This window comes from Cuculus canorus, chromosome 3, assembly GCF_017976375.1.
Source record: "Cuculus canorus isolate bCucCan1 chromosome 3, bCucCan1.pri, whole genome shotgun sequence".
Classification (NCBI taxonomy): domain Eukaryota; kingdom Metazoa; phylum Chordata; class Aves; order Cuculiformes; family Cuculidae; genus Cuculus; species Cuculus canorus.
Window position 1 is genome coordinate 57,540,417 of NC_071403.1, and position 576,716 is coordinate 58,117,132.

Here is a 576,716-nt window from a genome sequence, read left to right on the forward strand (position 1 = left end):
CTCCTCCTAAGACTTGTTCTCCAGCCCCCTCACCAGCTTCGTTGCTCTTCTCTGGACATGCTTGAGAGCCTCAACAGCCTTCTTGGAGCGAGGAGCCCAGAACTGAACACAGTAGTTGAGATGCGGCCTCACTAGTGTCAAGCACAAAGGCAGAATGACCTCTCTGGTCCTGCTGGTTATCTATCCTTTCTAGCAATAGATGCTTTGAGCTAAGGGAAAAGCTTCTCTATGCGGGACCAGTTGTGCGAGGACCAGGCACTCTGTAGGATAAGATAAGGCAGCAGGGAAGGCACATCACTGCGCCAGCAGAAAAGGACTGCTTTTTTCAAAGTTTGGGCTGCACCCCCCTAAGGTGGAAAGTTTACCAACAAGGAAGACTTCGAGCATTCATCTTCGGACCCCAGGAGGGGTCCTCATGACCATTCAAAGGATCGACGGCACATGCGAATGAGGCGTGGAGATACGTTAATGATGCCTCGAAAATTAAAATGAATATGTAAAACATTTTCGGGAGATGAAATAAACATGCACAGATCTGTAACATGAGAGCTGAGCGGTTTCCTCGCTTGCTGTGCATGTTTGGAGGAGTGACCTTCACTCACCCGGCGCTGCAAATCAAACAATACCTGCTTAATAACGACCATCCAGTTGTTATCGAGTTATTATCTCGGATGAGCACCTAGCCCTGCATGAGGAGTGCTAGAACGTAACGGGGTTTGGAAGCTCCGTCCTTCGAATCCCCAGGAACAGCCCAGCGCGGCTGCAACACAAAACCCAAGTCGTTTATTTCAATAAATAAAAACGAATTTTTCTCTACAAACATACAAAATACGTTACGGACATCTTACAAAGCGATTAGAAAACTTTAAAGACCAGCCGGGGGCGGAGGAGGGGAAGCGGGGCGCCGCTGCGGCTCCTCTCCCTCCCGGCGCCGCTCCTCGGTCCCTTCGCCGTGGCGGCGCTCGGGGATGGGCTGCGGCTCCCCCGGTGCGATGCCAGGGGACACGGCCGAGCCGGCGCGGCTCAGCGGGCGCCCGGTGGCGGTTTCCTCGGTGCCAGAGGACGCGGCGGAGCGGGCAGCCACCCCGCGGGGCTCAGCTGGGGACCAGCCGCGGCGACGCCCCCCCGGGCGCTCCGTGCGGTCTCGCCCCGCCGCGCAGCCACTCCTCCTCCTCGTCGCAGCGGTGCCTCTCGTTGAGCAGCGACACCCTGAGCGGTGCGGGGCGATGCCGCTCCCGGCTCAGCGACAGCCGCGCCGGTGCCTCCGCGGCTGCCGGCACCTGGGCAGCCCCGCGGCTTCACGGAGGAGCCGCAGAGAGGACCCGCCCTCCCCGCCGCCGCAGTCCCAGGGCCAGAAACAGGATGCTGCCGGGGTGGAGCCGCCGGCGGTTTTCCCCCTTCGATCAGCCCGCCCCCTTTCCACCCTCCGCCCGCCCTGGGAACAGCCTCTGCCGGTGCGGGGTGGGCGTGCGGGCGGGGACGGGGGCCACGGGATCATAGAATGGGTTGATGGGTTGGAAGCGGCCTTAAAGCCCACCCAGTTCCACCCCTCCGGCCACGGGCACGGACACCTTCCACTGGATCAGGCTGCCCAAGGCACCATCCAGTCTGGCTTCGAACACCTCCAGGGATGGGGCAGCCACAGCTTCCCTGGGCAACCTGTGCCAGTGCCTCACCGCAGTCATTGTGAAGAATTTCCTCCTAATGTCTCGTCTAAATCTTTCCCCTTACACTTTAAAGCCATTCCCTCTCACCCTATCACTACATGTCCTTGTAAAAAGTCCCTCTCCAGTTTTCCTGTAGCCCCTTCAGGCACTGGAAAATCGCTATAAGATCTCCTTGGAGCCTTCTCCAGGCAGAACCACTCCAACTCTCAGCCCACCAGTTCTTCCCAGGCTGGTTGCACCACCACTGTTCCCTGCAGGCCTCCCACCCAGCCCACGGCAGAACCAAAGGAAAGGAAGGGTGGGATTGTGCCCCCGAAGGCAGGCGGGCTCCCAGTTCCTCCCGAAGTCCTCAAGTGTCCAAAACACTCTCTTCAAAACATTTACGATAGTTTGAGCTCTGTGAACTACTTGAATTGCCGTGAATAAGAATGGGCAAACACGGCAAGAGCGCCATCAGCCAACCTGAGACCTAGAGCAGACCTGCACCTACACAACCTTCTGAAATACACAAGCCACTTAAAGGCAAGAGCAGTTCGGCTTGGTAATCACAGAATGACCCGTGATGGAAGGCACCAACAAGGATCACTGAGTCCAACTCCTACTTCTGCATCGAACAACCCCAAAATTAACACCACACATCTGAGTGCTTTGCCCAAACGCTTCCTCAATATCGTCAGGCGTGGCACCATGACTGCTTCCCTGGGAAGCTGTTCCTCTGGGTGAAGAAACTTTTCCTAACATCCAAGCTAAACCTCCCCGGCACATCTTCCTGCCATTCCCTCAGGTCCTAATAAAGAGCCTAGCCCAGAGATCCTTCTTCCTAGCCTGAAATCCTTCTGTGACTGAGGCACAGCACATTGTAAAACACTTAGCAGGTATTTTTTTTGGGTTTTTTTTTGAGAAAGGGAGCAGTCATTTCTAACTTTTAAAGTACCCTAAACAATAACAGAGGCTAGTGGTAGTAATAAAATGAGCATGTATTTCCTATGAATACAAGATTAATACCACCCAAAAACTTTGTCTAAGAAGTCATGGCATTTCTACAGATTTTATTTCAAAGTACTATTTTAATTAGAGCACCAGCATTTTATGAAAAGATGGGTAGGATGTATGCAATCCACAGGGATACAGATCTCCACATCTATGGTTTCACACCATCATAAAAAGGCATCATACAACGAGGATGCATCAACTGTGAACTTCTGCAATACTGATATACAGCAAACAAAGACAGGATGTGAAGGAGCAGAAGTACCAACAAAAGAACACCATGTGCTCTCCATATGCAGATGAAGAAAGTGAGTAAGTGTTCAGAAGAGAAAAACAAATAAGACAGTACATGGCATCACAGACCTAAGTGCATATAAAAGTACACCAGTACACAGAATTTTTGGATTTAGTTCTTGAACTCATTCTGTTCTGGTAACTGATAATTTTGTTATTTACCATAGATTGATTACAGTGAAAGTGATCATGTTCCAAAACTGTCGGTTGATGGGCAAAACCATCTCTGGAGCAAAAAACTACCTGGTCCTGAAGCACTGACTGGTGGAATGGGTTCTTTCCAGTGCCAGTTATCGTCAGTAGTACCTAACGGGGAAGAGGCAGTGACAGTCATTTCCAGGATGATATCCATCACTACCTACACACACAGTAGTTTACCTTCAACGCAAACTGAAAACTAAAAAGGAACTGCAAATTCACACAAGGGTCCACCAGCACCATCAGGCTGTGATGGGCAGAGCTGGAGAGGCTGTCACTACACCACGCAGAACTAACGAGCTCAAGAGCCTGCTGCAGGGTCAGAACTGCCTGGTCCTATCTCACCATTAGGAAGGATGCCTCACTGGCAATTTATTGTTACTAAGTGGCTTGGTTGGCAGTTTAGCTGCAAAACCATGCAATCACCCTTTTATACAGCTTCCCCAAAACATGTTGTGCAACATAAACTGAGATTTAACAGGAATGTACCACAATTCATCTCTTTAGCTGAACTTTAATACTAGAAAACTTGGGGGGCGGGGGGTGTCCAGTTCCTGACACTGCAGCTCACATCTTCTCAAATTCATTCTTTCTTCTGTTTGTGGATTAGCAGAAAAAAATAATCCACAACAACTGGGGTTTAGAACACAGATAATAAAGCACATCTGTCCTGTGCTAAAAAAGAACCTCCTGTAATATAATAACAGCCAAACATTAAGGATTTAACTTTGCTCCTACTCACAAATAGCTCTTAGTTGCAAAAAACTAGAAATGAGAACATCTCCTTGAAGCTAGTCAAAGTATTAGAGTATTTCTCTTCTATCAATTATCAGTTTAAGTCAGAATGAACAGTTGTCTAAACAGCAACACAAAAAAAGCTTTTAAGTCGCTTCTGCAAACCTTATCAGCAAATCTGCATATATGCATATCCCACTTTTCATTATATTTTTATATTTATGCAAATAAATAAATAAATAGCAGATTCACAAATAAATAAAAATTAGTTTAGGCACCTTGAAAATGAATTTATTTCACAGATCTCATTTATACATTAGCCATAAATTCTTTTAGTAGAAAGTATTTAAGTATGAAAGCAAATAAAAAAATCATTTAAAACATAGCTTTTTAATAAAATCCAACAAGCTTTAAACAGACTTTTCACATATTTTCATTAAGCTTTTCCCATAAGGCACATGTATAGACATCTCAAAGAACATATAACTTACCAAATCTTTACAATGTTTATAAAACTCTGTCTTTGGAAAAGCATACAATGAATAATATACAAACACAAGTGGCACACTGCAAATTTTAGGCAGAACTGTAAATGAAATCTTTATGCGTACTTCCCAGCTCTTAGTGGCTTGCCTCCATTGGGGAATAAACTGTTACTGAATGCAAGGCAGTTTTATGACTACTCTGCACAATGTATTTACATGTACTTTTTTTTGTTAAAGAAGCCTATGAGTTCCAAGGAAAACAAACTGTTCACCCAAGTTATTCTTAAAATTGTTTCTAGTAAAAATAATTTTAAAACCCCAAATGCAAAAAGCAAGGAAAATATTAAATTGTTACTGCATATTTCATGAGTGGAAAAGTACAGTTTTCCAAGCAAAATTCACAGAAAAATAAAAGTTGGCTTTTAAAGCATACAGTGGTTCTTGGTTTTCATTTACCCTAGACAGGACGAGAAGCATTTAATCACAGCATCCCTTTAAAAAGGAAGAAAAAAAAAAGTCAGTTAAGATAATTATGTTCTTCATCTTTATCAACCATTATGTATTTTAGACTAAAAATATAACAAACTAAAGAGAAAAATCAATAGTTCATCAAATGCAGGACCCTAACAGCCATTGATATGTTGAATACATCTACAGCACCAGCTAAAGCAAAGGCTCAAGCCAACTCCAAAGCTCAGGTCTGCCCATATTGTCCAAGTCTTCCACAGTGTTTACACTCAAGTACACGTTACAATGCAGACACGGTGTTAACAATTGCTCTGCAGCACACTTGGTGGCTTAGCAGACACAGGTCAAAGCCTCATTTTGCAAATGTTGGCAAGCAAGGGCAGGGCTGAGGAGATGCCAGGTCCAGACAACTGGCAAAGCACAGGTGCTTTGAGTCCAAGCCACATTTAAGTTAGACCCTCAGATTGTAGGGAAAAAAAAAAAAGGCCCAGCTGAAAGGTTTAAAGGGCACATACTAACACCACAGAATGAAGAACTTATACCATTTAACATGGTTTATATCAGAGTTTCTGTAAGAAAGGCAGCCTGTGCAAGAAATTTATGACAGAATCCCACATAAGCAAATAACTCAATAATCCCTAAAGAAATCGCGGTATTACTAAAAGCAGCCTGTGTAAAATTCAGTTCTTCGGCTCATAAAATCTAAGACAAATAAAACCGAAGAAATTAAGTGATGCATAGAACCTAATGTTTTTCTGACTAGAACGAGTACTGTTGTTAGGGAAGAAAAGACCAGCGACCAACTGAAAGACCATACTGCATTTTATGTGAAGCATTATATAAAAGTAGATTCTTCAGTTTGTGTACCTGCATGCTTTCACTATGTGTCTGGCTAGCTTTCATTCCATTTTTTGTACACACAAGAGTGAAAGGAGAAAAAGAAGTTTGTCATAATGAAAATTAACATCAAGCATTGCCTTTGCCCCTCCTAAAAATGGAGGAATTCAGAAATAGACTTAGCAGCGGAAATTATGCTTGCTTGATTGCTTTTAACTAACACCTCAGATCTGTAAGATATCTTTAGTGTAAGTACTGGATCAGAATTGCGTCAACACATTTTAAAACTCCTGGAGAATTTAAACAAAAACAAGTTTATTCTCTATGATGAAAACTAGAATGACAGAATTACTAAGCACTTCACTTGTAACTAAAAATTGTATGAACCATTTAGTTCAGCTATGTCAATTTCTAAAAATTAAAAGGACAGAGTTTGTCTTTTTCATATACTGACTTTAAAGACTTCTTCCACCTTCCTAGCATAAAGATAACTGATTAAGATGGAATTACACACTCACCTTGCATAAGGAATATATGACAGACTATACCTGAAAAGAAACACATGAAAAAAGTGTATTTGACAGTGTTCACATCTCTCCTAGAACCCTACTATTTCACCTCAGTTCAGCATTAATAAAAGCAACCTAACTTTAAACAGGATTAAATATTCAATTTAACGCTTACCCAAGAAAAAAAGCACACCGACAAGAACAAAATGTACTGCCAAGGATTTCCTGGTTTAGTTCTCCAGTGTGTGTGTGGTTTGTTGTTTTTTTTTTTTTTTTTTTTTAATATAGTTGATAACTTCTGTTGCACATGAACTTAAAAAAGCAGATTTACTATCATCAGATTCAAAAGGAAAGGAGATTTCTGGGAAAATTGTATTCTTCAAGATGATAGAGACAACTTTTCCCAGTTTAAAAGACAAATATACATCTAATCATGTTTTTCATATACTCCTAAATAAAGATATATGCTACAGTATGAATAACATGCCCATAACTGTGACACTCACACAGCTGATTTTATTACCCTCTGAAACTTGCTCCTTGCAAGCCACCAAGCTATGTTTTGTTCTCATGCCAAGCCTCATCAAGCTCTAGGATACTTAAGCATGAAGCTGTCGGCTGCAAACATGTAGAACATAGCTTGAGCCTGCAGCAGCCCTCCCTCTATCTAGTATCAAGCATTTATTTGCATGATGAGCATGATGCTCAACAGTCCCTATCCTGAACAAATGGTTACTTGTCCTCAGACCCAAGTTCAGTACAGATGCTGTGTACTCAGGGCAAGTTCAAACAAGAAATGTGGTCACCTTGGATCACCTAAGTAATTCGCCTGGGACAAGCAGACTAAGTATGTTCAGTTATATCTCCATGGACAAAACGGTAACTTCCAAAACTTCTGTCAGGATTGCAAACATTCACCGAGCTGCGCTCACACATTCCAAAGCCTAGCCGTTGAGCGCACCTAGATGGTCATCATAGTACCTGCTGCAATAAATTTACCCTCTCGCATCCACCCACTTTCCCCAGTGCCGCTCAATGTTCTTGGGACAGGACACATCCTATGAAAATACTATTTCGTTCCTTCCACTTCAAAAACTAAAATTTAGTTAGAACTCAAAACCAGAAAGAGATCATCAAAGCAAGGCATATGAATATACAGTTACTTTCACAACAGAGAAAAGGCATAAGATTCTTTTTGCATATATATTCCTTTCCTAATGCCACAAGTAAGTTCACATATTGCAGAATATACTTAAAATTACCATTTTTGCAAGATGATTGCATATAGATTTTGCTGAAGTTACACAACCTAGCTTAGAAAAAGATTGAGGCTAGCATTTTGGCACACTTACATTATGCAAAGTGTATATATAGGTTTACAATCATGCAGGTGTAGGGGCAGGAAGCATATATTAAAATTAATTTTAAGAATCTTACCAGGTCATTGCCAAGAACTGCAATATGCAGAATAACAGTGCCAAACCTTTTTTGTTCCACTAAGTAAAAGCAAATATTGCAAGTTAGTTCATTTTGCACCAGTCTATGCTGTAAACAATCACAACAGCCTGTTCAGTCAAAACTTTAGTTAACTGACTATGCCTAAATTTCCTTGTCTTAATTTGCTACTCCTTTCCACTCTAACAACATTCCATTCATTTTGTCTGTCACTCCATTGCCACCATGCTATGAAAATCTCTAGATCTGAAAACTGAATAGCAGCAATGCTAACACTTCCACTTTCAATCATGATACTGTACTTCTGCAAATATGGAAGTTCACTTCAGCCACATATTTACTGGTATGGACCATAATTACAGCCTTTTATTTTCTCCACTCAAGATGCTTGAAATTACTTGTTCTGCTCTCTCCCTTTGTCTTAATCAGTAAAATATTTTGTACCCGTGGTTCCTGAAGACCATTATGTATTCTCTGATATTCTCTGACATATGTACACATTACTAAGAGGGAAGTATATTTTTGTCTTGCTTTTTTTAATTCTTAGTTTGCAGACCAAACCTGAAGCTCTAGATTTTGTATTCTCATCTACATCACATGCAGGTGGAAGGGTGCATTTGCTTTGAGCAGACTCATCACCACCTAAACTCAACTGCAGTTGAAAACACAAATACCACACACAAGCTCATCTTTCCTCTACAACTAAGCCATATGTTAAAGCTGTAATACAGTTAATAAACTAACCAAGCTAGATTGCTCTTTAGTGGAACAATGTATTCTCACTTACCCAGAATACAGAACACAGAGTCAATACTAGGCAAAGCTGAGGAGAGATGAAAGGAGAGATAAAGAACAGATGAATACTCAAATGCACAACAAACCAAATACAGTAACTGTTTTCAGGTTTTTAATGTGTAATCAGCATTTTCAGAAGTGACTCACGATACAAGCAAGAACTAAAGGTCATCACACAGTTTCTATATGCTGAACTCCATGTAAAGTGATGTTTTCCAAAGAACAGTATGGTGTGCTCCATGGCCAAAAGGGCTAGGACAAGTTGTAGAAGAAAGAGGAGGCAGGAACTGACTTCAGAAACCAGGAGGAACATAACCAGGTCTGTGTAGCCTTAACTGATAGGTCTGTTAAGAGGTGGGCTTAGATGATAAAGCTTGCTTGAAAGCAACCAAGTAGTTTGGGAACTGCTATTCTATTATTTCAGTACATAGTATCATTTTGGATCTAGTATTCATGACATTAACATCTGACAAGAAAGGTATGTGCATCACCAATGGAACAATCCATTATTAAAAACTTCCATTCACAATTACAGTATTTGGCAAACACAGGCTCTGCTGCTTGTTTTTTCATTTTCTGACAGTAATGAAGAGCCCACTAGGCAGCAGCTTTACACAGTAAAAAAATCTCACATGAAGATTTATTCAAACTACTCACAAACCTCTGATGGAACATTACAACATATAGTTTACTATGCCAAATTAATCACACCATTTGCAGAAGTTCAACCATCACTTTGAACTTTTCCACTAAATCTCACCAGGCTCCCTCCATTTGTTAATGCACATAGCAGAAAACAGAACCCGGAATTCATTTTTACTGAAAAAAAACTGTTAGCATTTCACGGAAAAAACAAAAATAACATACTCTTGAAATTTTGAAGATTTCCAAACATATTTACGATTCCTGAGTCTCCTACAATTCTCGCTTTGTGTTAGGGTAGGCAAGAAAACAGTCAAATATATCAAAAGTTTCCTGAACTCCAGAAGTTTTCCAGTTGTTCTCTGTATTAACTGAAATCTTCCATCCTAACAATCTTAGCTTTCGCTCAATGTTCCTGTGCCCTAATAGATGAGATCTTTTATTCTGTCTTTTCCTAACCTTGTTGGTAGTTCTCTGCAAAGTTAGGTAGCTAGGTCTGTGATGTTTTTTTCTACTCTTATCCTTCCATTTCCTCAACATGTCTTGCTTCCACACCTTCAAAGCAAGTCATTTTCTTTGTCACAAGCACAGTGGATGGCAGAGCAAATAATTGCTGTGCTGGTTGTTTTAGAGTCTGGATTGATCAGAAAAAGCCCACATCTGCAAAGTGTTGGAGAATTCACGCTCAAACAACACAAGCTCTAGAGAACTGGAAGTATACTTTGACATTTTTACTGCAGACCTATGAAACATAACTTCTCTAGAATTTGTAACATGGTATGATTTAGAAGACATGGCAAAAAGTCACCTCTTGAACAAACCTCAGAGTTCAAGCCAGGATCAAGTCGCTTCTCCAAAAGAGATGGGCAAACATGAGCTTCTCAAACAAGATTATAACTTTTTTTTCATGTGTATATGAGAGAAAGAATATACAATCCATATGATAGGCATCCAGAAAGAATCTACTAAGGGCTTCTTATCCACATTGACAGTAATCAACTAGAAAAAAAAGCTATATAATAGAACAGGACAGCCAACTACATTTGAAAAAAAAAGTTGAAACAAATCAGAAGAGACAACAAGACAGCAAACAGTACAAAGCAGAAGCAGCAAGGGCAGAAACTTGCCTTTATTATCAAATTTTGGGATAGGAATTCTGAGATTGGGGGTGGGGCCATTTTTTCCATCCTGGAAAAAGAAATTATACTCATGGAGGTAAAAGAGCTAAGGAGCTCACAATGGAGAACTGTGAAACTGAACAAGTGGCTCCCCAGACTTCGGAGAGAGAAATTAATTTTCTCTGTTGCTTTGAAAGTGCTGAACCACTAAACTACATAAACAGAGCCACAGCCAACAAACAACTGTGAAGCTAGACTTCATGATCACAGTAGCTGGAAAGTTTCTTTAGCCTTGTTCTTGAAGAAGTTGTTGTAGAAAATAGATCAATCAACATAATATTAGCATTTACTAAAAAATATTTCTAAAGATAATTTTACTCCAAACGACTAATTTAAAAAAAAAAATCTTAAGCAAAAAAACCACAGGCTCGTAGAAAGTAGTTAGATAATCCTTACAACACAGTGAGTACATCAGCTTGATCATCCTTACTCAGTACAAAGAAGAGGTAGACTGAGAAATAACTTCCCTTTAGCATAGCCTCAAATTTAGCTCTGAGGCTAAATGAAAGTGTTTTAGCAGAAGGAAGTAACAATAGTATACTTACCAACATCACAACTGTAGCTAATAATCTTTTTGGCTCAAACATTGCTTTGAGTTGCTTCAGGGGCCCCATCAGGAAACATGTACTAATAGGAGGGGAAAAAAACAAAACAAGTGGTAAATCACTTTAAAATAAATCTTTGTAAAAGACAATAGATAATCAAGCCGTTTTCCAACACTTAGATGAGAACAAAGGCTTTAAAAAAAGGATTCACGGTGTTTACCCACAGAGACCCACTCAAATGAAAGGTGAAATACTCCATGAATTTAGACCTGGAAACAGCTTATATACAGAGTCACCCTTGGTCATGAAATTCTTTCTGAAACATTACCACTCATAGCAGAGGGTTGTTAAGTTGAAGTCTACTGAAGTCCATGTTAAGGTTCTTATAAGAAATGACTTACCAAAAGAATGCAAAGAATACAAAGATCAAACTTCCATTAAAAAAAATCTGTTTAACAATAAACTTCTTACCCAGGTAGTGTGCAACATTACAGGGTAGCTCTAACTCTCTGCCCAAAATTAACAAGCAAAAAAAGGAGGAAAAAGTTCAACAGGTTGTATGAAATCCTCCTGCTCTCTTCTACTCTGTAGCTAACTTGAAAGGAGAATGAAAAGCATTGGAAATGCTACGCTATACCTGTGTTCAAATATTGTGAGAGGAGTCACTTGAATTTCATTCAAGCCCTTCTGCTTCACAGAAATTACAAACATTCAGTGCTTGTAACCTTGTGGTGGTCTGAATACTTTACTACAGAGCAAGAAACCTAGCTTAGCTCCTTTTCTAATTAATATTTATTTACATGAAATGAAACAACTAGTAGGAGGGAAGAGTTTAGTGGAGTTCCCTCCTGAAACCAGTCATAAACCTGGTGAAGAACACATCTAAGACAGAAGAAACAGGTGAATTAACATCCCAAGCAGTAAACTGAATCCCCTGCCAGCAACTCTGTGTATATATCTGCCTTCTCTTCACAGTTTTTTTTTCTCTTAAGTTGCATAGACAGACCTTTAAAGTCCAAATTAAACAGCCAAAAATGTTTTCCAAATTCAATAGATAATTCAATGGAAAAATGTGTTTTAAATTCACTGCAATCCAAACTTACTTTTTCCTCACTATTTTTATTCTGGGCTGCAAAGCCATAAAATTAGGGAGCAGAAAGGCTGGAAAAAGATTCTGGAAGTATTCAACTTACACAGCATATTTCTTATACACAATACATTTTGTAGGACAAATTTATCATCCCAGAGGATAATCAAATAAGCATTATTGTTTTCCTGTTTGTGGATAGGAAATTATAGTAAAACCAGGCTAGACCAGAATATTTAAAGTGTGAACGGCATACAGTTTAAATTGACTAGGAAAAAAACCTGAAAAATCTCTTTACCAATTTCGGACTTTACTGTTATTTCCTGTTGTTCGTAGAACACAGCTGCCTGTTTATATCTAAAAGGACTACTGACAGGGAAGGGGCCTTCTTTTTATTTCTAATTTTAGTTGGAGTCAAGACTAACGGTTTTCAGCATTCTCCTCAAAGAAATACCAGTCTGTAAAAGCTTTCCTATTAGTTCGCTGACAATTAGACTTGATTAGTATCAAGTTTCTAAAATATTAATATAATTTGAAGCAGTGAAAACCACACAAAATATACTAGATAAACAAACAAACAAAACCCCAACAAACAATAAAGAAAAAGGTAACGGAAAGAAAGGGAAATACTCCATTTTGCCTTCCTTCAATATTAACTTTTCGTTGTTTTAGTAGGAGATGGAATATACACATGAAACACTCAATTCCAGTATAAACATCTCTGTCCCCTAAAAAATTTGTTGAGGAAGAACAGTACACCAGCACATTTTGCACATTAGTGGTGCATTGCCCGAGTTTTAACAGATTAACAATGCCTTGACTCAAGCCTTAAGTGACTTAACTAAAACCATAGAGCCCAAGAAAGTCAAGAGTAGACTCCATGAGTAATAAGTCTCACGGCCATGCTTCAACTATGCTAAGATAGTAAGGAAAAGAAATAGAAACTGAAAATACTTCATTGACATTAAGTTGTTTCTTACAACTCCTTCAAACAGTGAAAGAAGAGTTTTATATCCTAGGAAGTCCCTTCTGCAAATCTTTTAAGGCTAACTGCTACAGGGAACACTGCAAAGAAACAAGCAGAGTTTAAAATACACTGTGAACAATTTTTAGATTCTGCTGGCTTGAAATTTTGAATTTGAATTTGAAATTCAATGAGGATTTCACGACTCTTTCCTTTTTCAAAAGGTTTTCCGAGAAACAGGATGATCTCTCTGTTAAAAACAAAAGCTCCTTCCAGTAACAAAGCATCCACACAGTGGGCAGAGTTTGCCCCTGAAACTGAGGTACCTCATGCTTCAGATAGCAGTTGTGATGCGTCACAAAATAATCACATAAAATATTACAATGGGGCAATAACAAGTGAATACCTACTGTTCGCTGATTGCAAATCGCAAAATTGTTAAGGCAAACAAAATGTTACTAGCATTTCAATATGAAAACAACATTGTTCATACATTACATAGTCAGCACTTGAGAGTAAAAGCAATTGGAAATATAGATAAAAAATAGTACTTTTCTAATAACGATAATTAAGAAATTGTACCTGGCTAATGCAGCAATATTTCCCAGGGTGTAAAACACTGCAAAAAGCTTGATCCCCTTCGGAAGCCATAGCAATGCTGTTCCCTATAAAAGATAGGTTATTTGTATGTTTTTTTTTAATTGGTTAATTGAATTTATTTACATTATATAGTCCATAAATATGTTTCCAGATGAAGAATGTCATTCTAACACATACTGTCAGAGTATACTGTTCTCAGATTTGTAGTAGTCAATATTCAGCATACTTCTATTGCCACCTACTGGCAATAATGTATTCATTTACTAAGTTTCACAACTTTTACAACTAGGCATTGCTTATTTATACTGTTTATAACATTTATTCATACTGTTTATATTCTATTTATGGCACTTCCAGTTTTGTTACTGTTCCCCACTATACATCATACACCTCTGCACACAAAGGAAAATGTCATAAAGATATCCAACTTTCTCCTCCAAACAACCATCAGGACTCACAGTCTAGATGCGCACTGAGGCTGATGGAAATACCTTAGAACTTTTACTTCCAGACATCTCTAGCTTCCACTAAACAGAAAAACCCCTCAAATCCTTCTGCTGATCACAGTCCCTATCATGTTCAGGGAAAAAAAGATTCTAATCTAAAAGGACTTTTTTTTTTTTTCTCCAGTTTGTTTGGGTTTTAATTTTTTTAAGCTGTGATGTGGACACTACATCCTGCTGAGCAAAAAAAACCACTACTATATTCTATACAATTCCAATTTCAGTGGGAGTCTGTGGTGTCGGTTTGCAGAAAGCACAGGACAAGCAGCCATGGAACACCGCAGGAGAAGAGTGTAATTATACTCTACAAGAAAAGCCTACAGACACTTTGCAAAGACTAGAATACCCAATTTTGGCCAGCCAAGCACATAATAAATATACCAAAAGGTTCTTAATCTGAGAAAGAAGGTGGAGATGCCAGCTCTCAGATTCACGTGGCAAAGCTTAGGTAGGGAGCTGCCTCCAAACAATACAAGATACAAGATCCACAAACACATCAGATTTTTTTTTTTAACTCTTATCTATCAAACTCAAGGAAACATTAGGAAATTAGGATCCTAAAGCCTTTTATCTGTTGTTTTATAGTTTCACACCACATGATATAGAATAGGCACAAGGATTAAACACTAAAAAAAAAAATCAGCAAAAAAAGCGATGTTAACCTATCAAGAAATAGGTATGCAGTAACATTTGTGATTATATTGGCTAAATATTACTTGCAAAAAAAAATATGCAACCCTAGAAAAAGGGATATTCCAATCCAATCTTGAGCTCCCTCCCTAGAACTTACGCCTTCTATAACATAAGCATCTGGCCAGAATTTGTGTCCCTGTACTTGGCATAGATACCAATATCCAATTCCTTTATTGAACTGACTACCACTTAAATAAGACCTCTCATAGGTAAGACCAACAATTGTTCTGATTTACCTCTGGGTCTCAGGGAATCTAACAAACAGCAAGTTTTGGTAAAGAATCATATGCTTCCACCCGCAGGAGAATCCCGCAAGCTGTTCTCTCTAAATTAGTCCCTCAAACAACCAACAGGTTGCCTCCCAACAGCTTCTTGTTTCTATCGTTACATTAAGTCTCCTTGGTTTAAAACTCTTCATGGTAAATGAAAGAGCAGCAGTCCATTTAAAAGGCGAAACTAACGCACACAGGACAAGCTTCTGCATCATACTACCAGAAGGCACTGTAAATCAAGCCAATCTGCCTGATGTGTCCACAAAAACTGCAAATGCAATCCCCATAGATTATCCATAGGCTGCGGACTCCCTTACATTGAAAGGCATGCTCTGTGAAGAACCTACATCCTACCTCACAATGAAAAAAAAAAAAAAGAAAAAAGAAAGAAAACCCACAAAAACCTAGCAATCTGGATACCTCCCCAATATTATTTTGTTATTTCACTTGCTTCTGAGACTTTCCATGCAGGTGAAAAACTGTTTTGTAATGCAAGTTTCCCATATCAGATTTTGATAGACACAATCAATTAATGGTTCTCAACTCTTAACTGCAGGCTTGAGCCTCCTGCCAACATCTCAAGTTAAAGAATGAACAAATTATTTGTTAGCCACAAGATCAATAGGAGTGCAGCAGGTTTTTCAAGTGTCAGTGTGCTACCACAGTCATCACCTACTGATTTGCGAGTGCAACATGTTACACCTGTAGTTTCTTTAGCCTTTAAAAACCTTTCAAGCTTCCCTCTCCTTTTCCTTTTTTATTGGGGAGATTAAAAATGAGTACACATTGAATTTCCTAGCACACCACTGACAAATCTAAATAAAAAATATAGCATATTTTATCAGTGTTCAAACCTTTTAGTAAGAAATTTTATTACACTACAATAAAAATGCTCTTTGCTGTGAATGGCAGAAAGACAGTGAAAATCATAATTTACATAACAGTCCCTACATACTAATTATACATTGATTGTCAAGTTAAATTCATGGATATAAAATTTAGGATACAAGATAAAGCAAAGAGAGTCACTTTACTTACAAGAATAGAACACACAATGCCAGCAACAAAGCATATCCCAAACCATTTGACTCGAGTACCAAAGCTGAGTGTTGAGGCATCAAGGACCTTAACAGGAATGGGGGGGAGAGAAGAAACAATATTAAAACCACAGTTAGGAACAATCAAAAGACAAAACCTGTGAAGGTATATCCCAAAACTCAAGCAACACTGCTCCACTTTCAAACAGACTTTCTCTTCACAATGGGAATTCAATATTCTCACAACTGTACCAACACAGATGAATGTACCTGCTAGCTATTTGCAGGTGAGCGTATCTATTTGTGCAGCACTGTACATTCCTATAGGCATTACTACCTTCTCCTGTTAGTAGACAGAAGTAACTGCAATCATGATGATTCCACTTCAATTACTGTTCCTTACAGGGTGAAGGTGTAGGCAGATTAACACAGTTTATCTCGCCAGACAGCTAACTTGCTGAAAAGGGTAATTTTAGCTCCTGCTTCTTCAGTGTTAATACAGAACCTGTAAGACTCTTTAATGAGCTGAGCTAGCTAATGTAACTCACAAAGCAGGAAAAGAACTAGTGTTCTTTCTATTCTGATGACTATGTCCTGTCCTTTTCAATCAAGTATTATTAATCAAATACCCACGTTAAGGCTTCCCCAACAAGACTGATATTTCTCCTACTCTTTTGAGAAGTTTCTCTTTCAGGTAGTGATTAAATGAATGAATGAAATGTGGTTACTGCTTAGAATGATTTCACAACTGTACAAATGAAGAATCCACACTTAGTATAGTAAGAAAGGGCCACATAGAAGTACACATTTATGTGTTGTGATCAATCAGCATCTGAACGTATGTCCAAATGCAATAGCTTGGAATACTTTCTACTTATAAAAAAAATGCTAACCTTATTTAATCAAACTGAATACTTCTAATATCTACTTAAGGAGGCAGTCCAGAACACTAAAAATAATCTTTTCAATTGCGTACTGTTTGAGCAGATACAGAGCTGGGATACAATATTGTTCTGAATTTTCTTTCCCTTTTTCCGCATTCAGCAGATAAGACAGAAATTCCCAAATGTCAAAGATGTATCTTACCTTGTGAGGTCCAACTCTTTGTCCTTAAGTATGCATTAAAGAAACGGACAAAAAACAGTAACTGGAAGTTGGTTTAGTATTTCAAATCATATTTGACAATCATACTCCTGAATGCCTATACATGTCTGACGTACAGACAAGACCTAAGTGAGGATATCAATTTGAATCACGCTTTTAGTTACACCTATTCACACAACTAATCACATGTACACACACACACAAAAGTAAAAATCCTTTCCATGCCTGCTCAGAAATGAAGTGAGGATGGGCCACTACTATCAACACACACATTTCAGATTGCTGAGAAAACAGGGAAAGCATGAAGGTAAATAGTTTCTTCAGGTATACCAGGCACCTTGCTGACACTTACTGCTATTCTACTTCTAGTCTTAATATTTGATGGTATACCTGAAATACCTACCAGGAAATCTCATTTTTCATATGAATTTGAAAATAGCTTTATCTTCATGTAAATACCTAACAGTTATTGGGTGGAAAAAAATACTAACACCATAAATAACTGGACAACACAAAGGCTCAGAACAAAAAATGCCACAAGATTTTAAATATGACTCGAAAACTAGAGTAATGCATTTTATGGAATTAATTCTTAAAAATGTAAGATTGACAATACATGCACATGAACTTCAGGAAGATAAGCTGTGACATGAAGGCTGCCAAAGCACTACAACGTAGCATTCTGCGAAATAATGAAAATAAATAAATGAATTGGCATTAAACCGAAGGCTAATCCTCCAACCACTCCTGATGCCATGACCATTTATGTTATCAAGCTGAACCTAGTCAATGCAATGTTTCAATTCTTGAAACTGGAGATCTAGTAACGCACTTCCTTAATCCCCGATACCTAATACTTTTCAACTTTCACAAAAGGAATTGAACTGGTTACTTTTCAGAGATGTCTGTTTCAGCCCTGTAGTGAAGCATCTTGCTGCAGAAGTTGAGTAAGGGGTACATAGTTCAACTACTTAAAACACGCTTGAACTTGTCCTAAAATGCCAAGCTACAATCTGTAAAAGCTGAGGACCTGACACAGTGTATTCTGGTGTACATTCTGCAGAAGCAGTAATTTCTAGAAGACAGGCTGCGAGACACCCTGAAGTAACAGCTTAGTTTCTTAGACTTACACGCAGAGACTGAACTGCAGGCCTAAGAAAAAGTTAGTAAGTCTAAGCTGCCTGTGCTACAAAAGTAGGAAACAACATAAGGGTGATAAGCAATTCTTTTGTTGTCTGACATAAGATGTACAGCTAATCCTAGATATCAGATCAAAAGATCTGGCATTATGTTCTACAGTATCTGCATCAGCAGAAGCTCTTACTTAAGAGACTGAAAAAAATGCCATGCAAATTCCACATCTGTGAAAAGATTCAAATGAAGAACTGTGCAGTAGTGGCAGCAAGGGAGCTCCTGTAAAACATACCTTTCTTGCTATACTGCTTATCAGCTTGCTTCTAAGTAATAAGAAACAGAAATCAACAAATAGAAACCTTAGTTTTCTATAGTTAAGCTTTAACTCCAAACTCCTGGGTAGGAAGCAAAGATTTTTATTCACCATACATTCAAAGAAAATATTACATCAAAGAAATAACCAAGACACCCAGAAATCAAGAGGAAACCTCAACTGAAACTGAAATCTAGAAGACAGACCTCTTGGAACATATGGAAGTGGAAACTGGAATCTGGAAGGCAGACTTCTTGAAACACATGCAACAGTCTCACAATAGTCTAACAGTCTAAGTTGCAAGCGACAAATAGTTGCTTTACTGAACAGCTTGCTATGGACACTCAAATCGTATGAATGATAATCTGCAAGGCTGTCTTTGCTCAAAAATATTTCTTGTGTTTTTGAACATCTTACACCCCTCTCACATTAATTATCTTATAAAAGTTTTCAATAGGGGCAAACAAAAATTAGAAGCACTTTCTCTTACAGGTTTTAAGAAAGATTCTAGAAGTTAACGATTACATCTCTTCTTAATAGTAAATTCAAGAACATGTAAGTAACAGAAAATTCAATTTCAAAGAAACATTGAGCACACTTGCAGAACTGAGTTCCTAAGCATTTAAAAAAATCTTCATAAAGATATATCTTTATCTTTCCCTTACAGGCTTTTTTATATGTATTTCTATCAAGACTTAAAAGAAATTCAATACCTAGAGTCTACTCCTCCTTGCTAAAATCTGCTTTAAGCAGTTGTCAACTGACAATGGTCATGAAACTACAGCCAGAAACCAAGCCAATGTGTCAAATGGACAGATTCTACATTAGTTTTGGTGATGATAAAATTAAGCAGCATAATACTGCTCTGATATCATTACACTGGTAAATCTGCAGTTTATTACTGATTTTTTTGTAATAAATTCCTTTAATTCCTTTTTTTAATATTTAGATTAAATGACCTAATTGCAGCAAGAGTTTAGAAAGTATAGAAAAAGGCTTTATTGAATCATCGTACAATTGTGTCGCTATATACTTTTTTCTATTTAACAGGAATTACTGCTGACTTCATGCTAACAGCTCTGAAAAAAACCCAAGGAGGAACAGAATATGGAGACATCTATGAACGTAAACCATATGATGGCTATTACAAAACTATCAGCTATTCTAAAGAGAGGGCCATTGTTTTGAACCCAACACATGACTTGCTTCCAGAAATATAAAACAGTTGAAGATTTTACACACAAAATATAGAACCTTACATTTTCTATTCCCCACAACCTCACCTCTTAAAAAGTGTCCTTTTTCTGTATGGATGCATACACTTTTTGCTCTATTATACACACTTTAAAAAAAGTCAACACCATCCATCTGTAAAGCCAGAGCTTTAGTGAATGTCACATGAATTTCCTCACTAAGAAGAGGCTTGATTTCCAGTGTTCTAGAAATACATTGGTACTTTGAGAGAAACCTACAACAGAGAAGTCACCTAACCTAAACATCTGAGGTGGTGAGTATTTATTTACTTTAAAGAAGACCTTTCTGGTTCATCTTATCAGCATGAATCCCCTTTGCAATATGTTTTCTTCTTACATGCACTGGATAAGCTTTAAATATGGGCAGATTTTTCATATTTAAAGCCTTCTCCAGCTACAGCATTATTACATGTAACAGCAAATCATACATACCTGAGTTACTGACATCTAACAAAGAGCATATTTTTAGCTTGGTCCTCTCCTCAGGATATACACCTCAAATATAAAATTATTAAATACTTTGGCATTTACCTATTGACTGCTGCCTTAAAACAATCATCACAACATCCAGTAAAAGAGAACTGTATGTCACTATCATGTATCTCATGTAACAGGGACCTGGGGATGGCAGATTAATTAATTGTGTTGGAAATGAACTGAGATTAACAGAAATTTAAGTATTTCTTTGATAATCTGTAAAATCAGAAGGTGAAACATTCCTCCCTAATTGCTGGCAGACAGCTCTGGTGTGAAAGGTCACAGATGCTACACCACTCCCAGACTGGACACAGTTTAGCTGCTTTACTGTTGCAAAGAGACCAAGCTCACAAACCTTGTAGGCTAGCAGGAACTCAGTGCAAAGACAAGTGAAGCATATGAGCATGCTGCTGGAACTAGTATTATGCCACAGACACTAACTATACTGAGACTGTGCTGGTTCAGCAAGGTTTATTAGCTGTAGCTCAGATCCAGGCTGCTCTACATTCCAGCATCCTCCACTAAGCTCCAGCACCTTGCAGCACACAGTATCAAGACATTCCATGTGACCTGCAGTCACACCAATTGAAAAGGAGCTGATAGTACAAATGGTTCTTTAGAAGCAGGCTAAGTTCTGCCTCAGCCTAGCAGTGAAGCCTCGGTAATGCTTGGTATTGAAGCCCAGTAAAAAAAAAACAAACCAAAACACAAATAAACCCAAAACTGCCAATAAGGAAGATAGTGGGAAATAATAGAAAAATTAAATTGTGTTTGAGAACTATAGGGCAGAAGAAGGACCGTCAGCACAATATGCATAAAACTCTCTGTCTAGAGAAAGTACGTCAGAGCTCTTGCAAATGGAGAAATGGACAAGCAATTTAAAAATAAAAACTACTGTTTAACCGATTACGTACTAAGGCCATGCAGGAGAAATACACACACAAGATAAGGAGACCCTCTTATCTCGAGGCAGGACACGGAAAATAAAACTAAAGGACCCCAAACCACCAACACAACAAAGAGCTTCGCCGCACACAGAAAATTTGCCAAAACTCTTACTCCCAGGGAGGCTCCCTGGTGCCCACAAACCTCGCCCTTCGGCGTCCGTCCGCACACCCCGTCCCTGTGCAGGCCCCTGGGAGGGGGACGCGCGGGGAATGGGCGCGGGCTAGGGAGGCCTCAGCGACCCCGCACCGCGGATGGGGGAGGTGGGGGGGAGGTGCGGGGGGAAGGGGTGCGGGGGGAAGGTGTGAGGGGAGAAGGTGCGGGGGGGGGAAGCCGCCACTAGGGCGCCGGTGCGGGCAGCGGGAAGCACGCCAGACCCCCCCCCCGGCAGTACCTGCGCCGTAATCCCCTGCTCCTCCTCATCCTGCCCGTTCAGCACCCGCCGCAGCTTCTCCATGCTCTCTCTGAGGCAGGGCCGCGGGCCCAACCGGAAGTGACGCGCCTCTGCCGGCCCCGCCCACCCGTGGGGCGGGGGCGGGCGCGAGGCGGGGAGGTTTGTTGCGCGGTTTACCCTGGCGGGGGGGGGTCTGAGCGGAGACTTGATAGCGGGCTCCAGGACCTAAAGGGCCTACAGGAATGCTGGGGAGGGACTGTTCACAAGGGCTTGTAGTGGTAGGACTGGGGGAACGGGTATAAACTGGAGAGGGGCAGATTTAGACTAGACATAAGGAGGAATTTCTTCACTATGAGAGTGGCGCAGTCTGCCCAGGGAAGCTGTGGATTCCCCATCCCTGGAGATGTTCAAGGCCAGGCTGGATGGGGCCTTGGGTAGCCTGATCTAGTGGGATGTCCCTGCCCATGGCAGGGGGGTTGGAACTGGATGATCCTTAATGTCCCTTCCAACCCAAACTATTCTATGATACAGAATGGTGACACCTGGACTGCACGTGGCCCTTTGAGGGCCATAAAGTTGGTGAAGTGTTTAGAGGGGAAGCCACATGAGGAACAGCTGAAGTCACTTGGTCTGTGCAGCCTGGAGGAGATGGAGGGGGGACCTCATAGCAGTTTACTGCTCTCTTACAAGCGAAGGAGGAGGAGCAGGCGCTGATCTCTTCTCTCTGGTGACCAATGGAAGGACGAAAGGGAATGGCAGGAAGATGTGCCAGGGGAGGTTTAGATTGGATATTAGGAAGAGGTTCTTCACCCAGAGGGTGGTGGAGCACTGGAACAGCTCCCCAGGGAAGCAGTCACAGCACCAAACCTGAAAATATTCAGGAAGCATTTGGACAACGCACTCAGACACACAGTGTGAACATTGGGATTGTCCTCTGCAGGGACAGGAGTTTGACTTAATGAACCTTGTGGGTTTCTTCTGGCTCTGTGATCCTGCTGGAATTGCATTCAGGGCGCGATGGTGCCGCAGAGGGAAGGGCTCTGGCTGCTGCATCCTCGAGCACAGGGGTCAGCTTGGGCAGCCTGGCCTGCGCCGGATTTAGCCCTGCCTGTACCATCAGCCCCAGCCCACTGAGTTAGAGGAGAGAAAGGACTGTGCTCAAGCTCCTTGCAGAGGCTGTGGTAGGCTATGTGCAAGATGTGCAGTTAACCAAGCACTAGGACCCTGGTCCCTCACATGGGCAGGCTCTGGGTATGTGCTCTGTGGCTTCACTAGCTGCTACATAGCATGGTTCCCCAGGGAACACCTTTTTTTAACTTTGTGGCGGTAGCAGTGATGTGTGTCACCTCTCTATAGCTCTGAGACCAGTGCAACAAGCCTCATATATACCTCGGCTTCCCCAGCCTGCCCTCCTGTACACTTACGGAAATGGAGTACCTTTTTGTTCCAAGTTGGACAATGAAGTGCTAGTACTGGGAATCACAGAGGTAAGCAGCAGTGGGGAGCAGGCCAGAGAGGTGTCACTGATTGTACCTTCACAAAAGTCTTCTGCAAGGTCCAGGCATGGGGATCCAGCATGCTGCCAGGGAGTGTATCTTCTCTGGACTTGCCCTCACAGCAATCCCAGCACTCAGAGATGTTCAAGTAGACGTTAAATCCCACCAGATGATCTGTTCACAACCTTCATAAGAGGGACACATCTCCTACGCTATCTCCAACAAGCAGATTTTGGGCTTTCAAAATCACAGCTGCTTTCTTTAATACTTTATTTATTTATTTATTTATTTTAATTTCACTAGATGCAGCCAAAAAATTAAGCCAAATGTCAGATTAGTTTTCTGGATTGCTACAGTCATAGAGCAGCACTCTCAGGAGGCGCTTCTCTCATATAAGGCAGTTATTTTAGTGAGGGAGAGATTGTCTTCTGCTTTCTGGTGACTGTACAGGAAGCATGGGTGACTAGATCACACCAGGCGCCTAAGTTTCAGTCTGGTGAATTAGGGTGATGAACCTTATAATTACTTCTTTTAATATCAATATCGGCAGGACCAGCCTTTACATATAATTTCAAAAATCGATGTATAGTGAGCACTATACATCAAAAATCGATGTATAGTGAGCAGGATAGGACAGCTACTTTAAGCAATGGAAAGATAGAAGATGAGGTCCAAAAAGCCCAGAAGTAGCCCTCGGAATTGATGGCATTGAAGTGTTGCCAATGATTTGGGACAGCAAGATGGTGACTGGGGGGTAGAACTCCTCCCACAGTAGAGAAGGATCAGGTTCACGAACACCTAAGGAACCTGAACATATATAAGGCCATGGGACCTGATGAGATGCATCGCAGAGTCCTGAGGGAATTGGCAGATGTGGTTGCCAAGCCACTCTCCATGATATTTGAAAAGTCATGGCAGTCAGGAGAAGTCCCTGGTGACTGGAAGAAGGGTAACGTTGTGCCTATTTTTAAAAAGGGTAGAAAAGATGACCCTGAGAACTACTGACCTATCAGCCTCACCCCTGTGCCTGGGACGATCATGGAACAGATCCTCCTAGCAGCTATGCTAAAGCACATGAAGGATGGGGAGGTGATTAATGGAGCCAGCATGGCTTCACCAGGGGTAAGTCCTGTCTGACCAACTTGGTGGCTGTCTATTATGGGGTAACTGCAGCAGTGGACACGGGTAAACCGTCAGATGTGATCTATCTAGACTTCTGTAAAGCCTTTGACAGGGTCCCCCACAACATCCTTCTCTCTAAATTGAGGAGAGAGGGATTTGATGGGTGGACGGTACGGTGGATAAGAAACTGGTTGGATGGCTGTATTCAAAGAGTAGTGGTCAGTGGCTCAAAGTCCAGATGAAGATCCGTGACAAGTGGTGTCCCCCAGGGGTCTGTACTGGGACTGGTGCTGTTCAATATCTTTATCAATGACATTGACAGCGAGATTGAGTGCACCCTCAGCAAGTTAGCGGATGACACCAAGCTGAGTGGTGTAGTTGCCACACCGGAAGGATGGGATGTCATCCAGAGGGACCTGGACAGGCTGGAGAAGTGGACTTCTGAGAACCTCATGAGATTCAACAAGGCCAACTATAAGGTCCTGCACCTGGGTCGGGGCAATCCCCGTTTTCAGTACGTGATGGGGGATGATGTGCTTGAGAGCAGCCCTGCAGAGAAGGACTTGGGGGTGCTGGTTGATGAGAAGCTCGACATGAGCCGGCAATGTGTGCTCACAGCCCAGAAGGCCAAAACGTATCCTGGGCTGCATCAAAAGAAGCATGGCCAGCAGGTCAAGGGAAGTGATTCTGCCCCTCCATTCCTCTGTTGTGAGACCTCATCTGGAATACTGTGTCCAGTTCTGGAATCCTCAACGTAAGAAGGATATGGAGCTGTTGGAATGGGTCCAGAGGAGGGCTACAAAGATGATCGGAGGGCTGGAGCACCTTCCCTGCAAGGACAGGCTGAGAGAGTTGGGCTTGTTCAGCCTGGAGAAGAGAAGGCTCAGAGGAGATCTTATCATGACCTTCCAGTACCTGAAGGGGGCCTACAGAAAAGGTGGAGAGGGACTATTCATAAAGGCTTGTGGTGATAGGACCAGGGGGAATGGGTACAAACTGGAGAGGGGCAGATTTAGACTAGACATTAAGAAGAATTTCTTCACCATGAGAGTGGTGAGGCACTGGAACAGGTTGCCTAACGAAGTTGTGGCTGCCCCATCCCTGGATGTGTTCAAGGCCAGGTTGGATTGGGCCTTGGGCATCCTGATTTAGTGGGATGTCCCTGCCCATAGCAGGGGGGTTGGAACTAGATGATCTTTAAGGTCCCTTCCAACCCTAACTATTCTATGATTCTATGATTTGTTACAAACACAACTTAATTCCAAAGCATATCTGAGAGCAAAAAATAAGACCAGGAACAATTAAAGCTGTCTTTGATTTTTCCGCTCACAATTTACATATAGATAGATACAGCTAGATACAGACAATTTAAATCTGGATCTACCCTTCTGATGTGCATGACTTCCTGCAGTAGTGTTTGGCTCTGCCTTGGATTAGTGGTGGCTTTCTGGTTGTACATGGAATATATGCATGTAAGCACTTGGCAGAGAGAAAGCTGAACCTGTGGTTTTGTTTCTCTGTGAACAAGTGCTTGCTATGTCACCTGGAGATGAAAAATGAAGCCTTGGCTGCCTGAACCCTGAGCAGTGTGGAGCCCCAGCTTGAATCCGGCTCCCGTCCCTTCCTTCCAGCTGGCTGCTGCCTGGGCTGCACCACCTGGCTGGCACTCATAGCTGCTTCACTCCTGAATGAAGCAAAGGACTTTGTTTGCTTCCCTACTATGTTCTTGAGCAGAAGATTAGCATAGTCACCCCAAATTTACTTTTCCTTGTTGCTTTGCTCAATAGAAATTCTTAATGCTCTGCACTATCATGAAATATCACGACACAGTCATTACCTTGCCATAAAAACAGGCAACTCAGAAGGCCTATGTTGTTCAGTATTTCTGTGCTGATGAATTTTGGCCAACAAGGCAGTAGGATCAAAAAAAAAATAATGGTCTGCTTTTCTATAAAGTTCAAATTCCTTTTCTGAACACAAGTCCAAATAGCTGGTACAAAGTATCATTTTGCCTTTAGCTGACTAACATAGCACATTTGGAGCTAATTTCTGGTTCCAGGATGAGGGCATTATGGATTTGCAAGCCCCAGTTCATTTCTGTATTCCTAAGATATGGTATGGTCTTCTTACAATTTTTATTGATTCATGATCTCACTGGTATCCACATCTAAATTTGAAGTTAGCTGCTTAGTCATGTTGTCTTCCTGAAAAATGCATGAATTCAGGCAACTTGCTGAATTGATGCAATCAGTGGTATAGCTTTAATGTACATAAAGCAGTGTCTATACCCTGCAGTATTGTAGCTCTGTAAGGTGTAAATCCTTATTATGTAAAAGTAATAGTTCTGTGATTGCTCAGGTCCCACTTTAGGGCTCTTGTGTCCCATATCCCTCCTCACCTTTGCATTCTTCACCTTTGGACATAGGATATTTGAATGAGTATTGCTGAAAGGTGTGAAAGCCAGGGGTTACAAAGAATGCTAAATCAAACTGATTAAAAGATATCTTACAGAGACCCACTGAGAGCATGGCAGGAAACAGAAAACATAGAGCTGCTTCAGGGAGTTGCCCATTCTACATGATAAGACCCCACCTCAATCCTGCAAACATCCCCACCTCATCCTGGTGCAAACATAGCACATCAAACAAAACAGCAGCTTCTGAAGCCCACTGAAAGGAAGGGAGCTTACAGTGGGGACAAATGCCCATCATATATTTTGGAAAGATCCTGTACTCCTGAAAATGCAGTTATAAACCTCCTCTAACAAGCCTGTATTGCTGACAGTGACAAGTAGCAGTGACTCAAAAACAAGGAGCAAGGAAGAAAAAGCTGGAAAATGCATCCCTTTTTTTGGTGCCTCAGCTGAAGCAACGCATCTCTTCTAATTTGTCTGATACTTCCTGCATATCACCCAGTGTCACAGGCCCATCCAGCAGCATGCACACTTGGTGGCTTCATACAGCTTCATGGTAATTGTTTCTGCTCTGACTCAAACCTTCCCAGATTCAGTCATCGCTTCTGTAGTGACAGAAAGTGATCTCACTCATAGGTCTGTGATGTAGGGAGCTGAGGCATACAAAAGCCAACTACAGAAATAAGCTGTTTCACAGAGTGCTTGGCAGGCACCTAGCGGCTAGGTGTGTTTGTGATTCACAACACTGTGAGCTACTACAAAGCTTTGGAGGGAAAGATGATAGCTGTTCTTGTCTCATCGTGGCTAATGCAACACATGTAAGGAAGGAACAGACAGCCTTGTGAGCTCGTCTCTCTTTGTGGCACCAAACGCTCAGATCGGGTATTACAGAGGCTTGGTTATCTGATACACTATCTTGCCAAATCTTTCGACCTTTGAACCCATTCATTCCTGTTCCTAACAATAATCTGGCTGAGAATTTAACTATAATTGTATAGTATAAGATACACCAAGTATTAGAGAGTTTAGTTGCTGGCTTTGTGCTTTGCTTCCAGGTGACCTATATGATCAAGTGCACACAAAAAACCCCTTGTAACTGTTGCTTCACATGGCCTCCCCATGAACAAACACAGTCATTGTCTTAGGATTTTAAGTGATCCCTGGGGCAAGGAGACATAGTGTATCTGAAAGTGTAAGAGAGGACTGTTTTGACGCAATTTCCTTATTCCCTTGGCACTGCTACAAGTTAAAATCTGGAGGTCTTTCTGTGATAAGCCATGATGATGAGCGAAAGCAGACAAGGGGGGGTTGGGAGTGTTCGTTAGAGCGTGGCGTTGTTCGCCTTGAAGACCTTGGAAGTTGATAACAAAGGAGCCAGCTAGCAGAAGTTTACTGATAAGTGGGCATTGGAATGCAGAAAGCTGGCTGCATTTGGTACAGGAGTTCAAAAACAGCCAGAGGAGACTGAGTCTGCGCGAAGTTCAAAAAGAAAACTATTCATCCCGAGGAAGACTTCCTACTTCATCCCTAAGGCCCCGGCCCACGACCACCAGGAGGCACTACACAGGTGCAAGACTGGAGCGAGCTCTCCAGAACTAATTATAATACGAAGCAGGGAAAGGGCATGAATGTAGGTGCTTATACCTATGCATGTCTTTACACTATAAGTAGCTGCTTGTTAAGCTATACAGTGTGCAAGCTAGGAGGAGAACCCCCTTGCACCCCAGCGCTGGAAATAAACATACTTGCTTTATAACTCATTTTGGGTTATAGAGTTTGATTCCGCAAAACAATGATCTTAGATACATGCAGACTGCAGAGTGACAGATTAGAGGAGATTAATATCTTGTCCTGCCAAGACAGCTTTAAGGTTTCACAACACCACATGCCCTCTTCAAAGAATGAGAAGCTACTAGTATGATTTGGATCACTCAATACCGCTCTGAAAAGGCATCCCTTCAGTTAATACATACCCTAGGAAAACAAGCATATTGTATGACTATTTCAACTAACCTATAAATAAATACTAATTAAACAAAGCATGGTTCTCCTCTGGGTAAGTTAGTTAAAAGCTTTCAAAATTATTATATACTTACAAAATTCTAAGTAGCTTGCTTTGTACCTTTACACTTCTCCACACTATGGACCAAATACAGCCATCTCATGAGTACTTGCAAGTGCTCTGTAATTGGTGCTGTTTTCTCTTGTACCAAGGGCTGAGTTTGGGCCAGTTATCCACGTAGAGTAGTTTCACTGAATGAAAAAGGCATGACCCAGATTTCAGACAAAAGGAATAAGCTTAAAATTCTCAGTCTTGTTGCCATAGTTACTTGAAACCTACTACTGTTAAAAGAGATGGGAGAAAGAGAAAAGGAGAAAAATTAGGAAAAGAAGATAGCAATATCATGGTCAGGGTTAGGCCATGTGATAGAGGTGATGATCTTGAAAGAGCAGGACCTCAGCAATGGCACTCAGAACAGGTTATCCAGGAAGCCAGTACTTCTGCCTTCTGGTTGTTCTTGGGCTGATTCTACAGACATTGGTTATATGTAAGTAGTTACCACAGTGACTAAATGCAATGCACTGACAGTTATTAGATCAGCAAAAGCAGGAAGGGATCAGGTAGGGAGAGACTGACTTCTCCACAATTTATTTAATAAAGAAATTCCCTTAGTTTAGAACACCAGACTGCTTGCTTTTCTACTTCACAAAGATAATGAAACTTACAGCAACATCTTATTCAATCAGAATACACTTTTTAGTCTCTGTATAAGATGACAACAGATATACTTCAGCTCTATGGAAGCAGAACTGCAGACATACTACATTATGCAGTTAGCGCTGTTCTTCTCTAATTGCAGTCAGGATCAAAGTATCTTGTGAGACACAGGCTGAAAACCTAAGAGAGCTGGTAATGGCACTTGTAAATCTTTCATTTATTACTATTTTATACTGTCATTAGTCTGTCACATTAGCATGAAGAAACAGGGCTTATTCATATAGGGCTCTGTGCTAAGCCCATCAATGAATATACCATACCAGTATTTTTTTAAATTATTATTCCCTATCTCATCATCTTATTCCTGCTTTTTTTTTCACTTCCTTCTGTTTCTTCTAAGTAGCATGTAAAGCAGTAACATATGTCTGCTTCTGTGCCAGTATAATACAGGTTCCTTTATACTGGAAACATAGCAGTTGAAGTAAACACATGTAAATGCTTTACATACTATTTGGACCATAACGTGGTTTGTATTTGCATACAACTATTCTTGGTCCAAAGGAGCTAACTCTCTTCTTGCCTTCTCTCAGTCTGTAACTCGAGACTTTTGTCCCTTTCCCCCATCCCCCCTGAGTCCTCTACACTGCTATCCTTGCTCAGATGGCACCATTGTGCTTTGTATGGAGAAGAAAAAATAACTTAAAATGCTATGGAGAACTATGTTTTACCAGCTGTATTTGCCGTAACCTGGCAAAAGGCAGTTTTCTGCTGATTTTAGAGTAGGGAGAACTTACTTCTCACACAGAATTCATAGAAGCACAATGAGAAACACCAAGAATATACTATACAATGCAGCACTGGCTGAAATAATTATGTAGACAGTTGTGGGAGGCTAGACAAAATTCACTCTAGGTAGCTGTTATTACCCTCATTAAAGAAGCTTTGCAAATAATTACTTTTGTTTTGACCCCACCATTATGGTTATTGCTTTTTTTGCCATTTATTACTGTTACCAAATAACCTCCACATTTAAATCTTAAATCAGCAAGCTTCCAGATCAAGGAGACTTGATCTCTCAACAACAAGAGAAATTGTAAGCTATTTTAATGCCACAGTACGCTATAGTCCAAGTCTCCCCTTGAAGAACTGAGTCAAGGGATCTCAACTCAAACTGGGGTAAGATGGGGAATGACAGAAGAACTGAAAGCTGGTACTCTCTCTCACTTGAATTCCCAAGGGTGTCACATTCCTTACCAGCAATCTAGCAGCACTTGCTCAGAAAGGTGAGAAATTCTTTCCTGTCTGAAAACATGAAAGAAGGCAGCAGCTGACTCTGCAGCAGCAGCCACTGCAGCAAGACAAGAAAGGCTCTCCTGTTTTCAGTCTTACTGTGGTGGAACAAGAGCAGTACACACAGGACAGCAGTTTCCAGTGGCAAGACATATCCTACAGTTGAAAAGTTATTAGGATTAAAGCAAGCTGTGAAATTAAAACCAAACAGCTGCATGTAGGGACAAGTCCTGTAATCTTATAAATCGAACACAATAAGATGCCAAGATAATCAGTTGTGCTTATCTCCTTGTATCTCATTATGCATTTATGCAACAGTCTAATGCTGCTTCTGCTCCAGGAGATGGGGAGGGACATGACTACTTTTGTGATAAGACAGCAGTACTGAACAGGCAGCTTTATGCACTAACTTTTCAAAAACAACAAGTTGCAGTCAGCAGAAGTTTTACCCATCCAGCTGGGCATGCCCTATAAGCCTCTTTCTTGTATACCTGTTACAAAGAATTTATACATGGTGCAATTAAGAACACAGTATCAAGCTAGAATTAAAGCAAACCTTTTGATTAACCACCTTCTAGTTGCTAGAAGACAATATGTAATTTTTACTCAGCTGTACAGAGCCTTGAATTCAACTCTGCCTATCATGGCAGGAATACTCAGTCAAGCACCCACCCCACCTTTTTCTTGCGGGGGTGGGGTGTAGGTATTAGGATCCAAAGGACACTTGCCTATACTCAGCACATACAAAGAATAATACCATTTACTTTTCCAGCCCATTTTTGCTTCATACTTTAAGTAATAAAAGTGACACTGCATATTAAAATTTCACTTCAGTATCTGGTATCACAATATGATAAACAAAAAAAACTTTTCAAAATGTTGAAGGGATTTATTGCCATTTGGAACATGTTTATTGTTCAAAAACACTGCACTGAAATAAAATCCATCACATACATTCTTTGTCATCTATATCTTTACAGCAATGTAACTTTCAGGCAGGTCATGCAGGAAAACCACTCTCCCAATGAAGCCAAAAACCACTGAAAGGCACCCTGTGTCCTTCAGATCTTAGACTCCGAACAAGTCAAGCTTTTGCCTGTGTAATGATTACATACAGCTAGAACAACTCAAAACAGTAGGAAAAAAAATAATATCCATTTAAAACTTCTTAAAGAACAGCAGACTTCATTACTTTTCCTTCATTCAGTGCTATGCTTTTACCTCTCTGAGTATTCTTTAAATAATGTGCGACTTAAAAATGTATGTTAAAGTCTCTTTATTGAGACAAGGCATGCAGCAAGGGAAGAGGGAAAGATGGTCACTTCCAGGCTGCCTATCTACACATTTGTTCTTGCAGATTAGCAAGCCCCTGCTCAAGTTAAAAAAAAGAGATAGAATAGGAATGAATGCACCCAAGTTAAATGGCTTTTAAGAATATGTTAATACCTAGAACAACAATACCACCTACAGTTCTGTTTACTGACCTCTGTTCATTCTGATTTGAAAACAAGTTTTGTCGAACCATCATGGGCCACTTTTGTAGACTGTTAGATAACAAAGTTGTTTTTCAAACATTGCTTGTTATTTAGATGACTAACTCTTTATTAAAAGGGTAGTTAATTAAGGACCTGTAAGGCAAAAAGACTTTAAATGCAATGCTTTACATTGCTACATAGTACTTTTTAAAAGGCAAAAATTAGTAGACAGATTCTTGTCTTGGTGGGATCATATTCAAAATAGGTGTTTCTATTTTGTCTCCATTGTAACTGTCACAGCAACGGTAGATGGCAAGTCTTCCTTGGCTGTAATTTGGGATGAACACATTCCCTGGCTTATTTCAAGTTAGATATTTAGTTCTTTTTCTCCATCCTGCCAAGAGAAGAACAGCTTTTGTAAGAGTGAATATAGAGCTACAATTGCTATACAAAATTTATACTGAGAGTAAAAATTTAGGAATGAAGGACACCTGGCAGTTATTCATGCAAAAGCAGGTCTACTTGCAGTTTTACTCAGTCTAATTTTTTAATTTATAATTCAGGAGACTCTCATTGCTCCACATGGATTTCTTGGAGGAGGGAAAGGAGAAAACCCCATAATCCTTACTCATCAGGATTGCTTGCACTACTTGCTACATAATGAAAGTAAGGAGACTGCTTGTGGTTTCTTCCCCAGTCACACTCAGTTGGATCTACACCATATATAGAACAGTCAATTTAGAGAGGTTTTGCTTGGATTTCTCTTTCAGAAATAAGCCCTTTACAGATGAACACATGTGGGCTAAACAACATAATACACGAGACAAACCCCGAAATAGCCAGCAGCTGCCAAAAGCCCTGTCTACTTCCATGACCGTAAAGGTTTTCAGCCTCTTCTGTGTGCACTCTTCAGAGGCTTCAAAAAAGGTGAAAGGCAACAGGCCCATTGTTCAGCCTACTGACAACAAGCTTGTTAATAGGGTTACAAAAGGTAATGAAGTTAAACAAGTTCATAAACTCTGCAAGGTTTGCAACACAGCTAAAAGCCACTAACAGAGTATTCCAAGAATCATGAGTTTATAACTTCCCCTTCTAAAGCGTGACTTGCCTGTATTTGATCAGTCGTCCTCCTTGAATAAGTTGTGCAACTTCATTAGTGAAGTGGCATGCAAAAAGAAGCCAGTTCCTTGGCTGCACTTTGTAGGCAAATCTCATGAAAGTTAAGGAGTAACAACACAGTGCTGCAAAACATGACAGATATTGTTAGCAAATTATTTTTAATACCTGCATTTTGCTGAGGTTTGATTTTCATACTAGTGGAATGTAATGACAAGTAAAATTCTTTTCACTGCTTTTGAGCTTTCCAGTAATCCTACAAATTGGACTACTTTGTGGATCTAATGCAGGAAAACATTGAACAGAGTTAATTTTTGCTACACAAGAAAATCCATAGAGCTGTGGCTTTCCATCAAAAAAAAAAAAAAATTGAAGCCTTTCTAGTTTATTCCCTCATCTCTCTCAGAGAACGAGAGTCAAGCCCAATGAGACATGGCCCATACAGTGCAATTATTCTGACAATTTCTAGGACAGAGTATTTTTAAAAGTACTAATTACTTAAATATAGTCCTTACTGCAAACATTCTGAAAAGGACTTTAAGAGAAGGATGTTTCCAACACCAGGAAATGATGATCATTCAGAAGCATGAAGCTTTTGTTACCTGCTTTCCAAGAAGACAAGAAACAATTTTAACTAGTTTTGCAAAGTTCATTTTTAGCTCTCTGACAGGCTTAAAGAAAAAAAAATATAAGGAAATGAATTGTTCAAGAGAACAGCCTTTTTTTTTTTTTTTTTATACATACAGAACCTAGAAGATGGGCGAAAAGTATTTGTTCATACCCAATCATATATATACTTAAAAAATTAAAAAGGTGTCTTAACTTTGCTGAGTTGCGTAGCTATTACCAAAGTACTACTTGCAAAACAATTTCACAGTACTAAAGATTATTCAAGCTCGTCTTCCAGTTCTGGGAAGCCAATTAAGAGACTGAATTACTCTAAGCAGAACCTGGTAAGCATAAGGCTATAACGCTTCCTTAACCCAAAAGTATTTTGCTTCAGGGAGAATTATTCAGAATTAAGTTATTAGCTGAATTAAAGAAGAGCCACAATTCCAAAATTAAGCTAATAAATCAAAGCTGTCAGATTTATGATCCTAGAGAAGTATTTAAACAATAAAATACAGAGACAGACATCTAGGCAAAAGCTATATATGTTCCAAAAATGGGTGGAAAAATATTGGTTATGCATTTGAAAAGAAATTCTCACACTATTCCATTAAGGGTCTCACAGGCAACTGCTTTGCAAGGAGTTAACCTTCTTCAGATACTTTTTGCACCATGCAGACCTAGCATTATAATTTCTTTATTTTGTCAGGGCTGATATTTAAGTCTCACACTAACCACAAGGCATCGTTGTTCTTGATACAGAGAACAAAGTTGCATCAAGTGATGCATTCTGAACCAGTGCATGCAGTAGTATAAGATACGCAAACAATTATACTTAAGGAATTATTCTGGTGATCAAAAGTGCTAATACTAAAGACCCACCTCCCACCTCCAAAATTACTGGAAAGCCTTGTGAAGAGCTCTGCAACTTTTCAGTACCACAATTTTTAAGTGGCCTCTGCAGTCATATAACAAGACATTCGATATCTGTATCTGCTTTCATCACAAGTTTACAAGCACCTATCAATGCTTTAAGGACACAAACTGAGTTCTGTACTCAGTTCACTGAAAAGAAGTTTGTTTCAGGTCTTACCAAATGTCATTCGGCCACTAATGATTTCTGGAGATTTCTTCATGTCATTAATAGCAGCAATAGGAAGTCCCCAGTTTGCAACTGGCCCCCAAAAGTGCTGTAAGGGGGAACAGGAAAATAAAATTACACAGAAACACAGACCTCCTGCAGTATTCTTACAGTTTTCCTCGGCCACACAAAGCTTCAGAGGATAGGGTTAAGGTAAAATTCCAATTTAAGATAGGGACTATTTTTGATGTAAGGGATTAAAAATAAACACTTCATCAGAACATAAACAAGTAATGCCCTATAGACTATGGACCAATTGAAGCTCAGGCTGCACAAGCTGAAAAATCATCAGTTCACACTCCAGCAGTGCTGCTGCAGTAACTTTCCTCTGCTGACCAGGGAGGTAGCTTTGGAACGTTGCCACTTGAGATGATTATCCAGTTCCAAGTGCCTCCAGGCAGGCAGCCCTCCGAAGTTTCCACACACAAGAATTAAACTACACCTACACAGATTGTCTTTGGTCTATATAGAAGAGCAAGCCTTCCATAATGTTATGATTCACAGTTTAACTGGCATAAAATACCCACTCCCAGTTTCAGGAGTAAATAAAGGCTAAAGGAAAAAAAAGTCTGTAGTGAGAGTTATATGGTACTATTTATTGTCTTAAGTTAAGCTAGTTAAACATAAACCAAGTAGTCCAGTTATGTACCAGTATTGTTGCTATGCAGAAGAATGGCTCCAGATTGATCCGATCTCCTCAGCAAAGAGTACTGGGGTAGGGGGTGGGTGGGAATGAAGCCCCTTTAATTTTATAGTGATTACTTTAGGAGACATTCTGAAGGAGCTAAAGTTCTGTCACCTTAGCCTCAGACTTGCAAATAAATATTATCTGTGGAGGTTCACAGTGTGCTTTTCAAATGCAGGCAAGGTCATAACAGTGCTGAGGCAAAAAGACTGCAAGTTACTTAAGTTGAACACAAAGTAAAACCAGAAGTCCCCTCCCTTTTCTTACCGTGCTGTTTGAGCAGCCATCATTGTTTTCCATTCAAAAAGCACATGGAAGGAAAAGAAAAAAGACAAAAGTTAGTTTTTTTCATAATTGACAAAGAAGTGTACCACAAACAGAAGATAGGTAGAAGTCACGTGATTGCTGTGGCATTAACCTTGATTAATGTAATTATTAAAAATCCCATTTTCCTCAAGAGCTGTCATTGTGACAAGCATTTGTAACTCAAACACATTTTTTCCTAGCAAGATAAAATCCTATTATGGTCTGTGGAAGACATTCATCCCCAGTAGACTTCAAAGCGTTCAAGATCCCACTCCAACTAGTTTAAAAGGATGCCAAAAGAAGTCAAGGTTTGCTCACAGAATCACTAGGTTGGAAAAGACGTCCAGGATCATTGAGTCCAACCACTCCTATCAACCACTAAACCATGACAAAGCTGAACAGCTACAGTTCCTCTGTGGAGGCTTTGAAGAAGTCACTCGGAATTCTTTGTATACCCACATAAGTAGGTCATACCAAAACACTGCCAGAGATTTATGCCAACTGTGCCTGGACCAAACATGAGCTATAACACATTTTCAGAACTCTGACATGCAACTACACTCCAGTCATGTATGGGGTTCATTTAAGTGATCACATAGGTACCAGTTTATTCGTATAATGACTTGGTGATCTATGCCTGAAAGCTAGACTACAACGTATATTTAAGATAGCTTGCTACTGTACCTTTTAAAATGCTTCAGAACTTCTAAACATTCTAACAAGGATACTTATAGGACTCAGTACTAACTAATTCTGACTTAGTAGTCTATTGCTGACTTATTAGAAAGCCTACTGCTGACTGATTGCTGCTCACCTACCACTGCCTCAAGATGCAAAATACAGTCACTTCCCTCACACCAATTTCCATCTTATTAGAGCACTGTTTTACAAATAGCTATGGCAAGGGAACAGTCAGGTCTGCTTAGGAAGCATTTCAGTGAGTCTTTCTGACAAGCTGCGGGACAGTTCAAGATGCATTTTAGGGTGTCATTGACTACTCTAACTGCTTGGTTTTTATTTTCTTATTAACTGAACTACAGCAATAATTAATTGAAGTTCACAAGACAAATATACACTTCATTTTTTTTTTAATAAAACCTTGACTAAAGTTCAAATGTATCTCTTGCCACAATGTTTTTGTGCCAACAGAAGTCAGACTTCATTTTTAAAGTGGAAGTTGTTTTCAGGCAAGTGAAACCCTAAAATAGAATCAACTGCTGCTGTTCTAACAGAGTACGCAGCTCTGGCTAAAGTCTTGCAAGATTGTCCTATATCCATGTGAGACTGGAACAGTGTTATAGTCTAGAAGAGGGCACACCAAGGTCAAAGACTCTTCTAGAAGGAGGTGTGAAGCCCCAAAGCTCTGTGGCCAATACAGCTGCAACAAATGCACCGCATCTAATAGCAAGGATATCGCAGCAAGTGCATATGTCTATTCCTGAAGTCATATTGTTCCAAATTAGTAGTTTCCAAGAGCTACATGCAATGCCTTGAAAAAGGGAACAGTTTGTATTAAAGTTTCCAGAAATGTAGACAACAGCTGTTTAATTTACTCATTAATTTCTGTGTAAGTATCTAGATATCACAAGAGGAACCACCAGTTGATCAGTACCTTACCTTTCCACTACAACACACTCCAAAAAGTCTATATTGGGGAAGATCTATTTTTTCAAAATTTTTGCATTTGTTTTCCTCATGCTGGCAATCAGGGTATTAATAGGCCAGAGACTATTCTGAAAAACAGATGAACTGTTACTTCTTGTTTTTCCCTACACTGCCATCCCCTAAGGCGAAAGTGTATTACTGTTCTGCAAGAGGTAGACTGGTTAGTTCTCAGAGTATGCAAAACAATGACAGGCGCCTTCAATTTTTGAGCACAGACTGTTAAAGGACATTTTGTTAAGTTCTTATGTCCTTGTGTTTAAAGATTTACTAACGAGGAGAACTGAAGATCAACTAATTTTAGTTACACTACTGATGATACGTCTTTTAAGGCTTTACGAGGAATGCACTATCTATTTCAAAGCCATCTACATTAACAGAACTAGTACATCTGCATTATTGCAAAGTTGTCAGGAAGAGACATTTCAGAAGTGCCCCAAAAGATGGCAGTCTCCCTGCTTATTTTTCTATTACCAGAAGATTTTAGGACTCCTTGGAATTCATTATGTGACTGAAGTAATTTAGGCTTCTACCACAACAAGATACCAGACTTTGTCTAGAGTGGCCTATAGGTTTTGTCTCTCAAGAGAGGAGGAAAGCTGTTCTATTGCATGTTTTTCAGAAGACACCGTTTTAAATCTTTAGGACTGGAGGGAAAAAGACTCAGTTGCCTACTGTTAGTGGCTTAGATACTACAGCACTAGTGATAGCTGACATTTTTAGGATCTATGGAGAAAAATGCAACTTCAAATTCATAATGTACAGAGCTACCAAGCTCTCATATGCTGATCAGCTAGTTTTAAGTTAGCCTTACTGCTGCACTTTCCTGAAGCAGGAAAAATCTACCTACAGCTTACATTCTTACTATGCCATCTTTAAAATATTAAGACATGGTTAGGGCAAATCTACACTAACATATTTACAGTTACTCAGATCCCTATTAATCACCACTTGAGAGAAGCCAGATGTGAAACTGGCAGAACATTTAATTATTAATGATAGTTTTAAAATTATCTTATATTTTTTCTTTGTGAAAGATCCAAAAGCTAACCCATGATGTAATGCAATTCTAATGCCAGATATATCCACCTGAATAAAGCAGCATGCTCTCATTATGCTTGCTTTTGTGTTTTCAAGTAATGAAATTGGAATTGAAGCTACTTATTCCAACAGATGTCTGCAAGTTTTGATTGCCCCAAGCCATAATAATGGAACATTCAATTCCACCACTTCGGGTAACTTCAGTTATTCTATTCAGGGGTAAGTATTTTAAAATACAACACTGATATCACAAACAATATCTCAATTCATCATTTCCTCAAAAACAAGTTTCACGTTTATAAAACCTTGCTTCATTTCAGTGATTAGATGCAGCTTTCCAGAACAGATAACAGTGTAAGAGCTCCGAGGAAACTCTTGCTCTGTGAGCAAGGTAAGAGGAGAATATTCTTCAGGTTAGAGTTCTGCTACATGGGGAAACAAGAGACTTCAAGAAGGAATGTAAAGAGATACACGTCTAAAGTACACATACTCCGTTTCTCTTGTGGAGAAGACAGCCTACGGTCTTTTGTTGACTGTTAATCTAAATTTTAAACTCAACATAAAGCAAACAACTCAGACTCTAGTCTCCTAGTAAGCAAGAAATAACGCTGAAAGGCCACGCTAGAGAAAGCAACTGACTTCAGCCCTTCAGGACACACCTACTAACACATATTATAGAATCATAGAATCAATAGGTTAGAAAAGACCACTGGATCATCGAGTTCAACCATTCCTTAAATCCCTAAAACCTTGCCGCTCAGCACCTCATCCACCCTCCCTTAAACACCTCCAAGGAAGGTGACTCAACCACCTCCCTGGGCAGCCTGTTCCAGTGCCCAATAACCCTTGCCGTGAAAAATTTTTTCCTAATGTCCAGCCTGAACCTCCCCTGGAGGTCATCATTGCACATAACAAGGCAAAACCCATCCTACAAAGGCAGGATCCTGTGGCATGCTCTTTTTAAATAGTTTATTTTTCAAGACCAGATTTAGGATAAAATACAGCTGAAAAGGCTTATTTCAACTACCATTTCAGTCTTTGGTAAGGAAAGAAATACCTCCAGCAAGTAACTGTGGTGGTGTTAGAAAGCAACTGTTATCACTTCCAGATTTCTGGTTTTTTTTCCTTGTCTAATTAAGAAGCAGATTGCTGTTTTACTGGTTATTTACATGCTTCACATGAATTCTAGTACCATTAAGTGAATGTTAACATTTAAATGAATATATCAGGTATATTACACGATATCTTCAAGACTTTCAAAAGGAATCCACATAGAGCCTGCTCTGACCTTTCTTCATTTTGCTTCAAGGATGTTTTCTTCCTTGTTGTATTTTACTCACTTTTTGCCCTACAGTTTCTGTGAAACTTGATTTTGCAAACAAACCCTTCTGCTTGCTAAGCCTTTATTTTACAGTCCCTCTTCTGTGCAAGCTTACACCATCTCCTGCTACTTTAACCAAGACTAAGTTTCCCAGATATGTCCTCCTACGTGCTTGCTCAACATCAAATGTCAGATGCAATACATGTAGGTAAAACAACAAGCAACAGCTATAGCAAAAAGTTGCTCAACCACCTTTATTAGAAGAGCCCATTTTTATTTGTGTAGCTCTGTCAAAGTGCTTGTCAGCCAAGAAACTTCACCCTGCCTACTTGAGACAGTTCCCATGCAGTTCAACTAGATGCAAGCAAGCGTGCCGCAACTGTGTCGTTAAAGCATTTTTGTTTGAGGTGCTGTAGTCAGTGCACGCCAAATGAGGCTTGGCAAGAGTACTGAGCTGCCTGGGAGATAACTTAAGCCACACTCCCATGAAAGCAGTGCTCTAACAAGCTTCTGACAAAAGCACCTATTTACACAAAATCAGAGATAGACGTAAGTGGCAGTAGGATTACACCTGTCACCAAGCCCGCCTTCACCCACGACGGAGCAAAGCCTCTTCCGCCCTGGCTGCCGGCAGCGGTCACTGTCCTTGTCCCCGGCTCCTGTGCCCACTGCCAACCCTGCCAGGTCGGGAGAGGAGGTACAGCGCTCCCGTGGCAGCCGCCGCCGGGAGAAGCTCCGCCAGGGGAAAGCGCCGCCACCGCGCCTCCCTACACCCTGCACACCCCTCCCGCACGCCTCCACACCCTGCACGCACCCACATCTCGCACATCCCTCCCGCCCAACTCCCCACCCCCTCACTCCGCACAGCCCCCCACCCTGCGCACTCCCACCCCCCTTCCGCACAGCCCCACTCCCTGAACATCTCTCCCGCACACACCTCCGCTCCGCACACCAAGCCCCTCCCGCTCCCCCCGCACATCCCTCCCGCATACCTCACAATTCCCCACATTACACACCTCCATCCTCCTCCCGCACAGCCCCACACCTCGCGCACCCCTCCAAGCCGCACATCCCTCCTGCACATCCCCAAATCCCTCCCGCACCCCCCGACCCTGCACATCTCCACACCCCTTCCGCACTCCCTCAAGCCCCTCCCGCACCCCCTCATCCCGCACAGCCCCACACTCCTTCCGCACCCCCAACCCCGCACACCTCCCACTCCTCCACCCGCCACCGCGGTTTCAAGGTCAGCCCCGGTGTCCGCGGGGGGGACGGGGGACAGAGCAGCAGCCCCACCAGCCGAGGTGGTGACAGGGGCACCGCAGCGGGCACGGCGCCCTCGCCGCCTCCAGCGACCCTGGCAGAGGTCAAACGCAGCCGCCCGGCCGCCGCCGCGCCGAGACTGAGGGGGGCGGCCGGTCGGGGCAGGGATGCCGGTCCCCGCCGGTCCCCGCTCACCTCATGAGGTAGTCCCTGAAGTCCTTGCTGCGCACATAGTCCAGGGCCTTGCGGCCCAGCGCCCCCGCCATGGCGGCCGCGAGCGCCCAGCCCGCACGCCACCCGCACCGGTGACAGCCCCCCCTCTCCCGCGCGCCGCCGCCCGCTTTACGGCAGCCACCGCCCCCGCCCTACCCGCGGCGCTCTCGGCGCCCATTGGCCGCAGCGGCCCCGCCCCCCTCCGTCCTCGAGCCGAGTACGGGAAGGGGGGCGCGGGCACGGGGGGCGTGTCGTAAAGCAAGGCGGTGGGGAGGAGGAGGAGGGGGTTGTCGCAAAACTCAAGGAGGAGGGTCGCCCTGGGCCGAGCCGCCGGCATTCCTCTGCAGCCCTCGGCGGGGAGACGCGCGGCGCCGCCATTGGCTGCGGGGCGGTGGCTGGTGGCTGCCCATTGGCCGCCGAGGAGCACGTCCCACCGCCTGAGGGCAGCGGCACCGCCCCCTTGTGCGGCGGCGGGGGAGAGGGACGGAGTGCGGGAGGGGTGTGCGGGAGGGGTGTGAGGGACGTGTTTGGGATATCCAGGACTGGATAAGGAAATTAAAGCAGAATTTGGGAGAGATAAAGGAGCAGGAACATGGGCAAGTCCCAACCTGGACAACCAGCCCTGCAGGATCAGCCTCCAAAGATCCTCTCCATGCCCCCCTTCCCCCGTTTAATCTTCGTTCCCAGTCTTGGGGGGACCCAGGCATCCTGGCTCTCTGCCCACCCCCAGAGTGGGGCAGTAGGGACTTCCTGCCCCGATTCGGAGCTTCTGCTCCACGTCTGTGGTCCCTGCTTGGCTCCTCTCCTCCTAATCCAAGGGGAACCCTCCCCTGGAGATGGGGGACCTTTACCCAGAGATGGGGCAACCTCACTTGGAGATGAGAGGCCCTCACCTGGAGATAGGGGGGGGCCCTACTGGAGATGGAGGACCCTCGCCCAGAGATAGTGGACCCGTATGTGGAGAAGGGACACCCTCACCTGGAGATGGGGGACCCTTATTTGGAGGTGGGGGATCCTCACTCAGAGATGGGGCAGGGTGTGCAGGATGTGGGGTGTGGGTGTGCGGGAGGGGTTTGGGGTGTGCTGCACCGGTGCGGGCAAGGCGAGAGCTGGGGAAGCGGCTGCGGTGCTGTTTGCCTTTACCGGGAGCCTTCGGGAGGGAGTGGGCGAGGTTCTGCTCCCTCCCGACAAGCGGCCCCGTCACCGCGGTGGCTGAGGGCGCATAAAGCAAGGCAGAGCTAAGGGAGCCCGTAATTGCTGCAGTGAGTTTTTAAAAAAGATAATCCCGAGGGGGTTTTAATATCCCAGTCTATGGGATTTGAATTTCTGGAGCTGGGAGTACAGGGTTATGACACAGCACCGAACGGTTCAGCCTCTCTCTCTCTGCCTGAAATGGTCGAAGATGCCTTGTCTTATCAGCACTTTCTGTTTCATACCTGAGCAGAGGTTACTTACTTAGAAGGGAAGATAAACTCTAACCCTGCTAATACCGTGTCTGTAAAATTTGGGCCACAGAAATACCTATATGTGAGTTACTACTTTTATCTTTGCTCAGTGCACTAGAGATAGTGAAAATGGATGTTTATCTCCCCTGCTTTCCAAAGACTTGCAGCCTCAGTTTTTACAGCCAAGAACTAGGCTGAGAGTGCAACCTGGGGCATAGTTATGCTCTCCAAGAAGTCCCAGAGGCCATGGCTGCTTTGTTTCCTTCTGATTCCCTCCTCATCCTCACAGGGTCTCAAGGGAGAAAAAAAAAAAAAGACTAAGAGCTTTGCACACTTCTCCCCCTAATTTCTTGCTCAGAGAGCAGCAGGGTTGAGGAAAAGCATCACGTAGACACATCCCCTCCTCCTTTTTCTGTATCCATGGCACGTGATATGACACCCCACAACAACCTCTGGCTTTGCTGTGTGGGAGAAAGTTTTAATCCCCTTGGTATATTGTGTTATGAAAACCCAAAATGTAGCTCAGCATATTTCTATAGACTATTTAGACTCCTTGTTTAAAAGCAACAATATGAATTTGAATGAGGTCTCAAAGAGTAATTTATTCTAGTTGATTCAACTTGCATTGGCAGAAGGAAGGTCTATTGAAATCAGTCCTCTATGCTAAAACAATACTATCATGTAGCTGAATTTCACGTATCCTATATGGCCAAGCTCAGCCATTAATATTACAGCTACAGTTTTACCTAAAAATGTAGCCTTATTTTCCTTTACTGAAAATGTATCATTTTTTTTTTTTCTTGTGGAGGAAAATAAAAGTCTTTTGTCTACACTGGAAGGTGTTGTGCTTTAGTCTTTCCTCCTGGAGTTAAACAAGTTCTTCCAACTTTTTTTTCAGAGGCTGTGCCTTTTAAATCTTTTAACATTTTGCTTACTCCATTCTTGTTTACAGCTTTCTTAAGGCGTAGCCCCAACAAAGGTCATCATCTCTCAGTCGAAGCCTCACCAGTAATGCAGTACTCTTCTCTATTTTTGAGTGTCCCACTATGTTTTTGAAGTAGTTAATGGAAAAATCATTAACTGGAAATGTACCCAGAAGAAACCAGTCCCACATGACAGGCTCTACCAGTTACGCAACAAAAGCAGCTAGCAAGGGCTTAAAGTTTGCCTTTGCCATGGTTCTGTATGTATTTATAGTGGTTTTATTTGCATACCATTTTTTATGTTTCTTATAAAGATATCAAAAGTCATATGAAAGACCCCATTAGTTCATGACCTTCTCTTTTATCCCCTTGGCCTTTTCAATGGAGAAATTAGATTGGATTTGACATGAGTTGCTCTCGACAAGTCCATGTTAGGCTTGCTTTTAAGTATGTTGTTCCCTGGGTGAGCATTAACTGGGAGTTTAATAAATTATTCTAGCATTTTTTTTTGATATCAGAATTGGGCCATTTGACTTATCATTTGCTGGGTTGTTGTTACCCATTCTCTTCAGACACATGCCCTTGTCCAGTGCTGGACTGCTCTGTCCTTGAGCTGGAGCATAATCATTAATGATCCCAAATTGCTTCTGCTAGGGCCTGATGGACCTCAGAACAAGTTTCATTAGGTCACGCCACACATTTTTTCTAAAATATATTTCACTTGTTCTTTTCCTGGTCTGCCTGTGCTTCTATCCATTTTCCCCACTAAAATTTAGAGCTATTTTGTGTGATTATTACCATATTCTGCCATTTCTTGTTACGTGCTCTTCCTGCATTATTTAATTACGGCAATTTCCTTTCTCTTATTTTAATTTCTAATGCTTTTATCAAAATTCTTTAGCTGTCTTTTGTGTCCCATGATAGTTGAAAGTGATTTTATCTTAACATTTCTGATTCTGTTATCTGCAGGCTATTTCTTTGTCAATGATCTGGATGAGGGGGTTGGGTGTTCCCTCAGAAGGTTTTCATGTGACACCACACTGGCTGGGAGTGTCAATCTGCTTGAGGGCAGGAAGGCTCTGCAGGGGGATCTGGACAGGCTGGACTGATGGGCTGAGGCCGATTGTATGAAGTTTGACAAGGCCAAGTGCTGGGTCCTGCACTTTGGTCATAACCCCATGCAATACTACAAGCTTGGTGATGAATGTCTGGAAAGCTGCGTGACAGAAAAGGACCTGGGGGTGCTGGTCAACAGCTGGCTCAATATGACCCAGCAGTGTGCCCAGCTGGCCAAGGTCAACAGCGTTGTGGTTTGTTTCAGAAGTAGTGTGGCCAGCAGGACTAGAGTAGTGATCATGCACCTGTACTTGGCACAGGTGAGACTGCACCTCAAATACTGTGTTCAGTTTTGGGTCCCTCAGTTCAAGAAGGACATTAGGCTACTGCAGTGTGTCCAGAGAAGGGCAACATAGCTGGTGAAGCATCTGGAGAATGAGTTAGGAGGAGTGGCTGAGGAAGGTGGGGCTGTTCAGTCTGGAGAAAATGAGACTGAAGGAAGACGTTATTGCTCTCTGCAACTTCCTGAAAGGAGGTTGTAGTGAGGTGGATGCTGGTGTCTTCTTGAAAGTAACAAGTGATAGGATGAGAGGAAATGGCCTCAAGTTGCATCTGTAGATGAAAGATGCACCCTGCACGACTAGCACTTCATGTGTGGAGCCTTGGGGCAGTTGGAGGACGTGGCTTGTATGTGATGAGGCTGCACTGAGTCCGCAGTTAGTCACACAGGATAAAACAGACAGCCAAAATTGCAGCTGAAATTATTTAAGGCAACTTCATCCTGAACTTAATGTAGTGGTGATTGTTATATCCACCCCATTTTTTTACTGTCATGAAGACTGAATTGATGTAAGAGTTTTAAGATGCTTTTCTGCTCTGAAGCTCACCTTATTCAATAATGCTTCAAAACAGATCGATTCTATTTTTAAATATAAAACTATATTGCTAGGGCTGTTCAAAGTAAATCTATTTTTAGAACATGGGAAAATCCCCATGGGGATTGATGAGTTTATTTGCAGGTTACTTGTACTTTCAATTGGTAATGTGGAAGCAGGTGCTGGGCTACAAGGGTATAGTGATTATGATTTAAAAACGGACCTTTATAACAGTATATTTTTTTAACTTATAAAATTCTCTTTTCTTAAGTAAGGAAATGATGATAATACACGGTAATTTTTAAAAAAATCATGCCGCTGCATCCATGTGTGAAGAAGCATGGCACTACTGTTTCTACTATTGCACCACTGCATGGCTTGTATCCTTGAAGCAATTATTGATAATTAGCTTTTATTTGGGAAGGAAGAGGTGAGGGCTGCTTGTTCAGTCAGGTGAACTCTGTACTTTATGTTGCCAAATTGGCTCAGCTGGGTTAAGAGAACATCTTCTTGTAATGCCACCTTGCAAAATTTTCCTGCTTTTCTCAGTTAGAGAAATCTTCTTTTATAGTTACATGACACACAATCACTTCACTGTAATTATCACGTCCAGAGGAGCAGAGCATGAGGACTGGTAATGCTCTGTTGGCAGGCTGCACCTCCTAGCAGTCATTGAACTGGGCTGCGGAGTTTATTTTCTCATTGTGGAAAACTTGCCTTGGTGATGAATCCAAAAGGATAAAAAAAAAGTAGAAATAGTTTTCTGTTCTATTTTTAACAATATTTCCTTTTTTCTGAGGAAGGAGTATCAATGTGGCATGAAATAAGTTTGTGAGGTCTCCTTCCTGTTTTATTGCCTTTCAAAGTGACTGCTGAAACACTTTTATTTCATGAGGAGAACTAGTCATGGGTTTTCTCCCAAGCTTTCTGTGTCCTTAAAGTGTTTTATCAAAAAAAAAAAAAAAGTCCACAGGTTATAAGGAGGAGCCTAAAATCAGGGTTCTGACTAATGGCAGGAAGTGAAGGGGTCAAAGTTGCAAGACATACTGTTAATTAATGACAGTTGTTTAACCTATGTAATCCTTTCTCAGGATTCATGTGTCTTTATCGAGCTGAATAAATATAAACTTAGTAGAACGAGATAAAAATATAGGCTCCCAGTATGTTCCACTGCTAATAAATTCACTCACTATATTTAAATCTGCTCTTTCCTGGTACCTTGGCTCTCTCCCCGGCCTAAGTAACTCAAGTGAGGCTGGAGGATGGCCAGGAGTGGTGGATCATTACTGTTAGAAAAGCACAGTTCCTGCTTCTCTGTGCTTCCAGCCCTTCCCTGTTAAACAACAAGTACCCCAACTACTGCCACTGGAAAACCTTGAATATAAATATTGGTAGGCTCGACTTCGGAAAAAAAACAGATTAGGCATGATTATACCACATCTCACTTTGGTCTAATTCAGTGTCACTGGTAGTGTTAAATCTGCTTAAGTTAGGATCAATGTTTTGCTTCATGAACTGAGATTTCTCACACTCACTGGTGAACTGTGAGAGCAAAACAGTATCTAAGATGCCACTGCCTTATTAGAGGAAGCCAAAGGTTGTCTTTGATCAAATTGGTGATGCACAGCCAGATAGGGAACCTGAAATCACCTTTGGCCTATTTCTTTAACAGGCTAAAAAAAAGGGGGAGGGCAACTTCAGTAGACTACCATGGATAAACAAACTGTAGGCATACAAGATGAGTAACTTGAAGGTAAACATGCTAAAGTCCTTTCCAAAGCTACTGGGATCAAAGTGAAATAAACAATTCTGGTGGACTCCTACAATGCCATTTAGGACTCAACAAGGAGTCATTTAGGTTTAAAAAAAATAGACACCCAAATGTGTATTTGCAAAAGTGAGATGGGTGATTGTAAACACCCTCCAAACTACTTAGCGTGGATCCTTTTCTTATCAGAAAGATTTAAAATCCTGTGTCCCAGAGATGTCTGCGGCCATCTTTTGTATGAATTGATCTTTCCAATAAACATTAGTATTTGGTAGTGATGCTACAGCTTCATTTCACAAGCACTGTAAAGAGATAACTCATTTTTTACACTGAGCACCTGGTATATTAAATATGAGAGCCTACATCCCAAAGCTGTGCAATACCTAGCTACCAATCCCTGGCACCTGGAGTGGACTGTAGCATCTGCTCTGCATGCCCAACTTCACCCCGTGAGCAGGGAGGGGAAGGTTGGCTCTGCTAGAGCAGAAGCCGTGCCTTTCACACCAAGCAGGAATCTCAACAAAACCTAACCAAGAGGAAATCTGGAGCAAAGGAATGCCATTATGACACCATCCCATGACTTTGGTGCTTCTTAGTGCTCAGGATGCCCTTCCTGGGGGCTATGCAGCAGTAGGTTATTAAAACTTCCTGAGCAAATCCTTATTTCCTGTGGAAAGCTCAGAAGAAGGCAGCATAACCATCATCTTGCATCATGTGAAAACCCTGTGGTTCCAGTATTTGCCAAGAGTCCTGCAGATCAGTACCCGGAACACCAGCTCCTTCTTCAGGCTGGTGTTGGTCAAACCCGTACATCCCACCTCCACATACATCCCAGGAGTGTGACACAAGCTTCCAGCTGTGTAGGCTGTTGTTTAAGGCCCTTTGAGCTGAAAAAAAATAAACTGTCACCTCACAGGAAGCTGCGGTGGCCATGCAGCACTTCCATGCTGACTGGCTGCTCTGCACAAATCTTGGTGGTGTCACACTGTGGGGAGACTGCTCCAACAATGTTTGTCACAGAAGTGGAACAGCTCTTGCTAGATGTCATCTTTAGTATTTAGGACTGGTTAGGATTTTTTAGGATTTACCCAAAATAGTTCTTATAGAAATTGCTGGCATTTACAGTCTTGAAGCTTTGTGTGTAAGTTAGGTGGAGTGTTGTTTTATCCTGGAGAAGCTCCATCATTCACTGCTGCTATGCATTAATATGCACATATGCATTCATTATTGATTATTTACTTCCCTTCTTCCCTGTGTTTTACTTTTAATACTTTGATTCTTTGATTAGGATCTCTCTATCTACCTTGGGAGATACCTTATGGATGTGCAAAATCTGTATGAAGTCAGTAATTCCGGTCACTCAGCTCCAGGTCTTGGAAATTTAGAATTCAAGGTTTCATGGTCTAATTTTCACTCTTTTTAAACACCTTAATTCTAATTGGAGAGCACATTCAAGACTAAAGCCTTCTTCATATCTTTGTATTGGAAGGATTCACTTATGTTTAATAACTATACTATATGTTCAAGGCCCTCCTGTAGTTCACCAGATTAGTGCACTACTAATGCTGTTTTACCTTATTTTTTTTTAAGGCAGAATTTCGTGCTTCTTTGGGGGAACACTATTTACCCAGTCTTGCTACAGGTTTTAGCCATATTGCACCAATGGTGTGAAAGAGGATGTTCTAAGTTAATATTATAGATAGTCAAAACCAGGTTTTAGCCATATTGCACCAATGGTGTGAAAGAGGATGTTCTAAGTTAACATTATAGATAGTCATAAACATCACAAAATTTCAGAGGGAAATTTTATATTGTCTAACATAGCAAAGATTCTCCACGTGTACCACAGTAAATATAGATTTAAACAGAGAGAGTTGATTTTTCTAGTTGCTTGTGGCCTAACAAGCTTTGCATTACGTTAATCTTTGGATTTCGTTCACCAGTCCCATGGAAAACTGATCTATTCACTTGGTGTTGACTACTTGTGGTAGGGTGATATTAATGCATGTTGTATTTCAGGGCAAACGAGACCATCATAGCATTTAAATTGATTTCCAAATTACTGCAGGCTATTGAAGTATCCACTTGCTTTCATGCTAACCTTTTGTCTGCTAAGGCATATCTGCTGAAAGCCACTGAGAGAAATGTCAAACCTCTTTTCTCTTTTTATGCCTTTGTTCCGATGAATAGTCAGTGTCACTTTTAAAACTATGGCTACTTTATTTTCATTCTGCAGCAGTATGGATTTTGCACCCAGATATTTGCCTGTTTTTATGCTCTGGTCTGCCTTTCTGTGCATCCAGAACATGGAATTTTTCTACCTGTGAGGATTCTTGTAGGCAAAAATCAAATTGTGTCTCAGCCGTCTCCAGGCTCAGCTGAAGAGATCAGGGTCTTTAGTCACCTCCATGGCAGGCATTTTGTGGTTTTACCTGCACCTAAATTCTGAATCTTCTAAATATATTCAGTGGTATTAGTCAGTGCATTTTAAAAACGGCACTTGAGGGCCTGAATGGTGGGTTTTGCATGACATTTTCTTACCTTTAACATATGCCTAATCTCTTCTTCTAGTTTCCTTTAGAAGCCAGGGATGACTCTTCCAGTTTCATTGGTGAGGTTTTTCCTTCTAGTTCTTATAGATCAGTATTTAAGAGCATGAAGTACTTATTGATGATATTGACTGAAAGTTTTGAGGAATTGAGGCACTGGTGTTTAAGCATAGGATGTAGCCAATGGCAAAGGCTCTTCCTGCTTGAAATAAGGCATAATCTGGAAGAAAGTTCCTGTGACTGAGGGAGTCATCTAGCCTGTTTCAGGCTGAGGTTTTAGCTGTTTGACTGCATTGTGGTGGAGTTGTTCTTAACTTGAATTGCTATAAACATTATAAAAACATACCGAGTTTAAAGGTCATGTTAGTGTAAGACCAATGATTTCTGCATGTGTTGGTGGATGTATGACTCACCATGGTTCAAATGCCAGTGCTGTATTTTTCCTCACAGACTATCTGATGGTAGAAAAATGAGGGGCCACTTGGAGACTTCCTGGAACGGGGATTGTGCAAGCTGTGTGTATGTGCATGTTGGATATCTGACATGAACTTCACAGAAGGTTACTGTCATTCCTGGGCTGGGGAGAGTAATACCAAATTTGCACCTGAATTGCAGAATAAGTAATCCTTACCTTTGCTCAGCTGAATGTGCATTATGTTGGCTGGGCCAAAAGCATGCATACATCTCAGCTGCATTTTCCACTTTATTCCTGCCCATTTACACATCCGTCAAGGAACTTGTTAATTCCTGGACAGAGTTTTTACCGGTGCGTATCAGTCCACAGACACAAACGAAGACCACAGCCATGCAGGTGATGCGCAGCCCCACTCAGACTGTAAAAGGTGGCAACAGACTGGTGGTTGAAGTGAGACCAGAGGTCCAAATAGCAGAACATGAGCACTGATAGAAGTGTTTAAAAGCTGATGAGTACTCTTGTCACTTCTCTGAAGTGAAATGCAGGTTATTTCCATTCTCTGTGATTAAGGCTCCATTGTAGCAGCTAATGTTCCTAAAGGCTAAATAGTTTTAGTACCAACAGGTGAAATAAATTTAGGCCTCTAAGAAAAGTCTCATATGCTTAAATTCAATAATATTCTTTCCTCAGTACGCTGGTTCTGACTCCGTGGGGATACGGTTATGGACATTAGGGAATGATCTTAGCACTGTGTCTGACTCAGCTGAGGTCACTGCAGATAGAACTAGTTAGTGGAAATTCACATCTGAAATTTATCCACTTGTCTTAAGTCAAATGCTAAGGTAAAGCACACCTTCATGCTTCCCACTGACTGTCCCATTGTAGAAGCAGCTAGCCTGAATGGTTAAGTAATGCAAATAACTGATTATCACAGAGTTTACAATAGAGAGAAGAGCCCAGACAATAATGTGGCAACTGGAAAGTCTGAGTAAGTGCACTGGAAATCACTGACTTTGTTTGCATGTCTTACCAAGGAGACCATCATTAAAACTGAAGCCTGCTTTTCACAGTAGGGAAAGCGTAAGGCTTTGCAACTGTGACTGTATCTACCAGTGACTGGAAAACCTGAAGGTCAGGAAGAATCCATTAGGCAGAAGTGTGCCAAACCAAAACAACATACAGCCTCACCACAGACTGTGACTCACCAGCCTTTTTAATAAATTAATTTCCTCAACCAAGAATGGAATTGAGCTCAGGCCAGATTTGGTTGTTCAGAAAACAGTGAGAGCACCACGAATAGTTCTTCAGTCCATCGGATGAAAGGACAGAGATCCCCTTCTTCCATCTTGCATTCCAGACAGTGGGAGTATGACATCTGTAGCAGCTGGTGCATCTCAAAGTTACCTGTGGTTAACCCAGATAGCTGGTCATAGTCTAAAATATGTCTTTAGCTCCTCTTCATAACTTTTAATGCAAAATCTCTGCTTCTTGTCATCTTCAGACATTAGCCATTATTGTTACAGACTATTATTTGCCTTGCTCTCATGCCTGAGGTGCTCAGCCACCTCTTATGCTGCCCTTGAACAAGATGCTATTCAGACTTATAACAAGACTTCCTGAGCCTCGGGGCAATTCTCTTGATACACAAGTGGGACACATAAAGGGGTTGAAGCATCCAAAGTTGAAGTGGAATGGGGTGAAGCAGGAGGAATACAAAAGAAGGAAATGAACATGGACTAAAGGATTACAAGGGGGAGGAGCTTTGGTTGCTACTTTTTTTTTTTTTAACCATTGTGTTCTTCTTCTCACATCAGAAGGATGCAACATTATCCAGAGAGACCTGGACAAGACAGAGAAGTGGTCCCGTGTGAACCTCATGAGGCTCAACAAGGCCAAGTGCAAGGTCCTAAACCTGGGTCAGGGCAATCCCCGATGTCAGTACAGGCTGGGGGATGATGTGATTGAGAGCAGCCCTGCAGAGAAGGACTTGGCGGTGCTTATTGATGAGAAGTTTGACATGAGCTGGCAATGTGCGCTCACAGCCCAGAAGGCAAACTGTATCCTGGGTGGAATCAGAAGAAGCCTAGCTAGGAGGTCGAGGGAGGTGATTCTGCCCCTCTATGCTGGTGAGACCCCACCTGGAGCGCTGTGTCCAGCTCTGGAACCCTCAGCATGAGAAAGACATGGATCTGTGGAAGTGGGTCCAGAGGAGGGCCACAAAAATGATCAGAGGAATTGAGCGTCTCTCCTGTGAAGAAAGGCTTGAGATAGTTGGGGTTGTTGAGGAGAAGAGAAGGCTCCAGGAACACCTTATTGTGGCATTTTAATACTTAAAGGGGGCTTACAAGAAAGATGGTGACAGTTTTTAGCAGGGCCTATTGCAAGAGAACAAGGGGTAATGGTTATAAATTAAAAGAGGGTAGATTTAGACTAGGTATATACTGAAGCAGTTTTTTTACAATGAGGGTGATGAAACACTGGAACCGGTTGCCCAGAGAGGTGGTGAAAGCCCCATCATGGAAGCATTCAAGGTTAAATGAGCCTCTGAGCAACCTGACGTAGTTGAAGATGGTCCTTGCTTACTGCAGGGTCTCGGACTAGATGGATTTTAAGGCTCCCTTCCAACCCAAATCATTCTATGATTCTGTGAAAAAAAGCATGGTTACTTATCAGTAAGTGCAGAAATTTAAGATAGTTGCTGATGCAGATTTCCTGAAAAGATTGTACCTTATATCAGGCACTCGAGTGTGTTCTGTGAGGTTGCCTTCTTAGACATTTAATTGATTTGTTTTCTTGGGCTGGAGGGAAAGACTCACATCTTGCCTGCCCAAGGCCTGGTGTGCTACAGGGTCTCTTAACTAGGTCCTCTACAAAATAATGTATGTCTGACAGTGACTGAACTTGGCTTGTTACTGATCATGGTTATGTTAAAGGAGGAATTAGAAGAGCAAATGGAAGAGAAAGCCTGGGGTCCTCCCTTCAGTTTTCCCATTTGAATGTTCTTGTATATTACTAAGATTCACCAGAAAAGCCTCTTTTTCTAACCACTGGGTCGGTAAAGACATTGGAGTCATTGGCCTGCCTTTCAGAGGAGGCTATAAAAAACATGAGATAGACCTGTGGGACAGAAGCTTAGTAAGGGAAAAGAGGAATGATTCATGGTGGACACTGTGTTGTGGAGGAGGAGGGTGGGAAGGGACATATATATGTCCTAATGATGAAGGACCATGAGGACTAAAGGAGCAGGAAGGGTCTTATCTTTTAGGGAAAGAGAAAAGAAAGGAAGGACAGAAGTGGGAGGAGGCCAGGAGCAGCTGTCAGGAGAACAGAGGCATAAGATTACCCATGGTCAAAACAGTTCCTATGAGGAACTTATTTGAAGTATGTTTGCTTTGTTATGCTTGCTTGGACCTGAATCACATGCAGTTTCTCCATATCTGATACCACATATTGTTCCTGCGGGGAGCCTGAGCCAACCTCACCACCTCTGCGATGCTGCTGGGTCCTATAGAAATCCTCAGATGTGAACGCCAGTGTAATGGTGCATAGGCAATGCAGATGTGGCAATGCCAGGGAAGCAAAATCCTTCAAAACAAGAGAGGATGATTTTTTTGGTTACTACTAAGTTCAGCAAGCAGAAAAGTCTATGCAGGCTGCTTGCCAGTGACCAGGAGAACTATTCTTCGGAAGATCTCTAAGAGGCGAGGGCAATCCATGCCAGGCAGCTTGCATGAAAGCACTCATTTGGCAGTCAAATCCTAATTTAGTCAGGTGGGTGAACTGTATGACTAATGAGGGCTTGAAGGCTTACTTGTTGCTTCCCAAAGCAGAGGTTTGAGCCTGCACAGAGGTAACAGCTCCAGGTATAATTTGAAAAGATAACTGTGTGCTTTTATTGTGACCAGCACATGGCATTCAAATATAGCCAGTGCTCAGGGACTAGAAAGGAATTATACAAAAATGAGCAGGATCCTTTTTTTTTTGCTTGTTTGTTTGTTTCTTTTTTATTTCTTTATAAAGAAAGGAAAGGATGGGCATGCCAAGCCAAAATGGCAGAGTACAGACAAAGGTGAGCACTGAGGCTTCTCATCAGGGGCCATCCACAGTAAATTTTTGCCCTGGTAGAGTAGAGCTCCCCATCCCTCCTGCCGAGAGGGACCCAGCGTGCAGCCAGCCCTTCAGCGTAATCACAGCTCTGTGAAGTCAGTTTACACAGTTTCACAATACCATCAGCCCACGTCACTGCAGGGCAGCAGCAGCTGAGGCCAGCGACAGTAGCAGCAGCAACACTGGATACAGTGCACAGAAAGAAAGGGAGCAAAGAGCTTATTTGCAAACAGTTGTATGTAACAATATAAAGTCCAAAGATCATCATTCTGCTATAAAAATATTACACTTCATAAAACCATGTACTATAAAAAAAATCTATTCAGAAACGCTGGTAAACAATAAATATCTGTACACCGTCTGTCCTTTTTCATACAGGAAACGTAAAAAGCGTGAGCCTCAAAATCATCATTTGTAAACATGAATATGGAGCCTGTAAACAAAGTGCTAGATCATGGTTTATGTTTTGTCAAATTCATTGAATACTACCCAAGTAAATCCCTTGCATATGTCATCACTTAATGGCCAGACTCCACCACTGTGCCAGAAAAGAGGACCGTGCTCTGAGCTGTCACCCTTGTTTTACTGGAGATGCATATGGAATAAAGTAATAATACAGCAAGAGTGAGGGAGGAAAGATTTGGCTCAGAGTAGCAAATCAGAAACAATTTTTTAGTAACTGCTTTTCATTTTCTGCACTTCAAAAGCTAATTTCTAGCCTCTCTTTTCAAAATCCCCCTTTATCAAAGAGGATATGCATTTTCCTCATTTGCCTTCCGGGCTATGGCGTCTCTGGAAACTATAACCATAATTGCATCCATTTGGGAGACATAATGGAGCACAAATTGACTTTGTAGCTCCATATACCAAAGCAAGAAGTAGTGGTTGTACAGTTTAACACTGAACATCATGGCTTACACAACACAGACTGATACAAAGGGACAAATTCTTAATTTTAGAGTCTAAAACCATTTCCATGTATAAGCCTGTACTGACATGCATGAATCAGATGCCTGCCTAGCTGGCTGACATGCTTTTGTTGTCACCCACTTGCATATGGAAATGTAAGGTTTAGGCTCACAAAAATTATGAAGAAATTTTAGCTAAAATTTGGCTCTAAGAACGATTCTGACTTTATTTGCTCTGCAAGATTCTTCTGCACAGGCTCCTACCCACCCTTCACCTATATACTGAGAATTGAAGTTCTGAACACAGTGAGAACCTTACAACTTCACTTTATCTTCTGAATTTAAACACTAATTTTTTTTTTTTGTTGCCAATTTTCAGCATACAGGAGGATGCACAATTGTTGCTTGTGCCTGGGCAGACATGGAGTGGGGGGAGTGTAGGACTTTTCACACAGTAACTGAGATAACAGAAGCAGCTTAGCTGCAATATCACAGAGGAATATACGGTTTTAGGAGCAAGGTCAGCTCAGAGGTAAGAATCCTTACTTCTACTGGATTATGATGTACACTTCAAAAGAGGAAGAGAAGATGGGCTTGCACATTTTTCTTTGTTATGAAATTCATTAAAACATATTCTTTTAGGCCTTTTTATTTTAATATAAGAGATATTTGAGGTAGTTGGCCCAGTTGTTCTGCTTGACTATCTTTTAGGATTCAGACATGTGCCCCGGAAGCCCATTTGGCTCTTGTTTAAAGGTGCCATCTGCAAGTGTTCAACAAGAGAACTTTGCTTCTAAATATTTGCTTTGGCATTTTTTGCTATGCGTATCTTAAGATACAGCTTCAAAACACCTGAATGAAAATAATTTTCTGGTGAACGCTGTCTCCTTTTCTGCTATAGTAATCTGCTTTACCTTCCATGTTTATCTGCCTTACTCCTACTAGGGATCTAGAAAAAACAGATCAGAGATTTCCTCTATAAAGATGGGTTATTTCAAAACAAACATCAGGGTTTTTTCCTGCCCTCTTTATGAAGTCAGTGGTGGCATAAATACATGCAGCCAACATTGTTTCCTCATGGCATGTCATCTGCAATCTATGCCTCCTGGTTATGGGGAGTTTATATGAAGTTGTGGCGAATTTTCAGAAGCCTGGACTTGTCCTCCTACTCTGTGCACACAGCTTGGCTTTGGAAACCTGCTACTGTGCTAACAGCCCATCCTTTATCACCCTGACTCTGAGCTACACCTGGACTCATCTCAGCATAACTCAGAAACAGAGGGACAGAGGTGACACTAAAGTTGTGGCCACACCGATGAGTTGATAGTGCTGCAGGCAAAAAAAGACACTGTTGCTCTCCTGCTGTCCCCAGCCACTTATTCTGACGCACAAACATTTGCTTTGCCCTGTGGTGACCTGGATAAGGGAGGTGCGAAAGGACAAATGAGCAGCTGAGGTCAAGAGAAAGTTACTGCCTGCCTTTTTTTAGCATCAGCACATGCATATGCTGGCATAAACTCTGTGGACCAGTGGCATAAGAAATCCTTGTGGCACTCGTTCTAGGGGCTGATCCAAGCCCTGGCATAATTCGTATCAGAGGGATACAGCAATTGCCATACTTGACCAAGATCCAGATGTACTCGGATATACCAGAGCTGGGTACAAGTTATTAGAGAGAGCGTTGCACTACACAAGCAAAATCAGCCTGTCCCTTAAAGATTTGCATACTGATTTCTAATAGAATCTGGCTTAGAAATCTAAGCCAAAAGATTTATTGTCTCTTTCAAAAAACTCAGTCCTCAGAGAAGAGTCCCAGCATCACATGCAGAGTCAGGTGAAGCACAGGGACACACAATCTGTACTTTTAAGAGCCTGACATGCAATGGTGCGTCACAATGTCATGTCACATAAGATGTCCTTTCTTCAGCTCTCGCTGCTTAGGCTGTTCCAGGATCTGGAACTGCTGCTCAAGATAATCTGAAATCTGTTGTCAGAAGGTTATTTTTTACAGATGTAGAGATTAATTACAAAGTGTCTGTGAGGGTCACTTGTGGTTTGCTGAAAAAGTCAGGCTTTATTAATTCTCTCTATTGTTAAAATTTACTTAAAAAAATCAAATGGATGTTAAAGAAGTGAAAATTAATGGGGGCCAGGGGTCAGCTCTTCCTCTGAGCAGTATCTTACACATCTTTGCTATATACACCAGCTGTGGTACTGTATAGGAATCGGGCAACTCTTCCTGTTGCATCAGAACCATTTGTCTCCTTCAAAGTCATGAAGCTGCAGAGATGGGCCCCAGCTTTGCAAAATGTGGGGAGATGCCTCCTCCCTGCTAGGCAGACTCAAGTGGCTCTCCAGACGAACTGGTTATGTCTGAGACAGATACACGTTAATATGCTTTGAGCAATCATTGCTTTGCACACCTTGGTGGTTCAGAAATGTAACTATACTACCTGTAATAGCCTAAGGCACTAGGTCACTTTGTGGACTAATAACCTGCAAGATGGTACGATCTAATTAAAAATGATTTTTAGACTTTCAGGAGTTAAATGTAATGTGTAGTAAAAATATGTGGATAGAGACAGAGAGAGACTAAACATTTTTCAGTTAAGTTTTCTCCTAGAAAGCATAAATGCTTATTGCTGAACTATACTGTGGTATATATATACTGAACCATACTTTGTCTCTGAAAAGGAGATGCTGATATAGAAGCAGTCATAGCAGTAATTAGGCCATGGCTATACATCTTCACCTGTATCCAGGTGGGATGCGGGACATGGTGGGTGCTATCAGTCCAAAACAGTGACTGCCAATGGTGCATTGCTCCCCCTCTGCCAGGACTGACTGTCCCTTGAATTTCCTGACAGAGACTCTTGTATTTCTAACCAAGTGAGCTGGATCAGCAAGACTGACAGTGGAAAGAGTTTAATTGGAGCCATCTTGACTGAAACAGGTCAGATAACCCTCAGAAAAGCACTTCCCACGGCTAGTCTGGGGAGGGGGGTCTGGTCTGCCTTGGGGGGTGCATGGGGATGCACAGCTGCAACAGAGGGGAGGCTGGACAGGACAGCTTCTGCCATGGATGGGCACAGCTGCCAATGCACACCCAGAGTAACCACTACTGTTCTGAATTACAGACTTTCAAGAACTCCACAGACAACTCTTCTGAGTATCACTTCAAGCACTGACTACACTTGTATTCTCACTTAGACAAGCTGGGACGGCATGTTTTTTTGTGTATGTATTTACATATACACACACTTGTGCATACATCTGGATGCACTGCCAACAAAATCTTAGTAAGCAAACCCCATTATATATAATTAATAGGCTTATAGAGTAATTAATAAGCATTGACATGTATCATTCTGTACATGGCACAAACCTTGTATGGTTAGTAGGGTGATAGCTGATGGGTTAGAAGGAGCTAAATCAGGAAGATATTTAAACCATTAAACTTTGGGAAGAGTAGGATCCTGTAAGCTTGGCCTACAATAATATTCACATGAAAAATGCTCACAGAATTAAGACTGAGTACATCAAGAGGGAATTAGATTGTTTCCAATGGCTGTGAAGAGAAAGCAAACAGAAGCAATGAAAGATGACCAGGAAATTCCCAGAGGAGAGAACAATAGTACATAACATTTACAACAGTCTTTCTGCCCATATACAATACAATTACACTGGGACTCCCAAAAATCCAGCTCTCCCTCCAAGTTGCCCTTAGCATCCCTGTGCCCACCTTGCCTTGTTACAGGATAGAAGTTAGTTCCAGGGAAACATGGCCTGGCCAGAACATTTCTGCATCAGCCAGGATATCCCCTGTCTGTAGACTCACCTCACAGTGTGCTGCTAGCAGAAATATATGAGTCTTAACATCTAACCAGAGAAAAAGTGTCAAGGCAGCAAAAAGCTGATACTGAGCACAGTTTAGCCAGAGAAGAGAATAGAATGAGGGATGCTGTGTATACAACCATAGAAACACACGTGCATGTGTTTGCATGCACCAGTCCAAGCCAATTCAGCCACTGCGTGAAGTTTCACAGCATTGTTTATTCTAGAAAAGAGAAAGGCTTCAAGGAGAGCTGCTTTGCAACATTCCTCTGTGCACAGCACATAAACCTGAACATTAAATATCAGTTTAAATTATTAAGAATAAATTTAAATTTAAAAATAGAATAATGCAAACAAACAAAGTTCAGTCAACATGGGAACAGAGACAGTTTTGGGAAGCATAGTGCTATAGCAAATGCAACTCCTGTTCCTTTGGACGTTTTGAGGCAATTTAACTGGTAATTCCAGTTCAGTGCTGAGATGCACATACTACCCAGCAAGGAAAAATTACCATCTCTAGCATATGAAGCTCCATGTTCACATTTTTCTTTTTTCCCCCCATCACAACAGAAAAAAAAAAGCCAACATAGCACATTAGCTTTTCCCACAAAGCTTCTGAGGTCACAAAATTTACCTGGAAAACAAAAATGAACAAAAGCAGTACAAAGAATCCTAGTCAGCTTGTGACCACCGTAAGCCAAGGAAAAGAATCAAAAAACACTTCACATCCAGCACCCATAAACCTTCCTCACTTTCTTTGAAATCAGGGAATGAGACAAAAGGTCCATTTTGCTGAGACCATTTCAACAGTGTTTTCTTTCCATGAACCTGGAAAATCTAGGTATTAGGGCACAGAACTTTTGTTTTATATGTATATAAATACACATGTACATATTTATATAAATATAAAAGCAGAGCATCCTCCTGATTTTCCTCATAATTTATCATTATTAAAGCTTGTAACAGGTGAACTCCTCAGAAGTGGGCACTCTCTGCACACACGCAGCACAAAGAGTTCAGCTCTGCTAGAGCAGAATAGCCAGGCAGGGATATGAAATGTTGGATGACTGAGGCAGATTTGAGTAAGCAGCCAGGGAAGGGCAGGGATCAATGACTGGAAATGGCCTCGCTTGCTCCAGATTGTCACTGTGGCCTGCCAGAGCCAGTGTCCATGAGAAGACTTGGTGACAGCGTGGGAGGATGGCTGCACCGACCCACCCAGCCTTTCACCAACCCAGTTACCCACCCTCCTTCTGTACCAGCCACTGAAGTCCCTTGCTTTTAAAGGGAGTCGTGATTTGCCTCCTAAGCACGTGCACAGTAGTTCTCTTCGGCAGTACTCCCCACTACATTGCCATAAGTCTTTTTGCCTTCTGTCCTCAAAGTCACCCATGCCGTTCCCTGCCTCTGCTCAGTTTCCTAGCTCCCCCATCCTCCCAAACCTCATGCTTGCTGGTGGAGACTAAACATCTTTCCCCACCCTGATTCACAGGCTTGTACTCACACTATATTATGTGAATGCTTTCCCACAGTCTCATAAGACGAAATAATCTCCTCAGAGGACTAAGTTTCTCAGAGATTTTCTGCTCTTGTAGACCTCCAAATAATTCAGAGCTGGTAGCATGTGCTCCTTGAGCAGTGTTGACTTCATTCCATAGAGGGCAGGTGCAAAATGCAAAAGATTTTTTGCTATCAGAAGGTATTTTTACCACTGACAGCTCTCTCTCCTTCATGTTATATAGCACTTGTTTCAAGTAAGGTATTACTCATGTGCCTCTGCAGCCTTCACTCTTCCTGGGATGAATGGAGATCAGTAGATGTCTACGCATGATCCGCCAAACCACTTTCTCATGATGCATCCTGAAACAGCTGAAAACATTCAAACCCGACTGTGTCCTTCATAGAAAAAAGTGCTTTTCTTGAGAAACAAAATGAAAACAGTGTTCCTACGGAACATCTTAAGGACTCAAAAATAGTATTTCCTAGGGTGAGAAGGATGGAACACCTACTTTATTTGGCTTTATCTCAGTAAGGAAACAGAGCTACTGGCAAAATTGGCACATCTTTGTGAAGTTGTTAAACTTGGGACCCTGGCTGGAATGTAAAAGAAATGATGGAGCAAAGGAAAACTTTGCCTTATGCTGGGCCTCTGCTAGTTCTGGCGATTTCATGTGCAGGTTGTCCAAAAAAGTTCTTCTAGCCAAGTAAAGGTGAATATCGCAAATAATAAAATGTGGGTTTTCAAAGAGGCCTTTTCAGGGTTCTGCTACAACCTGGTAGAGGTAAGTCTTTTCATGCCTCGTCGCTGAGCCAGACTGGAGGACAATACAGGTTCCAGCCTCGGTGCCTGAGGTGCTCGGTTTAAAGCAAAGTAAGTGGCTGCCATTGCACCCTGGAAAACAGAGAAAGAGAAAACAATTTTTTTTTTCTTCTCAGAAAGAGAAAATGCTGGGCTGAAATTCAGTTCTTTGAAGCTTTTCCCCTCTTTTTCCCTCTCAGTCCCCTGAAAAAATTAATGTGCATGGATGATTTCCATGAAATGATAACATGTTTAGGCTGGCAGACAGCTGGTGTGTCACTGATTCAAAACGGTGGGGAGCATTATGTACACAGAGTCCCACCAGGTCATTACAGTGCAGTTGAAAGTTAAAAATGTTGATCAGGTGACAGATCAAAAATCTTTACTGTTAACACAGTGCCATATTAAATGTGGCCTCTGTGGCAAATAATCTTCCCAATTCCTCTATCACTTTCCAGAATATTTACAAAAATGGTGGCTCATTCTGCAAGGAAGGAAGAGGAGGGGGGCAGGGCGTACCTTCACCAGGTGAACATCTTGTCTACTAAGTTGGTTTTGAGACAGATACTCCCTGTTCACTATCCACGGATGTCTTAGGACTTGGACTGCTGTGAGGCGCTGGTGAGGGTCTACATGAAGCATCTTTGACACAATGTCCTGGGTTTAAGAGGGAAAAAACAGTGAAAGGGAAAAAGTAATTAACAGCAGTGCAGATTTTACTAAGATCTTCCCAGTGGCAGTGTCATCTCTGGCATGTCCTATGGTGAGAAGGATGCACTCTAGATATGCTTTGTAATTTTTAAATATAAAGTCTGATCTTAAGAATTTTTGGCTGTAATGTTCCACTCTCAGTTGATAATCCAGTCAAAAGATAATGTGGAGGGTATTTGTCTTATTGAGTGAGTGTTAATTACTGGTGACCTTGCAGGGGTGATGAACTCCACCTAGAGAAGATGCCATCTCCTCACTGACTCCAAAGCATGCTTCCAAGAGAAGCCTAGAATAGAAATCTAATGCTCAGGTGGCTAAAATTCAATGACATTGATTCTACCACATCTGAACATTTTAATTTCAAAACTAGACATATGATAAAAAATCCACTGCGAGGTGGATTGGCACACAGGTGTTGGCAGCAGGATGATTATGTTACTAGGATTGCTTGCAGTTTTGTAGTGAAATGTATCAATATCCTTCCATTGTGTACTACCAGTTGCTAAAACTGAAATCTCTTGCAGGAATTTCTAAATCCTGTCAAAGTTTCTGCATAATGTCAGGAAACCGGAAGCTTGCCAGCTTTCCTGCCCATCTAGCTGATTTATAGACCAGTGTACAACATCATGCCCCAAAGTCTTGGCACCAGGTGAATTTTATCTCCTAGGGTTTCCATACTTTGTGATAGATGGGAAACATAAACTGTGAACTGTGCTGGAGCTAAGAATGCTAGTTTGTAAACTGCCTGGTCTAAATTTGAGGAGCAAAATGATAATTCACATATAGGCCATGAATTTGTGGCATTGACTACCCTGCATTTCTTTTAAAAGTTCAGTTGCACAAAAGAGTTCTGCACTATTTTGATGTTAAGAGGATTCACAATTGATGGCGCTATATTATGCCTTAGTTTAATTAAATAAACTACCAAAATTCCTAACACACTACTTCATGCAGAGTGGTAGAAACATAAAGCAAGATTTTGTTTCATAATGTAGTAGGAAATGACTCCTCTGACTATCTCTTTTTTTAAGTTTGTTACAATTTCAGACTGCAAACCCTTTTCAGAGAACAAGAAAAAAATCCAAGACAGTGTTTACTGACCTTTGCATTATCAGATACTGAATCCCAGTTTCCTCCTGTAAGTGCATATTTGCCACTGCCAATCCTTGCCAGAATTTCTTCCGGGGTGTCATCTGGTCCATTTGCAAAAGGAGTGAATCTATTTCAAAAAAGAGAAAAAAATACAGTGTAATTTGCAACTATATGATTTCTAGGGTCAAATGCTAACTGCCACCGATTACAACAGGAATTTGGTTCCAGAATGAGCCACCAACATTGCTGCTTTATTTTCATCCAAACTATACAGTCATGTCATTCCTAACATTAAATTATTCTGCAAAAGAAAAGATTTAATTCCTTATTTTTTAAAATTTTTCTCATTTTTTAGGAAATAAATATTCTTTTTAAAACATAAACAGGTTTTTACCTCTTTAATTGTTTTAACTCTGCTTTATTGCCAATAGAAGTACCTTGATAATGGCACAAAAGGATAAAAACAATAAAGGAAAAAAGTTAGGATCTGAAACAGAAAAAAGGAAAAGAAAAAAGGAAAAGAAAAAAGAACCCTTTATAACCTATTTTGCAATGCTTTGTCAACCATAATGTGCAAGTCTGTTGGGCAAAACAAATGCAACCTGCAATACGTTACTTCCTGACCTAACCAGCCAGAAATTGCTAGTCACATGCACTCAGCTTTAAAAAAATAGTGTTATATGCACTGGGCAGACTTTCTGTCTTCATAAAGTGACAAGTGGTAAGATTTTTGTGGCTAACTAAAATTTACTGGGCCAATTTTTACTCTGGAATTCTGAACAGCTGTGTAGGTTTAGAAAAAGCGACTATTTGGGATTTTTATACTTTTCCTTCTATCTGTCTTGTCTCTTCTGAAAGCTTGCCAGAGTGGTTTTTAGATTGCTAAACAGTTGGTTTGGCCACAGCTTCCTATCCCACCTGGTTTCAAACAGCACACTCAATTCCTCACATGCAATTTCCAGTTTTCAAAAACATGCCAGATTTCAGCCCAAAGGATACATAATATTATTTCAATCAGTAACTATCAAGAGGGATGCACTAAGAGTTAAGGAAGGGCTAAAACTCCAAAGTCGGTCACTACCTGCATTAACAGGATCCAAAGCTTGTGCTCTAGACCTGGGTATCTGAACCCTCTCTGCCTGTAATGATGATGGGAGGAGAGTAAAATCCTGGCTGCAAATAATAATCAAGTACTACCCTCTGGTGAGAAAGAACAAGACCATCCCTAAAAGCAGTAGTGGCACCTAAAAAAAGCAGCATTTCCCAGCTGTTTTTATTACTCTTATTTTCTTTTATGAGTCCAGAAAAAGTGAGATACAAGTGAATAGCACCTGTTGGCAAATTTAACATCCACTAATTTGTGCAATTTGTATTTCAGATTCAAACATATTTGGGTTTTTTTCACATTTAAAAAAGAAGCGTTTTGAATATAATTGGCTAAACAAATGTGATGGTGGGTAATGTGCTGATTTTATTTTACTGATCCTGGTTCTGTATTTCTGCAAATCTATAGCATTAGCCAAGCAGAAACAGGTTTTTGGAGATCCCAGCAGATCTCCCCAGATGTCCCCAGAGATCCCAGGCACAAATAGCAGAAAAGTAAGGTCCGACTCTTTGTCTTCTGTATAAATCTATGTATGAACCCAGGCTTCTTCCCACAGCTTAATGATCATGTAGTAGATTAAAAAGCTGTGAGAGGTCACTGAAAAGTTTCAAACTGCACTTAGGGACAATAAATGTACACATATTGTACTCTGAGAAAAGAAATTCAGGGGTCTAATAACTCTAGACTGGGTTTGCCCACTGTTTCCTATTCACCCTAGCACATCTTATTCCTATAATTTACTACTTATTCCGATCTGTCTCTTCCTCTGCATTTTCTTGTGTAAATATTTAACTTTAGCCAATTTAGGGGTATTTTTGCCAAGTATCCCTAAAAGTTTCTGCTGATCTGTTCATTTATTTTTTGTCTTTTCTGCAGCATATTTTTTCAATTAGCTACTGAAAACTATGTTTGAGTGGATTTTTTTTAGCCTTTAAAAATGCCCAGATACCTTGGTAACAACAACATTACATGAAAAATGAAGGTGAAGATAATAAATGCATTAATAGAAATGAATGAATGAATACCTCTTACAGATAAGGCAAACACGATATGGCTCTTCATACTCCTATGCTCCCTTCCTAGTGTAAAACTTTGACACTGCTTAAATGGTGAGTGAGCTTTTTAGGAGTCTACGTCTCAGTGCACATTTACGGGCACAGCCTGTTAAAAACCTAAACAACCTATGAAGTGTCAAAGACATTTATGTTTTCTGGAAAAATTTATACTAATTCTAGGTCTTGGCATCTACTTTCTTGCCTTACATAATGAAGCACATTTCTTAAAGGAGGCCAGACAGTTTGCTGTCTCTATACGTGACCCCTTTCTGGCTTGATCAGTGCTAAGTGCTGAGCCCACTGGAGAATCCTGCTCTAGAAAAATCTCTTCACTCACCCTGCCAACATGGTATACAGTAGGATCCCCAAGCTCCAGATGTCACAGGCTGCATCATAACCTTGGCGCTTAAGGACCTATATGAAGGAAAGAGAAAGACAAAAATGAGTTAATCTGCATTCCTGGATTTTTAGCTTCTGATCTTCAAAAAGCACTAATTAGTGTTTGCATCTGCTGACATTCCCAGGGCTTAACCCCATATCTGGCTTGAACAGGTGGCCGCCTCAGGATAAAAATATTAATTAGTAGTGTTGAGCAAGGTGAAACCCAGGCTGGAGTGAGCTGGTTAGTGTTCAAGCCCAGCACATGTCACCTCTGCAGAGAAAGAGATGAATGAAGTTTGTTGGAGGCTCTGGTACCCTCTCTGACCACACAGCAAATCAGAGCAACATTTCAGTGTTCTAAAATGTTTCTTAAGAAAAGCTCATTGCTACTTTGAAACATATCCTCTTTAACTCTTAAAGGTTACCAAGAACACTGTAGATACAACAAGGGTAGGACTGAGTGACAGTGATAAGCAGGTATAAGTTCTGTTTGGATTTGGTACAAGAAATGGACACATACTAATGCATATCCAATGTCAGACTAGTAAAGATGCATAACAACTGCAGAGAACGCTAAAAGGCTTATTCTTATCTTATACCTCTGTAAAGAAAAGTGGGTACATTTAGGCTGCACTTAACAGACATCAGGCTAAAACTTGATCTCTTTTTCTTACAAGGAAAACAAGACTCAGCAGAGGTCTGATCAATAGGTTCAGTATTGGTAGAGGAGGGTGAGTTACAGCTGTAAGGGTAAAATCTAGATTTCATTTATGCTAGTGCATACTAGAAGAAACACCTCTTTGAGTCAGTGCAGGTCCAAGTGAAAGTGAAATAACCAACTGAGGCACCATTGCTGAGATAAGGGAAAGAACTTTGTTTCTATTTGGCTCAGAAAAGCTCAGGGATCACTTCCAGATCTTCCACTTGCTCTAGAAGCAAATTACCGTGTTTTTTATTCAGTTCTGACACACAAGGAGAGTTTTGTTCCCATCTGATGGATCAGCAGGTACACTAATTTTTTGCAAAGCACATGAGGAAGGAATGTACAAATTCAGCAAGTCTTTCTCTGATCTGCAGCAGGAGTGATTTCAGTTACTTGAAGCCTGGTACAGGAAAGACCAAGCACTGCTAGAGGAAATGTTGCCTCAACAGATTTTACAAATGATGAGTGGCAAAGCAACCATCTGCCAGGTATGCTACTGTGCAAACATTTGCTACCTGGAGAAAAAAATGGAGAAAAAGCTGCATTTTCTCCTGTTGACCAAGCTGATAAAATCATGTTTCTGCCTCTTTCTCCTGCACATCATATGTATGCTCTCTGGCTGTTTTATTTGTTATTTATTGTGTATTTATGTACTTATTTTTATTTCTGTAGAACCTGCATTCATTCTCTCTCTTTTAATGTTAATTTTTATGGGAGAAACTGCTTTGCTTTTTTACAAACTCATTTGCTTCTTGCTTCATGAGTGGCTCAAATATTTATCCAACCCTCTTTTATTTCTAGAGACTTTAGCTTATTGGATTAAAAATTTTTTGAATACAGAATTTTCTCAGTTGTGATGCAAGCAGCGGTGTGTATAGGTATGAAAACCCATACATTTTCATTGCAATTACACAGACCCAAAATGATGGGCAGGTGTCGCTGTGTGCTATCATTCAGTTTGCAGGAATGCTGCTAGGTAATGGGGACATTCACTCTGTCCCAGAGTCTAGGGAAAGCCTTCCTGGCAATTAGTTTTTATCAAGAGCAATGTCACTCCATGGATAACAACAGAATCTAGCAAGAGTATTAGTTAGTGTCACTGCTATTTGGAAAATGTCTCCAGGAGGTCTGTGCAACTGTGGTTAAAGCAAGAACCCTGAGCTGGCAGGAGCAAGTGTGGAAAATGTTGGCCAAAAGATTAGTGTTCGATTTTGGGGGGCAGATATTATCAAAGAGTAACAGGTGTGTGTCTTAGAAATAAATCAGTCAGGTGAAAGATGCAGAGGTGTCCTGCTTTTATAGGTGCTGGGGAATTTATCATCCGTGAAGTGGTTTAGGTCACCTTGAGAATTTGGTGGGATCTGAGATACAGGCATGAGTTGGTTCTTAGTGCCACACGTGGCAGGGTGTTGTGGCGATATGGAATAAACTTCCCCTGACTTCATCCAGTTCTGATAATGGTTCAAAGTATTTCTCCAATCCCTTTTTATTTTTACAGACTTTCACTTATGGGATTAACGATGTTATGAATAAAGGGTTTTCTCAGTTGTGACACAGGCAGGGATGTGTATGGGTATGAAAGCTAATAATCTCATAATTCCAAATGCCAAAACAGTAGTTCTTCACAGATTTTGGAGGAACATTGCAGGATGAAATATTTTTACTTTATCCAAAAAGGGCCCTACTGCATCCGTAAGGAAACAGCCAGCTGTTCCCTCCTGATCCAGCCTCGCTCTTGGCTCCCTGCACACAACATGAGTCGCACTAGGTGGCAGCATGCCTCTTTCTCTCCCAGCACCTTCGTCTTTGCTCACCTTCTCGTTTAAGCCTCAAATTAAATGTTTCCAAAATAAATGGAGATCCAAGTGGGCAAACATGTCCTCCTTCCTCTGCCACTCTCCTCTCGTGCCATCAGCTCCGTTGACTTTCTGCTGCCTTGTTTATTTTCATGGGGGTATGACAGGTGTCCCAGTGGGGCTCAGACAGGGAATGTGAAAGTAAAGGCTAGGCTGGAGGGCAGCATTATATCACAGGTATAATGTAAAAGCACTTAAGGCTTTATGTAAGCTCTCTGCTGCTTCTGGTAATGTTTCAATTAATCTCCAATGTTTCCTGCATTAGCAGGATCCATCTTACTCATCACAAACGTCTGGGAGCATGATTTCTGCTTTCAATTTAAATCAAAAGAGTCTGATCTGAAGCTACATTGGGCTGGCAGTGTTTGTGATTACAGACAGTATACAAAATAGCCCAATATGAAAAATAGCTGTCCCTATTTTAAGTGCATTGTATCCTGGAGAAAATATGAGGGCTTTAAATCTTGCAAATAGGTTTATTTTTTGGTTTAGAAATTGATCTGCTGTGGTGCCACAGAACTTTTTTAATGTATGTTGATAAATTTAAAACCAGCTCATTCTAGCTTCTAAAATGAAACCCAAACCAAACAGCAATAAAATAATAAACCAATCTGTCTTGGCATTGGAAGATTTTTTTGCTGAGAAAGTTCTGCTTTGAATTTGTACTGCCCCGGCAATGGTCTCAATTTAACACATTCACCTTCTGATGCTGGAAAGTTGTGATTCCTGTAACTTTTGGCATCACAAAAAGACCCTGAATGGAAAGGTCATCCCATTTTTCTCTTCTTCAGTTACATACCACACGGATGAACATTGGATAGAGGAGAGTTAAGGGAAAGAAAAGATTGCTGAATGATGTCAACTGAGACGCAGTGGTATTTGACAGCAGAGGACAGAAGTAGTATTGAAGGGCAATAGTTTTGTATTTTCTTATAAGGAACATAACAAGCAGAAGAAAACACACATTTGAAGTTGTGTATTACAAATACTAAAATTACTGATAAGCATCCCTCCAAGGAATGGACAATTACCCAGGAAATTAACCTCTTGCTCCTTCATCAGAAGGAAGTAGCTATGAACATCTCAAGGGTCAGAAACAGCAAACAGCAGAAACCAAATATCTGTTAACCCAAACCTACTCCTGTGAGGCTGCCTGAAAGGGACAGCACTTGCAAGTGATGCAGAGCCACCTCTCACAGTGTTTGGGGCAAGCTGTTTGGTCTTCCTCCATTTCCTTGTCTTTAAAAGTGGGAAAGCAGCCCTTTCCTTCATCCTCTAGAATGGGGGATTGGTACTAGGAAAGCCCAAGAGGAGGGATGTTTCTTTAGCTCAATAAAGTCAACAATAAAGATCCCACTGACTTCGGAGTGGTAAGAATTTCAGGTATGGGTCTTCTTTTGAGTCTTATTCCTGACCTCAACATTTCCTTATTAAGCCTTATCCCGTTTTGATGCAGTGCACTAGAGGGGATGCAGTCTGAGCAGATAAAGCTAGAGAAAAAAAAACGTATTTTAGTAATGAGCCAAAGCATTGTGTACATGAATTCAAAACAGCCACTGGCTTCTGTCAGGAGTAAATAACTGCCCTGGCAAGACCAAGAATATGAAAGTTACGGTGATAAAGGCTGTGCAAGTGCTGGTAGCCTGGCCTTTACCTTGCTTCTCTTACATAGGCAGTAAGGAAAAGGGAGAGAGGGGGCAAGGACTGCTTTCTAGGACGTGCTAATGACTGATGGCTTTGAAATGCAATCCTACCTCAGGGGCAACAAAGTTGGCTGTGTAGCAAGGAGTCATGAGCAGCCCATTCTCCGCTCTCAGTTGCTTGGCAAATCCAAAGTCACAGATCCTGATGGAGTCTGGGTTTCCCGACTCATCCATGTAGAGGATATTACTTGGCTTGAGATCTCGGTGCACCACCTTAACAGAAAAAGCATTGAGTAAGGAGTGGAGAGAGGTCAGGGAGCAGCCAGGCTTGGCTGCCATTTCTGGTCTGCTGGTTGAGGTAGCTCAAGAGCTCATCCTGAAAATACTTAAGTTTTGGAGAAAAGTTGCTTAAAAGCTTTGGGCAAATGAAGGAATTAAAAGGTTAAAATCTATTAAAATCAGAAAGATCATGCTCAACAGCCTCTGCTGGTGTATTAAGATGGAGGCTGCTGCTCTAAGGGGGGACAGCTTTCCTGTGGGCAGAGGGCCTACAGAATGCTGTACAAACACCTTGGTGTCAGAGTCTCCTGGAACCTGGTGACATTAAATATTCAGCTGAAAGGTGAAGAAGAAATTTTGTCATAGGAGGAAAGTATGTGAGGGTCTTGCTGTGACTGTGCATGTAAGTGGCTCACACCTGAAGGAAGTGATTTCTTTTTTTGTCATTTCAAAATGTATTAGCAAAAATCCTTTTTGTAGACACACAGCCTCAGGTGACTTTGTGTTTTACCAGCCATGCTGCATTTCAGTGGTGGGAAAACAGCATTTATTTGTTATAGGAAGACTGAAAACCTACCAGGAAAACATAAAACCCCAAGCATGAAAATGCACCTGTTTTAACCAGACTAGACATCCAAATTGCTTGTCCCTGAAAAGCAGAAAAGGAGATGTTTTCAAACTGCCGTATATAGAGAGCTTAGATTTTAAAAGCCAGCTCTTTTACAGCATGTCAGAAGCCTTTCCTGTCAGCTGCTCAAACTGTCACTTCATTTAGAAAGCTGAGCATTTGATTTTTTACCTATCTGCTGATTCAGCTACCCTATTTGAAAATTCATTAAAGTATCAGGTACTGCAATAATGACTGTGATAAAAAGTAAAGGAGTAATATCTTAACAAGGTACGTGAACTTGAAAATCAGTGTAGTTTGGGAATGAAAATACCACTTCAACCTACTGCAGTTCAGTTGGGAAATGGCTAAAAAGACTACGGCACTCTTTCACAAATTAAATTTAATTATAAATAAGGAGAAGGAAACTTTTTTGAGAAAAAAATATGTATTTATGCATCAGAGAAGCAAAGTCACGGCTATTTGCTTTTTCTAGAAGTGAGGTTTTTAGAAGGTTGATGTGGATAGACAAAAAAGCAATGCTTACACCCTGAGAGTGCAGGTAGTCAACAGTCCTGGTGATGGTGCACAGCACAGCACTGGCCTCCCGCTCCGAGAAACACTTCTGCCGAAGAATGCGGTCCAGGAGCTCGCCTCCTCGCATCAGCTCCATCACTAGGTACACATATTTCCCATCATCATAGACCTGGAAGAGTAATAGGATAAATGTATATTTTGGACCTATTGCCTTGGTAAAGGTTGTTCTTTAAGCACAGCGTTGGCTTGCTTCTGTGAGATTCTGCAAGAAGAAAATATCAGCTATGTGCTTATTACACTTAACAACAAAACCCACAACTTTAAAATTACTTACTCATCCCTTTTTTCTCGTGTCTGTAGTAACTTGCTGATTTGTCCACACAGAAATGTAGCTTTCTTGATCTGCTATCATGTCAGCAGAGCAGACCAAGCTGCTAAAAGCAGCACCACTTCACACTGCCTGAAATGTCTGCTGGCTCTCACCCAAGCCTCCTTCTCAGTAGTGTTCTCTTTTTACTTCTACAGGGTAACATTTGCCATTTCAAATATCAATATTTCCTTTTGACTCACGATCAGCTAAATGAACTGTATTATACTGTTGGCCAAGAACTACTTCCAGTGATATTATATAGTTTGTATTTGCAATTCTGGTAAATAGATTTTTGACATCAGCCACAAGATGTACTTACCTCCAAAGTCAATTGCAAGGGGTAATAGACATTTTTTTCTTTACATGGAAAAACAGCAATTTTCATGTCATAATCCCTTATCTGGATTGCAATAATAGATGGTGTTATAGTCATCAATGCCAAATGTTCTTGGAAAGGAATATAACCCTTTTTTGCACAGATTTTAAGATACTCCTTAAGACCTAGGTGAGACTTTCCTAAGGGTGTGTGATTAGATTTTTTTAATATATTAATACCTCCCTAAAGACTGAATCATAACATATTGTCCACTCACACCAGCAGAATTTTGTTCTGTAAATTCTGAATCTGACACGGTGTGGACAATCCTAGGTGAGGCTGCAGGCAGTGTAAGTAAAATATCTCTGACTAAAGGTCATTACTGCATGTAAGGACAGCAGAGGTATTCTTCACTTGAAATGCTTAAGCAAGTTACCTTCATGTCTCCTCAGACTGCTTGACTAGAAGGTAAATACTCCCTGGCATTAAAACACTATCAGAGGAAAGCCTAGCGAGCTCTCCTATTCCCAACTGAGCAGACACCACTGGCTGCATGGGAATGGCTGCTGCTCATGAAGCACCGTCCTCTGCCCAGCAGCACCCCTCAGAACTTGCTCTGAAACACCCAGCTATGGAGATCTCACTTCTGAAAAGTGCTACAAAACCAAACACATTTTGCTGTTCCCCAGCACTGTGTCTCTTTAGTTTTATTTACAGTTGTTTAGACAGTAACTGGAGAAATTATAACCTGACCAGTCTTTCCAACTGCTATCCAGTTAAGTCACATTTTTTGAACAGGTTTGGTTTTAGCTCTGGCTTTCGAATGAAGAATTTGCCAAACATGGACTAATAGGTGAGTCGGACCATAAGGTGAAAATCATTTAATGCTGAAGTGCTTGAAGACTACTCACATCTTTAAGTGTAATGATGTTTGGATGCTGTCCGTATCTCAAGAGGATCTCAATTTCTTCAGAAGGGTCTCTCTTGCTCTTATCAATTATCTGGAGTAAAGGAAGCACAGCATAGTAAGATACTGGCTAGCAGCTCTAAGCACAAAACAACCAATTTCTACGGTTTAAACAAATTAATGTTTTAAATTCTTCTATTAACCACTACTCTAGGAGGGGACAGCTCAAATCCTGTGCAAATGAGAGCTGTGCTGACTATATACCAAAGCCAGATGGAGCAATAATTATTTCAAATTCTGAAAGTGTAGACCTTCTTCTTGATGTCTATACTTTTGTTTGCCCATAAATAATGGCAGTTACAAGATGCATCATTTAGAAATCAAACCCGGAGAGTTTTAAAACAGTAATAGTTTTAAAAGACCTCTGACATAAAAAAAGCGATACATTCATAATATTGGTAGATGCTTGTATATCTGCTGATAATAGAAATTACTTATCATGCAGGCTTGTCAGAAATAAAAATATATAGACATTTACTGCTGAATACGTTTAGGTCTGAATTGAAGCTATTTTTAATCATTTGGCATTTTGTGCCATGCTGTTGCAATGAACAAGAGTGTAACCAGAAATTGCATTTGGCCATGTAACCAAACTCTGCCCATTCCTACCTAGAAAGAAATCTGGTCTATATATAATTTTTCTGTATGCAGCATCTTTTGCCTTATCAGAGAGTATAGTGAGACATGAAAACTTTTTAGCTTTATAGCAGCAGGCTTCAGAAAAACATGACACCTGCTACTCACAGAGCATCAGCACATGGAAAACCTGCTGTTAGGATGGCACCAACTTCTCATAAGTTCCACTATTACCTGTATTTGGGATTTCAATAAAAAAGCTTTGATCATTTGCCCATTTGAGAGCACTGATTAATGTTTCTACTTCACAGATTTAAATTATAAATATGAAACAAAAAATTGCCATAAAATAGTCCAAGGGAGCTTTCTGTATTTTGAAATCCCAAATGCAGCTGCACAGGGAATGGCAAAAGACTTATTTTATTAGAAATGCATCAGGAGTACGGTATTTTGGAACAATTTCTTATTGCTAGAACACAGCAGCGGTACTTTTTAATAACTAGTTTACTGAAGAATGGGTGGTATTTTCAGAAAATCATAATTCCATTATTGGTTTTGATTTCGAGGCTTCTAACCTTAAGTGTGGTTAGTTCTAAGAAACATGCACAGAACACAGATTTATTAATAAAACAATGGCGTTTGCAAAATCTCTTTTGTTAATGATGGTAAATGCCTGACTGCTTTTGCACGCATTTTTATGGCTTAGTTATGGTGATACACACTTAAGTATGTGTCTAGAATTTTATACATCAATTATAATAGTGCATACTTGACTATATATAAGAGGTTTTGTAGTCATCATGACTGGCATGCATTTGCAGTGATAATTATGGTCAGTAGTTGTCCAAGGTTAAGTTATGCATTTGAAGCCCTATCAGTGATTTGATTCTGAATTAGTAGCAGTGTGATGAACGAAAGAGCAACAGGCAGTTGATGCATGTAGATTTATGTTGTCCACATTTGAATAAATGGATGAAAAAATTCAAAAAGAGGTGAATGGAAAAAAATTGACTAGCAATTTCTTCTTAGAATAATGTTGTTCTCCCAGTTTAGTTGAGACATTCTCAAAACGAAACCCTTGACTGAATGATTCCTCATAAATGCAACTGCAGTGGCTGAATGTGTCCCACTCATCCAATAACTGACATATAAAAGGATCCTCAAGGTGACTTCCTCGGCTAAGCTAATATAGCTCTTGTCAAGTTAACAGAGCTAAAAACATATGCACCTCTTAGGATCTGCCTGCTTTGTACAAACCAGCAGAATTCACTGTACGAAGTATAACCACCACTGTGTGAAGTATACTAACACTATGGTACCATAGCAAGCAATATATTCCAAATTACTTTTCTGTTGTATATTCCTGTGAAAGGAAATATCCAGAGCCGTGGAAAATTTTAAGCAACTATTAATAATGTGGGACTACAAATATATATATATATATATATGTCCTAAAAAAAAATCCAAATAAAAAATAGTCTTAGCTATCGCCACAAGACTCAAAATAATATAACCTAGTGCAGTCTGCTACTTATGCAGCATATGATATGTAATACATCTAATTCACAATATGCTGTATAAATATAAATTACAAGACATCCCCACTAAGCATGTATACTTTTTGCTTCAATGTGTGCACAAGCTGCAATACAGTGATTAAATGTACAAGCCATGCCAAACCACACAGCATATCATTGTCAGAGATGTGAAGGGATCTGGGCAGTCCAGTTGGACAGACCAGAACAATTTTTTTCCTCCACAGCGAGAGACTGTCACCCTGACAGTGCCTGTGACTTACACTTGGCCCACGACTGATTAAGCAGCAAAGGAGGTGGCTGCTGCAACTTTAGCAGAAACCTCTCTTCAGTTTAGACCGGCTGCAGTACGCACAGGTTTCTTTATTCACATACTGCAACGGCCGCAGCACCTCCTTAAATGTGCCCCATAGCTCCACTGCGATACCTGGTTTTCCTGGTCTTCCTTTTCAGAAAGCATTTCAACGTGTTGTTAAGCCTATGCTAGACTTTCCAAAAAGGGAAGCTGCCACGTCAGGGTGGTCTGGCCATTGACTGCTGCCTCATTTTGCACCAGAGATATCTCTTCAGAACTAATATTATTATTAATTAGTTCATTTTTTTTTCGCTTTCTAATAGGTTTTAAGCTCTACTGTTGGATGCTGGCGAGATAAACATGCCTGCTTGAATTTTAGATAGGCAATGACACTCTTAAGCCCTCATTAAAAGCTGAGCAAAACTGTGCCACTTCGAAATATTTTTTGTGGTAAAAAGAGCATTTGCTGTCCTGGTCACTCTGTTTCCTCTGAGACACTGTGTTTTTCATGAAGACAGACTCTTCTCTATTTCTCTCTGTGACAGCCCGTGAACCTCCTGCAGCTCAATCTGTGCAAGGAATGATGTCTTTTTTTTAGGAAACTCGTTCTGTTCTGAATTTGACTAACATGTACACATAAACACCCTCTGTTATTGAATCAAGAGAAGATTTCCTCTGCTACTAGTTCTGAGGTTTTGAGTAATATATAATGATGATACGTTTCTAGTGCTCTCTCTAGATGTGTGGTGAAGTACATCAACTCAGAAAAAACATCGTAACACACAACTGAAAATGAAACAACAGGTCTATTGTACTTTGGCAGAGAAGAGCTATGAAGTGCAGAGGTCTTCTCTTTCCTTCAGGAAAATAAGAAACTAAGCCATGCAACAAAGAGACTTTTCTCTGTGTATTGGACACCTGAGGACTGCTGAGAAACTCATCTGTATTAAACAGTGGATGAAACAATTCCAGAGTAAAATAGGCTCAGCACATGCAATAGTGTCCTTTGTTCTAATAGGGGACTTGGTTGTTCTTCGACTATCACATCCTTTGTGTATTTCACTGACTAGCTGGAAGAAAAGGTGCATTTTCTTCAGCAGAATTTAGAGTAAGAACCTCATGATATTTTAAAATGACTTGAGCTCCATCAAAGGACAATACTAAACTCTTTCTCTAGCAAGGAAGAAAGGATCAGGAGAGAATATTTTCAAAATCCTAAATAATGTGTCTGGACGGCTTTTAGAAGTGCTTCTACAAGTCTTTTGTGTGGAAAAAAAATCACCTGATTCTCCTTTATTAATGGGCTTTTGATGTCTTCAGCTTTACCAGAGTGGACTGATAAATACAAAAGAGAGTATCAATACATTTCTGTGTGGGTAAAGTCTTGCTGAAATTGGTACAGTAATGACATAGACAGTATATATTTCTATTTGCTTGTTGCAGTTTTGTGGAGATATTTGCATGCCTCCAACTATGTAGATAAATGCTTTCTTCTGGATCTAGTTATGCCATTAGCAGATGTTATACTCCTCAGCTGTTTGATACCACCCACCAGCTGGGACTTATAGCCTTCACAGCCCTGCCAAAGAAATGGGATGTGTGAATACTCCCTAATCTGCTTTGGGCAGAATTAGCCTTGTTAATATAAATTGCCTTTTCAAACAGCTGAAATTAACCTGGTTGACCTTGTGTGAGGAGGATGGTTGTGTTTCTCACATTGAGTTCTCCATCACTACAGTTGTGAGATTGGAAAAAGGCAAGAGGTAGGAGGTGACAATTTAACTGCCTTTAGTGTCTGGAAAATGAACAGCCTAAAAGAAGAGTGAGAGAAAAGCAACAGAGCGAGGAAGAAGACAGAAAAGAAATATTAGATGCACGTGATGGGAAGAATAGTGATGTGGCTCTGGCCAGGCTAAGCTGGAGTTAGCCATCAGGAAATTGTTGTCTGTTGTTGGGTCTTCCTGTACTGAGGAGAAAGGACTTTGCGTATCTTTACTGAACAAAGAAGACTGCATTAAAACATTTGCTTAGCTCTGAGTTGATTTTTTTCTTTAAGTGAAACGGGATGCAAAAGCTCTGTCTAATCACATCAATTGAAATGGGCAACGGTAGCCATCTCCCTTCTTGGAAAAACTAAATGCACCTAATACTGGCATGATGGTGTGTGCCACTCCCATGGACTTCTGCAAAAATTCTCCATTTTGTTTTAGTGGATTTATTCCACAACAAGAACCACAAACATTGGGAAGCATTAAAGGTACAGTTTCTAGCACAGATATTGATAAAAAGTAGGTTGTGGGCTCTGACTGAGGAGCTTTAGTGGGTCATACTGCAGGGGCATAAGGCACAGCTCTTTTTGCCCTGAATCCCAAATGGGATCAGTATCTGCCTCATCTTCAACTGCCCTAAGTGACCTTTGCTGGTAGCTGAAACTGAGATACAGGAGTGCGAACTGCAGCAGCTGAGCCACTGATACAGTCCTAATTTGGTGCTCTGGCTACAGCAACTGAAAGTCCAGCAGAAGGTCAGGGCAGATACATGGGCACTGCAATACCTGAGACAGCCACAGCTGAGGCTGCTGGCATGTTTAGGCAGGACTACGTAAAGCTCCTTCTGTCCAGCACTGAGGCACTTATGATGGCTTTGTGGAAAAAGCACTGAGAAGGAAGAGAGCTTTATACATTTTGAAATGCTGCTTTATTTTCTATTACTTACTTTGACATTTCTTCTAAAGCCTGCTTGGAGTGTAAGCATGAGTTAGACACATTTAAGAGGAGATTTGTGTAGTACAGTGTGATGCCATACTCCCTGTAGAAATCCTTTCCTTTTCTGGGAGAGAAAGGATGAGCAAAGGGAGAATTAGTTTCATATCTCTTTGCACATTACATCTAGACTTTGTCTATGACATATTTAAAAATTCAGGGCACCACTTATGGAACTGACTATAGGCAGGATTTGCATTTTCTCTGAAGAAAGGAGGTGCAACAGCATGCAGGGATTTTTAACCTGACAGTTTCATCCACAGTATTAATTCCAATTAAAGTGTTAGAGAGATAGAGTTCTGCAATTCTGTGCTGCTGGAAAAACGTACAGGTTTCCATTTCAGTAATATTTCCTTCCAAAAATAAGCTCTATTCATGCCAAGCATCTGTTTTAATTTGATTCCCTTTTTGATGTCAAACTACTCGAACTGGATGAAAATCATTGCAGAAAGACTAACATTATTTAAAAGGACATGGTATAATTTTACATTTAAGTTGTCTCCAAGGAGAAGTATTCCAAGCCTAATAGTTTCTGAGGGACTATTTGCTGTGCTATCAGTTTGATTAGCTCCAGAATTTCATTCCCCCCATCCATGCATAAATCTTGCAGAAAAATAGTGAAATTAATACTAAGAGAAACAGGCCTAATTAGCAATACTTTTCTGAAATAAGCACTGGCCATCAGATCAAGCTGTGTGGGTGAGACATTAAACTTTCTGCACACAGAGCATGCTCACTCACTGCCATTGTTTGCCGACTTAGCACTCCTAAGCTGTCAACTGGAATTGCAGTACTTATTAATTAGCATTTATATAGTAGCACACATTTTCTAAGCAATGCAGAAACACTAACAAATTTGTTCCAGTAGCACCTGTGAAACAGAAAAGCTTATTTTAGAGAGAAGTCTGCAATCTTGGAGGCAGAATAACTCAGTGGGAAAGGCTCTGCACTGTTTTAGTCTGCTTTGCTCAGCCCTAGCACACGTCCTTGGATCAGACTGATGAGTTTTCAATCCGTAAAATGACTGCAGTGCTACTCCCACCTTCTTTTATGAAAAGCTTCAGGGATGGAAACTAGTATATCATATTCAGATCTCATAAAAGGGGAAAATTATTACATCAATATGGAAGACAAATTCAAGAAACATGGTTTAAATGGCCCCAAAAGAGAAAAAGAGCCACAAAGGGCCAAATTCTGTCCAAAATACTTAGGTATTTGGCAAGCAAGCTGGAGAAAAGGAACACAATATTATTAAGCTGTAGGAAAATTGCTATCTGATCCTAGATCTCAGAAAAGATTTAATTAGCAGTGGGAAACACCATTATCTTACATTCTTCAGAAGCTCAGCCATGCCAGGGAGAGGGGCACTGTGAGCTTTGTGACAAAATGGGAAGGAGGCTGCAGGAATCCTTACACCAGAGGGAATGCACAACCACTGCATCTCTAAGATCTGCTCTGAGAGTGAGTCTAAGAGGCGGTCTGCACACATTTCTGTCTTTCTATCTGCCTCCTCTGTTTATTTGGTTAAGAATCAAGCAACACCTTGATCCCATTTATCAAAAAAATCACCAGACAGTAATGGCTCTTGCTGCCACAAAGAAGCTTGCTGCTTGTAGAATTGCTCAAGGTGCTCCTGGCTCTCTGCCCTACCTTCTCCCAAGTCCTTCAGGCAGAGGCTAGGACGCTGTATTGGGCTATCTTTTCTGAGGCTGTAGCTGCAGTGTCCTGCCTATTCAAGCAGTGCCTCTTTGGAGAACTGACTTATTTTGATGGGGAGAGTATATAGCAGAGATCACTCTAATCGAAACACAGAAAAGTGAGATTCACTGAAGGTTTGTAGGTATTTGACTAAATCCAATTCTTAAAACATGAGGACAGCAAGTAGAATATGTTATGCTGTCTCCTGCTGTGGTGAGTGAAATTGTACACAGTGGCCATGGTCCAGCTTGGAAGTCAGGCCCTTTGATAAAGTTATTTGAAACAGGAAAACCAAAAAACCTTTGAAAAATACTCTCAGAGATAAGACATAAGATTCTCAAATACAACTTCCTCCACCACACCTTTTCTACTTCCTTGTACTGTAAAAAAATTTCTCTTTCCATCATACCTAGAGGACGCCTGTCCATGCTGTTTGTAATCACTCCTGTCGTATCCACCATGGATCCTAGTTGTAGTTTAGGGTTCTTCATGCTGGTTTCTTTGCAGAGCACTCTCGAAAACAGCCCTTGCTATGCAAACCCAAAGAAGCATGGAGAATTGTGCCGAAATCTGCTCTGAAGCACGTATCTCCTACATGGCACCTACTTAATCTGGTACCACACTACTAGCTTAAGTGTCCTTCAGGCAGTGAAAATCATCTTTTACTGAAGTGTCTGGATAATTGGATTTCCTGAAACCCAGATTTGTAAACCAAATTTCATTTGACTAATTAAGGTGAGACAGAGTCTTATACCTCTGACCCTGCATTTTGTAAAGCTACATTTCCACTAATATAACAGAACCAACTTCTTTGTGTGTGAGGGGGAGGACGTGTCGGTCATCTCCTTGAAGAGTCTGTTTTACCGACTGTTCTCATGATCAGATTTTTTTCTGAAACTCCCTTTTTTTATCTTCAAGACATTCTGTCTTGTCTTGCTGTCTTTAGCAGCCAAATGGTTGTCATCCATCATTTATATCGTCTTGGAGTTATTAATAGATTTTCATTGCATCCCACTGGACTCTTGTCTGTCTTACATCATATGTATATTTGTAGCTCTTTTGATAGAGTTTTCCTTGTAGTTCTTCCATATTTTATGCTATAGATTTTTTTCTAATTTGTTTATATTTTGTTTTAAACCATAGATACCAAAATAGCACATGGTCCCACAGGGTTTAGTAGTCCTAGCCAGGCACTTCAGGCAAAACTCACTTATCTGCAAACATGTTAGTAAGACAGATATCTATAGGGTTTTTTCCCAGTTTTATTAATAAAACTTTAACTACATTAGCAACATATTTATGCAACACTTGTCTCATGCTGGTGTTCAAATCTTTGTATTTCCATCCTATTAATTAGTTGAGTATATTGAACAGCTTCGTTACATATCATTCAGGGAATAAAAACAAATAGGAATGAAAACAAATAGGAATGAAAAACTTTCAGGGAGACTGCAGTCAGAGATATTTTCTCAAAATACTGGAAAATATTTTTCAGAATCATCAGTATGGTCTTGCAGAGACAAGAGATATGCTCTGCACAGAAAATTTGATAAGACATCTTGGGGAAGAGCAAGGACAGTTAGACGCGTATGGAAGCACAGCTGATGCTCCCATTTCCCATTAGTTGGGTAACAGGTTTTTCAATGAGGTCTTTTTACATCCCTATATTATTCCTGATGCCATTTTTCTCCTGGCATGTGAGATGTGATAAAGCCACACTCTCATCCAGAAAAACCTTACTGTGACAGACACCCAGCAAATCCAAGAAGAGTCTGCATGTCTAGGGATCGAATGAGAACTGAGACAGGATCTCAGCATTTGATCCATACCCATTCAGCCCACCCTCTCCTTTGCAGAGTCCTGTTACTGCTTTGCTCCAGCAGCAGGTAACTTCTGCTAAATTTCAAAGCTAAACTTAGAGGGGATGGGGCTCTGACCTGGAGATCTCTGCACATACCTTGTGGCCTGGTTCCTGTACCGTGTTATGGCGCAGGCAGAGGGAGGAAAGGTCAGATGAGCGGTGGATGAGTACATGCTGGTGCTGCCAAGCTAACAGGCTCAGGACCAAGAAATCTCAGGCTATCCGGAAAACTTTCCATTGACTTGCCTATTAAAATACTGATATGTTTGTCCATGTTCTACCAGACACTAGGTACTCCCAAACAGACAAAATCAGACACGAATGCTCCCCTGAAAATTTCAGTCTGTTTCACTTTGGAGGAAAGTCACTTAAGTGACCTTCTGTGGCTAAGGAGAAACAAATCTAAGCAAATCTCTCTAGCTCTACAGACAAGAGAAAACTGTCAAGAAGAATTGATGACCTTCAGCCTGATTTTTTTTATTCTTCTGGGTTTTTTTTGTTTTTTTTTTAATCTTTTCCTGTTTCAATAAGTAAAGCTATATATGTTCAGGATTCCTATTTTCTTTAAAAAAACTGCAAAATATGCTGCAGCCAGCCGGAGAAGACTACCTTTTTTTCGTTATTCATGCTTTCTACATTCAGAACCGATTGACCATGAACTCCTGGCATAGTCATAATATGGAGAAAATGTTGTAGAGCCAACTGAATACCACTGTGTAACCTCCAACCTTCAGATTAGCATGATATTGTATCTACTTACACCAGCCACCTAAAAACAACCAACCAAGACTGTGAACATCAAAGGAAGAGCAAAGAATCACAGAGTAAAGAATCATAGAATGGATTATGAAACAACTCTAGAATTCGTATAGCTTTTCATGACTACGATGCTTACTGTTACTAGCAAATAAATTGAGGTATATAGCAAGTCTGATTACACAGGGCTGCTAAAACCAGCTCTCACTACTTACTCACTTCTATTTAGTGATACTAGTTTGACATCACTTCTCTGTCGGTAGTGCATTTTTATAGCTAATTAAAATGCACATTCTCCCTAGAATGCACATACCAAAGTACGCTGAGATAGATGTATTTTCACTGCTTTGTAATTACCAGGATTATATATGAACTGTTGGACTTACAAGGACTATGGCATAAACTAGCCCGTATCCCAGAGGCAGACATAGACTGCAAAATTTGGCTTTGCTCACAGCTGTGGAACATTTGGAGTCAAATATGTGGTTAGTACATTACAGAGATAGGAAAAAGTCATGAAATTCACACGTGTTTTGAGATCCAAATTCCACTGTAGTACTGTCATCTACAAAATTGGATTTGTCATTTGCGACTATCTCTACTGTATGTTTTTCTTCTTCAAGGGAGGAAGAAATGTATACGCTGCCCTTTTACCCAGTTGTTTGTCCTGGCTCTAAGAGCATGGAAGGACTAAAAATCCATAAGACTTAATGAGTTAGATATCATTTTGAGCTGGAGAAGAAAACAGTTGGCATCAAGCTGTTGAAGATGGCATCTATGCCACCCACCTCTGCAATGTTTGGGGCAGTTACCCTGTTGGGGTTAGAACAGACCATTGCAGCAGCAGCAGTTTCTACTTGGCTATTATCAACTAGCAATGTCTCCTAGAAATAAGGGGTAAATCTAAATAGAGAAATCTTTAGAAACAGGGGGATGAAATCAGGTCCTTTGCAAACTTACTTAATTTGGCATCAGTAAGAAGCACGTCTGAAAATCCACCTTGAAAGCTTCACTACAACTAGAGAACCAAGCTTAAAACCAGCGCAATAGTTTTCAGTTAAGAAAAACTTTCAGAACACATTAATTGCATCAAATCTCTGGCAGGTTTTGAAAAATCTGATTCACCAAGAACTCTGAACTGTAGCATTTCCTTTGTTTTCCAAACAAGAGCTCTTAATCTGTTTAGGCTTCCATTGCAGACTTTCTTCCATCCACAGAAATTCCTCTCATCTGCTCTTCTTTTACTTAATTGACTTATTTTCTCTAGATACTGATGTGACTGAAACAGTTTGATCTGATTTTCCTTTGCTTCAGACCTCACTGGTACATCTATACCAATGTGAAGCTTGTAACTGTGATCAACAATGCCAGTTCCCTTTGCTATTAAAAATCATTATGCCTGCTGTAGTCAGGATGATCAATATTCTAGCACAAGAATCTGAAACACATTAGAGATCCATCAGAGGAGAAGCACTCTTCACCCCCACCCACCTTTCTTTTTTTCTACCAAAGACTTACAAAGCACTCAGAAGAATGAACAATATACTTACTTATATTTAATAACTTTATACTTTTTTTTTTTCACTTGGTAACGACATGGAAAGGAAGTCTAGGAGTAAAATTTTAGAAGTACCTCAAACTACGTACATGCAGTAGAATGTGATAACCAGCATCTGCCTACACTGACCCAGTTAAGTGGCTACTAGTTTTAGGGTAGACTCAGTCTGCATGAAGTCTGCCTGTCTACAAGGATGGTCTCAGAAGTGGAGGTATCTGATTTCTAGAGAAGTCTGAATTCTTAAATATTGCATTTAGGAGCCTGAGGGCACATCTAAAATAGATTTAGATATTATTATTAGCATTTCATTTTTGCAGATTACATGGAAGAAGAGGGAACAGGTTGCAAGAAAAGTTTCTTCTGCAAGTTCAGAGATTGGATTTACAGAGGCAGTTAGATGCCTGCAGGTGCAGAGAAATGTCTAGGGGGACTTCCAAAAGCACCTCAGTGAGCTGCTCAGTCTTACAAATTCTGAAACGGGTGAAATTCCAGATTTGTCAAGTGCTCCCACAACATCAGCAAATAACTCCTTTGCACTGCTAGATATCTAATTATGTCTATAAGATGACCCCCAATTAGTGGCAGATGGCCAGCAAAAGGAAAAGGGATGAAGTGTTTTGCATTTTAATAAATATATTCTGCTTCTGAGCTAGGTAAGTTTTTGATTTTCTGAGTAGATTTTTCTGTCTGTAGCTCTGACTCCAGTTACTCTGGTTCGGTGTTCTGCTGTGTCAGTATGGTGCTACACAGTAATAGTAAATAAGGCCTAGTGAGTGGCAGTCTCCCTGGAAGGATAATTTACCCAGTGACAGTACGTGCGTCCCTTGGGGAGATGGGATGCTGCTCTCTGATGTGTCAGCATTTCATCTTAAAGAGGGAGCTTTTAATGAGGTGGTGTCAGGCAAATGGGGCTGCTGCCGATCATAAAATCACTGCAGATATTTTTTCCTCTGAATGTTAGGGAGCAGTAAGAAAATTATACTTACTGAAAAAAATAAACACTATAATTGCAGTGATTATAATTTATATAGAGAGTTAAAGGATGCATGTCAAAAGGGACTGATATATAATTATGATAGTAATGGTTGCAATTCCTGTGCTATCTAATTACTTGCAATGGGTAGCATTTTGCAATCTTTATGAAAGCGAGACACTTTGATAACAAAATGATAGAATCTTAATATGAAATAAAAATAAATGTAAAGGAAAGTAAATTAATATATTGGTGGGAATAATCAAAGAGGTAGCACTCAATGTGCTGGAAAGACAGTGAGAAAAGACGTGCATCAGTCAACTCCCATCCCAAATTTGTGCTATGTATTTGACTCTCACTGCATCAGAAACTGAGATGCTGTGCATGTTACCTAAGTTGGTAGTCAAAATCAAGACATATCGTCATGACAAGAATTGGATGAAGAAAGGAATACGAAGAGGAAAGATTAATAAAAGTGGGAAGCAGCATAAACCTAGCAATCAAAGTGTTAAACATGGCTGGAGTTTTGAATGTCTCTATGTGTTGAATTTGCTCTGGGTCCTCTGAGGTACTCCAAACACCCAACTAGACCTTCTTGGATTCGGGCACTCAGACATCTCTGAAGACCAAGGTCTTTCTATTTTGGTTTTACATTGGCTGTATTACACTGATAAAACTGTCAGCAATATTGATATAAATAAAATATTAAAGTTATCACTTTAACACACATTATCTTTATCACAGATGTAATTTAATTACACAGAATCCCATACCTACTGTAACATAATGCTATCTTTTGACAAATGACCTGGAGAGTGGAAAAATCTGATTTTTCCATTAATTAGAAATAAAATCCTAGCACGTTCTTGCGCCAGCCCACGGACCTGCTGGTAGGTCCATGCTCCTAATTATGGTATAGCATAGCAAAATCAACTATTATCTGAAACATGAACAGATTGTCAGCTATTACTGGTCTCTCACCAGGGAGAAATCAAAACTTTCATGGACTTTCACAGGTACTGCATTATCATCCTTCTAGTAACGGAAAATAGCACTGAATAAAAAGTTTAATATTATTCTATTGACTATCGGCAGCTCATCTATCTCATGGACTACAGTTTATATAGTTTTTTTTTAAACTCTCATCATCTCATGATGATTGCAATGACACAATCTCATTTATAAGCTAAGTTTACATATCTTTTCTAAAATTTTTAAATGAGAAAAGAAAGGAAAACTGAATGTTTGGAATTATTCCTTTGAGCTGTAACGTTACAACCACTTGTCAAATACATAGGCCTGTTCTGCCCTCTGTAATAGCTGCTTACTATTTATCCAATAGAATTTAGTAGAAATTGTGACTTAGCTCTCTAAGCATGACCTTCCAAAGCAGTTTTACTGAAGTTCTTGCTTATCAGAAAATGTTCCCTCATACCTGCGTCCTAGCAGCTTCACGGCATCTGTAGCTCCAGTGGCTGTTCTATATACTGCTGCTTGATCAAGTCTGAAGTTCACTGAATTATCTTTGATATCCAACTAAATTCACTGAAATCCACTTAAATCTCTGCTGAAGATCACCTTTTGCTCCTTTGTGTAGCATGGTGGTTTTGAATGTCAAAGAGACAAAAGGAAATCTGAAGTTTTGAAGGTGATCATGGATCACTGACAAATCTAATTCCAACAAAAAATGTCAGCACTAAACTACAGAAAGAAGAATAAAATGCTATTTCAACTTTGCAATCATTTTATATGTTATTTTGTTTATTTATGATAATTCAGTGTAGGATCTGTTAAAAATCCTATATAGTTTGCAAGGCTGAAATGATTAGCAGGATTTCCATGCAGGACTGTAAAGTTTTTTTTTCCATCCAGGAATTTTACTTCATGAGTTTAAGGTGTGAGAAATAATACAAGGCTTATCATGAAACCCGTCATCTTCCAAAATAACAAAAAAAACCCAACATGCAAAATCTGCCAACAAGAAACAAGTCAACAAAATATCCACCAGCTGCACTGCTGCCCAGGCTGGCAGAGCAGTCCCAACACATTTCTAGCATCTACCACAAAGCTTTCATACCTTCACTGCAAACTCTGTTTCTGTAGCTTTATGGACACATCTCTTGCACACAGAATAGGAACCAATTCCTATATCCTCCTTGATCTCGTATCCATCTGTAAAGTGAATGTTGTTCCCATGTAACTGCTACAGGAAAAGACAAAAGAAACAAGGTAATGAGAACATGGGTATGTAAAAGCAAGGACTAGCTTTATCTTAATAAAGGAAGCACTTGATATCATCTCCTTCACAGAGCTCTCTTGTCCTTAGCAGTTTTTTCTAGATCCAGTTAAAAAAATCTGAAGCTCTTTACTTAAACAAGTTTGTCCTCTCCATTTTTAACCTTTTCCAGTCTGTAAGATGGTGTTGTCAATGTAGAAGTAAAGGCAAAAGAAGCAGTGATTTTCTAAACTCTTTATGGAATGCAGACAATCGACTCCTATTCACAGGAAACTGTGGACCTAAATTCCCTGACAAACATACATATCTTGACAATATAAAGTTATTTCTTATTAAAGAGGGGCCAGATAACTTATAATCTACTAATAGCTTCACAGTCTTCAAAAAAGATACTCCACATATGGGGTGTGCCTACAGACCACTGCAGGTCTTTTCCAGGGTACATTTAATTATGATTTCCGTCTGAGATAAAAGTTTCTTTTTTAAGCTAACTTAATTTAAGAAACTATATTACTAATGATAATAGTGGTAGATACTTTAAAATTTCTAGTTTTATTCATTGAAGGGTGTACAATGAACTGTGGCTTCATTAATTCGTATGCCTTTTAGAAAATATTTAGGCAGGTCAATTGGTTAGATACTGAAATCCAAATCTGAAGACTTGCTGCAAATTCCATGCCAGGACTCAGGACATGACTAGCAGCTCTAAAAAAACCCTCTAGGACGGACTCTAGGATCTCCAGGCTAAAAATGTAACCTCAGCAGCACCCCCTGCACTGGGTAGCTGTGAAATACCAGTGACAATGCTGTGGCGGTTTAAATACTGTAATATGTAACTGCCCATCAAGTGTGAAGTGTAACATCAGCATCAGTACCTGCACAATTGGATGGACGGTGATTTTGTGCACATCTTGCTGTGGAGGCTCCTGCACCAAATTAGAGGCAATGAAGCTGAACCCTCTGAAAAGATGATGAGCATTGGCACTTGGAGGAACACCTGGGGAATCTGTAGGAGAGGGAAGAAAGTGTCCTCATGAGCTGTGCAAAAGATCAGAAAGTAATAGCACAGCACCTGCAAGAGACAAAGTCATCCCTGACAGTCAACAGCAGATCCTGCTGAACTAGCAAACACACGTGAATGTAATCCACCTCCATATCAAGGCTTTGATATGTCTTCTCCATCCTTTTCCTCTGGATCTGAACATTATATGGGCATTGTTTGCAAGAATCTCTCTTCTTGGATACAGAGGTTTTTTTTTTTAAAGAGCATGTTCATTCTTAGGCAAACGTTGCCTGTGCTAGGAATCTGCACAGAGAGGGAAGGCACAGAATAGCAAGTCTAGAAGAATAATGGATGGCTGAAGGCCTGACATCCCTTTGGCTTAACAGAGGTTCTCCACAGAGTGGAAAAAAGCTGCAAGCTGATATATCTGTCCTTCACAGCACAACTTCACTATAAGAAATTACAAAGGTAACGTGGTATGTTGTGCGGTCAGTAGAATGTAGAGGAGACAGGACCTGAACCAGTAGTGGTGGTTTGCAGCCCCATAAGGATCTCCATCCAGAAGCTTTAGGAGCTGTGATCCATTCCAGGAAAGATGCTGACTTGTCCTCAGGTGAACAAAATGGCTATGAGTGCTTTAACTAATTTTCATGGAGATTTGTTACCCACTCCTCCCGCTAACATGGCAAATCCAGGGGAGGAATGACTGGAGATAAAAGAGCACTGAATTATTCTACTTTTGGCACGAAATAACTAGAGAGCAGTTCCCGAAACCTACACCACTGCCCAGTGAGAGAAACAGCATGCCAGACAGAGAAGTGTTCTTCACTTAAAATTCTGAAAAGCTTTAAAAAGATCTTTCTCACCAGGTATGTTTTGTCCTTGGTATTTTCATAAGCCAGTAAGAGTCACATTACAAAGCACTCCTCAGTAGCTGAGTAGCTGGCTAGGTATTATAGAACCTATAGTACTCAAATCTGTTCATCTTTTATTTGTTCTTTTTTTTTTTATTATTATTATTTTTGTCTCCTCTCTCCTTCCCCCTTCATATTTCTTGCAGTGCAACACATGAATTACCATGTACCAAGTTACAAAGCTAAACTTCCTTTAGAAAGCTATCTCCTTGTATGGGTGTGTAAATACCCAGTTTCAGTAAACGAAATACATCCCCACTGGACTTTATACCTGACTCACCTATCAACACCATCAGCACCACTAATTAGTGTGAAAGAGCAATGGTGTGGACGACTTCTTACTGTTTGAGGTCCTGAAAATATGAGAATGTATTTCCTTGTGGGGACATTCCCTGTACAAATCTACTGGTCAACTGAACAGAGGATATGAAGCCAGAATACGGTAAAAACAAATCATCTGATCAGAAATAAACAAAACTGTGACTGGAGCTAGTTCTTTATCTTGTTACAAAGCCACCTCAGATTTGACATGAGTCAGAAATAAATACAGCAAGTCAGACCTCACTGCAAAGCACATGGAGAAGCTTGTCTTTTGTTAAAATGACATGAGCTATTTGTTTATCTCAGTGCACTGATGGGCACTTTCCTTGTAAACACATGGATGAATCACACCAGACCTCTTGCATCCCTGAGTTGTTCTTATAAGGGCATATAACAACACTGATTTTCTAAGAGGTATTAATTAAGAGGAAAGAGTGCTTCATTTAAAAATAAATGACAATGATTCAATTCTGAACACTCCTGAACTTCAAAAAAGCCATGATCCATCTCTAAAATATAAGCGCTAGGTCATCTCTATTTAAAAATAACTGTTCCTTCATAATTCACTGCCAATGCCTTTATCAAACTCTGTAGAACTACTGATTATTTGGTGTTTAATATTAAATATTCATCACCAACAACTGATATGCTCATCATATGAATCAAATGTTAAATCACCTGTGTTAAGTGTAAAATTATGTTTAAATAATGTTAATTAACTGATAGTTATGAAACCTAAGTAATTCTCCTAGTCTTGATAAATTGAGAACCATTTCATGTGTCTGAACTAGACCCACTTGCAAACACCAGTCTTGCATTATGGTTATCATTCTCCCTATGGAAGTCAATGCTTTGTCCCACTAGAGCATCTGACTTTACAGGATTTTTAAAAAAATAAATCTGGAATAATTTACTTCAGTATGCTTCACTTGCCTTAGCAAACATTATTATCTTCTTTGCAAAGGAGGAATCTAGATAATCCAGGTGCAATTTTACTAATTTTTCATCAGCAGTAAAACCAGCCTAAGACCTCCCTGCTGGTTATAGCATGCTGCCCCATCACTTGCAACACTAAAATCATTTGAGGACTGAACTCTAACTTGGATCACCAGAACAATCTTGATTTGATCCTTGTTCAAATCACCATTTTTAACCTGGATTGCTTCAGTATCCTGTTCCCTGTGAGGAGCTGTATCAGCACAAATGAGATGTGGGTCCACAGTGGTGGACTAGGGAAACAAGTAGCCAGATAAAACCCCGCTAACTCAGATGAATAGCTGAGAAAAAGTGACTTGAAACTCTACCCATAGTGATAAACTATTGATGTCAGAAGTCACATCTTTGGCACACTCGGAGGTGATGTTAGGAAACCACAGAAAGCTGTTTCAACCTCTAGGGCAAACAAACTTTCTAAGATAGAGTATATTACTGGATTGGCAAGTTACTGGATCCAAAACTTTGACATAATCTTTGATTTCTGGCAGGAGAACTCATTCATAAAGACAGTGCAAAATGACTGTACGTCTGTGCCACCTTCTCGGTAATAACTTTCAGACAGCTTCATTAAAATACAAGTTCATTATCATTGTGAAACAGGAATTATTACAGTGCTTTGTGTCTGGGTACATTCTCAGTGGTACGGTAAATGAAGCCTATGTCATGGCAGAAAAAATGCAAAATATAAAAGGTTCTTATTTGATTCCTTCAACAGTACAAGCCACCATTAAACACCCTTGTGATGCTTTCCCCTTCTGGTTGACCCAATCAGCCAACAGTTAGGGGCTGCTAAATATACTGCTAGTGTGCAAGGACTTTTCTATCACCCTAGAAGCATAAAGGGATTCACACTTCCAGTTACACCTTTCCTTTTGGAAGGTCAGGGTTTGATTCTCAGACCACCACCACAACAGCATGGAGCAGAACCTAGGCAGGCCAACTCTCTACCCCAGCCACCACCCAAACAAAAACTTTGCGAGGCAGTGTCTTGCGTAAGACATCAAATTGAATTAGACAACAGTAGTAACATGTAGAATGTAAAAATATAACTCTGGGCATCAGCAGATGCATGAAGTACAAGGGTTTTTATGCCAGTACAGCAAATGAAGCGTGAACTTCCAAAGCAATCGAAACTCTCAATGCTTCTCTGAGACTTCCCAGGGCAGCACTAACCTGTACTTCTCTCAAGATCAGACTAACTTGCAGTCTCCAATATTTCAGAGAAATGGATATAGAAATTCCTCTGAAATCTGACTTAAAGCTAAAATCAAAGATGTGAAATGTCTGGTATTCGAAGATCATTTGTTTCAGTGCGGTGGGATAGGAATATCAGAACGTCACTAACCTATTCTGTAGACAGGTAAATGTTCCAGTTAGACCCAAATAATCAGAGTATAACACTTTTTATAGCTAGTGAAAATCAGCACATCCTTGCCAAAAAAACTAGGAACCAAGACTGATAAAAGATTTTGAATAGATGCTGTTATTTCATATCCCGTGAAAGGAGGTTTGAACCAGGCTTTGCATAGAGATACAGGGTAGTTTTATGAAAAAGGCTGAAGGTCATGATAAGCCTGAATGCAAACTACAGGAAATCTCAGCTCTGATTTGTGTGCTATAATGCAGGAATTTTTGTAATGAAAGCTCAAATTTTTTACTCTCACTGCAATAGTTCTGGGGCAATTTGAGGGCTGAAGCTTGAGACCTTATAGTTGGTTATTAAAACAATATTATGTGAAATTTACAGGGCTTGCTATCTTCAAAATGTTTTACAAACAACAGTTAATTATTTTTTTACAATTTGAAATGTTTCAATAGGTGCTTCTTTACACAGGAATATCACCGGCAGAAAGGACATGCAGCTTATCCATGTCTAGGAAGAGGTAACGTTATAAGTGGACTACTACTCTGAGGTTACCGATGTTCTTGCTTTCCATTGAAGGAGTGGAAAGATGATGTTTTATGCAACAATCACCTTCATATTTATACTGCACAAAGTGTGATATTCCTGTTAGGAAATAAAAATTACAGGAACATTATTCTCACTGCAAGGATTTTCTAAATATTGTGGACCAAATTTCCTGTTGGCATAACTCCACTGATCTAAGAACTTGATGACTCTCCATTCCTATTAACCATCTATTAACTTCCAGCAGTCCATAGTCCATGGGATTTCATAACTAAATAAAACATCTATAGAAAATACATTTAAGTACTAACTTGCAGAGATGTAAAGTTATTTGAAGCCAAGGTAATTTAAAAATAGTTAAATTCAACTAATGTAAGCAATGATAAGAGTAATAAAATAACAAAACAATTGTTATTTTTCCTGTTCAAAAGTGAAATCTATCCTTCCTGAAGACAAATTAATGAGAAGCTGGCAAAATGCTTATAAGCTTCTTTTTTTTTGGAAACACAAATCAGTCTTTTGCTTCCTGCTGGATATTGCAAAACCCAGTAATCCCATCAATGACCAGACTTTTAGACCCCATTGGAATGGAGAGAGGAAGGAAGACTGAATTTACCTACTGAAAATCTTCATTACTCATGTGTCACCTTACTTACCTGTGGGGGTCCGAGATGTGAACTCTGGATCAAAATGAAAGGTGTCTTCTGGCCGTCCCACAGCAGGCTTGAAAGGTGGCTTGATTTCTTTCCTGTACAGTTTCTACAAGGACAAGAACAGATCACAATCAACAAGCATCTGCAATAGGCTCTCCTGCTTTGCATAGGGTGTCCTCTCTCAGCCAATGCCATCCTTGCAGGACTGACAAAAAAAAGATGATGTATCCATCCATAGCTCTGCCTCCTGCTTGACTGATCGGCTTAAAACCTGTGCGCTGCACTTTTTAGTCAGTGGAATCCAGAATACAAACACAGTTGATTCCGGTAAAAAATTGAGCCTGTAGCTGCACAATATTGCAGCTGAGGCATCTGGAAATTCACTAGTCTTCATGACAAGACCGGAATACGCAATCGTAATACCAGGAAACTGCGCATGGGTGAGTTCAGCAGCACAGCAATGGCAATAAGCACAAAGAACCGCTAGGAAGCAGTGGTTGGTTTAGCATTTAGTATGTGTCAAGAACCAGCAATATGCTTGACACTCTGCCAGACTGAGCTGAGCAACAGGCCTGGCTGCCTCATGCTCACAACCTGAACAAGAGGTACATCTGGTAACACGGAAGGGGCTCATAGCTAAGGACTAGGTGAAACTGCCATCCAAACATGTTAGGAGGAAAGCACTGCAGATGTGTAGGGAATCATATTGAAGGCGTAAAGGTGGCTTAAGCAGAGGAGCAAAACCAAGGAAAACATAAGAGAGGAAAGTATACTATAGGTAAAGCACTGCTAGGTGTGTAAGTTTGTGCTGGAGAGCAAGGGGGCACATAGGGGATCACACAAATAAGAGTCACCATAAATGTAGGCTAATACACCGCCTTTATTACAAGGGACTTTGTGGCTTCTTTACTTATGCTTAGCCATCTTTAAGAAATTGCTTCACTGTGTTTCTTTGACAGCATCCATCCACGCACACACACTCTGGGAGATGAACGCACTGAGGCGCAGCGTGTCTGGATCTGATCCAAAGCCTACACAGGTTAATGGAAAGAAATCTATTGATTTCAGGGACATTTGCATCATTTCAGCTTGAAATGGACATAACCAAACCATCATACTGATGGCAGCATCGGGGCAGAGCTCCAGTTTGACTCCCTGCCTCAAGTTTCAGACCCTAGACTACATTTCCCTTCTAGCAATGCTTTTGTTATTGGGTTTCAAAGGCCTGACTTAGTTGCCACAGAGAGTGCCCAATAATTAACATGTCTGAGCATAAATATAACCTTACATCCCAAATTTTAAGTCATGATAAGAGCTGGAGAGTTCAATTTTATGTCTATTTTTAATAGATATTTTCAGGTTAGCTCTTAAAGCAACTTCATAATGAGCTGAATTTCAAAATATTTAATGGAGATTAGTACATGCTTGTCCAGCTCTTTGTATGCAGGAACATTCTTTCTAACTGTGGATTTTGTGGTGAATTAACTTCTGTAATATAAAGCATGTGGTTCAAACCTAAGATATATACACATCAACATAATTTGAACGTGATTTTGCATAGATAAATAAAGGTTGATGAGGCAGGACATTCTGTGGCATAGTATTAGCATTAGCATAAAGCATATGTTTGTGGCTGAGTTAAGATCCCTTGGAAAAGTGGAATGAAATGACTGCAATAACTAACGACCATTTCCCCATAAAAAGTTCCTGTCTGTGTAGAATTGCTCCATATCTTCTGAGAGAAAAATAGATGAATAATTGCCGTAAGCCACAACGGAAAGCCAGTCTTCCAAATAATTAAAAGCCAATTGCAATTTTAAGCAGGAAGTGTCACTCATCAACTGAAAAGCATCAGCCTAGTAATTAACATATATCTTTTTCTGTCTGCACAGAAATTTAAAAGAGCACCTACTGAAGGTATTTCTGTTGCTAGGATTACACCTTGAGAAAGCTATCACCTTCCATCTTCCCTTTATTTGTCTTAACTCACAACTGCAGTTCTTCTACTGCAAAAAGCAATATGGTCACATGCACATGCTTCCTCCTTGAATTAAATGCACTCCTCATCCTGTGAGGTCCAAAAATTGGAAAATGTTTTAGAGTCGTACATCATTCAGGAACTGCACTCTCTTTTGATTACCGTAACCATATAGTCTCTGGCCTCTTAATTCCTTGTAAGTGCTGTTGGAGGTACATTTGTGTTTTCAGTCCCTAACCCACATCCTCTGCTACTGGGGAGGGATTTAAGATTCACCATGAGTCATACCACCTAAAGACGTGTAGTCACAAGTCTGCTTGCTGGGAGGGGATAGAAACAAAGAAGCTGCTTGTGTGAGTGAAAGGCACCTCCTCTGAGCGCAACCCAAATGACTCCCTTTTCCACTTCCTTTTCCACTTGCGATAAAAAATTATTTCTGGTGTTTCTGACTAGACAAGTAGGAACAGCAAAAGGAAAGGTGTCTAAAACATTTTTTTTCCCCCAAATTCTTGAATATGGTAACTAAACGAAATCTCTGAGGAACAAGAACAAGCAAGGCAGCGTCATTTGTGGGCTTTCTCATCCCACACAGGCTCCAGTTCTATGAGTGAGCCACTATAACCAAAGCCAATTCACTGAAGCAAACAAAACCACAGGGCAGCCCAACACAGTTAAACATAAAGGCTTGCTGCAGGCAGAATGCTTCTTCCTTTAAAAACCTGCGTCATTTAGACTGCAAAACACATGACACCAGCTGATCTAATAAAACAGTAAGAATCAGAGCTGTTTTTTTTCTATACACACAGAAAACAAATCTCTTGAAGGATTTGAGATCCTTCTTGGTTTTCCAAGAATATTTCTAATTTTAGGTGAATTAACCTATTATCTCTTAGCATGGTCCCAAAATTATCTTGGGCTCGTGGATCACCTTAATCTCTTCTAACAGAAACTAACCAGAGTAGCAAATGACATAACAAGTTAAGTTTCAAATCTTGTCTTTGATCATTTCTATCAGGTTGTTAGTAACTTCTGGTAAAGTTTAAATAGCTGTCTACACCCCAAGTCATGGTAATCCTGGCTCTGTATGCAGAAGTCACCAGGAGTTCCACCACCTATTTAAATGGGAACAGGGTCCCAGCTGTCCCAGATTAAATTCCAGTTTTCATATCTAAATTATTGCTTGGGGACATCTTATTAAGTATTTAAAAGAGACTTTGGATAGGTTAGTGCTAATTGGAGCATTTAAATTCCATGTTAGGTGCTTAAGATGTGTGTTGTTTTGCATGGGTATAAGAAGCTGAAGATTTTTGGTTTTCCATTTTGCTTCCACTTCTGTAAAGCAGAAATGTATTCCTAAGCCCTCTAAGTTTTATTCAGAATATAATTTCTCTCTCTTTTCCAGTAAAGAATAAACTCCCACATTCCACTCCCATTTTCTTAAACTGGCCACAGCATTAACTTATCACAGAAAAATGTCACTGACAGGTATCGGGAATCACTGTGCATGGATGTCAGATCCAGAGGCTGTGCAGAGGGAGCACATAATCCACAGAAAGAGGGGGATGAACTCCAAGTTGTGAAAGCACTGATATTGATAGTCACACCTGGATATATATTCGTGGTTCTGTCTTCTTATCAACCCCTCATTTCCCTCTGAGACTTTGATAATCATTACCTTCAGATTAATATGTACCTATGAATTAACTAGAACAGAGTTCTATACCAGTTTGAAGCTTCTATCAACGCCTTCTGATTTTGGATGAAACCTCATTTTTTGAAATTACTTATTTTCTCCTCAGTGTCTATGACCTTTCCTTAACTTATGTTGTCAGATCCCTGATATGAGCTTCATTTGAACACCTCCCCAGCTGGGACTGTATTACACCAGGGAGATTAATAAATAAATGCTGCAACATGTGTCTGTCTCTTGTAATTTATAAACATTTTTTCATCATCTTTAAAAAAAATGCACTCTTAAAAAAACCCAGAGATGTAAACACCCAGTACATGTGCCTGGCAAATATCAAGAAAAAGAAAATGGTTCGATTGAATTAAAAACTATTTAGTCATTTCCTCAACTGAGTTTCTTTCAAGAGGAATTTAATTATTCCTTAGACAACTTCTAGAAATAGAAAGATGCTACCCTCCACAGTGACGCACTTGTAGTGTGAGAATAAACTCTCTTGATACATATACCTGTCATAGAAAATCCAATAAGCAGACAAGAAGATGAACCACATTCTAAAATGCTTGTTCTCTCCTAGATTAATGGCTCAGTGCTATTGCCGTCAAATGATAGAAAAGCCAGCAGAACCTTGGGATCTATATTTGCTGTTGATAAAATCTGCAATTAAATAAGTCACGTGTTCAGTTTAGTTTGATCTCTGATTAATACTGAAGGAAATAAAACTTGAGTCCACTTTCTTCCCACTCCTTCTATCAGCTGCATTTGACAGTTCATTTTCTAGTCTGTCATATGTTCTAGTTCCAATTTAGTCTGTCATCTAAACAAAAACTACTGTTTATAGTCCACTCCTCTGACTTTAGTCTGCAAAAAGGGATTTAATTTTTCATTTTCAATGAAAAGCCAGAAATTCTTTATGCATGACCAGGAAAGAGGAAATCAATAAAAAAATCAGGAACAAGACTGTGCCTTCTCAGACTCAATGACTGAAATTATCAGCAGTCAACTTGGTTTGGGTATGCTTGTCTTACAGAGAAAAGTGGGTGCAAAGGTAGTAAGTGGGTAAAACTCAAAAGGAGCTTGACATCAAATCTCCTTCCCGTGAATATCAGACTTGATCATGAAAGACAGTCCATTCATTTAACAAAGGATCTATTTGTGTCACAGTGCCTACTAAATGCCTTAGAACAGCAAGAATGGTATTTGCAGAATCCTTTATCTATTTTTCACTCTAGGAAGTGGGAATTTAGGGATTTGCTACTGCATGACAATAGCTTTAAAGACAAGACTCATACAGAGATTAGCTTATGTCCCAGCTTAAGTTTGGGCATAAAAAGTCTGTCATATTGTCCCCAGTTCATTTAGTGTTACTTATGTACCAAAAGTTAAACGCAGGTTGGCTAAAGATTTGTACTGAAAAACAGAAACCTGGGACATGAAAATGATGCGAAGTGACCTTTGGGAGAGGATGGGAGGACAACGGTCTTTGTCTGGCCACATTCATGTTTTCCAGGATTGCACCTATTGCAGTGATCATACGCCATCAGTACTGCTGCGCTTGACATGAGTATCTGCAGCAACATAACACTGAACTTTGTCACACTGCATACGTTTTTTCCAGTGTATTAGCTGCCTTCATCTGAACCAGACACTATCTGGTCGTGTCCGTTTCAAGACAGTGACAGATGGGAAACAAGAAGGAAATGACTGGTCCAACAGGTAAACACTTCAGTGACAGACAATAACCAAGCCCCAATACAAACCCCAAAGGAACAGCTCTGATAGTGCTCTGATGTGAAGATCTGATTTATGCATTTCTGTCTGTGATTCTGATGACTTCATTACTGCAATATTTAGACTTGACACACAACATGGAAGAAAGCAACCAACTCTCATTTCTGCTCTGAACCTATTTGAAACTGAGATGAACCAACTTGGCAGTTTGTTCTTGGGTATCACATCACTCTTGCAGGAAAAATCTTGCTTAAAAAAAGACCTGTTTCACACTGTGTTTCTAGAAGACACCAGCCATTCTGACTCTTTGTGATACGGTGGCTCATGGTAGGGGATTGTTTTCCTATAGTCGCTGAAAGTTTCTATGCTGTCAGTTGCAGGAGTCCTGTCTATCATAGCTGTCAAAGTAGTTGAGAAGCTCTTCAATACGGCATGCCTCTTGCTTTCTGAGGTCTTTATATTACCAAGGTATAAAATAAATCAACATACATGTCCTGCCTCTACAATGCTCTCTCTTGGCTGCCAGCAAATTGATGCAAGTGATTCTCTATATGTGATGGAAGAACAAAATGAGGGCATCAGGGACTCTTTCCTGCAACAGTGCAAAGATCAGCATTAAACAACTGTGCCTGAATCATTTCTGTTTTTTGACCCTGCTCTGCTTCTGTCCATGCAGGACACAATTAACAGCTGGCTGGATAATAACTTTAAGGCAAAGTCCTGACTTCAGATCAGGGCTAGGCCAGCTCACACCTCTCTTAAATGCATACAATACTGCTGCTGTAACTAGATAAACCTCTCAAGATCTCCATGAATGACAGTAAAATTAGGATTAAATGAGCAAATATATTACCAAGATGATAGCTGATCTGTGTAATAATGATCTATCTGTCTCCAAGAGAGTGCAATAAGCCCTAATTATGTTAGATTAAAACAGGTCTTTACAGCTACATTTTACAGCAAAGTTACAGGTCTAGATAAGACATCAAAGGCAATCAAATCCACCTTTTCTCTGGCTCCATGTCATGTTCAAACATACTTAGCCGCTTCACAGTAGATATTTCCCTAACGTGTCCATAAAATATTTTTTCAAAAAATGGAGGACTGTACAGTTTCCTTGGGACAGGCATTAAATTGTTCCCTAAAGACTGGGTTTGAAATGATCCCCAGTCATCATAAGATGATGGGGTCTTGAGAAGTCTCTCAGTCCAGAACTGACTTCGATGAAAATTTTTCCAAGGTGCAGAGCCTCATTCCTCTGCAAAAATTTTCATTGCAAAGCTAACAACTGTGAAGATACCAGAGGAATACAGATAACAATAATAATAGAGAGCCAAACTCTTCTGGATTCTGTATTATTTTCTTTTCACTTAATGATTTCATAAATGTAAAGTCTTTATACAGAATCTTATGATTAGTAAGAAGCAGAAGAGGAAAGAGAATCCAGACTCCAGAACATAGGTAATGAGACTAAAAATCAGCTGGGCATAAAGGAAAATCTCAAAATCCACTTTCACTGTTCATCTCTGGACATACTTATAAGTCACGTCAACTCTTCAACATGCAATCCAAATTCGATTTGTGACTTTTTTCCAAAAGAAATGATTCTGTGGGCCTTTCAAAGGCCACCTGGGAACCAGAAAATGTGTTTTCACAGAGGAATTAGCATTCCTGTAAAGCTCTGGGCAGCGGTTTGAGAATGGCTCTGTCACATTCATGCTGTTTTACCAGAATTTGTAGTAAGAACTGCATCAATGTGACCTGCTTCACTAGCATTCATGAGTGAATTTAGATCAAATATTAAAGAGACATAGCAATACCATAACACAGGTCAGATAAAATTAAATTCGATGATGTGGCAAACAGAAGCTCTGATGAAGTATCAGATGCCTAGATCAGGAATGAAAAGTGTTTTCCTCCAGATTTGTCTAAAAATAAGTTGATTTGAACAAATACGACACTTAGAACGTGAGGTTTGACCTGTTGGAAGTTTAAATCAATTAGTTAGCTAATTTCTACTGTCAGCTTTATGAGCTGTGGCTGTAGCAATAAAATAAATCCTTGTTTACCACTCTATGATTCATGTCCAACATGTCTTATTTGAACCATGTCACATTTGATCAAATGTCTGCTGTTCCAGTTTTGAGTGCTGATGTTAAATTAATGACTCACCTCAATAAAACATCAACCACTTGTAGGAGGAATTTCTGTTTTCTATTCTGGCTGGTTGACTTGTATACTCAGTTGTATAAAATCAGTGTTCTGAAAATCCATCTATGTTGTGCTTTTCTGTAGCACCCATCATAATTATGGTGCGAGGGCCAAATCCTGTCCTAAGGTCTCTTAGGTCAAAAGTGATAAGAAGTGGTCATCAAAGCTACCCTGTCAGAAGATTTATGATTTCCCTAGCATAAAGTAGCACAATTTGTTCTACAGCCTGCTCTACTAGCTCTACCAATACCTAGCCAGTCTCAGTAGCGCCACTTTGTTTGGGAAAAGGGTGTGCCTAGAGGTCCAGGAGCTCCTTGGAGCTCCTGAAAACAGGTACACGTAAGAACAGACCTGGGGCTGCTCTGAATAATTCTAAGACAGAAAAGGACTCTTGGAGGTCCCTGATATGAGAAAGAATAAAAATAGAATGTAGTCCAGCTTGCCCAATGCTGTGAGAAGAGACAAATATTTCAATATGGAACACAAAAGCAAAAAGATGGAGAGACCTGGAGCATTGGGTCACTTCCCTCTGGAGTATCTCTTTCAAGTCCAGTCCTTTGGCTCTGGTTTCTTTTGCAATTGAAATATTACAGGAATTCTCTCATTTGAAGCTGCTCATTTTCAATCCAGACCAGCTCCCACGATCAATGCACCAGGTTTATTAGAACTGAGTGTGGATACTATTCTGCAGAACACTGCGAATAGCCTCAGGTTGTACCACGATAAGGCAGAACATCAGAAAAAACACAGACAAGCAGTTAGAAAAAAACTGGCAATGCTGAAAGCAGCTTTCTATTTCTTTCATTTGTGGGTATGTGAACAAATGTCTATATGTAGGCAAGATACATAGGCACCTGCTTAAAAGGCCCCAGCTCCTGAGTCCTCTGTGTTAGAGGTCACTCCATCTTTTTCCTAAGCATGGCAGTTTGTCTTCAAAAATTTAGATAAAAAAAATTAAAAAAATAAAAAAAGCTGTTCCACTTACATTCCAATCTATAGTAATAAAGAAAGGATGACGTTTAATTTCTTCCACTCCATCAAATCCAGCACCTGAAAGAATAAAAATATCAGAAAGTCACACTTAGAAGAGTGCTACATGTCATCACTTCTCCAGCCTTCCTCCCCATCCCCTCTTTTCTTCTGATAAAGCCATCTAAATATTTCTACTCCAGAAACCTGAAACAGTGCAACTGCCATAACAATATAAACTACCATAAATGCAGACAACGGCACTTCATTAATGAAGGGTTTTTCACTTTTCTTTAAGTGAGAGTGGTGCTGAATAGCTGCTCTTTCCAGGTTTCAGATGAGATCTGGGAGATGAGATCTCTGAGATCTGGGAGATGAGATCTCTGAGATGAGATTCAGATGAGATCAGCTGCAGCAGAGTGCACGCACCAGGGAGGCCAGGAGAGGCCCTGAGATGTCCTGATGCTGTGGCAAGGTAAGCCAGGGTTTTAGGTTTCCCCTATTTCAAATGAAGTTTTCAAATTTGTGCGAGTACCAAAATGATCACTCTCAGTAGTATGTTTACTTCACTGTTAAATTTGTGTTATATCACTCTATAGGAAACTTGGCAAAACTCTTCTGAGAGCTGGAAATGAATCTATTTCCTTCTTTACCTTTGCCTTATGTTTTCACCGAAGAGTACCTTTTTTATTCCTTTAGTTTCATCTGTTTGCTTCAGTGCTATCACAAAACCCAACAGGTGCTCAGTAATAATTAAACAACTGTCAGATGTGATTTAGCATGCCCTTTTGGGGAGCGATTTTGACTTTATTAATAACACCTTTCATTTTCCAGTAAAAGAAATAACATTTGGAAGCAAAGGCTTTGCACTGCAATTTTGGAATCATTTTCTGAAAGGTGCTCAGCTCTTCCTTAAAAGGATGCTGAGCAGCTTCATTCCCCAAAGTACTTAGTACTCCTAAGCACCTTGCAAAAGACATTCAGCACCTCAGAGAACTTAGCTTTTTTATGCAGTATTTGTACTTTTTCAAGATCAACATTACAAGTAGTTTTAGAAAGCTATTGTCAACTCAAGCTTTTGTAAATGTGACATCTGCTCTCCTTGTGTAGAAGACATGATGCCAGGATGCACTGTTTAGGAATGACTTCCTACAGCCTGCTTAACATTCACTGACAAATGGATATGAAAAGCAGACCACTTTGTGAACCTAACATCCAGGACTGTCTGTCAGGCCTGCTGGATAGTAATGCAAGAGGAATGTTCTTCTGGTTGCTTCCCTATCCTGGTAATCTTACAGTACAGACAAATCTAAGTGATGCACATGAGGATAAACAATCCTGGCCCGCCACACAAAATAATGTTTTTTTCAATGCACAGTCTGAAGTCTGCACTAGATGCCCTTAGCAGATTAATTCTGATTTCAGTAATGCCAAAAGAAACAGGAAACCAACACAGTTACGCTGAAAAGAATTACATTAAGCTACTCTTTGGAGAAGAAATATCCATCAAAAAAGTCTTGGGTACATTGGTGGTGACTGGAAACTTTGTAATATGCGGCAGTTGTTCATTATTACATAAGGATGAAACCCAAGTCCAAACTGATTCCAAAGGACTGGGATAAATGCTACAGATGTTGTAAGCTACTGGTAACCATCCCTACACTGAGGTTAACTGCTGATGTGTTCAATCTTCTCTGCTCTGTCCTTTCCTCACTGTTTCCCTCTTCCCTCCTTTGCAGGTTTATGTTATTGAGAATGGCCTGCCTTTTTCAGATGATCTATTTGAAAGCCAGATTTTTTTGCTACTGTTCTTTTTTCACCACACAAACTCAAATCACAGAACCAAGGAAAAACCCACCCATAGCAACTTCTCTTAGTGTAGGACTGCAGTGCGCAGTAAGGAATGCAGCATGCAGTTGACACAGGCATTTGTTTGAAAAATTGGCATTTTCAATTTGGGGCCACCTTAGAGCTCTGGCACAGAAGGAGTACACTGTTAGCAGTGACAGGGCATGACTCTGGTCAGCTTAATGTATTAAAGAGATTTAGTATGGTAATAGCCTAATTTTGCAAAGAGTGAAGGATGTCCACTTCCTAGCAGCCAATTTTATACCATGGAGAAGATTCAGTGCTTCCAGGAGTTTTTATTCCCTGATCTTTTCTGCCATAAGACCTGCTGACACAGCCCACGGCTCCCTGTTGGGCTGTGTCCTGTGACTGCAGGCAGCAGTCAGTGGCTTGGTCCTCTCAGCTGGAGGAGGGAGGTGGCCCAAGGGTGTGTTCAGGGACATCTCTGGGAGCTCAGAGGGGCAACCCTGACGCTCCTGCAGAAGTTCATGGGAGAAGTTAGGCACCGGTGCTTACGGTGGAGTCCCTCCGGATTTCTCAGCATGTTTCAGTCATTTGTCTACCATCTGCAAATCTAAAGTAGTACGGAAATGAGATGTACTTTCACGGTGAAAAGAGAAGCACTGGAGAGGTCGTAACTGGAAAGTCCTGTTTCATGGGGATGGAAATTTCTTGGCATAGAGATGGGTATTTAGGTGGCTGCTGAATTGCAGCACATGGTGGCACACCACACCACATCACCACAAACTTTTCACCTTCCTCTAGGTTTCTGGTTGTTTTTTAAACCTCACTTTAACTTCAATTTAGTAATCAAACCTATCTGTTAAGAACAGTCCGCATAATCAAACCTACTGCCTGCAGATATAGCTACATGCTATCCAGTCCCATGATGGTCCAAGAAGATAAGTAATGCTTTAAGATCAAATTGCCAGTTTAAGCACATTATTGAGTGCAAGAATTTATATAAAAGCAGCCTCATGTTAATAAGCAAGAACTTGATTATCTAAGATTGTTTTATGCCTGTAATGAAAGTGTCTGCAAGCAATAACGATAGAATATTTTATTTGTAATCAGTTTTGATTGTTGAATCGTTATGCACGTGAGCCTTGAAATATATTAAGGGCAAAAAGGGAGACCTATGAAATTTGAAAGTCGATTATTTGGATATCCAAAATGAGCAGGAAGGATTTCCAGATTTTTAGATTCAGATAATAAAGTTTCACTGTCTCCACAGATTCAGAATCTTTTTAATGGGCTAGATTTTTTGAAATGTGTTCCTACTTAACACTGTAAAAACCTGAAAACTAAAGCTTTCTATGTGCCAAAGAAGAATGTATCTTCTCTGAGGACATGGGATTAGGGAAGTAATAACTATTTATTTGGCTTTCACTCTGAATCCACTGACACGTGCTTTTACTCTGTACTTTCTTGACGAAGCTTCTCAATTATAAGGACTCTGGAACCTCTATATTGCTCAACATCATAAAGAGTTTTTGAAATGGTCTTTACACCCATTTACCTACCTGAGTAGATCCAGGTCCCTTGCCTCAGTTGCTGCCAATGTAATGAACCTACATCATGAAATCTACTTTCTGAGATGCTTACTTGTTATTTGCATGCCAATGGGAGGAAGACTTTCCATTCCTTAAAAAATTGTCCTAAAACATTAATACGGGCACCGGACTTAAAAAAAAAATAAAAATCAGGTAAACTGGACTACTAAATTCCTTCTCTGCCTTAAGTATCTCCCTTCAACTCTAATATTTTTTTTCCATTAATAATACAAATCTACAAAAAGTTTCAAAGCAAAATTTTAGAATACATCATCAATATTTATGTCTCTTTGTTAAGATATCTAGATCAAATGGCAAAAAAGCAAGATGTTATTCAGTATAAAATGATCTTTCATCTTGTCAACGTTAAAAACTCTTTAGGACTAAATACAAACACTTTCCAGATCTGCAGACTTCTGAAACAATGACAGAAAAGAAGTGTTTGATCCATAATTTGTTTCATTTATTATAGCAGGTGTTATTACATTTCCAAAGATTTTTCAAAACAGGATGTCTAAGGCTACTTTTCTTTCAACTTCAGGCTATTATTCCTCTCCAAGAAAAAGCTAAAAACTACAAAGTTGAAGAAGTACTTTTATCTACTGACTTCTGTTCAGTATTTAGGCCAACCATTTAGGTATTCCTTTTTTCATTACCAACAAGTCTGTTTTCAGCATCCTTCATGCTGATTCTCAATCTGTTAAAACAGAAAGAGCCTTCAGAATTTTTCACTGCTATCCCTGCAATGTTAAGATCTATTGTTCTGTTACTCTCTTAGATTTTATTTCCCTGGGTGTTTGCATTAGAAATAATGTCTTCTTTTTCTCCAGCCTTCCCAGGATTTCAGTAAGCCTCAGGTTTAAAACACCAACCCTTAGCAATTCGCTATTATTAAAAGGGAGACAAGACACGGACTAGAACTGTCACGGCTAAAATTAAGCAACTTTGCTTATTTTAGTGAGTAGCTTTTTATTCAAGGATCAGTATCCAGAAACTCTCACTGGTTTCACTAGATCCCCAATTTGGATGGATAGCAGCTTGTGGGAAAATGAGAAAATCAGAACAAAATGAAAAGACAGAGACAGGAAGGAAAGAGTAGAAAGTAACAGAGGAGTGCAATGGAAAAAGGTTTATATTTACTGCAGCATCTTATTTTTCTGAATGTAGATTAAACCTAGAAATCCCAAGACTCTAATTTTCTCTAATGTCAAGCAAATTTCTCAAGAGCAATTGAGACGTGCTGAGAAAATGTGGTTTTGCATGTTTTTCTCTACAGCGTATCTACCTACAAGAGCTGCCATTAAGGTCAAGAGGTAAAACCTATGGAAGTGCATTCCCCCCGTGGGCTGTGTGGGTGTCACCTCCACAAGGAGAGGGGCCACAGCAGTGTGCCCCATCCCTGCCCATCACTGCAGGAGATCGGGTTGTACCCTGGTCTCTGTGTGGAGCAAGGGCTCTTGACTCCTCTCCCCACGGATTGTGGCAAGAGGCAGCCTGCTCTATACTGGCCTTGTCCGCAGGAGCAAGGCTGTCTTGGAGAACAGCTGAGCCACTGTGTTTGACCTCTGTATGAGGTGTGGCCTCTGATTGAATTGTTGAAGCCAGGCAAAAAACATCCATTCACCTAAAATGTGACTGTCTGATGGTGCTCAGTATAAAGCAGAGTGCTGGAGCAGTCCATGCACTGCCCTGCTGAAGCAAGGGACAGAGCTACCAGACCATGAAAAGGTCAAGCAGAAGCTCAAGGCCACAGAGAAAAGTGTCCATCTTTAACACGTATGTGTGCACACCCATGTGTGCCTACTAGAAGTTGCAAGAACCGTCTCTCAAGGCAGAGGGTGATGGATGTGGGTTGTCAAGCATTTTGTGCTCTGTTGCCTATCTGGCCAAGAATGCTACGACTGCTATGCAAAGGACCAAAAGCATTACACAGCAGACCTTCCGCAGCACCACATCCAGCATTTGAGAAGAGGGTATGGGTACTGCAGAAAGGCAAGAGAAGAAACTTTCTTGAATTTCTTATTCTTTCCACATCTCAGAACAAGCCATTTAGTAATTTAGCTTTTTGCTTGTAACTTTACATCTCCAATCTGAAATAATCTTAGAAGCATAAAAATCTGCAAGAGGGAACACCAAATTGCTTTTTACAAGTCTCAATATTTAACCATTCTATGTCATTCTCTGAAAGACAAGTCACCTATTAGCTGTCAAAACTTCCATGGGTGGCAATGACAGTCAACAACATATTGAAATATAACCCGTCAGTGTTCTTGTGATCCAGTTTACAGAATTAAAGGATTAAATTCCTGCTCCTAAGGTCAATTTCTGCTCCTAAGGTCACAAAAACCCCCGCCACAACAGAGGTATGAAGGAAAGGTTTTATCCCTTTTCTTTAACACTAAATTTTTCCCTCTTTCACCCTAAATGCAGCAGAATACAAGAGCTGTGGAGAAAAAAGAAACCTCTGAAATTTTTTACAGAACTAGATAAGATTTTTAAATGAAAAACATAAATACAGTGCTATTGTCTTTATATCATTCACTTGACAAGTGAAATTGACTCTTCTTATTTTTCCACATAAAAAATAAAGACCAAATGTGCAATTAAAATCATCCAATAGTCATTGTCCTTGACCTTGCCAAATGCAATGAATTTCCTAATAAAACTCCCAAGCAAAGGTACAGATGGCATAAGATACCTGGTCCAATACATCCTTCTAGTTTATGCCAATTTAAACAGGATTATTAACAAAGAGTGAAAACACATTATCAAGAAATAAAATACTACATAAAAGGTAATAAAGAAGAGAGCCTACGGTGAAAATGTTCCCAGCAAGCAGAATAAGACAGCACTGAAACATACTTGAGAACGGGAGAGACAAATTCTACTCCCCTTTTCTCCTCATGTCAAACATACAACTAAATTATACAGAATAAAACCAGTATCTGTTTCTCAGTTGCCTTTATTATCAAATTCAGCATTTATCTTAAACCCTTCATAAATGCTGACAGTCTACTCTCCCTTGTCACCAAAAAAATAAAATACAAGCTAATATAATGGTTTAGATTCCAGTGGTTTGTCTGTGCTCTTTGCAAATTTCTCTAGCCACACTGAAGGCTTAGTGCACGCAGGGAAGGAAGGCAAAATGCTGTGTAATGAAGAGGATTACTATCAGGAAAGATGCACTGAAAGAAATAATCAACACTTGACAAGACAAAGCACATAAAACAAATGCTCCAATCAAATGCACGTGCATACCTAATCTGTTGGAGGGGTTTCTTTTGAAGAGGGCTCGAAGCAGGCTCTGGGCTTCTGTGCTCAAGAACTGCGGCATTCCCAGCTTGGCTCTGAAAGAACACAACACTTGAAAAGAAAATAGATTTTTCAAAATTTTTTTCCATCTCACTGTAGTTTAAAAAGTGGAATTGTAATAGTTAGGATGGGAAAACACATGAAATTGATGACCAAAGGCTAGCTAAGAATAATGCAATACAGAGTAAGGACCCCAATCTCATTCTGTTAAAGTTGAAGCAGATTTTACTACTGGCTTCACTAGAGGTAGAGTAGATCTAATGAATCTCACACCTTTTGCAACCTAAACAGATCCTTCTCCTAAACAATTTTTCCACCTTTTTAGCTTGCTGGAAAAAAATGTAGGACTCAAGAGAAATTTAAACAAACAAATAAAACTTCATGAAAGTGATTATGGTAAACCATGTATTGATAAAGAGAATTAAACTTTTTGCTTGGCGGTTCACTGCTACAGAGAAAAAAAACTGGAATACTGAACAAGTATAAGCTTCAAATACTTATGCCTGCACCTAATGTTAAATTAATGGGAAATCTGCAAAGGAAAAGATTTGAAACTTGGCAACAACAAAACACAAGTTGTCCTGCACAAAACACTGTTCCCACTTTTGTGTGGACAACGACATTCTGCATTATAGAAACTAAGATACTTCTCTCTTGTAAGGCCCTCTCAGTCATTCACCTCGTACTATTTATTCTGAAGGTAATTTTAGAGACACATGCAGATGTCAGCTGTGCATGCATTAACAAATTCATGCCTTACATAGCTTGGAAAAAATGCATTATACACACTATTATTCTCTGCCCTTCATATACTTGGGACCATAGGCTGCCTGGAGGATACAATTAACTAATGGTTTGAGGAATGAAAGTGGTTTCGGTACTCACTTGAGAATGAGTGCCATTGTCTCCTTTCTGTCTTTTCCTTGGAAGGGTAACGATCCCGTCAGCATCTCAAACTGCACAGAAACAACAAAATGGTAAATGAAATGAGTGTTGAGAAGGTCTGCATAGCTGAAACACACCACATTCACCTTCTATTTCCAACACAACTGAAACCTTGAAGAAAAGAAATGATCCAATAAGCTGTACTTCAGAAAAATATGACATAGCAAGTCTGCATTATGCAGAACATAAAGGTGCTATGTGAGTGTTTCATTCAAGAGTCTTGTTACAAACTGTTTACACTATACTTGAGGTCAAGTTTAGGTATGTTTGGAAAGAAGTAGCATATATTCTGTTTCCTCCAGCATCTGTTTTATGGCCAGTGACGGAGACAAAACATGTGGTGGGAGGGACCCGTAGTCTGAATGGGTACATCTGTACCATGGTGCAAAGAAAATGGGTTAAACATGCCACTCCTCATCCTTCTAGATTGAGTTGAACCACCTTTTCCATTGTGTATTTGCACCACTTAGAGATGCCACTGCCATAGTTTGCACGAGAAACACGCACAAATCCCACGTTCTCAAGACATCTGAGTGTGCTTCTTTCTTTCCCACTTCCAACCCCAGCTGTATTCAGTGATGAATTTTACAAGTGTCATATTTAACTAGACCCAAATCTCAAGGCAAAAGTCAGCAATCATCATCAATTATTTGCCTGACTCACACATCAAAACATCAATCAGTTATAGTTCCTTTGAAACAGATTAGTGCTTTCAGTAAATTTGACAAGAATTTCACATTTGTAACACTGCCTCCCCTCCCCCAAACCCAGCCAAAGAAGCTCACCTAATATGAATTTGATACCCAATCTCTCACACTGCTCTTGCCATAGTGTTTCTTAGGGGTATGAGTGTCAGCTGGTTCCTCTGACTATGGCATGATGAAGGTTATGCATCATCAAACACAAAGACACCAAGAACACAATTCATCCCAGGTATAAAGGAGGACAATGTCCACCAAGGGAAAGGAGAACTGTTACTTGCTTAAGTCTGTGACTCAGGCCTTGGATCTCTCCTACTATAAGTAATACCTACTAATTAATATGCATAGCTATAATTAAATGCATGTTAAGGCAGGACAGACTCTGCGACCCTGATGTAGTTTTTGTCCCTTATCACACAAGCAGCTTTACTGCTCTGAGGATGCATTTTGTGCAAAAAATGATCCTTTCATTATCAAAACCTGTGTTGAACTGCCCCACAGCCTGACTCTTCCTTTTTCCTAGATTAAATATAGCAATACCATATGAAAAATATAAGAAAATTGTAACCACAGAACTGTTATGCTACTCTGGTGAGAAAGCACCAGGTAACTAATTGACTATAATTCATTGAAGGAATAATCTGCATTAATAACAAAGCGATAAACATAGTACAAACAAGGAAAAAAACCACTATTTAAAAATGTGCACAGCTGACAAATATAAAAAAGATTAGGAAAATACAAATGTCTTAACTCCTGCTTGGTCTGTGTTCTAAAGAGTTTATGGTCAGGGTAAGTACCTAATGTTTACTTATACTTGTTCATGTTACTTTGTTGTTACAATAATCTAATTTAACAGCACTAACAATGACTGTTACAGCTCATTTATTTTGGCAGAAATGGTCTTGACACTATTGAAGCAAATAATACAGATACAAGGGACTGCTTGATCAGTCATTACATGAGAAGATGATGGCTGTAGATCACACCCACCACAATATCACAGAAAGATCTATAAAAGCACCCCATAAAAAGAGGTTAAGAAAGCTGAAGGCAAAAAATTCAGATGTAGTGTTCAAGAGGGAAGGAAGGAAGTTTAAGTTGCAGGAAGGAAGAGGGGAAGTGACCATCCTGGAGGCTACAAAGCATATTTACTGCACTTACTGTAATGGCTAGCACTTTGTTACTCCATGTCTCCAATTACACAGGTCTAATGTTGAGATTAATCCAGATTCAGAAGAAATGCACTTAGCATGAATTTTTAAAGTGAAAGACAGCCACATATGTTAAATGTACCAGAGCTTTCCACTTCAATGAACTCAGCTAAGCAGTAGCTGGAAGAAAGCGTTGGTTTCTCAATCAAAGTTCTGATTAAATCTGTTGAAGGTTAAAATGAAATAACAAGACTGAAGAAAAAAAATAAATTGAAATAGTTTGTCTCACAATGCACACAGAAGTGAACATTTGTTCTTAATGCCCTTGCACACAAATACAGAGTTGTATGGGTCACAGCAGATTGACAAGACGCTGAGCCTAGGTGTGAAGAAACTCTAGTTTTTTTGGCTATTAAAACAGACCCTATAGTTCTGCTGAGAAACTCAGTTTTCACTCTCCCCCCTTCCCTGTCTTTCTAAACCATCTGTTTGTTCCTTGCCTCCCTACAATTCACTTCCTGGCTATTCTGGAAGGCCATCTTTTGTTAGCAAGTACTTCAGAAGGCTATGCCTCCCTCCAACCTTGATTTCCTTTATTTACCAATATTCAGCAAGAAAGGTAAATATTCCCTGTTCTAGTACAGCTGCCTATGAAAAGTCCCACAGGATTAAAGCTTCATGAGAAGGGGCCCTTGGAGTTACCTAATCCCACCCCTGCATAGGTCTCGATGTACTCTGCAGTGTTTCCTTTCTTTAGCTTTCAGGGCAATCTCCAGTTTCAGTATGCAAAATACCATCATTAGAGATCCCAGAAGATAGAGATGTGGGAAGACCTTGGGAAAGAGGGCCACATTTCCTAGAGGAATAGATTCAAGAAGTGGCTATTGGTAGGTCTTTGAGGAAGACAATGAATGAAAAAAAATCCACAGCCTATGGTATTTGCCAGATGAACCTTCTTACCAGATGGAAGAAGAGCAGATTGTGCAAATTACTTAAGCCTGAGTCTATTGATAAAATAAAACTTGATACCACTCAGTTTTGGAGAGCAAAGAGAGACACTCAGAATGGCTGGGTTGCCCTCTCAACAATCCCAGCAATTTTCCTGGTAGCTGGAAGTTAGTAAGCCACACAGTTTTACCATTTATAAAATACATTAAGTATTTTCCATTATTAGGCAGGTGTTAACCATATTGAATTAGTGTTTGTAAAGAGTTTGAATACCTTCACGTAGCAGCTAGTGTAAACATTCAAAATGCTATTCATGAAGACCATCTCTTGCACTGGGAATTAAACAAGTGTTATCATGGGATTTTATAAAAGATCATATTACTTTGATGTCTTGTATTGATTTTTCCAGTGCCACCGTACAGTTACTACAAAATTGCTGCAGAGCTGAGTACTCTGTCTTGATACCAAAAGGGTATTTTCATTTCTTGTGAAGACTTTACTACTTACACTTTCACCGCATTGCTGAAAACACATTTCTAAACACATTTCTTTTTATTTGGGACTGCCTCCTGAGTCATGACATCCCTTCTTTCTCAAATTATATTCTTCTTTCTGGTCAAATTAGGCTAAAAGGTGTGCAGTGTTTTTTTTTTTTTTTTCCTCTGAAATGAAACAGATAAAGCTTCCACGAAGCCTCTGGCCTTGTAAATCAGCTGGTATGATGAATTACAAAATAACTGCTTTAAGAGGCCTTCCAAGAGACATGCGCATGTTACATCATGCAGAGTAGTTTATCTGGGCTTCAGAGATAGCAGTGTGGGCATCAAGGCTCACACTGCCTAGCTGAAAAGTTAGTAGTGATATACACAAGTTGTTAACAAATTACAGCAATCGCTTGTTCATGCAATCTCTTGATGCAAAGCTTTTGTAGACTACATCCTGTCTAAAATCTCCAATGCAATGAGTAAGATGCAGGAAGGCAGAAAACAAAATCTGTCTGGTCATGATAAATCACACAAACTCACCAGCACAAAATTTTAATCGTGTCTCAGCAGTCATCACATACTAAATAACATGCAGATACTGTCCTCTGGAAGGCTTTGGAAAGGGTAAATTTCAAGATTTGTATAACTATACCTGTTGACACATACTAAGCTACCATAAAACATTTCAAACAAACTGAGCAGTAAATGAAGAGAGCAGATAACAGTTTAAAGTTCTGTGGCCTGTGTCAAAGACGTAGCTAGTATAAGCTGGAGAGGGGCAGATTTAGACTAGACATTAGGAAGAATTTCTTCACCATGAGAGTGGTGAGGCACTGGCACAGGTTGCCCAGGGAAGCTGTAGCTGCCCCATCCCTGGAGGTGTTCAAAGCCAGGTTGGATGGGGCCTTGGGCAGCCTGATCTAGTGGGATGTCCCTGCCCATGGCAGGGAGGTTGGAACTGGATGATCTTCAAGGTCCCTTCCAATCCTAACTATTCTATGTTTCTATGATTCTAATGGTAAATGAAGTTTTACTGTTGTTGATACTAAACCTCCCACTGATTAATAATTAATAAAATAATTCATAACATAATGAATTAATAAGTCAAGACCAGAATTTAGTCTTTTTCAGATAAGTCTGTGTTGGTATCAGTAATCACAGCTTGCCATAATTAAGGTTGTCCTCAAGGATCATTCAGTTTGATTCTAGCTTGTGCCCTGGTCAATGCAGGTTGTCAATGAGCTGCTAACACAACACGACTCTTTATACTGTAGAATTAGTCTCTCTTCACAGAATGAAGATAGTTTGGTTGCTCTTCCGATGGCTAGATTACAGGTCACTTTATCACTACCTGCCTAATGTGCTTCCTTTTCTGATCAAAATTTTAGGTATGAAAATTAAACTATCATATTCACTTCTTTTCAGTCTATGTGTATTCCACCAACTGGCATATTTTCTTTGTATATTTAACATCATACTGCAAATCACTTAGAGAGAAATGGTAATAAATAGTTTGGATACCTATTAATTCTATCCACTTTTTCAGAGTAGCAGAAAAAAAGCTTCCCTAATGGAACATAAAAGTGACAGACCAACAAAAGCATGGGAGAAATGAGCAGAGTGAAAGACAGCATCAGAAAATCCTCCTGCACTTTTAATGTACGGAAAAATCCTTTTACTGCCCCAAACAGTTAAATGTTAAAAATGAAAAAAGACTGAAGTGATTAGAGCAATTTTTCTCTAAGATGTCTGGCAGCACTCAAAGGCTTAAAGCATTAGCTTAAAATATTTTGCTCTCTTTAACAGCTCTCCTTTTACATGGATTCTTTTTTATTTTTTCTAATGCCAATACATTGAATCCCTGTAACTGAAAAGAGAGGGAGAGGAAAAAAGAAAAAAAGAATTCCTAGCAAAACACAGGGGGAAAGGAGACAATTTAATTGACAGGTGAAAGAAAAACAACTTATAGACAAAATACACCATCATTTAACGGGAGACAGATAGTGAGAAAGTACCGCTATTCTCCAAAACTTAATATATAATAAAAAAATCTAAAAGATTGGTATATATTTATTACGTGAGGCATAACCTATTGGTTTTTTTTAATAAACAGTTCAGAATGCTGAGCATCAATGAGCAGATTAGTGGCCAAAGGAGATAAGGATGCTCCGTGCCTTTTAAATTCAGGTAATAAATTTTAATAGTTACTTAGATTAACTGCTGTTGAACAGCTACATCAGTGATAGAGGCCCCCCACCCATCCCAAATTTTAACTAGTTTTCACATTGCTTCCTATCCTTACCTCCTTGGACACCAGAAGTTCTCTACTTAGGGTAAAGAAAATTTAAATATACTCTATGGATTGTAGTATGTAGTGTAATATATGGCTACTTAAATATTTTCCATACCACAAGAAATAGAGCTGTATTAGAAAAGCACACTGCTATCCTAATTTATGCTTCTGCCCTGGTTCTGCAGGGGAGCCATGGTGAGATGCAATATGAGCCATGGCTGCAGTGCTGCAGTGTGTTCCAGCACATGTTGATGGCCATGCACTAAGCACTTGGGTAGACCTGTAGCTTGCACACTTCAGGAGAGAGCAGCATCATCTGAACATATTCCTGAGAGAGTAATAAATGCACGTGTCTGGGCTCAAGGTATAGCACTATGCTTGATAAAACAATACTGGGAGTAACTGCTTCAAAAAACCTATAGTGTTCATAAAGCTTTTAAAAAATGACAGTGTCACAAAATAACTTCTCCTTGATCTTCTCTTTGTCCTCCTCAGCAGCAATGGCATCACAGACTGGAGAAGCGAGATGGGGGGAGGAGGGAGCAGGTTAGCACCCAAACACATAGTTTTAGATGGCTGCTGTGAGGAGGGTCCAATAGCTGTCTGAAAAACTTTCCTGATGCTGCATCTCAGTGCTGAATACTGCATCACTCAGGAGGATGTTATTGGGTCCTTCTCACAAACCATGTAGCTCCACTGTAGTCAGATATCTCTCACAGAGCTCTTCATAGAAAGTGTTTTCCAAGTACTCTCTTAGGCAGTCAGGAGCTTTCTTTTACTTCCCTAACTACATTTCATGATGAGTTTATTCCTACCTGCTCATACCGTAACATTACTTTTTAGTTGAAACAGCTCCTTTCTCTCTGTGCTTTTCCCTTTTCCCTGTGCTTTCTCGTTTTTCCCTGTGATGTATTCATAGACGACATAGGTACTGTGCCATCTTTGGACCACTGCTGGACTAATAAGCATCTTTCAATTAAAGATTTTCCCCTGCAACACTGTATCAAACACTTCATTATAACAGAGACATATGAGATTAACTTCATTTACTTTGTTTAGAAAAAGATGGCAATCTCATCAAGTAAAATGTCAGATTAATCTAGCATGACTGATTTTTGGTAAATTCATGTTGCATTTTAACTAACTTTTCATTGATCTCCATGTAGAAAAAAAGAATTAGCACAGTTTTGAATATTGATTCCATTTAAACTACCTCCAGAATAGCTTGCAGGACTCTTAAAGGTGGGGAAAAATTACAACTTTCGTGTAGTTAATCCAATGCAAAGACATGTACTAAAAAGACAAATTCCTAGTTACTCCTCTGTGCCAACTGACACATTTGTGTCTGCTTCTGGTGATTTCCCTCCTGTAAAGAGCAGTCATTTAAAACCTGCTTGACATAAAACATTTTAAAACCAGCTTCAGCATGCATCTAGGACAGAGCAAACATCCCAAACTAGTCATAATCAAGATACAGCAAAATGCTACAGAAGAAGAAAGGAGAATAGCATGGTGACCATGCGTTTTAGTTTTCTTTTCCCACACAGAGAAAAGAGAGGTCTTTGAGTGACAGTCTCTCATCAGCGAATAAGACTACAGGAAATCCACCAGCAGTCCAAAATCTACCTGAATCTCAGTAGTGGAACAAGGGTCAGCAATGTAGATGTAAAGACAGATGAATGGCAAAAGAACCATTGAGATTCTGTGAAACTTTCAGAGTGCCCTCTAAAATGTGTCTTTAAAATCTTTTTTAGGAAAAAGAAGAGTGAATTTCTGCATTTCTCTAAGGGGATATCCCTAACACCTGAAAATTGCTGCTTAGGGAATTGTTTCCTAACAGGAACTGTTTTAGAAACTAGGCAGATGTTTCTTCTGAAAGGGCTCGTGCTCTTCTCAGCTTGCCCCACCCTGTTTCCGTGCAGCAGAAATATTCATGTCTCATGGTAACCAAACAAGACAGCAAAGGACTGTGTGAGGGAAGAGAGATAATCTGGGACCAAATTCTTTCTTGGATACTGCCAGGAATTGCTGGTTTGCTATTGCCGATGCAATGAAAATGATCAAGCAATCATTATGCATTTACCTTTCTAGCAACCCTTAACTGCTGAAAGTGGTACTTCTTATCTGAGGGATCTGATCACTCCTACTGCCACCCCACAAACACAATTTTTCCATTACCATGAGTACACCAAAAGACCACCAATCAGCACTCTGTGTGTGTCCTCGTCGGTTTACCACCTCTGGGGCCATATATTCTATCGTCCCACAGAATGAATATGCTCTCTTGTCATGGTCAATGGCTTCTTTACTCAATCCAAAATCTAAATAAATGAAAACAAATAAGACTTGTCAGGTCTATAGAAATGATTATTTCACTTCTGCTCACTTCAACCGTTCAAATAAAACATACCAACCAACCGATGAAGTACTCTTCTGTCTGGGTGCAGAAAGGCCACAGGCACACGCATGCTAAAGCCCTGCCTACATCAAGTGCCTGGTTAGCATTATTTAATGCATCCTGAAAGTAGGTGTATTATTTTCTCTGCTCAGAATGACATTCTGACCCAAAGTAGAAGAGGGAAATAAGCAGAAATATACAGTACAGGCTTGGTGAAGACAATGTTGGTAAGGATTCTCGCTCAGAGTAATAACCAAAGCATTAGGAGTAATAATCCCAGATGGACACCGATGAAAAAGATTGCTAGACAGCACCTCCAGCAAAGGGAGGAGCAAAGGGATGTCTTTCCAAGTGTCTTCTGCACAGTTATAATTCAGGTAATTTAATCTGGTGTAGGCAGTTATACTGGAAGCATTCCTTTATCCATGATGGTAGGCAGCCAAGCCTTCGTGCTTCACATCAGTCAGGAGTATCATTTTACCAAGAAAATGCTATGTTCTTTACCTGCTGTGAAGCACAGATGCTTGATGAATTGCCAGAGAAGAGAACTCCAACACTCAAACTCTTCTGGCTTTTGAGTTTTTGTAAGCATACTCTTTCCATGCAAAATCAAGACGCATGGAACATACTGCATAAGGACCCCCTCTCCCCTTAGTTTGCAGACATTAAGTTTTTTGTTCCTCACATACCTGTTATCTTAATGTGGCCCTCTTCATCAAGAAGAATGCTGTAAAGCAAAAAAGCAAACATCCATTCATTAGGCAGGCATAATACAGTTAACAAATAAGAATAAAACATGTTTAAGACAGGTAAGGAGATATGCAAGACTCAAAGATAGGTAAACAAACTCCCAGTGGATTTTACGCCTCCAGAAAGAAAAAAGGGTCCTCAGAGGTTTGTCTAATTTCATGTCTGAAGCATGCACAGCCTGTGGCAGCTGCACAGGCAGCCGTCTCCTTACTTTACAGCAAGCTCAGGACATACATCATACAAACTGATCTCAGACAGAACAGAGTGTTCAAAGCCAACAAAGGCAGGGCATCCGCCTGCAGGAGGAGAAGTAACAGGTTTTCTGCTCTTTTCATAATAATAAAGGCAAGCACACAAATAAATAGAGGTTGGGTTCATTGGACATAAAATTAAGTCCAAAGGTATATATGATCATGCTGAAGTAATAAGTGATTGCAGAGCGTAATGACTAGTCAGAGCCTAACTGCATCTCAGCCCCTGCTAATTTATTCTGTCTGGAAGCATAAAAGAAAAGTCAGCCTGGAAGCCAAGTTCAAGTGTTCTCATGTTTGCCACCTGCCAACATATTTCATTCTCACAAAGGCACTCCAGTATTTCCATGATAAAAATGACTGTAGTTCAAAAAAAGCATTATTAGTTTTTATGGAAACAAGAAGGAACATTTAAAGTAGAAAATAATGACTTTCTGGTGACTTTTCTGCCTATAAATACTGCCACAGCAATGAAGATAGTGTTCCTTCAGTTCTAGTTAGATTGAGTATATTTCTCTTTTCAAAACAGTCTAGCAAGGTGTCAGCTATTTTTATACATCGTTTCTCTTAGAGAGTGATTTTAATGCAATTATTCCAAAAGAACATAAGATGGAAGTAAAACAAACACATTGGTCTATACTTTTGTGAAAAGCTATCTTTGTAGTGAAACATAATTGAAAAGAGATGATCTCCTCTCATTCATTTGTGTGTTAACAGACTGTTATTGTGTAATTCATCAAAGGCCAGCAGCTGAGTCACTAGATGTTCAATTAAAGCATTTTCTTCTTGATAAAAGAATCTTTACCTCTATTCTTTCTTCTCAGATGTCTCAAAGAGGCATATTTTTTAACTACTAGCCGATAATAGGCATGTTTTAATGTATTTTTGTAACTACAATCCCTAAACAAGAGGCTTGTGCTTCAGAAGAGAACAGAAGACAACACTTGCCAGTGTGGAAGTGAGGTGAAAGTATAAACTTTGCAGACCTGGCTCTGGAAAAATGGCAAGGAGGAGTACAGCTCACAGAAATCACTTAAAATCTTGCCCCATGCCCAGGAAGACTCTGTGAATAACAATGCAATTCAAAGGGTGTGGAGTTTCCCCTAGAAACACTGATTTTCTATTGAAAATCCATACTCTGTTTCTATATATACAGTACGTGTCTTTCATTTCTTCGCCTTCATTAGAGGATATACACCCTACCTTCATTAAAGGAATGGAGGCAATACCAACACAGCTATCAGATGAATAATACTGTCTTAGGTTAAGCAAGCCTAAAGCATACAACAGACCTTCTCACAGTGAATATTTGTATGAGCAGAAAAATAAATGGATCCTGGTTTCCTATGGATGTGCACCCTGTATCCCCTAAAACTTGATCTACGGTTCCCTCCTCTGCCTGGTGTTCCCTAATCACCCTTTCACAGTACGATCAGTTGCCTGCAGCATCCCCTGTGCTCTCCTTGGACAGCTGGGTGTTTCCACATTTGCCATCTGCCAGCACGTATAGTGCTATGGCTATGAACTGAAAATTACATTTGATGTAAAATGAAAATAATATATTAACAGTGAGAAAAACTAAACTGTTACACTGAATTAGCTTTGAGTGACGTTAAGAAGAAAGGAACAATATACCTGCTTCTAAGCATCCAGATTACAACGGACAAATGGTTTTCTTTTTGACCATGGAAGCAAACTTATTCTCTGATCATACTTTTGTCTTTTCTTTTTATCTTTATAGCTTTACAGTTCCTTTTTATACGACACCGTCAACAGCAGAAAGTCTATTGTAGCAATCACAATTACCTCAGCTACGGTTTGCAGGATCAGCTAGTCTGAAATAAGCTGCTATTATTTTGCAGAAGGGAAAAAAGAACCAGAAGTTTTTAATAAGATTGAGGCTTCAGAAAAATCTTTCCTCTAAATCAATGTTTTGAAATGATAGAAGACCATAAGAAGTAGACTACTTTTAAAAGTTAAGCTAGGCATTAATCCCAGTGAGTAAGAACCTTTCACTACAAGATTTTTCCATTTTAGTTGTGCAGTTTAAGGTTTGAGTGTGTCTACAGGATACTATCATTGTCAATCTGTTCTTTATTTCAAAACATTAACATAATTCCATCCTCGGGAAGGTCCCATAAGGATTTTCATTGACCTCAGTTCAAAAGTATACCTTGAGAACATAAATGCTGAAAATCTCCGCTTTAGAGGCTGGGAAACTAAGCTGCCAGGGGGACAAGAAGTTACAGGAGAAGGTTATAGTAGAGCTAGGACTGCAACCTTAGGTTTTGAGGTTATTTTGCTGCAACTTTAGCAGAGGAATAAATAGCCTTTATTGTTAGTTGGTGAGATTATTTTATAGTGACTCTTAAATCAAGGCCACAGTAATTACCTCCCAGTTCTTTCTCTCTCTTTATTCCTGATTTTGGGTCATATCTTTTCAGCTTCACTTTGAACTACAATATACCCAAACCATTTTGAGTGCCCTAACTTTCTTGCCTTCCTTCAGCTGCTCTCTCTTGGATTGCTCTCTCTTACTCCAAGCCCCTCCTCCGAGTAGTCTTCCTACCTGCTCTGCCATGCCAGGCTTTATATACCCTTATCACCTCGTTAGCAGCTACCCTGCTGATTGGCCTCTTCTCAAGATCTCACAGCTGCAGTAATTAAGTTCAACTCAGCTGCCCTACAATTATCTCATTTACAACCCAATTTTCTTACATTTACAACATTTACATTATTCACATTTTACACCATTTTCATTTACATTTTACATCACTTTACAACGTTTATATTTCCCTACATTACAACATTTACATTTCCCCACATTACCTTTCTTACAGTCACCAGGGAAGTTGACATGACTTTTCAAATACCGTGGAGAGTGGCTTGGCAACCACATCTACCAATTCCCTCAGGACTCTGGGATGCATCTCATCAGGTCCCATAGACTTGATGTTCAGGTTCTTCAGGTGGACACAAACCTGATCCTCACCTACAGTGGGAGGGGCTTTACCCCCCTGGTCCCCATCTTGTTGTCTGTTGACCCAAGAGGGGTGAAGAGAGTGGTTGTGAGTGAAGACTGAGGCAAAAATGTTGTTAAGTACCTCAGCCTTCTCCTCATCTGTGGATACGAGGCCACCATTTTCATCCATCAAGTGGGGATACACCCTTCTACACGTTCTGCTGAGAGCAGAACCTGCTCATTGTGAGGTCTAGGACAGGCCGAGGGGAAATGGCCTGCAGCTGCAGCAAAGAAATCTCAAATTAGTTGTTAGGACCAACTTTCTAGATGTACAACTGGTGGAGAACTGCCAAGAGGCCTCCTACGGAGACCACGGGTTTCCCACCAGCTATTTTAAGAAGAGGTTAGCAACAGACCTGTAATATCCTTCATATATTTGACCCTGCCCAGGGGTAAGGGGAGGATGAGAACATCCTGGTATGGTCCAAATTTTCTTTTATCATCTTATTTAGAGAGTTAGCCTTCCTCTGATCTAACTTAAAAATGTATCACTTTTTTACCCATCAGAATGAATTTTTTTTCTGCTGTAACTTTTTTTTTTTCCACAGTGAAATCATAGGCTGTCAGACTCTGTCGTCGTAGGCATGGCAGCACACAGGCTCTGCATTTATAAAGCTATTTTTAAAGGATCGTTTTCATTCAAATAGACACCTTGATTTTTCCCCAGGTATGAAATTGGGTCTGAGTGATTCCCCTTCCTGTACAAGAATAGTTATATCAGTGTAAAGTTTTATACTATGTTTTATACTATGACAGTTGTATCCAGATTCAACTGTATCACTGGAATCTATTTAACTCTACATCAAAGACCATAAACCATATACTCAGTAAATAAAAAAATGAGAGCACCTTAACTTTACACGGTGATTTCACTGTATAAGGATCTTTAATTACGCAACTAACTAATTTTCTTCCAGAGAACTCTTGTGTCAGTTGGCAGAACAGATAACACTGGGTTTTAGCAGAGTGGTACAGTGAAGGCTGGTCTCAGGTCAAATGCAAATGCACAGGTAATTGGATTCCATCTTTGCCTTTTCGACATGTTTCTACGCAACAATGGCAAATCAGTGACACCTTCCTTCCCTGCTGAGCTCTAATTTCGCAATTCACTGATCCCTGATTTGAGACACTGCAGTTTGGTCTACACAAATTTTAAGTGCTCTCACTTACAACTGAAGTCAGTGAATGATGTGCTTTGAAATGCAAAGTGACACACAGTGCTGAGAACTCTGAAAAATCAGGTTCTCAGTATCTCAAATACAGTGAATAGTTTTGACACACACTTAATTTTCTCACCAGTTTCTAACTTCTCGTAAAGCAAGAAATTACAGCATGTGCCTATAAATCTAACAGTGCTGTGACTTATATTTGAATATACAGGCTCATATTTGGATATCTTCTAATAGCAGCTTCTTGTATCATGTGTTAACTTGAAAAACAGCTTCATCTAACATCAGAAAGAAAAGTAGTGCATGAATCATACTAACAGTTCCTAGAAACACAGTTTAAAACTGAAAACCTATAATTGGAGTTATTCTGTAATGTGCATGGTTGTAGATGCTGAAGGAATAAAATAGCATTTCAGGACAAAGTTGAAACCAAAGAGCTGCTGGCAGACAATGCAACAGTGCATGGCAGTGTCAGCAATAGACTGCTGCCTATCTGCATTTCATCCTACATGACAAACTGGTACCTTCACCCCTCCAGAAGTTTAATTTGGAGGATGACTTCCTGTATTTGCCAAAGATGCTGGTTTTCAGAACAAGACTGCAATTTTCAGATGCCTATAAAGGGGTCTCTAGCCCAAAGGACTGAGAGCTCCAGTTATGTATAGCTTTATGGATTCACATACTACTACCACTATATTGCTGTGGGAGCCAAAACATAAAATTGAATTTATAGTTTAAATCACATCGTACAGCATTGTACATAAATAGCCTCCTTCCCTTCAAATTCCCACATACAAAATGCACCTTCCATTACTCTCAGTCACTTATTTTGACCATAAGTGTGAAAGCAATAGCACTATATTTCAAAGAAAGAGCTGCATATTTTTAAACTTCATGTGACAGAAGGAAAAGGCTGCTCTGCTGTTATATGTGTGACCAACAGCCAAGTAGACTGCTCTCAGTGGTCATCTTTTTTAAATGATGGTGACCATTACATTAAAACGGATGGTAACTTTGAAATGTTTCAGCCTGTTTTATTGGAGTTGGCACAGAAGGTGCAGGCAAAGCACCAGGCAAGAGAAACAGAATAAAAACAATATCATGCCCCTCTCAGTGACAGTGCTAAGGGTGTCATTTAGTCTACTGCAGCGCTGCAAAATAAAAAAGAGAAAGGAAAATCCTCTGTAGCACGATATTAGGAATACAAAATAGCTGCAAGTACAAGCAAGAAAAAATTTTTGGGAAAATATTTTGGATCACTTTAATAAAAGTGTTTTTAAGATCCCAATTGCCATGTCTCTCATAAGCTAGTATGCACGCTAGTTTTCAGAGATGGTAATTTACTTTAAACAACGGCTACAATAAAATTAAATGATGTCACAATGTATTTTGTATGAGCTGGAAGTGGAGTTGGTTTGAGCATCTCATACCACACCAAGACAAAGGCCATATTAAATGCTGCAAATGGAGAACAGTGTTTCTGAGGTTTAAGGAATGGAGACCTGAATCCCATCATTCATCAAACTGAAGGCCAGGCACACAAAAGCCATGTCATGCTGGAATAGAGGCAAAGTATTTGGCCTTATTCTAAAATGATATGACAGGACGACCCTACTTGTGATGGTGAGGGTCTCGTGTAGAGTCTCAGATGCAAGAAGGAAGGCAGAGCCCCTGGTATGTTTTGACTTACCAGGATGACAAGGAGCAGAAATAATCTAAAACCTCACATATTTATGTTTTCATTTGCTCTTTCTTATTAACTTACTTTTCTGGTTTTAGATCCCTGTAAATAATTCCAAGACCATGGAGGTGGTCTAACGCCAAGGCCAGCTCAGCTAAGTAGAATTTGACATCCTCTTCTGTAAACATCACCTAGAGAGAAGGAAGAGAAAAACATGTCTATTTACTGGACAGTGGTGGGCTGGCTTGTGTTAAACTGACACGGGAAGGAATTGCCTAGCCCAAAAGTATTGGAATGACCATCATGTGAGATTCAATTTTCCATACTTTGTCCAAGTTCATATTAACAATTGTTACCAGATTATCCTCATAAAACAAAACTCCATCTGTCAAATACTTGTTTCTTGCAACATGCCGCTCTCATTCATCTGTTTGATCTGTTTAGATGACACCGTAATAATAATAATATTAATAGGGTTCTAACTTCTTAGCCTTTGGAAATAAATGACAAAATTCAGTATGTTCTGTACAGCCCTCATTGTTTGCATATCTATCTGTCAAAAAAATTATGGCATTTGTTACCAAATTCCTACAGCATAACATTCGGTAACCTCTCTGGGGAAGTGAAATGCTTCCAAATCTGAGCAGAATACATGGAATGAAGAGACTCAGAGATGGATTTAAAACCCCATGCATTGAAGGTTCAGGGAATCGCAGCACAGTTATCCTAAGCAGTGATGTGCTGTTTAACATCTAGAGTCTGATGAGGTCTAAACTGAGGGCAGTTGCTTCCTTTCTCTAGCTGATACGGACACTGCAAACGCTGAAAGATCTGCTTTAAGTGGGAAGAAACTTCTGTAACTGAAAAAACACTAAGCTCAGAAAAACTCAGACTGCAAGAAATCCATTATACTGGATGTTATTAAGTTCTCTTCAATTAAATTTCAATACATACTGCAATAATAATGCAGAAAATGAAGCTGACACATTGGATATACAAGTGTGAATACTGGGTATGACAGAAGTAAAACGAGTCATATGTAAAGGTAAGTATCTACAGTAGAAGTTGCTGAGCTCTTTTTTTAAAATCAAATCTTTGCTCTGGGAAAGGAGTAGCCACTATTTGAGTGCTCTGAGAAACTGCAGAGGAACGAGAGCAAAAAGAGAGGATTCAGAGAACAGATGTCACATAATTTAATTAAGAATATCACTGGAAAGGCTAGAAAGAAAAAAGATACAGAAGCAAAAACTCTGATTAAAAATGTAATTGGTCTGAACATAAAAAAGTGTAAATTCTCAAAATAAATTTAAATTACTTATAAGATTTAAAATAAATAGCGCAGATGAGAGGAAGTCAGTAGAATTGGGGAAAATCTATACAGATACACTCATCTAAGTCAGACGTCTCAGAAAGACAGAGCGAGAGAGAGACAAGCTTTGCATGCACACAGGCTGTAGTAGAAGGGATCTAGCTGAAACTCCATTGAAATCAATACTGTTGGACCAAGTCTGTAATTAACAAATTGCAAGCAATATAAGTTTTGTCACAACTTCTTCCTTTGTGATGCCTTGCCACCAAACAGCTGCAAAGTACAAGTAGACAAGATGAGCTGCAAATACTGAAAAGAGATGTGTGTAAAAGGACTGTCAAGATAAGAAGACTCGTCCTTAATAGAATAAAGCAGAGAAGGCTGTGTTTTGCTTTGGAAAAGTTTTGCAGAAAATGTGAAATTTTAAAGGAGTGCGAAATCTGACCTGCTCTTTCAAGTTTGCTACTGTGCAGAATAGGTAACTGCCCTCTGTTGGCAAGAATCACTTTTTCTCTCTTCTCCCATGAAACTGTAGAGGCCCTGGCTAAGACAGCACACTGTCTAACAAAGCCTGACAGCAGGATATTTTCATATTCTTTATTTTTTTTACTCGTATTAAAAATAACTGCTACCAGGTAATAAGTACTTACACAAGTATCATTATTTGGCAGTGTAATTAACCAGTTACTAACATCTTATCCCATTAGCAAACAAGCCTTGCAGCACGCCACCAAATCAGGAATTAGATGGGAAAAGAGAAAAGCTAGGGAACTTCTGAATAAATGTCCTGTTTTCACAGGTTTTTTACTCCATCAATAACTCCCCAATCCAAGAAGACCAAACAGAGCTTCCCCTCAAGATGACATTTATATGTTCCTATTTTATCTTTAAAGATTGTGTGTTAGGTGGTTGACTGCACCCCTGCCCCCACAGCCTGGGAAGAGACCAAGGGCTGGGCACATGATATTGGTGACAGAGAACACCAGGGCACACAGAAGCTCCTGGTTGGTGGCAGGGCTCTGAAGCTAAATGCAGGAGGATGCACTTCTTCAAGCAACACAGATGGCTGGCTTGAGGAGGCATTTGGAGATTCAGGCAAATGCTAAATGAACCTAGAGAACCTGCCACTACCCAGGGGCATCAGTAAGGCTCCAATTTGGACTATTTCCTGATTGCCTTTTTTCTCCACCAGCAGCACCTCCCCAAGGCAGGAGCTGTGGAGGACAGGGAAGGGATAGGAGCCCATGGAGATGATGGAAGCAGCAGCTGTCCCCAGGCAGGCAGGAAAAGAGCCAGTGAGGGGTACAACAGCCAGCCTCCAAGCCTCTGTGCATGGCCTCCAATCTGATCCCAGCAGGTGCCGCAGGAGACAGCTCTTTCTCTGCTGGCTGGCTGATTCCCTGCTGTCTGCACACTTGCTGCAGGGGTTGGCCCCTGACCTGTGGCCACCTCTTCTTTCTGCTGGCAGTGGTCATGTTTTCCAGTGCTTTTGTGCCCCTGTTTGGGGCAAAATGTATTGGGGATTGATTCCTCTGATTGTTTCTCATCATATCCAAGATATATTTTGTGAGCAGTGAGTCTATGGCTATTGTACCATGTGAATGGCTCAGCAGCAGTGTTTGTTTTTTTTTTCCTACAACTGTGATGCTTACATACTATCTGCTCCATTAGCTATGGCATAATTCAGATACAATAAAGAACACATTTAAAGGTGTAAGATGATACAGCTCTATTTTATATATATATAGCAGAACTATTCCCATAGCCATTTTTCATTCCCACTAACTCCATCTGAGTTCTTGAAAACTAGGAGAGTGTTTCATTTCTAAAGTTAAAATCTACCAGCTTACCTCTTTGGAGAGTCTTGTGAAAAGGTCCCCTCCCCGCAGGAAATCTAGTATTAGATACAACTTTCCCTCTGTTTGAAATGCTGCATAAGAAAAGGATGGAGATGTTGGAAGTTTGAATCAAGATCAAGTCTCCAAATAATTAGTCTTGTTAACTAGCAATTTATCATTCATACCATTAGCTTCCCTGTCATTTCAGTGCTTTGAGAACAGAAAAAAACAGATTTCTATATAGAACTAAGCAACTGAGCTTAGACTAGGAAGAAAAACGGTATTAGCTGAGAGACAAGAATGCATTACTAATACATTCTTTTCCATGCGAAGCACCTATGAATTAACTTTGCACAGGTTACTAGGAGTCACTGAGGGCTAGGCACAGAGAGAAGCTCCCAGGCTTGCATGAGATGGGAGCCTACATTAGCCAAAATGTCCTTAGAATACCTTTTACAGTAATAATGAGGCTCCTCAGGGAGCAGCGAGGTGGAGGAAGGTGGAGGAAAACAACTCCAGCAAGATACCACATTCATATATAAAAATTTGGACTGGTGCTGATTATTAAAAATAGTTGTCATTTAGATTGTCTGGTTTTCTAAACAATACCTGACAGCAGCTGAGGGGGTTAGCAGATGTAAACACACCACCTACCCCACCAGCGCAATCTATCACGTTAGACTTCATGACAAACGTATTTTGATGGAGGAATGGCTAAAACCTACATATACTGAAATTCTCCTTTAGCATAAATGAAGAATTTCACATAGGTAGCCTCTATGATTTTGTTAGCGAGAGAGTCATAAATAGACAGGGTATCTGTGAGAAATGATAACATAACTAGTTACAGTTCCCCAACACAGAACAAACATGAGTTATATTTTATTATAATTACCATAATGAAGCTTGACTATAAAAGGATGATTCACTTCTGCCAAAATATCTCTCTCCATTTTTGATCGTACCCGATCCCGAACTATAAAGGAAGAACAATAAGAATAGAGACATATTAGGAGGAAGCACGGTCAGGGGATATAGAACTGGAATGAGGTTCAGGCAATTTGGATTCAACTTCTCACTCTGTCGATGCTTGCGGTGTGACCTTTGACAAATGCCACTCTCTAGTACCCACTTTTTCTGTCTGTCTTGTCTGTGCAAAAAATAAGCTTTTCAGCAAGGTGCTATGTCTTCCTTTGTAGAGCAAGCCCTAACTAAAAGCACTACAATATTACAAACAACAGGAAGGTGATTATGCTTTACAGAAGAGAATGTTAATGTGAAAATTAAAACTACATAAAATTAATAACTTTAGTTCAATAAGATTAAAGAGAATGTAGCAGTCCCGGAGCTCGTCAGGTTAACCTTGTGCAAATCAACTTCTTGTTTTGTGCTTATGCTAGCAACATTTATGAGATGTCACTGATGAGCACTCTCTGGAAGTAATTTATATAAAATATTTTAAGCTTTCAAGAAATGATCCAAACAATAATAACAAAAAAGGATTATTTAAAATAGTAAAAAATATTTTTACTTGTAGAGATAAATTATTGTGTGACAACAGTGAGAAAAAAACTTTTTGTGGTTGAGAAGAATAGAGAGTAAGAGAAAAAATAATTACAGAGGTGAGCTGGGTTCAAACCAATCAAAACCATTGCTGAAGATTTCATAGCAAACACATTTAGCAGAATATTCAGGCATTGAAGACAATTAAAGTCCCCACATTATCAGCTCTTGATCTTACAGATTAATTTTTCAGTAAATCACAACTTCACTAATTTCATAATGGGAGTACTGAAAACGTTTTTTTTTTCCTCTGTGTTACACAATGCCAATATCCTTTTCAGCTGAATGCATCTACAAGGAATGCTCTAAGAATATTTTAGGTAGTAAAGCTTGAGATCCCAGTGAGATTCTTTTGTCATCGGCATGTACTGTGGATCTGCTGAGCAGCTGAGTATCCTCAGCTGTCAGGTAATCAAAGTACCATGATGAAATAACATATTTTGTTGCTATACTTCAAAAAGTGATGCACAGAACTAGGTCCAAAACAGCTGATCTAAAACCCTTAAATGGGAGTGAAGGGACACTTGGATTTCTTGCTATTTTGATGCTTTATCCATGTAATAGCAATGTAAGCTTTACTAGCACTTGGACAGGTGGGCAATGGTGTATACATGGGATGTTTCCCATTAAGCTTGGTTAGATAAGACTAACAAAGGGTCTCTTTCCATTTGCATTGTACAGGCATGAGAACAGGCTCGCAGGACGGCAGCACTCCCTCCTGTTCCCATCATTTCAGTCTCCTAATGGGTAAAGGCACAGCAGTGCAGCCAGGTGCTTTGCAGAAGCCTCTGCCCTGTGCTCTGTCGACTGCTGCGGTGGCCACCGCTGTGGCAGTTACAGGCTGTGGACCTGTCAGCCTGCTGTGTCACCCTCCCTCCCACGTGTATACAGCAGCAACATCAACATTGAAGAAAACACTATGTCACCACAGAAGACGACCTCTTTCTCTGGAGTTGTGGCCCCGTAACTCCTCTGAACATAATCTCGTCCAAAGCTGCTCTAATCACCACCTTCACAGTGGCTGCTAAAAAAGGTAACTGGAACCTGTAATCAGAATTACAACTTTGACACATGAGTTGGTGACCTGGCCTCCCCGTCTCCCACCATCAAATACTGCCTGATCTGAACCCTCTGAGGGCAGAAGCTATATAGGCTTGATTTTTTTGTAGTACTACCACCAAAGAATCTATTAATCATATCCTCTGGAAGGGAAAATCCGCTTCCTTTCTCACATTTTATTTCTCTTACCTTATTACTTCCCTATGCCTGGACTGTGCCTGATTTTAACCTCTAAACTAACCTCCCTACAGGTGCCTACCTGCTTGCACCAGCTTACATACCACTGTAAGAGTCAGTTATTGTGCCATATGCTGCACATTCATTTTCACAATATTGATTAAATGTGCAAGGCTAAATCCTCTCTCCTTTGTACTTTATTATTAATTCTGTTATAGCAGCAGGGAAGATTTATTTATCTTATTCCAAATATACCTGGAAACAGGAATTCCTTTCTCTTCCTCCCTCTTGTAGTTTTGGGATTGGGTCAATGTGGGTCTGATATACGTCAGGAAAGGTCTTAAGAAGAGATGGCACTTTGATATAACATTTCAAGAATACGAGGCCCTGGCTCCATCTGACTTCTCTGTCATCTTCCAGATACAGTGAGTAGGAGAGTGCCTTTCTCTGCACTTCAGAGTTTTTTTTTCTAGTATTTAGTGGCTCTAGTCTGCTCCACCGAGGGAGTCTCCAGTTCTTACATCCTGACAGTCAGATAATTAGATTAATTTGCTCAAGCATGATCTGAATTAGTTCTGGATGCTTATTCAGCCTGCTAGATCCTGGCTACGGAGGGACTCCTCCAGCAGCAATGGAAGAGATGGACAGAATCCGAAAAGCTGCTGCAGTGTCACGGATGATTGGGCCTGAAAATTAAACATCTTTACTTCTATGCAGGTGATCAGGCAAACATGCGTGTCTTCACTTGGTCTTGTTTGGGAACCACCCAACACGTATCATCATAATTTCTCCACTCATTTCCAAAATGACTGGATCTCTGTCAAGGACCTTTTTATATAGATTCTTTTCTGAGTGACTTCCTTTTCTCTGATGGTCTCATCAAAGAGCTGCAACAAGAGCATGGGAGCTCAGTAGCCTCAGGGAAGACCACTGAGTGGCTCAGTTGTGCACTGCTCAGCACAGGGCTCTGCTTTCCCCACACAGGTACCTGCCTGGTGCTGTGGAACAGCCTCTTCTTCTGCCCACTCCTTGCCAATGACAGGGGATGTACAGTACAGGCACAGAGGAAAGTGCAAATAACTCAGCTTGCCCATCCCCATTTCAATCATTTGCAGGGGCCTCAGTGCAGTATGCAGGCAGCTTGAGTAGGTAATGCTTTCTCCAGAGGCTCACCTATATAGGTAAAATACTCATCGGAAACACTGTTAATTTGTTAAACTCTTGCCTCTTCTAACCGTATTGAATTTCATTTGAAAGGTGAGGTTTGCCACTTATCTTTAAATTACACAACAGACAGAGGCAGAAAACATAAAGTGGGGCAAGGAACACAAAGTCATGAAGAATTTTTGCATGATCTTGGACAAATTAGGTATCCCTGAAATAATTCCTAGTGTCACGAGACAGAAGAGACTACATTGGTGGAGCCTGCAAGAGCAGAGGAAGCATCTGCTAGCCTGAATTGAGTTTCCATTTCCACATATCAACGTAGTATTAAAGAGAAGTGGAGGCAGCTGAGGATACATGCAAATAAATAGAGCTTATCCACGTCTGTTTGTCTAGTTCTAATCATCAAAGAGGAGGATGTTACTGCTTACTTTATTTAACAGTGAATGTTTAAGGAGAGGGTTTTATTTGAGGCAGGAATTTTTTCTTCTTGGTCTGTTTTAATTTTAATAACCATGAAGTACGAAAAGGAAAGGGGAAAAGGGAAAAGTATATTCAGAGCATCTTCCAAAGAAAGAAAATAGGTTCCTTCTTAATAACAGATGAGCTGTATATTTTCTGAATAAGAAAATAACACTGTAATACTGCTTCCCTCTCTGAAGCGCTCATGATATCAGCTTTGGTTAAGATTTAAATATGGAAATATAAATTAAATTTTAGCCAATGAACTTCTTGTTCATATATCTCACTTGAAAACTAGGAGTCAGTGCATCTCTAGCTATGCACACTGTCAAGTTACCATGATCTAGGGACATCCCTTGATGTACATGTAATGACATTGTATCAGTTTAGCAGGATGTTGAGCCAACACAATGAGGACTTTAATTAGTGAAACTATGGTCTGCAGGAGCTGTAAGTGGGGAATTTATAGAAGAGACACTAATTTATTCACTGTAATACTGATTTAAATTTTATAGCTATATCACCATAAGGAGAAAATAACTTGTCATGTCTAGTGACTGGATAGCTCTGTGAAGTTAAACTCCATTCAGTCTCTGGCTTCAGTGGAGCCAGAGTATTGCTTCTGAGATCTCTATGGCCAAAGAATAACTTCCAAACATTTTTATTTAACTGTATCCTGCTCACTGCTGTCCAAAGTAATTCTTAGCTCTACTAGAAGAAAAATATCCCGAAGCTATCTTCTAAATTTGCTTGTAATATTTTGTTGGTCTTTTCTCTGTCTTAAGACTTACCTGGAGTAAAAGCTGATGTTTCTACTTCAAGAGAAGTAATTTTCAATTTAACTTGAAGCGCAGTTCTGAGTTTTCCATATAGATTTTGTGTTACAAGGCATGAAGGTTTTACTTACAGTCTTATACAAACTAACACATGCATCAAATTTAAATTGGTATTGATTCAATTTTCAAATGTCAAATAAAAATGAAATAGCTTTTCCTTTTGCACTCTTTCCTGGGCTGAAACCCTCCAGTGCCCTGCATGTGTCCCACAGCACACTTCCCTTGGTGACAGCTGGATCCTGTCAGAGGATGGGACACTTTAAGTTAGTGCTCTCATGACTGACGCCACTTTCCACTTACAGCTTTCCTCTATAAAATGTTTTTGTAGAGAAAGATCCAGCAAGGAAGCGTGTATTACAGACATCTTAATGGACTACCTTAGGTAAGGGCACTGAGCTGCAAATCAGACATCAAAATCCTCAAAGCAGTGAAACCCGTGGGAGGAACCGTGGTGTTGTGCATCAGTGCGAAGAGACAGGAATGGAGATGCATGTCTATGAGGAAGACCGGTGTGGAGCTAGGGAGCAAGTCTGTGTCCATCATACCTGTTCTAGGGATAAGCAACAGGGAGCTGGGTTTTGCCTTCACCTGCAGATCATGTGGAGATGTATGTGATATATTTAGACTTCCACCATAGGTGTCAAACTTAAGTGTTGCTCTCACCTCTGTCAGTCAACAACACAGGGCCCCACAGTCTCATGGGTGAAAGATTTTCTGTATGTATTAGCTGAGGTCCAGCACAACTCTGCTTTGCTCATGACCTCAGTTCCTTGCATGTTCATGCCCTGTGAATGTCTCTGACTTTGTTGCAAAAGCAAGCAAAGCACTTGGATGCTCCAGTACGCTTCTGGAAGTAATTAAATGACTTCTAGCCTAAACCCTGTTTTAAAAAGGGGATGGGGATAGACTTTGTGAGCTTTGCAAGGCAGCTGAAGCTGAAGACAGTTCTACCACTTTTCAATAGTACTAAGGCAACAACTCATATTTTTCATAAGTTAGTGCTGGATACATAGATCTTTTTACAACTCTAGACATAGCATGAATACCTGCTATCTGCCTTGTGGCACAAGAGCCTGGTCCCTCCCCAGAGTCCTCTGGAAGTGGCTCAGGGCAGGACCTGGTGCTCTGGTTGTTTCATTGAGTGGGCCAGTGTCTCTCCGCTGATTTTGAAGGCAACATTCTTGGTGTGAACCAGGCTTAAATTGGCATTTGAAAGCTTAAGTTTGGGGTTTTTTTCCCCCCGGAACTGAGAATGGGTTGTCAGATAATGAGTTTGGTGCCTCACTGCCTTGTCCTTATGGCCTTTTATCTTTTTTGATAATTTTACCTGAAGTGCTGCCCTCACCCACAACACCAGGGAGTGAAACTCCCTTGCATGTCTCACAGCAGCAACTGCCCCTTATAGAAATCTGCTCCCGCAGGAAAACACACAGGGAAAATACTTGAATAATGTCAAAGATTTCACAATCTGCTCAGAGTTGTTTGGCAAAAGCATTATTGATTATAAATGATTTGCCTGTCCCCACCTTTCAAAATGACATTTCAGTAAGAAACATCCCCGTTCAGCCAGGAGCAGAGCACTATTTAACAAAGCAAGATCAAGGGGAGTTAGAAACTATGTTAACTTGATTAAATCACAATCAAAAAATATTTGTAGCAGAGAAATAAATCAGAGAATAAAAGAATGGATTTAGGTTTCATCCATTACCCTCCTCACTTCCCTAAAACTCAACACTGAACCTTTAGTGGAAAAAAAAGCAAAATATGACTCAGGCTCAGGAACGTGCAACTCAATTTCAAATTCTTCACGTAGACCTGGAACATGCCAGTGATATAGAAAATGGAACATATACATGAAACTATGTGCAACATCCTTTTAAATTCTATTTCTGTTATTTTCATCTGTTTTTAATAATGGCTGTTGTAGACAAAAGCAGAGTGCTAGATTCTAATTTCAAATCCACACTGTCTATGTCTGGAAGACAAAGTACTTGTGTGGTGACTAACTACCTGAGTTATGGAGAAATACAGGCTTTCCAAAAAAGGATCATAATCTTCCTTCAATGGCTCTACTTGGAAATACTATTTGCATTACTGTGTTTCTGCTCCACAAAGTATTATACTCAAATTTTCTCAAGAGCAGCATTTTGTGCTGTACCTCATCAGCAGAGCATTATTAGAACACAGAGGAAAACAGAAAAATGTCTTGTTGACATCTGAAGGTAGAAGTATACCTAAAATGTCACATAAGGACTTTAGTGCAGTTCTTTTGAAATGTCCATAATTTCATGAAGGTTGTTTTTCTGGAAGAAAGATCATCTGTGTCCCCAAACACGGAATCTTTTATAGATGGGGAAAGAGCCATTAAAAACAAAAGTTTACCACTCAGCCCTAGCACTGCTGAAGCAAAGGAAAAAACAGAATGAGAGAGCAGGATGCACTCCTTTGTAGAAGGGAACTTTGAAAAATCAGTACGAATGTAGATTGCTTTTTAGGATTCCAGGGTCTAGAGGAGGTCATTTTATTTCCTCCTCCTCTCCTTTTTTTCCACTTTTACACAAAACACCACACATGGCTTTAAAGAAATCAAATACTTTCCTTTAGGGTTACTTGGGGTGTTTTTTTCACAAAGTTTTTGGGTTTTTTTTTGTTGTTGTTTGTTTTAAAGTAGTTTGAATGCTTCAATGTTGAGACTTTGAATGACAGACATCTCCAAATTAATCATAAATATTTAATACTGAACTTCCATTTATATTATTTATGGCCTAGTCATTATTCTCTCAAATTATTTGGAAAAGTTAATTAAATCTCACAATACCCCTCAGAGGTATCTCTGTTCAATTTTTCAACAAGGAGAATTAAAAGACAAATTGATGAAGTATAATGCAACCAAAAAAAAAAAAAAATTATGGGAGTTGTCTGGAGCAAACATGGGTATCTAGGCCATACTAACTGCTGAAAACAATGCCTCCGAACAGTAATGTCAGCTCTCCCTGTGTTTTCCTGGTGGCCTTGCTTGGCAAGGAGCAGCCTGCAGAGGCTGCAGCAGATCCGAACTCTGTGGCTGCCGCTCAGGTGGGCTCCCTGCTTCCAAGCTGAGCCCCTGACAGCTGCAACCTCCCACCATTTCCACCCTAGGACACCAACATGGATCTCTCTCGCTGGCCAAAATATCCTACAGGCATTGCAGGAGCTTAAGTGAGTTACAGATTTTTGCCTGAAACTAGCCAGTGGGTTCAGCCCCATCATTAGAGAAGTACTGACCGACAGACCAGCCAGATGATCATCTCAACCTCATGTCCTTATGAAGAGGTGAAAATTTAGTTTTTGTGTATTTTTAAACAGAACTGGACAAACTGAATATACAGGGATTTGCACAGCTCCCAGGCGAACCCATTCCCCCCTCAAGGTCTGTGAGCTGCAGATGTGCAATGATATCCAATAAGCCAAATCCTGTGGTGATGTACACCAAAAAAGTAAGAATCTCATCCCTTACAATCCCATAAATCAGTTCTAACTAAAATCATTAAAACCATACTGAATAAATGTCTCATTGAAGAGCAGAAAGTGCTGCCAATTGCTAGCATGGAACTTCCTCCAAAAAGCCAAAACCTACACCTGGAAATACATCTGTCCACGACTTGTCGAAAACTGAAAGCCTTCAACAGTTCTGCACAGCTGCACCTGGGTCAATTTTTTTTTTCTGCAAAGAATACATTTTATTTAAATTTATTTACCTTAGTGAATATGATATCCTGCCAAATGATCCATGAAGTGAAATATTTGTTCCTTGAATTGTGCTGTAACCTACTCCTATTTTTTATTACATTTGATTCAGTTGAACAGATGTATTACTATTATTATTATTGTTACTAGTATTATTACTACTACTACTATGGTGAATAATAGCAACAACTGAATTAAATCTTATTGACAAGCAATAATTGCCTGTGCTCTAGCAACAGGCATAATTTCAAAATGACAAAAAAGAGGGCTGGCTATACAATTCAGCAGTCTCCTAAATGCCATTTATCAGCAGCTCTGGAAGCTGATCTGAAGGATCTCGAAGGATGATCTGAAGGGAGAAACTGCTGGCTGTTTCATATAATTTTGTAATAAAGAAGAGTTGCTTAAAACAGTTACAAAGAGATGGCCTTTTGTCCTCTCACAAAATAGATATTTAAAATTTAGTTCCAACTTACAAGCATCCAGCAGAGAAAAGATATACAGGTACCTATAGTCCTCAATCCTACTCTTAAATAGAGTCCGAAGAGGGTTGAATTTTCTCTATCAAACTTCTCTAGTACCACTGTTTCTCCTGTCTGATTTTGATTCCCGTGCAGTTACTGCCTTGCTGTAGCGCTGGATACCTGCCACAGGAGAGGCAGCACCAAGCCTAATGTTTTCTACCTGTAGTGCATTCCAGCACTAAAAGAGTGTTTGCCTTATGTTTGCTGTTGCGATGTTCTTAAGCCAACAGAGGCAACAAAGAAATTGTTTTTCTCTTGTCCTTCTTGAGTTTGACATGATCCAGATGTTCTGGACTGCTGGGTCTCTCAGGGCAACAAATTTCACCACTTGCCTTTTAAGCTTGAAGCCCAGAATGGTTTAGTCAACTATTGCTGCTCTTTGCTCTTAAAACACCCCTGCTCTGTGAGTTTTACAGGTAGGGCTGAATAAAATTTGTGGATTGCTTTATTCTGTAAGTGTAAAAACTGTCTGTGCTTTGATATTCATCACAAATATGTTCTGCTGTGTATCATCAAAGGCAAACCCACAGCTTTTACGATTGAAAATATTGGGAGAGACCACTGGCTCAACACTGAAAATGCAAAGACATTCCCTCTTACACCAGTCTTTGACAGAAAAAATATTGCTGCCTTTATTTCATTTCTCTGGGCCTAAAAAGTCAGTTCTACTGAAAGAGAGTTTTCTTCCCCTTCAGGGTCTTTGAGCAACTACTAATTCACTTGCAAAGCCTGGCAGAGTTGGAATTGGGTGAGGGTGGTGCTGGAGCTCCCCAGGGAGCTCCTTGGGACATTAACTTAGGGCAAAATGCTCCTATGTGAGTGATTTAAAGCCCACCAAGTCCATTCTATTTTGTTTTATGAGCCTCTACTACTTTGTTTAATGGCATAGTATGGAATCTTCTGCCTGGTCCAGTTGGGATGTTTATGGACAAGACTAACAATCTTTTACATAACACTAAGTAAGAATTCCTGGAAGGAGCAGAAATGTGGTATTATCCCTCTGTGGAGAATATACAGCCTGGGGTGCCACCAGGGCAGTTTTGGTTATAGGCTGAACTAATCCTGGTAAATGTTTGCTGTAGAGCTGCTGGAAACATTTTCAAAGATGGTTTTCCTGTGGCTTTTGTCCTGAATTGGAGCAAAATATCTAAATTCAGCAAATTCTAACAAAATTAAATTGCAAAATATTGTTTTAAGTGCATTAAAGTATTGTTTTATTAAGAGATTTTAACTTAATTTTTGATCCATCCTTTCTTAAATGCTAATTATAATGTACAACTAAAAATATTTTTTTAAAAGATTTACAGTCAAACCAGGGCATTTTTGCTGAAATGCTTACTACCAATGTTTTTTTTTTTTAAATTTACAGTCCTGTTCCTGTGGATAGACAGTCTACCAGAAAAGGTACACTGAATCTTTTCTTTATCAATCATAACACATATTCCAAAGAAGATGGAATAATAAAAAAGAGGATTTATCAGTGCCTCACTGAGTCTACCAGGAATTGAAAGAAAAAAACCCAAACCAGCCTCATGTCTTCCAAGTGTAGGGTAGTTGTAGAAAAGTATGTACTAAAGTTTTTGTGACTAGTCTAACTGGAGAGCAGTTCGCCAGTTTAGTTCTGATACGGATAACACACGACTGGGGCTGGACAGTGAGAGGTGCACTTCTCAGAAGGGAGGGTTTAGATGGATCAGTCACGGAGCACGAAGCAAATGTTAACATCCACCCTGAACTATGCAGCGGCCCTGGCCACAGCTGCACTAGGCTGACTTCTCACTCTAAACACTTCTTCCATTAGGCTGCTTGAATGTGATAAACAGAGGCGATCGAATCTGATCTGGTCTAATAAAATGTTTTGGACAAACATTTTAAGTACAAAATTACAAATATTTTGGTTTATGAAATGAGTAAATAGTGTGTTTAAGGCATCACTGAAGAAACCTTGGATAGTAGTTTATTGTATAAAAACAAAGGCTCTCACTTAATTTAGGAGACATGAAGCCCTGACACAATTCCTGTTTGTAAATCATGCAGGATGAGGTTTATCAGGTTGCTTGTAACCCAGCCCTTTGAGCTGCTTGTGCACAAAATAAATGTGAATTTAGGACTCAAATATTTCAGGAAAATAGTGGTGTTTAATGTCAATGTTCAGGCAAACTAAACCTTCACTTTGCCCAGCCCCTGAGATACTATGTAGACACGCTTAACATAGTTCTGATGATATGTTTGCCTCGTTAAAATAAATGAACATCTGCAAGAAAGCTGTCTGTCACCGAAGATGCCTCCAGTCCCATCCACAAGTAGGGTGTGAAGTCAAAGCAAGGTCATTTCCTAAATTAGAACATAAGGAAAAGCCTGGTCTCATGTTATTACTGACACATTGGCTAATGCTTTGCGAACAGCAAGACTTGGCCACAAAAACAACAAGCGGAAACAGGCTGATCCAGTGTTTTCTCCTCCGAGGACAGAAACACAGTGCTCAAATAATCACCAATTTTTTCTGAGCCTGGACTCCACCACCATATAGGGACCCTCGTGGAAGATATGACTAAGTTCAGAGAGTCTCTGAGTGAAATCATGGCCCTAAAACAGCCAGTAGTGAAACTGCTGTTGACATTAATAGGATCTCATCATCTGCATCTCAAGCCCTGTATACAGTTCTGAAAATATACATAGCTGCTTGAACTTTGAAAGAATACCTAACCGAAGAGGAAATTTTCCTTTTTCCTATGTCACTGGGTAACTGTTAAGAGCTAAACATAAACTGTATTAAGCAACGACTAAAGGGAGACAGGAGGAGCAGATAAATATTTAAAGGACATAAACATGAAGGACAGAGAAGAATTATTTATCAAAATAAAAGGCAGGAGAGGAGGTAATTGAAACAGAAAAGGAGGAAATTTAGGCTGTGTCAGGCAAACCGTAACAAGATGAACACCTATAGAGAAGAATGAAAGGCTGGCATTGGAGCGTCATCACTTGACACGATTTAAAACAAAACTGGACAGGAAAAGTTAAATAATGATTTAGTAAGAAACCAGCCGGTCCTGGATGAGGGGAATGCGATTGTATCTTTCACTATGTGCTGCTTTGCTGCAGTGACTCCATCTCAATCAAGTATACTTTATAAAAAAACAACTTCTAGATTTCACTGTTATGCACACGTGTTTGGGAGACTGACTGAAACAGAACAGTCATTTGCACCAGAATTAATGCCTGTAACATTATGATAGAATATTCCAGAAAAAAATAAATCAGAAACTAAAAATTCATATTGGGAATGGTCTTGAAAACCCTGTGAAGAATATGCATGAGTAGTTTAACTTCCATACAGTGCTTACAATGCTGAGTTCTCAAACAACCTTACTAAAAGCCTTGTATCACTATGGCTGTTACCTCATAGGTGATAGCCGAAGATCAGACGGGTAATGCAGCTCCTCCAGGGCCACACAGCACAGCAGCAACCAGCCCCGTGGCAGCCCTTCTAGTGATTGCTTGGTGAACTATACTCCTCGCACGCACTGTGCAAACTTTCAGGCTTCCTCAGAGCTTTGATTTGGAAGTTACGTGCTTTGTTCTGCTTGTGAAAAAGTGCTCTAAAACTCTTTCATGTGAGAATCTCTCTATAGCAAACTAAAAAAACAATTGTTTTATAACAGCATGGCAGGTTTTTTGCCTATTTCTAACCAAGATGCATGTAAAGAATCCTCTGACACTGGCAAATGTCGTGTAGTGAGTTTGTCTTACGCCTTATGTGTGCCTCCTTTTTTGCGTTGTCAGTCTCACCTACAGCCACCCCTCAAATCCTTTCCACCCCCGTCCAGCAGCAGGGCTGAACAGCCTTGTTCCTGCCAAGGGAAGCCACCAAATGGCCTCTCTACCACTGCTGCAGCCAAGCAACCATCTTCCCTTACAGGCCCCTCTCGGGTCCCAAGACGAAAAGGTCAAGAAGATAGAGGATCCTCTGGAGAAGCTGGCAGACAGCTATCATCTGCTTTCCAACCACAGAAGAGATTGTATCTCCAAGTCTGTTGCCACCTCCAGTGCTTGGCTTGGTGAGTGTCAGCCTTTTACCATCCCAGAAAACTGCCCTTAGGAATCTGGGGTCACTAGCTCAACTGGGAACCACTGCGGGTCTTTTGGAACATGGGGATGTCTGTATTTCATCAGGTAGGAAAGTTAGCAAAATGAAGGCTGTGCATTTAGTGGAAAAGCCTAGGAAGAGCCTCCTATCTTCCTTGGTATCAAGGTCAAAACAAACTGCTTAAGAAACAGCCTTCTGCATAGAAGTCCACTCCTGGAGGCTCACTGGAGATGCCGAACAAAGCCACCGGCTATTTTCCTGAACAAAGCAAGAGTGATGGGGCACAAGCTGAGGGCCCATATTTTTCCCTTTATGGGGTAGGTATTCTAGGAAACAGAGATGGGCGGTAAAGGTGACCCAAATGCAGGAATGCTATGTGAAAATAAAAATATGAAATAGTCTTTCTAAACGTACATTTGAAATATTTCTTTCTTATGATAACATGCAAGGTTCAAGTTAGTACCCGCATCTATTTACATCCTACCTAGATGTAAGATTTTAATATTCTACATTGTATATTCTGTTGTATCCATAATGAAAATAAAATGGAATGGATCATTACTGACAAAACCTATATAGCAGCACAATCCCATAAACCTTAAACTCCCTCTGAGCATGAAATACGGCTCTGAGTTAACTGTGTCAATGATAACAATTGCCCTCTAAACGCCAACTATGTCATAGCACAAACGAAGTCTGAGAGATGACCAGGAACACAATACAGTTATCTGAGCAATTCAGGCTTTGCCCAAATTTACAAAAATAACCTACAACTGCTGAGAAAATGTCAATAAAATTACTGTGCCATGGAAACCTCTCGAGTGTGTCAATTACAGTTGCATGCAGATAGAAAATGCTGCAAACAAAATAGGAGAGGCTGTTGATGCTGATTGCTGGTCTCTGAACATCATCAAAACCTCCAGCTTGGAGCAAATTCCGCAGCCATGAGGACGCCGTAACTGACATGTGTTACCCACATGAAGAGTATAAAAACCACCAAGAATAATTTTGTTTCCGTTGAAACAACTCCCAGATGATAGTCTCCTATGCTGTGCCATCTAACTTTTATGGAGAGCCAGCTGAGTGCTAGAACACCTCCAGCAGCAGTTGTGAACAGAACACCTGGCCAGCTGTTTGGTGAAGGTTTACAAGTTGCAATGCTGTTGAGACTGTTGCCAGTGCAACTGACCCCCTGCCCTCTGCCCTCGCTCTGATTTAAAATGGCATCAAGTGGCAGTCTTCACCTCTATTATCTGTCCTCAAGCTTGAAAGGAAATAACGTTTTTCAGATATATTATGGGAACCAGTAAAAGCAGTGGGATGCAACTCCTAGAGGACGTTATGAATTAGGTTTCTAGACAACTGCAGCTACAGGCAGCTGAAATTGGTTAAATGACAATTATGTTGGATGCTGCAACTGGTGCAACTTATTCAGTGAACAAAACAAACAAATGCTTTTCGTATAGATAATGGATTTGTATAACAGTCAAAGACTTGCAGAGTCCATCAAGGAGGTTAAAAATCCCAGGGATATTTAGCTACTGTATTTCCAGTTTAGGTTTCCACTACAGCAACAAATTTATGCAAAAGTCCATTTGATTCATAGCTCTGATTATTTCAAATAGTTAATGCATTGTACAGAAGAGACATTTCCTAACAATCTCTTGTTCTGAATTCTTTCGCCACTAAATTCCATAATGCAGTAGATTGCACTTAAGTGGGGAGGAATGTTAATAGCATCTGCATTAGTATCTGACTATAACTTTTCATAAGGACATTGAGCACCGTGAAGAGGAGGCTGGCATAATTCGGTTAACAATACAGATAAGGAGATTGAGAAGAGTAACAGCAATAATAGTAACTGATTTATTTGTGGCAGTGATGTGAGCAGAGCCAAAGTCTTGAAACTCTTAAACTGAGGTACCAGTTCCTATACCAGACACAGTCTACCACAAAAGAACAGACTATATGACATAAATTCAAAGGAGATGAAAACTAAAAACATTTGAGCCTGTGTTTGCCAAAAGACCAATTTCTCTCTTCCTGTAATTGATGCACCCTTGTGCTACCAATAGCAAGCTCTTGGAGGTCAGACAGGACTGAAAGGCTCCCAGTGGTTCATTCACGTGCTGTGCAGATGACTCAATGGGTTGCCAGCAATAGCTTCTCTTTTTCAGCACTGGGTTTCTTAAAATTAGAAACATTACAAGCAAACAGAAAGCTTACAGATCTTCCTAAAGACAGCACAAGATAAACAAGATAAAAAAGTTTCAAGCCTGAACACCAAGCCAAAAGAAAACTAGAAAAGCAGATCTTCACATGAATATTCCCATTTTGGCCTCTGGGAAGCCAGGCAGAAGGAAAAGGGCAACAGGCAAGATGAAATAGTGACCACTGTTATGTAATGACTGGTAAAGCCGGACTGGTCTGGGTTATGTCCTGCCCACTGATTTATGCTTAATTTTGGAGCTAAACACATGACAGAAAGGGAATGGAGGTTGACAGCTACAGGCAACCATCAGGAACTGAAACCACCCTCCAGAACCACTGTTGTTCTGAGCAGCAATTCAGAAAAAGAGCCATATTACAAATCCTTCCACCCTAGGGCTGGCTTCTCCTAAGAACTTTCTCTTAATGCTATTCCCCAAAGGAACAAACATTCAATATCTCAACAATATGACCACTTTGACATCTTTGCAGCAGGACATTTTTACCTTTTCAATTAAAAAAAATGAATCTTTAACAATCTGGGTAAAGCAGTGGTACTGCCACGACTTCTGTCATGACATACACGAGCAGATGACATTTTGTTTGTCACCTCTGACTCACCTACTGTATAACTAAATCTTTTTCTTAACTCAGACATCTACAGAAAATGAACCCTGAGGAAGGAAAGGAAGATGAAAGATTCTCAGCATATGGTAGATGGAAGCTAGACATGATAACAATCTTTAAGATGTAGAAGAAAACTGCAGATATGGGACAGATGTTAGGAACCATTCTGTAATGGTAAGGATAGAGACAGTCTGAGAACAAGTTAGGCAAACATCAGTAATGACACAAAAGCATAGTTATGCCACCCTAGGTCACAGGTGGGCTCCCAGGACTTCTTCAGGAGACTTTCAGCTGAAGGATGAGTAGCAGTGCAAGGCATAGGGTGCCCTCCAAAAGTCACACTGGTGGGTTTAGCATGGCACAGACCCACACAGTGAAATGAGCTAGGCTTCCCAGGGCAGAACCAGACACTGCCACTTAGCCTCTGCTGTTGTCCTGGGGATCAGCTAGTCCTCAGTCCCAGTTACCTGGCCTAGGCAGAGCACTGTGCGCAGCCAGAGATGCCTGTCTTACTCTTGACTCTGGACTTATTCATTCAGCTGGAGCTTTGAGTCACACTTCATAGACCTTTCCAATTAAACTGTGCTTTTCTCTCCTCTCTCTGTGCTTTCAGCTATTGCTGGTGAGCGGTGTGAGGGCTGACAAAGGTCATTGCACCTCTCAGTCCCTTGCTGGTAAAAATGAGTTTTCTACAGATAAAATGGAACATACTTGTCAAACAGGATAAACATTTCACTGGTGGCTTCAGGACAAATGTCTGTATAGTCTCTTCATTCCTGAAATTCCACAAAAAGCAGCTAATGGCAATGTGCTGCTTTGCAATAAAAATATCAAATGTTTTATTTTCCATGAAGTGACAACCAATTTGGGAATAACTGCAAATAGCTGTCATTAGATATATAGTGCAATGAATACAAGAAAAATAATAATCCAAGGGAAAGCAAGCAATACCGAAAGCCCTTGATCAAGTCTACTACGGGGACTTTAAAGAATGAGTTTGTGTCTGAAAGATTTCTACTGATGGCACCTACAGAAGCTGCAGTTTCAAGTATCTCCACTGCTGCTTATTCGCTGTGTCAAGCACAGCAGGATCAATTGAAACTTAAAAGAGATAGATGGCAAATTGACTGAAAATTACAAGGCGATTTGCAAAATTACTTTGTATTATCAAAAAAGAAATGAGTATGATGGATTCCTCATTTGTGAAAAAAAACAAACAACCACCATTCCTTGACTGGCTGGAATAGCTGGGAGACACATGAAAATGCAACCTGCAAGAGCTGCTGGTTTTTTATAAGCTTTAAAGAACTCATTCTTTCAGTATTTCATCAACATAAGAGTGTGACTCTACAAATGCTTAGAACTTGCATAATTTGATCACAGGCGAAGAACATATCTTTCCTGCCAAAGAAATTGGTAGACTCGTTAGTGCTTTCTTCCTTTGACTCCATATTTGAATCTCCTTTGTGCTCTCTACGGAGAGAATATACAAATACCAGAATAACACAGCACTTTCAGCTGCTAATAGGGCCCATGGAACTGCTCAAGGATTAGAAACTAAGGGTATAGGCATCTTAATTTAGGGAAAAAGGTGGAAAAATTTAAGACAGCTCTATGCTATACCTAGCGAAAAACACGAACATGAGTGCATTCAATGTCTTCATAGAAATGTCTGAAACTTAAGTCTTAAACCTATGACTGCACTAGCAAGCAGTGTAGTGCAGCCAGCAATCTATAGAAAGTCACAGTAGGTGTTGGGACCTGAAGTCACCGCACACTTGATGTCACACATTGGTCCCATGGCTTGAATTCCCACAAGATGCTGGAGGGCACTGGGTGTGCTCCTGGCTTAGTTTCATGAAGAAGGAACCTAGCAGGGTCCTCTGAAACTGTTATGCCCAGCAAACCAAGGCACAGCAGGTGGGGATGACTAGAAGAATTGTTTCAAAATTCTGGAGTGAGTAAAAACTGACCGATGCTGCTGGATGCTAGGACTCCCAACACAGTTTCTGCTACACCACTGAAGTTTTCATGGAGTAAGCTGGAGTTTGCTTGTGACTCCTGTCCTGTCCTCTTTTTCAGGAAAATAAAACAAAGCTATTTCAGGCAGCAACATATTAAGCTGTTGAAGCTGCATTCCAAATGAGCATTTGACTATATAGTAAGCTAAATTTTGATATTACTGTAACAGCAGAGTTGTACTGGAACAAATGTGTGGATGGGAAAGGACTGGGCGTTATTGTCGCATTCACCTATATCGTACATGACGAGTGCAGATGTGTGTGCTTCTATGCTAATCAGTTTGGATAAATGACAGGGAGAAAGAGAGGGAGATTGATTATAAGTTTTGTCAGTATTTAGTCGAAGTCTTAAAAATTCCATCCTCCTCAGGAAAACAGGAAGAACTTGCTGTGTAGCAACTGGAGCAATACTTTTAAGAAGTGGTTCCTTTACAGAACTAAACAGCCAAAAATTTCATAAAAAGAAAGCTGAAATTTCCTTGGCATTTACAAAAAGCTCCACAAGGAACAACAGGGTTTTTTTTGTGTGAAAACAAACTAGCCTTGGTAGCCCTTGCTACAAAGAATTTCCAGAGTTCATTTCTTGAATGTTTAACAGTGGGAATTTTTGCCTGATAACAGCATCTGCACAATGTGAAGAGGCTGTAAGTTAATTGGGACTTCGTACAATGAGACGTCCCACGTGGCTTGAATAGAAACAGACAATAAAATCTTTAAGTGATGTAAGTTTACTTTATATGTAAAAGTTTTCCCTTCTCATCCAAACCTGAATCCAAACACTGTACAGAATCACTAGAGAGTATTAAGTATCTAACCCAGAAACTGACAATGCTCTTTAGTAAAACTTACGTAAATAAAATTCCAGCAATACTCTTTGTAATTATTGACCTGTCCAGTCTGCTATATATTCAGACTGCTATACTCTATAATATTTGCTGACATGTAATGCATTATTTGCATAACTACAATTCATTTTCCTGTGTATCAAAGAGCTAAGTTTATCTGAGCTGAAGGCTTTTTCTAATTCCTGCCTTATAAAGTTAAACTGTCCTTAGATTTTTGATTTGTTGGATTCTTGTTACCTTCAGACGGGAGGGAACCCACTGGAGTTCATCGTCTTAGATCTAAGTACCACAGCCATCACAAGGAAACTGAGTTGCATGCAGGGGAAAACTGAAGAAGTTGCGGGGAAGCTGCTACTAAAATTTTATCAATAGTTTAGATGGAAATCACAGTCCAGGTGGTGACTTCTAAATTAGTTGTTTAGTTTACAATTAATTGTAACAAATACCATTGATATAACACCCCTGAAACCACCATAAGCTCCCTGTGAGTACATAAAGCTGTTCTTACTTCTTACTGCGTCTATAACCATCACAGGCACTCAGCACAACTCTAAACCAATAAGTCTACTGGCTTAGACTAAGGGGATCATAAACTGCAAAGCACTTCAGGGCTTTTGATGAAAGAGATTTTTTTTTTCTAAGCCCCATATGCAGAAATTGCTAGACTCAATTCTCAGCGTCAAACAGGTTTCAGTGCTGAGATTTACACAGCCCATTACCAACAAGATTGGCAGATGCAGACTAATTCCTCATCACCCACCACATAACTTTGCTAGATCATCACTGTAATATTTGCAAAGTTCATAAGCCTTACATCAGTGAATTATGGCTTCATCCCACTTTCTGTAAGATTACATGTCTCCTGGAGGGATGGGTCTTTGATTTTCAAGCTCCAGAGGAAGCCCTTACATTCCAGCACAGTAACTTCTTGTGGATTTATGGGCATTTCACAGGTGTTTAATAAGGCTTACACTGTAAGCCATCTTAACAGCTCTTAGTCACAGAATCCTGAAGCACATCCAGTAAAGTTGAGGGAGCCCAAGGCACCCTGCGAGCAATAGTGAGTGAATCAAAATAATAAGCCTGCCCTTTCCCTCTGTCCCAGGCTTGCTGGTGAGTACAAGGCACACATTACACAGAATAAACAGTCACTGCTTTCTTTCTCTTTCCTCAGTCTCATGGTACATTCAGGCTGGGCAGTCAAGAGTCGCTGATATGTATCTGTAACTTTTAAAATGTATTGATTGACTTCATTATCTTTCAATTTTTTATCTAAGCATCTGATTTTCAAGAAAAAAAAAGAAGTAGAGTGTAATGAAGACTTAAAAGTAATGTTTCAGGATAATATTTAACAGTATTATCTAATGACATTCTAAAAGACAAAAAACTCATTCTTGGAAGGTATTTAAGTGGCTAAAGGTCTTTGAGCACCTGGATGACCCCCAAAGGGTTTATATTTGCAAAGGTAGGTATTAGAGTACTTTAATTTAATAAACAGTGTTTCAAAGTCAGATAAGTTAGAGTTATACATACATGCAGCCTTGAATCTGATGTATTTTCATCTGGTACCTAACAGACATAATATTTTCAAACATTTTGGACAAGTTTTTCCTAAAAATAATAAGTAGAATGAAATGTTTATCTGGTTTATTCAGGAAGTTCTCTGCTTTAAAAACCACATACCCACAAGCTCCTGCAAAACGAAATGAGGCATGAAGGAAAGAGACTTTTGTGGCATGCTTTAATTTCCAACCAAGAGGAGCGGTGGTGTTCTTGCTTTCAAGGATCCATGCTGCTATGGGTCCTTATTCACATCTACTCTACATTTTATGTAAAACTTCATGAGGTAAAGATTACTTTAACTTTCACAAATATTTGTGTGTACAGCATGTGTCTGCCAACTTTTACGATCTAAACCAGAATGCTTTGGAGTCTAACTCTCCCTTCACAGCAGGAATGGTTCTGTTGTTTAGCAGATCTTTTTCAAGTTTACATCTACAAATGCAATTGATCTACATCGCCTCTTTTGTATCAAACAACTTTTTTGAGCTGTAAATGTTTGAAGAGTGCTGCTGCTGATTGCGGTACACTTCTTATACTACTGTTTGCTTTTGGTGATGTTGGGATCACGCTAACAAGGGACAACTACAGGGAAAAGAGGCAAGAAGGAACAGACTCACTGGAAGAAGCACTGTTTTGTACTTCTGCTTCTTCCTAAACATTACCAGCCAGCTGTGGCCAGAGTCAGGCTCCTGTGATAGGAAACCCTTCAAAAGGTCCCAACAGAGTTGTTCTTCGGAGTAAAGAACAAAGCTAGTTTTAACCCATTTAGCTTTCTCATGTTGTTATTTACCTGGGGTTTAATTCTTCAGACAAATCCAGAAGAGAAACAACGAGTTTTGCTACCCCGTCCTATTTACTTTTCTTTCTCATTTCTCTATTTTATATTTTGCAAATTTGTTTCCCTAAAGAAAATAACTACTAGGATATTCAAAGCCGTGTCAACATGCCAATGGCACTGGCACTGAGATCTTTGACTTTCCTGTTCCATGCTGTACTGTGCAGAGTACAGGCTGGGAAGCAAAATAATTCAGAAATTTGCCTCGTAGCATGCCTTTTGTCAGTAAATACTGACTGCAGTGCTAACAAGTATTTATGCCTTTGCTCCCATTACTTGACATGGTAATAAATACTTCACATTGAAGTCACTTCCAGTCTTTTCAAGTGTAGGTAGGCGGCAACAGTTCAGCATTCTCACTTAAAAGATGAAATTAAGCTGTCAGAAAATTTATCTCTGTGCCAAAAGTTACATGGAAGCTCACTGACAGCAATCCTCATTGTTACTCTTCTCACTTTCCCTGTGCCAGCTGGGATTACCTTCATTTGTGTACTTCCAGTTAAACAGCTGTCAAGTTTAAGTTATTTGTAGAAATCAGTGTGGACAAATTAGTTCCTGCTGAGGTAGTGGTTATCTTGAGATTGCTTGGAAAACCAGAGCTACCAGTCACATGGGTAAGTAGTCTGAATGGGAGAGAAATGCAATCTAGCAAAATCACAAAGCAGCCACAACTTTTGGATCTTGTGACCCGTGCCTGAGAAAGCAATAAATAGCATGCTGTAATGGCCAAGGGAGGAGAGAAGCAGTGGTTCTGTGCTATACGAGTTCTGTGCTATATAACAAACCAAAGAAATGCAAACAGAGAGATGACTGTTCTTGATGGGACAGAAATTTGATAGAACACTTTGGGTAGCTTAAAATCACCACCTGAATTTTGAGATTTCCTAAAATACTGCCACAATAGAGATTTTTTTTTCCCCAGTGTAATCTATCACGACAGGTTTACCTATCAAATATTAAGTAACAATCATGTGTTTGGGGATGAAGAAGAAACTCTCCCCCCATCCAAAGCTCTTTCAGCTCAACACACCTCAGAGTTACACAGAAAAAGAGGGAATACCTGATTTTTACCTTGGGTAAAAACTTCTGTGTTTTCAAAAGAAACAGGAATAAGTCTCTGGTAAACGTTGACATCAGAGGGATCAGAGAGTCCTTCCTCAGACACCATGCCAGGCAGGAGATGGCTTTCCCCAGGGAGGAAGGCTCTGAGAGTTAAGTTCAGCTCAGTTCAGGCATTTCACAGTCCTACTCTTGGTTGAGAAGTCAGAGAATCCCTCTTCTGTGATTGTATGTATTGGATACACAGCCCTGACCTTTTAATGTTATGTATTATGTCCAGCACTACTTAAGTGGTTATTTACATCACACTGTCCTGCCTGAACAAACTTTCTCATCTACATTCCAAACAAAAATATCAGCATGCCAGCACCACTTCAAACTAACGTTTCTTTGAAAAGGCTTTTCTAAAGGAAAGGACCGTGCAAATACCTGGTTTGCTGCTTCCCTATTTTGACTAGTACTCAGAAGAGGTGCTGTGTCTGCCTGCCACCACCTGCTGTAACTCTAGCTTGCAATTACCAGTGGCTTCATTCTTCTTTCGGTTCCCCAAACTGAAGCATGCTAAACCAATTTGAATTTTTAAGCCATCAGAACTATCTAAAAATGATTTCTTTTCACATTAGTATAGCAATTCAGTCACTATACTGCATTGTGCAAACCAACATTTTCCAAGAAAAAGCAAAAGCGCTGCTCTGGGCAAAACGAATGCTGTCCACCTTATCTGCAGAAAGTGTCAGATTTTGAGGGGAGAAAACAGAGTACAGTGCTAGGTTAGGGAAAAAAGAAGACAACTGGATCTTCGTGTTTCTGTGGAGGAAAAAACCAGTAAGCACTTCATCTAAGACAGAACTTACTCTGTTTGCTTTTCAATCTCGTGCTTTACTAGCATTTTCTGCTTTTGTCTGAGTGAGGCTGTAGCAGCCAGTGGCCCCAGAAGAGGATGACCAGATATAAACATCAATCATTTGGCTCCTGCCTACTACAGACCATGCACTGACAGCATGATCTCAACAACTTCAGAATGACTCTTCACACTTGAAAATACACTCCCATGAATTTTCAGGCATACAGAGAGAAGCATCATCTGGAAGGCCTTTCTGACCAGTAGGAGAGATGGTTTACTTCAGCAATATCCTTTTAAATATCCTACTTAAAAATACTTACTTCAGTTTACTTCAGCAACAGAAAGATACTGCCACTGTGATACAAATGAATATGTGCCTGATGGAATATAGAATCTACCATCAAGAATGTGAAGAAAGGATGCAGCTGTAAAACTGCAAAGCCCCACTTTCACACTGTGTAGATAAACTTTTCTTTTTTTGTGTGTATTTTTTAAAGCATTCACTACAGCAAGGCAGAATTTTGGAGGGTGTCAGAGACATATTTTTGCTCTCTTATGCACTGTAAGATGGCAGCAACGCAAAAAATGGCAAGAAAAGCAAACAACAAAGTAGCACTGAAACGGAGATTGCGGCCACTGTCACAATCCTTACCTTTCAGAGTTGCCTTCTTAAGTACTTTCATGGCATAAAGCTGACCTGCATCAGATCCTTTGATCTTCCTCACTAGAAATACCTGTAAAAAGCAGACATCTTCTGTAGGTAAGTACTAAACTTCCAGTTACAGGCTTTGTTACATTTGACACAGGAATAAATAATACAGATCAGGAAATCTAGTGAAAATTATTAGTTGAAAATACATTATGTCTATTTCACCTGCAACTGGTAGAGCTAGCTCTGGAAATCTTCAGTTTTAAGCCTTTACCACCTCACAAAGAAAATATGTTCAACATTATTACTCACATTATTAATCATTATTAATTATTAATTATTAATTAAAGATGGACGAATAGTCAGAATCAGTGTTCACACATTTATTCATATCCCAACCAGCTTTACATGAAAAAAAGTTTTATCCCATTTGGGCTTGGGAATGTGTAGTGTCTTAAAATTATTGCCATCAATTAAATTAAGGAAGAAAGATAATTTAGTCTAGTTTATGCCATAAGTCATGAATGATGACTTGCCTAAGATGTAGTTGAAGCAAAAAGTTCATACAGTTGAAAATCTGTTTAAGCATACTTAAAAAAAGTAGGACTACTTAAATTAACAAGCAGGTTATAATAACGAAGACAGATTTTGCTGCTATAGTCTCCAAAGCCACATCTTGTGATTGTATAAGTTTGTAATTAAAATAAAATAAAATTGTAGCTAAAACTCTATCTTTTTTTTATTTATTTTACTCCATGTATCTATTTTCTGCCTCTCAGTGCATCTGAACACTGGAAGGGTAATGAAAAAAAGAATCAGTAATTGAAATTAGCCTTTTAAAAACTTCCAGTGTTTTTTTTATAAATGAAAATAATGAAAATAAACAAATATTTTAGCCAATTCCTAGGGCTTACTCTGTCTGCTGAGGTCAGAAATACCAGAGAAGAGTGTCTCTGTTTTTTTTTTTATTTCAGCACTTGTGTTACTGGACAGAAGCAGATGCCAAATGCAGAAATAAACACACATAGCGTAAACTTATAAATTAAAAAAAGCTTGGTGAAATTATGTAACTAACAGATGCTAGTCGGATTACAAAAATCAGTGGTAATTATTCTACTAATTACCTATTCAGGAACCATGCAACTTTGTTAACTGTCACCACCTAAAATATAAAAAGCCAAAGAAAGAAAGAAATCTGTTTCTAGCACATTATTTGCAATTTGAAAGACTCTTCCTCTTGAAAAAAAAAAATCTGTAAACAGATTATAGTTTTCTCAAACAACTTTTGAGGAAAGGTTTGTGGGGAAGGACAACAACTTTTAACAACAAGGTACAGAAATTGGGAAAATAAAAAAGAAAAAAAGTTAAATTCTCTCTGAACATCCTAACAAGAGGTCTTATATCTGACAGCATCACAGCACTTCTACCATACAATATGATACATTTTTGGTGAGACTTTCCTTCTCAAGATGTTTCCTGTGCGTATGAGATATGCACAGTTCCTCATCTGAACTGCCCTAACTAGCTGAGCTTGGGCACTTGTTGCTTGTTCACATCTCCTGTTTCCTAGTTTGATGAACATAAAAATACCTCCAGTATTCTCAAATGATGGGAACAAGTGATGAAATCTGGATGTGACCGGAACACGTAAGACTTTCTGAAGTGTTTTTTATTAACATTTATAATAAATTAAACTCAGCTGCTCCAGCATTTACAAGAAGGCAATTCATTTGGAATTTCAGCTAGACAGAGAAATGTTGGGATACTTTTCGATCTATTTTTTGCATTACATTGAAAGGGAAGGAAAAGCCAAAAGCAAGCCTGCCTAAACACTAGATTTTCAGCTGTATTTTTATAAAAATAGTTATGGAATCTTTATCCAAATAAACAAACCCCCAAATCCTTAAGATAATGGTATTAAGCTGTACTACACATAAAACAGCACAGCATGCTGCATCTGCAGAAATATTAGGCAGCAGCTCTAGAAATATCTGTCATACAATCTTGCAAAACTTGTAATACCCGTATTGCTGTAATAAGCAAAATTATCAGTTTATGTTACTAGTCACTAGTCAGCTGTTCCCTGTGGCACAGGATAGAACACTTGTCTGTATTCCCTCCAAAACAGATGAGTCAAGAACAGTGTGTGCTGTTTCAGAGGACATCAATATAATCATCAAACCAAAAAGGAAATAGAACAAATGAAAATGCAATGTATTGCAAAATGATGTCATCCTTCTGATTTTTTTAAAGGTAAATTTTCATTGTTCTTAAAACCACCTAGTGGTCCTGGAGGGTTTACTAGGCTGGGTATATTAGCTATAATACTAGTTTGCCAGAATAGCCAGGCATGTGGCTGAGCATGACTTCCAATTTTCCAGTTTGATATGCATGCAAACACCTCACATTATTATTACCTGAACTAGCAGAACTCTGCTCCTTAGCTAGAGCAATAGGTATGTCAGCAATCTAGTAAGCTAGGCAAGTGCTGTGACTTTCGAGAGTGTTCAAAACACTCCCTCTGACACTAAAGGCATCTTCCGTAATTCTGCATCAAATTATTTGGGCCTCGGGTGAACAACTTGAAACCAATCAGTTTGCAGCCTCAGAAAATTATGGATTTGAACTATTAGCTCAAATACCAAGATGATGAAAATTTAGGTGGTTGGGGTCCGCATAAGGAACACACAGCAGACTCCCCTCCCCTGTGTCTTTGCTGCTCTGAGGAATTTACCCGTCTCATGTAAGACACAGGAATTGATTCATAATCACGCACAACTCCTAAGAGGTATGATGTCCCCACTCACACTGATCTCCAGTGAACTGGGTGGAGTATACCCCAAAATCAGAACTCCTTTTAGGAAGAAATGGTATAGACTAGGCACTTTGCTTACAAAATACTCAAAGCTATAAGGCCAACTTGGACAGTTAATAACAAAATACATGAGTGCAATCAAAGAATCTAATTTTATGAACAGTGATGTTCATTAATGCTCACTTGTGCTCACTAGTCCAGATCCAGAGCCATAAGTAGAATTTTCTGAACTGTTTCATATACCAGGATCCAGCCAAAAGACAAAAACGTTATCAAAAGGAAGATAGAAGGGGTTTGAGTTTACTTATCTGCCTTTACAATATAATTTATATATAGACAAAGTTACCATCATAAATGAACTCAGAAAAAGGACATGACATTTTCAATGTTGCTCTAGGTGATTAGATGGCATTAAAAATTACCTTCCCATATGAACCTTGTCCTAATACTTTCAGCAGCTCAAACTGAGAGGGATCTGCTTTTTCAAAACCTTCCTTCACATGATGACTGATATCTATTTCCTTCACGATACCTTCTTCCTGCAAAAGAAACAACAGAAAACAAAATTCCGCAAATCAGAGCTGCTATCGTAAGGAAACATATTGTTTGTTTAAATCTCATCTTCTATGACGCTACAATCAGGTATGAAATTTTGAAAATAGAAATAAATGCTTGTCCACATATTTCACGTGCTTGTTACTGACCGGGGAGGGTAATGTCAGCACATCGAAGCCTGTTGCTTCTGTTTATTGAACCTCAAGATATGACTATATAAAGATAGAATATGCAAGGCAAAACACAAAAATACACTGCAGAGCTTGGTGTGCCCATCATAGACCTTGCTAGCAGAGTGGTGTGTACTCTGATCGTGTACTCAGGGACTCCAGCACACTTCTCTCAACATGCTTTCTCAGTGTCCCTCAAAGCATAATTTAAATCCATCTTTAAAAACTCGCTTAGTTTCAAGTAGGAATTCTTATGAGTAGGCAATAAAGAAAAGGCATTGCTAAAAGTAGCCCTCACTACTTACCTCAAAGAGTGGATAGTTACTACTAGTAAACTACTAAACAGAAAAGAAATTAATGATTTAGATGTGGAAATGGGGTGGTGGTGGGAGGAAGAATGAATGACATATGCTTTCTTGCTTGCAGGAACCAGCTTTAGATCCTTTGAAATTTCCAGGTACTTTAGTTAGAATATTTCCACTGTCAACAGACATTCCTTAAACCATCCATTGAACTAGGACTTCTATCTTGCAAGCTGTGAATTACAGCATTTGTTTTAGTTGTTTGTTTTATGTTATTATGATATGTTCTTCTAAAAAGAGAGCGACTCAGTCATGTTAGACCTAGAGGGACTACATAGAGTTTACAGCAACCCAGAAAGTCATTGAGCTGAAAAGAAACCTGGAAGAAAGGACCTGCTTTTCAAGGACACAGCAGTGAGGAAAGGTAATATTTACATGTCTTTTTATTTCTGCAGTGTTTTGTACATCTACATTTGGATTCTTTTCTATTCAAACTAATTGTTCTAACTGCTCTACAACTAAAACGTGGATTTTGAGTACAAAACCTTCTTGTTTAATTTCTCACGTCAAAGGGAATTACTCGTTTAGGAATAGGTTTGAATATTTCTGCACCCAGCAGAAGTAACTGGAATCTCATAAACCCTTTTTTTTACACGGAATTTTGCTGCAATTGTCCTTATTCCCCAAGAAAATATCTTGATAAAAACTGGAAATATAACATTCATTTTCCATTCTTAAAAATTAATGAGGACAAAATAGAAATAACAACCCAAAATGAAAATGCATTCAAAAAGACATTTGGCCAAACCACATTAATATACTAAATGAGAATAAATTTTATTCCTTTCTCCTCCAGAAAAATTGCTGTCACTTTCTACCAGCTGTAAGTCATCTGGTGCATAGCTAGCGTGACCCAGATTGTTCCATGTACTGTAGCTTGCCTACCCTGCCTCTTTACACTCATGTGCTTTGGAACAGGGACTATATCCTCTTTTTGGTTTGGAAAGCTTGCTCTACTTTGTGCATGCCACCAGAATCATGGAAAATAATCACCAGTTGACAGCAACTCACTTTTCTGATCCTAATTCCTCTAGTTAAAGTTTGCCTGAAAAGAAATTCTTGAAACCCATGACCAGTTTTCAAAGAGAGATTTAAAGGTTTTCTGTACATAACTGCCAAGACCTCCCCTCCTATTTTTCTGGATTTAACTGCTGCGTAAGCCAGAGTCTCTTTCTGATATTAAAAATGCTCATTTTTTCAGTTTTTTTCTAGGTGAGTGAAACAATAATAAATCGATACAAACCTGCACCAAAACAGTACTAGCTGTTCCCTAAAGAATGCAGGAATTACGTACATGCTGTTATCAAAAGATTTCATATCAGGGGACATACAGCTCTAGGTAAACTGCCTGCAGCTCAAAGATTTGCAAACTGATAAGAATATTATTTCAAGTTTAGGCCATCCCTCCACACTACAGCTTAGGACTGCAGGGCTCACCACCCATCTTGTACATCTGTTTCTCAGTAAGGCTAAAAATTATTCTCCATAGAGTCAGGCTCCTGAACCACCTCTACACCAGATCTTGCACCCTTGCATGCTTGGAATTTTGCTCTCCATTGAGCATAGGCAGAGCCTGGGAGGTTTAGCTTCTGCAGGTCAGTCTCTTTGTACAGACACCTGCCTGTCAGCTATCATATGATAGAAAAAAATGCATGTTTTCTGAAGTCAGAGCAGCTTGAGGTGAGGGCACCTAGTCACCATTTCATGATTTTGCCCATCTCTGTTTTGCACAGAAGCAGAGCACAGCAAGGATCATCCACTGCAACCAGGTGAAGCGGGACATGGATCTGAATTTTGAAATGTATTCATGTGACAATATTCTGCAAAAAAGAAACTAACCTCAACCTTACGTACACCAGATATCTTCTTCGTATTTACTTCTTTGAGTTGACACCTTGATCTCAAAAATTGTGGATGATATCTACTGCATTTAGACATTATCTAAAGCAAAACCCTTTTTAGTTCACTTAGACTGTATTTCAGTCTGAACCATGGAATCATCTCAGCTACATCTGCAAGTTTAAATGACGAGTAAGTTTCAATTTGTCCATTCAGATCAGTCAGAGGCCTACATCCTTATTGTGGTAATATTAAATTTAATATAACCTCTTTAGGCTCATGAAATGTGTTCAGTTGCAAGAATACACTGGAAGTATTAAAATGATGATTACACAGCTTGCTTAATAATAATGCTTAAAAAAATCTGGTGTTCACAGACAATAGCATAATTAATTCATAATTTACAACACAAAGAAACCCACTTTAATTACATGCATCTTTAATTAAAATCTCAGAAAAAGATTATTTAACAAGAATGGCACCAAATACAAAGACTAGCAGTGTTTATCAGAAGGGCACAGATTTTAAAGACGGAAAATCCCTGTTAAATTATGTGACTTCATAGAAATATAAAAACGTTGCTTAGAAGGGGCTTCTGAGGGTCATCTAGTCCAACAACTTCTGCCCAAGACTTCACTGACACTTGACCAGACCAGCTGAATTTTGTCTACTATGGTTCTTAGTGTCTCAAACAATAAGGCTTGAGCCACTTCCTATGGAATATTATTCTCTTTCAGTCTGCCTAGCTCAGAAATGTCCATAGTCATTTTAATCTGCCTGCTACATGGGTCCTTAGGAGGAAGAAAGATATTTCTCTAGGAAGGCAGGATTTCCTGTGGATTTCCTGTGGTCTCCTCACTAGAAAGGGTCAGCAAAGCAAAACTGAAGAAAAGCATGTCAGACAGCTCCTTTTTCACCACTCATCACTACAGTGGCGTTACTTGTGCACTGTCCAAGCGGTAAATAGTGTTTTAGCTGGTATGACTAATTCACTTCCCACTGGAGCAAAAGGTCAAACTGTCAGTACTTGAGACTGAAGATGGACACAGCCCCTCAAAGGAAATATATGCTGATGTGTTTGCACACATGCATCCGTTTGCCTTGCATGTATTTCTATATTCCTTATATTAATTTGCTGCATGAATTCTAGAACAACTTCTATTTGCTTGCTTTACCTTACTAGAAAGAAAGCCCAACTCAACAATTTTACAGTTCCCTTTAAATATTCTTGCTTATTTGTGATTTTCCCTTATGATTTATGTCTTTTGAAGCTACATTGTGTTAAATTAAAGTGGAACGTGGCATACTTTTTCTTAGGTACCAACGATTAGAGTGTATACGTATTGTGTTTGCATGGCAAGGTTTTTGTAGCAAGGGGGCTACAGGGATGGCTTCTGTGAGAAGCGGCTAGAAGCTTCCCCTATGTCCAACAGAGCCAGTGCCCACCAGCACCAAGACAGACCTACTGCTGGCCAGGGCCAAGCCCATCAGCAATAGTGGTAGCACCTCTGGGATAACGTAGTTAAGAAGGGGGAAAAAGCTACTGCACAACAGCAGCTGCAGCCACAGAGAGAAATCAGAATACATGAGAGAAACAACTCTGCAGACACTAAGGTTAGTGAAGGAGAGGGAGGAAGTGCACCAGGTGCTGGAGGAGAGATTCCCCACCAGCCTGTGGTAAAAACCATGTTGAGGCAGACTGTCCCCCTGCAGTCCATGGAGGTTAATGCTGGAACAGATATCTACCTACAGCCTGTGGAGGACCCCACACCAGACCAGGGAGATGCATCTAAAAGAGGCTGTAATCCTATGGAGAGCCCACACTGGAGGAGGCTTCTGGGAGGACCTGTGGACTGATAGGGAGAGAGAACCTATCTCTCTCCCTATCCCATGCTGGAGCAGGTTTGCTGGCAGAACTTGTGACCCCATGGGGGACGCACACTGAAGCAGTCTGTTCCTGAATGACTGCACCCCATGGAAGGGACCTGCACTGGAGCAGTTCACGGTCAACTGCAGTCTGTGTGAAGGACTCACTTTGAAAAAATTCAAGGGACTGTCTCCCATGGGAGGACCCTCATGGTGGAGCACAGGAGAAGTGTGATGAGTCCTCCCTCTGAGGAGAAGGAAGGAGTGGTAGAGACAATATATGATGAACTGATCAAAATCTTCACTCCCTGTCGCCCTGTGCCACTGGCCAGGGGAGAAGTTAGAACAAGTTAGAAGTAAAGTTAAGCCTGGGAACAAGGGAGGAGGTAGGGGGAAGGCATTTTAAAATACAGTTTTCTTTCTCATCACTCTTCTTTGATTTGATTGGTAATAAAATAAATAAATTTCCTTAAGTTTAGCCTGTTTTGCCCATGACAGTAACTGGTGAGTGATCTCTACCTGTTCTTATCTTGACCCATTAGCCTTTCATTATATCTTCTCTCCCCTGTCCATCTGTGGAGGGGGAGTGATAGAACGGCTGCAGTGGGTACCTGGCATTCAGCCAGGGTCAACCCACCACATATTGAAACCCAAACTATCAGAGCACAAGCACTGTGGAAAGATATCCAAACAACTTTTGCTCTGAGTTGCATCTCAGGGACTTCTCCAACACAGATTTTTTTTCACTGGTCCAGCAAAAGCAGCATATTTGCACTAGGAATTTGCATGAAAACAATAAGATTGAGAGAGTCACAATACAGATGAAGCCTGCACACTCAAGAAGCTGTTTTGATGGAGAGGATTTCACTCTGGAAAAAAACATGAGCCAACTTCCAAAATGGTTTTGATCAATGAAGTTGTTGGAGTCAAAAACGAATGTTCCACAGTTTTGTCTTGCAACAGCTGTGCACAGCAGCCCAGGCTTTTGCTCCCTGCTGACTTGTCCCAACATTGCATTAGCAGGAATGCTTGACCTGATGAAACTTAATCTTTTGCAAACTTCAGTAAATATTTATGTTGGCACAAAAAAAAGCATCATCCTGTGACAAAAGTGAGATGGATGCTCTTGGTGGCTTGAAGAAAACATATGGTCAAGTAGCACACACCAGGAAAGAGAGGACAATGAGCTGGAATACATGATGCAACAAGAATGGAGAATGCTTCTCTGTGCTAATACAAGAAAATCTATTCAAGGCCTGATTCCATATTGCACTTAAAGGCTTCCTCCCAAGTTAGCAGAAATTTTGGACCCATGAGTAACACAGTGTTTGAATGGAAAGGCCAATTTGATCTTTCATTTGAAATATAGGAGAAGAGAGCCTCTGTTCTTGCACTGCAACTGTGGATGGCATAGATACGTTTGTTTTGGTGCTTTCAGAGGCAGCTGCTCCCTGTACCACTGATCTCAGCTCACTTCCAAGATTTCCTCATGCAGACCTTGGAGAAAGAGAGGCACTAATGCTCAGCGGCTGCTAGAGAGCAAGCACAGAAAACTCTTCCAACTGCAATAATGCTTCCTGACTCACTGTCACGTGTTTGAGCAGGACTGGTAAGCATAGGGATATAGACCTGGGAAAGGGGTACAAAAAGCCATGTAAAAAGGCAGGTCTTCCTGCTGAGTAGCTCTTTTCAGCTTTACAACCTGTTTCACAGTCTCCTAGCAAACATTACAGAAACAATACCTCCTAGAAAACTGTGACGTTTCATCCTTTTTTGGACTCTTGCTCCCCCGCAACAGGTTTGAGGAAGATCAGAGCTAAGGTCATCCTCAAACCTAGAGAGCACCTTAATATCTCTGAACCGCACACAAAAACTTTTTTTGCTAAGGCTTCCAGACTTAGTCTGATACATCTAGAGAGGGAGCAATTCCAGAATCAGCTACTTTTAGCAATGGACAACTTTATGCAACCATATGAGAAAAAGTTATAGTGCTAATGTAAGATTATTGCTTTGCAAAATCACTAAGACAGGATTATAATAATAAGACTTATTATTATGCCTTGCTTGGTCATCTCCCCAGCTGCACAGGATCAAGACTGTCATGCAGGTATGGCTGTAAAGGGTAAGCTTCATTTTCCAATAAAAATATGTACAGTTTTCATTGAACTGCTCATCTGGAAAAGACCATAGAGATCGAGTCCAACCATACCTGTCCACTACTAAACCAAATCTCTGAGAACTTGATCAACCTGTCTTATAAATACCTTCAGGGATGGGGACTCAATCACCTCCCTGGCCAGTCTGTTCCAGCATCTGATAACGCTTTCAGTGAAGAATCTGTCCTGGTGCAACCTGAAGCCATTTCCTCTCATCCTATTGCCTGCCACTTGGGAGAAGAGACCGTCACCCATCTCGCTACAAAATCCTTTCAGGTATTTGCAGACAGTGATAAGGTCTCCCCTTAGCCTACCTTTCTCCAGGCTGAACAACCTCAGTTCCCTCAGCCACTCCTCGTAAGATTTGTTCTCCAGCCCCTTCACCAGCTTTGTTGCCCTTCTCTGGATGTGCTCCAGCACCTCAATGTCTTTCTTGTAGCAAGGGGCCCAAAACTGAACATGGTATTCAAGGTGTGGGCTCACCAATGCTGAGTAAAGGGAACAATCGCTTGCTGGCCACACTGTTTCTGATGCAGGACAAAATGCCACTGGCCTTCTTGGGCACCTGGGCATACTGCTGGCTCATGCTGAGTTGACTATCAACCAATATCCCAGGTCCTTCTCTGCCAGTCAGTTTTCTTGCCACTCTTCCCCAAGCCCACAGTGCTGCATGGGGTTGTTGTGTCCCAAGAGCAGGACTCAGCACTTGGACTTGTTGAACCTCATACCACTGCTCTCAGCCCATTGATCCAGCCTGTTCAGGTCCCTCTGTAGAGCCTCCTTGCCCTCAAGCAGATCAACACTTCCTCCCAGCTTAGTGTCATCTGTGAACTTATGAAGGGTACATTCAATCTCCTTATCCAGATCACTAATAAAGATGTTGAACAGAACTGGACCCAGCACTGAGCCCTGGGGAACGCCACTTGTGACCGGACTCCAAGTGGATTTAACTCCATTCACCATGACTCTTTGGACCTGGCCATCCAGCCATTTTTTAACCCAGCAGAGGGTCCGCCTGTCCAGGCCAACAGAAGCCAGTTTCTTGAGCAGAATACTGTGAGAAACAGTGTCAAAGGCTTTACTAACATCCAGGTAAACTATATCTACAGCTTCTTCTCATCTGTTAAGTGGGTCACCTTGTAATAGAAGAAGATCAGGTTAATTTGGCAGGACACGCCCTTCATAAACCCACGTGGACTGGGACTGATGACCTGGTTGTCTTGTGTGTGGTGTGTGATAACATGCAAGATGACCTGCTCTATGACCTTCTCTGGCAGTGAGATTAGACTGACAGGCCTGTAGTTCCCAGGATCGTTCCTCCAACCTTTCTTTAGTGTGTGTAAATGGACATAAAATCTGCCAACCTCCAGTCAAGTGAAACTTCCCCAGTCAGCCAGGACTGCTGGTAGATGATGGAAAGGGGTTTGGTGACCACCTCTGCCATCTCCCTTAATACCCTCAGGTAGATCCCATCCAACCCCACAGACTTGTGAACATCTAATTGACTGAGTAGGTCTTTAAGCATTTCCTCTTGGATCCTGGGAGCTTTGTTCTGCTCCCTCTCCCTGCCTTCTGGCTCAGGAGGCTGAGTACCCACACAACATCTTAACTTACTAGTAAAGACTGAGAGGCAAAGAAGGTACCTCAGCCTTATCCTCATCCTTTGTGTCTATTGTCCCCCCTGCATCCAGTAGAGGATTCATTGAGCTCAAGGCAATTAAAACATTCTCTATCATAGAAGGTTACCCCACTGCCTCTCCTTCCTTGCCTGTCACACCTGAGGAGTTTATAGCTACCCATGGCAGTTTTGATGTGCAAGTTCTCTTCAGATCTGTTGGGCTTCAATGCTTTAGGGTCAATGAAGAAATGAATGAAAATACGGCAAAAGGAAATAAATTACGGTAACTCTAAAGAGAATTTATTGTTGTTAGAGAGAAAGGTTATTAGTCTATAGCATATAGTCAAGATACATACTTTATTATGTTACATGTCTTGCCATTTGGCAGGTTACCACCTAATATAAACCTAAACCATAACCATAACCATTTAACTTCTAAGTATCACAGGCAACATAACATTCCAAAATAATACAGTTCATTAGGAAAGCATGTTTAAAACTCTGATATGGGAATAGTTAGGACAGTATATATCTGATAGAGATGAAGCCAACTTTTCACCTCTGTTCCACAGGTTCTAATCTAGTTTAATCCATAGGAGAGTAATTTTTGTCAAGACATAATAGACTATTCAAATGCTGTCTAGTGCAGGAAATGAATTGCTGGCCTGTGTTCAGTTCTTTGAGAAGTGTCCACATTAAAAAAAAATGTATAGGAGCATTTTCATTAGCATCTTCCCAAGTCAATCTCCAGCAGCTGGTGTAAAATTTGAAAAAGAAATCTTCCTTTCTAAATGGTTTGTAATCCAAGTTCTGTCTTCTGTTTTGGTCTGGGAAAATGCAAACTGAGCAGTAATACCATAAATGGGTCTGGATGTTTTGTACTCTACTGTCAATTTAACATTTGCTTTAACAACAATGAACTGGACTTATCGAGCTCTTAGAGAAGCATGTAGAACTCACAGTGGATTCACTGAATGTTGCGTCAGGTCTGTATTTGGCTTTCAAGCATAAGGTCACCTACCTTCTCTAAAGGTCATATAGAGGCAAATAATACATAATAAATTTTAGAGAGGTTGGGATTTCTTTCCCAGACCTTTCACAAATGTGAATAGAAAGTGTTCTTGCTTATGAAATTCTACCAAGCAGGTCAATACTTACTGGAAAACAAAAGCCTTAGAGTAATTTTTGTGGAGTGCAACACTATCGGTTCCTGATGAATTCAGCAAAGCTTTTTCTAAAGAGAACATTATTACATTCTCTTTAGCACTTCTCTCTAGCTCTAACCTTTTATCCTACATTTTTTCTTTCTTCTTCCTAATGCATTATCTCTACAGTTGAAGTTCATCTGATACCAAATGAACTAAGTGTGAAAAGAGCAACCACAGAAAGCAAAGGCAGTGAATACAGTCTGCTGGGTACACTGGTGAAGCCCATGAGTTGGAGGTTTGAGTATTTGGCAGATTTGGGTTCAACCTTTTGTGTTACCAGGCTTCCCCTGTATCTTTGATGAAGGACTGGATTCAGCTAAACAAATGCAAATATTTATAGTGCAGGAGGTAATGTTCTGAACGAATTGTCTAGCTTTACTTTGCAGTCAATAGAGAATCAATAGAGAGAAACAGGGACTTCGTGGTTAAAAGAGATCAGATGAAGTCACTTCCCAAAACTGCACATTTCTCTCTGCTGACTATGCAGAAAGCGTAGGATAACTTGCTGAGATGGGGACTTCTATAGTTGCATGAGATAGCTTTGTGTTTGCTATGAACTTTTGAAAAACACTTAAATAGAGTAGTATTGTGGCTACATTTTTAATGGCATTACAAGAGGGATGTTGGCAAATACATGCCATGGAAACTTAATAGAACATGTACTGAAATTAAATATTTTTCAAAGGAAATTGAAACATCCAGGCACTTAAAATATGCTTTAGGGTGTTGGGAGTAAGGATTTTGCAGCTCTGGTGAATCAGGCATTATGTCTGCTTCCTCCCCAACCTGAAAACCAGAGAGAGTTGCTTTTTGCTGTCTTGTGGGAATACTGTGAGAATTGACATAGAAAAAAAAAAAAAATTAAATTATCTCATACTGCAGAGATAGACAAATAATCTGAAATGTTTCCAGTAATATGTGATACCAGGTGGCCTATAATGAGACTCTCCCTTAGCAGAGATTGAGACATCTTGGTCTTGAAGATTAGTGCTATTTATCTGATCACTAGTGTCTATACTGACTCAGTTCCTTACTAGGACAAATATATACAACACAATGACGGTGAAGATGCGTGAGGAGAACCATCTTTCTATTCAAAGTGCAGATATACATGAAGTAGAGGGAGATGCCAATTGTTGATCTAACTTTCAACTCTTAAATCGTTAGCAAAGGTAAGTAGGTAACTTTAATTTTTATTCTAATTTTGCTACAAACTGCAATAGTTTATTCTGAGTGGTGGGTAGAAAGAGCTTATAAAAAAACCTATTGAAGCAAGGGGTTAAAAAAAAAGGCAGAATGAAAGCAGAACCATCTGGTCACAAAAAAATACAAACAGTTGGCCAGCCTTACTCATACAACAGCACTCTACAAATACTCAAATACATTTGGAAACTTCAACAGAGACAGTCTCAAAATGAGTCACACCATTAAATGACAAAGAAATCAGCTATATTGCTCTAAGCTACAATAAATAAGAGCAGAAATGTTTTCATCAACATCCTACTTGGCATGGCTTACAGGCGTGCCATTGGCCTTTACATCTCAGAAGAGCTGTAAGGTCCACCGCCAATTGTTTCTGCAGGCAAATAGGCAAAAGAAGAATGCTAGCTGCTCATTCACCAAAGAACTAAGTCTGGATTCAGGGTCTAGAATAAATGCGTGTTACTCCTAGCAGGATAAGAAAGCTTGTTTCCTTAGGATGATGCTATGTCACCACTAATCAGGGTTACGAAGACTACAGGCAATAGTAAGAAACAATATTTCACAGCATTTGAAAAAAGTATTCAATTTATACAGAAGGCCCTCCATGACAGCTCATGTCCTCCTCTCACATCAGTGATGTGCACTTTGTACTGTGGTCTGAACCACTCACAAACTCTCTGAGTGGCTTGGGTGGCTCCTGCTGGAGACCCTTCCCGGGACTGTCAGCGCCTCCCACTACTGCAGCGGGCACACCAGAGCCGCCTGGTAGGTGTTGCCAGCCCTCACAGGGAAGCCCTAATGTGATGGTCCTAATGTAATGGCAACCCACTGTTCATACACTTCCATGACAGGGTATAGGCAGGTCCCACATCCCTGCATCCTAGCTTTCCACCTGTAAAATGCAGGTAAGGCCATCTTCCTTTTTCATGGCGTTACTAAAGCATAAGGGCACTGGAAAGACTGAAGTGCTCAGATACTGTGATACAAGGCTCAGATAAGAAGGAAGGCAGACAAAAAGGTCTATCTGTTCAGGATACTATTCAAGAAATATAAATACTAAACAGATCCAGTTCCCTTATTGCTGTACTCAGCTGCTTCACAGACAAGGAAAAAAAAAGTGCCTGATGTTTTACTAGTGCATTTGGGTATGAAATAAAAACTCCAGCTGCACTAGGAAGATAAACTGCTTAAGCAAAACATATTCTCAACCATTTCCTCACCATTTCTCAAGTGGTCCAAACAAAACACTGCTCACCATAGCAGTGCAAATGGCACCACAGCACAGTAAGCAGAAAATATTGTAATAAGCCCTGTTGCACTTGCATAGTGATTTTAGGAACTGAATAATCTTTAATACGCATACTGAATGAAAAACGTCAGATTTCATCTCAAACTGTGAGGTGGAGGCGAAAAAAGGTTAAGAGATAACCACATTACTGAAGTGCTGGATTAGTCAGTTTAGAAAAAATACCAGTTTGCTGTTTAAAAATCACTTGTAGGGTTTGGTAATTATAATTTTCTCTCTGTGAGGAATACTAATCTGCCGGCACATTTTGCACCCTCCCATTAAATAAATTAAGCATCAGCTAAGGGTTCAAACAGCTTGTATTTCACAAACTGGAATATTGTTGCTATTAAGTTAGGAAAAAAAGGTGTTGTAATGAGGTTTGTTTTCTCAGGAGCATTGTACAGGCAGAGTATTAACTGTCAAATGGACTAATGTGAGGTCATTATGAAATCAAGGCAAATACAAATTAGTTTCAATGCTACTGTTCACAACTTGGAGGGTCACTGAAGGAGAGAGGGTGAAGGAGTTGAACCAGGCAAAGAGAAGATGGCAAAAGGGAAACTCTACTGAGAACATGTGACAAGATTTAGCAACACCATAGAGAGAGGAATAAGATATGGAGGGCATAGAGAAAAGGGGGTACCAAAAAGGACACTGAACTTACAAAAGAAGAGCAACTGTGGTTTGTGCCTATGCCAGCAGAGAAGTAAATTGAGAGACTTGGAGAAAATTGTTTTGACTTTACAAATTATCATAACTTTAATATTAGACAACCAGAAGTGCAACTTTTGTCCCTTATCTGCAGCAGCTTAATCCCAATTAAGTACCTAGACATTGACCTGGGCAGAGAGAGACTGCAAGCATGCATACATCTACTGCAGGAATCCAGTGGGGAAGACGGTAAGCAGCCCTGGTATGCTCAGAACTGCTCCCAAAAGAAAGGGTGAAAACACAACCGGGACCAGGCTTTGCTGCACAGATAGCTAATGCCCTGGGCTCTAGCCATACCTAGTAACTCAGCTGGGCTGCCGAAACACAAACGGACGCCGTGGACCCAGGCTCTGCTTATTTATGTACACTGTGGCTTCAATTCTTTAACTTACACAAAAAGTGCACAGATAAAATTGAAAAAAGTTACACAAAGTACATAACAATATCTCACCTTATGCTGGACTCCAGTTTCACAGACAAATGTTTAACAATAGGTACTAGAACGCCATATTTATCTCTTCAGCTGTATACTTTCACTACATCCATGGCTGAGACTCAGGTCATTATTTGCAGCAGTACCTACTTCAGTGCCTAACGATTGTTACCACACACAAGACAATCTGTCTAAACAGATTTTCTAGCAGCCTACTGGAAATCTGGCCCAGGAAAAGGCCCATTGCGTTTTGCAGTTTTGTGAACTACTAAGAAGCCTCTAGTTTAGTTCATGTCCCTCAAATATTCACATAGTGGATCTCCAAGGAAATAGCTGCTGATTATCACACATCCTCTTTTCTGTGAAGGCAAAAATTGTTTACAACTAGTATGTTACTCAATATGAAACAGAAGCATATTTCATGTATGTACATCACAGTGAAAAGATGTGTATTTTAGGAATGAGAATAAACCTAACACAGAAAATCCATCTGGAAGCATAGAAACACCTTTGCAACACTGTTTGGAACTCTCTCATTTCAAAGAGGTCAAACTGTTGCACCAGTCTTGCCCTTTTGTAGAGGTTTCCAGGTATAATGTGTTTTTCTGCAATAAAAGTGCGTATGTGCTAAGTTTGATGGTTCTCATCTGATTATCATCGAATCATAGAATAGTTTGGGTCGGAAGGGACCTTAAAGATCACCCAGTCCCAACCCTCTGCCATGGGCAGGGACATCCCACTAGATGAGGCTGCCCAAAGCCAACCTGGCCTTGAACACCTCCAGGGATGGGGCATCCACACCTTCCCTGGGCAACTTGTTCCAGTGTCTCACCGCTCTCATGGTGAAGAAATTCTTCCTAATTTCCAGTCTAAATCTGCCCCTCTCCAATCAATTATCTTGATTAGCTTACCATTACAGCTTCACAGCTGCAAAAATCAAAAGATTTGTATATAGCATTGTAATTCCAAATTCCTGAATTCCATCAAAGTTTTAAAATCTTTATTATTTGTAAAGCAATTACATATACAAATGTGGAAAAAAAGCCATTAAATTATTATACTCAAATACAGTAATGGATCAACAACAGTTCAGCCAAAGCTGATCCAGTCTACTGAAGTCTGGAAGCATTTCCAGAGTAGAATTCATGCAAACATATGTCTCTGACTGAGACATTTGTCTAAACTTCTGTACAGCTGACAGAGAAATGGGTGCTTTTAGGCTTTGATTTGCATCAGACAAAAGCAGGCCTTTAAAATAGAACTTAGTAAATGTGCCCCTTTCCCTTGTCTGACTGCAAAGGAAGGCTTTGATGATGAGTTCAAATATAGATTATTTCTCCCTTCCCTCATTCCTCAGTGATTCCTTTAGAACAGCAGGGAGCATACGGGCTTCTCAAAAGTTGCATATTGCATTATACTGGATATTTCCAGGCCAGCCTTTGATCGATCCATTTCTTTCCACTATGGATTTTCTATGAAATGATGCTCCCATCATTTCATCATTCTGTCCTGATATATACTTGTGCCAACTATCAAAACTGTGTTCAGGTTTGGGCCCCTCATTACAAGGAAGACATTGAGGTCCTGGAGCATGTCCAGAGAAGAGCAACATCCTTCTGCAGGGACATCCTTACCCTCTCTGACTTCTGCCATCATCTGCCACCAAGAATCAGAGAAATCAAGGCTGGTTTTGAACCTGAAACTGAAAGCAAAACCACAGCCCTGTGTCAGACATCATACCAAACTTTCACATCGGGGCAAGCTTCAACAAATGTGAGAAGACACCGTTGTCTTCAGTCTCTTAATTAAAAATAGTTTTCTCTTTAGCACAATCATTGTGGTACTTGGCCCATTAAATGCCTTTTTATATCAGTTAGAAAACTGCCAAGACAACTTAAAATTGAGCCCAGTCTCAGTGCTCAGCACTACGTGCCTGCACACTGTGACATGTGGCTTCCAGTTGCCCTGCAGCTTTTTTACTCCATCACAGCTATGTAAATGGATGTTAACATCAAGTGCTCTTGGTTCTCATCTTCCACCATTTTATTCACAAAAGCCCCATTGAAAGCAAGGTACATGATGATGAAGGCAGACAGTGGAAAGGAACACTTTTTGTTTAATCTAGTTCAGTGCAGAAGCCTCACGGGTTTAAAAGTATGAAGAATACCATTTTTAGAGAAAATTCACTGCTCTACCCTCTCTTCTAGAAGTATTTTTTTAAACATATATGCACACATGCAGGAGGTCAAACTGAGATTGCCAAGTTCTTGCCAGGCATTTTTCATTGACCTGTGGACATTCCAAAATTTTCTTGTTCTGGCTTAAAACTGTTACAACAAATCCACGCGGCATCTTAACAGGTAGAGGGTATTGTGCTTTTTTTTTTTAAAAAAAAAAAATTAAAGGTGGTCCAAATGACTTTACTAAAAATTATGACTGGCCTAGACCTGTAGACATTTTCCTGACAACATACAGCACATCTTCAGGGTGAAATCATGACAGAAAAAGATTTACTGTGAAACTCAGTGGTTCTGTGTTGGCAGCAGCAAACCCTGAGGCCTGCTCTGTTCAGGCCTGCCAGTCTCAGCAGATTACTGGCACAGTCTCCTTCTGGTCCATTGAGGTGATCCAGTCCCAAAGAATAAATGGACTATGCAGTCTCCCTACTGCACACTGTAAATGGACAACATGGAGAGAGAAGACTGACCGCTATCTACTGTCCTACCAAACAGACAGATTTGCTTATAAATGATTACAGAATCATACCCACAAAAAGACCAGAGCACAGATAAGGATCCTTATTATCTCTAAGCCATCAACAGAAAGGTGCATAGCACAACTTCATGACCTCTTCCACAAGTGTATTCTCAACAAGCTGGAAGAATTAACGGCTTCTGTGCAGTAAACTGTGCAAGATTCTTCCTATGCTCAGAGCAGCCCCAAAGCTGCCTGGAACTCCTAGAAGAGGTTAACCTTCCATTCAGTGAAAAATGAATACAAAGAGACTACAGGAGTTCTTCCTCTTCCACTTTTAACATTCATTTCAAATACAGTTCAGTTAGTAACCTGAACAAAGAGAACGAACAACAAAATACAATGCCACACTTCACTTGTTATACAATTTTTTAATATCATGGTAGTAAAAGAAAAATGCTTTTTGACTCGCTATATAGCAGATGCTCTCACACTGATAGTCAAAATCACAACCTGGATCCACTGGGCTGCAACACTAGTGAAATTCTTAATGGCAGCTGGAAAAAATTCTGAAAAAGAAACCGATGCAACAGTATAATCACCAAGTTGGGGTTTTTTTTTGCCACATAAAAATTGGAAGCCTGCTTGAACTCAGTAATCTTGTGTGAAACACAGGACACCAAGCATTAGCTGCTCTTGTTCCTTTTCAGAAAGGCATTTATTATGCTCCTCAGTGAATCCTAGGCAAATATGTCAGCAGTAGATTACACCCTTTATACTGAGTCTTATTTCTTAACCCTAGACAACTAATCATACCTGCACCACTTGTTACTATAAAGATGTTTTAAAAATAATAGCATAAAGACAACTGAACGGTAAGTGAAGTAATTCGATCAATCAGTAACCACAGGAAGCAAAAATTAATATTATGGGCAAAGAAAAACTAGACAATACAATCAGGAGATGACAAGTGAAAGCCAAAGAGGAAACAGAAAAGTTTTGTTTCAAAGTAGTGTTCACACAAGTCCACTAGTTATTTGTTTTCCCCATTTGTCCTGTCATAAACAATGAGAAACGCCACAATTTTTCCAAGAAACCATAGGAGGTAAAATTTCTGTAATTTAAGTTGATACTGTAAGGCAAAAAAACTTTCACGTAAAACACAGTGAAAAACTAATTACAAATTTGCAACAAAATTTACACTGATTGTATTTCATAAATTATTTCCATTTAAAACTGCTTTTTTTTCATTGCCAACTACACAGCAGACGCCCACCATGCTAAAGCAGAGTTCCAGTTTGTTTTGTTAAATGCTCAGTTTTCCCAAACCCATTATTTTTTTACTTTGTTTTTTTCTGATTGGTTTTCAATGTTTCTCTACCCACAAAAGCTGAGTAAATTAATATCTGCTGTCCTTGAACTTTATGCAGAACTTATAACTGAAACTTTTTGTAGACAGCAATATTTAGTCCTTATAAACCTCCTTATACTTGTGAAGATACACATGGATGTCGTCAGTGACTTTACATTAAGGTATGGTACTGGATTCACCTGAAAAGTAAAATAACATAGGAATTACAGCCCTGAATAAGTGCAACACCCAGTTACGTGAAGTAGTATGTGAAGCCGAGTAACACAAAACACTGTATATAGTTTTCATTTGGAGGTAAAAGTAAAGAGAAGTAAAAATTCACATCAGCTTCTCATTACTGTAACTACTCTTATGCCAACAAGCTGTAACTGTGTGTTTTATGGACACTAAAGGTTGACTAGGCACATTTATAATAAAGATTCCTGGAACTGCAGAGAGTGGAAGAGCAATCTAAGCCATTTTTTCCTCACAGTTAAGGGTACTGAAAATACAGCCAGCTTTTTGCAGTTTGCAAGTTGACCCAGGGTGACATACATCAAATATGGTAAGCATTCTAGGAAACAAAATATTATTTCTAATTATTAACAAGAAAAAAAAATATGTATACATGTATACACTGAGTTTTATCTGGAGCAAAATCATGAGAAAACAATTTGTACTTTTAATAAAAGTTCATCTAAAGGCCTAAGGAGTTCATCACATACTAAACAGTGTCTATCAACCAAGGTAGATATTGAACATATTGAACACCTCTCCCTGAGTAGTCATCAATGAAAGGCACATAATCCCTTACAGTATTTTCTTCACTAACAAACAAGCAGACCAAGTTCCCCCCTGCCCTATTTGTAAAACCCCTGTCTTCCTTCCAATCATTCCATCCCAAAAGTTTGGGTTGAAAGCTGAGTCTGGAGGAGTGCTAAGAGGAGCAGTAGGTCTGGGCTGAGTGAGAGCCAAGATGGGATGCAGCTGCAGGTCTATGGGAGCCATCATAAAAGTCATGAAGGGGTGATGAGCAGAGTAGATACTCCTTGGCCTATCGGCAGCAACCTGACCTCCAAGAGGCATCTCCTCAAATATGTCTTCAGCTGCTCAGTGCTCGGTGAGTTGTAACCAGTCTCTTAAATCCCAACTTAAAGCCAAGCTGCAAGGAAGTGAGGCTGCAACTCACATACTGTACACTACCCAGCAAAGTATTAATGAAAGGAGCCAGGATGCATTGTAATTGTGGTCAGCTCTGGGAAAGACATATGGCAAAACACATGGGGCACGTTCCACCAGCATGGCCTCAAAGTGATGACAAAATGGTTCGGGTTGTGAAGAGTCACACTACACAAAGACGACATAATCTGCTGCACGAGTGTTCAACACTGCAGGGTAATGCCTTGGCTATTATAAATGTTGCAAAAATCCTGCAAAGGTAACAAACAGGTTTGTAATCCACGTGAACATTGCAGACAGGTACCGGGGAGCTCTCAGACTTGGTCTTGCAAACATCTCCCAGCCTACTGTGGGACTTTGGGAAAACCAGTAACACTACTGGTATGAACTATGGCCATTCCCTTCTGATCTGTGCATGGAAACTGCAAGCTCTAAACCAACCTTCTTATAGTGTCTACCTACACTAATTAGCCAATTATGCAACGTGGGAGATGTGCACCAAACCGAAGTTATATTATGGGTAAAGTCAGGAGCAACAAACCCAATCCCAGATGAAAGTTTCAGGTTAGACATCAGGAAAATCCTTCCCTGGCAAGGGCAGAGAAACATCAGAACAGATGTCACTTAACGTGTAACCAGCTTGTATCCCACCTCCCTTAAATTGCCACTTTTTTTTTTTTAATCCTATCTGATATTACACTCTTTTCTTGTGTGTTTTTCAAGTACCCACAGTCTTTACACATGCCTGTAAATAAAATAAATACTATTAACAACTGGTGGCTATTACAAGATTGTACCAGATATTCAGGTTCTATCTTACCAGTATAAGGCCCTGATCTTAAAAAATCCCTCGCTTTATTAGTAGGCATAATTCTGATTTATGCTTTAGCTCTGCAAGCAGCAATGTAAGTAGAGGCTTGAGAAGAAACTGCTCTTGTAGTAGTATCGCAGGATCAGGCTCTAGAAACAGAGGATACAGATGGTGAACACAAGATGCACACTGAATGAAAACAACTCTCGCTTTCCACAATGGCAAAATGACAGTTAGAGTCCACTGATGACAGTACAAAATAAGGAGGAACTGTCATGCATATGTGCCAAATTTACTCATTTAAAAAGTGAGTTGGGCATCATCATCTGTTGCAGCTAATCAACAAAATGAGCTAAGTGGGGCAACAAATTATGTCCCTTTTAATCAACTAGCAATGTCACCTCCTCTGTAAACAGGGAGAGTTTCTGAATTTGTTTTCGGTAAGTTTGAAGCAGTAAAAGAAGATGGAAACATGCTGTTAACAAATTACTAGCTCAGTTCAAAGTCCATCAAAGGACTTTCTACAGACTTTATACCAGGATCTAAATACATAAATAGCATCATTCCATGAAGGAAAGCCAAGGATGAAGAGCAGATCCAGTACTTGTTTTTTTTAAAGTTATTTGAGAGAAGAATAAATTATTAGATCCTCATTCTATATTTACAACAGCATAACTACAGTACATCGATGAAGACATAATGGTTTAAAGAATTAGGCCTGTATTTTACTTGCTGCTTAGCTGCATCAGTCTAGACAACAACTAGATAATGTTGTGCTACTTCAGTTGTTGTTTAAAAGGGAAGGAAACCCCAGAATTCCACCAGCTTATCTCCCCTCAATATGCAAGTCTTCTCTGAAGAAAAGATAAATGACACCAACTCTTTTTGTCTTCAGCAGCTGGCACCTGGACCAGGTACTCCTGATGTGAACATCTGCAGGAGGGAAGTCCTAGTGTTCCTAATACACCATCCTAGCCAGAAGAGCTCTAGCATCGTACTCATTTATATGTTAGCAATTCTTAGTACGAAAGACCTCAGTTCCAGAATACAATACTACACAAAGACCAACCATAAAAAACTAGATAAAAAATAATCCCTGGGAGTAGCCTGGGTATTTAAAGAAACTTTTTCTAAAGTGATACAGGTCTGAACACATGTTCAATTGAACAAAAAAACCACCAGATATGTAGAAAACGGCTGTGAAAATCTAGTTTTTCATCTAGATTTGAAAGCATTTCAAAGACATTGAAGTCTCTGCAAAAATCTTTCAAGAATATGTAGGTTTCTCAAATCCAGTAATTCAAAACTAATTCAACTGAAAGCCAAACAAGCAGCTTCATGGTTCACCTGATTTATGAAGACACAGAACTTTTAGTAATCCAGTTAAATTAATTTGACAAACAAACCCACTTGACTACAGAAAGTGAATATACAACCTTTGCTTACAAATGCATAAGGTCTGAGGAATGGCCCACCATTGCATTAGTACTACAATGTTCCTTCATTTTTGCTTTCCCTTTCTGAGTGGGACATTAAATTCTCTTCAGAGTTTCTGCTGCCATAGAAAAACATTTCAACAATCCAAATATAGGACTTACTCCACTGATCACTAATGCCAAAGGCCCCCAAACCACTTACTCTGAAAGAAGATGAGTTTTGCAATTTGTAGCTGCATCTATAAAGCAATGAAAACTTGATGGTTTCCTTTTGACTGCCATAGAAAGAGCTGCTTTGTTTGTACATCTCTTTCCTCAGGGAATCCATTGCTATAATTTTCCATTGAAGAGTTACTGTATTCTTGCACTGCTAAAGTGATTGCAATGTTGCCCTAATTTGTGTCATCAGAAACCAAGGATTAATCACATGTTTAAAAACAAACAAAAAGTTGTTACATAAATTTACTTGCTTGATTATCTCTTAACTATTGCTATCAAATGTTATGCAGCATTCTTCAAAATGTTAAAACACAGGCTGTAACTTCAGCATTTTTTCAACTATAACAAATTAAAAAGAGTAATCTACATCTCATATTTCTCTATCATTATTATCAACAGCATATGGACTGTGAACATCATCCATTGCAGGATGTCAAAGCAGTAACAGAAACATTAATCTCATCCCAGAAAACCCTGCAAGTTCTAAGTATTAACCTCAGACACCATGAGGTTAAGCTGCTTGCCTATGGTCACACAGTGAATTTGAAAGGACTAGAAATAAAGCTCAAATTTCCTGATCCCCGAGACCTGTCACAAGACAACACTGATGTAAGTGCTAAGTTTTAACTTAATTATCTGCATACAATCCATATTCATAATCTCCAGAGTTTGTAACAGCAGACATTAATATTTGACTTCAGGTTCAATAGTATGAAGTACACTAAAAACTGTTTTAAGTTTAATAGACATGAAATTGCCCATCTCAAAACACTGTGGTGTTTAGAGCACGCTTACAGACCCCTATGGAAATGCTTAGGTATGCAGCTCTTGGCTTTGATTATTCATGTCATCAGAGCTGACAAACCAGTTCTCGGATCATTTTGTACAGGGATGTCTGGGATATTTCCATACAGTTCCTCTTTATGTAAGGCAAAAGTAACCTTGACCCTGCCCTTGCAGGCACAGCTCTCTTTAAATGCCACAGTGAGAGTTCAGTCCCGTTAGATTTTATAGATCTCCAGCCAATGCTGACTAGGTGGGATAAGTACCCAATGTGTGTTGGCAGGGCATTACTTATCCTGTGCTCAGATTGTATTCTGGTTTCCAAAAGATCAAACAGTAGCTCATTAGAGGAAGCCTTATAGGATTCAACTGCTTGTTGCCTAGTCCCATTTCTGCTGATACAAGTGTGTGCCCAACACATCTCTCTTGGAGGAACCCCAAATTCTCTTTTTTTCAGAGGTTCCAATAGTGTCCAAATGCGAAGAGCCAAGATAAGTTGCAGGAACCCGGCCTCTGGATACAGGACACAGAAGCAGCATGGAAAAGCGTGCATGCTTCACACCACCATACAGGTGGACAATCCTTTCTGTGTCCAGAAACCACCACCACTTCAAAATACACCTTTAGATTCACTGTCTCCATTGTGCCTTCATCTCTCTGGCTAATTGTCTGCTCTTTCTCCACGTTCTCACTAAAACTGCTCCTCTGACTTGCTTACTTTATTGGTCTTTCAGATCTTACTGGTTGTAGTCATTTTGTGGGTTAAGCAACATCTGCTCAGATAATTAGAGAAGAGATTAACAAGTCAGAGAACAGTCATTACCTGCAGACATTCTGAAAATAGCTACCTCTACAAATCCAACAGAGTCATCAATTACAGTAACTCTAGAGGAAGACAGTATTTGCGTAGAAAGAGTATTTTAATCTTTTAAGTAGAATCGGCACGGAAATAATTTTTTCTATTTCCAAAAATTACAATTCTAGTATTTCAGGAAATAAACAGTGAAAACAGTGCTTGCAATGTCACTAAATGTAGACTGTGTCATGCTTCTAGTGATTAACTAATTCTAGAATGAGCAACTACTTAGCAGGAGGGAAAGAAAACAAAACATTTAGCCAGCAACTGCTTCAGTTCTCACTGGCAATCATCTCTTCATGAACTTCTGGGATTACTTGCATGTACAATAGCATATATGGGTGTAATATCAGAGCCAGAAACATCCAGGTATCCTGGTTACTTGGATAACACTAAAATAAAGACATGCTTTCTTGAATAACTTCAGCACAACTGCAATGTAAAAATATTTTTAACCTCTAATAGGCTTCATCTTGTTTCATTTTTAATTTGAAGAATTAACTTATTGGAAAGAATATTTTACTAAGAATTTGTTGGAAACCTTATTTAACTATCTTGGATTTTATTACAAAGTTCACTTGATATATGCGTATATAAAAATAAACTAGACATTTGGTTTTAATTAATCATGTTTTCAGAACAGTTTTGGGGCTTTGGTTTTACAACAGATCTTTAAAAGATGCTGTAAAAAACTAATTTTCCCTCATTTTTAAAAATTCTGTTTTGATCTTAGGTTGAAGGTAAGTTTAAAAAAAGTAAGATGCTGCTTTTCATGAACATCACAAGACAAAAACTGAAAAAAATGCGTACAAAAAGCATGATAGACCTTTTGAGTAAAAATTCTTGAGAAGTGTTTATAAAATTAAAGCAACTTTTGAAAAACGTTATAAATTTTATGACTTGATGGCTTAAAAAAACCACCTAGTTAACTAAAAAATGCACGGAAAATCATTTTGGTTAGGTATGTGTGATTTAAATTAGGTTTTGTAGCAGTAAACACAGAAGAGTAACAGGAGGAGGCGTGGGTAAAGCTGAGATGGAAGGCATACACATGTACATAAAATCTTCCAGGCCTGTTGTTACCTCAGATGACATCATTCCGTAACACCTCTTTGTACATGGACGAATAGCACAGAACGAACTAATATCATTCCCAAATTAGAAAAATAAGCCTAACCTAACAACCTGCCCTGCCAGAGACCTGGCTGGTCAGGCTGCTGGAGGCATCTGAGGTCTCACGGTGTCTTCTGGACCGTGCCAGTGACTTGTCCTGGGAGAGTTCACTGTGTAACCCTGCACGCAGCCACCTACCAGCTGAGGAAAGCCCTACAATTAGAGAGACAGAGGTATGTAGTACAGACTTTAAGAGGGGAAATCTTAAAGACCTCAGTAAATTTCAAATTCTTGGAAAATTTTGGGACAGCAGCCTGGGCATGCCAATGTGCCTATTGAAAATAAACGAAATACACTGACCACAACGAGACACTCTCCTTTCAAGAGTCACTGCATTTAAACTTGTATGCAGAGATTTTCCCACAGAACAGTACGAGTGCTACCCTTTCTCCAAAGGACTGAACGGGAGAGCGTGGAGCAGACTTGGAGCCTCCTCGGCCCCAGCTGAATGAGCTGGTAGGGGCCATGGAGCCTGGGGCAGCCTGATCTAGTGGGATGCGTCCCTGCCCATGGCAGAGGGGTTGGAACTAGATGATCTTTAAGGTTCCTTCCAACCCTAACTACTCTATGATTGCCTGGGATAGTGGGACCACTCTCAGCTCCCGTGTCTTCAGTCAAGCAAAACATTCCTTTCTGAGATTTTTGCTCCCTCTTGGGCAAGGACAAGCCCTGCTAGCACAGCAGAGAGGCAGAGAACCCTTAGAAAGCTAAGTAAACTATAAGGGTAAATGATTACAAACTCTGCGACCTGGCAACAACATGAGGAACTTGTCACAAAGTGACTTAAAGAAAAAAGTCATCCAGTGGCTTATATAAACCAATGCCATAAAACACTTGCATAAAGGCAGCTAAGCGCACCATCTCTCCCAGCCTGAGATGCCCCTGGCTGGGCACTCCAAACAAAACAAAATTAAGGTTACACAATGCCTTGCATTAGGCACAAAATAAATAAAATCAGGACCTGCGTTTTAAGGGCAACGTCAGCCGGACAAAGCTTGTGCTGACTGGTTAAATCCCTGACCTCGTTGCCATTGTTGTGGTGAACTGAGATGGGTAGGAGATGAGCAGGGGTTGCCTTGGCCGCAGGAGCCCCAGGAGGCACAGACCATGCCCAGGACAGGGACACAGGTAGAACTCCCACCTCCTGTGCCCTCTCACCAGACCTCAAGCAGCAGGTCCTCCATGGTCCAGCCTGCAGCACAATCTCAACACAATACAAAGAAGTCCAGCACTGTCAGGAAACTAAGACCTGGACTGAGGCCACTTGAAACTAATTAACGACTTCAATGCATTTTCAGTCAGATTAAAATTCAAGCAAATTCAGAAATCTCTGTGTCTCTGACCACTGCTTACCTTCTTCTTCCGATACCTCAGCTGAAGGCAAACTTGCACCATCCCCAACTTTTAGGCAGTACAGAAAGAGAATATGAACACATTCACTAATTACATGTGGGACTTATAAAAGGCTGTTGCAAAGAAGGTTTACATTGGACACTAGGAAGCATTTCTTTACCAAGAGGGTGGTCAAACACTGGAACAGGCTTCCTAGAGAGATGGTTAATGCCCCATGCCTGTCAGTGTTTAAGAGACATTTGGACAATGCCTTTAATAATATGCTTTAACTTTTGGTCAGCCCTGTGGTGGCCAGGCAGTTGGACTAGAAGATCATTGCAGGTTACTTCCAACTAAAATAGTCTGTTACATTCTATGTCACAGACTCAGTGTTTTCCAAACAATCCTGAAAACTGAGGATATGACAAGTAGATGTTCTGCTGCTTATGCTTACCACAAAATGCAGTGAACACACCTATTGTGTTGAATGCAAATTCACAGAATTCACAAATGTTTGAAACCCGCTGAACCACATTACTTCTAAACATACTATGTTTTTGCTTACCCCTTCAAGTAAGCCAGTTGGCAACGTGCAGCCTCCGTTATTGTTAGGGCAATTTGTGCTGGGGAGCTTGTGGTCCAGCCCTAGTTTAGCGGGTGTTATTGCCTTGGTACTACAGAATCTTCCCAATCAACAACCAAACCTCCCTTCCTGTTACAATTTGCTATGAAGAAAAGAGATTTCCATTTCCAAAGAATTGTCATTCGCCCTCTCCCTCGTGTCAGAGTATCTCCAGTTCCAGATAATTTAGCTGTCAATCAGCAGATCTCATCAGTGGGGAATACTGCTGTTTTCATAAGCTCTGACAACTGCTTTCCCAGGGAAAACTCCATCTTCCAAAACTGACATTGAGGCCAGACACAAGCATACATATGGTACGTTCCCTAGTACAAGTCTTCAACACTCAGCCACAGGTAAGGTGTGGTTCAGATCCCTCTAAGAAAAGAGAAAATTTAGGCACCTTCGGTAGGGAAAGGAATCGGGCATAATACTGGTTTCTATTTGGTAGAACTCTTGAAATAATTAAGATTTTTATTTTTCCTATGAGTAATACAATGTGCAGAAAATAATATACAAGCAGATAGCAAGGCGTAACAGACACCTAGGGAGCATTATTTTCTACATTTTGCTACAAATATAGTTATACAAAATTCACAATGCTGTAATACTTTGGTTTTATCAGTTACAGTCTATCACTAGCAAACCAATCCAACCCATCTTTTCTCCCAGCAGAATAAAAGATTTTGGTAACTTTTCAGTAAGGTAACGTTTAAATAACGCACAAATGCCAACTGCATATCAGCTTTCCCTATAGGGAACTGAATTACTGATATTAGGATGAAAAGAAAAAAAAGTCTAATTAAAAAACTTCTACTGAGTTTTAAAAGCTCTACATAGTTACTCCAGATGATTGCTCATAAATTCAATAAAGCCCTAAAGATTACTCATGTCTACCAGTGTTACCATCAAGGGCAAAGTAACTTTCTTTTTTGCCTCACAGAGAAAATGGACTTCTATTATGCTGCTAATCACATCTACACAATGAGTACCCATCAGTGGTAGAAGCTGAAAGCTATGAGCAAGTTTTCTTTTTTTTTCTGGGCATTTTTAAAAGACCATAATCTTTTTTGATTGCTCCCTCAGACTTTAGAACTAGGGCTATGATTTTCCTAACAGCATCTATTAGTTCACTATTAAGTGCTTTTAAGATCTTGTAAAGTATCTTTTTATTTAAAATTACACCTATTCACAAATATGTATTGAATAAGAATTTCTAATTGCAACAAAATTTCCAAAATGGAATCTGACATATAAAATCCACTGTGCTGGGGACCATTCATATAGGTCACTATAATTTCTAACACAAAATTAAATTCACTGTTAAGAATTTCCACCGCACATCACAGAAATATATTAAAGGAATTAAAAGATCTACTGGATTCCTCATAGCTAAGAATAAAAATGTCAACATTTGAAGCTGTAATTTTCAGCATGGATAAAATTAAGAGGAACGGAACTCTGCTTTTTAGGCCTGTACGGTGCCACTTAACCATTTACAATACTTGGCCTCATTTTCCACCCACAAATGTTGGCATAAGACATTCCACAGCAGGAAATTTTCCTTTCCAGAGAAAATTCCTCAAATGTCTTCAACATTTCTTCTTAATATTTGCTGCTGACATTCCTTGCATGCTGTCATAAATGCTGGGTGACTTTCAAAAGCTGCCAAGGCTAAAAGAGCATCACTTGCAAAGCAGAACAAGTCCTCAAGCTCTTCTGCAATTTCTGCACCTGTGGCAGCCCTCAATAGTATCAAACATAGCCTTAACATGTTGACCAGAATTCAAGCAAACCGCTGGTGAGAACAGTGTTAGGACGCAGAGGATGCAAATGAAAACATTTGTTTCCCTATTCTTGACCATCTACCCTTCCTAAGAACACTACTCAATTATGCCAGATGTCCTTTTTACTAAGGTTTTCATTTTCTTCTTCATTCTCCTAAGGTACGGTATGCAAATTTGGTGCACTATTTTCTGTGTTAAGTGCATGATTTTCTGGAAAAGTGTTAAGATCTACTAGGAACTGAGATAGGGGTGAATTACTGACACGGCTAACATTTCACTAGTAAAATATAATAAGTATGTCAAACACTTACTTCATGGAGAGCAAAAAAAGGAAAGGAAAACAAACCCATCCATCATTAGGGTTACAGGTTCCTTTTTAGCTTACTCAATTTTATCTCATCGTTTGCTTGTACTGCCCTGTCTGTCATTTTGTCTGTCTGTCATTTTGTCTGATTTGTTCTGTTTTCCATTTTCCTGCACACGCCTGACAAGATCCACAGGCAGGGTCACCTTCTGTCCCCCGTGGAGCACCGGAGTGGAGGACCATGGCTCCCAGGCAGGGATGCTGTTCATTTTGGCAGTACTTACAATAAGCAATAGCAATGCTGGAAAATTCCACTTGCAGTTGATGTAACTAGTGACCTGTTAGTTTTCTGTGTTTATATTTGTCTTCTGTCCTTAGGCAAAATCCTGCCTAAACTCCACAGTGCTACCCATCAGAGTTTATGTGAGAGGAACAGGAAAGAAGACTGTCCATATGAGGAACCTGCAAGGTTGGAGAACTTGCTTATACACATCAAATGTCTGGGGCAAATGGTGCTTTGCCATGCCCCTGAACATAAGAATTTGATCTCATCATTGTGCTGAATTATTTATCTTGCTTAAGAGTTCACTGAGAACTGATAATCCACCTATCATGACTGATCTAAAACTGGAAAAAGGTCACTCACATTTTAAAAATAGTCTGTTTATCACACCATATATATTGATTATCTTTTGGAAATACTCCAAAAGACATCACTCTGGAAGTCAATCTGAAATGATATGACCTTAATCTACCCAGAACAACTTGAATGAAGCCTTGTTACCAGGCACCCAGCATTTTTTTTCTATCCCAGATTGCCCACAATTAAACAATATATATCTGCCTATATATTAATATCACAGCCTCCTGGCAATTATGAATCATTAAACAGAATTTTAATGTGACTTATTTCACATGAGTGCACTGGAATTTGGAAAAGTTCAGTTCTCAATTTCCAACTACTAAAATACTTTTAAAAATCGTAAGACTGTATTGATAAAGTGGGCTGGTACAAGCACTAAACTAACGCCAGCCATTTACAGAGGATCTGCCAGAAAGGCAAAAGAATGCTGTCAGGCAGTAATAAACAGACTGCAAAAAGTTGAAGCATAAACAAAATTATAACTGAAAACATCGTGAAAAAAAAGATGCAGCTCTGCAGCCCTGCTTTGTCACTCAACCTCAGTGTCTGGCAGCAAACACACTACAGCAAAATTTACCTGACTAAAGCTTGGACATGGAAAACAGAATTGGCTTTGGAACCAAGTTTGAGATCATTCAATACTTCAGAAAGGCTGTCAATCTTTGATTTTCATATAAAGGCAATCGATTGCTAATTTTTTGTAAATGAATTGCTTCTCAGGGTTGATTGCCGCTGCTATTTACTGCTACAACATGAAGGATCCAAGTTCTTCTATTTAATATTTTCACATACTCACAGCTTCCAGAAGCAGACAGAACACATTTAATTTCATTTTCAGCAGTCTACCTCACTGGAATTAACTATGGATACTACTATCAGATATTTCTTGCGCAAATAGAATTACATTATACACCTGCTTCTTTATTGCTGCTCATGAATAAGGATGAAATGTCAGGCAGAAAAAGGTGGATACTCTCTGAAGGGGAAGGGAATAAAACTCCAAAATAACTGGCTTCTGCAATAAATAATTTGTAACAAATTATTATGGGACTTACAGTTTAAGGGACACAAAACTAGTAGCATGAAGTATTGTTACCTTATGGCAACTTAAGATCAAAAAGCTATTCCCTCTTCCCTGCCCAGAGCTTAGACTCCATGGATAACCCATCTCTTTGGATCTTCCTAAAGGGCGTCAGAAGTGTGGGGCATGATGCTGAGAAAGAGGCATGGCTCTGCCTCAGTTCTGCTTTGATTTCCTTCTTGCCCACAGAAGTGACAGTGTCATCTGTTTTATACACTAGATCCAGGTAGCCATGCCGCACTGCTGGGAGAGTAGGAGGACATTGCTGTGATGTGCAAAGCCCTGATGCAGCTGTGTTGGCAGGTGCAGCTCCATCATCACTGCATGCTGCCTTACATCTAGAAAACATTCAATCCTTCTAAAATATCTCATAGGAAATCATGCACATTCTCCTTTGCCCAAACTCTAGTCCAACACAGCAAGCAGCACACTCAGAAGCAGGAAGTTTTGTTTGCAGCTTCCTGAGCTCTAAGCACCATTTTTGGCAAAAATGAGAGCAGCACCAGCGCAGAAGCAACATCCTCCTCTTCCACCACATGTTATGCATCATCTCTTCTATTCCAGGAGAAGAAAAGAAGGGAGTATTCTGTGGAAGAGACCACTACATAGATGGAAATTACCCTAATAAGAAGAGTTTTACACGAGGATTTCCACTTGCCTTCCACATTCACTACATATCATATCGTATCAAGCAAAGACAGTTGCTGGAATAGAGTATCCAGCCCACTATATTTAAAAACACTGGTAAACTGAAAACGGATCATGCCACTTCTCTCCACTCCTTCCTCCTCCTATCTGCCCCCCGCCCCGTGAATATATTTTGGAAGAAAAGAATACACCCACTACTTGAACAGATTTTCAGTTTTTCACACATTACACATGTAAGGAGGAAATAATACTATATCATTTCAGCAAATCTGAAGTTCTCCATACCTACAGGAAACTGCAAGAATTTTAGTAATACAAACGCTTGGACAGGAGGTAAACTTTCCTTGAGAAGCAGAGACCTAAGTGCAGCAATTGCTGAGAACCGCTCTGAATAATTAATGTTTTTTGAGGCAATGACTTATGCCTGAATTCCTAAGGGGAACAGTCTACTTAAACTGGTTTATTAAAACGGCACCCAAGGAAAACCCAGACGTTGTTTAATGAAGCAATCTGACCAATTTACGATGCATTTTGCTTATCTAGCTCTTCATGCTCTATTCAAACCCATTAGCACATAATTAAATCAAGGATGGCTAAAATATCTCACGTGTAACATTACTATAAATTTGCCTAATTAGCAATTACAATCCACTGTTGCTACAGACCTTTGCTGAGCAATACCTCTGCACCACTGTAGGTTTGAGTACAGCTACAGAAAGTAATAACACACAAACCCCACTGTAGTTAGATGCTTAACAGGCACTATGAATAAATAAAAAAAGAGTCACAACTTCAAAGGAACCAGAGCTTTTCTTTACAGTGCAGAGATTAGCAATATAATTAATAAGAATTATAAAAAAGTGAAGGAGAGAAACTGAGCTGAAATCCTCTAATCATGTAGCTTTGGAAAAAGCAAACAAACCCCAAACCAAAGCCAAATGTTGTCTAAAACACCTTGTTGATGCAGTGTGCTTCTGATCTATGATCCCCCCTCTCACTGCCAGCTTCCTGTTAAACAGAACAAAAGGTTTCACATCAATTCCACACTTCAGAACAAGAATTCAGGGAGTTTTTATTTTCCTACAGCGTAAGGAAAAAGCAGTGATAGGCTCAGATAAAAGCACATATTAAGATTATGTCTCATTAAAAAAACTCCTCTTGTGCTTCAAAGGTGCTAACTCTATTAGAGGTAAGGCTGAGCACGGTACATTAAACTTCAAACACAACAGCTGTGTGTACAAGAGACCCGATGCTGCAGAAGCCACATTTCTTGCAGTCACATCAAATGACAAAACACTTTTCCGAAATGCATGGATTTTATATGATAATACAAGACAATATTAGAGAGGGTACTTGTTGTGCCTTGCGTTGAAAATTTTTCTAAACAGCTAACCGTGAAACATCTCCGTGTTCAAAGGACGCACCCCTAACAGTGCAAGTAATTGCTTTTTTTGCAACGAGCACCTGGTATGGCAACAGCTCAGGGCACCCATTTGCCAAAAATCGCTTCTCTAATATCTTGTCTCCCAGTGCAGCCGTGTGTTACAAATACTGGATTTCAGTCTCAGAGGCATAGCAGAGAAGGTTGCAGACCTGTCACTGAGCTTAAGCACACACACAATGCTCAGCACCGTTTCCTGCTTCCCACCTGGCTGCTGAGATTGATGCACCTGACTCTGGAGCAGACAAGTCTCAAGTGTTTCACAGGGACTAGAATTTCTGCCTTCCAAACACAGAAACTAAAGGAAGGAAATGCCTGACCTTTAAGAGAAGCCAAAAAAAACCACCTGCAAAACTTTTGAAGGAAATACGAATCCAATTCTATCAAATTTCACTTCTAAAATGAAAAAGAAATAAAGATATTTAAGTATAAATTCAGATTATTATAGGAATTACTCGAAACTTAAAGATTAAATAAGTACATTAAAAGAAATTGGGTAACTACTATTGAAAATCAGATGCAAGGCTGAATAAAATTATAGTAATGTACTTTGTAACAGTAGTATTGACAAGTTAAGAAATTAAACAAATTTAGTGATGTATAGAATGCTGGAATAAATTACATGCACCTTTTATCAACAAAAAAAAGTTCTTATTCATTTCTTAAATCTAGTGCTATTAAACATTAGTCATACCTTCATAAATATCTTTATACACAGGTATGCAAAGCCATAGAAACAATCACATTTCATGTAAACTTGTCAGTAATCAATCTATTTTTTCTTTGTGAAGGCTATAATTACTGTTTTCATAAGCAAAATTCTTAAGTTTCCATAGAAATATATGATTCACAAGACATACATTAATTTTTGTTTCAAAGTTTTTATTACAAAGTTCTTTACCTAAGGTATTAATCTTCTAACAATGTTCATCTTGATACTGAAAGATGACTGATGAAACTATTTATCAGCTATGAATCTTTATGTGTTCAGTGCCATCCAGGTCAAATGTAGCCAGAGACTGACCCTAATCCTAAATCAGATTTTCTAGCTAGCCTTTTTTCTGCCAGCACAGAAAAGCTACAGATGGCAGAATGGAGGAATGTGACAATACCAAGTAGGAACATTCATTTTTAAAGTCAACAATTTTCTCATACAGATTTATGACTATATTTGCTGTTAGACAGAGGAAATATAAAATAAGACAAAACAAAAAGCTGCTTGGTGTAGAATATTTCTGAAAATAGTGTTTCCATTGAAACCAGCTCTGAGACCAGACAGAGTTGACGACTAGAACAGAAACGACGTTTAGGGAAGTGGTGAAGGCAAGAGGACTTTCCATAAGTTCTGCTCTCCCTTTCCAATGTCAGCTTCTCAGCCCCTCCGCTACATTCAATGTCATTTTTGATGGTACTTTGCTAGGTTTTTTTTCTTTCCTGAGGATCTCAGTATAAGCAAAAATCACTGTCTACAAGGTTGTTCCTATTTTGCAGTAAATGCTATTCCTTCATGTCACTCTGGAAATGTAAAAAGGCCTTGTAGCAGGAAAATACTACATGTAATCTCAGTACGGGTCCCTTCAAGCTGCACCAGCAACAAATACAGGAATCAAGACCGACTGTCTAAGCTACACTGATTTTGATGTGATAACCTCTTATCTATTGGTATGAGGGTTTTGTACTTAACATTTATCTTCACAATTTCATATAGTATTTACAGTGCGTAGGAGTACAGCATGAAAAATACCACCTCTCATGCTAAGATCAATGCAACATTCCACGGATTATGCAACAGTTCTTAAATCCAGGCAGATTTTTTTTCCAGAGCTGTGTTTGCAAGCAGTGATCCATGGATTTTTCAATGTCATTATTTTAACAGAAGTTTCATTCACAGTTGATACTTATTTGATGATTCTTTTTTATATAACTTTAAACTTCTACTTCGCCTACATGTGAAGGTCTGCCACCAAAACTTTCTGTAATGACAGCAAAATAGCCTAGATGGAAATGCCATTGTCATCAGGTGTCGCAAGAAGATGCATCCGTCCTGTACAGGCAGAGTCCAAAAAGCCCCCCAGAGCCAGTTCCCACCAAACTCTGGGATACCTGTCACTGGTCAACACAGCAACAAAGCTAAATCCTTCTGGCAACAGACCAAAAGTCAAAGCCAGTTTGAGTACCACCTTTCTCCCAAATACCCACTCTATAACCCACCTATCTCACAACCAACCTGTTCTGAACCTTTACTGAAGTCCTGCCCCTGTTTGAGGGCATGACTCCAGCCATGTGGGGTCACAAAACTCTGACCAAAGAGCTGCAAATTAGTAAACGTCAGCATGCTGGAGTGTCACTGTCTGGATGTAAAAGCCTCAGTTACAGAAAATATTTTCAGTATCTTTGCGGAGTTTGGTGGAAAGGCTTTTACAGCACCATTTGGCCACCAGAACTTATAACCAGGAAAATGTTCAATCTAACTTCATCCAATGGCCATTGATTTTAATAGCATAGGATGTAGAAAAGACACACAACCAGTACTAACATACTCACAAATATGTTAGTATGTTATACTAACTATATGTTATGTATATAACTATATGTATATACTAACTATATGTTATGTACAGTTGCTACTTGAACTTTCTACAGACTCACAGCAGGAGACAAGAGTTTTCTTCTGAAAGGAGGGCCCAGAATGGTGGTGCTGAGAGAGAGTTCAAAACAGGATGAAGTCTGACATACAGGGCAGTAGCAGTGGTCATCAGAAAGGCTGTAGCAGCAGCAAAGAAGCAGAGGGCATAGGACCCTAGGGACCTAGAGGTGAAGTTAGAGAAGAATGCCAGGAGGAAGCTTGGCATTGGGAAGATGTTCCAAGTAGGTAGGGATCTGGGACTGAGAAAGAAAATCAGGAGTAGAAATACCTGGGAGAGATCTACAGAGGAGGTTGGGAGTGTGTCTGGCTCAAGTGAAAGGGTATTTGGGGTAGACAAAGAACTATGAATACACTTGTGTTTAGGATCAGTGAGGAACTACAGAAGGGGTGGAAGCGTTGGGAGATTCTGAGGCTGCTGTGGAGACCTCTAAACCACCTACAGGGGCTGGGCAGGGGCAGGCACAGAAAGTACTCCAGGAAAAGACATCTGGGAATCTCATCTGAGCTTAAATATAGTCAGTATACTTTCTGCTGCTACTCCAGCTTGGGGGCAAGGATGCACCCAGACTATTTTATTTCTCTGCAGAGCTGTGGTTTTTCTTTGTGGATACTTATGTATCTATGTGGATACTTATGATCCCTGTTCAGTCTGAGTTGTGAATGATTACCTGCTCTGAAAATTAACACCCTTCCTCAAGAGCACTCCTAATCAGGGACTTTTCAAAACATTAGCTCCACATCAGCCTTCCAAAACTGACAAAAGGCCTATGGCCAGAGGATATCAATCAACCTGAGCTAAATTGTTATTAGGAATACTGTATAATAGAATAATATTTAGAGGGAGAAAAGCACATTCCATAGGCATCAGTTAAAGAAACCCAACAGTTAGATAATGTGCTTTTCACTGCATGCAACAAAATTAATTCATCCTGAAACTAGGGCAGCTTGTGTTACACTGAAGCAGTCACAGCTGACCTTCCTCAGTCACTCTGACAAGACTGTATTAGTTGTCCTCATTACATAAAGACAATCAATCAGAAACTGGAGAACAATGGCCTTACGAGGGTTCATAAAGTTGAATGCAAATCCTCTATGCCACTCAGTCAGGGACAAGTCATTCCCAGAGATACAGACACAAGTCTGTGCCAAAGTCAACATTTTTTTTTAATTTTTTTTTTTCTGCATAGAGTCTGTGCCCAAGAAGGGAGCTTGCTGATACCCTCAGGAGGGATGATAGCCAGAAGACTACTCACGATTCCCTGTTTGGTACAACTCCTTTGTCTTCTCTTGTTAGTGTGGCACAGAACAGGAAAGATATTTGTAGGAGATGATGTGAATTATTTTTTCTGAGTATTCTAGCATTACACTGTGCCCAAAAAAAAAATTAGCTAATTTACATACAAATTCCATTTCAGCAAATTCCTCATTACTGATCAGGATTATCAAGGATTCAGAGCGAGGGCCTCTCCACTTTCTGTCCTCCAGAATCTCATCCTGTATGACAGGACAGGCTGTCTCCACATCACTGATCTCTAATTCAGAGTGTAGAGAGTACCACTGTGACACAATTGAAACAAGATAATACCTTCAATTTTCAAGGGAGATACTGAGCAGAGAAACAATTATCAAGGAAAAAATGAGATCCTGAGCGCTTAAGTCATACAGGTCTGCTAGAGGTCACCAGAACTGCAGTTTCTCATATATCTTCAGAAGAAGAAATATGAGGTCTTGTTCAAACCAGTAATGGGCTGTTGTGTATCATGTTTGGAACTCCAGATGCCTGTTAGAAAAGTCAATAGCTGATAATCAGGGATCCTGTTTGATATACATGAAAAGCAGCTGTTCCTAATAAACTTACTTAACCCGACACCATCAAAGTTTACTTTTGGTCATTCCTGGATCAACTACATTTATTCCTCCTTCTGCAACCCTACACATCCCCTTCCCCAAATAAAAACCTCATGATCCAAAACACAAATGACCTTCAACAAACTTCCTCATTACTTAAAATGTCATTTTAGTGTTTTTTTTTGTTTTCTCCCAATCCCACATACAGACTTGAATCAAGATCTGAGTGCTGCTTTTGCTCCTGACTTAATAGGACCAGTCCTCCATATCTGAATACAGTGTCCATCCTGCATCCCCTTTCATGGGTTTTTCTCTTCTAGCTAGACTTTTAAAGTGAAAGTAGTTTTCACAGACAAAAACACTACAAACTAAAATTTTCCAGTGATTAACAAAACATAGAATAGTCCTTAATCATCTGCTGTTCTTTCTGCTGAGCTTATCTTCACTTGAGAGATATTAAAAAAGGTAGACTGCATTTGACAATTTTCCCTGCACTGGCCAAATAGTTTAACTAAGGTACTTCACTAGGTACACCTGGAATCCATCTAAGCAATTAGAATACCACTGCAAAACACTCCCAGACTTCTCACATAGCACACTGCATCTGTTAGCTTCTAGATTCTCCTTCACAATCACAGACAAATATACTTACATGTCAGTGTTTCTCATTTCTCCAAGGTAATCCAGGAGCAAGTACAATCAGTTGCTGAAACATTAGTCTTATTTTCGCTCTCAAACGATGATAAACAAGTTCATGCACAAACCATTTTACATATATAAAAAGGAACCAATATTGTATTTAGATCTGAAAGCCAAACAAGCCCTATGACATTTAAAACTTAGCACTCAACTAAAGTACTATGTTTCACATTAAGAGAAAAAAACCAACCTTGTAACCTTGAATACATTAGAAACCTCTAATGTCTGGTCCTTTTAGCTTTCATGGAAAACAAAAAGTGCTGACCTATTTAATTCTGCCCAAGTCTTCTATTGCAAAGCAATTCCAAAGTATACAAAAAAACCCATCAATTGTATGGGGGGTCACACGGAGCTCCATGATTGAGTAGCTCCAAGAGCTAATACTGACATGGTTTCAGGCCTCTTACCTTGGACTTCAAAATTATGCCTCATACAATGCTGTCAGGCAATTTCTGTTTACGTAGTATAACTGCAAGTATAATATTAACAAAGAGTGAATAAACCACATAGGCTTACAGTATCCACAGACACATTGCTATAGAGTCAAAGAAAAGACAATAACAGTATCCAAACCTAACAGTTCCTCAGCAAGGATACGTATGTACTTCCTGCCCCATGCACTTGGAAGAAAAGGTGAGTAGGGTACTGCCAGAAGCTACTTTGAATTACTAATGAGAGGTACGTATATTCGCCAAATTGACATTTGGCAAGTCAATCCATAAAGTGTCCAATATTTTGATCATAAAAATCTCAAATGCTTCATTTTGTGAAGTAACAACTTCATCTCCTGAGCAAAATCCTTTTCAGAGAGATGTCATATATGTTTGCAGTCTCATAAATACCTTAGCTCATCACTTTTCCTGAGTGTGGCGTGGTGGGGAAAGAGGAAGTGATATGTTGTGCAATTCAGTACTTGTAGCCAAGCAAGGATAAAACACATTTGACAACCAGCTGCATGGAGATACTGCTGCTACTGTCAAATCTATCTTTAAATATGTGTTTAAATAAGGAATTTAGAGTCTCTTTCAAATTCTCACTAAATTCCACAGGACTCTATTATTTGCTAGGAGCACTCAAACTCGCACACAGGGAACAGAAGCAGGTATGTTAAGCTGAATTATAACACACATCTTTAAACTAGTTCTTAAAACATATCTGACCACTGCAATAGCATTGTTCCCAGAAAAGATACAAATCACAGCAGAGCCTCACAGCACAGATGATACAAAACAACATTCTCGTAGTCTTTTTCAATAGGTCCAACAGACAGTATAGACTAGGGCACAGTTCAAGCCATGAACTTCATTACTTCCACAGCCCAACTGTTCTGAAATAACATGTGCCTTCTGTTATGTTGAGAATACTCACTGTATCTCAAAATGCGACCAGGTGGAAATCTATGGCTGGAAAGGTAAAAAGAAAAAAGCAAGGGAAAGGGAAGCTTTTGAAATTATGGCTTCAGAGGTGATGCTGATACTGACCAACTAATATCTAGATTTCTGCCACAGTAAAGATTTTCAGAAGGCTGAAACAAAGTACATACTTTGATCTAGTGGAAATAATACCATTTAAAAAACATAGGAAACTATAGTCCATACTTTAAATATAGTCATGCATTTGAGTTCAAAGCAGAGATTTTTTAACAGATTCTCCTTGTTAAAAGGGGAAAAGAATGGCAATTACAGGATTTAGTGTATTTTAAGAATTTTGGTCTTAAAGACTGTAGCCATTTTAAATCAATGTTGGAAAGATAGCCTTTGACAACAGGAATAGTAACATCAGGTAACTTTAATTAAACTCCACTTGAGCTTTTAAACTTGAAGGCAAAGGCCAAGCCCCCCAACTCTAAGTTTGCACATAAGGTAGCTTTCTCTAAGCTTCATGCAGCAGCTGGCCATCTGCTTAACTCCTCTCATTTAGCTGACACTAATTTCTAATCTGGATTTTCCTTCTTCATGAAGACTTCATTAAAAATAATTCCTGAAAGTACTTCCAACTAAAGTCAGAGAGCGAAAATAAAATATAAAAATTATACACAATGATAGACATGTGGTACATTGCGTGCTTTAAAATCTCCAAGACAGGTATACAGTTAGAGCCTATAGTGACTTTTACCTATCCCTCCCCTGTCCCAGCCTCAGCTGAAGGATGATAGTTTTCCTCCATTCTGATTTGAACAGCTGAGCATTAACTGCATCAGCCAAAGGGATGTGAGAGTGGACGAAGTGTAATCTGGATTGATGTTGCAAAGATAGTACTTTGGTTGCAAGGATAATTCTGCTCTCTCTGATCAAAACAGGCTTCCAGAGAGAAAACTCTTGATTCTCCCTCCACCTTATTGGCTGAGTTCTGGTGTGTGCTCTTCTGCACCTGTGGACTGCAGCAGAGGGTCCACCTGGGTCATCAGCTCTTTCCTTTAAGAGACTGGGATCAGCTCTTTCCTTTAAGAGACTGGGATCAGTATTGAAAGGAGTGGTGATACAGTCTTCCTGAAACCGAGCTGTTGTTTCATCTTAACAGCAAGAATACAAACCAAAAAGCGGCTTCTGCGTATACCTCTCATCCTGAAGTAGAACACTGGAAAGAGATATGAGCCTGGTGAATACATGATATGAACATATGGAGATATATGAACAGACGACTGATCACCTGAATCACTCAAAGCCCTTAGAAAACTGTCATATGTAGGGTAGAATCAAAGCTAACATATTTTTGTTAAAAGTTTGTGCTCCCAAGAGATTTTTAAGAAAATACAGGAACAGATGAGAAAATGAGGTGGGACAGGAGGAGTTAGACAAAATATTTTTTTGAAAACTGATACTCTGAAAAGCTCTTGAAAGATGTAGGGAAGAGGCATGGATCTGCATGTAATTTTTGTTACTTTTTCCATTCTACAAATTCTTTTATGGTTCTTTCTGACTGCACAATACAGTACAGGCTCAGTGTTCCTCATGGCTAAGGTCCCCTCCGGCTACATAATGGCAGGTGTCCTGGCAATGACATCCATAAAGCAGTCTCTGGAGCTGTGACTCTCCTCAGGATGGCTGGACCAGTTTAGCTGCTTTATTACAAGGCTGATTTTATTGGCCTACTTTCTTCTACAATCCTCACCAACAGTCTACAAAAAAAACAGGAAAAAAAAATACACCGCATCATCTATTCTGACAATTACTGAAAATATCTATTTCTGTCTAAGAGGGGTAAAGGGTGAATGGTAAACATAAGTTTAAAGATGATATTCTGAGGGATATTTATATTGCTAGCATGTAATAGGACCAAAAATTAAAAAGAGGTTTTTTATCCTTTTGTTTTTCCCTGTCCCCTGTATGAGTAGAATTCATTCACTGGATATCCCATTCTGGAAATGGTTTTCCTGTTGATACTGGACTGACACCGGGTATAGCTTTCATTCCTGTAATTAAGTTCTCTGTTCTTGTTGGCTGCTTCTTTCTCTCTCCTACTGCTTTTACTGTCTTCCAAAGTTCATTAGAGTACAGCAGAATTTGGGCGTGATCTACATCAGTATTTTGATAAATGCAAATCAGAAACCAGCCCAAGTCTTTTTTCTTTTTTCTGGCCTCACATTCTTCCATTGGATGAACTGATATGAGAAGTAAATATTGATACATTTGGCTGCCACTCTTCTATTGGTTAAATTCTTAAATTTTATTTTTTAAAATACTGAAATAGACATTTTTTCCATGTGTCTTTTACCCATGAGACAGAACTTTTACTGTCCCCTGCAGTCAGCTTCAGAGTTGCTCTCTTCTGCAGACAGATCTGTTTAGGTATATCTTTTCCCGAGCCCCACATTGTCATTATCAACCTGCAGTCCTTTAGGAAAAAGTGTATGTGATGTATTGTCTTTGCTGAATTACCGGGTGAACTATTTTAAGAAAGATGAGTCACAGAAGACACAGTGGGGAAAAAAAAAAATCCCAGATATAAAGTACAATAGCTTATATAAATACAATGGCCACGATTTTCAATAGAGTTAGCTGATTCCTGAGGGTTCTCTGTAAATTCCAGGCAACATACCTACTTACTGTTACTCATACTTTTACTGCTTCAAATCTGCTGGTTTCCATCATCTTTCATATCTTTGAAAAATGCTTTGTAGGAAAATAGACCAAACTTCCTCTGTTGAAAACCTAATAAGTAAAACCAAATATATTTTACAAATATTTGCCTGCCCATCAACCCACAAATGAAATTTAGAAAGTGTTTTACACATACAGATTTGATTCAAGCCACCAGAGTAAGTGATTCCTCATAATCACTTCCAATGTAAAGGCTTAAACTATATTAACTTCCTCAATTTAATGCAGTTTGATGAAAAATTGGTAGGTTTATTTAATAATACACCTATTGACCTCTTTCATCCAGGGAATAGCTAATATTTATGACTGCTTTTACTGGAATGAAGAGCTGATGGAATTAGCTACTTTACGCAATTCTATATACAAAGCAAGGGCAGCCTTAGAAGAGTAAAAACCATGCCTTTGATCCCAGACACAAGACCCTGGCCAGCAAACACTCTCTACCCAAGGCATTCTCCTGAGGCCATGCAAAAAGGGCAATCTGGCTTCTGAGTTGTCTCTTCTGTGGGCTTCCTTTGTTTGCCTTTCCTCACACACAGTTTCATTAAGCTTTATTCATTCCCCTAAGTTTAGGCAAACCACCTCAGACTGCTTTGCTTTGCATGCAACCTGTAGTTATGTTAGTGGTCCTTACTGTTTTATCCAAGAGCTTTATGAAGGACCTTCTTTGCTTGCTTTTACCCAAAATGAATAATAAGTTTTAGATTAGTCTCAACAAGATTTTACTCAAACCTTCACTGAACGCACACTTGAAATCTTGGTGTGGCCCCACTGCCACATAGCATTGGGCACCACTATAATTTGCATTTTGAGATATTACGAAAAGTTAAGACCAGCTGAAAGCTGATACGAACCCTCAGCCAAACCTCCAGCCAGATTGTGCTCATTGACTAAAAATGAATTGAAATTTTTGCATTCCTGAGATTTTAACACGTCTCAACAAAAATGAGCTTTTTTATAAGGAAAGGTGATGTTTGCTTCAGCTAATTAGAGGAGTTAGCCCAAAGCATTCTGAAGGAATAGCTGTAATGTACTTGCCTGGGGAAGGGGCAATAAAGTCAGTCTGTCTTGCATTACAGTTATAAGCATTTTCACACTGGCGATTGGGTCTTTGAGAGACTGAGTCTTAGTATGTCCTTGTTTGAGCTGTTTGGTAAGAAACTCTTAATATCTGCTTGCATTGTGCTTTAGCTCCAAAGTGAGCACAGCAGGAACTTCTCATCTCTGAAATGTTCCAAATTGAACACTGCGAAGCAATTTGCAATAATTGTAAATTCAAGGGAACAGCTTGTATGCATAATATTTTTGTGTGCTTGAAGTATTTGCAAGTATTGAACAAATAGAACAATTGAATTGTTCTATACAGTTTTTACTTGAAATGCATCTGAATTCTGACTTTGAGTTGAACCAAATCATTTTACTGAATCATTTTGGCCTCTGCACTACTTATTTAGAACTATACAATGCTCATTTCTCTGATCTAGCTCCCTGACTACTGTGACAAACCTGAACAGACTTTTTACCCTATAAGCAGATTTTTCAAGAAGCTATAGAGAAAAGGTATTAAAATTTTATAGCATGCGAGGATAATTGATAAAAGGCAACAATTTAAAAGTTACTCCTCCCTTTAAAAATAGAAACTGATGCACTATTTATGTAAACATTTATGCACACGATTAAATTTAAGCACGCCTACTCATCTGCTACATCTGCATAAGTGTCTGCAGGATATGGGCTTAATTCCCAGTTTCCTTTCAGTTCACTCATATTTCCAATCCATACTTTGGAACAAAAATAAATAACTCCAGTCACTCACAGCACACTAGAATTCCAAATCACTCTATGAACAATTATATGACAATTAGGGACTTAAGTACCTCATGTAACATGGAGCTAAACAGAGACTCCAGCTTGGGACCCGAAAAGCATGAACCACATCACTGCAAACACTTCTCAAAGTCATTAATCCTGTCTCTATACAGGATTATGCAGCCCTTTGCTGATGATTTATAGTTCTTCAGACTCCAGCTAGTACAAGGACATGGCAACACACTGTGCTTTCTTCCATATATGCCAGAAAATATTTATCACAGTCTCACAATAAAATGCCTAACTCCAACTCCTCATCCACAGCCTTAAGAAGATAGCAAAAAACTGTAAACTTTGCATACTTGTTGCAAGAAAACAAAGCCTTTGCATTTAGTAAGAGCCATGTTCAGAAGTACCCTCTGTTATTTCACCAATAGCCTTTTTCCTGTTCGACTGAAGCAAAAATGTGTTATCTTTTAAATGTTATTTTCATGTGTATCTAAGTCAATTTTTCAGGCTCACTACAGAAAGCAATTACTTCGAAATCTAAGGTGGAAAAGAATGTGATAGTATATTGTCCCATAAAAGGAAATGGTAGGTAAAATCTTGGAGCAAGATTTTAAAATACAAATTTTATTAATGGAAAGAAAGTATACTGGAGAAACAGTTCTTGTCTGCCTAATTTTGTATACTTGAGAACCAGAAATGTTCAGCACACCAAAAATCTCATGAGGACTGAATGGGTGAGGCACAGCCCAGCAATGCTGACAAAGAATATCCCTAGTTTGCCTAAGTAAACTCCTAAAAATCACTACTAAAACCAACATTTTAAAAAATTAAGTACATTAAGTAAATACAATGAGTCAAATTCTGTCATCAGTTCTGATGGGGTACCTCCCGTTAATCATTCTCATATATGGAACCAGCAGAGATACATTTTTTCCATGACCTTATACTATTTTTCAGTACTATGTAGGAGATAAAGAATTCCAATGACGTAAGAGGAAACTGAAGGCACTTCTCTCTCCAGTTTTATGAATATGATTGTCCAGTAGTTCACAGTTGGCTTTTGTTGTTTTGTCCTACTGCTCTTACCCACATGAAAGATCTGTACTTCCTCCCCCCTCAATAATCTGGCTCCTGATGCTGAAGATAATCTTATTCATCGTCTGGAAGCTCTCATGACCGCTTCATTAAAGAACCACTAACAAAGGATGAAAAACAAGTCCAAATTTGCTCTGTGATTGTGAGCAATTGCTGCCACCTTAGATGTGCTTCTAGCCACACAGTATAAACCTTCAAAGGCCTTATTTCATTTGCAAGCCCAGACAGCAGTCAAAAAGAACAAAAGTGTTATGACAGAGGTCACCATCAGCATATGACATGTCTTCAAAAGAGGACGGTTAATGAGCTGCTATCTGTCCTGGAACCTCCAAAATAAAATTGCAGTACCTTTGAGCTCTCAAGGAGAATATAAAAAAATAAGAAAACTAGAAAACTCCCAGATGTTTATGTGCAGCTGCCTCAAGGTGTGAAGCGTTCTGTTTGTAGTTTTCACGCATCTTACCATAAACAGCTCCTCCATGGGGAGCAGGAACAGTAAAAACATGAGAGAAGGGAAACAGAAAAAAAATGAGCAGTGGAGAAAACAAACTTGAAACAGTCTTAATGCTTGCAAGAGAACTTTTCCTGCTGCAGCTGCAGCCTATTTGTGAGGGTCAAAATAAAATCCACCTTTCCAAATACAGAAATGTTGACATTTAGAGAGAAAAGCAAGACTACTGGAGAAATCAAGGCTACAAAATTGACTGGTGAGACATTAAGCAAAGGGATGCTTGATTCTGCTGTTCATAAACAAAAAGACTCATTTCCAAAGCTGTGGACCCATCAGTTTTCCTTCCCATACTAAATTCCTACAAGAATTGAAGGAAATAGTTGCTGTTGATAAGGTTTGGGTAAACCTCTGGAAATAACTGATATGAGCTAAGGCCACTTGCAGCAGTTGAACATCCTTCTCCTCTGCTGGATACTCCTGTCAATTCAAAATGTCCTAACATTCACCCATTCCAGAAATATGAGAGAGTTCAAGTGGCAGTTCCACCTCATTGCTGTAGTTGGCACAGTTTTTCCAGTGCCCTTTGCATCCCACACAACGTCCTTGGAAGGCAGAGAAAAAGCCTCCAAAACAAAAGATTTGTTTTCTGAACTGCATGTATACTTGGGTATTAGAACAGCTCCTCTGCCAGTAATTCCTTGATTGACTTGACATTTAACAGGTGAGACACAAGCTGCCTCCTCTCCATTTTTCACTTGGCCATGCTGGTGTTTGGGTTAGCACACGAGATTCAGCCTGCTAATCTGGGCACACGCAGGTCAGTTTGCACGTTTGTACTAGGTCTCCCGTGTGCTGGATTTACTGAAGATGCTGCTTTTGTGTATACAATATCTGCACACAGAGCAACTGTATGTCTGGCGTAATCTTTTCTTTTTTTCCAAAAGATAGATAGCAATTCCAGCTGTAAAGGGCATTACAGAAACAGGAGTGAGAGAATATGCAAAGAAAGGGATGAAGAATGGAAAAGAAATAGCAAAAGTAGGAATCTCCTGCACTTTCTATCATATTCTAATAGCTACATTCCCACCCCACTCCTTCAAAGAACAAGAGGCATGGCTGCCTAAAGGTTATTCTTCCTTTGAAAACTAAAGTTCTTTGATTGCTCCAAAGACTACTGCCCTTTTCACATTTCCCAAGTGATGTATTAAAATATGTCATAATGTCATGGCAGTTTTAGATTGTGCTTCTACTCATATATCTATTGGAACCAACATGCTGGGAAGCAGTCAGATGTGACATGTCACTCAGAAAATTCAATTTACAAAAGTTTCTTCTTGCTTGCAATTCTTCAAAAAAGGACAAGAGGAAAAAAAGAAAACAAAAAGAAAAATCAGCCTTACTGTTGCTGAACAGACCATAAATGCCTATTTCCCAAGCAAATCCCAGCATTCAATGATTTATGACGATGCTTACTGAGTAAGAATCTGTTTCTAGTAAGACAAGGAAGAAAGTAGAGGCTTGCAGGTAGTATCTGACCATTTCAGAACTCAAATGTCCCCGAATATATTTGTAAAGTTAGTTAATCTGATTTTTAAGACTTGCAGTCATGCATACATCTTTAAGGCAAGTGGAGAATCATTTTATCTACTAAAGGAACTGGTCAGTAGGAACTACTGTAATTATTTTCAGTGTAATTTTTGCCACTTGATCTAAGAATGTATTACTTTTCCTTAAGGTGGAAGGCATGAAGTAGCCCATGAGTTGCATTCTTTCTTAGTGATCACCTACAGAAACTCCACCGTCGCATGTAAATACAGAGATCACAGCAAAGCACATAAGAACCAGAGGTAAAGTACTCCTGCGTGAAAAACCCGAGCTGTAAAAAACATTGCCAGAAGCAACAAGGTCAAGTAGAATGAGACCTTCTCTAAGGCACACCGTAAGACTCTCTGACAGTTTTTTCATCACAATTTATACCTGCTCCCCAGAAATGCCTCTCTACCTAAGAGTAACAGAAGAGCGGAAGGCTCCAGGCGTACTTCATCATGAAGGCGTAATTCACCAGCCAAGTGCTTAGAGGCACACTTTTGACATGCTGGATGAAACCCCACAAACAACTAGAGAAAACGGAAAGAACACTGGGATCTGACACCAATATGTAAATCCCCTCTGTTAATGTCCCTTTTGCAAGAATTTCAGGAGTTTTAAGGCCAGCCTGTGTGCCTGGTGAAATCTGGGATGCAGTGGTCAAGGAGAGTTCTGGAAGTTTCCTACCATGCTGGCCCTCAGCTGTATACCGTGATATCAATCTTTGCATAGTCATAGCTAGGGATAGGCTTTGAGGCACAGAGAGAGGGACAGGTAGTACACTGTATCTTTTCAGCTTCATGACATAAATGGATTTGTGAGCGGAATTTATGAGGGGAGGCTGCTGCCTTGCATCTGCTTGTGTTCCTACAACAACTTCTCAAATATCTTTCATTCTCCATTGCCCCACCTCACTGGTGGTCATGCTATGGATGATAAGAAGCTTGCATGTCACACAGGCAGCCCTCCTGGCTCATTACTCCATGCCTCCATGTAAGATGGACCTAATAGAAAAGAGAAATAAACAGTGGTGAACGTACAGAGGACCATGCAGCAGGTAGCTGAGAAATGAGACAAAGCAGAGAATACAGCCCGAGGTCAATAAAAAACGTGAAGTATTGGGTGGCTGTGAGAAGTAAGTCCTACAGGATGTGCAGACCGACAATCTTTATCCTGCCGAGAGCCAGCAAATGTTATTTAAGAGGAAGATCATTCACTTCCCTGAAAGAGTCAAAATTTTTGCAAAGAGCCAGTCACAACTAAAACACATAGTACTGTATTATTCATAAGCATTTTAGTAGTCTTTGCCTGTACTTGCCTAGTTACTGTGATTTGTATGACAAATACAATGGCGTAACATCTGCATTCTTTTCCTAGTATGCAATAAGCTGTGCCATTAATAATAAGCATGTAAATAGCACTACAAGGTCACACCTTGCTTTTCATAGTAAAACACATTTCCTATGTCCCACCCACTCACCCAAGAGCATAATCGCAGTTCAGAATATACATCCCAACATAGGTTATATCGAATTCTATAACATGATGGGGAAATACACTGTTTTACCCTTCTTATAAATTGCTCTATGAGTTTCATTTGGCCCGTGCCCATGGTTCCATACCTTCACTGCCGTGCTTGGACTACTCAAATTCTTCCATCGGGGCTAGGGGAAATTGACCCTCAGCTCCCATGTACCCACCAGTGCAAACAATTTCCCTTGTACACTCCTTAAGAATGGCCAGTTACAACATATCCATGGACCTGCAGTGGTGGGAAAAGGACAAAGACCTCCAGCTGGAGACACTGTCATAAAGGTTGTGAGCCTTAGCCATGTTCAGTGCAAGAAGCAAAAATACAAGTGGAATTAGAATAAATTAAACAGAGGCTGGTACAGGAAATGTTTAAGAAGGTGGAATCCTACTCTCTGTCTTGAGGTGAGTATATATATTCACCTCCACATTACTCCATTTTAGAAGATGAACACAGACCAACTCATTTATTTCCAAGATAAACTTATCCACGCCCAAAGACCTGCAGCCTTTTAATCACGCACCAAAACTGGAAACCGCCATAGCTGTTGTGAGCATAACATGAAGTTCCATTAATTTCTGCTTGCTGAAGCTCAGTTATCCTTCAGGTTTGCTAGACAAAACTCTGAGCTGTGTACAGATTGCCATGGAAATTTAAAACAAACTGCTCTGCTCCTCAAGGGGAAAATGTATTTTTACTCTATCTCAACTATTCTATGAAAACAAAACGAAGAAGAAATTATATTCTAACCTCAGGAGAGATTTTTACTAAGCTAAATCTACTGAAACCAGCTCTGCCTCAAACTAGTTCTGCCTCCTGCTGCTACTTAATGAACTGTTCCTGGGCAACACCACCACTCCCCTATCCTCCTAAAAGTTGTAGCAGTAGTTTCATTGTTTAGATATCTATAGGCTGGAGGTTATTTTTACTACATCCTGTCGAGAGCAAAAGGACAGAATTGCCAGGAAGAGGAAGCTTTAGGCTTTTACATTAACTAGTGGTAAAACTAGTGCCTAAGATAGCCTAAAGAGCTGGACGTTCACTTGCTGACACTAGTGTGCTCTGTGTTACTGATTTGTTTTGCCACATTAATGCTTAGTTCACATAACAGTATAGATCTCATGATCTTACAGACTTAGAGTTCAAAGGAAAAGAATCACAGTTTGCTAAAAGTACTGGAAAAGGTTTAAAAAAACCCCAGCCCACGCTGCTTATGGCAGTAAGCTCACACACCAGCAGCCCTGAATCACTTGCCTTGGCAGCCGAATGAACAACTGCACTGTAACATGTAATGCCAACAGAAAATTGGTTGTCTGTGTACACCTTATGCTCATAGAACATAACTCATTCTTCTGACTTGAAGCTGGAAACGTTACTCAGTATGATGATCCAACTTACTATCAGATGCTTATTGACCTGCATCCAGCTGGAAACACACACATCATCAGCACAGGATGGGGAGCATACATTTGTAGGTTGCTATTGCTGGTTTATATAGTTTGCAGTACTACACAGGCAACAGCAAGGAAGAAGTTCCCTTCAAATTGAAACTTGACCTAAGAGTCAAACAAGCCCTAAGCTTTAACTTTCATTGTACTATAAAGTATTGCTTTTATATTCCATGTTATATTGAACCTTGTCTCAGAAAGTATCTTTGGCTTAGGTCCTGAAAATGTACATTATAATTTCAAATTCAAGACCTAAATTTTATGTTGAAGGACTTGATTAAACATATCATCAAAAGAAATGACATTAAAATATGTTTTTAAAGTCACTAGAACTGGTCTGGGAAGGAATAGCATTACTTTTCAGAGATACAGTGGTAATTTTAGTAAATGAAATAATTGTTGAAGAGCAAAGTTAGGGATTTTTTTTTTTTCACGTGTTTTTAACCCTTTGTAGCGACAGAAGCATGCAAACGTTTTTCTCTCTATTCCCATCTACTCAACAGAAGTTAACACAGCATTTGGTGAAAAACTGCTATGGCCCATTTTTTTCTGAAAGCTAATAACATTGACAAATGTGCATTTAAGTTTCTGGGCTCGTTTTTTTCCAATAAAACTAACACAGTAGATTCTGACTGTAAAGAAAAAGAGACCAAAATCTGCTGGCTTAGATTCACTGTCCAAGCTTGAGGGAATGCAAAGTACGTAAACCATGTAAAATGTGCAGTGTGAGTGAGATTCTACGAATTCTTAGTATTTTTGTATTGCAGAATAATAAAAACATGATCTAGAAAAAAAAAATCACGGATAATAACCTAGTAATATTATGCTAGTGATATTTTCTGGATCACAACTGTAGCCCCATGGATATGCAGTGGATGTTGTAAAGGGCAGGTTCCCCTTTTAAAAAAAGTTCCTAAAATCTTAAATGGCAGATTGCCACTGACAGTCTATGGAATGTATTACAAAACAGCAAAATCTAACTCGGAAAAGATGTTATTGAAAATGGGAAATGAAGTTTCCTGGCCTCACTTTTTTATTTGTGAATGTGAAAAGGAAACACTGCCTGGTACACAGATGTAACTTTGACCAGCCACAGTCCTTCTGTTAGGTTTGCTTCCATCTTTTAGGGAGATGTTTAATTATATTCCCAAGTAATACTGCGGGTGCAAGCTGCATGTTCCTTGCTGAACTTTTTTATGCCAGAAAAAGTGGAAGCCTGTCGATTATCTATCACAGACAGGATTTCCAGCCAAAAACTGGAAACACCAGAGGATATTAGCTTTCCTCAGATCAAACTCTACATCTACAGCAGGAGGAGTTACTAGTTGTGATTCACCAGAGTGCACCTCGGGAAAGGAGGGAGAGCAAGATTTGCAGAGTACAAAACCAGCTGGCAAGAACAGCTGCTGAAACACTCAAAACAGTTTTTTCTTCCAGACATCCAGCACTGTGTTTGTTTCTGACCAGAGTTTCTCAGTCTTGTGTTGACTGCTTGTTCACTCCAACCCTCTTCACATCCTTATCTGCCTTTTACTTCACTATCCCTCCTTTCCTCCCTTCTATCATTTTAGATTTAGTTCTGAGTGAGCCTTCCTCCCTTCCAGAGGCACTCCGTCTTCACCAATCTGGGTTTTGCTGAACTTCCTCTCTCTGCTATAATCCATCAATTCCAGCCACCACCATCACATCCACTACTGACAAAGTCCTCAGAGCATTTTCTGTCTTCAAAATAAAAGCATCCAGCACAGCCATGTCCTTCCTTACTTAGCTGGTCTGTACCAACACAAAATAGCCATAGTCATAGTAATGTCTCCTCAACTAAATCGAAAGTTCACCATTCCTATTATATCTCTGGTGGGGCAAAATATCTAAATAATAAAAGTATTTGTAATCTCTTATTCCTCCCTCATATTCCAGTCTCTTCTCGGGCACACCCAGCACTCAGAGCATGGACCAAAGCAGTCAGGCTGTAGTGGCTACTGGTCCCCAGGTGCGGACAGTCTTGAAAGTCTGTGAAATGAGCTGTCTGGAGCACAGACAAAGTAGAAGAAGCAGGTGTGGGTCTGCATGCGTACGTGAATGTGTGTGCGGATGAGGTCAAGAGCCAAAACTGGGAAAAGCAGGCAGGGACCATGGAAAATCTGCAGTGCCATTATGTGTTTATGTTTGGTAAATTGAAGGCTTAAACTCATCACTACCCTAAGGTCTGTTTGAACTACAACCTCACATAAATACATAATATTTAAAATTGCATGAGAATAAGAGCTAATATGTAGAGCTCCAACAATGCAGAGCTCCATTAGCAATACGTGACAAAAAGCTTTATCTGGTGTACAGAAACCAGATTCTTGACCATTTCTTTGACCACCTTCTTGTTAACCCACGGTTACTTGTCTAACACAGATTAGACCTAACAAGCACTGCCATTAAGGACTTTCAACATCAGAACTAATCCCAATTAATACTATGTCAGAAAACAATCAATCTTCTATTTTGAATAAGGTCTTTGACAAAAAAAGCCCCCAAACTCATGGAACAATTTGGAGTTACCAGCAGGACCCCAAGGTCGGCAGCGTATTTCTGTTTCTGGATGGGTACAGCACTCTGCAGCATTCCCGGCACTGGTCCTCCTGCCAGGACACCTTGGATTTATTAGGGTTAAGAGTACGATTTGTGGTCTTTTATTACTGTGCTATAATCAGTTTAATCTTTTCAAACAGTAAAGTATCTGCTCTGACAGTCTGAAATCAGGAAACAAAACCAAAACCTTGCAGGCATGCCCACAGTGTTTACCAGTGAGGAGAATATGGAGTGCAGTCAGTCTGTACTATTTTGAAGGCTATTGAACAATCAGTGTACATTGCTTTTTCTTCCCATGATTTCTACTGTAATATAAATGCAGTTACTCATTCTTCCTCAACATGAAGCTGACTATGCATTTCTTTGATTTTAAAGCTTAAGTAATTACAAACACAAGAGAATGTTTTAGACTTCAGGCTATATTAACAATGATATTTACAAATGTTTCTGCCATCAGAGTACTCAATTTTACCAACACCTGTGTTCTGCATAAACTGTGGCAATGTTAAAATATTCTAAGACTTAAAATTCACAAAATATCAAAATTAATAACTTCCTTATGATCACTTCCTGAAAAACTGAAGCTTGAGGTACTTGAGTGGAACAGTTAGAAAGCATTAAGACACTTAACTCAATCCTGCAAAGACTGGTGCACGCCAGATATAGCTTCATGAAACATGACACACCTTTCCACAATCAGATGAATATCAGAATTATCTCTCAGTGCTTTAAATCAAACTACACCCATACAGGTATCTTTGGTTCATAAAAAATACATTAATTGCAAAATACTTCTCTTCTAAACAATCTGGTAAAGTTCTTTTTTTAAAAAACCCAAAATAACAACTAAATTATTCCTAATTATAGAACAAAAAATGTAAATGATTTTGTATTATTAACTGTGCTGCTTGCCTAATTTGCAGAAAACTATGCCTCTTAAAGCACTTCTATAATGATCTAATTTTTTCTCATGCTTCCTCAAATAAGAAATTTCCCTCAGATGAACATAGGCCTTACATCAAGAATAAAAGATAGGATGAAGAATGTTTCTAAACATTCAATGGGACATAGGACAGCTATTTTCTGTCACTATATTTTTTTCCAAATTTGTTTTCAAACCAGAAATGTGAGTAACTGCAGCCTGAACACAGAATAGAAAGCGAAACAGTTTAAAACTGCTTATGAATATAAAAAATCCTACGCAATCATCACAGTTCCAAAAAGAGGTCATCAGCAAATAACAGTTCAGCATGTGCAGATTTATTAGAAGAATGGTGGGGACAGAAAGACAGCACTTGTAAGGAAGCCATTTGAGCACAGAAAGAAGAAACAGAAATTTTTTAATCTAGCCCTAATTTACACAGATCCCTGGGTGTTATTCCATGAATGACCCGAGGCTTCAGCCACCAAGGTTTGGCAGATTTAGCAATGGCAATCAAAGATGGCTTTATTTCCCACCATTTGCTCAGTCTCCCTCAGAGATTACCACCCCTATGTCAGAAGCAGCGGAACAGATAGCGCGTCTGCCCATTACTGCCCCAGTTCACAGCCCGGTGTGTTAGTGCCAGTCCTGCTCCATTCATTATTTGTGCCAGCACACCAAGCAGTCGTCTGCAAGCTGCCAAAGTACAGCCACCCATTCTTTGTTGGTGCCATTGCTGCGAGACAGGTAGCGCACCACAGGAACACTTCATCTTCCCAGTTTACAGAAGCACTCATAGCAATGCACGCCTGCTAAGAGTTGCAGCAAGTAGTAAATGAGAATACAGCTGGGTCCTGGTGTGTGTGTAAGCATGCAGCAAGGTGCCACAGTCATATCCTACCAGGGCTTCAGCGAGGAATAGGAGAGATGTAAGGCCCCTCGTTCCCCTCTAAGCCAGCCAGCTGACTGTTAGACTGTTCTGGGTCAACAACTTGTGTTAATACTGAAGAGAATAAAATTAAAGCCAGTAAAAGACCAAGTCAGGAAGATGCCTGAAATAGCACCTCACTAATTTGCTCATGGTTTGCCATAACATTAAATAATGTTTGTGTTCTGTTTAATACAAAAATGAACCTCCCCTGCCATCTGCTTTGCCAAAACATACTGCCCAGAAGGAGGTGGCCGCAGAACCCAGGACTGTTTTGCTGGCTAGCTGGTGATCAAGGTGGCAGATACTTGCAAATTAAACAAGGTTTCAAGTCTCGTTCGGCCTCCTGTTCTCTGGTCATGTTAAGCCTTTTCATTATAGGTTGCCCCAGGGAACAGAGAGATGTTCTGTCCACCTCCTTTCTCAAACAGACCAGTTATGCCACCAGTAAACCTCTGTTTTATTTCCCCCCTACCTCTTGTTCATTCTCAAGTATCCTTCTCTCACCCTCCACACTTCCTCTAGACCCTACACCATCTGCCCAAGAGCTCCTCTTTATGCACACTGTTGCATTCTATTCCTTCTCTGTGATCTAAATTTAGTTGTTTTCCTGTTTATACACCCCTCCAGAGAGAACATTGTTGAATGTGACTAGTCAGGAAGAGAAACAATGCGGTTAGAGCAGAAATCCTTTCAGAAGAGTAATTGGGATGAGAAGCTGTACAGGCTTGAGTAGGATATAAAACTTTTTCCTAAGATTAATCAGAAACAGAGATCTGAATATAAAGCCATAAAACCCCTTAGAGCAGCCTGATCAAAGCCAAAGAACACCTAAGCAGAGGAAGAAACAAAGGCAAGGGAACACATGCAAATTTTTTATTTTTTTTTAATAACACTGCATTTTTTTTATTTTTTTTTTTCACTAAGCAAGGTAAAACTGTTCTGCTTTGGAAAACTTACAATATCCATGACTCTGCTCAAATTACCAGGAGGCCCAAATGTGAATCCAGGGTACATATATGAAGAAAGCTATGAGAAAAGTGTACTTAAAGACTAATGGGGACTTTAGTGTTGGTTGGTCCAGAGACACTTACCATGAGCTTAGTGTAGGAGTGGGAAGCATAAAGCTGGTTCTTAAGAAGCTGGCAGCAAGACAATTGAAATTAGGACAGATGAGAATGCATGGTGGGACAGTAGAGAACAGCAATCCACAGGGCACATCTGTCTGATCTGAGAGACACTTGCACCAGCCAATAAACAGAGCATTTCCCACGTTTAAGTTTCTTACAATAATAAGTAAATTGCGAACAGGGAAGGGTGGAAGCAAGGATTGGCTGTGAAATACAATAAACACGCACCAGTAATAGAGAACCTTAAAAATGTGGGTATTCTCCATAAGTAAGAGCTATTTATCATGGTGAAATTGAGCCCTTTAGTAGAGGACACAGAAATCTGTTTGATCAAAAGAAATATCTGGAATTATGCTTTGGAGTTTTAACATCATAATCATACAAACAGTTCTGATTATCATACAGAATCTATAACTCTGATAGTTTTTAACACTGTGCTAGTAAGTGCATGGGCAGCTAAGAAGGAGTGCTGGGCACAAGTAATTTGTTTCTTTGCTTTCACTATGACAAAAAGCTAGAGAACTTTATAAAACATCACAGATATTTGAGAAACTGCAGAAAGGTATGCAAGTAGTGATTTCACATTTAGTTTTGCAAGATGAAAACCTGTGTGTGTCACTAGTAGATGGTGCGGATTGCCTGTGCAATATGAACACATCTCAGTACTTAGGACTTAAATATGAACATGGATCTGCCCTCAATGACTAGCAGACACGAGCCGGCCAAAAGAGGGTCACAGCCCTTGCTATGACACCAGAAGATAAGACAAAGGGGAAGTCTATAGAATAGAAATGAAGGCAACAGAAGAACCACAGGAGTTTCAAGGAAAGGACACTTGCAGCATGACATGCTTAACTGAGCCTGTTTGCTTCAGTTAGTGGCAATAATGGGTGTTTATAAGATAAACAAGGGAGGGAAGTGGCTTAGACTACAGGATGGGCTTCAGCAGTGGAATAGAAAACGCATCTGAAACAACTGGAAGAATATGATTTCATTAGCAGCACTTTACACAGGCAGGAAGAGCCTCTTTAAGACCAAAAGGGAAAAGACTACACCTGTGGGGACAGGAGATGACTTAGAAAAATGGCTCAATCCTGATAACAAAAGGGAAAGAGCAAGATCAGAAACTGTTCAGTCATGCCCTGAAAACCACTTGAAGAGGAGTGAAGATTCTGAAAGGGAGAAACAATTTTTAAAATAACAATAACATTTTGAGGGAGATATTTCCATGAATAATTAAAAAAGAGTGAACTTTGCAGTAATTTTCAGGCCAAAAAAATGTCAGCAGCAAAAAAACTTGAGCTGCTGATATGTTTGCTGTCCAGCAGAACTAAACAATCCTTCACTCTGAGTCAATCAGAGGTTGCCTGTGGTGTTATAAGATCAAACTCTAATCCTCTTAAGTAGCATTTTCCATGGAAAACCTGCCATACTATATGTATTTACACTGTTAAATGAAATATTCATATAAATGCTATATACATACACACACAAAAGACAGCTAATTGCAACATACTCCTTATGCATTGCGTAATCTGAATCCTGTTCAGAAACTGCCCTAAAAAGGGACAAAATACCATGAGGTATTATGTGCTTATGTTCCCTTTATTGTGAATAACAGACAGACTGACAAAAAGACGTGTATAATCTAGTTAGTGTAAAACATTTGTTATATGTGCCCACATAAGTCCTCTTCTCTTCTATGTGCATTCATGCCTCAGTCGTCTTTCAGAAGCAAAGTGTGAGGAGGCTGTACAAACCAGATTACTTTTTATTCCAGGTTGCAGAGCTCAGGTATATAGGCAGGTCTCAGCAAAGAAATTCAGCAGCTCCTCTGTTACCATGCAGAAATTTTGCTATTTACACATCCTGCAGTTATCAGAAAATGTCAAAATTTTGTATGTTGTCCTGCTTGACCATACAGCATGCAAACATGAGACATTAAGCTAGCTAAATAATTTGACAGTATAGGAATACTGCCCTATCCAACAGAATTTTTTAGAATTATTATAATGCATTATTTCAAGAAGAATACAAGTAAAACCCAATATTCTTCCCAGACTTACTTGCTCCAAAGACTCCTGCCTGAAGACTTCTTTGCACACTCCAAAACCTCACTTGCTAGACAGTCTAAATAGCTGCTTTTATCCAGAGAAATTAATTATTCATGTCAGCAAAACTAATATCAGCTAGCAAGGCAAGATGTTTCAAGTGAACACTGATGCTCTATTATAGTTCTGTAACAAGCCTTCTAAAACCTTGTGAGTGACTGTACCCATTTTTCTGCAGAATTCTTACTTTGGCAGCCCACAGTTTCTATTAACATCTATAGGATTGTTAAAATAATTACACTGATAAATCAATCATTTGATGTTAAGTTCTCTGATTTTTTTCTCCATAAATTATAGTACAATGCCTCTTTTTCTCTCTCAGTACACTGTACTATGAGTAGCTCCAAACAAATATTTTTAATATATTTCAACACAAAGACGATCGCTGGATTCTAAAGAAAACAGTCAGCATCATGCTATGTTGCCTCCCTCTTGTATCAAAAGTATCTCAGTAACCTTGATAAAATATTGCTACCAGTTACTTCTGCCTCACTCATCAGAAATAGGAATTGCTGAAACAAAAGAGCCTGCCACCTACAACTTGACTGTTTCTTTCTCCTATGCCTTGAAGACCTTTCAATTTAGAAGGAAAGACCAAGACACTAAGATCACATTAGGCAACAGTTTGAATTACATTGAGAAAAAGGGAGATTCCAGATTTAAGATTTTTAGGGCCCAAATGTGTAGCATATTGTGATTTCAGATGCAGATGCATTGCCATTCCTCATTTTAACTTCCAGCTCAAGCTAATTCAGCCTGCCAGGTTCGCAGGTTTGTCCAGGGGACAGGTCTCTTTTACATGTCCAGTTATGAGGACAGCAGTTTTGGGCTAGCTGGTAATAATTTAAGATGCTCTTAAGTAGAAGCCAACATTTGTTTGGTGTAGTTCTTGTTGGCAACTTGAGATCACCTACCAGGATAAAAAGCACAGAAGCTGAGAAGGTGTACCTACAGTAGGTTGTTAATGCATTCTGTTACATCTTGCATTTTGGCAGGGAGGAAGGAATACTGGTATATCAACATCACCACCAGACAGGTATGCTGCATTAATTATCACAATAAAAGCAATACAAGTTTTCTTCTGATTCAGAGCTGATCACAATTCCAGGGGGAGAGAAAAAAAAAATTGCTTTGCTTTTCCTTTTGCTTTGAATTGCATAGGTTTGCGCTGGTTTGGGGTTTTACAGCACTGTAAATTAAAAAAGGAGGAGTAGTCCTTAACTACCAAAGTAAGATACTTGGAATGAAAGACCTTTCTATCATAAATGCCTAAATTAATGCAGGCTAATTTGAAATTAGTTGTGAAAATCCCACGATGAACAACTACTACACAAGTTTACTCCTATCAGTAAGTTGAAATGAATAATGACTGAGTAGAAACTATGCAAAACCATCAGGCTTTGCAGGACTTCACGTATCTGAAATGACAATAGGCCAAAGTCGGCAGCTAATTTTCACTTTGAGGCCTTTCGTTCAAAGTTGAAAAGAGAACCCATAAGGTGAAAAAACTCAAGCAAAACAGGAACAAAAGTTGTCATGCAAGCAAAATGGTAATGTGAATATCTTAATTTCACTCTTTCTCAAGATACTGTAGATGCTCCAGCAACTGTGCTTTTAAATGAAAGTATAGTGCTGTAAAAATGGTACTATACGAGCTAAAAATCCCAGATGGAGGTATGAAACCCTCAGCAATACATTTGGGAGTCTCTGATGCAACGGGATTCTCCAGGAGTTTTCGCTGCTGCTCTCCCTAAACCAGAAACACTCATGAGACATTTAAACTATGGACAGCCAGAATGCAGATCCATTTGAAGAAAAATAGGTAAGGGCTATGGTATTGGGGAGAGGGGGCAGGGGACACACACATGTTTCGGAGATACGTACTAAGTACTGTATTTGGGATTTGCTTTGGGGCTATCTGACCATTGCCCAGCCTTGCAGCTAAGCGTTTTCTCTGGATCAACATTTCCTCAAAAAGATCTTTGTTTTTACTGATGACTCCTGCGTTACCCCAGTAAACTAAGGGTGGAAAGTACCAAAACAGAGGCAGTACAAGGAAAGTAAAAACATGTGATTCCCATTGTCTGAGTGTAAAGCATTAATTAAAAAAAGCTGAATCAGATGAATGATAGCAGGAGGGAGAACGAAAAAGCAGAGCTGTTACCTTACAAGGGAAACATCTGAGAAGGCAAAATGAGAGTTTCAATAGACACTAGGAGGCAAGAGCCTTGTCTTGAGGGAGCAATTTCCATAAGAGTGGATATCAACATTTCCATGGTCTAGCTGTGAGTCTGTACATGCCAGTGCATAGTACGTTCAAATCCTCAACTTTTGTTTATGAGAGAGGAGAAAAGCCTGAAGAAAAGAGTAAAGAATCATATCCCAGGAGGGCAGAACAACTTAATTTCTTCTCCTCGGTAACTAGAAAACGGGGAGTTGATGTGCCTCCCTGAGGAGATGATACAAAAATCTCAAACAGTGACAGCTCTCTGATTGCCAAAAAGATAAATGAGTGCTTGCAGACCACAGAGGTACTCTATGGAGAGATCTTTATTCTTATTTCTGTCTCAGTCCCATGAATGTCACACCAGCAAAAGGCTTAAAAACCAAGGGCGAAAGGGCAAACTTTCTCTTGGCTGTGGTGTGTACAGTATGCTAAATGTTCTGTAAGACCCCTCTTCCCTGGGGATAGTTGTGCATAATTGCCACGGTTGTGCATGTGGAAAACAACGTGGAGGAAGAGATGAGCACAGAAGAAGAGACAAAGAAAAAAACATAAACATGTCAATGAAAGAATAAGTGGTCAAGAGTGGAAGCAAAGGACTACTCTGTTTTTCATAAATAAGGCTCTCCAAAAAGCTTTGGTTTTGAAATGAGCCAGATTACATTTTCAATACGCTCGTTTGACATGAGTTATGAGAAATATGGAAATATTAATCAAAGACTTTCCTTACAACTCCAGGGAAAAACTTTCATACAAAGATGTCCAAGAACAACTCCTCCCATAACATCAGAAATATCTGCCTGTTGGATAATTTCTTTCAATACAAACATTACTCAAATGAATTTTATGGCTTCTTTTACAAGCCTGTTACAGAAGGAGGAAACACTTTTAAACCAAGCAGGGGAAGAACAGGTTGTTGGCACCATTCACCTAATTAGCTTTTCCTAAGAAAACAATATGATTACAGGTAAGTTACACACTTTGATAGTGGAATGCCAATTTTGGAAAGTAAATTGACATGTAAGCTTTATCCTGATGGTTGGAGAGAATATTTTCAAAGAGAGAATCGGCGTAAAATTAGTATCTTTTGGCAGATAATCAGTATAAGTAGTATATGCTTAGGAAGTGACAGTCCTCAGAACCATTACTGATATTCCTTCTAACGTCTTGTATAGTTTTTCCTGTCTGGGAAAATGAGAAATTTGTTTGTTAGATTACAAAAATCCTCTTGTTGAGAAAGCTTTTAGAAATTAATTTCATACCATCAGGCAAAATATGCCATTAGACCTTTTTTTTCTGCATGGCCTTTCAGAGAAAAGTAATTACGGACTGAATTGCTACACAAGAAGGGATACTATAGCATCAATGGCATTAAGAGCCATCAGAAGGGAAAAACAGGACAACTGGATTCTGCCATATTTGCACTGGTGAAGCAGAGGGAAGTCGCTCAGTTCAGTTTGACCCAAGTTCTGCTTTAGTAGCTTTACACATTCTCTGTGTTACAATTGCTAAAACTTCTCCATGGACAAGGGGGGCTTGAAGTAGGGTTTATTGCCTCACACTGGCAGCCATCATAGACCCAAACAACTCTGCAGTGCTGGAGAGACTGAGAGGGATTAGCTGATGCCTACTTCAGTGGGGGCTTTTCTGTCTTCACACCACACAGAGCTTTTTCTGGGTAGACTCACATAACACACTTCCACCCACTTCTCGGGTAAGCCTAAACACACTGTCCTCCTTTGGAAGAAGTTGAAGACAAGTTGACAGAATGCAGAAGTAAGAGCTAAGATTAACCACCACACTTTCCTCCTTTTGTGCTTATTTCCCTGGTTGCCACACACACAGGAGAAGGTAACTCCCAAGGGTATAAAAATAAGGAAAACAAGGACAAATATATTTTCTTCTCCAGAGAGGTATACATTCTTTTAACTTAAGGCACTATGATGTGTTTGAAATCAGCTGTAAAATGCCAACATTTTAAAATTCCCTTGAATTGCCATCATGCAAAAACCATTGACATTTTGAAAGTGTTTTTGTTTAGCTATCTCGATGGTACTGATCTAATGAAAAGTTAAGGAGTCCATTTTGTTACAAAAAAACAGTGATTTTATTCGCCAGGAAAAAGCTTTAAGTATTTTCAAGTTGATGAGATGTTATTACTAAACTTTTGAAGGATGTACTGTATAACACCTGCACACGTTTAGTAACAAAAAATCTGAGTTCAATGATATGAAATGGCCTTGAACCATGTAATAGAAACAACCTAATATAAAGCCTTGTTTTCAGATTATAGTTCAGCAATAACTGCAATGGACAATCATAGAGGAGCAAAGTAGATGATGTACAGACTAGCAGCAGATCCAGTGGGGTTTAAAATATTTAGACAGTTGACTTTAAAATGAATGCAATTACAATATTTAATTGCTGTTCCAGGCATTTTATAGTCACAGTCAGAGATTGTTTCATACAGGAAAGCTCGGCATAGATATGTGCTGATTCAGAAGTTAAAAGCAAAGATATAGACCAGTGTTACAGGACATGTCCACTAGTTGCCCTCAACATGAAAGTGGAGAAGACAAAAGTTGAGCTGTTGCAGGATTTTCTTTGTTACTCACTAGTGAAAAAATACTCTCCCTCGACTAGCAAACCAAATACGCACCCAAGCCTTTTACTTATTTGTCAAAAGAATTGCTTATATAAGCATGTAATATGGAGGCCTTCTTTTGTATCATTTAAGAGTGCTAGCCACATTACATATGAATTTCATAGCACAGTTAGTTGTCCATCCAAATGCAGGATGAAAGTACTGACTTCTGGGAAAGTTAGGCTTGACAGACGCCAAGAACACATACTGTTTCTCCAGAGCATAAACACCCGAATAAAGCTGCAATCCCACAGCATGTTCTACAATACACAGACCTTTCAAACCAACAGTTTTGAACTTTTTCAAACATTTTTGAGCACTTTTTCAACAGTTACCACCACCATCTAGCTCATTCATTCTTTACGGCATACAACAGCCTGTAGCATACTTGCTAGCTGAAGGAATTACTGGATTCCTTCTCTCCTAGTGACATGGTAAAGCTTTGAGTCTGGAATACATCTTTGTGTTAATTTGTATATGGAGATGCCTAAGGCTCAATCTTCTAAATAATGACAGAGAAGACTCACAAATTCATCATGGAGCTAAGTTTTCTTTGTAGTTTTTAAGGACAGCCTCTAACATTCCTCTGAAACAGATATGTAATTTTCTTACTATTCTCTAAATGATATTTTGTTATCTGTAGTAGAAACAGCAGTCTACATTAAATTTTGTAGTTTTTAAACCAAATTTCCATATAAACTTTAAAAAACATCTAATCACACCAGACTTCTCCTTGTTGAGTTCTACAGAACTTAAAAAAAAAAAAATGCAGCACATAAATCCCAGACCTTGAATGTATGTACATGTGCATAAAAGATATCCCACATGTTCACACGAAATGAGAAAAAAAAATCTTTTGCTGCTTACCATCACTCTCGGCTTACCACTTTTTACCCATAATGTAAAGCAGGAACTGACACCACTCTGCACTCAAATGTCCCTAAAGCAGCCCCATGTTGCAGCTCTGAGATGAGATTGTCCCAATACGCATAACAAGACGATACCACAAACCTGTCTGGAGAGTGGTACATCTGAGAACAAGCAAGACTATTGTTTAACAACACAAAAAGGTGAATTTCATAGATAAAACATGCAAACTCTGTCCCCCATCCTTGTGAAGCCTCCAGTTCATTCACAATGGCTCTTGAAGAAAACCATTTACTACCTTCTGCCAGGCACAGGTCCAAATTTGGTCCTGCAGGAAAAAGGCATGACATCCTTTAATTACACTTTGAGTTTCTATGAGCTCATCTATTTACATTTCATAAGATATCTGGCATTTAGTCAATTACTATCATTACTTATCATCTGAAAGGAATCTAGCAGCATTTATCTCCACTTCTTGCCTTCACACTGCTACACAATGCCTAATAATACCACTGCAATCTGACAAACAGGTTTCCCTCATTGGAAACATCACAATTTTGCCTTCTGCATCATCAATGGTTTGCACTTCCAGTATCCTTGAACTCATGGCACTGAGCTAGAAGAGATCTCTCTACGTTTTCCCACGTCCCACAGTAAAAGCAGCTCTGCAGAAAAACTAATACTGGCAACACATTTCAAACTAGTGAGAAAGTTTCACATCTAAAGGCTGGCTACTCTCTTCAAACTCTTACAAAGCCGTGCTGTGGGTGCCCCCACATCACGCAAGCATCCACTGAGGGAACCTGTATCCCAAACTGTTTGCCTGGAAAGCACTTCCCTGTGTGCAAGCGGTAGCTGTGCTGCAAGGACCCTGAACAGATATATTGCCTACTTCCTTACTCACACTCAGTCAGGACGCTATTTTCAAGGCAGATTGAGTGGTTTAATCATTCTTCTCCATTTCCTGAGACTTTGTTCTCCAGGAAGCAAAACTGTGTCCTATAGAGTGTGTCCTGAGCACAGAACTAACTCCTACTATTCTGCAGTACTTTGAGTCTTTCTTAACAGCAAATAATTTTACAGAATCATTGCAGAACTGGGATCATAAGTCTTGTTAAGTGTACAAGAGGAGATGACAAGCAAATATTTAGATTAAAAGTATTTCTACTTATGTAACTGGTAAGTAAACATAAAGATTTTTTTTTTATCTGATTTTGGTCTTTAGAAATATATCCAGCCACCTGTGAAGATAAAAATGCAAAAAGCGCATACTAAAGGAGAAGTCTACCAGAAAAATAGATGAATCATATGCTACTGATAATAAAAACAGGTGCTGAAGGGCTCAGCCCTCTGAGAATAGACTTTTTGTGCCAAAGGGTCAGACGGGCCAAAACATTATGGGCTAACACCTATAATATAATTACACATTCTACCTGCATAAAGCCAAGTTATTCCAAATTACTGCTAGGCTGGAGGCTCAGCTACTCACATGTTCCAACCAGTTCACCAGGTTCAGTTTCTGTCCTCCTGAATACCCACACGCATATGCTCCAGGCTCAGGGAACCAAGCCATTACCTGTGTGTGGTTTGGGCTAAATTAGAGTCAGTTTGGTGACTAACTCACTTGCTTGAAGTATCTTCATTCTCTGAAAACTAACTACATGTTTTTGAGACAGTATTCTTCTCTAAAAGTGATAATATAGGGCACTGGTATGCAATAAGGCCAATGCTTATACTTAACCAAGGCCATCCTCCAAAGCTGGCGGAAAAGGAGCTGCACCTGTGAGGAGAGGCAAAAAGGGCAGGTGACCCTAAACTGACTAACAGAGTATTCCATCCCATTTACATCATACACAACATAAAATTGAGAGATCACGAGGGTCTTGCTCTCTTCTGTAATGGCTGACATCCAGTGAGGACTTCATCTGTCTGGTTGTTCCTGATCCCAGATCTGTATGTTCCTGAATCTAGTTCCTGAGTACACCTCCCTCTTAGCCTTCCTTGCGTCTGCTCTGCAGCATTTGTGGTGACATACAGTCATCGAGGGGTGGAAGCACGATCTCATATATTTGTATTTATTATTATTTCATTAAAGCTGTAGTTTTAGTTTCCAACCTGCAAGTCTTTTTCCTCTAATTTCCATTTCCTCTTTCCCTGCGGGGTAGGGAGGGGAAAAAGCTCAACCGTACAGTTTTAGCTGCTGAGATCTAGCTGGGTGGGGCTAAACCGTGACAACCTGGCACAGAGACACAGTGGAGAGACAATGGTACCTCCATTATGTTTATTTCATCATTTTTTCACGATCATGACCAAACATGTTCACCATATCATGGTGTCATCACCAGTCACATACGGTATGCATGTACATGTCCCATTACTTGATTAGACAAGGCTCATCTCACAACCAAATGAAGACATGTTCCGTTACATGAGGATAACAGACCCCTGCTCTATGCCCAAACATGCATGTACCCCACGTATGTGACCAGCGTCTGTGTTTAATACCGTGATGTGTGTCAGAATTGATCTGACATCAGAGCCCATGAACGGGGTCTGTCAGCTCTGGACTGGATGACAAACACCATCAGATCAAGGCATCATGCAGATATTTAGATGATGGAAATGGAGCATAAAATGACAATTTGGTTTGGTCTTTGACAGAGTAGGGTCCTTTGAAATAATAGTGATTTTTACAACAGACTATTAGCATCCAGAAGAAAGAAAGAGCTTCTCTCTAATAACTGTAACTAGCCCTGGGTCTTCCTACTGAAAGTCCCTAACTTTCAGAAAGGAGGAAAGCCATTTTTCCCACCCTACAGCAAGGGCCAAGGAAAAGAGACCTGAACAGCTTGCAAATGCCTAAAAATCTTCCTGCAAAGAAAACGAAACAATCTCTTTTTCACAGTTACAATGAGCAGGACTAGGTGACACAGGTTAAAATTGCCATGCGAAAAAAATTGTGTAAAACATGAGAAAAGCTCTCAGACGCTAAGGATAACGTTGCAAAATATACTTCTTGGGAAGGCTATGGGCATTTACCAATGGAGATCTCTAATAAAACACTAGAAAACCATCTTTGTTTGGTAAAATAGCCCTATCTTTCTGTAAATTTTTCTGCTGACAAGTTATCCCTACATTTACCTACAATTTTCCCTTTCTGTAGCTCAACAGTTAATTTGAGGCTTGTAAGAAGGAGCACACAGCAAGCCTGAGGCACAAGAGACTCTTTACTTAGGATAAAGTCAGATGTATTTGGGGAGTTGGGGAGCGATTTCTTTATTATGAATGTGTACACATGTGAGTAAGCTCTCTTACCACCAAATCCAATGTAAATAGGTAGAATTGTGTGAAAGGACTTGAATAATCATCATAATTTTCAGTTTACAAATGGGGAATGCAGGGCAAAGAGGTCTGAACCATCTATAATGACACAGCAAGTTATCAAAAATGAGCCTGAAAATTGGATTTTCTTCCTCCTCAAGTGACCCATCTGATGGAATACATGCTCCTCGTGCTCTCCCTCCCTTGCCCTGCCTCCCTTCCTTCCAGCAAGTCATGCAAGACTACAAGAATTGCTGTATTTCCTTATAAAAGTCTTGCTTGCAGCAGTGGGAAATCAGTCTACAAAGGTGTTCGTAACTTCTGCTGTAACAAGAATACACATCACAAAGATGATCATTACCAAGGGAAAAAAGCCCTAAAGCTGCCTCTGAACTTGCACCTTGCAGAGTTGATCTTGGGCCATTAATTCCCATCTCTGTTCTTTAATTTGCCTCTTTCTGTCTAGCCTTTGACAGATATAAATTCCTCTACCAAATATATCTATAAAAGAGAAAGAAGAGAAGACAGAATAAAGGGCATAGTACTGATAAAGAACAGATTGGAGCAGAAGAGTTCAAAAGTGTTTGCAAGTGAAGCATTGGTCCAGCCCACTGTGCAAAAGAAGCAGTCTAGCTCAGCGTTTACTGGCCACTTTCCTAAGGCTGTTGTAACTTAAGCCTGGAGGAAATCAGAATCAGAGCCTAAGATCAGAACCAAAAATCTCTCATAACAAAAAATTATAAAGCCAGTGCCAGTCTTTCTGCATTATTCTTTACTAGACTGCTTAGTCTTGCTAACATTTCCTACATGCCAGCGCTGGAACCCAAGCAGGACCCACACTTGAATCACCCACAGCCGGTCTTGCCTCTCTCAACTGACTATACCAAGGCACACCGGGCTCCAGATTAATTTTGAGTTAAAAACTCTGCTAGGCTCTAAGCCCCATACATAAACCAAAAAGAATTTAGCTTCACCATTAGCAGTAAGACAAAACAAGAATTAAAAGAATAACAAATTAAAAATACATCAAGAATGCAAAAGTCAGAAACATCTCCCAAAATAATCAAGGGCAATGTTTTAATTGGTTACTTTCTCAAAATAACCAAGAAAGGCTTCTGCATCACCGGAATAAATGCAATCAAATTCTTTGCATGCTTAGGTCTTTCTTAGCTTATTCAAATGGCATATTTAACTTTTGATTTATAAATCAAGGGATATTGCTCATTGCCATAAGATGCATTCCACGGGGGCTCAAAATCTCTAGCAGATCCACACTGTGAGCCCTTTCTCCTGATGATTTCAAATTCACGTTCATCAACACTCTGCAAGAACCATAAACCAAGCCCTTTTCTCGGATGCACACATGCAGTTCTCATTGACTTTGCTGGATTTTCAGCTGACTTCAATAAGAACTCAGTGTGCATGCAGAAGGGCAAAACTTGGCTCTATGCATTCAATAAAATTACATCACTAGATACGTTATAAATGAAGGGCAATGCAGGCCATACTGAAAACCAATAAGAACTGAAAACCCAGAAGTGTGGCCAAATAAGTTCAAATTTCAGCCAGAATACTAAAAAGGGCACACAATTTAGGCAAGATAAAACTAAACCCCTGCAATATCTCATTTACCTGAGTGTACAGAAGCACAGAGCCTACTTTAGCTGGACAAAGTGTGAAACCCAGTTATCTATAGCAGGCAATAATCTTGTTGTCTCAGATATAATAATGATAATGGCACATAAAATTATTAAGTAAAGGTCAAGTTACAAGCTGTGATTTCCCAAGTAATTTTCTGCATCTGTTTCCCTGCTCTGTAAGTTATGAAGCTCACTGCAAGTGAATTTAAAGCGTAGCAGAATACCACAGTAGAAAAATTGATCAGTTATAAATCAGTAGTTAATATTACATTATTTTGAATCTACTCTAACAGAAGTATTTTAAAGATAAAATATGCTTGAATCCAGGAGTATCTATCTTAAACCTTTCAACCCTCTTTCCTGCCTGTCCCAAAGAACATCACAATAAAAATTCCACACCACCAAGGAATAACAGTCCCCTTCCAAATTTCAAATGACATCCAGAAACACATAAGTTCTGCCAGGTACATTAGCTAACACACACTAAGAAAAGTAATGCCATGTGTTTTCTCCAAATTTCTTACCTTTATTTTACTTTTATTCATTCCATGATGTAATAACTTGTGTCTTTTTACTGCCTCTTCAAAAACAGCTACTTATTAGGATGAAGAATATTCTGACTTCTAAAAATCCAACTACCAACAGGCTTCCTTGGACTTTCTGTTTAGCTGACAAGTGCTTATTAGCCTTCAATTACAAACTTATACAGAGAGGTATTCAGAGATGGAAATCACAGAGGGGGGCTTAATGTTCATGTTTGGTTTTTTCCCCTCTAAGCGGGAACATATCTGATGATTTTCACACTTAAACAGCAGAACAGATTCTATGAATCATTTTTTCTTCCTGGTTAGAACAACCCTTGTTCTCAGTTGCATTATAATACTGAGTCACTTTGCATAGTGTTGGTCATTACTGCCAAGTCAAGAGAGAGAGTAGGGAAGTGGACGAAAAGCTCTGAACTTATACAAATCAGGCTGCTTCTTGAAGCAAATTAGTATAAATCTGAAACAAATCATTACAAGACAACTCACATAAGTGAAAGCTATTTCCTACATCTTGAAAAAGTCCAGTAAATCTAATACTAATGATAAAAGGGACTGTAAATACTTTTTTTTTTTTCAAATGAAGCAAGGGTCTGGCCCCTGAGTTGTCCTGGTCATTCATGCCAGGTTACCCAGGTAAATTAAATAATCAGCATGGTGGGATTTGTTTTCACCAAACTATGGTACTGTCAAACGTATACTCATGAGGTCCAGTGGGGCTCTGCTGTCTAAAAGTCACCTGCCTTCCTAACATCGTGCCCTGACACTGGCAGCCTGCAAAGGCATCTGTCGGTCTCAGAATTCCTTCATGTAACTCCAGGTCTACTTACTGTTGGCTCTGGCATAGCACAAGCTTAGTGAAGTTACAAAGAACACCTATTTCAGCTTAGCCTTTGCAAGTCTGGGTTCACAACAGGGAAAGAAAGGGTTCTTGCCTTCTACTCTCAGTCCTGGAGGGACAAGGCTGATGCAAGGAGGGAACTTGAACAACTTTCATTTATTAGTTTGTTTTAAATGTATAGCATGACTATTCAATAAGTGAAATAAAATTAGGTACCTTACAAGATAAGTTTTAAAGAAAGATGATTTTAAAGACATGAAAGAAAAAAAAAAAACAACAAAACACCAGCCAAAACCTCTGCTTTCCTGCATGTCCTGTTTAAGCAATGACAAATAAAGAACTTTATGTTCAAAACAGTTACCTGGTACTTTAAATAGGACACTAAGGGAATAACATTATAAAACGTATTCATACAGCATGAGACTAATCCTTCTCCTGGGAATACGAGTGCAAATCAGAATAACTCCGTGGAGGTCAATTGAAGTACACCAGCACAAAATAAATGAGAAGAGAAGGGGAATGAGGCTCTATCTACCTCTGTTTTAATGCAGAGGTTGCAGATAATCTGCAATGATAAAGTGAACAACATAAATATAACTGACATCTATTCAATTGATCTCACATCCTGCCGACTATTCACAGCTCCAAATATAGGGCTGAAGAACAATGGTTTGAGGAAGGAAGGCAGAAATCCTGATTCTAGCCCATTCACACATTTGTATCTACTAATACCTCTGAACTGAACTGCCTGCATCTCCCCACCGTGCTAAATCATTGTAGGCTTAATTTTACATCGTCTCCCCACTTCTGAAGAACAACTTCTCCTTATAATATCCCCCCACCACACACACCCAGGACATATAGGAGAGAAGATAAATGCAAAAATCCGGGCAAGCATGAGAACCTACAAATAACCAAGAAAAGCCTCATTTAACACACATATATATAAAAGGCACTAGCAAGTTGATTAATTACTTGGCAATCTGGCACTGAGAAAGAATAGTATGTGCACAGGGGAGGAAAACTAAAATATGAGGCTATTGCAAAATATGGTACCATTTGTGCTAATTTAAGTGGATTGGTAATTATTTCCTATAACTTCACGATGTCCTGAACTAGCTTCCTCCTCCCCTGCCAGGCTGATAAAAGGATCCTTAGCAACATGCTGAATATATTATGCAATGTATTGAATATTACTGAGAAAAAGCACTGTACTACACTGAAACAAAGAACACCAGGTGCAAACATTACCACCTCCAGGGAAAGATCACCTTTAACTATTTATCACATTAGTAAGCACAGGCATTCTCTCAAATCCGTTACCAGGACCTAATGGTAATAGCTACATTTAATAAAGTTAAGGTGAATTTTACCTCAAATCTACTTAGGCTTGAGCTCTTTGACCGAGACTTCTTGCGGAGATAGACTGAGAAGAACCGACGCACTGTGAACTTCTTCATGCTCATGTCCATTGCTGTGTCCCAGCTGCGGCGTGGAACACGAAGGAGCTGTGGCGCCACCGGGGAAAGCTAGACCATCCTAATTGTCCCCTATTTATATCCACAGGCCAGAGATCCTCTGAAGTGTCTGCTTCTGTTCATCAAGCTGGGCACAGCTAGACCTGCAGGAGGTATGTCGCTGGAGCCATAGGAGCCCAGAGCCAGCCGCTCACTCTTCAGAGCATAAAGGCGTTATACTCCCTCTCCCTTTCCAGTGTTTACATTTCAGTGCGGAGAGCAGAACTCTCTTCCCACTCCCTCTCCCCCTCGCCTTAGGTCCTACTACATCCAATCAGGCTCTGCTTCAGCTGCATGCATAATGAGCTCCGGCAGATGACAGCTCTTGCGTCCCAGGCGAAGCGGGTTCTAAATAAATGTTAGATGTGTCTATTGCTTTGCACTCCCTCTTCTCTCAGTCAGGCTCTTTCAATTTCCTGGTTTCCGAATCACATGGGGAACAGCCACATGCTGCACTTCTGTTTTTAGCTCGGAATTTCAACACGGCTATAATTACTGAGGGCTCCAGTGGTCAGATCTGAGAAGAAATCAGCTCCTGCACGAGACTCTCTCCTGGGAGAAGACTGAAAGACGCCGTAAACCCACCACTGGGGCAGAAGGGCGTGAACGTCTTTTATTCTGGGGACTATGCAAAATAACACTACCCTCCCACCCAAAATCAAAAAGCTTAAAACCCTGTTCAGAGATTACCCACCTGTTTTACATTCAAATACCTAATGCTGGCACAGCTCTGAAAATAGAAAGCACAATCTAAATGGTAACTATTACCACTCTTATTGTACTACAGCAGGGAGCTATAGCCCTTCTAAGAGGTTAAATATGTACATCTATTAACAGGCTGTAATTTTGAGCTGCTCACTATACTGCAAGCATTCAGACTTACAGCTGCAGCCCCACCTCCCCATCATAATCACATTTTTCAGATTTTCTTCAAAAGCTACCAAATCTCAGTGTGATCCAGAGACCAAAGAGCTTTCTCTGACTACCGCACACAGCTCAGGCTCTTTCTCCTTGGCAGCCTTTCCCTGCTGACTACCAAGGAGCACCCAGACATGCCTTTCTCCCATAACCTCATGTGGAAAGTGAATGACTCTGATGACTTATTAATGACTCAGATAAATAAGCCCAGAGAGCTGACACCACTACAGCGTGAGAAGACTCTCAGAGGTTAAATGACAATACCATTCCAGTCGATCTGCTCTAAAAGAGAGAGACGCACTTTGCTTTAATTGCATGTTTGGACTCTGCCATGATCTTTGTTGACTGGTCATGCCTGTCACTATCTGCTTTACTTGCAGGTTCTCTATCCCTCTCCTCTGTTTAAAGCTAGAAAACTATAATAACAAATAAGAAATAATTTAAAAAAGAAGAAAAAAGAAAAGAAAAAAAGAAAAAAAGAATATCTTAGCAGTTTTGGTTTAATTAGGAAGGAGGTCAGATCAGAGTGACCACCTTCAGTGCTGGGCTCTGTAATTTTCTACAGCCCCTGACCCTTCTGTGCCTGAACCACTGCCATCTACCCTGGCCTAAGATAACTGTAGCACAGCAGCAATCTGCTTTATCCCTTTCTCTTCTCAGTGCCTCCTTCTGATCACTTCACTAATTCCCTTGTTTTGCAACAAAAGCCTATCTCCTGGAGTTGTGTTCAAGGTGCTGCCCCTGTGTAAGCTGTGGCAAACCTAGGAGCCACCCCTTGCCACTATAGTTGTGTTGATTCTTGGCAAAAGGTCCTGGAGTGGAGGGAACTGTCCCAGCAATATCTGAGCTATTTATAGGTACACCAAAACTCCATTCACAAGCAAAACAATAAACAGATAAAAAAGCAATTTGATTGGTATAACTGTCAAACCACTTCTTCCTGTATTCTGCACTCTGTCCAGAAACAAGGTGTCCTGACACGAGTTAGGCTGGGCTTCTTGCTGACAAAGCTTTTGGCAGCCACACACATTCTTACCTTTGTAAGCCACTGGAGCTTTAAATAGCAATCAGACAAGACCAGAGTAACTCCCTGAACCCATCCCATCACAGATACAACAGTCTTACCCGACCACTGACTTCTTTCTTTGTGCAGAGGCGATAATTTCCCTGTTTTGAATACACACACAGGGTACTATTCTGCTCTATGTAATAAGCAATATATGAGAGGTTGTTACTACTCAGACTAGATTTATCCCAGTCTTTCCATGACATTATGTGCATAGCACATTAACGTACAAAGGGACCCAGTCACCATTAACATATCTGCTCTATAATAAAATTCAAGAAGATCAGATACGCTATGACTTACTACCAAACTGTCAGGCACACTTACAACATTCGGAATTTTGTACTTAACCACAAAAGAAAAAAAAATCAGTTACAATGTATTGGCAATTTATTGTGAACATCAGCACAAAAGCTAGCCTTTTGCTACGTTAGACTGCAATGCAAAGGTTTAACTGTAATACAAACAGCATGACCAAGCGAGGAGGTAAGTCACTGCTTACATCCCTGCCAAGACACAGGCATGGAAATAGGCATGATCTCCCTGCTTTCTTACTGCCCTTTCAACCAGTTGATTATGTATTAAAACCAGAAGGACAACCACCAATGTCAGGAAATTGCTCTTCCAACTACTGGGCAGCAGAGCAATAGAGATGTTGCAGAGTGTATCTCCTAGCGGTAGACAGGAAAAGCAACTGAGTTGCAAAAATGCATGTAAGAGAAGAGTACAAATACAGAAATCAAACAGAAGACACAAGCATATAAAACTAAAACATCAGGATGGATATCTGAAGAGCAAATACTACTACAGTTCCCTTCACATGGGCTTCAAGACAACCAGCTTCGCTTCAGAAAAACAAATGAGAAGAAGCTTCGAAAACATTAGCTACCACATTCAGCTAGGCAGACAACATTCACTTTTACAACTACTCCAATAAAAAAGTGCAAGCCAAAAAGCAAATTAAATTAAACTGGAACATTCTTCTTTATGTTTATAAACATACAACTGTCAGATCAATCTAACACATGAAAGATTCATTGTATTTAGAAATTTATGGCTGTAAATTATTTATCAGTTCCCCTCTAAGCAATTTTAACAGCTAGAGAACTCAGTGGAGAAACAAATCCACCAAATATTTGTTTAAATCAAGAACAAACAACAAAAGTGGTGGTGGGGGCATATGATGCATTGGCATCGATGAGTATGCTGAATCTCCATTCTTAAATATACTTCCTAAAACTAGAATCATATTTGCTATTACACAAAATAAATAAATACAAGACCATGGCTGATCCTCCTCTCAGTGAATTTAATAACAGAATAGTTTACTTCCACTGGAAAAGGGCTTAGAACACTCTCCTCCCCCCCCCCCCAAAAAAAAAAAAGCCCATACCCAGAATTCAAGACAAACTCTCTAACAGAAACCACTTGAAATCAGATATTACACAGACTGGGTTCCAATTTTTAAAAGATAAATGGATAATTGCCAATAAATACCCAATGAAAGCCAAAAGTCTCTTTCTCATTTGTACAGATGGACCATCGTAAGAGTAGCAACAGACTGAAGGACCCAGACTTAGGAAATTCACGAGGCAGCAGAGCAGCCTGCACAGAACCCAAGTGAGAAGGATGCCAGTGGTCAATGCTAGATGAATCAGCAGTTTCTAAAGAATCAAAATAACTTGAGCTAATTGCATGCATGAAAGAACACACAAATTCAAGAAACCACAGGCTGGAAGATAAAATCATGGAGAGAAATTTTGTATTGCTCTATTACACAGCACATCAGGCCCTATTTTCAAAATGAACCTTCTAATTTTTTTTGTGTGAATTAATAATTTATGACCAAACTCAGAATGACTCTGCTACTCTGGTAAATTTAGTGATTACTGTAAAAATAAAAGCATATAAGTTGATAGTATCTTCCTTGAAAACGCAATCATTATTACCTACGCTTCCTCAATGAGTTCATCAGAAAAACAGCAAAAAATCTAGAGAGAAGTAAGACAGCATCATAGGCGCAGACATCATAGAATATCAAATAGGATTAGCAGGACATTGCAAGCAGAGAAATGTAAAATGAGACTCCCACAATAGAGGCCCAATATACAATGCTACAGAAAAGGTGAATTACACAGTACCATTTATGCTCTCACTAAAGATAATCAGGAGCAAAAGCTGATGTTTCCAAGAGGCACCAATGAGCAGAATAAGAAACAAGACTTTTTCCCAGTGGATTAGATGATACATGACTCTTTCAGTGATTGCTGTTTCCTAATCTTGAATGCTGGACAAATTTCCATATGGCTTTTGTTTCCTCAGTGAACAAGTGAGGTGATTATTTTTCTTATTGATGTTTCTTTAAAAAAGCATGATGGGCTTTGCCCGAAGCGTGGGCTTTGATCTCGTTACACCAGTGTACCAGCATGAGTTCTCAGCCTTTCTAGCTGCTGTACGTAGTTGAGTACCATGTCCAGTGTAGCATGTCACTTACTTGATTGGAGTTTTCTGCTGCAAAAATAGGTACGTCACCCTGCCAGCATTGTGGAATACAGGCATCGACTTGCCATCTCAGACATTCTTGTCACCAGCAATGATAAGTGATCAGCAATTTTGGCTGGATGGGGTTGCAAGCGAACAGGAAAGAAAGTGCTTATTCTCCCTTCTCTAACCTCCTCCTGCTCCTATAAAGGCATCACTAACTTCCGCAGTTTACAACCTTCTCCATATATGAACTACGAGAAATTTCCAATGGAGGTGTGGGACTCTTCAGCCATTTTGTAAATTAAAATCACTGCTCAGAAGGACGAAGACAGCAAAACCATACATCTTGTCTAACTCTGTCTGATGAACTGGCAGGATGCAGACACCTTGGCCACAGTCTTCTCTGCTCCAAGGAGCAACATAGTAGGCCTACAGTACCTATTTAATCTTGTACATGCAGTCTCAATGCCTTGGGATTCTGGGCAAAGACAGAGGATCTCTCATACTCACATATAATTAATTCTGTAATTGCTAAAAGCATTGTCCAACACAATGGCAATTATATGAAAGGCAACAAATATTTATACAAGTGCAGTAATCACAGGAAAGAATGACTTGCTTTGAGAAGATCAGTTTTGTTCAAAATGGTGATATTCCAATTAGTGGGTTCCATTCAACAGCTGTAGTCTTCTTAAAAATTGATCTAAAACTAGGTTCATAGTACATTTGAAACCAATATTTTGCATCTAGTAGTTTAAATGGAAATTCTTCTATACTTTTCTCTCTAATAGGCTACTTCAGAAGATGAGACTAAAAAATAATACTTTGTGGCGCTGAGAGAGCAAACCATCTCTGTATGTATCATGCTGGTGCAGAAGAGGTTTCCTTCCTGTAGTTGCCTAAAAAAAAAAATCTACTTACTCGATGCACCCTAAACACCCACTAGTCATACGATGATAGAATAGTTACCTCCAGAGATATCAACTGGGGAACACTATAAGGACATATGGTTTGCTCTTATTTGTGCAGGGAGAACCAGGACTGCTGCAGAAATAATATGTCCAGAATAAGATGACAACATTTGATTGAGTTCTCAGCAGATGACAGACGCTTTAACTTTCACGAAAGCATCTTGCGCTAGTGCTTTTGCATCAGATTTTTAAGTGTCGCAACTGCTGTATTGACTGCTCCCATATGTGCTTTGCTACTTATAGGTTCACGTGAATGTGCAACTGCATCACTGGCCACACACATGTTAGTTGGCTTTGGACTACTTCTGGGATGTAGATGAGGTCACCTAGCAATCTGCATTGAAAACAGGCCAGAAAACGTCAGCTTCAATTTTCTGGTTTTCTGTTTATTGATGTCACTAAGAGTTTTATTTTCTTTGCTGACAGTGTATACTGGTACTGCTGGATTTTGGTGATACAGACAGAAGTGTAAGGCAAAGAACCCAAAACCTCAATCTCTTTTATAGTACATAAGCTTCTGCTCCAATGTAGTTGAAGGATTTTGTTGGAGAGACAATTTTACTTTCTTGACTTTGGATAATAAGTAAAAAATCATATTGTTCTCCTATAACGGACTAAAGATTTTCCAGAAAGAAGGATGCTACTTGGTAACTGAAGTATGAACAGTCACATGAATATTTATGAATATCCACATTGAGTGAGCATTACACAATACAAAATTGGATGGAAGAATTTCATTATGCACAGCATATGTTTACTATTTACTCAGACTAGCCATGTACTAAGGAGGAATGCATTCATTAGAAATTTGCTAACAGGCAATTCTACCTCGATAGGCTCGGCAAGATATCATACGCCTAACAGGAGAAACAACGTGTGGAACATTTACTGAAACCTTAGATTTTAGTTCTAGTTGTCATCAACAGACCACATTGACACTAGAACTAAGCAGAAAATCTAGATCACTGTTTGCCTTTGAAATCCTAAAAGACAAACATCCCTTCTATTATCTAAAAACACTACACACCAAGGTACAAAAAAAAAAAACTATGTAGACAAAAAGCATCATATTTAGTTGAGCTGTGTGACTTGAATCAATATTCTTCTTCTACATCTGAGACTATTTTGTATGACCTTGAAGACACTTAAACTCTCAGACTATGTCTAGCTCCAGGGCATGTGCAAAATCCAGCCACATCCTGATCATCAATTAGAATAAGGGCACAGATTGCACTGTTTTTCTCTTATTCTTTCCTAGTGGCACCTTTTGTCCCCGCTGAAGAAAAGCCAGGTATTTTTAGGCACAAAGTGGCCAAAGTGCACTCTGGCGTGGTTGCTGATTTTGACAAGTGGATGTGTAAAGACCAGACCCTAAAGGTTTGCACCCGCGCTATGGTTTAGTCACATCTCTGTTTCAACTCTCCTTTTAAAAAATGGGGTTAGAGAACTCTGCCAATGCATGAGAGCTCTTTCAGAGTAAATATAGTGATCACCATTATGTGATCATAGACAAAATTTCAGTTTAAGTCTGGCACATACTTGCTAGTTTTGTTTACAGAAACAGATTAATGGTGAGTAATGTCAAAAAAAGAATAAACTGATGAGACATGCAAATTTACCTTAGTAGGAATTCCATCTAGCATGGCAAGTGACGTATGGAATAGCTTCAAAATACACTACACACCTAAGACTCACTGAAAATCGGGCTTAAGGTTGTACGAACATCTGCCCCATGTTAGACACCATGAAAGTGGCATTCCTAAATTAAAAAAAAAAAAATCACTAGCCACTCTGGAAATCCTGAGCATTGGCTTCCTTCTTTGTTGGATTTGTTTTCTTTCTTTTCAATTACTGCTTTAAATTCCTGTAATAACAGTACTTGACTCTAGGTTACAGGCAGAACTCTCCCTGCCTATTTTTGAAATAGAAGCTGAAGAAACAAGCAAAGTTATAAAAAAGGTCTGAAGTGTTGTAATACACCCCCACTTTCTGTCTCTAATACAGCTACACAGGAAGTGTGAAACTGCAAAAGTCATAAAAATCCTTTAAAAAAGTTAATTAGGTTCCATCTGATATTTATAAAACCACATAATGATTTCTTAATTCACCTAGAACAATACAACCTAATAGTCCATTTTACTACTAACAAACTGAAACCAGTATTAAAGCCAACTTCCATCTACTTTATATAGTAAAGCTAAATAAATTTGAATGAGGATTTCATAACATAAGAAACTGAGAATGATGTGGGAACAGTATAAGCAGAATTACTATGCTAGCATCTACTCTAGATTCAAAGAGATCAAAAAGCCATAAATGCTGAGTTTTTTGAGCTACTTTGAAAACATCCACATGCCCTGGGCTCCATGTGTAGAACCTGACAGTGACACTTGACTGGATAAGTGTATGCATAGGCAATTCACTTGAGATCAAAGCAAAGTGGCCTCCATCCAATAGCTGTCCAAAGACACAGGAATGAACAATATAGCTCCACTTACCACAAGAACTTAGTGGGTTCAGAGACAGATGTTGCAGTTCAAAGTATTTCAGGTAAAAGCAAGAAAAACAAGTCCTATGAAATGTCTTCTTCTCTCATTTAGGACTGATTGCTATTATAAGGCTAGAGCCAACTACAGTTTGGATATTTTCAATACATTAGATGATCTTTTCCTTATTTGAATTCAGCTATATAACGTGTCATCTTCTTTTAACTGTAGTTCCACTTTTCTCAACTAAGCCAGCAGGTAGCAGGACGTACATACTCTTTCTGCATAACTGATCCTGCTCTCACTGGAGGCGAGTCTTCCTGACTGATGCTTCAACAAATATCTGGAAGAAATTTCAGCATCTTGTACATGTCTTCCTACTCATCCAACAAGTGCACGAAATTAGTTACAAAGATCACATGCAGAATATAACATGTCCAAACGTTTGATTAATCGAATGACAACCTAGTGGACAAAGAAATTCTGGCTCATCATATTAAATCAATTAAAGCCTATAACATCTTTCAGTGCCTTCAATATATCCTTTCACATTCCGAAATAACCCTATAATTCAATGTGAAGTACAGACAGAAAGAAGAAACACTGACTATGCATTACACAAACATACAAAATAACGGTACCATAAAGTAAGCCATACCTTTTAATAGAAATTAAAAAGATAATTCATGCCCTTAGACACGTCGATTAAAATCCTACAAAATTTCTGCTGTCCTCCTTAGCACACTATAAGGCACAACGCACATTTGGGGCCAAGATGTTAAAAAACTCTTTCCAAGTGAAACTGTGTACTGAAATTCGGTGACTGGTATTCAAACAAAACGAAACATGCCTTAACACACAACAAAAGTCTTAAAGTTATTACTTCACCAGAAATCTGCTCTTTGACATTTTTTGAACTAATGAAAATCCCTATTGGAACCACCTATCTCTGAACCATAAATTTATGTTTATGTCACAAAGCAGTCATCTCAAATTCATAAAGTATGCTGAGTATAGTATGTGATTCACGTGCTATACATCCACTGAAATGTGACACCTTTGTCTTACTGTGTTCCTGGATTCTGGTTTAGTATTTGCATATCTACTTTGATGTCTGATATGCACCCCTATTATGCAAAGTGATGTGGAACAGAACATCTACCCCTAGGAGACTGGCAAAGACTGAAATTGTTCTTTTGCTTCAACTCCTAAAGGATAAAATAAATTTATACCTCAGATATGAGGAACAAATAATGCAATTACTGCACAAACTTTTAACAAGGTTCCCCAACCCTCCATTACAAACATAGACTTTTACGTTTTCCAAAGAGCTTTTCAAGGTCAGCTTGCTCTGGTTGGGCTGTCTAGAAAACAGACACAAACAAGGCCATCAAAGCGCATTTCAAAAAGCACCACAGAATCTTGCAGCTGTACATCTTGGAGACTCAAAACTGCTTTGTTTATCACCATGATTTTAATATGTTCTTAACATCTACAGTAACTTCTTTTATTTCTTCCTTCACTCCTTAGTTCTCATCACCTCTGTCGCTTCCTGCTCCTCGGATCTTCTCTTCAAACGTGTGACTCATTAACTTCATCACTCTTGTCTTAAATCAAGACTGTTGAAATAATAATAACCTCCCCCAAAACTTCAGGTTGGAGCAAGGAGGATTGCTTTCCAATACTTGATTTTTAACTACTATTTCATGGCACATCTCTGGAACTCAGAAAGTCAAAAACCATACAAGAAATACAAGGGAGATGGAATCAGAAAAGAACATTCAGGGGACTATACCTGTCACATAGCAACACTTAAGCTGGTAACAGAAAGATGGAGAGAAATTCCTTTAGTAGCATCATTTGGCATCTCCCAGCACACTTTACTTTAAAATCTGTTGGCTTCTGGAGTCATGGCAATACATGAGTAACATCAGATTTCACTGAAGAAAAAAAATACTGGTTGCCCTGGCGCAGTTAACCAGCTGCTGGTTGAACCAACTTCAAATTGCAAGAACAATTTCCATGCAAGACATGCTGGAAAACAGGAACTGAAACAAGTTCTTGATGGGAAAGAGTGGAGCTAATGCCACCTACTTCTCGCAGGGCTAGTAGTGGGTTTGGAGGCTGCATAAAGGTTTTATGAATTTTAGACAAAAAAGTCATGACTACTAGCAGGGATCTCATTAATTCTGGCATAAACCATCACTTGTGGCTTCACTCTGCCATCTCCAGGCCACTGTTTCCTTCTTCCTCCCTGCTAGCACAAGTATTCACACAGCCACAGGATGAACCAAACTGGAGGACTGGTCCAAGTTAAAATTTGGCTGACACCCAACCCAGAATGTTAATTTGAACGAAGTTCTGCTCCCTGAAGTGGTTCGCTATACAAATATCTGTGTCTACTCAGTATTTGCTCTGCTGGAAGGGGCAGGGATGCGTGCTTGCAAGGTGTGCTAAGGATAAGAACTCCAGTAGAGAAAGAACATTTTAAAATCTCCTGAAATGTTTCTTAATTCTATAGAAGTAGCAGAAGCGAATTGGCTAAAAAAAAAGCAAGAATTGGAATCGGGCATTGCCATTACGTGCTCTCCAAAAATTTGAATCTACAAATGGTTTTCAGCTTGTTTAAAAGGCATAAGTTCCCAAAGGATGAGAGAGAATAACCTATAGTTGTGCTGCAGAAACTCTGGAGAATGTGCTGCTTTTCAACTGACTCAAGTGCCGAGTCCACCCACTGGGAAAGCCAAGAATCCGCTGGAACTGAGTGGATTCCCCATTAGTGCAGAATCTCAACCACTGGAAACAGAAAAAAGGCTGCAGAGTGTTAACTGGCTCTATACTAATCGATTTTCTGAATAATATTTTCTGGTATTTGTTTGATCTAATCTTCTGTGGCTGCTAATACTTTCCTTGTTAGACTATTCCATATCCTGTTGCATCTGTATAATGCACAAACACACATCTCTCACAAATCTTTGTATATAAGTACCATTCATGGTAGTATATCCAGAAGCTGAGTACAGGTTAGGTGCTACAGGTCTGAGAAATCACAGTGAACGCAAATAATGTGACCCAACCTCTGAAGTATGGATATGTTTGACGCACACATTGCTCAGTGAATTTGAGAACCTTTATCAAATGCAACGTGACTGTAACCACAAGCAGCTAATCAGCATGCAAATTGCTTGAACTGTTATAAGTTTATTTTAATGCCTTCACAAGGACATCAGTAAAGCTTCCACTACTTGCTTTACCCTGTAGTAGGCTGTATAGAAATTCACCTTCTATTCACTCTAGGGCTTAGCCTAGACGCACCACAGATAACTTAAAATGCTTTGCCCCTATGCCAGCAACTTCCTTTAACTTAAGTATTTCTTTTCCCTGCGTATAAGTAGACTTTGTTTTTTAAAGGATAATCATATCTTCTCCCATCTTGATTTGGCTGTGCTAAATGAGTGTGCTCTTTTAGCTTGTCATCACTCAACCACATCTCCATGCTTACGTCTGTCCTGATTTAGGCTAAGATAGACAATTTTCTTCCTAGTAGCTGGTACAAGTGTTATGGTTTGGATTTAGAAAGAGAATAATGTTGATAACACACTGATGCTTTAGTTGCTTAGCACTGCTTATATTAAGTCAAGCCCATTGCAGATTTTCGTGCTCTGCCAGCAAGGAGGCTGGAGGTATACTAGAAGCTGGGAGGCGGCACAGCCAGGTCAGCTGACCCAAACTGGCCTAAGGGATATTCCATACCATATGATGTCATGCTCAGTATATAAACAGGGAAAGTTGGCTGGGGTCAGCCATTACTCAGGAACAGGCTGGGCATCAGTCAGCAGGTGGCGAGTAATTGCCTTGTACATCACTTGGTTTGATTATATTATATTATATTATATTATATTATATTATATTATATTAGTATGTACTATTTTATTCCTTCCTACTCAACTGTCTTTATCTCAACCCATACGTTTTACTTTTTCATTCCCTCCTCCGTCCCACTGGAGGGGAGTGAACAAACAGCTCTGTGGTGTTTAGCTGCCTGCTGGGTTAAATCACAAGTGTCCCAAAAGCTAAGCCTGTAGCTGAGCAGAAGGCAAAGCCAGACTTCCTTGGTGATGTACTCTAACCAAGATTTCCACACCTATCATGTACTCAATGGAGAGAGACAGAAAGCTGTGGGATCCCCTCTCTGACGTTCACAGGGTAAGAGGGAGTATTCATCTTCTGAAATGCCTTTACATTGGCCACAAAAGGAGCAGAGACGGTTATCTATAATTGGATACCTACCTATAGGCAGCTGAAGTGAGACAGATTCTTTCCCTCAGTACCTGATTTAAAAACTTTTATTCTACTTTAAATTTTTCATTTTAATCTCAAGATCACTCCTTCAGGACCTCTGAAAACAATGACTTTCTGATGCCAAAAATGCTTCTCTCAGCAATGTTTGTTGTCTTCCCTTTCATTTCACAAAATTTATATTCTTTCAGTTGGGAGGGGGATGCTGAAACATGCATGCCATACACAACAAAGGCTCCAAAGTATTTAAAATCATCCAAAATACAAATTTTAAAAATAGCATTGTTTTAAAAGATAGTCTTAAGATTTTTGGATTTTGACAAAATCTTTAACACACTTGGAGCTAGAAATATTGCTATAAAGTGTTGCTAATTATTTGCAATGTCAATGGCGTAAATCTAACTTGTAGGTGGACCTAAGGCTCCTTGTTCAATTAAAGAAGACTGGGAAGTGGTTCTAGGATGTATGAAGACTTTTTGCAACTTTAAAGCAACTTTACTTGCTTTGAATTTCTTCATATGCCAACCTGACTGGGGACAAAGGTATATTTATTTCTCAAGCTAATTCAAGTACACAGCATAAACATGCATCTCTTTTTTCAATGCCCATTCAACAGGCAAAACCGTCAAGCTGTAGGTAGAAAAAAAGAGGTAGGAGGATGAGACAACTTTTTGAAAAAGGACTGACAGAATGAAAGCAAATCCGGCATTCATAAACCTTTTTGTGTATATACCTTTCACATCTCTCTCTCTCAATTCTCTTTGCCAGAGATTTCCGAATAATAGCCTACATTCTCAGACACACGAGAGATAAGAAGTAGTGGAGGACAAAGAAAATTTTGTTATGCTGCCAATTTGGAAAGCATATTAAGATAAATGAGGTTGCTTGATAATGTTAGTTCTTGTTCTGTGGAGCTGTGGAGTCACTCGCCCTATACAGCATTAAACCAATTTTATCTAGCCATGGATCCTCCAGAGAGTGGGTTAGAAAAAGAAGGATTTCAAGGGACAAGAGTGAGGGAGGCAGGCGATAAACAGGGCACTCTTTCAACTATATTGAGAATGTAAGGACTGTACAAATAAGCCATCTTCCTTTTCTTCCTTTATGGCTCCCTCAGGGCAGGAAGTCACTTTATAATCCTGCACTGAAGTCACTAGTTGCATTATCGTACCAGCTGAGTATTCTGACCTTTGTGTCCAACTGAATTCTTCTATTATGTCTTGAATCTTATGGAGAAAATTCAGAATTGTATTTCTTTAAAAAACAGGGGTTTTAATATTTTTCTGCCTCTCCTCAGTGGTCAAAATTAACCTTGCTTGTGCACTTAACATTACATTTCTTTCCTTAATGAATAAGCATTTCTTTTAAGCACAGTATTAACTTGGGATCTATTAATGCTTGTTTTAGTGACAGCTTCAACATCACTGTGAGAAATTTCCCCCTCAGAAACACTAATGCATAATATGAATTTTACCCTAATCGTGATTACAGTTTTGTTTGGACACTTCTTGAGGCTCTTTATTTGAAAAAGAATGAAGATAAGCAATCATGAAATAAATACTACCATCTAATATTTCTTAGATAAATGTACAGTTCTTAAATCACTTTTAAAACTTTGACATTTTCAAGCCTGAGGCTTAGTAGAGCACTCTAATTTGGAGATGGTTATACTTCGTATTCCTGAAAAATATGCACAATTTGCCAGACAAATACATTCTGAAAATTCTATGTGAAGTTTCAGAAAAACTCTGAGAGCATTTCTTAAATGCCTTGCCTGTTCTCTCCTACCACACAGTGCTTTTAGTTATTTCATTATAGCACAATATAATAGAAAGTACATAAATGTGAGTGGAAAGGGACCTCTGCAGGTCCTTAGCCCAGTCTCTTGATCTAAGCAGGGCCATTGTCAGCACTAGATCAGGTCAGCTATTACTTTTTCCATCCATATCTTAAGTGTCCACAGATGAAGACTCTGCAGTCTTACAGGGCAATCTAGCTACCTTCTAGGTGAAGTTTTTCCTGATCTTCAACCTGAGCCTCCCCTGCTGGCACCTGTAGCCGCTAAGCACAAAGAGTTTTCCTTGTGTTATCAATAAGAGTTTGGCACCTTCATCTCCTGACCACCCTTCATGTATATGTAAATTTCTTTCTACATCTTACCTTAGTATCATTTTTACCGAAGTATGCAAACCTAGCTCCCTCAACTTCTTGTAAATATTATGCCCTAGATCCTGGACATCTTAGTAGATCCTTCCAGTTCTTCAACAACTCTCTTGACTAAGGTCTTCCCAAACTGGATAGTATAAGACATATTACATTTATTAGTAAGAAGCAACCATGACCCATGGTTATTTTTAAATTAACTATATATATATTTTCACAACATCTGTCAATAGAAGAAATGCATGTTTTGTGACTAATATAATGAAATATCAAAGTGTTATTATTTATATTTTAGTGAGAATTCCTTTAATACATGCAAACTGCAAAAGATTAAATCATATTTAAATTCAAAATTTCAAAGTGAAGTCATTGCACATTTTTCTCTGCAAGAACTGTCATCAAAACTGAAGTTAAAAAAGTTCAGATTTAAATTACTTTAGCATTTCTCATTTAAAATTACGCACACATTTGTTTTCAGACATTTAACTGGTTGTATCTATTACTTTCATTTGACTATGCACTCTTCACCAGACTGCTTGTTTTTTTTGTAGAAGTGAAGCAGCCCAAATCTTTCTTGTCTTCAAGAGCCTTAGCATCAGAACCAAAACATGCACTACTATGACTACTAGCAGTAGGAGCATTTCTTTCTCTGTGCAACCTTGCTGTGTCAAGAGAGAAGAAAGAAAAGAAACCAAACAATTGCCCCAGAACCAGAAAATATTGTTGCTAACATTTATACATTCATGATGAGCAAGAAATTGCAGAAACATTACCTGCATTATTTAAAGTAGTCTTCAAGGATACACAGTAGTTCTTATACTGATCACATTAAAGTTCCTTACAGCTCAGTAAGGAGTATCTTTCATTAACTCATAATCAATGAGTTTGTTTGGTTTTTTTATTAAAGAGACAAGCTACAAGTCACCTAGCCACTTATACGGTGCCACTGGACATGCTGAAAATTTCTGTGCCATGTATATCCTGAGGAATAATATGGGATTACTTTTGTTTTGGTTGTACCACTTAAAAACAGTTCTGGAATAACTTGCCCTTCCCTCAGTAATTTCTCAACACGATGTGTGCTTGCTGCTAACCTCTTCTGACAGCAAGCTTGCTGTGTTTCCCTGGGTTAGATCTGAATATAGTGTCCTTTAATGAGAGCTTTCCTACAGTTATGCGATTGAACCAATGATAGGGTAAAATAGTTGTTTTCTGTGTTGTGATTTTGAAGACGCTTCTGTTGAAGTTGGATAATGTCAATCTCTTTAAATAAAGCCTATCACATCTCCAGACATTTGTATTACTCTTTTCTGGACTTCTCTTATTTCCTCTGGGATTGTTTTCAGATAATGTAAATCAGGTATTAGGCACTTTGCAGAGTACAGGGGTCTTACTTTATGATTTCTTCATCCTTTTGCAACCCCTTCCCAAACATGCTACCTTTTCAGCTCTTGGTGTGCACAGAATAGACACAGTCAGCGTGTCACTCATATTGCCTCTATTCCAATTCTTAAGCACATACAAGGTCTCCCATCAGCAAAACGACTTCTGTCAGTTAACAGAAGAATTTGAAATTTATGGAATGCGCCAATTTCATTTTTCATGTTTGTAAACATCCCTTTTGTTTGTTTGTTTTGAATTATGGTACCACATTAGTATTCTTCTAATTACTTTCTCTAAAATCTCAGTGAAGTAATGTTGACTTCAGCTAATCACTCATTTCTGACCCTCATTTGCAGCTAAAACAAAACCAGCCTCATCTTCACTTTCCCTCCAGTCTGACTTACCTTCTGTAGCCATGGGGAGATACCAGCAAACAATATGTTTAAGAGACACAATGAGGGAAACAAAGAAAAAGGTACCAGAAAAAACATGTCACCAGAAAGGGAAGAAACACTTGTGAACTGCAGCATGGAGACTTAGCAAAGACAAGTTGGAAAAAACAAGAGAAACATATGTATACACATCTGATGCCGGCGGCTACCAAAAGGGTCACACTGTGTATGCAGCTGCCCTAAGCCTTCAATAACCAAAGGATCATTGCCTAACTCGGTCACCTTATTGGGAAACACATTCCTTACAAACACTTCCATATCCTTTTCACTATATTATCTCTAAATCAGCAGGCACACGATACATTATTTTCACATGTATGCATATCTAATGCTAACTGCTGAATTCATATCTGGCTAGGTTTGAATTCTTCAGATGCTCTGAGACAGTTGGCTGCTAAAGTGAACATGCACTGGCTATGTAGACAAGTTGCATTAGCAGCTCAAATTTACTATTCAGAGCTCCCGGGAGTAGATTTTTTTTTTTTTTCCCATAGCCTGTTATTAGACTCAGTAACTTTTCTTTTAGGGAGATCATGAAGTGGCACTGCATGTCTTCTGGTCACTGGCATCTGGCAAATCTCTGCTCTGAGCTTAAACATAGATGATTTGGCCTTCTTTACTGCTTTTAATTGCCTCTCAAATCTGTCACATTTCCTCAGCTAAAAAATGCACAGTGGCTCTAAAGCTCATACGAGCAGATTGCACAGAAAGTCCATATCACCTCTTGTTTCCAGATATGTCAGGGAATCTGTAGCCTTCTCGTGGAGTTTGGAGGCGAACTCCAGGCTCTTATTTTCCAATAGTAACTTTGCTTTTTTAAGTTCTTTGAGATAATGAAAAGCTAACAGACTTTAGTTTAGAGGGTTGCAAAGAATAGCCTGCCATTGTTCTGACAGCCCTGTAATAGAGCACCTTATTAATTAGAGATGATTCACAAATGACTTGCAATACATTCTGGTTCTGAATAGCAATGATACTTTTGTATTTAGCTAGTATCCACTCAGGGGTAATGAAGTTTTAGCCCTAATTAAAAGGAAAGCTCCTTTATTTAAAGCCTTCAGGTCCAAGCAACACTGAAGTAACAGGAAATTAGCATGCCTTTTATTAATTTTCCATATTTAGAGCTCTGTACTTTATGGTATTGGTCCTATAATGTTTCCCTACTAGAGGACATCTAAAGATATGAATAGCAACTGTCAATGAGAAAGAAGTACTACTGCCACTTTAAATGGAGAAACAGGCAATGAGATGGGAAATTGTTGGCTCAAGCCCTCTCAGTCAGTATACGAGAGTTAAAAACAGAACTGGGTCCACCTTAAACACAGCGTCATCCCCTTACAACTCCGTGCCTCACCACTTAACACCATCTGCTTCACTTGGTGGGCATCCACAGCTTTAATTCAGACTGAATATCAGAAAAAAAAATTCACAAAAAGGATCATCTGGCACTGGCAGAGGCTGCCCAGGGAGGTGGTTGAGTCACTATCCCTGGAGGTATTTAAAAGACAAGCAGATGAGGTGCGAAGGGACATGGTTTAGCAGCAGATAGGAATGGTTAGACTCGATGATTTAAGAGGTGTTTTCCAACCTGGTGATTCTATGATCATTAAACAGTGGTACTGCTTGACATTATAAAACCCCATTGCTACTGATAGAGAGGTTTGCACACTCTGCTACCTTCCCTTTTCCTTTCTTTTTACACTTTCTCTTGCCTTTTGCTGGGGCACATACAGTGGACTGGTCCAAGGCCTTAAACCAGCAGAGAAGGTACCCTATGCATGCAAGTTTTCTGCTAGTTTAGCTCCTGAACTGGACCGCAAATGGTCAGATGACCTTTGGTACCTGAGCAAAGAGAGATAATGGGAGCATGCAGAAGCAGCATGGCAAGTCTGTGGCCTTCCAGGACAGCTGGCCATTTAGTGTATTTAGCTGCAATGCCAAACAGGACCTTACTTGGTATAGTAAATAGAACTTACCTGGCACTGCATCTCCACACTTTCAGTTGTCTTTAGTTTTATATCTTTCACATTTTTTAAGCATATATTTTGCTTGCAGTCAGCTCCTCTCTTTAAACAAAACTGAAAATAACTGCTCTGATCACAGAACTATAGAATGGTATGGGCTGGAAGGGAACTTAAAGGTTATCTAATCCAATCCCCAATGCAATGAGCAGATACATTTTCAACTATATCATGTTGTTCAGAGCCCCACCCAGCCAGACCAATGTTTCCAGGGATGGGTCACCTACCACCACTCTGGACAACCTGTGCCAGTGTTTCACCACCCTCAGCACAAAAAAACTTATTCCTTATATCTAGACCAAATCTACCCTCTTTTCATTTAAAACCATACACCACTGATGCAAAAATTACAGTGCAAAAAATCAATAATTATGGCATCTTAATTCAAGGAACAAAAACATTTTGTAAGATACAGAAACAGGTAATCAAAGATAATGTGGAAAAGCACAGATAAAGAAATCAGACTCTTTAATTATTTCAAATATATGAAAATAGCAATGGATTATTTAATAACTACATACTCCAACAATTAGCATTTCATATAGCTGGCTTCATTGTTTAACTAATAATACGATGTTAAATACAACAATGTGAACTTATTTTTTTCCCTTGCCAGAACAGTTGCTTTTCTGTCTTCTTCATTGATCTGACTTTTATCACATCTCAAATTAAAGAAAATCTCTCTTTAACCTATGATTAGAACCAACTGGCTATAATTCAGGGAAGTCTAGGATAATGAAGAAAGCATGCTTGTTTGAATGTAAGCTATATTCAGCTTTCAAGCACATCTAATGCACACCTGACGCTAAGGACTGCAGGACCTCAGTAGCCCAAAAATCATCACTATATTTTTCATTTATCCAGGAAAGTATTTGTCATACTTTCAACTGAAGCCTTTCCCTTTTCAGGGTAATGTTAAAAGAAGCCTCAGACTCCAAAATCACTATGTCTTTATGCACTGTCCTTTAAAAACGCATTTTTTCCAATAGATGCTTCCACAAAGTTTTTAATATAGAATGAAATTGACAATTCAGCTTTATTACAAGTCTTTCTCCAAAAGCACTCCATTTGTTTGGGATGCAATAAGCCTGCATCTTAGAAAATCTGCAGTAATGAGCACCCTCACATTGTAAGTCTATAAAATTCCTGAATACAGTAGAGATGGAGTTCCAATAATGTTACTTTTTCTCCACAATGTCTTTATTTGGCCAAAAAAGTATGAAGAATAATAACGACCATAGAGATTCATTACACATAAGCACCTCTTTTGTCTGATATGATACTTTGGATTTTCCATGTCTCTACTTCCATCAGTTTTCATGGGTTTGTCAGGGCATTCTGAAGAGATTCTAAAATAAATTCCTGAAAGAATTTATTTTTTTACAGGACTTTTATTTCTCTTGTCTTTTCAGCATATAACTACTTCCTCATATAGCACATACATGCATGACCTCCATCTAATCTGAGAACATGCAGCATCACTCTAGCTTTCGTGCTAGCCTTGTGCCATCCCAGCGTGTAGCTCGTGACACTTCCTACGGAACTTTCTTAACAATCCAGACCCTAAAATTTGAGCAATCAGAATAGTTTAGAGGTTTGGAAAAGGTCAAATGCTCTTTAAGTTATATCTCTCACATCTGGAGAATGAGATGGAATGGTAACTATTTTAAAGATTATTTTCATTATAATTTCATTTGAAATTCCTTTTTGAGGTACCCTATGCTACTTTTATCCATATTCTGTTCCACAATCTTTCCTAGGTCTAGATAGGATGCTGCTCACATACTTTGTAATGAGTCTTCCCACAGTAAACATAAAACAACAGCCAACATAGCACACATCTTCAACAACTCTGTAATTACTTCCTGTACTTCTAAGCATAGATTTTCACAAGCCATCAGCACCCCCTTTCCCTTTGCATAATTGTGCTTTTCTGAAGGGAAAGCTGGATTTCAGTGTGGCCTTCATTCCCTATCATGTGAAAGGCCTTGCTGCTATTGCCTCCATAGAAGTCTCTGTTTTGTTGAAAGGGATCCATAATATTAAAGGCTCCTCCTTTAACAGATATTTCTGCCCAATGATATAGTTATGGCAGGCACCAATTATGTGCAACTACATGTGGTTCAACAACAATAGCTGAACATCCAAAATCGACATGTCCAAATTAAACAAGAAGGGAATCAAAAAGGGTCTAGAATAAAGAAAGATTACTTTTTACTTTCAGCCCAGATGACCGGAAAGCAAATAATTAAAGGAAGATTTACTCATTAAGATGTGTGTTCTTCTGGTCTTTTGTTTTTTGTTTATACACACCTGGTCTGAAAAACTTAATTAGACCAGCACGCAGCTGCCACAGTTGCTGTTTGGGTGATAGTGTTCAGTGTTAGCACAATGTCAACAATTTTTCAAAGATAAATTCCTAAGTGCTGCTGCTTTCATTTTTCACTAACAATAATTGGCACTATAAAGAAATCAGAATGTGACTGAAATCTGTTAAGCTGAATGAATCAAAATCACGCACAAGCAGAATTAGCTCTATATTCTGCTGAGTACATCACCAGTCAGGCACAGTTATGTTAAGTAGATAACTTTGTGAACAGTCCACTTGAAATCAAAATTAGCTAGTGCAGTGGAGGGCTTTTCATTAACATTAATCAATTAGGGTAGCAAGGGAGTAGTAACACTACTTGTTTTGGTTTGGAGCAATCAACACATTTATGTTAATTCAATGTTATTGTCAGTACACGGAAACCCATGCACCTCTTTCCCCTGCTGCATCCAGCAGGGGATGGTCAAATTTGAGGTCAAAAGACCTGCTGCATCCAGAATTTGAGTTAAAGCAACGTAACTTCTTTTTCAGGCTTTCGTTGTTCTCAAATTAAACCAGAAAAAATTAAACCAATGCTCTAATTCTGTGGCAACAGCAATCTCCTCTAAACATTCCCTTCACTGGAATGACAATTCCTATTAAGAGAATTTTTCCTTCTCCCCTATAAACCAGAGAAGCTTGACATTTGTAAATCACTGGACTTAGCCTTAACAAACCACCACAAGGAAAGGTATTAACATATTCCTAGCTCAGAAATCAGGGCATAAACTTGCAGAGATAACAGAGGCATGAGATACAGGGTAAGTTAACGCTCGTGCTCAGAAATGAGAGCCCTCCTGGAAACCCGTGCAGCCAGTAAGTCTGCACAAAGGCTCTAGCTTCCTTAAAGATATAAGTATTTACATGAAAAACACCCAAACCAAACAAAAAAAAAACCACAAAAAAAACAGACCACAGAAAGCAAATACTATAAGGTTTTCTTCCATCATTTACGTCCCACTCATCAACAGGGTAATGTTGTCAATGATGAGACATTGTCAATGGCTGAATAAGCAATTCAGCCATTCTCAAATATTTATCAGTCTCATTTGACTAGACTGCTAATGCCAGTGAGGATTAGCATCCATGCAGTAGGTCAAACTGATTTCTTCTCAATGCCATAGCTTTCAGGAGCTACCCGGCAGCTCAGTTACTTGGACTTTCTGCTAGAAAAGCACACAGAAAAGCAGATTTTCTGTTAGCCATTGCTTAAGTGTTGCAGTTTATTTTCATTATTGATTTTATTCACCTGCTTTGCTTCAGGCATCTTGGGGAGGGAACAGATATACAGCAAAAAGTAGGAAGAGATGCAGAAAGAAAAAGAAATAACTGGACAGTTGCGTAACTTCAGGGTTGTTAAAATTTTGTGCCACTAATTTCTGTTCTAGAATGAAACCACAGTGTTTAATTTGCATTTTAAAAAACAATAAAACAGAAATGTAAAAAGATGGAGGAATACAAGCATGTTTACATAGAACATCAGAATATAATGTTTTATCCTGTCTTTTTTTGAAACAAACCCAGAGAATCAGTTACTAAGTACATTTCTTATCATAATACACTATTATTTGTGCAATAATTTCTGAGTAAGGAAAAAAAAAGTAAATTTTCTTCCTACATCATGACACGGATGACCTCATCATGCTTATGAAAGAGAGCAAAATGTTCCACATAAATCTTTACAGGACTAAGTCCTGTAATGCTGTAATATATTTCTAATTCCTTAAAACAGTATGCAGATGACATAGCAGAACTACACACACACCATCTGAAATGATAGCCGATGCTATTATAGAGGCATTCAGAATCAAAACAGGGTTAGTACTCAGTCTTCTATCATCAGATTTCAGAGATTTATGTGCTTCCTTGCTTGCAAATTTAGGAGATGACACTGAACTGCACTTATGCCACTTGCACCTTAAATTTCATGCAGAAGAGTTTCAGGTAAGCTGGTCTGTAAGAGCCTTCATACAACTGACATGCCACATCCCTCACAGAGTGCTTTTTAGCACTTCCAGAATTTAGCCCCTTCAGTAATCAATGCTGCTTTACAAGCATTAGCCATAGTTATTCTTCAAGAAAGGGTAATAGATGACATCGCCTACAGCTGAGCAAATTCACAGTCCCATCTGAAACCTCTCCTCATTAAAATAGCATAGGGCAGAACATCATAATTAATAGAATCATTATAATTTAACTACAACCTCCCTTGACCTGCACTGTCAGCAGAAAGGGACCTAAAAGTGGATAAAACTATAGTTGGCAACAACTTGTACCTCCTCCTTTGTATCACCAGAAGGAAGGAAAGGGGCCACAATGCAAATAGATGTAGCCACAGCACTTACACAGACAAAGGCATTTCGTTTTTAAACTTGATTCCTGGAAATGAAAACTGACCCATTTATACACTTGTTCAGTTTTCCTGCTATATTATTAATTCCCACAGCTGTGACAGAACATTTGGTCCTGTGTTGGGCCAAAAAAGATCAAACTACTTAGCTGCCATCTGTGCCTTTGAAAATGCCACGCAGTGACTTTATCCCAGATATTTTTGCATGTATGTATATAGGCACATACTGTTTTGAAATGCAACAAGTGGTTAATACAAACAGCAGGGGGTTACAATCTTAAAAGAGAATTTGTCTTTGAAAAACTTCTTCATTTTAATATCTTCCCTAATTATTTAGAAATCTAACGGAGGATCGTCTCTGAGGAGTGCGAGAGGCTGTATAATATGCCTCTCAAAAGTTTCATATCAAATAAAGGGGAATATAAAAAATACAACAGAGCCAAAATTTAAGTTATTGATTAGTTGCAGACTTTTAAAAGACTAAAGAGATGTGTGGGTCCTATGGATCAAAAGGTTCTAATCTAAAGCAGGCACATCATAAAGGCTGCATTTTTGAACACAACAATTTACAGATATGCCCTTCACAGGTGACAAATATTGGTAAAGACTGATAGCATCTCCATAACACTACAATTACTTTATATATTCATCCACCTTATATTTAAAAACTTGTATGTATGTATTCATTGTGAATTTGTTTTTTAATAAACCCCAAATGAATGAGGTATTGTGGCCTGGAAAAAATAAAAGACGTGAAATTCCCCGCACTGAATAGAATTTGTCATTTTTCTAGATTGCATCCAGTATCTATCCAACTTAGAGTGATATAAAATGAATATAACTTATTTTACATATTACCAAGTTCTATTTATAGTCGTACAATATCATTGTTTCATAGTAATAACTCTTAAAACAAGGAAATAATATAATACAGTTGTATTATAATTTGTGTAGAGAATGCATAACCGTCTTCATCTTAAAGGATATATTATTCATAGATGGTCTTAATATGAACTGTTAATTATGCACTTTGTACTCAGTCACAGGCAAAATCAAACCAAAGAGAGACAAAAAATACTTTAACCAGCTATGTGACTATTAGACCGAGATCAGGCTTTCCAGAAACACTGATTTTTGTGCTAAGGCAAAGCACAGGAAGCTTTGGCCTCACTAAAACCTTCGGCACAGGGTCAACAGTAACTAGAAGAGTTTGTTGGAACAATGCTTGCCATTTGATTCTGTGCATGCTGGCCTATATTGTTAAGTTGCAGATCATGAAATGTAAAGACCAGCCCCTAGCGGTGGTATCAAGACATGGAAGCCGTTTCTCTGTTTTTAAACCTTGATCACAGCTGCCCAGACTCCTGACAGACCTCACAGCCTCTGCTTCCAGGTCTGATATTTGGTGACACTAAACTCCAGCAAATTGTGTGGAAGCACAGACAGTCCCAGAGCACGTGAAATGGAGAGGAAAAAAAGGCTTGTACCATACTTGTGTCATTACCACGACATATATGCATCACCTAGATCTCATCAAAGAGCACACTGCATAGCCTAGTCCTCCTTTTAAAGGGCTATGAGGGCAGGGAAGCAGCAAATACACAGAGTGAGAGGAAAGTACTGCCACAGCCACAGACTCCCCACAGAGCAACAGGTCTTATATGAACTCTGTTCCCAGACACCAGCTCCAGGCAGGAGGATCTGCTCCTCCTTACCCTGAAAACGCAACCACATGCTGTAATTTGGTGCTGTATAAAGCCAAACCAAAATATAATCAGAGTTGATTTTCTCCCAAAGATGTACAAAGATTAATCTTCTCTGATGGCAGGAAATAAATTGCTGGTACTCCAGATAAATTTGGTTATTTCGAGACTTGTCATTTAATGACTGAATCAGAGGTGACATGGCTGGGAAAACAGGGAGCTCATTAACATCCATCAGCATGTGGTATTTGATATGCTAACTTCCAATTTGTCATTTGTACCCCAGCTCAATCACGCTCCTTTAGTACTAGTCAGCCAGTGAAAAGTACAGCAGTTTGGATATTTTGACAGAGAAAGAAATGAAGCAGTGAATTAAATTGACAGTGGCAGCAATGCAGAGCCACTGAATGAGGAGGAGAAGGAAGGAGGAGAATGTGCTGCCCCACACAATAACAATGGTTAGAGGTAAAAATAAGTTTTCTCAAGTGCCAGCACTGGTTGGAAGCACTCATGACTTCATAAGGATGACAGAAGTAAACCTCTTCGCAAACCAGGAGGTAGGACCTAAAACTGCCGAAACTGTTTCAGTTTGCTCACTGTTGCCTTTTCACTTCAATGCAACTGAAAGAGAATAATGCCCCCCTAACTTTAAAACATAAACGTTTCTGCTATTCTGTTATTCCAGAACTTGGCTGGGTCAGGCAATATATGTGACAGAATCACAGAATTGTTTAAGTTACAGAAGACCTTTAAGATCATAAAGTCCAAGTATTATGACCTAGTAACTTGTACAACAAATCTTCATGATGACCACAGTCTGGACAATATCTATTATATACTTGGCAGAGCTCTAGGAATATTTCACAGGACAGATATGTTGGACTGCTCAGAACTCCACAACCTCACTCAAGATAAGACTAACTACAGTGTGTAACTGATCCCAAGGAATCGGAGCTTTTAATACTACTTATTTTGGGTCATTTCTTCCCATTGGGATGAAATGGGATTCAGCTTGCTCAGCAAGCCCAGCACAACCTCAGTGTTGACCAGTTAACCTTACATTGTCATTAGACATATTTTCAACCTACACACAGCAGTTCAAGGGCTGAAGTTTACAAAACAAGAGTACGTTGTGTAACATGTAACCAAGACCTATAGTCAAACATAGTACATACTATACTACAAAGCAATAAGCAGCCAGGATCTATAATAAAATCTTTTCAGATGGTCAAAATGGAAAATACATGATGCTAGCAGGCAGCATCTAACATCTTTAAATTTCATTCTGACTCATAATCAAACCAGCTCCTTTCCACAGCAAAAGGAAATTCAAGAACAAGCTACAATATGATAACTTTAGGCCTGTCCACTCCTTAGTGTTTTGAATATGATGAAAATAATAGCTTAAACTAAAATTTGCCTTAAGGACTCCAATATCTTCTTGAAAGAAAACAAACAATGAAGAAAACTCTTAAGTCCTATTAAATACATACTGAAAAAGCACTTGAAAATTATCTGTCTGGAGAGTTTCAAGCGACTTCCATATTGTGCATTACAGCATGAAGTGATTTTTTTCATGTACTTACTTACTCTGACACCAAGACAAACTAAAAAATACAAAAGGTCAGTCTAGAGGGCTCAGGCTGTGAATGACCTTGTGCATTGCAGTCAAAATGAAGATTTGCTGCTTGGGAAGTAGAAAGAATAATTTTCTATCTGGGTCATGTAGTGGTTCACAGCAATTGCCTTATCCATAATGACCCGCAGATGACTGCACAGTGTGCATTAGAACAACCACTAATGGAAGTGCCTGACTCAACTGAGAGTAACGAGAGCTGACTGGTCCAATGCATTGCAACTGCCTGGCAGAGTCCCAGAACAATTTGTGGAGGTTAGAAGTAAACACACAGTGCTGTGGCTTGAAATTTAATACAAAAGAAAAAGCAGTGCCTGCATTATGAATACAGACCTCTCACTCTACAAACTACTTTATTCATGAAACTGTAAATGAAGACAGGCACTAATACAGTAAATACACTACTAGATATGCCTTATTCATTAAAGCAGCAGCATTTAGAGTAGAATTGGGACCTACTTTTAAGAAGGTGGTTCTAGAAAGCAAAAAAGTTATTTTGATAAGAGTACTTTTAAAATTTTTGCTACTGAACAACGATTATTTTTTCAGACTAGAAAAGAATAAAAAATATTTTCTGAAACCTACAATTTTTACAATTTTAAACACTGCAAAATCAATCTTGCATGGCTGGTAATCTAGATGTACACTGGGCTGAAACATAGATACGTTTTTCTCTCATCCCTCTAACCCTGATCCATATACACAAAATCAGTTTATAAATCCATGGTGCAGGTTAAGTAACTCTTCATGGTTTTAGTTGGAAATCTGATTTTCAATTATTTATACTTGAAATTAATATATGAGAACACAAGTCATAATTTTCAAAACTAAACTCCAAAACATTCATTAAGAAAATGCAGGCTTCAAAGATAGTCAAGCTCTCATTCTCCAGCTGAGTAATGTTTACAAATTATGGGGTGGAAATCTTGACAGTTTTCAAAGGAAAACAGTTATCTTTAAAAGAGACAAAGAAAACATGAATTCCCATCCCTAACCAGCAAACTTTTGGTTACTTGGAGTCCCTTTACCCCATCAAAACACACATTTTCCTACTGGAATATTTGCTATTCAGTTATGCATCTTTCCACCAAAAATAATTTGAATAGATAACTCCAGCAAGCCCAGTAATTAAAGTTTCTGCTATTCATATAAGTACAAAAGATGCAAACTAGGTTCTTTTCTGCTCATCTTAATTACTTGCTTCAAGCATAGGGCTTACGTCAGGTGAAACTGTGATGTCACCACAAATCAGGTGACAGCTGATGCAATTAAGTGAATCCAATCAACACAGAAGGAACACAGATCTGGGTCACAGTCCTGGCAGATTAATGAATATGCATCCCCCCAAGGTCATTGGCCAAAAACTGAATATCAGCAGTTTGTTGCAATTTTACTGCTGTCCTGCTTTGTTCTGGAACAGGGAAACAAAAACACACAACTCTGAGTGTAACTGGATGACTTAAGTTGCTGATACATTTGAATATTTATGCTGGTTAAAGGACTTTTTTGAAAATTAAAATTAAAAAAAAATTGGCAAATTTAAATGTTCAAGTCCCATTTGGTAGTTTGAAACTGAAACCTAACGTAACTCAAAAGATTTTCTCAGGACAAGGCACAAAACACAAGCCTTAAAAACACTGCATTCTCCTAAGTAAGCATCCATTATGACATTGTCTTATGCTGCCAGTGAGGTTGGATACCGTGACAGTTCAGTTTATCATTTTACATTTTAGAAATAAAATAAACTGTTTGCACCTATACTTAAGCTTTTGCTGCTATCAACTCTTTGCTTTTTTCACTTTCTCAGGTCAGAAAAGCAAATGGCCTGACTCAGAATGTAATTAATTTTTCAACTTAATTTAGATCATAGAATCATAGAATAGTTAGGGTTGGAAGGGACCTTAAAGATCATCCAGTTCCAACCCCCTGCCATGGGCAGGGACACCTCCCACTAGATCAGGCTGCCCAAGGTCCCATCCAGCCTGGCCTTGAACACCTCCAGGGATGGCGCATCCACAGCTTCCCTGGGCAGCCTGTGCCGCCTGTGCCAGTGCCTCACCACTCTCATGGTGAAGAAATTCTTCCTAATGTCCAGTCTAAATCTGCCCCTCTCTGGTTTATACCCGTTCCCCCCCAGGTCTTATCCCCACAAGCCTTTATGAATAGCCCCTCTCCAGCTTTCCTGTAGGCCCCCTTCAGTTATTGGAAGGTCACTATAAGATCTCCTCTGAGCCTTCTCTTCTCAAGGCTGAACAAGCCCAACTCTCTCAGCCTGTCCTTGCAGGGAAGGCGCTCCAGCCCTCCGATCATCTTTGTAGCCCTCCTCTGGACCCATTCCAACAGTTTCATATACTTCTTACATTGAGGATTCCAGAACTGGACACAGTATTTCAGATGAGGTCTCACAACAGCGGAGTGGAGGGGCAAAATCCCCTCCCTCAACCTGCTGGCCATGCTTCTTTTGATGCAGCCCGGGATACGTTTGGCCTTCTGGGCTGTGAGCACACATTGCCAGCTCATGTCGAGCTTCTCATCGACCAGCACCCCCAAGTCCTTCTCTGCAGGGCTGCTCTCAAGCACATCATCCCCCATCATGTACTGAAAATGGGGATTGCCCTGATCCAGGTGCAGGACCTTACAGTTGGCCTTGTTGAATCTCATGAGGTTCTCAGAGGCCCACTTCTCCAGCCTGTCCAGGTCCCTGTGGATGACATTCCGTCCTTACGGTGTGGCAACTGCACCACTTAGCTTGGTGTCATCCACAAATTTGCAGAGGGTGCACTCAATCTCGCGGTCAATATCACTGATAAAGATATTGAACAGCACCAGTCCCAGTACGGACCCCTGAGGGACACTTCTCATCACGGATGTCCATCTGGACTTCGAGACACTAACCACTCCTCTTTAAATACGACCATCCAACCAGTTTCTTATCCACCTTACCATCCACCCATCAAATTCATACCTCTCCAATTTAGAGAGAAGGATGTTGGGGGGGACCATGTCAAAAGCTTTACTGAAGTCTAAATAGATCACATCTGTCGGTTTACCCATGTCCCCACTGCTGCAGTTACCCCATCATAGAAAGCCACCAAGTTGGTCAGACAGGATTTGCCCCTGGTGAAACCATGCTGGCTCCATTAATCACCTTCCTGCCCTCCATGTGCTTTAGCACAGCTTCTGGGAGGATCTGTTCCATGATCTTCCCAGGCACAGAGGTGAGGCTGACAGGTCAATAATTCTCAGGGTTAAAAAGTCTCAAAACTGCATTGATCTATGCAAGGAGTACTATGTGTCCTGGGGAAAGCTATCCTGAAAACTACTGCGGAGTCAAGGCTTCCATGACTGCTGGGGACACCATGACCACAGAGCGCTGTGATCTGTAGAGATGCAGCAGGAGAAGCTGGATTACATAGGTGCAGGAGGAAAAAAACTAAGCATAACAGTCTGAAGAACTGTCCCCACAAAAGTTAAGTGTTTTCAGGCCACACTTTCAGAACCAGATTGGCAAAAGAGGCACAGAGATGGTGGCCCAGCTAAGCAGATGGTGTTCTCCCAGCACAGCCTGTGCAGAGAGCCTTCCATCTGCTAGCACGTTCAAAACAGACTAAGATAGGAGTTACATGACTTTTATTATAAACAACATTTTTAATACTCTCTGAAAAATATTTATTTGACTCCATGTTAACATTGATTAACTCAGGCTATAAAGCCCCAGAAATACTCAGGAGGGGCTGAAAGGATTAGCAGGAGCAGCAGATTGCTTCTTTTGATTTGCAAAGTCACAGCTATCACAGAAGCTGCAGCAGGATTTTCAGCTGCTAACAAAATCATTCTGTTGCTGCTGTTTTCATTAAAAGAAATGCTAGCTACCTAGACACACATATACCTGTTTACCAGATGTCTAGTTAATACACATTTTAAATACTTTTATTTTTTCTTTTAAACAATGGAGTTTTCCACTGTTAGAATCATATCACACATAGCTCATTCTTTATATGGTATCTCCTGATCAGTGCTTTCACAGAAGCGTTAGGGGAAACACAGCTGAGCAACCACTAAGCAACATCTAAGAAGAGCACGTGTTACCCTGTCCCAAGTCCTTGAAAAAACATCTCTAACTAAAGAACAAGGGGTTATTGCTGTGGGTTAAATTCTCAGGGACATGCTATGAACTTTCTCATCTCTGACTGTCCTTTGATTGCTGTGACCCACAAATACTGCCACATCATTCAAGGCAACAGAGCTGTCTTCTCTCCAGCCCCTCTGTTGCCAAGAAACCCTAGGGAAATACTTACGGCAACAAGACCACACACACACCCCTTTTTCCTCCCAGCCACAGCAACACTCACCTGCTCTTCAAACAGCAAAGGGCAGCACACAGAATCAAATGAGATGAAAGCAGTTTTATTTTGGTAAAGAACTAAGAAATACCTAAAAAAGTGATTAATTTAAATGTAAAGAAGCAAGGAGAAACTAATAGAGATAGGACTAAGGGAATATTAGGGAGTGTCATGTGTACCAGAACTAGAGACAATACAAGATTAACAGGGAATACTTCGACTTCATATCAGAAGTAAATCTTAGAAAATAATGTTAATTATTATTATGTTAATAATACAGGTTTGAAATATTTCACATTAAATTATACCTGCTTGAATCATTAAAATATTTAGAAAATCCTGCTTTAACAAAGATAAAAATTATGGAAACAAGAGGCATTTTTAATTTCCAGTTGCTATGCATTTGTTTTTTGGGTGGGAAGGCATTTAATGTTGCTGGAAAGCCATTAAAGAACAGTAGTGATTTCCTAAACAACTCGCTTCATGCTAGCACTGTTTCCAAAAAATATCTTAAGGGACTCTAAAATTTTCATGTCAGGGTAAATGCAATATTCATGGATTGCAGTATTTGTTTATGGCTCTTCCCATAGATAATTCTGTGACTCCACTATCTCCATTATTCAGGAATGGGAAAATTTAAATAATTATTTTAAAAAGTTGAAGTCATTCATATTTATATAAATGGTTTGTAAGTTGAAGACTTCTAAAACCTAGAAATGGAGTACTTGACCTCATGAATACATTAAGATACAGTTCTAAACAAGTTACAGTTCAGCTTTTCCCTTGCAAAACATTTTTTCCTACGCTGCCTTAGAATCTGGAATATAGAACATGTGGAAGCAAATGAAATACCTGCTAAAAGAAAAAAGAAAATTTAAAAAAAAAGGTATTAAACAGTGAGGAAAAACCCACCCGAGAAACAGCAGTGAAACAGGAGCAGTACTCACTGGCATCTAGATGTCAGTTCAAACAAGAGCAGCAGGGAGCTATTTTATCAATAACCCTGGAGACAGTTCAGAATGTCACTTAAGTATACGAAAACATGGACCATCTACATAATTTTGAGGCCTAGATAGCATAATCCTAAATTACAAAGATGCATAGCATCTTTAACGACACATAATTCTACTGAAACGTGGATTATTCACTGTTCAGAGAAGTACTGAGAAGAAAAAAAGAAATAGGAGGGATCAAGAGATGGAGAGAATCAGATCTACAGTAACCCAAGGCTCAAAGCACCATTTTACAAATTATCAAACAGGCTCCTTTTTCCTTTCATAAACAGAGGGAAGTTATCTGGGGGTGGTGTAGTGGAAACGTGAGTGGAGTGACCCAAAGTGGTTTTGCACTTAACTGGTCTTTTTAGTAACAAATGGCAATGTCTCAGCTATCGATTAATAACTACAATGGAGGAAAACAAATACTTCACTCCTAAAATAAAAGAAAGGAACCAATCCAAATTAGTTTTACAGAACAGATATTAATTACCATAAAATATTGGCATTCACAAAGCAGTATCATACAGATTTGTACACTTGTTCCCATTTTAAAAAACTGGAAGTAATTTGGTATCAGACTGTAATTGTCAGCAGTGTAATAGTATTGAAGCTGACAAAATGACTATAATGTAACTCTTTGTCTCCCAGTGAAGGCTGAGGAGCTCAACTTACACTCAATCCAAAATATGCAGTATTTTTCTTCTTTCTCTTAAAATTTTCTACAGGCTTAGTACATAGTATCAATGGTAAATAAAGAGAAGAAAGGCAGTGGAAATCACTCGGAACTATGAAGAGTGTTCTGGTAAACAACAGACGTGTACAGTTACATATGATAAAGTTTGTATGAGCTGTTGTCAAACACTGAAGCCTAATACAAAGCTCACTGAAGTCATGGTGTTGTTTTCTTGCTGTATGGCCAGAACAGAGTGGAAGTTGCTCTCTAACGGAAATTGTGCTAACAGATGGTTTGGTTCAAGACTCAAGTGATAAAATTGTACAGATGTCCTAACACTCACACAACTTTAAATTAAGAAGGCTTGGCAATTTACTCTGCCTAGAAAATTGCCATGAACTATAAATTAAGAATAAAGCACTTCTATCTCAAACAAGTTTATAGATAATATAGGAATTCCCCTGCACCTTAATCACAGATGTTTGATTGTTTTTGCATAATACATGAATAGTTCAAACCCATGCCTAAACAAAAGGAAAATGTTTTAAAACTGAGCAAAATCTTCCCAGCTTTTTTATTCTATTGCTCAGCCTCAAGGAACACGTGTGAAAGAGTGCAGCAGCCAGGACAGATGGCAGCCAACACATTCCTTGAATCATCCATCTTTGCTTGTACTAGGTCATGAAGAGTGCCTCAAGGCAGTGAATGTGAATTACCAGCAAGTCACGAAAAATGTGCCCAGAAGGTACCATCCAACATTCATTTCATGTAAATTAACCTGCCAAAAGGAATGCTAATGATTGCCTTACTCTTTTGTTTTATATCCTCAAAAGTTCCTAAGGGACCATACCCAGCTAACCAAACTTGCCTGGTGGCAGACTTCATTGTCTCAGTACCATATTCAGCAAAAAGCTGTGGTTAAGAATCAGCATTGATACACTCAGGGCTTCTAGAGAACAGCCTGAAGAACAGTGGCATGAGATGCTAAAGAGTGGAGGTCATATTAACAGTGAGTTTTTAAGTTAGCTTATCAGTGGAGAAGTACCCAGGTTATCACAAATGCTGCACGGCACATTTATTCTCTTCCCCTATCAGGCCTGGGGTGCATGCTCCCCATGCACCTTCTATGCTCATTGCTCTAATTCATGAAATCTGTCTCTGCAGACTACAAAGACTCAGACGCTAGCATTTCCTTCTCAGTATTTTGTAGCAATAAAGACCTTGTTACTACCATTGCATAGTATTTTAAGTGAATAGGAAACACCAATGAATGCTGACCCATCTTACCTAGATTTCTAAGGCCACGCCTTGAGAGATAGAAGAGCAACTGTGTATAAAAAGCTCCAGATGTGAGGAGAAAAATAGCTCAAAAGTCTTTGCAGAGGAGTGAAATGCAGTTTACCCCAAAACAAGATCAGTATCAGCTTCTACTGCTTGTTTATCCGTTATAAATATCTTGAAAGAAAGAGGTCCAGCCCATCAACATCTAAGGTGCATGAATGAATCAACATTAAGACCAGGAAAAAACTGCACAAGTAGCGAAGTGCCGTATCGGTCAAAAGCATAGGAGAAAAAGTGGAGAAATACAATACAGAGGTACAACTTACTATCCTAGAGCACCTTAGGTTGGTGATTGAAGACAAGGTAAAAATACAAACTGATTTCACATCTTCATTTATTAATCTATATACTTACATATTTTTATATGTACACATGCTAATGTAGAACACTTTACTATAGAGACAACAAAATCTGCTAAAAATACTGCAACTGTAAAAATGTCAGAGGTGAGTGCCATTAATTCTACCTAACAGACAATAGCTCTTGAATACAGCAGACTTGCCATGATGACCATTGCCTACCATGAAGTGGATCCTCTTTGGAAGCAGACAAATTACAGGTTTAATGAAGAGCAATCACAAGGGGTTTGGAAATAAAGACCCTTTCTCGGTCTTGTAATTGTATAAACTAAAATACATGACTTTCAGAAAAAAGAAAAAAAATGAACTAATTAGCAATTAACAATCTCTGTGGAACCTACCCTTCTCCTCAGGCCCAGGAGTACAACAACAAGAGTGGAATAGCGTCAAAAAAAAAAGAAAACAAATTAAATTTTGAGTTTAATAAGCTGGTTTTGCAATTCTTTCACATTTTTGCATGTAAGACATTCCAAAACAATTTAAACTTCAATGGTTAACTTATAATCTTGAATTTTTTAATAAAACATTTTGTTCTTGGTGCTTGTCCTCTGCTGTTTCACCTTGGTTTTAACTTGAAAATATGCCCCTATTTTCTCTTACATAACAATAATTGAGCTAATAATACAGTGACACATCGAAGTATATACCCTCCCTGAAGGTTTCAATATGCACTGTGTGTCAAAACAGAAAATATTTTCATGGATTGCCACACAATTCAAAATGAAAGTAGTTTAAGGTAACACAGGATAACAACTGAACAACAAAATAGAAGACTGAAGGACTTGAAATGCAACAGGCAAAATATAGTCATCTATTGAAATTAAAGTCAGAGGGAAATTTTATATAGACAAGCATGTAATTAGTGAAATTGGGCCAAGATACTGAATCAACAGAGCTTTACTTTTGCAGAAACAAATTGATCAGATACTGAATTGCATGCAAAAAGTAGTGGATTTAAGAGCAATGCAGTGGGTCACTGGTGAAGCACAGACTGAGGAAGGAATAAAGGCCAGCGTGTTATTTTAAGTAATTTTCCTTCCCAACTCCGAATGATCAGGCCTAGAAATACCCCGAGCAAAACTAACAACTGCACAAAAAGAAAGGAAGGAAAAAAAAAGGAACACAGTATTACACTACAGAATAGGAGTTGTAAAGTGTTTACAGTTTTGAGACTGTAGATGAGTAAGATGGGGAAAGGTTTTCCAGGCAAAAGCTCCACATAAATCAAATAAAAATAAAGTTTCCACATAAATCAAAGTAAATGTTTTGGGCATGATTCTGTTCCCTTTCCTGCAAAGTAACTCCACCAAAGACAACCTAATAAAAACTGTTCAAGGAAGTTCATTGTGAGCAGAAATGAATAATCATAAATTCACTAAAAAGAGGTGATTACCTGCTATCCGATTAGATTTTTATAGCTCCTACATGCTATAAGATAACAGCTGTTTTCAGGTAAGTGCTGCAAAACACCAAAACTATTGCTTTGATCAGTTCTAATGGATATTTAGTGGTAACACTAACTGGACAAAGACAGTTGCTTCAGGTAATACCTGTCACAAGAAATATGCTAACGGTCTCTAGAGAGAACAACCTGGATGGTTGTGCAACAGATCATGTACTCCCAGTCAGGACTTTCACCTTCAGGTACAGTATGTGCCAGTAGCTTGACTACATATTGCAGAACTGTGGAAAATTTGACAGGCCAGAATTATGAACTAGAAAAATGTTCTCTTTCCCTCCTTGACCTGTAAACCCTGCTGTTTTATTCTTTTGACTAGAGTTCCTACCTAATCTAAGCTTCAAATATCATGATCAGATTTTCACAGTGAAAAGAAACAACAGATGGAATAGTTACCAAAGAATAACTCTGGACAGTACAGAACAAGCAGATTTACTACTTCAGGGATTTTATATAGCTGTACCAAAGGGCATGTTATGAAGATAAATGACCTAAAACCCGATAACACCCACTCTCCTCAACAGGGCAGAGAACAGAAGCCCAAGCTACTTAGCACTGCTGCATTACTTCAGCTCCAGGACAGCCTAGAGGCACAGGTGGTGCTGCTACTACCCAGTTTATCTTTCTGCCCTTCATTAGGATGTAAATTGCTGAGCATCCCAAGCTCCTGGAAATTAAAGCTGCCTGAACACTTCCTGAAAAACTAAAGTTTGGTCAGAAGACATCCATCGTTGGCTCCTATTTTTTCTGTCAGAAATGTCTTATATTTGCTAAGCTTTTGCTGCAGCCTAAATAGGAACCCTTGGTAGCGTGTCCTATGATGCCAGATAGTAAATGTCCCTGGTAAATACATAGATCTAGAAGTTGATCAGGAGTCTGAGAGATGTCTGCTACATCTGGAGCAAGGGACAGCAAGGGACACTGAGATCCACACAGTAACCAAGCCATGGGCTCACCACACAATTCTACAATGGTATTAAAACACTCATCTTGTTCTCTGCTCTTCTCTGACAATTTGCAGCAGTCCATTGTGTTTTACATAGCTACTAAGCATTAGCATTTCATAGCTACCAAGCATTACCATATACTTTCATGGAACTGTAATAACCCCAGCATTTCCCCCCACCCCCACCGAGTGACAATACTCATCCCAGGGACAATCACTGTGTGTGTAAAACTGGGATATTTTTTTTTCCCCCCCCACATACATGGGTTTACATTTATCTGTATTGAATGTCATCTGTCATTTTATTGCACATACAGCGCTGTAAGGTCCTGTCATTTCTTGATAATCAGCCGTTCTCTTCAGCTATTATGAGTGACAGAGAAACGCTAAACTCATTGCTTCCCTCGTCTCTTCCTTTCCAGATTATTTATAAACAGCACAGGTCCCGGTAGTAACCTCCCTACACTGAGAAGGCTTACCATTTAATTCACTGCTTTTCCTCATTTACCAAACATTTCTTCCTCAATTTTATTGCTACCATGGCTACCAAGATTTCTTTAGGAGCCTCTGCCACACACGTTATACAGGTCTCCTGAATTTCAGGCAATGATAATCAAGTCCTAAAAACTGTCTGTGTCTCTTCTCTTATCCATACGTTAACCCAAATAAGAACTTTCACCAAAACCAAAATTTTAAACTATTACCCTCCCAAGGGACAATCTCTAGTCATACTGTATATGAAGCATTAAGAGTGATTTGCAAGATTTTTAACATCATTTGTCCCTGAAGGGGTAACTGCATTAGCTTCATATCTTAGGTTCATGCTGTTAAAGGATCAAAAATAAATAATCATGCTAACTGTAGAGGAAAAAAGTGAGCAAATGGATCTTACAATAAGCAGCTCATATAATTTCTCAATCGTTCCAAATATCTTGTTTCTTTAGACGTTTTTCCTCCTTTTAGCCATCAACTAATCACCAGTTGAACTGGTTTAGCATGAACTTTCCAGCGTGGAAAGGAAAGGTGTTACTTGTACAGTTGGGATTTAACATTGCCTGGAACCTGAATATTTTGAACCTGGGAGTCCTAACCATGGATCAAGATTTTACTGTGCTGGTTTGCTGTAGAGCACCAGCTTTACTGATCTAAACTAGGCCAAGAACAGTTCATCCCCAAGCTTCATACAGCCTCGACCTGAGTGTGTGAGACCAAAGCAATAGCGACAGCACACACACTTGACTAGATAAATGGTAAGATGGCATTGTGCATGGGGGAGAAGTAAGAGAGACACAAGCTGTCTAAGAAACATTGCTTCTTTGGAAATAAACGCTTACAGTCAGTGCAGTGAGCACTTTGGCTCGGAGAACTCGGCCACATCACTGTAACATTTGTTCTTCACCTAATGTGAAATACAGGAAATGCTGCAGATAACAACGCTGTCATACTCTCTATTGAATTAAACCCCAGCATATGTCAATTGCTCCTGGCAGCTGGCGCACAGTACACTTGTTAGGCAGATTTATAGACAAAATAAATATGGAAATCTAACACTTCCCTTCGATAACAAGCTTTTTTAGATAATCCAGTAATTAAAAATTACAATAGCTGCAACCTGGAGAACTGGTCAAGTGCCTTTTCTATCCGAATCTTAACCTTGTTCGATTGTAACAATATTCACCCACAGATAAGGGAAAAGCTTTCACCTTGCTTGGCTGCTCCAGTTAGTCTGTGGTGGAGTAAATCTTGTAACATGAATACCAAGAGTATCAGGAATATTTCAAAAGGCTGAAAGGGACGTTACTGCTCACGTACATTGTATTACTTCTACCATTTGCTAAATATTCACATTTACCAGACTGTGGATACGTGTAATGGGAAAACACAGAAAAAGTTAAATAAGCTAAAGATGATATGTTTAGGGCTAGTAAAACTTACAGTAAGATAATGAATATGCATCATTTTTTAATTGGCTTCCTTCTATGCATACCCTAAATTTGTCTTGTGACCACCTGAGCTAACTGGATAAATAAAATCCATATCAAAAGGTTTACCATAAAATTTTCAGTGTTGTTTGGGTTTTTTGGGTGTTTTTGTTTCTTCTTTAAACTGCTCACAGCTTCACTAAGTAAGCATGTTTTCTATAAACAGTATGCAAACACCACAATGTTGCACTGACATGGATGTTTTACCTGTGGGCAGGTAAAAGATGAAGGAAAGTACGGTTTGCCTCTGTACTGAAAAGTCTGTTTCACAGAAAATGCCAAGACTAACAGTTTTAATGACAATTTTCTTTGTACAAATGAGATTATTTTGCCCTTAAGGTAGCTGAAGGGCAAATTTAAAGCCCTCAGTCTTAGTTGGATTTTGAGTATTCAAAATTAACCCATAAACATCCTTATCGATACAAAGTCATCCTCACTCCAGCTAACAGTATCTCAGCACTATATACATTCAGACTGTCAGCAGTAGCAGTCGAGGCTTGTTACCTCCGGCAGCTGTTTTCAAAAACCCCTGAATTGCTCTGAGCTGGCTTAAGGCGATCTATCACTGTAAGTGGCTGCAGGAACTTGAGTGCTGTCCACACTCAGCATCCCACCATCGCCACCACTGTGGGTGAACTGCCGGTGACATTGGCACACCTTTTTTATTAAAAAAAAAAAAAATAGTAATGCAAGCAAGGCTTCAGGCATGGCAGAGAGGCACGAATGAAAGGGACAAGCTATGACATTTTTCCCGCAGAGAGACAGTGTTCATTTTTACTAATTTTCTCTCAGGCAACGAACCAGGGAGACCTTTGGTAGATTAGTGAGTTGAGGTGAGAGCAGTTAATTGATTTCCAAAATAGCTCTCTCTCTAAAATAACTAAGCATCCTTGCATGAACTTCAATGGGTGCTAGAGCATAAGAATGCTGTGATCTTGACTTGCCACTAAAACAGGTGTCTATCCTTGCAAAACCCATGCAGAAAATTTGGATATGGGATACCAGGAAGACACAGAACTCAGTTGCCTGATACTAAACATGTTAAATCACTGGTAATGTTGCCAGGAAAAGCAAAGAACTAGTCGAATTTGTTAACGGCACATGAGAAGTGCAGTATGAGCATACCCCAGCACAACAGTTAAACTAAGTCAGTTACACAGCATGAATAAAATCTTTCCAGAACATCATTGAAGGAACAGATTTTGTTTCCAATTGCTTATCAGTGGAACATTTAAGGAATTCACTTTCTAAAATAGTTGAAATGCATTTAACCACCACCGATACGCTAAATGCATGAATTTATAGTGACAGAGCCGTTACCTCTGCAGTAGTATGATATTTTAAGTTCAAGCTGCCTTTAATGTGGTCATCAGAATATTTTTCTCACAGAAAACTATGTGGTTTCCACAAGGAAAATCCACAAGTCCATCCCTATTTTCTTGTAGGAAAATAGAAAGCAATATCGTAATTAATGTATAACTTTTTGTATCAATAACTTCATTTAAAGTAAACTTTGCAATTCTTCAGCAAATATTTGCATACATAAACAAGAAAATATAGGATACAACAACTTATACAGCTAAATAAAGGATAAGAATATCAAAAAATGTTTTCCAGTTAACAGTTCAAAACTGAAAGTGCAAATGCAAAAAACCTACCTTGAAGACTTAGACATCTCATGATAACTACAGTTATTCCATAGCACAGCTAGAAAAGTAGAAAAACTTTTTCAAACAGGAAGAAATGAAAAAGGAAGAAATACATCTCCAACATTACTTTGATAGAAATGAGAGAAAGAGAGCACAAGACCGAATAACAAGTAACTGGGAGAAAAAAAAATAATCTAAAGACACAGAGACTGAAAGGCCACAATAAGTACAAAAGTGATTGAACAGCCAATGTATGTTTTTTAAAGCAGTAGCAGCAGTGCTGCCCAACACACCAGCAGAAAGATTCTCAGTAAAGAACACGTAAAAAGAAAAAGCAATATTGAAGATATGCCTACACTGCCTTAAAAAGATCAAGCCTAAAAGATGGACAAGATTTGGTGATAAAGATGATCTGACAGTCTGACATTGATTTAAAAGTTTCAAAGTGTTAGAAATGGCAAAAGCGCATAAATAAGAAAGGGAAAATCGATTAGAAAGCATTTGTTAAAAAAGTGGCAAATACTGCAGTAGTCGTCTCTCATGCTTTTAAAAAGAACATGAGAAGTACAAAAGACATCAATGCAACTGAAGAAAGACTCAGCAGACATTTCAGATGATAGTATCATTGTCAGTCTCAATGTCTAGCAAAACACTGGATTGTTCTCAACACTGGGGATGGGAGGGGGAAGAAAAAAAAGTAAATTCAAGAGCAATTTCCTTCTGCAACCCGTCAAGAAGAAAGCAGATTTCATGACCAGAAAGTACCGTGTAAATTTCAAATCAGTGTCAAGCGTCTGTTCTCATTTCATAGAATTAATGTGAAGTGACAAGCATCATTCATGAAAAATATTAGAGACTTCCAACAGGCTTTTGATAGCAGTTATGCTGTCAGAAAGTCCAGTTGTTTGTAATAACTGAAATAAGACCAGAATGTATTCCTATTATTGTTAATATTGGTCATGACTGGTTTGCAACAAAACTAGCTGCAGTGATCAGCTGAGAATTTCCAGGGAGAAATGGTAGATTTGGATGATTTTCATTTCACTTCGATAGTGGAAGAAATGGACTAGTTATTAGCAGACACGGGAAAACATACCGGTCACTTCATTGACAGGGAAGGCAAAAAACACAGCTACTAATTATTCCAAACAAATCGCTCAGCAGACAGAGGAATATCAGTCAAATTATATCATTTTACCTTTTTAGGAGGTGGAGTATATCATGATGATTAAACTGTCCTAAAATTCAAGCAATGAAAATAAAGACAGGAAGTGGCTTTTATAAAGTTGTAAATTTTTGGGAAGAGGGAAAGGTGAGAATAAAGCAGAAGTATGAATCAGAATTGGTATTAAACACAAATTTTCAGCTTCATTATCAGCTCTGTTCTCCTTGTCTGGAGCAGAATCACAGAACTCCACAAAAACATTTGATAAAAGACATCAACTCATTTAAATGACCTCATGGGAGACCTCCAGAATTCCTTCAACAGAAATACAGCACGAGGTGTTGTAGGCTGAGCATGCGAACATAAAATATTAAAGCCTAGTGAGGAGGAAGTGACAGACATTGTTAGCACATGCTTTAGGAATGCTGCTGAGATGACTAATGTCAAGTCATAATTTGAAGACTGAAGGAAAGCAAAAAGAAGAGCTAGAATACTAACAGAGAATGAGACACAAAATCTCCAGTTAATTGAAGTAAAAAGAAAACTAAGGGCCATAACATTAGAAAAACTGCTTTGTCCCTTCCCAAAGCTGCAGCAGTAGAAACAACTCCCATCGAAAACTTCAAAACATGTCAAATGAGGATGCTGACACACAGGGCACCAAGCAGCTCAGAGTTAGAATAAAAATAAGAGTCATTCACATTACCAGTGAATATCAGTTCACCAGCAGTAGTGGGTCTAGGCTTCACTTTAGTGCTTCCGCTTACTGAACGTCAGATAGAACAGTTAAGCCGAACAAAGTTTCTTTCAGTAATTTCTGTCTCTGAAATGCCAAAAAGAACTGCCAAACGAATAAGAAGAAGGAGCTATATACTATTTCTCTGTTGCAGCCAGAGGGCTGCTCCAGTCAAGTCTGGAACAATGTCACAGGCCTGCTTAGTTGGGAGAAACAGAGTGTAGTTTAGGACAATTCACTGCCACCAGGCAACACAATGGAATTTTCATTAAAAAAAACCCAAAAAACAGAAGCTCCAGAGCAGAGAGAGTTTGCAGTTAAGAATAGAAATTATTTTGATTTACAGGATCAAATTGCAACACATCATGACAGAAACTTAACTCAGCCTCAGTATGTCTGTTCCCTCATAAGGATAATGGAGCAAACACTCACAGACAGCCAAAGCAGGTAATGGAACAGGTCAACTTTATAGACAGATTCATCAATTTAAACTAAGTATTAAACAGATAAAGCACAATTTTGCATGAGTAGGGTTATATACTACTGAATGCCAAAGCCACCAATTACAGCAGGAGCACTTACCCTCATTTTTTCTGAGGCATGACACAGATTATTTGGTCACACACAAATAGTGTGTCTTTACAGTGTGAAGCTGTTATTTCGCTCAAAGTACTGTAAGGGGTTAACACATTTTGGAGCTCAGGTTTTTACTGGGTGTGCTGTACACAGTTCCATTCTATTTTGGAGAGGAGTTATCTATTCATTCCAAAGAACAAATATAGTCAAGAATTTCAGCAGCACAAGCTAACCCACAACGTCTCACCAATATTCTTTACAGATCCATTCTGGTGGGCAGAAAACATCTGGAAGGGAACAGCCCATATCAGAAGTGTCTGGGATCTATTCGTGGAAAGTGCCAGCAGGCATCTAGGCAGACATGTACTGTGCAAGGAGGAAACTTGTCATATCCTATGAAAAGCAGATAGGTTGCAACACTTCCTAGATATTTGGGTTTTGTTTTCCCAAAGGAGCTACTGTTAAGTATGCAAAAATCTATTATAAACACAGTGCTAGGGCTTTTCCATAAGTCTGATGGCAGGAGAAAGAAAATTGTGTAAACACTTGCAGACATCAAGCCACAAATACAGGCCAATGCAAACATCATGTTTCCCATTGTCTGCTTTTCCTAACAGCAACAGGAGCGTCTTTTATTATAGATTACTGTAAATCATAATATTAACAAATGAATCATAGCTGAAGTCATCAATTTACTTTTTTTTTTCTTTAAGATCATTAATTCCTTGTGCAGTTATTTTTTTAATAGAGCTATGGAAGATAATACTCTTCTGGTACAAAAAAAAAAAAATTAAGGATTTATTTTACACTTGTTCTTCTTCCAGAAAAACCCCAAACCACCTAAAAATTTTTATGAAAATCTAGACAAGCTTTCTCTGAAGCAATCCACAGTCTAACCAGTCATGGCCTCACTAGAGATCTGAGATGCCATAATCCAAATCCCAGCTCAGGCTAAATCATACCAGGAATGAGTGGATCTCCTGCATCCTAGGTGAGTGCACTAATTACCATCCTTTCTGTTTCTCTCAGGTGAGCTGCTCTCAATACTTCTACTGGAGTAACCTCATCTTGTATAACTAATTACACATTCACAAGGCTGACAAGGCTGTTTTTCTAAGCCCACTGGTTATGGGACTAATCTCAAGCTGTGAAAGATCCAGATTCAATTAGTATTTTAATTACTTACATAAAGCAGAGCTATTTTCACAAGAGAGACAGAAATCACAACACTCCAAAAATTGCCTCAAGGTTAAGACATTCATATAGGACGCAAGTGACAATTTCAAGCTCTTAACCTGAACTACATTCGTAGTACTTAAATATGTGACATTGTGTGTGCTCTGCCAGGGTCAGTCCCATCTGGACACCAGAAACTGTCTCCATTGAGAATTGATAACTTTGATGTTTAGAGACTGTCCTAGATGTCGCTCTAACTATGAAATATATATTCAGACATATATGTATATATGTCTGAATATATATATACATATATGCACATATGTGTGAACAGTAACATTCCCTAAGTTCTTTTTTAGCGTGGAATAAAGTAAGAAAAATATTCTTTAAAAAGGAAACAACAGAAACAACAAATATCCCAATAATGTGCGATATGTGTGGATATTTTGCACCTTGCTTATGTAGGGCATGAAGACCATTCTTTCTATAAGGCACTGTAAAAGGAGTCTGGTACTCCTATTTCTTCAGAACCTTGGTTTCTCAATAAATACTTGGTGTGTGGAGATGTAAATTACCTAATATAGATGTGTATAAGTATATAAAGTATACCCACGAGTATTAAACTAATATTTGCACACTATATATGCCGTTCTCAGTCTGTTAAACACTATAGTTATTGTCAGCTTATACGTCTCACTCCACACCCACAGACAGTTCAAGGCACCTTAATCTTTCAATCCATGACCAGCTCATGCCTTACAGATGAAATAACTGGAAGCTAGCAATATTTTAGCCTGGAATTTTTCAGAATATGAATCTGATTGAATTTGCTCTTAATAGTTTGGAATTTTCCCTTAGAAAAATAGAAATATTGTTTCAAGGAGTTTGTACTTCAAAATATTGATTCTAAAGCATAATATTTCATTTTTAATGTTTTGTATGAACTTTTCTGATGGCTTGAATATTCTGAGGACAAAAAATTATCTAAGCTCTGGAAATTCCCCAAAAGACAGGAGTTGAATTTGGCAACCAATTCAGTAATTTCTCAAAGGGGAGTTTCTCTGGACACCTTGTAGTGACTTAATCAGTTCAGTGAAGCTCAACATTTTCAGCCCAAACTTTCTTAAAAAAGAAGTGCCTCTCAATGGCTTTATAGCTGCCTCTGTTCTTAAGGAATCTATAAATGGAAGTGGCATCAGTACTCATGACTCATATACGTTGGCAGTACTGTGTGGGCAATTTAGCACAGAACGTTCCCACCCAAGACTGATCTACCTGTCTGGAATCTTTTTTCAATTTCACTGATCTCCCTCTCAATAAAATTAATATTTGCTTCCTGCCTCTTAATGAAATAAATATATGAAAGTAATAGGATTCAAATAACAGAGAGTTGATATTTGCAGATTATCAACATTTTATCTTTAACAAAGCTCTGTAAACATAATAATAAAGAATGTTGCCTTGACTCAGAGTTCATGAAGTTTTATGAGTTATCTGATGTGATCATGACTTTGCTGGATCTGATAGCTAAAATATTCATTCAGAAACTACTTGTCTGATCCTTTCAACAGCTCAAAGCTTTGCCCATGCCTCTATTTTTTTTTTCAAATAATATTTTAATAAATGAAAATTATACATTGTAAAATTTTACATCCTTCTTTTTACTTTACTGTCTTGCTCTCCATGCTTCCTTTTCTAATAACCCATCAACATGCAAGCTCATCATTTTTTTCCTATACTGCATTACCTTCCCATATTCGGCAGCAAATAATCCTGGACGAGTAAGACTCAAGTTACAGAATACCTCCAAACGTAAGATATCCATTTTGAATTGCTTTTATTTGATGTGCATTTCGGTGTTTATCTGAGTAGTTCCCCATTCTGCAGCTGGAGCTACAGGTGTCCACATATATCCCAGAGCAAGAAAAGTAAACAATCAACATTATTTGGGTTCATGAAATATTGAAACTGTGGTAAGCAGTTCTCAAGCTTTTATGAGGTCCCTTCTTCCTCACAAGTCCTCAGCAGTCACACGGAAATTCACATTCCTTTTGTCACAGATTTGCTGTCATTTGTGGGGAAAAAAAAAAACCAAAACAGTTCTGCTCAGCTCCTCCACGCTCACACTCACATCCCTGTGAACGACCACAAGGCAAATGGCTTTACTGACCACCAGTAGAATCCTTCCAAAAGACTCTTCTGAGGAGGGAGTTGTGAAAACCTCTGCAAGGAAAAACTCTCAAATACTATCTGTCAGTTAAAACATCTGTTCCCTGGAACACTAATGGAGACAAGTAGGGCTTTTGAACAAAATGCGCAGATGCTACTCACCTTGAAGGACTTGGACTGGAGTGGGTGATGAACCAGGACTCCACACTACATCCTTTTGTTTTTTTTTTTTTTTGACTAAAGAATTGTAACATGTTCAAGCAGCAAGCTAATCTGGTCAAAATTTGCTAGGTTAAAGATCAATTGATAAGACAAAACAAAAGTATAAACAACAAACCAGTATCTTCTGTATAACAGGAAAAGCCTAGTGAGAATAGTGAAAAGAACACTAACCCACACTGTGCTAATGAAGATTGCTGAGATGGGATACTGAAACAGGAGACAAAACCATCATCCCTGCAGAAGGACTTTTGGCTGAGCACAGTTCATGGCCTGGAGTCTCTTTTGCTTACAGTTTCATACTCTCTTTCCTGAGCAGAGGAAATCCAGGAGAACACAGGGGTAACTTTGCTGCTAACTAGGAAAACAGGTGTAGGAATTCTTCCCCACCTTCCAGACTATTCAATTCTGTCAGAGTTGTTTTGTTGTTTTTTTCTCTTCTTTCCTCTTCATTCCAACCTCAGTCACTGAATGAACTGGAATACAGTAATTTGCAATGATTTAAATATAACCACCCTTCTAGCACTGGAAAAATCCTTATCGAGATACCTGCAAACAAGTTGTTAACACAAATTCATCTAGGAATACAGATAATGACATAAAAAGAAGGAAAGAAAAAACCCTAAAGGAATGGTAACAAGTACAAGAAAAATCACCTTTCAGCAGTTACAGGAAATCGAAAAATAGAAGGGCTGTGGTTTAATTGAGAAGATAGAGCTCTCAGGCATATGGGTCTCAGGAGAAATAAGAGACATCATATTGAATGAAGTTCCAACTGTTCCAGGAAAGCAAGTTGATATTCATTTCCAGCTCTAAAAGCCCAAGCCCACCTTCAACCTCAGGGGAGCAAAACTGGTTAAATTGAAGTTCCCTGAGCAAAAGAGAGCATGAAATCTAGTAGACTGCTTGCTCCGTCCACTTCTACAGAGCCATGATCTGTGCTGGAAGGTGGCTTTGGTTATCAAATCAAGCGGCTGAGGCAGATAAACTGACTAGAGACAAGCTGAATGGTATATTCAGAACTCACCAGGTGTAAACTCCCTGCTGCTTAATACATCTCCAGCCTTTCCAGCTATCCTATATCTTCTTGTACTAACAGCTACTAAATGATGCTGTCCCATATTCCTTTCTACTTTCTCATCAAACCCATGAAAAAGCTGCATAAAGAAACAATTAACAATTATATGTGCCAAAAAATGGAAGAATCGCCATTAGCTAGTACCTTCTTTAAATAGAGGAAAAATAAGTTATGGGTAGGAACCAGGTTTACAAGGGGTTTGAAATGCCTTGGCCTTTCATTAATGATTTGAAAATGTAATCTCTTACGTATTGACTGACAGCAAAAACTTGCCTTTGCCTAGATACATGCTCTGGCTTCCAAGGACAACTTATCTCATGCCTTTTGATATATTGAAGCCTTTTAGTAAGAGACTGAATAGGAGCAGATGGGGTGAGAGGAAGAGGAAAGGAAGGCAAGAAATATCTTTTTAGCCTTAGACTAAACTGTGATAAAGATTTCCAACTACAGTATAACAATATTTGTCTCAAGAAAGCAGTTTATTCAGCTGCTTAGGAAAGAGACACGGATAATTTCGGATGATGCATTTTCCTAATGATGTCAGTGAGTTAGAAGCAGCACATGCTATAGAGTGTGCTCTAATTTTTAGCATTTCTCTACTACTGGCAATCAAAAATAAATACCTAGAAGGAAGCCTCCTCCACCTCTACAAATTAGCCTAAGGAAAACAGTCTGTTTCTATGGATAGGACTCTGGTCTGTTTCTCAACTTGCTGCTCTGCCACAGGCTCCTTTCTAAGCCATCAGGAAGTCACTTGGGCATGCCCATGTGGGCTAATTCCAACAGTTTACACCCTTCTCACAAAGCCTAACAAACCAAACCAAACCACTGCAAGTCTTTGTACATCAGGAGAAAATTATAGTTTAGAAAATATAGTTCTAATAATTCACCCAACAAGGGCTTGATTGCAGCACCACTGTGAACAGCCTCAATTCTTGTGAAGGAACTGAAGCATTTATCCTTGAGCTCTAGTGTGCAAACACCTTTGACAATAATATCTACAGCAATACCTAAAGGTATTCTGGGACATGAGACAAAACTAAGATATCTTATTCAGTAGCAACCCTCCTGCATTTATTGGGAAGGATTTATCAGAGTTTAAGTGATAGGATCACAGACCAAGTGGTATCTGCTTATACTCTTTACCACGTTCATTTTATCAGTATAAAAGACTAAAAAAATTAAAGACTTTGATGTAGTTGCTAGGCCTAATTTATCTTTTGTGCACATTACATGTTTAATTCAGCCAACAGAATCAGTACACTTTTGGTATCCCTGCTCTTCAAAGCTGAAAAAGCATAAAAAGCATCATGACAACAGATCTGTTGTGATTTGGGGCAAAATATTGTACAACAGATATCGCAAACAGCATAGCACAACCACGCAATCAACTTATGTTCCATCTTCCTGTTAAAGGTTTAGTACAGCACAGCACACAACACTGATCACACACCAAATTCATATTGTAAAGATACACTACTGAAGACAGCCTGAAAGTGCCTTTTCTTCACTGTGCGTTACATAAGTGGACATACACGATTCATGAGTCATTTCTGCCACACCTCCTCATTGCTAAAAATATATTTTGTTTTCATAGATGCAATTCCAACATTAGTCTAACATCTTTCTCAGACAAATTATACACCTAAGGTTATTAGGAGAGAAAATGCTGAGTGATATATAGGGTATGTTAAAAGTATCAACAAGAAGACCTGCTGATGTTATGAGGTAGGGCAATAGCACCATTTAATATTAAGAATGACGCTTCCTTTATGTGACCTTATTTCAGCCACTTCTAAATTTAGCAAACACTGCCATGGGAAGTTTCCCTTCTAACAGTCACTTTCCTGCTGCAGGACTACTGTAGGGAAGTTTCAGTTAAAACAGTTCAGCTCACTACGGTATATTAGATTGTCTAGGCACTGTGGGATCGTTAAGTTGGCAAAGGAGAGCTTGTTTCTGCAGAATAAGCTTGAGTTTTGCAAAAGAGAGCAGCTGGCAAAGAGAGCAGCTGGCAACAGACAACTGCATCTGGTAAAACAGTCTGGGTGGTGGTCTTGCATTCATATCAACTACAGCACCTCAGGAGAGACAGAAGTCTCACAGCCTGATGTTGTTTCAGTTAAGAGCAGAACCACCCTCAACAGCACCTACCGAGCTCCCCAACTTGAAGGCAAAGGCATGGCCAACCTTGAGTCCCCACTTCTGATGACACAAATGGCCTTGCCAAGGGCCAATCAATACATACTAATTGACTTAGTCCCATCCTGCCAAAAGGTGCCAGAAAGTTTCAAAAAGCATAAAATTGATACCTACGCCCCCTTTTTAAGGGGAAGAAAAAATGATCACCTTACCCTACAGACTAATTAATGGGCCTGGACCTCTCTTCCTCCACCAAAAAGAAATGTCTTGATAACAACTGTGTAAGTAACTATTGTTACTTGCTTTATACACCTATATGCTGAGTGTTAACCAGTTGTAAGTGTTTAAGTGCTAACACAGCAAGTGAATTTATCAACGAACCACATGTATTAACCCTGTGTATACTGGTCTCTAAGGAGATTCTCACAGATAACTGGATTCTGACTGGTGGCAAAAATACGTATAAGCACACACACAAGCCTTTAGTCATAAACTACTGATCAAGTCTGGGATTTTCAACCCCATGACTCGATGGGAGAGTCTCCTTAGCCACCTGCCAGAATGTTACATGTTTAACGTGACACATTTATGACTTTTTTTTTCCAGAATACTTTCATTTTCATATCTATGACATAGTTTCCCCATCTTCAAGCTGTAGAACCATCTCATTTATCTCATAAAGTTTTTGCTAAAGCATCCCAGACTCTTATCAATGCACGGTATATAAAAGCACCCAGAGGAAATGAACAACCTGGTCCTCAGAACAGGAACATGTAGTAAAGTCAATCCTTCAACCATATATTGAAAAAGAATGAAAGGTCAACATACACTAATTAACTGAACACTCTCAGTGAATGAGGCACTTCCAAAAACGTATTTATATGACAGTGTAATTCAATTTAACATCAGATTGCATAGTCAAAAGTATTCAAAAATCACAAGTTTGTCTTTTCAGCCCTAACCTTCTGAATGTTTGGCTCAGAACAGTAAAATGACTTCTGGTGTCTTTTTGAAATTCACATGGAACTTGACAACATCTGAAACTGTGTCTTATTAACTTCAAATGAACTCAGAAATAATCTCATCCTGCTGTTTGAAAGCAGGGATAGCAGAATATTATCAGTCTTCTAAGCACAATTTGCTGGGACCATTTCATTTGGGGGTAATTTTCACTACTACTATTTTTATAAAATTAATTCTTTCAGAATAGATCTAAGGCTATGACTCTTAGGTGGACTGTGGGAGGAGCCAGGTTCTTGCTTGCTCTGCATCAAGGGCTTCTCCATCCAAGTGGTTTTGATGAACATTTCTGTCCATCTCCACCTCTTTTGAATATAGGTCAAACCAAAATGTTAACACCTGCCTGCATGAATGAGCAGATTATTTGTTTTCTGGTGAGACCTACTGAAAAACACACTTTCTTCTTGTGCTCTCAGAGCACAGGCAGGTGCCCTAACATAGATGTGGCTATGGCATGCACAAACACTCTTTACACACTATGAATTAGGCCTTCTCAGGGCAGACCTTTTTGAGGCTCATCAGCCTTGTTCTCACTAAGTTTCTCAATGTTCCTTTATCATTTAATTAAATTACCAATAATTCAATTTTGCAGACAGCTGAAGAAAAATTACTACAAAAGGCCAAAATCAAAAGATACTGATGACTTATTACACCAACCGGGAGTCTGGCAATTAAAGTCAACCAACCCTTCCTTGCTACAGCAGAGTTCTGTAAAGAAATATGCTACACGTGGCTTTTGGCTGGCTGCCGAAGCCTCGGTCATTCTGATATGTGTAGAGTAAGACAACAGCTGACTCAGTGTCAATATAGCATATCCATAATCTTCCAAGCTACTCTTAAGCAACAAGGCTATTGGCCAGACTGTTATTTTACCTACTGAAAGTAAAATGCAAAAGAAAACAAATAGTCTAAGTATGTTCAGGTCAACAGATGCCCTTCAAGAGAAGCATTCAGTGAGAGGAAGGTACTCAGTGGGGGAAGGTTCTCAGTGGAATGAAAACTCTCTTCTGTCCTTTTTTTCCGGTACTCTTCCCAACAACCAGACAACAACCTTGTCCCTTACACGAGGGATTTACTGAGCATTCACAAAGAATTGACATTATCAAGATGTGCTGCATCTGCTGTAACTGAGGTAGAGTACACAAATTCTGCCTGTCTCTATATTTGGGCAACTGAAACAACACTGAGACATATGAGCTTGCCTCACCACAGCTGCTGTACACTTCTTAAGAATCAACCTCAAGATGCCGTAAACACAATTAACTGATTAATCTCTCACCAATTTACACATTTAAAAGCAACAAAATATACCAAGATGTTGCAAAAAATAATTCATAGAAAGTATTTTTATTGAATACCTTTGAGTATCCTCTTGATTCATATCAGAGAATATGAATATGATATAACAGCAGCTACTACTTTGAGATAATTATTTAAATTCCCAGATCTTAAAATCCAGAAAAAAAAAACCACAGCCCATCCTTGCTTTGATCAGATATATTGATCACTCAAAAGGTTGTGATGACACTTGCCTGATCCATAGTGATGCTGCATATCTTAGTTAGGTTTTCGAAGCTTTTTGTGCCTTCAGGAAATCACAAAGCATAAGTACCATTAGGACAAATGCCACTATACAAAGGAAGAGAACAAAAAGCAGGAGACAAGACAAAACCAATACACTTAAAGTCCAGGTTATATTACAACTCAGGCTCATTTCAAAAGAACATATAAATATACATGACATATCACATCTGTAGGAATTGGTTTTACATTGAACTAGAATCATTAAAACAAATCAATATTTAGGAACTAATTTATTTCTGAGTGTGAGTCTACCAACTTCAATGGAGCTGCACCAAGCACATGTTTAGCACAGAACATTAACTGAAGCATTCAAAGGTTAAGATTGCTCAGAAATTTAAAATATATTTTAAATGGAATTCAAACTGAACACACTTCTGGGGAGCGGGGAAGAATGCTACAGGTTTCATTTGATCCCTCCTAAATAATTTTATTCTATATTAAGTTTCACTGATGTAAACTGGTATTTCCTGTTTCTCCTCATGTAAGCAAGATCAGAATCAGGCTAGAAGTTTCTTGCCATATGATTTGAGACCACTCCCCCTCTCCCCTCCAAGTCTGTCAGCTGTTGCTCCCTGAAAAAAAACTGAAATCAATGCAGTAAAAGGCTACTGGCATGGTAATTTGTGAACTAAACAGACTGCACCAACAATCACAAACTGAAACAAGCGATAGCTAATGAGACTGTTATCTGCATCTTATGTGGCTTTGCTTCATTATATACTTGCATACTCAGGACAGACCTTTATTCAGGACTTAGAAAACTTGATTTCCTTCAGCTACCCAAGATAAGAAACTGTTGAGTACATTTTCTCAACATAAAATGCATAAAGTTTCACTTCGGCTTATAGAATCACACCGATTAAATTATAGTCAGAATGTTGTAAAAGTCTTCAATTAAACCCACAAGATATACCTATTTCCATACTTTTAAATTAATCACATACAGTATAGTATATATTGGTAAATGACTGTGATCAGAAAACCAGGGTAAAAATTAAGTAGCTCAATATTTACTCACAGATGTCTTTTCAACATGACAATTATATATGTTAAGATAATCCGTGACTTATTTCCTCCAAGATATAAAAGGAGATGTAAGATTAATAAATCTTTAAACACAACTATATTCCTTCTCTTCTTAATAGGGAAAAGCATTGTATTTCAAGCATTTTCCTGAAAAGAACTTCAGTCACCTACCTAATTCTTACTCATGGCAAACATAACTGACTCGTACCCTCCTCAGCACTGATTTTTTTCAGCTGACTGTAGCTACCCTCATTTACTCTCTGCATACCAGAAAGGTGATGTAAATACATTCACTCAGTTTTGTCAGGTAAGGGCTCCTTGATCAGCCCTCAGACAAGTACACATAGTAGAGTCTGAACTGTCAGAACTCAAAATATTATTTCACAAGCAATCCCTCTTTTACTTGAAAATGGAGTCTCCCTACTTGTCCTGCTGAACAGGAATTGTTCAGGATACCTTTCTCCAGCCAAACAGGTTCATTCTGTGATTCCTAGTTTAAGCTACAATTTTAATAAACTACTTATTGTCAAAAGTAAGAGACACAACACCATCCCAACAGAATTGCAGGTAAGGATTTATCAGGCAGGGAGATTTCTTTTCCCATTAGCACTCCACAGTGTGTACACAACGGAGTGAAGAGCAACACAGCAGTTACTCATCCAAACTGCTTCTCTTTGCACATCACCAGGTTCACTATCAGGACTTAAAAGAAAATGACGAATGGAAGAAACCACAAAGTTAAACTGTGGTTTGTTTCCTAGTGTGAAGATCTCTTCCCTGTTGCTTACTTTGAGGATAAATAAATAGCACAAACTATTGCACTTGTCTTGGGAGATAATTACATAAATTTATAGATGCCACTGTTATAGAGCGCCCATGGTGGTATTTTTTAAAATTTTCTTAGCTTAAATTCATCTGCATTTTCCTTCCTTGGAAAATCTATGTTGCACCTCCTATCTTTCCCACATGCCAGAAAGGAACCTGACAGACGTCAGAGACATTTGCAGCATGCTCACCATCCTGGGAGGATGAGGAAAGGACCAGAGCGCCAGAGGTATGCTTGCACTTTGCTCGCTCGCTCCTTCCTTCCTTCCTTTCTTCCTTCCTTCCTTTCCCTTAACACAAACATAGCAAGCCAATGCCAGTCTTACTCCTAAGAATGCCTATAACAAATTCCTTTCAGATCAATCATTTGGCATCCTTTTGCCTTCATTTAGCTCTGCGGATAATGAACCCACACATTTTATGTGGAGATCCTGGGTCACACCCCAACAATCCCTGAACTGTCCAGGCTGGGTCATGATAATGGATTCCTCACATTTTAATGTACACAAACTTTACTCTTGTAAAAGGGTGTTAATTTAAGAGGTCTTAACTGAAAACTAACAAAAGCTAGGAGAAAAAAAAAAAAAATCAGATTGTTCCAGAACTAGGAGGAAAACAATTGCCTACAATAATGCCTATGCACACATACGGTTAATGCATCAATATTATTATTAACAATAAAGTGTTGAATAACTTCATTTATGGCAATCAAAGGTCAATGTATCATGAATAGATTTATAAGTAAGTTGAGACATAAGGCCACAGCTAATGTTTGGAACAGGTAAGAAAAGTGAAAAAGTGAAATGGTTTTCAGAGGGGATCATTATTATAATCCATTATTATTTTAATGGGTATAACTGATGAAAGAAAAAGTTTATTACTTTCCTGGTGAGAAGGTTTCAGTAGGTAAATAGAAAACAGCAAAGACCAGTATTTTGTGTGCAGGTGTCCCTCTAGTCCTTCATGAGCCTACAGTATGAAGAAATGTGCTCATCTGAGATGTACGTGCGATCAGAAACACAGAACTGATCACCATGGAAGTTCTGCAGCACAAGTAGCTTGCCTATGATTTTTCAAGAAGTTATGAACCCTTAAGATGATGTTTTAGCAGCAATTAGCACAATATATAATTGTAACAGATGCTCTAGAATCACCTCAAGTCATGCTGATAAGCTAACTATATCCAACTAAATAGAAACTTCTTATAGTTCCTGCAAAGAGAACTATTCATGTTTGCTCCTGTGTTAAACAGTTAGCTATATATCCACATTTCATCCAACAGTAAAACTGTTCCACTTCATATGCACAATTTCACCACAATATCATGACATCTTCTGTTAAGTCTTTGATATGCACATTTAAAAATCTATAACATCATGAAATTTCTTTTCTTATAAGCAGAGGAAGACAGTCTCTCCATCTTCCTCTTGAACTATTTCTCACCAGTTTCAAAAAGGTCCCTTCCACCTGCAAAGCATTTCCTTTTCTCATCAAGCATAGTTCTGTGCTAAGGGAGGACACTATAATTCATTTCTTAAGGACTGTTTTGGCAAAAGGACCTTAGCAATACAGCCAGCAATGAAATGCTGACCACCAGTCTCGCATTTAACCTACTCATTTCAGTCCTGCATAGGGGAAGGAATGCCCCTACTTATTCAGTCATTCATTACTAAAGAAAAAGAGGGAGACAGTAAGGGGGGAAGGGAATGGGCACAGGATGGGGGAACAAACATGGGAAACCAAAGAAACAGATTTGTTCTTTTCCTGTGGTTCAGCATATGACCATTAAGAAATTCTCATGTGACAAGAACCAGGAAAATGCCAAGAGTTATTATAAGAAAGGCAACAGGAATATACTACAAGAATTTGTTTCCCTTAGTAAATAACTGCCTTTAATTATATACACAGGGATAAATCCAAACTCAGTGCACAAAAAGAGGCTCTGATCCTAACAAACTTGTTAGTGCTCAGACTAATAGGAAGCGCCTGAGTGGCTGCAGGTTTGTTTCATTCTCTGCACCCAAATCTCTGTGATTTGTTCCAGTACTTGGCGTGCACCATGCGTGGTACCAGCTTGCAAGGAGGTGCCTCGGGGCGACCCTTACTAGAGACACAAGAGGCAATACTCAACACAGAGATAATCTTGGCATACGGAAAAGGAAAAAGTGACAGCCAGAACAAAAAGGGAACTGGGCCATAGTCTAGATTTCTGAATCACACACTTGGGTGTCAGATCCAGAGCACAAGCCACAGGCAATGGCACACAGCTCACAACAGAGAGGCTGCTTACAGGAAGGCAAGGCTGACTACAGTTACTTAGAAACCTTAAAAAAAGCAAAAGCAAACAACCACCAAACAAAAAAAAAAAAAAAAAAAACCACAAAGGAAAACCCTTTTACAATTTTCTTTTTGTTAGAAGGAGAATAAGATAAAGGAAATAGTCTACTTCTTTAAATTCAACAACCTCTCAGTTACTTGGGTACTCTAGCCTTTGGTCTCAGACAAAACTACTAAAGAACTCCTTCTCTGTCACACAAGTCTAAGTCTGGAATAAATCAACAGCTTTCAGAGGAGGTAAGATTTACCCTAGTGTAAATGAAAACAAAATCTAACATTTTGTTAAGGTTAAGACCAATACGAATCTCTGTACTGATATCAGGTCCAAAATTTCTGACTTTTTTTTTTTAAGGTGCTTTTAAATCGAGTATCTGCAAAGCTTTTTGTGCTCTTTAGACAAAATCATGCCCAAAGTAGAAGTGACTGAAATTCTACATGTTGTCAGCCTCCCAGGTCTTCTGAATCCTCACTATTTTTTCTCAGTAAACTTCTCTCAGATACTCTTAAGGAAAGAATGAAAGAAAAGAGGCTACACAAACATCGCCAACCTGCCTCAAATATGCCTGGAAAAGACCCAGCTCTGCTCAACAACAGAAATACCAAGAAAAGCCAGGACTATGAAAGATTTTTATAAACTGTCCAACACTAGAGAAGAACTGAACCCATATATTCTCTACTGCTCTGAACTTTATATAAATAGGACAACTCCAGCCTGTCTCTCTAGTCCTGGCAGGTTATATTAAATTTGCTGAGGGCTCTCTTTCTCTCTAGCATGGCAGGAGGAGAGGCTTTAGGCTCAAGCTTTGAGAAGGCCACATTTAATTCTTCCCCAGTTACCACCTCCCTGTGCAACGTAGAGAAAGTACATCATTTGCCTGTGCCTTATTGGTCTGTAAGCTAGGGTAACTTGCCACATTTATCACAAAAGGGTGCATAACTGCCTACGTGACACGGGATCATAGAATGGCTTACATTAGAAGAAAGCCTTAAAGATCATTTAGTCCATCTCTCTCTGTAATGAGCAGGGACATTTTCAGCAAGATCAAGTTGCTCAGATACTCATCCAATCTAACCTTTAAGGGTTCCAGAGATGTAGCTTCTGCCACATCTCTGTGCAACCCGTGCCAATGTTTCACTACCCTCAGCACAAAAAAAGTCTTCCTTATAACTAGTCTGAATCTACCTGCATTTCGTTCAAAACTATTACTCCTTGTCCGTCCTACAGGACAGGTCTCTCTTCATCTTTCTTCTAAGCCCATTTTAAGCACTGAAAGGCCTCAATACAGTCTCCTCAAAGCCTTCTCTTCTGCAGGCTGAAAAATCCCAGCTCTCTCAGCCTGTCCTAATAGAAGTGTGCCATCCCTCTGACCATTTTTGTGGCCCTCCTCTGAACTTGCTCCAACAGGTCCGTGTCTTTCCTGCACTGAGCGCTCACCAGAGCAAAGTAAAGTGGCAGAATACACCTCCTTCAACGTACTGGCCATGCTTCTTTTGATGCAGCCCAGGATATGTCTCACTTTCTGAGCTGTGAGTGTACATTGTTGGCTCATGTCCAGCTTTTCAGCCACCAGTCCCCCCAAGTCCTTCTCAGCAGGGTTGCTCTCAATCCCTTCATCCCACACCCTGTTTTGATATCAGGTGTTGCCTCAACCCAGGCACAAGGCCTTGCATTTGGCCTTGTTGAACCTCATGAGATTAACACAGGCCCACTTCTCAAGGTTTTCCAGGTCCCTCTGGATGGCATCTCATCCCTCAGGCATGTCAATTGAACCACTCAGCTTGGTGTCATCTCTAAACTTGCTGAGGGTGCATTTGATCCCACTATGTCATTGATGAAAATACGAAACAGTACTGGTCCCAATATGGACCCCTGAGGGACACTACTTGTCACCAAGTCTCTAGTGGGATACTGAGCTGTTGACCACTACCCTCTGAACACCAGCCTCTTGCCTTCATTTCCTAGTTTCTTACATTTAGGGGTTGAGAGCTCTTGCACTCTATGGAAAACCTCTTTAAAGATCTGCCAACTCTGTTCTACAACTGTCCTTGAGGGCAATTTCCAGGGGGTCCTATTGACTAATTCCTTGAAGAACTGGAATTTTGCTCTCCTGAAATTTAAGACTCCAGATTCAACTCTTTGCCGGACCCATATCCCTCACGACTGTGAACACCAGCCCAAGGTGCCTCCAATCTTTACATCACTGATTAGCTCACTTGCTAATGTGACTATCAGGTCCCGTATCACATCCCCTCTGGCAGGACTCTCTATTACCTGGCTTGAGAAGCTTAAGTGCTTAATGCACTCCAGGAGCCTTATGGATTGCCTAGAGCTCATTGTGCTACTTTTCCAGCATATGCTGGGGTGGTTGCAGTTCTCCAGCAGGTCAAGAGCTTATAAGCACAATGTCTCCTGTGACTGGAGTAAGGCGGCTTTGACAACAGGCAGCCTGTAGCAGACACCAACCACGAGGTTTCCTTCGTTGCCTTAGGCTCTGATTCTTAGCCAAAGGCTTTTAACTTGTTTATCACTGTTCTTCAGAGACAGCTCTTCACTCTCTACCCACTCCTTGATGTGCCTTCTGAACAGCCTGTAGCCGTCAACAGCTGTATTCCAGTCACGAGATTCATCCCAAGTTTCAGTAATTGGATGGGAGCATGTAAAATAACACATATGAGTATAGCCTAATTCCAGGATTATCACAATCATTTTTCTAAATAAAAAATATTTTTGGAGAAGAAGAAAATACTTCAACGCGACAAGCAAAGTGTTTTATTTTAGTTGAAGACATTCCCTTAAGCCTTCATGAATTTATTCTTTTGATAAATTTGAAACATATCACAGGTAAAAATAGAAACTTCAAGAACACTACAAAAATGTATCTTTTGGCAAGCTCAAGTATGTTATACTTGCTTATTGCAAGGACCATGAAAAAAAGAGACATCAAAATTAAGGTTACTACACTCTTAACTCGTGTTACAGTTATGACTTGTTCCACAAATCACCAAATTAAAAATACCTGAAACTACTTCTTATCAGAAAAATGTAAATAGTTTTTAATGGATTAGAAGAGCTACAGGGAGCATTGGTCTATACATCTTTGGTTCAGTGCTATTAGTCATGCAACACCAAGTACTAAGTACTCTGTACAATTCTTATTTTGGCAATGGTTTTCAACAGCATATTTTATCCCAAGTCTTCTGCATAATAAGTTGTGTAGATAAATAGCAGCTGTTCTGCAAGTCATCCAAAAGAAAAAAATTACCTAACTGTTAAAACTTCTGCCAGCTCAACAGCAACAGGTAGTACAGTCAGCCTCTCTGAAATTAAGTTTTGCTGAAAGGGGGCAAGCAGGAAAGTGCCCCATGCACATAAGCCTCCGTAATTTTTCCAAGATGCCAGTGAGAACCACATAGATCTTAGCAGCTGGTTAGATTTTTCTCTTTTAAAAAGGCTCATTTAAAAATTAGTATAGAAATTCAAATTCCTTCAATTCTTTGCTTTATAATTTTATTTTTCTTCCCCATTTTCCTGTTAGAAATTTTGCCTCTTTCAGACCTAATGAAAGACTGTTTTCTAAAGCCTACAATGCCCTACAGTGTAAGAGCACATTATTTCTATGGACAGATTTAAAAAACAGATGCTCTTTACCAACAATTGGTGCATAGAAACAATTTATCAAGAAAATACCAAGCTGTATTTTCCAGTGACAACTTCAAAAGGGCTATACAGTACTTGAGCTGACAAATTCTGGTCTAGTCTTGGGACAAATAAGATCAGGTTGCTTCTCATTACTTTTTCTTTTTTCCTCTTTTCTTTTTCCTTCTTGAGGGGGGGGAAAAAAAAAAAAAAAAGAAAAAACCCACCCCGAATAACAACACACAAAAAAAAATTCAAAACAAGAAAAGCAGCAGCACCTCTCTGTCCTTTTACTATGCTAGACTTGTGTGTGGGGATTATACATTTGGAAAACTTAACACAGAGCAAGGTAAGGGTTTTATTTCCCATTCAATCTCAGATTGCTGCAGATCTTTGACTATAAATACCATCTTCCTATTTCTCTGGTAGATTAGCCCATCTCTCCAGAGGAATAAGCATACTTCATAAAACACACTGGTATGGTATAAAATAATTACCACCTTTAAAAGCCCATACCCTGTGAAGCTGACACTTATATCCCTCTGTGGGATCATAGCCCAGGTTTCTAACCTGTTGTCTACTGGAGGCCACCCGTGCTCCTAGCTACTTACATAATGGAAGTCTGTTCAAAGAAGCCTCTTGACTGTAATTAACACAGGTGCTATATTGCTGGTTAAGGCCCCCGGCTCAAGATTATTCTTCCCACAGTAATTGATCTTCACACCCGCTTGGTGCCTAACACAATGCCTCCACAACTCTGACTGAAGCCTCCGGGCACTACCACAGTACAAACAACATTTTGGTAGGTTAATTTATTTTATTTTAATGCTCGCAACATGACATTTACTTCCCTAAAACGTGTTCTTTCCCCAGGAAACACCTACTGTAGATTTTGTTGCAGAGGCAGGGAGAAAGAAAATTTTATTGTTAATGTAAAGGGCAAATACTGAAAAAAAACCACCAATGAAAACAAAAAAAACCCACACCCAACCAAAACACCCAAACCTCTTAGAGAACTATAATCCTTTTATTTGATAATAAATAAACACTCGCATCCTAGGCCAGCAAACAGATATAAGGAACTATTATGTTGTGGTAGCTACTCCTCAATCTGTATTTTATAGCGCTTGCAACCTAGATAGATTAGAAAAATCAAAGCCTTAAATGAACTGCAGTGACAGAAGATCTTACCCAGCACTTATACTTCCCCAAATACCCTCCGATGCACTTACATGATCACTTCCACATATTTTTCCACTTACACGGCCATAGAAAATCTACCCCTGCTACCCACGGACTGATGTCTAATAGTTAAAACAGAAGAAAATATTTAAGGATTAATGTTTTGCTTAATATTATCAGCATTAGCATTTATTGTCACTTTTGAAACCAACAATTCAGATAATTTATAAAAAGAACTAGCTACATCAAAAAAAAATAATGTAGGATATAAACTGCAGCTACATTGCTGTGAAATACAGTCAAGCACACCATTATATCTAGAAACCATTACAAACCTACATATTACAGATACTGCTTCTCAGCAACATCTATCAGTTGCAACCCAAGACAGTCTTCACATAGAAATTATGTATTAGTAGGTAGCATAAGCTTTTCCTCTAAAATTTGTTAGACTACTCAGAAAACCATGACCCATGTAATATTTTGCCAAACTACAGGGGCAATGAGCAAGCCTGTTTTGTGCACATGGGACTAAAGTAGTCCATTTGACAGAAGCACGTCTTATATTGGTACAAGTTCTTCCGTGCAACTCCCATTCAACACAGCTTTAATTAAAGAAGTTTCCCTCTCTGTCCCCACCTCAGCTATGCCCCCTGCAATATCCCCTCCTTCTGCATCCTATGTGTTGGCTGGCTCAGTCCTGATTCACGGAGACGGGTGATGGCTGCAAGCACACATTCAGCCTTTGCTTCTCTCTCAGTGCCTCTGGTTTAGCCGTCAATAAATGCATCTGCTCTGTCACCCGCATGCCAGAAACAATTCCTTACTTTGACCTGAGGAAAATTTCACATGAAGAGTTTTGGTTCTGAGGAGTCAACATTTTTCTCCGAAAGCAACCAAAATAGAGATATTCCCACCTGCCAGACACACTCTCCACCCCAGCTCTACCTCACAACAAAAGCATAAGCTTGTTATCAAATTTCTGACTCCTTAACTCCACCAGAAATTGTTATTCTAGAACTCAATAATAAATGTCAACTGTGCTTTAAACACTGAGTCATACCTTTTAACAACATTTAATTTTATTTACATTATTTTTGTGGGGAATAACTTTTCCTTTTCTTATATATTCCTTCATAGATGATTCTTCAAGCAACAAATTAACTCACAAGGAACAGCTCAATAATGTCTGAAGTGCAAATAAAGGAAAAGAATTATTTTCAATCTGTTATCCTCAGAAATAAACATATACAGGAGTAATTTTCATAGGATTTCAAGGACCTATAAAACCATTGCCTAAAACACCTCAATACCCTTCTGAATCATACATGTGTTCATAAGTAAGCCGAAGTCTTAAGACAAACATCAGATCCACGTGTAAAATCAGTATTACTCTCCAAACCAAAGTCCTGACACCTGTTTTTCTAGCATGCCTTACTGAACATCGTCTGTCCATGATGAAGGGCCTTCAAGCCTTGGAACAAACAGATGACATTTAATTAGGTATTGAAATAAAAAGCGGGAGCTGATCAGTTTAGGATTAACTGTTAATGAAAATCTTTTCAAGATACTTAACAACTGCTAGACTAAAAAGAAATATAACAGACTCAAGTTTCTACACATACATCTCACTCAAGAAACAAGAAGCTCCAGTTCTTCTGTGGAAAAGTTTAGTAAGAAATTTCGGCAATAAGCAGCACAAAAATCAAATAGATAGATGGTGCTATAGACAACAGATGATATGAATAATTACCACTGTACAGAGAAATGGCATGACTCAGAAGATTTAGATGGAAAGTCAGAAACCCATACTCATATTCCAACTACAGCTCTGCAGTGAGAATTTCTCCTCTACAAATGGAACTAGTCCAGGTCTAACATCTACATCTTTAGAAGAATGTATAAAGTTCGATAAGCATGAAACAACAGCTAAAGAAAATGCTAGCAAACGTATTCTTTCTCTCTTTGTTATCTCAATAGAATGAGCTCTTCAAGGAGGTTTCATGAGTGCAGGATGTATTAGATCGTCTGATGTGCTTTTACCTGATCCGAGGATGATACATCAGGAAACAACAGCAGAAGCCAGTGCCTAACACTTTCACATTATCAGTAAGGGAAAAAAAAAAAAAAAAAGTTCTTTTGAGCAAGAGTTCCTAAACACAGGAACAAACTGTTAAGGGATGAGAGAAATTTATCTGTAAATTGATGCTTTTCATTGAAGCCTGGCTGCATCCTGAGTGCTCTCTTTTAAGTACAAATTGCAGGTTCTGTGCAGGACAAGTGAGGGATAACCAGACAGCCAGAATAATACACAGTGCAGGAGTTCATCCCAGACGTAGATTCTGAACATACAAGATAGAAAGAAGCAGAATACTTTAAAGGACACAATATCAGAATATAATCACAGGAAATATAATTCAGGATAATTTGCTGAGTGATTGTCATCAGTGACAACTGGGAAATTCCACAGAGCTACGTGTTTTTTCTACTCGTTATTACTTGCTGCTCCTGGAACTTTATATGGTTTTCAGAGACATTCAGTGGTCAAATGATATACTGCAACTCAATATGTTCTAAAAAAAATGTAACCACGTCAGATACCTCTTAGCATACTGAAACCTAAGAAGCATAAACACAACATGACACAAAGGACTAAGAAAACATTGACACTGTCTTCTAATATAAGATTTTCAGTGAAATTAGCAAAAATTATTGTAGAAGAACAAATATCTCTCACACAAGTAATGTCTTGCAAATTGGTTGAACTGTTACAAAATCAGAATTTCTTATCAACATTTCTTAGTACAACATAGGCTGCCAGCAGGCTTTGGAAACCCCAGTCCTGGACCACTGCTCTGCTGTGCCAAAATTCTTATGATTATGACAGCTACCCAATTTACAATAATGCCAATTCATATTACGAAAGCAATCAAAAAGAGATCTCTGTCACCAAAACTACCTCTTTCTAGCATTCAGCTTGCACAGCGACAAAAACTCCCACCTTGAAATTTAACACCAGGAGCTTAGGGGCAGACTTGTCCATAATGAGCTGGCAACCTTTCAGGATTTCTCAACAGCTTGTAAGAATTTCAGCATTAAGAATCTATTAAGTTTATAAAGCAATGCTGATTACACATACCTTTAAAGCAACATTCATGCTTAATATACATTATCCATTGTCAGTACTCTATGACTTATAGCCTCAATAAACCTCTCAAAATCAGGAGGGCTGGGGGTGGGATTGATTGATTGATTGATCATTGTTTAATTCCATTTTCCTCCTTCCTTGCACTCCACCACTGGTAAGGGCTGAGCAGCAGTGGCTTGGGTGCGGCTTTACAAGGCACACAGAGGATACAGGCAGGAGGATGCTGCCGTGGTGGCAGCCAGGACCACAACCGGCTCCCGGCACCTACAGCCTGGCCCAACAGCAACCTGGGCTGGCCAGGCATCTCTGCACAGATCTGTAACTGACTCCCTGTCCACAGCCTGTAACAGCCCCTGAGCCTCATAGGGACACAGAAAAGCCCTGTACAGCTCCACATCCCACACACCCTCCTTCACCCACTATGCCTTCAGTCTCCTCAGCTGGTCAAAGCAGAAGTTAAAAAAAGTGGAGGCTTGGCTCCCAAAAATCATGGTGTTCACTGACTAGAATCACTAGATAAACTAGATATAATTAAAAAGAAGTTTCACAATGACAACACTGCCACAGTTTCCCCAGAGTGGTGGTAGATGCCTCACCCCTGGAAACTTTCAAGGTTAGGTTAGACCAGGCTCTGAGCAACCAGATATAGCTGAAGATGTCCCTACCCATTGCAGAGGGTTAGACTAGATGACCTTTGAAGGTCTCTTCCAACCCAAACTATACTACAATTCTATGAAAAACAGCAAGGTCTGCTGGAATTGATTAATATTGAGATCTTTCTATTTGCCTTCCAGCTTTTCAGACTGTACTGCACCTGACATATGCTTTTAAAGCTTCTTCAAGAAGGGCAAGTAGCATTTTGCTTTAAAAAGATAAATTAAAGCCATATTGCTACTGGATTAGCACAATTCTAACAGCTAAGGTTTTAAAGGTAATGCTAGAAAACACGACAGAGCTAAATTCCTCTGTTTCTGAATCAAAACTGCAAAGCTTTTTCTCTACCATCTTTGGAAGCTGAAAGGTACAAGCGAGTTTGGGAGCTCTGTACACCTACCCAGCAAGCCTGGGCAAGGTGAGATTCAGAACAACGGTTCCAAACCTAATAAGCAAGCATCATTCCACTTAAAATCACTCTGTTATTAACACCATTACTGTTAAACACTTATCCAACAGGAACAACACTTTAATAAAAGAAAGATAACTAACTCGTTCCCTTGACAGCTTGTAATACGAAAGCCACAAACAGGCTAAAGAGAGGAAAGAAACAATATTGGGAGAAAACACAGCAATTCACATGGCAGCTAACAGGCACAAGGTGCTTTAGTATTGTTTTAAGATGTTGAGAGAGTTCAGAAACCCAGATACACCAATCCAGAACCATGGTGGCTTCAGTATGTCCATTAGACAAAGTGTTGGCCACTGCAAGAAAAAATATGGATTTATGAGAGAGCAGTGAAGACCAGACAAACAAAACAAGCAAGACCCAATTCTCCTCATTACCGTACCTTGAAGAGATCCAATTCTGCAGATATGTAAACTGAGAAATAATAAATGGGTTTTAATCTTCTGTTAATATAAAATAAGCACTAGCAAATCACAAGCTACAATTCTGATTAAGTTTGCCTGTTTGTATATATAACAGTCTTAGTACAGATAGCTTTGTGTGTGTGCAGGCTCTGCCACCACATGGAACCATTTCAGAGAGAGAAACTGGAAGAAAAACGTTGATTTTACTTGATTTTTTTTCTGGTTTAGCATCCCAAATCAGTCTATGCAGATGTCTGGCAATTTCTAAAAACTTGTAGAACACCAAAACGAAAGAGATTATGGGAGCACCTTGGCAAGGCAGTGAGGAATGGGGCAACCTCCATTTCTCTGGCAGCTCTGACAGACTGGCTTCAGAGAGTGGTGGGGAAAGTAATCAGTTTCCTTCCTAAGAAAGCCTGACATTCAAACGACACGGTAGCTCCGCGAACTCAAGAAAGACATCAGATCAATCCTGAAGTGGTCCCACATCTCTCAAGCCCTTTAAACAATAAGCCAAACCCAGCCTCCCATTAGGAACCGAAACTTCCCTCCTGCTGTGGCCGTATATTCCTCCTCTTCTTGATGTTGCTGCGTGATCAGGCAGAAACATGATTTAAGGTAAAAAGGAAAGTTGGAAAAGAAGGTGGGAAGCAGGACTTTCAATTTAAAATTTGAAACCAACTTTGTTTGCTTTCTTCTACTTCACTGAAAAAAAATAGTGGAGAAAACACAAAGTCACAGCTGTATTCTTCACAGCAGAAGTGCTTTCATCAGTATTTGAAAAGCACCAAGCACTCTGTGGACACGTGCCATATAGGCACTTGCATTATGCAGAAGGGTCACAATTGTCACTTGCAAGCATGACAGCTTAGGAGGAGCAGAAAAGTTACTCTGAAGTAAAACTATTGGGTCACCAGTAGGGTCAAATCATGGAAGTCTATGTACCCGGTTTTGGAGACTACACAGGAGCTGTACTAAACTGAAATAAAAGCCAGATTGTACCAGGAATAAGACTTGAACTCAATATTGACAGAACCGATGATGCAGAACAGCAGTGTTTTGTGTCAAAAAGGTGTAACTTTTTCAAGAGTTGGTGTCTTTTTAATTACAGAAGTGACCCAAGAAAGCTGGAGAAAGATTAAAACACGAGAAACAATAAATCAAACTGGATGTCCATATTAGCTAAACAATGAAGCTGCACATAAGCCAAAGGCTGCAAATTCTTGTACACATCCATTTTTCTATCTTCAAATCTCGTGAGTTGAAAATAAGCCTTCTTTCTAAAGAAATATACTCTGGTTCAATAAAAATTTTTGGTCCTTGTGTAGAATTGCTCAGATAAACCATAGCCTTAGGTATGCCAGTGGGCACTACTTTCCATTTGTTCCTAAAAATTATAAACAGTTTTCCTGTGTCCATTTCAATTGCTTCAAGTGTATGATTAGCACCTGAAGTTGTAATCAGTGTATTTAAATATTTACAATACAGTACTATTGGCTTCAGGCATTACTTTCTATGATAAACTCTTGTTGATGATTCTTCAAATCTCTATTGAATTTAAAAAATTGCACCTCTTATCATTTTGCAAGCAGATAGTATTGGCATTTGTTTACCTAAGAGATACTTAATAAACACCAGATGCTTAGCTGCCAATTTGGACACGTTATGAACTTCCAGTTATCCCACTCCACTCTTCCCATTGTCACCTGCTCACGCCACAGGGATCTAGCTCCTACTGCACACAGCTGTGCACACGCTCGAATTGCAAGGCAAGTCAGCTGCATGTCATCCTGCAGAAGCCTGGAAATATTAGCTCAGATTTTCTATTTCCCAGGGACCCAAACAGATCAGACAACTACTAACATGCTTTGCTACAGTATTTTAATGATCTGACAGAAGAACAGGACAGGCAAATTCAGTGTAGTGGAAAATTAAGAAGGTTTCTTGCTATCCCTTTCCTTCCCTCCTACCCAGGGCTCTCAGAGAGAGGCTACCACACTGCCCCTTGTACCAACAGGTATGAAAAACAAGGCTGGAGAACAAGTTAAGATGATTTGAAAGAAACATAAGCCATTTTCCCCACAACTAAAAGCCGAATAGTTTGTTGACCAGCTACAATTAAGCATACAGGTAGAACCTTGGATGCCTATTGCATAAAGAGCTGCTAAATAAATTTAAGGTCATCTCACTCCACTCCTCCAAGACCTTCATCCAGAACACACAGTTCTTGGGCACCTGCAAGATAAACTACTACCAAGAAGAAGACAGTCCCCTTAGACCCAGGTCCTAAACATACGGATTATCAAATCTACGTTAAATTACAGTGCATGCAAGCCTCAAGCAATGTCCCCATTTATATCATACCGGCCTCCCTCAGAGCTGGATGGGGGTGTTCATCAGGGAAAACACTAGCAACACGTAGACGTGGCAGCAGCCCCACCTCCTTCCAGACCACACTAAAATCGATTGGGGTGGGGTGGGCAGGGCAACTGAGTAGCCAGTGCCCCAGAGACACAGACAGCTGGTAGGAGGCTTCTCAGGAGGACCAAGGCAGTGGTACAAGGACAGGTGGACGTATGGGCAACTTCAGCATAGAGTGAGGCACACTGCCTACATGGGTGCTAAGCTTGCAGGTTATGTTCTGGAATATATCAGCAGTCCCACAAGTGCTTTTATGGATGCAGTAAGAACAAAGGCAAGGGACTTCTCTTAGAGCAAAAACTTCCTACTGCTGAACATGGAATTTCAGCATACATTTTAAGTAAAAATTTGACCTGCTATGCCCAGAAATGAAAAGCGCTCTAATCCTTGGCACTGCCCACCTGTTTGCTAACCTAAACACAGTCTTCAACACTGGCATTAAAAGCAAATTCCTACTCATTAGCATTTGATACCAGTCATTAATTATTCTGAGATAATTGTACTTTCTCAGCCATTTCAGTAAAACAAGCTGTTTGATTTTTGCACAGTGAAATGGGGATGTGGCTTCTACTGTCAAACATCATCTGAGATTGCAGCAGTAATAGGATGGCAAGATTTATATTTTGTTTTCTGAAGAAAACTCCTTGCATGTTTTGATAGATTGCTCGACTTCACCTAAGCAGTTCAGATGTTAATACAAAAAACAATTTGAAAAATTTCTGGTACAGAATAGCTTCCTGACCAACAGCATAGACTTGTAGTGGGCAAGGAGAACAGGTAATGAAAGCTGACCTTTTTCTTTCTTTCTATAACATTTCTGCCTGAGGATGCTATTTAAAAATAGCTTCCCTTAAATAAAGTATCAAACAGCATATGGCATGAATGTCAACTACTGAGTCAAGCTAGCAAATACTGCCAGTATTAATATGTGGATCAATACTAGTCTTAAAAACAGCTATTACAGAGCAAATGGAAGGATTACAGTAGTAGTGAGAAGGGATTAATTTCTAGTTATCTTACAGTGGATAGTACTAAACCAAAATCCATTATGGATATGAGTTTATAACTAATAGAAAAAGGCTCCCTCCCCTTGATAGCCGTCAGATACAGATCACTATTGTTCAAAACACAATTGTTCCAGCAAAAATATTAATGTAAAAACATCTTCATAATGTTTAGTCTTGAAAATAAGGGATGTATCTCTCCTGTGCGGGTGTACTTCCACCACAGAAGCAGAATTCTTACGCCATTTTGAACTGGAATAAAGCCACATCAAGCTGAGGAAAACCATGACGGGTGCGGGAAGGAACATTTCTGCCCTTCAGAAATGAAGTATTCAGGAGAGATTCAGCTCTGAAGTAGCAGATCGCTACAGTAGACATTGAACAGAAACTGTGCCCAACAGCAATGAACTAAAACACAGCAATAGCAGCAACCTTAATGGAAAGCTATTCAAAAAGGCTGCATTGATTGTATCTCCCTCAGGCTTGTATTTAAAACAATCCCAGTGAGTCAGGAGAGCCTCGTGTGATTGTCAAATACGAAGGAGATGCAAAACCAAGAGGACATTCTAGGTCAGACCAACTAGGCCAGCATCTGCCTCACAGGTGCTACTACAACGTGCTTGGGAAACAGCACGAACAGGGCAAGTATGTAGAGAGTTCTTTGTATATCGTTACTGCTACTCATAGTTTAAAAACAGCTAATACAAATTTATTGTAGTTAATATTTATCATAACTTTTTGATAGTTCTGACTCACAGTTATGATGTGGTAGATAGAAAAAGGCTGAGAAAAAAATGAGGAAAAATACAGAGTTAAACTGGGTTTTAAATAGAAAATTTAACTTGCAGAAACAACCAAAGATTATCTGCAAAAAGTGACTTTTTTTCTTTTTATTAATAATTCTTTACTCTGTTCCACCTCTATATTTTTTTTTCCCATAGTGCTATCAGCAGTATAATATCTAAACTTCTCTGTATTAAGATAACATGAAAAGGTCACTGACATTTGATTTCAAAGCTATGCCAAATCTATCTGAAAGCTGGAAAGTAACATTCGCCACAAAGCCATAAGTTGCCACTTATGTGGCACTTAAAGCCAAGACCTTTTTCCATATACTGTTCAAATACAGTGAAAGGAAAGCAGTTATTTTTTAAAATCAACTCACTAGCTGCATTTAAACCTTCTATAAAATACAATACAGGAGTGAAGGACACTTTTTGCCTAGACTTCATAGTTGGTTTACAATTGATTTTGTGGGTTTGGTTGGTTGGGGTTTTGGGGTGGTTTATTTGTTTAAAACAAAAAAAATTAAAAAAAACAACAAAAAGCACATAAAATATAATTCCATTTAGGTTTAGCCATTTCAGCTGTAACTCTTCTAGATGCTATAACCTGTTTCTGGATAAGGCAGTCCCATTCTTAGTGAAAGCATGACATGTTGAGTGGCAAAGCATATCAAGGTTTATTAAAAGTATGAAACTAGATATTACTAAGAGGAAACTATCTCTGAATCTTGGTTTAACAACTCTCATTCTTGGCATAACCACTGTGGATGACAAGGAAATAAGAAATAAAAACTAGTTTATCCAACACGAAAATGTGCTGCTTTCCTGCTAAGAAATACAGTGTTTAGGACTTCCGTGCCAAAATTATAGGTCAGTAAGTGAAAGTACACCAGGATACTGTAGCATTTCCCCAGCATTTGGTTCTACAGGAGACAGTTTTCCTCTCTGCCCACCTGGCACCAGGCTTCCCTCTATTATGCCACTCCAATTCCTCCATCTTTTTATTTTGAAAATTTCTACTTGAAGTCTTATTTGGTCCAAAAGATTTTGATACTGTATAAGATTATTACATCCCATATCTGCAGGAGCAGCAGCTGAGAAGCAATTATTTTCAAGCAGGTTGGAAAGTTTTAATGTACTCCGTTTCTGGGGCAGCTCCTCCAAACTGACAAGTAAAGGAAGAGGAAGGTGGGGAAAAAAAAAAAAAGGAAACCGGCACGTTTCATTTGTTGAGAAACCTACTTTGGCTTTTTCAGTCTACATTAAGTTGTCAGATATTTGTTTCAAGTCATAAGTGATGAGGAGAGGAGAGGACAGTCATCTTTCTTGAATGTTCTTCATGTTTTTGGTTTATTTAAAATAAGCGTATGGACTTCCATTATTATGCACGCTTATTTCAGTAGCACAAATCTGAGAAACAAGGAGTATTTACCTTTTTGCTAGAATCTCTCTTTTGCCGGCACTTCAAATCCACTTCTTTTTCTCTTCTCAAGTGAAATACCTACATTAGTCAAATATCATATTCCTTAGTGTTTGTTCTGCTAGCACACAACTTGAAGGAAATAGCTTCCTGAGAAAAAGTGTTTTTCAAAACAAGTAACAAAAGAGAGCCACTGCTTTATCCTAGAGAACATTCTAGAGATAAAAGCTGGCTCTGCAACTGAAGAAAACTAGGGCAAAAAGAGTGAGAACCATGCAAAGTTCCCAGCTAGTATTCAATCCTACAAAGCTGGCAAGAGTAACAGTTCCATGGAGACTTCTTTCATTCGCTTGCAGAGGTTGGCTTTGTCAGTAAGATCATGCCCATAAAGCTTGGATTAAGCAGTTGACAAAATCCTACAATCGAAAGAAAGCCTCTCAAGAGACATTTTATTTTTATGTTAAAAAGAAAACCTCCACCACTTACTTTTTCTCTTGGCTGGTTACTGTTCAGAAAACAGTCTACCTAAGCTCTGCATAGTTGTAGTATTATGTATTTTTCACATAAACAACATCTTTTACGCAAATGAATCTTATAGCACGCTTCAACCAAACTGTATTTATTGTGCATTATCTCTTTGATGGCCTAGATTCCAGTTGCAATACATCAGTGTCACCCTTTGGATTTATGAAAAGTGAAGATGGTACGTATGTGAACATTTTCACTCCAGCTGCTGCACTGCCGTTTCTGAAGTGGAAAATTTTAGCGTTCAGCCATCTCCTGAACTTCTTAGATCAGTAACTGAAAAAAAAGTGTAACACCAAAATGAGTCCATAAAGAGAATTCAGGGAATAAACAGGTCAATCCATATCACTATATGCATGAACAATGTAAACATCAATCCACATGCTTAATTTTGCACAATACAAATTAGCTGCTAAAAAAGAGACTAAGATGTATAGGCTGTGCTGCGCAGGTTAGCCTGTTGAAAATAAACTATCATCTTATTGCTATGAAAAGTAGTAATACTCATTCTCTGAGATTAGAAAATATCAATTCATCTGCCTCCATCGCTATGCCTGCGGTACTGTTTCATTTAAGAGCAGTAATGAGATTATGAAGCAAATCCTCCCATCATCCACACTAATTCAAGTTGCTTCGGATTGCCTAGTAAGTTTAGTGCACATATACCATAATCCTTCAGAAGCTAAACTGGGATCTATTCTCTATCCATACACAAAACATGTTTCATACCCTAAGGGGAACACAAGCATTTTAACAAGCATTTGGTCTTTTGGACCACACTGAAACTACTGATTTTCCTTGACAATTGCTTCGAACTGCATAAAAAGAGACAAAGCCAAAAGAGCCCCTACTGCAAAATTATGATGGCAGTTTCTTTCACAAAGATTTAGCTGTAATAATCTATTATTTCCAGATCCTTTCTCAGATAGCATTAATATTAAATAGGTAGGAGAACAGTGTCTTTTACAATGGTGCCTGACATCAATCCCAAAACTAAACTAAGAGCTGTTAAATAGTGCAGCATCTACAAGACGATTTTTCATGGCCATCCTCTTAAACTAAGATGAATTAGGTCTTCTTTGTATTCATTTCATCTGTTATCCGTAATAACCAATTAGATTCCTGGAAGTTTACCAAGCAAATATTTGATATTATTGGTCATCGTCTAGATCTAACAGTTCCATTAACCTTGTACATCAGCAACATGCTTGGAAAACTTATCATTAGCTCTGATCATCTAAGCCTCAAACCTTTAACAACTTCTCTATACATCACAAGACCAGGGTAAGGGAGTTAATAACCTGTATTATCAGCATTCTCAATCATGCAATTGAGAGAAAAGAAAAGCATAGTAATGGAGAGGAGATTGATGGAAGGAACTAATGTTCCAATAAATTTAATTAATGGTGAGGTAGACTATGGAAGAATCACAGAAGCTATTCAAGTGTATCAGACCTAGCATTGCTGAGATCCACAAACATTTTTTGTATATGAAGCTGAATAACATAAAAAATAGGTGATTTAGAAGCACAGGGAAGTGGGTGGAGAAATAATATTTGGAGTAGATTAAGAAGGCTGCAGTCATATGTGTTTGGAGACATATTCCAATCCATTTAATTTGCCAGCATCTATTACTTAGAACATTAATTTATAAATTCATAGGAATAGCAGGTCATAATTTTTCTGCTTCTGGGGCTCATATCCTGTAACAGTAACCTTGTGCGTCCTCCTGTATTTTTCATACGGCATTGTGCTTGATTACCCAGTTTGAAGTCTTTTAACTCTCCTCTTCATTTAAGGTTTTAAGGCATCATGGAAAAGTGGTAAGAATTTTCCACAAAAAGTATGAGGCTTATTCATTAAAATAAAAGTAATAAAAGCTAAGTATTTTCCACTGCCTTTCTCTCATATCGTGCCACTTGCTTTTTATCTTCATCTTCTTTCCACACATTGCCATTCATCAATATATCCAAAAAAAAAAAAAAAAAGGCTTAGCTCAAAGCAGATCACGAAACTTAAAGATTTTCCAAGCAAGCAAAGCTATTTGGATCACCTCCATTATAAATAAAAGAAAAAACAGTTTTGAGAGCAAATAGAAATAACTTACACATGTAGAAGCAAGAACGTTCATTCTTTGTTATTGAAAGAACGAAACAATACAGACTTAAAAGCTCCTTTGCATTTGATATTAAACCCTGTAAGTCTGCACAAACTGGTGTCCTGACTTCGGCTTGGATCAAAACTGCTCTAAGTAATTCCACAGGCTGTAGAAAGCAGTAGGAATCAGTCAACAGAAAGAATATCCTAAATCATTAGTTCCACATAAAAAAACCAAGCAAATTCTCAGACTGTCAGAAACACACACTATGCAATCATTTCATGCCATACTACTGAACTCCAGTACAACAAATTCAAAAAGGAACCAAAACCAACCAACCCACCCTATCCTCACTGAAAAAGAACTTGTAACATTGCTAGTTTCTTCCCAGGTATATATCAGCAACCGCATACAGAAGAGGAAAATCACGAACTAAGCAAGACTCAGAGTTAATTTTACTTTCTAGATAAGACTAAATAGACTAATACTTCAGGTTATGTTTTTTTTTCCTTCTTCATTTCTGTGCTTGATTTGTGCTCTCTTGACAAGTCTAGAAAGGCCAGTGATTAATAGCCATGGCCTTTTCTAACGGATTCATCGTTACTAGAAAAAGTTCCCGAGTCAGGTGATTTGACAAGTTGTATGAGCCATCGCAAATTATTCATGCGTACAAGATGACTGGTTTATTTATTTTTTTTTATTTATTTTTTCTTTTATTGCTCTTAACTTCCTCAATGAGACATTTTATTATAACTGATATCATAATGAGATAGCAATTCCTTCCAATTGAATAAAACCCTCTAATTCTTTAAGTACAATAGTTATTTGGATCTAGTGTAATATAGTCAAACAATCAACAGTCCAGAATGAGACCATGAGAACAGTGCAGTGCAAAAACCATCTAATTAAACCAAAAATCTAGGCAAGAAATTCAGGAGCTCCCCTTACCACTTGTCAAGGCTGTCATGAACAATGCTGCATCAATTTGTTTTAGTATTAACGTCAGGTCTTCCCCCCCCCCCCCCCCCCCCAAAACCAGCTAAACCATTCATGCCTACTCTCTCTGTTGATGAAGCAGTCAGGTGGATTTAATCGTACACCATCTGTCTGTCTGAACAAGTTGCAGTGGTAATGCTGCTAAAGCTTAGGAAGAGATATTTGCCCAGAAATCAGTGCTGCAAAGAGTAAATAAAAGCTTATGAAGCTAAAATGTAAACAAAGCTGATCTGCAATTAAATTGTGTCACTAATGAAGCATGTAATATCTGAACTTTAAGAACACTTTCCCCATATCTGCCCTTTCCTCATTTTCCAGTGTCACAGATTCAAGACTGCCCTGAAGTACATTTCCATCTTTTGAAAACAAAACATTAAACCGGGAGAAATACCACATACATGCAACAAGAGAGATCAACTTAACTAGACCTAACTGAGACATCTCTTAATTCCTCGCTCTAAGCTAAGACTTTGGATTTTTCAGCTTGTCTGGAGAAATACTTCTAAGTGGCAGGAATGGAAAAGGAAAGGAATCAGAGGAAACCATGATAGGTCAGAACAGTCCTTTGAGTAGACAGAATTACTAACCTTTGGTGGTTTTGGTAAACAACATTAAGCCTGAAGTAAACAACTCCAGCAGTGGGCTTGTAAGGAGAGATGATGAACATGTAGGTGTTAATTTCCCTTTTTCCCAGCAAGTCAGAAGCTTTCCTGTTTTCAATGTCTCCATTCTTGACTAAACACAACCAGAATAAGCCTAGACATTTAGATCATTTGGAAAAACATGTTAACATCCAATATAAGTTTCTTAAGGAAGCATAAGGCAGAGGCAAAGAAGGGAAAAGATGATAGGGACACTTCTAAATTTCTAAGGCATCAGTATTTTAGTCAAAGAGAAGAAAGTGATGGGCAATGTAGTTTCTGAAAAGTGCCAGTGGGCTACAAGCAATTCTGCAAGGCTGAACATCATGCTTGTGTCTACACTCCACATACTGGTTTTGGTGCCATCCCAAAGGATTATCTACCACCACACAGATTAGTGGAAGCTTAGAAGGAATTAACGGATTTTATATGTTTTTTTACTCATCCTTCATTCAATTCAGTTAATGTGAAACATTATCCCATTGCTGACCTCCAACTGACTGCCTACAGCTATGGGTCACTTGCAGTTTGCATTTTAGTTATTTGCAAAGGTGCATAATCTCTAGTTCTTTTTCACTAGTAATAAGCAGTCCAAATCTCCTCCAGCTGGAGAGTTTTCTCAAACAGGCAGACTCAGTTGTTTTGTCTTATACATTAAGTTACTATACTACAGTTTACACAAAATAAACTTCAGGTCAAAATTAGGTGGTATGATATTGTGCTATCCTCAATCTGACAGCACCTTGAAGACTATAATCTTCATCACAAGCATTTTACCACATCTATAACATTGCTTTATCTTGAGTTACAGTACACAGAACCTCTTTTCTTTTTCCCTTACAAGCAATTCACTGAGAATGTAAGAGGAAAATTAAAAGAAGTCCCTCATCTGTAAATAGTGGTTCTCAAATCGGCTTGCAGGATTCCAGACTAAACTTCTTAATTAAAAATATACGTATATAGATCCTTCTAGACTGATGCAAGTTGGGAGGGCTTGTAAAGTAATAGTAAGCAAAAGCATTAGCTTCCCTTCTCCATTTGCATTCTTCTTGGGTATCTGCCTCTGAGAAAGGAGAGCTCATGGTCAGAAGGCTGCATCAACAGCAATCACCTGAGTCAGCTCTTTACAACAGCTTACAGATGCTCCCTCCAACCTTCCTTTTCAATTCCCCAAAACAGACATCCATCACCTCTCAAGTCACCCTGCTTTCTTTTTCTAGCTCAGTCATCTGAAGACTGTTGCAGTGATCTCTCCTTTCCACTGTTTCTCTTATTTCTATGTCTTTCTGAACAGATGCTTAGTGTTAGTTGCTCAGCTGCATCACACCACAAAGCCCCATGCTGCTGTGGAAAACCTGGACAAAACCACAATTCGGGCATATTTGATTCAGGCATATTTTATTCAACAAGTTGTTTGTGTTTTGCCCCTTTTCTGTCCATGAGGGCTGGTTGCTAATGCAACCTTGCTAGCTTCAGAGCTGTTTGAGGGGAATATCTGTTATGCTCTTTCAACCTCTTTCATATAAGACAGGTACTGAACTGCAGAGTGGCCTTAATGCTCACCTACATGCACACACGGAGCATACTGAGTAACTACTCTTCATTACTGCTAATATTGAATAAGCAGTTGGATCAGATGTTAGCAGGTAAACAAGAGATTACTCCCCTTCCCCAGCATACAAGAAACAGCATGCTACTTCAGCCCCAAGAAATGCATCTACACAGATCAGAAGCAGAAACCAGCATGCTGAAGCCTAATGGGAGAGCAGGTGAAATACTCATGACAAGTTGATGCTGAGTCAAGTGAGGAGCTTCTCTAAAGTTTCCATCATGGACTATGACTACGCATTTGCTTTTTTTTTCTCCATTGTAGCTCTAAGTTGAGTTTTCACTACCACACTGCATCTATGTTCTCCTGCCAGCAATAAAATCTGATGTTTAGAACAATTGTCTGAAGCACTAACATTCAACAACTCTGACATCTTTTCTCACTTATTTCCCTAGTATCTGATGGAAGTTTCTTACATTTCATGATCATGCAAAATTGATTAATAGCATGAGTAAAAGCTTTGAAGTCTTGAATGATGAGCATAAAACACTGGACGGACCACACTTTGCATTTGTTCCCAACAAAGTTGTGTAAATAGTGAACTGAGGAGGAGGAAAATCTGGAAATGCTTTCCTAATCTAACAATGTTTTTTTCATTCAAGGTCCACTGGTGTTACATAATTTAGAAACCAGCTCCTCAGGAAAGCCCTTCCTCAAAATAGTTTAAAGGAGAGGGGAGGAAGTACCGAGTCTCACCCTCTTTCTTTATATCCTTTTAAATTAAATTAAGTGCATAAACCCTAACAACATAGGTTTGTTCCTCTTTCCTTCACCTATCCATCCTATATTGTCACCTCTTCCTCTGCAACTTGCAAAAAATGTAATTCTAAGCTTTTCAACACAGGGACTTGACACACATGAAGCTACACCTGCTTTGCAGTGAAATAATAAAAGCCACTGCCAACAGTTGTTGTCATCAAACTTTTAGTGGAGCACTTACATGTGAAGATTGAGGCACACATCTACCTTGGGTAACCAACTACTTCATCTGCAACAGCTAACTATTTGCTCCCTCTGAAATGTCAGTAATAGAAGGACATTGGCAGCAAATACTCTGTTTAATAGCTAGGGAAAAAAATCATACATTCTGTTAGCCTGGATTTACTTAAGCGGGCACACACAGCTACATAATCGTCTGTAGAAGCAGAGTTTGTATTTGAATCAAGCAGGTTGCTTTCTGCACTTGAAACTATTCCTCACTACAGATACCAAGTTGGAGAGTTTGGCTGCAACTTTTAAGACTACAAGGTCATTTAAAAATGCTCTTTCAATGTAAAAACAAATGTGATAAGCCATAAAGCCCTTCAAGGTGATGAGTTAAACCTGCACTCTGTTCGAACACCAGGCAGGAAGGCAAAGACGAAAACAAAGTAGAAAAATCTTAAGTTTACCGCTGTTTCTTCTGCAATTACTTTTTAATCAACAGGTCTCTTAGTGGCATCATCTATGTTACAGAAGTCTTGAGTCATTTGATGAATAATTCAGGCTATAATCAACTCAAAATCTGAAATAATGAAGTGGCAGCTTCTTTCAAAATCTGAGACACTAGAAAATTCGGATATATCAATACAAGAAATTCAATTGTCAGTGTAGTATTGTGCCTACTCACAAAACTGCTTATGAATGTCTGTGTACATAAATACACAAAGCCATGGCAATCCACAGCTGTTCAAATTGATACATACTTTCATGAACAGCTCATTTTTCCCTGCACAACCATGCACCTTCTATCATCACCTGTTAAAAACAATTGTTATTCTCTGATAGTGTAAAAAATTTAGACATTTATAATCAGTTTTCTTACTGATAACAATCATTGTTAGTCTTGTACTAAGATTACTTTGTCTCCCACCAGACTCCCAAGTGAGACAGTGGATGCCTTCTCGCATTAACCAGCTATTCTTTGGGAAGAAAGCAACAAAACAAAAAAAGACTTCAATGGCTGCAAGATCTCCTTGACTTTCAGAGCAGAACAATGCATTCTGTTAAAGACTCAAGAGATAATCCCCTTGAGATGAAATTTAAGTGTTCTTTTTCCTTTTTATTAAAAAGATCAAGGAAAAGAGTGTCTGAAGCAGCTGCCTTAGCCATTTCAGTCTATATAAATGCACCTTTATTTTACAGACATACAGGTTGCTTATATTTGAGCAGGCAGCTGAGAAGATGTTTGAATATGTTGGGTTTTTTTTAAAAAAACCCCAGGGTTTTCTTTTATGTTTGAGAGAGGAACAAAACAGTATGAAAACCAAGAAGGCAGGATAAGAAGGGGAGAATAAAAGTGAATGAGATCCTAACATCATCTTGTCATAAAGAAACAGAATGATTTGCTTGCTGCATCAGCCTTCCATATAAATTGCCAACCCCTTGCAGGTGATGTCTGAGAACTACAGCAAACAAGTAAGCTCATGCAGAAGTTTATTTTGAAAATATAAATTAATTTCCTATTTCTCTGGCTTGAACTACTCACAACAATATATTTATATAGTTATAACGTAGAGAACATACAACAGAATTTTAAATCAGCTGGGGATGAGAATAACTTCCATACAGGAGCCAATTTCTTTTTTTAAGTCTGCCACTTGGCTTGTAGAGGCTCATTCAAGAAATATCAAACAGTGGATTGGGAAAAGCAGAAAAATGATCTCTTAGAACACAGTATACTGGGGAAAGGAATAAATAATCTAGCACATTAAAAAAAAAGGCAAATCCAAAGTCCAAAGAAACAGATAATTAAGGAGCCACCAGAATCCATTCATTATTCCCTTATTATTGTATAATTATACAGCTCCTACTGAAGTTTACTTTCCTGAAAGCAAAGATGAGGAATACCTCAATCATGAGAGCTCTGAGCATAGAAGCTTCAATATAAATTTTATAGTAAAAAAAAGAGAAAACTAGCCACAGTTCAAGCTAAAGACACGTAGTGTTTCTTTGATAGCGTTTCCACATCTCTTGGATTCTAGTATTGCGATACAGAAAAGTGTTGATAATCCATTTTAAGACTCACTTCCTTTTCAGAAGGCCATTGAAGACATACCAAGATTTGCTTTTCCCTCAACACTGTCTACCTTCCCTTTAAGTTTTGAAGGCTGCATAAACATGCCCAATATCAATGCAATAATAAAAAAAAAAAAAAGAAGTACAAGAGACACCCTGGTAACTTTGTCCCCTCATCATAATGTTGCCCCCAGCCTACAGACTTTTTGGAGACCTTGTTGAGCATGACTTGATACCAACACGAAAAGGGCTTCACTTTTTGGTCTGAGAATGGCAGCCCTCTCATCAAACTGGGCAGAGCTGAAGGGAAATAATCTCTTGTGGAGAAGAACTCCATATCCAATTGGCCAGAAAGCTGGTTTTCTTTAAAGGACACGTCATGGTGGGCTGGCTTCGCTCTAGCTAAAGGCTGAAATGATGCAATTAAAACCAAAATTTATTAAGGAGGTGAGGGGAAAGAATCAGATAAAAGATACAGTCTGTGCTGCAAATCTCATTTAACTATTCCCAGGAATTAAGATATGAAAGGGTGTATTCTGGATTAGAGCTAGTAAAATAAGAGTCTTGCATTTCTTTTACACCCTCCACTGCACCCTTGCCTTTTGGGAACTGTTTGTCTGACACACATCTTCCTAAGGAACCTACTGTTTGCACTTGAGTCAAAGCACAGTCCCATTACTTATATAGAGAGCATAGATGTCGTATCTTTTTCCTCATCTCTGAGGGTCTCTCTTGAAAACTAGTCCAGTTTTTGAAATATGGCACACAGTATTGTCTTAGAAAGGACTAAATTCTAGTTTATATGCTGGGTTACAAATGCATAAGCAGTAATCATTTCTAGTGTTTTTGACAGAATATTTCTCTGCTTAGTATAGGCAGTCAGTTAGAGATGGAATATAGGCCTGCCCATCGGGGACCTGAAACTGGAGGCATACCTCAGAATTAGTTTTTCAGGTTAAATTAGTCACTGCTGAGCCAATACAACTGCTAGTGAGAAATAGGCAAGATATCTCCAGACTAACACAACCAGAACGTGCATTTATTACTCTCAAGACAACAGTACACATGGTTATACTTCCTATAAGTCTCATCCAGTTTGGTACCCTGTATCAAGCTTAAAGCAGGTGAGAAAAACCCTAAAGCAAAGGAAGAGAGAATTATGACTGTGTGCTATCAGGAAATGTACAGGAAGGTACCCTTCTTTGCATGACTCATACTTTCCTTTATATAGTAGCACCAGAAGTCATTGAGAAAAGATTTGTGCCAAGCTTACAATTTTATTTCCCGAGAGTTTGAAAGCTGAACTCTTGCATGCTTCTCCCTTCTAAAAATAATTTCTGAAGGTCAGCAGTGACTGCTGTAAGAAGATGCTGCATCACTCTGGAAAACTACAAAAAAGAAGGAAGGTGTCTGTGCCAATACACATTGGGCTCTGTATGGGAAGCAAAAAATACAGATGCATATGCAGAAATATATGGGGTATACCTGCCACACAGACATTTGATACCCTTATTTAAGAGGATGTAATTAAAAAACTAGAAGACCACACTAATTGAAGTGAAAAGGCAAAGACATATCACACTGGACAGAGAGAGAGAAATATTAACTTCGCCTGAATGACATTCAGAATACTGGAGCAGCTACTGACAGGAAGGATGACTTGTGGCTGCAGCAGAAGGTGCACAGCATGTGTGCTTTGCTGTTAGCTACAGTGCTGAATACTGGATAAAGACAAAACAAATGTGAAATCACTTGAAAAGAAGGCAAAGAGTGCAAGGATAATGCCAGAAGACTGGAGACAATGTAAGTATTTAGCAAAGAAAGAGGTTGAAGTTATTTAGGTGAAGCAAAAGGAACCCCAGTTTTCAAAACTGTATGCTTTGGATGAATGTGAAAAGGTGTAATAGACTCGACAGAAAAGTCTCCAGTGCTCAGCTCTAGTTTTTCCTCAAGGGGAAACATGAAAAAAAATATGGGAGTTTAAGATGCCTTGGATTTAGCAGGGGAGTGAAGTTTCTGCTTAAAGCAAAGCCCAGCGAAATATTTTTTTCCAAGACAGTCTACATCTTAAGACAAATAAACAAAAGTAGCTAAGGAACCAAGTTTCAGCTGTGTCTAGAGAAAGTCTAGTACTGAATGATTGCAAGAGAAAATTATCTGGACCTTGACAGAAACATTTTGCCAAAGCAGAAATCCTGTTACATCTGTGTTCACGGCACACCAAAGTAGTAGCTATTCAGCAATAGCAACACATAGCAAGACTGAACCTTACAACATTCAAAGTACCTGGCCTAGAATGCATTTTGGAGGATGCTGCCTACACTGTTCCCAAATTTCACCTACAATGGTGAAACCTACTATTCTTTCACAGTTTTGCCCATAAGACTCCTTTCAACAACCACCACAAGCTATAAAGTATGGATGCTGTTATGTTAGTTATGTTGTTGCAGGACAAAGCAACATTAAAAAAAAAAATAACAGAAAAAAGCTAGCAACAACATCCAAATACTCTTGCTTGTAGCCCACTGTCCTAATCCTTGCTTCTTGTTTGTGTTTTCACAAGCCTTATAAAAATATAGATGAACTTAACATTGCCTTATTGCAAGAGCAGCAATTACCCTGTGCATCCTAAAATTTCTGTGTGAGCACAAAGGCATCAACAATATTTAAGCCTTCAGGCACATAGTGTTAAAAATTTTGACAGCATTTACACTGAACTTGAAATTTCGTGGAAGTAGCCATCATGCTGCACCGCAATTATAGATCATACTCAAATTATAGCACATGTAATAGATACAAGTAAACCTGCAGGGTTTTGAATGTCTACATTCTCCTGCAAACTTTCCTTAGCTTATGCGTAGTAACATGCATTCCTAAGTTTTTGAGTGCAGATGCACAAGATGACTATGCTTAAATACCTTGCAGTAGTTGAAGTTCCTTCTCTTCTTCCCTTCCCAGTCTGGCCCAGTTTATTCAACAAGTCCTGTGAATATCAGTACAGATTACAGTACAAATTTCGATGCATTTCTGATGGATGTACACAATGAGGTATAACCAAAAAGATTACTAAAGAAACACATGAACATTAAGAATAGAAAGAAAAAATATTGAAGCCTCCATAAGAACAGTTCTGTGGCTTGTATACTCTTCTCAGGTGCAACATTAGGAGGCTTAAGAATGGAAATGCTCACATACATTGTATCAAGTACCATCAAACCAATGAAGGACTTCAGCATCCAGTGAAAGGATCAGGAAAGCATGTGGGACATTAAGTCATAGGCACTGACAAGTTGGGTATTGTGGCTATGAAGCTTTTATGTCACAAAACTTGTCACATACAGCCAGTGTTGAATTAGAACAGAGACTTCAATCATACAACTAAAAAAAAGCAAACTAGCAAAGAAGGCAGCACAAATAAAAGGGCTTAAATACATTCGAGAACATTTATACTGTCCTGGCACTAATAAACCTCCAAGTCCATTTTCACACAACTTCATAATTCAGTGAACTATGCTATCAGCAGTTTACCACTTTCTAAAATTGAATATTATTTGCTAAAGAAGATCAAGATAAAGAAAGAGAGATCAAGTATAACAGACCAAAGCTTTGAAAGAAATACTTGTATGTTAAAGTCAGCCAAGAAATGCAACAGCAATAAATTAAAGGAAAAAAAAAAAAAAGCAGCACATTACCAGCTGCTATTCAAGTTACCTGTGAAGGAAATGGAGGTGCTGGAAAGAAATCAACTTACTTACACAAGACACCCAGGAATTATTTCTGAAGTAAATAATTCATTCTCCCCTCTAAAATATATCATGAGCTATACAGTTCATCAAAGGATAAATAATCTGAACAAAGACAGCACAGAAAACACTTACAGATAAATTCAAAGATAGGTACATTTCCATGCAGGGAAAAATACCTGTCTGGAACCACTGAGCATAAAAACATTTGGGAGAAAGCTCTGATTTTCAGAAAAAGAAACTGATACTTATCATTACAAGGTCTAGTTAAAACAAAGGTTCTAGCACACTACCTGTGCAGAAAAAAAAAAAACCCAAACAACTGACTGAAGCCAACACTATGAGCCGAGAGTCCTGCTAGAACTCATGAAGAAAGACATACTCCCTTGAAGGCATGAGCACAACTAGGCAAAAAAACTGTCTGAAGAAAAATCACTCAAAGGATCAGAAAATTAAAAACCTTAAAAAACATGAATTAAAAAAAAAATCAAAATTTTAATCTCCTGAAAGGTTACAGCTTTACAGAGAAGATTATATACTTAAAAAACCTTCGTTTTCTGCCTCAGACTCCTCTGCCAGGGCTACATATGTACCAATCATTTAAAGATGACTTTTCTACTAAGAGTTTCCAAGTCATAATACATTTTTTTTTTCTTTTGAGAAGCTGTATAGATGTAGTATATGCATTAAGTTCAGATAACAGTCTACATAAAATAATGAAGTGCAGGATAAGTTGAAGGAATGAACATGAATTATTTCACACTGGCTTTGTCCCCACAAAGGCTGCCAAGCAACTGATTCTTTGCAGACAAACTCCACTCCTGTGTCACATTTCCACAGCAAGAACTCCCACAGAATGTTGGGATGACTCCAGTTTGGCTCAGTTTCCCAACTACCAAGCCTGAGCGTTTCCCAATGTGCAGTTCCGCTCCTTCACCATGCTTCTTCCAACTGCCTCCTCAACATGAGTCCCCACCAAGTCTCAGTGATATGTCACTTGAGTGAACAGAGTGGGACTGCTCAGCAAAGAGGGAACTGGAGAATGCTTCAAAAGCTAGAGCACGTACAGCACACAGCCAAGCTACAGGAGCAGCAATCCTCAACAGCATATGGATTGCTATTACCCCTGGCCTTCATATTCACAAGAGCTACAGAGAGAGGATGCTCTTTATGTTGTAGAACTATTCTGAAAGAGCTATGACAGACGCATAATAGGGCCCAATGCACTACAGGCAAAAGATATCAGCTACGCTCAATTCCGAGCAGCATCCTCTGCAAGAAATCAGGTCTCCAGCATTATGCACCACACACACTAGAAAGGGATGCAAAGCTGGAAAGTGATGCAAAGCTGGAAACTGATGCAAATCTGCAATAACTTCACCTGAAGATTGCCACAGTTGAGTCATTAACTGAAACAAAACAAAAAAAGCTTTTCTTTACAGAAAGCCACATACCCTTCCTCACTAGGAAAAAATTCAACAACTAAAGCATATAGAGAGTAGACTTGATATGAAAGCAAATGTATAGTTACACTTAAGAAGTGCACTGTGCCACAGGCACTAAGAAATAACATTTTCCCATTGCTCTAACATATCCAAACTGAGTAAACTGAGGAAAAACAGTTCTTATGCAACAGTTTCCTGAGCCCTGTATTTTCACATGATACCACACACAAGTATTTGAAAGATCCTTTCAGAAGACAATGTGCCCACTATGGAAGTACTGTAGGAGACAGGGATAATTTCCTCCAATTGTGCAGCTCAGCAGACAGAACACATTAGCCCTTTTCAGACTACTAATTTCTCAGCTCTTGCATGTTTCTCTTATTAGTCAAAGCGTGTTCATAGCAGTAAGCATCAAACAACATCAGTTTTGCTTTAAAAAGCAAATGCACAGACACCTTCCTGCACCTTTGCCAGTCAAAGTTAACTAGTCAGTGCCATCAGGGGCAGGTAGCAGGCAACAGAGTAGGAGTCAGAAAATCAGGATGCTCCTTTCCAAAAGTCAGAAGACATTTGTTATTCAAAGGTATTCTAACACACTAGCATTTGCCCCAAAACACAATATGCAGGGACATATTTGAAGCCCCAAAGTATTTTCCATATGCTAGTGGCAAGATCCTGGAGAACAAAGCACCAGCACTTGCCTCCAGCCAAAGGAAAGATCTTTAGGATAAGGACTTCCATGAACTGACAGCAAATTAGTCTGCAATCTCTTTAAAAGACACTGCACAATGTCAAGCAATGTGTTAATAAAGGAGAGAAATGTGTCAGAAAAGGAGAAGGTGAAGAGAAAGCTGTGATATATCACACCTCTACTCCTGAATTTTAATTTCTGTTTGACTGCATATTTCTAAAACTGTACAGTTCAGCAAAATACAAGAAATCCTCATGTAAGAGTGAAGTCTTGTATTTTCTGCACACTCAGCACCAGGTCCTCAGGCAGTAGTTGTTATAGCAACTAGTCTTCAAAGATCTTACTACTGTCCTGCACTCCAGGGGAGATGTGTTACCCACGCGCAAGAAGGATTTGGAGAAGACATTTCATATTATTCCTACACATAAGACAAGTTATATATATACACCATATGATTTTCTTCTGTTGATTTTCTTTTGTTTAATCTTACAATGGTGTTTGATGTCTTTCTACTCTTTACTTTCTGATTCTTTAAACAAGACAATAAATTAGAAGGCATTCTTAATAGGCATACTACACTAAGAGCGGCAAGTAAATTCACATCAATTTTAGAAAGTTTAGTGTCAAAAATCTCCGTTCCTTTTGTTAGTCCCTGTCAGTGCTTCTTCCCATTTTGCAGCACTAGCCCATTCCTCAGTTGCACCCTATTCCATAGCTTTCCCAGTCTTACCGAAACAAATACCTATCAGTGAAAATCACCGTTTTTATGCTTTGAAGCACAAGATTCAAGAGACAGATCAAGCACTCCTTCACCCTCTGCCAGGGAAGCAAAAGCACGGTCCATTGAGAGGGCGCCCAGGTCCACGCACAGCCAGGTGCTGCTCTCAGCATCTCCCTCAGCACTCCCGAGAAGTGGGTCATGACCAGGAAAGATGCCCTGTGCAGTAGAGCAAGGCAGGTGATGGGGTGGCAGCACAGCATTAGCCGTGCTGCAAGCAAAGAACATACGGTGGTTGAAGCATGGCTGAAAACAGATCTCCTGGTTGCAGTTGCAGTCCCCAACGTGTTTTTCTCAGCCAAAACAATACAACTTTTCCCAGAGCAGTACCAAGGTTTGTATCACAGTTGATCAACAGCTTATTGAAGCATTAAGGCAGCATTAGGCTCCACATAAGCAATTTTACAGGAGGTCAAGAGGTACATCTAGGAGGTAGTAATTTACTGTCACTTCCACAGGTCCTCATGCATTACTGTCAGGTTTTGGCTGGGTTTTTTTGTATATTGTTAGTTGTTTCTCTGTTTTTTGTTGGGTTTTTTTTTTCCAAACAGGGGCAAGAAGAAAGAAGCCTGCCAGTAAAGAGCCAGCATTTGGGCTCAGGAAAAGAACTATTTTACTTTCTTAATTCATTTCAAACTCAGGAAGATTTCAAGTTACATATAAAACTACTGCTATTCCATTCAAACCTCTTATTAGAGGCATTGTGACAGTTGAAAAGCAACCCATTTTACCTTACTTCAAGTACAGTTGAAGTTTAAGTAAAGAGTTTCTTGTCCATTCACATCCCTATTGTTACTAGGCCTTGAAATGATTGCCATTTCACACAAGCAAATTATATGCCAACACAATTCCACTCAGGCTGCATTGACGCACATTCACCATATACAAACTCTGACGTTAGGTTTAATCTTCATTTGCATCACACCTGCAATCCAGTTACACACCCATGGACAGCAGTAGCTGTCCCACTGACGTAAGTAAAGATATATGTGTAAGAAGACATTTTTTGGTTGTGCTCTCAGAATTAGACACGGCATTGCTTAAGACACTTAAGTTTGGCAGGAGGTAGGGTGGAGTACTCCAATAGTTGTGAATTGTGTTTTCCCTCAATATTGTCATCCCCACACCACCTACTGCTGAATTTGCTGACACATCCCTATCACAGAATTATGCTTAAGTTCCTTCTATTTCTGCCAAACCAGGTCTATTTAGACTGAAGTTTTCCATGCCAGAAGACTGCCTCAGGCTCAATTCTTTTGCAAACTTTCAAGCTTGACTGGTTCAGCTATTTCTGAGAACAAGGTGAGAAGTAAAATATGTATGTTGCTTAGCTCAAACACAAACCCTACCTCACCTCCCCAAAAATAAACACTCCTTTGTAACCCTGAAACCAACATGGAGGGCAGAAATATATACAAGTCTTGTTGCAAGGAGAAAGAACATATAAGCCTGTAAATATAAAGATAAGCTGCTAAAGTAGTTTTGAAAATTATCATCAAGCAATTTAAGTTTAAGAATGGTTTATATTCAACCTTAGTACTGCTTTTATATGGGAATACAATTTTTTTATTGTAACTCACAAGAATATTCATAATGTCTTATACAAGATTTAATCTCAATATCATACATAGTCCAACCATAACCACTGTTTCACTCATAATTTCATTGGTTTCTTTTTAAAAGCCTTTGCCTTCACATGAAGAAAAGTTCGCTCTTTCTGTGAGCAGTCTATTTCATTCAATGTTGACATTTATCAAGAACTGGACACAGCACTAAAGCTACAGAAAACATTCAAAAACATCCCTGTTAACATCTCATTAAATTGAGAAGACTTATATGCTTTAGAATGCTTCCCCTGCAACTATTCAAAACAGACTGCCAGCAAAACACTCAGTTGCATCCTCTGACACTCACAGTGTAGTAACCACATGGAAGACAAAAGATCAAAGAGCCCTGAAATCCTGCCAGTGTCAAACAGGCAGGTCCAAGATTTGCCTTCTCAAACTGCAGTAGGCAGTCTTTAAGTGACCAGGAATGATTAAGAGGGAGAGGCTTAGGCTGTTCCTGCTTGCACTGTTACAGCCCAGCCAGAAATAGTGTCCAGTTGTTTGTTTTCCTCTCATCAGAAAACAGCTCCTTCCAGAGTTAGTTTGTCCGTGCTTTCTCCATACACAATCACTTGCTTAAAGGGGTGTGCCTAGCCATTACCTGTTCTGGACTTCACGGGATCTAGATTATAATTACATACTTTCTACAGTACAATTTTCAGCAAGGTTTCTTGTAAAGACATCAATGGACTCGCAGTTAACACTACGTGCTCACAGATTACAGGTATTCATTAACACCAATCCGCAGCTGGAAGACAATACAATCTGGGGGTCAACTCTAAGCATGAGCAGAGCAGGTGGTTCCCTTGAAAAACCGACTGATGCATGTGGCAAAACAGTCTGCCCAGTCTTGCCTATGCCACAGCCCCAGAGGAAGGTGAGATGGATGCTGCAAAATGCAGGGTAGGGATCACAGGGCAGTAGCTGGCCCCATGTATACAGAAGTGATAAACAGAGCACTCTCCAGTCTGCCCTGTTCCTCAAGACCACTAGCAGCTGCAGCAGGAACAAAAGGCTGGCTTTCCAGTGTTCTGCTCCTGACCTGGTGTCCCAGCTCCAACTTGTTCTCCTCCTCTTGCCAAGTTGAGGGGACACATGGCTTAGCTAGCCCCAGGTCTCCACAGAGTCACCTGTCATCCTCACACCCGGTCAGCAGCTTTGCTGGCTGCAGATCACAACAACCAGGAAGCTAAACAGTATGAGACAGCATAGACTAACAGAAAGACTCCCTTCCCATATCGAGCTTCAAAAGCGTCCAGACAACTGCTAGCCTGAAGTAAATTTTGCTTCTGTAACTTAGTCTTCACAATATTAAAATGAAGAATTGTTAGCATTTACTCATGAGACAGTCAACAGGCCAACATTATACACAAAATCAGAGACCTCATGAACCTAAGTCTTTGCAGACTGAGCCAAGGAGGCTGGCTCCAGCAGACAACTGAGCCAACTTGTACCTTCTCGGCACCAGATACGGGGAAAACTCTCCATGTATACATACGCACACACATGCCATCAGTAAGTTTTTTAGGAAAAAAAAACCAAAACCAAACAAATCCCACATACTCACTCAAAACAGGTCCACAAATGAATTCTCTTGCTTTCTGCACTCTCCAATGTATCTGAAGGGGACTATCCCCATCTATCTCTAAGCAGCAGCACACTATTTGCCAGATCAGGTGCATTTCAATACCTTAAAACACAGACCCTGCAATAGTCACATAGTGATAGCAAAGCTAAACACCTGTAAAATTCCCCACGCTCCTGACGGCTGACTCTGTACTGACCAACACCATCACAGAGGACAGGAACTGTGACACTGAATAGTACAAGGTATGTGTGCACATGGTGGGAAATGACTTTAAAACACTTCCCTTCTGAAGGGTTCTAGCCCCCCACCCAAACTGGACAGGCAGCATTGCCAAGATAATAGCAATCACTCAATTCAACAACCTGTCCCTCAGAACACAATAGGCAACAAGCACGCATACAACAAAGAAACCTAATCTTATAGACATCTACAAAATATATTGCTTTATATGAAATATGATAAAGCACCAGAAACATCATAAAGATCACAAAGTACCTTGCCCATATGTATGACTCGCATATGTGTGAATGCACAGAAAGACATCTAAAAGATCTTCACCGTCAGATTCCTTTGGTGTTATGTATCTTTTCATTCTGCTCTCCTTTGTATCAGTGACTCAGTCATACGTCCCCCAAGGACAGAAACGTCTATTGGTGTTGATGGGGAAAAAGCAGAGACATTTATCACAAGCTCTAACAGAGCAATATTCTGCCAATACTGCAGTCATTGCCAAATCATTTTTCACAACAACAACAAAAAATTTCTTCCCTTTTAATGCTACAAAGAACATATGCATTTCCATAAGTCATACAAACAATATATATAACACCAGATCCCTATAAAAACGCATAAACTGAAGCCAATTTGCTTTGCTTAAATGCTTTTCTCCTATTAGCAAAGCTTACATCTTGCTCTTGTAACAGTGAAATTCTACATTATCCATTTTTAATTGTATTTACTTTTCTCTGCCAGGATGCCACTCACATCAAAATGTTTTTCGCTAGCTTTTTATTTTCCTGCTGATTCAATTACTGAATTGTAGTTTACCACAAGCAATAATTTTCATATCCATTCCTTAAGTCAAACAGCTTATGCAATCTTGAATTTTCTACATATACTGATTTTATAAAGCATCCCAACTCAGCGTTATTACACTAAAAGAAGTATATCCCTCTCCGCATTTGCATGACCATTTCTGACAAAACTTTCAGAAGAAACTCAGTTGCACAAATAAATTTAAATGGAGGAACATTCGCAAATGTTAACAGCTGTCTTTTCTTTGGAAAGACAACAGTTCTTTAAAAAAGTTCAGTAAACAACCTTGCTAAATGTACTGTTACCAACTAGCTTTTGCTGGTCCTAAAAACAAGTTATTTTAGGAACCATTGAGTCATATTGGGAGCTTGGAATGCAACATGTCAGTTGTGAGTCGCTCTGGGCCAAAGTCGTGCTTTCACACACAGCCATTGAAGGTTTAACTCTGAAATCACCCCTTACCTGCATAAAAAGAAACATGCATTTGTCTAAGGAGTTCTGGCGTCTGTGCAAATAGCAAGCTGAGTAAAGGCTGGTAAGGCTTCAATAGGCTGAAGAACAAGCTCTGAAGGAGTCTTTCAATACTGTTATCAAATTTGATGTCATTCTTCGGTAGATACATCTTCCAATATCTACTAGAAAAAGTAGATAAGGTCCTAAGATCTGATCTACTTAGTTATTTTAAAGACCTTGTCAGTTGTTGAGTATTGTTTCATATGCAAAGTTACAAGCACTTTATTCTAGGTACTTAACTGCACTCGCATCTGAATGATACTGGGGTAGGATTAGCCATCAGGTAGACCATTGTAAAGCTGCATTCAGAAGGAGTTACACATCCTTCTCAAAATCGCTTTCGAAAAGCCGTGTGACAGTGACCGTGTAAGTAAAGTAATAAATTATTAGCTGGACTCCACATCTTCCCAGCCATCAAAGACATATTCCACCTAATCCATCATCTAGTGATTGGAGATTGCTGCTTTTTTTTTTGTTCCCTGTTTGTTTTAACCACTACACTGCCTGCTCACATGCAACAGTTAAGGAAGGGAAACAATTCTCAGTACTAACTAGCTATGGTATAGTCAGGTAGTCTGGGATCACATAGGCTACTGATTCCCATGACTTAAAGCACAAGACGTGTCTGACTCAAGTCACCATCCTAATATGTTGATGCACTTACTTTAGTCCAAGGACTGCCCTCATAGCAGAGGGCAGAATCTAGCCACACCTTTTGTGGTGCCTCCCTTTCCTAGCATCTAGAAGGTGGCCTCTACAAACCAAACCAGCATATAACTTCTAGTGTTTTTGTCAATTTTGTTTCACACATTGCCACAAATAAAAACAGTTTGTTGAAAATACTCTATCCACCTCCATAGATAACATGAATCATCAACACAAGCAAGGATATGAATCCTATTTGATATCTCTATTGCGTGGTACCATACAAAAATATATTTTTATAAGAGGGCAAGTTGCTACGGGACTTCCAAAACTATGAACATCCTACTGCTATTTTCATGTTAAATTATGCTCGTCATCTTCTTAGTTGCACCCACATTCCCTTTATCATTTCAAATGAGTAGTTCAACTAAATACATTTTAGCAGCAACATTAAAATAAAATCTAGCATAATCCATCTTTCTATTGCACTTTAACCTACTTATTCACTTCAGGGCTTTCGGTCCTGCATGCAATAACAGAAGTCCAACATGTATAACAGAAGATCCACAACTACTATTACATCTCAGTGGAATTATGATCATTTGATCAGATACTGCCAGCAATAAGGAGAATATACTCTAGGAAAAGAGAAAATTATTTACAGTTAACCTCCGAAACCTGAAAAGGACAGCTTAACAGCATAATTGTGATGTCAACATTTAAATGCTGCAAATTTATTTCCAAGTAAAAGGTACAACCAACCATCTGCACCTGTTGAGGTCCCAAAAATCAGTGAACTATGTAACAGATACTAACTTGCACTGAAATGTGACTGTCTTCTCTTGTACACCTTTAAAATTGTTTTAGTTAAAATATAACCAAGTTTAATATTTTATTTTGAAGCAACATATTACAGCTATCAGTATGAAATCCCATACATGTGAAATTATACTACACTATGAAAAAGCATAACTCCAATTGACTACAACCCTGTTCTAAAATTGAGATGCGCTACAAAATAAAGATTGCACTTCTGATCAACCACTAGCAAACTGTGTGTATGAGTATCCAAGATGAGAAGGAGAGGGAAGGGAAAAAAACCCATATTTTTCATAACATATATGATAAATCCTTATATGTTGGTGAAGTAAAATTTGAAAACTGAGTACGAACACAGCCTACAAGTAAAATGTATGCATATCATCAGCTAATACCAACTCTTTAAATAAGCACGATTCTCTTACTTTGAAAAAAAATAAATCAGAAAATGCACTAAAATTCAGCTTGATAGATTCAGAATATACAGCGCCAGATTCAAGGAGCAAGGTTAAAAGGCAGCATAACATAGCAGGGTGACAGAACCTGTAAACTGCAGCTGTAATCAAACTATCCATATAGCATACTGCTCAAGTACAGTTTTGATCATTTTAATAGCATCCCAAACCACAAGCCAAGAACTACATTACATGGAGAAGACAGTTGGAAGCATCTCAGCACAAAGAAATCACAAGGCTGACTGCACAAAAACAATGCAATTGTCAAATTTTGTCATCAACCTAATTAAAGCAAGCAAAGCAGCAAGCAAAAGAGACATTTTACCTTTTTAAGGAAAAATTTCTGCAGTTTCTTGTGAGGCAGCTTTATCATCTTTTTTTCAGCATTCGGGGTACAGGTCAGATACCGTAAGTACTCAAGCCATTCTGCAGGGGTTTGACACCTTTCATCTTCTCTATTAACTTGCTGCAGCCAGCTTAGCTCAACGCGTCACCAGACACCAGCTCAGCCCAGCAACAGATTAAAAGGCAAGAGCTAGGCTGGATCTCATCTTTGACTCAAACAAGGAAGCTATATACAGACACTCCAGCTCCGGCTGAACCCTATAGCTGTGTTGTCAGAATAAAGAGGAAGAGGACAGGTATGAGGTCTGCATTTCTCCCTAGAAAACCTGCAAAGTTAAAAGAAGGTCCTTATAAGGAAGGAAAAATTTACAGGAGAATAAAAGAGGAATTGAGATGCTCAATATCTCACTGATCCTTTCAAACCCTGTGGTACAGAAGAAACTCGTTCCAACATTCAGGATTCTGAAACCTACCCAGTATTGCCTGCTGAGTGTTTGAGCATTGCCACTGAGCACCTGTTAATTGTACACACTGTATGTGACTCAGCTGAGCACAGGAAAGAGCCTGTCATTTAGGTTTTCCTTAAATCACTTGGAGACTTATTTCCTTTGAATAGTTTTTAGAAAAATGTCTATGAAGGAAGAGATTGCATGCAAAAATGTTATATACAGATACACACAAAGGTATTCTATTCATAGAGTGTACCAATGCTGAGTTCAATTCAATGCCATAGGAACCAGAGAACACAGACACAGTTTCCTTCCCTCTGGGGATCTGTAAACTAAGTTCAGCTCCAGATTTGGAAGGATAGGGCTCAGCAGCCCACCAGTGATGCTGCACCTCCCAAGCCACTGGTGTCCTAAACCAGGAAGGTGCTGTGCTGCAGGACAACCCGAACTGAAACACTGTGCAATCCCAGTTGTTCCAATGGGGTAATCCCTATATTTAAGAATGGAACACACATTGAAGCAGATATTTCAATCAGCTTGAAATCACTTCATCAAGCTACCTCCCCCTAACCAGTACTGTGATGCTTGAAAAGTCAGTGTGGGCGAGGATACACATAAATGGAGAAGAGTGGCTGGAAAGCTGCCTGGCAGAGAAGGACCTAGGGGTGCTGGTTGGCAGCCAGCTGAATATGGGCCAGCAGTGTGCCCAGGTGGCCAAGGCAACAAACAGCATCCTGGCATCCATCAGAAATAGTGTTGCCAGCATGACCAGGGTAGCGATCATCCCACTGTACACGGCATTGGTGAGGTTGCAACTCAAATACAGTTTTAGATTTTGAGGTCCTGGAGGATGTCCAGAGAAGGGTAACAAAGCCGGTGAAGAGACCAGAGAACAAGTCTTCAGAGGAGCAGCTGAGGGAACTGGGGTTGTTCAGCCTGGAGAAAAGGAGGCTGAGGGGAGAGACCTTATCACTGTCTACAACTGCCCAAACCTCTTCTTTTTATACTATAAATATTATTTAACACAAGCTGCAGCCACCCTCAAGTATGCAATAGTCCTTCTCTACTTGCATCACGTTTCTGCTGTTTGCATAATTCCCTTACCACAAGGAATATATTTATTCCTCTGCCTGTTTACTGTCCCATCCTTCAGGAGCTTAAGGACCACAAACAATCTCAATGTGACTGTAAAGTTCCAGGGCTATGAAGGCATACGTACTTAACTTTCAGCAAATGGGAAAGGTCTAGGGTGAGCCACAGTAACTGCATGTTTGAAAGTAAACACATACTTGGCCTCAAAGGTCTAGATTTGTGGGTCAAACAGAACCCTAGAAGCTGCAACAAAACCCAAACCAAGCCCTGAGAACTGACACCACTATGCATCAAAAAGAATGTCCAATTCCTACTAAAAAGGCACACGGACAACACAAATGACAGAAGTGTAAGCTGGGTCGAAGTACTGGCCATCAGAAAAATCACAGGCCAAGGGCAGCTACCAAAATAAATTAACAGCTGAAGATAAGCAATAGATCTGATAAAAGCAATATATAGAAGATATTCTGACCATCAGATATTCAACCAGATGTTGAAAAATCACACAGACAAGTGGTCTGAGAAACATCCTGCACCAGGAGGATATCTACTGAGAGAACACCAAGGGCATGATTCCAGAACTTGCAGTTGGGGAACCTGAGCAATAAGACAGTACCTGTTTCTTTGGCATGTTATATGCTTGAAATCTTTGTGCCCAGTTTTGATAAGAAAATGCTATTTCACATTTTGATAAGAATGCTTCTTAGAAGTCTCACTGTGCACTACATTTGAAATTGCAGCCCTCATATTTTTCTCAGTGGCTTCTGCCATAAAAGGGACAGATCGGTTTTGGAACTTGGGAGTCCTTCAAATTACACCATTAAACCCTGCAAGTGTAAGATATTTATTACCAAGAGGCATAGTAGTTTTAATTTACAATGCATACAATTCTTATTCCAGTTAGCCAAGATTTGCATCAATTCTTAGCATCTCAACTTCCACCTAGGAGCTTACCAGGGTCAAACCAGCATTGCCTTAAAATAACAGTTCTTCTTGCTGTAATTATTTGGCTACATTTTTATTTCTAAATTCATATCCATAAGTGATGCAAGGTTTTCCTCAATATAGGTAAACTAAAGTAATTTGAAAAGAAACTTTAAAAAATTCTAAAGACTTCCTTTCCCTGAGATAACCTGTCACCAACCCAGCCTCTAGAATCACCCAGTTGTTTAAAGTGCAATTACTTTTAAACTGGAAAGAAAGCATTCTTTTGTGTCTATTAAAACTTTTAACAGTTTTTGGAAAACCGCTGCATTACAGAACAGGTAAATGTAGATTCTCAACTGTAATTCTGAATTTCTGGGGTGGTAGGTTTATATTTGTTTGGTTTTGGTTTTTTGTTTGGGTTTTTAATTAAAAGAAAAACCTGTTGAGAATTGAAAGTATACCTTAGCATTATTTTTAGGTATTTGTGTGTGTCTGAATATGTTCTGAATTCTGTCATAGTTACTATGGTAGATAATTACTTTTTGTCAAATGTGGCAGTCAACAGATCTCATACACAGTCTGTGCTTATTCCCAATCCTTTCAGCTAAATGCACCATTTAACAAACAAACAAAAATCCTCCTAACCACATGCGCATAATATCTTTATGTCCAAACACTGATCCTTGCCCTCTGGAGTCTGTGCTGTACGATGGTTTGTGCTATACAGGCTTTGCCTTGGCAGTTTAAAATGAAAGATGCTCATTCATTGATGAATGATTACCTCTTCTTCCTGACCTAACTAATACAGAAATACTGGGTTTTTTTAATGAATCGTTTTTGAAGTATTGTTTATGAACTACACTGGTCTTAAGCAGCCTGCTTGTACCTAATCCTAACTCTCATGGAAAAGACAGCATTGGCATCCTAAGAAAAGATAAGCTAGTGATAAATGAAGTTCACAGAACTGAAGAGGGAATAAAACATTCTTTACTTTTATTTAGTTTTGCAGAGATAGCACCTATTACAGTATTTAATATTTTTAAAAAAATCAAATTTTTAAGTGTAGTGTTCTTTTCACTATAACCAATATTATGTTCCATAGAAAGATAGGTATTACAGATACCCTTTTCCACACCCATTTAAGTTACCTTTCTACTCTCCTTAGTAAATCAAATCTGAAAAGAGAAAACATCTTCCGACTTTTAAATTGTGCAGGTTAAAGGAAAGCGTAAGAGGAAGCACAAATTGAAAAATAGCATTGAACTATTTTATCAGTAATTCTTCCCAGATGCCAGTCCCTGTAGCTGACAGTCCTCTATTTTACCTCCTGCTCTGACTTAGAAATTCACAAGCTTACAAAATACCAGAGGAATTAGCAAGCCAGTTTCTTTCCTGGTTAGCTGATTCCTTATAAAAATTAGTCAATAAATCAATAAATATTAGGTCAAGTCCAGCAATATTTATGTGTAGAAATGGGACACTCTGAAACAATTTCTAAAGAATAAATTGGAATAAGCTGTTACTTTTAAGAGCATGCAGCTTCTGGTAACCCTAACTCTACAAATCTATACTGGGATCACATTCAGGCCCAAATTTGTAGAGGGAAGGTCTACCACCTCCTCTCAGTCACAAGCTTCTAATCTGACATATGGAAGCCCAATTCCTGACACAAGGCTCTTATGACCAAGGAGAGGAATTTTCTCTGATGAGTAGCCACTGGACTGAAGCAGCAGGAAAAAACTGCTGCTTTAGCATTCAATTCACAGAATCAGAGAATTGTTTATGGTGGAAAAGACCTAAAGATCATCAATTCCAACCATGAACCCAATACTGTCAAGCTCATCACTAAACCATGTCCTTAAGTGCAACATCTACACATCTTTTCAATACCTCCAGGAACAATGACTCAACCACTTCCCTAGGCAGCCTGTTCCAGTGCTTGTCAACTCTGTCAGTGAAGTAGTTATTTCCTAATACCAAGCCTGAACCTTCCCTTAAGGCCATTTCCTCTCATCCTATCACTTGTTACTTGGGAGAACAGACCAACACCCACTTCACCACAACCTAGAAAGCTTTCAAAAGCAACACTTGTGAGCAAGGAACACTTAAGAAAAATTAGGTTTTTTTGGACGTGAGCTTTAAACACCATGTACTTTTCTTACGAGCTATTATTTTCATTGCAATTGCAGCTGACTGCTGTGACTGCCTGGAAAACAAGAACCTAATTTGCAAAATATGCTGGAGTTTTGACATTTCCTTTTCTTTCACTTAGGGATAGAATTATTTCTCTTTTTTTTTTCTTATTTTATTTACTTATTTTTAATGAAAAGCCAGTAATACCAAAATCCGAAGTGAGAGCTTTGTTAGAAATATCTCCTAAATATGGGACCAAGCCACCACCTTCCCAACAGTATGTTGGGTTCTGACCTCGTAGATACAGATGCACAGACACAGTGAAAACAGCGCTCTAAGGGGACACAGTGCTTAGCACAAACACTTCTCCTTTCAGATTCAAGTTTTAGCATAAATTTTATAGTGTCCTGAAGGGATGGGCAGAGGAGGATGGGAAAAGAGGGGCAGGGGGTAACTGAAAGATATACTGGTAATACGCTGTATCAGTAAGTTATTATTGGCCTACAAACCAACTTCCACAACAGCTATGGAAGGTCAGATTTGGAGCACAGATTCTTAACTTCCCCTGACCTTTACAAAAGGCAGAGTAGATCCAAGGGAGTAATACAGGTGGTTAAATTGGCATGGGACTGGATAAGCTGTTATACCATATGCTGTTTTTATTACAATAATCACCGTAAAGATGAATTGACATAGTGAATAATTCCTTATCATACTGAACCAGGAAAGCCTGTTGCCCAAAGTGAATGCCTCGGATTAAACACATATTGAGATGTAAATCAAAGTGCTTTGGCAAGTGTGTCTGTCTCAGGCATCCTTTTTTTTTTTGGACAGTCTAATTATTCCAGTATTACAGATGATCTAAAAGGATACCTTTTACAGAGGTACAACAACTAATTATTATATCAGTAACCTTTATGACTTGCTCAGAGCTGTACAGGGTATAGGAACAGAAATAATGCATGCCTTCAGCCAGAGACTTCAGAGAAAAACAGAGCTCATAACCGCAAGTGTCATATCTTTTCTTTAGGATAAAACACATGCTTAGTTGTATTCTCTTCATTTATTAGCATCCATTTGAATCTACTAGTATTACCTTTTTACTTGTGATTCTTGCAGATTTTAGAAATATAAGTAGGGGAAAACAGTTTAAAATTACTTCTTAAATTGATTGATCTTTACTTCTTTATATAATAATAATACAAACCAAAAGAACCACCTCATATTTGTTTCACCTTTAACTAGAAGTTTAATATTTTTACCATCTCCTCCTGAATTCCTCTTCATTCTTCTAATTATTTTCCACCAACTATTGGGCCTTAATAACCACATTTCGCTGATTTTTTCAATACTACTGATTCTTCTGAAAGACACTTTTCTATTCGCCGTCAGCGTTTTTTTCATGCCCTCATTAAAGTTGCCGTTATTCTACTATAGTGACACTACATGGATGTACCAAAAACATAAATGCAGAATATAGTGTCACAATGACAACATACAAGTATTTATCTGATAGATAAAAAAACCTTCCTATTGCCTTTATTATCATCTTATTATCTTATGCAAGGTCCTGTGATTGTGCTCTTATACCAAATAAACAAAGTTACCTGAAACTAATGCACAAAAGGATTAATGCTTGGAAACTTCTGTGTCTCCTAGGTATTTCATCTTTCAGGGGTGACGAGGAATTCAGAATTTTATAAGCAACAAGGCAGCAGAAACCCCATCAACTCCAGATAATTCTGATTTTATATTTACAATATAGATTTAAACCAAAAGCACAAAGACAGAAATAAAATAAGCAACTGCAATATCTGTTTGATTAAGGATTAGTTAATGCAGGACTGTATTTGCACTGAACAGCAAAACACAAGTAACCTTCAGCTAAATTTAATACGTTTCCAGATATGCAATATACACATAATTTTGCACTGTTTACCTTTCAAAATTTCTGGATGGATGATAACCCAAAATACTACCAACAGAGGAAATTTGGTACTTTTTGATGTGTGAGACAAGTTCATCAATGGCTGTGACGTTACAGAAGAATTTTTGCCTCTCAAATGATTATCTGCAAAACTAAGAGGAATTTGGAAACAGGATTTTGAAATCTATATTGATAGAAAACATGCATTACGTTTGGATGGAGGCAACATCCCAATTGTCTGTACTGTGTGTAGTCAGCCACATTTTAGGATGCTTTACTTGCAAGGGGATTAGTGGGAACTATATTCAGGTTCAGGCCATTCAACTTCAACAAAACCAAAACCAAGCTTCCAATAAGTCAATGCAACACAACATCACAGCTTAAAGGGAAATATCACACCAGGACAATAAAACTAAGGGTTAAAAAGGAAAAATCACATCCTTTAATAGATTAAGGATGCCAGAAGTAGAAGAGGCTTGAGTTTTAAGTAACATAGAAAACCCACACTGTAGACCTGTGCCTTTTAGGGTCTTGTGAAGGAGTTTCCGAACTGTGTAAGGTCCCTCCATTCATAGCCTTGACAGACAATTGGATATGAATAATACTTAGAGGTGGTTTAGGTTGAAAGATAAAACTTCTGGCAGAAGCTTTGTAATTTTGTGAGTTAACATTTGAAGAAAAAACTAGGATTACCTACTACAACTCCTGTCTAATGTTAGCCAAGAACTGTCATCCATTTGTTCCTATCTGAAGCCAAATCACTGAGGTTTGACAAAGGCCAGCTTTCTGGAAAGTAATTCAGTAACAAGTTGAAAGCTTCAGGAGAAGGACAAGCTCACTTTCCCAGTTGTGGTTTGTCCCAGTGATTAGCCATCCACACTTCTAATATTCTGGTAGTGGTTTCTACTTTTGTTCTCAGCTGCCAGGGCTAGGGAATAGGTATAGGCTTCTGCTTCCAGTTATGGCTTCCTCACACCAGCTCTGCCAGCAGATCCTAACTATTGGGAAATAGGATTCACCGAACTGCATATTCACCACTTTCAGATCAGCTCTTATCATAAAAAAAAAAAATAAATCCATTTTCAAAGAAACAAAGAGAAAACCCCACCTACTGAAGAACTACTGAAGTTGCCCTACTACGATTCATTCTTAACTGATCAAAATCTTTATTTCCAAACAAGACAGACCTCTACTGCTGGACAAAGTTACTGCAAGCTTAATAAGCTTGCTCATTACCCCAGAATAATTTCATTGCTCTAGTTACAGGTTATAGCTATGTACTGCAACTCCAGGCTCTTATTGCAGCATAGTGGCATGATACCTCTGAGGTGGTTTGTTGGCAGAGGTAGCCATGCACGAGGAGACAAGGTGAGAAGTCCCTCCCCACTAACGCACATCTTCCCAAAGGGCCAGCTGATGGAAACAAACAAGCTCAGAACCTCAGGATGAGCTACCCTTTGTGGCACTGCTATTGCTGCTTAAAATAAGGTGCTGTAGATCTAAGCAATAGGCTTAAAAGACAGAGTAGCTGAAACTGAGAAGTCTAAAAGAGTAAGATTAACATATATACCAGAAATATCAAAGTGCCTCACTGTAGCCCTGTTTTAGACTGACCTGAACTGACCCCTACAGTGCTAAGACTGACACACGTCACTCAGTCAGGTATAGCACCCAAAACAGTATTCCAACCCTGTCAAATTGACAACTGTACTCGCATTACCTAGTGCCAGTCTCCTTGTCAGATCCCTATGCTGCCCCAAAGTTATTGTGGTCTGCCACATTGCTATATCCCTGTGATGATACTCCAAACACCAAGAAAAGCTGATGATGTAGTTATTTTATTTGGTTAAGAAACAGCTAGCACTTCCCTTGCATCTTCCATTTGAATGATAGACTATGATTTAACAAGAAACACGGAATGAATCTTTCCTCACTTCAAAGCCAGAACAGGGGTTGGAAACGGAGGCCAAAATCCTGATTCTTAGAGTCATTTAGGATGCAAGCAACCTATAGAGGTCACTTAGACCAAACTCATGCGCAAATCACAAGCTGCTCAACAAGTAAGATCAGACTTGGGCTCTGTGGCAGAAATGGGATCATTATGGGTTGCAGTTTGCTTTGGGGGCAGGATTTGGAGTGAGGGGGAGCTGTTTTCTTTAACACTTGGCTGGGGTATGACTACGCAGAGTATTAAGATAAAGTCTTGCTGCCATAAAGTAAATAATTATAGCTATGATACTTATTTTGTAAGATGCACCTCAGTGTTATCATCAGCAACAGACTTATGCCCCATCCAGTTTATTAGGATATAAGGACACAAGATATTACAAAGTAATTTCAAACATGCATATGCAAAATCTATCTGGAAACTGCAACAGCTTAACTTCAAGACTACACTCAGTTGTCATAGTTAAGTTGCACCCTGCTTTTTGGGTTTGTTTCAACTCTCCAGGGCCTGCTCTCTTCCCTTGGAGAAAAAAAGGCACTCAACAACTACCACTAATCAAAAGGCACAGTATTTTATTAATCTTAGTAGTACAAGCATCATTATCAATGCCTGAAGTGTGACAGTGGCATGACCAAGGCAGTTCCATCTGTAGAAACATGGTGAATATCTGCCTTCTATGATGTGGAAATGTCTTTGATGACCTGAACTCAGCCAGCTGGGGAAGGAAGTCAACCCAGATAACAAGGAACCACAATTCCCAAAGTATCAGCCTCCAAAGGTTGCACTGCTCCCCACAGCAGTAGTTCTTCTAGCTAGATGAGTGAACTATCCAGTATCCGAATGGATAATTAGATATCAAAAGCTTTGCTACATTCCAAGTTTAAAGCAAGTTCTACTGAACTTTGCAGGAGCTTCAAAAGCAGACTGTTGGGTTTTCCTGAACCCACACTAGATGTCAGCATTGCCCAGGGTACAGCCAGGCCTGGCAGCACAGGCACTGCTGAAACTGGGCGTTTCTAAAGCTCTCCTCCGAGGTAAACATGGTTTATGTGTGCATAACACTCGATTAAGAAGAATAGAAGCTTCCTTTTGTTCTCACGGACATACATTATAAAATGACAGGGTCTGTCTTTAACACGTATTCTCTCTCAAAGCTTAGCTAGTCTTGTAACTAGATCAAACAAAGGTTAAAAAACAGGCAACATGTAACTACAATAAGTGCAATCTGGTGTCTGTGGGAAAACAAAGAAGCTGGCAGATTTCTGTACTTATTTTTGGGAACACAAAATTTCCCAGAAAGAAAGGTATATCCAAAGCCGTTCAGAAAGAAGCAGAACTTACAGAGCCTGTTTCTCAAAAGATTTAAGGCTACCATCTCTCAGACTCCTTTTTATTGGAGGACTCTTGTCTTTTTGTACAGGGACATAGTATACACATCTCCTACCCTAATTACCTCATCGAATAGTACATAGTGGCTTTGGATCAAGTATGGTTCTGCTTTTTCTTCCCTCAGTAGAGCACAGCTTTGAGTCTCTGCTCATCTGTCAACTTTCACAAAACCTTTGAAAACAGAGGTCTAAGTGCCTGCCTCTCTTTCAAGTCTGACTGTAGCTGGTCACAGTATTCAGAAGTTACTATTGGGGATATATTATCAGTGCAATTTTAAGTGTTGCTTCCCCAGGAACAGGCTAAAGATCTAATCAGATCTATCAACCTCGGCATCCTTCAAAAATAAACTGCTGCATAACTGCTTGCTTACAGGTTGTGCAGTATCAGAGTATGGCAGCTTTTAGTACAATTCTTTAAAATGAGACTTATCTTTGTCCCCATGGCAACAGACTGCAAGCACATCCATACTGCAGTTAGAAGATGTGATTGCAGTTTATTTGCTAGCATCAGTCTAGCTAGTTCAAGAAAATATAACAACACATCCGAAGCAGTATGGGTTATGGTCTTTAGGCATTTGAATACACACTCATTACCTAAAGCTCATTCTGCCATTCCTTAGCTACTCCTGGTATCCCTCCTTTCTATGCAACAGCTGCAGAAAGACTACAACCAGCTACGGAGCAGCACCTGGTAAGAAACACACATGATGCTATCTGAAATTATTTCAGTGTGTGTTTTACAAACGTATAATGTATTCAAATAGCTTTAAAAGACACAGGGTGTCCATTGTGTGTCTGCCCCCTACAAAGACACCACCCCATCCTCCCCGATGAAGATGTTTGTGACTAACAGGACAGCAGAGGCAACACTTTTTGTAGCACAGACGGAGGAACCCAACCGTCTTTTTGCTTCAGTTGGTCCATTTGCCTGCAGATGTTTCCAAGTAGAAATCTGGCTCATCGTAAACATCGTGCCAACTCTTGACTTTTTCTAGCTTCATAAGGACAATACTTTTCCCACCAGACCAAAGCCTTCCTGTTCTTCAAATATACATGTAAAACCTTGGGCCTCGAGGCAGGCCTCTTTTCTTCATACAAAGGACAGAAATCTCTCTCCCTTAATAAGCTGCAGCATGCATACCATCTTCAGCCATGAGCTTCATCAGAAAAATCAGCTATCCAGGCCCAGAAACAGTCCGTAGGTCAGATATTGAAAGGCTAAAGGGTTTTGCTGTTGATTAAACCATAACCAATGAGACCTCTTCTGTATAAGCAGCTATCCACTCCCAATCCCTATAAAGAAAGTCCTCACTGTTTCATACCTTCTTTAAAGCTCTGGAATCATGAAATCAGGTAAAACTCTAGTTTCCAAAATATTTTCTGAAAACATTTAACTTGTTTAGCTGTGAAAAGTCCACCAGGGGAAAAAAAATACCAGTGTTCCAATGCACGATCTTACTTTTCCTCTACTTTTAGAGAGGTGAAAGACAGTTTTAACAATGCAGGTTAGTGATCCTGAAGTCAAGTGACTATGAGAGAAGTATGTCTGGACACTGCATAATGCCCAAGTGTAACTGCCGAAGAAATAAGAGCTGATAGAAACAGTGCAAGGAAAGCTACCTGACTTTTTCCAAGACATCTCCAGATCATCTGGCAGCAAATCAATGGCAGCACAGAATTTCTGAGACTTTCTCTGTCCATACTGACAGAAAAACACAGAAAAACACAGCCCAAGTTCCCTCAGTCAGCTACAAACAAATTCGGACATTATTCATCCTGCAGCTGCCACAAGCAAGGCATCCAGCTGCAGCCAAGTGAACCAAATTTGCAGCTGGTCACCATCCTCCAGAAAGCCTTCCTTTACTGTGAAAGGAACACTCTAACCCAAGTTAGATTTCCTCACCAAAATGGCACAAGCCATTATATCCAGACATCTAATAAAACCAGTCCTACGCTGCTTCTTTGCCTTGTATAGTGCTTAAGGTATCATTAAATGCTTTTCAATGCTGATAGATGGGAATATGGAGCTACTGCATCTCACAGAAAAAAGCTCTTCTAAGTACTCACACAGAGTGCACTTGCATTAGTTAAAGAATAAAAAAAGGCAGGAAGAACAAGGTAGGCAAAGCAGTACTTTGATGATCTATTTCTCTCCCAGGGCCTAGGACTGATCTCATCCCAGCTCTACAGTTAAGAAGCTTTACCTCTGCTGAATAGAAATTATCTGAATTTCTGCTCAAATTAGCCTACATACACACACTGGAAACATTTGGTCTGTGCATATACATTTCTTGCTGGACAGCCTGACATATATAGCTGCTTTCAATCAATAAAGATGAAGGTTAAGATCTTCAACAAGGGCAAGGATTACTGTACCAGAAATAAATTAAGTTTAAGAGGAGGCTCTGCAGACTGGCATAGGGCAACAAGCTGTCTCCCTTAATATCTACAAAGAAGAAAAGTTTATACTAATACAGAAGCACCTTTCCCTCATATTCATAAATTACACATAAGCAAATCTAGCTGGAAGGAAGGCTCACAATTGTTCACTGATAATTACAATTGTTTAAGTCACTAGATAACGTTCGTTTTGTCCACTTGTAAGCATGCTTGCGATGCACTTTTAAAGGCCACTGAGATACTAATGTAAATAATTAAGTACTTGTAATGCCTTGAAGACAACACAACTGTGCAGGAATATTTAGAGAACAGGTACCACACAGGCCACTACTAAAATTAAAACCAAAAAACACAACGGCATAGAAAAAAATATAGAAGGCATTGCTGTTTACGCATACTTCAACACATTCTGCAATAGTCAGATCTTCAACTTCAGCCACAGAGAATCAGAGTTAAAGTTCAGATCGTTCCCAAGAAAACATCTTGTGCCTCCTCCCCTTACAGCACCTTCAAGAACCCAGCACAGTCCAAGCACCATATCCAGCAAATCACTTTTGGTTTGCTACCATTTCAAACATGTAACAAGTACTCTCCATAACTCTACATATTCTTGAAAGTCAACTCTGGTGCAAATATTAAGCAATTAATGTACAACAGAAGCAATGGGTTGCCATGCCAGCCCACTCTATACCTGTAATCAGAGCTTACTGTACAATTACTTAATTAGCATCTATAATACTAGAAAAGTTCAGGGTGAAAAACTCACATCCCTACAGCATGTTCCTAGTCTACAAGATTTGGAACAAAAGACATATTTCAGGCTTTTCAAAGAAACTTGGTCAAATTTTCTCGCAAAGCTGGTGAAGCAAGTTAGACTGCTTTAAGAGAACAGTTAAAAGAAAGACTAGTAGACTTGGTGAAATCTGTAAGAACAGGAATAAAAAAGAATCATTTCCTACTGATCTAATCAGTCACAACTGTGAATCATCAGCAGATTGAGAGATAAACATTCTATATGGAAGCTAAACTTAAAATTTCTTTTTTCCCCAATTCAAATATTCCATAACAACTAGTTTTCCATTCTTTGCTACAGCTAGAACTTAAAATATTCAAATTCTTAAAGCTACATTCACAAAAGAAGTTTATTGTAGAACTAAAGTGCTAAAGAAGTTTAAGTGAGGATCCAGGGGTCACAATGTTAGACTCTTGGCTGAACTCTTGATGTGCATGAGAATTTCCACTAGCCTGTCTGAAAGGAAAACAGTTTTCAAATTCCTGTTTCAAAACCAGGGAAGTTGCATGGTTTCAGGGATGGAAGCTCCATTCTGCCTAGCTTCTTCACCAGCAGGATTGTATAAGCTTCACCTAGACATCAAAGCCTCTGGGGTTTTCAAATTCTGTGATGAGCACAAAGCAAACAAAAGAACAGGTTTTTTGTTTGCACACTAAGTATACACTCTTTAGACTTTCATATTTTTAAGTTATTAATTAAATACTCTTTTCACACAATTACTTCAAGGCTGACAGTACATACACCAAATATCCCACCCACCTCCCCACTTAAAGCCAATTATTTATTCAAAGCTGGCTCTGACAACCAAAAACGTGTGCAAGTCCACCAGCCACAGGCAGTATGATAAATCATATTTCAGGAAAATGACTCAGTAAGTTCACAATGTTTTACACATTTAATTAAGCTTTACACTAATTCCAGTTGGCAAGCAGGATTATGAATCATGGAAGCTAGGTTACAGGAGTAAACTCAAAGCAACACAAAAACTTACTTGCTTACTCCTGGAGCTGAAAAATTACTTACTACAGCAAGAATCCAAGAGGAAACGTACTGTATCTTAGGCAATTACACTCTGGATCGGAAACAAGGGGGGGAGGGGAGGCTGTGGGGAATACCATAACTAGAAGTAAGACACTACACTGACCAATGCTAGCAAAGGCATTGCCATCAAGCCCTCTTCTAGTTCTTTCTTTCATCACTGTGCACATAATTGCATTTACTCAGTGGTTACCATACTTAAGGTTATTTGTGACTCTCTTTTATGTACCATAAAACAGTGCAGCATCCCAAGCTTCTTAACATAAGATTATATATTAAGATGAAATAGTGAGCTAAACTACTAGTAAAAGAGAAACTTTTACAACATAGTCCTAGTGCTAAAATAAAATAAAAAAAAATTATGCAAATATGTATATTATCTTCTTGTTCATGGGTAGTCCATTACCACTACTGCCAATAATTAGCTGAGGCAAATAAGAACACAGTGAAGAGACCTCTAACATCTGGATCCACAGAACATCCATATCATGCTGAGCAATGCCACATAATGCCCTAGAAAATTTGAGAGCAACAGCAAGTTAAAAAACAAATATCTATCGCTAGTTTTTTGCAAGGAAACAGTAAAGCACAGTCATTGTCATTTGTGGTCTCTCACCGTTTGAAATGTCTAAAGTATAACAGTTTGCAATGAAATAAGCTCCCCATATCTGCAGTACTAATTGTGTATCCTCTAACATCATTGTGCTGATGTGCAGGATGACTGGCTTTCCATGTCAACAAGGGGCCCCCGAGTTGAGAGACACCATCAAACATTGAAAGAAGCAAACTGAAATAGAATATCCCCACTATTATTAGGAAAGAGGCAAGAGGTGATTAGGAAAGAGGCAAGTAGCTCTACATACTTTGTCCTTTGCAAACAAGCAAATTCTGTGATTCTGTGATTCTGTGATAGAGCTCTCATCTTGCTTGGTACCCACAGGGCCACAGAACTACAGCTGTCAGGACAGACCAAAGAAGGTTGCACTAGGAAACCTTCCCTCTGTATAGACTCCATCATCAACACCTCAGAAACTGGCTCCTCTGCAGTGCTGCTGTCAGACAGGCTTTATGGAAACCTCACCTCAGAGGCCTGTTGTGTCTGGTGCAGTCAGGAATACTACACTTTGGAAGCTGGGGAGTGTTGAGCATCACCTTGCTTTAGCTTTGACTTCAGGAACTTTGTTACTCTTCCCCTTCCAAGGAGCCTACCAAAACGACGTGAAAGGATTTGAAAGGAGATGGATACCAATCTTTTTTTTTTTTAGCCAAAAACTTAAGTATTATCCATAAAACACACACTCCGCCTCTTGCCGCTCCTTCTCCATTCAGCTGGGCAGAATGCCTAGACTAGCTTCCCACAGCACATCTGCAGCATTTCAAGCAGGGTGCTCTGCACATTTAGCTGCCGGTGCTGTAGCCCATAGCAGAGCCCTCAGGCACACTACAGGATGTAGAAATTCACAGGTATGGTTCTCCTGTATAAGTCAGAAAGAAGTCCAATAAGACACCCAGAAAAAGCTCATCGATGTAACCAAGATGTTACTTCTGCAGTTTAATTCCTCCTTAACAGCTCCCTTTACAGGAAGGCCGACTCACTTTAGTCTCCTTTAAAAAAATAGATTATTAAAGCAAATTGTGTTAAAAGCTGACGTAATATATACCAAACAAGTTGTTTTTCTCAAGCCTATTTATCGTAATACAAGATTTTAAAGAAAAATGCATGCTTAATTTACATCATTTCCTGCATTCTTACCAGGAAGCAATCCACTCACTTAAATAACAGTCTCATGTGCCAGAGTGCATCAGCTTTTTCAGCGCTACTGTATTACTCATTGTTCTGTTTGGAATATTCTCTTCCATAATAGGTATTACTAAGTATATTAGGAATCCCTTCTCACCACTGCTGAAAATTGAGAATTGGACTAAAAAAATTAAAAAGACTGAAGTGTTTCATATTAGTAAGTGCTGAGAACTGCTCAGTTCCTGATTATTTGGGATGAGAACTGTGGTTGCTACAATGTACAAAAGGATCAGAATATTTATTTAAGTACCTAAATATGGTTAAACACCATACTTAGAACTCAAAGTACCACAAATAACACAAGACATCAGTGAAAGGGATAGACTGTACTTCACTTATCCACTGTACACAATTGCCTATTAGTACACACACGATGCTTTCCCTCCGCTTTTCCTTTCAAAGTTTGGTAACAGCAAGAAGAATCCTAGACCAGGGTAGAAGAACCTAGCAATCACTAATTACTGACTTCATGCAAACATAGAAATTAAAAAGGGGAGAGAACAGCTACAAAACAAAGACAAAAATAGCGATCCGGAAATCCAAGCCCATCTTGGATCAGACAGGTCTAAGCAGAGTCAGAATTTGTCATTTACTAAGCTACTCACAGGCAGAATAAAAATGTTTAGAAGACTCAAAGTTTTAGCTTTAAATAATTACAAAGAGGGCATTGGATCATGATTTATTTACTTCAAGAAACTTAGATTTGCCGGAAATTTAGATGCCAGATCACAGTTTTGAAGAACTGGGTACTTGCATTTAGCTTTCCATAGGCAATACTGCACAAATACATTATTTGCAATCCTAGACACATCAGATCTTTATGTTCCGCCCCTCAGTTTTCTGATGTTGATGCAACCTTCTGTCCTCCATAGAGGTAATTTCACAACATCAGTTTCCTGGCCACTTGTCAGAAATAACTAGCCAAATTAGACTGAACATTTGCTAGTTTTTAAGCATCCAGATCCTTAAGAAGAGGTAATTGGCCTTCCTTCTTAACTTCCAGACATATTTAGAAGAACAACAAAACACACACTATATAGTTCACACACCATTGTAGATTTCAACAATTTTTGTGAAACCTTGAGTGTAGTAAACATGCACACATACTAATCAGACATCACAAACTTGCAGAAGTTACGGGTTTGGCTCATTTGTTCAAATACACTCAGAGTAATTTATTAACTAAATATCCCTTTCTAGTCAACAGAGCAAACTAGTTAAGTCCTGGATAAAATAAATTGCACCCTGAAGTGCATAAGTTAAATACAGCAGCTTCACTCTTGACAGCTCCAATGACAACATGGTAACTTTTCCTGTGTCTAATCATGCCCATTTGAGCAGGGGTTTGTTTGTTTGTTTGTTTAGTTTTGTAAGAAGCGCTAAAGATAACTTCTGGTTTTCCCCCATTGAATCTTTAGAGGAAAGCAGTTAGAGGAAGGTTTTTTCCTCCAGAACAGCAGCAGTGCTCATCTTGCTGCTTGTCACACAACTTTCATTTTGGGGAAGGTTATTTATAAGCCTTGGAAATATTGGGAAAGGAGAGAAGAGGATTCAAAGGAAGAATTCCTATTTCAATACAGAGCACTATGTTCTTACAGAACAAACCATAGAGTGAGAAAGAACAGATTAAGCTAAGGAAAAAAAAGGGGAAAGCAATTAACTTTCGGCTTACTGTAATGGATTTCTCATCTCAGAGTTACAACCATCTATGTGTAAATTGTAGTTTGTTTTCATTTTAAACAAATACAGCTCTCTAGGAGGCATCATACTCAGAAATAATTTATCCAGACTACTGTCTGCCAAGTGACTCATCTCTTCTGATGACACAAATAGCTCATAGCCAGCACACTCTCTTGGGCGCCAACTGCCATTATGGAACAAGTTCATTTTCACAAGGGAACAAGTCTCCACAGATGAACTTTGATTTGTCTTAAGTAATAACTCTTCTTCAAAATTAAGCAGCCTAATTCTGTAGTATTTTACATCTTGCATAGTTTGATAGAACTTTTCCCCATTCCGCATACTTGCTCAGTAGCGGCTGCTATAGTCCAGTCTGCAAAGTTGATTTTAAAAGCTTCTGAACACAGACATTGCTATGCATTCAAGTACCAGATTGAGTAAATCAGCGTTGGCCATTCTGGTATCCACTTAGGAAAAAATTTTGCTGGTTAGCTGTTTGTTCAATAGCTAACCACTGCAAACTTAAAAATCCAATACACACAACCAAAAACAACACACCAACAAGATACGCATACACCTCTCATACATCGTCCTTGAACTCCGAGTTGCACCATCCCAACACATCAGTGTTGCTTGGAGTATGAGGAATAAAAGTGAAATGAAGGCCACAAAGCCCTGAAAAGGCTCAAGAAGTTCACAGAGTCACATTGCAGTGGGAGTGAGCATCAGTTATTTCATGTAAGGAAAGCTCTGCCACCAATTGTAATTATCAGCTACCTTCTCTACCAGCTAAAAAAACATCACCTCATCATCTCAGGTCTCAATAGACATTAAGCCCACGTTTATTTTTAGTTTAAAGACCAAAGTTTCTGAGAACAGGATCTGTCACCCTTCAGCTACATAGAGAATAGTTTCAGGATAGGTTGCCACTCATGATAGAGCATTAGAATCTCAGCAGTAGCTGTAGAAAGCCAGAGGGACTGAGAAACCCTAAACACAGCTCAAATACATTTTCCTGACTTTTTTTTAAATGCTATTATCCTGTCTCTGATGCATCTGAGCCACAACAGAATGCTGTCTGAAAGCACTAAGAGTAATTCAAAAGAGCAGCAGAAATAAAAGAGCAATGAAAAAATAGCTATGAAGCATTAATTTAAACATTTTTAAGTTTAATGATACCCCATTCAAATGTCACAATAGTTTCAGGTTGTTGTAATAAAGGTTTTTCCACACTCTACTTTGCCCAAACCATTTGAAGTTTTCTGTGCTGTGTGAATTGTATAAGCAGGAGGAGACGGTAAAAGATGAGAGTAAAATAAATCAGGTTTTCTTCTTTATAATGATATCTCCCCTACATCTGTCCTGATTCAGTTGATGAGGACAGTGACAACAAGAAGTCAATTAACAGTAACAAAATTCTCTTTCAGAGAAGTCAGCACAGCTGCTGTCCTCTCAGCTTTCCCTTCAGTGCTGAGTCTGAACACCAGTTCTGGGTTGCAATGAGAGAAGACACTGCATTCATTTCATGATCACTGCTGTCGCTCTCACATTTTTTCCATACAAAGGAATAACTTTTCACCTCCATCAAGGGAAAAAATTTATATGCACTATTTATCATGACATTAAGCAGAAACCAATATTCTGTTGGTTGCCTGATCAATTTAATTCCAAAACAAACCGCAGTCATTTACTTAAAAAAAAAAAAGAAGCGTTAGAAGACAGGCATTCTGGATTAATTCCCCAAATAAATATAAAAAGATCAGTTTCTAAAAAACTAGTTATAAACTTATTACCTACTAAATCCTTCATAAAAGCCAAATACTTCAGAATTTTTTTTAAAAAAGTAGAAGTTTACTTCAGATTAACCAGTTTACACTACCTTCTCAAAGAAGAACTGTGGAAAGAAGGAATTACCCATAATTTGTTTCTCAGATGCATCATCAGTGTAATTTTGTACAGATATATGCAAGGTCATAATTTTCCAGTATAAGATAACTCCGATATCTGTTTTCAGAGGCATGTACCACCATTCCTGGACTCACAGTGAATTATTTACTGTGATAATGCATTTCTTGGTAAGAAAACAACTTTTCATTACTTGGAACTTCATTTTTAAAACATAGTTCCTTAATTATGAGGCTTTAAGACTTCTTTGTGGAGGAAGAAAAAAGCAGTGTTGAATAAATATAGTGTTGTCATAATCCATCAACTTCAACTACGCTTCCCTCCCCAAGAGATTTTGCATTGTACCATACCACTCATTTGGTGATCAACCTCCCGTTCTTTTATCCCTGAAAGAACAGGCTGTTCCCATGACCTAGGTTTTTGTAAAAGTACAGACTTTTTGGTGTGTATATGTACACATAAACACGAATACAAATAACTAAGAAACTTCAGTTATTCTCTTCAGTAACTTCCTGCCCCAGGACAGCTTGTTAGGAATGATCACACAACACAACGGAAACACAACTCAATGGAGAAGAAGAGAAATTGACAGAGTCTGTTTCGTAGATCCCTAATAGACATTAATCTGCACAGACACGCAGGTTGTTTGGGGTTTTTTTGCTTTGCTAAGCAGTCATGATGGCTATTAAAAATAAACCACAACATGCATTACTTTTCATAATGGATTGAAAACTCCGTACTGGGTGTATTGAGACCTTCGATCAATTGAAATGGAAGACGTGAGGGAACATTCACCAGATACTACTGTAAAAAAGACAACGACCGCCTCTCCAATTACCCTCAACAGGAAGAATTTCTTCCTAATCTACATCTTTCCCCCTCCAATTTAAAGCCATTCCCCCTCATCCTATCACCCCATACCGTCATAAAAACTCCCTTTCCAGCTTTCTTGTAGGCCCCCTTCAGATACTGGAAGGTCACTATAAGGTCTCCTTGGAGCCTTCTCTTCTCCTGGTGGAACAAGCCCAACTCTCTCAGCCTGTCCTCATATGGGAGGTGCTCCAGCCCTCCGATCATCTTTGTAGGCTCCTCTAGACCCGGTCCAACAGCTTCATATCTCTCTTTATGTTGAGGATTCCAGAACTGGACACAGTATTCCAGATGAGGTCTCACAAGAGCAGAGGAGAGGGAGAGAATCCCCTCCCTCGACCTGCTGGCCACGCTTCTTTCGATGCAGCCCAGGATACGGTTGGTGGCTTGGGCTGTGAGCACGCACTGCCGGCTCCTGTCAAGCTTCTCATCAACCAGCACTCCCAAGTCCCTCTCCACCAGGCTGCTCTAAATCATATCATCCCCCAGCCTGTATTTACACCACACTGAAAACCTTTGAACAAGTGTTATCTATTGCATTACATGACTTAAATTCACCCCTTAAATCATGCTTTAATGTTTCCTGAAAAAAATGGGCTTGGGCTCAGTACAACTATCAGTAAGAAAGTCACCAGAACAGTAAACTGTTCTTTCCTACAGTACCACTACAGTAAGATAGAAGCTTCATAGAAACAGAACATGCTAACAGACCAAGCCAGTAAAGCACTGAAATAACATGACAGCAGCAGAGTAAGGTGAAAAACAGTCTGGTTTTCCTATTGCATTTTCCTATACTACTACATAATGAAGACGCCTGGAGGAAGTGTAAGGGAAAGTTGAGGGTACTTCTACGTTGACGTGAAATACCACTGTCAATGATTTGTTAGCGGTCACGGTGTGCATGTTTTATAATGCACAAGTATAGCAGGTTTTTCAATCAGATAAAAGTACATCCTCCCACTTGGCATGTAGACACTGCAATTGTCTTATTGTGGCAGATGTAGGCATACAGAAGGCTAAACACAATTACAGATACCTAATTGCAAATTGTAATATTTAGAGCGGTAAACATCAGAAAATGAGAACCCAGGACTGAGGTTTCTATATAATTAGCCATTACATGCAATTTTCTTGCTACATTTTAGACTTAAGAACTATAAGCTGCATCCCTAATGAAAATTAAGTAGGTTAAAATTCATTTAGGAAATGAAGGCTATCTTCACAAAAACTAAATCATCCTAAAACCAACCCACAAACCACAAATTTAATCTGCAGCAATACGCTCAAAGAGGATGGGATGAGCCCAGTAACCTGCACTTAATTACATTCCCAAGCTTTTTAAAGAGTAATTTAGTCCTGACTTTTTTAGAAATTGAGAAGGAGGAAAAAAATGACATTTGGAAGTTGCATTAATTTTACAGAGCTCAAAAACATGACTTAATCCTTTCTGTCATAAAGGGGGTTAAAACTATACCTTTAACATAGCAAAAAATAATAAAAATTTCCCTTTGCACTGAACACTAAACATCATGAAGGTAAGTTTTAAATTTCAAGGATTAAGAGACACTGGGAAGCTTAGTGTGTTCAGAGGTGGCTATTTAGACAAATGTCTTCACAGCCTCGCTGTAATGCAGAAGAGAGTCAGTCCTTCATTTGGAAATCAGGAAATGCCTAATTATCTTTCCAACACACCCAGATTTATTCTACACTAACAAGCAGCACCTGGTACAGACACCTAGGATGAGCAGCCGCCAGTTTTACAGTCAAGCTTTGCACTCAGCTCAACACAATAGTGAACGTTCATGTTTTCTCACTTGCTTTCTATCTTCATATCATCTTTTATCTCCTCTATTTGGCATTTAAACACTTTGAGGCAAGACTTGTATATTTCTGTAAGCTTGGCGTTTCCTCATTTTGTGTGGTGTTTGGTTTTGTTTTTTTTTTTTAATTTTAAAAATAGCACAATAGTACAATGCCACAACAATACAAATAATATTACCTTGAAGGAAATAGCTCTGGATGAAGAGCCAGCGTAGTGGAGAAAAAGGAACGGATTCGAAATTTGGTAGTTTTTGCAGTTAACTCAGATACAATTCACAATACACGTGTTGTTGTGATGACAGCTACTCTTTTTGATGTCACTACAAAGTCTTCTCTGCCAGAGGACCATAAGCCTCAAGAAATTTTGTGTTCTTCCTTGGAAAATCAACACAAGGGTGACAGCTATAAAATAAAATTTGCCAACCTGTATATAAACAAGTCTGGGTTTTTTTCACTTGACCTTATAGTAAAAAACAAAAAAGTGGGTTGGATTTGCATCTTCAGGGTCAGAAGAACATGGAGAAAAAGTACCAGAGACATTTTGTTTCTATGAAGGCACATCACATTTACTATAATTTCCTATTTGTGTGATCCAGGAATAAACAAATTTACCTCTTGTACAGGTTCCTCTTCCAGGGCAGCATCATCTACTGCAGGCTGGTGAACACAGAGAAGAGGGGAAAAAAAAACTTGTTAATATATGTTCTTGGGAAAGACGATTCTAAGCCAAGTTCTAGCACAAAATACAGTCAGTTTACTTTTACTCAGTAAAGTCATTCCAAATCTATACTGTTATAGCAGGCACGTTCAATTCTTCACACTTAGCATAGTTAAATTAACCTTTGAATCCATGAGGATATGCTTTCTCCAATATATATATAAAATGTTAAGAGATATAGGAGAATGCAAGAGCACACTGACACTATTAAAATTGCCGAAACCAGATTTCTCATAGAAATTGCACAAAAATGAATCGGGAACTAAACATGATTATGCATGAATAGTCTAAACGAAAGACCTAGAACAGCATTTCTTGCCAAGACAACAGAATAAATGCATATATAGGACTAAATTTTCTCATATTTAAATATCGTCATTTAATGGGTGCTAAGATCAAACCTATTAAGCAGAAGCCTTTGGAAAACAGGTAGAAGGATTATATAGAGCTTGATCACACAACCCTTCCATGGGGAATACATTCCAAAGGCTGTAATCCACTTCTCTATCTACCCATCTAGAGATCAATCAATAACTTTGCCTGCCCACAGAGAAATTCTAGACCCAGCAAGTGTCCCAATTTTCTTGCTTACTTGTCAGACAAAAGTTAATGACTTTGAGTCAACAGGTGAAAGAAGCAGAATTTTGCTCCTATTTTCCTTTATAGAAACATAATACAGAACATGCCCTCAATGCACTCTTCCTTATCAAGAGATTGATTTGCTATAAATGCCATCTTTAATAAACTGCATGTCATTCCCCTGAGTCATCCTTTGGCATTCATAAATGCCTCTATTTTAAAAGGGTTTTTGGCACTAAGGAAGAGGAGGAGAAAGAGGTCTATAAAGATAAAAGAACGAAACAGTCTCCCTCCTTGTCTACTAACTGTGAAAAGATTCCGTGGAAAAGAACAACTAGCAGACGATCATGAAAACATTTTATCCCACACACATTCAGAGCCCATGACAGCACCCTCGAAGAAGTCCAATCACTAGTGTTTAAGCTACATTCACCTAATAAAAGATGAAATGCCATCACCATTTGAAAAGACTGCCCTTCATGGAAAAAAGCCCACAAGAAACAAAATATACTTCTACACAGATTTGAACAAACAGTAATTTAGGAATTCTACCTATGGCACGCTTTTAAAGGTTTATAAGCTATAGCGTATCTTTAATGTGCTTATAAGGTAATAAACGGTGATCTTTAATGTGCTTATAAGGTAATAAACGGTGATCTATCTGTTGTTCTCATTTAAACCACAAAATTCTATGTCCGTAATCCCTTAATCCCCTGGAAACTTTTTTGAAGTGCAATTTTAGAAAGAGTGAGAGAAAGTGTAGCAAACAACTACCAACCTGAAAACCAAACATCTGATTAACTAGCTTTGTAATGCACTCGTTACACTTGGTAAGGAGACTCACATGGTTTCTTCTGGAAGAAAAGTCTAAATGGTCCTCTACCAACAAAAGACACGACAACAGAAAGCTATTGTCCCAAGCAATGGACATTAGGCCTTAGTGCTGGAGCTTACCCTATGGTCTAAGAAAGTTTTTCCTTGAATTTGATAGCAGAAAAAGCTATCTGAGCAATGACTCAAGTGTTCTCTGTCTGGCACAGAAAGAAAAATATTGGACACAAACTGATTTTAAGAGGAAGGGAAGGTGGAAGGAAGGGAACAAGACTGTTCATAGACTGTACAAGACATGTACATAGACTTTGAATACTGTGGTCAGTGGAAAGGCACACTGGGGAGGAGAGGGGAAAATTTCTATGTTGTTCAGCAGAAAACTCTTCACCACAAGTATAGTCATACAAGTCTTCTCACTAGCAAAAGTGCCTTAACAAGGTGACAGCTGACTACTTAATCAGGAACACTAAGCTGTTTCCCAGCTATAACCCCTTTGTTATGAGATTCCTTGTATGGTGCAAAGGGGAGCAAGTGGCAGCACTTGGAAGTGAATTGCACGATACAAACCTCTACAAGCCCCCAAACTCACTCTTAATCTAGGGATTCCAGAATGACCTATACTGGTATATAATATATTCTAATATTACTTTTGCTCTATTGTTTAAATACATAAACTAACACTCCACAAGAAACATTTTCCACCGTTCAGCAATTCCATTTTTGAGACAAGTGTTTTGTGTAGCTTCTAATTTGGCTGGATAAGTTATACTCCCCTCTGTGTCTCTCCCCAAAAGCCTGTTACAGTAGCTCAATCAAATAGTCAGGAGGATGGGATGGGCAGGGTGTTAAAAAAAATAAATATAAAATCCACACCTTTTAAGTTTCACTCATCTACTTCTGTCACCTGCTACAAACATCTGTCCTCTGTGGGGAAAAAGCTGACCAGAAATACTTTGTTTTTACTGCACTACTCAAGAGCTGCAGAAATACTCAAGAATCCACCATGCCCATTACCGCACAAAAAGAATATTGCTTTCTTGAGACAAGTCAGTCTTAAATTACAGGTCATGAAAACTCCAGCAGGCAAATTTTGATCATATATAGCACAGCAGCCAGCTAGGTATCAGTGTTGCATTTCCAGTATGATCCTGAAAGCACAGCCTTGTGCTTACAGGTAATGGACAAGCGTCTGACTTTTGTGTTGCTGCTGAAACAAACACAAGGAAGCTCAAAAAATCAAAATAGGAGCGAGGACACTGACTTATCCTAGCCTCAAATTAGAGATCACAGAATGGTTTGGGTTGGAAGGGACCTCGAAGATCATCCCTGGGATGGGCAGGGACACCTCCCACCAGACCAGGCTGCCCAAGGCCCCATCCAACCTGGCCTTGAACACCTCCAGGGAGGGGTGAGCCACGACTTTTGGGTAACCTGTGCCAGTGCCTCACCACCCTCATAGTGACCAGTTTCTCCCTTATGTCTAGTCTAAATCTACCCCCTCTCCGATTTAAAGCCATTTATGGGAGATCACCTACTTCTCATTCGAATGGGAGCCCAAGTCCTGCTCGGGCTGCCTCGCAGGTTCGCCCCCGTTCCAGGCTCTCCGTCCGCCCCGCGGCTGCGGCACCGCTCTGCCCCGAACCGCTCCAGGAGCGCTGCAACAGGTTCGCACGCCTCTCCCCGCTCCTAGCAGCGACTGGAGCGCAGAGAGGATGCTCCCAGCATCCCGTTTCGCGAGGTGCGGGCCAGCGAACGGGTGGTGGTTTTTTTTCCTTCCCCGGGTGCAGCCGCCCGCATCCCCCGCCGCCGCTCACCTCCGTCTCCATGGGCTCCACCTCTATCCCCTTCCATAGCTCCAGCAAGTGGGCGATCGGCATGGCTGGGCGACGCTTTGCTAGAAGCCGGGATTCAAGCACAAGAAAAGCGCGGAGGAAAAGCGGGACAGGAGGAGGAGGAAGAAGAGGAGAAGGAGAGAGGAGGAAGGCACCGGGACCTCCCCGCCCGCCCGCTAAAAATGTCCCCGCGGGATCCGCTGGCAGCGCTCGGCACAGCCCCGCCGCCCCGTCCCGCTCCTCCCGGCTGCCGCCGGCGTAGCTCGCTTTGAAGCCGTGGCGGGGGGGGGCGATGGGGAGCTGATCCCAGGGATACTGCGGCGGCGGGCGCTGCTATGGCAACGGGAGCGAGCCCGCACCGACCCTGCTCCCCCGTCCCGCAGCGCCCCGGCAGCCCCGCCAGGCACCTGCCGGGGGACAGGGATGGGGCGCGGGGGAATAAAAACAAACTAAACCCGCGGCTCTTTCCCCCAGTTCAAGACCTTGATATCCTGGTGGCGAGTGCAGCGAACAGGAGGATATCTGAAGTTCACCAAGCCCGCTTTTATTCCAGTCTTAAAAAGAATTCTTACATATTGCTTGTGTTTATTATAAAGCCTGTAGTAAAGCCTATCTATCCGATGCCATTCCCTTCTCCTTTAGCTCTCAGCCTATTACAACCTTACTATAACATGACACAATGCGCCAGGTATCCAAGAATCTGAAACAGTGATGAATCCCAGAATCCTGGAACAGTTTGGGTTGGAAGGGCCCTTAAAGATCATGTAGTTTCAATCCCCTTGCCATGGGCAGAGACATCCCTCTAGATCAGGCCGCCCTCAATTATGCAGATGCTGATTTGTATTCTCCTCCAACTGAGGTTAAAACTTGCTTGTTACCTTGTTCAGGCAACTTTATCATCATGTTCTGAAAGGCTTTACTGCTTAAATAAGTCACTGCTCTTCAAAGAGCCGTTTCAGAAAAAATCGTCAGTGTGCATTTTTCTTTTGCACTGTGCTTTAAAAAAAATATTACCATAGTAGTAGTGCTGTACAAATTCAGAGTAAGTTTTAGTGAACAACAAAAACTCTTCTGCCAGTCTGCAAAGGAACATCTGAACAGTGTTCATCCTTAGGTCCTATCTCAGCTCGCTCAAACTATTTAACATGAATAAGCTGTCCTGTAAGTCTAAATGCCAGGCCAGGATCAGGAAAGAGAAAGCCAAATTCACTGATCAGAGTAAAGAGTAAAGCAACAAAAAAAAAACCAAAACAAAAAAAAAAGACAAACCTATCTCAACCAGAGCTGTATATAGAGCCATGCATTCAGATACTGCAGCAAGAATTCAGTGTTTTACTTCTGTGGTAGAATATGAACACTTTTCTTGACATCTGTGCCAACAGCAAACAACTTGTAACAAATTATGCAGCTTCATCTGCTTTACAGATTGAGCAATTAAGTATCTAGATTACTAGTTTTACTCACCACTCACAAAAAAAAAGTACAGTCGGAATGATGTCAATCACTTAACAGAAGTATTCCTTAAATCAGAAGTCACAGTATCTGGCTGCTATGCATTCCCTGGCTCTTGTGCTCTGCCCCTGCATCTCCCCAAGCAATGTGGCAGATGCAGATATATTTACTACCTTGAACCTGACATTACCTGACATGTTAAGCCTGTGAGGACAAAGCCAAGACCAAGTACAACACACATTCAGAGCACAAGCCGCACTTGTTTGCTCAAACCCAGGCCTTTGTTTATCTAATAGGTATGTGTTCCCAGAGAATGTTGTACATAATTATACAATATGTATCTCCTATATTTTTAAAAACTTTATGTTCAGATATGATCTACAGAACTGTATTTTAGCCTTTAGGACAAAAACCTTGGACGCCACATGCCGAGAACAAAGCGTTTGTCACTGCAGGGAACTGGGAAGCAGCACATGCCTAGGTGCTACCTTGATATGCCTCCCTTAGGATTAAATTTGGGATAATCTCATCTACAGCCAAGTTAAAAACACATGCATGCAGATCCAACTTGTTTAGAACTTATCTAACAACGTCACCTAACTCAAGACATGCTTCTTTAAGTATTTCATTGATTACCAAACTGTGATATTAGAAGAAAAGTATATTTCCAAATATGTTTGGTTAGTCTGAACATGCATCAGGTAGACGGAGAAAACTGAATGAGAGATCTTGTCACTGCTTTAGCACATATGCTTTCGTTATAAGTGTGATGCACGTATCCTAGAACAGCAACACTCAGCACTCTCATCACTGGGAGATGAATTGGACCTAAATTAAGTGTTCAAGTTGATTGGACTAACCAAAACAAGTATTTCATATGCCATCCTTCACCCTCACCCAAAGAAAAGCAGAATTTTTCAAATTTAGCTAAAGAGAAATTAAAATATGTGGGTTTCAGTCCTTTCTTTCCCTTTATTTTGCTACATTTACCCAGAGTAATCCCACTGAACTCTCTGGAACTATTTTTGAGTAGAGACTTTGCAAGAACAGGGTGTCCTTCATTAATAGGAATAATAATTTTCTTCATAAAGAAAAGCATCTTTAGATGTCCACAAGCTTCAAATTCCTATTTGGCAAATAAAGTTCTCCCATATGAAAAACTGGCATATTTGATGAAATTAACAAGCATTTGAAATAAAAGTTCAATCACGTAGAGCTAGAAATAATTGTTACTAAGGATTGATCAGACTTTGATTACAGTAACATTTAATGGACAACCAGGACTGACATTCTTTATGACTAGAGTAGCAGAAAAATCCATGCTTCCTTCCCCAAATACCCCTTTGGTCCACTTATGAAGACAGAAATTCTGACTTATGGGTCAGAAAAGGGACTAATAGCATAAAAAAACGGGAACACTTCACTTCCAAATATACCACACCAGTAGTGGGAAAAAGAAATACAAGGGAAAAGATGGAGAGCGTATGTGTAACACAAAGGCAGAAAACATACAAGGGAGTAGATAGGAGCTCAGAATTAACAATTGCAGATTTGCTAACTAGGCCATGAATTGCGAGAAGATGACTTCAACTTGTTTCAAGAGTATAAACACACTTATTTCCTGTATAATGAAACACCGGACTACTTACATAGTGATTTTTAATCCATTTTTACCTGCCTCCTGAGTACTAGCTAATGGCTTCTACCAGATGCGTGGTGGAATATTAAAGACATCAATATTCTGCAGTGTTATGGTAACTGCTACACTAGCAGAAGATACAGAAGTACAGAGGAAAATTTAAGAGCATTGTCTACAAATTGTATTAAGACACTTTAATCCCTACACCTCCAGTTCTTCATAACAAATATGAATGTAGTATTTCCCATTTGATGCACTGAAAGGAAGAGGTGCAGAGAATTTTTTTTTTTTATCAGCAGCTCACTTCCAGTATCATGACTTCAGTGTTAAAGTTAAGGCAATCAGCACCTTGTGCCAAAACTCATGCATTCATCTACTCGCATGATTTCACTCAAATTCTGAGCTAGATCACCTTTTCTGGCAGGCTATCTGAATCTAGAACACAGCTGAAACATGCACTACCAACACGTAGAAATCAGCAAAAAATCCTCCTTCCTGGGCATTTCCAATGTCCCCATCTACATTTAAATGCCTCTTTTTGCTTGCCACAGTGTGGCTGTCACCTATTATTAGCCTGGCCACACTGCTACATCAGTACCACCTGTCCAATCAAGTCTTCATCCAAGTGAAGACTTCTTCCCTGCACATAGCTTTTTGGGTCAAGGTGAACGCTTACCCATTTGTTCAGCTGCAGCACCATGCCAGTAAAACTTAAACTTCATAGTTAGTACCTTCCACACACACAACCACTACAGGGAACATTTTCTTAAAGCATGGGTTACCCCAGTGCCAGCATTGAGAAAATGTCAGGTCTCTGAAGTGCCAACAGTACTGTAGAAGGTAGGATAGAAAAATTACTAAGGGCAAAGTAATAAGTCCCCTGTCTCTTTCAGATGTTGCACTAGAAAACATTCAAGCATTTGAGAGCATCACCTGTCTGATGACATGTTTGGTTGTCAAAAGACTCCTGGAAAACCTTGAATGCTTAATTGCAAGAGGTCCAGCCACTATTGTCATGAGCTGACCCTAGTTGTACACCAGGTGCCCACCAAAACTGCTTTATCACTCCCCCTCCTCAGCAGGACAGGGGAGAGAAAACGTAATGAAAGGCTTATAGGTCAAGGTAAGGACAGCGAGATAACTCACCAGTTACTTTCACAGGCAAAACAGACCAAATTTCAGGAAATTAATTTTATTTATTACCAATGACATGCAGAATCAAACTTCACAAGTCAGGACAGTTATAATGCAGGTATGTTTTATTGCCAGTTGGGGTGCAAGGTGGAATTTATCCTCCTGGCTTGCCCACCATATTGTCTAACAAGCAGCTACCTATAGTGTAAAGGCATACATATTCATTTATGTAGGCTAGGCTATTACAATTAGTTTGCTAAAAGGGTGTTACTGTTACAATTATTTCCATTATTCCATTATCGTAAGTCCACTCTTCGCCTTAGCTGAGTTGGCTGTGTTTAAAACCACAGAAACCGTTAGCCTTGGACAGTCTCCTTTCTCACTGAAGCACAGCTTCTGCCTGGGCCACGAGTGTTCCTGATAATATGTCCTTGTTCTGAAAAATGCCTTCAATTCTTGTTACTGAATACCTCTGTTGGTTAACCCTTTCATTCCCTGTTTCAACAATCAAGTCAGAGAAGGGTAACGAGAAATAAAACCAAACCTTAAAATACCTTACACCTCCCTTGTTCCCAGGTTTAACTTTACTCCCAATTTTTGCTATATCCTCCCCTAGGCAGCAGCACAGGGGGGTTGGGAACAGGGGTTGCAGTCAGTTCATCACTGTCTCTGCCACTCCTTCCTCCTCAGGGGGAGGACTCCTCACGCACTTTCTGTGCTCCACTGTGGGGTACTTCCCACAGGACACAGTCCTCCATGAACTTGTTTAATGTGAGTCTTTCCCATGGGCTGCTGTTGTTCATGAACTGCTTTAGTATGGGTTACTTACAGGGGGTGCAGTCCTTCAGGAACAGACTCCTCCGGTATTGCTCCCCAACAGGGTCACAAGTTCTGCCACCAAACCCGCTCCAACAAGAGTTGCTGTCCTTATGGGTTCATAGCTCCCGTCAGAAGCCCACTCCAGTGCAGGATCTCCACGGGGTCGTAGACTCTTAAGGATGCATCCACCTGCTCTGGCATGGGATCCTCCATGGGTTGCAGGTGGATATCTGCTCCACTGTTAAGCTCTATGGGTTCAGGAAGACATCCTGCCTCACCATGGTCTTCACCGCAGGCTGCAGAGAAACCTCTGCTCCAGCACATGAAACACCTCCCCAGCTCCTTCACCAACCTTGGGGTCTTGCAGAAGTTGTTTCTCCCACATTTTCTCACTCCTCTCCCCAGCTGCACTTACGATTGTGCAGCAACTTTCTCCCCTTTAACAATGCAATGCCAGAGATACCTCCACCCTCTCCAATAGGCATGGCCTTGGCCAGCCACAGGTCCATCTTGGAGCTAGTTGGCATTCACTCTGACAGACAGAAGGGAAGCTTCTAGCAGCTTCTCACAGAAGCCACCACTGTAGCCCCTCTGCTACCAAAACCTTGTCATGCAAACTGAATACACCCCTTAATCCTCAAAGAAATCATAACGCACAATGAAATATGTGATGAGGTTTCCCCAAGAGGCTGCCTAAAAGAGAAGAATAAAATGGGACCAAAGTATTTGCCAGATTTTCTGCAGGTTACTTCAGTCTTCTGATACATTAGGAAAAAAAAACAAACAAACCTTTCTTTGGTTCTTTCCAATGATTCCTCCTACCTGCTGCAGCCAAACAGTATGGGCCTCCAGGGGAAATAAAGAACTCTGCCTTGCAGCACATACATACACAGATTTCAAGCAAACTCCCTTATTCTGTGGGATATTTTTACCTATGGAATAGGCATGTGAACTCTTCTTTCCAGCAAACAGGCACAAAGTCCAGAGGAACACGAAGATCAAGGAACACTTAAAAAACACTTCAAAATGCATCAGTTAACATTAAAGAGTTGGCACAAACTGGAGTAAAACAACTTAGAAGATCTGATGATGGAGACCCTTCAGCCAAAGAGTTGGTCACCCCCTGTGATGAAGGTAACACTGCTGTCAGTGCACAGAGGCAGAAGGCAATGCATAAACAGACTATACACAAGCAGCATCTCAACAGCAAGCAGAGACATCTGAGCACAGCACAGTATCCATGAAGTGTAGATCCATCAACAGCCTCTCTAGTTTACTGTAAATTACAGCCTTCTGGCAAAGAAGTGGAAAACAAGACTCTAGTCCATTATCAGCCTCAATCTGTCACTACACCATCCCAAGCATGGAAGATAAATGCTGTGCATGACTAGTTTCCTATAATCTGTGCAATCGAACCTGTGTTAAATGGATGAAATATTTAGGGAATGGATAAGCATCAAATGCTAGAAGTACATTAGTAAAGTAGGGCAGGTTTTAAACTGCACAGGAGCCATGAATCATTCTTAGATGGAGGGAAATCTCAGTTGCCTATGCTTTTTTTTGGTTTTATAGCAAAGTTATCAAAAGCTACTTTTCCTGATTGAAAGCAAGCAAGCAAACAAAATCCCTCATGCCACTTTTTCTCCCTGAGAACAGATGTTGAGATGCTTTGAGCTCATTACTAAAACTAGATGACTACATTTCCTCAGCAGAGGCTGTCTCAGTTCAGCGCCTCAGCATTAACTACTTCAAGTTCAGCACTTAGATATTCACCATCCCTTGTGTAGAACATGGAGAGAAACACTAAACACCACCTACACATTGCTAAGTGTGCAAGGCACAAGGTGCTACATTGGAGGAAGCAAGAAGTGTCTCCAGTGCTGTTAAGTCGATTTACTATTTAGCTGTCAAGTGCATGCCTGATCATCCTTAAGAAATATAGAAGGAAACAGTAGCAGATAAAATGAGGCATTCATTATCTAAGTAGCATACATCTGACCCTTGTGAAGCTCATAGCGTAATGTTTTCAAATTGAAATCATGTCTGCTATGTCTCCTGAAATATCAAGTGCTTAACACCAGCGAAGGTTGGCTTAATTCTTAACCTTTGCAATGCTCTGGCTTCTCCATCTGTATTTAATGAAAAGGTCTAGACTGAATATGAAAATCAATACCCAGAGAGCAACAATGTCAATCAGGCTCCTTCAGTTTTAAGGGTGCAACAGATTAGTGTTGCCAACCAACTTGCCGCCCCTGCAGAATAGGAATGAAGGCTGATAGGAACTGTAAAATAAGGAGCACTAATCCTAATTAATTATATGCAGGTGCATGACACATCCTACATAAATCTGTTCTTAATATTACTGAATAGTTAAGCACTGGAAGAATTACCTTGGAAAACAGAAAACCTAGGTCAGGTATCTGGAGTAGATCAACCTCCTTCAGTACAGCCCTGGCTTAGTTGATGTCCCCAATAGGGCTACCTGGCTACTACAGTAGGAGCCCCACTGTGTCCCTGCACTGTGCTGTTGGTGTGTCGAGGTACAGTGTCAGGCCCGGCCTCATGTTCTGCCCTCCTTGGGGCTTGTGAGCCAGTGCAGAAGACTGAAAGCAGCACCAAGTGTCATCATGTGGCATCAGCCACGGCCTGTTTCAGCTGTGCATTCTGCTGGAGTGCCACCTACGCTAAACCAGGCAACGACTGATTTCTCCACAAGCTATTTGGATGTCTGCATAGAGTTTGCGCTTGTAGGCCTGCACAGCTGGAAAGCCAGAGCTGATTTGCTGCTAGTTTGCTGAACACCCAAAGCTTGTTATTCTCCTTGCCATGGGAGACATTAACCACATGCAAACCTGGACTGCCAAACACAGGATAGACTTACACAGGTGGTACCTCCTGCACCTAGTAAGAAATTAAGGGGCTCTTGTGCCAAAGATACTGGCTTTCAGAAGCATTCAGTCAAGTAATCTCTTGCACAGCCATCTCTTGTGCAAGTTTCTGGAATATTCCCCATTAAATCTTAATTCCCCATTATAGTGAAAGCACCAGTTAAACATGTTCAGTAGAAGTTAGCTGTACTGAAAGCTTTCCTGCTGCACAAGGCTACAGTAAATTTCATGTTTACCTCTCAATCACAAAAGAGACTATGCTTTCCCTAAAATACATTGAATAAGTCTTCAAATAGCAGCTCAGTGCAGCAGGGCAGAGATGCCAAGGACACACTCCGCACTCTACCCTGTTACCATTGCAGCAATAGTACCCAGGCTGAGCAAAGGGGCTTCTGTTCGCTTGCTGCACACAGCCACTTCTGTCAGAAGTAGGAGAGCTGAACACAACAACTCGAGTCAGGCTGGATCAAGGCTTCTCAGCAGCTGCAGCACAGCTTGAACATCTACTGCAGCCAAAATGGGGGGACTGCAAGGGAAAGGTACTCAATTTGGGGTCAAGAAAATTCATTTGGAGGCAATAGAGCAATTCAGGTGGTGGAGGAAAAAGTGCTTGAGCCAGGAGTTCCCTTCACTTACTCTGCCCTCCACAGTCACTGCATCCAGAAATGCCACTCCCACCACCCACAAATACACCCTCCTTCTCCCTCAAGAACCAAGGAAAGCGTCAGGCCTGTTCCCTCAATGCCATTGCAGTGGGGCACATTGCAAAGCCCACAGAACACGAGAGAGATTGTAGCTGCAACCTTCCAGCTGCTTAAACTCTTCCATACCGAACAGAGCAGGAACAGCTTTGCTACATCAATCAGACCATGCAGAAAGGAGGCAAAGATCAGTTCAAGGCAGCAACAGAAAACAAGTTAAGGAAACAAATCTGCATCTCACCAGTGCGGAACTGGCTGCACTGAAACAGGGTAAGAGGGATTGAGCCCAAGAAATAAATTTTGGCTTTTACTAACTTTCCATTGATGGAGCAGGCTGCTCTTGCACAGGTTACTGTTTCTGTCTAATTACATCTAGAAGTACAAGCAAATTGTCAACCTAATTACATCATGAACTTATTTCAGATACAGAACAATATTATTCCCATGATAGAATGCTCCGGAACTAAAATACTCCATATAAATTTCAAAATCCATAACAACTGAACTAAAAACTTACATTACAGAAAGAAAATCAAGGAAGTAGCCTAGGAAACTGCTGTGATAGAGGAGGCAAGATTGCCTAGAAATATATTAAAAAATATCAGGAGAATGAAAAACAATACTTCTCAGGCATAAATCAACAAGGGTAATGTTAATGTGACAGCAGGCTATACACTGAGTCATAGAGACCCACATAATAATTTACCCAATAAATGTGACACAGACACTTTTGGCAACTGAGGACAAGGACACTGGTTCACATTTGGGCACCCTTTCATTTAGATACTGCTGAGACACACTCTGCATCAAGATAAAATAATAACTGTAGATTATTTTAACCTGTAGATTATTTTAATCTGAGGAACCTGAACACATATAAGTCTATATATACATAGACTTAAATGCATATAAGTCTATGGGACCTGATGAGATGCATCCCAGAGTCCTGAGGGAATTGGCAGATGTGGTTGCCAAGCCACTCACCGTGGTATTTGAAAAGTCATGGGAGTCAGGAGAAGTCCCTGGTGACTGGAAGAAGGATAACATTGTGACCATTTTTAAAAAGGGTAGAAAAGACGACCCTGAGAACTACTGACCTATCAGCCTCACCTCTGTGCCTGGGAAGATCACGGAACAGATCCTCCTAGAAGCTGTGCTAAAGCACATGAAGGATGATTAATGGAGCCAGAATGGCTTCACCAGGGGCAAGTCCTGTCTGACCAACTCAGTGGCTGTCTACGATGGGATAACCGCAACAGTGGACATGGGTAAACCAACAGATATGATCTATCTGGACTACTGTAAAGCCCTTGACACGGTCCCCCACAACATCCCTCTCTCTAAATCTGACAGATATGGATTTGATGGGTGGATGGTATGCTGGATAAGAAACTGGTTGGATGGTCGTATTCAAAGAGTAGTGGTCAGTGGCTCAAATTCCAGATGAAGATCCGTGACAAGTGGTGTCCCCCAGGGGTCTGTACTGGGACTGGTGCTGTTCAATATCTTTATCAATGACATTGACAGCGAGATTGAGTGCACCCTCAGCAAGTTTGTGGATGACACCAAGCTAAGTGGTGCAGTTGCCACACCGTAAGGACAGGATGTCATCCAGAGGGACCCAGACAGGCTGGAGAAGTGGGCCTCTGAGAACCTCATGGGGTTCAACAAGGCCAACTGTAAGGTCCTGCACTTGGGTTGAGGCAATCTCCATTTTCAGTACACAATGGGAGATGATGTGCTTGAGAGCAGCCCTGCAGAGAAGGACTTGGGGGTGCTGGTCTATGAGAAGCTCGACATGAGCCGGCAATGTGTGCTCACAGCCCAGAAGGCCAAATGTATCCTGAGCTGCATCAAAAGAAGCATGGCCAGCAGGTCGAGGGAAGTCATTTTGCCCCTCTATTCCTCTCTTGTGAGACCTCATCTGGAATATTGTATCCACTTCTGGAATCCTCAACATAAAGAGGGATATGAAGCTGTTGGACCGGGTCTAGAGGAGGCTACAAAGATGATCAGAGGGCTGGAGCACCTCCTGTAAGAGGACAGGCTGAGAGAGTTGGGCTTGTTCAGCCTTGAGAAGAGAAGGCTCAGAGGAGATCTTATAGTGACTTTCTGGTACCTGAAGGGAGCCTACAGGAAAGCTGGAGAGGGGCTAGTCATAAAAGCTTGTGGTGATAGGACGAGGCATAACGGGTATAAGGTGGAAAGGGGCAGATTTAGACTGGACATTAGGAAGAATTCTTCACCATGAAATTAGTGAGACACTGGCACAGGTTGCCAAGGGAAGCTGTGGATGCCCCATTCCTGGAGGTGTTCAAGGCCAGGTTGGATGGGGCCTTGGGCAGCCTGACCTAGTGGGATGTCCCTGCGCATGGCAGGGGGTTGAAACTGGATGATCTTTGAGGTCCCTTCCAACCCAAACTATTCTATGATTCTATGATTATAGCATTCAAGAAGAAGGTTCATTTTTCATTCAACATTAGGCACAGTAGCAAAATGTCAAGAAAAAGGACTTTCTACATGACACTTAAGTAAAGCCTATTATATCCACCAACCACCTACTTCCGTTTTAGTATGTCTACTCAGAAGAAACTCTTCTAACCTTTAAGAGATACATAGGCTTTTCAGCAACTACAATGATTTTTATAGGAACTGTGGCAAATAAAAAAAAAGCACCCAAAAGATTCATGCAGAGCCCTCTGGCTTTAGCAGAGTTGAAGAAGCCTCTCCCTCAAGCAGAGAGAAGGACCAGAGCAACAGAGGTTTTAATTCTCGACTCAATTTGGAGGTTTTTGCATGCTGGTTGGTTTTTGCTTAGTAGGTCATAATCTCACTCAGATCAGGACCGAATGCAGTCATAACAACATACTTCAGCTTAAGAAATTCATCTTTAAGGGAGCTAGTCTACAGTCAGGAAACCAATAAAGTCTATTCAAAGTAAATAGCACAAATCCTCTACTATTACAGAAGCTTTGCAATATCAAATGTCCTTGATTTCAAAGGGAATTATTACCTCTCAAAAAGAATACATGACATTCATATCAATCAAGACTGCAGAAAGTATATGCATAAAATAAATACGAAATAAAGAATTTCCAACACCAAAGTAAATATGCAGTAGAACTTCTTCCCCTCCAACTTGTTAGCATTTTTTGTCTTTTTAAAGATTACTTTAGCTTGAAGATGAGAAAGCAAAACAGAATTACTAAACACTGCAGGTGTTATGCATCTGATTCTGGAAAGACACCCAACCCCCTGGTAAGAACAGTTCTGGTTGTTTATTTGGTTGGTTGATGTTTTTTTTAAGTTCATTTCTTTGGTGTTTTGAAATTTAAGCACACAGAACAGAAGTAACAGGTTTTGCGGGTTTTTTTGGGTTTTTTAAGTGTGTGATATGCTGTATTTTGATTATTTTTTCCAAACAAATACTACAGCAGCTGCTTATTTTTACAGACAAGTATACAATTTGACTGAAGCACAGTCTTCAAAAACTGAGCTCAAGAAATCTGTTATGGATGATGATTGAAAGCTTTTTAGATCATAGCCCAACCTTCATGCATCAATTGTATGATTCTGGGAAGACTACACCCTCGTTGGTGCAGTTGCTATCAGCAAAGGTAAAAGCAGCAGGGAGAGCTGGGGACAGAAGTCCATAGATCAGAGCTATGATCCCATCACGCTGTGAGAGTTGGTGGAAAGCCAAGCTATGCAGCACAGCTCTGTATCATCCCCACATAACTCACATTTTATATTTCTTTTGGGGGAATAAAAAAAGAACATTAAAATCAACTCGATAGGCAAATTAGAACCCTGCAGCACAAAGAACCAAAATTTTATCACTTGCACAGCCCACTAGCAGAGAGAGTCTCCAACTGCAACACAGCAACTCTTTCCAAAATAGACATCACAGGTAAATCAAGTGCTTCACTCAGCAATACCACTGCACAGAGCTTACATACTCAAGCCAGAATCCCTTCGTACCAGCAGGACAGGAACACATGAGGCTAGAACAGTGGTGCACGCAGATGAGCCAGCTGTGCCACCCGAGCCAGCCTCCTTTCTCCCAGCTCAGCAGCAGGACGACTCAGATAGAAGCAGCCAGCCTGCCTTCACAGGGCATATATTTTTTTACACATTACTCATTTTTCAAGATAAATAAGCCAGTCCAGCAGCCAGGCTAGCACCTACTTCTTCTCTTACCTGAGAAAGCAGTGAAGAAATGGGGCTGCTTAGTGACAAATTCTCACCTTCACCGGTCACAGTGCAACAATACAGCAGCTTCAGGAACCCACGGTGATGGCACACTTCAACACACACTGCACAGGCAATGCTGCTGTCCCAGAGCACTACCTCCACACACAGAAGCAGCACAAGCTACAGAAAAACACTTTCTGTATCTCCAGCCTGCACTAATTTAAAGCTTCTCATTAGTGTAGCAAGGGACACCTGCATGAGGGACACCTGGATGAGACCCACCTGCTCCTAGAGCATATTAAAGGGAAAGTACTCTTGGTGTTAGTTCTGGGAGAACTTTCGGGGCTGGAGTTTTCTAGGAACAACTATTCCTGGGAAGGTTAGAGCAGTTGTTTCCCTGCTGCATGAGCAGCCCTCAGTCTCTTGTGGTCCCACTAGCTGTGGGCTGGCTGCATGTCCTTCACCTGAGCAAGGGCAGAGGGAGTTTGTAAGGTAGGAAACACAGAGTGCAGGCACACACATAGTCTCAAACCTGTCCTGTGGGGTGTCAGTCTGATGCCCACTAGCTCACTGGTATTTTGATTCAGATGAGTGTTAAATTATAGTAATAGTAACTTATAGCGATGTTTTATTGCTGACAATAATTATTGAGAAAAAAAAGAGTATAATAGAATAAATCTTAGCTGGTAAAACAATCTGATGTTCTGAGTTACTGATGTCCTGTTTTTTCTTTTATCACCCATTTACTATCTGGTTATTTGTAGAGTCTGAGGAGCTCTGGTACAACTATAGATTAATATATTCGTTCCAGTATTCTTTTCTAACCTAAATGAATCTGATTTTTTTAGACTGCAAATAAAATTAAGCCTGCAGTAGAATTTGATATTTAGCTTAAGTTTGATGTCTTGTCATAAATTATGATTTCCGTGTTCTGATTCAAGAACCATTATATGTCACTAGCTTGCTTTTATATTTCTCAAAAAAACAAAAATCAAAGCACAATTTGTGAAGCAAGGCATGAAAAGCAAAAGCCTGCCAAAGTCGCTATATGAGTACTGATCGATAAAAGCTTATTTGTATTAGAAAAGAAAAACAGTTGTTCTGCAAGAATAGCAGAATTTATTAGTATAAAGGACTTTTAAGGCCACTTCCAATGAAATTTCAAGGCCTTATGCCCAGGAGACCAAATTAACCTGACCATCAACTGGCCAAAGACTTAACAAAAAGAGACAAAAAAATCAGACCAGAATTGTAGCAGTTCCACAACAGTACTCAACTGGAGAATGCAGGGGAATGGTGACCAAGGCAAAACAATTTCTTAGCTTTGACTATGCAAATGAAGCACGATTTTCCTTGCAAAAAGTAGAATTCTGCAGGAGCAGTCATGCTTCTAGGTTTCAAAACAAAGCTCCCTTGGTCTCGTTACAGCCAATCAAACAGACATACAGGATATGTTGCAGGCTCTGAGCTGCTATTACCCACTAGATCTGTAATTATCTTTTTGAGGTTTAGCAAGCTTGTATAAAACCAAGGTCTTAACAGGAAGAATAAGAATAAAAGGTTCAAGCTTAGCTGGATCACAAAGGCTCTCAGTCAATACAAATCTGGAACAGATTGGTAGTAGTCTTACAACATATCCATGTATGCTCCATAAGCAGTAAAACAAAATGCAAGGGATAATTCCTCCCTCGTTTCCCAATTTCATTTAACACATTCATACTCATGTTCATTCTCTCATAGTCTAGTATTTCCCACTCTAGCTTCATTATGCCCATCTGGATCTTCAGGGTTTAATTAAATCCTACATAGTTAATGCATACATTGCCTTCAGATGACTTTTTTTAGTCTGAAGATCGGAGTTATCCCTAAATGTTCAGCTGTTCAGTTAGCCTGGACCATCCATATGAGTGCCACTTGTAAGGACATTGGGGCCTTTATAATATTGACTGGAGTCCTGTGCACCTCATCACAGGAACTCCCATTCGGTTAACTCCTCCACAGGCAATATCCCCTTGGCCTTCTCCAGCAGCAAGCTGCACCAACCCCTTTTGCATAGAGTCTTTTACAAGAGTAAGCACCTACTTTCCACCTTTACAGACTGCGCACATCAAGCCAGCAACTTGAAGGACACCACATGAACTTGCTCTCACCTTCCTGCTTCCCAGGTGGCTGCCAGGCACAGGCTGTCTGACCCTTCCTGTAAGGAGTGCACGGTGCCAAGGCCATGGAGCCTATTGATGTGAAGCTTTAAAATAAGATGCATTGAGTTTCTTTCCATCCTTCCCACTAGAAAGTAGTTTTAAATTTTCTGGAGGCAATTACGAAGTTCAGTGAAGGGGAACTGGATTCTAAATTATTCGTATTGCAGAATGACATCCATTGTAAGATTAAAAAATAAAAAGCACTTGAAGACAGAAAAAGGATGTTCACCTATAATAAAATAACTATGAAGTAATGAATCTTCAGATTCGCTGACAGGTACATCTTACTTTATCTATGGTGTTTACTCCCACAACGTTTTTATCCCATACCTCATTCTTTTATATGCAAATGTCTTCTGGGATGCGAACCAGAAGTGCATTGCAGGGTTTGCCTTTCCTTTTCAGCACTGCAGGTCTGCTGCTGCCTCTTTGGTCTGGAAAAACTTTAACCCACACTTCCTACTCTTCACACCCTGGGGAGTCTCCTTTTTTGTTTTTCTCTGGGTGGAGAAACACTTCAGTCTTGCTGGAAATGCTGTCTAAGCATTCATAAAACATCTGAAAATTCACCAAGAAGTAGAGAAGAGCCAATTCATGACTATTGCAGTCAGAATTATTGTCTCAGACATTCGGCAAATGGATAGGAGTACTGAGATCCACTCGTATCAACGAAGGCTGTTGATCTTGTGCAAAGGGAAACAGCAATACAAACGATGCAGTAAAAACAAGGCTGTTCTGCCAAGTGAGGGACTTTCACCACTGGGAAATGTGGATCCTTTTGGGCAAAAAAAGGGAGTTAAAGGAAGAATCCCTACATTTCCAGTGTTTAGCCCACTAACTAATACAGTGTGTCACGTTGTAAGGGACTTTTTAGTATTTGTGTTGCTTTATTTTTGTATTATTTCCTTAAATGTATCTTTTAAGGGTATTTTTACTTTTCAAACTCTTTGGAATCTCATGCAACCACTCAGCATTAACTAAAGTATTTTTCCACCTCTCTGCATCAGTAGTATTGCTCTGTCTCACACATCCTCAGACTTTCTACAAAAGTTGTCCCAGTTTAAGTGTCTGTTTCACTTTCCTAAGCAGAGTTCAAGCAGCAGTATCACACAGTATTACTTTATGGTAAAAGTAGGACTAGTTTTAAGAGCAAATAAGATCATAGGAGAAGACCACATTGTAACTAGAAGGTTGCAAGATGAAGTGAACTGCACAGAAGGTAAGCAGGAATTCCTGTCAGGTAAAGAGGGACCCTTAAAACAGTGTCAAACAAGAAAAACTGCCATGTCATCTCTGTCCAAGCTGAAATCAGTGTCAATGTTCTTAGGATATGGGCTGATTTTAGATATACATACCCCCCTTTCCTAGACCTTTCCGAGTAGCATTAAGATATAGCAAAGGAAAATGATGCTTAGAGATCCTCAGAGTTTTCAAATGTAATGACTTGCCTGAGGATTGTACAAACAGGACTCAAACCTGAAGGTCAGAAGTTTCTTTATCAGATGATTTAGCATGTTCAGTGTCTGCCAGAAATACAGAAAGGAAAATGCAGTTGGTTTTAATGACTTGTTTGATTTCATACAGACCCTAACATCACTGCAATCAGAAAACTATTCATATTTTTTTCTATGTAAACAAGTCTATCTCTTGCTTAGATTCCCTTAAATGTTGTAATATATGAGTATAAATATTTTGTATCACTACAGAAAAAAAAAACAGATTTATTAAAAAGCCTTTCTACATTCTAGATGTTTTTAAAATAGGAACAGAGACTCATGTATGCACTGGAGAGACTGTTCTGATGTATGAATCATTGCTTCTAGAAAACCCTTTAGATAAAGATTCATAACGTCTTAGAGATCTTTTTCGGTAATTAAATTTTGGCTTAAAAAAGAAGTGAGAAACTTGGGTTCCAGTTCTCTCTTGTTGTACCTGATATTCTGTGCCAGTCATTGAAGTAGGGAGCCTTGTGTCCTCGCTGAGATGCTTCAAGACTTACACTTTTGCCAAGAGAATCATTAGCCCTTCTGGATAGCCTCACTTATATGATGGCCTCTTGATGAATACAAGCGACCTCAGGGGTCACCTGTACAGCCTGGACCATCTGAGTTTCACTTTCAATCCTCACATTTAAGAGTGGTGGAGAAGGTAAGTCAAAGCTCTCTAGTAAACCAGTCTTGTATAGTGAACAAAGAATCGTAGCTTTGCAGCTGAACAGATCTGATCAAACAAATGACCCTCAAATGTTTAAGCAGTTCATGCACTTCTATAAACTGAAATCTAGAATTACACTGACAAATACTTCATGCTAGCAATTAATGCCTGCTACATATATAATTTCTAGTCCATAAACCTATAGGAGAAGTAAATATCAGAGGGACCAGAATTAATTTGTAGGTGCTATAAACCCAGTTATGAATTTACCACTTTTTTTTTCTTCCGTAATTGCATAGGTACAATGGAAACTGAAATTCTACCCTTTTCCTTTTCCAAATAAGGGCACAACCAGTTTTTCAGAAATGGATTTTGTCTCATTTCCTTGGCAAGTATTCCACTTAATGTTTTATAGTTTGTTTTTTGATTGAGGATGGCTGTTTGGGATATGGGTAGATGGAAACCAGTTAAAGAATGAGAATTAAACAGAGTTCAATATTACCTCCAGCCACTAGAAGTCTGGAACCTATTTCATGCTGGGTATTTTTGTCTTTCTGTCTCCTCTCTCTTTTCTTCCTTTATGATTGCTACTTTGACAACTGACTTACAGTTAAGTGTATGTGAATGTTATTTTGCAATGGTTTCCACAACAATTCTGCAATGCTTAATAGTCATATATGTGTTCTTAGGCACCATGTTCAATAAAGTTGATACATTGTGATTATTAAATATCTCTTATCCTCTGACTTTAACTCAATAATGGTGGCTGACCTGTGTGTTGTCTAATGTGGAAAAAGACATTTGCTGCAGCTACTTTAATAATGCATAATTTCAGCTTTCAAATTGATTGTAATACGTAGTTTTATCTTAGAATTTGCTGTTTTAAAAACCCCTACATTCCTACCTCACATTTAAAATGCAGTGTTTTCAATTATTTCTTTTACTGCTTCTATGAAAAGTATTCCCAAACATACTTCCACTGCTTAAATGGCTAAAGGAACCACTGGATTAAATGTTCTAGAAATAATTATACCTCTATTATTTCTATAGGACACCAATAATAAGTCATGTATATGCCCTTGAAACTTCATTCAGGTCAGTTAATTAAGGTTTGGAAAACATTATTTTCTCATTTCAGGATATTCTGACTTAAGTAATTACTGGTATCTTCTCCACTTTAGCATCACCAACCTCATTATAAACAAGAATAAAGCCTCACAATAGCCTGTTAAAAGAAAACAATGTTATGCTTGTTGAGTAGCATATGAGAAGGTGGTTTATAACAATAACATTATTTTCAAACAATCTCTTAATCACCTTTCTATGATTACTGGAGAGGCAAAGGCTTACCTGAATAGTTACATCTCAGTATCACTAAAACCAGACAAATGTTGTTTATGACATCCTGCATAATTTGCAAAACATTTTTACAAGTTTTGCTGCAATTTGCCTTGAGAGATGACTGTGATATGGTTGACTAGAAGTTTCTCACATAAAGCAATTAAACATTTCACTGATGGCAACCAAGTAGCTAAAAGTCAAGGCACAGGAGAAAAAACACAGGCAAACAGCTGCCCTGACTTAGATGCGTATCTAATTACTAGACCTCTCAGACTGTGCCTGCCAAACAGCTTTAACAGAGACAATTTTCCTCCTTTAGCTCCTGCTCTGCTTGGTTCCAGTCAGAGAAATCTGTTCCTGATCAAAACATACAAACTCCACCATAGATCACCAGTGGAATCAAGTAAATACTTTAGGTTTGGCTCAGCCTATTCATTGCGCTCATGCTTGTTTCACAAAAGAAGTAAACAGCCCTTAAAAAGCTCCTCAGTTCATTAACATCTTTCTCTCTAGATCTAATTGACTGGATTAATCCATGTGAATCTGCTACCTGTTTTCAAACCTCTGACAACCAAAGACCTAGAATCAGAAGTAAAATACCCACCAGGAAAAGTAGCACATTATGATCCATCCCTCCCAGTTCCAAAGCACTCTCCTGCCTCACAGTAGCCCTCAAGGAGCAGAATTAATTTCCAAGAAAACTTCAAACCCCTTACAAAGATCTAGGGAACATGGCCCACATGTGCTTTGCAGCCTCTAGGTAGGATGTCAGTTTTGGGGACAGCCTGATACAAGAGCTTATTCTGCTTGCTAAGAAGGAAAGCTTTTCATTCCTGAATAACCCAAATCAAGCAGAAGAGAAATTTGCAGCAGCATCTCCCATAGGGCACCACCCTTTGTCCTCTAGGATAGTTTTCTGAGGGGTCAGTGTTCTTAGTTGGTGGGTACTTCATAGAAAGAGGCTCTTTGGGATGACTGACAGCACAGCTTTACACCAGCTCCAGTTTACAAGTTTTTCAAAGACAGTGAAAATTCATCTCTGTTTAGGCAATGCACATTGTCTGGAAAATGGAAGTCAGAATTTTAAGGAAAGATTCAAAATGCATGCTGCCTTGCCTTAATGTTATAAATTAGTGCATTTTGAACTCAGATATGTGGCTCTTTATATTCAGACTCTGTTTCTCCTGCAGTCATTTTATTTGTAAACCTGCACTTGTAGGGACAAAACATTATTATTTATAACTGGGCTCTCTGTCACATAAACCAACCATCTGCCAAATCCCTTAGAATACTGTGCAACAAAACAGAGCAACTAATGCTCCAAATCTAATTTTACCTAATACATGAAGCACTAAATGACACTCTGGTCATGGCTGGGTTTACTTCTCTATGTAAACTGCAGCAAGTCATTTAGTCTTTTGGTTTCTTCCCTTCTTCTTTACAAACCAGAATAAGAACATAAGTGTAAATGGGGAAGAAGTTCAATTTAGAAGTACAAGTACTCCCTGAATTTCAGACCTGAACTGCCTGAAATGCTGATGCTTTGATCCAGCTACAGAATAAAGCACAGCTTTGCATTGTGATACCCTTGCAACTGCAAATATCTCGGCTGCACTAGGAATGCTTTCTGGTGGTTGCTGAAGTCTAGGAAAGGCTCAGTGGGAAATAAAATTCTGACTTGTAGAAAATGATTGGCTTGGGAAGTTGTTCTTCCAGGACAGAAATGAAAATATAGCCAATGACCACAGCGTGAGCAACTGAGGTTCAGAAATGTTCTGGATGAGTCCTAGAACAAATCGGCTGTTTCTCCAACCTGGACACAGTTTGCACATCAGCTGTTTTGATGCTATCCCTCTTCTGAATAAATCTCACTTTTCACCTGACAGACTGGAAAAGGTTTCTCAAAACTAAAAATTTTTCCCAGAAAATCACAACTAGCAGAGTCTGGAACTGCTTACTGTCTCATATAAATGACACCAACTGTACAATCGTCTCTACTTTATAAACTACCCTGAAATGCTTCTGAGAGCAGGTCACATGCTAATTAATTCCAGCAAATACATTAAATCCAGAATAAAATTTGCTAATAAGCTGGAGCAGTCAGGTTGCATCAAGTCATGCTCAGTATCTCTTTATGTTTAATTCTCTGTGAGTTACAGGAGAAAAATCAGATAAAACTGCTCCCTTCTTCTTATGAAAATGTAGCTACTTTTCTAAGGCAAAATTACTTAATTAATATGCTTCTCTCTGCAAACCTTTCTGCTCTGTCACGTGGATACAAGTTCAGTTGTCTTGGAATACCAGCAACTACTGAACTTAACTGTGACAGTTTGGGGCATGCTCATGTAAATTATATCTTCACAAAGTGTGAGTACAAAAGAACAGCCTCTCAGTCTAAAAATGAATAATGCCAAATAACCTAGAAAGACAAACATGATGTTACTGAAAGCAAGGAGTTAGAACAGAAGCTTTACTGTAAGTCATTCATGATGCAAAGGTTATTGATTAGCAGAGGCTGACTGTGATTTGTTCAACCTATAATAAAAATTTATCTTACAGCAATAGGAGCCCCCAGTACAGTCACTGGAGCCAAAGCATTGGGCTCCTCTGCTGTAAAGAATTTCAGGGGGAAAAGACTGTTAAGGAGTTTCTGAAAAGCATTCTCAGCTTGACTTTCTTTCTCTAAATCCAGTCATGATGCTGTTTAATATTTCACTCTGAAATCCTTGGCTACGTGGAAATAACTTTATTCCAATTGTCCTGCTACAATGGATTAGTATTACCCCAATACTGGTAACTGGCTTTTGACAGCCTTTTTGCAGCTTAGGCAATCTTATAAAAAAAAAAAAAAAAAAAAGGTAATTATAGTACAAGACTTACAGAGATAGTTGGAATTGAAAATCACTAAAAATCACAATCATAAAATGAATGTATGTATATTTAATTTAGTGTACTTTGTATTACTTATGTCACTGAGCTCTAATTACTGGAAAATTCCCAACATTTTACACATTAAGCAAATATGATAAACTAAGTCTATTACACATTGCTTTTTCTTGCTGGCTTTTTTTTTTCTGTTTTTTTTGGTTTTTTTTTTTCTTCTGGCCAGTGTACTGGAAGTCACTGGCTGCTGAACCAGTTCCAATTGCATTATCTAAAGTGAAGCCTTCTCTCATTCTAGTCATCACAAAGGCAAAAATCTAAGCTTGTTAAGAAATTGCTAGTATAAGATATATTCGTCACACTCACTGTCTAATTTCACAATGACCTATGATGATATAGTGCAGTCAGATTAACATAAAACATTAGGATTGGAAAAAGATCATATTAGAAGTTCTTTCTAAAGAAGGCAGTACTTTTACAGAACAACAAAGCGGCAGCTTTTTTTTCAAAACAGCTAGTAAAATATTCTTTGGAGAGAATGTGAGAAATACCTGCAATTTAGGTTCACGTTATTCCTCCCTGATTGACTGTAATGAGTCTTCATTTGTCTTGTAAACTGAATACTTAATCACTATGTTCAAAATGACATCAGGTTATTATAGTGTTCAGTATGTCTAAAACGAAAAGCTATTAACTGTCTGATTTGCAAGCCTGGAGGGACTTCAGAATCTGTATTAAATAATACATTATTTATATTTCAGCATTATGGAATTGGCTCCATCTGGCTCTCTGTGGCTTAGAAAACAAGCTGCCAGTAATTAAAATTTCCACCACTGACCACTGGTAACTTCCAGCAAAATTCAGCTGGAGAAGGTAAAATGCACAGAAATGTTGCCTATATTTTAAGAGACAGATATGAAAAAGCCTCTGTGCTTCTTGTGAAATTTGGGGGAACTAAGGCATGAAAATCATAAAATATGATCTTGGGAGACTGGTTCACTTGGCACCTAGTCCAGTGAGGTCCTTAATCCCCCTATTTTATTCTGGTGTGCCCAGCCACTTGGAGTTCAGCACTCCTGCGTTTATCTACCTGTCCATGGGGCAACTTCCTAAGAGACCATGCTGTTAGCGTAGAGAACGTTTTTCCAACAATGTCACTTTCAGTAACAGGATGAGGTTCCTTGAAAAAGACAACCGCCATTGTTTTTAACACAGAGCTGAAAGCATTGGTGCTGTTTGTAGGACCCATCTGTAAGTGAAGCAATGATCCCAGCCATAGGAGAGGAGGTCCCTTTTACCCTGTCAAGGAACAAAGACTTCTTTTTCCCTGTTGAGCATCCAAACCACCAGACTGGGAGCCGTTTTGCATTGGGGCTCCTCCAAGTCTCGCCTTGTGAAGCTGTGAGGAAAACTGGCTGCAATTGCCTAAAGCAGGGAGAAGCCCTGGGTTCTCATCAATGCTATAAAACCTACTTTTGTGTTTTCTCCAGAGGCCGTTTGTAAGAGCAGAAACCTCTCCTGGGTGACTGGATGAGTGCGACTCTGCCATATGACTCAGTGGTGCATATTTACATTAACCAGTGCTACCTGGGCTCCTGCTGGGAACGCCATACCTGGTTTATCCGAAAAAGTCATTGGGAGTGCTGTCCAATAGCAGCAGAGCATGCCCTCTTGCCACTCTGGGCAGGAGCCAGATTTAAGACTCAGTCCAAGTATTGCATTAGTCGTCTCTCTGCAGTGCCACATATTTCCCACCATGTAAGCACAAGGAGCTCAGCTGCATAAACCAGAGTTTCAACTCCTCTGTAGGCACCAAATGTTCTAGTTGCCTCCAAAAGCCATGATATTTCTAAGCACGTAGACTTCAACTACCTGTCCAGGGCTAGGGAGGATGAAATGCCCCTCTGCAAACAGCAAGTGCATGGAGATCTTAATTAATTTGTGTGGGACTTAAAATTGTCATAAGATTTCAAGTTGAATTTCACTCGCAGAGGGATAGTGGCAGAGCTAAATAAGAAAACATACTCCAATTTCCCTGTCTTCCCTCTGCCCAGACAGATCAGGCTATCCATGCCATATTTCTGTTTAAGTAATTATGGAGGCCCCAGACCATTAACTGATTTAATGAATATCCGTTTTTTGCCATTATTTTCTCCTAATTTTTTGAGACATTGTTCGTGGCCAGGTGTGTGACAGCAAGCCTGTTAATCTGCCAGACATGCCACAAAACAGGTGCCAAAGGGATAACAGATATTAAAAGCTATCCATCACTATGCCTACCTACCTTCAGACCTCCAGTGATCTTTGCAGTCAGAATCTCTGAAAACAACAACAGAGGGAGGAAAGGGGAGAGGGGAATAGGAATTTGAGTATATTTTCTTCATGAGATTTAAGAGATTTTCCTCTGCTACAATATCTGTGCCTTCATAAATGGCTTGGTTACTCTACGATATCAGAACTCTGTGGTCTGTTCATCCCTCAAATCACTGGGGAGAACGAAGGGAATCAAAGAGAAGACAACACGAGGCATTAGAAATTAGAGGGTGGTTGTGTCCCAGAGCTATTTTGTTAGCGATATCCTGCAGGAGGCTTCAGAAATGACACGCTGCTCACTGAATCCCACAGCAACCGAGGGACTGAAATCTCTTAAGATATCCAGGGGCTGGAGGATAAATAAGGCAGGGCCAGCTGTTACATATAAAACGGCTGCCTCAGTAGGGTACTGGCACAGCCCAGGAGACAAGAAAGTCGTTCCCACTTCACACATCAGCCAGACAGCCTCCTGGCTAATAAATCCTTGACAATGCATGCCCTAGGCATTTGGCAAATACCTGCAAAAGAGGGTTCATGAGGAGGGACTGTCCCTGCACAATATTCTTTTGAACACAAACCCACAAGAGCTGGCACTGGGAACTGGTAGCGCAAGTCATCTGGACATGCATAGCCTTCACAGTCATAACCCAGCCTATGAAATCTTGTTAAGCAAGATGGATCAGTGGAAAGCTGATGGGCTAAAATGGTAGCACTCAAAATAACGTGACAGCTCTCCCAGCCTCTGCTGGAAGTATGCACAGCTTTTCCACCTTCAGATGAGTACTTTGGAAAGAGAGAAGCTTCTCTCCAGAGCTGACAGCAGCAAGTCTTATTCAACTACACTAAGCAGAAGTAAGTGATCTAATGGACCGTACCTGCTGGGATGTACCACACTTGTTTACAGAGATTGTAATTATTACAGGGTTACTGATAAACTTCAATTTCTTGCTAAATTTGTTTTGGCTTATTTTCTGTGATTTACATGCAGAGAATAGGTCTATAACGCAAACAAGTTGAGTGAGTTATAGAAAAATCTGAAGTGACCAGCCTATTTTCTGGCAAGCGTGGCTATGCTCAGAAAGGTTTTCTTACTGACAGCACCTTGGTGAGCTTCAGCTTGCTTAAGAATTTGCTTAAGAATTTTCTATCACCTACTCAAGGATTCTCTTATCAAATATGGTCATTTTTCCTTCTTACAAAAGATTACATCAGTCCTTAAAACTAAGCACTGTGTCTGAATGTCAACACTGATTTTCACGACAAATATATTGGTAGGCTTCATACCATCAATCTGTGGGCACAGCTGGACTTGGTTGCTCTTGAGGTCTATCTAATCCTTGCCAGTGTATTTTGGGCTAAGGAATAATGAAGACCACAGCACACAAATATAAGATACTGTGTCCATGTCTTACATCAGGTCTCACTTAGCCTGTATACTAAAGTTCTTATTCTCCAAAGCACAAGAAACTGAAATCCCTTCTGACATGTATTATTTTTATCATGGAATCATAGCATCATAAAATGGTTTAGGTTGGAAGGGACCTTAAAAATCATCTAGTTCCAACCCCTCAGTCATGGGCAGGTTGCTCAGTCTCATCCAGCCTGGCCTTGAACACCTCCAGGGATGGGGCATCCAAGACTTCTTTGGTCAACCTGTTCCAGTGCCTCACCACCCTCACAGTAAAAATTTTCTTCCTAGTATCTAAACTAAACCTCTTAGTGACGGCCCTGGTAGGCAGCACAGCTCACTGAAGAGTGAGTTGAGTCAGCAAACGGGTGCCTCCATACCTTTCAGAAGAATCTCCCATTACTACATCACCTGTCACCTTTTTATCTTTGTGCTGGTTGTTATCCTGGGAGCAGACTGGGCTGCCTTGCTTGGCTCCAGCATCTCCCTGGATGTGATGGGTGTTTCTTCTTGCCCCTCACTACAAGAGGGAAGTTGAAGCTCTGGAGCGTGTCCTGAGAAGAGCAATGAAGTTGGTGAAGGGGCTGGAGAACAAGTCCTATGAGGAGCGGCTGAGGGAACTGGGGTTGTTTAGCCTTGAGGAGGCTGAGGGGAGACCTTATTGCTCTCTACAACTGCCTGAAAGGAGGTTGTGGAGGGGACGGAGCTCGCCTCTTGTCCCAGGTGACAGGGGACGGGACAAGGAGGAATGGCCTCAAGCTGTGCCAGGGGAGGTTCACGGTGGACATCAGGAAAAAAAAATTTCACAGAAAGGGTCATCAGGCACTGGCAGAGGCTGTCCAGGGAGGTGGTGGAGTCCCCATCCCTGGAGGTGTTTAAAAGATGGGTAGGTGAGGTGCTCAGGGACATGGTTTAGTGGTAGATAGGAATGGTTGGACTCAGTGATCCTAGAGGTCATTTCTAACCTGGTGATTCTATGAGTCTACAATTCTTCAGTCTGCAGAGCGGTGAAGTGGTTCTGCAAGGGCACCTCAGGCTTTGGGGGAAGCCTCTTCCTCCTGCTGGTCCTTGCCCTTGCAAACTTCCATTTTTTATCATTGTTCTCCCTCCCTTCTGTGTGTGCCAGTGGGGAAGATTTTGGCTGTTCCACTCAGGGTCCACTGAAGACTGCACCCTGAACCAGCTATCTAGCTCGCTTTCAGCCTCCCTCATGCTGCTCAGCCTTTTCACTGCCTCCTGCAGCTCAGCCACTTGCTGCAGGATCTCCTCTGCCTCCACACTAGGCAGATCTGCCACCTGCTCCTGCCTCAGGAGAAATGTCTAGGCACTTCCTGCAGTCCGAGGTCTGCACCACAGCCTCTCCCTTCAGCAAATCTGGGTGATCTGTGGCAACTTTCTGGAGCAAGGAATACTCACAACACAGGAAGGGAAGCCGTGCAGAGAGCCTTGTGAAGGAATCTGCCACAGCAGCAAGACAGTCTAAATTTAGAATAAATACAACATTCCTCACCATCAATTGCTCCAGTCCTGGGAAAGGGACTTGCAAAGTCCTGACGTTTTCCCTTTGCATCATCAGTGCCATCATCAGGCAGCAATAATGCTGTTAGCAGCACCACTAAATTTCTGTTGCCTTGGTTTAATGGTGCTCAGAGCTAGATCCAAACAGCACAGCTGCCTGAAGCACAACCACACCGGAATTGTAGTGCCCAAATTCAAGAACCCATCCCTGTGGAAAGCCCTCTTCCCCACCGTAGAGGCCAGCACCTACTGCTTTCCTACTGTATATACCTAGGCTGTCTACATTTGTGGGACTTGCGGTGTACTAATGTGTTGTGTGGACATTGCTGTCCTGCCACCACTTTTTTCCTTCCAACAGGCAGCAGTTGAGGCCAGCAGCACAGTCCAGCGCTCACCAGCCGCTGAGGGTGCAGACACAATATCCCGTGCCACCTCCATTTCAGGAATGAAAACAATTACAAAAAAAAAACAGCCCAGGAAAATGCAAATATCACTCGTTTGGCAGTACAGTATGTTGCTGTGGATTTCATGGGATTTCTTGTACTGCACCTGCTCATCCAAGGTAGCAATATTTATAGTGAGATTTTGAGAAATCTATTGTTCGAATTAATGACTGTGCTCATAACAAAACTAGTGACTGAAAAGCACTGAGCAAGATGTTTGTGAGAGTCTAACAGTAGTTACCAACCTGCGTTTCCACTTGCCGTGCTGGAGATTAGCTTAAAAAGCAAGGATATGGCACTGCACTCTGAGAACTTTGAAAACAAAAGGAGAAAAAGGCACTTCACCAAAGGACAAAAAATTCCAGACCACTCAAAAAAATAGCACATTTTGAGGAAAAGGAGTCTTGCTTCTTTAAAAAAAAAAAAAAAAAACACAAAAATTACTTGTGATAGGAATTGTAAATTTATGTTCATTCCAAGTCATTTGCACTCTACACAGTCCACCCAAAACCTATGCACCATCTAAGTACTATCTGAAAGTCAGGGAGAAAGCTTTAAAAGGTACATGAACCTTGGGCCGCTCCTTTGCAGAGAAATGCATTTTCCCCAACAAGTATTTGTTTCTTTCGGCTACGATTTTTTTTTTTTGTAATTAGAAGGAAAAAAACACCATCCAGAAGATTCCACAAAAAACAAGTACATTCTAGTTTTTCAAGCATTTTAGTTCAGTCTCCCTACTTTTTCTTGGTTAGAAAAAGATAACAGAAATGGGGGAATGAAGAATTGTAATTCTTCTGGTCATGTCTCTGGTCATGTTCAACATCAACTGAACATGCCATGGCTACTATAAAAACACTAGAAGAGATTACCATTAGTATATCCCCTCTCTTGGGAAGGAAGACACACTTTGAAAGAGCGGCTTAGCTGTAAGAATAAACAAACATCTGAGTTTCTAAATGAAGGACTAAGAAACCGACAGCATTCTGGAATGGCAAGGTAACTGTTCTGTTTTCAGCTGGGATAGAGTCAATTTTCTTTGAAGAAGCTGTGCTTCTCAGTAGCTGAAGCATTTTGAGTTCAGTGTGAGAACAGTTGTTACTGTATAATGGTTATGTTCAGCTGGGATAGAATAATTTTTCTTCTCAGCAACTGCTTCTCTAAATTTTGGTATGAGAAAAATTCTGAAAAGTAACTGCTGGTTTGTTGTCAAAGAAACAAGGGACTTCCTCAGTTTCCCATTCTTCACAAGTGAGCAGCTGTATAAAGCTGGGAGGATTGCAGCCAGAACCACTGACAAACTGGCCAACAGAAGCATTCTATACAATTAACATCATGCTTCATATGCAAGTGGAAAGGTTGCCAGGGGTGGCTGCATTCTTCACAGCGTGTGCTGTCCCTTGGGGTCGTGGACACCCTCAGTGCTTCTCAGTGTCCTCATTCCACTGCTCTGAGTCTGGTCTCAGTCTCTGGTGAATTCTCCATCTTCGGTCATTTCTTTGTGTTCATTCTGACCTTCACAGCTGCTAAAACCGCTGCACTTGCAGTGTTCACCATCTGGTATTCATTCTTGGAAAACGCATGTTCTGTGATTATTAACTGGAGTGGGTGAGTATTGTTTTGTATATTTTACTATTATTATTATTATTACCATTATTATTTTATCTTCTTTTATTGTTCTATTAAAACTTTTTATTTCAACCCATGAGTTTCCTTTTCCTTCCCAATTTCCTGTCCTGGGTGGGGAGGGGTAATTGAACATTTGCCTACTGTTCAGCTGCCAGATAAGACCTCAATGGTGACACAGAGCTTTAAATGAAAGGTGGTGGAGAAACAGGGACAGTCAAAAAACAGTAGATGTGAATGGTTTCTAAAGCCTAAAAGACATAACAAATTTATTCCTAATACTGCGTTTCATGCTTTCACAGTAATATTCTTCTAACAGATGGTTCCTTGAGCCATAATTGTCCATCTTTGAAAGACAATCTGAGACACATCAACACAGCACCATGTAGAGGATGTCATCCAAATTTGGTCTCCTTTGGAAATATCCAACTTGGTGGCATGTTATTAAATATTATGTGATAGAGATACACTATTGCTAACATTTGTACTTTTCACTGAAAATCCTGTAGTATTTACTGTTTCACTTATAAAAAACTGTTTGTTGTAACAGAGTGATTATGTGACAATCTCATTTTTAAATAAAAATGCAGGCACTCACACTTGCATGGTAATCCTAAACTTTGCAATACAATGAGAAATTAACAAAAAATTATTTCTAGGGCCTAACATTTTCCTATACTAGCAAGTGACTTCTAAGCTTGGTTGTTCTTCAAGACTGCATGGAGCTACTGTAGCAAAATCAATCAAAGAACAGGTGTAACAATAAATATGGTCTTCCTGGGGTCCTTCAGGCAGAAATGCCAAAACCTGGTGAATGTTATTTCATTCACTAAGAAGTTATGCAAAAGTTGTTATGTTTGGTCCGCTGTGATCTTTGACTAAGGAAAAGTTTAACGTCTCAGAGGACATGGCCTCTGTTCAGCACTGCCACAAAGCAAATTTATGCAAGGCAGTGTATATTATGTCTGGGAAAGGACATCCAGAGAGGTCTCTAAGTTCTTCGGTTTACAATATTTTTGTCTCAAAAAGTTGTCATCTTATCTCAGAGACAAGCATCATTTCAAAACAGAGAATGACTTAATTCCCTGAGTCTTCAAAAAGTTTTTCAAATTCTTATGGCTTCATTTGTGACCTTGGACCTGTGAAGGATAATACGTTGGGAGAGTATCACTGCAGACAGACAACTCTTCAGTTCCAAGCTTCATGTCGGCCTGCAGTGGGTCAGATTCACCCTTCAGCGCTGTGCAGTTTCTCAGCTGCAGTTCTTTGGTGAAGCAGAACTCAATCTGACCAATTGTTTGTGCTTTTTCACCCTAGAAACATGAAGGATAAGATTAGCTTGATGGGGAGAAGAAAATAAATCAATTCTTCAGATAGATTACCTTATCTATAGAATACAATATCACTTATTTGTACATTTGGCACTTTAAAAATGTGAAGGAGACAGAGACCAGAGGCATCTGCTCTGAACACCTTATAGTACATGCTTGTCTTTAAGGAGCAAGCAGACATGGAAATGCATTCCAACAACATAATTCAGCAATAATGTGGGGAACCTGCCTAACTACTAACTCTCATCATAAAATGCTGCAACACAGATTACCTTAGCATTTACCAAATCTGCGCAGTACACAGAAGCTGTTCACTTTAATGATGAGCTCTGGCTGAACTCTGTGAATATTGAAGGGTATATGTGTGATCTGAAAACCACCTTTCACCGACTCTTTTGTAGCAGAATAGGAATTAAGGCAAAGAAAAGTCTCCAAAGAGTGGAAGAGAAACTTGGTTTTATAATATGTTCTACTGAAAAGAATACAGAAGCAAGCTGTCAGAAGTAGCAGAAATTTCACTTTTGGACTACAGGACAGACCAGGAAGCAAAACACTGGCAATGAGTAAGGCAGGCAGGCATGGAAGCCTTTTATATGAGGAAGAAAATAATACCAATATCCCCAGAAATGCTCAAGTGTGACAAAGTGTATGTGGAAAAAACCTGGTTTTGAAACCACCAAGCAGGACAAAAATATATGTACAATACAAAAGTAACTGTGGTGGACTTTTTTCGTTGTTTTGGTTTGAGAGACAGTTTTCGTTGTGGATTTTTTGTTTTGCTTTGATATGTTTTCCTTTGGGATTTGGTGGTGGTGGTTTTGGGTGGTTGTTTTTTGTTTGGCGTTTGGGTTTTTTGTACAGAAACTAATAACACAGCAAACATGAAATACATTTTGTGCAAAGTACCACCATAACGCACTTCAAGCATCAACAAGGCCGGAACTCTGAAAAGCACTATCTTTCAATAACTGGGGTGTACCATTTCCTTTCTGTAATCTATTAGCTTCATCTGTTAAGCACAGGAGGCTCAAGCTGTAAATTGCTTTCACATAATTTAAGCAGCATCCTAACTGTACTAAAACCAATGGCAGAACTACAGTGAACAGTGCTAGAAACTGGGTTTGGGTTAGCTCTGTGTATCTTCAGCATCAAGAGGTGGGCGAATGTGCAACCCACACTCCAGTCATATTCCTTTGTTGCTTAAAGTAATGTAAAAATATATTTTAAAAAGAACTGTAACCTAGAATTCTTTTTCACATGGAGAAACATCTGAGCATAAAAACCTCAGAGGGCTGCTAAAGCAAATGAGCTGACAATACACCAGCTACAAAACTCCAACAGCAACTGTATCTTGGCAAGTTTTCATAAAATTGTCATCTGTGTACAAGCAATAACTCTGTCAAGTGTTTTGTAGTAAACGACTTCTATGAAGCTGAGATAATAATGAAATACTTGTAAGAGAGAAAGCTATCTTGTAGGTTTATGTTTTGTTTCATTTTTTAATAGAAGCAGAATAACCTAGACGAAAAAGGAAATAAAGAGATATGCAGCCTATCTACGTAATTATTCAGAATACTATTTTGTTCCTTCAAAGGCATTTTTGGTTCAGATACAGTGACCTGTATTTCATGCTATAACACACTGACTCTGTGTACCACATTCTCTGCTGCATCGTGATTCACAGTACAATTATTGGCATGGAAAAGTAGAAAGAAATGGAAATTTTAGACACCCTTGGCTCGAAAAGAAAGCATATAGTCATCCTGAACCACTGTGAAGGTCAAAATGCCTTTTTATACCTCGTTGAGTAGGCAGTTTTGAGAACAACCTCAGAGACAAGCCCCTGAGTTGCTTTCTGAAGGTTTCTGTCCACTGAGCAATTTTTTCGTGCAGAACACAAGCCATGCCCAATGAAGTAAAGACTGTTGTTGACAGGCAGCACTCTTGAGAAGACCAACAGTCACTGGCTCCATGCAGTCCACTCTTGTTGGTTCTAGTGATTTGCTATATGCCATTAGGCTTTATCAGGAGCAGGAGCAAAATACAGCAATACCTCCAGTGTGGTGGTTGCAGCGTTCATGCAAGAGATGCAAACTTTTCAAGACAGAGATCTTTAAAACCCAACGCTCTCACTTTCTGTCTAAGTATAGTAACAGCAAGTTATTAGGAAAAGAATGGATGCTTCCTCCACTAACAATATTTCTGCATTAAGAAAAGGTTGTAGCAACAGCAAGCTAAGCTAACTCAGTGGTGCCAGTACATAAGCAATATTTTTTATGAACTCAACTCCAAAAATCCAGCAATAGCTAATCTACAAAGAGCTGTGTACACAAGGAACACCCAGATCTGTTTCACCAAGCTTTTTCACTCTATTTTTGCTTTGGTTTTTTAGACAAAAAGTTCTCTCTTAAAAAAAAAAGTTGGTTTTAGTTTTTTACTTTTTTGGGATTTGGGAGGTTGGAGGAGTATGCATTTCTTGGGGGGGCTTTACCTCTTCTGGAGGAAGACATTGGATCTTTGGTGTTACACCATAAAATTTTGTAAGAGCTTCCTTTATGGCAGTCATCTGAAAAATTAAAAAGCTTATATAAGTCAAAAACCACATCTTCCAGCAGCTCCCACACTTGTTAAGTTGACAAAAACTTTTAGATAAAGCACAACCTTAAAGGACTATACAAATAAAAACAGACCACTTGCACTCTAGAGATTACATTCCTCCTGCTCAAAAAAGTACTTGCACATAGTTGTTTTACATAAAGATTGCCTCTTACCTGGTAGTATGAACTGCTTGGCTTTATCCCAGCTTTCAGGAGACAACTGAAATGAAAATACAACATTGTTCCATGGTTCCTGTATACAAACATAACTTCGTAATCATTAGGTAAATGGATAATCTCAGTGAGAACTTGGCAAGCATGACAGAGATGGGGAGCAAAGGAAACTTGTATTCCATGTTCTGCCAAGCCTAGGAATGGTTCCCCTTTTCTGCATGACTACTTTCCATCCAAGTTGGTGGGGGAGAGTGTTCTTCCTGACCCTGCCGTAATCTAAGGAGCTGGGGGAGTCAAGTCTTCAGACACAGCAGAACGCTCCATTGAACACCAGGTAAGCACACAGTTTAATTGCCTTTTTTCCTCTGCCTTGAGCAATACGCCTGAGCTTCAGCCACCAGGAAGAGATGGAGGCAGACTTGCAAGGCTGCCCTAGGCACCTTCATGTCCTAACAGAGGGTGGGCTTGCTGGGGTGGGAGGCACACAGCACACTGGGAGAGGGATATGGTGAGTGGATCTGGATGAACATCAACATCAGGGCAGAAACTTTTCCTAATGAACATGTTTTTGAAGAGGAAAGGTTGTTCACATAAGAAAAACAAGGTACTTCTCAAGAACTTTTACTCTATATACTCCTTCCTTTACTATCAGTCCTGAGGTAAGTCCACACTTCTAGGGTGACAGTAAGACTCAAGACTCAATAGGTGGCGAGTCTCTAAGCCCTAGCCCCTTCCATAAAGAGCAGGAACGTTCATCATCTCACAGGATTTAATCCTTGAGCTCTGATTATGCTCAACCCTTCCAAGACCAGGTTCTGCAAAGAGGAGATTTAACTCAGTTAACTAAAGGTCTAGCTGTTTGTCACAGTCATTTGGCACTGGATATAAGGAGACCAATAAAACAGATGTTCTGTCATTCTTACAGGAGCTTGCACAATGTCTTCTTTTTAATAATTTCCCTTTTGGAAACAATCTTCTAATCACTAACACTACTTTTTCCTATTCAAGTATAAATGAAGTACAATGAGAACATTAGCAGTCTTTATTCTTTTTGTTAAAGATTAATTTAATTATGTTCATTTTTACAATGGAAAATATGGTCTGAGCAATTAATTCCAACATGTTTCAGTCTCTATTCTTTTTCAGTGTTACACATGCTGATAGTGTCACATAATTGGCCACTGTGCCATCTGTAAAATGTTTTAGTCACACCATTACAGCTACTTAAGCAATTGACTTATCAGACATTATTAATACTTCTTGAGCACTGTGTCTAGAAAAATCTGATTAAGTTTTACAAGACACCTACAAAAATAGGAGGGGGAGTGAGAGAAAGACATATTTTCTTTATGCATATGCAAAGTGAATGAGACTTTGTTAAGCAATTGCTGGACAAGACACTAAACTAAAAAGAACAGGATTTTTAAAATTCTTTTTTGTATCTAGAAACATATCTTAAAGACCTTACTCACTCTCTCAGATCCTGTTGTCTTATACAGAGGGACAATTCAGTCAACAAATCCAAGTCAAACTTTCTCTCACCCATACCAAGCATTGATCAGGAAAGGACTCTGGCCTTCTGGCATTCACCTGCAGCCAGAATGTGTACATAAAGCGCTTGGACAAGCCACACCATCCCCATCAAGATTTTGTATATGGAATGGTCAGTGCTTTGGACCCATGAGGAAGAATCGGCCCCTAGGACAAAGCAAGAGTGTCACATCGGGGTTATTTGAAAGGACAGCACAGGCCTTCCTGCAGCGACTGAACGCTGCCCTTCAGGACATCCATGTTACTTCTCAGTCTTTTCCAAGGAAGTTCTACATGATTTTGCCTGCAGCTTGTCCTTTTCTCTGAGCAGAGCACTGACTTTTCTAAAAACAAGTGTTTTGGCCTCAGTATGAGTCAGAAGTTTGGGGGAGGTTATCACTTGACTTAGAATTTTACACATACCATAGCTTTTGGTAGTGAGATATAGCGCACAGCTTCTCAAAATTTACCAGCTCACATTGTCTAAAATGATGCTGTGAAGAATGCCGCTGGCTTACCAGACTCTAAGATGACCAGAGAAATGCTTCTCAGAGTAGACAATCCTTCTTCTTAAGTCTAATAACAGAATTAATTTATGACAATATTCATTTCCCCTCTGCCAGCAGATTTTTAACATATTTGGGGGGTGGCTAGATTTGAATCTCTTAGAAACCATTTGAAATCAGAGGCAGACGACTAAGTTCATTTACATACCTGTTAAGATCAAGGTGCCCATAGAGTTCTAAGGCTTTACCAAAGTATTTCTTCTGAGAATTAAGGACCTGAAGTGTGGCTGCACAAGTGCCGTGTTTCTCCCACTCATGCTTCCTACAGGACAAAAGCCAAATTTAAGTTTTATAAAATATTAATTGCAGATATGTGTGCTGCAATATAGTTAAATCAAGCACCTGAAAGGCTACATATGTGAAGTAGGGCATTGCACTCAAAAAATACTGCACATGCTATAAGTAGAACCAAGAAAAATTACTCCCAACATTTCAATTTACACCAACATTTGTATGTTTTTTCAGTAGAACCATTTACCAATGGATTTTGGACCTAGCAGAAGAGAAAGGAAGAAGCACAAGAAGTCCCTCATTATGGCTTGCAACATCAAACTAAAAAAAATTCAGACAATAAGTTATACTAAAATATTTATAAATGCATTTGCCTTAACATTGGCAGCGGCAAGAGGGAGACTTTTCAAATTAATTTAAGAGCTGCAGAAGATAAATAACAGCAAGGTCTAATGGTCTGGATGTTATTACGGACCTGAGACATTCAGAATCAGTATTCTGTTTTCCTATAAACTATGCATATGAATCTGTGCAAAAGTCATCTATAGTTCAGCCTTTCAGCTGTTACCCCACCAAAACAATAACACTCTTATCCCCTGACTTCCACCCAAGCTACCTTTTTAAGATTGGATGCTGCAAGGTGAGAAGATAAAAACTCATATGGAATAATCCATTGCTTCATTCTAAAGCCAACTAAGGGAGCTTTATGTCAAAAGAACGTGTCAAAACTTCACCAAGCCCAAAGCACTGTTCAGGTGTTACTTTATATTACATCAGCCCAAGTAGTTTGGGTGTTTAGGTTTTTTTTTAGCTGTCACCTTTGAATTAACTTGTTTTTGAAATAATTAAATGAAGGAATTCAGGAAGTAACTATGAATCACGCTTTACGATACAAAGGTCTCTCAATGTATTACAAAGAGATGTTTGGAGATCAGAAGACAAGATTTCCTGTTAAGTGATTTGAAATTACTTGTAAGAAAAACAGACTGTAGTTTTGAAGAAAAATGAAGCCTTTTTAGGGGTAAATTTGGCAAGAGCTATTGAGCAGTTGCTTGGACCAGAAGCAGACAATAGTCAAATCTAAAGGGCTACTGGAACAGAAGTAAGGTGGAGGTACGGTTTTGCATGTAGGATGACAATTTTTCTTCAAAGAACACATGCGTGCCTGTGTGTAAAACTAATGGTAAAGTGTTGTATTTAAGTTGTAGAGCAGCAGTGTCCTGCTGTTTCCAGAAAGAAGGCAGAAATAGAGGCCAAAGATTTGATGATGCTCAAGAAGCATACTAGTGCTAACATGAAACTGCTGTTGGAGTGGTTTGGTCCAGATCACATTGACCACAGAGCAGTATCCCAAAAGAAAATAGACAGAGCTATCCACAGACAGTGCCCATGCATCATCAGCTGCAGCAAGCAAAAAATACGCCAGGCCAAGATTTTTAAACACTCCTGTGAACTCCCAGAATGGAAAGCTACTTTACAGTCCCTACAAAACAATTACTGAAGGTTTAAGATGACACTCTTGACAGTGTTACTTTATTCTGCAGCACAGCCATGTGGGAAAAAAAATAAATAAATTATGCAGATATAGGTAATTCTGACCATACAGCACCGGTATATTAAATTTCACCTTCACCTCTTCCACTTAAATGCAAACTGAAGTAGCTAAGAAGTGAAAGAGCTGCCAGTACCAGAGAATAACATAAAACTATTTGTTTAGAAATCAAAAGAACCAATGTCTTGATTTCATTTACTGGGATACATTATCCTTCACCTAGACCACAATAAGACAAGGTAATTCTACTTGAGCATCAGCTCACAGCTGGGTGGCACGAGAACACACAACACAGTGCTGTGTATTCATGAAGGCCACCCATCCTTCTGCACCTCTCGTACCCATGAGCTAGGCAATAGCACAGAGCACGTATGCCTTGTACAACACAAATACTTTGCCAAGCGCCCAGAAGCAGAGCTTACAGCACTAAGTTGTTCCACTATATAACTTGGCTTTCTCCACCACTCCTTTTCTACGGTGCTGCTAAGAATAAATGTTACACTTGCATACCTCAAAACTAAGTCCTACAAATGAAGTACTAGGTGGGGTCCAGAAATGTAAAGGAATTAAACTGGCACAACTCAGCTGTGTGGAAAGGAAGCTGAACCTCAAAGAGATTTTACCCCCTGTGCAACAAGAGCAGAGTTCCTCCAAGCAAAAAATCACACAGATGTGACCTACAAAGTCAGGAGCATATTACATAGGTCCAAGGATTATAAAAACCACACAGCTTGCAGACTGGCTTATTATTAGGGTAGGAACAAAACAGGTCTGCAGAGCACAGCTGCAAGTGCTGCCCACAAAATGTAGAAAATTAGGGACAGCCTGCTGTCCTATCAGCTGAATATTGACTCCTTCTTCTATACTGTATGTATAAAGTGATCCTGAAGGGACTCTTCTTGGTCTAGAATATTTTATTTGGTCAAAAAAACATTAAGTGCTATAAAACAGATGGTTTCAGTTAATAAATTTTGAGATACAAAGCACATATAACACTTTGCCCTGTATTAAGGCATTATGTCATGTCCAACTCAAACTCATGGGTGGCTGTCACAGTTTAGCCCTTAGGTGGCAGCCAAAGAGTATGCAGCTGCTCTCTTACCCCTCCACACCCAGTGCAATGGGAAGAAGAATCAGAAAAGAAATGGAAAACTCATGAATTGAGATAAAGACAGTTTTAACAGTACAATAGAAGCAGAGTAATATACAATATACAAGAATGTATAAAAATTCCTTCACCACCCAATGATTACTCTGCTCTATGCAGCTATTCCAGCAAGTGCAACAACTGCAGCTAACACGGAGATCACACTGACTCCAGACAGAGGAGTGAGCACAGAGATCACAGCAACAGCAGCAATATTAGCAAGCACAGCTGTAGCAGAATGTTGAACACCAAGCATCGAACACTGATCACCTGCCACCCGCCCCAAAGCTCAATTCCCATTTTTACCCTAAGTATGATGTTACAGTATGGAATATTCCATTGGGCAGTTTGGGTTAGCTGTCATGACACTGTCATTTGCTTTGTGCACTAGCAAAACATGGGAAACTAAAAAAAATCCTTGATTTCTTAGCAACAACTAAAAACATTAGTGTATTGTCAACATTTTTCTCATATTAAATATAAAAACCAGCAGCTACTAGGAAGAAAAATAACTATCCCAGCCAAAACCAGTACAGTGGCAACTGTCACAGTTCGCAACTTAACAAAGTAAAAAAATATTTGTAATTATCTTTACAGAAGTACCCACAGCCATCTTAAAATCACCAGGAATATTCTTCACCTCCCCTCTTAAGCCAGGGCTACAGTTAGAAGTAAAGCCAGGAAGAAATACACTACACAATTGCAGCCATCTTGGAAAAACCTTGATGTGATGTGCTAAGACAGTACCATTTTACTTGTCATTGCCTGTGCTCTTTACCCAATTAAGATGCCTTTAGTCTACAACAATGAAAACTGTGAATAGTTTTACTTTCAGATTCTTACTTCTGCTGTATTAGGATCTTTACACTATAGAGGGTTTTTGTTTGTTTTTTAAATTTTGAAGTACAGTGTATTAACTGAAGGAAGATGTACAACAGGATCTCACTGGCTTTCAGTTGGCTTAAAAGCTTGCATCCACAAAATCTGCAGGTAGAGCTGCCAATTACAGTGCACTTGTCACCTTACTGAAAGGGATTTTATTACTCTGTCAATCAAAATATTAATTACAGTGTTATAACCTGACTTTAGTATTGCTTTTATGGTATTTCTGATTATATTTCCAGGTACTGAAATAACTGCTATTTTCTAGTCTTGAACTGAAAGGGAAAAGGTTTTAATTGCATCTGTTCGTATCTGCTGCCTACCAAAATATCTCTTTTAGTAAACAAGGACTGGTATGCACCTGTTTTCGTAAGCTGGTAGGTGGTCAGGACACAGGAGGTGCAAGATTTATGACACATTTTTCTTATTCTAATTCCAAGAACAGTTTAAGGTGACATAAACTTGTGCTACCACAGAAAGCAGAAGTCAAGCTCTCCCTAGCACAGTGTAAGAACAGAGGAATGGAGGAAAAGTGAGACCACCACTTTTGACAGTTAAAAGCTTAGGTTGCCATAAGACACTTGTGGAACCAGTTTAAGACCCTGAGGACAAGCACCTTCTGTAGAGCAGGGCCAAGATTAAAAGAGATGCACATTTCCTTTAAAGCTTTGACATAGGGAGGAAAGAGTTATCCAATTCAAAGGAAAACATCTGGGCACTTATAGTTGAGATGCTTTTAAACACTACTGCCTCTAGCTATGGGCCCCGCTTCTTGTCTGATGTACTTTAACTGTAAATCCGGAAGGACAAATTGCATACCCACACCTTAGCTGATGCAGCTTATGGCTGAGCACATGAACTCGAATTGCCACTGATTTTAGTTTAAAATAAAGCGCTCAAACTGAAGCCTGTACAAACTCAAATATCACCCATTCCGCTCTTTGTTCCAAGTGACTGATTAATCAGAAGCGAAGTGAAACGTGGAGAAGGAAAACAGTACCGTTGTCAGGGGAGATCAAAATCTCCTCCGTTCCCATGAGCAAAGTATGTTGATCTCTAAATAAACTCTCAGATCAGCTTTTAGGCTGCCAGGAAAGTCAGTAAAAGGAGAGAATTTTGTAGAGAAGTGGCTAGGATGATCCAATGCATTCTGGTTTTCCATTTCATCCTGTGAAAAAGCCCCAAAGGAAAGGTCTCTCGAGGCCAGCAATACAGAGAAGCTAGTGAGGAAAAGAGGCCTGGAAGCTACTCTTGCAGCTAGCTGTGACATCTCAAGCATGCTGCTGCTATTCAGACTTAATGTGTCAACAGTAGCTGCTCTTCCTCCCTAAGGGCAAAGGGTGGAAACACATTCTCTCTCTTTCACAAAGTTTCATTTCTCCAAAACCTCTGCCATAGCCTTAACTTCAACAGCTGCATTTTGCAGGTTCTGTAACAAGAAAACTGATTTATTTTTCAAATGAGACTGACAAGGCACACTGCTTTCTGTGGCCTCTTGGACACTGCTTCTCATGCACAATGTCTCATTTGAAGAATTACTAAGTCAGATAGATTTTTTTTTTATAAAATAATATTCAAAATAATACTTTTTTGGGGGTGTTTTTGTACTCACCAGAATTGGGTGCGATTCAGAGATGAATGAAGTACATCAGGCCAATAGTGTCTCATGTCTGACAAAAGATCCTAAAAACATCACATCTAATAAATGCACCAACAGTGTTGAAAAGCTATTTCTTAGGCAATCTACACATATTTTCTAGAACGGAAGTCTCGTCTTTCAACATCCCCAGCTGAAACATTTACTCACAGAAAAAGAAAACGTCTTTTCCCCTAATATGCTGAAAGTTCTGTAGCAGGAGATAACAGGTAGCTACAAGTACCCAAATATCTGAAAGTACTAGTAATGACACACTGCCTCAAAGTAAGATTTGTTCTTCTCACCCTGCAGAATTTGTTCAATCATGCTGCTTTTCACATTTGTCAGCTCAAGTCCCTTACCTCTGTTTACAACACATTTGAATGAAAAACATAAATTGTTTTAGTAAAAAGATAATATATATACACACGTAAGTATATAAGAAGACTGATGCCCTGGGAGAAGACACAGAGAAAAATTTATTCTGCACTCTTATTTGTTGTGTTCTGGCTTTGCAAGAGAAAATGGAACAGAGAATATTGACTAATCTCTTTTTCACAGCTAATTCTTGCCACTACAGATTGACTTACATTCTCTAGATTTAAAGAGGATGCAGCTGAACAAGTCAAACACCAGGTCTACAAATAAGCACTCAGTGAATTTGTGGTGCCCTTAACATTTGCAGTGACCAATATGTTCTTTTAAGAGTGATACACTACAAGTCACAGATTTTGCATATAGGATGTGCAAAAGTAACTGCACTTAGCTCCGCTTTGTATGACTTCTTTTGTTTTAAATACCTTGATCTCGGTGACATTGAAATGCCATGTCCTATTACACTCTTCACCTTTGTCAGGCCTAGAGAAGTGAAAGAGAAAAAAAACAGAAGTGAAAAAAGATGTCTACTAACTCACTAATGGTAACTCACAGCATTCTATTCTATTCTACATCATTAGCCTGAATTTTAAATAAGCAAGATTATAGCTAGAGATTATATTTAAAAATGCAAGTAATATATCAGCATCTACAGTGTATTAGAAGTAAAAATTCAAGACGTTAATTATGGCTGAAATATTTCCCATGCAGGTACTCTCCTTGAGTCCCACACTCTGTGTAAAAGACATTGGAAGAGTAAATGATATGAAAGGGTCTTGCACATGATGTCAGTAATGACACTGACCTCCTTAACCACTGCACCAACTAATCATTCTGCAGCTATCACCAAAAGACTCACTGGAAATCTAGACATAATGCTGTCTAGGATGCATAGCTTACATTCCCGTGCTTATTTTTTCCTGTCTTTGTCAGGAAAACCTTTGAATTGCTGGCACCAATTCCAGTAAGTTGACTCCCTTGAAGCAAATTTTTCCTGTAAAAAATTTTTCCTTGAAGCAAAGTTTTTCCTGTACTTTTGCAGTATTTGTGCTCAGTTAAGATACTTAAAGCCACAAGCAGTCACGAGATTTAACTCTGTGTTATCCGGGGGCGGGGGGAGGGGGGGGGGGGGAGAAACTACACTTCCCTTTCTGTCTGAGCACATTACTGATCTTATAAGATGTATAAATAAAATGCTTATTTGGCAAGAGGATTTCAGGAGCTCAGCAAGTCATTAGATACAGAAGTGCATGCCAGTTTTATATCAAACCATAGGGTTTTGATTTTCAACAAAACGAAGGCTTTTATTTCAAGGAATCATAAAACTACATAGATTAATCCCTCAAAAAATAAGCACTGAACATCCTGGTACATCCTGGATTTTCCTTTCCAGCCTGAAATGAAACTACTCTATGATCATACCACAGTCCATGGATCGTCCAATACTCTGGAGGGTCTTGACAATCATTAGCACTCATCTGTGGAAAAGAAGAACACAGAATATTTGTTATATGTATCCAGGGATAATATTTTAAAGGAAAAAACAAAGGCTTATTCAATGGTGGTCCAAGGCTGTAGTGAGACCTTACAACTTAACGTTTGCCCAAATCAAGAACTGGTGAACTCCAGTTACTTGAAGCTCTTATGGATTGTGCCACTTAGCAGAGATCACCTAGCATTAAAGTTTTGAAGCAGATTAAGTGAATATCATGAGGCATCCTGAACAGGCAGTGTAAAAAGAAGACAAAGGACAGGTTATGAGGTAATAGCCTGATCCATACTAAATGAATGGAGCTAAAACTGCATTTATCATATTCCAGGAGGCAGCCCTCTGTATTTTTCTCATTGGATCTTTTAAAGGAGTGCAGAGCCATTTAAATAAAAAACATTAAAATAAACTATAATATTACACAAGCACACAACCATCTTTAAGCATTCAGGAGTAGCTTTGTTGTTGTATTAAAAGAGAAAAATAAAGAGATAAAATAGGTTACTTATTCCAAGTAAAATGGTTAGAATTTATTTTTTAAATATTTTAATTTGAGGGACAAGGGAATAGGGAGAAAAGGAAAGACTATATACATTTCTACAAAAAAAAATTCAAAAGTTTTGATAATGCAGGAGAAACAGCCCACACATTAATTATTGTTTAGAGCAGGGTACTTATTCCTGAACAAAACCAAAAAAAATCCATGTTCACATATCATACAATACTATTATTGTCTTTTCCCTGATTATTCTGCTTAGCAATTACAGCTCTTTTTAGTAAACACTTTTCACCATTAAATAATAATCTCCTCAGATGTTCTTCCTCCGTAATAATAGCTTCCCTTTTCAGCTCTGCATCCTGTCGTAATTACACCACAATGTTCTTTATGTGATGCCAAGGCAAAAGCGGAGTGTAGACAAGAGCAAAGAGGTGCCTATAATGTCATTAATTGCCTTCCACACGCCACAGGCCAGTGCCGGCAAAACTGCAAACTCTGCAAGGCTTCCTTGTTCTCTGTGCCCATTTCCTTCCTCTCCTCTCTTGTCATCAATAATAGAAGCAATTAAACCCAGCAACTTTCTCCTGAAAGGGATATTTTCAAACACATTGCAAACACCTAAATAATACCACTCATGTCAGGACCTAGCTTTGGTTCTGAAAGAGTTCAGCTATCTAGCCCAAAATGAAGCAAACTAACAGTTAGCAGCTAATGCATCCTCCCCTGAAAAACAACTTGACTGCTAACTAGCTTGCTCAACGGAGGGTGGTAACAAGAACAGTGCAACTGTGTTCCTTATCCAATCTTTAACCACAGTTCTCACTTTCCTGCTACAGGAAAGCCCAGAGTATTCTAAATTTGGAACCAGTTCTTCCCTATTAACGGCACTAGCCAGATTAGCAGTTTCTACTACACATTTCATCAGGCTCTTGGTGTTACACTGTGTGCTGGCAGAACTGTGAGGTCAACACAGCTTAAAATGTATTACTTCACACTTGCATGCTTTGGCCAGCTTCATCCATCCTCTTTTTGTAATCATTCTAACCATAGTATTTGTCCAATGTTCATTTTAAATCAATACCATAGAATGAGCAAACGCTAGTCTAAGAAGCTGGATCAACACATATGCGCAGTAAAACGGAGATCACAGCAAAGTTTAGTACCCATTTCTTTATCACCCTTTCCATTCTCAACAGAGAAGGAACTGAATACCCTACTGTGTCAGATTTTCCCCATTTCACAAGAAAACACCCAGAGAAAATTTTTCACTTTTTGCAATCTCCAAGGAGCAAAAGCTGCAATAATATTTCCCTTTTTAAGTTCTTCAATTAAAGATTTTCACAACTCCATAAAAAGTGAGGGGGAAAGTCCCTCTTCTTGCCTTTGAGTTGCTCCCATTTCCACTGTGCTTTTGACAGAAATATGCTGGAAGGTTGGGCTCATTTATTTGTTTCCCCTCCCACCCCCCAAATACAGAAATTATCAAAGATACCTGCCATGACAGCTTCTTAGCTCTCCCTTTCCTGACTGAACCTATGTTTGATGACTTATCATTAAAAAGCTGGAGCCAACGTTACAAAGCTAAAACTTGTTGTGCAGCGGACACTTCAATTAGTAATATGCTGTCTTCACAGAGACAAGGCAGTCAAGTCTCCTTACAGAGTCTGGTGGAAGTCTGGGACGAAGTTTACAACTAAGACACAACAAAATATGTAACAACTACTCCAAGCTTAGCGTACAGTATGTTCTACCTTAATTATGATATCTGTAATATCTGTAACACATCACAATCCTGTCTTGTTTACCTCTGATCTGAAGTGCAGAAGAAGTAACAAAAGTTGCAACAAGATCAGTGAAAGCCTTTATGAAGATAAAAGCGTATAAGGAAGATTAAATGTTTGATGGGCTGTGTTTATTCTGTTATCAAACATTTATTGTCAAGGTTACCTTTGCAAGGATAAAAGAGAACAAAACAAAAAAACCCCTCACCTTACATACAGTCACTGGCCAATGATGAGCAAGATACAGCTTTTTCCAGGTATGAGGCTGGTTGTCACTGGAGAAAGACAGACAAATCTATTTTTCCTCAAGTATTTTAAAAAGACCAACACTTTCAGCAGCAGCATGATGCTTACTAGTATAATGCACTGATTTTAGAGCTGGTTGTTTCTTACAGCTTCTAATGCAATACTTGAGAACTCCAGACCGAGCAGGACCAAACTAACAAATCACGTATAAACAACGTATTTAGAAACCTGCCAATACTCCCTCATTGCTAAATAAATTGTTAAACTCCTGGCATCCTATCTCCATATGCCTTCCATTTCTTAAATAGAGAGAAACAAGTTTTGGTTTATATTTAGGAGAGTGCTTACTGCAAGCTTTTTTTTTTTAAATTATTATTGTAAAAAAAGTAATCTTTGTTTAGGATAAGAAGCTTCTAATTCTTCTTGGTGGGTATATTAACCAGAAAGAAAAAGTACAAATTTCTTGGAAGTCTAGCTACTCTTCTGAAAAATAAAAGCTACAAACAACCACAAGCAAGGTAGTTAACACTGCAGGAGATACAACTTGATCTTGCAAGTGTCTCCAACCTTGTAGATAAAAAAGAGAAACATAATAAAAAGTAAAACACACATCTCAGAAATGGTCACTTTATAAAGTTAGAGATATTTAATTAAAATGATACTTTTTAGAAATGATAGCTATAAATTAAGTAATTTTTAAACATTTAATAAATAATGAAATTGTGACACAGTCTTAAGGTTACCTAATGAAGAACTAAAGGAGGAATATCCCATATTTTACAAAAACACTTGTTTCAAAACCTCTTAGAATAAAGGGATCTATAACTCACAGAGGCATCAATACTATCTTATTCCTATGCAGAGGAAAAAGAAAGCTTACAAATTTTGTTTAAAAAGTGTTGGGAGCCTCTATCATGTCTTTGCCACTTCTACAGAGGCATTTCCCAACAGTTTGAAGCAGACCTATTCTGGATAAGCTAGAAGTAACTAAAAAAACCTGTTGCTTCAGATACTATAGCAGATATGTTTAGCTATTAAACAACCACAAAAAGTGGTTAAATAGAACAGCAAGTGGGAAAACCTAATCAACAAAACCAGAAATGTAAATTGTTCAAACTGACAGCCCTATGTGCAGTACTGTAAAAATAAATTGCTCTCTGGAAGCTAATAGACACGTCCTTTGTTAGTGTTTGCCAGAGGTTATACAAAAAATACAAGAGAAAACTAATTCTTCTCATCCTGAGGAAGTAGCAATGTTCCCATGCTACATCACTTCTCTGTTTTTCCCTCTAGTTTTGTTAAGTTTGCCATGGGCACATTTTCCCTTAAGCATTCACATATGTCTGTGGTTTTTAAATAATTTAGGAGAATAGCTCTGGAACAAATCGGGCAGAGCCACAGTGAGAACTACTAACACTTCTAACTGGTCTTTACTGCTGCTGCAGAAACCTAAACAGAAGAATTCCCCAATATTGCGGAGCAGTTAGTTTCCTTTCTTTAAAAAAAATCCTTGTTTAGAAAAATACCATCTTTTATCAGTATGTAAAATAGCAGCTGAACTTTTGCAATGACAATCACAACAAAACAAGTTCTCCTGAACCACACTTTTTGGTCAAGGATATGTCAGAAAACATTGGGTAATTAAATAAAGCAAGTTTCAGAAATTTAAGAACTGGAATCCAAATAAAGCCGTGTTCAATACCTATTCAGCTTAAGGGATCTCTCCTCCTTTTTTTGACCCAAGTTATCCTGGTCTGTGAAGTTTGCAGTTTGTCTCCAGAGCTGCCTCTGCTGCCAAGCCATCCATCTCAAGCCCTGGGGATTCAATAAACCTCACTACAGGGCCTAAACTACCAACCAGTTACAATGTAGCCAGTACATAAAGTTCAACACTGAACTGAGCATCCCTCACCATTCTCTTGCCAAATCATTGAGAGAAAGAAGGAAAGCTGATTTTCTAACATAATGTAATAGAAATCTGAGCTTTCACCACAGAATGGGGCATGGGTTCTCCCATGACTCATTAGTATTCAAGCTCAGATTTTGCCAAGTGCAACAATCACCAAAAGGCTGCATGGCTCTGATACAGCCTCAGCCGGGATGGTGTATGAAAATGAATTTACAATTATTGGAACTAAGAAAATGGCAAGAAAAAAAAAAGATAATTTAGAAGTACAGAACGTAACAGTTAGTGCAATTCATGACAAAGGGTAACTCCAACTTTTTGTTATATGTCCCAAAATTATCTCTCATTTCTGTCATTACTATATCACAAGCCTAAATCATTCATTTAAAGCAAGGCTGCAAAGGTTTAAAGTGCAGTGAAGGTAATTTGAGTTTCCCCTCTTTCTTCATGCTGACGCATTAATACATTTAAAACCCCCACTCCTTCAGTAAATGTAAATGCCTTATTTTACCAGTGAACTAAGGGAAGAATAACACATCAAAACCAGCACATAAAATAAGAAAATTTACACTTACTAGAAGTTAAACTATTCTGCTCTGCACTTAAGAAAGAACTGCCGGAGATTTTGTTTTTAAGCATAGCTTACCTTTGAGTGAATTTATCTGAAGTACACCAACAACATAATGCCACAGAAAACCAACCCAGAATCCAATAATGCAGTTTTGCAGCCTTCATTTTGTTAATCAATAGCTGTAAAAAAAGTATTAAAAGGAGAAATCTGTTACTTATCTAATGCATTGAACTGCAAGTGTTAAAATGCAGAAAAACACAACTATCTCAGAAAGAGCAGGTAATATTGTCTCTAGACTAGATTTACAACCATGGGTACAAAGAGCATCTCTTTCAACGCCGTGCCTGATTCCCCAGCTTGTATGATAACTTTCATAAACTAATGGCATCAAGGGTGAGAGATCAGTTTCCTTTTTTCTTTACTTGTACACAATCCCAGTAGAGCCACTTTCCAATTAACAGAAATACATATATCTTCTCTGCAACCATACTTACTGTAATGTAAGACTCTACCTGTGGTCAGCAAAATGCCCAAAGTGATTTATGAAATGAACTTGGAAATTAACATTGAGTATTCATGTTGGATTGACCAAGGCTGACATCAGAAACTCACTGGAAGTGAAGCACGATGTCTGAGAATAAAATTATCTTTAAATGCTACTTGACTACTAAACGGATGTTAAAAAAAATGGTGCTAAAACCAGATTAGTTTCTCTTCTTGTTATAAACCTGAGACAGCCACCACAAAACCAGCACAATCTGCCTACTTCTTCATGAACCCAAAAATCATGGGAGAAAAATATCTAATCGATTTCACTTTCACCAACAGGACTTTCACTTGGCACTGGCCAAAAAAAAACTCAGCTGCCTCCTGTATTCATCAGATGTTTCAAAGCATTTCAAATGCTACCTCCTAGATGCTAGAAACAGATGTACATGCATGCATTTACAAGCAAGTTTTAACGCCTCACAGAACCCACTTTCCAACTTTGTCATTTTAAGAACCCTAACAAAAGCACTAGAGGACACTGTGTGCGACCTATGTGACCCTTCTAAGATCGCTCACTACATTAATCATATTATTTTTTTCCTAGCAATTAGTTGCCTGTACTCTACTCCCTTATTATAGTTTCTGTTTTGCTATTAATGACTAGCTTGACTAATAAACCCCCCACTTATATAAAAATTCCTGTTTTGCACTTTATTTCAGGCATATCAACTCAGAACAGAGCAGAGGCTACAGAAGGGCACTTAGGCATTAGCGAAAGGACTCCCACAGCTAACACAACAGCAGGTGTACAGCTAAGCACCTGCAACAAAAGGCAGAGATGAAAATTAGGACCGCTAGTCTGGCATCTAAACGCACAAAACCTAACACCCAGGTTTTGGTGCCATCTCAAACAAGGCAGCGCACTACCTCTGCCACAACAAGTTGGACAGCTTCATTACAGAACAGTGCACCACATGCATTAATTTAATTTATAACAACGCTCTGAGCTTCAGCAACTTTTAGCTCCACAGCCCACTCCCAGCTAGCCATTCATCCCAAGCCCAAGTGCTAGCCTAAATTAAAGTGCTTTAAAGATTTTCACGTGCAATACTTGCATGTAGCGGCCCAGCTAGTTTTTAGCAGAACTTTTTCACAGCTTCTATCACAAAGTACGAGTCAAAGCAGGGCTTGAGCAGCAGGAACTTCCACCGGCTTCCTGGGGAAGCCTTGAGCAAGGCAGCACCTCGCTTTCCCCACTAACACTGCCCTACTTTCAGCGCAGTCTCGCAAGACTTAACTTCCTGACAGCATAAGGCGCTTGCTCCAGATAAACAATCATCCGATTCCATTACAAGGGTATTTTCATAAATTACAGAGCAGAGAATCCGAAGTGGGATGCCTGCGGGTGACAGGAAGATGCCAAAGCTGATGACAAGCGCGCAAAGAAAAACTGCGTACAGAGTTTTTCCAACTCCGGCAAACGCTGCAGTTTCTTCGGCCGGCTTTCGATTTGCTTCACGCGGAGTTTAAGACATAAGAAGTCAAACCTGATAGGATTTCAGCCCTTACTAGTCCCGCAACCCCCTCCTAACACCGTGCAAGGCAGCAATCTCACCGGGGACAAGAGGCAAAGAGCCGGCACACCCCGGGCAGCCCCAAAACTATTGTCCCTCTGCGAGACAAGGGGTGGGACAAAAGGGAGCAGCAGGGACGCCGGTGCAAAGACGCTTCCAAACCTTCCAAACCGCCTCGGCGCCGAGCTCCCTACCTTCCTCCAGCTCCTCGTCTCCCCCCGGCAGCCCTGCCCCGCACGGCCCGGGCCGGACTAAGCGCCGCCGCAGCCCCGCCGCCTCCTACCGCCCTCGCCCACCCCTCGCAAGGTCGCCGAGCGGTGGCTCCGCCTCCCGCGGGCAGCGGTGACGGGGAGGTGACCTGCCGTGTCCTTGCCCGCAGCTTCGCCGCCTGCCCCGGGATGAAAAGGCTTCCTTGGCTTCACCGCAGCCGGGAGCCCGGGGAGGAAAAGAGCGTGGAAAAGATGAAAAGGCTGTAGTGCGCATAGAATAGAGGTCATCATCATGGCTGGTGGTCCAAAGATGAAAAGGAGGGATTTGATTTAAGTAGTTACTATTACCAAACCCGGAATATTTTTTGGTTTAGGCTGGAGTTAAATTTCATCTAAGTAACTGTATTTTTTTAAAGTTAAATAGAATGTTCCTCTGGTAGCATGTTTTCATAGAATCATAGATTCATAGATTCATAGAATAGTTTGGATGGGAAGGGACCTTAAAATCATCCAGTTCCAATCCCCCTGCCATGGGCAGGAACATCCCACTACATCAGGCTGCCCAAGGCCCCATCCAACCTGGCCTTGAACACTTCCAGGGATGGGGCAGCCACCACTTCCCTGGGCCACCTAAGCCAGTGTCTCACCATTCTCATAGTGAAGAAATTATTCTTTATGTCTAGTCTAAATCTGCCCCTCTCCAGTTTGTATCCATTCTCCCTGGTCCTATCGCTACAAGCCTTTGTAAACAGTCCTTCCTCAGCTTTCTTGTAGGCCTCCTTCAAGTACGAGAAGGCTGCTCTAAGGTCTCCTCAGAACCTCGTCTTCTTCAGGCTGAACAAGCCAAATTCTCTCAGCCTGTCCTCATAGCAGAGGTGCTTCAGCCCTCTGATCATCTTTGTTTCCCTCCTCTGGACCCATTCCAACAGTTCCATATCTTTCTTATGTTGGGGACTCCAGAACTGGACACAATAGTCCACATGAAGTCTCACAAGAGAGGAATAGAGGGGCAGAATCACCTCCCTCGACCTGCTGGCCATGCTTCTTTTGATGCAGCCCAGCATACGTTTGGCCTTCTGGGCTGTGAGTGCACATTGCCGGCTCACGTCAAGCTTCTCATTGACCAGCACCCCCAGTTCCTTCTCTGCAGTGTATTCTTTCAAACAGTGTTTTTTTTCCAGACACTGTTCACTCTTTGGAGATGATAATGCATTGTGTTCAGTGTGATCTGCGCTGAGCAGATGCCTCTTCTGTAATCGCCTCTGTTTGCAGTTTCTCCCTATCTCAAATGCAAGGTCAGGCAGAGCTGGTTCCAAAGCTCCAAATTAGCAAGAATTTTGACTGTTGTGAAGTTCACAATAACCTTAAAATTAGTCCTTGGAAAGTAATAGCATATACATAAGATTTCTGGGAAAGTTTATACATGTGCATGTGAGTGGGAAATACATCCTATCACAGCTCTTGTCTCGCCACACAAAATTGATGGAGATCGTTCCCTCTTGTTGCCCAGGCCTTATAAAAGATGCTTGATTTCTGAAATGACAAAATGAGTCTTAGAGAGTTTATTTGCCAGCATTTTTGGGATCAATCCTCGTCGTGTTTTGAGGTGCAGTAGGGATTTTCCCTCCGAGGCTGCTGAATTAACACTTGGCACTCTGTGAAAACTGAGCCCAGGAAAAGAGTGCATGGGTATTGGAAGGAGGGAGAAACTCAGGATGGCTGTAGGGGACACTACTTATATTTGTGGGTTTGCTCATCCTGAAGTTTTGGTTGGTTCTTTGTTAGCATATTCTATGTGTTAATTATTGTGATTTCCCACTGGAAATTTCTGCAAGACAGAAATCTTAGGGAGTGCAGTAGGGATGCTCTGTATTTTTAAGTGGTCTGCTCCAGCAGCAAATAGGAGACTGTTGACTAAATTGAGTCCAGTAAGGGGAACAGAGGAATGCTGACACAGGCCTCTGTGGAGTACTTCTCCAAAATAATGGTAGCACTCGTGTTTGGGAACACTAAGAAGTTTCTGAGGGGGAAGGAGCCTGAAGGGGTGACTCACAAATATCCCAAGCGGGACTTGGTTCATGTTTTCTCAGCGCTACGGTTAAACTGTGGAACAGATTCCAACCCCTCTCTCTCTGCTGATGCATGAATCACAAATGCAAAGCGTGATTCCTTGTTACTATTGTGTGGTTTTAAACTGAGGGAATGTGTCACAGTCATCCTCCATTAACGTGCTTGACAAATAATGTAGGCAGATCTACTTCCACAAGCAAAACAGCATTTGTTTTGGACAGATTAATTACAGTCTGTGTAATAAGGCCTTTGTTCGCAGTTACAGTATTATTCACTTGCAAGGTTTTTTTTAGTTATGTTTACACATAGGAGGAGGCAAAACTAATCTCTTTTGCTCACCTTTCTATGGAAACGTGAAAATGTCATGCTGGATGGAACATGTGATCCATCTGCTGTTGTCTCTGACAATGTCTGAGAGGTATCAAAAATTTCAGAAATTTTGTTGAAGAATTAAAAATAGTGAAGTTTCCTAAATCCTTATATTCAGCGCTGCTCCTCCTCTTCCCACTGCTGAGGGCACCACCGTTCCATCTGGCACTCATGTCTTTGTCACTGCCTGTGAGGAGTCAGCAGACATGGACACTGAGTTGTTCTCTGTGTCTCAGTTTCTATCTTTGTCTTGAAAAGAGCAGGCTGTAATGCACATATTATAGAGCTCTCAAGGTCCTTTGCTCCAATGGTAGTTATGTTTTGAGGTGCAATAAGGGTTTGCATTCTGAGGCTGCTAGATTAACACTTAGCACTCTGTGAAATCTGAGCTCAAAGACAATTTTCCTATTAATGTGGTTTTAAAGAGAGATTCAAAGCCGCTCTAAAATGATGTAGCCTCTTAAGGGGTCAGGACATATGTCATTGTATCATTACAAAATAGTGCTTATTAATGATGGTTATTATTAAAGAGAACATTTTTGAGGAATATGAAAAAGATAGACAATGGAGAGCTACTTGGAATAACTATTTCTATGTTTAATACTTATCTATGCACTGGCAACAAAGGAATTGTTACTAAATCAATAATTTTAAATCAACTATTGTATCAGATGCAGATGCTGGCACCTGTAATAAGAAAGACGAGTTCTACTTTCACTGTTTTCAACCTTTCTATGTTAAGAAATGCTCTGCCCTTAAGAAGTTCATTACTTCAATAGTGCAAACAGCTGTTGTTGCAACCTGTTTGAAGAATAAAAAAAATAATAATAAGACTGCTTTCTCAGTCATTTGGGAAAAATCTCAATCATCTTTCATCAATAGTTGGCAGATAGGCCATCTTAATACAACTCAGAATATCGGGGGTTGTTGACAAGCATATGTAAATATCCAGATTTATAAGATGTATAGTGGTGCCAGGAATTCATTTATCCTGTGTTCTGACACTTGGTTGTACTAAAACAAAGATTTAAGCACTTTAGTCTGTTTGAGCTCTGTTTTATGCCACTGGTAGCCTCCACTAACTTTGGTGGAGTTATACATGACCTAAGAGAATGTTCATTAGGATTGTGGTGGAATTTACCATAGAAGTTGAAATGAAAGGACAAGAAATTAATATGCATGATTATCTGAATAGAGGCCATGGAAGCTGTTGGAATCTTTCATTTTTCCTGAAATGTGGCAAAATCCTCACACTGAGATATGAGATCTGTTATAGCCATTCCCCCAGTCAACAGACTGGCCCTCCAGTTTGAAACTCATTACCTATCCATATTTATATCCTGCATTATGGGAATGCGGCTCCACAGATTTACACACACTCAGGTCCCAGAATACAAGCACATACCAACAAGCTGAGAATACTCTTCTGAATTGGGATAAAACTAAAAAGTACTGAAGTGCTTTCCTGGACTAAAGCCTCAATCACCAATTGAGTTGAACTGGACTTTTAATATGCTATATAATTAATTCTTAAGAACACATTGGTCTTCTAAATCTGAAAAGCGTGGTAATAAAAAATAATAAACGTAATTTGGGGAATTTCTCGTTAAACTTATTATCGTCTTTTATTTCAGTATTAACTTTTCTTTGTTAATTGCTCCCTGTTAAGATGGATGAGCTTTCTCTGGAAATTGGTGGGAAAGTGATGGAATGTCAAAACATTTGAAAAGTTTCTGTTAAGTTTTTCATGAAAATAACATTTTCCTCAAATATTTCTGAACAAACATAGCTGTAACTTAGATTTTTATGTGTTTATATGCTAAAATGTGTTGCCTAAAAAAAAAAACAAAACAAAATAAGGTTGGCATGATTCATCTTCTTTAAAGATTTTCTGTGAAATGCTTCAGAAGAATAAATTTTTCCAGCTTCCAGCAGTTTGCATTCAGACTGAGATTTAAGAGTCCAGATAGAGACTTTCAAATTTTGTCTCCCTAACACAATGCACTGGTTTGCTTTGATTATTCCCATTGGGCAAATAGAACAAACAAATCTACCTAGACTTCATTCTTAATTGTGTGTTGATAAGACATTCATTTACAATACTCTTGAGCAGATGCAAAAAAATTTGGAACCTATATGTATTCCCTTGTCCTAATTTTAAGTCAATAGACTTGGTCCATGCACGATTTTGAAAGCTTAAATTTGATAATTTGATTTAAATTATGTTAAGAGTCTGTTGCAATGTTAGCATATTTTTAATAATGCTGTGTTCGTTTCACAGGATCTTTTTAAAGCTATGCTGAGTTTCCCATGAAAACCACTTTTTTATTTTGTGGTAATGTAATGGTGCCATTTACATTGCTGGACAAACAATAAAAAAAAATTCTGATTTATCTTTTGCAGTGAGCTTCTATGATTTCCATAAAGAGGCTTGGAAATTACGTAAGAGTCTGTTATGTGCTATGCAAGAACTTTGACTATCAGAATGCTTTGCTGCCCTCTAGGTGATATTTGGCTAAGCAATAGTGATTTGCAGAGCTCGAAAAGGGTTATCTGTAGACTGGATTTTAAATATGCTATATGTATCTAAGAGCAGGAAGCCACTGTTACTGAAATGCTGAAGTGAATTTTAGAAATTATAAAACTATCTTTTTTCCTTTGCTTTGCAAACTCTATCAAGTATTTTGTCAAGTGGGTTTTGTCTTTCCTGTAAGCCTGGAGATTTATTAAACAAATAAAAATCATAAACGTAATAACAGACATTATGTTTCTGCATTTATGATTTGTTTCTGACATGTTTTGAAAAGTTAGGCGGAAACTATTACTGCCTTGCTCAAAAAGTGCAGTGTTGTGGGTTTACTCTAATAGAATTTTTTACTGAAGTGAAGGGCCGCTAACGTTTCCAAACATAAGGACTTTAAAATGCAGCGCTGTATTCTATAGGCGGCTATAGAAAAGCTCAGACGTTCAGCAGTTCAGGTTTGATAGAAGCAGGGCGGTGTGGGTGACACCTGCCTTCCTGAGCCGAGTCTTCAGGGCGTCGCTGGAGAATGATTGCCACCTACTGCATGGTTTTGAAAATCGACTTCAGCGGCGTCTTGCTCCACCAGGGAGGTTTACGAGGTCCGACTCAAAAGAAACCCGAGACTGTGCCTGTAACTATTTTTATTTGGAAATTGAGGAAACTGACTACGATCACCTTCAAAATAATTAACTTCTGAGCAAACACAGCCGCATACGGTGCTGCCAATGTTTAAAGCAATTCTACATATTTTCTGAAAGGCTGTTGAGAATCTCTGTCATTTTTGTTTTCATATCTTCTAACAACAAAAAAAGTGTTCCTTTGAGCTCCGACTTGATCTTTGGGATCTCTTCACTGTAAGCCCAGAAATTTGATGTTAACTCACTGTTCGCTCTTGAACACCAACATTTTCTGATCAAGGGTAGGAGAAATATTTCAACACACGTTTATTTGTACTGAGTCAAGCCATCAAGCTGAAGCTTGTCTAACTGTGACAGGTTAGAGACATTCTATAACCATCTCTTTCTCTCCTCTCCCATTCTTGTTTCCTAGAGCTACATGGTTAGTCTATGCTGGGTTTTTTTTGTCAAAGCTTGTACTCGTTCATTCTGAATATCGATAGCTTATGAAGTTCTTTACCATTTATTTGGTTTCTCTTCAAGAAAAATCATAGTAAGTTCAGCATGAAAAAAGGCCTGGAAGCCACATGTCATGCTGCAAATTAAGCATTACAACTTATAAAGCTTTTATATCATTTAACACACAATAATGTTGGACCCTTGCACAACCATGACACTCCTTTACACTTTTAACATAGGAACATGTTTGTTATAAAACAAGCGCTCTGGATGCCCTATTAATGCTCTTTCATGCCAGATGCCCTTGTAAGCAGCAGAGTGGACTGACAGGCACAGTGGCAGAGACCTTGCCCACGTGTCCCTCCTGCCTTTTCCTCTGTGCCAGAGCAAGCTCAGCTCCAGAGAGGAGGTTGTTGCCCCTTAAACTCCTTAAACCCATTTCAGTGCCACTCTCCTCCAGCTTTAGGGTGAGAGAGCATGAATAAAGAGCAGCCGTAGCTGCCAGATGGGAGAGAGTGTTTTGGTTTTTTTTTTTTTTACCACTACTAAATCATATCCCTAAGTAACTCGTCTACCTGTCATAGAATCATAGAATCGTAGAATCATAGAATAGTTTTGGTTGGAAGGGACCTTAAAGATCATCCAGTTCCAACCCCCCTGCCATGGGCAGGGACACCTCCCACTAGATCAGGCTGCCCAAGGTCCCATCCAACCTGGCCTTGAACACCTTCAGGGATGGGACAGCCACAGCTTCCCTGGGCAACCTGTGCCAGTGCCTCACCACCTTCATAGTGAAGAAATTATTCCTTATGTCTAGTCTAAATGTCTAATGTCTGTCTTTTAAATAACTCCAGGGATGGTGACTCAATCATCTCCATGGGCAACCTGTTCCAGTGCCTGATAACCATCCTTCTGGTGAAGAAATTTTTCCTAATGTCTAATCTAAACTTCCCCTGATGCAACTTCAGGCCATTCTCTGTTATCCTATTGCCTGTCACTTGGGAGAAGAGACTAACACCCATCTCGCTACTACCTCCTTTCAAGTAGTTGTAGACAGTGACAAGGTCTGCCCTCAGCTTCCTTTTCTTCAGGCTAAAAAACTCCAGTTCCCTCAGCCACCCCTCGTAAGACTTGTTCTCCAGCCCCTTCACCAGCTTCATTGCCCTTCTCTGGACATGCTCCAGCACCTCAATATCTTTCTTGTAGTGAGGGGCTCCAAAGTGAACACGGTGGTCAAGGTGCAGCCTCACCAGTGCTGAGTGCAGGGGCAGAATCACTTCCCTGGTCCTGCTGGTGACACCATTTCTGATACAGGCCATGATGCTACTGGCATTCTTGGCCACCTGGGCACACAGGTTCATTGCGTTCACGCGTGGCAAGAAGGATAGGGAAGGAAAAGCGGGAGGAATAAAGGGGCTGAACGGTGGCTCACGGCAGAGGGGGAAGCAAGCTGCTCATTCAGCCATTAACACTGCCCAATGATTTTAAACTTCCCACCTGCTGCTCTCAGCTGCCCACCTGCGCTGATGAAAGTAGTTACTATTACAAAACTTGGAGTATTTTTTGATTTAGGCTGAAGTAGAGCTAACTTTCATCTATGTAACTGTACTTTTTAAAAGTTAGGCAGAATGTCCCTCTGATAGCATGTTTTTTTTTGTTTTTTTTTTTTAAACAGTGTCTTTTTTTCTAAACACTGTTCATTCTTTGGAGATGATAATGCATTGTGTTCAGTATGATCTGTGCTGAACAGATGCCCCTTCTGTAATCGCCACAGTTTGCATTTTCTCCCTATCTCAAATGCAAGGTCAGGCAGAGCTGGTTCCAAAGCTCCAAATTAGCAAGAGTTTTTACTGTTGTGTATTAACATTAAAATTAGTCCTTGAAAAGTAATAGCATATCCATAAGATTGCTGGGAAGTCTTATACATGTGGATGTGAATGGGAAATACATCCTGTCACAGCTCTTGTCTCACCGCACTTGATTGATGGAGATTGCTCCCTCTTGTTGCCCAGGCCTGATTAAAGGATATTTGCCTTCTGAAACGACAAAATGAGTCTTACAGAGTTCATTTGCTGGCATTTTTGGTATCAATCCTAGCCCTGTTTTGAGGTGCAGTAGGGATTTTTGCCTCAAGGTTGCTGAATTAACCCTTAGCACTCTGTGAAAACTGAGCCCAGGAAGACAGCTTTTGGGGGTTTGTTTGTTGTTGTGATTTTTTTTAAGGATTCTCACTTTTCTAAAACTCCAAAACTCCACTTCTGGAATCCTCAACATAAGAAGGATTTGGAACTGTTGGAACGGATCCAGAGGAGGGCCACAAGGGTGATCGGAGAGTTGAAGCAGCTTTCTTATGAGGACAGGCTGAGAGAATTAGGGTTGTTCAGCCTGGAGGCTCCAAGGAGATCTTACAGCGACCTTCCAGTACCTGAAGGGGCTACAGGAAATCCTTGAGGGACTATTTACAAAGGCTTGTAGCAGTAGGACGAGGGGCAATGGGTATAAACTGTAGAGAGTCAGATTTGGACTAGACATAAGGAAGAATTTCTTCACTATGGGAGTGGTGAGGCACTGGCACAGGTTGCCCAGGGAAGCTGTGGCTGTCCCATCCCTGAAGGTGTTCAAGGCCAAGTTGGATGGGGCCTTGGGAGGTATGGGACCTGTCCCTGCCTATGGCGGGGGATTTAATTTTAAACTCCCCGCGCGCGTTTGCCCCCGCGGTTCCCGCCCTGCCGCAGCCTCCCCGCGCGCTGCCCCCACCCTTCCCCCCCCCCCGCCCTCACGCCTGGGCGCGCAGCCAGGGAGAGGGGCGGTGCCTCTGCCGGCGCGGGCGAAGGAGCCAGCGCCGCCCTCGCGCCCGCGCGGTTGTCAGGGAGAAGCAAGATGGCGGCAGCGACGGCGGAGGAGGACACGGAGCTGCGGGACCTGCTGGTGCAGACGCTGGAGAGCAGCGGGGTGCTTAATAAGATCAAGGTGTGTGTAGGGAGGGAGAAGGAGAGCCTCTTCTCCGCGCGGGCGGGGAGCGGGCGAGGCTGAGGCTTCGCGGGATTCGTCCCCGCTGGCTGCGCTTCCAGGTTCCCGGCCTGGCGGTGCTGCCCGCTTCCCCCGCGCTGCTCCGTGCGCGGTAGAGCCGCGGGGAGGGGGAGCGCTGCGCCTGGCGCGGCGCGGCCGAAAGAGCTGCTGCCAAATCGTAGAATCGTGGAATGGTTTGGGTTGGAAGGGACTTTAAAGATTCTCCAGCTCCAGCCTCCTGCCATAGGCAGGGACACCTCCCACTAGACCTCCCACACCGCTCAAGGCCCCATCCAACCTGGCCTTGAACACCTCCAGGGATGGGGCAGCCGCAGCTTCTCTGGGCAGTCTGTGCCTGTGCCTCACCACCCTCGTAGTGAAGAAATTCCTCCTTACGTCTAGTCTAAGTCTGCACCTCTCCAGTTTATACCCATCGCCCCTATTCGGCGAGTGGAGTTGCTCTTTGCTTCGGTAGGCCCTCCCCCCGCCTTGAAAATTTAAAACAAGGGTCCTTGGGGGTGGCTGTTCAAACATTGTTCTTTTTGAGCATGTGTGGCTTGAGCTGTGTCTGGAAGGCTTGGTAAACCTGGGAACTCTGGGGATGCTGCCTGCCTACAGGGGACAAATGATGCTATATTAAGAAGGTGCGTGGAAGATTCAGAAGTTCTTTTTATTTGGCTTCTCTTCAACATCTCTATTTGAACGTGCATTCACTCATACTGAGTGAAGCAATGGAGTTGAGCCTTGTCAAACTGTGATAGGCTAGTGTGTGTTCTATGACCTTATCTGCCTCTCCTTTACCACTCTTGTTTCTTGAGCTACAGGATTAGTCTTGTTTTAAAATGTATCGCTCTTGCAGTTCAAATGGATAACCCTTATTTAAATTCCAGAAGTAGATGAAGATTCTTGGTCATATAACTGTGTTTTGAGCACAGAGACCTTTTCCTGCTTAAGTGTCAAATAGGTTTTTTGGGCCACCTGTTAACCTTTTGTATAGTGTTAACCAATGAAAGTATGGTAATAGTGAAATTATAATTAAAAAAACCACAAGCCAATTAGGTCATATTGAGCATGTGAGCTGTAGTTTCCCAATTTCTACTTTGTGTAGCATGTAAGTTTTTGTTCTATTGCTGTCAGTTCGTTTTCTTTAAATATACTTACTGTAATTTTCACTATAATTCTAAATATGTGTTGTAACTAATAGGTCATAAGGTATCCTTAAGGCAAACTTGCAAATTACTTACAAAAATACAACTGTACTATGTGTAGAAAGGAATTTATGAAATTAAAGTGACTGCTTTTTGATCTAGTATTCCACTGCATATCGAGATCGGTGTTGTGAAGCCATTGCTTGTTCATCAAAAATATTGCCTCCGGAGTAGAAAGGATGAGCAAAATTTGATAGGAAAATTTAATTTTACCAAGATCTGTTTAGAAAGTGTTGGGATATGAGTTTTTTTTGCAACTGAACTGTGTAGCCGTGCGAAGGAGACCAGTGTGCAACAAGTAAGCCATATCCATTTGTGCTTAGTGCCTGTTATAAGAAGTCATCTTGGTCACTGATGTACTTTGAAGTGGAGGGAGTTTAAAGTCCCAAAGTGGTATCCTGCTAGAAAACAATGTCTCAGGTTTTGTCTTAGGACTGTAAACTCTCTTGTTTAAGTGCTGCACAAATGTGTTCCAGTGCAATAAAAGACAAATACCACAGTAAAGGAAAACTCCAAGGGCATTCTACATACCAATGTGTGAGAGTCTGCAAGTGGGAGGTAGTTCTAGGCTACAGGTCATACTTCAGTTCTGGAGGGTATCTTATCCTTTTACTTTTCATCCAGTATCTGAATGAAAGCTGCTGTGGATGGCTTTCACAAGTGTGACAAATAAGATTGATTAACCTTGTAAAGGTAGGTGCTTGCTATCTTGCTGTTAAGAGCATATTGCCAAATCAGGGTGGCATTTTTGACATGCTAGCTAAAAATGTGTTCCAGGAGCTCTCGAGATAGTCTTCAATTCCCCATGCTAGCTAAAAATGTGTTCCAGGAGCTCTCGAGATAGTCTTCAATTCCCTGGGAAAAAGGGGAAACCAGTTCTTACTAAGGGAGCTGTTTTCCCATTCAGTACTTCAGATATACACAAAAGGCTTTGTATGTATAGAGACACTACCTGGTTGTGTAGGGGTGAGGTCAGGAGGGCCAAGGCACAGTTGGAGCTGAACTTGGCAAGGGAAGTGAAGACCAACAGGAAGGGCTTCTACAGGTACGTCAGTCAGAAGATTCAGTGTTGGATGAAAATGGTGACCTCGTATCAATAGATGAAGGGAAAGCTGAGGTACTTAAATACTTTTTTGCTTCAGTTTTCACTGATAACCGCTCTCCTCACCCCTCCTGGGTCACAAGGTGGTGACCGGGGGGTAAACCCTCTGCCACTGTATAGGAGGATCACGTTCATGAACACCTGTGGAACCTGAACATATATAAGTCTATGGGGCCTGATGAGACGCATCCCAAAGTCCTGAGGGAATTGGCAGATGTGGTTGCCAAGCCACTCGCCATTATATTTGAAAAGTCATGGCAATCAGGAGAGGTCTCTGGTGACTGGAAGAAGGATAACATTGTGACCATTTTTAATAAGGTTGGAAAAGGTGACCCTGGGAACCACCAACCTGTCAGCCTCACCTCTGTGCCTGGGAAGATCATGGAACAGATCCTCCTGGAAGACATGCTAAAGCATGTGGAGGTGATTAATGGCAGCTGGCATGGCTTCATCAGGGGCAAATCCTGCATGACGAACTTGGTGGCTTTCTATGATGAGGTAACCACAGCAGTGGACATGAGTAAATCAACAGGTTTGATCTGTCTGAAATCTGTAAAGCTTTTGACATGGTCCCTCACAACATCCTTCTCTCTAAATTGGAGAGATAGGGATTTGATGGGTGGACGGTACGGTGGATAAGAAACTGGTTGGATGGTCATACTCAGAGAATAGTGGTCAATGGCTCAAAGTCCAGATGGAGATCTGTGAGAAGTGGTGTCCCTCAGGGGTCCATACTGGGACCAGTGCTGTTCAATATCTTTATCAATGATCTTGACAGCGAGACTGAGTGCCCCCTCAGTAAGTTTGCAGATGACACCGAGCTGAGTGATGTAGTTGCCACACCGGAAGGATGGGGTGTCATCCAGAGGGCCCTGGACAGACTGGAGAAGTGAGCCTGTGAGAAACGCATAAAGTTCAACAAGGCCAAGTGCAAGGTCCTGCACCTGGTTTGGGGTAATCCCTGATTTCAGTACAAGATGGGGGTTGATGTGATAGAGAGCTGACCTGCAGAGAAGTACTTGGGGGTATTGGTTGAAAAGAAGCTCAGCATGAGCTGGCAATGTGCACTCACAGCTACCAGAAAGTAGGGGAGGGACAGTGGGTATAAACTGGAGAGGGTCAGGTTTAGACTAGACGTAAGAAATAATTTCTTCACTATGAGAGTGGTGAAGGCACTGGCACGAGTTGCCCAGGGAAGTTTTGGATGCCCCATCCCTGGAGGTGTTCAAGGCCAGGTTGGATGGGGCCTTGGGCAGCCTGAGTGTCCCTGCCCATGGTAGGGGGATTGGAACTGGGTGATCTTTAAGGTCCCTTCCAACCCAAACTATTGTATGATTCTGTGATTTAGAACAGGATAAATTTATCTAGGCTCTGAAGAGGGATACTACTGCCCCTGCAGAGAAGATTATTTCATGGACTACAAGTTTCTGGTTTACAGTGCAACACCAGTTGGCAAGAGATGGTGTTGTCTGAGCTGTAAATGCCTGGAATGAAAAGGAGAAATGCATTTTTGTTTGGAAATACTGATCTGTACATTTCACAACCAAATACAGGAGCAGTTGTCATATGCAAAGTTAGCCTTACTCATTTTAGCCAAGTTAATAAAATCAATTTGCTGTATCATTGGCATGAGCTCTTACTTGATAAGTCTTCTTAAGGATAGAAGGGAATGGGCACCTTCCACAGGATGAGAAAGAAGCCTGGGGGCTTGGTAACTGCGAGAGCAATAAATACACATTGTCACCTTATTTATCAATATCTGGCTCAGTGGGCATTACCCTGTTTTATTGAAGACTTAGGAACGATATGGGTGGGGAAGTTGACTATTAAGTTTTGGTCTGCTTTACTGCTAAGCTGTGAGTAGAATTCTTCAAAATGTACTTGGATTATGTTGAAAACTGCTAGCAGAATGATTCAGTGTGGAATAGGGGAATGGTAAGGGCAGTTTGTAACAATGTATGGAATACAGGTTGTGCTGGTGCCAAAGGGTACTAGGGCACAGACAAATAGAAACCCTTTGCACTTAAAAAAAACAAAACAAACGGGGGTGGGAGGGTGGGGGTGGAGGAGAGGAAGAACACTGTTGTAATCAATTAAGCAGTTATATAAGCCTCTGTATCTGATGGTGGGAACAAACTGCTGTGACCATATCTGATGGTGGTGGTCTCTTGGTATTCAGATTATCTGTGACTTGTCTCAGATCCCAAAAAGCTTGTATGACATTGTTGATCCTACTGTGTAGTATGATTTCTCTCCTCATATTAGGGCGATTTTTCCTTTGCCCTCAGCTTTTTTTGTTATTACTTAACACTTTTTCCTAATGAACTGGAGATTTCCTGCTTTAACCTCACACAGGCTCAAGAGTATGATTCCATGTCTAAATTAGGTGAGATTTTGAGAGTATCTTGCTGCGATTTGAGCAGTACCCACCTCAAAGGGTGAAGGTCAGTGTGTTGGAATGGTGTAAACCATTTAAAAGCCTCAGAGTTGAACCTGGAGGAGTGAAGCAGGCCTGTAGTCACAGTTATGTGAAAAGGAATGACAGTTGTGGTACTGTTCCAGACTCTTAAGGGGGTTTACCCCTACCCGTGTATAATGGCTGGTCTTTTATTTTGAACAGTTGTAATAGCTGGTCTGTTTCACAAATGCTTCCTTACTCTACTTGTCCTCTTATGTAAATATACTTGGTTTCTGTGGCATCAGTGGAAAAGAAAGTCGGCCTTGCAACCATTAGAAGTTTTTCATAGTGACGCAAGGCTAAACAAACAAAATGTTAGCTGTTGGTACTAAAGTTGAATGTAAACTGATTTTGTAAGAATAATATTTAAATTAGTGGGCTGTAAGAGGATTTGCTGGTTGAATACTCTACCCCAGCACCTCAAAAAAAATCACTGCGGTGTCAGTATGACCATTGCATATAATTGTGGTAAGCATTTTACAGTAATTTTGATGGGCAATCTGTTGAACTCTTTTTGCATTACTTTTTGTCTTTTAAAGGATGTATAAAGAGGGTTATGCTTAAAAAAAAGGTGTTTATTTTACTGTCCCCATGAAAAGATTTTTATTTTTTTTGTGGGAGGAACCAGTTACAGGTTAATTCTTGTTTAGTTACCTTTCGTAATACACATGAGAAAATCCAGACACTCCTTCTATTGCTTTTATTCTTAGTGATGGAAATCAGCCTTTCTTTAAAATTTTGTTTTCTTGTTTGCTTTTGAGAAAACTGGCATACAGAGTAACACTGTCTTTTATCGCTTATAAATATAGTTATCTACTGGCTATTTCAAAATGTTAGGTTAAGAGTTGATTAAAGTGGCAAACAAATTGGTCAAATGTGATGTATGTTGCCCATGTGATATACTCAGTGAAAGAAGTAGAGAAACTGTAGTGGTTTAACTTTTTAAAAAAAAAAAAATAGGCTTAAATGTTCAAAATAGTCCTTAGAAGAGTTTGGATCCTTGATACTAAGGTATTCAAAATCAGTTAGGTAAAACCTCTCTACAGAAATACTTGAATCGCTAGAATCATGCTTTCTTTTCCTTGAGAAATTCTGTTTCTTTGAGTGTGATCTGACAAGAAATCATATGAATTTGTATATCGACATTAACTTTTAAAAGTATATTATCATAAGCTGTTTGTTCATGTTTCGAGAACAAACTGTGAATGAAAGGTAGGTGTTTCAAAGCTGTCTGAAAGAGCTGAGTTGTTAACTCTTAGAGGAAACTAACCGGAGGTAGTGTAGGTAATTTGGAATCTTTTTTGTATGAAGGAATAATTTAGGAAGTCTTATATCAAATCTCCACTCCCACCTTGTTCTTGGACTGACAACTCTTTCTCACACGGAAGTCACATTGCCTGTAATCTTCAGTTTCTTAATTGCACTGAGTAGATTACAATCGATGCAAAGTTGCTCGAGGAGAAACAAATAGCTGCTAAGCTACTTGCTGGCTCTTTGCACTCTATTTGCATAGGAGAAACAGTGCTTGTAGAAACACCATTGTTTTTCTTTTTATATTTGGCAGGCAGAGTTGCGAGCAGCTGTTTTTTTGGCATTAGAAGAACAAGAGAAAGTTGAGGTAAGAGAACCTTGAAAAAATAAGAATTATCAGGATGCTGACTTTTTAAAAATGTAAGAAATAGCTTTAATATTTTCTATTTTTGAAATGTAATGAGACTATTAGATATTACTGCATGATACTTAAAGAACACAAAACAGGACTATTAGGGTATTTCCTGATATTTAGAAATAGGAATTGTTACATAGCCTTTTGAAACTGTAGGTTTAAGTAAATGTCTCTGCTGTTTTTATATTGCTTCTGTCCTATTGACCGGAATAACTAAATATCTTTTCATCAAATACTACTTAAAAAAAAAATCTAGTTGGCTGATCAAGATTTCATCAAAACAGAATAACCTCTTTTGAAATGTAAAATACTATAGTGGGGTTTTTTTTGACAAGAGTATTATAAAAGCAGTTTAATGCAGTACCTTGTCAAGTATGCTGTTGGTTTTGGTATTTCTCGTAAGGGTGTTGTAGGCTTACGTCAGAATAATTTGCTTATACTTAAGGAAGAATTCTGAATTAAGAGATGCGCTAGGTACTGATACCTTGTCAATATAATAACATTAAGGGTATGTGGTACTAATGTGATTAACAGTACTGCTGTGGTATGCAGACATTCCTTTTCTGACCCCTTATGCTGCTGGTATTGCCTCGTTTCCTATGTCTTTCAGTTTTCTAGAACTAGATGAGAGAGAGGATGCTGTTATGTCCAGGCTCTATTTCAAAGGACAGTAGTGGAAAACCATCCTATTCCTCTACTGGTTAGATGGCTGTACCCTTTCTGGAAAATTGAGCAACTGAAACAGACATTATTGTGACATTAATAAGGAGGAAAAGTAGCCATTCTGTGGTATGAGATTCTGTGTTTCAGAAACTGAATATAAGATTGCTGAAGAAGACATAATGGAAGAGTTCTATAATAGAACAGTGTCATCTCTCGTGAGAAGTGTCCTCATGTTATAAAGTACCCAGAGGACAAACTCCCCTTCCCCCTCAGCCCAGACTCGCTGAAGAGTAATAGGGCTGAAGAGTAATAGGGCTGAAGAGTAATAGGGCTGAAGAGTAATAGGGCTGAAGAGTAATAGGGCTGAAGAGTAATAGGGCTGAAGAGTAATAGGGCTGAAGAGTAATAGGGCTGAAGAGTAATAGGGCTGAAGAGTAATAGGGCTGAAGAGTAATAGGGCTGAAGAGTAATAGGGCTGAAGAGTAATAGGGCTGAAGAGTAATAGGGCTGAAGAGTAATAGGGCTGAAGAGTAATAGGGCTGAAGAGTAATAGGGCTGAAGAGTAATAGGGCTGAAGAGTAATAGGGCTGAAGAGTAATAGGGCTGAAGAGTAATAGGGCTGAAGAGTAATAGGGCTGAAGAGTAATAGGGCTGAAGAGTAATAGGGCTGAAGAGTAATAGGGCTGAAGAGTAATAGGGCTGAAGAGTAATAGGGCTGAAGAGTAATAGGGCTGAAGAGTAATAGGGCTGAAGAGTAATAGGGCCGAAGAGTAATAGGGCTGAAGAAAGCTCACCTTTTTTTTCAGATGGCTTAAATGTATCATGATATTTTAATTTTACACTATAGGGGCACTGAAAATATATGAACACTTAGACTAATCTGAATTTCTGAATATTAAGCAAGATATGTTTCTTTTTTTATGCAGTGCTTTCTTGTGTGTGTAAGTATTTGTTACTATAGTTGTAAACACCTATAGCATATCCTTTTCTTTGAATTAGATTCTTACCCATGTTTTCTTGATTTATCAGGAATTACTTTTAGTATTTAGTTTGAAAAAGCCCTGAATGATTTGACAAACCCAAACATAGCTCATTGGTTTATCTCTGTTTAAAAATCAAAATCGAAGAGAGAAAATCTAACAAGGAGAAAAGACATTTTCTTAATATCTTTGAAGTTTTTTTTAATTAATGGAAGATGAGTATTGATTTGTGACTGTCTAATTAGCATAGTCCATACTTTGTCTAGATGACTTGCAAATTCCCGTTTTTTAAAAAGTGGGGCTGAATTTCCTTAAACTTGGCACTATATTAGAAGAGCAATTTGGGAAGTTAACTGATTAACTTACCTTTTTAATCATTAAGTAAATGAAAAGTATGCTATTAAGAATTTTGGTGAAATTACTCTAGTTTTGTAGCTTTTATAATAGAAATACCGAGACAGTTTTAATTTGCCTGAGTAAATGTATGGCTTTGCAGCTTTTACTTGTAGGTAGTAGAATTGAAACAAAAGTAGATTTTGAAGAAGTGAATTACTCATGCCCGGCATCATCATGGAACTGAAACACTAACTTGGTATGGATTTCAATTTCTTGCTAGTAGGAGGCTGATGTTATTCACTGTTGCGTTTTTGCTTTTTGACAGAACAAAGCACCTCTGGTAAATGAAAGCTTGAGAAGCTTTTTAGGTACAAAAGATGGTAAGTTCTTTAATTATTTTGAGAAATATACTAAACAGTAAAGGGAAAATGAAGGATTAAATCTTTGAACCTTTATTAACAGTATAGTCTTTATTATGTAAAGGAGTTTTTATTCCTGTCAGTTATTCAGAATATTATTCAATCTTTATTTTTTGAAGTTAGTATTGCAGAAATTATATTTTTAACTGAGATCACTAATGCAGTTAAACTAATATTTCATTGTAAGTTATAATTATGCTAACTGAGCTATTCTAGACCAATAAAAACAGTAACCAGTGAAAACTCACTGTACAAGTACAGTAGGGAACACACAGATAGGAGACTGACTTAAATGATTCTGGTACAATGGCTGAGTTAGAAATTGGAGAACTGGTATACAAATTAACTGTGTGGTGGTAGTTTGCTGAATGTCTGAATGATGTTTGTAAGACTGTTGAATTAATGTAGATTTTCATACAGAAGCCATATCAATGCTAAATCTTTGAAGTATGAATTGTTTCTGTGTGATGTATTTTTACTTTTCATTTACTTTTTAGGTCGCCTGGTGGCAGGCCTTGTTGCAGAATTTCTACGGTTTTTCAATCTTGATTTTACATTAGCTGTTTTTCAGCCTGAATCAAGCACAGTAAGATATAATGGTTTTATCTGTATGCTATGCTGATTATTTGGGTGCATGACAGTGAATACAGGAGAATCAGTAGATTTGTTTAAGTTGTTTGCTTGTGTGTATTCTAAATTCTTTTTCCTATGTAGTCTGTAGAAGGTACTTACTGCCATAAAGACACATGTTCCAGGAATGTGTTTTGGTATGAGTATTTCCTTTATTAAAAAAATGAATGTTTGATACTATGTTATTTTTGTATTAACAAGTTTTTGTTGAATCATATAACAGTTTATACAGCAGAAAACTCCTGCAACATTTTGCCAATAATTTTACTATGTCATGACATTAAGTTAGTATTGTTCTATGAAAATTAAAATAATGGCAGAAATCTACTTTGAGAGAAATTGCAGTGTAACAAAGGATTTTGTGCAGCTGCACAAGACAAAAAGTGATTTAATAGAATAGTTTAGTTGGAAGGGACCTACAATGATCATGTAGCCCAACTGATTGCTTTTAGGCTTTTGATATTGAGTTTTAGGTGTTTCGTTACATTTGTCCCTTTTTCTCTTTTTATAATATAAAGTTTTTAATAAAAAATAAGGGTTTGCAACAGGTCAATTTAACTGAAGAAGCAGTGTTCATATCTCAAATGCTCATTTTTTTTTATTCTTAATATCCATTTAAATAGGTATTTTATTAAAAATCCAACCGTGATAATTAATTGACTTCTGCTTCTCAGAAGTTCTTGTTTCTTCTTAGGGGTTTAATCAAAGAAAATCCCATACACCCTTGTCCTTTGCCAGATAACCTTAGCTGCGTGCGTTGCACTTGGACACATCTATACAAAGATTGATTCGTGTTCATGCTATTGACTGGAAAGAGATATGCTTTCTGTCATATTGCCTCTCACTCTTGGGAGCAGTTCTTCGTCTGCTTTGTAAAGGCACCTCTTGCTCTTTGAAACACACCCTTCCCTTTTCTAGTGAAAGCATCTTTTCACCTGTTGAAGTGCATGTTGGAAATTTGGCCAGAGTTAAGCAAGTTGTTCAAGACTGCTGTGTGTAGTGCTGAAAGATTTTACTTTGTGCCCTTCTGCTGGCTCCTGTCTCTGAGCTATCTGCTGTATTATCTCTTTATCCTCCCTGTTTATGTGCCTGACTAGTGGTGGCTTGCTTTTGTGTTTGCTTGACCAGTGTTTTGATAGCAAGTGTCACTAAATAATTCTTGGCGTTTAAGACAAATGGGCACCCTTTGCAGTAATGTCATTCTGAGGTTGTTCCAACCAACCTAGGTTTGCTGCAGCATTCTGCTTCTGTTACAATGTGAAGTTTAGTTCTTAAAAGTATTTTTTATTTAATTTTTTTTCTTGTCACTTTTTTTTGGCTGATGCTGAATTACTTTGTTTCTGTCCAAATCCATGGTTTTTTTTAAAGTGAAACAGTCTGAAAGTAAGTGTTGACCTACGCTGGTGTACTTCTGTATGCACAGGAATGAGGACTCTCCATCATCTATAAATTTACTGGAACCACTGTCGAGGTGTCCTAGGGTCCACTTCTAAATATGATAGGCTAAAGTTACTTGACCATATAAATCCTGAAATCCTGAGGCATGCTAGCAATGAATACTTGCATATTTAAAACGATGGATGGACTATGATAAATTCAGGTATAGCTCAGAAGTAAGTGATGCAATAGGTTATCATTCCTTTAGTCCAGTGCAAGAGGAATTATTAAATAATCACAGTTCAGTCAAAATGTTGCTGAGTTAAATAATACTCAGAAGCTTTAGGAGTTACATTACCATCTATATTCTGTTTTCTGACAGTTATTTCTGTGTTGTGATTTTTTTGTTGTTGTTATGTTCCCCTACCAGCTAAATGGCCTCGATGGTCGAGAAAACTTAGCTCGAGATCTGGGAATTATAGAAGCAGAAGGTACTGTGGGTGCTCCCCTGTTGTTGGAGGTTGTTAAAAAATGTCAGCAGACAAAGATTTCGGGCAGTGGAGAAGTACGTAGTGTTAATGTGTAATTTCTTTTTTCATATTCTTTGTTCATTTTCATTTCAATGATGAAAAATAAACTGAAATTAAGAATTCTTGGCTATTGTAGTATTATACTGTTTCAAGTCTGTTTTACATTATGGCTTCAACATAAGTTATCAGAACATAGTGCTGAAAGATAAAATTACTAAAATTACTATTTCAGTACTTTTAATGCCACAGTAGTACTCTTTAACAGTTTGCCACAACACAGTAAAACAAAGTGAACCCAAATAAATAACACAAAACTCTGTCACTTTTCTAATATCCAGTACAGTTTGACAACACATTTAGCTGTGCCTGGTTTCTTTGGCATACTTATAATTTTAATATGACCTAAAAAGCCTATGATTTGTTTTGTTAAAAGCTTTTAATCTGTTCTGGAAACTTAGGTATTTAAAACTGAATATATGAATGTATTGAACTACCTGAAGGCAATGACAGTAATATTATAATAGAATATATAATTAATCAATTAAACAAATGAAATCCAATCAATAGCATCTGATTAGTCTTTGTTGTTATTGTGGCTTGAAAGAAAAATCTCTGCACCCAAGATACGTTTAGTGCCCCAAACGAAAGCTTAAATTCAGAAGTTGTTGTCATAGACCCCCTAATATAGTATCATGATGTTACAGTTTGCATGCTATGTGAGTGAGGATGGTAGCCTTGTTTCTTGCTGGATGGCATTATGACACAATTCCAATATTTTTTTAATAAGTGCTTATGTGGAACTTCTTAGGTGGCTTTAGTTCTAAATGACAGCCTGTGCCCCACATCAAAATCATCTGATGGAAGATCAAGTACGCACTCTATACCAAATAAGGTAAATTTGTTTATATACAATTAAAAGCTATGTAACATACATGAGAAGTAAAAGAGAACTTCTGTGAAACTGCAGGTATGATGCAGGTCATTTAAGTGAGTGTCAAAGTCCTGTGCCTTTCCACCTTGGTAGGTGACAGGGCGTATACAGAGTCTCTGTCAGACAGATAGTTTGGAGCCAAGTTGTCTGTTTATTGGACAGCTAGCTGAGTACCCCATTTCAAGTACTAAATTTTGTTCAAGTTATTGATGTAATCTGATCACATAAAAGGTTTTAATTGCTTCTTTCAAGATGACTGGGAGTAGTAGCTTTCCAGCTCACTAATGAGAACTGAGAAATACAACATTGCTTGGATTTTGTTATTAGTTTATTCGCTTGAGAGAGGGAGTGGTAAAATAAAATGACGTCTCAGTTTGGATCTGCTTCATTTTATTCCAGTTCTTTATTTTTTTGCCACACAGAGCAGAAAACTAAATTATCTGGAAAGCAAGCTTCATTTAAAAATTAAGTTACTTCATTAAAACTATGCTTGTTGATAGTGTCTTAAAGCTAATATTTCTGTAACCAACCTATTACCATTAGATTCTAATTTCAGACCTGCTTTAGGAGAAAATAATCCTTGCGTAGCACCAGCTTTTAAAAGAAAACAAATCCACTAAAAAGATCTGAATGCTGATTAAATATCACTGTTACAAACACTGTTGCTTCATGACTGAGCCCCTACTTTTGTCTTTGGGTGGTTCTAGATTATCTAAGAAGAATTACTGATGATGAGTTAGAAGTCATACGTATTCCATCCTCCCTTGCATGTACAGCCTTTCATCTTCAGGTTTAAATTACTTTATTTGAAATAAGTCAGAGCTAAGTGCTACGAGATAAGAGCTGAGTGTTTGTTATATGGCTTTTCTCAAGGAAAAGAGTAATTGTCTAGAGGAGCAAAACAAGTAGTAGCAGTAGCTTGTAAATTGATCCAGGCTTCATGTGGGTTGTTTTTGGTTTTTTGTTTGGTTTTTTTTTGACAATGTATGCACATGTCTCAAGGCTGCTCCACCTTCTGTGTGATACGAGTCTTATTCCTTTATACTTGTTCTTGACAAAGCTTTTTTTGCAATGCAGTCATGCAGGCTTTGGTGGCTGGTTTGTTTGTTTTTTAAACTTCTACCCTTTTTGCAGTGGTTGAAATTAGCCAGCCAGTCCAAAATACATTAGGGGGAGGCAGAGAGACAGGCACAGAGGAGTATGATATCTTAAGACTTGTTTTAGAAAACTAACACAATAAGCGTGAGGTTTAAGTTATGCCTAGAAATTCTGCTTTAGAGAAGGTATCATAGAGTGGTAACAGTCATTCTTGTTATTTAAATTTATAACAAGAAAAAGTGGCAGTCTTAGTTCTTCTATCACAATTGTTTGGGCCTGTTTTACGGAAGCAATACTGTATTGCACTTTGTTGTATTCTTTATGTTGGGGTTGTACCTTTTCAGGTCTCTTTACTATTTAGATGTACTAATCTATAGATGCACAAGCTTCTATTGACTCACTTCAGCTTCATGGTGACTGTGACTGATAACAGCAACAGCAGTGTTACAGCCCACTCCTGACATGCATTAGGGCCAACCCTGACCTACATAGAAGAAAAGGGAGAGTAGAAAGGGTTCTTTTGATATCTGCGTGGCAAATCAGAGACCGACAAATCTCCGAGGGTAAATTCAAATGCATTATTGATTTTTGGACACAGCTCAAATCACAAAACAGATACTTGGGTGCACTCTGAATTGTAACTCAGAGTTGCAAAACCAGATCCCAGTCTGTTTAGATCACAGTCTTATTTTTCAGATTACGATCTGAACACAGCCAAAGTCACTAAACAAACTACAATACATATCTGATTTAATCCTATACATCATAGTGCCAAGGAAAATAGAAGGTACGGTAAGACAAGTCGGAGAAAGAGAAAGAAAGAAAGAAGTAGCGCCACTCTAATGGGACACAGCGGTTCCTCAGGAAAACGCCATCCATCCAGTGGCAGCTCCTCCAGCTGAACTAGCTCTGACTGTGACTTGGCAATCAACAGATGTAACATAGAAGAGAGTATGCTAGGAGATATCAAGACCACAGATCGTGGTAGCAGCAAAGAATGATTTAAGTGCAAGTGTGAAACCACGCTCTGACTTATTAACACCATTAGTCTGAAACCCAAGGTAGGCATATTGATTTTTGAACCCTTAGCCATAGCTATCCTGTCACTAAAATTTGAAAGTAGGCACTTCCCTTTAGCAAAACTTTGATTTATGAATTCAAACAAAGGCCAGCTATTGTGCTTCTAGTTTTTTAGATGATTTAGCAACCTGTTGTTCCCTCAGGGCCCAGAACAGAAAAGTAGCTGTAATTACTTTAGTTAGAATATCACTAAGCTTTTAATTATCAACAAAAATTCTTTTCCTCTAGGATAGGAAATTAAAATATTGTTGTTCCTGCCACTTACAGGTATAAGTACTTTTTCTTGCCTTAGAAGAACTGAGCTGCTGCCAGCAATTCAGTGTGGTTCTGTGACCGAGATAAAATGACCTTGGTAGGCCTTCTTCAACTTTCATGACATACAGTTTGAAGATTTTACTTCAGCCTTCTGAATGAAAGTTAATGACTGATAAAGAAATACTTGAGACAGTGCAACCCAGATACTGGTTATTTGGATTAAAAAATAGTGTTGGTTTAATTTCAAAAGTATTGCTTTTCTTAGTGTGTATGATGGAAGTGAAATAAATAGATCTTTTCACTAGCTTAATTTTGATAAGTCTAGGGGAGGATAAAAATTGCAGTACTGCTTGCTAAGTAGCAAGATACTATTATTTAACAATAAAAATCCATTTTTTTCACAACAGCTTGATTCTCTATATAAATTTGAATATTGTGCTTTGGGCTATGAAGTTTTGCAAGGATATGGCTTGAGCTGTATTACTTGGTCTTAAAGCTAGCATATAGAGTAGTCCTTGCAAGTTGTGGGACTGAGCCATAAGTGTGATACAAAGACTGAAAGTTATGTACTTTTAAACATTTTGTTTGTGTCACTTTTGGATTTAGTATGTGGAGGGAGAAGGTGTCATTAACTTCAGTCATCTTATGCTTCCTGCTTTAAAATAGACTGTTGTATTGTAGCAATTACTATTTGATGTGGAAGTTGGAGTAATTTGCATGGGTTTAAATTAATTTCTTTTGAAGAAGATGGCTGTAACTAACAGTACTTATTTACAGATAAGTTGCAGTAACACTCATGAAGCATCACGTGACTTTCAGGCTGTAAAACAAACCTTCTTCCCTCTATTCAAAGCTAGGCTATAAGAATCAGTCTGTATATAGATTTCCTTATTTGATGACCAACACCTTTTAAAACTGAGATGGTATAGATAGCAAAGCAGTGCAGAGGATGGAATAAAAATTTTTAATGGCAGCAACATTTCTTTCTAAAGTGATAGAACAACTTTTTTCTCTTGTGTGATTATTGATGATACTAATAAGTTCCTGAGAAGTACTAATAAATTTCAGCTTTTTGAAATGTGATGGTAGGTGTATATTATAAGTTGTGTTTTAATATTACCACTTGCATATTATAAGACATTAATCCAGTTTATATGAATTTTCTTTGAAACAAATTAATTATTCCTTTCATTGAGGGCTTTTTTCTTTATCTTTCAAGACTGCTGAAACTACTCAAAGTGATACAAGTGTCTCCTCAGGGGAAGCAAGCAAAAGAAGCATTCATTTTCTGCCTAATGAAACAAAACTAGATTCTGAACTAGAAAACAAAGACTTAAATACCAAAGAAAAAAGCGTGGAAGAAGATGATGTAGAGGGAGATTCTTTTTTTGATGATCCCATACCCAAACCAGAAAGAACTTATGGCTGGTAAGTAACATGGATGCTCTACTTAATAGAGGTTTCTTTTGTCCTCAGTATGCTTGCAGACCTTTGAGAGCTAGATGGTGTTTGATTATTTGCACTTTTTAAATAAGTGTTTTTAGATCTGTTCTGGAACATTTTGTTTCCGAAATGTGCATTTTTATGAACCTCTTCTAAGAAATGCACACTGTCATTTGGGATATGCACATATCATATGTGGGAGAAACTGTATTACTTTAAGGTGCATCAGCTAGGCTATATAATGTGCCTACTCTATTTCTTTGGTGGAATGAACATGTATGAGGCACAGACATGGGTGTTTCTTCTTGCAGCACAGCTGCAGTGGTGATCAGTACTAAAGGAAGTTGACGATGACAGGGATAATGGTTTAGATATCTGATGGCTTTGTAAGGAGTACAAAAAATCTGGTGAATGTGTAAACTGGTTCCATAAACTGAAAGCATTAGGAAAGCTTTCTCACATCTGAGTTTTTCCTCTTCATGCTGCAGAGAAAAAATAAGCTGTTCCTCTTCATGCTGCAGCAAAAAAAAAGAAAAGCTATTCTAGTTTTGTGACAATTGGGTAGTAATAGTAAAGAAAGTCACTATGCATGTTTTACGACATTGTGGACTACTTATTTATTTGATTTGTTTTAGGAAAACTGAAGCTAATAAACCAGGAGGTCTAGCATCCCTTTCTGATGCACCGCCTCTAAAAAGTGGATTAAGCTCCCTGACAGGTGCACCTTCACTAAAGGAGCCTGATAGTAAGTTTTCACGTTTTTGTGTTTTCATGAATATGGGAGTTCTTCCCTGTAATCTAATGTAAATGTCATTAAATAGTCTGTATGTGGCCCCCTTCTGGTTGTGATGTGCTTCATAGTAATGTTTTTTCCACTGAGTGGTCCCATACTGATTTTGTTATATTATGCTACTATTGGGGCATCTTATGTTGTGGAATATGAAACACTTATCTATCTATACTCCTTCTTTTTCTACTTGAGTACCATAGCTCTGGAGCCCTCAGCACAGGAAAGACATGGACCTGTTGGAGGGCCATAAAAATGATCAAGGGGATGGAACCACCTGTTCTGTGAAGAGAGGCTAAGAGAATTGGGATTGTTCAGTGTGGAGAAGAGAAGGCTCCATGGAGACCTTATAGCAGCCTTTCAGTACTTAAAGGGGGCCTGTGAGAAAGATGAACTTTTTAGTGGGGCCTGTTGCAATAGGACAAGAGTAGTGGTTTTAAACTAAAAGAGGGAAGCTTCTGAATAGATAAAAGGAATAAACTTTGGTGGTAGATGCCCCATCCTTTGAAGCAAGCAGAGTCAGATTGGACGGAGCAACCTGATCTAATTGAAGATGTCCCTGCTTATTGCAGGGTGAGGTGCACTAGATGACCTTTAAGGTTTCTTCCAACCCAAACTGTTCTGTGACTCTATGAAAGGAACACTTACTATGGCTATGTTTAAGTAGGATCTTATTAAAGAGTCATAAGTAAAATTTCTAATAGAAATACTTTTTATTACAGATTTCAATAGAAACTCTGTTTTGAAAGACCTGCGGTTGGTGAATGCAAAACTGGGATCACTAGAATTAGGCAAGTAACTGCTAAACACAAGTAAGCTCTGATAATTTTAACTGTAAGTTTTGGCCCAGATTCTTAGAGGAATCTGAGAATCTGAAATACACATATTAACATAAAATCTTCAGCTTTTACTTCTGTCACTGCTTTACACAATTGGGAAACTTACTAGAGTAAAGAGCAAGACCTGCTCTAAAGGAATATAGAAAAGTGAAAACTAGTTTCTTATGTGTGGAGCAGTATTTTACACATGCGGCAAAACTTAGATTCATTCTTTGCATATGTTTGGTAATATCGAGTGATAAATTTTTTTGCCTGTGTTTTCAAGAAGAGAGGAGGTTTGTATTTGCAGCAGAAGGTAGCCAGGCAAGTCCTACAGTTTTCCAGTGGAATACTTACTTACTCTCAACACCTTTGAAAGTTGCCTTGAAAGCTTGAGGAGCAATATGAAGATGATGTGACATAAGAAGTATCAATTCTCTCTCAAAATAAAGCCCCTGAATGTTTAATTTTTGTCTTCAGCGATGTAGTCTACATCCTTCAAATGTACAATTTCAAAACAGTTTATGTAAATGAAATTGTCATTAATTAATGACAAACAAACTCAGCTGCTTTTCCTAATTTGTGCAAGTAATTTAATCTACTCCCACTTCTGCTGGCCATCAATGTGTTTTGGTGCAGGAACAGATTATTTCCTTATTTCCTGAAGAGAAAACTTGTTTGATTAATACCTTTTAAAAATTATTTAGGAAATGGAGGTGACGATGAGTATGCTGATGACTTCAACAGGTAAGAGTGATGATATTGCTGTAGCATAGCTATTAGTGCATTGTAAGCGTATCCACTGGCATATTTGAATTATTTCATAATGTTTGCACTAGACACTATTACTGGAGTAAACTTCAGTTTGCTCTGTAAATACACATAGTTATAAATAAAATAAAAAATCATTTTTGGGGGAGGGGTTAATGAGTTCCTTAGAAACCTGGTGCTAACTTTAACATGAGAAATTGTTACTTTGTGGAAGGCTTTTTCTTTTTCTTCCTGAATCATGAATTTAGTGTTCTAAAACTTAGATTAATAGTATTAGACAATGAATATGGTGTATGCTAAAATATTCAACTAAAAAAATCAATCATCGTGAGTAGTAGTAATAAAATTTTTAACAGCCTCATGTTTATGATGCAAAGGTATTGATGTTGAGCCCGTAATGTGTGCTCACAGCCCAGAGGGCTAACCATATCCTGGGTGGCATCAAAAGAAGTGTGGCCAGCAGGTTAAGGGAGGTGATTCTCCCCCTCTACTTCACTCTTTTGAGACCTCACCTGGAGTATTGTATCCAGTTCTAGAATCCTCAACATACAAAGGATATGGAACTGTTGCAATGGGTCCAAGGGAGAGCCAAAAAGATGAGCAGAGGAGAGGGCTGGAGCATCTCTCCTATGAGGACAGGCTGAGAGAATTAGGGTTGTTCAGCCTGGAGAAGAGAAGGCTTCGGGGGGGACCTTATAGCAACCTTCCAGTACCTGAAGGGGGCCTACAAGAAAGCCCTGGGAGAGACTTTTTACAAGGGCATGTAGCAATAGGATGAGGGGGAATGGCTTTAAATTCTAAGGGAGAAGATTTAGATTAGACATTAGGAAGAAATTCTTCTGATGAGGGTGTTGAAGCTCTGGAACAGGCTGCCCTAGGAAGTTGTGGATGTCCCCTCCTTGGAAGTGTTCAAGACCGGACTGGATGGGACCTTCAACAGCCTGATTTAGTGGGAGGGGGTCCCTGCCCTTCGTGTTGGAAATAGATGATCTTTAAGGGCCCTTCCAATCCAAACCATTCTATGATTCTGTGTTGTACACTGCAGGATTGAGGCCTAAGTGTTTATCAGCATTTAGCGTGAGTTCATCTAGGAAGAGAACCTTTAGTTGTTGTATGTTTTTAAGTAACTTCATATTTAACTTGATAGGAAGTGAAATCCAGGTCAAGTGTCAGATATAAAGTGAAAGTGACTAATACCTTGTTGAAAAGAAAGTCTTATTTCTTTATGGTTTTCTTTTTCTTTAGTACTAGTCATCGCTCAGAAAAAAGTGATATCAGTATTGGTGAAGAAATTGATGACTTTTCTGTGGGAACAGAAGAGAGTAATACCAGTGATAAAGTATGATTCTTTGAAAGTTTTTCTTCTTGACATTCTGCTGTTCTTGTCTTGACTTTTTTTTGTAACCTTCCATAAAAGAATGTGCCATTATCATGGGTTCCTAGGATACATCTTAATTTTGTGTTATTTATGTTGTGTATTTTTACACCTAATATTCCTGCTGAGTTAGATATCTCTTTCTCTCTCTCACTCTTTCTCTCTCTCTATAGTGATTAAAAACCAAAAACCTCACAACAATTTTTCTGTAGTATAATTCGTTGTCTGGTTTTAGGCATGTAAAATGTATTTGAGATTGGTCTAGTATACAACATAGGAATGTCTTATCTGTGTATCTCAAGATCTGAGAGGCCAAAAGGATGGGATGCTATAAAAAGGACTACAAAAAACAATACTATTTCCATGAATTCTAAGTTTGTAATTTCATTTATTTTCTAGCTTGAAGGCATCACACAAGACCTTACGATTTCTCAGTTAAGTGATGTTGCGGACTATCTAGAAGATGTGGCATAGAATTGGACAGCAAAACTGTTTCATTGTGCTGGACTAGAAGACTGCTGTGGACTGTTGATTTCAGACAATCACTTTTAGCTGGAATGTCCACTCCCGATTTGTGCCTTGTGTTTCAAAAAGACTGTACATGGAGAAAGCTTTTAAATATTCTTGACAAGAACTAAGTGAAATAATGCGTTCCCATTTGAGTCTGATATCAAAATTATTTTATTTGGTTCAGCCAAACCATTTACAGCAGGAGGTAGATTTTCCAAGCAGAATGTCCATTGCTGGCAGTGGGCATAATAAAAACCAATTGATTAGAGAACATCTATAGAGAGGCTTGTGGCTTTATAATGAACTTGTGCTGTTATTGTAACAGTCTGCTTTTTTTTTTTTTTTTTAAAGATAACCAAAGCAAGAACCTTCAGAGGTAGTGGTTCAACTCATGCTTTTAACACAATTTTGTCAAGTCAGCATGTAATACATGCTTACAGTAACTCTAGCCACAATACCTGATTGCTCCAGACGTACTGGAAGCTGCTCGTTTTCAGACTCTTCTGAAAGTTAGGCTTGTTTTTTTATTTAAGAAGGCATATCAAGTTGAGAGTATCTAAACTCTCAAATCTAAATATAGCTAAATTTAGGAGCTAAATTTAGCACTAGTCTTAACTCCGAATATTCTTGTTCAAATATGTTTGTCAGACCATTGATGTTAAGACTTGATCTGTTTTCATACATGATGATTTCATTGATGTTATCTGTTGTTAAATCACAAAATGTAATTTTGTAAGGATCCACAAATAATTAACTAAATCTTGTTGGGTTTTGTTAAGTTTTTAACAGTGTGGTAGTGGTTTGTGGAGCTTTCATTTTTGAGAGCTCTTCACGTGCTGTAAGCTCACTTTCATTCTTAAAAGTCCTTATTATGTAAAAATGAGCACCAAAAAGTGAAACCACTAACCATCTGTTTTTCAGATTCTAACTGCTGTACAGAATTAAGTACAAATACTTAAAAACACCACAATGAAGACATTATGGACACTTATCTAGCTAAGAGCAGATTCTTGTATTTTCATTATATTCTTGCAAATCAGGGTCAGTAATGGAAACACTGACAGTTCTTTAATGGTACTGTTTTACACGGCGCTGCTCGAATATATAGGTCACGGACATTTGTAATACTGGAAAAAGACTTCAAAATGTGCACTTTCTGAACATTGTGAACACATTTGGAAAATATACATGTATGTGAATATCAATAACTTAATTTTTTTTTTGTAAGGTTTTGTAATTTTTTTCAGAAACACTGTTGGCCTCTCAGCAATGATCAGCACAGTGGAAGTAGCATGCTAAACTAAAGCCATTGGATAAGCATATAGAGCTGCTACTAGCATTGAGTGCTGACTTAAATCTCTTTTTGCACTGGGCCAGCTGGCATGGAGCAGTGCTGAGAAGTTAGCCTTGTACAGTACATAAGGAATTTGAGAGGAGAGAGGAAATGTGTGCCTTTTATTTATGTGCACCCCAAAATAGCCAGCAAAAAAGCATCAGAATATTAAGTCATGGTGTTAACTTCTAACTTTGTGCCATATTGTAACAGCCAAACACAGAGGAAAATTGTTCACCCCCCAAAAATCAAATGTGCCATAGACTTCAAACAACAACAGTGTTGTAACATATGATGCATTCTGTGTAAGAGTTTTATTAAGTATGAGGGAAGCTGTGCCTCAAGACTTTGTGTGAAAAGTTTGGTTTGGGCTTGCTTTTTTTTTTTTTCTTTAAGAGTAACAGCGTGTCTGAAGAAAATAAATTCTACTTGAATACCTGGGACTAATTGATTTCTGGCATTCATTTTTAAGACTTATAGAACAATGTAGACAGTGTTGTTTGATTTTGTTTTGGTTTTTTTTTACGTGTCTTGAGAGAACGTTTTCTGTTACTTGTTAGCTGTAGGATATGTGGCAACTTATCATACCAAAAAAAGAAAAACTTTATTAAATGATTACTAATTGCATTTGAAGATGCGGCCTTTTAAATAGCCAATTAGATATTTTAAGTGTTAACATCAGTTTTATTAGCAGCAAAGTGTTCTGTTACCTTGGGGGTTAATTGGAGACCTTACCCTTTGGCTCTGGCTCTTATTTAAAAAAATACTAAAAAGCGTTCAAAGTCTCCATGCTGTTCCTCCTGTGCGCTTTACTGAATTGTGTATAATAATTCAAATTGCAAAATAAAGCTCTTATGCTGGCTAACTTGTATTTTTGTGACTTCTTGTATCAAAATATCTTAACATTTAGGAAGTTCAGGAAACATGTTAGTTAATCAGAGTTAGTCCAGTCTGCAGTTGAGAATGTGTGCCTGCTCAGGGTTTCTTCCAAGCCCAAAGGAACATTCAGATCTTGATGGTGAATTTTAAAGATTGATTAAGACCAGACTTAATAGGGTTACTGGGTATCAGTCTGAGTTGTCAGATGGTCTATGATTCAACAGACAGGAAAGAAAAAATCCAATCTTGTTTGGCAATGTTTTGTCTTGTTTACCAAGGTTAGATTTACTCACTCAAAACATGTCTGACAAGCTAAGCTCTCTTGAATGCCCAACTTGCTGTATATTACAAACCATATTGTTCAGTATTTTACATTAGGTTTCTCCCTAAAGGGCCTAATGCAGTTGAATACCAAACCTTGCGTGTCTGTTAACATACAGAGCCTGTCTTAGAAAATGGAATTTTCCTATCTAAGCATTCTTCTGTATGCATTTTCCCAGACATCTCTGTGAAGAGAAAAGGAAGCATCTGAGAGGGCTGCTTACGACTGGTCTATGTGGTTCTATACCAACTAGGCCTGGTTAAAAACATGGGGTTTTTTGTTAAATGCTCAGACTCTGTAATTTGTTCAAAAAATCTTGTGATTTTCAGAAGTAAAAAAATTAAGGATTAAAATATGCTTGACAGTTCCATATCATTAATATGGCTGTGGTAATGAGAATGAATTATAAAAACTATATCTGTCTCGTTTGTTGGGGGATGTGGGGTGTTGCAGTGGAGTTAGAGTACTCCACTTTTTTTTTAAGCAAAGTGAGAAAATGGCAACACATCTGATAAAGTATGTAATCATAAGTGTATTTTTTCCCCGAAATGTAATAAAATGACTGAGCTTTAGATTGTTTTGATGACATAGTTGTGTAAATAACAGAGATTGAATGGTGATGATACCGAAAGGTTTTTTTTTTTGTTGTTTTTTTTTTTTTTTTTTAGCATAGTCATTTTCAGTGATGAAGTACTTTCTACAAAGCCCAGCTTTCTCTTCAGGAAAGAATGAATTTGTAGATATTTTAGATTAGTTGCAGACAAAAGCTAACATGCTTCTGGTTTTAGTGTGGTCTAAGCAGCAGGAATTAAAACTCAGCCAGATGACTGCAGGGCTTCATGTTCATTTCAGGAAATGTCAGATGCATCTTTTTTGGTGCATCTTTTTGGTTTGATATTTTCCTTGTAAGGTGGAGCCCAGGGGGAAGTTGAGCTGAGTGATAGGAGATGCGGTTTTTGGTCGATTTGTAAGTGGTCTTGTTCATTATCAAGCTAAATTCTCTACAAACTAGCTATAATGAATGCGGTATTGCTGAAACACAACTTGCAATGTGTCTTGATTTCTGAAAAATAAAAAAAGGAACTGGGTTACTCAAAGTCAGAGTGACCCAAAGACTGAACCTCTGACAGAACTACAATGAGCATCAAAAGTTTCAGTTCCTTTGATTATGCATTACGAACAGTTCAAAATACTCCTGATGATAGAACTGAGAAATTAAAAAAAAACAAAACACCAATGCTTGGATCCTAAAATTTGTTGCTGTGGTGATTATTTTTTTTTCCAATACAAGATATTATATGTCCATAATGTCTTTGAAATTAATCACAGTTCTAAACTTACTGTGGTTTTTTTTCAAATAATTTATAGTTTTTAACATTTTGATGGGCAAAGTGTAAGCATATATGTTGCTGTTCAAAGAAATGCCACAAGCTATTCTCTCCTGAGCTTCAAATTGAATCATCTCAGTCCATTAAGTTCGTTGTTCTTTTTGGGAACAAAAATGGTCAATATATGAATGGTGAGCTGGTACAGAAAGAGGATGGAACTTCATTCTCTTTTACTAGTGCAGTCTTCAGGCATTGTACAGTACAGTAGTTGAGAAACAATTGAGAGATCACATCGAAGTTGTGATCTCTGAGCATTTAACTAAAATGTTATTTTGGGGAGCTGTTGCCTTTGTTCAATGAACAGTTTGCTTTTAGTCTTGGAAGTTTTTTGCCTAAGAGTGTCATTCAGCCTAGTAGAACAGAATGCTTTGTAAGCTTCTCAAAAAAAGCTTTTTAAAGCTTTGTAAGCACAGTGCAAGAGAAAAAAAAAAAAAAAAAAACCAGACCTGATGGTTATAAGCTTAATGAACTGCATCTGGGAACAAAAAAAAAAGAGTATGAGGAGTTGCACAGTGAGCAGGAAATCTAATGGGGATGAAACAGCTGTGTGTGAGGCCTCTGGGTCCTAGTCAGTAAGGGGTGTGTGAGGAAGCAGCCTGCCTGGGGGAAGCCTTGTGTTCATAAACTGGGAGAAATGCAGTTAGGAACTGAGAAGCTGCCTGCTGAGTATGGGTTAGTCATATGGGTGAGACAACTGTCCGTGGGGAGCCATTAGGGTCAGGGTTAAAGGTAACCCTGCAGAGAGTTGTCCCAGCAGAGAATTGTCCTAGACGCTTGGGGGAGCGGAGCAGGCTTGCGTTCACCCAAGGACCACTGTGACCATCTTGTGCAAATAGGAAGGTGTTAGTGGAAGAGGGTGAGCAGTAAGGCCATAGATGGTGCTTAACACCAGTGGGGGACACAGTGATGATGGTGCCAAGCTACAAGACAGTCCTTAGTATTAGCCAGAGGAAGTACCACAGCATACTGGAGACCTTGATGCAAGCTTGGGGAGGGTGTGGCTGTTCAGATGCAGGCTGCAGGGTGTCCCTGGAGTTTCTTGGAGGTTGGAGGGGACAGCAGCCTCACCTGTAGAAGCTGTGCTCAGGGCGCTGAGCTGCCAGGTGAAACAAGCTGGCTGGCATCAGGTATGCCAACAGGAGGGCAGAGGTAGCTGTTGTAAAAGCTATTGTAAAAGCTATTAGTAGCTATTGTAAAAGCAAGAACCCCAGTCACCCATTGCATGGAAGGAGAGCGAGGCCAGAGGCGATGTTTAACCAGGGAAGGCCTGGGATTCCTATGGAGGAAAAAATAAAGCGTTTATTCCAGCTGCAGATGCTTACTGAGAGAACTGTAGAGCCCTGACAACCAGACAGGGAGTGAGTTTTGTTGAAGGATGCCCCTAGCCATGCTGTCAGAATGAGGCTGAGAGAAAGTGACAGGTAACAGGAGTCAGGGGCTTCCTTCTGCAAAGGGGTGTACCTACCCCACCCATGCCCTTTGGACCTGTTTGTTCCATGCCTGTGCGCACCTCTGGTATGTTGCCGGTGTCGTAATTAGGGCTTTGGTGGTTTTATGGCTGTGGGACCCTCTGAGGAATGAGGTCTTCTAGGTAAAGACAGGATACATCTGATGCAGATTATCTTTGCTGACAGTGTTACTAACCTTGTGAGGAGTTTAAGCTAGGTTTGTTCGGTCTGGAGCTTGCAGATATGCTTGAGTTGAAGGGATCACGTGCAGGAGAGCATGAGGGAGGAACATCCCTCACTGCAAGAAATCAGGATGACTGGGATCATGTGAGGTTCTTTTCCACAAACAGATGTGCAACAGAATAAACAAGAGAAAGAGGAAGTCTATGCAATCACAAAGCTGTGACATTGCTGGGATAACAGGAAAATAATGGAACAGCTTGCATGACTGGAGTGATACGGTGGATGGACACGAGCTTAACAAGCAGGTAGGGAAGAAAAATGGAATGGGGGTGGTCCACAAGGGAGTAATCTGAATGTGCGGAGTATAAATGGAATAGAAAAAGCTCTGATGGCAAGCCTGACAAGACTTTGTCGTCATGGCTAAAGGGGAGGCCAACAGAGGGGATATTGTGGTAGGCACTTGCAACAGATCACTTGATAAAGAAAAGGAAGAGAATGAAGCCTTCCTTAAACAAGAAGAAGAAGACAAGTTGTCTTCTGATTGCATGCTGTGGTTTTCATGGGGATTTTTAACCACCTCTGATTTGCAGGAGGAGCAATGTGGCAGAACACAAACAAGCCAGGAGACTGAAAGTGTGTCGGGGACCACCTTTCACTTGGGTGCTGGACAGGATGGAGCTAGTACTCTATATATACTACCCAGGAATAAGGAAGCAGCACTCAGATGCAATAATCAATGGCAACCTTGTCTACAATGACCATGAGGTGACAGAATAAAAGTCCTGAGAGCAGAGAGGAAGTTGAGTAGCAGAGTGGTAGTGTTGGACTTCAGGGAAGTGAACTCTTATCTTGTTCAGGGTTCTGTTCAGCAGGAGCCCATGAGGGATGCAGGGGCCAGAGCTGTTTTCCTTTCAAAAGGTTTGCTTCCACTATGCAAACCAGGACAGACTGGTTGATTGAGAAACTCCTGTCTTAGATCAAATGCAAAAGATTGTGTGGAAGGTGGAAGTACAGATGGACTACAAGGGATAACTATGAAGCTGCACAGGCATACAGCAATGGGACAAAGAACACCAAGCTTGTCGAGCTGAAACTAGCAGGGGCTGTGAATGCAGTGAGATGGGTTTCTGCAAGTGCAACATCAGTAAAAGCAAGATGAAAGAAAATGTGGGCCTGCTGCTGGGTGGAGTGGGTGACCTAGTGAAGAAAAAGACTGAGGTACTGCTTCTCCACCTCTGTCTTTACCGGCAAAATCTGCTCTTGACCTTCTTTGAAAGGTCATGGTAACCAAGGGATGTTCCTGATGACTTTAAAAAGGAAAATGCTATGTCTGTCTTTTAAAAAGGTGAGAAAGGATCCAGCAAGCTTCAGACAAGATGGCCTTAGCTCAGTGCCTGGTACATTTGATGCAAATTCTCATTGCAACCATTTCTAAGTACATGAAAGAAAATAAGGTGACTAAGTTTAGCCAAAGACACCCAAAGCATTTCTATAGCCAAATTATGGATGGAGGGGCTGAGTACAAAGCAGCTTTGCAGCTTTGAGGGCTGCTTTGAAGGGCAAAAGCTTTGAAGAATTGAATCAGCCTGCAGACTATGCTTGTGTAGCCAACAAGCTGAGGGAAGTGGTTCTTTCCCCTGTATCATCTTCCATGTGAGACTATACCTGGAGTCAGTTTGGGCTTCTCTGGTACAAAAGGTGTCAACAAACTAGAGAGAGACCAGTAGAGGGGATGGAGTATGGTAGTCGGGCTGGAGCACGTGACCTATGTAGAACTAGGACTGTTATACCTATAGAAGAGAAGGTAAAGGCGGGTGGTTAGGCTGTGATCTTCCACCCTTATGGGAGGGCATATGAGAAGCAGACTTGGACTCTTCCTGGAAGTGACCAGTGAAAGGAAAACAGTCAAATTGCATCAAGAGAAATACAAGCTGTATACAGGAAATAATAAAATAAAACTCACCAGGAGAACAGTCCAGGACTAGAGCAGGTACCTAGAGAGGCTGAGAATTCTCCATCCTTGGAAATTTTCAAAACTCAAATGGATAGATCCAGAGGTACCTGGTATAGCTTTGAAATTAGGTCTGCTTTGAGCATGAGGCTGGACCTTCAGAGAGCCCTTTCAACTTAAATTATTACATGGTTCTACCAAAAAGGACCTTTATATGGAAGATTAGTTATGGTGAGACAAACTCAATCTAGCTGTCTCTGTGCATGCAAATTACCTTGTTTGCATGCAGCAACAGTTTTGCTACTGTTTATTGATGCGGATGTTCATGTACATGCAAACTGTGCCTTAGAGAAAGGCTGGCATTTGCAAATATAGTAGTTTAGAATCAACTCCGCCATAAGGCTTTACACCTCATGTCCTTGAAGGAATCTATTGGAAGACGTGAACTCAGAACATAGTTGGATAGTGCACTGTGCAAGTAGATACAGCCAACTGTTACACTTGGATCTATATTTAAAATTAAACTATAGGATTTTCAAAAGTTGTTTTTCAGTTTCTTAGCAGCTTTAATTGTTTTGTTTCAACTGCCCTATGCTATGGGGAAACCACAACAGATACAAGGTACTAAAATCAGGTCATTCACACAGTTCCCCTCTAAAAGTACCACGTGCATCTTCATAGCAAGAAAAGCACTTCAGCTTTTTTTTGGTCTGAAATGTAAAACCTTCCACCTTAAGCTCACAATGTGGTCCATTTTGGCTGAGAGATGTCTTTCAAGGCGTGCTGCAAGGTGCACTGTTGGGAAAGGTACAGAGTCTGGCAGAGTGGTTTCCAGTTGTATTTTTGGTCTAGGTGATTATGGCAGAATCACTTTTAAACTGATGTTCACATTTTTAGTCACATAATTCTAGTGTTTTGTGATAGGTTATATGATTAAAAGCTCATCTCCACAAATGGAAAGGAGGACAGAGGAACAAGGTAACTCCTGTAGGTACAGCTGCCGCCACCAAGGGAAGTTTGCCCAGGGAAGCTGTGGATATCCCATCCCTAGAGATGTTCAAGGCCAGGTTGGATGGGGCCTTGGGCAGCCTGATCTAGTGGGGTGTCCCTGGGTTGGATGACCTTAGATGATCTCTAAGGTCCCTTCCAACCCTAACTATTCTATGATTCTATGAGGGGCTATTCTGATTCTGCATCTCTCTTCCTGCGGCATGGGGCTTTGAGGCTCAGTACACGGCGGCCAAATGGACCAACAAGACCCTCAGGAAATACCCTGCAGCAACACCACGCCTCCTGCTTGAGGAGTGCAGTTCTCCCAAGAGGTGAAACATGGCTTGGAAATGCTGTATGAGGAGTGAGGACGGCACATGCTATATACTTTTACGTGGGTCAATATTAGGTTATGGAATTAAGATTCACCTCTATGAGCACAGAGGACCGACTGCAGAGGATCCCCTGTACCCAACTTGAGCCCTCAAAGCCCTCTACCCTGTCTCTTCCCTGGGTTGTCTCGAGAGAGACCAGCCTCCAGTCCCCTAGGCAAGCCCTCAGGTCCCTTGGGCTGAAGGACATGCAGAGGCGTGGGCTTACGATGGGATGCTAGTGAGGATAAATTGCGGAGTGCAGAAGTCCTGCTGTGGGATATTTAAGGCCAGGACCACAATGGGGGACAAAGGAGAGATGACAGTAGTTTGAGGAAACAAGTGTGGGCAAACAGAGGGAAGATGGGATTAAACTGACAGGTTGTGTGCCGACTGCGGGTCAGCAGCTTGTCCAACCGTGCCTGTCTCTGACCAGTGTTGTCTATCCTACCTCCTCCCTGAGCACTGTTTCCAACCCTTTCTAAACATAAATAAAGATGTTTAAAACAGTCTCAATGATTCTGGGTTGTGGATGAATTGCAGATGATTTTAGGCTAAACATTGAAGCACACAATTCTTTGATATCCATGTGGTATTTTCCTACCTAATAAATGTTTTTACCGAGCTAGGTTTTAACCTAAAATAATTCTGGCAACCTTTGTGACAAAAGGTACTTTTGTAGAGCCAAGTGTCTCAGATGAGTGGCTAATACTTTGACTGATGTTTTTCTTCATCTCCTTTCAACTGCAAAGTAGGAGGGCTGTGCTCTATTTATTAAAAGGAAACTGATAAAACTGAAAGATAAGTAGTTAAAAAAAAATGCAAGAAACCAAGGGGAATTACAAAATGTTTGTTTTTCAGAGATGAAAGGAATCTTGGAGATTAGAATTACATACACTTAAACTTCATAGTCTAACACACATCCATGCAAGAAAAAAAAAGTTCGAAAAATTCTTTAAGGACTAAATTGTATATTTAAGTAACAGATACTGCCATATCAAAGCAAGCTGTGCCTCCTGCACCAGCTACTGTTAAGTGTAGCACTGCAAAACCAATATTCCTCAGTTAAGCTCAGTTAATTAAGCCTTAGGTGAAGTTTTAGATTAGGCACCAGAACCAGAAACTATTAAAAAACACTATGAGGGAGTGTGAATTTTGAGCAGGATTTTGTACTCTAGATGTCTTTAAGGTATGGTTACAGATGTGGGAAGGTGTGGACAACAGAAATCTGAAGTTTCTGGATTGAAATAAGATAAATTATCATGGACATCTTTCGTGATAGAGAAATTAAAATTCATTAAGAACTTTCCTTCCCCTAGTTTCTGATTTTAGTAGGTCTGTGCTAATTCAATGGTACTTAATTTGAATGAGTTGAAAGTATCAGTTGAAAAAAATGAATGCGTCGGGGTCATAGGTCTTATCTAACCTGAGAAGCTAACACAGAATAAACCAATGTGATGTTCATGCACAGAAATTCTCTGCTGTCTTCTTGCATGCATGCTCATTTTGCATTAAGTATCAACATGAATTTGGCTGAATGGTAGAAAGTTGCAAAGTAGTCCGGACAGGTGCTAAAAATATGAGCAGAAGTGAATACCAAGTACCAATTTGAAAGAATCCAAAGTAATCCAGTTAATATAAAGTAAGAGAAATCAAGTACATACCCATGAATTGGAACTAGCACAAAGAGCAGTGAAGCTAAGAAGGCAACGGGTGGTAGCAGAGAGCAATTTATGTCTTAACTGAACCGGTGTGAGGGCAGCCAGCACACGAAAGCCATGGCTTGGTGCATGAAACTCCCTTTGTGTTGGCGAAAGGACAGCTGAAGCCTTGCTCCCTTCCCTGGGGCATGTGGCTATGTTCTTGATAGTGAAGCAGATACTCACTTGGGCAATTTAGAGCAGGGATTGGAAGATGCAGGGAATAATTTAATATATTGAGGTCTGAAGACATAACAGCAGAGCATATGAGATTAACTGTGAGGAGCACTCTGGTTTTGAAGCAGAATGTCAGAATCCTGTTAGGAATTAAAAATTTAGGAAGTGGACTTTGGTATTGGGTATTGGGTGTGGCCTGGTGTTGTAGGGGAAGTGCTAGAAAATATATTTGTTGGAAAACATGAAGAATTTCGTGCCTGTAGCAGCTCATATGGACCATATGATCTCATAGCTCTGGTCACTGTTTTTTGTATAATAGAAATATCTGTAACCCAACAGCTATAGCAGTGCACAAAGCAGGCACAGCTTATTTGCAGTGCAAACCACCTAAAGAGCTGTTCTGCCTATGAAACACACCACTTTCAGTGGCAGGTCTACAAATGTCTTCTACCTTGTTAATGGTGGGAACAGAACCACAGAGCCTTTTCCTGTGCCACAGCATGTTCACCGCCACAGGCAGCAGCAGCCAGCTCCTCGCTCCCCTTGGGCTCTGGGTCTGCTGAGCAGTTCAGGTTTCATAGAATCACAGAATCACCAGGTTGGAAACGACCCACTGGATCGTTGAGTCCAACCATTCCTAACACTCCCTAAACCATGCCACTAAGCACCTCATCCACCCGTTCCTTAAACACCTCCAGGGAAGGTGACTCGACCACCTCCCTGGGCAGCCTGTGCCAGTGCCCAATGACTCTTTCCGTGAAAATTTTTTTTCGGATATCCCGCCTGAACCTCCCCTGGCGGATCTTCAGGCCATTCCCCCTTGTCCTGTCCTCTGTCACTTAGGAGAAGAGGCCAGCTCCCTCCTCTCCACAACCTCCTTTTAGGTAGTTGTAGAGAGCAATAAGGTCTCCCCTCAGCCTCCTCTTCTCCAGGCTAAACAACCCCAGCTCTCCCAGACGCTTCTCGTAAGACTTGTTCTCCAGCCCCCTCACCAGCTTTGTTGCTCTTCTCTGGACATGCTCCACAGCTTCAACAACCTTCTTGTGGTGAGGGGCCCAGAACTGAACACAGTACTCAAGATGCGGTCTCACCAGTGCAATTTTTTGCAAGGTTTGGGTACAATTCAGAAAGTGGTGCCTGAGAGAAATGTGACTGTTTATCTCTTTCTACATCTGCCTTTGTCCTTTTGATGAAGAGTAGCATTCAAGGTCTGTTTCAGGCTTAGGGCCGTGTGGAAGTCAAAAAGCATGTAAGTTAGAGCACCACGTGCCTCATTCAAGACTCACGCCGTACCAAACATTGACCATTCCCACTCCTTCACGGTGTAGGGTTTGTAGCAAAGGGTTGAATCTCTGCAGTACAGCTACAAACCTGAAAGAAAAATGGGGTCACAAATATAGGCCAATTATTCATGCATCACAGAACAGGAAATCTTGCAGAAGAGCTTTTTCTTTTTCGTTTGCTCAGCTCCCAATGTGGTTTGCTCTTGTGGTCTTTGAAATTTTTAAAAAAAAGGATGTGTCCTGACTCGTGCTGTTGTGTAACAATGATTTTACTGATCACAAAAGATCTGTTGGTCATGGGAAGCAAACTGAAGACTGTCCAGTTATGTGGTCCTTTGCAATAAGTAGCGTTGTTACATTTTCTTGTCACTACTGCACTTCTGCTCAGGCTAACTGCTTTTTTTCTACATGGTAGAGCCAAATTCTGCTAAGAAATCCTTTCATTGCTACTTGATCTTCTCTGTGTTGCCTTGAGGGTTTAAGAAGGTGAAATATAAAAAACTTTCAACAGGAAGGAACTTAAAAGAGATCATCCAGATCAAGCAAAGTTAATCGTTTGGAGCTTATTTTCTACCTCATTGGTTCCAAAAGTACAAGAGTCTGGGCAATGAGCTGTAATAAGCTGACCAATACAGATAAGGACTAAAGAGTTCTTTCTTGAGTAACAGCTGCCTCTCTCATCCCTGGCTTTTGTTCTTAAATTGAGATTTTGATTTAAAACCATAGTAATCTGTTGTTTGCTGCCAGCCTGGGGCACAGTTATTCAGAAAGATCATTAGTGAGCTATGGTCATCATTTTAACAAATATGATATTTCATAGAATTTAATGCTCCAGCTCAAATATGTGGCAGTGCAGAAAAATCTCACAGTGGAGAATTTGCCAGGGCTTTGTGCAAACCAGAAGTTTGTGACTGAAGGCAAGGTGGGTATTGCCTGTCAGCAGAAGGAACCAGGGGCACTCTCTGCACAGTACATTCTGGCTGGGAAGGAGCAGTGTCTGACTGAATGGTCAATGGTGCAATTGTGCAGGACCAGTCCTGAAGTCCTGATGGGGCATGATGAGGCACACTTAGGTTGTGTCGTGCAGATTGTCGTGCAGCTTCCTCGCTCTCAGATTTGTACAGTGGTGTTAGCAAGAGGTTGGGGTATTCTTCCTCCATGTTAGTTTGATGGGTTGTGGAAAGGTAAAAACCACTGTTCTCAGCAGTGCTCTCTGCATTCATATGTTCTGAGGCCTGACAGACTGGGAACTCAGCCATGCTAAGCACAGCATAGGTAGACGGTGACTTAAAAAGTCCCTTGACTGATTGTTTCAAGCTCCTTCCCTTTGTATATAGCTTCTTTCCTTTTTTGCTTCCTTTCTATCTTTCCTCACCTCCTTTGTTGCCTCTGTTCCGCTGTGTCCCCTATTGGATCCTTCTCCCTCTGTTGCTGTCTCTGCATTGTCCTTGCTCATCCCATGTCCTCCTCAGCTCCCCGTTGCACTTGGGTTTCTGCAGAGCAACACCGCAAACCTGACTAACACAGCTGTGCTCCCACTAGCCACCCCTGCTCCCAGCATGAGGAGAAATTTCTTTTGTCCCAACATGGTCCAAGGTAGAGCCATCTAACTCTTATGGCACTGACCAGCCTCTCCCAAAGTATGTTCATAGGTACGTCACAGGATTCATGTGTGTTTCTGGCTAAGCTGCTTAATTTTTCCACGTGCCAAGTCCTCAACTGTAAAATGCAGCTGGATGGACCTGCTGCAACCTGGCAGTTTTTCAGACAGTACAGCTCCTGAAGCTTGTTATGTGCCTGACCACCACCAGCGCCCACATGGATTTCTGCTCATGGTGGTCCAGTCACTCTCTTTCTCTCCAGCCAGGGACAACTGCCTGTCATTACAATTCAATGACTGTTGAAAGATGAGATGGTTTGCAGCTGGCCCACTGTTTCACTCTGGCATAGAGACAGCAGGCTCTCAATGGGGGTAAAGACAGTTAAGCATATTTCTTTATGAGGGTGGGAGGCCTGGCTAATGTGTAATATCTACTGGTCTTCTCAGGGTCCCGGAAGAAAACTCTTGAATTACCTTCAACTCAAGCAGAAGATTTGATTTTCCCCCAAGAATGATATGTACTCCCTGAAGAAGTCAGCAGTGGAGGTCTGCAGTTTTGGTAGTACATTAAAGCTGTTTTGGAGTGAGAGGACATGTAGGAACCAGGCAGATAGAGAGGTTAAACTTTCAAGAGGGGCTGCTAGGCTGAACTGAGCACCCCAGAGATGTGCTTAGAAGTCCTACTGCAGAGGTAGGGCTCCAGGCTCAAGTATGAAGTTCAAAGCATTTGTGTGGGATAGGGACAGAAGAGATATACCTTGAGACAGCAGGCTAGCAACTATCCCAGGAAGAAGCTGCTACCTATAAGAGCTTCAAAGCAACAAGATGAGTTGGATGCTAAGGTACTCTAACACAGAGTGAAAACCATTCTGGGCCTTGCAGGATGCAGAAAGAGGTTTAACATTAGAAATTACTACTTCAGATACGACAAGACAATGTTGGAGTCAGGGAGAAATCTCTGCATCCAAGGCTATTAAAAGAAACAAGTCTGATTCTAGTCTTTTCCAATAATTAGAATAATGAGATTTCAACTTCTTCAAAACCCATGTGAAAGCCCTCTCCAAAACAACACACTCTTATAGCAAATTGAACTCTCTCAAAGTTTCTTTCGTCTTTGTTCAAATAGCAGCTTTTTATTTAACATATAAACAGAGAGGAGCTTTTTAAGAATAAAACCTTATGTTGCCCTCAATGAGTGGACATCTTCCACAGCAGAAGATCAAAATAACTTTTAACCACAAATCTCCTGTTGCTTTGAAAAATCTTTCAGTCTAATGTTTTGTCTTGCCTTTTGCAGTCTTTGTTGCACTCAGCTGTGACAGAAAATGAAAATTACTGTAAACAAAACTTCCTTTAAAGTCATAAGAAAAGCTTTAGGGAGAAATGAAAAAAATATTGGCTCTCCGGACAGACCTCTCTTCAGAGGCTGGTATGGCCTCACACTTACCTTCTGCTTTGCTTAACCAGGTAGGATCTATATAACATGCTTGAGGGCTTCTCTCCAGCTGTTGACACGGCCTCCCCCTCCCCCTTTGCAGGCACGAGGGCACATCTGAAGGGAGGAGTAGATTCTGGAGTTCATCCTTTTCCTTACCTACCACCATCTTGCACTGCAAAGTGTTTAACTGAGTATTGAAACTTCACAGCTTGTTCAGATGATGAGGAACTTGCAAGGACATAAATTACTATCCCATTACCATACTGCAACAAGACTTTTTTTTTTGAGTCATTGATCCTGCCATTGGTTTCACTTGTGTAGAGCCAGGCAGCTTCTGTATTCTGAGGTGTAGCTCACGGTTATCAGGCAGGAGAGACTCAGTAACACAGGACAGGAATCTAGTAATTGTGGTGTAGCTGCTTTCATAGTTACTCTTCAGTAATACCATTAAGTGAGGCATCAGCATGCAAGCTGTTTTGTTGTATTTGTTTGGATTAAATTTTTGAAGTAGCACCACAATGCCACTTCAGGACTTCCAGGAACATTCTAGCTGAGCTCAGCTGGTAAGGGTCCATCCTTTTCTCCCGTACAGCTGAAGCATGGTGTTTATCACATAAAATTACTGGGAAAATTGTGGCAAAATACCTATATTAGTGGAAGATGTTGGCCCGTTTTTAGCACTGCTGAAGTATACTTTGACAAGGTTACAGGGCAGCCTATGCTGGAGGTTGTGTGGATCAGGTGGGTCTGACAAGCCTGAGGAACAAACCCCTCTGGTCCTCCTGCTGCATTTGCTGTGTGAAGTAGCATGACATCCTTCTCTTTTTCAGTCATTTGGATTGAGACCTAGAAGTTCCCTTCCTGCTTTTGCTGGGAGCGGTGATGACAGGGAAGCAAGTTTTCCCTCCATCCTCACAAAAGAGAGTAGGTAAAGCTTGTGTCACATGACACTTGTATATGTTAAAATAGAAAGAGGAAAACAAATCCCTGGACACACCTTGGCTAACATTAGGTTGCTGTGTGAACTTAGACATAAGGAACATACCCTGCTGTGGAGCTGGGTGATGAAGATATCCTCAGAGGCCTGGCTTGGCAGTGAATGCCAGACTTGAGGTCAATGTAACAGAAACATTTTTCTCTTGGACAGGCAAAAGGGGGCTCCTGAAAAATGGGCTACTTTGTGTGCCAGGCACAGCAGGGTGGGCCAGATGTGACCACCACACACAACACTTTGTGTCCTTCTAGGAAGACATCATTGTCTCCCCAGAACCAAGCCAGTGTGAGGCTTAGGGGATCCTTTCCAGACTTTATGCATCATGTGGATTATTGTGGACAAACCTCACCTGTGTCGGTGAGACCTTCCCTTTTGGTTTCAGGTGGGAAGGACAATTCTCATCAAGGAGAACCCTTTTTCTACATGCAGAAGGAAAGGAGGCAAGGCAGACTCAACTTGACTTAGTATCAAGGTATGGGCTCTTTCTGCTGCCTTTTGCCTGACCCCTGAAGGAGTCAGTTCTGTTTGCTAAACAAGGGGGAAATTCTTCACCTGGGGAAAAAAAAAAAAAAGGAAACAAGTCAACAAAGGAAGAAGAATAACAGTTTTCTTTACTTTTGGCAAGTTAAGCCAGCCATCTGGAAAGAAAGGCAGGTGCCAGGGTCCAGAAGAAGGTAAGGGACCACCATCTGTGGCAGCTGATGTGTTGGCTCAACTGTCTCTTGAAACCTGACTGAAAAACACTTTTGGGACTATTCAGACCTTTGCAAGTAGGCTGATATCTAAATACCTTGCTAGATTGAGGCCTTCCCTGATTCAGAAGGGATTGAAGAGTGGGTGCTGCAATGTTCCATGAATGCAGTTGTTAGTAGTGGGCTTGTTGACCCTGTGCCTTCACTTCATACTGACATTGAGAAGTTAAGATGTCAATTACACAAAGTTCATGTAACCAACATTGCTTTAAGAAATCAATTATAGTTTTGGATTTTGGTTTTATGTATTCGGTGTTAAAAGATAGTCTGCTAATTGGTTCTTGTGATGTGTGCCTGGAGAGTTAGGGCACTTAGTCCTGGCACTTGGGGCTGAACAGGGAGCAGATGTGCTGAAGATGAACAGAAAAAAAAGTGCAGAGGAGCAGCATCTCTGACTTGATGACTGCTAGCAGCTAGAAGGAAATGACTGGCTGGGCCAGATCTCATTTCAGCTAGCAATGATCAGAAGCATTTGGGAAGAAACTGAGCTTTGAAATATGAAAAGGAATTTTGTGCCTTTGAAGTATTGAAAGAACAAGACTGCTTGCCCAAATATTCCCAGCTGAGGTGTGATGCTGTCTCCAAACACAGATCGGTGAGATGAGTTGAACCTGGACAGAAAGAATGCTTTGAGGGCAAGAGAAAAAAACGTCGCTGTCAGATGGCCCTTTCTGAAGGGAGAGACTATGCTGGGTCATGTTAAGATCGGTTCCTCCCTGTCCCTTCTTGTAGGAGGAAGTAGATAGAGCCAAGTCTGCTTTGTGTGAGTACACAGAGGACAGTTACGGGGAGCAGCTGCAGATCCTGGTGAGGGCATCCGTGCTAGCACTGTGATGATTCCTGGGATAGGTGATAAATCTTCAGAGCAGTGAGAATCCACTGAGGATGACTGATGGACGACTGCAAATTTAGATGTCTACCGACACTGGTCAACAAAGTAGAAGGAAGCTGTAGTGAAGCAAAATGTGGTTAATATTAGAACACTTTCCCAAATCTCAACAGCGGAGGCAACAAAAAACATTCTGGGGAGAAGAGCACACGGGCAGCTATCAATTGCCAGCTGTGTCCCCACAGGCAAGCATGCTTTCTACCTTCAGTAAAGAACGTGTCTGCTTTGCACAACACAATGCCACGAAGAGATGAGCCAAGTGCATAGTGAGGCATCAAAGCCAGTCTAACTTACAGCAAGATAAATGCAACCTTTTGGAGCTTTGCTGCCTATTGCACTTGAGCTATCTTGTATCGCTTTGCACTAGATAAGAAGACATACTAAGAAACCTGTTAAAAAGCCTTGGACTTGCTGCAGATGGAGATGTTTTCTTGCCTAGGTCAAGACTCGTAACCAAGTTTCCAACTTTCTAGCTCTAAATTTAGATCAGTGCCAGAATGCCTACATAACTGAAGCTCACCCTTTGTGCTACCAGTACCACCTGGCAGGATAGCTGTACCTGGATATCTGGGCTAATCATCTACTGTTCTTCACTGCACAGCCTGTTGCCCTACAGTATCATTTCAGGAAATTTAGCTGTGCTGCATGGTTCTCCAACATACCTGCCCCACAGCATTAACAGATAACTGTCTAGCGTGGGCTAGGTTACATTTATGGAAACAAACAGCACAGAATTTATCAGCTATAGATGCCAACTTGCTGCTCCTGTGAGGAAATGATTGGCAGTGTGCCTCCTGATACTTCTTTGGTTTCTTTCTTTTATTTTCTTTTTCTTTTTTTTTTTTTTCCTTTACCACCTTTCTAATCACAGTGGAAAAATCAGTTTCATCAAAGCATTAACCACTAGGAAGCAACTGCATGCATGAAGACCTAGAGATCAAATGATAATGGCAGTTGCCCACTCTTAGAGGGGAAGTAAAAGGTGAACAATCTGCTGCAACACGAATTCAGAGAGCTGTGTTAGCTGTTCACAGTAGAGGATCTTGTGCCAGCAAGTGATCTCCCTATGATCTGCTTGGCACAGCAACCCAATGTGCATTTACTTTCCCTACTAATCCACATGTAAATTCATAGCTATGCTCAAATCTGTAAAGGGACTGAGGTACATAGCTTCTGTTGACCACAGTAAGAGTTAAGTGCCCAATACATTTAAAGCTTACTAAAAGCAGAGTGATTTAAACATATGTTTGGTTATCTCACTGATCCACATCTGACCACAGAGAAGATGTGTGATTAGAACACAAACTCCTTCCTGCACCAGCCTGCACAGGTGGCATTTCAGTGATGCCCATTCAGGAACAGTAATTCCCACTATGCAAAAGACCTCAAAGGAGATTTTCCTCCTTGCAGAACAATCTCCTGTGAGTTTTTTTCTGGGTTGCCTCAGACCATTGGTGTGGTTAGCGGTTTTAGCCTGCACTATGATGTAGAGGTAAAATAAGGAAGTCATTGTTTCATTGAAGTGGCCAGCCAAATCTTCCGATTTGTCCTTACGATTGGGAAAATCAGAGCCTGTGAGCTGAAAAGCACACTCTACTTCTTGGTCCACACAGGCCAAAAGAAATCTTCTTTGAATTGTATCTAGCCAGCCCAGGATCTGTTTTAAACTCTATCTTTTAGCTCCTGTTTAGACCATGAAGGCTACTGCTGTGGAAAGAGAGGTGACTGGGACATTCCATCATATCAGCCTTTTGTATAAACAGTCATATAAAGAAAGTACAACTCTAAAAAGAAATCAGGTCAATGAATTCAACGTACTCAAGGTTGAAATGTCAGTGCTTGGGAGTATAGACTGATGACGGGGGTTGTGAAACTACTTTGGTAGTTATTTCAATGAGACACGAAACAGAGAGTGAGCAACAGAGCAAGGAACTAAAAAAACCTGTTACCACAATGGGTATGATCTGACTACAAGATCAAAAACATAGAAATTATGTCAGTGACTGCATGCTTAACTCTGCCTGTCTCTGCCTTGTACTCACAGCATTTCTGATGTGGAAACTCTCATGCCTTCTACAGCCTAATGTAAATTAGTGATACATAGGCTGACAATTCAGCAGAACTCTCTTGCAGGGGATGATTTACTTCAAAAGGCAGCATTTATTTGGAAATATTTTGCAGTATTTTGTCTTCTTTGTAGTGATACTTTTCATAAAAAAAATTAAGTCCAGTTTAGCAAGTGTCTGGTTTTAAGCCTTTCAGTGTAGCTGCTATGTTAAGCTTGCTCCCATAAGCAAAGTCCAAGAGTTCTGAGGGAATTGGCTAATGTAGTCACCAAGCCACTCACCATGATATTTGAAAAGTCAGTTGAAGTCCTTGGTGACTGGAAAAAGGATAACGTTTCACCCATTTTTGAAAAAGGTGGAAAGGCAGACCCTGGGAACCTGTTGGCTTCACGTCTGTGCCTGGGAATATCACAGAACAGGTCCTCCTGGAAGCTATGCTAAAGCACATGGAGGACAAGAAGGTGATTCAAGACAGCCAACATGAATTCACCAAGGGCAAGTCCTGCCTCACCAACCTAGTGTCTTTATATGAGAAAATGACTACATCAGTGTACAAGGGAAGACCCAAGGATGTCATTTATCTAGACTTCTCTAGGGCCTTTGGCATGGTCCCACACAATATCCTTCTCTCTAAATTGGCAAGATATGCATTTAATAGGTGGGCTGTTCAGTGGATGAGAAATTGGTTGGATGGTCACATCCAGAGAGTAGTGATCAACAGCTTAATATTTCAGTGGACATTGGTGACAAATAGTGACCTTCAGGAGTCCATATTGGGACAAGTACTGTTTAATGTTGTCATCAATTACATAGACAACGGGATCAAATGCACCTTCAGCAAGTTTGGAGATGACACCAAGCTGAGTGTGCAATTGACACGCCTGAGGGACAGGATACCATCCAGAGGGACCTGACGAATCTTGAAAAGTGGGCCTCTGTTTACCTCATGAGTGTCAACAAGGCCACGTACAAGATCCTGCACCTGGGTCTGATACTGAGTAACAATACAGACTAGGAGATGAAGAGATTAAGAGCAGCCCTGTAGAAAATGATCTGGGGGGGTCCCAGTGGATGAGAAGCTGGACATGAGCTGGCAATACGTGCTTGCAACCCAGATGGCCAACTGCATCCCGGGATGCATTAAAAGAAGCATTGGTAGCAGGTCAAGGGAGGTGATACTGCCCCTCTACTCTGCTTTGATGAGACCACACCTGGAACACTGTGTTTGGCTCTGGAGCCCTCAGCACAGGAAAGATATGGACATGTTGGAGTGGGTCCAGAGGATGGCCACCAAAATGATCAAAAGCCTGGAACACCCCACCCATGAAGAGAGGCTAAGAGAGTTGGGGTTGTTCAGCTTTGGAGAAGAGAAGACTCTGAGGAGACCTTATTGTGGTCTTTCAGTACTTGAAGAGGGATTATAAGAATGATAGGGAAAAGCATTTTAGCGGTCCTGTAGCAATAGGACAAGGGGTAAACTAATAAAGGGGGAGTTTAGACTACATATCAGGAAATTTTTTTTCACTGAGTCTGGTGTAACACTGGAACAGGTTTCCCAGAGACGTGGTAGATGCCCCATCTCTGGAAACATTCAAGGTCAGATTGGATGGGGCTCTGAGCAACCTTTCCTAGTTGAAGATGTCCCTGATACTGCAGGGGGGTTGGACTAGGTGACCTTTATGGTCCCTTCCAATCCAAACCACTCTATGATTCTATGATTCCATGATTCTATGACATACTATTGTGAAAGTGTTGCAGTAACATGGGCTATGTTATACAGATTCATTGACCCAGATGCCATCAAAAAATGTTGCAATAGGTATTTCTGATAAGTGATCTCCACTGGGTAGGGGGAAAACAGGAATGAAGCCACTTCCCCCCTTCATGACCTCAGAAAGGACATACACAATGAAAGCAATCTTTTCCCACTGAGGTGCACAGCTGTATGCAAAGCATTGTACAGGTGCTGGAGGGACTGGGGCTCATGTTGTAGTCTCTTTCTTGGGATTTGAGGAACAAACCCCACTGTGGAGCTGGGTGGTGATCATATATATGGTCCCTGTAATAGTTTCTTGTGGGCAGAGAAGGTAGATAATTAAGATTACAGGCACCTGGCATCTTTTTTCATTTACCCTTTGGCAATACAAGGATTGTATCATTTTGTTCATCACTGTATATGTTCATTAGCTCTGGCATAACCCTGGGAGGTGCTTTCACCAGAAACAGTTCTTAAGCCTCTTTAAGATAAACATCTGAAGGACAACAGTAGAAAACAGACGAATACAGGTGCTTCTTACTGGAAAAAAGTATGATTTCAGCAAACCAGATTTGTCCTTCAGTATGATTTCAACAAATCATATTTGTCCTTCAGAATGCGTTTAGCTATCCTAGAAACATTTTGATGAAAAATTAAAATATGTTAATTGGAAAAGGCTGCTGTTTTATCTCATGGGTCTTGTTGCTCCTTATGAAAACTAATGCTTTTCCTGTCCAGGCTTCCGTGATACCTTAGACAATGAAATGACATTACTCATTGCCTGCTTTCTCCATCCAAAGCTAGGAAACTGTTTGATTGTCAAAAGAGAATAAAAACAAAAACAACCTTATAATAACTCACTTGGGTGTCTTGCTGTTTCTAAACTGATGGGTTTGCTACAAAGACTTCTGAATTTGACATATTTTTTGTTTAAAACATTTATTTTCATCAACATTTTCTTCAATAAAATACTTTTAACAAGCTTTTCAGAAACCAATGATTATCATTGGGAGGATACACTTACTGCTCCTTATGCTTCTTTCTGGAAGCTAGGCCAGCTAGGAAGTAGGCTGGTTCTAAGAAGTGATGCTGCAGTGAAGCAGAGAAGTGCTCTGAGTATGACTGTGCTCCTCCTTCAGAAATTCCATGTTCAGTCTAAGAAGAAATCACCTCTGAATATTTACCACTTTTACATGTTCAGCAAACTGTTTCCCATCAATCTTTTTTTTGTCTCCTTCCATTTTCAAATTAAATAGCAAATGCATTGGTGGAAGAAAATTGCTGGATTGTGAGGTTTTACAAATGCAATCATATATCTTGCCTAGGTGCTAGAGCTAAGCAATGATTCTACAGCCCTTCTTGCCAAGTGCTCTGTTTACACCTTCACTGATTTAATCTCCTCAGCTCTATTTGTTCCTATGGCAAAAAGCCTGTAAAAGGTCTTTAGAAGGTCTCTGTCCTCTCTGACTGATTTGTCAAAGTAATCAAAATATTGATGCATTCCAGTCAATGTGGGACAGCTGTCAGTGCTGGGTTCATGTTATTTCAGTCCCTGACAGCTCATAATGTGTGAGGAGGTCTGTTTCAGAAGCGAGGGGGTAGACTGAATCAGGTGGGTGTGAGGCTGAAAATGTGAATAAAATAGATGAAAATGCAAACAAGTGAGTGGTGCTACAGAATGTAATGCTGAAGAAAAATTATGAAAACAACAAGAGGTGGAAATAAGAGAAATACAGAAAAGCAAAGAAAGAGGAAGAAAAAGGGAGAACAAAAATCTAAATACAGAAATACCAAAACCAGAAAAAGCATGTTTGACAGGGAATGAAAAAACAGATGCAAACAAAAGAAAGTTTGAAGGAATTGAGTTCATGAAAGGCAGGCCCGGCTCGATCAGCCTAGTCTTATCTCCTTCTATGACAAGGTGACCTGGCTAATGAATGAGGGAAAGGTTGTGGGTGTTATCTACCTCAACTTTGGTAAAGATTTTGACACTATCATCTCCCACCGCATTCTCCTAGAGAAGCTGACAGACTGTGTCTTAGATAGGTCTACTCTTTCCTGGGTAAAAACCTGTCTGGATGGCTAAGCAGAGACAGTTGTGGTGAACGGAGCTGAATTCATTTGGTGGCCAGTCACAGGCAGTGTTCCCTGCGACCCAGTGTTGGGGCCAGTCATTTTATTAATGACCTGGATAAGGGGATCAAGTGTTCTCTCTGTAAGTTTGCAGATGATACCAAATTGGTCAGGAGTGTCAATCTGGTTGAGGGCAGGAAGGCTCTGCAGAGGATCTGGACAGGTTGGACTGATGGGCTCAGGTAAGTTGTATTGGGTTTAACAAGGCCAAGTGCTAAGTCCTGCACTTTGGGCACAACAATTCCATGCAACGCTACAGGCTTGGGGAAGAGTGGCTGGAAATCAGAAAGGACCTGGAGGTGCTGTTTGACAGCTGGCTGAATATGAGTCAGCAATGTGCTCATGTGGCCCAGAAGGTCAATGGCATCCTGGCTTGTATCAGAAATGGTATGGCCAGCAAGACCAGGGAATTGATTGTGTCCCTGTACCCTGCTCTAGTGAGGCCACACCTCAAATACTGTGTTCAGTTTTGGGCCCATCAGTACAAGAAAGACATTGAGATGCTGGTGTGTATCCAGAGGAAGGCAATTAAGGTGGTGAAGGGCCTGCAGAACAAGGCTTATGAGGAGCTGGATTGGTTAGTGTGGACAAGAAGAGGCTGAGAGGAGACCTTGTCACTCTCTACAATGGCCTGAAAGGAGGCTGTGGTCAGGTGGGTTTTGTTCTCTTCTCCCAAGTGACAAATGATAGGACAAGAGGAAATGGCCTCAAGTTGCACCAGGGGAGTTTTAGATTGGATATTAGAAAAAAATTCTTTACTGAAAGAGTGGTTGAGTCACTATGCCTCAACGTGTTTAAAAAATGTGTAGATGTGGCACTTTGGGACATGGTTTAATAGGCGTGGTGGTGTCAGGCTGACAGTTGCACTGGATGATCTTAGAGGTCTTTTCCAACCTTAATGGTTCTATGATTCTTTGAGTCTATGAATTGTAATGAGAAATGAATGAGAAAAATATATGGACACTATAGGATAGTAATGTTAGAAAAAAAATAACTAGGTAATATAAGCAACTTGTAATAGTTTACATTTTGTATTCTGAAAGAATGATGGAGAGATTAGAATCTCAGCTGATGGCTAGATTTTTGAATCAGATTAGACTGATCTAAATTTAACTGAATGAACATTAAGGCGAGATTGAACAGTTTGGGATGTCTGTGTCTTTTATAATAATAAAAAACTCCAACTTCCTGAGTAATTTCAGAAGAAACGTGCATTCTGGAATAACTCAGATGGTGTGTTTGTTTTCCTCATCTTTCAATATTTTCTTTCCTTTATTAGTAGTGGTGGAAAACTAACATGTGGTGAGATTTGAGAAACCACAATAACCGTATTAGTTAAACGAGAGTGGATTTCCTTTCAGAGCTCTAACATATGACAACTAGATGAAAATCTGCATGTTATGCAAATGAAGCCCCCACACGTCTTAAAAAGAATAACCTCTTTCCACTTGCCACACTGTGAAGGTGGAGTGCAAAGTATCTGCAAGGAATGCAGCCTGTGCTTTGAAACTGAGCCAAAAGAAAATGTGCTGAGAAGGTAAGCTGGACAAGTTACGTTGTATTAGCTTTGACCTTCACCTACATGGTGAATTCTTCACCTTCTGAAAAAATTATTCATGCTCAGTATTGAATATATTGCAGATATAAAGCACAAGATACATTTAAATTAGAAAACACCTGAATACTGAACATGTTGAGCAATAGTTTTTGTAATGGATAGCCTAAAATTCTGATTTATCTTTTATTTAATCATTATATTCTGATTTATCTTCTAATGACTCTCATTCCTTGAAATAGTGTTGATAATGTTGAGCTACATCACAAGTTAATCTGTTAGCATTCTAAAGTAGGTTGCTACTAAAGTCACATCTATTTTTGTCATTCAGAGGGAATTTCTACTTCTGTTACTCATTATTTGCTGCTTACATGTCTGCCATGGGCTACATTTGTGTAATGAAGCTTGCTTTGCAAGATGCAGATCCATCTCTTCAGTCCTAGAGTTATGAGAAACACTTACTTACTTTAAAGGCCCGTAGTGAAATGGTCCACAATTAAATATTGTCAAATCCCTTTACGTAGAATATACTCCTATGCTGAATTTGCTGTTTTTAACAGGATTTGAGCCCATGTTTCAAAAATGTCAGACACTTTAAGCAGGAATCTGTAGTTTGCTTCAGACAGCATATAGACAGAAAGTGAGTTCTCTGTAAACAAGATCTAGGCTGTGTTGTTACAAATAGAATATACACCTCAGGTAATAAAGAGTAAATGTACTATCCCCTGTAGCACTTCAGGGATAAGAGATGTAAAAATGGAGCTTGTTTTTTTCTTTCCAAGAAAGTCACGAAAATACCTTATAAGCTTCACCTGAAACCAAATCAAGTTAATTAGATGATTTCCATTACTAAATTTTGAAAATGCAAATAACAGCAAGTTAGCAAAACAGTATAAAATGTAGTTTTTTTACAAAAAAGTAGAAGCCCCTCTTTGCAGAAATTAAAAGGGTAGCCTGACAACTTGTGAAGTTTTAATAATGGAAATTGTTAATAACTATGAGATAACTAATACAGTGAAAAGTACTTCACTATTGTGATTAAGGACGTCTCAAAAATTCACAAGATCAGGGCACCTTGTCAATCATCTTTACTGTAGAAAACCAAAATACGGTGCAGTTGTTTAGCACCTTTCACCACATTGTTCCTCATGCAGCCTCCTCACTGCTTCAGACAGTTAAGATATACTGTTGAGTATATCTTAAGCTGAAAATACAAGAACTGCCCCAGAGACCAAAGGTCCGTTCAGTACTATGTCCTACTCCTGAAGATGGGGAATCGCAGACACCTGGGGAGAGCATCTGCTTCATGACTTGTCCTTTGATATCCTTGCAGCATTTAGCAATCTGTCTTTTGACCATTGCTGCACCCTGGTACTCTAACTACTGCTGCTAGTTTGATTTATCAAGAGAAATTTAAAATGGAGATAATCTTAATTGTCTGCTACAGTTGTTTCTCTTGGCCTTCTATTTTTACCTCTTCTTCTTTGCATGGAAACTCATACATTTTCTTCCCCCCCACCATGTACCTGCACTCTACCAAACCCTGTTTCAAATGCTCGACTACTTTATGAATTTTATCATAACCTTCCCTAGATCTGTGATGACAGTGAGTGGCTTAGTCCAAACAGCAATAAGAAGTCCAAATTAATCCTATAGTGAGCCCAATAAAGTTATTTGAGTCACATCCAGATAGATTTCAGACTTTTTTTTTTTCTTCATAAAACAGTGAAGATGATTGCTTTTCAGCAGGAACAATCAAAACATGCGTGCACTGTGTCCACATACAAACACACATATAGGATGAAATGAAACTTGCATTTCAGCATTTTTGTTGTTGTTCTAAGCAAATATGGTAAGATTTTTTCATAGCTGAAGTCAAGGTCTTGAATCCCAGGAAAATCAGCCAATAAGAAAATGAAATGTGCCTTCTTAAATGATTTATGAACCATTACGACACAATATTTTATCAAGTCATGTTTTGACAGTACACTACTTTTTTTTTTCATTCATTGGGTATTGTTAGTGGAAAGGGCCATACTTAAGCTGCTAGGGAGCCACTGCTATTGTGATATGCTCATTTTTGTAAAAAATGATGAGTGTGACATCTACCATCCTGCATTTCTCTAGGTCAAGCATTCTATTAATGTAATAATATCTTACAAGGCTGCCTGTATTAATGCCATCTGGGTGTCCCTAATGAGATCACAAGCTGCAACTGAATGTTCACACACTCACTTTCTAAAATAAATAAGAAATTTGAAGGCTTTTAAAAGCAGTTTTTATTTTGCCTCCTAATGTAAACATCTAAGTTGTCATCAGAAACTAAGATGTGGTAAAGAAATGTTTATAGCTTTCAAAATTCAGGAATCGTAAAATGAAATGTCTTTTCATATCTAGTTCCAACTAACTTTAACAACAGACCAGAATAGCAGGCACACAACAGCAAATGTTTGTGCCAAACAGGCAAATAAAATGACATTTTTCTTCTTCACCTATTTGCCTATTTTATCTTAGCAGTTCAAGCAAAACATTTGGATAGTGTGCACCTTTACATACAGCAGATTGTTATTTTTTCTTCAAAACCAGCTGTTATTTAATTGTGTAATTAACACTTGTCTCAGTTTTGCAGTTCTTCTGAAGATGATCCTGTTGATTTAGATGATTAAGCTACTCATCTGCATGACATGAAGTGCACCCTTTGCAAAAAGAGGCCATCATTCAAGATGTATTCTGAGCAGAGTGACAATTAACATTGTACTTTTTATTATTCTAATGCTAAGTTGATTATTTAAAAATAATATCAGTACATAGGTAGTCTAATTAAAAAATTACTTGCCTCCAGCTTGTATGTTTCCAGCACAGATAAGGTTAAATACTTTCCTTTATGTAAAAAAGCAGGTTATAGTTATTGCTTGTCAGGAGGAAGTGGTGATTATTTCAACTTAACTCTGTACCTTTAACTAATGCTGTTATTTCTTGTTTTTCAAATTAAAGTGTACTCCTGTTGAGGCTGATGGTAAATGTGCTTGAGGCAGCCACAGAACAATGTAACTGAATCACACATCCTCTTTCACCTGGTCTTCAGACAATTTTAAAATTTGGTAAGTACTAAAATCAAATGAATAATCTATAATGTATGCATGTGTGATGAATGTATTAAACTGAACACCAATGTAGGAGTATACTTAGAATGGTGGGCAATGCTTAAAGAACTTATTAATTCCCTCTAAGTACTAAGAATTTTTTTCCATATAGAAGTATGTCTTTTTTCTGAGGTCTTTCTTTATTCATTGTCTTTTGCTTGTAGGATTCAAATATTGTTATCGTATTTAAGATTTTAGTTCAGTTTTACTTTTGAGTACTCATATATTACTTTCATAGTGAAAAGAAATATGATAATATGGATAAAGTGGAAAAATAGTGAGATAAAATATGCAAGGCTTATATATTATTATCATTATCATTAATATATTTAACATTAATAAATATGTTTGTGTGCACAGGCACAGTTATCTGCCCATATGCAGTATATAAACAATGTTAGAATACACCCCCTTCCTTGTATATAGGGAAATTTATTTTTTATAATTACCTAACACATTAATGCCAAAAAAATCCATAAATATGCAGGCTAAAAATTATAAAAGTGCCTGTTGAAAGGCTGTTAGAAAGATTGAAAATGGAAATTGTGTTTATAGGAGTTTGGATTCAACTTCCAGTGCAGTCAGTGAGTCTTCTTAATAACTTCAGTGAATGCTCTTTCAAATTCCGAAAAGAAATTCAGCTCAAGAGATTTAAACCAGGTCCTAAATATGAGCTCTGCAATTCTGCTTTCTGTTTGAGTCCTTCTCTACTACTCTTATATCAGCCATCCTCAAAAAGCTTTTGCTGGACAATGAAGTCCTTTTGTGAATAAGTTTGTTACTGGTGGTGCCTTTGTGAATTCCCTTAGCACTAAGGAGAATACGCAGCTCTCCTGTGAAGTGTAGTTGTTCTCCACAGGCTTTCGTCTGAGCTCATCTGAAAACTAGAGAGCCCTTCTTCAGTGCTATTCTGAACAGATCTCCTTTCTTAGCTCTCCTTGGCTTTAGGAAATTCTCACGCTCCCTTACTTCTAAATTCTTCTACCCTGTCTTCTTTCTTCTACACATCATACTGAGAATGGCCTTAGCTGAGTGGCATGAAGAGTGACCGTTTTATTGAGAATATGTGCTGTCAGGCTTTCTTTGTAAATTCTAAACATCTATGTCTTAGAAAGATATGAATGACAAATACCTAGAAAGGTATTTTTCTTTCAACGATAAAATTACAGTTTCTAAAATAATAACCTAGACAGGTACTTCATTTCTACTGTCTAACTAAAGCGTTATTGTAATTGCAGCCAAGTGCAAAGGGTAACAGAAACACCAAGTAAGGGCATGAGTGTCTGGTAGGATGGAGTCAGAGGAGGATAAAGCAGCATTTGGAGACTTGAGTTGCTCAAAGATGGCTCAGAGACCACAGCCGCAAGTGGACTGTGCAACTAACCTGCTTGCCTTGTGCTTCTTTACACTTCCGAGAGGCACTTTAAGTTGTTTAGAGCATCGTTTAGATGGTTTTCAAGCTCTTTCAGGCTGCCATATTCCCGCAGCTTCTAAAAATAATCTTTGAGAGCCAGCAGAGGAAGCTGGAGTGGTGGTTAACCACTTATTTAAAGGGCAGAAATGGCAGAGAAGCTATGATGCGTAAGCAGCATCATACAGCGTGGATCTTTACCCATCTGCAGCCCTCTGCCATAAGCCAGCATCTCCATATGAGTCATTGGGAGTCTAATCCTCATTATGCTTTTGGAGACTGTCCAATCTTTTCCCCTCCCGCAACTTCCAAGTTATATCTGGACTGCATCTGTCCCACCTTAGAGATTATCTGTCTCTCTGTCTCTTTCAAAATTCAGATAATTTCCAAACAGGAAGAATTTTTTTTCTGGACTAGAAATTTTTTCTAGACTACTAGGAAGCGCACATGGGTCTAGACTTCAAGCTGACCCATTTGCATTTCCTAATTAGCAGCACAACTAACATAAAGTGGAGAAACTCTAGACAAAATTGCCCTTCACAGATTCAGCAAATGCGGCACCTCATGGTGTCGAGTTCCTGCAATCACTGCATTGCTGGTATGTACTCTTCTCAATGGGCACCTAATGGAAAGGAGGAGAGAATTCACGAAGGTGAATGATGAGGAGCTAAATCTGCCCATGAGTTTCTGCGTAAGTTTAAAAATGTCATTTAAGCCCAGCTTCACACATGTGGCCACCAATGACATGTTTCCCATTTCAGTAACTTTAGACTCTGTGGTCTGATTTAGAGAAGTCTGCAACCAGAGGGAATGGATTTAATCCTTTACATAACTGAAATCCCTCATAATGCTAAGCACTCTTAGAAGTGATATTGAGGGGATACAGACATGTCAAACTGAACCTCTCAAGAGGATACTTGCTCTAATGATGCAGTGCTCAGGTTCCTTCCCTGTAAAGTAAAGGTAATAATACCTCCTCACCACAGACGTTGTACAAATTAATTAATTATCATTCGTAAAATACTTATGTTTCACAGTGATAAAGAAAATAAATCATTTTCATAGGGTGCAGTCTATAACACAAAGACCCATACACTGAAGAAAGACAAAGCAACACTAGTGCTCAGTCTGTTCATATGTTGTTCACATATATAGTTCTTTCACACTATAAGAAACAATTATCCTGGCATTCTTAATTTACCTTACTAGTGTAATAAAAAAGGCAAATAAGGTGATATTACAAAGGCCTAAACACACTAGTAAAATGCCAGACTTTGAAGCGCTGTATCACTTTTACGTGTTATACTGAGGTAGAGCTGTTTATTTATTCCATATTTCCCTCAACACACTGACTGTCATTGTCATACAGAATTTTGGAAAATAACATTTCATTTAGCCTCATTTCTTGTGGTAAAAAGTAGATGGGAAGTAAGAGTCATATTATTATCATACATCATTAGCTCTAGGAATAAACATTCCACGTGTAAGAGTGTGCTCTCAGTGTTACTGATACAAACCATCCACTTTCTACAACTACACATTTGGCTGTAGAGTTGTGTGATTTGTTGAGATGCTGCTGCATATTGTTGATGTAGTTGAAGTGATGAGATTCTTCTTTGAACAAATGTTTTATTTCCAATTTTGTTTATCTACTTGTTCACATTTCTTGTGCTGGTTTCCCAATCCAATCTACATCGTTATCTTTTCAGAAATCCTTGGGAAAGCGTTTTGAAGTTCTTCTCAACATATTCTTTTTTCTCAGAAGTCTACTGCTAAAATGAATTCTGTAAGTACCACATTGATAAGCTGAATTAGTACATCAATAAAGCAATGAATCTGGAAGTCCCAGCTTTTTAAGGCTGCTGGACCAAGCACCCTAATCTCAGGGGTGATTAGCTGAAGAGATGTTTCTGACAGCAGAGTTCAACGTCAAAGCACACTTGTCTATTGGGTTTGTACCCTTCTAAAGTGACTATAGGTTTGGTGTCTGTGATGCAGCTTACTGTGTCTCTGGCTAGCCATCCTAGGTTGTCTGTCTAGCTGAGTGGAGAGAAATAATCATTTAGGGCTTGATTGAGCCAAGCTATGTTAGTATGAAGTGTATAATGTGCTAGAAAGGTCTGTTCCCCTCCCTTGACAGAAAATAAAGTCTAGATCCCTACTTCAACATCAGACTTTCACACTGCAGAGTATTCTGTGACAGAAGACTAATCCTTTCTGCATGATGTATTTAAGTGTGGAAACCTTTAGGCCATGCAAAAATATTATTTCTGTGTTTATATTTTAATTAAGATTTTATGAAATTATCTGGTTCATTCTTACAAGTCTCCTCTGCACTGCTAAATGCATCCATAACTGGAATGTGTGATGGGTAGAAATAGTGTAAAACATGTAGTGTTGGATTGTCTTGAGTTGAGTTTGATATAGAGTTGAAGCTGAAATGTGGGAAGAACTGAAGTATAGCAGTTATTGTAAGGGAAATGCCACTTCCATTTCAAATTGGCAAAGCACATAATACATATATACTAATTTTCAAAAGAATTCCAAAGTGCCTTGTATTTTTATGGCTTTGTCATCTATCATCTTCCTACTATACAGAAAGTAAAGATTAACACTTATATGTTAACTGTTGATCTTCTTTTTTACAGACAGAGCCTCATGCTGCAGATTATTCATATTATTCAGACTATGCCTCTCTAATCACGCAACCGTGTTCTAAGCTGGAAGTCAGGAGCTTCACAAAAGCATTTCTGCCAGTTGCGTATTCATTGATTTGTATCGTTGGGCTTGTTGGTAACATCTTTGTAGTGATGACCTTTGCTTTGTATGAAAGAACCAAGTCCATGACGGATGTGTACCTCTTAAACATGGCCATAGCAGACATACTGTTTGTTCTCACTCTCCCACTGTGGGCAGTGAATTATGCTGCTGACAAATGGATTTTTGGTGATTTCATTTGCAAAATGACCAGAGGTATCTATGCAATCAACTTCAGCTGTGGCATGCTGCTTTTGGCCTTTATCAGTGTGGACCGGTACATTGCTATTGTACAGGCAACAAAGTCATTTAAACTCAGGGCAAGAACACTCGCGCATAGTAAACTCATTTGTTTGGTTGTGTGGGTATCATCAATTTTAATCTCTAGTTCCTCTTTCTTATACAGTGAAAGTTACAGCTTCTCCATCAATGAAACCAAAGAGATTTGTGATCAGAGATTCGACAGAATGTCTGAAAGCACAATGCTGAAATCACTGCTGCTGTGTCTACAAGTTGGATTTGGATTCTTTGTACCTTTCATATTCATGATTTTTTGTTACACGTTCATTGTCAAATCCTTACAACAAGCTCAGAATTCCAACAGAAACAAAGCAATCCACGTAATTGTATTAATTGTAGCTGTTTTCCTAGTTTGTCAGGTACCTTATAACGTTGTTCTTCTTGTAATAGCTATAAATATGGGCAAGATAGACAAATCTTGTGAGAATGAAAAGATAATGGCTTATGCAAAATACACCACTGAAGCCATAGCATTTTTACACTGCTGTATGAACCCTGTGCTCTATGCATTCATTGGAGTGAAGTTCAGAAGTTATTTTGTGAAGATAATGAAGAACCCATGGTGCATGAGATACAAGAAACACAATAAATGGAGTTCAAGGACAAACTCCGATGTTTATCATTCAAGACAGACTAGTGAAACTCTGACTGACAATGGATCTTCTTTTACTATATGATACCATGTGAAAAAAATTATCACTGCAGGACTCTTCTCACTGAGCAACCCAACCCAGTGTCTCTGTGACTGTGACAAGTCATTTGGGCTTCTCTGCACCTCTAAGGGAGCTCCCATGATCTACAACTGCTTTCAAGGAAAAGAATTAAGCTAAAAGAATAACACTGTCCCATGGAAAACTAAAATCTTATTCAACTTCCTTACCATTCATGTTCTTATAAAGTGCAGTCTCTAAGAATTACTAGGAAAGTGAAGTTTAGAAAGGAACTCTCCTTGTTTTCTAAGTCAAAATTCCATCCCATCTGTCCTACATCACCAAAATACCTCAAAAGTACTAAGTAAACAAACCAGGCTATGTTCAGGCTCATTCTACTTACACTCATGTTGATTCTGTTATTTACTTCTACCTGGAAATCCCATTTAAGTATAGGTCTCCACTGCTTTTTTAGCAGACAGGTCATGTTGTGATGGTACTAACCTAAAGAGATGGCATTTTGAGGAAGCATGGCAAGCAAAACAAAGCAAGAACTGAAGAAACAGGCTCAAAGCTGCTGACATACCTGGGCTTAGGTGTTAAATCTCATTAATCTTTTCCTGGTTCTACACTCCATCTGTTCATCAGGACTTCCTTAAACCAAGGCTGAGGGTGGTCAAAGCCAACAGTGACCTGTCTACTAAAAAGAATATTAGAAAAACAGAACATCATTAATTAAAGAGAACACTGAAATATCCACAGAAAGATTTTCTGGCATCTCCTGAGATTATCTTCTGAACAGAGAATGGATTTTTGCTTGAGAGAGTCTTCTTTTCATTTGGCATAGGATTCAGGTGCTGGAATCCATCAAAGCTGATAATATGGTGAATGTCTCTTTGCGAAAATTTCTCTCTTTCTAGCTGAAATTCACACTTAATTTTTTAAAAGGCAACGAACTGTGCAGAACTGCAATTATTTCAATATTTTTTGTTGGAACTTGGGTGGCAAAAGAGAAGGCATTTCTTGGAATTTATCTACCTTTAGCAAAGTTTCCTTAGGAAGGGACTTACTAGCACAACTATGCATAGATGAAATTTACTTTATTAGCTCCAGAAATTATTAAGGACTATATCTAAAAATCAGATCAGAAACTGACTTAATTCAGCCAGAATTTTTACTGCATCAGCATTTGACTCACTATGAATATAGAAATAGTTATAATAAATGCAATTAATTTTTACCCAGCCATGACTTTTCAGCAGATCCTTAGTGGATCTTCTAGTCATTGAAAAAGCTTAACCGCACTGTAGGAATCATGGTAGGATGGTAAGGTAAACAGGAGCCAGAGCTGGAGGGCAGGGGGATATGATGAAGGAGAGAAGAGGAGCACCACTGTTTGCAGTTTGCTGAAGTACCTACCAGTCCTCTGTAGTTCTGCTGCAATGAGGTATAAGCCATGAAGTTATTTGGATAGGTTGTTGTGTGGGACTTAACACATAAGCTGAGATCTGCAGCTTGCTGTTTATCTTGGTTGAGTTTTTTTTAAGTTCATGACTAAAGTGACATCAGGGCTCGGATCACTAACCACATCGTTCAGCGCCAATGCAAAGGGTCAAGAAGGACAGTGCTGGAGTTGAAGATCCCTTGAGGAAGGGCATTGATATGGTACAACACAAAACTAGCATAGCCTTGGCTGGCACAGTCCGTCCTTGTTGACAGAGCAGAGTGAGGTTTTTTTCAATATCAGTGCTAGGTGTGATAAAGATTGCATATATTTGTCACAACCGAATACCAACTTAGGCAAGAACATGATAAAAATTGTGTAAATGCAGATGCATGCATTTTCTGTATATAGCACTGATGACTTTCTGGAAGATAATTGAACAAATAAAAAATATATTTGAAAAGGAAAAAATATCCCCTTGGATCTAAGTGTTTCTTGCTACATGTATGGCCTTGAAACATTATCTTATTCAGTGCAACAACTCTCAAATCTGAAGGACATAATGCTTCTCCCCCAAGAAGCTGTGTGAGGGAGTGTGTCCTAGTGCGGGAAGCCCATAACTGAAGCCTACTGAGCGATATGGAGGCTCCTGAGCAGAGCCCTGCAAGGCTCGAAAGCATACCCTTACCCTCCTCCTGGCCCTACTGCCACTCCTGCATTGGTTTTCAGCCGCTGAACAACCCAAACACTGCCCCAGTAGCCAGGTGGGGTTAGGGGGAGAGAGAGTGGCCAAGGGGCAGTCACTGGGAGGTGGGAGTCACTGACAGACCCCAGGTGGAGAGGGAGGGCCCCAGGGCAGGGCAGGTGCACCATAGGCATCATGAAGTGGTTCCTGGACAAACGGGCATCCTTGTGTGTGAGGGAGGAGGAGGAAGAGAGCAAACCTCAGTCCCACAGGCTGGGGCCTTCTCCCAGGGAGAAGGGCACACCAGTGGGACCCTCGTGAGCTGGAAAGGGTGGTGGTGGCAGATCTGCCTCACACGGGACACAACAGAGACTCCTGGCTGATGTCTTGTTGGAGGGAAAAATGCTTACTGGAAAGTACATTGAAAAGTAGAAAATGTACCCATGATTCCTATTGGTGAAAGTAAGGGAAGGGAATCATCCTGTGTGTGAGACCAAAATGGAGCTTGAGGTATGAGCTGTGCTGATGTCAGGGTCTTGTGAAAATCCCTCTTGAGGTACAGCCGAAATCTCAACCGCCCTGAATGATTGCCCTGTCTCTGAGAAAAACAGGGGTGAAGGGTGGGATGGGCTCTCACGGGGCTGCTGAGCAAGTAGAAGTGCAGCTCCAGCCCTCTGGGTGGTGGCTTTCTTACTCAGATTTTGGGGGCAATTACGGAATGGAAGTATGTGTAGCTAAAATCTTAATTTGCTTGCAATCCCTTATTACCTTTTTTTTTTGCGAGATCTACCATAAGGTAAAAGAGCAAGACCAGTTCAGAGCAAAAGCAGTGGAGGAGGAGAACGCCACCACTCTCTGTTCAGAAGCAGGTGACCATAGTGACAGGTTGGCCAGTGGTTATTGCTGATGGGTCATCAGATATTCAGTCTTTTCTTCAGTGGCCACATCAGCAGAACTGATAGGTGAGCTGAAGTAGGTTTTGGGGGTTTAGAGAATGAGATGAACACAGATTTATAGGAATTTGGGTGTTACTTCCATTGTTTATGGAGTACATTTTTGGATCTTGCTATGGATGCTGCTTTTTATTATTTTTCCATGATGTGGTAGCTGTGCAGTAGGCTGTAGAGCAAAAACATGAGGTAATTTTCTTTTTTGTTGTGTGTATTCCACCTGTCATTTTGAAGAAAAAAGACATATTTTTATATAGGTCCTTATTTCCTACCATTTTGAAGGAGTGAATGGTATATAGTATGTCGTATCATGTGGTACACACAGAAGATGCGGCTGATAAGCTTTGGGAAAACAATTCATATCTTCCTCCAGCTAGGGGCTGGGTTGTGGTATTGGCAGAATGCAGAAGGTCTCCTCTTGTTAGTTGGTTCCATTCTGCTTTGGTGGTTCCGTGGCAGCCCTGTTTGACACTTCCTCTTCAAGCAATTCAGAAGGAGGTAAATCATCGGTGCACAACATTAAATGAAAGCATAATATCTTAGTGCAGATGACCTAAAACTAAATCTGTTTCCTGACATATGTAATCTTGAACTTTATTAAAAAGTTCCCCATTAAAAAAGCGACAACATTCTTCCAGTGGTATTTAAATGTCATGAGCTGTCTTTTCTATTTATCTATCAATTTTCTTAGAAGACTGATCACTGTAAACTGGGGAACTTGAAAGAGAGTCGTAGGGGACAGAGGAGATACAAGTCATTTGGGCCATGCTACTAGGAAGGAAAGGCAGAGGAAAATCTTGCAGATTGGATATTAGAAAATACTTATTTACTGAAAGGTGGTGAAGCACTGGAACAGGCTGCCCAGTGAAGTGGTGGAGTCTCCATCCCTGGACGTCTTCAAAAAATGTGTAGGCATGGCACTTCAGGACATGGCTTAGTAGGCATTGTGGTGTTGGGATGATGATTGGACTGGGTGATCTTAGAGGTCTTTTCCAACCTTAATGTTTCTATGATTCTGTGAAAGAAAATCACATTATATACAAATATAGACAACAGTTGGAGATGATGAGTGGAAATTAAGGAGAAACAGGAAAAAAAAACATTCTAGAGAAAAACATCTTTTTATTTTGTTATGGAAGGTTATTAATAATGAATAAGTACATAAGAAGCATAACTAATCTTGTTATGTAGACTAAACTCTGCTTTGGATCTTTGTGGAGCAATCTAGAATTGTGAAATTCGGGGGGATTTTGCTACAAAAGTAGCAAGAAGATGGTTTTGGAAGCTTTCAGATTTTGGACTGCATTAGAAAAGATAATTTTAGATTAAGTGAAAATGATAATATTTTCCAAATGTCAATGCAGTTTGTCTAATGAAACATCTAAACTGTTTTGACATTTCTGGTTGGATTTCAGATACTATAATAAAAGCCAAAGAAAAGATTTCACAAAACTACCGAAAGATGCTTATAAACTGGGGTTTTTTTGTGCTACTGCCAAGCAATTAGGAAAATTCCTCCTACCACTTCCCTTGCCAGCAGTTATTACCTGCCACCACCTGGGGTTTAGGGCCCATACCCTCTTTGAAGCAAAAACCAGCTAAAAATTAAAAAAAAAAAACAAAAAACAAAAAAAGCAGGATATTTCGCCCTGAAATAGTACTACAGCAATAACTCTTAATTCTCTTCTGAGTGGTGTAGTTGCAGGTTCTTCAGGCTGAAAAGGGAATTAAATGACATCTTCACTTTCTGTGAATAACACGAGAAGTAGTGGTAATGATGTGACCACTAAGCAAGGACTTGTTCTTTGAGCAGAGATAGGTTCCTTTTATGACAAGTTCCTTAAAAGAGATTCTCCATTTTTTGCTGAGTGAACTCCAGTATCTAACCTGTGCCTGCGTTTTATCTAGTTAAGAAAACAAAATCTATTCATTGAAAGTTATTTTCATGGTGAAAGTCAGAATCTGCTTCCCTACAAACTGAAAAGCCTGTTGCTTGTACAATTTTCTAGCTGATATCCATAGTCACTTTTATTTGGATTGATTGTATTACATAACCCGATTGTATATCCTGATGCACCATTCATATTTTTAATGAAATCAGCATCTTGCTGTTATTTTCATTGCCTTTTAATTAGAAATACGTACTGAGTTACTGCATTATCAATTTGATCTATATCTATAAAGCTAAGCTAAACCAGTCAAAACTTTTTAAAGCTCTTATTCAGTTTTAATGTAGCTTTTTAATTCCTAGACATTTATTTTAGTTAATACCAATTGATGCAATAATGTATATTTCATGTGTAGTAACTGGAATTTATTTATAAACTCATGGTTCACTGAGGATTAGGGGAAGCAGAGAACACTGAGGTCATTCCATAAGAAACAATGACTGGTCAGTGAAGTAAGACCTTTTCTTCAAAACAGAAAACACCTGTGAATTTGATTTATGTCAACTATAGAGAGTCCTGACGCTTCAGTACAAAACCTGACAATTTTATTTGTGAAGAATTTGTGCCTAGTCCTATGTAGTGCTGAGGAATTATGAAGGGAAAAAAAGCTATCTACTAGAAAACTAATGATATCTTTTTGTTTCTTAGCCTATATTGGAACATCAAGGTATGGTTTTGTTGTGATTTCTGTCCCATTTCTGAAAATCTTTCACATAGATATGGAGCCATTAAAGTGATTACAGTTTGAACTTTACTTGCTATCCTTGAGTTTCCTTGCTCATCTTCTGCTAGTATTCAGTTTTTAACCTATGAAATTTTCATAGCTATTAGATCATATTTAGCTTTTAGATTTGTTGCTAGTATCAAATACGTATTTACAAAAAAAAAAATTCTGAGTTTGGTATTCCATTTACAAAAATACAGAATTGAAGAGGAAAAGAAATACTAAGATCCAGAAAATGTACCATTTGTTAGAATGTTTTAATGATGCATATTCATGGTATATAGTGCTGCTTAACATTTTGGTCAATGACATAGACAGTGAGACCAAGTGCTCCCACAGCAAGTTTGCAGCTGACAACAAGATGGTTGAGGCTGTTGACACGCCAGAAGGCAGTGATGTCATCCAGAGGGACCTGGACAAGCTGGAGAAGTGGGCCATCATAAGGGTCAACATGGCCAACTGCAAGCTGCAACACCTGGGTTGGGGTCAACCCCCAGTATCAATACATGCTGAGGGATAAAGGTATTGAGAGCAGACCTGCCAAGAAGGACTTGGGGGTACTGATGGACAAAAAGCTGGACATGAGCCAACAATGTGCCCTCGCAGCCTAGAAGACAAACTGTATCCTGGGCTGAATCAAAATAAGTGTGGCCAGCAGGTCCAGGGAGGTGGCTCTGCCACTCTACTCAGTTCCGATGAGACCTCACCTGGAGTACTGTGTCCAGCTCTGGAGAATTCAGCACAAGAAGGACATGGACCTGTTGGAATGGGGCCAGAGGAGGGCCAAGATAATGATCCGAAGATTGGAGCACCTCTGCTATGAGGACAGGCTGAGAGTTGGGGTTGTTCAGCCTGGAGAAGAGAAGGCTGCAAGGAGACCTCATATGATCTCATATGACCTTCCTGTACTTAAAAGGGGCCTGTGGAAAAGATGGGGACAGACTTTTTAGCAAGGCCTGTTGTGACAAGACAAAGAGTAATAGTTTTAAACTAGAGGAGGGCAGACTTAAACCGGATATAAGGAAGAAATTTTGTACAGTTAGGGGGTGAAACACAGAAGAGGTTGCCCAGAGCTGCGGTGGAGGCAAGGCCCCATCCCTGGAAACATTCAAAGTCAGGTTGGATGGGGCTCTGAGCAACCTGATCTAGATACAGATGTCCCCTCTCCTGCAAGGGAGTTGCAAATAGATGACCTTTAAGAGTTCCTTTCAACCCAAAGCATTCTATGATTGTATTAGGTGATTCTATGATTCTTGACAATTTGATTTTTAAAAGACCCATGCAGATGTCCTTAGAGCTTTGTAAAGGCCCTCAGCAAACCACAAACCCAATAGCTCTTTGAAGGTTTCTGCCTGGACACTGTGATTGTAAAATGCCTGTGAACTTTCTGTCCTTGCTTTTGATTATGTGAGAAAAACTGGTGTCTATTGTTAGGGCTATAAAACAAAGCTTTTAGGAAACCTTCTTTACTTCAGTTTCTCTGCTGACTTCTACCCCACAGAAGAACTTTTGAGACTGCAGTTATCAGAAATTAATATTTGTCAAAATGTCCTTCCTCCTACAAAGGCAACTAACATGCCCTAGACATGGGCAAACTGTTGGATACTCCAGAGTGCCTGATAAGGTCTCAAGTATAGCAGCAGATAACTGGAGCGTACAGGAATATTGTTAGACATGGACTAGTTCATAGCATTCTTGCCTCAGGACAGAAATCAAAGCTTCTGAGTGGACTAAAAGGATGAACAAAAGCTACTACATGACAGTGCAGGATATGGGGTCTGACAGCTACAAAAATACCAGGAAATGTTTTCAGCATATTTTTTTTTGTATGTGACTTTTCCCATGGACCTTAATATCCCATACACCCAGGCATTAGAAAAATCTGGGGAAAACGCTAAAAGGAAATATCAGTTGTTATAGGACCTGACATCAACTGAGACACACTCGTATTTACAGAGTTCTGGATGAGGAGTTTTTTTCATTCTAGATGCCCAGATATTGACTGCTATTATCAGCTGCATCTTGTTTGGGTGGGGAAGATTATCTGAAGGAATTGTGCATCAGAGGCACTTACAATGCAATTTTAAAATATCTTTAGTTAATTAAGAGTCAAGGGCTCTTAATAAAATTGCTTCGAAATAATATTGCTCCCAAAAATCTGTCTTGCAAAGGAAGTAGGGGTTAGTGGCAACTGACAGAAAGTGTCTTTTTTGCTGTAAGCTATACCTGCATTATTACTATTGTAGTCTGTCATAGTCAGCGTAGCTCTATTGCTTTTCTTGTGGACTTTGGTTAATGTGGACTGGTAATTCCAGCAGGAAAAAGCAGATGTCACGGTGTAAACAGACTGAGTCAATTATGTGGTAACACCAAGTTCAGAAATAAAGCAGTGCTCCAGTATAAAAACCGTCTGCAAATCACTGTTCCCATCTTCTTGACATGTGCGTGAAGGCTTGGATGTATTCGGAAACTGGGCTTTTTTGTCAGTCTGAGTTTAGTAGCCAGTAAGGTATAGAAAAATGCCACTGTTCATTGGTTATGAGTTTTCGAAATTTCAAATTTATCATAGAATGGTTTGCATTGGAATGCACTTTAAAGATCATCTAGTTCCACACCCTGTCATGGGCAGGATAAGGTTGTTCAAAACCTCATCCAATCTGGCCTTGAACACCTCCAGGAATGGGCCATCCACAGCCTCTCTAGGCAACCTGTGCCAGTGCCTCACCACCCTCAGTAAAAATTTTCTTTGTATTATCTAATCTAAATCTCCCCTCTTCCAGTTTAAAACTGTTACCTTTCATCCCATAGCTACACTCCCTGATAAAGAGCCCCTTCCCATGTCTCCTGCAGGCCCTCTTTAAGTACTGAAAAGCTTCTATATGGTCTCCTAAAGCCTTCTGTTCTCTAGGCTAAACATAACATATTGTGAGACGCTGATATTACCCTAAGAATCCCTTAAGATTTCTGCAGAGATCATGTGTCTCTTTTAGGCATAAAATTATTTTCATTTTTACGCTTACACATTGTGTGCTTCTACTGGGTTTTAGTCAGTTGCTCACTCAGAATAGTGCAAGGTTTCCCTCTAGTGGTTAAAACCCCGAGAAACCTTCTGAAAGCATAATCTATTGTATAATCCAGGCTTTCTGCAAATTTACATCGCAAGGGATGCACAAGAAAGTCAGACCTTAAAAAACTGTTAGTACTTTATAAATGAACTTAAAGCTTCTTTACAGCCTGAATGAATGGAGACATATTACAGAGTCACAATGCAGTCACTCAGTTTACTCCTTTTCCAAAGCCGGATCTCTTTTTCATTGTTGTGGGCTTGAGTTGTCTTTGTGCAATGGAGAATATGTACCCATTTATATCACTACACTTTATCAACTACTTGATCTCTTAGGCAGGGAGCATTCTTCAGGTAATGGGAATCTTTTTTTTTACTTCATAGCAGATGCAATATCTGCAGAGAATTAAACCCTGTCCCTTTCTTACCCTACCTGCAAACTTCTATCACACAGCAACAGATGATATAAGTGACAAAGACCACATGTCCTTTTCAGAAATTCAGGATCACTTGCTGGGAGCTAGTTAATGAATTCTTCTTCAGATTAGGGATTAATTTATAGAAATGAACAACAGGAAAGGAAATTTGAAATCCATTCTCAAGCTGCTTTTAATTACTGTTCTGTTTTGGGATTAATTTATAGTGACTTGCCCATTCCTACTTCTTTTGTCTTAGGCAGGTACTGGTTTTGTTGCACTTGCTGATAGGCAAATTCATCCCAGTTTCACCCAGAAAATTCCACTTTATTGCCAGGGATTAAGCAGAACTACTGAAAACAATTGCACTGACCCTGTGGTTGTCTCTTGCAGAGGTTCATGTCTGTATATGTAGAGTTTTCTCTTCAGATTTAGTTGTACATGGTTCTGACAGCTTTCTCACAAACTCGATGCAACCAAGGAGTATATTTATGTATATATATTTGTGTGCATGTATTGATATATTATGTAAATATGTATTTATTTATTATGTATACATTTACACACTTGTGCAGTGCTTCCTAGCTTGTGAACTTTCAGGTCTCACTTTCATCCAGTTTTTATCTTCCTTAAAATTCTTGTCAGAGGTCTTTGTGTCCTAAACATTCCTGCTGCTTCATATTTGTCTCCTTTGCAAGTCTTTGGGATCACTTCATCTGTTAGACAGCCCCTGACTAACTGTACAGCAGGGTAGACTTCAGGTGGTTTTGGACTGAATTTTGCTTGCATTACATTTACTCCTATTATCTTTCCTTCTTGAATATGAATGTTTTGGGATAAAAGAGGACTGCCAGCTTTTCACAATGTTAGTTCCATGGATGCTGATGATGCGGCAGCTTAGACTCAGCCCTTCCAGTTAGTATCAGGCTTGGAGTATAAATGGGCTGTGAGAGAACTGTAGCACATGTATAACATGAGACCATAAGAAAGGCTGTAGGATATATTTGCATAACAAGAGAAACCTTTATTAGGGCATTCTGATGGATCTTGTTTAGCTTAATGCAGCTGGCTTTCATATCATTGACAGGGAGAAGTTATGTGTTGTGTTGATGGGCAACAGGATTTCTTCTTGGTTCAGCTTCTGCTGCCTATAGCTGTATTTTTTCAAGTGCTTTTTTCAGTGTGACTGAGAGCAAATCAGCTGGAAGGGCGACAAATGGACTAGTGCAGATATGTATGAGGAGATGAGTACATAGAAGGAAACGTGGAAAAAAAAGACTGAAGTTGAACAATAAAATTTCCATATGGGAAAGACAGTTCTTTCCGGAACTATGATGATTTATTTTTTTACGTGTAGGATTCTAGCTTTAGTAGCATGAAACTGAAAACACAGCCTCATCCCTTCCTCCAAATCTCTTATCTGCCAAAATTTAAGGGAGAAAACTGGGTCTAAATAATACCTGTTTCCCAGTCATAGCTCTCTTCTTTGACATTTTGCCTTTTTTTTCCCTTTAATCTGTTACTCCTTTCCATTCTCTTGCAATGCTGTTTGTCTCTTACTTTGCAACTCTGTAGTGCTACCTTGGTAGCAATTTGGTCTTGCAGTAGACAGAAGAAACCTAGGAATCTGCGATGTAAAGGGAGCTGACTGCTAAATTGATGGTCTTTTTTCAGTGACTTTTAGCTTGCTCCGGCAGTGTAGAGTCCTCCTGAGGATACCAAACTAGGCAGTTGTTTCAGTTTCTTTCTTTCCTTATCTAAATGACCTCCCATTCCCTCTTTTGGCCCTAGATTCTCTGGGACGAGCAGTTAACAGGGAAGCAGGAGCTGCCACTTTGTTGTGTCTGGAAGATCTGCTGGCCACACAGCACTGGGCCATATGTGTGGCCCTTTCTAATCTGTTGTTTCATGTGAGACTTTGCAGAGCTTCTGCTGTGTGATTCCACCTACTCACTATCTCAGGATATCTAAAGAAAAAAAGAGAGAGAGAGAAGATTTATTAGATGGCTTTGAGTTGCATTTTCAGAATTTTGATCATATTTAAATTAAACAGGTAGCCAAACCATCCTACATTTAAGAGAGGTTTTTTTCCTATATGGCATGGTGTACAAATGAGAAAAAAAGATATCAAAAATCAAACTGATTCAGAAGTTTTCAATTCTGGCAATGATTCCGTTGCAGTGAATCTTAGATAAACGATATGCAAGGCAACAGAAATCTCTCCTAAGAAGTTAATAGAGATATTATGTAAAATTTAATAGAGATATTATGTTAAATTATATGCAATTCAAGCACACTGGAGTATTCTAAACAATAGATAGAAAATGAGCTGTGCTTGAGTGAAATTAACTCTTGTCAGGTAGGTTATTATACTGGATTGTGGATACTGTTACTAAGTTGATAGCAGTGTACACTCAAAACTAGTAAACAAATCACGCCAACAGGTTACTGATTCAAGAAGAGCAAGACCTCACATTATGCTATTGCAATTATGTCCTGGGGGGAAGTCAGGAGCTCAACCTGAATCTGCTTGCCCAAAATAAACAGAAGCAAGTATCAAAAAGCTGAGTACAGAGGCCACAGTGCTGCTACATGCTGCCACAGTGCCGTGTAGGTTGTTGGGGGCAGGTGCCTGCCCATGCTGCCAGAACCTGAGTGAAAGGAGAGGCCCAATAAAATAAAACAGAGGAGAATGAGTCTATGTTCTATATTTTGCTGCCTTTTAAAGACTCTGTGTTCCTAAGGAGGCAGCTGGTAGCACCTTGCTGTGAGGAGAACTGTTGCCGCAGCAGAGGAGACAGGCCAGAGTTCAGCCAAGTTGAGGCTGAGAAGCAGTGTTGCTCCACCACGCAGGAAGGACTTCAGCACTGCTCCTCTTGATTGCAGCGACATGAACAATCCTCCTTCAGCAAATATTGAGATAACATGTGCAAAACAATTTGCCAGTCTTTTCAATCAGTGATCACAATAATCAGCTTTATCAGTCATCAAATAGTAGCTTTCAAACGCACCAGTCATTGTGGTCATATGGAATAACTAACAGACTAACACAAATAAATGGCTATGTTCCTCACTTCAATGAATGTATGATTTCTATTACTCATCAAACGATTGCATATTGCATAACAATAAATCTCAAAGTATCATTAAAAATAAGCTAATATAAACATATCACAAAACCTTTAAAAAAACATGGTCATCCTATACACCTCCTAAATGTACTTGTCAGCACACCTCTTACAACAAAGTCTTGAAGAATGTAATTAAATCCTAAATATCACTAGGAACTATTCATTTTGTTTAGCTTGATATCAGTCTTGCTTTTCTCTTGAATCATTCGAGGTGTAAAGAGTTAGATATTGCTCTGGTCCTACTGATAGGTCTTTTTTTCCCCTATAAAATTCCTTGGCTAGCTAGGTATTTTTGTTAAATTATTCAGTGCTTTTAAAAGAAAAAAATTAGTGAGTTTTGTGTTGATATATAGATTCGTAGAATCATAGAATCATAGAATTGCTAGGTTGGAAAAGACCTTTTAGATCATGGAGTCCAACCATTCCTATCAAATATCCTATGACATTTTCGTTCTATGAGTTAGACATGTCCCAAAGCATACAGAAGTTAGTGGGAATTAATGGACAAACTTCATCCTTTTTATGTTGTAGTTGTTTTTCATATTGTATTTTCAACCTTGCAGAAGCAAAATATAACCCCTGAAGCAACTGCATACTTATTTGCATAAACAGATTCTAAAATAAAGTGTCATTTTTTTATGGGGTTTTACCATTCCCAGTAGGAAAGGATCAAGTTCCGTGCCTGGGATTGTTAAGTATCTGAGTAGTGCCGACACAGAATAATAAAAAATTTATCGCATTTTGGAGAATGCAGTGAGTGCATGCTAAGTCCAGCAGTTCAATGCTTGTTGAATATTTTATATTCTGTGCTGCTTAAAAGAAAATTATCACGAATGGTATATGTCTCCTTTTTCTGTTTATCTACACGCATCAAGTTTATGGCTGTGGCTCCAATATGCACAACGCAATTTAAAAGAATAAAATGAAAAATTACAATTAAAAGATACACTTCAGGAACTGCACCAGGGTTTAGGAACATTCTTTTCCCTAACGTCTTCCAAACCGTGCCACAGGAGGAGGTTTTTCCTGGGGTGCCCCTGCCGCTGACAGCTCTCACAGGGCTGAGAGTCTGACTCTGAGACTTCAGCTGAGGTCTTCAAGCCTGAATGCGTATGGTCCTAAAGCTGTTTTGGGGGACCTTTTAAAAACTGTTGTGTTTTCAGTTAGTTTTCTGCTGGTTTTCAGGGGAATTTATAATGATTTAGCATTTTCAAAGATCAGGTCACGTATGCATGTGCATACTGAATTTAGGCACGGAGTTAACACATCAACTGTTCTAAAATAACATGCGTGGAAAGCTCTGTGAAAGTGCAAAGTGTTTTACACAGTTATTTGTCTTACATTTATTGGGAGACTACTTGGGATAAAACATGTTTGTCTTTACAATATTTTTTAACTTAAAAACCCTGCTAAAACAGAGAATCCCCACAAACACTTGACAACAATCAATCTGTATGGCGCTTCCTTGTTTGCTCCTGCCAGCTGCCAAGGTGAAAAGGTATTTCTACCTCTCAGGAGGTAGTTTTCACTCCTTGGCCTGTATTTATCGAAGAACTACTTTGTTGCCCGGAGAGGAGGAGGGTTTATGTGGCTTTGATTGTATGGTGCAGTCTGGGAAGAACTGCAGGGATCAGGGCTGGAGATGAGAGCTTCTGTTTACTCACTAATTCCCTGGCAATGCACAACAATAAGAAAGCAAACATTGAATAGGTTCATGGTAGAGCAAGCTTTACCGTTTGCTGTCTTATCCAAACTAAAGTCAGCTACAAGCCTAGGCACAGTTAACTTTTATAAACAAATAACTTTATAGCTACAAAATCTTGTACATGAAGAATACATCTCCCCACAGTTCTGAAACTGGAATATATGGAGCTGATGAAGAAGATCAAATATGACAGACAGTTATTGGATTTTCTTTTTATTTTTAATTGGATAAAAGCTGATACTGTCAAGTTAGTCACTCAGAGACCTCCTTATTAACATTTGAATGTTTTTTCCTTGCTGATGATTTCAGGGACATTTCCTCACAAGATCCAGTTCCTGATAGTTCTTTACCTGCTGCACAGTAGGAGTGGTGACCAAAGCAAAATATTTGTTTAGAGAGACTCTTTGTAAGTTTCTAGATGTTTCTAGATGCCACCATTCTTAGTCCTCAGATTATATTTCCTTCATTTGTATTTTGGACAAAGCATGACCAGGACGTGGAGTCTCCATGCAATTGGCACAAAATATGATGTCAGTGGGAGAGGCCACCAAAAGCCTTTGTATTGCCCCTTACCACTGAGAGTAACCTTCATGCTGGTAGCTGCTAACTGCTCAACATTTGAACATCATACTCTGTGAATACACAAGCGATTTTTTTTTTTGCGGGGGGGGGGGGGGGGGGGGAAGAGGTATTTGTTGTTTCCTAGTTTGTTTTTTTTAAAAAAAATAAAAAGTCAAACAAAGAGCCCCCCAACTTGCATATGGTGTTATACACATAAAAAATCACTGGCAGGTTGGAACCTTTTGCTCCACTTGAATTCAACCTGTAGTGGGGATCTGTAGGAGAAGCAAATTATCGTATCCTGAGCAATACCAAGATCCAATTGAAACTTCTGTTGACAGGAGGAACAGGAAGACTTGGGAATCTGGTGTTACCTTCTAGGTTTTGAAAGGAATTGCAGTATAGGGTCATGGGCTCTACTCTTCTCTTTAAATGTGATTTCTCAGCCCATCCTTTCTGATCTGTCCCTGTCCAGTCCCCTGTCTTCATGACACCTGCTACCTGCCGAAGATCCATTCTATACAGTTCCTGTTTTTAGTGCACAAGCATCTGCCTGAGCAGCCTAGACTTTTTTTGTTTAGATTTGTAGATTTCTAAAATGTTTCCAGTGGAACTGTAGGTTGCTTCAAAGAGAGTTTAAGCCTGCAAACAACATAATGTTTCCTAGATACTTGTGATGGCTCTTTCAAAACAAGTAACAAACCTGGTAGGGTGTGTACAGATCTTACACAAGCCACTTACATTGGAGTAGGAAGAAGGCGTTAAATATTTTTTTTACTAGTGAAGTTCTTGGAGACTCCACATTTCTCAAAGACTGCAAATAAACTACCTTTGAATCCTCCCACAGCAGACAAGATGGGGGAACTGACAAACTTCAGCTGCTGCAATATACTCCCAACCCTGATTTAAGGTAAGTAGCAAATGCCTGGTCCCCGTCTCAGAAGGACTGGAGCCCAGGTGCCTAAAGAGGGCAAGCAGAATGTTTATTTTGTGCAGCTGTCTCAGCAATATAATTTTCGGGGAGAATGAGTGCAAGTTATAGAAATGTTATTCAATCTTTCTGAAATAAACATTCTTCTGAGCTACTTAAATATCAGGCAATTATTTATTGATGTTCTTGTTTGTTTGTTTGTTTGTTTGTCTGTTTTTCAAATGCCATTTATTTTTTACTGTTTCTTCCTGTTATCTCCATTCTCTGCTTTCTGCAGTCATCTTTGAGCAGTAAGAATTTCTCTGAATTTAAAAGCTGAAGATTTAGCTGAAAGACAAGGTCAGGACACTATGGCAAATGCATCTAGTGGTGAATGGTTTTTTAAATTATTATTATTGTAATAGTGTCTTCTGTTCCTGTTTATCTGAGACTTTAGGATTTAACAGTGAGAGAGTAACCAGTACATCTAAGCCATTTTAGTTGGCAGAAATATTGTGCTTTTATAGTTTTTTTGCATTGCATGTGTCTTAACAGTATTTTATATTTATGTATTTTTAATATATATAAATTTATCTATATATATGTATGTTTTACAGTTTCTGAAGTCAGAAGATAAGCTACACACAGCCTGGGCTAAAAAATAATCATTTGGATTAAAAAATAAAAGAGAAGCCACAGGATTTACTATGACAGCATGATACATTTGTTCATAATGTGTTTTAGTGCACATCCCTAACATGGATTGTGGAAACCAGTGCTTGGAAGCAGATGCTTTTCAGAAGGAAGATCATATGTCACAGCAGACTGCCAGTAACCTGGCAAACAATGTACCATCTTCCAATATAATAACTGAGAAGGGCATGCCTTCTTTATTCACAGGTTGGGTTGACAACACCAATGAATCCTCAAGCAAGCAGTGTCCACTTTTAGACAGTTCAGAACCCGGTGGTATGTTCGGCAACAATAATGTCTCAACAGATAACTTGGGCCATAACAAAGCTTTTGAGAATGCAGGACAATTACATTACTTGGCCAGCTATGATGTCTTTCCTCAAAAGCTGGCTTCCAGTGTAATCCCGTCTGGAATTCTTAATGCAAGTGACACCTCAGAAATGTTTGGTCCTCCTCTCCTCCCTGCCTCAGAGCCTGGGATGAACCACTGTGCTACCACCTACAAAGAAACAGAACAGGTTAGTTTGCTGAATCACTGAATTTGCAACGGCATATTGTGTATTTCTGGTAGTTACACAGACTCTTGGGGAAGAAAGGGATGGTACCTTTCATGTTTGTTTACAGGGAGGAAGTGATGACAAGTACTGGGAAGTGCACCATAACCCTGTGTCTGATGCTGTTGCTCTAATGCATCCATGCAATAGAGTACTTTTCCCAAGAGAAAATTAATCATTTTTTTGTCTTGGTCCTATTGTTCAATATGTATTGCCATCTCCCTCCCTCTCGTGAAAAAGATTGCAATGTTCTGGCTCCACATTCTCATATGTGTAATGGTTGTGGGGGATATTCCTTTTTTTGTTTCCATATGTTCTTATTTTCTTATGTCTTTCTATCAGGCCTGCAGGACTGAGGAACTAGTGGCAGCAATTTGGTCAGAGACAGAGTCAATCTTTTCTCCATGTTAGTGAAAATTTCTGTGGAGGCAAAGACTTGATTTATTCTATCCTTTTATCCCTAAATTCAGACCATGCTCGTATTTCCTCCTAACTGAATTGTGCTCTGTGGATATTGACTTTTGAAAGCTAGTTTTCACCAATGATACTGGTAATTTCCATTTATCAGATAGTTCAACAAACAATGAAATGTTGGAACCTGGCACAATGTTCAAGTATAGTGAAGCCTGGCTTAAGAGTCCTGAGAGTATCACCTGCTGTGATGCTGTTCTAACACCTTCTTGGTGTGGAATACAGATAAATGCTTCTCTCCTTTTTGAGCTTTAGCTTCTGCAGGAAGGAAATCCCAGCATATAGACCAGAAGAAAATACTGTTTCATGTGAGACTGAGTAGCAAAACCTGGCAAGTGTCAGTGTCCCCTTTGAGTTGTAAAATGGCAAAAGTTCAAAATAAAAATTTCAATATTATTTATTAAAAGAAATACACACTTTAAGAAATACCTACCCCCAAAGTCCAGATGTGGTGATTCTTTCTAATTAAAAATGATCCAGAAATGTAGTGTGATACTATATCTTCATGATATTTTCAGACCCCAGGGCAGAAGGACCAGGTGATGAGACAGCAGATGGAGCAACTACAAAGGCTGGTGGCTGAACAGCAGAAAATCATTGCACTTTACAACCCAGGTATTCAGAGAATCCCTCCTAAGACTGTGGCACTCTCACCTACTGACACTTGCACTGCGGCAGTTGAAATGCGGCAGTTTCCTGTAGAAAGAGAATGTTCGATAGTTATTTTCAGTAGCTTGGGGCTCTTCCTCTGGCAGTTGGGCGAAAGCATTTTTTTCACCCACATTATGCAGAAGCTGTAAACTCCAGGAAAACACTTATTTCCACTTTTGCGTATTAAAATTCCAGGAGAATCATGCAGAGGAATCCTTAAAGTATAAAACCCAACCTCCTGTACTCTGTTAAAGTATAGATTTGAATGGTATTGCAGAATACTACACTGTAGTGGTGAGCATAACAGAAAAGCTGACAAACCTTTTTTTTTTTTTTTCTGTACCTATATGAAAGTTACAGCTTTTATGCAGAAAAAAAGAAGAGAAAGAAAGTCAACAAATCATGTTAATAAATTCTTACCTTTAATAGTACAGCCTGTTCTTCACAGCAAGATACAACTACTTGAACCGCTTCATTTTACCAGTGGAATTGCCAGAAAATGCCACCTGCTTAGCAAGTAGAATGAGGAGACCAATCCCTACTCCTCAGTAACAGTATATTGTTCCCAGTTTGCAACACCATGGTGAAAGAAGAATTTAGGGATATCATGTAGGCTTGTGACAGCATTGGCCTGGCTTTAGCAGGGATGCTTGTGTGTGACATCAGGTATCACTAACATATGTAACAGCTGTTATTAGCCAACAAAAAAGTTTAGAAAAGTGGAATTAAACAACATTGGCCAGCAAAATGTCACAGGCATTCTCTCTGCTGCCAGTGTAACAAAAATGGAGGAAAATAAATAAAACAGTCTTTTAGACCTGTGTATATGCATGCATATTTAGACCTGCATAAATATACCAGGTGGTCTCTGCTGGCTTCAAGTGTCAGTGTCTTTTAAGAATATCTGAGCTCTAGGGCTTTGGTTCATTCCCTCTCAACTGCATGTCGTCAGACATGTTCTGTAGGAACGACGAAATGTTAGACTGGACAAAAAACGTACAACCGGATCCATTGCTCTTTTGGGGTGTAGCAGACACTGACATCGAACATGTTAACGGCAACTTTAAAAGCTGTATGGCTGTCATAGCTGCAGAGCATGTATTCAAGCAGCAGGCAGATGTTGTGGTATATGCACCACATAGGAAACAAGGGCAACCCTCACAGTGACCATCAAAAGCCTGGCTTTCTGCAGCTTAGGTCATTTGCCTATGCTGTGGAGACCTTTCTGAGCTTCACAATGATGCCTGCAGTGCAAAGCAATATGAGATTGAAGGGAACATGAAACTTCAGAAAGAACATGGTGTCACATCTGTTTGAAGGTCACATTTTCAAAGCTGATGTGTGACAACCAGTTTTTTTGGTTGGAGGGATAAGCAGGTTCTCAACCATTGACTTCACAACTATAAGCTGAGCCACACCAGCAGTGATACCAGCAAGTCTGCCTGTCATTGTACTGCTTTTCCTGATGGAGGCATGCCACTGTGAAATAGCTGTCAAGAACCACTGCTGTATGCTAGGGAGACAGCTTGAGAAAGAGACACAGTAAAAGACTATGGCTGAGTAAACGAAATCTTCAGGATCCCGTGCTTTTTCCCTCAGAGAAAAGTCTGGTTGCAGGCAAATGCTCAGCAAGTTGTCTGTGATGGCCAGGTTGAACAAGCCCATAGCCTACAATTTCCAAATTTTCTAATCTAAGCAAAATATCCACAGAACAATTACGTCGCTCATTAAGCCAGCAAGATGCTCGCTACTTCCACTTGTTCACTGTGAGCAGAACAGTTAGGCTGCACCAAATCCTTCAGGTTCTCAGGAAGGACTGAACAATGCGAGAAGGAAAGTGCCCTGGGTCCTGCTATGTTTCATCATGCAAACCCCTTCTCTCTCTGCCCCAATGCTGTAAGTCACTGAACACACTCCTGAAAAAAAACAAGTACAGCTAGTATGAGGAAATCAAGACCAAGCTAATGCAGTAAGAAATATATTTATAGGGTTCTATTTGGGTGTATTTACATATCCAGATCCATTTAGCTAACATTAAAAGCCTCGGACAAAATGGTTACTTGAAAGAAAAGCTGACCAAAAGCTTCACTGAAAGTTCTCGTTTGTTAGTGGAGTAAGTGTAGGTTGAGAGTAGCAAGACATTGCATAATCTGGTCCCATTAAGCTTTAAAGAGGTCAAATATGAAGAACTACTATAGCTACGTTTTATCTTGCTGTGATAAAGGTAGCTGCTTTAATGGTGATACACTTAACGAAACAATATAGTGACCAACAGTATAATCAAAACCTCATTGAAATACAGGTTGTCATTTTAATGTCTCATGGTAATACAGAGAGAAGTGGTGCTGCCCAAAAGCTAGCTGTATGGTTAGAGACGGCATCTGTCCAGAAGTAGTGAGTTGGGTGTCTTTTTTTTTGAGTATGTGGCAGACAGCATTTGAAATCACAGATCTGCCTTCTTCAAAAAAAATACCTTAACTGGAGGATGAGGCAATTTCGGTCGCAGGCACTTTCTATTCTTGTTGAAGTCAGGTCACAGGACAGAAAAGTATCGTGGTGTGGAGAAAGAAAAGAAGTGAACCTACTTTTGTAACCTTATAAAGTGGTTTCTTTCCTGAAAGCATTGAGCCTCACCTCTGGTTCCTATGAAGAGCAGCTTACATCTTTTCCAATTAAGAGTTTTCTAATAAAATGCATAACTAGCCATTCAGACCTAGAAGGAAAATTTTCTCCTCTTTTTCATTGATGGGTGCCTCAGAGATAACTTTGCAATAGCTAACTTTTACTGGCTAAGGGACTTAAGGAGTCCTAAGGGAAATGTGTGCTTTACATTCTTAGGAATACTTTGTAAATTCTCTTTAATTCAGCATCTTTTAGCATGCAATAACTTTGGTTATGAGTGATGGTTGCAGAAAGCACATTTTACAACTTATGTAAAATAACAAAAGCATAATTCGATTATTTCACTCTGAACATGCAAACCGCCACAGAACATGAAAGCAACATTGGTTTTGTGCAATACCAGTTTAGCAAGACATTTCTAGTTTGGTGCAAAATATATGTATTAAGCTTCTCTAATTTTCATGCTCTGGTAATTATTTTTAGGCTTTTCTGTTTCTCCTGGGATACCTTCCCACCTAGTAGCCATGATGTCACCCCTCCTGTGCTCTCCGGCTACTTTCATTCCTGTACAGTCACGATCAGAAAATTCTTCCCAAGTCGAGAGCCCAGAGTGCTTACAGACCTCTTCCTTGGCAACGTCCTCTGCTTGGCAAAGCAGATCCCCACTGTTTGTGCCAAATGAGAGCAGTTCAGAAATCTCAGGAGAGCACATGCAGCTTTCAGATTCAGGTGGGTAAAAAGCACTGGAAATCTGAACCTAAGGCTATTGTGCAAATCCTGCAAATTTTTGCTCTTGCTGGGGATTGTTACTGATTTTATTGCAGATCAGGGAAAGGTGCTTTGTTTTTATGGTGGCTTGTTATAGAAGCTGTTAAAATATTTTAAACTTGGTTGTTTAACTTTTTGAATCACAGTCATCCTGCCTCTCATACCGATGCAGAAAATGGAACAAGAAGTCATTAAATCAGAAAAGCTAAGTTATACCAAGTAGGGAGTATGTTATACAAGGTCTGACATAAAAAAAGCAAGACTTCACCTGTAATTCTTTTTATCTAACAAATTAAGAAACTCAACTAAGATCACCTTCAAAATAGTTCCCTTCTGAATCTACATACAGCTGCATACGATGCTGCCAATATTCAAAGCAATTCCACAGATTGTTTTCTGAAAGGCTGTTGAGGATCTCCGTTGCTTTTGCTTTCATATTTTCTACCAACAAAATATGGGTTCCTTTGACCACTGACTTGATGGGAAGAGAGAGCCAGGCCTGGTGAACAGGGTTGGCGCTCAAATACAGTGATGTTGTGATTAGCTAAAAACTACTTCGTAGACAAATTGTGGGCTGGCACATTGTCTTGATGTTAACTTGCTGTTCACTCTTGCACACCAACATTTTCCTATCAATGAAAACATATATATTTGGACATATGTCCATTACTACTGAGTGAATCGATAGAGCTGAGACTTGTCTCACTGTGACAGGTTAGAACATGTTCCATAACCAACTCATTGTCTCTCCTCTCCCACTCTTAATTGCCAAGCTATAAGGTTAATCTTGATTTTTTTGTGTTGGACCTTGTGTTTAGGGGGAGAAGAACAAAAAGTGGGAAGTCTATATAACTTCCAAAGGTGAGAGAATGTCTTTCTTTAGCTAAGAAGTCCTATTCTTTGTCAGCAATCTCAGTGTTTCTCACGCTGATATGAAGTTGCATTGTTTGGAGGAAAAACAATCTGAGTTTCTACTTAACCTCCTCTCTTTGCTGCACTTTGCCAGCCTTTTCTTCTGTGGGAAGGTACCAAAGGATGAGAAAGAAAAGGAATTTGCAAGAAATCAAAAGGTGATTTCAAAATGGGGAGAAAAGGAACAAAAAGAAGTGGGAATGAAACTGCTTAAAGAGGAAGAGCATGTAAATGAGACTTGCATCCTGGATTCCTTTGAATTTTTGTAGCAAGACCTGACTGTGATGCTATGACATTCCCACAGTAAAACTGAAACGTCTTCATATTCTTCAAGACAGCTCAGAACCAGTATTATCACCGAAAGGGTCTTGTCTCCTTCTTATGCCTGGCACTATTATTTTCTTGCTGGGTTAACCTGAACCTGGGTCAGTTGCCAGTGGAGTTTATCAGAGAGCTTAATAAATACCTCTCCCAGCACAAATGGCAGGGGGCAGGGATGAATGAGGACAGCAGGAACCTGAGAACAAGAACACATCAGGATGGGGCTATGACTGCTTTTCTTATACTCGCTTCATTTATGTAAAACCAAGGCTTGAAAGTGCAGAGCTTTCAGTACATCAGGTTAACTCCTGACTGGAAGCTGCTCAGTGCAGTTGGCTTTGAAATATGCTTCAGCTGAATGTGTGCTTGAGGACTGGACTGAACTGAGACCTTCCTGACAAGTGTGGGTTTTTACTACTGGAAGCACAAATGTGACTATACCCGTATGACACTTTGCATTCTTTTTTAAAGGGATAAGCACCGAGCCACAGTGTACTGAGAGACCCACAGAAAAGCTTTCCAGACAAGATGCTCAAGAAGAGAACAGAAAAGAAAACAAAGGTGAATTACACAGCTGCTTGGACAGATTGTTCTTGCCTAGTACTGGGAAGCCTTAGCTGAAGATTACAGTGCTGAGCACCACTCTTATTAGAGCATTCTGGAGACAGCATAGCCCCACACATGAGACTGTGAGGAGGGACACATGGGTTCTGCATCTCTTGTGACTGCCAAGCTGCTGTGCCACCTCCAGTTCCTCAGATGTATTCTGGTGCAAGGCAGGTCAGAAGTTTGCAAAAGCAGCAGTGCTTGTCTACCATCAGACTGGATAATTTTGGAATATAGCTGCAAAATGCTATGGGAATGCTGTAAAGCTTTTGTATTCCTGTGGCAGGGCCAGAAAGTCCTTTCAGTATGTTGCAAAAGACTTCAGTAGCTTTGGGTGCATTAATGTGATGAAGTAAGTTCTATAGTTCCTGGCTACAGAAACGGTGTGTAGTATGAATGAGCCAGTAAAGGGTTTTTGCTCCAGTTGATAGGTCTAATTTGTGCTAAAAGAGTAAGTCCTCATTAGCTGACAGAAAAAAAGACACAACACTTCTTTTTGTAGTGAATATACCCAGTAAGTTCAATAGGAAAAAGTACAAATTTGCACTTCTGTGAAATAGAATAGAAAATGACCAGTTAGAAATTTCAATATTGCTTGTTAACCTCTTTAATCAACTCGCCTGCAGGTCACATAATTACAGACACATGAGTAGTTCAGTACTGTGTGTAGAAAAGTGTCTCCACTGCAATGTTCGGCAGTGAACACATTAACTTAGCATTACAAATCTCTAAAGGCAAGGAGTACAAATCTTACCATTTGCTCTTTCCTTATTTCCAGCAACTAGACTTGAGTATCAGGAGCCTTTTCATTTCCTGGGTTGCATCCTTCCATCAATTTAATTGAAGAATTATTTTCAAAAATAGAAATCCTTCTTATCTTGCAAAAATATAGACATTTCTAATTTATTTTATGATATTTATTTTTCATTTATTCATTCTATAAAGGCTTTGTTTTCACTGACCTTTTTCCTCCTGCTTAGATAACAGTCAGTTTCAAGAAAGGAGTTTCCCTGACACTTTTTCTGCTGTCAAAGAAGAACAAAGTAGAGAACTAAAGGAGATTCCTCCATCTCCATTTGGCACAGAGGGGAAGATGAAGACTGGAAAGACACAAGACAGGTGAGGAATTATCTTAACTGGTCAGTCAAGATACAAAAAAATGTGTTTTCCTAGGTTGTACATACAAGGTATGTCTTATATTTGCAACATAAAGACTCCCTGCTTAAGAGTGGAAGGCATACATGGGCAGAGAATGGGCAGGCCTAGGGACTGGCAGATGATCTAACCTCTATATCATATGATGCTGGTTTAGCCAATTAAAATGATCTCCTTTTGCAACTACAATCTTCAAAGGATAGAGGTAAGGCAAAAGTCAGCAGGTCATCTTTTGTTATGCCATCATTTTCTCAGGACTGGCCATCAGCTGTCTGGGCAAGAATGGTTAGGTTGGCATTAGTGATGGAAGAAATGCTTGTAAAGTTGTTACCTTTCCTTGGCTGACGCAGATAGAAGCCTTCCATTGAGTACAAAAGAGAACCAGCAAATTTCTAGGCAAGTACAGAGTGAGAGTAATAGTGGCGTGCATGTTTTAGTGCATTAACTATGTGGGAACTGAGCAGAGAAGGGAAATAGGATACTCCACAACAGAAAGCTGTGAAGAGCTGGCAGGACCATAAGCACCTCTGGCAAATATGCCATTTTGGGTCAGCAATGAGCTCCTGAATTTCATCTCCCATTCACCTTGACTTGTGCTTCACTTCACATTGTCGTCTTAGCATGAGCTGGATGAAAATAAAGCACAGAATGTTCTCCAGATCCATTTGACATTTTTGCTATGAGACCAGGTTACAGTTGGTTGGATGTAAACTTCCCTGGAATGTTTACTGGTTAATGTCGAGTTCTCAGTTTTGCTCTACAAATATAATCATATTAAGCCATGCTGCATACTAGTAGATGGAGCCAGACTGACAAAGGAAAAAACTATCTATGGTACAACAGTGTTAAGTGGAAAGAATGGTAATGTGCTGCATGATCAATGTCTCTATTAAATGCAATATTTCTTAATATTCAGTAGAAAAAATTGGTAAATGCCTAAAGTATGGCTCTAAGCACATTTCAAATGAAATAAAGTATGTTCATGTATGCTGTATTATGCTTCATTTTGAGTCAGCATTCAATTTGTCTCTCTACAACATTATAGACATTGTTTTTCTCCTCTATCACTGTTCATCAGCTAATTCAAACCATTTATTAGAGAAATAGTGAGTTCTTTGTGACTATAACCAGCTCCAGTCTGGAAAAAATGCATGAAATATTTGTCCTTTTGACTATTTTCTATTTCAAATAAGGGATTGGTATCAGCCAAAAAATGTTACTTGCTAAAAGCATAATTAGTGCTTAGTCTAGACAGGATATTATAAAATGAGACTTAGGTATCATGTAATCATAGGCTTTTAAAACATTTCAGTTCTGAACTCATTGTCAGCTCTGCGAGACCTATCAAAAGAAAACTAGTTGAAGAACCTTACAACTAAGTACTACTTTGTTCCTTGCCTAGGCCAATCACACCAGCAATTGGTACTAGACAGAAGACTTCAGAAGAGTTTTTTGAAGAACAATTTAAAGTAGAAAAACAGCAGAAACAGCAGCAGGTACCATGCTATTGGGCCATTCACTTCATTTTTTGACAAGTTCTCAGGGGCTTGGGTATTGTGTGGTCTCTGTTTCGGCTCATTGCATGGCAGCATGTTTTTCCATTTTTCTTTAATGTGAAATTGGAAGATATACTCAAAAGTAAAAAGACTGCATTTGTTTGTCACAGTCATATTTCTCGGTTTCCCGCTGAATTGTCTCTTTCCACGTACTGTCTGGGTCATAGTTTCTGTCTGAGTCTCAACATACTTAGCTAAATCAGACAAAAAGATTGATTTCATTAGTTTATTTTGTGCTAAACAGTCCCTACATTCTTTCACGTGCCACTGATGTGAGAATGGGGTCATTCCAAATACTGGTTTTGTAATACTGTTCTACTTTTTGCCTTTTATGCAGTTTGAGATGAGTTCATGTATGAAACCTCTAGGTGTCAGGCTCAGCATTTTGTTAGGCTTGTTGACTTGGAAGATGCATATTTCATCCCTCAGGAATTTTGTGTCTCCCTGGCAAAATGACATCTCAAACTGATGCATATTTCTGCGTCAAATTGTAAAAAAAACCTCAGGCTTCCTTTAAGAACTAGGATAGAACTTGTCTCGTCTTCTATCATATAAACTTTTAGCACCATCTTAACCATCTGACTTTGCTAATGAATTAACGGAGGTGTCATAGAGCTACCACTTCTGCAAGTTTTCGTACTTTCCCTGTAGTCTTGGGGCAGTTACTTATGCACTCAGTTAGCCAGAGCCAGCATTTTTAAGACCTGTGGTGTCGCACCCTCTTCAATTATCATAAATATCTTCCTTTCTGGAGAACAATTCTCAGACTGTGATCATCAGAATTTTTGGTGTTTTTTCCAGAGCTGGATAAAAGTAACAGCTCGGAAGGCTTTTCTGAAACGAAAAGAAGGTATGGTAAGGCTCAAAAAAAGTAAACAGAAGCCTTTAAAAGAAGACAGCAACCATCCCAGAAGAGCTGGTTTGGACTGCTGGGGTAATTTGTTCCAGCCTGGCCAAGGGCATGCAGGGGAATGCTCTCAATTAAACCTGCAGGTCAGTAGCTCCATGCAGATGGGTACACATGAAAACACAGCAGACTGTGCTTTAGCTGAATGGAAGAGAAAGGCTCGAACTGACTGTGAAGCACAAGTAGTTATGCAAAGTGCAGAAGACAACGTGATTGGGAGAGATGAAGACGCAAAGGAAAATTCTGTTGACTTACCACAGAGGGAGTGGCCTGAAATCCTGCTACCATGTCCTGAAACAGTAACAGAAATGAACATACAAGTAGGTGAGGAAAGGGAAACTCATCACATAGATTCTCCAGGTGAAGCAGGGAAAGCTGATGGAAGAACTGTGGAGGGTACCCTGCAAAAGGACCTAGATAGTGTGGATCAGCATCTGAAGGGTCATCCCACAAAGGGAGCAAAAACTCCCATGGAAGTCCTGCAAAAGCATTCTTCACTTCAGGATCTGGAAACGGATTCCATCACGGAGGCAGAGTGCAGTGCAAGCCCTGCATTCATACAGGTCCAGAAGTGGGTTCAGGTATGTCCACAGGAACTTGTTTCAGGCAGCCAAAACTCAGAAAGCAAAAGACAAATCCATACTGGGTTTAAGATGCTCAATGGTAAGATAGTAAAAATTACACAGAGCTCACCTGAGGCTGTGGAGAAGGGAAGCTCATCCTCAGCCTTGCAGCAGGAGTGGCAAAGGAAGGGGACAACTGCCTCAATGTGGCATGCTGCATCTTTGTCCTGTGAGTCAAGCTGTTTTTCTTCCAACAGTGGTGATGACCACAAACCTCATCATGCCCAGTATCCCTCCCAGCATGGGCCTCAGGGAGTAGATCATACTGATGAACATTTGGACCTCTCTGATGATGATTATGCTAGTGATGAGCCCAGTGGAACCGAAAAAATATCTGTTAAAAAGCGCAGCCAATCACTCACACGGAAGCAGGATATTCAAGCCATCTCAAGACAAAAAGGTCTCTCCTGCAGCACAAGCAGCAGTGATTCTAGTACTGGGGCAGTTAGGTTGAAAGGGAGCAAGGCTCATTCCTCCCTTCAGCAGACCCTATTTCATCTCACAAGATCAAAAAGGAGAGAGCATGAGCCTGAATCAAAGGATGAGAATAGGGCCCGGGATGTCAAAGACCAAGCTCTGCTGTCCTCAACAGTGGCTTGTGAGATTCCTGCTGTCAAGACCAAAGAAACTCCTGAAGTAGTTGAACCACAGAAAAATCTGTTTACAGACACATTAGGTAAGAGTTACCTGAGTTTTGATTTACATCTATTTTCCATAGGGGAAAAAAATTCTCTTGGATTTATGACTCATTCTGTGTGTGCTCACTAGGGGTATGCCCAACTCTGTCAGTATTTCTCAGTCTTACACCAGAAATAAAAGAGAAGAGGGGAGAGATGTATCGGTAAGCCCCTTATTCTTGACTCTCCATTGTCACTAGCTGTTTTTCCTAAGTCTGTTGCCCGAGGTGCACTTCTAGGTGCACCCTGTGAAACAGGTGAGAGGTTCAGTGAGTCCCTGGAGTCAGTGCTAGAGTTCCCTGTAGCTTAGGTATGTTCCTCCCACTGAACACATGACAGTTCACATTTTCTGTTTACCTTCCTCAGAGATAACATGACTTCAAAACAAGGTGGGCAAAACAATTTCTCTAGCTTGCATGCTTTACTCCTAAGACACAAAGTGCCTCACACTGGCATAAAATGATGATTCCCTAAGGACACCTTTACTCAGTTTATCCTGAATGTGGTCTCAGTTCTTTGGTCAACCAACACGTCTAGCCTTTTGGCCCAGTGATCTTACTCCTGGCAAGGAAATGGTATCGTGCTTAAGATAGATTTAATCCTTTTTATTGAATTGATTCTCAACTTTTCTTCTCTCTTAGTTTCCATGGAAGGACTTCCCCCACATTGGCTTCTCATCTCAAAACCACTGCTTTTCTCTTTGTCCAGGATCAGTCAAAAATCAGTTGTCCTACCTGCAGTAATTTCCAGGGCAGAAATATTAATTTCTGGTGGATCTCAACTGCCCTGTTATAACTTGTGGAGTACACTCAAGTCCATATTAGGCTGCTGTTAAAAAAAAGGGTATCTGAGGTTTCTTTGAAAGTTACATTCAAAATAGATTTGAACTATTACCTGGCATTTGCTTTCCTGAAAAGGAATTCAGCTACTGACACTGATATAGAACCAAAACTGTTTCACTTATCATGATTTGTAGGGCTTGAATTGCACCACTAAGTACTGTGCTGTCAACAGAATACTTGCATAATTAGGCAAAGATGCATTAATTCTGTTTGATACTTTAAGAAATAAAGCTTATAGCACTTATGCAGTTTGTGGTTTTAAATATGTAGAGAGGGTTCATAAATATTCATAAATTTCTGTGTGCTAACATAGATGTCTTTGTAGAAGAAATGCAGAAAAGCCTTACCAGAAGATTAGAGACTGATGTATATCCCAGAGGAAACCCTTCAATGACTACGGTGGAGGAAGAACAAGAGAAAGCAATGCATTTTCACAGGTAAATCTGTATACACCAGAATTTGAGTTGTGTGCAGTAAGGCAAATAATTCCTTTAAAATCCTTAAACACAGGCTACTAAAGTTATACTGATTAGCTAGCCTAATTTCAACCGTGTCTATACTGTTTCAGAACTGAAGCACTTTTTTAGCCGCCCAGACAAAAAGTAAAGTGCCTGACTGAAGATGGCTAACTGAAAACAGTGGTGAAGTTTGATTCCTAAAGTTGAGTAGTGCCAAATGCTTTTTATAAGTTTCTGAACATCTTCAGATTACACTGAAAACAGCAATAACTCAGGATAATTTATTTTGTGGTATCAAGCCTCTGATGGATTAAAGGATAAAGTTCTCATATCACATTCACATCAGTAGTGCATATTTCCAAAGTTAAAAAAAGGTGTGTAGCTTATCTCAATGCCAACAACATTCTTATTTCATAGAATAATAAAATCATTGAATCATAGAATCATAGAATAATAGAATAGTTAGGGTTGGAAGGGACCTTAAAGATCATCTAGTTCCAATCCCCCTGCCTAAATCAAGCTGTCCAAGGCTCCACCCAATGTGGCCTTGAACACCTCCAGGGATGGGGCATCCATAGCTTCCCTTGGCAGTTATATATACCTAAATACCTATCTTCAGGCTAGACTGAGGTTGTGTTTGGTGCCATTTACATGAAGAACTGGAAAATTCAAGGGAGCTGCTTTTGTAATTTGTAATTATTAAATGTTAAGTATTGTTTTTTTTGTTTTATTTCATTTTATATCTTCACAGAAGCAAAATAATTCCTTAATACAAAATCATTTTAAGAAGTAAGTTTTGAAAATACGGGATTTTGAATGGAAGTGCCATCACAACTGTAACTAATTACAGATTTAGAAATGCCTGTAGTGACAATTTAGCATGCTTACAATCAAATCAAATATATATTTTTTAATGTGATGAAATCTGTTAGAAATTACTAGGTATGATTTACTGTAAATCCAAGAGATATTATTTTCCTTTTTACATTTCAAGCTTAGTTCTTAACTGGTTCCAAATAGGCATAATTTATTGGTTTAGATTTTTATTATGTAATGCAAACTAAGAAATTATATTTCACATCTGCTTGTTCATTCTTTTTGATTTTAAAGATCATGGCTTTAGTACCAAAAGATATTTCTGAATTACATTTATCAGTTTACATGACTGCCTCCTATAACCATCTTTCAGCAAAATGCTTTCAGTGTCTTAAAAATAAATTGCTTCATTAAGGATTGTTTTTGTTTGTGTTCTTGCAAACATATTAGAAAACGATTGCCAGCTGACCATGATTGGTGTTCCAGACGTGAACATCTCTGGGATTTGTCAGTTGATAAAATTACTAATGGAATTAGGTGCTCCTTCTACTTTTACTGGTGTAAATTCTGGCTTTGGAGGGATGTGTTGCTGCAGAATTACTGCAATGCAATATGTGCCAGCGCTGCATTCTCTGCCTAATGACAATGCTGCCTCACAGATCACGTGATTTTGACTTTTTCATAATACTGCAGGTTTTTAAAAGAACATTCTGTGAATTTAACCGTGTCACTCACCAGAGTAGCCCTCAGCATTTTCAAATTGATGTTTATAAAAAAATGTTTATAGTAAAACATGTGCATCTCCTCACACACTTTTTGTAATTTATGAGCTAAAAGTAATTGTGAAAGGCAGCTTTTCCTCCTTGACTGCACTGGTCCTGTGCAGATTTATGCAATCTGAGAACCTGCTTCCTATTTTTAAACCAGTAAGTCTACTGGGAACACAAGATGGCCAGTACATTCATAGCATTTCACTTGTGCCATGTTGGCAACTCGTTCTCTCTGGAAGTAATGAAAATTCTTTTGAGAGCAGCACGACATGCCTGGACCTGCCCAGTCTCCGTGCTTTCATTGCCAAACACTTTGTTTCAGACCTTTTCAGGCATAAATGATATAAACAAGAGAGTGAAAACAGTTGGGATGTAATGTGTTGTGTGTTATCTGGTGCCTAACGGACCTTGGAGAGTGCTCAAGGCTGTATTTAGTATCAGACAGACTGTATCGGTTTCTTAACTTTGTGAAACTCTGAAGAACTATGCAGGATTTTAAAATTTCTCAAGTCTGAAATGTTATTTCTTATAAGACACCTGTTGACATTTGCAAAATAATCTAGATGACATTGGGGAATATGCTAGGGGAGCATGCTTGCTTTTATTTATAAACAGTAGGAATACCGCACTTCATAAATGGAAGCTGCATCTTGTCTTGAAAAATATGTAAACTTGAGTCTGTGGCTCTACCCTTGAAGCACCAAGGAATTTATTCCTGACATCAGTTATAGGATACAATGATGGTCATTTTCTTGTTCCTTCAACAAGGACAACTTGTTTATTATTTTCAATACAGAATTTCCTTGTAGCATTTACTGAATCTGCACTCTTTCTGGACCAACAGCAGTAGCTAGCAGGCTTGGGGATTTTTCCATCTGCATTTTGCTAAAAGGATTTTGCTTGGAAAAAGATCTTTGCTTCATGTATGTTTTTACCTCACAGCCAGCCTGCTGAATGTGACTCATGCGGATGGATGCCTGGGGCTCATGCAAGAATTTGCGTTAGCACAAAGGACTTGGCCTTTTCTTTTTATATTCTATATCTACAGTGTGCACCTAGCTCCTATTTGCAACTTATAGCTAGGGTATGAATCAATAGTCTGAGGCTACAAAGAATTATTGTGTGTTCTTGCATATTTCCTCAGGCCAGGTTCAGTTGTCTAGTCTTGAGGCAAAGAGGCACAGAACACCTCCCTGCAGTACCTCTCTTCCCCTGCAGACCAGGATGGCTGCATCCGAATTGTCTGCTGGACATGATCCGTGGTCTGTGCTACTCTCCAAGCCTCGCCCAGCATTGCCTAGTACAGTGCTGGATGGCTGACACCAAGACCAGCAGTCATACTAGCAGTATGACACCCTGGGCAATTGCATGCTTGAGTTTATGCTCCAGTTCTGATGAGTTTATTTGTACAGATGTAACTTTTGTGCAGTTCTGAAAAGACTGATATCAGTTGAGCTGCTGGAAGGAATAGCTACCAGCATTTTATTTCACAGGGAGCAAGAAAATTAAGACAGTAGCGTTCAGTCTTCAGTGGAAGATGTAATATATAGATCTTGCATAGAATCATAGAATCATAGAATCATAGAATAGTTTGGGTTGGAAGGGACCTTAAAGATCATCCAGTTCCAATCCCCCTGCCAAGGGCAGGGACACCTCCCACTAGATCGGGCTGGCCAAGGCCCCATCCACCCTGGTCTTGAACACCTCCAGGGATGGGCACATCACAACACCACAACTTTCCCGGGCAACCTGTGCCAGTGCCTCACCATCCTCAACATGAAGACTCTTATGTTGAGTCTAAATGTGCCCCTCTCCAGTTTATACCCATTACCTCTAGTCCTATCACTCCAAGCCTTTGTAAACAGTCCCTCTCCAGCTTTCCTGTAGCCCCTTCAGATACTGGAAGGTTGCTTTAAGATCTCCTCGGAACCTTCTCTTCTCCAGGCTGAACAACCCCAACTCTCTCAGCCTGTTCCCGTATGGGAGGTGCTCCAGCCCTCTGATCATCTTTGTAGCCCTCACTTGGACCTGTTCCAATGGACAAAATACCCCCCGGTGAGATCTCAATTATACTCTAGATGAGGTCTCTAGCTTTTGTTCTACTATATTGTATTTCAGGGCCACTGGTCTGGATATGAAGAAGTAGTAGGCTGGACATAATCACACTTGGGCTATATTTGCTAATTTAACTCTCTTAATGTGAGGGGAATTAATAATTTTATTGACTATTGATGAAACTATTTTTAGTATGCCTTTAACCAGAATGTTAGATAATCTTATTTAGGATAGAAAACAACCAAAAAAAATAAAAATTAAGCAATGAATTGTAAAGAGCAGCAGGATGTGAGGAATTAATTTTTTTCTTAGTGTCTTTGAGGATTTTCATATTTTGCTGCTGAAGTGCTAAACTCCATTATTAACGGAAAACATGATGTCATGGCTGCCTACCATAGCTCTGGTTGCTTTTTGAGTAATAGTCATGGCCAGATGGTGGCTGTAGATCATGAAGTGAGCTGGAGCAGGAAGCTTAAAGAATAATTTAATATCATATTAAAAATGAACTAAGTAGCTGGATCATTCTGCCTCGTAGAATATCTCGTCAGACTCTTCTTCCTGTCTGGGTGGTCTATAGCAGATTCCCATCATGATATCTGCCTTGTTAGGTGCTCTGCTGATTTTTACCCATAAGCACTCAATCCTATAGTTATCATCATTAATCTCTAGGGTATCAAAACACTCTCTAACACAGAGTTCTGTTCAATATCGTTATCAATTACCTGGATGAAAGGGTTGAATGTACCTTTCTGTGAACTTGTAAGTTCACAGATAACACTAAGCTGGGACAAAGTGTTGATCTGCTTGAGGGTAGGGAGGCTCTACAAAGGGATCTGAACAGGCTGGATTGATAGACGGAGGCCAACAGGATGATGTATAACAACACCAAATGCCGAGTCTTGCACTTCGGGCACAATAATCCTGTGCAGCGCTACAGGCTTGGGGAAGAGTGGCTGGAAAGCTGTCTGGCAGAGAAGGATCTGGAGGTGTTGGTTGACAGCTGAATCAACATGAGCCATGTTCAGATGCCCAGGTGGCCAATAAGGCCAATGGCATCTTGGCTTGTATCAGAAACAGTGTGGCCAGCAGGGACAGGGAAGTGATTCTGCCCCTGTACTTGGCAATGGTGGGGCTGCACCTCAAACACTGAGTTCCGTTTTGGGCCCCTCACTACAAGAAAGACATTGAGATGCTGGAGTGTGTCCAGAGAAGGGCAAAGAACCTGCTGAAGGGGGTGGAGAACAAATCTTACAAGGAGTGGCTGAGGTAACTGGGGCTGTTTAGCCCAGAGAAGAGGAGGCTGAGGGGAGACCTTATCACTGTCTACAACTACCCGAAAGGAGGTTGTAGAGAGGTGAGTGTTGATCTCTTTGCCCAAGCGAAGGTGATAGGATGAGAGGCAATGGCCTCAAGCTGTGCCAGGACAGGTTCAGATTGGACATTAGGAAAAACTTCTTCATGGAAGGGGTCATTGGGCATTGGCAGAGGCTGCCCAGGGAGGTGATAGAGTTACCATCCCTGGAGGTATTTAAAAGGTGGGTAGATGAAGTGCTTAGGGATATGATTTAGTACTGGTCAGGTACGGTTGGACTTGATGACATTGAGTTCCAAGGCAAAATGTCTTCTGGGTGCTCAGGTCCCATATTTAACTCTTGGAGTATATATAACTAAGGAAAGTAAAGTACTTTATTCACTGTCATTCATGTCCATGGCTATTTTCATTTGTAGGAATGACTGGGCTGCTGGAAATGCAGCTCGATACACAGCCTTGCATGATGATGTGCTTCATAGCTGCTATGCCAGGGAACAAGCTGTGCCTCCTGCAAGTCTGGCCTAATCTAGCTATCTCTCTGAACAGAAAATGTGTTTAAAAGCCTCTAAGTTCATTGTCATTATGTTGTAAGAAAGTGTCAATGATAGTAGTTCTGTCTGCTCAATAGAATGAATTTTGCAGCTGAGTGCATGTATGAGTGTTCCCAGTGATGAAGGACCTCAGTTTTGACAGCTGTTGATAACTTGTTGCCCCTCCCAGCAGTATCATCATATATGGGACCTGCCCAAGCCCTCCAAAAATGATGCCCAAGGAAGGCACATCTGAGGATAGTCCTTTGTTACAGTTTTTATACCAATTTCATACCCTGTTTACCTTCTGAACAGAACACGGATGGACCAGCTGAAGATTGTAAGGAGCCAGGAGCTGACTTGCCCTTTGGAATACAATAAAGACAAAATTCACCCACTGGAGAAAGAAAAAATTGCCCATAGCAAGTTCAAAGGAACACCTAGAGCCATTGGAGAAAATGTGAAATCAGAAGAAATACAAGTAAGCTCTGTCTTTTGTAGAATAAATATGCAGTTCTCAGCAATTAATATCCTTCCATGCAGGCATCTTATAGTAGTACCTGAATACTTCCATTTGTCACTGATGACCAATATTTAATGCTACTTCTTGAGGATATTTGTGTGTACAGTGAAGATTCTTCATGTTGCTTTGTTCTGTGTTCTAAATGTACATCCCACTTCCTTTATATAAGAAAAAATTTGATTGTGCTTTCTATTTTATAAGAAACATTGGAAAATTTCCATGTTCCTTGTGCCTCCTTGTGCTTGTTTCCCAGATCTGAGCTTGCTCTTGAAAAATTTCCGACACCTACCATAGTGGGGTTTACAAAAGTTTGTTATGAAGCGACATTGTGCCAGTGGCAGTTATCAGCCATCATTCTCTTTTCTCATCCCTGAGCTGGGAGTTTGTTGATTTTTTTCCTTTAAACGATCCTGACCTTTAGCTTTGAGCTATTTTGATGATATCTACTTTCTAACAACCTAACCTGCCTAATAACATCCCTCAGTCATTTATTGTGGTTTCTTCTAAGTTCCTTTAGGGAATTCTATCAGTTTGAATCCTCTATTTCAGCCTTCTTGGTGATAAAGTAATTTCTAAATATCTGTGGATAGCATCCCTATTAAAAATAGCTAGACATAATTTGACTTTATGTAGTATTCTAGAAGAGTTACTGTTAAAGAGCAGAAAAAATGGTGGGCTATGTGAGACTGATAAAGGAGACAGGCGGAGCTAAAAGCTGTATTTTTATAGTATTGAAGAGTAGACAATGGTAATGCTTAGAAACATCTGGAACAGTGTTTTGCTGCAAAAGGATGTCTAAACCAAACTGGTGTATTTGTCAGCAAATTGACAGTTTCAGTGATTTCTTGACCAGAAAATTTTCAGAAAATGAAACTGGCAGGATTGTACTCTGTTCAAACTTTCTATACTTTCTTTGTTTTCACTTGTATATTTTTTAATTACATATGCTCGTGTTCCATTTTTCTCTAAAGGTAACATTTACAACAGGAAATGATTAACTGTTGCAGTGAAATTATTTTAGTACTTTGAAAAAAATATTTTTAATATAATCTCTGCACATTTTTTCAAAACATCAGCTTTTTTCCCACCTGGAATTTAAAAAAAAAAAATGGTTAGAATTTCTGCCATGGAATAACAGTATTTCCTGACTAGGTCTAGCCTTAGACATCAAGCTTGATAGAATTGTTTTTTGTTCCCACCTGATAATATAATGAGTGCATGTTGGAAAAGTTAGTTTTCAAATAGACAATTACAAAACACTTTCTGAGACACTTAGAATCATAGAATCACCAGGTTGGAAAGGACCCACTGGATCATTGAGTCCAACCATTCCTAACACTCCCTAAACCATGCCCGTAAGCACTTCATGCACCCGTTCCTTAAACACTTCCAGGGAAGGTGACTCAACCACCTCCCTGGGCAGCCTCTGCCAGTGCCCGATGGCTCTTTCCGTGAAAATTTTTTTTCTGATATCCAGCCTGAACCTCCCCTGGCAAAGCTTGAGGCCATTCCCCCTTGTCCTGTCCTCTGTCACTTGGGAGAAGAGGCCAGCTCCCTCCTCTCCACAACCTCCTTTCAGGTAGTTGTAGAGAGTAATAAGGTCTCCCCTCAGCCTCCTCTTCTCCAGGCTAAACAACCCCAGCTCTCTCAGACGCTCCTCATATGACTTGTTCTCCAGTCCCCTCACCAGCTTTGTTGCTCTTCTCTGGACACATTCCAGAGCCTCAACATCCTTCTTGTGGTGCGGGGCCCAGAACTGAACACAGTATTGAAGGTGCAGTGTCTCATACTTATCTGTGTGATTCCCACATTCAGAAGTCCTCTTGAAAATGGCCAATGAATGCGTCAAATTCTGACCAGGCAGCTCGCAGCAAAGAATGGGTTGTGATGAGGACACAAGTGAGCAGATACATGAATGGAGGGAAAGAAGGAAAGGGTTGCACATGAGCAAACTGCACATTTCTAGCATAACTCCACCAACATTGCATTTGCAGTGTCAAGCATGAGAGCTCTGATGGAAGAGAACTCAGTGTTGACATCAGCACAAATGAAGGAAGGAGAAGGGAGAAAGGAAAAATAATGGAGATGGGTGTATATGGAAAAGCCCTAGCCAAAATGCACCAAATATCATTACATTCATTTTCCTGAACTCAGTTGAAAATTTTCTTTGTGACCCCCTGCTGTTTTTAAGGACCATTTAACTAGTTGCACGCCCTTGTCACTACACGAAGATTTGATGAACTGACATTTCTGACATTAAAATGTGTCTTGTATCCTTGCCTCTTTTTTTGAAAGCATCTGCATTTAATGGTGTTTTATGTGGCAGTTTGTACTTCCTGATTTTCCTTCACACAGCAAGGACTTCTCTCTGCTAGCTTTGTAACAATCTGTTTGTTTTAAATATAGGAGTGTGCAGGGTAGCGGGGGTTTTTGTTTAATTTGGCTTTGGCTTGTTTTGAGAAACCATTTTGATTGTCTACTTTAAATATTGCAGACCGTTACATTGAAAGCCTCTATATCGTAGACGTTTAAGCAGAACAAAAGACTCCATGCTTTCTTCTGGGTATTTAAGCTAGGCATGCCTAGTCCAGAGCAGGCAATGACGTGGCACCCCTTTTTTTCTCCTGTTAGATATTAAAGGAGCAGATTGCAGGGCTGCAGGAGGAGTTAAAGAGAAATGAGTCCTGCTGGCATGCTGCCTATGGCAAACTGAGAAACCAGGTTGAGATGCTGACCAGGCAGAACATGGAGCTTCGAGATGAGCTCAGAGTTTCGGAACACCACAGACGGGAAATGGAAAAAAACCCAGAAGCTGTGGATTTCATGGACAGAAAACCAGAGACTCCGGTACTGGTCAATATCACTTGTTTAATAGTTTCTGAAACATTCAGGCATAGTTTTTCTTTGGAGCTGGCATGTGTGAATACTATTCCTCCATTCCTGCCTCACTTAGCCTGAAGAGGGGAAAATAAGCCCTATAGTAAGCCATGTTAAAATATACTCTTTGTGTGGTCCTCCTCCACTTAGCCTTAACTATCCATAAGGTGGGTACCTCTACAAGGTTATATGTCCAGACTACTTTAGACACTTATACCAGGGCAGATGTCTCCCATCACTAACTAGGGAGGGAGTCTAGATAATTAATTCATATTCAGTGCCTAAATTAGACAACTAAAGTCTCCTGAATTTAATTCTAATATTTATGTATGTAACACCAGTTACCTTTTTAACAAAACAGCTCTTCAGTCAGATGCAGGCAAGTTTCTGGCAGTAGATACAGTGGGACCTTTCATTAAATCTCATCTCAGTACTTATTTTGTGCTGTAAACTTTCTAGGAAGAAAACAGTCAGTGGCCTGCCTTACAAAGGCACAAGTTTGACTCCTGAATGGGCGTTACACTGGGGGGGAGCGGGAAAAACAATCAGGATGGAAAATATAGCTGGCTAGCGTAAATGTCTCTGGCAGTCTCCTGAAATCACAAAGGTTTAAACATAGGTTAACAGAGTCTATTGCCCTTTCTCATTCAGTATCCCACTTGTTTAGTATACTTATAGGGTTATTTACTACCTTACTGTATAACTGAGTAACTTTAATTTAAGGGAGTTAAAGGAAGGAATAAGAATGCCGTTACCCACTTCTTATACAGGAGGCAGTGAGTCTTGGTGAAATTAAATGGTTTAGAATAAAATTCAGAAGAGAGAAGTCTGGTTTGAGAGGGTCATTTCATCTCCCTGTGTATTCAAGGGAGAAAAATATGTGCCTTTAAAGAGGGATCAATTTAATCCTCTGTATGTCAAGGCAACTAGAATAGATAATTATCTTCTAGATGGTGCAGTCTGGTGAGATGAATCCCACTCTTCCACAGAATGGCTGAACCTAGGAAAAAATAAAGTTAAGCCATCTGCTCCTAGGTATTTCCCTAATTTGCAAATCCAGTTTCTAGTAATGAATCTTTAAAAGATGTTAGAACCACCAATTAACCTGCCCTTTGCTTTATGGAGTGAAGAAGTTTTGGTCTTTCTTTCTATTTAACATACTTGTTAATGAGATTTTTTTCACCTAAGACTATTAAGTTCCATTGGAAATCTCATTTCAAGTTATATCTAACTTTATTTTTAATTTTCTCAAACCTACCTGTTCATATGACTTCTTCTTTTATAGATTTTTGAAGGTCAGAAAAAAAAGATTAGAGTTACACTTATGGAATAAAAAATATTAAAAATCCAATAAAAGCAACAATAAGAAAAAGCTAATTGACTTCTGTTGTAGGCCAGATTTCTGTATTATTTTACTGCTTTGGGATATTTGGTTCTGTAGAACTACTGTTCAAGGCACTAAAAATTTTTGTTCTGAAAGAATAATATTAGGATGCTATATGTAAATATGCTAGGATGCCATATACAAAGATTGTATAGTCTGATACTGGAGAGTTTCAATCAGTAGCAGAACTAATGTGGAATTTCATTCATTGTGTTTAAATATAAATTTTTATTACAACTGAAAAACAGATGGTTTTGAGGGTTGTTTGATGCTACTAGCTGTGACTTGAACTTAAAATTACATATTTATAGCAAATTCTCTATTAGGTTGCAGAAGCTATTCTGCGAGAGACGGCATCTTTATCCAAACAAGAAGAAAGATCATGGAGAGATAATCACAGGAGCCACAGCATCTCTCATGTGAGGCCAAAGACATCTTTGCAGAAGCACAGAGATGTAAATAGCAAAGTATGCATTCCTGTTGCCAGTAGTCACTTTTCCAGCATTTCAAATATTTATTCAAGAGAATGTTGTTTGGAATCAAAACCTGTGCAAATGAAAGTCTCTGTGTAAGGATGGTCATGTTTTCTTCAAGTGGGTTTGTGCTGTGATTCGGTTTAACTTTTGCAGTTTTTCTTCTGGCTTTGCAGCAGCAGGAGAAAATTTTTTTTTCTTTTTCCAGACCTAACTGAATTGCCTGTTGTTTGCAGATATGCCCTGAATTCTTTGTACCTGCTACTTCACAAAATGGTTTTACAGGGAACAATCATATCTTGCTTCAGCAAACTATACATTCAATATTTTGTCATTTTAGGCCTTACTTGCCAACAATCAGTAGTGGTCTTCTGCCTGATAAAGTCAGAGGAAAAATCACTTAGCTTTTTACAAGCTGTGACAAGCTAATTCAGTATGTCAAGTGAGATGCTTGTTTCTGACTGGTATCTCTATGAGTTCCTTCACAGTCAGCTGATCATGATTCTTACACATCTCCCTATTTAGAATATATAGATATCTGAATATCTTCCCTTTGCTTTTCTTTTGCTTGGCTTTGTATTTTTTGCTTCTTATTATGAGCACCCTTATCATTACAAGTCTCCTTTCTTTTGCTCACATTTAGCTGAAATAAAATCTACGCTTTCTTGAAGGGAACAGTCTCTCTGAAATTCCTTCTAGTCACTAGACAGTGGCTTTAGTGAATCCTGCATGGTGCCAGGTATGAACACAGATAATGACTCTAACCTGAATACGCTTAGAAGGGCAGAATCAGTCGTGTATGAAAGAGTAGCTTCAAAGAGGATGCAGCTGTTATGTGCCTACCTTCAAGACTGTCTATATTTCTAAGTAATATTTGTTGTTTTTAAGTCAGAAGGTGAAGAGTTTAGCTGCACAAAGTTGTTTTATTTGTTCTGTACTGAAGTCTGGATCTCCCCAGCCCCTTCTACAGCTGAGATCTCTCCATTCCTCTGTGCTGTGGTAGACAGAATTACAAGCCAGATAACTAACATGCAATACATTAAACCATCTACAGATAAAGTGGCCAGTAAAGTCAAAAAAGCTGTATTTGGTAAGTTACCTCGGAAATCTTCAAGGTATAAAAGAATTTGTTTTATCTGAACATCTCAAGCATTCTTGTAAAGTGAGGAACAGTAAGAAACAGTTATTCATAAAGACTCCCTAAGACTCAATGAGTCCATTTTCCTCCTGTGACACAAAGCCATGTGCAAAAATTCATGGCTTCATAAACAGTTCTGAGAAGGGGGAACTTGAGGACAGCAGACTTTTGGGCTCACTGTTATCTGAGCTTTCACCATCCAGCCAGCATTGGATCCAGTCCAACTGGAATCCAGTACAACCATGAGCTAGACTGGTGGGCATTGTTCCCAGATGTCCTGAGTGAACTCTGAGATGTTTGTTAGAGACACACATTCTTTATCTGATCTGATGGGAAAAGGCGGCCCTGCAGCAAATAGAGTGGCAGCTGATTATTTGAATCTAGAGTAGGCTCAGGTAAATGAAACATTAAACAGAAGCCTAAAATCTGTGTCATACTGACAGATCTGAACATGGTGACTCATTTGTTTTCTTTGTATTCAAGATCTTTTGCCAGTAGATGGATGCTTTGCCTCAAAGAACCTGGACAATTCTAAATTTTGGATATAGATAAAGCAAAGTCTCATGCTATTTCTATCCACAAGTGAGAAACTGTGCATAGGACCACATCAAAGTGAATGGGATAACCTTCAGTGACAGAAGTATAAATGACACAGTGACATAGAACCATAGAACCATAAAATGGTTTGACTTGGAAGGCACCTTAAAGATCATCTAGTTTCAAGCCCTCTGTCATGGGCAGGGACACTTTCCACTAGATAAGGTTTCTCAAAGCCTTATCCAACCTGACCTTGAACTCCTCCAGGGATGGGGCACCCACAACTTCTCTGGGCAACCTGTTCCAATGCGTCACCACTCTCATAGTAAAAAATTTCTTCCTAATACCTAACCTAATTCTACCCTCTTTCAGCTTTAAACCACTGACCCTTGTTCATATCTGAGCTGCCATGGCTCTGTTAGCACTTCCTCATGATGGTAATCTAGTTCAAAACTAACCAGGCAGAAAAAAAAAAAAAGCTCATTTTTGCCAGATTCTACTCACTGAGCCAGGTCAGTCTCCTTCTGTGGTTGATGGTGCCACATAAAACAGGGGTGGAAAACATGTGGCTGGAGACAGAGGAAGAGGAGTGGGACTTCAGAAATCTGGGCTGACGTTGCTTTGAGCTGCTGTGAAACTGTACCAATGGCTTTTCAAGTTCTCTTAAATCACTTGGTAGTTTCAGTCTTGAGATCTTTAGTAATAAAATGAGGGCTTAGGAGCTCTTTCCTTCTATCAGTCTGCAACTTTTGAGACAATATTTCTTCACCAAAAATAGCTTTAAAGGCCTTTAGTACAATATCACTTGTCTTGAGCTAAAGTCCCAGGCATATTTTGACATTTTGCCTGCTCACTTGTCTTTGAAATCATGACTAAATTTAAAGAACTTGGACATATACACAAAATCTGCCTGCAGAAAACTTCTCCAAATGTAAAATAGAAATCATATGCCTTTAAAAATAAATACTATTGGTTTCTATACTTTTTAGTGTCCCTGTCTGAAAGAGCTCATCAACTGCCTATCTCCTGCTCAAAACAGTTTTACACCTGGAGGAAAATATTTAGCCTTTTAAAACTCTACAGCTTTCTGGTGTTACAATAGGGTTTATTTCTTGTCTCCTTACTTGTAAGTGCATCCAATAAATTGTAATTTCATTTATTAATATAGATTACTACAACAACAGATATTCTAAATTTCATTGATCAAATGGAGAAAATTTTTCAGCTGTCAAAAAACAGCCACAGTGACTGTTGTCAGAGAAGGAATTGTTCAGTCTCCTCTAGTTTATGCTTTGCTAGTCCCATGTCCCTTGAGCAATAGCTCATGGACTGGGGCAAATGAAGCTGATGGCAAAACTATTCTTTCCATGGACAGCATACACTCACCTTCCCAAGCAGCCACTCTCCAGTGTGAGAGACATTTAAAAATTGGAGTACCTGGTACATTTCCATGGGATTTTTGAATGTTTCTTTGTTTCTGACCATTGTATGCTCACTCTTACTCATTCACCATATCAATGCATTAGAGATTCTTCTTCTGTCAGTTCTGACAGATTCAGACATCATCCCTTGCCATTTCTGGGACAACTTCAGCGATGTGGGCATTGAGACCACGTCTTTGTCTCATGCTGCCAAGTATTTTTACATTAGATTCAGTACCTTCAAAGTTTTGACTAGGCAAGAGGGCAACTTCAGTCTTCCTGTCATACCAATGTAATGTTTTCTTTGCAGCTGCAGTCATTGTGTATATCCCAGTCTCTCATGGTGGTCATGCATGAATATAATCTGTTTCCTCTGTACTCTGATACAAGATCTCCAAGGAAAAATAGGGAAGTGCTTTTTAGCAGCTGTGATCTTTCCTGTCTAAACTATCTGCTATAGTTTGTTTGAAACTGCTCACATCTCATTTCCGTTCTGTAGCTCACATCTGTAATAAAGTCCTACAAAGCTTATGTCAGCATTGATCGATGGAGAGGTATGAAGGCAAAATGTAAAAAGGGTGGACATCTGGCAAGTAAAAATGATTTTTAATGCAATTTGAAGATGCTTATATCAATTTAATATGAATGTATTCAAAACTTTTAGGCAATTAAAAGCTCTGTGCAAAAGGCTGATCCTTTGAGATCAGTGACAAAAGAACATCAAGAAAAGAAACCATCCAACTGCTCCCTTGGCAGAAGCACAACACTGACTGGCAGGAGAACACCTCGCCAGGGAAGACTGACACCTTTTGAACCAGAAAAAGTAAGCAGTAGCAAAGTCCATTTATACTGCCTTCATTTTCTTTTCACACTATTGTTCAGAAGCTGGACTGGGGTCATGACCCCCACATAGATGCTGCTTGGTCTTCTTTATCTGGTACTGCAGGGTTTTGCCAGAAATTATCTGCATCTGCAGGCCAGATAATGTGTGAACGCTTTGAAACCTACACTGCTGCCCTCGGAAGAAGTTCAGAGGTGATCACATGCATCAAACACTGGTGTATCAAATGGGCCAGGGACTCCCTGTCAATGAGGGGCTAGGACAATGGGAGGGTCTCCAGAGCATCTGGCAGGGCAGGGCCTATCACACTGCCCCAGCAAGGGACAACAGTCAGGGTCAGGGCAGGATCCAAATTCTCACAGCCCACAGTGATGAGGCGAGTCTGGGGTCACACCAGGAAGTCAGCCCATGGGTCATGGCTGGGGTTTGGCTCAGTGAGGTCCATGGCCAGGCACAGGTATTGCCGTGATACAGCCCAACAAGGACCAAGTATAAGAGCCACAGCTGAAATACAGCTCCCACGAAAAGGAGAGGGGTCTTCATCTCAGGTGTCATCCATCTCTTTCACCCATTTCACCTTCCTTACAACAGTCTGAACCAAGATTAGGCACTTATAACACACCAGCAAGCTGGTTGCGTGCACAGGCAGCTAAATTCGTAGGAAGGGGAAGTGCATTCCATCCATGACACTGATAACTCCCACCTTACAGTGAGGCACGAATATATGCCAGGGACTTTCCATTTTTCTTCAGCTTGTACACCAGCCCTCTCCTATTCAGAGAAGAACAGATGATAGCAAATCACCTGGAGCTGTCCTCTGTGTGAGCCATTTTAAGGAATCTAACTCACCTACCCATGTAAAAGGTAAGATTTGTGGGAACTTTCTGTCTGCTTAGAGTGGTCTGCAAATGACTTGGAAAACACTGGTCCCCAGCTCTTGGCTCACAGGTAATATGTTGTCACTAAAAGTCTCCTATGATTCTTAGAAAGAATGTAAAATTTATATTTTACAAGAAAGCGAGAACAGATGGTGTTGCAGCCTGCAATTTGAGTTTGTTGTCATTGAATTTGTTGTCCTAGAAGCCCAGAAGGCAGAGAATAGATATGGTCTGCGCTTCTCTTTGGCCCAGGACAAAGCTCCTTTGGGGGGATGGGGAAGCTGTTAGCAAACATTATCAGTATTAAAAGCAATGTGTTACAGGAATTTGAGAGCTAGCATCTTTAAAGAGCCTTCTGAGATATGTATAGAAACATGTGATTCAGCAATTTTCATAAGCTTTCAATGACCCCTTATACTTTGCTTTTTTCTCATAGGCAGATCTTTGCCCATTTCGGACAGCTCAGAACGCATGCCCCTCACACATAACCACAGCAAAAGCACCTGTAGCTTTGAACTCTGCAGTAGCAATGAAGAAACAGAGGTATTTTACCATGTAACCCTATAAATGAATTCAGAGTCCATCATCTTAGTTTTCATATATAGCATGCTAACTCCCATATAACTGGGCACAATGCTTTCCCGGTTTTATTTTCTTGCCCGTACTAATGATAAGTACATTCCTTAAAACTATATTGCAGTGAACTACAAATAATATAGTAGATTTCTTTATCAAGATATGCCTGCACAGCTGTTGGACATTATTAGATTGATGTTGCTAGTTAACATTTTCATTTTGCCTAAGGAAGAAGAGATTCTTAATATTGAAAAGGTAGAAAAATCACCAAATCCTAAGAATAAAGTGGCTTTTGTGACCACACGCAGAAGTGACATGACTACATACAAAAACAAAGTACCTACAGAGAGTTCTGCTTTTCTGGATGCTGAAGCAAAGGTTTGAGCAACTTATGGCTCTGGCTTTTACACGACCAGCAACTTCCTTCTTTCCATTTGTGAACTCAAATAACATACTCCAAGAAAATGAAAATATTCCATTTCTATTTCCTATGCTATACAACAGATATTAAGCTTTAAGACCAGATCTGACAGCTTCAAGCACTGTGTTTATAGCTTTTTACACATATTCAAACTGTAATTAACATTAGTTAGTAACTGCCAGATGTCAATTAGCTTAAGGCTCCTTTATGCTGTGCACAGCATATGGGACAGTGCACAGAACGCTACTCCTAATGGTAAATTGGATGTGTAACATCCTGAATAGCCTGCAGTTACATTGTTAGCACTACCTCAGCTAACAACCATGTAATTTGTTTTGGAAGAGTGGATCTGGCTAATACAAGTACCTTTTTGTGCAAATCAGAAACCCAGTATTGATAGATAGTTCTGTTCTGTTTGCGTTTATTCTCAGAGTTTCTTGTAGTGTAGTTTCACCAGAATGCACTTGTGTACCCTAATTTTTGGACTTAGTATCTATGCTACCTTTCACTTTGCAAACTGAAGTCAATTTGAGTTAATGTGTGACATTTCTAATTATGACTAAAAGATCAGAATTCATTACAATGCAAAGCAATATCAGTTGATTAAATGTAATGACAATGTTAAAAATCCATTCTGTTTATAGAACATTGACTGTGATGTTTTCACAATATAGCCTCCAAAATCAATATTATCTAGAAGACCAGCATTACATCAAGAGAGAAGAAAAAGTGAGGAAGAGGTGCAGGAAAAAATAGAGTATCGTGATGGAAAGGTGAGATAAAATAGGATGCAAAACTACTTGAAGAGATCACCAATTGGACTGCAGTATAGATGGGAACTACTGTTTCAAGTAGCCAGAGACAATTATGTCTCCAATTAAGTGTCTGTTCCTTAAAGCAGAGTTGAAGCGTAAAGTTCTCACCATGAATGGCAGGAAATAAGTATAGGTGATGGGCTGGAAATCTTTGACATTAATTTGCTCTATGACTTTCACCACCTTCTTTTTGTTTCAGCTACTTCATTTGTGGGCTGGGAAAAATGATATACTTACCATTAGAAATGCAAATGTTCTAGTGGAGTAGTGATGGTGTTTTGTAGCATAAGATTAAAAGCCATTCTCTTCTTTCCCGGGAACTGAATCTAACGACAGCGAGGTAGAAATCTCTCCTTGTACCCAGCTGGCTACACCAAGAGTAGTGTCAGTGGATGTGTGCTTGTTGCAGCCACTCCAGTTTGCTCAAGCCACCCATCAAAATCCCCAGCTGCATCTCAGGATTGCTTCCAGCTGCCTCTTATTGTCAGACCTATAGCTCAGTGTGGCAGCTAGTTTTGCCCCTTTTTCTGGAAATCCTTGTCTTCCAGGAAGTGATGAGTGGGTAATTCTTGCTTGATTCCCATTGAGTCACTGCACTCCTTGCCACTGGATATTTTGATCCTGAGTAGTTTCCAGGTCACCTTTCCTGCACAGCATCTCAGGGATAATATTGAAAGGCTGATTCTGCAGATGAGTCTGTGTATTGGGAATTGGTGCATTGCTGTAGGGAAAGGTTGTCAGCAAGGTGACCAAGAGAGCTGGTGCTAGTTTCCCTGCTGACAGATAAGTGCTCTTTACAACACTGTCACTGCTCATCTAGGCCAGATCTGAACTCAGTCCCAGATGTCTCTTCAATTATACTGCTCCAAGCAGGCATATCCTGGTAAAACATTCCCTTGATATTGACTGAGGGTAATCTATGTCAAATTACAGTTGTCAATTCTGGATAATGTTTTTGGCTACATAAAGTTAGGACAGTAATTCAGTTTCACTGTCTATTTAGTTCTGGGCTTTTCTTCTCACACCGCCAATAGAGGCATTGATTAATGATGCCTTCCAGTGAGCAGTCATAAAAATGGATTTTGCAATATAACAGTTGTTCAGGCAATAGTGGCTTGAGATACCAATCATTTTATGGTTAATGATGAGATAAGCTCTGTGAAAGATTCTACCAACCACAATTCCCTCTTGTGGAAACAGAAAATACAATTTCTTTTGTTTTAATCCTGAAAAGGAAAATAATTGTGAAAAAAAGTTCACTCTGATATTCTTACCACTGGATTTTATTCATAAAATTGAGTGGTGGGCTGGAATTTCTTGTGCAACTAAAGAGGAATGTCAAAATGGGGACTGATGCCTTTATAAAGAGATATTAACTCTCATTTAAGCTACATAGAACTTCTTGTAGCAATGCCTTTTGTCATAAGTAAATATAAGAACATCTTTTCATTACATTTTTAAATAAAATAATTTCTAAAAAGCTAAAACCTTGCCCTCAGTAATCATTACAATGACTATTTGTGGAAATAATGCACTCCTCTTCCCACAAGTGTATTTATTCCTTTTTTTTTTTTTGATTGGGAGGTATACCCTTTTACACATAAATTAGGTAAAAAAATATGCCTATGCTGCAGACATAGCTTTTGAAAGACAAAGGCATAGCATGTCTTACTTCAAGCTCCAATTTAATTGGAAGGCAGTACAATGTTACTAATTTCCTTTAACTTCACTTACATTTACATTTGATGCTCTATGTGTTTGAAGGTAGAAGAGGTGCTTAGAGATGGACGTCGAATCATCACTTTCCGCAACGGTACTAAAAAAGAGATCAGTGCTGATAAAAGGATGGCAACGATTAGTTTTTTCAATGGAGATGTAAAGAAGATCATGCCAGATCAGAGAGTGGTGTGTAACATTTTTTTTCCTTTATGGAAAATCAAATGATTAAGCAATTTTCCAAAAAGGTCCTATCACTTATTTTGATCTATCAGTTCTGGGAAAAATTGATGAAGAAGGGTGTTGGTTTAACAATTATGAGAAGTGAGACTGCTTCATCTACAAGGAAGAGAGTGTAAAGAGAGGAAGGTTTGCAGTCAAAGGAACAAGTGGGTAGTTGGGCAAGCAGATTAAAGGAGACTGAAAGAAGGCAAAGGGCATGGGCAGCCATCTGAAGCAAGGACTATTTTTTATATATTTGAAGGGTAGGGAGCACATGGGATTCTTCCCTCTTGGCATTATAGAGATATAAATAGTTAATAATAATGTGAGCTAGAGTGGAAATGAGTGAGGCCTTGGCAGCAGTGCAACTATTTAAAATTAATAGTGCATGGATGGGAGACAAAGCAAAGAGGTGGGAAGCTGACTTTCATGCGTGCACTGTTCTCTTGTTTGCTACAGAGATGAAAGTAGCAACACTTATACACAGCCGTGAGGAGAGTAGTGAATGAGAGGAAAGGACAGAAAGGCAAACATACCCATTTTATGGATGGCAGATGCAGAAATACAGACACAGACACCTTGAAATGACTTTTATTAAGTTGTCTTATTGTTAAGCACGTTGCTATGGTTGAATCTGCTTATGCAAATACTGTGAATATGTTGCAAGTGCTTCACTCTCCTTCCAGATTTATTATTATGCAGATGCACAGACAACCCACACTGCTTATCCAGATGGCCTGGAGGTACTGCAGTTCCCTAATAGTCAGATAGGTATGCAAGTGCTCATAAATGTGAACTAATATGTGCAGGAATGTTCCTATTATGAAAGTGTCATCTAATTCTGACCCAGCATATTGTGCTTTTTCTTCTCAGTTTGCATTGTCTTTGTATTTGACTCCCAGTATATTCCAACACTTTACCGTTTCACTTTCTCCTACAAAGCAATGACAATAATGAGGTGTAAATTCATCTCTTCTAATTTTGTTTATCTGATTATTTGATTATTTTATTTCTTACGCAGTATGCTGGATATCATTTCCATCCTTACTAGAATGTCCCAAAAAAATCTGATCTAGCTCTGTGTAAGGCAACATGAAAGAATATGAGACAGACTTCTTATGTCTTTTGTTCCACAGAAAGACATTATCCTGACGGCACACAAGAAATTGTGTTCCCAGATCAGACAGTGAAACGCCTCTATAGTGATGGATTCAAGGAAACTTTTTTCCCAGATGGTACAGTAGTAAAAGTAGAAAAGTAAGTCTTGCGTTAATGACAGGAACCAGGCACTGGGCACAAGTACAATGATACTGACATTTAAAGCTGTGGTTGGATTCTGCATGGCTGGGAAAGCTCCAGATGAAAGAAGAAAGTATTTTCTAGATAACAAGGATTTTGCTACAATGAGACACTGAAAACTGTTTACTTCCAGCTTGGATGACAGATGACTTTTTATCACTGGCACAGTGACTGTGAAATATTCCTCATTTAGTTCCATATAACTTTACACTGGCCAGAGTTGCTGGGAGATCACCAGTTGTCTCTGTTAACAATGTGGGTACTAAAGGACTCAGAATGAGAAGTCCTAAGTTCTGTTCCTAGCTTTTTGGCTTCCTTTCTGATCTTAGGCAAGGCATTTCATGTATTATCTATCTATTCCTCCACATAAAATGAGGAAAAATAGCAACAGGACTTTCTCACATATGGCTCCTCTGGGCTTAGGGAGGATCCTGTTGTAAAATAGATCTGCTTGCAAAATGCCTTGAGATTCCTGCATGAAGAAGCTATGTAAAACGGAGATTCCACATCCATTAGGTATTATACTATGTACTGAAGTACTTTTGTATTGAAATCTTACTGTGAGATCAGATATCTGATGCTATCCCATGTAAATTCTGAGGTGAATTAGAACCTTGACATTAAAAACATCAAGTGACACGCTTCCATTGTGTCACATTAGACAGCTCAGTGAGACAGGTTAATAACAGATAATGCCTTCTTATCACTTCATTCAGTGCTATTTCTTTCAGGAATGGAGATAAAATAGTGGTGTTCAGTAATGGCCAAAAGGAGGTTCACACTGCACAGTTCAAGAGAAGGGAGTACTCAGATGGCACTGTAAAAACTGTATACTGCAACGGCAGACAAGAAACCAAGTACCCCAATGGACGAGTTCGAATCAAAGATGAGGAGGGTAATATCATCCTAGACAAGAAATGATTCTTCCTCTCAAAGGGCTGCACTGTGCATAAGTATCTCAACTCGTTTTCCCAGCATGTCAGAACTGTCAGGAAGATCTAAGGCTTGTGAAAATGAATGGATGGATCTGTAGGGCTTACATTTACCTTGGTTTGGTGATCAGTGCTCAGTTTGGAATAACCTTACCTGAATTAAGTGTCTCTTGAACAAGACTTGAAGGAAAGGCAGTCATGCCCTCTTTGTGTATGTAATATTAAAATAAATGCGCATAGTACTTCTCATTAAAGTGTTTGTTTCATGATACTGATCACACTTTCCCTTGTTTTTCTGCTAGTTAATTACAGAAGTGACTACAACTAAGAAGCATGGCATAAGAACTGCAAATCTACAAAGCTTTTTGAATTTCAGTTCAGTGCTGCCTGATGGTGATGAATAAATCTACAGCAATGGGGTTTTTTTTTTTGTCAGTTAGCCATCATGAAAAATGTGGAAGCGATTCATGTTTTCAGTTTCATTAGGTTCTCTGAATAAGAAGATTCAAGCATGCATCAGGCCTTACCATGAGCTGTATGTTAAACCAAAACCTAAGCAGGAGTCCAGTGGACAGTCACACCTCCAGGTGTCTCTTCCAATGTAAATTATTCAATAATTATATGATCATAACATAAGAAACTGTCTCACGCATGTGAATAAATAATGTAATGTTTATTCCATTTTGATCACTATTCTGGATGAAAAAGTCTTTTGTTTCTCCTCCAGTGGTCTTTATTCAGCCCTCCTCTGTGTTGCTTTGTTTTTCAAATAACCTCTCCCACTACTGTCTTTATTCTTTACAGTGGAAAAGTATTTCTGGTCAGTGAACCTCTTCAGCTTTAAGGCTCTTTGGATTGCACTTGATAACTAGGAGGATTAATCATTTATTAGACACTGCTTTCAACTGCCTTCCCTGTAGGCTGTCTGTCTGTCATCTGTCTTGAACTTTTCCAAAGCACTGAAGCATTTCCCCTGTAGAGCTCAGCTCATTACCTGCCCACTGACCAATTATCTCCTCATGCCCTTCAAATTCCTGTAGCCACAAACCCAGTTTCATAGCATGCTGCTTTAGCCGTTTCTCCCACCTAAGTGCAAAATAATCACAAGATTATGGAATTACTCTTTCTTCTCTTCTGTTTTTAGTGGGTCAGACTGTCGACAAATTACCATTCAAATTACAGAGCATCTTTGGAAGAAATGGATTGAATAGAGAAAGAAGTGTCGCTAATATTGATCACTCACATGCTGCAGTTTATGAATTTATTTATGATGCTCTGAAATACCATGCAGTTTGATGTCAGCTGGTGTGATAATAAAATTGCATTGTTTTTCCTTTACTCCCATTTAACAAAGGAATAATTTATAAACTTGTGTTTTTCGCTACTGAAATATTTAATATATTTTATGTGTTTGGTAAACGGAAATCCTAATTAAAAGAAATCTAAGAGATCATTATTTTTCATGTGTTTCACTAAGAATTTCAGCTCGGTGCTGTCAAAACAAATCTACATTGTTTTTTTCTCAATTAAGCGTCATAGAAAAAGTGAACATGATTAATGTTTTCAGTTTGGTTGGGAAACTAGATTTGATACTAATGTTTTCTAAAGGACCACTGTTTTTATTCCCAGGAATTCCATTATAAAAAAAAGGTTCCTGTTCTCCAGTTAATAGTTGACATTTTCTTTGTTTCCATAGTAATACAGAAAACAGGCTTTTTTTCCACTTTTAGCCTTAAATCAGCATTTGCCATTCAATAACCTGTGATTCAATAATTTCCTGTAATTGTAAATTAAACCAGGAACAATTTTGTTTGTATGCTGCTTGCTTCTTACTTCATTAAGCACTCTCATGTGTACTTGCAGGAAGCATTCCAGTTCTGGAATAATTAGGCGTGCTCTCCTGCACAGGGCCAACTGGGGGACATGCGCAGGTCAGTCTCTAAAATTGTTTGAATGAAGTGCGTGCAAACACCTTGCTGATGTGTGCATTCCCCTTGCTGATGCACGCTTCCATCTCGTTAGCTCCCACTTACAGGGAAGTTGTAACTGTACAAAAGTATGGGCCTGGTTCTACCTTCCAGCAGATCAACAGAAAAACTGCATTGGTGAAATGAAAGTTTGAGGCTACTAAGGATTTCTCAGTACTTTCACCAACTCGTGCCTGGCCACTTTTTTTACCAGAATATGTTTTTCCAGTGATATTTTATAGTATAACAGCAAAGGCATTATTGAGATGAGGGGCGCAACTTTGGTTTGAAAAGGAGGAGAGAGAAAAACAGCTATATAAATGAGAAGCTCTGTCAGGTGTATTATAACTGGGAGTCCTTCACAGACCAGTTACAGGCCACATTATTTTTCACAGGCTTATACTCACACTCTGCCTCCTCCACCTTCCACTTGCATGAGTTAACCAGATGTAGTAATGTCTCTACCAGCTACAGTTCACTGCTGCAGGAACACAAATGATCCAAAGTAAGTGTGACTGCATATGTACTTAAACTGTAGCAATAAACATACCTACTTTACGATGTTTTTTGTCCTAGAGGGTTTATAGGGAACAAATTTTCATGAATTCTTTGGGGAGATGGAACGCAGTTCAGAAACCCTACTTCTCACCTTCCACAGGTTTTCTGGCATTAGTGGAAGCATGCTACAGTCAGTATTTGGCCTCAATTTTGATACAAATTTAGAATATGCTGTGACTTCTGAACGGTCACTTCCACTCAAAGAGCTTGGGGCAGCAAAGATGCAGAAGGGAAGGACAGTATTTTTCCATGCACAACTTAGCACCAAAATCTTATTGCAAACAAAACAAAGCCACCCAACCACTGTACCCATTAGATGGCTAACACAGAGTCTGCAAGAGAAAGTTTGATCCAGTCTTCTGAATGTGATATTTGCAGTTTATATTCTGCTCTCTGATAACATGTTTCTCTGTTAACCTTGAGAAGCCTAATTATTTCTTTATTAAGAATTTATCTGAAACAAAGCAATGTAGCAGTATATATATATATAAAATTTCTTTCCCTAAGAACTTCTACAGAATTCTACAGGTCATAAAATAAAAGTTATTTCATGTTGTTTCATAAAATACAAAAGTAATTTCTGGAAATGAATGTTGGGAAGTTCACTGGATTCTTCAAAAACATGATAATTTTGTGTCATTCATATTACCTTCACCTTTGTAAACTGACTGCACGTTGAATGCTCCCTGGTGTAAAGTGACTGATTTTTTTAAAGCCCCTTCAGTTAGAAAAAGAAAAGCAGCAAAGATCACTGAGAAAAATAATTTAAAAAGACTGGAATTTCTGAGGATGTTTTGAGAAACTCAGTTCTCCATTTTTATTCTGGGATTACTTTAACATTGCAGGAATTACTTAAAAAATTAGTACTTTAAAGTTAAAATATAATCTCATGATAATTACTAAATTAAATTTTTTTAAATCTTGTGTTGTTTGAGATATCTCTCTTACCAATACAATTTCAGTGCACAGCTACCTCTTTTCACCTAAGGTTGTCATTTATGATATGCCTATATAACTGAACATCGTGAAGTTACACAGAGGTTAAACAGCCCACCATTTTCTTTGGATTCTGCTGTTTTGATCGTAACTGCTTGCTCACTAGTTTGTTCATTTCCTTTATGATGGTCTTTATGTCTGTCCCATCCCTGGAAGCTTGAAATGCAGTTTCACTGAAAGGAAAAATAAGGACCAAACCTCCTACGCGGGGGATAGGCCTCTGGTCTTTATCAGAGAGGAAATAAGGATGTGTGGTCAACTCACAGTTGCAGAAATCAGGTGTAGGTAACCAGTGGATTAATTGGGCAGACTTGTGTGGAGAATGCCTGGCTCCTGGAAGTTGTTTATTCTTAGCTTCAGCTTTTGCTTGTGAAGGTATTTTTGGCATATTCATCCTTTCCCTAAGCTGGGAATTCAGTGTTTTTCTTGGATGTGCACTGGCAGTTTTCTTGGTCAGGGTAGCCACCTTACGAATTGATCCTCTTGCAGCCTGAAGGGCAGGTTGTACTGAAGAAGCAGAAGGACGTTTAGCCACTTTCTTCCAAGTGAGTAAGCCAGGAGTCCCTTTGCTGGCATTCTCATCAGCTGTGCTCCAGAGCACCCGCCTTCCGCCAGCCTTTATCCTGGCCACTTGTTTTTGCCTGAAAGTGTCAATCTGCTTGTAGTTCAGCAGTTCAATAATATCATGAAGAAGTTTTCTTTTCACAGTGTCATCAATGGAACAGTCTAAACACAAGGCTGGATTGTAGTTGACTTCTAAAAGCCACGGCTTGAATTTGCTGTCAATCAGGATGTCAAAGCCAAAGAGCTCAAAGCAATTGGAAGCCACTGGTAAAGGGGTTACAGCAAGAAGGGTGAGAATCACTATGTTATTGATCTTCTGCCAGAGAAGCATGTCATCAATCCCTAATATTCGAAGGTAAGAACGAAATTTGCTGAATGTCCATTTGCAGCCACAGCCAATCCCTTCTTTATATTTTTTATATGAAGCTCCATATTTGTTGATGCTGGTGTTTGTTAGGTGGGCATAGACATTGTCCAGAGAACTGAGGTCAAACTTTTCCGTAGCAAACCTCACCAGTCCTTCTTCATAAGTATAAATGGTGAGGGGGCAAAAACTGGTGACACACACATAGAGGCGCAGGTCCATTTTATACCCTGAAATGAGCAAGGGGTTGCTAATGTACTTCTGCACAATGACTCTACAGTCATATACTAAGTCTTTAATATCTTGGAAAATGACTATGCCCCTTCCACGGGAGAGGTCCACTGGCTTGCAAATCCAGTAGCTTGGTCTTCTGCCTACTGACTGTCTTTCCTTGCTATATGCTGCTAGAAATTTGATGTAGTCATTGGGCATGATGAATGCTACTGGACTAAACTCATACAGAGCTGATCCATATGCTGCTTTCATACGTTTCAGATACCTTGCCAAGTAGTCTTTTCTGGTGATCCAGACAGCTTCTGGGTAGTGGTTCAGTCTTTGCCATGGTTTAATGCTGTGGTGGTCTGCCATGTGGAAAGGTGAATTCTGCCAGTACAGGTTCCAGTCTGCATCATCTTGCTCCTTTTTGTCAAATTCTGTCCAGCCACGTTCCAGTAAAACCTCACGGACTATTGCAGGGACATTCTCATGGAGACGGAACACCAACGGCCTCAAGATATCTCTTTCATCATAGTCATCTGCCAACACTTCCATCTTACTAGCTGAAAGAAAACAGAATCACCAGGAAGGAAACAATGAAAGTAATGCTACAGATTGTGCTATCAGTCATCACCTTCACGGCTTTCTTAATGCCTGTCACTCACAATATATTCTCAAAGCACGTTTCCCCCATTTCTATGGTCCACAACTGAGAAGTCAAAGGCTACATTTCACCTGAGAGATACGTAAAATGGAATGGATTCCAGGCAACTGTAAAGGCAGCATAAAGCACTGACTGCTGCAGAGTTATATGTCCCCACACTTCATTTACATTTTCTTTGATGTAGTTCACTACGGCAGAAGTTTTCCCAGAACTTTTGAAATTCTTGAATACTTGGGAAATGCTCGGAGAAAGACTTTTTGGGTTTTTGCAACTGCCTTCAGCCTAATGGCTGTAACTTTGCCCAGTAAGACTTACTTTGCATTGCTACATTACTGAGACATTCTGCTAACTTAGCATGTTGTCCTGCTCCGAGCAAACTCTCTTGGTTAAGATTATGAAGACCAATGCAAAACCAACTGTAGGCAGTAGGAAAGTGCATATAGATTCCAATGCTCTTTTCCTTCTCTGGCACGTGAGGATTTACTTTACCAACAATATTCTGTTATTCCTCCAGTGAACTCCTCCACAGTTTCTGAAGAGCAGGGCACACTGTCTCATCACTTTCCTCTCAATAAAATATGTTCCATGGAAATGTATGTAGATTCTCAATGAAATACCATTTCCCACTATCTATAGTGGAAGTAGATGATGGTCCCTATCTATTTTTGTGGGTTAGAAACACATTTTGAATTCTTTTGGGCACAGCAATTCTCATATAAGCAGTTCCTAACATGTGATCTTCTCTCCTCACCTAGTTCCAATACATGCAAGACTCAAACTAAAACATATGTCCTACTGGCTGGTGGCATGGCAGGCAAAAAGTCAAACGGACCTGCAGATATGAGAGTGCTGCAGGTTTGCTCAGTTTTAATTTCCTGAAACCCTACAGAGCTGCTCGCTGAGGATTAGATTACATGTTTGGAGCAGACTGTTTTGGACGAGAGAAGAGTGTTTATGCCGAGGACTGTTCTGACACAGCATTAACATACCAACCTCCACCTACTCTTGGAAAGTAGCAAGCAGAAGAAATACAAAGTAGGCAGGACATACGCTAGACAATATTTCTTCACATACTACTACCAGAGCAACATCCTTGCTGCTTCTTTTTAGGTTGAGCTTTAGACTCCAGAATGAGTAGCCTCTGCCTTCGAAACAACTAAGGAAACCAAGGGAAGGCAACACACCTGGAAGTACTCAGTGCAGCTGAGTTGGCCAGGTAAGCTTTTTTTGTGGAAAAATTACAGTTTGTTGAAATAGAAAGCTTTATTCCAGAGAATAAAAATAATCAATTGATAGCTTTTATTTATTTCATTTTAATTTCCTTGTTTTGTAATTGTCAGAAGATCTCATTTTAATTTTTTGAGAATATAATGATTTGGAAAGACTTCTTAAAAATGCTAATTTAGTTTTAAATCTAAAAGCTCAAATGTGAAATGAAATGCTTTACTATGATGAAAATGGAGATTAACATAATTCAAAAGTTTTGCAAGTCACAAAACAGTTTAAGATTCTCATTATTTTATTTGAATGTGAAAAACAATTCAAAAATTCCTACAGGATAAAAAAACACGTTTCTCTTGCCACTCTGAAATTTGGTCACTCTCTTGTACAATGAACCTATGTTTTGGCTGTCCAATGTATTCTGCTGCTGCTAACGGGCTCTGAGGGGCAACCACAAAGCAGTCACAGAGCTCTTCTCCAAGCAGTGTTGTGGAGTCTGTAACAAGCACGTTACAATGCAGAAAGCAAAACCAGAAGAGTCTCAACAAGGGCTTGATGGGAGGCGGGTTCTACAGAAGGGTCCAGGTGGTGTTTCAGGGAGGCTGGGAAGCAGAGCAGTGGTCTTAGAAGTATGTGGCTTCTTTACCACAGGACAGTAGTGTGCAAGTTAAAAATAGCCCCGGACCATCTTCTACCCTGCAATGATTACCCAAAAATGAAGAGATTTGACTTGAGCTTTGGTCCAGCACGTAAGGAATGAGGTTTCAATTGAAAAGGGACTTCAGGCCCATTAACGGGCTGAGATTGTGGCTAAAATTTGTATTGCTCTATATGATGACTTTCTACATTCCAAAGTAATATATAATTCTGTATTCCAATAGTAATACATACATTACTGTATTTAGTTATATTTTACCGCCAGACTTGTAGTACTCCTCCATCTCAGGTTTAAACTAGTGTTGGAAGGGAGCAAGATCTAAACTGCACTGGGATTATTGCTCTGAATCCCCTTAGAGATCAGAGATTCACTCCCTGCACAGACTGCAGGTGAATTGTCCTTAGTGAGAGCTCTCCTTGCGTGAGGGGGATTTACAGGGAACAGAAGAGAAATGTGATACATAGGTACTGCAGTGTGGTCATGATGTAATATGATTTAAATAAAATACCAGGAAGGGGAAAGTAGTCTTGCTGTGTCTCTTGCAGTCAGTGTTTCCTTTCAAACCCCAGGAAGCTGGGGCCTTGCTGCTGAGCTTGCACACAAATCTAATATGGAGACCCCAGAAAATGTTTATCTTTGTTTCCACTCTCTTTCCTGAGAGTTCTTTTTCCTATCTGCTTATTAAACACCACTATGTCACATGCTGGGAAAAAAAAAAAAAAAACCAAACAAATAACAACTACACAAATCTAAACTATTTTCTAGTAACTGGTTCAAATCTTTAGACAAAGATTATTAAATTGAGAAAAACATGATGTAATTGAAAGTAGCCATGCTAAGAATTCAGATGAGGCAACTTATAGACTGCAGTTAGCTCTGTCTTTTCTGCGCTGCTCAACATTGCTACTAGCAGTGTTCAGTGAAAGGCACTGTTGTACGTGAATCACAGCCTTCACTAGGTAATCATAAATTAAGCTATTAGCAATGTCTGAACAATGAAGCCTTCTTTTGTGGTTTGTTCACGTCAGCTTGTATTAATGGAACATGTTTCAAACCTCCTGCATTCAGAGGGTATTTTACAGGAAATTGGCTCATCAAGCCCAGCTTCAAATTCCTTTGCAATTAAATGAAAAGAAAATAAAACATTTTAACTAACAATGAACACCCATCTGCTTTTAAGGAAGTCGTATCACATATAAGTAGAAGCTCTTGAAGCACAATTATGAAACAGCACTCTAGATTAGCCATTGGTCTAAATGAACGAACACAAATCTCACTCGCTTTACTCTGTAAAAATGCGCCTAGCTGCATTCCTAGAGGGCTCTATGTTCAGCCTAATCCTCAATAACTTGGAAAGTTCCCCATGTGTTTGCAGACATTCTTCCTTGTCTCTGACCACACTCGAGTTTAACACTTACCTACCAGTGCTGCTGACCGGTACCTAGAAGCAGAGACCTTCCCCTGAAGAGTGCAGGATGTCATCACCTGCCACCTCAGCTCCGGGTGCCATGCAGTCCCACAGACTCTGTGGCAGGTCACGGAAGCCTGGGCTTTGAGCTGGCCGCGCCTGCTTCCAGTTGCTCAGTTTTATACCTATGGGAAGAAACACAAGCCTTAACGTTCAGGCATTATAAGTGTGAGTTTGCTGAGTTAAAGCAGAATGTTTCTGCGTAATTAAATTCGGCAGATCGACTGACAGTCTTTCCTATAGTCTTTATGCCCTCGCAGTCACAGATCATAACCCGGGGCCAGCAGCTGCCCACCTAGGGAATTCATTTCAGAAATCACAGAATCATAGAAGGGTTTGGGTTGGAAGGGACCTTAAAGATCATCCAGATCCAACCCCCCTGCCATGGGCAGGGACACCTCCCATCAGACCAGCCTGATCGAAGCCCCATCCAGCCTGGTCTTGGACACCTCCAGGGATGGGGGATCCACAGCTTCCCTGGGCAACCTGTGCCAGTGCCTCACCACTCTCATGGTGAAGAAATTGCTCCTTATGTCTAGTCCAAATCTGCTCCTCTCCAGTTTATACCCATTTCCTCTAGTCCTATCCCCACAAGCCTTTGTAAACAGTCCCTCTCCAGCTTTCCTGTAGCCCCTTCAGGTACTGGAAGGTTGCTTCAAGATCTCCTCTGAGCCTTCTTTTCTCCAGGCTGAACAACCTCGACTCTCTCAGCCTGTCTTCGTATGGGAGGTGCTCCAGCCCTCTGATCATCTTTGCAGCCCTCCCCTGGACCTGTTCCAACAGCGGGGGAGACGCGCCTGCGGGCATCCCGGGGGCGCTGCCGAAGGCACGCAACCGTGGCGCATCGCGCTCGTAGCAGCAAGAGTATGTAGTATTTAAAGCCCTGCTCACTGCGGCTGGAGCCCCGGCTAAAGCCCCCCCTCCCGGCTGCTCATCGTACCGCACCCGGCTGGAGCCGCTGACCCGCTCCCCGCACGCCCCAACTCGGCTCAGCAGCCACGGGGCGGGGTGCCCGGCGCTGCCCGGCGGTGAGCGGAGGCGGGTCCTTCCCTCCCCTCTTCCTACCCTTCCTATCCCCTCCTCTGCCACTTTCTCTGACGGAGGACTTTCAGCCCAGAAGGCGAGCTGTATCCTGGGCTGCATCAAAAGAAGTGTGGCCAGAAGGTCGAGGGAGGTGATTCTGCCCCTCTACTCCTCTCTTGTGAAACCTCATCTGGAGTATTGTGTCCAGTTCTGGAATCCTCAACATAAAAAGGATATGGAGCTGTTGAAACAGATCCAGAGGAGGGCTACAAAGATGGTCAGAGGGCTGGAGCACCTTCCCTACAAGGACAGGCTGAGAGAGTTGGGGTTCAGCCTGGAGAAAGCTCCAAGGAGAGCTTATAGTGACCTTCCAGTACCTGAAGGGGCTACAGGAAAGCTGGAGAGGGGCTGTTCACAAAGGCTTGTGGTGATAGGATGAGGGGCAATGGGTATAACTGGAGAGGGGCAGATTTGGACTAGACATAAGGAGGAGTTTCTTCACCATGAGAGTGGTGAGGCACTGGCAGAGGTTGCCAAGGGACGCACGCTGTGGATACCCCATCCCTGGAAGTGTTCAAGGCCATGTTGGATGGGCAGCCTGATCTAGTGGGATGTTCCTGCCCGTGGCAGGGGGGGATTTTAACTAAATGATCTTTAAGGTCCCTTCCAACCCTAACTGTTCTATGATTCTATGACCTCAGTGCCAGTAGCAGTTTCTTGGGAAGACAAATGCCAAAACCAGAAGCATCCCCACTTCCTTCTTCTTTCGTCTGTGATTTTACTGCCGAGCATGGCATCGTGTGTTATGGAATATCAATTTGGTCGATCTGTCTCAGCTGTCCTGGTGGCATCACTTCCCAGTTTCTTCTGCACCTGCAATCTGCTCTTGATGGGGCAGAGAGGGAAAAAGAGAAAACTTGGATGCTGTGCAAGCACTGCTCATCAACAGCCAGAACACTGGTGTGTTATCAACAGTGTTTTAGTTACAAAAACCCAGAACACAGTACCATATGGGCTGCTATGAAGAAAATAACTCCATCCTAGCCAGACCCAGTACAGGAGTAAAGAGAAAAACTTATCAAGTTGTATATCTTCTGAAAGAGGGATCATCTTTTTGTTCTGAGATTAGGTATCATCTCGTATATTGAGATCTCATTTTCTGTGTTGGTCTGTTACAAAGAAAGAATGATTACATTCACATGGGATTTTCACTGATGTTGATCTCAAAAGTCCTCTTTGCTTCACTTGCCACTGAACATTGCTGTGTAAAAGAAAATTGGGGGAGGATTTGGAGATGTGTTTCACTGTTATCAAGATGAAATCAAGTTTCTGCTTCAGATGGAAGTAGGGCAGGTTGAGAATCAGCAGCAGCCTAGCAAATCCATCTGTAATATCTGGGCAGGTGGGAGGCTGTCAGGATTCTGCAGGCACAGTAGTTTTGCCATTTTTATTTCCAACAAAGAGATTAACAGCATGCCTTTGAGCTGACAGGGCAAAAGCACAAGAGAAAGGTGCGTCTGTGAGGTAGCCTATCTGTCACCTTCTTTTCTGCAGGACATAACGGGTAGGAGACCTGGAAAAGAAGCTTATCATTTGAAAAGCCATCAATCAGCAGAGGTGAAGTTTGGAGGGGAGTCTAGATGCTTGGAAACATGAAATGTTAGAGAGATAGTAAATAGCATGAATGGTACTATTATTTAAAAGTCCTAACAATTTGAGGGGGTTTTCTTTCCTCATAAATATAGTATTGATTTCTGTCATGTTGTCACACCATATGGTGCTTCATTCTCCTGTGATGGTTATTAACTGCGAAGTAGTTTCAAATGTTAGTTCCGTGGCATACAGCAACTTAACTAGCCATGTAGTTTATTTCCAGGGGCAGCACTAGTCTTGGAGATGAATGGCGTTTGTTTCAATTCCTTTTATTCTGCCTGCCTCACACAGAAGATCTGATCATAGTGTCATTACCAGTAATGATCATGGTATCTGTACAGTGCTTTCTTATCAAAATATAGGGATATGACCCAGTAATTGCACTGTAGCACTCTTCTCCTTGCAGTAAAACCATGAAAATCCAAATCAGGAAACAATATAGTATAAATAAAACTAAGCAGAAGTTGAAATGACATGAAGGAAATCCTCATCTGAGTCACTGCTAGATGTATACTGGTCTCAAGGAAATATTACAGCATAGGCCCTTCCTCCTTTTCTCCTTCTTGCTCTATGACTTGCACTGTTATATGCATCCTCTTCATGACTGGCTTCCCCAAGTAACATGCCCTGGCTGCTTATCTTGAAAATAAACATCTCTGTCCGTGGATGGGAAAGTTTGTCATGGCAAGTACTTGGCCATGTGGAAGGTGGTTATTTTGGGAGAAAGCTGCTGTAAGCTGTGATAGAAAAACTGGAGACAGAAAAACCGGATACAGAAAACCAAAAGGGAAAGAGTTCTGGGATAGAGGGATGGCATGGGCAGAAACACAGTTGTCTGCTGACCTAAGACAAGTTGTTGGACTCAGTGCTGAGTGGATTCTGTGGTGTTCAGTTATGAATTAGAGATATAGCTAGTTTATGACTTGATGTTATTTACAGCAAATGTTATAGAATGCAGGATAAGAACAATATAAATCTTTACAGTGGGTGGTTCTGTGAAATGATGTGTATTGTCTACAGTGAGCTGAGCAACCCCAGTTGCTGTCATCTTCTGATTTTGCATGCGGGCTTTTTAGGTTTGATTGTAAAGCTATGGTACTAGGTCTGTTACACAGATACAAAACTGCAAGGACTTGAAGAGTCTTGTTTACAGTTATTAAGACTTTATTAATTAAAAAAAAAAGAGAAAACATTTAGTTGGTCATCAGTATGAAAGGGTGAAGTTAGATAATCTTCACTTATAAAGTTGAGATGTCAAAAGAGATTTTTACTCCTAAGACACTTGCATTATACTGTTCTTAAAATCTGCTCCTTTACCATCTTTTGCAGACAATATGCTTAGGAACACCCTTGTAGACCTGCCTGTAGGAGCCAGCAAGTTTGCTTTGCCACCATCGCTCTGACCCTGTTAGATCACATGGGAGTTTCCTGGGGGTGGGGACCTACATTTTCCTTCTTTGTAGCAGTAGGTGTCCCAGGGGATCTCTTAGCTTCAAGGCATTCAACCGCTCCATACATCACCATAGACAACACAAGCACAGACAGTAAGATGTATAGCTTGATGTAGACTTGCAGTTTGGTGCTATAAGCATAGGCGATGACAAATCCAAGCGATTCCCAGAGACGGTAATTTGCAAAGGCAGCCTCCTTGTGTTTCTCAAATAAAATCCCGTAGAGTCCTAGAAGGAAAGAGAGACACAGCTTGTGAAGATTAAGTCTGCAGCCATGCAATGCATTTCTGCAATGGGAATAAATAGGCAACAATGAGGAAGATAGACCTTCCTTATAAATGTCAGAGAGGAAAATACAAGCTTTGTCTTATAACATTATTGTACTCTATGAATTTGTATAAGTGAAATAACAACAAAAAAAAAAGACAAAACAGCGAATATCGGAGAAATGCATGTCTCTTGTTTTCACCAGAACTTGGCCTCCGGAAGCCCCCAAGTGAGGCTTGCACAGAATTGCTAATGGTAGCAACGTGTGCTGTTTGTACTTGCCAAGTTAAGAAAAACAAACTGATCCTAAATGCTTCAATCAGAAAGTAAAGGAAAATAGAACACACAGAGCTACAAATGAGCTCAGATTTAATATACAAAAGAGATTTACCCTCAGCAAAAAGCCAATTTTCAAATTTGCCAACCGTGGATGGGTTGGCAAAAAGAGTATCCTTGTTGCATACAGAACCTCTGGGCAACAACTGGAAAACGTGCTTGGCATAAATATTTAGTTAAACCGATCATGATGCCGTTGTATTCACTGGGAAGCTCCCACTGAGTACAGTCAGCTGCATACCCACAGCTAGGACTCAGGGAGGGTTCCCCAGCCTCCAGGTGTGACTGGTCAGGCACACAGGAAAGGGAGAGAGCTTATTTTCCTCTAGGTGTTAAGCTATCATCAGTGGTGATAAAGAAGCGAGCTTTTCCACTGAAACAGCTGTGGTGTGCAGGGAGGGAGGGGGAGTACATAATGAACCTCAACTCTTCTAATCTGCTTCTACATCTAACAACACATCTGTTTGAAATATGCACATTCAGCTAAAAGGCACAAAGGAATATAAAGTTCTCTCAAGATCCAGGTAGGCTTAACTAACCATTCAGTTTTGCTAAGAAGGGGATGGCATCATCTCTATGTAAAAATCCACTGTTTCTCGATTACTATAAGAAGACATTTATTGAATGTTTCAATTCATACATGATGGACCTAGTCAAGAGCACCACAAGATGCACTTAGTTCATTAAGTTGGCTGAGTGTAGGGGAGTAAGAATTATTTGATAATCCTTCATACTTTTGCCTAATAAATGAAAAAGTACAAATTGTTACTATTACTTTGCTAATATGCCTTGTATTATTTTCTGAAAAGGGATTAGTGAGGAGGGTTTAGTAGAAGAAGGTTTCTGATGCCATGACAATTCTGTGTGTGAAGATTCTGACTTTCACTTGGTACCTGTTTTCCCTTGTTATTTTTCATCAAAGCTGTTATTTTGAAGCTGGTCTTTTTCATCAAAACAATGGGAGAGATCAGTGGTGATCTGTTTCAAGGTTCATCTATACGAAGGATTGACTTGGGAGAAAAGCTCTTTTTTCCAGAATGCATACGTGGTATTGGCTAGCAGTTACATAGAAGCACAACGGTGCTTTTGACTTGAAACCTGAACTTTTCATAGAATCATGGGATGGTTTGTGTTGGATTTGTCCTTGATTGGTTGTGCCCTTCTATGTTGTCCCTCCAACAGATATTGGGGTCGTTGAAGTCCCCCATGAGGACCAGGGCTTGCAAACGCGATGCTGTGCCTATCTGTCTGTAAGAGGGCCCCATCTGCTCACTCTGCCTGGCCTAGTGGCTTGTGGCAGACACCCACTATAATGTTAACTGTCCCCTTTAATCCTGACCCGTAGGCTCTTGGTCGACTCCTCATCCACCCACAGGCAGAGCACCGTGCACTCTAGTCGGTCATTGATGTAGAGGGCAACACTTCTTTGTCTCCTCTGCCTGTCCTTCCTAAACAGCCTGTATCCTTCCATTCCAACACTCTGGTCATAAAGTCCATCCCACCATGTCTCTGTGATGATAACAAGATCATACCCCGCAGGCATGTGCATGTCTCTAACATTTTTTTTTTATTCCCTATGCTACCTACATTTGCACAGAGTCATTTAAGTTGGGCTCTCGATAAAGCTGACTTCCTAGCTGAGTGTCTGGAATTCCTTTGTACTGCTCCTTAAGTGCTCTCCTGCTGACTTGTCATCCTTCTCCAGGCTCTGGGCTTCTATCACTGGCATGGACATGAAACTGGTAGAAGTTGGAGGGACTGAGGTTCCCCTCCCCTGGCTACTTTAGTTTAAACCTCTCTTCACCAGCTTGCCTAGCCTTATCGCAAAAGCTGTGAAGTGCCCTGTGGCCCACGCTGCCTGGCTGAAGCTTTAGCAGGACCTGTTGGGTTGGCTGAGTCGCAAGGCTTCTAACTCTGAATTCTTGCAGCTCACTTAATGGAAATTACCCTCCTTGTTTACCAGTGCCTGTTTTCCTACTCCTTTCCTTGATACTAGTAGGTGTGGGTGTATAACAGGACTGCTGGAAATCATTTGAGTCCAGGTTTATAAACTTTCCAGACTGATCTATATCCTTTCTAAAGTTGCACGCCAGCCTGGAAAGAACTTTATTTTACTGTGGTCTGTCTGATAGCTTTGTGCTACAGTACTGTTATGCCTCAAGTGCAGTTATCGCCAGGGTGCAGTAATAGCATCTGTGTTCAGATTAGGTAAGGGAGGGCACTGCACACTCTGAAACGAGGCATCTTTCACTGGAAATAAATGTCAGTATCTACAGAAACTTAGGAAACATTCCTAAAATGAAGTGACTCATCTGCTGTGAGCCTATGTATCCTCCAGGGGGAACTCCAGCATTAACTGTCCACAGCAGGCCAACTCTTTGATTACCATAAAATGTCTTAAGTGTGTGGCACAATGCGTTGTATTTATTCAGTAGTTAAATTACTGAGGACCAAGTAGCAGTCATGGAAGCTTGTCAAGGGAAGGACCAGAAACCCTGTCCCCAAGTGCACCTCAGAGACTTTGGAGCTGAGAATTTCTCATATGATGTATATCTGTATAAAACTGATGAAGGGGAGAAGAGATTTAGTCCTAAATGGACGTGTCAAACTAAAGATTCTGTTGGGGTATGTAGCGTTATGGAATAATGCCACTGCATCTCTCTGTTAACCTTTCATATTGTTACTCCATGTTTCAGTGTGACAAAGCAAACTGTAATTTTATAACTGGATATGTGGAAGAGCTGAAGAAGGTACTGTCGAGAAAAAAAAAAAATCTGCGCAAGCATAAGGAAGATTTCTTTCTTTCCCAGCAGACACAAACGTGAAATTTTCACAAGTATCCTACATGAATCTGGGAATGGAGATGACCTGTTACAATGCTGTATAGAGGTCAGTCTTCTCTCAGCCCTGCAGAGTTCACTTGCCATCAAATAAGCACAAAGCTTTGCCCACTGTCTGTGCTTCATTTGAGGACTAGGAATTGCAGCCACTTCCCAGCTTCCTTCTCTGACACTTATCCTCTGTATTTATCCCTTTTCCTAATGAGGGCATAGTGTGCCTCTTTATCAGGCATGCAGGAACCTTACTGAGGCAATGTTTTTTCTCAGAAGACATCTCAAATATATGTAAATGCCTGAAGAGGATGAAGCCAGGGACTTTTCAGTGGTGTCCAATAACAGGACAATGGGCAAGTGGCACAAACTGAAACACAGGAGGTTCCCTCTAAGAGGGTACATGAGCACTGCCACAGGTTGCCTGGGGAAGGTGTGCAGTTTCCCTCCCTGGAGACAGTCGAAAGATAACTAGACATGGTTCTGGAAAACTGGCTTTGGGTGACCCTGCTTGAGCAGAGCAAGTGGATTAAGTGACTTCCAGAGGTCCCTTCCAACTTCAGCCTTTCACTGATTCTGAAAGAAGCCAAGTGTCTGAGGGCAAGGCTTTCTGGAAAAGACAGAAGCAGGATAAAGGGCAGTTCCCTTATCGTAGTTGGAAACTAAGATATGGCTCTTGAGAATGTTGGAAAGGAGCCTGACAGTCAGGAAGACTGTCACTGAAGAAGCAAGAAATGAATGAACAGCTTTACTTCAGAGAGCAAATCCTCACTGATGTGCTTCCATGAACCTGAATAATGATAACACTGGTTTAAAATTTTACCAAAGGCACAAGACTGTGTGTTGGGATGAGAGAAGATGAGGGGGTGACGCTTGATATATGTATTAGCTCTCCTCTAAGGGATGTGAGCTGGAGCTCCTGCAGGAGCAGAGAAGTCTGTCTCGTCACTTCCTTTTGTGTAGAGGAATAGCTCTACACATGCTGGAAAGGAGATTACTGTCAGTACCAGTCAAAGGACTGTGATGTTTTCCCTTTGGCTCTCTAGAAGGAACATGATAATTTATCTTGTGGGTGAAATCGTCTAAGCCACTGAAGCAACCACAGGGACCAAAGTGAGGGAGGCCAAGACACATAACCTGATTTGGGCTCAGGTGAGCTAGTTCTGTCACATGCATACTCCTATGGCATTTGCCAAATATGAATTTGAGATAGAGGAAAACAGTATTCATGAAACGGGGCAAAATAAGGGAGCAGGGGTGAGAGCATTTAACTGTCTTACTGACACAGGATATGGCATTGATTTAAAAACAGTGAGACTGACAGTGATTAACGGACTTTACTTCAAGTCGTTGCAGACTGTAGCTTCTTGCCCTCTCCAGCACTTTAGAGCCTGTCTTTAGTCTCTATAAGAGAACTTACTCTAGTTTTGATTGAGGGGTAAGTGTAAATAAACTGTTATGGAAGTCAGTTTGTATCAGCTCATTATCTGAACTGTCAGTACATAATAATTGTACTGTGTTGCAAAGCAGAATGTAGAAGATTATTAAAACAGCTGTAGTGCATCAGATAAAAAGTCCAATGTTATACATTCAGTAACTAACTCATAGGATAAGAGTGTAAGGAATAAGGCAATTATACAATGATATTTCCCTCACAATGACCTCTTCACTCTGGCAAACAAAGACATAGGGACTTTCTGAGCTGGAGGTTTCCTCTGGACCAGCAGGCTTTAATAGCCCCCAAGAACATTTTCACCTGAAGTGACTTAATGCCATCTTAAAAACATTTATATTTTTGGCAGTGAATTCCATATTTTGATTTTGCTTTGTGTTAAAAAACGCATTTCTTCTGATTTTGATAAAACCTGCTCCTGATAACTTTATTTGGTACCACTAGTTCTGTTTTTAAGAGAAATAGCAAATTTTTAATCATCTTCTCTATACTATTCATTATCTTACTGACTGCTTTCCTTACTTATCACTTGTCCAGGCTAAGGTGTTCTGGTTTGTTAGTCTTCCTTTAAGTAGAACTCTCCTGTGACTTTGCTCCTTTTTATTGCCTTCTTATGCCTTATCACATTTGATTATGATTTTTGAAATCAGAGCATAATGTATAATCTTGCATAATGTTGTTCTCTGTGGTTTTCTTCATACTTGTTTTTCTAATAACTCTGAACAGCCAATTTGCTGCTTCTTTTGTTGCTGAGCTTTGAGCTGATTTTTTATCCAGACTGCTCTCCTTTGTTGCAAAAGGCAGACTAAATGTGTCATTCTTCTAACTTTTCTAATTTTCTTTGAAATGCTTATACTTCTCCAGAATATTTATTCTGAATATCCATTATCATCTTCTGCAGGGCCCTTCTATCTTCATCTTGGAAAAATATGTTTAATGAGTGTTTTACTTTCTAATTCCCAACTCGTTCTTATTTCTTCTACTTTCCAATGACATAACATATTTCTTTTAGATGCTGTCTTAAAGCCATTATCACTTTTGTTGTTTTATAAATACAAGCATGCAGATTTTTATATGTCAAGAGAATTCATTTCACTGTCACCAGAACTTACCATTAGTTTGTGTCTGCCAAATGGCATCAGATAGGCCCCAAAGAGCAGGGAATACGAAAAACACAGCAAACTGCTTAGGGTCAGGTTTCCACAGCAGTAGTGCTATTATACAGGCAATATTTGCAACTGCAGCTGTTGATTTAGAAAGAAAGAAAAGAAATATAAACATGGTTACAAACAGGACAGATAGTGGTAGGTAACACTTTGAAATTCTTCCCCCAAGTAGAGCACAAGGCAATCTTAAAATCTTCCTGGTTCACTGAAATTTGTGCTGACTGAATTGATATCGCATGAAAAACAGGACAATGCAGTCCTTTGACAGGTTTCGGTTAATAATTCTGAGCAATGTCCTGAGCTGAGAGATCCTGGGAGGTGATATGGCTGTTAGCCCAAAGAACAACAACTGCCACTGAGTGGGAGAAGGAGCTGCTGAAAGACTTGCAGTCACCATGTGAGGCATGTGGGAAGCAGAAAGAAGCACTTGCCTGCTCCCCTTACCTAGGCCTTAAACCTAGGTTTCTTTTAAGGGCCAGAGGAGACAGTTAAAGATATCTAAAGAGCCTGGTGAATCTTTGTCTTTCTTTTTAAAAGCAGAATGTAAATGAGTCACTGATTCCTCCTCCCACAGGCACACCTTTACAGGCTGAGTACAAAGAAACAGAACTGAGAGGTTCAGAACTCTTGGATCACTATAGGGATTTTTATTATAATTATCTGGGATTTTTTTTAGAATCTAAAATGATTTTCTTGGAGTGAGACATACACCTAGGACAGACATGTAATGGAGAATCTCTGAAATAGTGACTGTAGCATAAGGGACTCTAAATTTCTTCTTCCTTGCTTCGTTTTAAAACTTCCTGTGGAGGAAATGCCTAAAATGTCTGGATGCATATTGATTCAGTCAGTGACATTTCTAATAGTATAGTTTACTAGGTAGTGGAAGTAAGGTATCAGTACACTTCAGTGTGAATACCTTAGTGGATATGGGGACACAAATTATGTATTTCTACGCATTTTTCTGCCTCTACTGCTCTGTTACTCGTTGGAACAATGTTCTCTGGAGAGAAAGGTGTTCTTAAATATACAAGTCTCTTCTCATGCCAACCTGAAACTTACTGTCTCAAACAGAGGCTCTTCATTTAATCTAGCCTGACACACTGGCATATGACTCTTTCTTTCTTTTTCTTTCTATAGATCAAGTAGTGAAAAGGACACCAGGCAAACCTTTAAAAAATTTCCCCAAATTCCCAAACTGGTTGCTGAAATTTCTGCGTTCTTCATCCTCTGAAACTCAAATCAACAGTGCAAGGTTCTCCGTTGCTTTCCATGTGGTGAGGAGATTTCACTCCAATGGAGAAATCCTTCTCACCTATAGTGAAGGCTTCAACATCTGTGTTGTAAAATCATTTATAGTTGGTTGTATTAGAGCTGTAGGGCACTTTCTGAGTAGATGGCACTCTCAGAAGCAAGGTGAAATAAACCAACAGCAAAGTGATGTATTAGTGACCTCAATACACTGGTCAACTGTCCTGCCTCTCTTCTCATGAATGAAGTTTGCCTCCAGATTGACCTTGATTTTAATTGATAGTAGACAGTGAGTTCTCCTTTTTGTTGTGCATGCAAAGAAGGGAGCACTGGATGTGATATATTACATGAGGTGATCAGTCCTTCAAATGGCCTTTACATACCTAATGCAAATAGAAGTTTTCTACCCGTGAACTGAGAGATCCTTCCAAAGAGCAGAGAGCAGAGGGAATTTACAGCTGAAAAGCAGATCATCACGTAACCAACGTAATGTATCCCCAGGGCACAGGTCACATAAGTCTGGAAGAAAAGCGACAGTGATGACATGTTTTCTTCAGTGAAAATATGCAGCTAAGGTTCAAGGGTCTTAGTCTGAGTATTTGGTAAATAGCCTGCACAGATAAGATCAAAGCTACAGAGTTTGCTTAAAAGTCCCTGGCATATTGACACAGTTGGCCTTCAGCAGTGATATTCCTGACCCAGTTCCCAATCAGATTCATGCCATGCAAAGAAAGCAGTAACAAGCGGAAGAAATCAGTGTATTGCTCCTTGTGCAAATAAGCAGAAGTGACATTAAGAATTTTCTACCCTTCCCTGTATAACCCAAGAGATGAATATTGATAATCAATCAATTGTTACAGAGCAGTTCCCAAGAAATGAAGGGTACCTCACCTATAAGAGTGTACAGCCAATGGAGGTGGCCATGGAGTGCCCTTTTCAATCCATTCAAACACAGCAGCAAGTGCACTCTTCTGTCTGCTTATATGCAAGGTTTTAAAACTTAACTGTGAAATAAGCAGCTCAGGAAGTTTGCCCCCTTCCTTTGGAGGCATTCTCAATGAGTACCTGGAGTGTGCAGACACCTGCTATGCGTCTAGATTTGTAGAGAAATTGGAGGTGGTTTTGATAATTCCAATCTGTCAGGGTTTGGACCTCTTGCACTAGTGAGGGCTTTCAGCCACCCACATTGACAGTTTGTTCACTTACCATAAAGATTCTCAAAATAAAATATGTAGTATACGTGCTGACTTACACTTATACAAACTCTAGGGAAACCAGAAGGGAGGAAGATATACAGGCTTTGTAGACTTCTGGCTTTTCTCCCACTTTGTTATTTACAAGCTGAAGAGTTTGAACCTGTAGCTCTCTGCTGTGTCCTCCGCTGGTGAGTTAAACTCTCTACAATATTATTTTTAAGGCTGTTCCAAGGGACATATTTACTTCTGGCCCCTCGTATATGAAGATGTCACTCAGAGTTCATTCAAGTAGAAAGAAGCAGTAATTTAGAAAACCACAACTGCCATTGAAAACATCTTAATTTAGCAAGTAAATATAGATCAGATGCAATAGTAAGACACAATGGCACAAAACCCGATCAGATAGAAATAGATTTTCATTGCCATCCACACCTTTGTGTAGTCACCAGAAAGAAATCCCTGTTCAAACCCACTGTACATTGTCAGAGGAATTAGAAGACACTGTCTTTTATCTTTAAGATGCTGGAAAGTTGCTAGGAACGTAGACCAAAAGGATGGTGTTTCTAGTTTTTCTTTCTCAGTCTCTGCTTGGTCAGATTTGATCTGGTCCAGAAATATAACAATCAGCAAGACAGCTAGCACACCACTAGCTGCAAAAACAAAACAAAAAGTTCATGAAAAAATGAGGAATGCTGGAAGAATGATGGGAAATCATTTGCTGCTGTTATTGTTCTGATTTGGTGCTTAGCTCTCTGTGGGATGTTTTGGCAGATGCATCTGTTCCACTGCAGTGTAAAGGCCATTTCTGCATAAACGAGGCCTGATGCACATTCACATCTTATGCATACAGCTGCGTACCTCACAAATCCCCCCAGCTTAACTGTGACTGGCCTGTTGTGACAGCCGCCGGGCCAGCTGCACAACTGCAGAGGGTGATTGCTCACCCTTCCAGGGCAAGTCATCAGGCACAGGGACAGGGAGCTGGCCGGAAAGAGCTCCCTTGGGAGCTATCAAAAGGCTTTAAATCAACACAAGAGAGGAGTATTCACTTTCAGTGCCAAGGTTTTCATGGCTAGGGGGGATCTTCCTTCAAATACATGGAAAGAAAAATAAAAGGCTAGAAGCAGAACTGCTCTCTCACAGTATATATTGTTTTCTTTTTCTTTCTTCTTCCTTTTTTATTTTTTCACTCAGCTTAGAGCAATGCTTTGAGTATAGAATATATGCTGTTTTAAAGATGATAGTGAGCAACTATGAGTGACTTGAAAAAGATGGAAGTTACAGCTTTGAACCTCTAATTTTCTAGCATAAGCAGCATATAAAATAATAGATGGAATAGTTAATCAGAAAATGGGCATGTATGTTTCTGTCTAGCTTTGTTTTTTATGGAGTGAATCAATACAGTTATGTTCATGTTATCAAGAAGATAAATGTTGCAATCAGTTGCTTTGTTACAGATACAGGGCTGTATGATATTTGTTTTTTTACTGATGTTGACTAGAAATTTATCCATGGAAACGAGTTATGTAGTAAAAGGAAAACCAGGCACCTCTTCCCATCCATATCGCCTGTTTAATACTCTTATGTTATTGTGCATGGGCACGTTCCTTTCTGTGAACTTTTATATTGTATATAAATATATTAACAGATTTATAGTAAATTGCTATCAGTTTTTTATTGCTTTTTATTTCTTATTCATGTCTCTTAGAATGAAATTCTACACTGTGTTGTCCAGTGTACTGGTTCTCCACTGTGACTGAGCTGTAAACCTTTTGTGATGTAAGTCACTGTCATTTCTGCAAGGGTGTTTATTAGTGCTTACAGGCTGATTGCAGAATCTACATGAGTGGGAGCAAAGGATCCATATTTACAGGGCAAATATTCTAATGAATATGTCAAATTAATCAAGAGCAATTATAGGAGATAAGTCACTACATGGCTTAATAGCAGTGGGTATCAACATAAATAGAAACATTCACAGTCCTTGAGAAAACAACAAAAGACTTATCCATTTTTGCCTCCATCCGAGCCAGGCAAACTATGTATTCAGCAACTAAATAAGAGACATTTAAAAATGTCTCTGAATTAAGTTAAATATTTAGCTATTTATTTTCCCTCAAGGTAGAAATAGATGTGTCTTTTATTAAGCGCTTAGAAGAAAAATGAAACCCTACTGATGCGGGGTTAGTAGACAACGAGGTTGCATTCATTTTGCATGAGCAAAACCTAAGGGAGTGCTGTATATGTTAGTCATCAAATTTAAATTTAAACTTGTGAGTGAAACCTGCCTTTAGAAGAAAGGCATTGGCTCCAGCACAGTCTGGAAAGGAAAGTGGGGATATGCTTTGCATGTTCCCACCAACTAGGAACAGAACCTGGAGAAGGAGAGAGGGTTTGCTGTGATGCATTTGTCTGATGAGGGCTGAATCTGACCAGATCACATTCTTTCTATCTTAATTCTGTGCATCTGTCTCAACATAGAGAGTATATGTATGTGCAAATACTGCAAAGATATTTTAACAGAGCTAAGGTAACATATCGATTTGCCAGATATTTCCCATTTATCCAGAGAACTTGTTTTGAGCTGGATACTTTTTGAACTTTCCTCAATGAATTAATCTTTGCATATCTATTTTTGTATTGCCAATTTTTATGGCATAAGCCTTCCCTGTCTTTGATTCCTTTCAAGCCTTATGCAAGGAAGGTCTATAGCAGCTGTACTTACTAAAGGGGAGACATGCCAATTCACCTATTGCTTTTCTTTATCTTTGTCTTTCACACCAAAGTATTACAATTCAGGCATTGCAGCTGAGAATTTACTGAAGTTGTAAAAACTCACAAGGGGTCCAAAACCCACACCTAGAATATTGCATGTTCTGAGAGTCATGGTTCAAGTCCACCTTTAATTACAATGCAGTTTTTGTGCAGTTCTAAAACTTTTTTACATGTGATGGGACACCAGCCGGTTTTGATAGGCATCCCCAGATGACAAGAAGTTGGTGAGTTCAAGAACCACTAGCTGAGCTGCTCTTAGCATGTTGGACCTCTGCATCCGTATGTAAATCTGCCCAGTACCATCAGTAACTACTTCAACTAGTTTTAAAACTATGAATTTAAAACTATGTCATGTACAACTGGATAAACTGCTCTAGTCCTCTAATTGAAATGTGGACACGCTTTTGATTCTACTCTTTGGAGCAATACGGACTTTGAGTGAAACAGTAGGGTCACCATACTGGCCTTCAGCTTTATTCCAGGTGAAAAGTGTAAAGAATGTCTTGCTCTGTTAGATAAAAATTGTGCAACTCTGGCACAAAGCATTTAAAGTTATTTAGGAAAGAGTTGTTTACGGCTATCACATATATTACTTCCTTTTAGCAAATTAGATTGAAGGAGGAAGTTCAAAACTTAATCTGCAAAGTCATGCTAGCTTTCAAGTAGTAGGTTCCCCATCAGTGATGTTCATTAAAGACTGTGTGGATTACTTACCAGTGTAGATCCCTAGCAGAGTGTAGATTAAGGACTTGGAGGGTTCTGCTGACCCAGTGCTGTTAGTGGTATCAGCCATGCAGTCATATGCTCCGCAACATGCCAGATTTTCTTCTGAGATTTCCACTAATTCAGTAAGAACCAAAAGAAAGGCAGGTCAGGATAGAGATGAGTGCACACTATATGTAAAATACACGGAGAAGGGAATCCAGGTGTTTGGTCCCATTTCAAATTCTTTCTGATTAGAGGTATTTAACTGCAGAATCCCAGTTTAACACAAAAATTTGGTTTAACAGAAACAGTCGCTTAAGACTGAACACTGAATTGATAGTTATATGGAGACATGGAGTAAAGCCATAGGCTGACATCTGAATTCAAACTCAGTTTGCAGTATTTAAAGTTCCAGTGTGTATTTGTACCTATTCATTGTAATACACCACAAGACAAGTCCCTCAATTAACACCACCATTGAGCTGATGGACCTCAGTTCTTACAGGAAGAGCACATTATCCCTCTCCAGATAATTTCTCCTTAAGAAAACCACCTTGAGACATCTTTTTGTTTTATAAATTCAAATACGATTACCCACAAAAGCAGTCTTCCAAGAAATCAACTTTTCCTGGCTTTATTACTTTATTACTGGCTTTATTACCCTTTGAGAACATACTTTAAACTAGAACAGTTTGGCAGGGTTTGGGCTAAGACCTTTGCTTTGCTTGGTCTCACCAGTGTTGGGCTGGGCACATGTCAAAGTCACACATATGCATGTGCTCACACACCGTGTGTCACTGTAACACCAGTTCCCTTTCTGTAAGGAAAAAATACTGACCCAAAGTGTAAGCCTGAATAAGCTGTGTAGTGGGGAAGGATCATCAAAAAAATCATACAAATATTTCAATGCTTTCAATGCAGAGTTTATCACTGGTCCAAGCGTAATGAAGGGCAATACAATGTACCTTGCCTGGTTCCTTAAACAGGACTTGATCTGTAATTTTTCAATTAGGGTTATTGAGTAACTACTTTAGGTGTGTTTTTCCTCATTGCTTCCAGTCAAAGCTGCTGCAATGTGAATCAGCTGTTTAACTAGCTTCACAAACAACTTTAGGTTCAACATCAGATAAAAAAAACATAAAGAAAGTAATTACCTTATTATGGCCAGTGGCTATAACTACACAGTTTTGAACAGACAGACCCTCAGCAGAATTGCCATATGCAAAAGGTGAATCACACTAGTAAAGTGTGGAAGTCTGTAAAACAAGTTTTTCATCTGTTCATGCATCATCTGAAGATGAAGATGCACATTCAATTAGTGGTATGGAAGCTGCAAGGCAGGGTTTGCTCTGTTCCTCTGGAAATACGGCTGCAATATTGATGAGCGAGAAGGGTTGATTTTTGTGATTTACGTTGATTACTGTCTTCTATTGTAGTATTACCTCATGGTGTAGCTTGCCTTGCTGTGTCTGGATTCAGTGATGCAGGCAATATGTTAAGTGCACAAATGTCTCTGAATTTTATGGATTTCAATTCTACAGATATGTACCATATCTTTCTGACTGCTGAGTAAAATTGTGCATTTTAAGAATATGAAACATATGGGTGGATACCTTTGCTGTACTGTCAGAGGAGAGTAAAAGAAGTGCGTGAATATTCTTACCCCCTCACCCTGTAAGAAACTCCCTCTAGATTAAAGCTGACTCTTCACTGAGAAGGCACAGTTAGGAAACTTATGGTGTGACTGCTTTTTATTTTTTTTTGTGAAGATACACAAAGCCTTTGGCTTTGAGACCTGTTCACAGGACACTTCCCAGGAACACAGCATTTCCTAAAATCCAATGTAACTGATAAAAAATAAATGAAAGAGTTTCTTTGGAATTTAGCAGAATATCCTCAGATGGAAAACTAGGAGGGCATTTACAAGACCAAAACAAAAGTATTTTAAACCTCTCATTAACATGATGTGTGCTGTGAGACAGAAGAAAGTAAAACAGGTCCATGCAGACCCCACAGCTACACCATAGCCTCTGCCCTGCAACTGAAATCAGTATGGACAGTCCTTCCCGCGACATCATGTGGTTCACTAACTAGACTAGAGGTCAGCAGGACTCTGTTTTACTTGATACAGTTATTTAGCATTCTGCTTTGATGGTGTTTCACATATAGTTTCTTGGGGTTAAAGGAAGCATGCGACAACTAATTTGCCATAAACCCAAGGATTCAAAGATTAAAACCTTAAGCCATTTCCCTGACATTTAGTTTTACCTATTTGAATACTCTCCAGAGGACAAACTGTTTAAATGAACCAGGGAAGAGGGGTAACTTCTTGCTCCTCATAGCAGCAGTGTATATAGAAAGCTCTTTGCATGTTCATCGTGTTCTGACTTTGACAGGATAGGGAATGCACGGGAGACTGCACTGATAATACACTGTAGCACTTTGAATCTCTAAGGTGGCATCCAAGTATTAATTTATCTTCACAACTGCCCTTTTAAAGCTTACACCAATTACAAGCATGGGAAATGAGGGCAGTGCTGTTGAGTGATTTATTTGAGCTACATCGGCATCTGCTCTCTGAGCCTGAAATACAGTAGAGGAGCCCTGGTATGCAGACTCCTGCCAACAACTACTTCTATTTCTTCTTGACAGTTCTACAGTTCTGTAGAGCACTCATTTTCAGCAAGCACCGGCATCAGCTTGACTAACCTTGAATGTTTAACAGCAAATAATTCCAATACTACAAGTGTTGCGAACAGGCTGCTTCAGTATTTTGCCTTTTGTTTTAAACCACTTTATATAGAAAGATGTGAAAGACTGTCACTTCCAGCAGCCTATCTATGCTTTACAACACAGGGGTGGAATTCATAAGGAATTCAATAGACATCTATTTGTGAGCTAGTTGTCTAAACTCTCTTTACAGCAGATGAAGAGCTGATAGAAAATAGACACTTGTAGAGAACAATTTAGCCCATCTATTTCAGGCATCTACCTTCAGATGAACTATTACATCTGAAAGGCCTATTTCCACTGACTATGAAGGTGATTAAGGTTGATCAGTTCAGCTACAAAAATATACCTTTTAACTTTCTAGAACTAGCTGCTGTTTATAGAAAGAAACACCCAGGTTCTTACATGTATTTTACCTGTGTTTGAAGCTTGGCTAAATATCAAGGATGAAATGAGATTTCCCCAGATGCCAGAGGACTGAAATATCAGAAAGAAGATACCAAAGTATTGGTTGATAATGTCCTTCCCATTTTTTCCTGCTTTCTCAGCATATGAATTGCCAGCAATGGTGAGGTAAGTGCATTTGGCAGACCAGAGTGGCGCTCCTCCTAAGCCCAGGATCACAGAGGTAGGGATTAGTGTGTACCTGCCAAAGAACACTTTATTTAGCATAGTTATCATCCATTAGCATAATAATCATTTGCCCAGAGATCCAGAGGCAAAAAATAGACATCAAAGAAATAGATTTATCCTTTGTATGTTTCAACAAATCTGCTGTATGGAGCCAAGAAAGGGCCAGCCTTGTGAAGTATAGGATGTGCAAGCATTCCCAGCCGTGTCCAGGGACTAGGTCTAGGCTAGGCTGGCTGGGCCTGTGCTTATGTGCTCTCATCCTCTTGTAACTGAGAATTAAATTGCACCTGTGCTTTAGAAGATGGATCACAGCAACTTTCCTCTGCAGATCTGCGTCTGCTGTCACTGCAGAGCAGAGGTAAATTGTTCATCCACCTCTGAAAGGGCAAGGCAGCAGGAGCTGGTCTCTTCCTGCAGTCCTTGGTTCCCATCACAACCGGCTGGAAGGCAGCCTTCCCTTAAACCTTTTTGAAACCAGTCCTGAAAGCAATTTGGATTTTAAATGAAACTGCTCTTATTTTTCTTTTCTCTCTTTTGATTTTTTTTTTAAAGGGGAAATCGCTGCTACACAGGAGTTAGCTTTAGGTAGGTGGAAGGATACATTCATTTTGTCTTTTTGTAAATTTTCACCTCCCTGCTTCACCTACTACTGGGCTTATTTATCCCTGCTTCTTGCAGGTAACACCTTTTGCATCCAACTTTCAAATCTGAAACAGAGAGGTAGAGTAGGAATTGAGAAGAAGAAAAAAAAAGAAAGAAGTAAAGAAGAAAGAGTCGCCCTTACTGATTTTGTTCAAACACAACAGACAGCATTGAAGTATTTAAATTGTACCAGCTAGCGTAGAAGTTCCCTAGGGAGAATGCAATGTAGCAGCACATAGAGCCTGCGATGGTCCACTTGCAGCCCAGCTTCTTGATGAGGATTGGAGGGAGGAACATGGATGATAAGATGAGTGCAGCATAGAGAACACTTAGGGAAGCAACTCCCAAGCCTTCTTCTGAGTTGAGACTGCTCTGCATGGACAAATTTATCACAAGCATATGTTACTATGGTGTAGAGAGAGTGACTTCAGGCAGAAACAGATAGACACGGAACCTGGTGATGAGTATTACTGTCTCCTTTCCCTAAAGTAATCTGATCATGGCTTTAGGTTATTCCTCACAATTATATCCCATTTATGAAAATATGATACAGAACCAGGTGTGTATTGCTTAGATTCAAAGCTTTGGTAAGTCAGACATTAGATTATTTAATGTAATTCATTCAAGTTTCTCTTTGAAAGCAAGCTGAATGAAGGACAACCTCTTTTCCTGGCCTTCGCATTTTGTCTCAGGCAGGAATATCCTCAGATTTACATTGCAAAGAATGAATTAGCAGCTGTGGAAAATTCTTTGCTTCAAAACTACAGGTCTGATAATTTCTAAATTCTTCAGAGGCCAAGGTCTAAATATCCTAGTAGGTTCGCATCCAGCCTTTGTAGTTGGGAGTAATTGATTCACATTTTCACAAGAGAGGAATAAGATTTTACTGTTCTGACCAGGTGTTATACTTTTATGCTCTAAGTAGATCTCTCATCTTGATACTGTGAAAGTTGTAATAAGAAGATCAAACACTGCTTATCCACATTTTCCTGTTAGCTTTCATTAAAAGTTCATGTAATCTGGGACCATTTTGGAAGGGCGGAATGGATGCAGATGGGGGCGGCACTGGCGAGCGCTAGAGAAGAGCAAGGCTGCTGATAGCTGCACTAAACATTTCCAAGCCATGTGGTGGCTGCATATTCTGGGCTGGCAGGACCATGGTAGCAGCCCTGTGGCTCCCTGAGTCAAGAAGTATGTATCAGGACAATGAGGTGAGAGGGTTCTCTGTCAAGCAGTGTCAATGTATTTGGGAATTGGAGTGGTTGTTTCATAAAAAGACAAAGAGGCTTCCTAATCACTGAGGTCATATTTCTAAAACACTACGTTCCTCGTTTTGTCAGCTACAGTTCCCAAAAGTTAGGAGCCAGGACTCCAAAATCATATGATTAGCTTTATTATTACTGGTTGGTTTGGAGTTGGATGTTGGATTTTTTTGGGGGGGAGGAGCGGGGGAATTTTTAAATAAATTATGCATATTTTTCATGTTTCTCCTGCAGGCTACAGTACAATAAAATAATCTACTTTTGATTGTGTCTCAGCAAGTCCTCTTTAACCGCTAAGACAAAATGGAGAGAGAAGAGGGCTACTTTGTGAACCAGCACCACTCCCTCCTGCAGCATGAAGGGAGGCTTTATGTTCCAGTACATGTTCTGAGCATGTACTGTTTCAGATGGTGGGGCTGACTCATGGCTTCTTGGGTTTATCATTCCCTTCCTCATAGTCTGCCTAGCTTGTAACATCTCCATCCATTTTTAGAGCCGCTTTTGGAGAACTTCCCTGAATGTGGAATTTGACAGCGTCAGCAAACAGAAGGTGCTTGAGAATAGGAAAAGAGAGAGAGATACAGAGCTAGCAGGGACCTTTTGCTGAAATGAGGTCGACCCCTTGTTATTGCAAACAAGTGTACCATGATCTATATCAAGCTCCACCTTTAAAGCATACAGTTGGAAAGTCCTTCCAGAACTCAAATAGTCAGGGTCATCTTTTAATATCCTGCCTGAACTTCCTCATGGATGGATATATCCATTTATTTGTCATTAGACCGGCAGGATCATCTAGTCTGAAAAGTTCCTCTTTGTGTTTATTTACTCTAAACTATTCATAGACAGCAACAGTAATCCTCAGTCTTTTAGAGTGGCTATACTAAACAAGCCAGCTCTGATGGTATCCTAAGAGTTCAAGACATCTAGAACCTATCTCTGCTGTTGTGTTTTAAGATGTTAATGCAAATAAAAGCCAAAGATGCCTTTGATTTAAAGTAATTTTTACTTTTATGTTACATTGTGATGCCAAGAATTACTGTCTTATTTTATATTTATATTATTTAATGGACAGGACATATATTTTTATTGTTTAATATTGCTGTATAATAATAAAAACATAGCAATTTAGAAATATTCAGAACAAATCCTTTTCAGAAATGGAGTTTGTTTTCCACTTTACTTTATACTCTTCTGAGAAAAATCTCAGAGAATTTTAGTTTTCTTTCAAACAGCTTTTGTGAACATAAAGGAGCAGTGTGACACAAGTATTCAAACTATTTAAGAAGTACTGGAATAAAATATTTGGTAAATGCTATGGATCTGGGTGAGGAATACTAACCTGCACCATACTGGTATCCTATCCTACCTCATAAAAAATATTGCATGTACCTTCCTTACAGAAACCAGCGAAAGACTGATGGTTTTCACACAACCAGCTGGCCTGATGCCCTCACAGGCCAGCTGTCCTGCCAACCAATAGGAGGTGCTCCACTTACCTGTAGACTCTGGAGTCCTCCGTAAGCAGTGAAGAGAAGTAAAAATCCGAAAGAAATGATCAAAACATTCTTAAGATTTCTTTCCATGTTGATTCATACAAGACAAAAGAGCAGCCGGTGTGCAGAGCTGATCCAAATATTCCAGGGGATGCTTTAACTTGGAGAAAAACTGCTTATGTTTTGTTGGTGAAGGTCACTTCTCACTGCATTCATAGAGGAAAGAGTTGTTAATTATTTGAGAGTTGGCCAGTGAACTTTACTTTTTCTGATACTGAAAACTCTTTACGGAGTTGTTACTCATTCACCTGTTCTGGCTGAAGCAATAATGAGTGCTCCCAAAGGACATCAGTCAGGTTTTATTAGATAGATATATAAGTCAATTGCAACACTTGGACCAATTTTAATATTGCAGTCATACATTATATGGCTGTCCCGTATCACCAGCGCAGAAGGAAAAAATTACAGGCAATGAAATGTCTGGCATAAAGATACACTAATCCATGAAGGACAAAGAATAATAGATTGTTCTGATACTCTATTAGGCCTGTTGCTTAATTAATATTACAAAAGCATACCAGGAAATGTGGTTGTTTGTGATATAGTATTGTTTGCATACACCAGCTCTGTAGCTGGGCACCATATGGAAACAAGGTTGATGGCTGCTTGGCAGGCAGGAGAGTCTTCATCCATGGTGAACACCATGGTTTTGTCATTTCAAATTTACCAAGTCATGTATCTGAAAATAATTTTCCTCCATCTTTCCCATCAATTCAGAGGCCAAGAAGAAACAAGAGTTGAGCAGGTAAATGAAAAACCAACTTTGCCTCCCATCCTCTGACCTCTGGCAAAAAAACAGCATATATGGGATGTATTTTGCCATGCCAGTGCTGCCTGGCTCAAGGGATGAAAAGTTGACCCCTAGTCAGCCAATGCTGCCATGTTTGCCCCTGTTTATCCCTATTTTCTGAGCCTGCCTTTGTGAAACTGCATTGCCTGTTTGTTCGTGACACATTGGCCATCCTGTAAGCCCTGATTGAGCTTTGGAATATTCCCCTTCTGAGCACACAAAGCCCTCTCTGCCTCTAAGCCAGGCAGGGTGAACAGATTATCTGCAGACCTCTTCCTGCAGCTGAAGCAGAGGAGGGATTTGAACTTGAGAGCAAAGTGGAATCCAAAAAAGTCCGTACCATAATGTTAACTTACTCAATTGGAGGTGCTCTATGGGGTGTCCATGGTGGGAATGCACAGCTAAGACTTGGCCTGTTTCCCACTAGATGGCGCAATTTTTCTTTCCACAGGGACATTCGAGGGTGAGGGGAGGAAGTTTTACTACATTAATTCATTTACTACCTTAAAGGGGTCACAGCTAGTTTCTATTTTGGAGAAATTACAGTATGTGCCTTTTCATTTTTTTCTTTTGTCTTATAATCTTTGTGAACGAAACAATGAAGAAAACGAAATCTTTTAATTCTCTGTTGTTAATGGTACTTCTATATTACAAGTCTAGATAGTGAAATACTGGCCTTTATTTTACAGATGACTGTGCTCAGCATAAAAATACTTTGAATTAGCTCACAACGCCACCTTTGTTTTGCACTGTTTGTAATCCTCTGTAGGCTCACAAACCACAGTGGTGGCGCTTTTTCCGATCTTTTTAGGTAATGAACCCCTGCAATTTTCAGGTGAAAAAAATTCAGAAGAAATTTACACCTGGTGATAACATGTTTGTTTCTGTCTTGGACCTCTTAGAAAAAGTCTGCAAAATTCTAGGGGTCTGAGACCACAGATTTAAAACCACTAGAAAAATGAACGAGGAAAATGTAAAATAATGCTTATCCTAAACAAAAGCATAATTGCCACCTGCTCTGGCAGAGGCAAGAACCAGGGATAGTGCAACGCACACTCAGTTAAAAAAGCCTTTATTTTGTGCTCTTTCTTGATCTTGGCAGTAATAACAACACAGCTTTAAGAAAGTCAGCATTAATTGGATGCTATTTTTAAAGTGCACTGATGGATAGGTATGTGATCAGCAGCTCTGCTCTGGAGGAATTCTTAACTACTAACTCAGTCATGTCCTCTCAACAGCAGCAATGTTGGAGAGCATATGGGGGGATGGTGTTTGTGGTTTTTTTGTGGAGGCTTTTTTTTTCTTTCCTTTTGACTGATCAAAGACATTTTGGGCTGTTCCATATCCCTTGCTCAGGGCTTTGGGTTATCCAGCTGTCTGGTCCTGAGCTCCTCCTTAGGAATGTGCAAGTCTTTATGGAGGAGATCTGATAAGGCCGAGGATCTCTTCCTTTGGTACCAGGCAGCGGGTGGCTCCGGCAGGCCTGCTGTGTATCACCCCTGATGCCTCTTTAAATTTTTCTGCCAGTTTAACTAAGATTAAGTGATCCTCAGGAGCTGCATTTTGGGCTTAGCTTTTACACAGGAGATTGCAGTCACCAAACTGAAATGTCTTGCAGAACAGAATCACAGAAATAGAGATAGAAGAGGCTGTGGTTACATTTGTGACTCTATCCCACAGCCAATTACATTTGTTTTCCTGTGTTTATTTTCTCAGTGTAAATGAGGGCAGCCTTTGCTTAAAAGATTATAGCACCAGAGGGTAATCTTTGGGATTTTTTGTGCTTCGTAATTACCACTTTCCTATGTACTATTTGCCTGTTAAATCTACTGTTCAGGCAGTTATTTTAACACCAACAACAAAACAAAAAAAAAACAACACCCAGAATAGTCACCACGGGATTTTCTGTTTTAGGAGGCTTTTAATTGATTAGCTTTTTGGGGGTACACAGTATTCCTTGAGTGTCTCTGTAGAATGGATGAGTATTTTTATATGCCAGCTGGCCAATGGTTTGGCCAGCCATATAGTATGGGCAAGTGTTGCAAGAGTCATTCTCAGATCTAGCCCTACCTGGCACCGGTCTCTGAGGAGCTGACACTGAGTAGGAGTTGCAGAGGGCATTCAAATGTAAAGATGCACCTACATGTGCATCCAGATGTAAAGATGGGGAGAGGAGACAGTGGTAACTGAGTCTGTGTATTCCCATTTGGAGAAATGAAGCTGATTGCTGCCCTTTTGGCATGGTGAGGGCAGTGTAGCTGCACTAGAGGGGAACATTGGGACTAAGCCTGTTGTCCTGAGCTGTAATAGTATTGCAAAGCCCTTAGTATACTGGTTTGCGCTTGGGATCTTAATTGTTGCAAAGACAGCAGATTGCACGGTCCTTCTCAGTAAGCTACAGAGAACTACCAGGCTCACAGTCCCAGCCGGTTGAACCCATGCTGCTGCTATTTATTCACGGAATCATAGAATCATAAAATGACCTGAGTTGGAAGAGACCCACAGGGGTCATCTAGTCCAACTCCCATCCCTGCACAGGACAACCCCAAAGTTCACACCGTGTGACTGAGAGCATTTTCCAAATGCCTATTAAATATTATCAGGCTTGGAACCATGACTACTTGCCTGGGGAGCCTGTTCCAGTGCTCTACCACCCTCTGTGTGAAGAACCTTTTCCTAATATCCAGCCTGAACCTCCCATGGCACATCTTCCTGGCATTCCATCTAGTCCTGTCATTGGTCACCAGAGGGAAGAGATCAGCGCCTGTTCCTCCTCCTTCCCTTGTGAGAAAGCAGTAAACTGCTATGAGGTCCCCCTTCCATCTCCTCCAGGCTGAACAGACCAAGTGACTTTAGCCGCTCTCATACAACTTCCCCTCTAAACCCTTCACCAACTTTGTGACACTCCTCTGAACACTCTTCAGTAGCTTGATATCCTTTTCATACTGTGGCACCCAAAAACTACACACAGTATTAGAGGTGCAGACGCACCAGTGTGGAGTAGAGTGGGACAGTTACCTCCCTTGACTGGCTAGCATTGCAATGCTTGAGGACGGGATTGGCCGTCTTGGCTGACAAGGTGCACTGTTGGCTCATGGTCAGCTTGCCACCCACCAGAACCCCCAGATCCCTTTCTGTAGGGCTGCTCTCCAGCCTCTTGCTCCCCAGTCTGTATGCATATCCAAGGTTGCCATCTCCCACCTGCAAAATCTGGCACTTGCCCTTGTCAAACTTCATGCGATTGGTGACTGCCTAGCTCTCCAGCTTGCCTAGATCCCTCTGCAGGGCCTATTTGCCCTCAACAGTGCCAATCCATCCTGTTGGACATATGAGCCCTGAATTTTCTTTCCAGAAACTACAGTGGGGCATTCAAGAGCCTCCTGTGACTAGGCTACAATCCTAAATGCTAACGTTCTGGGTCACAGAACAGATGTCATTGGCTGTAGCAGTGTAAATGTCCAGAGGAAATAAATTACTTCTCCAGAGAGTGGTGTAAAACATAAGGCTGATGCATTGAGCAACATTAAATGATATAGATATGAAAAATCTTTCACAGTTTGCAGATGGCATAGGAAAGCATGGCTGATTCCTGGGGAAGCCCAGGTATGTCTACCCTCTACTGCATCCACTCTTTTTTTTTCCAAAGTCCTCTACTCCCAGGAAATTAGCCTGTCCTGATGTAGCTGCAGTGTTCCCACTTGCCAGACCAATGTCTGACTTCTCAATTTCTTTTTAGCTCCCTCAGAAAAAAAAAGGGGCTAATTGAAATTGAGGGCTGCTTATCCAGGCTGCTTTCCTGTCTTGATCTGAAAGCCTGTCATGTTGCTCTGTTTTTCCCTTTCTCATTCTCCATTGATGGTGTCCTGCTGATTTTGGAGTTGAGGCAGAAATGGCTAAATCTGGCTCACATGCCTTGTGAAGCCCAGCTATTCTTGACAGGGGGATTGTGATTTTAGGAGTTTACCTTACTGAGGGTTAAGTTCATCCATCTTCTCAGGGCTGTGTTTAAATCTGCAGGGGCCACACTACATCTGGCTTCTCTCGTGTTTGTGAGATTGTGCCAATGCCATACTGGTGAGTACTGGCTGAGAACTGAAGGGACCAGGGTGCAGTGTACCTGTGGCTGATGGACTTAGAAAACTGTTACATGCTGATGGAGGATCAAAACTCAGAAGTGAGAACTGTAATACTGAGCTGAACAGAATAAGCAGTCAAAAGTATTTCTCATGGGGAGGCGGTGAGAAGGGAGTTGCCAGTCAGTGAACTCAGTTTACCTACAAAGTCAGAGGAAAACAGTTTTTGTTGCGCCAAGGGCTCCAGCAGCATGAGTTGCTCCTGTGTACCTCTAAAGGTTTAGACATGTCCCTCTTCTTCAGCATTTCAACTCTCATTTCCACGTTTCCCGATTTCCTTTCTCTCTTTCAAATACTGCTTTTTTTCCTGCCACGCACTGTATCCACTGATATTGTCCTTTCATCTGTTCCCAAGAGCCCTCTACGTTCATGGCTGCATAGACATCACTATGCCACTCCTGTCTGAGTCCTACCTGCTGACATCCTCTGTCTTTCTCTGGAGGCACCAAACTGTCTGTCTCAATCTTCCTTTACGTGCTTAATGTGGGCTGTCCTTCCTTACTGCTTTGCTGTTCTCTAGCCATCACCCATCTTCATCTCTCTGCTTCTCCCTCCTCACTTCGTCTCCTAAGTGCTGACAGACTTTTTGCTTCTTAAGGTACTCATCTGAAAACTGTTGGTTGTATTTCCATCTTACAGGTCATTGTACCATTTTTAGCCTCACAAGCTGTAAGGTCCCTCTTGCTCCTCTTTCAACACTGCTTTTAATATCTCATGAAGCCCTCTTCCAGCTCCACTGTCCCTTAAGGAAGAGAAGGATACATGCCTTGCCTTCTCGAGTGGGAACCAGCTCATGATGTAAGGGGGAACAAATGGAAAAAGAGCAGGAAGCTTGCAGGTCATAGGCTTGAATGAAGTTGAGACTTTTCTATCAATAGGACCATGTAGGAGACTTTCCACGAAGAACACTTGTCTGCTCTTCTGAATCCAGCTGTCCAAATAACCAATATTGTCTCAATAGTAAAGGGAGGACTCAATTTAGCATAGGATGGTGTGATGCCAGTCCAGGGTCACTCATAAATTTTTATGAGCCAGAGAAACAGCACCTTTAAATGCTGGACTTCTTATGTTCTTAGATATTACTCACTTCCTGAGATTTTCATCTCTCTTGACTGCAGCTTTCAATGCATAAACACATCTATGTGGATGTTCACAGATACTAATTCTATCCTAGAGAGAGATTCAAACTTTTTTGAAGGTAATGAAGGTAATATGTCCTGCAGAGGACAGATAAGGAGATCAGCCTCTGCAGCCTGACAGCTGCCTGTAAACAATCCCTCGTTTCTCCACCAAAGTTGTCAGGTATTCCCCCTTCTATAAAAAAAGTGCTTTCATCTGGTTGATACTCAGCCTATTCACATTTTACTTTCTTAAAACTGTGGCCTGAGCACAAGTATTATACATTTGCCGTGCCCTGCATTTTGGATGTTTTGGAATAGCTGGGGTAAATCCGTTTCTAATCCCAAACCAGCACTGTGACTCAGTTGATAGAACTTAACACCCCGCTAAGATAAACACAGCACTGTGTGATCTGTGCCATACAATAGACTTTGTATGGCAGTGGCTCTAAAGTCTTAACAGCCATTTACTCGAACCTACTTGACAGCACACTAGTTGTTTACATGAGCATGCAGAAATTCCTTGCACACACCCATGCAGACTTGGAGGCCGGGACTCTGTCAGCAACCCAAACCACGTACTTTCTCCTTTCCTTTTAGGTTCTGAGGTGGCTGCTCCTGTTATTAATGTCCACTATCAAGCAAACTCAAAAAAGGTCCTATAATGCTCAGCCTAGAAGCCCCTACTTTTGAAAAGCTGTCACAAAGACTTGTGACCAATTTATCTCCTTGTGGAAGTAAAAAGGGAAGGAGAATGAGGCTTGATCATGAGGCTTGATCCCAGAGAACATAGTTGCTTAAAGACACATTAGTGTACACATCCCAGGATGTGGAGTTTTTTTATTCTCCAGTGCCTTCCACCTTTCCTTTGTCCCTTGGTTGCACGCATGGCTGGAGACTGGCATAAAAGGAACCTAATCTACCAGCTAGTTACCACCCACTTGCCATCAGTGTAAATATCTATGACAGATAAAAGAAAACAGTAATATGAATCTCTTTCTCTTTAAGCTTTGCTGCCCCTCACTTGTGCTTTCTGTTGATGAATATACTATATAACTTTGTATAGGAGCAGGATCTAACAAGCTGCAGAAGTACAAGCTGGGGCTCTTCAGAATGAAACATAAAAAACACCTATTCTGTACAGGCTAGTGTGCAGTATGGCATGAGAGGAAGGGGTTGTCATAGCAAAAAAAACCCCTCCATATATTGGAATTAATCACAATAGGCAATTTTGTTGTTTTTTGCTTTCCTGCAGTATATTTTGACCATAAAACTTCTTCCCTGTCCTAGCAGATACCGCTGCAGATTACCTGTTTTACCTGGCCTTTTCTGTGACACACAATAGGGGAAGCTCCATGACCTTCCCCTAGGGTGACAGAGAGTCTCCCCCAGGGCCTGAGCAAAGAATCCTTCCCATGCCCCAGTATTGGTAAATCATGCCATCCAGGACACTGTTTCTCTACCAGTCATCCCTGACACTTTTCCTCCTGTTTGCAGTCCTCCCACATATGTGCCTCCAACTGCAAGCCCATTAGCCTATGTCTCCTAGCATTCAATCGAGTCAAATTACCTTTGAGAGCTATGAGAGACCTCCCTGGAAATAGGTACCCGAGTCCAGCTGGGAATGACTTGGCAGTTGCTGCTCCAAAGAAGCTTCACGTTTCCTGTCAGTTTTAGGGAGATAACAAGCCCTCTGTATATTTCTAATCTTGCATCGATCTTTACGGAAACTGCCGCAATAGGCTCGTGAGGGTTGTGAAACTCCTATCCTGTCCTAGTTTGAAAAATTCTCTTTGTTTTACAGTCTTATTTGAGCCTTGAACTTAGCAAACAGTATGTAGGAAGTCGGTATATATACAGCTCCACCTCTTGCTTATCATCTAAAATAACAGTAATTGCTACTTCACTTGCATTCTTGCTTGCATATTCATTTCTCATTAACTGTTACTATTTCACTAAAGTGCTCCTAACTCCAGAGAAGTGCTGACATTTCTGATCATAGTCACTCCATTCATTTCACAGAAGCCATTCCATAACTTCAGGAAGGTAAGGACTGTCAGTCACCCCCACCACAGTATGGTGGGCACATACTGGGGATCTGAATGTGAAAAGTGACAGTCTGTTACTATGGGTTCCTTAGTCATTTAGCAATAGCACAGGAATAGTCACTGCATACAGATAGTTTCAGCCTAGATTGTTTCTCTGGAAAATTATCCTTGTTTTTTTTTTTCTAGTAAGGGTCATTGACAGCATCTGTTCCAGGATCCACTGCAACCACTGGAAGACTGCTGTCTTTGGCAACAGTAGCTTCACTCCTTCATACACCAATGGATATATGCCCTTGGCTTTTCCACATGAGAAAGTTAAAGCTTAGTGAAGTCAGATTAAGCTGGAGTCTAAAGACTTCCGAGCATTGTAGGACAACTCTTGAGAAATGTGTAGGAAAAACTGTCGGAGCCACAGGCAGGAAATCTAGAAGCAATATCTAGTTCCTGACAGACAGCTAACTTTAATAGTTTCTCTGTGAGAAAAGGCACTTTCATTCTGTTTGCTAAATTCCCTAAGCAGACCAGAGTGGACTAAATATGCCTGTGGTCACTTTAAAAAAGAATTCCAATATGCTTAATTGTCAGAAATTATAAAAATTGTGCTAAATGTGGATTCTTCCATGCCAGCTCTCTGAAGGTATGGTAGTTTTAATTATTCATCATTAAAGACTGATATAATTAAGTTTTATCTTAAATATTCTCTTCCAGTGGTAGCTTTTTAAGTGACTATAAGTGTCCCATTGAAATAAATCCCAAGTACACTACAGAACATCTCAGTGCCTTTTCATTTTGAGAGCTTTGCTCTGCAAGGGAGGAGAAGAAAATTAAGAGAGCAAAACCACATCCCATGGAGAAAGAGCACCAGGGAGTTTACTGCAGCAGTTAGAAAATAGCAGACAAACCAGTGACCTATTTTTTCTGAATACCAAATCCTTAACCAATCAAACTCTTCACATCTCCTTTTAATGGTCAGAGGCAGAAGACACACAGTCACAACTCTCTATTAAAGGACCGGAACATGCATGATGAAGCTTTCAATAAGCATACAAACTCATAGAATCATAGAATGGTTTGGGTTGGAAGGGACCTTTAAATGTCATCTAGTCCAATCCTCTGCAATAAGCAGTGATATCTTCAGCTAGATCAGGTTACTCAGAGCTCTGTCCAACCTGACCTTGAATGTCTCCAGGGATGGGGTATCTACCTGCCCAGTGTTTCACCACCTTCATTGTAAAAAGACTCTTCCTTATATCTGATCAAAATCTGCCTTCCCTTAGCTTAAAACCATCATCCCTTGTCCTTTCACAGCAGATCCTGCTAAAAGTTTGTCCCTATCCTCTTGTGGCCCCCCCTTAAATATTGAAAGGCCCCAATAACATCTCCCTGCAGCCTTCTCTTCTCCACGCTCTCAGTCTTTCCTTGTAGGAGAGGTGTTCCATCCCTCTGATCATTTTTGTGGCCCTCCTCTAGACTCGCACCAACAGGTCCATGTCTTTGCCGTGCTGAGGGCTCCAGAGCTGGATACAGTACTCCAGGTGGGGTCTCACCAGAATGAATGACAATCAATTTTGATTTTCAGCATGAGCGATAATAGCTTTATGTGTAAACATGTCCAGTTCCCTCTGATACCTGCAGGCCCCTTAAGCTGAACCTATGCTGAACCTTGGGGCTGTTTTAAACTATGATCCCTGGGAACAACTCTGGTGCCTTTGACCAGACAGGGGTTTAGACAGTACAGTGTGCACAGGCTATTTCTTCAGAAGAGCATTCTACAATGAAGAGGAATGGTAGTGGGACTTCTGTATGAATCTAGTGGTTCGTGGTACCTTTTGACCAGCATTGAGGTTGTCAGAGGACATGGTTTGATACATCATGGTGCAGGCTATAACGTAGCTGTCTGCTGTGCAGAGTCCCTCTGCAGAAATGAAAACACAGCCAGAAGGAGTCATCTGTTTCTTGCCCTTTGCATTGCCATTGGAGAACCACCAGGAACTTAATCGCAGGAGCTGAAAGCTTTCAGGGCGTAGTTTTGCAAAGATTGGAGCTCAGGACTATGTTTTGGGCTACAAGCATTCTTTTACAAATCAAGGTGCTGATATGGGCTTTTAATTAATTATACTTTTAAATCTTCCTCCTTTTTATTTATGTTTCAGGTGTAGGTGCAGAATTCCAATGGCGATCAGCTTTTGCTAAGACAGAGCTCTTTGGCAGAATGAGTAACTCGGCCCTCAAAGAAACAGATTAAATATTGCAGCCTAAAGAGTTTGCTGAAATTGAAATTCAAAATGGGTAAAAGTCCTTTCATTTCAGCTTTTAAACAGAAGCATGGCTCTCCTAAAGATGTAATCTACAAGGCATGTCAAAGGTTTTTGCCATTTGAAATTATAGCTCCAGTACTGAAGAGAGGCTGTCAATTTGAAGCTTGGTTCTTTTTCTGCCTGCAAATGTGAGTAATTTTTTTTAGCCCTCAGTACATCACCAGTATATTGTTGTTTGTGGAGCTGCTTGGATTTAGTAAATGAGAATCAATAAATGGACCACTTACTGACTGTGAAATTGACTTTTATAATTGAGAGAATGCTGAAAATGTATGTATATCTGAAGGAAACAAAACCCAAACTGCATTATATTGTATGTTTACTGCAAATCTGAAAAAAATTAAGTTGATTCTTTTGGATAAAATTCACATAATCACATAAATGTTGGATGGTAGATACCACTGGATGTCACATACTCCCATTTCCCACTCCAAGCAGTGCTGCCACCAGTCTAAGTCAGATCAGCCATGAGTTTGTTTATATAAGGTCCTGAAAAGCCTCCAAGGATGGAGCCTATGCGCCCTTTTTCATAGAATCATAGAATGGTTTTGTTTAGAAAAGACATTTAAAATCGAGTCCTACCATTGATTGAGCCCTGCTAAGTCCACCACTAGACCATGTTCCCAAGTAGAACAACTACTGTTTTTTAAACACCCCCAGGGATAGTGACTCAACCACCTGCTGGGCAGCCTTTTCCAATGTTTAACAACCCTTTCAGTAAAGAAATTCCTCCTAATATCCAAACTAAATCTCCCCTGGCACATCTTGAGGACATTTCGTCTTGTCCTGTCACTAACTACCAGGGCGAAGAGACCAACCCCAACCTCACTACAACCTCCTTTTAGCTAGTTGTAGAGAGCAATAAGTTCTCCCTTCTGACTCCTTTTCTCCAGATTAAGCAACCCCAGCTCCTTCAGCTGCTCCTTGTACGGCTTGTGCTCTAAACCCTTCATCAGCTTTGTTGCCTTTCTCTGGACACGCTCCAGCATCTCAATGTCCTTCTCATAATGAGGGACCCAAAACTGAACACAGTATTTAGGTGCAATCTCACCAGTGCTGAGTACAGGGGAAGGATTGCTTCCCTAGTGCTGCTGGCCACTCTTATTCCTGATGCAGGCCAGGATGCTGTTGGCCTTCTTGGCTACCTGGGCACAGTGCTGGCTCATATTCACCCAACTGTCAGTTAACACCCCCAGGTCCTTCTCCTTCAGGCAGCTTTCCAGCCACTCCTCTCCAAGCCAGTAGCGTTGCACAGGGCTGTTGTGACCCAAGCACAAGACTCTGCACTTGGCCTTTTTGAACCTCATGCAGTTGGCCTTGGCCCATTAATCCAGCCTGTCCATGTCCCTCTGTAGAGCCTGTCTACCCTTAGGTATGTCAATACTCCCACCCAACTTAGTGTCATCTGCAAACTTACTGAGGGTGCACTTGATTCCCTCATCCATGTCATTGATAAAGATTTTAAGCAGAACTGGACTCAGTACTGAGCCCTGGGGAACACCACTTGTGACTGGCCGCCAGCAGGATTTAACTCCATTCACCACAACACTTTGTGCCCAGCCATCCAGTCAGTGCTTTACTCAGTGAAGCATATGCCCATCCAAGCCATGAGCCACCAGCTTCTCTAGGTGAATGCTGTGGGACACGGTGTCAAATGTCTTACTGAAGTCCAGAGAGACAGTGTCCACAGCCTTTCCCTTATCCACTAGGCAGTTCACTGTTCAGAGAAGGAGATCAGGTGAGTCTAGCAGGACCTGCCCTTCCTGTACCCATGCTGACTGGGCCTGATAGCCTAGTTGTCCTGCATGTGCTGCATGGCGGCATTCAAGATGATCTGCTCCATAACTGTCCCTAGCACTGAGGTCAGACTGAGAGGCCTGTAGTTCTCTGGGTCCTTCTTCCAGCCTTTCTTGTAGATGGGCATCACATTCACAAGCCTCCAGTCATCTGGGACCTCCCCAGCTTGCCAGGACTGCTGACAAATGATGGAAAGTGGCTTGGCAAGCCCTTCCACCAGATCCCTCAGTACTCTTGGACGGATCTCACCTGGCCCCGTGGACTTGTGTATATCTAGGTTATGTGGCAGGTTGCTAACAATCTCCTCATGGATTATAGGGGCTTCATTGTGCTTCCCATCCCTGTCTTCCCTCTCAGGGGTCTGTGTACCCAGAATACTACTGATTTTCTTAGTAAACCCTGAGGCAAAGAAGGCATTAAGTACCTCAGCCTTTGCCACATCCCTGGTCACTGTTTCCCCTCACATCCAGTAAAGGATGAAGATTCTCCTTGGTCTTCCTTTTGTGGCTAATGTATTTGTTTATAGAAACATCTTTTATTTGCTTTAGCAGCAGCAGCCAGATTAAGTTTTGGTAGCCCATTCACATGCAGTGCTACCCTCCCAGTAAGGAAAAGTTTTCCTTTGTGCAATGCAAAAGTAATCATTTGGTTTTTTCTACTTAGTTTCAATTTTATGTCAATATTCTTTTGGTAGGAGAAAAAAAAGTCCTACTTGCACAAACTTCAAATGAAAAGGGGAGGAAAGCTTCTTTCCGATGTCACAAATCGGGCATCTCAACTACTCAAGTCAATTAATCATCTGGGGTCCCTAAATGCACTCTCTATCAAAGGGGAAATGGTAACACTCCCAGGTGGAGATTCAGAGGAACCAGATTAGGTGCTACCCAGACTGGCCTTCTGCTACTTCATCACTGAAAGTGGTAGGATTATTTATGAAATCTTCTGGCTCTTAAGGCTATCGAGTCAGGTTATTACCACTCAATGTGTGTAATAGGCTGAAACATTACTGAAACATATGTGGAAAAACCAATATGAGGCATGAAACAACATAACCTGGGCTGAAGCTAGCGTTCCTGTACCAAGGACCACTCCACATTTCTCTCCAATGAAATAATACAGAACAGTAGGAGTTTCCTGCAGATGGTTCTGCTGATGAATCTTACTCATATGAGCAACATGAGCAGACGCTAGATGTTTATTGAGAGTCTGTTATTTTACAGACTGCTTGTGTACCTTGCATAGCCTTATGGAGTAAGAACTACAGACAAAGAAATAGCTGGCCTACAGAATCAGCTGTGAAATCTATCACAAATAGATGGCAATACAAGCACTTGTTAGAAATTACTGCAGTGCAAAATTAGGCTTATAGTAGTGATTTGTGCCTTAGTGTTAATTTTGTATCCATGTGTAGGATCTTTTTGCAGGTAATGAGCTAGTGCAAATTACCTGGTTTAAATAGCTTGTTCTTTGGAGGACTGAGAATTCAAACCTAGATATAGAGTTAGGATAACTATTGTTATTTTTGTGGGCTTTATACACTTTTCCTACAGAGTTGTAACTAGGCCCTTTTCTCTTGAGTGGAGCAAATGCTACGGGATTTTAGGAACTTCCTTTAAGAAATCAGAAGCACTCTTTGACTTGCTCAGGTTTGATCCACTCTTTCTGTCTGGTCAAAGTCTTTCCATCAGATCAGTGCTCAAACATGGAATTTATTTGACACTTTACCTTACTAACTTGCCTGGACATGGTCAGTATACTAATTTTCCTCAGTGATTCCTCCATATTTATTCAGGAGTTGAGACTCACACCTGTGTCAAGACTGACCTTTCTTTTATCCTGCTCATGGTATCATGTTACCCTCTCCACTTTCCAAGCCATGAGTTGACAAAGAAAGAAGCAAAATATAGCAGATATAGTTGACCTGTCAACTTGAACCTGTAAACCCTTCAGTATCTAACTGTTTAACAAAAACTGGGCACGGTGAATTATCAGAGAAATTTCTGCCCCTGGCTTTCTGCTTTTCATTAAGAACTTGCTGTTGAGTCCTATTTAGTATCATGAAGAATATAAAATTAAAAGGGAAAAAAAAGCCGCCTTCCAAAGGCTCAAAGTCTCCCTTTAGAACAGTGTTGGCAGAGGCTTTGTGAAAATGGGAGCAAGATGTCATGTTAAAAGGTACAAAGTCAGTGCAAAGATCTGCAAGGATCAATACAGCTTAGGGAAGGTGCAGTGGGGTGGGTTTTCATGTGTAAGTATTGTGTCTTATTAATCTCAAGGGTCTTTTCCAGCCTAAATGATTCTAAATCAGCCTATGATTCTATTGCATCCTGTGTTTGCATACATATAGTCCTTTTGGCAACTAATACAGCAAAACACTTTATAAACTGGGGCCAAACCAATCAAGTCACCAAATTTTCATGTGATATAAATATTGAGTTTAAAATCAAGGCAAAAATTTAACAGTCTGGTAACAAGAAATACCAGTTTGTTTATGTGTGCCTACTAAAATTGCATTATATTTAGAAATAAGGCGAACAAATAACACCTTTGGATTCTGTTGTTCTGAAGGAGAGAAAATGTGGGCAGCAAGGAGAAGAGTTGAAAGAGAAAAAGAAATGCGGTGTGCAACTTAAAGAACTCCTCTTGTTCATCTGCCTATCCCATGGCAGGATCAGCTCTGCCTAAGTCATTTCATAAAAGTTTGTCTAGTCTCTTTCTAAAGGTGTCCAAGGAAAGAACTGGTACAGACCTCCCTTGGCAATCTATTTCAGACATTTTACTCATGCAAAGTTCTTTGAATATATAGCTCGAGTGATTTTTGCTTCTGTAGGAACCAAGTACTGGAGCCTCACAAATGCTGGATGGAACAGAAAGGCAGATTTGCATGTCCTGCAGAAAACACCCCTCTCTATTTTGGATGACACTTGTAAAATCATCTTAAATTCTAATACTGTCTTACTTGTGGTCCCTTCCAGTGTCATATCTTCTGCCAATGTTATCAGCTCTTTCTCTATTCAGGCCTCCAGATCATGAGTGAAATCAGTAAACAGGACTAGATTCAGGACATATACCTATAAAACTTCACTCAGTATCTCTTTCCACTCCAACAGTGAACCAGAATATGTAGTCACTAAGTGTAGCTCTCTGAGTTTGCACCTAGCGTTTCATCAGCACTCTAGCTTGTGTATGACAATGTTGCATGAACCAGGAGCAGAAACACAACAACAACAACAACAACAACAACAACAAAAAAGATATGTAACTCCTTACTGCTTCTCCTTTAGCTAGAAAGCCTCTAACTCATTATAGGGTGGAAATTGTATTGGTGTGCCTTCTGGTTTTTTTCTTCTTAAGAAGTCCGTTCTGGCTGCTACTTATTTCTGGTTTCCCTTTGACAAATATTTTTGAAACAAGTAAATCTGCTCTTTTTTTCTTACTTTTTTTTCCTAGGAATTGACATTTTGGTGACAGGCATCTAAACTTTCATGCATTTTTCTATCACTTTTCAAAGACAGAGGTGACTTTTACTCTTTCCCTGTATACAGATACCTTTAAAAAAATTTCCTATACTGGAAAGAGGGATCGAAATCTGTGAATTTTAGGACAGCTAACTAACTGCAGGGGGAAAGAGATGGCTTAGCAGAACAAAAAATTTGAAAAAACATTTGAAATTAAAGTTGTTGGAAAATCACTTAGTAGACCTGTTGAAGAATGAAATGAAGCACTAATGGTGCTTCTTGTTGAACGGTCTTGTCTGCATTGAGAAGATACACAGGATCCCCACAATTCAACTTTGACAAGAAGCATATGTTTGCCATAACATATTTTCCTCCTTGGCAGATTTCACATTTGTTTCCTTGGTTTATTTGTTGTTCATTTCCAAGCACTGAGGGCCCAGCTTCCCTCTGGGGAGAAGGGCATCTTGGGCCAGAAAGACTATAAAATTGTCTGAGTCCTGAAGCTGGGCAGCAATGGCTTGGCATAGGACCATTGATGTTGTCTTGAGTATATCCTCACACAGACTTCCCTTATCTATGTATAGGTCTGTTTCCAGGTATCTATTGCATTTGGCAGTCCTGCCTACCTAGGCAGCATTGGACTTTCACTGATTTGCTGGAAAGTTACCACTCCAACAAGATAAACATATTTTTTTGTTTTACCCAAATAGAGAACTTCAACTATCAAAGGAGTTTTCACCACCCAGTGCTAGAGGAAAAAAAACACCTTGTATGGCTTTTGCATATCTTGGGTTTCCCACAGAACAGTGGTGAATACTCTACGAATAATTGCACTCATCAATACTTAGGGTCCACTTTCCCCGAATTTCCTATTCAAGCAGATATCTAAGGTTGCTTTACAAGCAAATAAAATACAAACGACCTCTTCTCATGTGTACATATTAAAGCCTTCTGGGAACTGCACACTGTAATCCTCTTATGCTTACTCATATGCTCCCCGACATGAGATTTTTTTGATTGCCTAGAACATACTTTTGCACAGACCTGCACACACATTTGGGGTTTATGTGATAGGCAACCTGGGAAATTCAGCAAGTTTGAAATAAGTAGGCTGGACATCACAAAATGCACAGTCATATGTGGTGCTTTCTCCCTATTCCTCTTGAAAACTAATTGACAGGAAGCTGCGTTGCTGGCTGATGAGCTGTTTCTGCCTGTATGTAATCAATCTATGGGGTCTGCATTTTTTACTGCCTGATTTGACATCCATTGAAAGTCAAAGTACATTAACAAGACTGTAAGAATTTCCTATAAAGGCAGGAATTTCTTCTCAGAAGCTTCTGCCTTGCTGATGAGTGTGCAGCAGTACTGTGTTGCTAGTCTATAAAAAACGATTCTAAAAGTAAACAGTCCTCACTTCTCATATTTGACAGGGAAACATAGGGCAGGAGAAACAGCATATGATGAACCCTTTTTTTCATTTCTATAGACTTAGAAGCAAATCCACAGAAGAACACAAGGCTTTGCTGTTCTCAAGACACCTCTTTTGTGATGCTTGGAAGGGGAGATCTAGATCTGGTCCCTATTCTATACTTTGCTATTACTCATTAACTGGTACATAAGATAAGATATAGGATCCAGGATTCAGTCTGCCTGTTTCCTCTTTCCCCATGGAGTGAATATCTGCATCACTGGATTACAGAATCACTCACATACTTACTGATTTTCTCCCATCTAATGCATCTTCTGGTCTTTTTTTGTGAAATGAGAGAAGTGGATGTGAATCATATAGCCCATAAGCTATCAGTCTGGGTGATTTTCATGCAGGAAGTGAGAGAAATGGGCATGAGTGTCTGCAGAAATAAGAGGGAATTTAATTTGTTTCTCACAGCCAGTCCTACAGAGGTGTATTAGGCACATCTTAACATACTTTGGTTTAAGTCCCTCTGAGGAGACAGGCCCTACTGGAAGCATCCCCTAGCCTCTTATTGCTAATTATAGGTGTAATCTACTAAATGCAGCCATCCGGGAAGCAACACTATTTAAAGAACTTTAAGACTGTCTAGTTCTGGAAGGTATTGTGTAAAATCAGATGCTATCCTGGTTTACATAGACTGTGCTCAATTATCCCTAAACTTCATTGGCTGTTGGGTGGGACTTAGGTTTTAAAGATTCCTGGCATCCTTTTATAGATGGATGATTTGGAATCTTAAGTGGCAGCTTCTTCTCTTTAACTTTGCTTGACTACTTCAGTTTTATAATATATGTGAGTGTTGTGAACTGGGATTACTTCTTTTGCCTTCCTAAATCACCCACATTCCAAAGTGCTGAACTAGAAGAATAGTGATGTCAACACAGAAAAAACCCAAATCCTTCATTTCAAGACATCACATGCAATTCCAGTCAACCATACTAAAGAAAAAGGCAAGATGAGGGGATGGGGTGGGGGACAGAGGGAAACAGAGGTCAATGAGGAGGGAGTGAGGGGAGGGAAGAGAGTCTGTTAGATAGGTAGGGACAAATATAGCAAAACAAAGGATAAGAAGCTGTGTAATTGAGGTCTACAAATACACTCATTGCAGAAGGAGATTTATGTAGTTTAAAGGACAAAGGTGGTGTAAGATCAAATAATTATTGAGGTAGCCACGGTTAAATAGAGGCAAGCTTATGACAGGTAAGACATTCTGGGGTGTCTGTCAGAGAAAGTGACCTGAGAGAAACCCAGATAATTTAAAAATTAAAAAGTATCAGCTTATGGAAGTGACAAATGGCACCTGTCAGACTGAGTTCAGATGTTCTGCTTAGTCCTGCATCCTGTGTAAGTCTTTCAGTAAAAAGGTTGTTTCTTGTTAATTTTCTGGGAGGTTTGTTTTCTCATATCATGGAAATATGTTACAAAATGTGCATTCTGATTGTTGTTCAAGTTGCAAACTAAAATATTCAGCTTCAGTGTGCGTTATACACTCAGGAGTGCATATTAATGCAGTAGGATATTGTTCTAGCAGCTGATAAACTAGAGAAGAGATTGTACTGCTTTCAGCCCTAGGCTGTCTGAAATGATTTTTTGGTGTCCTTCATTCCCTGTGCTCATGAAATCACAAATGCAATTCTAAATATTCAAAATTATAACCAGAATCCTTGCTGTAACTGGTAATGTCATTGTTTTGTATTCCAGACAGTAAGATTTCAAGAATCATAGAATCATTTGCCACTTGGTTTTAGAGATTCAACATTTTATACTTATGAGGATAACAGCTTACTGTGTTTTTTAAAAGGAGAGCTGAGATCCTTGTACATCATTCTAGAAACTGGAACTTCACAAAAATACCAAATAACTTGCAAGAGAGAGAGGAAAAAAAGCATCCATCAGTATGCCACTTCTTTTTCCAGATGAAAACGTAAAACAAACGAATCTCTTCAGAAACTATTCTGATGAGAATAATAGCAATAGGTGAGGATGATAGAGGTAAGTGTGGATGAAAAAACAGCAACACAGAGGTGCAATGTGAGAGGGATACTGGCACGTTGGGAGCAGTGGGCAGGAAGGCTTTCACATACCATCTCCATTCTTGGAGGCACCCAGGTCTGACTTTACCCAAGCAGGCAGAAGAGGAGTGACTATCCTTGGAGCTCAATAAGGAAAACTTGGCTCCTGGAAGAAGTGACAGGGAGTAGAAAAGTTTTGGGGACGTATCTGTGACTTTAAACACCTGATTTTAGCATCCCCAGTTGCCACCAGTACAGCCTGGAAACAAGGGCATTTCTACAGGAAAGTACCCAGGCCAGGCTGACACTCCCCAGCTACTTGTAACACTAAAAGTAGTTCTGTACATAATGTTCCAGTTAACAAAAATCAGCCTGACACTCCTGGCTGTGTTCAAACAATTGGGGAGCCTGAACACAAAGCTATGTGGTCAATTAGTCAAACATAACATTGCAAAACTCCTTGACCTTTCAAAACTGGAATGAATTTGCCACTGGAATGAATTTGCCAAACAGAAAACAGCAGGAATGAAGTGGAACAAGTAATTCAAACCCTCCGAGTATAACCTGCCATTGCCTTCTACCTACAGTCTCATTTCTGGTCTCCTAGCAAAGTAATTCATGAGTGTCAGCAGATTTCCAGGTGAGAGCAGAATCCTGCACAACCTGCCCTGCCACTTCTGCTTGTGTGAATTAGAAGAATGTGGTGTTTCATTCCCATTTTACACTGACAGAAATGTGTGTCCCTGTGTACCTCTGGCAAGCACCAGTGTCCTGGTTGGGTTATTGACTGAGTATTCACCATGTGTGACTGATGTACCAAAGTAAGGACATCGGAACAACTGTACTGGTTCATGCATTGGGTTCCTTTACCCCAATGCTTGGTTTCTGACTACAGCTGGAGAGGATTAAGATTGGGGCAAGAGCATACCGTTCTCCTCTCTTCCAATATCTAGTTGTTTTCTGATTATTTGCTGGAGTCTGAAACAATACTTTTTCGCAACCCTTAGCTGATCTCATCTTTAAGTACTTTCAATCTTTTGGCCCCCCAAAAGTACAAGGAAGTAGTTGGGTGCCTAACACTGTATCAACATAATGGTAGTGTTTTTCTGTTTCATTCTCTATCTCTTTCTTAACAATTCCAAATACCCGATTTACTTTTATGACTACTACCTCAGCACTGAGTTCATAAAATATGCATGGAGGAAAATTCATGGTTGAGTAGTCCGGTTTTTACCCTCACATTCTTTGAAGTCATCTGGTCCCTCTTCAGGCTTTCCCCCAGTTATGAATACTTGACTGAATTAAGGGAGAGGTGCAATGTCTGAGGAAGCCATGGGAGAAAAGGAAGAAGCAGCAGTGACTGTAAGTGGGGAGGCAGTTGGCACTGTGTCAGCTGGAGGACAGCATCCAATTCCCTTCCAGCTGCCTTCACTCTTCCCTTAGCAGATTCTTGAAGAAACCTGGGTAGCAAAACACAGAAGATGAGGTATGAATGGCATCAGCCCAGCCTCCTCCTGCAGTAGTTGCAGGGACAAGATGTTTTTTCCCAGCGTATGTTGAAAGGAGCTGCCCCTACACCTACCCCTTGTCTGGCCCAGGTATGCCACCCTGCACAGTGATTCCATGAAACTGCCAGCAGGTCTGACCTTCTAGAACAGACACAGTGAAGCTGATGCCAGTGAGACAGCAGATGTCTGGATTGATTTATATCTTTTTTTTTCTAGCTGCTATTTGTATATTCTTCCTTGATAACTGTTACTTTCTCCTTTGGAAATAGCAGTTGTGATCTATTTTCCTATTTGTTATACTTTGGGAGTATTTGCAGTGCCCACCCTGGCCCCAGTGCTGAATTCCTCCTTTGCACTCCTTACTCCAGCCACACTCCCTTGGCAACACTGCTGCCAGGACCTACAGGAAACCCCCAGGTACTCACAGAGGAAAGATAAAAAGAAAGGGGGAAAAAATGAAGAAGAAGCACATGTATAAATGGAGCTGCATCCCCCATGATCTGACAGTTGTGCAACTTGCTTCACTGGCTTCAGTCCAAGCTGCAAATTATTTTTGCCAATCTGCCCCTGGGGCAAAGCTGCTCGGAAAGACAGCGAGGGCTCCCTGGGCATTGAAACTAGTGAGTACACTAATCCCCCGTGCCAGATCAGAACAGTAACTCAGTAGGAAGGGTGCTGGTTGGTGCATTACCAGCAGTGGTATGAATGACACCATGATTGGGCAGGCAGATTCCTAGCGGTTTCCTTGTCCCCCACATTGTCCTTGTGGCAGCCCTTCTCTGAATTCCCTAAACTTAGGAGACTTGGCAATATAATGTGTGGTAATGGGAGATTACATTTGCATTTTACCCAGGGAGAAAAAAAAAAAGTGACTCAAAACTTGGAGATGAATTTGTGTTGGGAAAAAACCCAACAGGCCTGGGCACTAGTTTGGAAAGGTTTTAACTGGTTTCCTGCAGATAAAAATTCAAGCCACGCAGTTCACTCCTGCATTTAGGTGCAAGTGTTCACTGAGTTTTGGTTTAATGTTCATTGAGCTCATTTAGGTTAGAGGCCAGTCTGAGCATCCGGTTTAAGCAATACAGTAGTCTTCAACCTGGTCATTCAGTGAAAGGGACAGTAGCAGCATACTCTGTAGGCACTCCCTTTTTAGTTGCTTGGAAAAAAATATTTTTGCTGATAAATCTGTTAAAATAATAGCTTCCACTTAAGCCTGTTAATGCTCAATGAAATAGGTCCTTCTGTGTATTTACTGACCATATCTTTTCCGTGAAAACTGATCACCGGCATAACACCTTTTGGACTGAGGAGCGGTCCATACAAATGGAGCATCCAATGCTGCAGTCATTAGCATGTCTCTGGAGAACATCCAGCCTTTCCAGACCTGTGACCATTCACACACTGCACTGACATTGTGCAGCTTGAATATTTTGCTGCCCTAGGCAACCACCTGTTATGCTTTTTAGTTGCAATGCCAGTCTGCCTTGGAAACACTTCCAGCCCATTAGCAACTGCAGTGCTATTAGGTCATTATACATGTGCTAAAATGGGGATTGCGGATGTATGCGTTGGAACCTGAAACATGAAGTACTCTTTTACCTTCAGTCTTAGTCATTCCAGTAGAATTTGGTGGAAGTTCCTCTGTATCACCTGAGACTCTGGTAATGCCACGGCAAACAGAATTGTGCACTTGAACTCTGACTTCAATAATTATTGATGTTTTTCATGAAATGCAGTACTAAATGTTGCATAAACCATCAGTGTGGCCACCCTGATGTCACCAGCAGCTGCCCAGAAGCCCAGGGTGAGTGTGCTGCCTGCACTGCAGTCCTCAGGACACCTGGGAATAGGGAGCAGTGTGTACGAGTTGTCACTGCAAGGCAGGCAGTGACACAGCAGCATTGTTTTATAGGACTGGAAGTCTTCCTCAAGAGCAGCAGTGGAGGAAGTTTGACAAGAGTTTGTCCCACTGATTCTGCACACGCACAGCTCGTGACCCTTTAAAGACTTCGTGTCTGACCTCAGTGACTCAACAGAAGGGACACCAACAAAACAGAAAGGAAATGCCACACGCTACACAATTGTTTCCAAGCAGAAGGTTTCTGGTAGAGAGTCAGTAATACCCTGCGTCACACGACATTTGATGGAGTTGAGTGAAGGCCAGGTGCTGCTCATCGTATGTGTGTCAGAAGCTGGCCTGTCCTCATGCAGACTGAAACAGGCTGGAAGTTTCTGTGAGCTGAGATCTACTATTCTACTTGCATGCAGGATATACAGTACATCTGGAATAATTAATTTCTCAGCCTATTGTTCCTTTCTTGTGGATCAGACATTTGCTGCTTCTGAAGCCTGTTGACTGTATTCAATATCTCTTCCTGTTTAATTTGATAATTCTGGCCTCGTGTTTTGTTTTTTTTTTAAGGCCCATCTTTTCATTTTCCCCTTGAACTGGAGAATTCGCCTGAAGTATGAATGAATCACAGATCCTGTATTTCCTCTTCTTTGAAGCATATTTACATTTTTGAGGAATTACAGCTGACAGTGATCAGCTGTACGTTCTGAAATACACTTTCAGGGAGGAGAAAGAAGGAAGAGTGGTGTTGAAATTGGCCTGAAAGGTAAATGACTGAAAGAGGAAGAGAGAGAGAAGTAAGACATGGAAAATCTTAGAATGACAGCCAGGTTCAGATGTTCACTGTGCAGCATTTGATGAGGGTGCTTCAACTGATAACATTTTTGTAGTCAGAGACACTGTCATACCTGTCAGCAGCTATTCAAGCATATCACAGCCAGCTCTAAATATGAACATCAGAAGCAAGTCAATTAATTTCCTGTTTTCCTAGCCCGGCATTTTCTGAAGAGAGCGAAAGTTAGTTTTTAAGAGGGTATAAAAGATGCTGCCAACCCTGCATTGCCCCATGAGAGCCATTGTGCTGGCTTTAGCTGGGAAAGTGTTAATTTTCTTCATCATAGCTGGTATAGCTATATTTTGGATTTGAGATGAAAACAGTGTTGATAACACAGGGATGTTTTAATTGTTGCTGAGCAGTGCTTATACAGAGTCAAGGACTTTTCTGTTTCTCATGCTGCTCCATCAACGTGTAGACTAGGGGTGCACAAGGAGCTGGGAGAGGAAACATCTGGGACAGCTGACCTCCACTGACCAAAAGGATATTCCATACTATATGATGCCATACTCAGCAATAAAAGCTGGGGAGAAAAGTTTGCCAGGGCTGCCACTGCTCAGGGGCTAGCTGTGTATTTGTCTGCCAGTGGTGCGCAGATGTTGGGGGGGTTCTTGCTTCACTTGTTTTTTTCTGACTTTTGCTTTCCTTTATTTCTTTTTTTTTACTTATTGAACTGTGTTTACCTCAATGCATAATTTTTCTAACTTTTGACTTTTTGATTCCCTTCCCCATCCTGCTGTAGCTGGTGGAAAGTGGACAAGCAGCCGTGTGGTGCTTAGCTGCCTGCTGGGGCTAACCCGCAACAGCCATACAGCTCCAGAAGTGTTCCATGCTGTGGCTCTTACCTCTTGATTGTGGTAATGTGCTTTTAAAATATTTCTTTTTTGTCTCAGAGGTCAACTGAACGTGGAGGATTGTCTTGCATCCTGACCTGCTTCCTGACACAAGTCTTGTGGTTTTGTGTCTCATGTTTCAATGGCATTTTTGTTTTTTTTGGATTCTTTGTTGTTGGTTTTGGAGTTTTTGTTTGCTTGTTTGTTTGTTTGTTTTTACATTAAGCCATAGCAAGTATTTGCTTTATAAAGAAATCTGCTATTGAGGTTATTAAAGGCTAAAGTTTACAGGGCCTCTGTAGTGTCCATCTTTTCATCCCCAAACTGTAAGGATATGTGGGGCTCAATAATGGAAGTCCTGTCTATGACTATCAGAGTGAAAATTGGGCTTCTCATGTGCAGTCATTTATAAGGCAGGCTTTCCACTGTCTCTTTCTGCAAATCAGAGTACCTTACATAAAAGCCCATCAAGCGCTCATCCGTAGTAGAGAGTATGTGTGTAATGATCAGTGATAGCACTCTGCAGTCAGCTGGAGCCCCAGAAAGGGTCATCCTGACCTTCATTCATGACTGGAAGAAGATAATTTTACAATATCACTGCACTGAACGAGTTATTCCAGCAGATCTTTTGTAACTTCAGCACAAGGTAGGCTCTGTACCTACTCTTCTGAAGAAGGATAGGTAGAAAAGACTCAGTTTTTGCATCTGCCTCTGTGAGATTCCGCTGCACAGATGAAGATGTGGAGCTAGGAAGATGCAATGTGTGTAACCATCCTGTTTCCTGGTTATCTTCTGATTCACAGTGTCCTGCCTTGTCGCACCTGACAGTAAACAAAATATTGTCAAGTGTTTTCATAACTTCCAGGCAGTGCATAGGACCAATAGGACACGAAAGTGCCAGCACTCGGATGCTGCATTGTGGGTGGCTAGTCCTCTGAAGGCCTACTTGGTGGGGGATAATCTTGTGTAAGAAGGAAGGAACAGCAAGTAGACTAAGGTACTCATTATCCATAAAAAAAGAAATTTGAAAATCCCTCTGTGTACTTGCTTATTTGTCCGAAGATCTGCTGATAGTTCTTATAATATTGAGAAAAACAGTGATGGAAGGGGAAACACTGACTATTTATTGTTTTTTTGGTATACATAGAGCCTTATTTCCCAAATGTGGGTTGGATAAGATATTTCACTCCAGTTAATAATCTGTGCCTTACTTCCTCGGGGACTGTCTTCACCCTCTTGCATGAAAGCATGACCCTTTCTTCCATCCACATCTCTCAGAGACATCCTCATGACCAGAGGCATTAAGGCAATTCTAGATAGATGGCCCTCCAGCCCTCCACTTATGTGTGAGGGATAAGATGGTGTGATATGATCACTGCAAAATGAGTGTTTGAACATAATTTGAACACAATTGAACACAATTTGAACACAAACAGTGTTCAAATGAGGTTTTTCTATGTATAAACAGAAGTGGTTCCCAAGCAGACTCATTGGAGTTTGTAGCACTCGGCTAACAGTAGATGGTAAGATATTTGAAGGAAGGACTGAGGATCTGAATTAATAGATAAGAGATTGAGGATTCCGAGCTGCTTGTACTAGGGAAAGTATTGCCTGTGAAGTTTGCATGGCGATTTTCTGCAGTGTTGTTAGTTACTGTGGAGAAAAAGCACAGGTGCTTTGAACCTAGCCCTTGCTCCTGCTGGTAGTATCTGGCAGAAGAGTTACATTAAAAAATGCCTAGTGGTAGTTTCACTGCTGTTGCAATTTTTCCCTGGTGGTATTTGAAATGTTGTGTTGTTTGCTGAATGGGATGCTAATCACACAGCTATCTCATTTATTGCCACTACTTTGCTTTGATGTGGGTGAGTGTGTCAGCCATAGCAGGGCTAATGAAAGATAAGGGATCCACAGCCCTGGAAACTGAAGAGGTGGAGTTCCAGCAAGACATGTCCTTCCCAATAGCTGCTTGCCCAAAACATTTGGAGGGAGGAAAGGGGAAGCTATTTTCTAACCCAATGACTCCCTGCTACTGGGAAAGTCCCTCTGAACCATGGGCCATTTGGAAGAGTGCTCAAGGTCAGAGCTGACTGAAGAACAAGGGGACTTCTTCTGATGAGCTTGTAATTTCTTGGATATGGCTGAGAGCCAGCTGTTGGGTTTTTTACATAATTCACTTCCCAATAGCTTGCCCATTCCTAGTCAGTTTTGCAGAAAATCTTAAGATTACCATAACAGCAGTGGCTGAGATTAACTCAGTGCTTTCAGTCTTCAAGTAGCCAGATATATGGGTGTCTTGCCAAACCTGGATTAGCCAACTCCAACTCTCTCCACAGGCTGTGTATTCTGACAACTCTTCTTCAGCTAAAGCATGAGGGGTCAAAACACTGGAGCATACTGCCCCTGCTAACTCACTGCACATCTGTGCCTTTTCCTGTCCTCAAAAGACATCAATGAACATTTGTGGGTTCCAGTGGCAGTGTTTTTTTTTTCCCCCAGCATTTGGCAATCTAAAGTAAAATCCATAATTTCTGTCCTAGAGCCAGCAAGAGTAAAAGCACTGCTGAGTATCGGCCTTTCAACCACTTCTGCCCATATTCTTCATCAAGGTGACTTTTGATAATACCGTAGCAACCAGTGTCCTATCTATGCTACATTTCCTTACTGACAATGCTCAAGATGTTGAAGAAGATAAACCCAATGTAGACAAGGGTGATCAGTGTTTCTCCTGGGATTTAAACCAAGAGGACCTACTAATGCTACTTACAATTGTCATACCAGCGTAACAATATAAATGACTAGGTTTACAGAAAGCGCAAACTGTATGAGAGAGAAAATAGACCTAGGACTATCCAGTTCACAAAGTCTTTGCCATAACCACTTGTCCATTGCCTTTGTCTTGCTTGCCCAGTGCTGTGAATACTAGTGAAGTGCTGAAATATGGAAGAGAGGACTCCACTAGTCTGAGATGAGAGAAGTGGAGTTGGAGCAAAGGCTCATTCAGTGCAGTACAGCAAGACTCAAGGTAGACATGCAGGTGTCAGCACCTAGGAATGCCAGACTCCCCAGACTAACTGTGGAGGTGCTTAGTAGGGTTGACTTTCAGATATAGAAGCGTCTGAGATAAAAGCAGGCTTCAACGTACCCTGTTTTGTTCCTGCCCTCAACCTCCTTCTTGTTGATGTCTCTGTGGCCTGTACCTCTAGTTTCTGCTGCTTTGGTGCCTTGGAGACCATTGTGCCTTCTCAAAGATGACACACCAGGAGGCTTAGCGGCCAGGGTAAGCTTCTGTGCTTGAGGTTGCTTTCAGCGACACCCTGCAATGATTTCCCTTCTGTCCATGTAAAAAATGTCACCATGATTGCTGATTTTCCTGATTCTGCCAATACCTTTTGGAACACTAGTTGTATTGAGGCATGAACTTGTAATCCATTCAGTTCTTGCTTTTAAACTAACATTTTACCTGCAGTGCACTGATGTCCTGCAATTGTTTGCCAGGCATATAATAGGATTCTTTATAAAGTAGTCTCAAGGGGTGTCCATTTGGCTCCTTTTGTTAGGCCTGCCATTTCTCACCCTCACGTATGTGTGTCTGCATGTATATACAATCCCGAGTGAATTCCTGGTAATGATATATATTGAGGGTGTGCTTTACAAATGGACAGCCTCCAAGCACTACCTCAACTTTTTGGAACAACTTTTGAATTGTTAGATTTTGTTTTCGTTCTGCTTTGGAATAAATTCAAAGCTTTTCAATGGAAAAGATAAGGTTTTCAATTCAGGCTGTCTATCAAGGAATGGCTAGAGTCCACCTAGTCCGTATTAGAGCTTTGAAACATTCAGACTGCAAACTTCATCAAAATCAGTATAACTCAGTAAAAAATTTTGGCTTTGACTTAATCAGCATTTTTATGTCATGGCTGAAAAAGGAAAATGTTCTTATTAGTTGTGTACATCAATCAAGGTATCTTTGAGATGCCTGTTTACTCTGTGTATTTGTTTTGAGCTTAAAGTTTATAAAGATGGTCAAATGGTTTAATATTCCAGATTGAAAGACTTTTTGAACTTCCTGCTCACAGATTCTATTTTTCCCTTTCAAGTGGAAAAATTAAAGCAGTGATTAGCAAACATAAATCTGAAATTGAGAGATCTCCGTAGAGACTGAAGAGGTTGCTTTGTGCAGGAAATGTTGTTTCCAGTAATTGAATATGGTGATATAATTTATAGCTGCTCAGCCACAATTTTGCACAAATCAGACATAATGCTCCTGATTAATTAGATTTTCTGTTTATCACAACACCACAATCTTCAGGCCAAAGATGATAGTTCCCTTTTTATTTACAGCCTTCCAGGAGGCAAAAGGCTTCTGAGAATTGGAATTGCTTGGCTTCCCGCATTGGTGCCAGATCAGATGAGCTGCCCTTCGCATTGCAGCATTTGTCATGGTTTGCCCAGTACCACATGTCCCATTGCCAAATTAGCTGTCCTGTGATCCTGGAACACCTGTGGTATGTGCACATGAGCATGTGCTCACACATGCATGACAACTGCATGTTGTTTTTATTTTTTATTTTTATTTTTATTTTTTGTTTTTATTTTACTGTTTTTATTTTTTAATATGAATTAGGAAAACAATTCCTAGATTATAAGAGTGGAGGTTTTTTGTAGATGATTCCAGGATTGTTTCATGATTTGGTGGTTTGGATTTTTCATTCTTTTCCCCCAGCATTTAATGCCCTTAGGTAATAGAATCCCCATGCAAAATTATATTGCTTGATCTAGAACAGGTCTGGTTAGCTCCAGTGAAGCAGAACACCAACATACTATTCCATTATTGTTACTTTCTATGTTTTAAAGCACTAGAACTATGTTTAGCATCAACTAAAACACAGGAGATAAAGGCAGCCTATTGACGATTTCTGATCTCACTGCTCAGATACTGGTTGGGATGGGAGAAGGTGATCTGTTTCATTCCTCACATAACACTGTAGCTCCATCCCATGTCATAGGTATAGATGTCAAGGTCGTCCCTGGATTGGTCAAGTCCTTAGTGATTTGGGTTCTGGAGAAGGGAAGAAATTAAGCTGAGAAGTAAGAGCTGTGGAATTTTTCCTTTAGTAACATTGTGTGAAGTGCCCTGATAAAAGTTTAATAGTCTCAAACTACAAAGCATTGTTAAAAACCTAAACAGAAAGCCTGGTTTTCATGGAAAGTAACACAAACATGCTGAGCGGCAGGCGATCCCTCTGCCCAGAAGCAAGGCTGCCCTCCAGCCTTGCAGGAGATGAGCAGTTTTGATGCTGGTGCGCAGGTGAAGTGGCGAGTATGGAGTGCCAGGAGCAGACCTCTCTCACTGTGCAGCTTGGTGTCCTGCTCCTTCCCACTGCCTGGCTGTCACAGAGGTGCCTGGAAGAGATGAGGACTCTCTGGTCTGTTTTGTGGGATCAAGTGGCAGTCATGACTAAGCCACAGCACTGAAGAACAATTGGGTGATACCTGCCTTTTTTCAAAGCAAGGAGGGAAGAGGTAAGTAAAAAAATGGTGGGTGGATGCATGGGAAGGTTTGCTGGTATGTGTAGAAAGGGTGGAACTCAGTTCCATAAAGGAAATAAACTAAGATGCATAACATTCCCTGTAACATTTCACTTTGTTATTCAAACAGGACCTTTTTGAAGTCAGTGGGAGTCTTTCCACTGCTTCCAGGGGATTTTGGATCAGGTCCATCCAATTGTTTGGGTTGCTGACTCTTTACCTGTCGTTGGTAATGAATGCTGCAGAGAAAAAGCATTGCTTTCCCCTCTGCTCAGAAAGCACCTAATGTGTGTAGCTGCAACCTAATATGTTGAAGTGAATGGGTGGACCCAGTAGCCCAATGTTTATTTACCCGTACTAGCTTTGAGTTTGCTTCAGCAAAAGAGTTTGTGCAGGGGACATGGCTGTGACACACTCCTCTGGAAGCTGAATGTTGGGGATGAACAATTCGCCCTACTGAGCAAGGGCTGCTTTGAAGTCAGCTGCAGCTTTAGGAGCAGAGGCATACCCTAGCCCTACCCCCTCACAGAGCAGGTTCCTTTTCAGCATGTGACAGCTTTGGGATGGGGCTCTACTTTGTGCCAAGCAAAGGGTTAGGAGTTTTTGTGTGGTTTGGGATGGGGTTCAAGTTGTGCTGTTCTTTAGCTTAGATATCACAACTTTTCAGGAAAAAAAAAAGGCCTGGCTACTCTACAAACTCAGAGAAATGCCAGCTTTTCTCTGTCCACTACAGAGGAGAAGGAGGAGAAGCAGAGAGAAGATGCTCACAGAGTAAGTTAGCCACAAGGTCAAGCCTGCTCATTCCAATCACACTACCTGTTTGCTGTTTACCAGTCAGACCTTCATGATTTTGAGTGTCATGATGAAAAATCGGTATTGGAATCCTTTTAATTCCTTTTCAAACAAAACAAACCAAATAACTGAGTTTTTGTTTTTAATGGCTAAGAAACAAGTGAGAGGCCCAATGTCTATCTAAATGTAGAATCAGTCAGCACCTAAATGAGCTCAAAGTTAAAATGAACTTTTGTTTTTCTGTTAAAGTCAAATAAGACACTGATTGTGCCAGGTGGGTGCTACTGGCCTGCTGCTCCAGACTCTCCAGTGCTGAAGTACTGTCCTGCAGTGCTGTCCTACAAATTGATAGTTCTGGCTTTGCAATGTTCCTAGTTTGAAATTTTTTATGCTGATATTTTCTGTGTCTTTTCTGAGATTCTGTTACTTGGGGTTTTACTAGATGTTACAGAGTTCAGGCTCGTCCAATAGCCACTGAAGTAAAATGACTGTTTCTCTTTGGATGGGTCCACAGTTCTGACAAAATTCAAGAAACTACTGCCACAGGTGGGGAAACCTGCTATGACTTCTTAAGACTTCTGAGTAATGGATATGGTACTGTTTTTGATTAAGTTCTTAGTTGTATAGCAAGTCAAGCAGAATACCCCTTCCTCTCACTACACAAGATTTGAAAGAAGAAACAGAAGGTTTTAGGATTAATGCCTATACTATGACTGGATCAGACTAAGGACAGCACCAGACAGGCAGGACAAGGAGAAAAGAAGCCTTTGTCTCTGGAGTGGAGAGGTTTAGTTCCCTTAGAAGAGACTCCTGGGAAAGCTGCATGTAGGAGAAGGATGAAATTCCTTAAAAGGTATGAGATAACCTCAATGAACACCAAAGATGACTGAGAATTGCACATAGTTATGCTTATTTTGAATAACTGTGAGGGATATCTCTAATCTCAGAAGGGCCATAAGAGGGCTGAACACAAGTTTCTTCTCCAGGATGACCTATACACCACCAACTATAGAAGGATCCCAGAAGTGAAAGACATTACTGTTAACAGCAGCTTCTGTTCACTCTCACGGGAAGCTCAGCATGCAACAGAAGCATGTTGAGTGTCCAGCAAGGAATTTCTACAAGGGTGGTCAGAGCTCCGCTGGCAACGCTCATGTAGGAGTCATAAATGTGCAGTTGGCATGGCACTCCAGTAAGGCAGATCATAGAACCATAGAATAGTTAGGAAGGGACCTTTAAACATAAGAAGGATATGGAATGGATCCAGAGAAGGGCAACAAAGATGATCAGAGGGCTGGAGCACCCCTGCTATGAGGACAGGCTGAAAGAGTTGGAGTTGTTCAGCCCGGAGAAGAGAAGGCTCTGGGGAGACCTTATAGCAGCTTTCTATTTTAAGCAGGTGCTTTCCAGTACCTGCAGGGGACATGCAGGAAACCTGGGAACTTTTTACAATGGCACATAATGACAGGACAAGGGGCAATGGCTTTAAATCAGAAGGGGAGAGATTTAGGTTAGACAGTATGAAGAAATTCTTTGCTATGAGGGTAGTGAAGCACTGGCACAGGTTGCCCAGGGAAGGTGTGGCCTCCCTGGATGTGTTCAAGGCCAGGTTGGATGTGACCTTGAGCAGCCTGATCTAGTGGGAGGTGTCCCTGCCCATGTCAGGGGAGTTGGAATTGGATGATCTTTAAGGTCCTTTGCAACACAAACCATTCTATGATTCTATGATTAGAGGTCATCTAATCCAAACCCATTGCAATGAGCAGGGACATTTTTAACTAGATGAGATTTCTCTGAGCCCCATCCAACCTGACCTTGAAAGTTTCCAGGTATGGGGCTTCCACCACCTCTCTGGGCAACCTGTTCCAGTGTTTCACCATCCTCACGGTAAAAAAATTCTTCCTTATATCTAGTCTAAATCTGCCCTCCCTTAGTTTAAAACAATTATCCCTTATCCTATCACAACAGACCCTGCAAAATGTTTGCCCCCACCATTCTTACAGGCCACTTTTAAGTATTGAAAGGCTGCCATAAGGTCTCCCTGCAGCCTTCTCTTCTGCAGGCTGAACAATCCCAACTCTCTTAGACTTTATTCATATAAGAGGTATTCCATCCTTCCAAACATTTTTGTGGCCCTCCTCTGGACCTGCTTCCACAGATCCATGTCTTTCTCATGCTGAGGGCTCCAGGGCTAGATGCAGTACTTCAGGTGGGGTCTCACCAGAGCAGTGTAGATGGGGAGAATCACCTCCCTTGACCTGCTGGCCATGCTTCTTTTGATGCAGCCCAGGATATAGACCTTCTAGGCTGCAACTGCATATTGTTGGCTTATGTCAGCTTTTCATACACCAGTACTCCCAAGTCCTTCTCAGCAGGGCTTTTCTCAATCCCTTTCATACCTCAGTCTGTATTGACACAGGAGCTGCCCCAACCCAGGTGCAAGCCTTTCCCACATGGCCTTGTTGAACCTTATAAAGTTCACCTGGGCCCAGTTCTTTAGCTTGTCAACGTCCCTCTGGATGGCATCCCCTCCCTCAGGTGTGTCAGCTGCACCACTCAGCTTGCTATCATCTGCAGACTTGCTGAGGGTGCACTCAATCCTGCTCTCTATGTCGTGGTTTGCTGAGTTAAGGAGCAGTGTTTCCATCAACACTTGTATGTTACTGCTTACAGGGTACGGAGCCAGACAGGCTTCTCTTCATGTTGCTCTGCTTGTGATCCAAAAAGTTGTGGCAGAAACACAAATGTTGCAGATGACTTTGGGTGTAGTGTTTATCCGGCAGTTTTCATTTATTCATCCCTGTACTATCTGACTACACAATTTCCAGTCATGGCCCTCTGAATTCTTGTCTCTTACAAGGTGTGGCTGTGTTTTGCAAGTAACCTTGTACTAGCTGGCTGAAATATGAGCCCACAGCATTTAGAACAATAACACTGGACAAATGTTTTGCTCCCACTTCTGGGTATCAGTTAGCTGCAAGGCTGCCAAGGGACATTCCACAGTCAGAGGAAGTTAAGTGTAGGTGGGCAGCCCAGAGCTCAAGTGCATACTTTATTAAACTCTCAGTAGTTATACTCACAGGGGTGAGTCACACAATGATCATTCTATTATCAAATTCATTGTTGGGTGTGTCGGATTTTTTCTTTTAACTTAAATTTTATGTAAAATTTGCCTATATTTTCTCCGAGTTCAGTTTCAGAAAGTGGAAGAAAATGAAGCAAAGCTAGATAGCTGACACATTTACATGTGTGTGAATGGTGCTTTAGTTGTGCAATGTTTGGGGATGTTTCAGTGTCAAAAAATATTTTAAAATATTTTTCCTTTGCTTGAGACTGGCAGAAAAAAAGGGACTTGGACATTCTTGTTGTCTGGTGCCAACTTAGTTGGCCTTCAGTGCTGGAAAATAAGCAGCTTTCTAACTGGACACCATCATCAGCCAGATAAGTAGGCAGTCACTCACAGGAGTCATATATAAGGTATTTATATATTGTACATATACAATATTCCTCCCCCCCAAGAATTAACCCAGTCTGCCATAAGATAGAAATTGTTGAGGTTTTCTTATGCCTTGGTCAAGTTTTTAAAGCAGAGAGCCTTTTCCAAGCGACTTCCTAGGGTAGTGGCTGGGGCAATCAACATTGTTTAAGATGAGCTCCAAGTAACTGGCCTGTGACGGCTGCCGGCGCTCTGTGTGCTGCTCTACATAACCAATTATTTCTGTGAGGTTGCAGACACCAGAAGTGGGTTTGGAAAGAGCTCCTTAGAGACTGGGAAGGAACTAGGTGGGCCTTGAGCATCCACCTCTGCCCAATACTCATTTCAGTTGTTATCCGGTACCTGCTAACCATGTTGTGCATAAGAAATACACTTGCAATGAGCAGTCCTAAGGAGGGTCTTCTGACACAGCACCCTCAGGGTTTCTATTTTCTCTGTTTTTGTCTCCTGTGGTATTTAAGACAGGCGAAGGGTGGAATGATGCCTTGTTCAGGGATTTCTTCCAGCTCTCTTCCTCTCCTCTGATGGAAAAGTTTTAACTTGGCCGCTGAGGTCACCAAGGTCTTGCCCAGCTCATTGCAGACTGAGTCTCCATGAGTCATGGCCCAACACCTGCTGACACATCTTCCTGTAGCTGGCAGGAAACAGCTTGTAGTCAGAGAGGCAGAAATAGAAGGTTAAAAGGAGTATCAACAATGATAGTCCTCTCTTTTCACTTGGTTACTTCTTGGATTAACCTGTTCTAAAAGCCATTAATATCCTGACAGCATAAACGAGGAGAAACCTGTTTCATTTAAATGATTATAGGAATCCATTCTCTACTGTGAAGCAATTCTTCCTGCTCTCTGCTTTTTCTCTCAAACACATTCCAGAAAAGTCAAACCTCCATGTAGCCCACCACAAGGGAGCAGAAAGGCTATAGAAATTCTACTTAGCCCTGAGACGAGCCAGAAAATAAGTGCCTTCCTCTGCCACAAACCATTTTCCATTCATAGAATTAATGGCCAGAGGTGACTTGGTAATTTCATCGCTGAAACTGAGTGTCTTGCAGGCAACACTAATGCTGAGGAGTGAGGAGATGAAAGGGGTTTTTTTGCTAAAGAAAAAAATAATTTCTGATAAGTGTAATGTGATAATTATTGAGAATGAGGCAATCACTCTCTTTATATTGTACACATAAGCAGCACAGCAGGCCTTGACTATGTATCAGGGCCCCTTGAGGGCTACCAATATTGGCTTGTCAATGCCAGATTCATATCTGGGTAATTTCTATGCCTGTTTCCTCTTCATTTCCTTCTAGTGCTCGGTGGCCATATCAGCAGGCATGAACTATTTTCAGAAGAAAATACCTTTCAGTTTTTGTGACTCAACCTCCCTTCTTCCTAGGGAAGCTGAGGAACATGCCAGGTGGTGCACTGTACAGGTGTCTTCCGGATGTTGGCTTAGGCATCTGGGGCCTCCCAGCCTTTTGCTGTCACAGAGCATTTCCTGACATTGTTCACTGGAGCAGTTATTTGTTTTATCACTTTTTCACCGAAACCACCTTTTCCCATTGCTACTGCAAACCATATTATTCTTGCAGAGGCTGCATTCAGTAGTTCAGCGGCCCATGCATATACTAGCCACTGTACCAATATGCTTAAATTAGTCTTTTGCAATTTGAAATGAGCAGTGCTACAAAAATGCTAAACGTTATCAGTTGTTGGTTTTATTTCCTTCATTAGGAACAGGAATGAATGAAATAGTTGTGATAAATAAGACTAGTCATGCCTTGTACTGCCAACTAATTTGAATCTCAGATGAGCCTTTTTTGCCCACCCTGGAGGAGAGATATTACTGTATTTCTGGCCAGTTTGCAGCTTGAGTATTGCATTTTGTCTGATACCTCTTCCCATAGATTCAATCTGTTGTGCTGTTCTCCTTCCCGTGACCCTCCACCCCCAGCACAATGCTTTGTCTTATGTGCTGCATCCCGACAGTGTTTTGAGTCATTGCATTTTGGGTTTGCCTGCCTCACAGTATGTAGCAAAGATGAATCAGCTAGGACTCTGTCTGTACTACTGAAGATAACAAAAGCTTTTTCTTTAACATTAATGGGAGTTCAATCTTCTTTTGGTATGCTGCTGCACATCCTGAATTGTTGATGATTTTCAGCAGGACGAAGGGACAGAAAACCAGTGCAAGCCAGAAGTTTGCACCTAGCTCCTACTGACATACACTACAGTGAGACACACAGTAGGTTTTGAAGGTCTTTTCCTTAGATTTGTAATGTGTTTCAGGGGTTTGGTATGAAAGATACCATAGGTGCACAGGTCAGTACTATAAAAGTAGGAAGATACATATTATTGTGGTATTTAGACAGCTCACTGGCTTCTGTTGTCCAGTACAGTGTAGTGTATCCAAGAGTGACCAAACCAAACCACCTCAAAAAAAGGTGCCAAAAATCCCTCTATCCCATGGGATAATTCCTGCTATTGCTTCTTCCAACCCAGCATATTTAACAGCTCACTGGTTCACTGAAGCTTACAGATCTACAGGTCCTCTAAAACGTTCACGTCACTTTTGAGGATTAATATTTCTGGTACTGGATAGTCCTGTTTTCTGTGTCAGTGGCTGATTTTTTGCTCTCTGAGATATTTGTGGGGCCATTAAGATGTGCCACTGAAATGTGTCCCACTGAAAAAAATACTCACTGCTGGCACAAAGCACAAATATATTCCTCTGATCTCAGTGATTACTACTGACACAGCCCAACAAGCAAAGTGAGGGATGTTGAACGGGCAGTAGAGAAGTTTGTAGCGAACCATGTTTCAATTTCTGACTTGTAAAAGCAGTGAACAGATTATTATTTTAAGAATTTTTAAAGACCTCTTGTATGTATCCTTTTAAATAAATTCAGTTTAGTTTGTTTTCCTGCTCATGTAATAATCATGGGCTACTTCTGCCGTGCTTACTAAGCACATTCACTCTTTACCAGATGGAGTCAGTGCAGCTCGCACTAGAGATTATTCAGTGCAGCTGAATCCTGGGTTTTGCTCGTTTT

General features: G+C 39.9%; 9 protein-coding genes across 16 annotated transcripts; 3 read left to right on the forward strand and 6 right to left on the reverse strand.

Annotated features, from left to right (window-relative positions):
* Positions 1 to 2,690: 2,690 nt before the first annotated feature.
* SFT2D1 (SFT2 domain containing 1) lies at positions 2,691 to 21,718 on the reverse strand. 2 transcript variants are annotated; one of them, XM_009557724.2, is made up of 9 exons: positions 21,575 to 21,716; positions 15,956 to 16,042; positions 13,432 to 13,514; positions 10,799 to 10,880; positions 8,426 to 8,461; positions 7,621 to 7,679; positions 6,193 to 6,222; positions 4,826 to 4,861; positions 2,691 to 3,257 (listed from the first exon to the last, which is right to left on the reverse strand). In XM_009557724.2, exons 1-9 carry the CDS (start codon positions 21,635 to 21,637, stop codon positions 3,248 to 3,250), a joined length of 486 nt encoding a protein of 161 aa, XP_009556019.2. In that variant the 5' UTR covers positions 21,638 to 21,716; the 3' UTR covers positions 2,691 to 3,247. The 2 variants fall into 2 exon arrangements, with proteins under 2 accessions (XP_009556019.2, XP_053917291.1); XM_054061316.1 differs by lacking the exons at positions 2,691 to 3,257; positions 4,826 to 4,861; positions 6,193 to 6,222; positions 7,621 to 7,679; positions 8,426 to 8,461 and adding an exon at positions 9,680 to 10,263 and having other exon boundaries at positions 21,575 to 21,718.
* A 9,765-nt stretch (positions 21,719 to 31,483) lies between these two features.
* On the reverse strand, positions 31,484 to 41,514 carry MPC1 (mitochondrial pyruvate carrier 1). The gene is made up of 5 exons (XM_054061317.1): positions 41,429 to 41,514; positions 35,908 to 35,911; positions 34,908 to 35,004; positions 33,198 to 33,330; positions 31,484 to 32,483 (listed from the first exon to the last, which is right to left on the reverse strand). Exons 1-5 carry the CDS (start codon positions 41,497 to 41,499, stop codon positions 32,465 to 32,467), a joined length of 324 nt encoding a protein of 107 aa, XP_053917292.1. The 5' UTR covers positions 41,500 to 41,514; the 3' UTR covers positions 31,484 to 32,464.
* Positions 41,515 to 56,863: 15,349 nt separating this feature from the next.
* RPS6KA2 (ribosomal protein S6 kinase A2) lies at positions 56,864 to 344,976 on the reverse strand. 2 transcript variants are annotated; one of them, XM_054063331.1, is made up of 22 exons: positions 344,719 to 344,976; positions 341,389 to 341,433; positions 155,013 to 155,129; positions 151,779 to 151,860; positions 128,422 to 128,502; positions 127,539 to 127,618; positions 124,464 to 124,570; positions 118,196 to 118,233; positions 117,287 to 117,429; positions 109,468 to 109,538; positions 108,529 to 108,617; positions 101,886 to 101,950; positions 93,297 to 93,399; positions 88,373 to 88,503; positions 87,339 to 87,464; positions 73,192 to 73,281; positions 71,605 to 71,763; positions 70,283 to 70,444; positions 65,926 to 66,002; positions 63,438 to 63,555; positions 62,145 to 62,282; positions 56,864 to 61,718 (listed from the first exon to the last, which is right to left on the reverse strand). In XM_054063331.1, exons 1-22 carry the CDS (start codon positions 344,779 to 344,781, stop codon positions 61,593 to 61,595), a joined length of 2,211 nt encoding a protein of 736 aa, XP_053919306.1. In that variant the 5' UTR covers positions 344,782 to 344,976; the 3' UTR covers positions 56,864 to 61,592. The 2 variants fall into 2 exon arrangements, with proteins under 2 accessions (XP_053919306.1, XP_009556022.2); XM_009557727.2 differs by lacking the exons at positions 341,389 to 341,433; positions 344,719 to 344,976 and adding an exon at positions 224,704 to 225,279.
* A 27,312-nt stretch (positions 344,977 to 372,288) lies between these two features.
* On the reverse strand, positions 372,289 to 394,370 carry RNASET2 (ribonuclease T2). 2 transcript variants are annotated; one of them, XM_054063183.1, is made up of 10 exons: positions 394,218 to 394,370; positions 392,036 to 392,139; positions 389,446 to 389,512; positions 386,891 to 386,946; positions 385,894 to 385,951; positions 385,070 to 385,140; positions 379,794 to 379,907; positions 377,550 to 377,595; positions 377,270 to 377,344; positions 372,289 to 374,760 (listed from the first exon to the last, which is right to left on the reverse strand). In XM_054063183.1, the coding sequence occupies exons 2-10, from the start codon at positions 392,122 to 392,124 to the stop codon at positions 374,569 to 374,571; spliced, it is 768 nt and encodes a 255-aa protein (XP_053919158.1). In that variant the 5' UTR covers positions 392,125 to 392,139; positions 394,218 to 394,370; the 3' UTR covers positions 372,289 to 374,568. The 2 variants fall into 2 exon arrangements, with proteins under 2 accessions (XP_053919158.1, XP_053919159.1); XM_054063184.1 differs by lacking the exon at positions 394,218 to 394,370 and adding an exon at positions 393,565 to 393,688.
* An 8,729-nt stretch (positions 394,371 to 403,099) lies between these two features.
* CEP43 (centrosomal protein 43) lies at positions 403,100 to 426,362 on the forward strand. The gene is made up of 12 exons (XM_054062951.1): positions 403,100 to 403,241; positions 409,613 to 409,666; positions 412,019 to 412,073; positions 412,610 to 412,698; positions 414,550 to 414,684; positions 415,458 to 415,541; positions 419,233 to 419,441; positions 420,092 to 420,201; positions 420,966 to 421,034; positions 421,769 to 421,808; positions 423,078 to 423,171; positions 423,607 to 426,362. The coding sequence occupies exons 1-12, from the start codon at positions 403,152 to 403,154 to the stop codon at positions 423,679 to 423,681; spliced, it is 1,104 nt and encodes a 367-aa protein (XP_053918926.1). The 5' UTR covers positions 403,100 to 403,151; the 3' UTR covers positions 423,682 to 426,362.
* A 3,097-nt stretch (positions 426,363 to 429,459) lies between these two features.
* Positions 429,460 to 459,046, forward strand: CCR6 (C-C motif chemokine receptor 6). Of its 2 annotated transcripts, none has more exons than XM_054062840.1 (4): positions 429,460 to 429,575; positions 451,920 to 452,026; positions 455,189 to 455,265; positions 456,128 to 459,046. In XM_054062840.1, exons 3-4 carry the CDS (start codon positions 455,257 to 455,259, stop codon positions 457,211 to 457,213), a joined length of 1,095 nt encoding a protein of 364 aa, XP_053918815.1. In that variant the 5' UTR covers positions 429,460 to 429,575; positions 451,920 to 452,026; positions 455,189 to 455,256; the 3' UTR covers positions 457,214 to 459,046. The 2 variants fall into 2 exon arrangements, with proteins under 2 accessions (XP_053918815.1, XP_053918814.1); XM_054062839.1 differs by lacking the exon at positions 429,460 to 429,575 and adding an exon at positions 448,835 to 448,907.
* A 14,437-nt stretch (positions 459,047 to 473,483) lies between these two features.
* On the forward strand, positions 473,484 to 510,276 carry LOC128851674 (centromere protein J-like). Its single transcript, XM_054062331.1, has 20 exons — positions 473,484 to 473,936; positions 474,962 to 475,058; positions 478,200 to 478,445; positions 480,189 to 480,278; positions 481,304 to 481,442; positions 482,881 to 482,974; positions 483,836 to 485,240; positions 486,397 to 486,520; positions 492,340 to 492,505; positions 495,179 to 495,394; positions 497,135 to 497,275; positions 501,042 to 501,200; positions 501,971 to 502,082; positions 502,533 to 502,639; positions 502,901 to 503,050; positions 503,768 to 503,866; positions 505,673 to 505,813; positions 506,533 to 506,617; positions 506,983 to 507,103; positions 507,877 to 510,276. The coding sequence occupies exons 1-20, from the start codon at positions 473,484 to 473,486 to the stop codon at positions 508,064 to 508,066; spliced, it is 4,335 nt and encodes a 1,444-aa protein (XP_053918306.1). The 3' UTR covers positions 508,067 to 510,276.
* Positions 510,277 to 511,219: 943 nt separating this feature from the next.
* TTLL2 (tubulin tyrosine ligase like 2) lies at positions 511,220 to 517,537 on the reverse strand. 3 transcript variants are annotated; one of them, XM_054063677.1, is made up of 2 exons: positions 516,708 to 517,537; positions 511,220 to 513,305 (listed from the first exon to the last, which is right to left on the reverse strand). In XM_054063677.1, the coding sequence occupies exon 2, from the start codon at positions 513,295 to 513,297 to the stop codon at positions 511,633 to 511,635; it is 1,665 nt and encodes a 554-aa protein (XP_053919652.1). In that variant the 5' UTR covers positions 513,298 to 513,305; positions 516,708 to 517,537; the 3' UTR covers positions 511,220 to 511,632. The 3 variants fall into 3 exon arrangements, with proteins under 3 accessions (XP_053919652.1, XP_053919653.1, XP_053919650.1); XM_054063678.1 differs by lacking the exon at positions 516,708 to 517,537 and adding an exon at positions 515,024 to 515,260; XM_054063675.1 differs by having other exon boundaries at positions 511,221 to 513,305; positions 516,704 to 517,537.
* A 3,033-nt stretch (positions 517,538 to 520,570) lies between these two features.
* UNC93A (unc-93 homolog A) lies at positions 520,571 to 547,450 on the reverse strand. 2 transcript variants are annotated; one of them, XM_054063679.1, is made up of 9 exons: positions 547,292 to 547,450; positions 539,624 to 539,826; positions 537,056 to 537,237; positions 536,007 to 536,236; positions 532,870 to 532,995; positions 529,813 to 530,030; positions 528,568 to 528,703; positions 526,880 to 527,011; positions 520,571 to 521,108 (listed from the first exon to the last, which is right to left on the reverse strand). In XM_054063679.1, the coding sequence occupies exons 2-9, from the start codon at positions 539,708 to 539,710 to the stop codon at positions 520,843 to 520,845; spliced, it is 1,377 nt and encodes a 458-aa protein (XP_053919654.1). In that variant the 5' UTR covers positions 539,711 to 539,826; positions 547,292 to 547,450; the 3' UTR covers positions 520,571 to 520,842. The 2 variants fall into 2 exon arrangements, with proteins under 2 accessions (XP_053919654.1, XP_009556043.1); XM_009557748.2 differs by lacking the exon at positions 547,292 to 547,450 and adding an exon at positions 539,929 to 539,976.
* Between the last annotated feature and the right edge of the window lie 29,266 nt (positions 547,451 to 576,716).

Bases quoted from the DNA above. Each gene is read 5' to 3' on its own strand.
- SFT2D1 (XM_054061316.1), bottom strand. From the start codon at position 21,637: ATGGAGAAGCTGCGGCGGGTGCTGAACGGGCAGGATGAGGAGGAGCAG. The intron at 16,043-21,574 runs GTACTGCCGGGG...ATTCCTGTTAAG, and splicing joins AGCAGGGGATTACGGCGCAG to GTCCTTGATGCCTCAACACT. The intron at 10,264-10,798 runs GTAAGTATACTA...TTCTTTTTCCAG, and splicing joins TAGCTACAGTTGTGATGTTG to GATGGAAAAAATGGCCCCAC.
- MPC1 (XM_054061317.1), bottom strand. From the start codon at position 41,499: ATGGCGGGGGCGCTGGGCCGCAAGGCCCTGGACTATGTGCGCAGCAAG. The intron at 33,331-34,907 runs GTAAGACCTGAA...CATGTTTTGCAG, and splicing joins TAGTGGCCGAATGACATTTG to CACTGTGTTGTTACTCCTTA.
- RPS6KA2 (XM_054063331.1), bottom strand. From the start codon at position 344,781: ATGCCGATCGCCCACTTGCTGGAGCTATGGAAGGGGATAGAGGTGGAG. The intron at 151,861-155,012 runs GTAATTTTTAAT...TGCTTTTTACAG, and splicing joins GACAAGGTTCATATGGGAAG to GTATTTCTAGTGAGGAAGAT. The intron at 61,719-62,144 runs GTACGCCCTGCC...TCTGTTTTCCAG, and splicing joins AAGATGTTCACCTGGTGAAG to GGTGCAATGGCAGCCACTTA.
- RNASET2 (XM_054063183.1), bottom strand. From the start codon at position 392,124: ATGAAGGCTGCAAAACTGCATTATTGGATTCTGGGTTGGTTTTCTGTG. The intron at 389,513-392,035 runs GTAAGCTATGCT...GTCTTTCTCCAG, and splicing joins TCAGATAAATTCACTCAAAG to TGACAACCAGCCTCATACCT. The intron at 386,947-389,445 runs GTGAGGGGTTTT...TCTTTTCCACAG, and splicing joins GGCCAGTGACTGTATGTAAG to ATGAGTGCTAATGATTGTCA.
- CEP43 (XM_054062951.1), top strand. From the start codon at position 403,152: ATGGCGGCAGCGACGGCGGAGGAGGACACGGAGCTGCGGGACCTGCTG. The intron at 412,699-414,549 runs GTAAGATATAAT...TTCCCCTACCAG, and splicing joins TTCAGCCTGAATCAAGCACA to CTAAATGGCCTCGATGGTCG. The intron at 420,202-420,965 runs GTAAGTTTTCAC...TTTTTATTACAG, and splicing joins TTCACTAAAGGAGCCTGATA to ATTTCAATAGAAACTCTGTT.
- LOC128851674 (XM_054062331.1), top strand. From the start codon at position 473,484: ATGGATTGTGGAAACCAGTGCTTGGAAGCAGATGCTTTTCAGAAGGAA. The intron at 485,241-486,396 runs GTAAGAGTTACC...GTGCTAACATAG, and splicing joins TCTGTTTACAGACACATTAG to ATGTCTTTGTAGAAGAAATG. The intron at 486,521-492,339 runs GTAAATCTGTAT...CCTTCTGAACAG, and splicing joins AAAGCAATGCATTTTCACAG to AACACGGATGGACCAGCTGA.
- TTLL2 (XM_054063675.1), bottom strand. From the start codon at position 516,767: ATGACATCCTGCACTCTTCAGGGGAAGGTCTCTGCTTCTAGGTACCGG. The intron at 513,306-516,703 runs GTAAGTGTTAAA...GTTTTCTTTCAG, and splicing joins CCGGTCAGCAGCACTGGTAG to CTAGTAAGATGGAAGTGTTG.
- UNC93A (XM_054063679.1), bottom strand. From the start codon at position 539,710: ATGGAAAGAAATCTTAAGAATGTTTTGATCATTTCTTTCGGATTTTTA. The intron at 537,238-539,623 runs GTAAGTGGAGCA...TTGTCCATGCAG, and splicing joins GAGGACTCCAGAGTCTACAG to AGCAGTCTCAACTCAGAAGA. The intron at 536,237-537,055 runs GTACAATTTAAA...GTTCTTTGGCAG, and splicing joins GGGAACTTCTACGCTAGCTG to GTACACACTAATCCCTACCT.